The 469031-nt window shown below is 48.2% G+C and overlaps 1 protein-coding gene, 1 long non-coding RNA gene and 2 pseudogenes across 4 annotated transcripts; 1 reads left to right on the top strand and 3 right to left on the bottom strand.

Moving 5' to 3' along the window:
* Nucleotides 1-88079: 88079 nt before the first annotated feature.
* Nucleotides 88080-88835, bottom strand: LOC143844320 (uncharacterized). The gene is made up of 3 exons (XR_013233952.1): nucleotides 88788-88835; nucleotides 88522-88602; nucleotides 88080-88376 (listed from the first exon to the last, which is right to left on the bottom strand). It is a non-coding gene; the product is annotated as an uncharacterized LOC143844320 (long non-coding RNA).
* A 56711-nt stretch (nucleotides 88836-145546) lies between these two features.
* On the bottom strand, nucleotides 145547-468816 carry DNAH5 (dynein axonemal heavy chain 5). Of its 3 annotated transcripts, none has more exons than XM_077353359.1 (79): nucleotides 468670-468816; nucleotides 440731-440865; nucleotides 434956-435040; nucleotides 433729-433883; nucleotides 430554-430775; nucleotides 428208-428345; nucleotides 415369-415545; nucleotides 413434-413547; nucleotides 412266-412373; nucleotides 411438-411560; nucleotides 403782-403997; nucleotides 399283-399390; nucleotides 397724-397809; nucleotides 394223-394544; nucleotides 389525-389731; nucleotides 388328-388499; nucleotides 385941-386086; nucleotides 383609-383771; nucleotides 369675-369917; nucleotides 367089-367279; nucleotides 366137-366233; nucleotides 364289-364425; nucleotides 362223-362424; nucleotides 361739-361974; nucleotides 357780-357998; nucleotides 355512-355574; nucleotides 351468-351706; nucleotides 350658-350898; nucleotides 348703-348902; nucleotides 348458-348611; nucleotides 348114-348277; nucleotides 343505-343661; nucleotides 342461-342673; nucleotides 341616-341840; nucleotides 338838-339010; nucleotides 332884-333062; nucleotides 328065-328252; nucleotides 323763-323957; nucleotides 322635-322769; nucleotides 320854-320961; nucleotides 317881-318034; nucleotides 316959-317105; nucleotides 314025-314266; nucleotides 313685-313861; nucleotides 312795-312999; nucleotides 312051-312193; nucleotides 306031-306165; nucleotides 301179-301301; nucleotides 298481-298694; nucleotides 294656-294879; nucleotides 292085-292283; nucleotides 282834-283006; nucleotides 279977-280107; nucleotides 272773-272926; nucleotides 272183-272450; nucleotides 260393-260624; nucleotides 259792-259906; nucleotides 259080-259256; nucleotides 251642-251845; nucleotides 249909-250088; nucleotides 245152-245289; nucleotides 240551-240686; nucleotides 228808-229124; nucleotides 228065-228220; nucleotides 227271-227453; nucleotides 210371-210614; nucleotides 208541-208655; nucleotides 203765-203955; nucleotides 202645-202766; nucleotides 199114-199263; nucleotides 193058-193303; nucleotides 191937-192156; nucleotides 173049-173254; nucleotides 170155-170358; nucleotides 160426-160641; nucleotides 155652-155864; nucleotides 149746-149898; nucleotides 148603-148834; nucleotides 145547-146323 (listed from the first exon to the last, which is right to left on the bottom strand). In XM_077353359.1, exons 1-79 carry the CDS (start codon nucleotides 468787-468789, stop codon nucleotides 146172-146174), a joined length of 13947 nt encoding a protein of 4648 aa, XP_077209474.1. In that variant the 5' UTR covers nucleotides 468790-468816; the 3' UTR covers nucleotides 145547-146171. The 3 variants fall into 3 exon arrangements, with proteins under 3 accessions (XP_077209474.1, XP_077209475.1, XP_077209476.1); XM_077353360.1 differs by lacking the exon at nucleotides 468670-468816 and adding an exon at nucleotides 446515-447196; XM_077353361.1 differs by lacking the exons at nucleotides 385941-386086; nucleotides 389525-389731; nucleotides 394223-394544; ... (11 more) ...; nucleotides 440731-440865; nucleotides 468670-468816 and having other exon boundaries at nucleotides 388328-388465.
* On the bottom strand, nucleotides 378125-379704 carry LOC143845185 (claudin-11 pseudogene; annotated as a pseudogene).
* On the top strand, nucleotides 396694-397077 carry LOC143845186 (large ribosomal subunit protein eL37-like; annotated as a pseudogene).
* Nucleotides 468817-469031: the final 215 nt, after the last annotated feature.

Raw genomic sequence — 469031 nt, 5'->3', positions numbered from 1 at the left:
CACAGGGCGGGGGCAGTCAGGGAATGCGCGGTGGAAAGCCCGGAGGAGGCGAGGTGCCTTCACGTTCTCTGCCTCCACCCACTCCCGCTCCCCCGAAGGAAAATCCTTCCAATCTACCAAGTATTGGAGGCGACCCTTGAGCACACGAGAGTCCAATATTTGGTTGACTTCATAGTGGGTGTCTTTATCGATGTAGACCAGCACAGGTGTGGATAAGGGAGGGTGCCACACATCTGGCACAGGGGCTCGTCGCAGCAGGCTGGAATGAAAAACCGGATGTACATTCCTGTAAGTTTTAGGCAAAGACAATTCAACAGTCACAGCATTGATTAGTTTCACAATTGAAAAGGGACCCACGTATTTAGGACCCAATTTCTTGGACTTTTGCTGACAGCGCAGATTCTTTGTGGACACATAAACAAGGTCTCCCACTTTCCACGCGGGGGCTGGTGCCCACTTTTTGTCGGCCTGGGTTTTATAAGCCTGTTTAGCCTCCCTGAGGCTCGAGACAATGTCAGGCCACCCAGCACTGATAGTTGCAGCCCACTTGGTGACTTCAGGGGCTTCGGTCGAACTCAGCTCCCAAGTGGGTGCGGCCACTAGGTCCGTCCCGTACACCACTTTGAAAGGTGACACTCCCGTGGAGGCATGCACCCCATTGTTATAGGCGAACTCAGCAAGAGGCAAGAGGGCAACCCAATCATTCTGTTGGTGGTTGATAAAACAGCGCAGGTACTGTTCCAGAATTTGGTTCACCCTTTCGGTATGACCGTTGGATTCGGGGTGGTAGCCTGAGGTCAGGGCTTGCTCCACCCCCAGCAACTTCAGGAGCTCCCGCCAGAACTTGGCAACAAACTGGGGGCCCCGATCCGTGAGCAGGCGCTTCGGGATCCCATGTAGACGGATTATGTGGGTCACAAACATGTAGGCCAGTTTGGCCGCTGAGGGCAAGCCAGCACAGGGAATGAAATGGGCTTGTTTGGAAAATGCATCTACCACCACCCAGATCACTGTTTTGCCTTGACTGGGCGGCAAGTCCGTGATGAAATCCATGGTGACATCAGACCACGGGCGAGAGGGGGTGGGCAGGGGCTGTAGCAACCCAAAAAGTTCAGTTTGCCTGGCAGATGCTTGAGAGTGAAGTTGAATCGAGAGAAAAACTCCGCCCACCGCATTTGCTTAGCAGAGAGCGAGCGGGGCTGTTTGAGCGCCTGAAGGTTTTTATGGTCTGTCCAAACTACAAAGGGGACGGCGGACCCTTCCAACCAATGTCTCCAGGTGGCTAAGGCCAATTTTACTGCAGCAGCCTCTTTTTCCCAAATCGCCCAGTTTTTTTCTGCCCCGGAAAACTTAGACAAATAGGCTAATGGGTGTAACTTCCCATCCTCCCCCTCTTGTAGGATCACGGCCCCCATTGCCACATCCGAGGGATCTACTTGTACGGTGAATTGCTTAGCTGGGTCGGCATGAGCCAGCACGGGCTCAGAGGTAAACAGGAGCTTCAGATTCTCAAAAGCTACCTGACACTGGGGGGTCCACTGGAGTGGGGCGCCTGGGCGGCTTGCCACTTTTCCCCCTTCTTTTGTTTTTAGCAAGTCAGTGAGATGCAATGCCACCTTGGCAAAACTGGGGATGAATGTCCTGTAAAAGTTTGCAAATCCTAAGAAACTTTGCAGCTGCCTCCTCGTGCGGGGTGGTTCCCAGGACAGCAAGTCACGCACCTTGCCTGGGTCCATTTCAATCCCCGCTTGGGAGACCCGGAAACCCAAAAATTCCACCACATCCCGGTGAAATTCACACTTTGAAAGTTTAGCAAACAACTGGTGCTTCCGCAAGCGGCGGAGCACTTCGCGGACCAATTTGGCATGCTTGCCCACATCTTCAGAATACACCAAAATATCATCAATGTACACCAACACCCCCTGATACAATAAATCATGCATAATTTCATTTATCATGTTCATGAACACGCCCGGAGAGCCGGCGAGGCCGAACGGCATGACAGTGTACTCAAATTGGCCCAGGGGGGTGTTAAAAGCAGTCAAATATTCATGCCCCTTCTTTATTCGGACCCGGTAATAGGCTTCCCTCAAGTCCAATTTTGTAAAAATCCGCGCCTTCCCCAAATGACCCAGCAAGTCCTTAATCAAAGGCAGCGGGTAGGCATTACAAGTGGAAACAGCGTTCAGCCCTCTGTAGTCCGTGCAGAGGCGCAAGGACCCGTCTTTCTTTTTCACGAAAAGGACCGGAGCCGCCAAGGGCGAAGTCGCAGGTCTGATGAATCTCCGGGCTAGGTTTTTGTCCAAGAACTCCCTGAGTTCTTTCATCTCCCTCGGGCTCATCGAATAAAGTTTGGCTTTGGGGAGGGGCTCCCCTTTCTTTAACTCGATGGCACAGTCAGTTTTACGGTGGGGGGGTAGCTGGTCGCATTCAGTCTCCGCGAACACATCTGCAAAGTCTTGATACTCCTGTGGGATGGCCGCCCCCCCGGCGGACCCCACCGCGGCCACGACTCGGTCGGGTTGAGCGAGCGGGGGCCGTACATGCCGCTTACAATTGGGCGAGGAGAACTTCACCGTTCCCTTTTTCCACTTCACCGTGGGATCATGCTCTCTCAGCCAATCCAACCCCAGGACACACAGGAATGCGGAGTGGGGCGCTACCAGGGGTTGAATCTGCTCCCAATGTTTCTCAACGTCCAAATCCATAGGGCGCGTCTTTACGGTAGCCTCCCCCCTGGAGCGCATTTGCCGTCCAGTTGGGTAATAGGTAGGGGCTCGCCCAGTGGCACCTTGCCCGTCCCCAAAGTCTCGGCTAGTGCTGGGCTGACTAGAGTCTGGGTACACCCTGAGTCCACAATGCAACGAACCCCCACTTTCCGTCCCGACTTGGGTTCTGTGAGGGTTGCAGGCAAGAGTATCAGGGGGAATCACTCACCACTCGTTTGCCCCTGCCGGAGGCCTGCTGGCGGGGCACCTTTACAGCAGACCGTCTTCGTTTCCCGACTACTCCTCCGATTGATCCTCTCCGTCCTGGCCGCTGCCCTCCTCCGATTCCTCCACCACTGCTGCTGCGCCCACTGGAACCAGCAGAGACTTGGCACTTTTCTTCAGGGCCGTTTTCTTGGCAGGGGAAGCTTTGGGGGGGGCCCTCCCGTTGACTTGGCGCTGGGCAGCGTCTTCGATGGGCATTGCGCGAGGAAGTGGCCAGCCTGACCACAACCCAAGCACAACCCCTTCTCCATGCGCCGAGTGCGCTCGCTCGGTTCCAGTTTCGCCTTTGGCTTGGCTTTCGCGGGGGTAGAGGTTTTGGCCCCTGCCTTCCCTGCGATTCCTTGATACTCGGCCGCCCTTTCCAGGCGACTCTCCATCTCTCCTGCCAGTTGGACCCATCCTGCCACCGTGAGGGGGTCTTCTAGAAGGAGGCACTTGCTGGACAAGTCCCCAGAAAGGCCCCCCACAAACGCGTGCACACGTTGGGGCTCGGTCCAGTCCGGCACCGCTGAGGACAGCTCCTTGAATTCTCTGGCGTATTCGGCCACGGTCAATTTCCCTTGCTTCAGTGATTTGAGTTTCTTCTCCGCCGTCTCCTTCTCGAAGGGCTCCACGTACATCTGGCGCATGGTTCTCAGGAAGTGATTGTAGTTACGGATGGCTCTTGGGTTGTAACGGTACAAGTCCATGAACCATTTCGCTGCCTTCCCCTCCAGGGATTCTCCCACAAAACACACGCGCTCGGCATCATCATTGAAGGTAAACCCCATGTCCATCATGTAGGCTTGGAGGTGCACCAGGAACGAGGGGAAGGTCGATAGGTCCCACGAGAATTTAGCTTTGAATTTGTAGGTGCTTCGCATTTCCACTCCCCGGAGGTGGGGAGGCAGTCGTCCCTGACCCCAATCCACCGGGGCCCTCGCTCCACGGCCCAAGCCTCGACCTACTCCTGCTGCTGCTCGCGCCGCCGCCGCTGCTCGTGCCGCCGCCGCCGCTCGCGCCGCCACCGCCGCCGCTGCTTGTGCCGCCGCCGCTGCCGCCGCCTCTGCCTCGTCCGCATCCGCCGCTGCCCCCGCCGCAGCCGCTCCGCCCGCCGCCCCGGCACCTTCAGCAGCTCCGCCGCCGCCATCAGACCCAGCTCCATCAAGGCCGGCTTCTTCTTCCTCCCTTCGCGCTCTCGCCAAGGCGGCGGCCTCAGCCTCGGCTGCCGCCTGCATCGCCGCCTCCTCGCGTTCCCGCAGGGTGGGAAGATCCCCCAGCCTCCGACCACTGGGTTCACGGGCGTCTCCGTGCACCTCCCGAAGTAGGCGCCGCGTCTCACGCTGCTCCTCTGGGTCCAGCTGCCCCGAGAGGTCCTGTAGCCAATTCGTCACCTTGTCCAATTTGTGCTGTAAATCACGCATCTCGCCGGCGGGCTCCAACCCGTAGCTGGGCATCCCCAGTTGATCCGGCCACTGCTCATCCCCCGTCAGGTGGTCGTATTTCGACAACCGCCTGCGTTCGGTGATGTGCTTTTCCAAGAACTCGGCATGACCCGGAGTCGCTCCTTCCAAGGCTCTGATCATGCCTGAGCTGTACGGACCCACACCGGCTCCGTCATTCTGGGAGAGGTCCCAATCCAGGCCCTCTCCCTGATCAGTATAGGTATTTCCTTCGTCCTGCATGTTGGCAGGCGAAAGGGGTTGTGAGATTTGACTTAATGTCAAACGTGAAGAGAACTCACAACAGGCTTCTTAATTAAAGAAAGCTTTATTGGAAAGTACTACACGCTAGGGACTGAGAAGTCAAATCTGACTAGAGTACAGATTTGCCTCAGCTTATCAATACAATTCTCCCGCTCAAAACTTGACAGTTCCCAAGGGAGGGGAGCCAGAGAAAAGACACATGTGTAAGAAAAACAGAAATACATTCTCATAGCCTTGAAGAGGTGACAACAAACCCAGGCTCAGCCGAGAGGCCACAACATGTGATAAGGTTACAAAAACAGATTATTCACTTTTATGGCTAGCAAGGATACAGGGCCTGGAGCAACCAGGCGCCAAGCAATATAAAACAATATAACTGACATGGAGGAACTCAAGCTAATTTATGACAGAGATTCTACAATCCTGACATCGATGAGTGTCATACCATGGACGAGAATGCTGGAAGGGAAGGGAGCATGTGAAGGGTGGGCAATACTCAAACAAGAGCTATTGCATGCTCAATCAATGACTATCCCAGAAAGAAGAAAACACTGCAGGAGCTCTAAGAAGCCTATTTGGATGAACAGAGTTCTTCAAGAGGAACTAAGAAAGAAAAGGAAAATATTCAGGAAATGGAGGGAAGGACAGAGCTCTAAAGAAGAGTACCTACAGGTTACTAGGTACTGTAGATCAATCATCAGAAAGGCCAAAGCTGAGAGTGAGCTAAGATTGGCCAGGGAAGCCCATTGTAACCAGAAAAGATTTTTCAGTTACGTGAGGAGCAAGCGTAAAGTAAAGGAGGCCTATGGCCACTGTTGGGTGCAGATGGACAAACTCTAACAGAAGATGTAGAGAAAGCAGAAAGACTCAGCACCTATTTTACATCTGTTTTTCCCCACAGGTCAAAGGGTTTAGGCACATTGAGAGATAGCCAAAGGATAGTGTCTGGGTGGCAGGTTGGCATGGATAGAGAGGTTGTCGAGAGGCATTTAGCTGCACTGGATGAGTTCAAATCCCCGGGCCGGAAGAAATGCACCCGAGAGTGCTCAAAGAACTTTCCGGAGAACTGGCAGAACCCTTGTCCATCATCTTTGGGACCTCTTTAAGGATTGGAGATGTCCCGGAGGACTGGAAGAGAGCAAACGTTATTCCGATCTTCAAAAATGGGAGGAAGGATGACTCAGGAAACTACAGACCAGTGAGTCTGACCTCTGTTGTGGGGAACATAATGGAGCAGATATTAAAGGGAGCGATCTGCAAACATCTGGAGGACATTTTGGTGATCCAAGGAAGTCAGCATGGATTTGTCTCAAACTGGTCCTGTCAGACCTACCTTGTTTCCTTTTTTGACCAAGTAACAGGTTTGCTGGATCGTGGAAATTTGGTTGATGTCATTTACTTGGATTTTAGTAAAGCTTTTGATAAGGTTCCCCATGATGTTCTGATGGATAAATTGAAGGATTTCAATCTGGATTTTCAGATAGTTAGGTGGATAGGAAATTGGTTAGAGAACCGCATTCCAAGAGTTGTTGTCAATGGTGTTTTATCAGACTGGAGGGAGGTGAGTAGTGTGGTACTTCAGGGCTCGGTGCTTGGCCCGGTACCTTTTTACTTATTTATTAATGATCTGGATGAGGGGGTGGGGGGACTAATCAAGTTTGCAGATGACACCAAATTGGGAGGACTGGCAAATTCTCCGGAAGATAGAGACAGAGTTCAACGAGATCTGAGCACAATGGAAAAATGGGCAAATGAGAACAAGATGCAGTTTAATAAAGATAAGTGTAAAGTTCTGCACCTGGGTCAGAAAAATGAAAAGCATGCCTACTGGATGGGGGATACACTTCTAGGTAACACTGTGTGTGAACGAGACCTTGGGGTACTTGTGGATTGTAAACTAAACATGAGCAGGCAGTGTGATGCAGCGGTAAAAAAGGTGAATGCCATTTTGGGCTGTATCAACAGGGGCATCACATCAAAATCACAAGATGTCATAGTCCCATTGTATACGGCACTGGTCAGACCACACCTGGAGTACTGTGTGCAATTCTGGAGGCCTTACTTCCAGAAGGACGTAGATAAAATTGAAAGGGTACAGAGGAGAGCGACGAAGATGATCTGGGGCCAAGGGACCAAGCCCTATGAAGATAGGTTGAGGGACTTGGGAATGTTCAGCCAGAAGAAAAGGAGGTTGAGGGGGGACATGATAGCCCTCTTTAAGTATTTGAAATGTTGTTACTTGGAGGAGGGCAGGATGCTGTTTCCGTTGGCTGAGGAGAAGAGGACACGCAGTAATGGGTTTAAACTACAAGTACAACGATATAGACTAGATGTCAGGAAAAATTTTTTCACAGTCAGAGTAGTTCAGCCTTGGAATAGGCTGCCTAAGGAGGTGGTGAGCTCCCCCTCACTGGCAGTCTTCAAGCAAAGGTTGGATACACACTTTTCTTGGATGCTTTAGAATGATTTGGGCTGATCCTGTGTAGAACAGGGGGTTGGACTAGATGGCCTGTATGGCCTCTTCCAATTCTACGATTCTATGAGTGGCCTAGTGCTTTTCCCTACTTTCCTCAATTTGAGTCTAAATTTTGCAACAAGAAGCTGATGATCTGAACCACAATTGGTTCCTGGTCTTGTTTTTACTGACTGTATAGAACTTCTCCATCTTTGGCTGCAGAGCACTTAGTCAATCTGATTTCTGTGTTGACCGTCTGGTGTTGTCCTTGTTTAGAATCATCTCTTGGGTTGTTGGAAAAGAGTGTTTGCTATGACCATTGTATTCTATGAGAGCCACTTTGGTGTAGTGGTTAGGAGTGCAGACTTCTAATCTGGCATGCCGGGTTCGATTCCCCCACATGCAACCAGCTGGGTGACCTTGGGCTCACCATGGCACTGATAAAACTGTTCTGACCCAACAGTGATATCAGCACTCTCTCAGCCTCACCCACCCCACAAGGTGTCTGTTGTCGGGAGAGGAATGGGAAGGTGACTGTAAGCCACTTTGAGCCTCCTTCGGGTAGGGAAAAGCGGCATATAAGAACCAACTTCTTCTTCTTCTTCTATTGACATAATTTTACCGACCTGTGCCCTGCTTCATTTTGTACTCCAAGGCCAACCTTGCCTGTTATCCTGGTTATCTTTTGGCTTCCTACTTTAGCGTTCCAATCCTCCATGATGATAAGCACATCATTTTTTCACGTTGCTTCTAGAAGGTGTTGTAGGGTTTCATAGAACTGGTCAACTTCATCCTCTTCAGCAGCAGTGGTTGGGGCATAGACCTGGATTACTGTGATGTTGAATGGTTTGCCTTGGATTCAAACTGAGATCATTCTGTCATTTTGGGGATTGTATCCCAATACTGCTTTTCCTACTCTTTTTTTGATTATGAAGGCTACTTCATTTCTTCTGCGAGATTCCTGCCCACAGTAGTATACCTGATGGTCATCTGAATTAAATTCACCCATTCCTGTCCATTTTAGTTCACTGATTCCTAAAATGTCAATGATCAGTCTTGTCATCTCTTGTTTAACCACGTCCAGCTTGCCTTGATTCATGGATCTGACGTTGCATGTTCCTATGGAATAAAAATCTTTACAGCATCGGACTGTCTTTTCGCCACCAGTTACTTCCACAACTGAGCGTCCTTTTGGCTTTGGCCCAGTCATTTCATTCATTCTGGCGCTACTCGTACTGGCCGTCTGCTCATCCCCAGTAGCATATTGGACACCTTCTGACCTGAGGGGCTCATCTTCCGGCATCATAACGTTTTGCCTTTTGGAACTGTCCATAGAGTTTTCATGGCAAAGATACTGGAGTGGTTTGCCATTTCCTTCTCCAGTGGATCACCTTTTGTCAGAGCTCTCAGCTATGATCTGTCCGTCTTGGGTGGCCCTGCACGGCAAAGCTCATAGCTTCACTGAACTATGCAATCCCTTTCGCCATGACAAGGCAGCGATCCTTGAAGGGGGGGATGAGATATAGAGAATGAAAATTCTTATAAAATGAACAGTTTCTATGGTATTCAGTTAGCAAAATCATAAATGGTAACCATAAGGGATACTTAAATATTTACCTTGCAGTAGAGATGAAGTGGGTGGAAGTAAATGTTCTGTGGTATTTAAAAAACTGTACAAAAATCAATTTCTTTTGAATTAATTTCATCCTATTCGTTCTCGTCTGTCCCTCTGGGGCAAGAGAGAACAATTCTGCTCCATCCTCTATATGGCACCCTTTTAAATACTTGAAGATGGTTATCAGATCTCCTCTCAGTCGTCTCCTCTCTAGGCTAAACAGACCAAGCTCCGCCAGCCTTTCTTCATAACTCTTGGTCTCCAAACCCCTCACCATCTTTGTTGCCCTCCTCTGAACACATTCATTGATGTTCTTTTCAACTTTACTCCCATAATGCTCTATTCTTTGTTATGAGAATGGTCTTCTCTCTGTTCCCAACAGAAGACCATTTTTTCTATAAACACATTATGTTATCTAATGTTATGATTTCATCTGGGCTATCAAGCCAAGTCTATGAGCTCAGAGACCAAAGCAGCTGCTAATGAGGACCTGCTAATTTGTACCAGCTGCAGTTTCCAGGTCAAGGTCAGGATTAGCCTGTTGTGCCCTGCTCCCCATATTTCCAATGAAGACAACTGGTGAAGTCTCAAAATACAGCATCTTTATTTTGCCAAAGCAAAGAGCTGGAAGTATGCCACATAGCAAGCTGCTCGTTGAGCATCATGGCCCCCCCTTTTTTTGTTAAAAAGCATTTTATAAACATGATTACGTAGGAGCCTCACACATGCCCAGTTCGTATTTCTTTCTCTCTGTTCTCTATATGCTACTCGCACTTAATATCAATGACATCCTGCTCATGAGGTTTTCAAGGTTTTACGTTAACTCTATCCCAGAAAGACGAAAACACTGCAGGAGCTCTAAGAAGCCTATTTGGATGAACAGAGAACTTCAAGAGGAACTAAGAAAGAAAAGGAAAATGTTCAGGAAATGGAGGGAAGGACAGAGCTCTAAAGAAGACTACCTACAGGTTACTAGGCACTGTAGATCAATCATCAGAAAGGCCAAAGCTGAGAGTGAGCTAAGATTGGCCAGGGAAGCCCATTGTAACAAGAAAAGATTTTTCAGTTATGTGAGAAGCAAACGTAAAGTAAAGGAAGCAATAGGCCCACTGTTGGGTGCGGATGGACAAACTCTAACGGAAGATGCAGAGAAAGCAGAAAGGCTTAGTGCCTATTTTACATCTGTTTTTTCCCACAGGTCAAAGTGTTTAGGCACATCTAGAGATGGCCATAGCCAAAGGACAGTGTCTGGGTGGCAGGTTAACATGGATAGAGAGGTTGTCGAGAGGCATTTAACTGCACTGGATGAGTTCAAATCCCCTGGTCCGGATGAAATGCACCCGAGAGTACTCAAAGAACTTTCCAGAGAACTTGCACAGCCCTTGTCCATCCTCTTCGGAACCTCTTTAAGGACTGGAGATGTCCCGGAGGACTGGAAGAGAGCAAACGTTATTCCGATCTTCAAAAATGGGAGGAAGGATGACTCAGGAAACTACAGACCAGTGAGTCTGACCTCTGTTGTGGGGAAGATAATGGAGCAGATATTAAAGGGAGCGATCTGCAAACATCTGGAGGACAATTTGGTGATCCAAGGAAGTCAGCATGGATTTGTCTCCAACAGGTTCTGCCAGACCAACCTGGTTTCCTTTTTTGACCAAGTAACAGGTTTGCTGGATCGGGGAAATTCGGTTGATGTCATTTACTTGGATTTTAGTAAAGCTTTTGACAAGGTTCCCCATGATGTTCTGATGGATAAATTGAAGGACTGCAATCTGGATTTTCAGATAGTCAGGTGGATAGGGAATTGGTTAGAGAACCGCACTCAAAGAGTTGTTGTCAATGGTGTTTCATCAGACTGGAGGGAGGTGAGTAGCGGGGTACCTCAGGGCTCGGTGCTTGGCCCGGTACTTTTTAACGTATTTATTAATGATCTAGATGAGGGGGTGGAGGGACTACTCATCAAGTTTGCAGATTACACCAAATTGCGAGGACTGGCAAATACTCCGGAAGATAGAGACAGAGTTCAACGAGATCTGAACACAATGGAAAAATGGGCAAATGAGAACAAGATGCAATTTAATAAAGATAAGTGTAAAGTGTAAACCTGGAACGTCAGATCCATGAATCAAGGTAAGCTGGACGTCGTCAAACAAGAAATGACAAGACTGAACATCGACATTTTAGGAATCAGTGAACTAAAATGGACAGGAATGGGTGAATTTAATTCAGATGACCATCAGGTATACTTCTGTGGACAAGAATCTCGCAGAAGAAATGGAGTAGCCTTCATAATCAATAAGAGAGTAGGAAAAGCAGTCTTGGGATACAATCTCCAAAATGACAGAATGATCTCAGTTCGAATCCAAGGCAAACCATTCAACATCACAGTGATTCAGGTCTATGCCCCAACCACTGCTGCTGAAGAGGATGAAGTTGATCAGTTCTATGAAGCCCTACAACACCTTCTAGAAGCAACGCCAAAAAATGATGTGCTTATCATCATGGGGGATTGGAATGCTAAAGTAGGAAGCCAAAAGATAACCGGGATAACAGGCAGGTTTGGCCTTGGAGTACAAAATGAAGCAGGGCACAGGCTGGTAGAATTTTGACAAGAGAATACAATGGTCATAGCAAACACTCTTTTCCAACAACCCAAGAGACGACTCTACACATGGACATCACCAGACGGTCAACACAGAAATCAGATTGACTATGTGCTCTGCAGCTAAAGATGGAAAAGTTCTATCCAGTCAATAAAAACAAGACCAGGAGCTGATTGTGGTTCAGATCATGAGCTTCTTGTTGCAAAATTTAGGCTTAAATTGAAGAAAGTAGGGAAAAGCACTAGGCCACTCAGGTATGAACTAAATCATATCCCCGACGAATACACAGTAAAGGTGACAAATAGATTTAAGGAATTAGATCTGATAGACAGAGTGCCTGAAGAACTATGGACGGAGGTTCGCAACATTGTACAAGAGGTAGCAACTAAAACCATCCCAAAGAAAAAGAAATGCAAGAAATCAAAATGGCTGTCTGAGGAAGCTTTACAAATAGCTAAGGAGAGAAGGGAAGTGAAAGGCAAGGGAGAAAGAGAAAGATACACCCAACTGAATGCAGAATTCCAGAGAAAAGCTAGAAGAGATAAGAATGCCTTCTTAAATGAACAGTGAAAACAAATAGAAGAAAACAATAGAATGGGGAGGACCAGAGATCTTTTCAAGAAAATTGGAGATATGAAGAGAACGTTTCATGCAAAGTTGGGTATGATAAGGGACCAAAATGGTAGGGACCTCACAGAAGCAGAAGAGATTAAACAAAGGTGGCAAAATTAGACAGAACAACTATACAAGAGTGAGCTTAACATCCCTGATGACCACAGTGGGGTAGTTACTGACCTGGAGCCAGACATCCTGGAATGTGAAGTCAAATGGGCCTTAGGAAGTCTGAGCAACAATAAAGCTAGTGGTGGTGACAGCATTCCAGTTGAACTATTCAAAATCTTAAAGGACGATGCAGTAAAAGTGCTACACTCAATATGCCAGCAAATTTGGAAAACTCAACAATGGCCACAGGATTGGAAAAGGTCAGTTTACATTCCAATCCCAAAGAAGGGCAATGCCAAAGAATGTTCAAACTACCGCACCATTGCACTCATTTCCCATGCTAGCAAAGTTATGCTCAAAATCCTACAAGCTAGGCTCCAGCAATATGTGGACCGAGAACTTCCAGAAGTACAGGCAGGATTTCGAAGAGGCAGAGGAACTAGAGATCAAATTGCCAACATACGCTGGATCATGGAGAAAGCTAGGGAGTACCAGAAGAACGTCTACTTCTGCTTCATTGACTATGCTAAAGCCTTTGATTGTGTGGAGCACAACAAATTGTGGCAAGTTCTTAAAGAGATGGGAATACCAGAGCATCTTATTTGTCTCTTGAGAAATTTATATGCAGGTCAAGAAGCAACAGTGAGAACTGAACAAGGAATCACTGACTGGTTCAAAATTGAGAAAGGAGTTCGGCAAGGCTGTATACTGTCGCCTTGCCTATTTAACTTGTATGCAGAGCACATCATGAGAAATGCGGGATTAGAGGAGTCACAAATTGGGATCAAGATTGCAGGGAGAAATATCAACAACCTCAGATATGCAGATGATACCACTCTAATGGCAGAAAGTGAAGAGGAACTAAAGAGCCTGTTGATGCGGGTGAAGGAGGAGAGTGCAAAAGTTGGCTTGAAACTCAACATCAAGAAAACAAAGATCATGGCATCCGGCCCTCTCAATTCCTGGCAAATAGATGGGGAAGAAATGGAGATAGTGACAGATTTTATTTTCCTGGGCTCCAAGATCACTGCAGATGGGGACTGCAGCAAAGAAATTAAAAGACGCTTGCTCCTGGGGAGGAAAGCTATGGCAAATCTAGACAGCATCCTAAAAAGCAGAGACATCACCCTGCCAACAAAAGTGCATTTAGTCAAGGCTATGGTCTTCCCAGTTGCAATGTATGGCTGCGAGAGTTGGACCATAAGGAAGGCCGAGCATCAAAGAATTGAGGCTTTTGAACTCTGGTGCTGGAGAAGACTCTTGCGAGTCCCTTGGACTGCAAGGCGAACAAACCGGTCAGTCCTAGAGGAGATCAACCTTAACTGCTCTTTAGAAGGCCAGATCCTGAAGATGAAACTGAAATACTTTGGCCACCTCATGAGAAGGAAGGACTCCCTGGAGAAGAGCCTAATGCTGGGAGCGATTGAGGGCAAAAGAAGAAGGGGGCGACAGAGAACGAGGAGGCTGGATGGAGTCACTGAAGCAGTAGGTGCAAACTTAAATGGACTCCGGGGAATGGTAGAGGACAGGAAGGCCTGGAGGATCATTGTCCATCGGGTCGCGATGAGTCGGACACGACTTCGCACATAACAACAACAAGTGTAAAGTTCTGCATCTGGGTCAGAAAAATGAAAAGCATGCCTACTGGATGGGGGATACGCTTCTAGGTAACACTGTGTGTGAACGAGACCTTGGGGTTCTTGTGGATTGTAAACTAAACATGAGCAGGCAGTGTGATGCAGCGGTAAAAAAGGCAAATGCCATTTTGGGCTGTATCAACAGAGGCATCACATCAAAATCACAAGATGTCATAGTCCCATTGTATACGGCACTGGTCAGACCACACTTGGAGTACTGTGTGCAGTTCTGGAGGCCTCACTTCAAGATGGACACAGATAAAATTGAAAGGGTACAGAGGAGAGCGACGAAGATGGTCTGGGGCCAAGGGACCAAGCCCTATGAAGATAGGTTGAGGGACTTGGGAATGTTCAGCTTGGAGAAAAGGAGGTTGAGAGGGGGACATGATAGCCCTCCTTAAGTATTTGAAAGGTTGTCACTTGGAGGAGGGCAGGATGCTGTTTCTGTTGGCTGCAGAGGAGAGGACACGCAGTAATGGGTTTAAACTTCAAGTACAACGATATAGGCTAGATATCAGGAAAAGGTTTTTCACAGTCAGAGTAGTTCAGCGGTGGAATAGGCTGCCTAAGGAGGTGGTGAGCTCCCCCTCACTGGCAGTCTTCAAGCAAAGGTTGGATACACACTTTTCTTGGATGCTTTAGGATGCTTAGGGCTAATCCTGCGTTGAGCAGGGGGTTGGACTAGATGGCCTGTATGGCCCCTTCCAACTCTATGATTCTATGATTCTATGATTCTTTCGTTCCCTTCATTCCTCCCTTCATTCCTTAATTTAGTGTAGTTTTTTTTCTGTGAGGGGCAGAGAGGAATGTAATCTGAATACATTTGAGAATGCTATGAAACTGGAATATTCTTAGGCACACCTATAACATCAGTTGCAGTGTGCCTGCCTTCCACAGGGGTAACCATTAAACAGGTAATAACAAGTCAGTGCATCTTCTAAATAGGCAGTACGATCCATCAAGTGATTATCTGAGCTCTCTTTGTTGGGTTCTTGTTCTCCTAGAGTGGATTTCTGATTAAAATGCTGGGGCTCACTGAAGGCCATTGAAGCTTCTTTCCTTCCATTATTATAACAGTCTGGTTTAAAAGTCAATAAGAGTCAATAAAAATATTCAGAGTCCACGTTTTTGACCAAACTAATGGCCTTTAGCCTTGTTTGAATCCCAGTTGTTCAGGGGCGGAAAGAAAATTAAAATTTTCTTGTGTTACTTATTCATGGCCAGTCTCATGTTTACTTGACATCTTGTCCAAGCTTATAACTCACATGGCATCCTAACTGTAGACACCTGTGGCTCTTAGGCATGAAAATTAAATTCATAGGAAGTCAATTTCCCATAACCTTTTAGAATAAATACAAAGATAGTCAGGCAGTCAAATTCTTGCACTCCTCCTTCCAAATGAAAAAGGAGGAGGGCGACATGCAGTCAAGATTTGCTTGTTCTTTCTGACACTTGTTCTGACATTCCAAAAAAACCATGAGAATTGTATCTTTGAGAAATCTCTCAGTCCTTCTCCTATTTTTAGAGCATTTTGGGAAGCTTTTCCAAAACTGGGTGATGTACTTCAAAAGAAATCACCTTTTTCTTCCAAGACTGTTCTTCTCTGATGGCACCTGTAAATGTTAGCCCGTTTATTTAACTGAAGAAGAATAAAGAAACAGGCACATGAGAACAGAGGTGTCTTCTTTCCACCTCAGGAGCAGTTACAGCAAAAGCTCCAGGGCATATCTTGAGGGTCCTTCCTCTTTTTCCACTTCCCTCTTCTCTTGGCCGTAATTTACCTAGCAACCCCTTATCCGTAACCATTAGCATTATAATAGAGACAGTAAGGGGTCCAAGGAGGAGTTGGGCCTCATGGTTTGCTGGCCAATCAGGTAGCCTGTACAGCTCCTGGCTGTGTCCTCACAGTTCTTTCAGTTTAACGAGTCTGTCTGTGAGTTAGCCACCTCTGGCAACTAACTCCTCCCCCCTCCCTTCAGGCCTGCTAACAGCCCCTGACTGAGAGCGACACAGAGGAGAAATTTTCTGAGACTGAAAAGAGTTGGGCCATGTGGGAGATAGCAGCAGCCATTAAATTAGTGTTGTCCACTTGGCAACATTGTTTAGAGGTGTCCCGGATCCCTTTTGAGGTTTGCACAGATCATAAAAACTTGTAAGCACTGCGGCAGCTGAGAAAATTGACCGCCAAACAGATTCAGTTGGCAGAATTTTTCTTCTGCTTTAGATTTACGTTAAAGCACCTCCAGGGAAATTGAACTTTCTCGCTGACGCCCAGCCAGAAATGAGCAGCCAAAGACCTAAGGCTGAACGTGCTCCTTCTTTCTAGAACCACTCTCTCTATCCCACAAAACTCTCTCCCTCCAAAGAGCAACATGCCTCTCTCTCTCCACAACTCCACCCCACCGGCTTTTTTTGTTCAAAGAAATTATTGTGCTGTAGATGGTAATGTTTATAGCCGCTCTCAGAGCTGTAAGTATAGATGCCACTTATGTTCGGAGCCCCAATGCAATCAGCAGCAGCAGGAGGAAATGTGCCCTAGTTGTAAAGTATATTGCAAATCCAGAGCCTGCGTAGAAAGGAACGTGGTTTTGTCAAACATCTGTAAACCTAAAATCTATTGCAAATCTAGCCTGGAAACACATCTGCAGAGTTCATTGGTGTAAACAATGTAAGGAGAGATAAACCAGCATTACTCCTTCATGCTCGCTATCAAGCACTCTGAAACAACAACAAAAATACATATTTCATGATTTTGCATGTGTGCAAGAAGCAGCAGCAGAAGACTCACCAAAAGCCACCATTAATGCAGCGGCGGGGTGGGAGAGATGCTCCCAGGAGACCCAGCCTTTCTCTCCCGGTGGCAGATTGAACAACAGCCCATCCTCCCTCCCTCCCTGGATTGCAGGGGGTATGCTGTGTGCAGAGGGAGGAACATAAAGGGTTCTCATTTCATGGATTTGGTGAAGGCAATTACTCAAACTAATGACCTGTCCAGCCATAACATACCAAAGGCTGGGATGTTTTCATGAAGGCCATGGCCAAACTCAACCTCCCGTCTTCTGTTGGGGGTAACCTGACTAATTACCATTCCTTGTAACATCTAAAGACACCACAGCTTTCTCCCAGAGCTTCTAAAAAGCATCAAGCCACAACACCCCACAACTAGATATGTTTGTAATTATGTAAAATAAAATTCCTTTGAATTTGAACTGGTGTGTGTGTGTGTGTGTGTTTTTAAACAGACAGGCAAAAATCACTTTTTAATCCCATGTGAGCCTTATCAATAAGCCTTATTGAAATACAATGCTATAGTGGTGATGGAGCCCCCAGAGACACATGCCTGGGGTTGCACAGAGAGGTTGGGGGCAAGCTTGGACATGCCTTTCTTCTTTTTTACAATTGCTCCCCCATTGGGTCATTCTGTGCTAAATTGAGTAGAGTTAGGGCTAATCCTGCATTGAGCAGGGGGTTGGACTAGATGGCCTGTATGGCCCCTTCCAACTCTATGATTCTATGATTCTATGATTCTGTGAGTTCTTGAATTTGTTCAAAAGAAAGCCCCTTATTGGGCATGGGAACTAACAAAAACCCTCTTTGGGTTCGGAATAAGTGCATCACCCATTAAATACGATGGCACCATTGACTTTAATGGGGAATTTAAGGTTTCCAAAGTCTCTATGGCCTGGGAGGTGGGGGTTTGAGTTAGAGGCCCCAAACTATCAAGGTAGTTTGGGAGCCTCTTCTCAGACACCCCTCAAGTTTCAAGAACATTGGACCAGGGGGTCCAATTCTAGAGGCTCCCAAAGAGGGTGCCCCCATCCTACCTCCATTATATACAATGACTAGTAAAAAAGCCCATTGTTTGAAGAAGACAATGGGCGCTAGCAGGTGGGGACCAGAGCGAGCGGCAGGCGAGGGACAGAGCGAGGGACAGGCTACCTGAAAGAGGAGGCGGGCGGCGTCTCCTCTGCATTTTTTTGTTCTTCTGCGGCTTTCCCGGCGGCTCCATTGTGTTCTGGGGCCATGAGGGCAGGGAGCACCCAGCAGCTGCGCTGTGGGCGGCTGCCGGGGCTCCCAGGGCGCCGGCTTGAAGCGGCGAAAGGCTCCTCCAGGGGATTTTTTTTTCTGCTGGCTCTCGTGGGCGCCGGCTTGGAGCTGCGAAAGGCTCCTACAGGGTTAATGTTTTTCTGCTGGCTCTCTTGGGCGTGCCGGCTTGGAGTTGCGAAAGGCTCCTACAGGGGTTTTTTTTTCTGCTGGGTCTCCTGGGCGGCGGCTTGGAGCTGCGAAGGGCTCCTACAGGGGTTTTTTTTTCTGCTGGCTCTCGTGGGCGCCGGCTTAGAGCTGCGAAAGGCTCCCACAGGGTTAATGTTTTTCTGCTGGCTCTCGTGGGCGTGCCGGCTTGGAGCTGCGAAGGGCTCCTACAGGAGTTTTTTTGTCTGCTGGCTCTCCTGGGCGCCGGCTTGGAGCTGCGAAAGGCTCCTACAGGGGTTTTTTTTTCTGCTGGCTCTCGTGGGCGTGCTGGCTTGGAGCTGCGAAGGGCTCCTACAGGAGTTTGTTTTTGTCTGCTGGCTCTCGTGGGCGCCGGCTTGGAGCTGCGAAAGGCTCCTCTGGGGGTGTTTTTTTTTTCTCTCCAGCTTCTCGGCGGCTGGAGTCTTGTGTTTGCGTCGGCGGCTCCCTTGGGGTCCGGCCTGACGCGGTGAGAGGTGCTTTGCGCCTCTCGCCGCGTCAGGCCGGGAGCAACTGCGAGCCGCGCTGCGCGCGGCTCGCAGTTGCTGGGGCTGGGAATCGGAGGGACCAATCGGCAGGCGCTTCGCGCCTGCCGATTGGTCCCTCCGATTGTCTGTCGTGAGGAAGGGTCCAATCCGGACCCTTCCTCATCACGGACAAAGCCCACCTCAAGGCCCCTTAACGAATTATTTAGTCCGTGGCGCCCGCGGCGCCACGGGCGGTGTACAGATGAGGAAAAAATAGACACTGTTATGATGGGGAGCCCCTAAAATTGGACCCCCTGGTCCAATCTTTTTTAAACTTGGAGGGGTGTCCAAGAAGAGGCCCAGAACAAAGCACCCAACAAAGCAGATTTGAGACCAATGGCATAGAAGATGGGAAACTGTAGATGGGGCACAGAAGCACCGTGAGGCCCTTGGGACATGGGGAGGGGGGGAGACGCTGTTTCCCAGTAGCACCTTCCCAGAAGAAGAAGAGTTGGTTTTTATACCCTGCTTGTCATTGCCTTCCCTTTCTCTCCCCACGAATGGCAATGGTAGGTAGAGGGCATTTGTGCTGCAGCATTCAGCCCTGGCAGGGAGGAGGTTGTGATCTCTGGGGGCCCTGTATTAGACTCCACTTCCTGATGGAATGGCTCTGTGTTTAAGGACACTCCTTCCCTGCCTCCATGCTCTTCTCCTTTGGATTCTTCTTTACCTTGTAGGTAGATAGAGAAGGAGCCTTCTTATCCAATGGAGAACTTCCATTTTGAAATCCTAAAAGTCCACCATTCTGCAGAGTCGTGGGTCTTCCTGGAGCTAGCAGAGCTAATTGGACTGGAGAGAGTCAGCCCACTACCGTTCAGTAAAGGCATTCTTACTTGGATAGCTCTGCCAGGAGTGAGTGGAGGCATGACCTATCCATTCCTGGAGGACTTCCCCCGCTGAAGGAAGACATTAGAGTTTACCTGATGTCAGGGTCCGGGGTTTCTTGTTCCTTCTCCGCCATGATGTTGGGAGCTGAAGACCAGGTCAGGAAAGATAGTTCTCAGGATAGGCAGCATCTCAGAACAGAGTCCTGTCGAATTACTCGCATTCACGACTCCCGGGTTCAGAATAGTTTCATAGAATCATAGAATCATAGAGTTGGAAGGGGCCATACAGGCCATCTAGTCCAACCCCCTGCTCAACGCAGGATTAGCCCTAAGCATCCTAAAGCATCCAAGAAAAGTGTGTATCCAACCTTTGCTTGAAGACTGCCAGTGAGGGGGAGCTCACCACCTCCTTAGGCAGCCTATTCCACTACTGAACTGACTGTGAAATTTTTTTTCCTGATATCTAGCCTATATCGTTGTACTTGTAGTTTAAACCCATTATTGTATGTCCTTTTCTCTGTAGTCAATGGGAACAGCATCCTGCCCTTCTCCAAGTCACAACCTTTCAAATACTTAAAGAGGGCTATCATGTCCCCTCTCAACCACCTTTTCTCCAGGCTGAACATTCCCCAGTCCCTCAACCTATCTTCATAGGGCTTGGTCCCTTGGTCCCAGATCATCCTCGTTGCTCTCCTCTGTACCCTTTCAATTTTATCTACATCCTTCTTGAAGTGAGGCCTCCAGAACTGCACACAGTACTCCAGGTGTGGTCTGACCAGTGCCGTATACAATGGGACTATGACATCTTGTGATTTTGATGTGATACCCCTATTGATACAGCCCAAAATGGCATTCGCCTTTTTTACCGCTGCATCACACTGCCTGCTCATATTTAGCTTACAATCCACAAGTGCCCAAGGTCTCGTTTCTCCACTTTTCAAGCAACTATGTTCAGAATTTATTTCAGAAAATGTGTTACATCATTTGCATTCAACCCATCATTTTCTAAACACAGGAACTTCTTCTGGTACCTTTTTATTGCACTCTGCCGAACACGGCAGCATCAAGTGGGTTGCATTCACCATTTAAAAGCAATCAGATCACAAACTACCAGTAAGTTTTGGTGTGTATGCATACATTTAGAAACAAGAACTGTACCAAAGCCAAGCTTTTGCTTGTCAGGATTTGGCATGTGACTGGCTTGTCTGGTTATTTGAGGCAGATTTCCCCCCACCGGTAGAATAAATGGGAAATACTCTGCTGATGGTAGACAAAGGGTATAATTAAAGCTAGCACAGACAACAGGTTATGTCCATTAATGGAACTGTAGTGGCACATTAAGACCCATGCACCAATTGCTATAATGCAAGTCAGCTGAATTCAAGGCTGGCTGAATAGAATGCTTATCCTCCTGGAACTCTGCTGTCCTGTCTAATAAAAAGTGATTACTATCCCAAGCACAAGAGATCAGTTTCAACACCAAGCTTTCTATCATCTGCAAATATTTCCAGTAAACCAGTCACCACTTTAGATCATCATCTTCCTGAACAGAACTGAAGCTCCATGCTTTTAGTTCAAGCCGTGCTACATAAATTACCTACATGGCAAGCGAAAAAAACAATGACCAGATCACAAAAGAACCCCCCAGAACACATTTGTCACCATTTACTATTCTCATGACAACCTCTATCCAGAGTATAAAGTTGCGCAGCGTAAATCCCTATTCTAGTCTGTAAAACCTCCAAACGAGGCACAAAACTGAGGCTTTTAAATACTGTGTAGCTAGAGAATTGGAGAAATGCAAGACACTCTGCAAAAGAAGCTTTGACCTTTTCATTATTCTGTAATTCCAAGAAACATCCAGGCTCTCCCTTGTTTACTGGTCTACTAACTGGGTGGAACAGCTGTGATAAACAAAGGTCAGTAATGTACAAGCCAAACACAATCTATCAGCGTGTTCAGCTTGGAAGGGTCAAAATATCTTGTGAAAGTAAAAGTGAGACGCTAAACAGAAAGTGCTGCCATGCCCCTTCAGCCGAGGACGGCGGAGCAGGATGGACGGAGTGTTCTGAGAGGGGAGCTCCTTCCCCAGTTCATCAACAGTGATGTTTAAACACTTTGGGTTGGGCCCTGCCAACTTTTCTGCTTGGTGGGGCCTTTTGACAAGCAGAACGCTAGGCTACAGGTCACATGAAACATTGCTGACAGCAGGGCAAAGCACCAGCATTAAATAAAATTAATCCCACCCCATGAAATGAGAGCCACTCTTCAATGGGAGCATGCATCTAGATTTTAAAAGTTCCATATTGTTACCAGAAACGCACTTGTCCTGTGGGACGTGTCTATTCAGCTGTGGAGAACAGGCTTAGGGGGGAGTAAATGGACTGGGAGAGATGAAGAGGCATGTGAGATACAACAAGACATTAACCCTAAAAGGAAACTACATTTTTTGTCTCCCAAAAATAATTTCAAATCAGGTGTCGGGAACGGCCCGACTTGCAGACAAAGACCCTCTCACCACAGGCAGAGTAGCAGTCTCCCGGGAACGGGGAGCAGCGGCCACAAACCCGTATGCGGGAGAGACGAAGGAGGAAAGTGAAAAGAAAGGAAACGAGGAACGCCGACAAACTGGTCACGCCCGGATCAAAGTGAGGGCAGAACAGATAATGCAGAACGGGCGTGCCTGGAAGAACTGGTGGGAGGTTCTTGAGGGCTCGGGAGGTGGGGACGAGGAGAGGAAGGATATTTAAATGGGGCAGTCGGCGTCTGTGAGGAGGCGGGGTTCAGCATAGTGTGAACGAGACCTTGGGGTACTTGTGGATTGTAAACTAAACATGAGCAGGCAGTGTGATGCAGGTTGAGGAACTTGGGAATGTTCAGCCTGGAGAAAAGGTGGTTGAGAGGGGACATGATAGCCCTCTTTAAGTATTTGAAAGGTTGTCATTTGGAGGAGGGCAGGATGCTGTTCCCATTGACTGCAGAGAAAAGGACACACAATAATGGGTTTAAACTACAAGTACAACGATATAGGCTAGATATCAGGAAAAAAAATTTCACAGTCAGTTCAGTAGTGGAATAGGCTGCCTAAGGAGGTGGTGAGCTCCCCCTCACTGGCAGTCTTCAAGCAAAGGTTGGATACACACTTTTCTTGGGTGCTTTAGGATGCTTAGGGCTGATCCTGCGTTGAGCAGGGGGTTGGACTAGATGGCCTGTATGGCCCCTTCCAACTCTATGATTCTTAGATTCTATGATTCTATGAAATCAACCAGATGTTACATAATTCTTACAGGTATAATAACATGAAAAAATATTTATAGACTCTGTGGGCTTTCCAAACAATATAACAGTCTATACTCAAGTCCTAACGCTTCCTTTAAACCAAAAACTTCCTGAAGCGTACTTTCCCTAAACCTTAACCAAAGTTGATAAATTAACTGGGTGCAAATCCCTATTTTGTTACCTAATTTCTACGGGTAAAATAATGTGAAAATATATTTATACACTCGGTGGCCTTTCCCAACCACATCACAGCATCTTCCCCAGCCCTTACGCTTCCTTTAAACCAAAAACCTTCCCCTACTGAAACATTCTTTCCCTAACCCTAACCCTAAATTGAGAAATTAAGTGGGTGCACATCCCTATATTTTACATATTTTTTAAATATAGATACAGAAAAGAACAAAGACATAATATATTGAATTACAATATCACCCCTCCCTCTACCCCCCCAAAGTCCCCATTTGCTTGAAATTTCATTTTGCCAAATATTCCAGATATATCTGTTGCCTGTAAGTATAAAAACAAAGCAACAACAAAAAAACCCACTTTTACATAACATTTCCAACATAACAATCAACCTTGGGTATTACAAAAATTACCCTTAAACTTGAACCAAGGCCGATCCTTAAGCTAGGAAATCAACTGGCTCCTGCACTTGTTCACAATAACATATTTTAAATGTTTCTTAATGTTTCTTATAAACATTAAATGTTTCTTATAAAATAATATGAACTTTAACCCAGTATTTATAAGAAAGAAATGAAAAAAGGAAAAACCCACTTTATTGTGACATTTCCAGGAATTCTTTTTATACTTTAACCCAGTATTGATTTTTTTAAGGAAAAAGGAAAAGCCCACTCTTTCTCCAAGATGATGTCTTGACCTTAGCCCAAAATTTATGAATTTTCTCACATAAGAATTCCACAGTTCTTGAGATTCTTCAGCTAATTTTCTGTTGGCTATAGATGTAACCTTGTTGCAGTGATTGCATAGAAAATTAGGTTTTTAACACAATCGAAGAGCCTTCCTGACAGATATTCAACACCATATTTCCAGGTTTAAATTAGACACTTAACGTTTAACATTTCTTGTAGAACAGTGTGTACTTTGGCCCTATAACTATACACTAATAATAATAAAAAAGAGAGGGGACCCCCCCCCCACTTTATCATGACATTTCCAGCATTTACAATTATATTGCCTTAAAAGTGTACAGAAAAAGAATAAAGAAAAGATTTCAAACATGCTGTTCACCCTTCCCTTTGCTTCTCCTTCCCCTTCCCCAATCTTCTTAAGGGGGTCTCCTATCGAGGCTTGCTGCACCTTGTTGTTCCCATAGACTTATATTCTGTCCAGTTAGACTTCGGCTTAGAAAGTGCAGTTGTACTCTTTTCCATAGAATATTCACCGATGGATCTTGAAGTAGTTGCACCTCCTGGACTCCAATCCACAATGTATCAGTACGATTTTTTTTCTGAGAAGCTCCTTTAAATTGATTACTCTCAAAACAGATCCTTTTATCTTTTGGCTGATTCTTGTGTACTGTTGCTTAGAAATAGCTGTATTCCTTTTTTTAAAGGGTGTCCTTATCTGGGGAGTCATGTTTTCTGAGGGGCTCCAACACCCCCTTTTCCATTTCCAAAATTTAAGATTTCTCTTCTGCTGATGATTTCCAACCTTGTTTAGTGCTGTCATCAACCACTGTTTTTAGTCCATCAATCCTGTTAAAAACTTCTTCCTCGCCGTCTTGGATCTCCTTGAAAATATTCTTAAGAAAACCTTCTGTAAATGCTTTGAAATCTTGGGTTTCTTTCTCTACTAGATGGGCCATTCTTTTTAACATAGACATGTTTTAGGCTTATAAGTCACCAGCCAAGCTCAGACAATATTGCAAATAGCCAGGAGAGTCCCCCCTGAAAAGGTTTTGACGACGTTGCTTAGAAAGTCACGGAGCTTCAGGAAAGGTATCGCGTGAATGCCTTATCAAGGAAATCTCCGTGAAATAATATACAGACTGTTTAATGCTTTCTTGTTTCTCAGTGTTATTAGTATATCTCACCTTCCCCCTAAAGTTAAAAGAGGAAAAAAATAACTGGCAGGAAAGGCTTTGTAGGAGGTAACTTCACTGCCGCTTCTTGATAACAGAGCAGGGGGAGGTGTGCGAAAACAATTTAAAATCACTGGAGAATTACTCACTCTTAGACGTTTGTAGTCAGAGATTAATCTCTGTGGAGATTCTGAAGACTCTTCCAGTCAGCTCAGGGAGTGATAGAAAAAAAAACAGTTAAAAAAAATAATATGAGAAGATAGAAAAATTCAAACATGGCGAACGGCTTCTTTGTGGCCCGGAACACAAACAGTTTGATATCCAGGGAGATCTCCCTGATCTCCCTAAGGATCAGAATTGGCCCCACGAGTTCCCAAGAACTTCCTGAGTAGAAAATGGGGGAGGTTTGCAAACTTCGCCCCTTTCTGCTGATTGCAGCTGCAAATCGACCCCTGTCCTCGCCCCTACCTGGTGGAATGAGCTTCCGGGTGAGCTGCGGTCCCTGCAGGATTTACCAGCTTTCCACAGGGCCTGCAAGACGGAGCTCTTCCGCCAGGTTTTTGATTGAGGCCGGGGTCAGCGAATGAGTGCCAGCATCCCCCCCCGGACCTAGTAAGTTAGATCTCCTCCCCACCCTCCCTGCCGCTCTGATAGCAGGGGTAGGAATAATGAGAGCTTCCGCCATGTTGGGATTGTTTTTAAAGTCTTTTAATGGGTATTTTAATGGGGATAAGACTATTGTGACCCGCCACGAGCCTACGGGGAGTGGCGGGAAATAAATCTAATAATAAAATGATAATAATAATAAATAATAAATAATAATAATAATAATAATAATAATAATAATAATAATAATAATAATAATAATAATAATAATAATAATAATAATAATAATGATGATGTTAGGTTCCTGATTTTACTAATAGTGAACTGCTCAAGAAGCCATATTTCTCCACCCCCTATGTTACATAACTTTTACAGTGAAATAATGTGACAAAATATTTATACGCTCCTTGGCCTTTCTCAACCACATCACAGCATCTTTTCCAGCCCTAAAACTTCCACTATACCAAAAACCTCCCCACCCAGAAGGGTCCTTTCCCTAACCCTAACCCAGGTTGAGAAGGTAACTGGGTAAAAACCCTATTTTTTAAAATAATTTTTACAGGTAAAATAATGTGAAAAAAATATTTATAAATGCCATGGGCTTTCCCAACCATGTCACAGCATGTTCCCCAGTCCTAACGCTTCCTTTAAATCAAAAACCTCCCCACCCTTAGGCATACTTTCCCTACCCCTAACCCTAAATTGAGAAATTAACCGGGTGCAAATCCCTAATTTTACATAATATTTACGGGTAAAATAATGTAAAAATGATTTATACACTCCTTCATAGAATCATAGAATCATAGAGTTGGAAGGGGCCATACAGGCCATCTAGTCCAACCCCCTGCTCAACGCAGGATTAGCCCTAAGCATCCTTGCTCTTTCCCAACCAGGTCACAGCATCTTCTCCACCCATAACGCTTCCTTTAAACCAAAAACCTCCCCACCCGGAAGCATACTTTCCCTAAACCGAACCCTAACTTGAGAAATTAACCAGATTAAAATGCCTATTTTTTTACATTATTCTTACAAGTAAAATATTATGAAAAATATTTATTGACTCCGGGGACTTTCCCATTGATGGCACAATATCTTCTCCAGCCGTAACGCTTCCTTTAAACCAAAAACCTAGCCATCCTGAAGCATACTTTCCCTAACCATAACCCTAAGTTGAGAAATTAACCAGGTGAACATCCCTATTTTTTACATTATTATTATTTATTTATTTACGGTCATTTAGACCAAAATTTTAGAAGCACTACTATACAATAGCAGTTTGTAAAAGGGAAGGTAATACATTAAAAGGTTAAAAATGCATCAATAAAACTTAAAACTTCTCCACAATAAAAGCCAACATTTAGAGGCATTAACTGCCGTTGACTATTTTACACGGATAAAATGAGCCATAAAAGCAATAAAACTAATAAAGCTGTTAAAATATAAAACAAAAGACAAGATTAAGAGGCGTGCGATACATCTACTAACCAAAAAGCATAAGAAGTTCTGTGGACCTATTATGGCTATCCTTGAGTAACCCAATCTTTCCTGGTTCTTAAAGCTAGCCACGCAAATTTTGCTACTTTGCTAGTTAACAAATTATCTGTATCTGATAGCAATATTTGCAGGCGATGCTTTCTCAGGTCGCGAGGGCATTCTATAAGCATTGGTACTAATGCACCTGTGCAAATATGATGATACAGCTTGCACTCAAATAAGATGTGTTGTTAGACCTATTTTTTTACATAATTCTTACAGGTAAAATAATGTGAAAAAATATTTTTATACTCCGTGGACATTCCCAGCCATGTCACCGCATCTGGCTCAGCCCTAACACATCCAATAAACCAAAAACATTCCCACCCTTAGGCTTACTTTTCCTAAACCTAAACTTAAGTTGAGAAATTGTTATATAATCTTTTCAAGTAAAATAATGTGAAAAAAGTATTTATAGACTTTTTGTGCTTTCCCAACCATGTCACAGCATCTTTTCCAGCCCTAACACGTCCACTAAAACAAAAACCACCCCACGTTTAGGTATACTTTCCCTAACCCTAACTCTAACTCTAAGTTTAGAAATTAACTAGGTGAAAATCCCTATTTTTTACATATTTGTTACAGGGAGCAGACATGCAGACTGAAAGCTCTGCCCATGAGGCTGGGAGTTCAATCCCAGCAGCCGGCTCAATGCTGACTCAGCGATCCATCCTTTCGAGGTTGGTAAAATGAGTACCCAGCTTGCTGGGGGGTAAATGGTAGTGACTGGGGAAGGCACTGGAAAACCACAGCGTATTGAGTCTGCCATGAAAACACTACAGGGCATCACCCGAAAGGTCAGACATGACCCAGTGCTTGCACAGGGGATACCTTTACCTTTACCTTTTACGGGTAAAATGATTTGAAAAAATATTTATTGACTCCATGGACTTTCCCAACCATGGCACAACATCTACTAGGTACTGTAGATCAATCATCAGAAAGGCCAAAGCTGAGAGTGAGCTAAGATTGGCCAGGGAAGCCCACTGTAACAAGAAAAGATTTTTCATTTATGTGAGGAGCAAACGTAAAGTAAAGGAGGCAATAGGCCTACTGTTGGGTGCAGATGGACAAACTCTAACGGAGGATGCAGAGAAAGCAGAAAGGCTCAGCACCTATTTTACATCTGTTTTTTTCCAACAGGTCAAATGGTTTAGGCACATCTAGAGATGGCAGTAGCCAAGAGATAGTGACTGGGTGGCAGGTTGAAATGGACAGAGAGGTTGTCGAGAAGCATTTAGCTGAAGGAGTGCAATCTGGATTTTCAGATAGTTAGGTGGATAGGGAATTGGTTAGAGAACCGCACTCCAAGAGTTGTTGTCAATGGTGTTTCATCAGACTTTAGGGAGGTGAGTAGCGGGGTACCTCAGGGCTCGGTGCTCAGCCCGGTACTTTTTAACATATTTATTAATGATCTAGATGAGGGGGTGGAGGGACTACTCATCAAGTTTGCAGATGACACCAAATTGGGAGGACTGGCAAATACTCCGGAAGATAGAGACAGAGTTCAACGAGATCTGAACACAATGGAAAAATGGGCAAATGAGAACAAGATGCAATTTAATAAAGATAAGTGTAAAGTTCTGCATCTGGGTCAGAAAAATGAAAAGCATGCCTACTGGATGGGGGATACGCTTCTAGGTAGCACTGTGTGTGAACGAGACCTTGGGGTACTTGTGGATTGTAAACTAAACATGAGCAGGCAGTGTGATGCAGCGGTAAAAAAGGCAAATGCCATTTTGGGCTGTATCAACAGGGGCATCACATCAAAATCACAAAATCATAGGCTAGATATCAGGAAAAAATTTCCTAGTCAGAGTAGTTCAGCAGTGGAATAGGCTGCCTAAGGAGGTGGTGAGCTCCCCCTCACTGGCAGTCTTCAAGCAAAGGTTGGATACACACTTTTCTTGGATGCTTTAGTATGCTTAGGGCTGATCCTGCATTGAGCAGGGGGTTGGACTAGATGGCCTCTATGGCCCTTCCAACTCTATGTTTCTATGATTCTATCCAGACCACGCCTTTTCATTAAAACTATCGCTTCTACCCTCTGTTCTTCCTGGATCACATAGTTCCCCCATCAGTCCCATCTGCTGCTAACTACCTTGAGGTATTTTTCTATGATGGACTTAACTGCTCTGTCTGGCCATCCATTTGGGGATGATGTGCAGTGGACAGGTCAAGCTGTGTTCCCAAGGGTGTACCAAAACCACTGGATGTGGGGCAGCTTGTTAAATATTCCAGTTTGGTGTAGTGGTTAGTTGGCTAGTGTGATGTTACCCAAGGACATGCCAGACTGGAACACCTTTTAATGCATTTCTATTTTAGCTGCAGCAAAAAGAAAAAGTCTTTTCTAAGCCTCCAAAGCTCCTGTGCCAAAGATAGAGGGTTATGTAGGGTTTTTTACATCTACCGTCAAAACCTTGTGGTCTTTGCCATGTCTAATGTGATTTGATTTTGATTTGATTCCTCGCCTATGCAACGGGTACTACGTGGCTGTGTTTGTTGCATTGCTCCTTTTCTTTAAAGTAAATGAGCAGTCATTCCATCCTGGACATCTGGTACAAGAGGCACATGCAAACTAACTTAACACAAAATTGTCTAGATGCGAATTCCACCAGAAACAGACTTTCTTGGAAACCGCATCTCCCCACATGGGTTGGAGATGCGACCCTGAAAAAGTCTTTGATGTGTGGAGGTGGGTCCCCCTGTAAATGTCTGTGATGTGTTGGGGTGCCCCCCCCCAACTGCATCACCAGCTGCAAAGCTTCTTAGACTTTGCTAATTTCTATTGCGACTTCATAGCAAACTTTGCTCAGATCTTCCTACCCCTGACGGACTTACTGAAAACCAGGAATGGGTAGAAGGGGCAGGCAAACCGGGGGCAAAACTGGATTGGACTAAGGAATGCCAAAGGGCATCTGACAACCTGAAATGCCTGTTTACTTCTGAACCTGTGTTGGGGCACGCCAAGCCTGAAGAGTAATTTGTGGTACAAGTAGACTCAAACAACGTGGCAAAGGAGACTATGTTGTTGCAGTGGGGGAAAGATAGGAACCTCCATCCTGTGGCATACTTCTTCCACAAGTTTAATGCTGTAGAGTGCAACTGTGCGATTTGGGAGAAGGAAGCTGTGGCCATTAAGGTGGCCCTGTCAATCTAGCAACACTGGCTCATGGGAGGGCCTGTCTTGTTTGTGGGGTGGACTGGCCATTAAAACATACAAGCCCTAAAGCAGCTGCCCAAACTCAATGCCAAAGAGTTTACGTTAGGAGTTTTTCTCCCGGTTCTACTTTGAACTCAAACATCTGCCTGGAGAACAAAACTTTCTGGCAGATGCCTTGTCCCATCTTCCACCACACGAGAATTCAATAGATCTGGTGGTTGACAAGGTCCTTTCCCTGAAGCAGCTGGGACTGGCAGTGGTGATCCGCAGCCAGACTCATCAGCAGAGAGTGGGGGACCCAACAAGGTGGGGAACATGGGGACTGAGGACGAGGAGTGGGACTTGTTGAAGGATAGACTGGTGAATCACGAGGATAATCTTTTCATGGGGGAGCAGGAGTACGTTTTTGCTCCAAGGAGGTGGCAGGTTCTACAGCTATGCCATGACAGCAGCGTAGTGGGCCATTTTGGATTCCTGAAAACCTTCCACCTCCTGAGAAGGTAGTACTGGTGTAGTGGTTAGGAGCACCAACTTCTAATCTGGCGAGTTGGGTTTGTCTCCCCACTCCTCTCCCATATGCAACCAGCTCCCCCACATGCCACAGCACTGATACATCTGTTCTGACTGAGCAGTAATATCATGGAATATCATGTCCGTGATGGGGTCCTGTACCAGGATGAGTGAATAGTCATGCCCATGGTGAACAAGTAGTCACAGCCGAGCTCTGGGGCCACGCCCTTCGTGCCTCCCATGCTGATCCAGTGGCAGGGCACTCTGGGCAATTCAAGACCCTGGCCCTAGTGGCCCAGGGTGAAGGCCAATATTGCCTGCTATGCGGTGTCATGTTCAAGCTGCTGCAGGTTCAAGAATGTGCCTGGCATGATTCTGGAGTCCTCCCTTTCTGTGGTGGCCCAGGTCATAAAAGTAGCCCAGCTGGCATTTTACCATCTATGTCACATGAGGCTCCTAGTTCCCTATCTGTCCCAGAATCACCACGGCCACAGGGATCCATGCAACAATCATCTCCAGGCTGGATTTCTGTAACTCACTCTACACGAGTCTCCCCTTGTCCCTCCTCCAGAAATTGTAGTTGGTTCAAATGCAGCTGCTGGCGTCCTCACCATAGGGGGGGGGCATATCCAGCCTGTGCTGAAGCAGCTGCATTGGTTGCCAGTTCAGTACTGGATCAGGCGCAAGGTACCTTTCAGGCCATATGCAGTCAAGGCCTTGTCTACCTGAGGGACCGTCTAACTAACTATGCCCCACCTAGGTTGTTACATTCTGCAACGGTGAATAGACTAGAGGTCCCTGGGCCCCAAAGGCTGCCTGGCCTCAACCAGGGTCAGGGCCTTTTTGGCCTTGGCCCCAGCCTGGTAGAACCAGCTCCTGGAACATCTGAGGGCCTGCAGGAGTTGGCAACAGTCTGCTGGGCCTGCAATGCAGAGCTCCTCTGCCAGGCCTTGGGTTGAGGCCAGGAGGCTGGTATGCCATTTTTTCATCTCCCTGGGCATATGGTTGGCGGGGTGAGGAGTAGTGGGGGGTTATATGGTGGAACAATGTGTGAGGTGGGGGATTGGGGGGGATTGGAGAGTGTGGAAGGGAGTTTTTAGATTGTTGTTTTATTATTGTTGTTATCCACCAGCAGTGCTGAGAATGGCGGAATATAAATGTAATAATAAATAAATCAAAATAAATATCAATCCTAGAATCCTAGAATCATAGAGTTGGAAGGGGCCATACAGGCCATCTAGTCCAAACCCCTGCTCAACGCAGGATCAGCCCAAAGCTTCCTAAAGCATCCAAAAAAAGTTTTCGCCTTTCTGGGATAGTCATTGATTGAGCATGCAATAGCTCTTGTTTGAGTAGCGCCCACCCTTCACATGCTCCCTTCCCTTCCAGCATTCTCGTCCATGGTATGACACTCATCATGTCTCTGAGTTTATTAAAGTTTGCCCTACGAAAATCCAACATCCGCATCTGGCTACCAGCTTCCTTGCCACTCCATCTCAAAAGGAATTCTATGAGGACATGGTCACTTCCCCCTAGGGTCCCCACCTCCTTCACCTCATCCACCAACTCTTGCCTGTTAGTCAGTATTGAGTCCAGTATGGCTGAACCTCTTGTGGGTTCATCTACCATTTGATAAATGAAATTGTCAGCCAGGCAGGTCAGAAACTTGCATGACTGAGGACGTTTTGCAGAGTTTGTTTCCCAGCACAAATCTGGAAAACTGAAGTCACCCATGATGACAAGGTCCTGATGCTTGGATATTTTCTCAAGCTGCTCACAAAGTGCAGCATCCACATCCTCTCGTTGGTCAGGTGGGCGGTAGCAGACACCAACCACCAAACTGTTTGTTTTCCCCTCGCTTATTTTCACCCAGATGCTTTCCACTGTAGATATACTCTCCTTTACTAGAATATCCTGACAGGTAAGCCCTTTCCTGACATATAGTGCCACTCCTTTAGGATGCTTAGGGCTGATCCTGCGTTGAGCAGGGGGTTGGACTAGATGGCCTGTATGGCCCCTTCCAACTCTATGATTCTATGATTCTATATCCATCCACCATTACATTCCAGTCATGAGATTCATTCCACCAAGTTTCTGTGATGCCTACTAGATCATACCTTTCCATCAGCATGAGAAGTTCCAGCTCTTCCTTCTTATTGCCCATGCTTCGGGCGTTTGTATAAAGGCATCTGAATCCTTTGACTTTTGGTTCCCTATGAGCTGGATATATAACATAGTGGCATTGATGGTGACGGTGTACAAAAATGACCACTGTCAGAAGATCAGATCAGCTATTAGCAAGCTGTCAGTTCCAATGCAGCACAGCTGAAGCTCCTTCTTCAGATGAGGATTAGGCCCAGCTGCAAATTCTCTGCCTGAAGAAATTAACTGGGTGCACACCCTATTTTTTACATAATTTTTACGGGTAAAATAATGTGAAAAAATATTTATAGACTGTGTGGCCTTTCCAAACCACGTCACAGCATCTTCCCCAGCTTATACTAAAACAGAAACCTCCCCACCCTTAGGCATACTTTCCCTAATCGTAACCCTAAATTGAGAAATTAACTGTGTGCAAATCCCTATTTTTACATAATTTTTAAAGGTTAAATAATGTGAGAAAATATTTATAGACTCCGTCAACTCTCAACCATGTCATAGCATCTTCCCCAGCCCTATTTTTTACATAATTTTTTACATAATTTTTACAGTTAAATAATGTGAAGAAATATTTATACGCTCCTTGGCCTTTCCCAATCACGTCACAGCATCTTCCGCAGCCATATCACTTCTACTAAACCAAAAACCTCCACAGCCTTAAGCATACTTTCCCTTACCCTAATCCCTATTTTTTGTAAACATAATTATTACAGGTAGAATAATGTGAGAAAATATTTATAAATTCCATGGGCTTTCTCAACCACATCACAGCATCCTCTCCAGCCCTAACGCTTCCTTTAAACCAAAAATATTCCCATCCAGAGGCATACCTTCCCTAACCCTAATCCTAAATTGAGAAATTATCCGAGTGAAAATCCCTATTTCTTACATAATGTTTCCGGGTATAATAATGTCAAAAAATATTTATAGACTTCATGGGCTTTCCCAACCACATCACAGTTTGGGACTGGAAATCAAATGAAAAAGCATTAAAGAGTATGCCAAGGGGTAAGTGTGCATTAAGAAGAGGCACCCCACACTGGCCAGAACTCAAAAAACATGCAGCAGACCTGGTGGCTCAGCATCGCCAAACGGTTATGTGGTGACATGAAATACAATGCGCTTGTTTGCACTTCAGTGGGCCAAATCTAACCCAGATCACAGCAACAATTTTAAGGCCACTATATCCTGGTGCAGTAGATTCATGGCAAGGCCTGATCTGGTATTAAGGCAAAAGACAAAAATTGCCCAAAAATTACCTGCAGATCTGGATAACAAAGTGGAAAGTTTCCATCAATATGTAATACAACAGCGCACTAAACATGGCTATGCGTTAAGTAATATTGGAAATATGGATGAAACTCCAATGAATTTTGATATGATTGGAAATAAAACTGTGCATCAAAAAGGTGAAAAACTATTTTGATAAAAACAACAGGACATGAAAAGTCAAGTTTTACAGTGGTACTAGCATGCACAGCTGATGGCCACAAAATGAAACCTATGATTATTTTTAAAAGGAAAACAATGTCAAAACTCAAGTTCCCTGCTGGTTGTTTTGTGCATGTGCAAGAAAAAGGCCGGATGGATGAGGAGGGTGTGAAACTCTGGTTGTATAATGCATGGAGCAGACAACCAGGTGGTCTACTTCAAAAACTTAGTCTAGAGACGACTGAAGATGGCACCGTGTTAGCCTGGTCTGTGCCGAGCTCTTGAGCCAAGCAGAGGGTCAGGAGCAAATGCACCTGGCAGACCTGAGCAGATACGCAAATCTCGCTCTTTGGTCGCCCCAAGAACCGGGAACGGCATCTTGAGGGTCCTACAGATCCACGGAGACTGAGTTCTCCAGATCTCCGCTGCCTGTGCTCAAGGTCATGACGGTGTCTCCACTTGGAGTTTTGCTTCCGCTGAGGAGGAGAGGAGTGTGTTGTCTTTGGTGAATTACGTTTAATAAACTTGCACTGTTTTATGTTTGCTGTACATGTTTGATAGCATACAGCCTTGTGACAGTTTTTCTGAATGTCATAAGCATTTGAATATAAATTAACATGTTGAAATCAAATCTGATGTTCTTTTAAGTTTTATTTCATTTTGGAAAGTGTGAGAAAGAGGTGGTAGACTTATATGGTGAGTATATAACAAACTATATTTTGAGTGGGAATGTTGGGGGGGGGGTCATCTTATACACCGGCAAATGCGGTAAATTTTGCACTGCCACCATTAAATTGCATACTCAGGCTCCATGCTCCCTCTCACCTCCCCCCTCTCCTTACCCTCACAGCGGTGCTGGCCTGCCCTGCCACCATGCTGCCTCACGAATACCCAGGCCTTATCGGGCAACACAATGGTGGCCCAGTCTCCTCCCACAATGGCCTCTGCCCCAGCTGGCTGCCTGCTATGTGGTATCCCACAGCTGCCACAGCCTTTTCTGTAGTGCTCCCTGGGGCATGGCTACAGACATCACATCTATACCCATTTCCATCCCAGGGGCCACACCAGAAGATGTGCCCCACATCAAAATGCCTGCTTATTGATTATCCTTGATGCTGATTGTTTCAAGTGTCTATAGGATTTCTTATCAATTAACATTGCATTAGGACAGCTAAAATCTAACTGGGTTAGACCAGCTTTCCTATCCTGTGTGCTCAGATACAATAGCAGGCCATGAGATAGCTGCTAATGTGTTGCAGGTAATTAAATAATAAGCACAGACCCCAATAAGAATAGAGACCAAACGGCTCAGATCTTAATCTTAAAATTGCAAAAACCCACCTTTCCATCAAAAACCTAGGTAGATGATGATGATGATGATGATGATGATGATGATAGATAGATAGGTAGGTAGATAGATAGATAGATAGATAGATAGATAGATAGATAGATAGATAGATAGATAGATAGATAGATAGATAGATAGATAGATAGATAGATAGATAGATAGATAGATAGATAGATAGATAGATAGATAAATATTGGATGATATTATATATGTTCATGTCAACCTGCACACACACACAGACCATGGCCAATTACGGTCTTGAGGGGGTAGGGACTATTTGTTTTGGGAAACTGATCTTTTTGGGATAAAGCAAGTGAGCCCTGATGCTCCTTTCTGCACTCCAACCCTCCCCATCCTCCTCACTCCTCCCTCATTCCCCCCCCCTTCCTGCCCTTTGGAGTCTTAAAATCCTGAAGTCTGGGTGTTGTGACTGTTTGATGTCCTCAAGCCTTTCCTGGATTCCCAGAGGAGGGGGGAGCAGGGGTGGGGTGATATGTGGAGACCTGTATCCTTTGCCTCCGTGAGAGGGCTTTCTCACTCAATCAATGAAATCTTTTGCTTCTTTTCTGGGTAACTGAAGATCCTCACACCACCATGCCATACTTGAACGTAAATGGGCACCCAGGTACTCCTGGATCACTGATTTATTCTGTTACCCTGGAAAAGTGTGCATTGTGGACCATATGAGTGAAGCATTCCAACTTAATTAAAAAATATATGCCTCAATTATTTGAGAAACACGGGTTTAGAGTTTAAAGAAAACATACAAATTGAATGCAGCACAATTCAGCTGAACTGGCAATACTCAATTCCTCGTGTCTTTTCTTGAATACACAATTCTTATACAAGTTTCTCCTCCACTGTCAGGACAATTTTATGGCCCTGTTTTATAGGTTAATTCTGCTCCCATCTCTACCCCCATAAAGCTGCAATAACAATACTGGTATTATTTATACTAGTGCAATCATGGGAGAAGGACAAGATTCCTTCTACCTTTAAGCTTAGAGAGATGCTAACAGTACAACAGGTTGCAACTACTAGCCTGGCAAAGAAGGCCATGTTCATCCAGAATTTGGCTGCTATATTATCTACAACTACAGAAATGCAGAGTACCTGTGAGGTGTCAGCCGACTGCTTTTCAGTAAGAACACTACGTTCAAGGAAAAGTTTCTTTATTGTAAAATACAATGATGCTATTGACTACAACTCTTTGCTAAGACTGGCAGGAAGTGGCAGGGGATTTCACATGTAGCTCACATCTCCTAGCCTAGTCAGTCACCCCTTGGCTGGTCCCCCTACATCCCACACCCTTGTCATTCATGTCCCCTCCAGCCAGCCAGCCAGCCAGCCTGGCACCTGGGCCATTCCCACCACCTTCAGCCACGTGACCAGCTCCCACTGTTGCCATGCGGACCCTCTGCCTCTCAAGGCAAAGCGGTACCTGGTGGGGGGAGTGGGGGTGACCATCTGGAAGCCACATAGTTCCTGGCCTTGGAGGCCCTTCTCAGTGCAAGCAAAGCGTGTGTCTCCTGCCGCCCAACTGCAGCATGTCAGGGATTGAGGTCATGTGTAACGCTCATATCTACTCATCAATGTTTCAGGAAGACATTCTGTTCAAAATGAGCCTATTTAAACATGCCTTCTTGCACAGCTTCGTTGCACGCCAGATGTTTGTGCAGTAGTGGAAGCTGCTGCCAAAGCAACATTTTAAAGCCCTCCTTTTAAAGATCCTCCCAACCAAGGAGATTATCCAGGGGCCAATCAAAAGCTTTGCTTTGCCAAAGGCCCCATCCTGCACATTGGGCAGGTGCCTGAGAAGGGTTTGGGCTGTCCTGTTCAGAGAGACAGTGAAGATCTGTGTCAGCACCTGTCAGAACCCCGTTGCTTCTGCCACTCTTTAGTGATGTTTAGGTAGTAAGAGTGTCAACCCTGTGGGGGTTGGAGTCAGCCTGTCTTCTTTGCCGTGTTTTATTGCCTTTTGTGTATTGCCCTGATGCTCCTTCCTGCATTCCAACCCGCCCCATCCTCCTCACTCCTCCCTCATCTCCTCCCCACCCCCTTTCTGCCCAGTCTGGGTGTTGTGACTGATGTCCTCAAGCCTTTCCTGGATTCCCAGAGGAGGGGGGAGCAGGGGTGGGGTGATATGTGGAGACCTGTATCCTTTGCCTCCATGAGAGGGCTTTCTCACTCAATAAATGAAATCTTTTGCTTCTTTTCTGGGTAACTGAAGATCCTCACACCACCATGTCATACTTGAACGTAAATGGAAACCACATAAAGCTGAACGTCTGAACACACAAGCCTCCACATCCTGTTCATTTCTGACAGGAGATTTCCTAGCACTGTTACGTTCACTGTGCATTTCACTGCTCAGTTCCTGGCATAATTTAATGAAAGCTATATTACCTTGCTGAGTTGGAGACCGACAATTCAGCAGGATAAATTTATTGGATAGGTATGCGAAGTTAACAAATCTTAAGGTTTATGATCAGCAGCCAACATATTATGTAACTTATTCCAAGGTTTAGTGGCATTTCAAGGTGAACTTCTGCCGTTTATTTAGAAACACAGAATAAATTGCCATCTTAGCTGTGAAATGTATATAGGGATTCGGCTGGGAAATAAACTATCCAAATAAATCTTCAGAAACACCATTAGCCAGTCTTCTTTTTAACATAAACTTATGTTTAAACTTTTTTCAAATGTTATTGAAAGGGTGCAGCAGAATTTTGTGCCATGTGAACTAGATAGCAGCTGGTAGCAGCTGACCCAGCTGCCAAACAGAGCCAAGACCCAACTTTAAGCCATCCTGAATTTAGAATAATAGAATCATAGAATCATAGAGTTGGAAGGGGGCATACAGGCCATCCAGCCCTAAGCATCCTAAAGCATCCAAGAAAAGTGTTTATCCAACCTTTGATTGAAGACTGCCAGTGAGGGGGAGCTCACCACCTCCTTAGGCAGCCTATTCCACTGCTGAACTACTCTGTGAAAATTTTTTCCTGATATCTACCCTATATCGTTGTACTTGTAGTTTAAACCCATTACTGCGTGTCCTCTCCTCTGCAGCCAACAGAAACAGCATCCTGCCCTCCTCCAAGTGACAACCTTTCAAATACTTAAAGAGGGCTATCATGTCCCCTCTCAACCTCCTTTTCTCCAGGCTGAACATTACCAAGTCCCTCAACCTATCTTCATAGGGCTTGGTCCCTTGGCCCCAGAACATCTTCGTCGCTCTCGTCTGTACCCTTTCAATTTTATCTACGTCCTTCTTGAAGTGAGGCCTCCAGAACTGCACACAGTACTCCAGGTGTGGTCTGACCAGTGCCGTATACAATGGGACTATGACATCTTGCGATTTTGATGTGATGCCCCTGTTGATACAGCCCAAAATGGCATTCTCCTTTTTTACCGCTGCATCACACTGCCTGCTCATGTTTAGTTTACAATCCACAAGTACCCCAAGGTCTTGTTCACACACAAAGCTCATGCCTTGAATAATTTTTTTTGCTCTTAAAGTTGCCATTGTATTCAAACTTTGTTGTGGTAGTTCAGACCAACATGGCTACCTGCTTGAGCCCCAGTAATACTTAACCCCAGTGATATTTTTAGCATCAAAGCTTGCTAATAAGGAAGCTTGGAGTTTCAGCAACCAATTCCTGCAGGAGACTTGGTCTGCTGTGAAAACAAACCACCTGGTTATCGGTCTTTGTTGGCTGAAGCTACTAATACAACCCTAGAGACGCCCTTTCACCAGACTACTGCTACTCATAGAATCATAGAATCATAGAGTTGGAAGGGGCCATACAGGCCATCTAGTCCAACCCCCTGCTCAGCGCAGGATCAGCCCTAAGCATCCTAAAGCATCCAAGAAAAGTGTGTATCCAACCTTTGCTTGAAGAATGCCAGTGAGGGGACCACCTCCTTAGGCAGCCTATGCCACTGCTGAACTACTCTGACTGTGAAAATTTTTTTCCTGATATCTAGCCTATATCGTACTTGAAGTTTAAACCCATTACTGCGTGTCCTCTCCTCTTTCGCCTTTTTTACCGCTGCATCACACTGCCTGCTCATGTTTAGTTTACAATCCACAAGTACCCCAAGGTCTCGTTCACACACAGTGTTACCTAGAAGCGTATCCCCCATCCAGTAGGCATTCTTTTCATTTTTCTGACCCAGATGAAGAACTTTACACTTATCTTTATTAAATTGCATCTTGTTCTCATTTGCCCATTTTTCCATTGTGTTCAGATCTCATTGAACTCTGTCTCTATCTTCCGGAGAATTTGCCAGTCTTCCCAATATGGTGTCATCTGCAAACTTGATGAGTAGTCCCTCCACCCCTTCATCTAGATCATTAATAAATATGTTAAAAAGTACCGGGCCGAGCACCGAACCCTGGGGTACCCCGCTACTCACCTCTCTCCAGTCTGATGAAACACCATTGACAACAACTCTTTGAGTGTGGTTCTCTAACCAATTCCCTATCCACCTAACTATCTGAAAATCCAGATTGCAGTCCTTCAACTTATCCATCAGAACATCATGGGGAACCTTGTCAAAAGCTTTACTAAAATCCAAGTAAATTAAATCAACCGAATTTCCCCGATCCAGCAAACTTATTACTTGGTCAAAAAAGGAAACCAGGTTGGTCTGACAAAACCTGTTGGGAGACAAATCCATGCTGACTTCCTTGGATCACCAAATTGTCCTCCAGATGTTTGCAGATCGCTCCCTTTAATATCTGCTCCATTATCTTCCCCACAACAGAGGTCACACTCACTGGTCTGTAGTTTCCTGGGTCATCCTTCCTCCCTTTTTTGAAGATTGGAATAACGTTTGCTCTCTTCCAGTCCTCCGGGACATCTCCAGTCCTTAGAGAGGTCCCGAAGATGATGGACAAGGGTTGTGCAAGTTCTACGGAAAGTTCTTTGAGCACTCTCGGGTGCATTTCATCCGGCCCAGGGGATTTGAACTCATTCAGTGCAGCTAAATGCCTCTCGACAACCTCTTTATCCATGTTAACCTGCCACCCAGACACTATCCGTTGGCTACTGCCATCTCTAGATGTGCCTAAACACTTTGACCTGTGGGAAAAAACAGATGTAAAATAGGCACTAATCCTTTCTGCTTTCTCTGCATCTTCCCTTAGAGTTTGTCCATCCGCACCCAAAAGTGGGCCTATTCCTTCCTTTACTTTACGTTTGCTCCTCACATAACTGAAACATCTTTTCTTGTTATAATGGGCTTCCCTGGCCAATCTTAGCTCACTCTCAGCTTTGGCCTTTCTGATGATTGATCTACAATGCCTAGTAACTTGTAGATACTCTTCTTTAGAGCTCTGTCCTTCCCTCCATTTCCTGAACATTTTCCTTTTCTTTCTTAGTTCCTGTCAGGATTGCTGCTGAACCCTGCCATGATTTAGCATGAGTTTCTCCATGTTTATTTGTCTGATCTTTCCCTTGCTTTGTTCTTGGGGGCCTCAGGCCCATATATTATGCTTGCATGCTTGCTTGAAACTGAAACTATGTTGTTGCATCCTGTTATCACAGAGAGCTGTGAATTATTTGTCTTTTGAACCTCTCGGCCGGGTCTGCCTTTTGTAACCATAACATCTTATCTTGTCCGGAGACGACCAAGGACGTGCGAATTATAACACTATGGTTTATGGCACCTGCAGCCTCCTTTCCCCCTCCCTTGGAAACTTTTAAGTTTTAGGCGGGAGAACTGCCTTGATAAGGGGAGGCAAATCTGTCCTCAGGCAGATTTGACTTCTTTAGATTAGGTTTATGAAGTAACTTCTCAATAAACGCTTTCTTTATTAAAGAAGCTTGTTGTGAGTTCTTGCAACGCTTGACATTAAGTCAAATCTCACAACACCTTTCGCCTGCCAACATGCAGTACGAAGGCAATACCTATGGAGAGCAGGACGAGGACTTGTACGGGGATTACACTCAGGACGAATTGGCCGCCTCAGGCTCGTTTGGCTCGGGAATGGCAAGAGCCTTGAGTGAAGCGACCCCTGGGCCTTCAGAGTTCCTGGAAAGACACATCACCGAGCGCAGGCGGCTGTCGAAGTACGACGATCTGACCGGGGATGAGCTGTGGCCAGACAAACTGCCCGCGGGGGTCCCAGACCGTGGAATGGCGGTGACCCTAGAGGTGCAGGAGCTGCAGCAGAGAATCAGCCGGGTAACCGACTGGCTGCACGCGGTGTCGGGAGAACTGGCACCGGAATCGCAGCGCGAGGCGAGGCGCCTGTTGCGGGAGCTGCAGGCAGACGCCCGAGGGCCAAGCGGTCATCGTTCGGGGGGCACCCGACTCTTTGAGAGCGCTTGGCGGCGGCTCCGCGGCTGGGGCCTAAGCTGCGGCCCTGGCAGCGGCAGAGGCGGCGGCGCACTCCTCGGACAAGGAGGACGAAGAGGCTGACCTCGGAGGTGCCGCAGCCAGACAGCAAGAAGAACCCCAGGTGGGGGTTTGAGGGGAGGCCCAGGCCAGGGCCGACGGTGCCGGAGCAGCGCGAGCGTTGGTGGCGGCCGGCGCAGCAGCCGCAGCCAGCGGAGCGGCGGTGCCCGGTGCAGCAGGAGTGGCGGCGGCGGCAGGAGCAGCCGTGGGAGTTGTGCGCGGCGTGCGCCCTCGTCCCCGTGGAGCGCGCCCGCCGGGGGATTGGGGCCCTGGCCGTTTGCCCCCCCATCTCCGTGGAGTTGAAATGCCAAGCACTTACAAATTCAAGGCTCGCTTTTCAGGAGACTCGGGGGCTTTCCCGGGATTCCTGGTCCACCTACGAGCCTACATGATGGACATGGGCTTTACGTTCCAAGATGACGCCGAACGTATCCGGTTCGTGGGGGAGTGCTTGGAGGGAGAGGCTGCGAAGTGGTTTATGGATCTCTACCGCGAAACTACAACCACTTCTTGAGAACCATGCGCCTGATGTATGTGGAACCATTCGAGAGGGAGATGGCGGAAAAGCAGCTCAAGGCGCTCAAACAATGGTCCAAAATGGTGGCAGAGTACGCCCGGGAGTTCAGGAAATTGTCTGCGGTGGTGCCGGATTGGACGGAACTCCAGAGGGTGAATGCTTTCGTGGGGGGACTCTCCGGGAACCTGGCCAGCAAGTGCCTCCACCTAGACGACCCAGTGACTGTGATGGGTTGGGTGCACCTGGCAGGGGAGATGGAAAGCCGTCTGCTCAGGGCAGCCGAATTCAGCGGAAGCAAGGAGAAGGTGGGGGGAAAGACCTCAACCCCGAAGAAGCCCAAGCCAAAAGCCAAGTTGGATCCCAGTGAACGGACTCGCTGCCTCGAGAATGATTATGCCTAGGGTGCGGCCAGGCCGGCCATTTCCTTGCCCAATGCCCAACGAAAGCGGGGGCGCGAACCAAGCCGAAGCCAAGCCGGTGGGAGGAGCGCCCGTTCGAGGGTCGGCGACGAAGAAATCAGCCCCCCAAAAGACCGTCAAGTCCCTACTGGCCCCGGCGGCTGTGGTGCCCTCTGTAGGTGATTCCAGCGACAGTGGCCCGGAGGAGGGATCGCACTCCGGAGAGCCGTCGGGAAACGAAGATGACCTGCTGTAAAGGCGCCCCGCCAGCAGGTCCCGGGCAGGGGCAAACGTTCGGTGAGTGACTCTCCTTTGGTTCTTTTGCCTGCCACCCTCATGGAACCCAACTCGGGGAAACAGTTGGGGGTGCGCTGTATCGTGGACTCGGGCTGCACCAAAACCCTGGTGAGCCCAGTGATGGCCGAGACTTTGGGGGTGGGGAAGGTGCCTTTGAGAGAGCCCCTACCCAGCTGGATGGGGAGTGTGCCCCGGGAGGGGAAGCAACAGTAAAAACGCTCCCCATGGACTTGGACATTGACAAACACTGGGAGCAGATTCAGCCCCTGGTGGCCCCCCATCCCGCTTTCCCTTGCGTGCTGGGTCTGGACTGGCTAAGGGAGCACGACCCCACGGTGAAGTGGAAAAAAGGGATTGTAAAGTTCTCGTCTCCGGGGTGCAAGCGGCACCAGCGGCCTCCACCGAGTCCGGGTGGGCTGGCGGTAGCCGTGGTGGCACGGGCAGGGGTGCTGACGCTCCTGGAGTATTGAGGGTTTGAGGATGTGTTTGCAGAAGCCAAATGTAATCAGCTGCCCCCCCATCGCAAGACAGACTGTGCGATCGAGCTAAAAAAGGGGGAGCCTCTTCCCAAAGCCAAATTGTATTCCATGAGCCCACGGGAGATGACGGAGCTCAGGGAGTTCTTGGACAAAAACCTGGCTAGGGGTTTCATTCGACCGGCCACCTCCCCCCTGGCAGCCCCGGTCCTTTTCGTGAAAAGAAAGACGGTTCCCTTTGCCTTTGCACGGACTACCGTGGGCTGAACGCCGTTTCCACCTGCAATGCCTACCCCTTGCCGCTCATCAAAGACTTGCTGGGGCACTTGGGAAAGGCGAGGATTTTTACAAAACTAGATCTGAGGAAAGCTTATTACCGGGTCCGTATAAAACGGGGGCACGAGTACCTGATGGCGTTCAACACCCCCCTTGGCCAATTTGAATACACTGTCATGCCGTTCGGCCTCGCCAGCGCTCCGGGCGTGTTCATGAATATGATAAATGAAATTATGCATGATTTGCTGTACCAAGGGGTGTTGGTGTACATTGATGACATTTTGGTGTATTCAGACAAGCTCGCTGAGCACGTGAAACTGGTCCGAGAGGTGCTCAGCCGGTTGCGGAAGCATCTACTGTTTGCCAAACTGTCTAAATGTGAGTTCCATCGGGAGTCGGTGGAATTCCTGGGTTTCAGAGTCTCCAAAGCAGGGATTGAGATGGACCCGGGGAAAGTGAGGGACCTATTGGCCTGGGAGCCGCCCAAAATGCGTAGACAACTCCAGAGCTTCTTGGGGTTCACAAATTTTTACAGAACATTCATCCCCAACTTTGCCAAAGTGGCCCTGCCCCTAACGGACTTATTAAAGACCAAGGAGGGGGGGAAGGCGGCAGGTCGACCGAGCGCCCCGCTCCGATGGTCTCCGCTCTGCCAGGGACTGTTGGAAAGGCTGAAGCACCTCTTCACGTCTGAACTGGTGCTAGCCCATGCTGACCCAGCCAAGCAATTTACGGTGCAAGTAGACTCTTCGGATGTGGCCATGGGGGCCGTGATCCTCCAGGAGGGGGAGGATGGGAAGTTGCACCCTCTTGCCTATTTATCAAAGAAGTTTTCGGGTCCCGAGCGCAACTGGGCGATCTGGGAAAAGGAGGCGGCGGCGGTTAAACTGGCACTCGCTACTTGGAGGCATTGGCTAGAAGGGTCTGCAGTGCCATTCGTGGTTTGGACGGATCACAAAAACCTGCAGGCGCTCAAACAGCCTCGCTCCATGTCCGCTAAGCAAATGCGGTGGGCGGAGTTTTTCTCCCGGTTCAACTTCTCCCTATAGCATCTGCCTGGCAAACTGAACTTTTTAGCGGACGCCCTTTCGCGCCTGCCGCAGTACAACAGCAAACGAGACCCATTGGTGGACACGGTGTTCACGCCTGCCCAGTTGGGATTGGCTGCAGTAACTCGCAGCAAAACAAGAGGGGGCAGTCCAGTACCTGGAGGGTGGGTCCAGAAGGAGGTTCTACAGGACGTGGAGTTTACTACACTACGGCCCGCCCTGGTCGACAAGGGGGGGCTATTTTTCAAAGACGAGCGCCTTTACGTCCCCGCCGCGGCGTGGGGGGATGTTTTGAAGTTGTGCCATGATGCAAAGACTGCGGGGCATTTTGGTTTTGTGAAAACTCTGCACTTGGTCAGGAGACACTATTGGTGGCCCTCCCTGAGGGGGGATGTGGAGAAATACGTGCAAGGTTGCCCCACCTGCCTCACCTCCAAACCACTGGGGGGCAGGAAGCGGGGGTTACTGCAGCCCCTGCCCACTCCCTCCTGCCCGTGGTCCGACGTGACAATGGACTTTATAACGGATTTACCACTGAGCCAGGGAAAAAACGTGATTTGGGTAGTGGTTGATGCTTTCTCGAAACAAGCTCACTTCGTCCCCTGCGTGGGATTGCCTTCAGCGGCCAAACTTGCCTCCATGTTCATTACACACGTTTTTAGACTACATGGTATCCCTAGGAGACTGCTCTCGGATAGAGGCCCCCAGTTCGTTGCCAAGTTCTGGCGGGAGTTTTTACGCCTATTGGGGGTAGAACAAGCCCTTACTTCAGGCTATCATCCAGAATCCAATGGGCAGACAGAACGGGTGAATCAAATATTGGAGCAATACCTGCGCAGCTTCATCAACCATCAGCAAAATGATTGGGTCACCCTCCTGCCTTTGGCTGAGTTTGCTTATAATAATGGGGTTCATGCTTCCACGGGGGTATCTCCATTTAAGGTGGTCTATGGAACTGACCTACTTGCAGCGCCCACCTGGGAGCTAGTATCTCCAGAGGCCCCTGATGTGACCAAATGGGCCAAAGACATTTGTGAGGCTTGGCCGGACATTGTCTCTAGCCTGGAGGAGGCTAAACGTGCATATAAGACCCAGGCAGACAAGAGGCGTGCCCCTGCCCCGGCGTGGGTAGTTGGGGACCAGGTCTACCTCTCTACAAAAAACCTTCACTGCCAACAGAAGTCCCGCAAACTGGGTCCCAAGTTCGTGGGTCCTTTTCCTGTCACTAGAGTGATTAATGCTGTGACTGTTGAATTGGGGCTACCAAAAACTTACAGGAATGTGCATCCGGTTTTTCATTCCAGCTTGCTGCGACGTGCCCCCCTGCCGGACGCCTGGCACCCTCCGCACTCAACGCCTGTTCCAGTCTTTATCGACAAAGAAACCCACTACGAGGTCAACCAAATCTTGGTCTCTCGCATTCATAAAGGGAGACACCAATACTTAGTGGACTGGAAGGATTTCCCTTCGGGGGAGAGGGAGTGGGTAGAGGCTCCTGATGTAAAAGCCCCTCGTCTGCTTCGAGCATTCCATCATGCCTTCCCGCTGTGCCCTCGGCCAGTGGATGCGGAGCTCTTTTTAATGTGCAGGAATGTCAGGATTGCTGCTGAACCCTGCCATGATTTAGCATGAGTTTCTCCATGTTTATTTGTCTGATCTTTCCCTTGCTTTGTTCTTGGGGGCCTCAGGCCCATATATTATGCTTGCATGCTTGCTTGAAACTGAAACTATGTTGTTGCATCCTGTTATCACAGAGAGCTGTGAATTATTTGTCTTTTGAACCTCTCGGCCGGGTCTGCCTTTTGTAACCATAACATCTTATCTTGTCTGGAGACGACCAAGGACGTGCGAATTGTAACACTATGGTTTATGGCACCTGCAGCCTCCTTTCCCCCTCCCTTGGGAACTTTCAAGTTTTAGGCGGGAGAACTGCCTTGATAAGGGGAGGCAAATCTGTCCTCAGGCAGATTTGACTTCTTTAGCTTAGGTGCATGAAGTAACTTCTCAATAAACGCTTTCTTTATTAAAGAAGTTTGTTGTGAGTTCTTGCAACGCTTGACAGTTCTTCTTGAAGATTTCTGTTCATCCAAATAGGCTTCTTAGAGCTCCTGCAGTGTTTTCGTCTTTCTGGGATAGTCATTGATTGAGCATGCAATAGCTCTTCTTTGAGTAGCGCCCACCCTTCACATGCTCCCTTCCCTTCCAGCATTCTCGTCCATGGTATGACACTCATCATGTCTCTGAGTTTAGTAAAGTTTGCCCTATGAAAATCCAACATCCGCGTCTGGCTACAAGCTTCCTTGGCTCCCCATCTCAAAAGGAATTCTATGAGGACATGGTCACTTCCCCCTAGGGTTCCCACCTCCTTCACCTCATCCACCAACTCTTGCCTGTTGGTCAGTATTAAGTCCAGTATGGCTGAACCTCTTGTGGGGTCATCTACCATTTGATAAATGAAATTGTCAGCCAGGCAGGTCAGAAAGTTGCATGACTGAGGACACTTTGTAGAGTTTGTCTCCCAGCACACATCTGGGAAATTGAAGTCACCCATGATGACAAGGTCCTGCCACTTGGATATTTTCTCAAGCTGCTCACAAAGTGCAGCATCCACATCCTCTCGTTGGTCTGGTAGTCGGTAGCAGACACCAACCACCACACTGTTTGTTTTCCCCTCGCTTATTTTCTCCCAGATGCTTTCCACTGTAGATATGCTCTCCTTCACTAGAATTCCTGACAGGTAAGCCCTTTCCTCACATACAGTGCCACTCCTCCACCTCTTCGATCTATTCTGGTTTTTTTTTTTAACAGTTCATATCCATCCACCATTACATTCCATTCATGAGAATCATTCCACCAAGTTTCTGTGATGCCTACTAGATCATACCTTTCCATCAGCATGAGAAATTCCAGCTCTTCCTTGTTATTGCCCGTGCTTCAGGCGTTAATATAAAGACATCTGAATCCTTTTACTTTTGGTTCCCTATGAGCTGGCCTTGCCGGTTGGGCTGCCCCCGATCGTTCTCCTTCCTTACACTCCCTATGTTGATCGTCTCCTTCCCCTAGTGGCTTCAGTTTAAAGCTCTCCTGATGAATCTCCCCAGGTTCCTGCCAAACACATTCTTCCCCAGCTTTGATAAGTGCAGTCCATCAGGTGCTAGTAGGCCTTCCTCAAGAAAGCCTATCCCATGGTCCCAGAAACCAAATCTCTCCTAATTTTCTGGTATTAAATGGTCAAAACAAGTTTCCCACATCTGCAGATTTCACATTCATGTCCCCTCAAAGACAGAGTGTTATTGATTACGGTTTATGCACTTTTAACTGCTTCCAAAATATTTCTTCTTTATAGAGAGAGTCGCGTACTGAGAGTGACCACCTTCCACTGACTCTAAACTGGGATCATACTGGGATAGATGTTTACAGTCCCAGAGTATCTCTACCAGCAGCTACCACTGAATCTTGTTTGAAACGGATTAGATGGTCTGCTAAGATAGAGAAAGAGATTACATCTCTTTTGGAATCTGAAAGAATGATAGAACTTTGGGAGACTTTAATTAACTCAAGCTCACCTATGACAGCTGTAGAGCTGTATTCTCAGATAGTTGACCTTTGCGGCCTTAAAGCACAACCAGCCTGTAACACAGGCAGCAATTTCTCCTGGTTTGAACAAGAATGTCATATCTCAAAAAAAAAAAAAAACTGAGAGAGCTATTTAGACAGGCTTAATCATCAGAGGATCAGACTATTATCCACAGTTATTGAACAAAAAAACAGTATAATTATCTTATCCGAGAGAAAAAACACCTTTATTCTCATAATTGGGCCCGCCTATTTGATATTGTTAAATCCAAAAATTTCACAGCATTCTGGTCAGCTGTAAGGGAACCCTTGAGTGGGAAGACTGGTAATTTAGAACTTATTATTGCCCCCCCCAAATGTTAATGTCCCAGCAGCTCCAAAAAATCTGCTGAATGACTCCATCCCAACTAATGTCCCTAGATGGTCCCCAGTATTGCCTGACGAAGTAGAGGAACTAATTCTGAGCCTTAAGATAGGCAAAGCCCCAGGCCAGGATGCCCTATCAGCTGAACTTCTAAAAAAACAACCCTAAATGGTGGGCTCCACCTTTGGCCAACTTATTTACCTTAATTGATTTACATGGGATTGTCCCAAGTTCTTGGTTGAATACAATCATTGTTCCCATGTTTAAAAATGGTGACCATAACGACCCTAATAATTTTAGACCTATTAGTTTATTATCAATTATAGGTAAGATTTATGCAAAACATCTTGAACGGTGCCTAACTGACTGGGCTCGCTCTCAAAGAATTATAGGTCCTGAACAGATTGGTTTCTTGCAGGGTAATTCTACTATAGATCATTGTTTAACTCTCTCATGCCTGGCCGAGAAATATACATCCCAAAATGGTAAGAGGCTATACACAGCTTTTATAGACCTTAAAAGTGCCTTTGATAAGATAGATAGGGATATGCTCTGGAATAAATTGCGATTAATGGTATGGAACCAAGACTTGTGTTTCTCATCCAAAAACTTTGTGTCCACCTCCTGTCAAGTCTGGTATTCTTCAAAGGGAGACTTAACCTCTAAGATCTCAACGGCCATTGGAGTTAAGCAAGGTTGTATTCTGGCCCCCTTGTTGTTTAATTTATTCATTAATGATTTAGCGCAAAAACTGGAACCTATTAATGGTCATCCCCCAAAACTTGGTTCCCAACATATTCCTTTGTTGTTATATGCCGACGATACTATAATACCCCCATATATAAGGGTTGGCTTACAACGATACTTATCCACCTTTTACCAATATTGCCAAGATAATGTTAGTAATTATCTATGGTAAAACAAAAGTTTTGGTTTTCTCTAAGAGCTGGCATGCAATAACTTGGTCTATTGGAGGCACCTCAATAGAACAAATCAAAACATTTAAGTATCTAGGTGTTACCTTCCAATATAACCAGAACTGGCGCTCCCACTGCCAACGAGCTATCAATCTGGCCAAATCCTCATCTTCCTTGATAAAACAGTTCTTTTTCTCTGCGAAAGGTAACCAATTTATTCGTACAGCAATTAAAAATTTTAATGCCAAAGTGATGTCCCAGCTCCTGTTTGGATGCCCCTTATGGGTTCCTGCCTTTAATAAATCTATTGAGGGTGTTCAATCTGCTTTCTATAGGCAAATTACAGGGGTTCCCAATTGTGCCTCCTATCATGCCATTTGCACAGAATTTGGCCAAATTAGGGTAGAGACAAGGGCCTGGATAGCTACTTTTAAATTTTGGGTCAGACTATATTTTAGAGTAGAAACTGGCAGCCTTTTAACTTGTCTGAAAAGTGACCCTCTTAAATTTCAATGGTTCCAGGCTATTGAACAAAAATTTGTCTCCATTGGCATCGATCTGAACTCCCTACTACCTCTGGAAGAAAAATGTATCTTCCGGATTATTAAACAGAGAATACTAGACCATGAGCAGCAGGAACTCATACCTACCCAGCCTCGAGTCTGCTCACCAGCATTCTTTGGCATCACTATGCAGAGAAATATTATGCCTACATATTTGCATCTTCTTGATGTCCCACCCCTGAGAAGAGCTTTTCTCCTGGCACGAATGAATGCTTTCCCCTCCAAGGTCTTAGAGGGAAGATTCCACCATATCCCATACCATGTGAGACTCTGTCCGTGTGGTTCTGGCTGCCCTGACTCTGTCTCGCACATTTTGTTAGATTGCCCCTTACATGAGCAGTGTTGGGATGACAGCTTTGTTGCTTTGCTGGGAAACAAGCCTTCTAAGTAAGTCTATGACCTTGCAATTCCTGCTCTCTGACAAAGACCCAGAGGTAACCATTTTAGTTGTTGTTGTTGTTGTTGTTGTTGTTGTTGTTATTATTATTTCGATTTATTTCCCGCCACTCCCAAATGGCTCGCAGCGGGTTACAATGTCTTAAAAAAAAAACCATTAAAACTCCCATTAAAAGACTTCAAAATGTCACAACATGGCAGCACAATAATAAGATCCCCTTCCTACCCCCATTCCTAAAAAAGGGGGGGTGGAGGAGAAGGAGGTCAATGATGTCAAGAAGCCCGGGGGAGAGCAGTCGATGTACCCCAACAGCCCCAGCCTCAACCATAGACCTGGCGGAAGAGCTCCGTCTTGCAGGCCCTGCGGAACGTTGAAGCGTCCTGCAGGGCCCGCAGCTCACCCGGGAGCTCATTCCACCAGGTGGGGGCCAGGACCGAAAAGGCCCTGGCCCTGGTCAAGGCTAGGCGTGCTTCCCTAGGGCCGGGAATGACCAGAAGATTCTCACTCGCAGAGCGCAGAGCCCTGTGGGGGGCATAGGGCACTAGGCGGTCCCTCAGGTATGTGGGTCCCAGCCTGCGTAAAGCCTTAAAGGTTAGAACCAGAACCTTGAACCAGATCCGGACAGCAATTGGTAACCAGTGCAGCTGCCTCAGCACAGGCTGGATGTGGGCCCTCCAAGGTGTGCCGGTGAGGAAACTAGCGGCTGCATTTTGTACTAGCTGGAGTTTCCGGATCAGAGACAGGGATAGGCCCACGTAGAGCGAGTTACAGAAATCTAATCTGGAGGTGACCTTTGCATGGATCACAGTGGCCAGGTGTTCGGGGGACAGGTAGGGCTCTAGTAGCCGAGCTTGGCAAAGATGGAAAAATGCCTGGCCGGCTACTTTCCTGACCTGCGCCTCCATAGTCAGGGAGGCATCAATGGTCACACCCAAGTTTCTGGCCTGGGATGTGATGGTAAGATGCGCCCCTGCCAGGATGGGTAAATGCGCTTCCTATTCCCGCCCCCTACTTCCCAGCCACAGGACCTCCGTCTTGGAGGGGTTGAGTTTCAGGCGACTCTGCTCAAACCATTCTGTCACCGCTTCCAAACATCTGGCGAATGGTTCCGGGGGGGAGTCTGGGTGGCCGTCCATGAGGAGATAGAGCTGGGTGTCGTCAGCGTACTGATGGCGTCCCAACCAAAAACTCAGTACCAGCTGGGCCAGAGGGCGCATGAAGATGTTAAATAGTGTGGGGGAGAGAACTGCGCCCTGTGGGACCCCACAAGGGAGTCCATAAGGGCGCGAGAGCTCATCCCCCACTGCAACCATCTGGGTCCGGTTCTGGAGGAAGGAGCGTATCCAGCGCAAGGCTGTACCCCGTATCCCCGTACCGGCGAGGCGGTGGCCCAATATCTCATGGTCCACGGTGTCGAAAGCAGCCGACAGATCCAGAAGGACCAGCACGGCTGACCCGCCTCTATCCAGCTGGCGACGGAGATCATCCAGCAGGGCGACCAACACCGTCTCCACCCCGTGGCCAGGGAGGAAGCCAGACTGATATGGATCGAGTGCCGAAGTTTCATCCAAGAAAGCTAGGAGCTGGTCCGCCGCAGCCCTTTCCACCACCTTGCCCAGGAACGCTAGGTGCGATACCGGGCGGTAGTTGGCAGGGTCCTGCGGGTCCAGCGTTGGTTTTTTCAGGAGAGGGCGAACCATCGCCTCCTTCAGCCGCTCAGGGAATTCCCCAGAACTTAGGGAAAGGTTGATAATATCCCTGAGTTGGCTTCCTATCCCCTCTCTGCTCCCCTTGAGAAGCCAAGAGGGACAGGGATCAAGGGGGCAGGTGGTTGCCCTGACCGACCCCAGCAACTTGTCCACTTCGGAAGAAGAGAGCCGTCTGAAGCCATCAAACCTCACTGCCAAAGACGGCCAACAGGTCTCCAGTTCGTTTACTGTATTAATTGTGACAGCAAGGTCATGGCGAAGCGACAAGACTTTATCCGCAAAAAAGCTCGCTAATGCCTCGCAGCCAAGTGCCAACTGACTAATATTTTGGCGCCCCTGAAGGGCGGTAAGGGATCTAACTACCCTAAATAATTGGGCCGGGCGAGAGCTTGCGGACGCGATTTCCGTGGTGAAGAACTCTCGCTTCGCCACTTTCACCGCCATCTCATATGCCCTCATAAGCGTGCGATAAGATGTTCTTGCAGCTTCGTCGCGAGTCTTCCGCCACACTCGCTCTAGTCGTCTCACCTCCCTCTTCTTTTCCCGGAGCACCCCCGTGTACCAGGGGGCCCGTTTGAGTTGAGGGCAGAGAGGACGCTTAGGGGCAATCTCATCTATAGCGGCTGTCAGACGGGACTGCCAGTCCTCTACTAACGCCGCCAGTGAGTTGCCAGGAGCCATCGGGTCCCGCAGAGCATTCCGGAAACCAATTGGATCCATGAGTCTCCGCGGGCGGGTAAAAGTGCGCCCGCCGCCCAACTGGGGAGGGGGTGGCATCCCAAGCCAGGCCCACAGGGCATAGTGGTCTGACCATGACACGGCCAAAGCTGGCTCCACAACCACCTCTATCCCGGCACCGAAAATCAAGTCAAGTGTGTGGCTGGCGTGATGAGTGGGACCGGCAACAAATTGCGAGAGCCCTAGTGTCGCCATGGATACCACCAGGTCCCCACCAAGTCCTGAAGTGGACGAGTCCACGTGGGCATTGAAGTCACCCAGGATTAAGAGCCTAGGGAACTGCAACGCCCAGGCGGCCGCCGCCTCCAGCAGGCAGGGCAGGGCATCTGGTGGTGCGTTGGGCGGACGGTATACCAGCCAGATGGCCGCGCTCTCGACCGAGCCCCACCCAATACCGACACACTCCACTCCACTGATTTCCGGCACCGGGAGAGCCCTGCAGGCGAGAGTCTCCCGGGCCAGAATTGCCACCCCCCCTCCCCTCTTATGGGTCCGAGATTGGTGTAGGACCGATAATCCTGGGGGGGCCAGTTCTTTCAAGGCCACCGACTCCCCCTCCCTCACCCAGGTCTCGGTCATGCAAGCAAGGTCCGCCCCCGACTCTGCAAAGAAGTGCTGCAGAATGGAGGTCTTGTTCTTAATCGACCTTGCATTGCACAGGACCAAGATTGGACCCTCCCTAGCCTCTACCCTCACAGCCCTGGGGATGGGACGGAGGTTAGAAGGGGATCGAGCACACCCAGGGCGCCGGCCGTGTCTCCACCGCCAGGTCCTATGCGGGACACCAGTGCTCCTACCCCTTCTCTTGTCCAACCTCCTCCCCCAGCCACAGCGCCCCTGGCCCATGATCGTTTGGATCCCGGCCCCAGCATCTGCCATCTCTCCCAGGCAACCCTCCCTCTCCATGTGCCCCCCTCTAGAGAGGACGTCAATCCTAACTCCTATGCTAAGTCCCACCTCCTCCCCAGCTGCACTAACCCTCCCTAACCCTCCCGACCCCACTAACTCTGTCACCACCCTCCCCCCTCCCCCACCCTAATCTAACAGCTGGAGAGGTGGGCAGCACTGTAGGGGTGAGATCCTGCCTGTCTCAGGGGTTCTCTCTGCCCCCCAGCTCGTCCCCACCTAATTCAGCTGAACCTAGCTCCCAGTTATCATTCCTCTCTCAATGATGGTCACTAACACCTTCCTATCACCTCAGGAGAGGGCCTAGGCCACAGCAGCAAGAAAAGAGCAAAAAAAAAAGAATTTGAGATGAAATTCGGCCTTCTGCCACCAGATGGTGCAAGGGAGGCGAGTACTAAAACTCAGAATCCCTGCTCTGGCCAATATCTCAGTTGCCACTGGGTGGCGCCCAAGAGACATGATTCTCCACTCCTCCAGTTTCGGCTGAGTTCTTAAAGCAGCAGCACCCCAGTCCTCCTCGTCCTCAAGGTTACCATCCAACCGGGGAAGGAACCGCCCGGGACTCCAGCAGTCGAACCGCGTGCAGAAGGGCCGGCCCAAGTGGCCTCTCACTGTCCGCGGGATGAACCTCTGCCGCAACCACCGGACTCCAGCCCCAAGCGTTTGCCGCAGCCGTGATTTTTCAGCCCCACCAGCAAGCTTCATCCTGGGGCCCGGGTAGGGGAATGATTCTGTTGCTGTGCCACTAACTTCAACCTGGTAGGTGATCGATCTTCTGCCCCTCCTCACCCTAAGCCAGGCGGGGGGGACCCACTGGGGAGCGCCGGGTCTGAAGCATGCTGAAAAATGCCGAGACACAGAGGAGGAGCAGGCAATCCAAAGGGGGGGCATAGGAACTCCCGCAGGGACCCTTGGCATTGGGGCCCCTGCTGCGGCCTGCGCAAATGCACCCCCAGCTCACGTTGGTCTCCTTCCCCCTGCAATGATGACTCTCGCCGGGGAGGCATCCAACGCAAGTCCGGTGCTGGCCACCACAGCCCTTCTCCTTCAGGTCCCTTTTTCTTCCGTTCTGCTGCCGATAAGCATGAGACTGCTCTCCCAAGAGAGGGGGGAAGGAAAAAACTAACCCACAACCCCCAAAAGGACGTAGATAAAATTGAAAGGGTACAGAGGAGAGCGACGAATATGATCTGGGCCCAAGGGACCAAGCCCTATGAAGATAGGTTGAGGGACTTGAGAATGTTCAGCCTGGGGAAAAGGAGGTTGAGAGGGGACATGATAGCCCTCTTTAAGTATTTGAAAGGTTGTCACTTGGAGGAGGGCAGGATACTGTTTCTGTTGGCTGCAGAGGAGAGGACACGCAGTAATGGGTTTAAACTTCAAGTACAACGATATAGGCTAGATATCAGGAAAAAGTTTTTCACAGTCAGAGTAGTTCAGCAGTGGAATAGGCTGCCTAAGGAGGTGGTGAGCTCCCCCTCACTGGCAGTCATCAAGCAAAGGTTGGATACACACTTTTCTTGGATGCTTTAGGATGCTTAGGGCTAATCCTGCGTTGAGCAGGGGGTTGGACTAGATGGCCTGTATGGCCCCTTCCAACTCTATGATTCTATGATTCTATTCTATGAAAAACAGCAAGGGGGAGAACGCTCCATAAGCCAGGAGCGCTCATAGTCCAATGACCAGGCGGAGCTCTAAGCCCCGGTGTCTGGTCGAGCCGCCATGTTTTACAGCTTTTTTAGTTGCCAGAGTTTTAACTAAGATGCTTTTATAATATGCTGCCTACCTTGTATTTTATCTTTTATAGTTTATTTAATCATTTTAAGATCTGTTTGGTTATGTAACCCCATGGCCTATTTTATTATTTTGTTGAAATTTTAAACCCTATTTTATATGTCTCATACATATTTTATGCCAATAAATGGTTACTGACTAACTGACTGACTGACTGTGCATGCATTGTCGCCAATATTTTTATCAAGTGCAAATCCAGAAGGAAATGAAGACTAATATTAAGAATTCCTAAACAAAAATTCTAAAATTTATTATACAAAATTATGATTGGGTGGTACTTAATTAACTAAAATTAATTCTGTATCGTTAGCCAGGAAGTGATGGAGGACACACATCTATCCCACGGCCACTGAAGCTATTTTCCTGCATTTCTCTTCCAAATTTCCCATGGGCCCAATCCAGATCAGGGGCATGAGGAGGTGCCCCAGGAGCTTCTGTCCTCCCCACATGCCAGCACCAGCCCTTTGAAGAGCTGCAGTCATCACAGCTGCTTTGAAAACAGCGTTGGCAGCCACAGGATGCCTCCATGCCCTGCCTCATGGGTCGTCTGGTGGCATTCAAGGGGACATGGGATATAGACAGATGATGCCGTATTTTCCACTGGCATAATGTCTCTCCAAGAGCCTCTTGTGGCGCAGAGTGGTAAGGCAGCGATATGCTGTCTGAATCTGTCTGCCCATGAGGTTGGGAGTTCAATCCCAGCAGCCGGCTCAAGGTTGACTCAGCCTTCCATCCTTCCGAGGTCGGTAAAATGAGTACCCAGCTTGCTGGGGGGTAAACGGTGATGACTGGGGAAGGCACTGGCAAACCACCCCGTATTGAGTCTGCCAAGAAAACGCTAGAGGGCGTCACCCCAAGGGTCAGACATGACTCGGTGCTTGCACAGGGGATACCTTTACCTTTACTTTAATGTCTCCAAATCAAATTACTCTCCAGACACATTTCAATTATATACTATTTCCTGCTATAAAGGCTGCATATTCAGCTCAGTAATCTCAAACAATGCTGACCAAATATTTGGAGCAAAAGAATAACAATACCCTCTGCTAAGAACATTTTCTGCATCTGTGTTTCAAAGTACATGGAGAACGATACCAGGTAGGGACAAAGCCCGTTGCACCCAGGAATGTACTGGGTCCAAGGTTTGTCCTTCCTGGGTGTTGGCCCTCCTCCCCCTGTTTGATCTTGAGATCCAGCACAGTGAAGTGGTTAAAGAGAAGTAGACGGTAACCTCAAGGGCCAAGTCTGATGCTTGTGTCCCCCTCCAGTTGGGGTCTTCAGGAATAACAGCTGATCTCCATGCAGTTCCTCTGGAGAAAACCCCTGGAATAAAGACACAAAGAAGAAAAACAGGAGAAAGAGATAACAGAAAGACAGAAAGAGAGAGGGAGGGAGGAAGGAAGAGAAAGGAAGAGAAAAAATAGAAAGGGAAGGAGGTTTAATGAAAAGATGATAAGTATAGTGTGAAATGGATCTTCAGATAAAATGTGATATAAAATATTACTTAATTTGAGGGAAATTGTCAGAAGAAAGCAAGTTAAAAGGTTGAATTTTTAATTAATTGTTGAAGGCTTTTATGGCTGGAGTCAAAAGTTTGCTGTGGGTTTCCTGAGCTGTTTGGCTGTGGCCTGGTAATTAGCCAGTAGCTGTCCTTCAAATCAAAGGTACAGCAATTGGCACCCACCTGGCCCCTCAGTACGCCTTCATGGCAGACCTGGAGCAACGCTTCCTGAATACTCACCTACTCACACCTCTCATATACCTGCAATTCATTGATGACATTTTAATTGTCTGGATACATGGTAAAGAAGTCCTGGATTTTTTCCACCAGGCATACAATGACTTTCCCTCCACCAGAACCAATCTACGCAAGAAATACAGTAGTGTCCGGAAAATTTATTTCTTGCATACATTGGATGCCAAGAATAAACAATGGATGCCTAGAGACCACCTTATACCGGAAGCCTACTGACCGACAAACGTACCTGCGTGCCTCCAGCTACCATCCTAAACATATCAAACAATCCATTGTAGACAGCCAGGCTCTACGTTAGAACCGCATCTGCTCCAATCCCACAGACAGAGATTCCCATCTAAATGATCTACAACAAACCTTTTAGGAACTAAAGTACCCAGCCAGGGAGGTCAAGGAACAGATTAACAAAGCCAGAAGGATACCAAGAGAAAACCTGTTAAAAGACAGAGCCAAAATAGAAAACAACAGAACACCACTAGTAGTTACACATAGCTCTCAACTCAAGACAGTACAACGCATCATCAGTGACTTACAACCCCTACTGGATAATGACAGTTCTCTTACCCAAGCACTCGGGGGTAAACCTTTTCTTTCGCACAGACAGCCCCCCAATCTCAAACAACTCCTCACCCACAACAATGCAGCATCGAATGGGAACATGGACACTGGTACTAGAGCTTGCAACAAACCCAGATGCCAACTTTGCAGCCATATACATTCCAATGCCACAATTACTGGACCTAACAACGTCACCTACACCATCAAAGGCTTATTCACTTTCTCGTCTTCTAACACTATATTTGCCATCAAAGGCCAACAATGTCCCTCTGTTCTCTACACAGGGCAAACAGGTCAAAGAATTAATGGACACAAGTCTGACATCAAAAATCACAGGACTGAAAAACCTGTAGGGAGACAATTCAGCCTTCCAGGACATTCAATAAGGGACCTCAAAGTGGTCCCTTTATTGCAAAGGGATTTCAAGAACAGACTAGAAAGGGAGATTGCAGAAATGCAAGTTATTACAACACTCAAAACAGTGGCATACCCTGGACTCAACAAAGACGTTTTTTTAAATCTCACTATCCATGCTAACCTCGTTCAACTCTTACATCCACATTCCTCACAATCCTCTCTTCTCTTCATTTTATTTGGGACAATGTGACTGTAATGTGATGCTAGCACTATGTACTGGAACTCAGAATTTAACTCTGGTCTCAGGTCAAGATCCTTGCCAGCACAGCTTGTCCCTTGCAGGGATGCTTCGATGCTTGGGGGGAGACGGATGGGGCCAGCAACTAGTCTCTCTTAATTATTTCTTTTCACAACTGGAAAAGTGTCTGCCATTAATTACTAACATTGACAGTTTTATTTTTCCCATATTTTTCTGAACTGCAACTGAACTCAACAGGACTGATTAGCTGTTTTAGCAAAGAATTATCATATGGAATAAGATGGCATAATTTGGATACACAATTCAATAATTTGCCACTGATTTACCTTTTCTACATATCTGCACTCTCATGATTCTTGTTCCATTTTGTCTGAGGAAGTGTGCCTGCCCACGAAAGCTCACACCTTCAATAAAACTGTATTGGTCTTAAAGGTGCCTGATTGGACTCTCTTTTTGTCCTAAGGAAGTTTTTTGTTCTTGTTACTACACTTTTAGAGCCTCTTGTGGTGCAGGGTGGTAAGGCTACCTGAAGCTCTGACCATGAGGCAAAGAAGGGCATTTACCCTTGCAAGATGCTCTTGTAGAGGGCCGCTATAAGAACATTCCCCTTACACTGAGACAATGTCTTTGTGGGAGTGGCGAAATTGATACAAGAGAGCAAATCTTGTTCCACTAACCTGCCTATGTAGACATTCATAGCAACTTGATTGAACCACTCCTTAAAAAATTGCCAGAACATCATGATGTAGATGGAGCAAAGAGGCTGCTAAGTGATGAGTCCCCCCAGGTGACAACTCGGCTGGCTAAGTTTTGTGCCGCCGCCATAAAAATCCGATGCTCTAAAGGTAAAGGTAAAGGTATCCCCTGTGCAAGCACCGAGTCATGTCTGACCCTTGGGGTGACGCCCTCTAGCGTTTTCATGGCAGACTCAATACGGGGTGGTTTGCCAGTGCCTTCCCCAGTCATGACCGTTTACCCCCCAGCAAGCTGGTGACTCATTTTACCGACCTCGGAAGGATGGAAGGCTGAGTCGACCTTGAGCCGGCTGCTGGGATTGAACTCCCAGCCTCATGGGCAAAGCTTTCAGACGGCTGCCTTACCACTCTGCGCCACAAGAGGCTCTCATCCGATGCTCTAAAGTAACATAATTTTAAGCTCTATTTTATGATCTGTTTTAAACTACATTATATCAAACTAGTAATCAAGCCCGCTGCAGCTAAATGCAGCGGGCGCTAGACCACGGAGCCCCCGGCATTCGCGTGGAGCGCGGCTGCCGGGGCTCCGTGTGTCAGGGGGCTGACGCTGCCGACGCGTCAGGCCACCCTCAAGGAAGCAACTGCGAGCCGTGCTCTGCGCAGCTCACAGTTGCTTCCTTCAGCAGCCTAGGAATCGATGGTCTGTCAGGAGGAAGGAGCCAATCAGGCCCCTTCCTCATCATGGACAAAGCCCTCCGCCTGAGGGCTTAACGAATTATTTAGTCCGTGGCGCCCGCGGCGCCGCGGGCGTGTTAAGGATGACCATATTCTTTTGGTCTTTATGTATTAACTTCATACAACTTGGTCTGAACGACTATAATAAAGTTTGAACTGAATTCTGACCATAAGGCTGGGAGTTCGATCCCAACAGCCGGCTCAAGGTTGACAGACTTCCATCCTTCCAAGGTTGGTAAAATGATTACCCAGCTAGCTGGGGGAGGGGGGGGGGTAAAACGGTAATGACTGGGGAAGGGAATGGCAAACCGCCCTGTATTGAGTCTGCCAAAAAAACGCTAGAGAGAGTCACCCCAAGGGTCAGCCATGACTCGGTGCTTGCACAGGGGATACCTTTACCTTTACCTTTACCTTTACCTTTACTACTCTATCAGCCATCTTGGGCACAAATAGCTTTTTTGCTCCACCCTTCTTAACCATGATTGGTCCCTGCCTTTTCTCATGCCTATAGCTTTCTCTCTGCTCTTGCATTTTCCATCAGTGTTTCTCTGACCTTGATGGCTTCCTGGTTGTATTTAATGCTCCTAGCTCCCGACCTGTCTCACTGGCCCAAATTGCCTGGTGAGAATTCATAGAATCATAGAATCACAGAATCATAGAGTTAGAAGGGGCCATTCAGGCCATCTAGTCCAACCCCCTGCTAAACACAGGATCAGCCCAAAGCATCCTAAAGCATCCAAGAACAGTGTGTATCCAACCTTTGCTTGAAGACTACCAGTGAATTGATCCAGGCTTGCCCATCCAACCAGCTTGACTTCATTCAAATACGCTATGGATCCTCATTCTGTCAGGTAGATCAATAACTGGTTAACAAATCGTACCCAGAGGATACTTGTTAATGGTTCAGCATCTTCTTGGAAAAGAGTGACAAGTGGAGTATCCCAAGGATCTGTCCTGGGGCCTGTGTTGTTCAACATATTTATAAATTATTTGGATGAGGGATTAGAGGGGATATTAAATTTGCAGATGATACTAAACTGGGAGGGGTAGCAAACACAACTGAAGACAGCAACAGAATACAGGACAAATGTAAAGTTCTGCATTTAGGTAGGAAAAACCAAATGAACCAATATAAGATGGGAGAGACTTGTCTTGGCAGTAGCATGTGTGAAAAGTATCTAGGAATCTTAGTAGAACATACGTTGAACATGAGTCAGCAGTATGATTTAGTGGCTAAAAAGGAAAATGGGATTTTGGGCTGTATCAAACGGAATATCATGTCCAGATCACGGGGATGATGATACCATTTTACTGTGCTGTGGTTCGGCCTCTCTTGGAGCACTGTGTTCAGTTTTAGGCACCCCAGTTGAAGAGGGATGTTGAGAAACTGGAATGTGTCCAGAGGAGGGCAACAAAGATGGTGAGGGGTTTGGAGACCAAGACGTATGAGGAAAGGTTGGGGGACCTTGGTCTGTTTAGCCTAGAGAGGAGACGACTGAGAGGGGATCTGATAACCATCTTCAAGTATTTAAAAGTGTGCCATGTAGAGGATGGAGCAGATTTGTTCTCTCTTGCCCCAGAGGGACAGACCAGAACCAATGGGTTGAAATTAATTCAAAAGAAATTCCATCTAAACATCCGGAAGAAGTTCTTGACAGTTAGAGCGGTTCCTCAGTGGTACAGGCTTCCTCGGGAGGTGGTGGGTTCTCCATCTTTCGAAATTTTTAAACAGAGGCTAGATAGCCATCTGACAGAGAGGCTGATTCTGTGAAGGCTCATGCTGGTGGCAGGTTACAGTAGATGAGTGATTGGGATGTGAGTGTCCTGTATAGTGCAGGGGGTTGGACTAGATGACCCTTGATGTCCCTTCCAACTATATTATTCTATGATTCTATGATTCTATTCTTCACTATTTCAACCCAGCCCTTTTAGGCTAGAATATAACCATTCCAGCATCAACTCACATGGGCCAAAAGAATAACACAATCTAACTGAATGTTTACAGTGACGTTTGCTATGTAATTTTAAGCCTCCATTATAGAAGGGGCAAATAGTGTCCCACAGTTAAGCTTTCCAACCCCAGTTCAAGAGCGTTGCTGTGTAATGTTTCTTGGTATTAGGAATTTCTCTCATCTTGTTCCTTATGTACACATTTTCAGAGACACAAAAACAAGAGACCCAGAGAGTCATCATAAGCATCAACTCAATGGTGGAGGGGTTACCTTAGCAACAGAAAGTTCTTTGTCTCTTTCACTCCTTCAGGCTGTAATTGAGTTTATGAGCCTTCACATCTGCTTGTAAAGTGAATGAGGCACCTGGGAATATATTTGTAGACTGAGGAACAAAAAATATATCAGAAAATAGCAGCTATTACATTGTTAATGCTCTGCATGCTGTGATGAGAATGAACATTCAGATGTTCATAGCGATTGGCCACACGAAATAGGTAGCTGGAACGAATCCTTGGTACCTAAGCTGTGGAAAAACACTTGTCTTCGTTAAATGATGATCCCAGGACCCCGGGAGGCACACCTGGCCTCGACAAGGGCCAGGGCCTTTTCGGTCCTGGCCCCTACCTGGTGGAACGAGCTCCCTGAAGAGCTGCGGGCCCTGTCGGAGCTCTCTGAGTTCCGCAGAGCCTGCAAAACGGAGCTCTTCCGCCAGGCGTTTGTCTAAGGCCGGGTGATGGCCCGGGGCTAAGATTGGACCCCTCTCCCCGGAGGGGGGAGGCCAGTACTAGACTGACCTGGTTCCCCAGATTGTTCCACCCTATGCCCAATTATCCATCCGTTCCCTTCTGCTCATCCAGTGGGCCTGTACGGGAATAGTTTTTTAATCGCCATCATTGCGACTCAGTCATTGTTTTAATGGGGTTTTAATGGGGAATTTTAATGGTTAATATATTGTATTTGTATTAAAACATTGTGAACCGCCGCGAGCCGGTTTCCGAGAGCGGCGGTCATACAAATCAAATAAATAAATAAATAAATAAATAAATAAATATCAAGCAATCTTGAATGCGGGGGAGGGGGTTGCCATGGGCCTGGAGGTCTCCTGGAAGGACAACTGATCTCCAGACTGGACTAATCCGTCCCCGTGGAGGGTGGTCTCTATGGCACAATATTATACTGGAGGCCCACCCCCTCCCCAGATGCCATCCTCAAAACATTGTCCAAAACAGAGTTAGGTCCAAACCTAAATAAAACCAGCAGGCAGCAGTGCTGTTCCTCCGCCCTATCCAGGCACTGGGTGGCAGCTGGGAGCAGTGTGTGTGTCCTGTTGGCTTGGGATTGCTCTCACAGGGTGTGGGAGATCAATCCAAGGCCTCCTCTATTGCAGGAAGCAGCAGGGCACGGCTTTTCTTTTTCTTTACAGGAGTGTGATGGGAGAGGGTTCTACTCCTTTCAGCTGAGAGAAAGTCTAGGTTTGGTTGTTTATGCATGCAAATAGAAGAGGGTTGGCAGGAATGGAAAGAGTTAGGATCTTTCCCAAGCCTTCCTGGGTATTGCTAATAAACTGGTTTGTTACCAACTTTCCCAGTAGTCTCTATTTTCAGCAGCCTGTCTTATTTATTTACCATCCCACCACAACAGCACGGCAGCCACCCACCATAGCAGCCACCATGCATAATGGGTCTAAAGATAAATCTCTGACCGTCCAATCCTAAACCTTATGACTCTCTAAGCCTACTGAAGAATCTAACTCTGCTTAGGATTGTACTATGAGCAGAATAGGCAGAAATGGGCAGTAGCCAAACTACAAGCAGTTATACTACTTCTCAGGTCAGGGAATGACAATTACAACTCCTTTGCTATAAAGCATGTTTAACTCTGGGACAAATTGCAGCTCACTGCCATTATGTATGTATTGCTCGCCAAAGGCAGTAGAGCAAACCATTGGGCATGGAGAAAGTGCCTGCTCGGGAGCTACTGGTGAGTGTTGCTTTCTTTTTTTACAGTGTGTGAGGACAGTGTGTAAGGGTACATAAGATGCATAAGATGACCAGATTGTCCCACTTTTGGAGGGACATCTGGGAGCACCTGGCAAATTGTACTTATGTTGAAATTAAAAAATATAAATTACAATACTATTTTTGCGTTCTATGCGTTCTATGGAAATTCTTGTTGCTCCATATAGACCAAAATTTTAATCAAGAACCCCCCAATCAATGGGGGCCCGCTTTACCCATGTTAAAACCTGTCCACCTTAATGTTGCAGCAAAGTGGGGGCGGTTGGAGTGTTGTGTTTTGACTGTTCCTTGCCTGGGTGGGGGGGGACTGCAGCTCACTGCACTGGCTGATTTGCATCAGTTGGCAGTCTTGCCTGCCTGGGGCTGACTGCTGGGTGGAACTTTGTGCTCTAAAAGGCTCCTGCTCGCAAACAGCAAGAGCTCAAGGTCTTTTGGCTTGTGCAGCAAGCTCGAGGACTTTGTAAGTATCCCAGTATCTTCAGAGGGGGTCTGTGGCATGTTTGTATTTTTACCTCAGGGTAACTTTATTTTTTTCCCTTAATATAAATATTTAATAGTATATGAACATATAACAGAAATAGTGGATACAATAGAATAAATATTAAAGTACTCCCCTTCAGTTGTTCCTCTAGTCTAATACAATTTACAAATAAAAATGCCGAGGACTTCAACATTCCTCTCGAGGTTTCCTGGTTACTAGATTTGTCAGTTTGGTCGTCTTACATAGTTCTCTGAACTTATCAAACCAGGCTGTCATCATGGATAGTTTAAAATGTTTCCATTGCTGAGCAATTATTAATCTTGCTGCTGGCATCGCAGGAAAAAGAATTCTTTAGCATTGCTGGGAAGATTAATAGGAATTGAGCTAATTGACCTGCAGGAGGGCATTTTCAGGTGGAATAAGATGTTATACACAGTTGTTGGGAATAAATAAGGCCACAGCTTTATTACCTCCTCACGGGAGGGTTGGCACAGCATGGGAGAGAGAGCCTAACCTAGCAGTCAGCAGACTGCACCAAAACCACAAAATCCAGAGGCACCCTGGTGATCCTCATAATTCCCAGCTGGGAGAGCAGATCCCATTGCCTACTGAAATCCACCTTATGGAAGCAACCTATGTAGGGGAGCCAATGGGCGGCCACCTAATTTGGCTTCCCCCAGGCCACCTGGCAATGAGCTCCTGGCCCCCAGATGGGTTTGTCATGCTCATTTATGTGACATCTCTTTTGGAGACCCCAATCACCCACCAGACTCCCTGCCAACAGGCTCCATCCCATGTGAAACCCACCACAGAACAAGGCCAAACAGGCCCCATTCCTGCCAACCCTCCTACAACGTCAGCCCTTTCAGCGGGGATACCAAATTCCCATACAATACCTGGTCGCACCCTGGCTTGGCAGTAGTCGACAAACCCAACCACTGGGCAGTATGACTAACATGTACCCACCAGCACCATGCAATATAATCAGTAGGCCCCAATGCCCACTTAAACTACAGGGGAACTTTGCCACCAAACCTACAAGTCCTTAATATTGACTTTATAAGCTCCCAGCCAGGCGACACCGTCAAGTTACCTGTGGCCAGGCAATGTGAAGGTGATGCCCAAAACCCCAAAGTGCATCCCAACCTGAGCTTGCAGCATACCCAGCTCCTCCAATACATGATCCTTTGCCCTGGGGGCAAGCACTGGCAGCACCGTGCACCTGGAATAACTCTGAAGGTAGATACAGAAATTAGACTCACGTGCCTGTTTTCATGCCGCTGAACATCAGTCCCTGCACCTTTTGAACAAAGAAAAATACTGCCCAAAATTTTTCAGGAGGCAACTGTAAGGCCACAAGCGTATGCTCACAAGTTCCCCCAAATGCCACCTGCCAATTAGGTCAGGGACCATGGCAGAATAATCAATCATCTAGTCAATGTTAGAATCCCAATATGTTTTCAAACCAGTCAAGCCCTGTAAACCATTCCTGCCAGCTGGACAGGGGGGAAAGATCATGCTGCTGCCTCCAAAATTCTGCAAAGCTGCCAAAGTGAACACCATCAGGGTATGGTTCATAATTGCACCCATAGACATGACAGAGGCCATAATGTGGGCATCCAGGATAATCTCTACCCCCATCAGCCAAGTTGCCAATATTAAAAAAGGTAAAAGTATCCCCTGTGCAAGCACTGAATCATGTCTGACCCTTGGGGTGACGCCCTCTAGCGTTTTCATGGCAAACTCAATACAGGGTGGTTTGCTATTCCCTTCCCCAGTCATTACCGTTTTACCCCCCCCTCCCCTCCCCCAGCTAGCTGGGTGCTCATTTTACCGACCCCGGAAGGATGGAAGGCTGAGTCAGCCTTGAGCTGGCTGCTGGGATCAAACTCCCAGCCTCATGAACAGAGCTTTCAGACAGCATGTTGCTGCCTTACCACTCTGCACCACAAGAGGCTGGCCAATATTACCATCTGAATAAAAACAAAACCATATGCCGGTCTCCTGATAAGCCAGACAGTTGGAGGATACCATGCAATATGTCAGCCACCATGGATAAACCATCCAAGGCATATAAGTGCTCTGTCATGCTTCTGGGTCTCCATTTCTTGCCCACAGGAGCCACTGATGCATGGGAGGGCTTCACACAAAAAGACCGCACTGCAGCCTGCATTACTCTTGCGTGAACTGCTGTCCAGGAACCCTCAAGACTGCTGGCCTCTGACAGACCACCGCCACTCCAGCCACTCGCCTCCAGTCTGCCCACCAGCGAGGTGCTTGCCCAGCCTCACCGCCAGAGGCTTGCTGGCCGCCATGGATGCGTCACCAAGCGGGAGGCTGGCATGGGGGGAGCCGGCAGGGGGGGCTTATAGAATCAGAATTGGAAGGGCCCATACAGGCCATGTAGTCCAACCCCCTGCTCAACGCAGGATTAGCCCTAAGCATCCTAAAGCATCCAAGAAAAGTGTGTATCCAACCTTTGCTTGAAGACTTCCAGTGAGGGGGCGCTCACCACCTCCTTAGGCAGCCTATTCCACTGCTGAACGACTCTGACTGTGAAAACCTTTTTCCTGAGATCTATCCTATATCGTTGTACTTGTAGTTTAAACCCATTACTGCACGTCCTTTCCTCTGCACCCAATGGGAACAGCATCCTGCCCTCCTCCAAATGACAACCTTTCAAATACTTAAAGAGGGCTATCATGTCCCCTCTCAACCTCCTTTTCTCCAGGCTGAACATTCCCAAGTCCCTCATAGGGCTTGATCCCTTGGCCCCAGATCATCCTCATCGCTCTCCTCCGTACCCTTTCAATTTTATCTACGTCCTTCTTGAAGTGAGGCCTCCAGAACTGCACACAGTACTCCAAGTGTGGTCTGACCAGTGCAGTACACTTAGTTAAAAAAAGGAAACCAGGAGAACGACTGAAGATGGCGCTGTGCTAGCCTGGTTTGTGCCAAGCTCTTGAGCCAAGCAGAGGGTCAGGAGCAAATGCACCTGGCAGACTGAGCAGGTACGCAAACCTCGTTCACCGGTCGCCCCAGGAACCGGGAACAGTATCCTGAGGGTCCTACAGATCCGCGGAGACTGAGTTCTCCGGATCGTCGCTACATGTGCTCAAGGTCATGATGGTGTCCGTGTCGTAAATAACCTTCTAAGCCTGAAACGACCAGCTGATCCTGCATTCTTCCGAGATCATCTCTTACCAGACTGACAGGAGCCGGAGTCTGCGAAAGTAAAGAATGTGAGTTTTCTGCTTGTTTTCCCACCAGCCCTCCTCCCCCTCCTTAACCAATTTACAAGGGAATCCCTTCTTCGAATGGGAGGCAAGCCAGATAAATACACTCGTTAAACAAACAAAGAGAGAGCTTAAAGAAAATAGAGACTTTAAAGATTTGTTGGAGAGAGTTCAGTGGGGGACGCTGACTTGATATGGAGATCGATAAACTTATAATTCTGGATCGCTCGTGCTCCCGCGAGAGCTCACGAGACTTTCTGTTTATAGTTTGTGACTGCCTAGAACTATGGAAAAATTAACTAAGGCACAGCTTTTCCATTTGTTATGCGAAGGGAACTCAAAGATACTGAAAGCAGTCAATAAGGTGGAAAAGGAAATCCGAAAGACCAAGAAAGAGCTTTTAGACAGAATCGACGGTCTCGAAAAAATAGCTGATGAAAACACAACTCAGCCAACAATACATCAAATGAGAATTCAATGTCTGGAAGTTAATCAACAGGAGTGGGAGAGAGCTAGGAATGAAAAAATCAAAAGCACCTTGAAAGAATTTGGGAAAACAGATTTAATGAAGGAAAGCACCGAAAGCCTGGAAGTCTATTTAGAGCAGTAAGTGATTTGGATCAACAAAATAAACAGAGTCTACTCAAAGGAGACTGCACGCAGGAAGCAATCAAGAGATATCCCTGTGCGACCTGATATCCCTGTGCGACCTGACAAAAAGAAAGAAACACAAATACTTCAAGACCTGCCAGCAGATACATCATGGAAAAGAACACAATTTCACCTTTTGCGACCACCTGAAGAATGTGATGAACAGTGGAGCATTTACTTGGTCTCTCTTAGGAAAGGCAGCAGTAACCTTTAGGTTAAGGCCGATATACGATGGGAACTGACTATATATTATTTGGGAAAATAATAGATTGTACCCTTATAAGTATTAATCACTTGGCTATTGTTTTCTTTTTTCTCTCTTCTTTAAGATAATAACAGACTATACCTTTATATGTATCAATAATTACTTGCTCAGCTGGTTGTTTCTTTTTCTCTTTCTCTTTGTAAGCGCTTATATATAACAAAAATAAAAATATTATTAACAAAAAAAAAAAGGAAACCAGGTTGGTCTGACAGGACCTGTTGGAGACAAATCCATGCTGACTTCCTTGGATCATCAAACTGTCTTCCAGATGTTTGCAGATCGCTCCCTTTAATATCTGCTCCATTGTCTTCCACACAACAGAGGTCAGACTCAGTGGTCTGTAGTTTCCCGGGTCATCCTTCCTCCCTTTTTTGAAGATCGTAATAACGTTTGCTCTCTTCCAGTCCTCCGGGATATCTCCAGTCCTTAAAGAGGTCCCGAAGATGATAGACAAGGGCTGTGCAAGTTCTCCGGAAAGTTCTTTGAGCATTCTTGGGTGCATTTCATCCGGCCCAGGGGATTTGAACTCATCCAGTGCAGCTAAATGCCTCTCGACAACCTCTCTGTCCATGTCAACCTGCCACCCAGACACTATCCCTTGGCTACTGCCATCTCTAGATGTGCCTAAACCCTTTGACCTGTGGGGAAAAAACCCTGACTCATTGGCTTCCCCTCCCCTGTTGGACCCCTTGGCCTTTGATACTAGTTCCAGATAAATTTGTTTTTGCAGGGTTGCCATTTGTGTAATATTTTATCATTAAAATTTATGGGCAGAATTTATGGGCAGAATAAAAAATTGAACTTTTGGTGACACTGGCATTTTAATAGTCGCCATATGCACTGACCATAAAAGTTCCTTTTTGAGCGTTTATATAAGTCTTTTCGAATTTTCTTCCAAATCATTTTGTTATTGTTTTTGTACAAATATCTAATTTCACATCGAGTTACTTCTTTTAATTTTGGCTATTTTATAAACAAAGTACTGTCCAAAATCTTTCAAGCAGTCAAATAGTTTTGGTAAAGATGTTTCTGGTCTGATGAGCCTCAGAACTACATCATCAGCATAACTTCTTAATTTGAACTCTTCGCCATCTACTCTGAGGCCAGAATTCTCTGACCACTATCTCACTTTCGTTGCTATGGTTTCAAGTACTAGGTTGAATAATGACAAATAATATTTGCTTCTGCAAATTCCATTGTTCATAGCATTGCTTGTAAGAAGTTCCAGTGAACATTATCAAAGGCCTTCTCCATGTCTTGGCAGTAATACATGTGAAAAGGGTCTGGGGGGTCTTAGTAGATCATACACTGAACATGAGTCAGCAGTGTGACTCCGTAGTTTAAAAGGCAAATGGAATTTTAGGTTGTATCCTTTGGGTGCTATGTGTCAACCATTTCTTGAACCATCTATCAGAATCTACCATCTATCTATTGCTTTAGGATGCTTGGGGCTAATCCTGCATTGAGCAGGGGGTTGGACTAGATGGCCTGTATGGCCCCTTCCAACTGATTCTATGATTCTATGAGATGACTGAGAGAGGATCTGATGGCCATCTTCAAGTATTTAAAAGGCTGCCATATATAGGATGGAACAGAGTTATTCTCTCTTGCCCCAGAGGGACAGACCAGAATGAACGGGATGAAATTAATTCAAAAGAAATTCCCTCTAAACATCTGGAAGAAGTTCCTGACATTTAGAACAGTTTCTCAGTGGAACAGGCTTCCTCGGGAGGTGGGAGGTTCTCCATCTTTGGAAATTTTTAAACAGAGGCTGGAGAGCCATCTCACAGAGAGGCTGATTCTGTGAAGATTCAAGGGGGTGGCAGGTTAAAGGATCAGTGATATGGTTGTGGGTGTCCTGCATGGTGCTGGAGGTCCCTTCCAACTCTATGGTTCTATGATTCTTAGTGCCCAGATCACATGAGGTGATGTTACCGCTTTACTCCAAGACGATGAATTCATGATATAAGTACTTGAATACATGATTCAAGTACTTGAAAGGCTATCATATAGAAGATGGAGCAGAGCTGTTTTCCATTGCCCCAGAGGGCCAGACCAGAACCAGTGGATTGAAATTAATTCAAAACAATTTACGGCTAAACGTCCGGAAGAAGTTCCTGACAGAGTGGTTCCTTAGTGGAACAGGGTTCCCGGGTTGGTGGTTGGGTTCTCCTTCTTTGGAAGGTTTTAAGCAGAGTTTAGATAGTCATCTCACAGTAATGCTGACTTTGTGAATTTAGGGAGATTGTGGGTGGGGAGGAGGCCAGTGTTTGTCTCTTGTCAAAGACCCAGAGATAACCATTTTAGTTGCTAGAGTTTTAACTAAGATGCTTTTATAATATGCTGCCTACCTTGTATTTTATCTTTTATAGTTTATATAATCATTTTAAGATCTGTTTGGTTATGTAACCCCATTTTATTATTTTGTTGAAATTTTAAACCCTATTTTTATATGTCTTATACATTTTATGCCAATAAAAGGTTACTGACTGACTGTCTCTTGTAGCCCTTCCTTGCACACCCAGGGAATTTCTGGTTGCCACTGCAGAATGGTAGGTGAATTTCCTCCGGATTCTGGAGATTTTTGTTGGGGGTGGGATCATTTGGGCATGAAATTGGGGTCACTGTGGGTAGGCAGGTACTTGTGAGTTCCTGTATGGCACCGGGGGTTGCACTAGATGATCCTGGAGGTCCCTTCCAACTTTATAGAATCATAGAATCATAGAGTTGGAAGGGGCCATACAGGCCATCTAGTCCAACCCCCTGCTCAACACAGGATTAGCCCTAAGCATCCTAAAGCATCCAAGAAGAGTGTGTATCCAACCTTTGCTTGAAGACTTGCAGTGAGGGGGAGCTCACCACCTCCTTAGGCAGCCTATTCCACTGCTGAACTACTCTGACTGTGAAAAACTTTTTCCTGATATCTAGCCTATATCGTTGTACTTGAAGTTTAAACCCATTACTGCGTGTCCTCTCCTCTGCAGCCAACAGAAACAGCATCCTGCCCTCCTCCAAGTGACAACCTTTCAAATACTTAAAGAGGGCTATCATGTCCCCTCTCAACCTCCTTTTCTCCAGGCTAAACATTCCCAAGTCCCTCAACCTATCTTCATAGGGCTTGGTCCCTTGGCCCCAGATCATTTTCGTCGCTCTCCTGTGTACCCTTTCAATTTTATCGATGTCCTTCTTGAAGTGAGGCCTCCAGAACTGCACACAGTACTCCAGGTGTGGTCTGACCAGTGCCGTATACAATGGGACTATGACATCTTATGATTCTATATTTCTGTAAATTCTCCACTTTCGGACTGTTCCCTTACATAGATTTTTGTGTCATCTTTAGAATCATCTTTAATCACTCCTGCGGAGCGGATTAAATAAAAGGGTAGGGCCACCTGGGGAGGAGTTAGGGCAGGACCAGTCCAGGATAAAAACTTGGAGGGGGCCAATCAGGAGCCGTGAAGCCCCCCACCCTCCCTTCCCTGCGCCCAACCGCCCCCTCGCCCAACTGCCCTCTCGCCCCTACTTACCCCTGTCCTGGATCACCCCTTTCTGGCACGTCCCACCTGCGGCCCAACACGGCCGCACACAGGCCGCGCAACCCGCACGCCCGCAGCCACCAACTTACACTGAACCACGCATGCGCGGAGGTCCACACATGGCTGGTTGCTGTCCCATGAGGCCACCCTCCTGCCCTTCCCGCCTGACACACCAGGCATGGCTGACTCCAGCGCATGCCTGGTTTCGTCCCTGTCGCCCTGTCACCACCACCACTCCCCCTCTCCATGAGCGGCCCGAGACCCCGGAAGCCGCCACGCTTGCACCAGACCTCCCAGGAGTCGGCAAGCACCGTCCCTGGCAAGCCTCTCAGGTAGGCGTTGCCACAGGGCCCAAGAACCCAGCCTACGACCCACAGCCATCCTCCGCTGCACAGCCACCCCAACCCCACAGTCCGCCAGCTAGCGCCTGCTGTATTTACAGCACAGCAGGCTTAATTTCTAGTATAATCACCCCCTGCACAATGGAAGAACTCTCACCTACATGCAGGAACTCACAATTACATGCATCTTCTTTCAAAATTTTCCTTTGGAACTCAAAAACAAAGCACAGTCAGTGTCATGAAACCAGAACATTACATGAAAAAACAGCTTGGTTTTGAATTAGGAATGTAAGAGACAGGAGTAACCTATTAATGTTTGAAATGAAGGTGTATTTTTTATTTCTATGAAAAATCCAGTAGCTAGATGGGAACACTTTAATGGTATTACTTCTGTGTATGAAGCCATATTTTCTACACAGTCTGGATATCAGCTGTGGATCTGAGAAAACATGAAGGTTTGTAACCTTCCCTTTTATTAGTAACCGTACCTGGGGATTTTGCAGAATCACAACTTATCTCCAGACTATTAAGAACAGTTCCTCTGGAGAAGATGTCTTCTTTGGAGGGTTGACACTATGGCATTCTATCATTTGGAGGTCTCTCTGTTCTTCAGAAACTGCCTTCACATGCCTCAATCCCAAAATCTCCAGGACCCATCTTGAACTAAAGAATCATTCAGTTTTATTTACACAGCTGTTTCTGCACCAGGAATTTGCCCTGACTGGTGGCAGGGCAAATTACCAGTTCATCTGGTGGCAGGGCAAATTACCAGTTCCGCATGACGTCGATGCTGACCCGGGGCCATAGCAGTACTGGCCAGACTTAGGCCCTCATTTGCCCCATTGCAAGGGAATGCGGATATATGTTGGACCAGGGCCATCTGGAAGGGGTCAGGCTGTCTTGGCCTGGCTCCTCCCTACCCTTACCCGGGTACAGTGTCGTGGAAGGGACAAAAAAATACCCTAGGTAGCTGCACCACACTGCACAGCAGAGCTGACAGGGGCATTTTTTTTGTTTGTTTAAGAACTTTCTTAAACAAGAAATTAGATACACGCTGCCTAACCTCGCTGTTCTGGCTGCCATGCTGCAGCACAAATCTGGGGCGGGCGAGGTGTAACGGTCTAAATGCTCCACTGGGTGGGAGCAGGAAGAGGTGGGGCAACCCAGGAGGCAGCCTGCCACAGAGCCTCCCATTGGGTAAAGGTCACAGAATTCCTTCTTCCAGACCAAAGATGCACCATTTTGTGAAGCTTGGCTTCTCTAGGACCAGTTCCATGGTATATCTTCCTTTCTCCATCCCTGCATTCTCCACGAGCCCAGCCTCTCCTTCCCATCATCACTCCCATTACCTGCAGCTTAATGACAAATGGCTGCAGAAAGCGTGATGGAGTGACCACCAGGATTTTCCCTCTTGCCATTAGAAATAGAGGGTGAGCTTTGTACAGACTGAGATAACTGCAAGGTGTCTTGGCATGCTGCCTAAAGTGGGGGGGGGGGGAGAAGCCTCTGGAAGCTGGACCAGACAGGGAAGACTCCCCCTCACACAAACAATCAGGTGCTTCAGCAGGCCAAATGTTGGACAAATGTTTATCTAACTGGGTATAGAGTGGTTAATTAGATTATGACGTAATTTGGGTGTGTTATTCAGACTGAATAAAAATCTGTCCCCAGTGTATCTCGGGGTGGACTCTGGATTTTAGACATGACACGGTGTCACCTCTTTTAATGCTGCAGCTATTAAAATGGTATTTTGAAAAGAATCCTCTGACATTGTGGATAATTTGGATCTCTCCCCACAATGAGTCAAAATGAATCTGTAATTTTAAAAATGGTGTCTACATCAAGGGCATATAAAATTCTGGCCTAATTGTAAAATTTCACTTTACAAAGAGGCAGCTGATAATCCAATTTTTAAAACTGCTCTTCCAAATCAGGCCATGATTTATACACTTTATACACTTTATCAAGCTTATTAAATATTATTCTTGATCTTCTCAGAAAGTTCAGTCTTTTATTTCAGATTTCCATTTTTAAAAGGTTAGGTCTAACAGTCCTGCTTTTGTGCAGCTGAAAAATCCTGTTTCCTTATATTAATTGTACTTTCCCCTGTCCTCCCTTCATGGTGTTCTGAAATTACTTCAAGCACTGGTAGGCTTTTGAATAGCAACATTGAACTGAATAAGATGCGGAATTGAGAGCAGCATTCCAGACGGTGGATTCTTGGCCAGTATGCACATAATTGTCTGCCCACCGTTGAACATAACTTTGGGTAAGGAAATGTGTCCTTTTTTATGCAGTGCTTGTGAGTCTACACTGGAAGAAACAACCTACCTTATTTAAGTGGTCCTACTGCTGACCCTCAAATATTTCTTGCACTTGATTCAGTCTTCCTTAGTTGAATAGAACTGTTTTTTGCAAGTGGGAAGATGCAAACAGGGAGCAGATTGTGATATGCAAATACCACCTTAAGTGCATTTTTCGTAAGACCAATTTTCCCACCTGGCTTCACAGGGAAGTGACGAGTCAGAGATAACATAGGCTTTCTCCTTCAGAACACAGAACAATAAGACTCACAGTTGCCGAACGTATTATTACATTTCATCAAAAGCAAGACATCTTTGGCAATTGCAAATCAACGTCTGTTGCAAATCTTTTCTGATTCCCCCATTTTGTAAAGAAAGCATGCAATATGTGCTCTTTTTCTTTTTAAAGAGAAAGCATGCAAAATTATTTTCATTTGAAATAGTGCAATTTTTTTCTGTTGTAACGATAAAAGCACATTTCTCCCAGGGACCATGTTCAAGGATTCAACACTTGTCCTTTTTTCAGTTTCAATTCCTTTTCGAACAAAGTGCATGAAACATACAAGAACTTTTAGCAGCATTTCTTCAAGATCACTGAAACACATCCTCTCTTACAGCTGCACAGCTATACATGTTAAAGCTGGGTCCATCAGCTGTTGTTGCATGGAAAAAGGATGACCTTCCTGTTCTTGGTAAACTGGAGGGAAAGATAACAACAGATTTTTTTTAATCTAAAAGAAATTTACATTTAAATACTGACTATAGTTTATCATGGACTTTTGTCCAAGATATTTTGACAACATTACAATTCCACCACTTATATAAAAAAGATCCATTTGCTTCATGACACCTCCAACAATGATCATCTAATTGATTCGTTGGGTGTCAAATACCAACTATAAAACATTTTATACCAATTTTCGTGCAACATTTGACATTTTGTTAGCTTTATATTCTTATCCCACAAAAATGCCCAGCCACTAACTGAAATTGTACCATGCATCCATCTTCACTTGCTCTTTCAGTTTCTAATGAGCAAATACTTGATTAGTTTTTCAAATTCTATTCTCTTAAAGTCCCCTGGAACCTTTCCAATTCTAGAAGTTGATAGCTTCCCCTGGAACCAATTCCAATCTAGAAGTTGATAGTTTATGGAAAAACCATTCAGTTCTTTTGCCTTCCTGTTTTCGTTGTTGCAAGCTCTTTAATATCCCATCATTTTTAATTATTTTGAATGTGAAGAATAGCTATATCTTTGTTGCATTTTTTCATTATTTATTAAATGTATAGACCGCCATTCTCAGTCCAGCTGGTTCCTGGCAGTTTACATTAAAATATAAAATCATTAAAAACCCAATATCATAAAGCAATTTACACACAATTGATACAACTAGATGGCAGCAATAATTAATACTATATTGTCCCCCACTATGCCTCAACTCTTCTGCTCACAGTCGTAATGTCCAAATGGATATCCCCAGGCGATGTTGTCCTGGGGGGCTACAGATTGTCAAAAGAAGGAAGGGGACCCGATTTTAATATCTCAGTTTCCAACCCAGCCTCAACCAAATCGCTAGCAGAAGAGCTTTGTCTTGTGGGCACTGCAAAACCCAGAGAGGTCTAACAGGTTCCTCAGCTCTTTCCACCAGGTAGAGGCCATGGCCAAAAAGACCCTCATAGAGCGAGTTACAAAAGTCTAATCTGGAAGTGACCGTTGCACTGGTAGGACAGGTAGGGTGCTAGTTGCCATGCTTGGTGCAGGTGGAGAAATGCCATCTGGGCTACCTTTGTGACCTGAGCCTCCATTGAAAGGGAGGCATCAAAGGTCACTCCCAAATTCCTTGCCGTTGGTACAGGTGCCAGTTGCATCCCATCCAGGCATAGCTTCCTGATCCTGTACCCCTCTACCCCAGACACGGGACCTCCGTCTTCTAGGAGTTGAGTTTCATACGACTCAGCCTGAGCCATCCAGCCACTGCCTCCAAACAGGCAAATGCTTCTGGTGGGAGTCTAGCCATCCGTCCATCAGGAGATACTGCTGGATGTCATCTGCATATTATTCTGGGCCAACTGGGCCAGAGAATGGATATAGATGCTAAAGAGTTTGGGGGAGAGTATTGCCACTTGAGGTACACTATATGGGAGTATGAAGGCACTAGACAGTTCCTTCCTCACAGCAACCCTCTGTGATCAGTTCCAAAGGAAGGAGGCCAGCCATTTTAAGCCATTTTGAGCCTGTTCCCCCAATCCCCATACTGGCAAGGTGGTGGACCAATAGCTCATGATTGACCACATCAATTACAGCTGATAGATCTAACCAAATGAGAATAGCCGACCCACCCCGAACCAGATGGTGCCAGAGATCATCCATCAGAATGACCAGCATGGTCTGCACCCCATGGCCAGGATGGAAGCCAGACTGGTATGAGTCCAGGGCTTATATTTCCTCCAAAAATGCTAGGAGCTTGTCCAAGGCAGCCCTCTCAACTACCTTTCCCAGAAACACAAGATGCGATAGCGAGCGATAGCTGGTGGGGTCCCCAGGGTCTAACAATGACTTCTTCAAGAGAGGGAGGACTACTGCCACCTCGAGCCACTCAGGGAACTTCCAAGTGTTAGGGACAGGTTCACAATCTTCCTCAAAGGGCCTCCTATCTGTAGAGTGCCCGACTTGACCTACCATGATTGACAGGGATCCAAGGGGAAAGTGGTTGCCCTCACAGAGCCTAGCAATTTGTCCACTTTGTTTAAAGAGAGTCATCTGAAGCTATTAAATGTAATCCCCCACAATGCCCATGGAGCTACAAGTTCACATTTTGTATCAATTGTGGCAGGAAGGTCGCAGCGAAGTGACAAGACTTTGTCCACAAAAAAGTTTGCTAATGTCTCACAGCATTAGTCGAATTTGCTAGAATTTTGGTACCTTTCCTCAAGGGCGGTAAGAGTTCAAACTACCCTATACAACTATGCTGAGCAACAGCTCAAAGACACAATTTCTGCAGTGAAGTCACATGTCACCGCTTTCACCGCCATCTCATACGCCCTCATAAGCATGCAATAAGATGTCCTTGCTGCCTCATCCTGAGTCTTCCACCATACGCTAGCTGTTTCACTACTCTCTTCCTCTCCTGAAGCTCCTGGGAATACAGGGAGCATGTTTGAGGCAAAGGCAGAGAGGGTGCCAATGGCAGCTGTTTTGCAGGACTGCCAGTCCTCTACCAAGGCCATCAACAAGATGCCAGAGTGCATCGGGTCCCACAGAACATTCAGGAATGTCTCAGATTCCATATGTCTCCATGGGTGTTCTAAAATATGTCCCTCACCCAAATGGGATGAGGGCGGTATCCTCAGCCGAGCCTTCAGGAAATGCTGGTCTGATTATTGGATTAAATTATTCGCCACCAAATCACCTCTGCCCCTGCACCAAAGATCAAATCAAGGGTATCGCCAGCCTGATGGGTGGGACCAGCAACAAATTGTGAGAACACCAGTATCAGTATGGCCAACACCAGGTCTGGATGAAGTCCCAGGGACAACACATCCACATGGAAATTCAAGTCCCCCAAAATCAACCATCTAGGGAATTGCAGTGCCCAGGCCACTGCTGCCTCCAGCAGACCTGACAAGCCATCTGGAGGGTGCAGTAGGTGATTGGTATACTACCCAGAAAGCCACATTCTCAACTGACTCCCATCCCAAGCCAACACATTCCACCTCCAGGATCAATGGTGCCAGGAGGAGTAAACCTCCAAGACCAAGATTTATTTATTTATTTATTTATTTATTTAGATTTATATACCGCCCTCCCCGAAGGCTCAGGGCGGTTTACATTAAAACTAATCAACGATACATGAAACAGTCTTCGTTAAAACATACAGTAAATAATAACAGTGGTTGTAACCATATAACAGAATAATGTAACAGTATAACAGTATAATAAAATAATATAACGATGGAACGGTGCAATACCACATCAGGTCCAGAGCGCTCTGGTGGAGTTCTGGGAGGAAGGGGGGAGATGGGGGGAGGGGGGGAGCGGGGGGAGCGGGGGCCCTTCATTCGCTGTTGGTTGTGCCTGGTCTCAACCAAATGCCTGGCGGAGGAGCTCCTTTTTGCAGGCCCTGCGGAACTGTTTAAGCTCCGTCAGGGCCCTGATCTCCTCCGGGAGCTCATTCCACCAGGTGGGGGCCAGTACAGAGAATGCTCTGGCCCTGGTCGAGACCAGGCAGACTTCTTTAGGGCCAGGGACCATTAGCCGGTTGGTGGCGGTGGAGCGCAGAGCTCTTTTAGGGGCATAGGCAGGGAGGCGGTCCCTCAGGTACACTGGGCCCTGACCGTGAATGGCCTTGAAGGTAATTACCAGAACCTTTAGTCTGATCCGGAATTCAACTGGCAACCACTGCAGTTGGTGGAGAATGGGCCGGATGTGGGACCTCCACGGTGTTGCTGTGAGGATCCTGGCCGCTGCGTTTTGGACCAGCTGTAGTTTCCGGGTCAAGGCTAAGGGCAGGCCTGCGTAGAGCGAGTTACAGAAGTCCAGTCTAGAGGTGACCGTCGCATGGATAACTGTGGCTAGGTGTTCCGGGGCCAGGTAGGGCACTAGTAGTTTGGCTTGGCGGAGATGGTAAAATGCCAGCCGCGCTACCTTTGTGATCTGGGCTTCCATTGTAAGGGAAGTATCCAGAATCACGCCTAGGTTCCTGGCGGAGTGAGCCGTAGAGAGCTGTACTCCATCCAGGACAGGCAGGCACGCTTCCTCGCATGGGCCCTTCCTACCCAGCCACAGGACCTCCGTCTTTGAAGGATTGAGATTGCCACTCCCCTTCCCCTACCATGGAGCCGATGTTGATGAAGGACTGAAAACCTGGGCAGGGCCAGATCTTTCAGGGTGACTGTCTCACCGTCCTGAGCCCAAGTCTCCATCACGCACACCAGGTCAAACTCGTGCCTTGCGAAATAGTGCCGTTGTTGATTGACTTGGCATTGCAGAGAATCAGCAGTGGTTCCACCCTAGCCCTTTCTCCCCCAGATCTGGGGATGGGATAGAGATTGAAGGGCAGTGTGTGTATCAACTAGACCTACGGTCATGAGAACTCCATGGCAGAGGGCCCTTCAGGACCTGCATACTTTGCTGCCCTCCTATAATTGAACGTCTCCCCACCGCTATACCTCCCTTGGCCCAGAATTACTGGTATCCTCTCACCAGGCAGGGTCCCTCCCCATGCCCTTCCAGCCTGTGGTAACCTGTGCATAGTGTCTAGGAAGGTTTCTTTTAATGGAGAGATTCCTGGATTTAATATTTCATTATATTTTTTCCCAATCTTAATCAAGCTGTTTTTCCAAATGTAATGCTTACCCAGATCTAATTTTTTAATTGTTAGATCACATTAGATTATGAAAACCACGTAATCCACTTTTCCTGAGTTTCAATCCCATTTGTGTAGGATCTTCCATCCAATTTATTATCCATGTCATTCTTGCTGCATAATAATATAGTTTAAAATTTGGGAGGCCCATTCCTCCTCTTATTTATCATCTTGACAGCACTTTAAAGGCGATTCTGGGTCTCTTATTTTTCCTCCCAAATTTGTTGGTCTGGGTTTGCCATTTTATTAGGATCTTATCTTACACTTCTACTTGGTAACATTTGAAAAAGAAAATCTCGGCAAAACATTCATTTTGATTATTGACATTCTGGCAGACTACAAAAAGTTTAATTTAGACCATCGTGTTAGATCTTTAGAAAACTTCTACCATAACATATCGTAATAAAATATATAAATAAATAAATATATATATAAATATAATTGTTTTGAAAAATATTTTCAGGTCCTTGTCAATAAGTAGAAGTCACAAACCTAAAAAGTTCAAAACAAAAGGAATGAATTCAAGTCTGAGTAGGGTAGAAATTTTCTTGGAAATGGAAATAGTTTTCCTTCATAGTTCTGCTATTTGGCACAAAAAATAAGTAGGCGGTTGGTGATATCTTCCCTCATATCCAGTGTTTCTTGTATTATGAATAGGCCCTGATTCTGTGGTATGTTAGTATATAAAGAAACCACATCCAGTGTGGCAAAAATTATGTCTTCCAATTCCAGATTAATCTATTTAATGTAGCTCAAAAAATCTATGGTGCCCTTTAAATAGGTATCAATGTTAGGGGTAAATGGTTTACGGAATTAATCAAGGTACATGGCCAAAGGTTCTAAGATGCATCCAGAACCTTAAATTATAGGACTACCTATTACAGGTGTCACATTCTTATAACTCTTAGTTCACAGATAGAATTGTGGTGTTCTATTCTCAGACTGTTGTAAGAACTCATAGGTGGATCTATTAAGAATCCCTAACAGTGGGCGTCATCTAAGACTGTGGTAATATCCTTTTGATCTTGTAAGTGGGATCCTAAGCTATAGCACACTAGTGGTTATTGTTGTTAAATTGCCTCTGTGCCTCAATAATATCATCACATTTCTCCCAAGCATCAACTGCTTCTCCTTTGTCAAGGTCCTCCTTGGCTATCAATGTTTTAAAGTTTTATCTTTCATTAGTATTTAAATAATGCCAAACAGATGTATCACTTAGGCACATTCTTTCAACATCCTCAAGGACCAATTCCTAAATTGCTAGGATTCTGGGAAGGGGGGATTATAGGTTGATTTTGGTTTAAATTTATTCTCAATATTCTGTGTTACTTCCCCTTAGTCTTTGAAAAATTCAGCCAGCCTATTTTTATGAAAAAAATGGTGAATCTCCCCCATGAGTTTAAAAGAATCATGTTTTGGTGTAGGAACAAAAGAAAAGCCTTTCTTAAGAACTGAAATTTCTACATCAGGAAGATGACTACAGGACAAATTAACTACTTGTGGGTTCTCATGTTTTTTCTTCTCTGATTCTCCCGGAATTCAGTTGTTCTCTGCCTCTTGCCTTTCTGGTCTGATAAAAGCTCCGTGGTTAGAGTGGTTTGGCAAAGAGCCAATGGAGTGTTTGGAATTGTTTCAGCTGGATTCTTCAAAGGAATTGTCTTCCCCTGAGCCGTATTCATCAGCCTCCTAACTTATGTTAAACATGATGTTAAAACAGACTGATTTCTTCTTAGGGGAAACCTTAGTATGTCTGAACATTTCACATACCGTATCCTCCTCATAATCCTTTAAATCTCTCTGAAATTACTTGAATTTCATCTCTTTAACTGTATGAAACTCTTTTTCTATACTCTTACCTTGATATGCCAATTTGTAAGTTAAGTTTGGTTCTTTAATACTTCTTTGCATCTCACTTTTTAATATTTCCATTCTATTGATTTCTATATTTGTTGTTTTAATGAGGAGAGCCATGAAGTCAATAGAACACTTATTTAAGATGGCATCCCACTTGTCCTTAAATTCAGAGCTTTAAGGAAACCTACCAGGTGTCTTCCTAATTCTAACGGCCATTCCGCACAAACTTAAAAGTGGCCATATGTTTGCCATTTCCGAAATCGCTACTTAAAGTAGCGAAAATTGGCCGTTACGCACAACTGCGTTTTTTGCGGAATTTATCGCTTTCACTTCGCGGTATTTTCGTTACCCACATGTTTCCGGTCTAGGTCGTCTTGCCACAAAGGAGGTCCCTTTTTAGCGCTTCAGGCTTCCCGTTGCTGTCAATCAAACACCTGGGACACCTTTGACCACCCCCCACAAGCCGCAATCGGGGGGTTTCTTTTTAAACCCCGAAAAACATGTAGCAACAAATTATTGAGAAATCATTGGCACAGACGGACAGGGTTTCCAATGTTTTCTATGAAAAAAGGTTTTATGAAGGAAACATGTACACGCCCACAGATTACCTGCCTATATGTACCTAGGCAAACACGTGGCCGGCCTCACTCTTTGTTCTCCTTGTCTCGTGGCCACTGCACAGGTAAATGTAGCAATGGAGAAGATTAATCTTGTGTTTCTGGCTCAAATGCTAGCAATAGCCCAGCGTGACTGTGCCGCCATGTCGCGGATGAGGTCTACTTTTTGGGAATACAGACAACGTGCGGACAGAAGGAGGAGGAGGGCCATCACTAGAAGTGCTGTAATCCACAGCAAATCTCTAAGGGCACGTGTGGTGGCTTGGAAACGCTGGCAAGCTCTATCAGAGGTCCGGTTCCCCAGACAGTTCTGGGTGGACGAAAGATCCAACGACTGGTGGGAAAATTTTGTGATGTCTCGCTGGGATGATGACCACTGGATTTCAAACTTCCGAATGTCGAGGGGAACTTTTTTTGAAATTGTGGAAGCTCTCCGTGGCCGCATGGAGAGGCAAGTAACTGGCATGCGGTGCCCTATTCCTGTGGGGGGAAAGGTGGCAGCCGCCTTGTGGTACTTGGCCACCCCACAGTACTTCCGGACAGTTGCCCAGCAATTTGGATTAGGAGTCTCCACGGTCGGCGAGATCCTGCTGGAGTTCTGCTTCGCCATGGAGGCAGAATTGTACAGCAAAGTGGTGTGCCTCGGAGACCGGCTTGGAGCGGTGGGTGTCCTTTTATCTCCTTTGCTCTTTAATTTTTTTTGACAGGTAAGCAACGAATACTCAATGTGCCCCACGTTAACTTTGATCCCTGATGTCTATTCTTTTCTTTTTCTTTTCTTAGAGTATGGACGGGTTCGGCCGTTTGGGGTTCCCACCTTGTTTCACCACAGTGGATGGCACCCACATCCCAATCCGAGCACCAGAGGGAAGCATAAAGGAGTACGGGAACAGGAAGGACTTTTGTTCTGTTCTCCTTCAAGGAACCGTGGACTTCTCCAGAAGGTTTATAGATGCCAAGGTGGGGTGGAGTGGGAGGAGGCATGATGCCCTTGTGTTCCGTGAATCGAACCTCAGGGCAACCATGCATAAAGGTGTCTTTGTCCATGGTAACCCCACCGCCACAATAGTGTGTGTTCCGGCATTGGTGATCAGAGATGGAGCCTATCTCATACGACGCTGGCTCATGACTCCCTATAAGCGGCCAAGGACAAATGTGCAGAGCTACTACAAGCCATTTCAAGGCTCGGTTCCGGTGCTTGATGTCCAGACTACATTTGCATATAGACAATGTGACACCATTGATCATCGCATGTGTCATCTTGCACAACACCTGCGAGGACAAGGGACATCACATCCCCTTCCTTTGGCTGAGCCAGAACCTGTAGTCCTTGAGGATGCAGCAGCCATCCCTCAAGCCAGAAAAAAAAGGATCTATGCAGAGGGGTGCAAGGTTCAGGACACTATAGCCAGTTACCTTTACAGAAATAGGAGACAGTTTTGACTTGGATCTTTTGCTTATGTGTACTCTGTTTTCTTTTCTTTTTTTAATAATTTTATTATTTATTATTATATGAAGCATTTACAGAAAAGTAAAGAGAAAAAAGCGACCAGCTGATATGGTTTGCCATCCTCTTTTAACATACATATTCAGTTCCCATCACATATTAATCCTAATCTAGAAGTTTTTACCATCTTTCTTAGCAAAATGATTGTTAATACATATGAGAGTATGATCTGTTATAAGAATATATTCTATTATTATCTTAAGTGATATAAGGTCAGTCCCCTTCATAAATTGGCCCTGACCTAAGAGTTACTGCTGCTGTCTTGTTAATACATATGAAGTATAGTTTGCCATCCTCTTTTAGCATACATATTGGCATACATATTCAGTTCCCATCACATATTGATCCTGATCTAGAAGTTATTACCATCTTTCTTAGCAGAGTAATTGTTGATACATATGAGAGTATAATCTATTATAAGAATATATTCTATTATTGTCTTAGATGATATAAGGTCAGTTCCCTTCATATATTGGTCCTGTCCTAAAAGTTACTGCTGCTGTCTTCCCCACAGGAAACCAGGAGAATGCTCCACTGTTCATCACATCCTTCAGGTGGTCGCAGAAAATGAAATTGTGTTTTTTTCCATAGTAGAGTATTTCTAGTTGTCCTTCTGTCAGGGCCAAAGAAGTCTCTTGCTTGATTCTTGCTTGCAGTCGCCTTTAAGTAGGCTCTGTATACTTTATCAATCTGGATCTCTTCCTCTGGTCGCACAGAGATATCTCCTGGTAGCTTCCTGTGTGCTGTCGCCTTTGAATAGACTCTTTTTATTTTGTTGATCCAAATAACTTCCTGCTCTAAATAGACTTCCAGGTTTTCGGTGCTTTCCTTCCTTAAATCTGTTTTCCCAAGTTCTTCCTAGGTGCTTTGGATTTTTACATCCCTAGCTCTCTCCCCCTCCTGTTGATTAACTTCCAGACATTGAATTTTCGTTTGAAGTATTGTTGGCTGAATTGTGTTTTCATCAGCTATTTTTTCGAGACCGTCGATTCTGTCTAAAAGCTCTTTCTTGGTCTTTCGGATTTCCTTTTCCACCTTATTGACTGCTTTCAGTATCTTTGAGTTCCCTTCGCATAACAAATGGAAAAGCTGTGCCTTAGTTAATTTTTCCATAGTTCTAGGCAGTCACAAACTATAAACAGAAAGTCTCGTGAGCTCTCGCGGGAGCACGAGCGATCCAGAATTATAAGTTTATCGATCTCCGTATCAAGTCAGCTTCCCCCACTGAACTCTCTCCAGCAAAACTTTAAAGTCTCTCTTTTCTTAAGCTCTCTCTTTGTTTGGTTAGTGGGTATAATTAGCTGGGAGTCTCTCACTCGACAAAAGAATTCACTTGTAAATTGGTTGAGGAGGGGAGGGGGAAGAGCTTGCGGGGAAAGAAAAGGAAAAGCCAGAGAACTTACAGTCTTTACTATTGTAGACTTCGGCTCCTGTCAGTCTAGTAAAAGATGATCTGGGAAGAATGTAGAGTCAGCTGGTCGTTTCAGGCTTAGAAAGTTATTTACGACAAGGGCGCCATCATGACCTTGAGCACATGCCGCGGTGATCCGGAGAACTTAGTCTCCCTCCCTCTCCACGGATCTGTAGGACCCTCAGGATGCCGTTCCCGGTTCCTGGGGCGACCAGCGAGCAGATTTGCGTATCTGCTCAGGTCTGCCAGGAGCGGTTGCTCCTGACCCTCAGCATGGCTTAAGAGCCGGACAGAAGCCCAGCTGTTACGGCGCCATCTTCAGTCGAATCCCTGTGTACTCTATTTTCAATAAAGTTTTATGTTCTATGGTCAACCTTGTCTTCAGCTACTTTCTTTTTGTTGTTTAACAACGTTGCCGTCTAACAACCGGCGATTCTCTGGTCCCAAAGCACTTTGACAGACCTCACTGCCTCACTGTAGTACACCCCAGTGAAATTGACAAACACAATATGGAAGCAGGGAACTTTGCTGTAGTGCGTGGTAAAGCGGGGTGTGGTGTGTGTGTGTGTGTGGGGGGGGGTGCTGAACCTACGTGCATCCTCCTCCTTCTGCCGTAGTTCGGCTGTGAGCTGCCTCTGCGTGTCCAGCTCCCCGCGTAGCTCTGCCACCGCTGCTTGCCCTGCAAATGGTTAGAAAACACATGATAAGCCATATACCTGCATTACGAACACACATTCGCCCCACAACCCACACCACAGCACTGGTTCACAACTCACACTCGTTCCTCTGTCTCTCCACGAGACCCTCTAGTGCTGCCAGCCTCACCCTCTGGCTCTCCACCACGGCCTCCATTTTTGACAGCCTGGCCCTCGTTGTCTCTGCTTTAAAAAACAAACAAAAGGATTACAAAGGTATTCCTCATTCGGGCTTTATGGGGTGTACACACACAAGGGTTTCCCTTAAAGAAGTACAGTTCTCACCTGTGGCTCTAGTAGAGGTGGATGGACCCTCCTCCTCCTCCTCCTCCTCCTCCTCTCTCCCCCCTTCCTGCTGGCTGGCTGGCTGGAGACTGTGTCATCTTCACTGGTGACTGCGTTGCTGTGTTGCTGTGTTGAAGAAAGGAGGTCTCATAAATTTCATCACACAGACCCTACCTTGCACACACTTGAAGACTACACTGCAATCAGAGCCTTAAGGTTGATGGCGTCAGACCTATGGTCAACTCTTCAAGCAGGGCATTAACAGGGAAACATGTTTTTAGTCAGTTATGGTTTTACATTAGTGGCTGGTAATCTCTGTGGGAAAGAACAGCATCTTACTGCTGTCTCCAAGTAGGCAGAAGCATTTGGGGGAAGAGGTTTCTCATAGCCACCACAGTCAAGTCACGTTTACAGGCAAAAGTATAACCAGAAGGAAGACAGAACTCACCCATATGTCTCCGCATCTCGAGGGGGGACTTCCCAGCCTTCTCCCAAATCCTCATCATTGTGTCGTGAAAGACTGTCCTCCCACTCGGCTGTGCCCCCCCCCCCCCACTGCTCTGTACAATTTAAAAAGTCAAGCTTTATCCGCTTGAACTTTGTCCGGACCTACTCCCAGGTCCAGACGTACCCCCTCTCCCTCATCCTCGTGGCCAGCACCTGATATGCCCCCTTAGCTGGAAAAGGAAGGCTCAGGGGACAATGTCCAGGCTGGGTCACCAGCCTAGGGACCTGAGGGAGGGAGGAGAGGAAATTGCCTCAGAGCCAAAGGTAGCTGTGAGGAAAAATGAAGGGAAAACTTTAAGGGAAAATGCAGGGGGGGGGGGGACACAGAATAAGGTGGTGCTGGAGAGGGGAATAAGGTGGTGTACAATAGATTTTGGGGTGGTTTTGGGTGGGGTGGGGGTGGGGTGGGGGTGGGGTGGGGGTGGGGGGTTCCCTGGTTCATTGGGGGGGAGTTTTAAAATGTTTGTTCTATATTTATTAAAAATAAAATGTTTGTAAAAGTTTTGAAAAACAGGCTCCAGTGTGACTCCTTCCACTCCCACCCCTTTCACTCCCCAGCCACCCAAAACAGTTTAAGCCCATCCACCAGAAAGGCTGCTTTGGCCTGCCTAATGCTACAGTAAGGCACACAGAGACATGAGTCAAACTTAAAACTTTATTTCTTAAACAAAACACAACAGAGAACACATGCAAAATTACCAACTATTGAACCTGAGAGGGGGAGTATTTGTCTGCGGGCCTCACCCTCCTCTTCCCCAGAACTGTCCTCCTCCTAGTTTGAGTGCCAGTGCTCTGAGAAGGGGTTGGTGGAGTTGGTGGTGGTGGTGGGGGGGTCATGTTGACGTTTATTTGAGGAGGGTTGGCACTCTCCCTGTCCTCTCTTGCCTCCGTGACAAGAACGCCACAAGTCCCCTTATTAGGCGCATTTCTTCAACACTGCCCCTTAGTGTCTCGTTGGTCTCCCTGAAGACCTCCCTCATGAGCCTACTCTCCTGGAGCTCGAGCTGTGTACGCTCTCACTCCCAGCCCAACATGGACTCCTCTAACGCGGCCGAACGACGCATGTCCTGCTCGCATTGCTCCAGGAGACGCTGGCCGATGTTTGTGAGAAGGGAGACGCGCCTCTGCCTTGTGCGCTCCCTCTGCAGCCTCTCCTCCGCTGAAAGTGCTCCTCTAGGGACATCACGGGGGGGGGGGGGCTGGCGGCACCCAAGGGGGCTTCATCCTCCTCTGAAAGGACCTTTGTTGAAAAAAAACAGAATTTGAACTATTAGTGATAATAATACTCCCAACCAGGCCTAGTGAGCACATGGTTACAGGTTTTCAGGACTCATTGTCCTGCTGTTCTGGCTAGAAATGGACAGTTTTCAGTCCCGCATGCTTACCCTCTCTAATTTCTCTGGGCCTGTGATGGGTTGGAGGTCTCTGCACCCTGGGCCCCTCCTCCTGTGTGCCCGGGATGAAATCTGTAAGAACAAAAAGAGAAATGGTTTTAGGAACAAAGGGGAGCTTCCAAACTCACCACCAGCAACATAGAGGTACCTTCTTCTTTGTCCTTGCAAAGAAACAGCCTCCTGCACAAACAACAAAGCACAAAGCACTTTACACAGACCTTCCCCCCCCCCGCCCCAGTTTTCACAGAAATACTAACCTAGATTTGCTGATGCCCCTGAATCGCTATCCAGGTCCCCAACAGCAGTGGACTCACAGGGAGATGGATCATTTGTTTGGAGCTGAGTTTCTGTGGACCACAGGAGACAATAGTGGAAAAGGAGCAATCCCACAACCCACACTATACAGCAGGCTCTCAAAGTAGTACCCAGAAGAAGTGCAGCAGGCCTATAGGTGAGGCATTGCTTTAGGATGCTTAGGGCTAATCCTGCGTTGAGCAGGGGGTTGGACTAGATGGCCTGTATGGCCCCTTCCAACTCTATGATTCTATGATTCTATGATTCTAGGCATGCTGTACATCTCCCGGGGATTATTTCAACAGTAGCTTTTAAAATCAAAACTATCATAACAAACAAAGCAGTCTAGATACGGCCTAGCGTATTAAGCCTTGCAACGAATACATGTGAAAACAAATCCTAACCGTCAGCTCACAAAGATCACACATTTTGGCAATGCTTCAAGTGCTTACCTGAGGCAAGGGGTGTCTGCTCCAAGACGTTGATGTCCTTGCCAGGGATGATCGGCAGCAGGTCCAGTGTTATCAGGTCTGCCCCGCATGGCTGTTTCTGGGGAGGAGGACGAACAGTCCTCCCCAATGAGGTGCCCTCTCCCGGGTCTTCCTCCACGGCTGGTCCCTCCACCGGAGCAGCTGGCCTCTGGATAACCTTCAGGCTTCACTCGCCGTAAATCTCTTGCTGGACGTCGAAATATGGACAGGTCACATGGGCATTACCTGACTTCTTATTGTGGGCCAGGGCCATCATGTATTCTGCCCTCATGGTTTTGGTTTTGGAGGGGCACTCCAGACCGGTCCTGTGGTGGCCGAGGGCTCGCAACCTGATGGCCACCTGCTCGAAAACCTCCCAATTTCGATGCGAGGATCGAAAGGCGTCCTGAATTCTCTCCTCGGCGAAGGTCGCCACCAGGTCCCGGATCTCCGCGTCCCTCCATGTGGGTCCCCTGCGGAGTTTCTAAGCAGTTTAAAATTGCCTTTTCTCCCTTTCCCCATAACAGACACCCTCTGAGAGGAGTGGAGCTGAGAGGTCTGTGAGAACTGGGATGGCCCACAGTCTCCCTGACTCTGAGGGGAGCTCTGAGGGGCAGCATGCAGTCACTTGTTCCCCCCCCCCCCGACCTTGTTCCTGGCCTTGCGGGCTTTGTGGACGGCGGACCATATGGTCACTGGCCAATCAGGAGGGACGCACTGGACGGAGAGGGCCCCAAACATTCTCCTCCCAGAAGGCTGTTTCCATTTTCTAAAAGGGAGCAAAAAGTGTTAAATATTACCAAGCAGCTGAAGTTCATTCATCGGTTTACTTTTCACATATTCATTGCAAAAAATATATAGCACAATTGGCAACTTCACAGACACAAACATTCTTATCAATCCTGACAGCATGCAAATCAATCACCCAACTATTATAAGTACTAATTTCCCCCCTCCTAAAATTGTTTCCATTTAGTGCTTAACATTATATTGTGTAGCTGCATTTTCTCCTGGCTGTACCCAGTATAGTTCTTCTGTCACATCCTTTATCTATGTTAGCTGATCATCCCTGACCCAGGGTAGAATAGTCTCACCTGCTGCACCGTGGCAGAAACCCCCACAGGGCAGGATAATGAAGTTGTCCACAAAAAGAACAAGTTCTGAGGCTGTGGTTTCATGAAGCTTGGCAGAGCCAGATTGGTTCCTGGGGCTTGATGATTAGACTTTAAATCAGTTTTTGTGTTGCAACTGAGGTGACCTCCTTGGGGAGCAGAGTTCAGTCAGCCATGCTGGTGGTAGATAAACAACCTTTGTGGAAAGCAAGATTCAAGAGTTAGGTTGCTTGAAGACCGGAACAAATATTCCCCCTGGTTCCTGCATGAAGAAAGTATACAAAATCAATCACCCAACTATTATAAGTACTGATTCCCCCCCCTCCTAAAATTGTTTCCATTTAGTGTTTAACATTATTGTTTAGTGTTTAACATTATTGACACCAATGTATCCGTCTAAAGAACCGTACAAACATTTTTGGTGGAAAATAATGAAGTAGAAAGAAACATTTCTGAGCAACGATCATAGAATCAAAGAGTTGGAAGGGACCTCCAGGGTCACTTAGTCTAATCCCCTGCACAGTGCAGAAGCTCACAACTACCTGCCCACCAACAGTGACCCCAATTTCATGCCCAAGTGATCCTTTCCCCCCCCCCCAACAAAAATCTCCAGAATACAGCCTGACTTGGGGAAAATTCCCCTACCACCCCAAACTGGTGATCAGAAATTCCCTAAATAAGCAGAGAAGTGACACAAGAGACAAACTCTGGCATACCTCTTACTTACTGGTGGGAATACCTGAATAATCTTTAACCGCTCCTATTAAATAAAAGGGTAAGGCCACCTGGGGAGGAGTTAGGGCGGGCCCTGTCCAGGATAAAAACTCAGAGGGGCCAATCAGGAGCCGCAAAGTGGCTCCTGATTGGGCCCTCTGAGTGTCCATCCAGGGCCAAGCAGCCAATCAGGAGGCGCGTGAAGCGCCTTCCTATTGGCCCCTCACCAGGACAGACCAAAATTCCATTCACCCAGACTGGCTGCCAGTCTGCTCCTGACCACCAAAGGGAGAGGAGGTCAGCAGGGCTGCCAAGGGGGATGAGAATAGAGGCTTGGACAGGCTGCGCCAGCCCTTTTCGCCCCAAGGCTGTCATGTCCAACTGCAAATTGCCTCAGAGCCCTGACAGAGCTGGCAGGAGGCTGCAAAGTGCTCTCCTTCCCCCCCTTCAGGCCTGCTGCGAAGGAGCCTCTGACAGCCCCTGACTGAGGGGAGGGAGGCCTTTCCAAGTGCAACGCAGGGGAGTCTGAGGGCCTTCCTTTTGAGGGAGGGGGGGGACTTTCCCCTTCTGCCAAACAGTTGGCTGACAGGGAGGCCACAGAAAAGCCCCTTTTCACTTAAAATATTATTATTATTGATATTATTATTATTAGATTTATTTCCCGCCACGCCCTTGCGGCTCGTGGCGGGTAACAGCGTCCCAGAATCCCCATTAAACCCCCATTAAAACAATAAGAACGGCAACTCAACTTCCCCCCCTCCCACTACTGGAGAGGAGGTCCTGATGATGTTTTACTCCGAGTCCGAATCCTGAGTCCCCGGGGGGGGGCATAGATCTATATTATCAGCCCCAGCCTCAACCATAAACCTGGTGGAAGAGCTCCGTTTTGCAGGCCCTGCAGAACGTTAAAAGATCTTGTAGGGCCCGCAGCTCTCCTGGGAGCTCATTCCACCAGGTCGGGGCCAGGAACGAAAAGGCCCTGACCCTGGTCGAGGCCAGGCGTGCTCTGGCCGGGGGTTAGACACGGCCAAGCCATGTGCCTTTCTTCTTTGCAACTCTCTGCAGATTTGAGGCCACTGCACAGTGTTATTCTGCAGAGGAAACTGGCTCTTTTGTCTCCTGTTTCATCTGCACAACAACCCTGTGCAGTAGGCCTCAAGTCTTTCAATTCAACAACAACCTGTGTGGGAGGCCTTAAATGTTTCTTCTCTACCACAACCCTCTCCAAAGTAGCCCTTTCTGCCTGGGGAGCTGATCTTTATACTCTGTAAGTGAGCTGTAATTCCAGGAGCTCTCCAGGCCACACCTGTAGGTTGGCTACCCCTGGGTTGGAAATATTCCTGGAGGTTTGGAGGTGGGACTTCAAAATCGTACAATGCCTCAGAGTGCAGCCTTCAAAGGAGCCATTTTTGCCTGCAGTTGGTAGGGAGTGGTGCAGGAGTGTCCCTCCTGGCCTATGGGTTATGGCCAGCTCTTACCTGCAACTGTCCTTCCTCCCTTTTTTGAAGATCGGAATAACATTTGCTCTCTTCCAGTCCTCCGGGACATCTCCAGTCCTTAAAGAGGTTCCAAAGATGCTGGACAAGGGCTGTGCAAGTTCTCTGGAAAGTTCTTTGAGTACTCTCGGGTGCATTTCATCCGGACCAGGGGATTTGAACTCATCCAGTGCAGCTAAATGCCTCTCGACAACCTCTCTATCCATGTTAACATGCCACCCAGACACTGTCCTTTGGCTACGGCCATCTCTAGATGTGCCTAAACACTTTGACCTGTGGGAAAAAAATAGATGTAAAATAGGCACTAAGCCTTTCTGCTTTCTCTGTATCCTCCGTTAGAGTTTGTCCATCTGCACCCAACAGTGGGCCTATTGCCTCCTTTACTTTACGTTTGCTCCTCACATAACTGAAAAATCTTTTCTTGTTACAATGGGCTTCCCTGGCCAATCTTAGCTCACTCTCAGCTTTGGCCTTTCTTATGATTGATCTACAGTGCCTAGTAACCTGTAGGTACTCTTCTTTAGAGCTCTGTCCTTCCCTCCATTTCCTGAACATTTTCCTTTTCTTTCTTAGTTTCTCTTCAGTCCTGGAACAATCCCAATTAGGCCTCCAGCCTAGCCATGGGTTATAAACAGCACTAGTAACTCTGATGGATGACCTCCGCAGTCAGCTGAACCAAGGTGGGTCAGTGCTCCTTGTGCTATTAAGACATCACAGCAGCATCGGACACAATCAGCCATGAAGTCCTAGCTCACCACCTCACCAATACCGGGATAGCTATTGGAGGGACAGCACTACATTAGCTGATCTCCTTTCTCTGGGGTCACAGACAGAGGGCAGCAATAGGAGAGAGAACATCAAACCACCACCAACTCACATGTCGCCAGGTCACCAGCTGGACTGGTGCGGGTTGGCGATGCTTATATTATTAGATCTCTCAGCAGCGTTTGACACAGTAGATCATGAGCTTTTAGCTCACCGATGCCAGGATCAGAGAGACTACCCTCCAGTGGCTGATCTCCTTTTTCCAGAATCGCAGACAGAGGGTAGCATTAGGAGAGAGCTTGTCAAGCCGTCACCAACTGGCTTGTGGAGTCCCCCAGGGAGTGATTCTCTCTTCAACGTTATTTAACATCTTCATGCAAACTCTTGCCCAGCTGGTGCGGAGGTTTGGGCTGGTCTGTCACCAATATGCTGATGATACCCAGCTCTTCCTTCTGATGGACGGTCGCCCTGACTCTCCCCCAGAAACATTAGCCAGCTGCCTGGAAGCAGTGACGGGGTGGCTTAAGAAGAGTAATCTGAAACTCAACCCTTCAAAGATGGAGGTCCCGTGGCTGGGCAGGAAAGGCCCAAGCCTACCGAATTTGGATGGAGTGCAGCTAACAGTGGCCCACTCTGCCAGGAACCTGGGGGTGATGCTTGATGCCTCCCTCTCCATGGAGACTCAGATCACGACGGTAGCGCGGCTGGCATTCTACCACCTTCGCCAAGCCAAACTACTAGCACCCTATTTGGCCCCGGAATACCTTGCCAGTGATCCATGCAAAGGTCACCTCTAGGCTGGACTTCTGCAACTCACTCTATGCTGGCCTGCCCTTAGCCTTGATCCGGAAACTGCAACTAGTACAGAACGTGGCCGCCTCACAGCAACACATTGGAGTCCCACATCCAGCCCATCCTCCAGCAGCTGTGTTGGCTCCCGGTTGAATTCCGGATCAGGTTTAAGGTTTTGGTTATCATCTTTAAGACCATACGCGGCCTGGACCCAGTATATCTGAGGGATTGCCTCTCCGCCTGCACCCCTGAAAGAACCTTGCGCTCTACCTCCTCCAACCTCCTGGTGGTCCCTGGCCCCAGGAAAGCTTGCTTGACTTCAACCAGGGCCAGAGCCTTCTCTGTCCTGGCCCCCAGCTGGTGGAATGACCTCCCAGAGGAGATCAGGGCCCTGACAGAACCTGAACAGTTCTGCAGGGTGTGCAAAAGGGAGCTCCTCCGCCAGGCATTTGGTTGAGGTCGACCCAAGCCATCACTTCCAATTGGCCCCCAAGCCCCCCCTCCTACTATGACTGCTGTGAATCTACACAACCCCCTGGGTCTCAGTAAGAGTTGAGCTGAGGCTCTTTGCATTTCCATTATTTTCTCACATTAATGTTATTATCATGTTAATTGTTATTATTGTCATAATGTTATTGTTGTTATCATTATTGTTGTTACCATATGTTATCTGTATGGCCCCTTCCAACTCTATGATTCTATGATTCCCATGGCCACATACAGAACAGCAGCAGAACAAAGTCTGAGTCCAGTCAGGCACCTTTAAGATCAATGGAGTTTAATTCTGCGTAAAAATTCTGTCCATGCAGCAAAGTTTAATCCTGGGTGTAGGTGCCATTGGACTCAAGTTTTATTCTCAGGTCCATTCTGCACAACCGCCTATGTAGCCAAATGTAAGCGCTATTGTAAAGCGCTAGAATTAATAGCGGCAGGTCTTTATACACAGCCGTTCCTACCGCAAAAACTGCTCTCCCACCACCGCTGATTTCGTTACACACAAGTTTCTGGTCTCGCCGGAATCGCAAAAACAAAGGCGATATTTTTTTCACACTTCTTCCTGCCCCTGGCTGTCAATCAAACAGAACAGCCAATGAAATGTTGTGTTCATGTTCCCAAAAAGACCCTTTTCCTTTAAAAACTGTTTTTTAAAAAAAAAAACCCAAACAACAGGAGCAATGAATATTTGTTCATTCGATGTCTCAAGACCTTTTTTGCTGGCGTAGGAGCTGGTGCTTAATCGTTTACATGGTCTTCAAGTAAAAAAAAAAAAAATCCCCACCCCCATGGGTGCAATTTCTGGCTGAAATTACGGGCAGTGTCGAACTGTATTGTATTTGGGATCTTTAAAGACAATTGCAGAAGGGAGCTTTGTCTTACCGTTAAGCGCTTCTGAATTGCTTGTGGAGGGACTTCAGTCAAAGAAGCCTCACTTAATCGTTGCTTTCGCCGGTTTAAGGGGGTAAAACGGCGATCGAGTCTCTGGAAGCTTGGGGAACATTCTTTCTACGTTATTTTGAGAATGCACATGCCTTTTTCGGATGTGTTGCTGGTTGTTCTCAGGAGTGCAGTGGTTTTTTTAGGGGGAATCCACTTTTGACGATCCCTGAAAAGCACTACTTCGAAGCACTGTTTGCGGGAGTGTTGCAGGAGTGTTGCAGATTGTGTACGACGTCATACATAACGTTAAAAAAATAGCGTTACACAACAGTAAGACTTCAGCAGCATTAACATTGTGCAGAATGGACCTCATAGTTATCTGGCCCTGCCCACTTCCAAAAAACACTTGAATGAAAATGAAAGAACTTTTGGACTGAGATTACCCAGATGACGGTAAACAGCCTGGAATAAAATGAACAAGTCTGGAAATCTGTTACTGAGTTTAAAGTTTAAACAAAGGATCACATGCTATAAAGGAAGGTGCTAATTTCCACCTTTTCTACTCACAAGTGCCCACTCCATATGCCTGGTCCTGCCATTCACGTGTTCCTTATTTAGCTAATGAGTTTGGCAGCTTCAGCAGAGCTGGAATTCTTGGCATTTAATCTCCCAAAGAAACACTGACCTCAGCATCAGCAGCCACTGCAGCATGACTTGGCAACAATGGAAACAACTGCTGCAAGTAGAAGGGATTAATTCCGCAGTTCCCCTTCTTGCTGATTTTGACAATCATATATGGAAATAGCAGGATTGTGCTGCTTGGCAGCCTCATTACAATCAGTCCCAGAAATGACCTCATTGGTTGCTATTCACTATTCTCATCAGAGCTACAGTTACAGGCTGCAGTTAAGAGATCATTACAAAATTGGGTGTCCTTTCCCACGATTAGACTAAGGGGCCAGACTTCTCAAAGAACCATTCTTGCCTAGCTACTACCGAGGGCTGGAACTAGTCACACTTTTGCAAAAATATTCCTCAGTCGCCCCCCCCCCAAAAAAAAACCTCACTGTTTTTTCAGTGATTGGGAGTGGGATTACAAAAATTGTTGTTTATTCATTTTAATTGTCCTCAGCAACACAGATCAATATGATATGTACATGACATAAAACAAAGAAGGGTGGGAGGAGAACAACCAAAAAAGTTCAACTGAGATCCAAAAAGTTAAAGAATTACACATCTACGTTTTATGTAAATTGCCCTGAGCCTCCGGGGAGGACGGTATATAAATAGAATAAATAAAATAAATAAAAAATAAAATATACTGTGACAGAGAGCATGTGAAAATCAGTCATAACAAAACCAGTATATTAACCTTGTTGTTGTTGTTGTTGTTGTTGTTATTATTATTATTATTATTATTATTATTATTATTATTATTATTGAATTTATTTCCCGCCACTCCCTTGCGGCTCGTGGCGGGTTACAACAGTATAAAACCCCATAAAATACATTAAAACCAATTAACATGTCAATAGTTAATGACTACATGGCAAGAGCGGCTAATCAACTACCCATTCCCCCCCTAGCAAGTGGAGAGGGGATACTGATGGTACTCGTGTCTAATCCCAATCCTCAGGTCCCGGGGGGCGTAGATGTTAAGCCTGGTCTCAACCGTAAACCTGGCGGAAGAGCTCTGTCTTGCAGGCCCTGCGGAACGATGGAAGGTCCCGCAGGGCCCGCAGCTCTCCCGGGAGCTCATTCCACCAGGCAGGGGCCAGGACCGAGAAGGCCCTGGCCCTGGTTGAGGCCAGGCGTGCTTCCCTAGGGCCGGGGACGACCAATAGATTTTCTCCCGCAGAACGTAAAGCTCTGTGGGGGGCATAGGGCGATAAGCGGTCCCTCAGGTATGTGGGTCCCAACTCGCGTAAAGCCTTGAAGGTTAAAACCAAAACCTTGAACCGGATCCGGGCAGCAATTGGCAACCAGTGCAGCTGCCTCAGCACTGGCTGGATATGGGCCCTCCAAGGTGTGCCAGTTAGGACCCTAGCAGCTGCATTCTGCACTAGCTGAAGTTTCCGGATCAAGGCCAAGGGAAGGCCCGCGTAGAGCGAGTTACAGAAATCTATTCTGGAGGTGACTGTTGCATGGATCACCGTGGCCAGGTGTTCGGGGGACAGGTAGGGCACTAGTAGTCGGGCCTGGCGAAGTTGGAAGAATGCCTGGCCTGCTCCTCTTTTGATCTGCGCCTCCAAAGTTAGGGAGGCATCAATGATCATGCCCAAATTCCTGGCCTGGGACGCGATGGTAAGATGTGCCCCTCCCAGGGTGGGCAAGCGTGCTTCCTGATCCTGCCCCCTGCATCCCAGCCACAGGACCTCCGTCTTGGAGGGGTTGAGTTTCAGATGACTCTGCTCGAACCATTCTGTCTTGGTAATGGCAGACATAAGTTTGGATGGTTGATTAACTTTAGTGAAGTTCAACAATGCTATTCTTTCAAATATTTAGGTATTTCTTTCCAGGCCTCCATGTATTGTCATGGCTATTTACATGACAGCACTCTATTGGCACGTCATACAATGGGTGTGATTATAAAATGGTTTTATTTATTTTTATTTCTTAGATTTTTATACCACCTGTCCCAGCAAACTGGTTATTTCTAATAGTGGCCAGCTTGTTGCTCCAGCTTTAAAAAGCATTCATGGGAAAGGTTACTTCCCAAATCCTATACAGGGAGGAGATTTGGGGCTGGACTGGAAAGATCATTGTTGTTGTTAGTTGTGAAGTCATGTCCAACCCATCGCAACCCCATGGACAATGATCCTCCTGGCCTTCCTGTCCTCTACCATTCCCTGGAGTCCATGATAGTCGTTAAGAAAATCTTGAGATTGCCGCAGGTTACCCCAGCTGCTCATTTGAGAACTGAAGTGGACCTTCCATCTGTTACATCTAGGGTACACTTGAAGTCTTGAAATCTCTCTGCTAGAATAAAGGATGACTCACAGCCTATCTGATTGGCCATCCGTAGGTGTAGTCGCCCAACAGGGAGCCTCCACTGTCCCATGGACATTCAGTAGCGAGTCTGCCCACACCTGGCCATTGCCTCCTCCTCCTCCTCCTCCTCCTCCTCCTCCTCCTCCAGGAAGAAGAGTTGTCTTGGAAAGGTAAGCCGGCCAGAGACTGGGGCGGTTGGGAGAGAGGCAGAGGCTGGGCCACAGGGCAGCTCTTGGGAGTCCAGCATGGCCTACTGCCAGCCGCTGACATCCTGGAAGTGGGCGTGGAAGGACCAGGAAAGGCTGCCCACTGGCCATACCAGTCCTATGATGGACTGCAGATGCCTCTCTGCTGCCTGCCCTGCATTGGGACAGCTGCAGGAGGTCCCCAAAATGCCCAGTATGGGCCCTACTGGGACCACTGTGGCCTGCAGAAACCTGACTTTGAGGGGGATTGCAGAAGGCACTGGAAAGGCCCTCCACCAGCCCAACAAGGCCTGCAGCAGCCTGCAGAGGCCTTGCTTCAGCATGTCCCAGTTCAGGGAGGCTGAAAGGCTACCCAAAGGCCCCATAGGACCCAGGGCAGCGTTGGGGCACTCCTCAATGTGCACTAACAAGGGGCAGGGGAGAGTCTCCTTTCCTTTCTCCCTCACTGACTCTCTTTTTCTTTCTGTTGTTCTTCTTTAATCCCCCTTTTTTCTCTTCTCTTTCTCACTCCCTCCTTTCCTGTCTTTCTTTCTCTATCCCTTTCTTCCATTATTTTTGTCTCCAACCCTCAACCCTCAATCTCCCTCTTTCTCCCTTCTTACCTTTCCTCCCTTTTTATCTGTCTTCCTTCCTTAATCCTCTTTCTTGTCTTCCTTCCTTCAACTACCTTTCATCTTTTCTTTCTTATTTTCTGTCTGTCTGTCTTTGGTTCTTTGTTGTTTTCTGTCTGTTTGCAAGTCTTTCATCTTTCTTTTCTCCTCCTTCCTTTTTCTCCCACCTTCCCATTCTCTTTCTCTGTTTCCTTCTTTTCCCCTTCCTTCCCTCCCTTCTCCTTTTTTCTGTTTGCCTTCCCTCTTTCTCCTTCCTTATTTCCTTCCTGTCTTCCTTCCTTCATCCCCTTTTGTTCTCTCTTTCTGTGTGCCTGCCTGCCTGTCTTTTTTCTCTCTCCCTTACTTCTTCCTTCATCCACTTTCCTTCCTTCCTTCCTTCCTTCCTTCCTTCCTTCCTTCCTTCCTTCCTTCCTTCCTTCCTTCCTTCCTTCCTTCCTTCCTTCCTTCCTTCCTTCCTTCTACCCCCTCTCTCTTCCTTCCTTCATTTGTTTTTTCTTTCGTTTCTTCTTTCTTTCCACCTCCTCTCTTTCTTCTTTGTTTCTTTCCTTCTTCCTTCCGGCTGTTTTCTCCAGAGGAACTGGTGCCTGGTGATCAGTTATTATTACAGAAGATCTCCAGGTCCCCAACTGGAGGTTGGAGACGCAGTTGCCTGCACATGGAGGAGGAGTGGGAAGTCAGACCTGGCCCTTGAGCTTGGAGTCTGCTACTCTTTAACCACTTTACTGTGATGGATCTCAATTTTGAGCAGGGAGAGGAGGGCCAGCACCCAGGAAGGAGACAGTGCAAGACTGCCTCCTAGGGCCCATTGCACCCCTGGGGGCAACAGGCTTTGCCCTTAGTTTTCTATTTGATGAAGGGTGCTTGCACTTGAAAGCTCACGCCTTGATTAAATCTTTGTTGGTCTTAAAGGTGCTCCTGGACTCTGATTATATGACTAGCTAGTCTACACATCAAGTTAAATATAGTTTTCAGTTCTTTTCAGAATGGAATTGTTGTTTCTCCCTATTTTGTAGTCACATGCATTCCCCCTCTGGGTGTGGTTAAAGCATGGGACTTAGCAAAGATGAAATGGTAACTGTAGACTGGTACAGGATTCCAAATTTTCTTCTTAGTATTCATGGGTCAAGTGTCCTAGCTCCTTCTCTTGTCATTTATATGACTTGGATCATGTCCACTCCCAGTCTAATTAAATCCCTCCCATGTACACTGAATTCAATTTCCATTTTGATTTGGGATGCTTTAAATTTTCCTTCTGCAACATGCATGATTGATCCACAGTGACTCTATAGAATCATAGAATCATAGAGTTGGAAGGGGCCATACAGGCCATCTAGTCCAACCCCCTGCTCAACGCAGGATTAGCCCTAAGCATCCTAAAGCATCCAAGAAAAGTGTGTATCCAACCTTTGCTTGAAGACTGCCAGTGAGGGGGAGCTCACCACCTCCTTAGGCAGCCTATTCCACTGCTGAACTACTCTGACTGTGAAAAACTTTTTCCTGATATCTAGCCTATATCGTTGTACTTGAAGTTTAAACCCATTACTGCGTGTCCTCTGCAGCCAATGGGAACAGCATCCTGCCCTCCTCCAAGTGACAACATTTCAAATACTTAAAGAGGGCTATCATGTCCCCTCTCAACCTCCTTTTCTCCAGGCTGAACATTCCCAAGTCCCTCAACCTATCTTCATAGGGCTTGGTCCCTTGGCCCCAGATCATCTTCGTCGCTCTCCTCTGTACCCTTTCAATTTTATCTACGTCCTTCTTGAAGTGAGGCCTCCAGAACTGCACATAGTACTCCAGGTGTGGTCTGACCAGTGCCGTATACAATGAGACTATGACATCTTGTGATTTTGATGTGATGCCCCTGTTGATACAGCCCAAAATGGCATTTGCCTTTTTTACCGCTGCATCACACTGCCTGCTCATGTTTAGTTTACAATCCACAAGTACCCCAAGGTCTCGTTTACACACAGTGCTACCTAGAAGCGTATCCCCCATCCAGTAGGCATGCTTTTCATTTTTCTGACCCAGATGCAGAACTTTACACTTATCTTTATTAAATTGCATCTTGTTCTCATTTGCCCATTTTTCCATTGTGTTCAGATCTCGTTGAACTCTGTCCCTATCTTCCGGAGTATTTGCCAGTCCTCCCAATTTGGTGTCATCTGCAAACTTGATGAGTAGTCCCTCCACCCCCTCATCTAGATCATTAATAAATATGTTAAAAAGTACCGGGCCAAGCACCGAGCCCTGAGGTACCCCGCTACTCACCTCTCTCCAGTCTGATGAAACACCATTGACAACATCTCTTTGAGTGCGGTTCTCTAACCAATTCCCTATCCACCTGACTATCTGAAAATCCAGATTGCAGTCCTTCAACTTATCCATCAGAACATCATGGGGAACCTTGTCAAAAGCTTTACTAAAATCCAAGTAAATGACATCAACCGAATTTCCCCCATCCAGCAAACCTGTTACTTGGTAAAAAAAGGAAACTAGGTTGGACTGGCAGGACCTGTTGGAGACAAATCCATGCTGACTTCCTTGGATCACCAAATTGTCCTCCAGATGTTTGCAGATTGCTCCCTTTAATATCTGCTCCATTATCTTCCCCACAACAGAGGTCAGACTCACTGGTCTGTAGTTTCCTGGGTCATTCTTCCTCCCTTTTTTGAAGATTTTCCACCCCCCCCCCCCGCGGTATTTGAAAAACTGCCACCAGTATAAGTGTAGATTTCTCCTTTTTGTGAATTAACTTACTGCTCCATGCCTGGTAGCAAAGCAGTCTTCCCTGATTGGCCAGTTCAAAGACTTCCTGGTTCCCTGTTGCAAGGATTCCCTCCCTGTTTTAAAGTGACTGTACCCACACTTCTCTCAGCACACATTTGCCTCATTCTCTGAGAGGCTGCTCCTGGCTCAGGAGTCAAAAGAGAAGAAATACTGCACTAGTGCCGGCTGGAGTCACTTGACCGCCCCCCCCCCGCCAGTTGAGGAAAGGTAGTTCAGGTTCCTGACCACTGCTCCCCTCCCCCCTCCCAGCTCTGAGCTTCCCCAATCAAGCTTTCTGTTTCAATTTGGGGGAGGGGGAGGAGAAAGACCTGGGTTCAAATTGATCTGAATTCAGCAGGATCCACAGCAGACAAAAAAGTAAGTGTAGAATCAGCCCTGGTCAATGCCCCTCTTGATAGGGGACCCCAAGGCCTCCAAAGCCCCTGCGCCAGCCCCTTATCAAGCCGAGGAGAGATCTGAACCTGCACTAGTGAAAACCTTCCTTGGAGGGGAGATTCAAGTGTGTAGCCATCTTGGTCTCAATATTTCTAACTGATTGTTAACAGATTTAAAAGATATATTACAAATTTCCCATTCCGGGAAATTTTTCCAGGCTCATCAAAAAAACCCAGGGTTTCAGGAAACCCTGGCTGAGAGAGCCTGATTTATTTCCCAAGAAAAAAAGTTACATCCAATCAAAGAGTCCGGTTGTTACCTGAAACATTAAAACTGGAAATTGCTAAAGCCACCTAATTATGCAGAATGAACTCTGAATGCAATTATGCACAACAATGCTCCCTTACAAGCAAGTTCTTATGTGTTGCATAATTGGCAAAGCAAGACAATTTCCCTGCCTCTTTAATAACAGGCATTACTATCTAAACTCAGGTCCAAAGCTTCAGCCCTTTTTTTTGGGGGGGGGCAGACTTGGGGGCAGACTTCTTTCTTTTCAGCTGTTACAAAGGGGGGGGAGGGCTTCAGGATTCTGTAGCTCAGGGGTAGTCAACCTGTGGTCCTCCAGATGTCCATGGCAAGGGCTCATGGGAATTGTAGTCCATGAACATCTGGAGGACCACAGGTTGGCTACCCCTGCTGTACCCCCCATTAGTTTACTTCCGTTTATTTTGCTGGCTTCTGTAGGCTTGCTGCACAAGGCCATCGATTATGTGCAGGAACATCTCCACGCATTGTAACCCATTCTTCACTTTTTAAAAGAGGAAGCAGGTTTCTGGAGAGCCTACAGGAAAAGGAATACAACAGATGCTGTTTGGGTCACTGGAAACAGTTGGACTACTTGATGTCTGTGCAGTGGGACAGCTGTTCTCCTACAGAGAGATGTGTGTTTTTTTTCTTGGAGAAAGGCTGTCAAAGGTCGGCTGTGTTAACCTTGAAACATTGTGCCCTGAGACTGTAAATTTCTGGAACCCCCATCCTGTGAAACTACTTAGAAAAGTCACACAGAGGGGAGGGAATCCTTATTTAATATTTAGCTCCATATCAAAGGGTTAGAAATCCAACTGCTCTGACCATATCAGGAATTTGTTTCTCACTGTGTTTATTTGGCTTTTCTATAAGAAGGAAACTTCATACGGTCCTCATTGAGGGAGCTGAGAAAAGCTAAGAGTAGTAGTGTGACGGAAAGGGAACTTAAGGGTAACCCTTAAATCAGCCGTTAGGAGAGGGTTCCTACTTTAATTTCCTACTATCTACAGAGTTCCTCAAGCAACTAACACCCTGGATGATCTAGAGCCGACTTATTTATGTCTTTTTGGCAGCCCCTGGTAAAACTCTCCACCAAAATCCGCATTTCACAGAATCACAGAATCATACAGTTGAAAGGGGCCATACAGGTCATCTAGTCCAACCCCCTGCTCAACACAGGATCAGCCCAGAGCCCAGCCCTTTACTTCATCCCCCCTGTCCCTTTACAACACACTTTGGGTGTCCTTGTCTCCCATCACTCCCAGATGGGACTATCTCGTTGCAGAGAAACAAGCTCAGGGTTCCCATTGATTTCTCATTGTCATGAGTTAAAATGTCCATGAAAATAAAATGAGACTATGACATCTTGTGATTTAGATGTGATGCCCCTGTTGATACAGCCCAAAATGGCATTTGCCTTTTTTACTGCTGCCTCACACTGCCTGCTCATGTTTAGTTTACAGTCCACAAGTACCCCAAGGTCTCGTTCACACAGTGTTACCTAGAAGTGTATCCCCCATCCAGCAGGCATGGTTTTCATTTTTCTGACCCAGATGCAGAACTTTACACTTGTTCTGTCCAGCCAGATAGCTATTGGCTGGAGTTCTGAGAAACAGGAGATATTCTCCCCTGTCGCTTTAAGAGAAAGGATTCTGGGTATTGTAGTAGGCTTGCTCTTTCCTGTGTTCCTCAAATGCGATTGGAACTTAAGCCCAATTTCCTGGTAATAGCCAAGGCGGGAAAATGCCCCTTCCTTTCTTTCCAAACTCTTTGTTAGTCTTCAGCCGTACCCAGCAGATGGACGCCTGACTCTTTTTCACCTACCCGAACTTCTAAAGAATCACTTTTCCCTTAGAAGAACCTTTGCGATCCTGTAAGTGATGCCCAATTAAAGTGACCTAAAAACGTCTGGTTTGAGTTGAACACTTTCTGGAAGCAGCTCTGCAGCCACCTGAGCTGTGGGGCAGAAGAGTGAAAAAGAGTGTTCCTTTCTGTCTGCTGAGCAAAGTAAAGGAGTATTTCCAGCAACCAGCAACTATTGGGAAGGAGGCATGCACTTTCAGTCTGCTGTGCATCCAGAGACTCTCGTAAAGCAATCCCAAACTGCCTTGAAGGAGAAAGAAAATGCATCTTTGTCTCTGTGCTTGCAAAAGGCACTGATTTAGTCTAAGGTACTGTGTTTCCATTCTCCGGTGCTCTGCAATCTGCTGCCCCAAATTTACATTTCAAAGGATTGATTCAGCCAGCTAATTCTCCTTAATGCTTGCCTCTGCATGCAAATCTTATGGGTCTGCGTAAAATCCAGCCTTAAAGGACTGCTTTCTATATAGAGTACCCAGGGAAATCGCCTCGGAGCTAGGCAAAACCCCCTTCCTCTCAGAAGCAGCCTGAGTCACTGAAAACAACACAAACTCATAGTTCTCTGCAAGCTGCCAGCCAGCTCCCCCCCCCCCCCACGTGACAGAAGATGGCCGGATCCTCAGACCATGCAAAACAGCCTCCCCAGATTCAATGCAAGAGGACAGGCAAAACAGTGATCCTGATGCAATGCCAGATGTACCTGCATTGGACCAAAACCCATCAGCCCCTCTAGTAGAGGGCAGTGTTGGGATAGGGGCAGCCCCCTATGCCCTGCAAGACACCTGGCCTCTTACGGCCATTATGGAAAAGTACCTCATCAAGGATTTTAGCAAGCTCAACATACGCCATGAATCCACATGGTCAACGCTAGAAATCCTGTGCAGAGACGCAGGGACCACTTCTGACTCCCTGCATCATGTAAAAAGGGCGTTAGAAGAGTGTTTCAAGAAGGGAAAGCAGCTAGAGGAGAAACTTCTCTCCATGTTACATCAACTGAATGACCCGGATGCTCACAAAAAGGCGGAAGACATCCAGGCGAGGAACCAAGCGCGCACAGTAGCTTATGAAAAAGCCTTGGAGACCCTTTTCAAACGTATGCAGCTGGCAGGCATGGACCAGGCAGCTTCCCCACGGCGAAGCGCGCCAGCCCTGGTATCTGAGCACGCATCCTCGCATCATTCCAAGTCAGCATCTTACCATTCGAAACCTGCATCCTCTCATCCTGCTTCATCACACCATTCACCGGCTTCAAGAGTTGTGCTGTCTCATCATTCAAAGTCAAAGTACACTGAACGCTCAAGCAGTGCAAGCCGCACATCACGAAGTTCCAGGACCTCAGCCCTGGCAGATGAAGCAGTGCGAGCCAAGATGGATGTCGCAGTGGCAATGGTGAAAGCCCAAAAAGCAGAAGAGGAAGAGGCCCTCCGAGCAGAGCTGGCGGCGGTAAAAGCCCAAAAGGCATGAGAGATGATTGCAAGGGAACAACAAGAAGAAACTCTTCGGGCCAAGTTGGAAACGCTCAAGTGCCGCCAGGAAGCCGCAGAGCACGAAGCTCGTGCCATGGTCCTAGACGTGGAACTCCAAAAAAGGAATCCAGACTTCGACCCTTCAGGAATAGCGGAGGAAGAGTCTGGAGTTCGTATCCAAGAGTATGTGCAGTTTCAGAACCTCCTTAAGAGTAGTAATGAGATGAAACTGGAATCACCCCCAACCAGCAAAGCTCAGATAACAATCCCGATGACCTCGCCTCCTATCAGAGCTCTTCAAACCTCAGCAGTCCAGCTCCACGCAGATGCCAAGGAGTTCATACCTAGAACTGCAGAGATTTCCCAGCCTTCCGTGCCACCAGCCTCGTCTAACAGTGTGGCACGCACCAGGGCACTGACTCACCTTGCGCCCACATACCCAGCTGTCACGTCTATGCATCCAGTTGGGACTCTCCAATCAAATGGGCTACCACTGCAAGTACCTGAAGACTACAGCTTTCCTCTGTCATCATCCCCTCATGCAGTAGCACCTACCCTACCATGGGTCACATATGCAAGCAACCCACCTGGGACTACACAACAAGTCTGTGCACATGGTTGCATTGTCTCTCCTCCTGGCATCATGGGAACCATCCCTGCGGATGCTACTAACCCTCCTACCAGCGAACGACTAGAGATGAAGTTAATAATACCTAATCGCTGTGGTGAAGTTAGGGGTTCCATAGTTTTCACTTCTTGAATTTTTGTTTCACAGTCTTTCCCTTCCATTCCCATCTTGTTTGCTGCTGCCTTCACCCCTCCAAGGGCTGTCTCTGGTTTCTTCAAACTCACATTCATTAGTGAGCAGGAGGTTGATTCCAACGGGGGCATTGAATTAAAAGAAATTGATCTTTCTCCCTTGGAAATTTAAATATTTTGGAAACCTCTTTGTTTGGCTTGAATCTGCATTGAGCTAGCAATGAGGACTGTTTAGGTAGCAGCTCCCAGTCACAGGCATGGCCTGTTGAACTCTGGGAGCACAGTGACAATAAGGGCTCCTCCTGGGCTTGGGTTCTTCAGCGGCCCTAGCAGCTGTTCGCTCCTGATGCAGCCAGCGCTGTGCCATGGGGGGAGGGGAGGCGTGGGTGTGGGTGTTCCAGCGGGCGCAGACCCACAGGCATGGAACTGCGTGCCTGCGTGTGTGCGCCCAGGCTGCGCTGACGCCCGCGCCTCCCCTCCCCCCTAGGGCACGGCACTGGCTGCATCGGAAGCGAACGGCCAAAGCGCCTAACCCCTCCTGCTGGAAACTCTGGCAAAGCAGGGAGCATTTCCCCTTCCCCCCTCTCTGGGTGCCTGCTTGCTTGTACTCTTGGTTCTGTTCAGATCCCAGCAGCGTAAACCTTTTTTCCATGGAAAAGGAATTTATGATAACTTCCAAATCAGAATCCTTTCGAAAGGGGTCTATTTTAAACTGTTTTCCAGCTCTCTTTGCTTCTTCCTCCCTGCAGTTTCTCAACAACCTTCCAACCCCAGAAACATAAAACAGGCTGCTGCTAATAAAGGGACAGGAGGCCGTCCGGGAAGACGGGAGACAGATGAAAGAAAAATAAAACAAAGTCCTGGCAAGACTGGCTGCCAGGGCCCATCTATGGATCTTCCCTTCCCTCCACGGAAGTTGCTCTTTCCCAGCCTTGTGTCACTCACAGGACAGCTGCTTTGGGGGAGAAAAGCAAAGAGCAACTGAAAGCGCACAGTGATTCTTGTCAGTGACCAGTTGCTGCACATACTTGGGATAATGGAAGACGAAGAAGAAGAAGAAGAAGAAGAAGAAGAAGAAGAGTTGGTTCTTATATGCCGCTTTTCTCTCCCCAAAGGAGTCTCAAAGCGTCTTACAGTTGCCTTCCCTTTCCTCTCCCCACAACAGACACCCTGCGAGGGAGGAGAGGCTGAGAGAGCCCTGAGATTTCTGAAGAAGAAGAAGAAGAGTTGGTTCTTATATGCCGCTTTTCTCTCCCCAAAGGAGTCTCAAAGCGTCTTACAGTTGCCTTCCCTTTCCTCTCCCCACAACAGACACCCTGCGAGGGAGGAGAGGCTGAGAGAGCCCTGATATTCCTGCTTGGTCAGAGCAGTTTTATCAGTGCTGTGGCAAACCCAAGGTCTCCCAGCTGGCTGCATGTGGAGCAATGGCATTATCATATCTACGTTCAAGAAGTCTGTGCCATGGCCAGGATCGCTTCTTATGATGGCAACATTTCATTTGGTTTACATTTTCCATACATGTATCTCAAGCATACAAATCCTCTTGCACTATCCGAGTTGCAATGAATTCCCCTCTTTGCTTGATAAATAATCTTTCTCTAAATTATATCACCATGTGTGAGGGCAGGAAGTCTTTCTTTCATCTTTGGCAACTCAACATGGCTCTCGAACAAAGGGCAATCTCTGTTTTAAAGGAGAACCTCTTCCTCTGGCAACTAGGATGGAACTATCAAAACATTCGCAACTGTACGATCCAGCACAGCTGGGACATCAATTGGTATCTAGTCATCCTGCGTTGAGCAGGGGGTTGGACTAGATGGCCTGTATGGCCCCTTCCAACTCTATGATTTTATGATTCTATCTTAATTACTCTCTAATGCATCAAAACAATCTCTGACTATAACTGCCCCAGAACTTTGCCTCTCATGGTCTCACTTTCCATCTATGAGGACACTATGTCAAATGGACTGCTTATCCACCATGTCCATTGGGGTGAGATTTCTAGCTAGAGATTTCTTCCAGTTTGCCAGCTCTAGGGGCAGGCTGTTTATCATAGGGATTTATTATTCCTTTTTACTTTGTCACACTGTATTACTGTTGCCACCTATGCTATATAGTGTGGCCTTAAAATGTCTTAAAATATCTTTCATAAAAACTTGTTTTACATATGCTAGATCTCTATGCAATCTGTCCAGCTCCCATGGGAACCTAGAGGGGTTTGGGCAAATTGGATGATTACTTCAATTAGAGTCAGTTTGTTTTTTTGCTTGAATTTGAGACACATTGGTTCTATGGTTCCTCTATATATTTGTGAAACAGCCTGGGGGGTGGGACGTGTCCGGCTGTCCAAGTTGGAATAGGGCCAATCAGGGTGCAGCAAAGCTGGCTGCACCCTGATTGGCCCTGGACACTAGCCTCTTTGCTCTCAGACGCGCCTCAGTGCCTGGAGCCAGCAGGTAAGGGGAGAGGCCCTGGGCAAAGGGTCGTGGTGGAGGGCCTGCTAACAAGGGCCTCTTGTCCTGCTAGGCTGGGCCTGCTAACGAGGGCCTCCGGGCCTGCTAAGGAGCTCTGTCCTGGGCCTGTTAATGAGCTGGCCAGCCCCCACACTCCCCACTTGATCCGGCTGCGAGCTGCAGCCCAATGCCAACTTAAGCTACCTGGCCGGTGCCCAGGGGAGGGGGTCCTTTCAAGTCCCATTCTTAGAAGAAGAAGAAGAGTTGGTTCTTATATGCCGCTTTTCCCTACCCGTAGGAGGCTCAAAGCGGCTTACAGTCACCTTCCCATTCCTCTCCCCACAACAGACACCCTGTGGGGTGGGTGAGGCTGAGAGAGCCCTGATATCACTGCCCGGTCAGAACAGTTTTATCAGTGCTGTAGCAAACCCAAGGTCACCCAGCTGGTTGCATGTGGATGTGGATGCTGCACTTTGTGAGCAGCTTGAGAAAATATCCAAACGGCAGGACTTTGTCATCATGGGTGACTTCAATTTCCCAGATGTGTGCTGGGAAACTAACTCTGCGAAGCGTCCTCAGTCATGCAAGTTTCTGATCTGCCTGGCTGACAATTTCATTTATCAAATGGTAGATGAACCCACAAGAGGTTCAGCCATACTGGACTTAATACTGACCAACAGGCAAGAGTTGGTGGATGAGGTGAAGGAGGTGGGGACCCTAGGGGGAAGTGACCATGTCCTCATAGAATTCCTTTTGAGATGGGGAGCCAAGGAAGCTTGTAGCCAGACACGGATGTTGGATTTTCGTAGGGCAAACTTTAATAAACTCAGAGACATGATGAGTGTCATACCATGGACGAGAATGCTGGAAGGGAAGGGAGCATGTGAAGGGTGGGCACTACTCAAACAAGAGCTATTGCATGCTCAATCAATGACTATTCCAGAAATACGAAAACACTGCAGGAGCTCTAAGAAGCCTATTTGGATGAACAGAGAACTTCAAGAGGAACTAAGAAAGAAAAGGAAAATGTTCAGGAAATGGAGGGAAGGACAGAGCTCTAAAGAAGAGTACCTACAGGTTACTAGGCACTGTAGATCAATCATCAGAAAGGCCAAAGCTGAGAGTGAGCTAAGATTGGCCAGGGAAGCCCATTGTAACAAGAAAAGATTTTTCAGTTACGTGAGGAGCAAACGTAAAGTAAAGGAGGCAATAGGCCCACTGTTGGGTGCGGATGGACAAACTCTAACGAAAGATGCAGAGAAAGCAGAAAGGCTTAGTGCCTATTTTACATCTGTTTTTTCCCACAGGTCAAAGTGTTTACGCACATCTAGAGATGGCTGTAGCCAAAGGATAGTGTCTGGGTGGCAGGTTAACATGGATAGAGAGGTTGTCGAGAGGCATTTAGCTGCACTGGATGAGTTCAAATGCCCTGGTCCGGATGAAATGCACCCGAGAGTACTCAAAGAACTTTCCAGAGAACTTGCACAGCCCTTGTCCATCATCTTCGGAACCTCTTTAAGGACTGGAGATGTCCCGGAGGACTGGAAAAGAGCAAACGTTATTCCGATCTTCAAAAAAGGGAGGAAGGATGACCTGGGAAACTACAGACCAGTGAGTCTGACCTCTGTTGTGGGGAAGATAATGGAGCATATATTAAAGGGAGCAATCTGCAAACATCTGGAGGACAATTTGGTGATCCAAGGAAGTCAGCATGGATTTGTCTCCAACAGGTCCTGACAGACCAACCTAGTTTCCTTTTTTGACCAAGTAACAGGTTTGCTGGATCGGGGAAATTAGGCTGATGTCATTTACTTGGATTTTAGTAAAGCTTTTGACAAGGTTCCCCATGATGTTCTGATGGATAAGTTGCAGGACTGCAATCTGGATTTTCAGATCGTTAGGTGGATAGGGAATTGGTTAGAGAACCGCACTCAAAGAGTTGTTGTCAATGGTGTTTCATCAGACTGGAGAGAGGGTGAGTAGCAGGGTACCTCAGGGTTCGGTGCTCGGCCCGGTACTTTCTAACATATTTATTAATGATCTAGATGAGGGGGTGGAGGGACTACTCATCAAGTTTGCAGATGACACCAAATTGGGAGGACTGGCAAATACTCCGGAAGATGGAGACAGAGTTCAACGAGATCTGAACACAATGGAAAAATGGGCAAATGAGAACAAGATGCAATTTAATAAAGATAAGTGTAAAGTTCTGCATCTGGGTCAGAAAAATGAAAAGCATGCCTACTGGATGGGGGATACGCTTCTAGGTAGCACTGTGTGTGAACGAGACCTTGGGGTACTTGTGGATCGTAAACTAAACATGAGCAGGCAGTGTGATGCAGCGGTAAAAAAGGCAAATGCCATTTTGGGCTGTATCAACAGAGGCATCACATCAAAATCACGTCATAGTCCCATTGTATACGGCACTGGTCAGACCACACCTGGAGTACTGTGTGCAGTTCTGGAGGCCTCACTTCAAGAAGGACGTAGATAAAATTGAAAGGGTACAGAGGAGAGCGACGAAGATGATCTGGGGCCAAGGGACCAAGCCCTATGAAGATAGGTTGAGGGACTTGGGAATGTTCAGCCTGGAGAAAAGGAGGTTGAGAGGGGACATGATGGCCCTCTTTAAGTATTTGAAAGGTTGTCACTTGGAGGAGGGCAGGATGCTGTTTCTGCTGGCTGCAGAGGAGAGGACACGCAGTAATGGGTTTAAACTTCAAGTACAACGATATAGGCTAGATATCAGGAAAAAGTTTTTCACAGTCAGAGTAGTTCAGCAGTGGAATAGGCTGCCTAAGGAGGTGGTCTTCAAGCAAAGGCTGGATACACACTTTTCTTGGATGCTTTAGGATGCTTAGGGCTAATCCTGCATTGAGCAGGGGGTTGGACTAGATGGCCTGTATGGCCCCTTCCAACTCTATGATTCTATGATTCTATGATCTTATTCTGAGATATCTTTCCCAGCACTTATGAGCTGGTCAGTCAGACTAAGCACTTTATCTAAGCAGTCATTCAAGTTTCCTTTCCCTAACATTTTAATGTCAGACCCTTCCCATAACCCAGAGTTCCATGAAGTTCTCAATATGCTTAATGCACGGCTGAAGATGAATATGGTGAATGTGACAGAAATATGCACATCCCCAAAACTGGACAAAGAGCTAGCAGTGGCTCCTTGTCATGTTAGAAGAGGGGCACATTACACTGAGTTCTATTGATCTTCATAGCCCTGGTCACAAACCTCTTCTCTACACCACAATGTAGTGAATGGTGACATGAGAACATGTTGTCAACTTCTTCTATACCCCAAATGATTTCCTAGAAGTCTTAATAGAATCATAGAATCATAGAATAATAGAGTTGGAAGGGACCTCATGGGCCATCTAGTCCAACCCCCTGCATTATGCAGGACACTCACATCCCAATCGCTCATCTACTGTAACCTGCCACCCCTTTGCCTTCACAGAATCAGCCTCTCCATCTAAACCTCTGTTTAAACATTTCCAAAGATGGAGAACCCACCACCTCCCGAGGAAACCTGTTCCACTGAGAAACCGCTCTAACTGTCAGGAACTTCTTCCGGATGTTTAGATGGAATTTCTTTTGAATTAATTTCATCCCATTCATTCTTGTCTGTCCCTCTGGGGCAAGAGAGAACAATTCTGCTCCATCCTCTATATGGCACCGGTTTAAATACTTGAAAATGGTTATCAGATCCCCTCTCAGTCGTCTCCTCTCCAGGCTAATCAGACCAAGCTCCCCCAACCTTTCTTTATATGTCTTGGTCTCCAAACCCCTCACCATCTTTGTTGCCCTCCTCTGGACACTCTCCAGTTTGTCAACATCCCTCTTCAATTGGGGTGCCCAAAACTGACCACAGGACTCCCAGTGAGGCCGAACCAGAGCAGAGTACAGCGGTAATAGTGGCTTTTCAAGCCATGAAGGAGAATGGAAATAGCATGTTGGCGAAATAAAAAGCCTGAGCAACAGAGCCAGTGAACCTTCCTGCAATGCCCAAATCTGTAATTTGCTCCCTGAGGTGAAAATTGTACCATGTCCCAGTTTGCAGGCACCCTTTTGTTTGCAGGTTCCAAGAAGACTGCAGCATGTCCATTAAACAAAAGACCTTTTGAATTACAGCTTTGTGTGGTGAAACAGAGTCCAATAGAAAAAAAAGCTTCCATTCTATCAGACCCCCAAACCGCTTTTTACTTAGAGCCAACTAATGGCACTCTCCACATAGAGCTTTTGAGGCAAGAGATGTTCAGAGGCAGTTTGCCATTTCTTGCCTCTGCGTGGCGACCCTGGACTTCCTCAGTGTCCTGCTCTCCCCTCCAAAGACTAACCAGTGCTGAATTTGCATGGAGCTTTTATTCCAGTCTGAGATCGATTCAGTCCCTGTCGTCTCCACTGAATGCTATTTCCATTTTGATTTTGTCCAGTTTCAATTTTCCCTCTGCAACAAACATGATTGATCCGGAGTGACCCTACATTTTCCCCATTATATCCTGGAGTGGATATAACCCTCAATATTTGAAAAATCAGCATGAGAAAGCATGCAGCTACGAACTTGCTGCTAAGCCCCCGTGGTAGAAAAGCCCTGATTGGCCATGGCTTCAGTTCAAAGGCTTCCTTGTTCCCAGACTGCAAGCTTGCCTTAAAGGGGAAGCCCTAACTTCTCTCGGCAGAAGCTCCAGAAGCCCTAACTTCTCTCGGTAGAGATTTGACTCTTGGTTTTTTTCTCGCTTCTCTGCTGTCTCCAATCCGCTTTCCCCCCGCCTTCAAGAAAAGAAAGAAAGACCCGAGTTCAAATCAATCTGGATTCAGCAAGATCCACAACGGAATAAACAAAGTAAGTGCAGATTCAGCCCAGAACTGATTCTGTTTAGCTTCTGAGATCTGATGAAATCAGATTAATAGGGTCAGGGTAGAAAAACCATTAATTCGTTGTTGTTGTTAGGTGCGAAGTCGTGTCCGACCCATCGCGACCCATGGACAATGATCCTCCAGGCCTTCCTGCCCTCTACCATTCCTCGAAGTCCATTTAAGTTTGCATCAACTGCTTCAGTGACTCCATCCAGCCACCTCATTCTCTGTCGTGTTACCCGAAATGCTCTCCCACGCGTCCTGTGACACGCAGGTTCAAGTTGTGGGGAACAACTGGCTTAGCTTTTTGAGAGGTTGGGTAACTTAGCGTTATAGGATCGTTACCAATGTCTACGAGGTAAATTACACCCGTGAATGGACTCAAGGTGGGCAAGTCAATATGTTGCAAAAATAACAGTCTTTATTAAAGTATGAAAAACAATAAAAAGCATAAAATACACTAACACGCTAACATACAGTCGGATAGGGAAAGTAATAGAGTGGGGACAAGAGGTTCAGTATAGTTACCTTCCGTCGAGTAGAGAGGCAAGAGAGCAGCGACATGTCCGGCGTGAAGGGAGATTTCCAAGGGTCTCAAGGTGGAAAAACTCAAAGTGACGGTCTCGGGCCACTTTTTTTATGGGGTCCCAAAGGGGAGGGGACCTAGGACAGGGGCGTGGGCGGTGTAGGTGATTGGACAGGAGGGGTGCATGTGGGTGGACATGCGGTGTGCATGTGATGGAGTCTTCCCCGGGTCACAGCATTGGGAAATGTCCTTGCCAGGACAGGAGATGGGTGTTAATGGCTCTAGACAAAGAGTTAATGGGCTTAAGCCGGATGGCTGCAGGGTGTCAATGGGGCTAGCTGTAAGCGTTTGAGGAAGAAATTCCCCTGGCAGACAGGCTTAAGTCAAGAGACAAAGAGGTATGCCCAGGGTCCCTGGGGCATACTGGCTAGAACCAAATCACTCTATCAGTAGTACAATGGGGTGGGGGTGGGGGTCGAGAGTAGGGCATGGAGGCACCTGGATTTCCAAACCTGTAGCTGAGAACAAGCCTGGGCTTGTCCTGGTTCCCAAGATGGAGTCTGCTCTGACATTGCCCTGCCAGAGTGACTTGGTCTGTCCTGTGTCTAGCTTGCTCCCAAGTCTAGACTGTCGCACTGCGCTATTGGCTAAGGAGTACAGTGTGCCAAGGCATAAGGCAGGGATCCTGCCATGCGTAACAGTCGTCCCCTTCTTCCTTTGCCCTCGATCGCTCCCAGCATGAGGCTCTTCTCCAGGGAATCCTTCCTTCTCATGAGGTGGCCAAAGTATTTGAGTTTCATCTTCAGGATCTGACCTTCTAAGGAGCAGGCAGGGCTGATCTCCTCCAGGACTGACCGGTTTGTTCGCCTTGCAGTCCAAGGGACTCGCAAGAGTCTTCTCCAGCACCAGAGTTCAAAAGCCTCAATTCTTTGACGCTCGGCCTTCCTTATGGTCCAACTTTCGCAGCCATACATTGCAACTGGGAAGACCATAGCCTTGACTAGACGCACTTTTGTTGGCAGGGTGATGTCTCTGCTTTTTAGGATGCCGTCTAGATTTGTATTAGTACTTAGTGCAAATCCCATTAATTTTTTTCTTCATATTCTTTAAGCAAATAATCTGGTAGGGAGTTTTCATAGAATTTTAAACCATAGTATTCTAGTTTGTATCCCCACTCAACATCTAATATTGATGGGCAACTATAGACAAAATGAAACCAGGTAACATTTGAGCAGACCTATGATAATGTAAGAAACCCCATGAACCACTTGCACTACATGAAAGCTTGAGGAGATGAAGACAGGTTGCAACCCTTCTGGAAGGCATGGTTTCCTTGTGGCCACGCATAAAAAATGCAGTCTCTTTGGAAAATGTGCCTGAGCATGAAGCTTTTCCTTCTGGTATGAATTTGAGCCAGGAATGGCGAGCAGCTGCCCGTGAGGCCGGCCCATCCCCCAGGTTGAATGGCCTTGTCCTAAATACCCAGAGGGCTGCAAGGCTCAGGCATCCTCTCTCAAAGGAGGTGACTTTGCTCTCGAATGACAACCCAACATCACTGCAGGATTCTGCTGCCATCAAGTGGCTCCTTAAAGGCCCTTTTTTCCCCCCAAAGAAATTAAGCTGCAACCAAAATGATGAAGAAATTGGATCACAAGCCCCCCTTGCCCACTGCATTTTTAGATCCTTCTGAGTCCTAGATTTTTGATTTGCTAGACAAGGCACAGGGGGAGATCAACAACCGAGGCTTATCTAACAGAAATATTTCATAAGATAAATATGTTGTGTGGATAACTTAGATGTATAAATCAAACCTGGCTCCAAATGAAGTAAATCACCCATGAGGAGAGATCTGATTCCCCTTTCTCTGGGCTCTCTCAGCAGGTTCAGGGCTGCTCTTTTCTCTTCCAGAGTCCTTCTCCACAGAACCTCCATCCACACAAGTATGGAAGGATGGGCCTTTAGCAGAATACTCATCTGTCACCAACAATAAGCTTTGCTTCGCCTTGGTGTAGAGTGCAAAGCTCTAATCTGGAGAACCGGGATTGATTCCCCACTCCTCCTCCACATGCAGCAAGCTGGGTGACTTTGGGACAGTCACAGTTCTCTCAGAACTCTCTAAGCTTCACCTGACTCATGGGTGTCTGTTGTGGGGAGAGGAAGGCAATTGTCAGCTACTCTGAGACTCCTTCACGTAGCGTAAGGTGACCAGATTGTCACTTTTGGAGGGACATCTGGGGGCACCTGGCAAATCGTACTTATGTTGAAATATATATTACAATATTATTTTTGCATTCTATGCGTTCTATGAAACTTTTTGTTGCTCCATATAGACCAAATTTTCAATCAAGAACACCCCCCCCCCAAGTCAATGATATCCTGCTTTACCAATGTTAAAATCTGGTCACCTTAACGTAGCGAAATGTGGGGTACAAAAAAAGCCTCTCTCTCTCTTAAACTCCTGTCCAGAGCCACCAAATCCCTGTCGGGGGGGGGGGGGCTGGTTCTTTGCCCTTCTTAAGGCCGAGCCCCACCCATCTGGTAGAGTCCCCTGAGCTCTGATTGGCTGGAAATCACATGGATTTGCATGAGGCCTGGAGGAGATGCAAGACTTTGAAGGATGATTGCCACACCCCTCACTTCCCCTTAGCAAAATGTGCCTGGTTCCTGCCTTGTAGCTGCACAGGCTCAGTTCCATTGTCTGGGTTTCAGGAGTCTTTCCTAATGAGAAGAAAGTGGACGAGAAGCCTTTTCTTCTAAGTTACTTCCGGGAGAAAGGGCGTGTCTTTTAAACTCTCTCTGGGGATAATTAGTCCTCAAAAGAGTTTGGCCAGTAAATGTTCCACACATTTTGACATTAGAGGAGACACTCGGGGCTGGCCAGTCCATCTCCTCTGTGCCAGGCCAACTGGGGTTGACTCTGAGGAGGACAACTCCAAAGGGGGTGGTGGTCAGGGCCCATTTCCCAACCTTTTTCCCAATGGAGGATCCCCTGAAACAATTTTTAACTCTTTGAAGAGCCCCAGAAGTTATTTCAGCTGGCCACACCTCCCTGCCACGCCCCCTGGAAGTGACATCACCACCTGCAACCTTTGCCATCATTTCACTCCCTCCCCACACCTTTTCTACTCGTTTGGTGGAGTGGTTAGGAGTGCAGACTTCTAATATGGTGAGCCGCGCTTCCTCCACATGCAGCCAGCTGGGAGACCTTGGGCTTGCCACGGCACTGATAAAACTGCTCTGACCAAGCAGGAATATCAGGACTCTCTCAGCCTCTCCTCCCTCGCAGGGTGTCTGTTGTGGGGAGAGGAAAGGGAAGGCAACTGTAAGACGCTTTGAGACTCCTTTGGGGAGAGAAAAGCGGCACATAAGAACCAACTCTTCTTCTTCCTCAGTAATCTCAGGGCTCTCTCAGCCTCACCCACCTCACAGGGTTTCTGTGGTGGGGAGAGGAAAGGGAAGGCGAACGTAAGATGCTTTGAGACTCTTTTGGGTAGAGAAAAGTGGCATCTAAGAACCAACTCTTCTTCTTCTTCTTCTTCTTCTTCTTCTTCTTCTTCTTCTTCTTCTTCTTCTTCTTCAGTAATCTCAGGGCTCTCTCAGCCTCCCCTCCCTCACAGGGTGTCTGTTGTGGGGAGAGGAAAGGGAAGGCAACTGGAAGCCTCTTTGAGATTCCTTTGGGTAGAGAAAAGCAGCACATAAGAACCAACTCTTCTTCTTCAGTAATCTCAGGGCTCTTTCAGCCTCACCCACCTCACAGGGTTTCTGTGGTGGGGAGAGGAAAGGGAAGGCGAACGTAAGCTGCTTTGAGACTCTTTTGGGTAGAGAAAAGCAGCACATAAGAACCAACTCTTCTTCTTCAGTAATCTCAGGGCTCTTTCAGCCTCACCCACCTCACAGGGTTTCTGTGGTGGGGAGAGGAAAGGGAAGGCGAACGTAAGCTGCTTTGAGACTCTTTTGGGTAGAGAAAAGCGTCATATAAGAACCAACTCTTCTTCTTCTTCTTCTTCTTCTTCTTCTTCTTCTTCTTCTTCTTCTTCTTCTTCAGGAATCTCAGGGCTCTCTCAGCCTCTCCTCCCTCACAGGCTGTCTGTTGTGGGGAGAGGATAGGGAAGGCGACCGTAAGCCACTTTGAGATTCCTTCGGGTAGAGAAAAGCGGCATATAAGAACAACCACCACCACCATCTCCTCCTGCTTCTTCTTCGTCTCTGCCTTGTATAGGCCAGAAAGAAGGGCAGGAGCTGAGAAGACATCCTGGAGCCACTATACCAAACCACAGCCAAATCCCCACTTTAGATTTTTACAACCCCCTGGCTATCCACTAAGTCCTCTGAGAGACAGGAGGCAGTTTAAGGTGGGATTAGGCATGCAGGTTCCACCAAAGGTAAACTGCCCCTCTTAGACACTAACAAGACTTAACAGTAGCACCTTTAAGACCAACCAAGATTTATTCAAGGTGGGAGCTTTCGAGTGCAAGCCCTCTTCCTCAGACTAAGAACTGACCATCATGACAGTGGGGATATATAAGTAAAAGTTAATCCTGTTCCATTAGTAAACTGTGTCACAGCATCCAAACACATGATAACTCCCTGCCAAACCAGCCAATCAGACCCCTCGAGCCCATTTGTAGTTCACAAAGACATATATCAGAAATGAAACTGTCAAAGCCAGTCATCCACGGCTCACACCCTGCTATTGACTGCCAGCCCCATCTGTCTCCATACCAGTGTGAAACTTTCTTACAGGTAGATGCTAAGCTGGCAGCTATCTTGTCCTGGGACCAGAAAGTAGAATTCAAAATTACATTATATATTACTAACAGTCACATACTCCCAATTAAAATAAATTGTGAGGAATGTGGTCAGCATGATCAAACAGCTGGGCAAGGAGAAGGAGAAAGTGCCAGCTTGGGAGCTACTGGTGAGTATTACTTTCTTACATTGTGTGACAGTTTGAGTGTTGTTGTTTCTTTCCTGTTCCTTGCCGGGATGGTGGGGGACTACAGCTGATTTGCACTAGTTGGCAGTGTTGCCTGGGGCGGACTGCTGGCTCTAACCACTGCTGAGTGGGCCTCTGTGCTATAGAAGGCTCTTGCTCACCAGAGGCTAAAGGGCTCTTGGCTTGTGGATCTGAGTATTCAGAAGAGGCCTGGGTCTTCCAAAATGGATCAAAGCCATGTAACTGGGGATGGACCTGTCTATGGCATGTTGCTATTTTCCCCTCACGGTAATGTCAAATACACATATACCAGGTGCAGGTTAGTACAGCTTCTGGAGGAGAAGGCACAGAAGCTTGAAGAATGCCTGTCCACACTTTATTCTAAAATGGAGGGTGAAGAGATTTTGGAAAGAACTCATGGAGTACTTTTTGGAGGGTATTTCAAACAGGTGGGAAATGTGTCTCACTAATTACAAAACTCAATACAAGAGTACAATGGATAGAAGAATGTTACCCAGAGATGTCAAAAAATGAAATGTTTAGCCCTTCTGATTCTTAGTAATCATTTCCACAATCTGCCTGTAAATAACTACTTTGGACCACAGGAAGAAGGGCTGTTCCCCCAACTCCCCCGAACCTCAGAAGATGATTCATGGGATGTATTAGGACTAGGAGACGTGTGCTGGCAATTGGGGATTCCCTGCTGAGAGGAGTGGGAGGCAAAGTGTGCCAGTTGGATTTGCTATCTTGGCAGGTCTGCTGTCTACCTGGCATGAGGATCAGGGATGTCAGGAAAAGGGTGGCAAGACTTGTAAAGCCCAAAGACCGATATCCCTTCGTGCTCATTCCCACGGGGACAAATGATGCTGCCCAGTGCAGAGTGGAGCAGGAGAAGGGAGGCTGCATGGCTTCGGGGGGGGGGGAGTGGAGGACTTGGGAGCGCAGGTTGTGTTTTCGTCAGTTCTGAATGGCTGAGGCTTAGAAGGGAAATAGAAATACGGCAGATGAAAGACTGGCGGCATCATTGGGGTCAGTCGGAAAGGTTTGGCTTTTTGGACCACAGACTGTGCTCCCGTGAGGAGGCCCTTCTATTGGGAGAGGGTTTGCACCTCACAATGGTGGGAATAAATGGCTTTGAGAAGAGTCTTGTGGACCTGGGGAAGAGGGCTTTAAACAAAGTCCAAAGGGGGATGGAGATGTACATTCAAAGCCTAGTTCGATGATGACAAATGCAGTTGGGAAGACTACAGATTTAAAGGGAATGGGACATATGCAGGGAACTATCAACCTACAGGAAAGTGCAAAAACCAAAAGCCTGGGGTACCCATATGAAGGATCACAATCTGCACACTAATGCGCAGAGTATGAAAAAAAGCAGAACAAGAAGTCCTAATAAAGGAAGGGGGCTATGATATAATAGGCATTAACTGGTGGGAGAACTCTCACAACTGGAATAATAGGATTGAGGGTTACAATTTATTTAATAGGGACAGACAAAAAGGAGGAGTAGCACTGTATGTTAATATTGTATATACTTGTGAGGAAATACATGTGTCAGAGTATGAGAATTCTGCTGAGAGTCTTTGGGTAAAAATAAGACTAAGAAATTAGTGGTATTATGGGGCGGGGGGTGTCTGCTATAGACCACCAGGCCAGGCAGAGGACTTGGATGAGATGCTTTAGGATGCTTTGGACTGATCCTGCGTTGAGCAGGGGGTTGGACTAGATGGCCGGTATGGCCCCTTCCAACTCTATGATTCTATGATTCTATGCTCCTAGACTAGATTAAAGGTAAAGGTATCCCCTATGCAAGCACTGAGTCATGTCTGACCCTTGGGGTGATGCCCTCTAGTGTTTTCTTGGCAGACTCAATACAGGGTGGTTTACCAGTGCCTTCCCCAGTCATTACCGTTTACCCCCCAGCAAGATTGTACTCCCAGCCTCATGGGCAGAGCTTTCAGACTGCGTGTCTGCTACCTCTTGTGGCACATGTCTGCTTCCTCTTGTGGTGCAGGGTTGTAAGGCAGCCTACATGCTGTCTGAAGCTCTGACCATGAGGCTGGGAGTTCGATCCCAGCAGCCGGCTCAAGGTTGACTCAGCCTTCCATCCTTCCAAGGTCGGTAAAATGAGTACCCAGCTTGCTGGGGGGTAAAACGGTAATGACTGGGGAAGGCACTGGCAAAACACCTTGTATTGAGACTGCCATGAAAACGCTAGAGGGCGTCACCCCAAGGGTCAGACATGACTCGGTGCTTGCACAGGAGATACCTTTACCTTTAGACTAGATTACAAAGTTCTAAAAGAGACAGAACCTGGTGGTCATGGGAGATTTCAATTACCCAAATATCTGTTGGAGGACCAGCTCTGCTAAAAATGAAAATTCCAATGAATTCTTGACTTGCCTTGCTGACAACTTCATTTCCCATAAAGGGGAAGGGGCGGCCAGGAGGTCTGCTGTTTTAGACTTGATTTTCACCAGTAGGGTCAACAAGATAAAAGTTGTGAGTGTGCTTGCTAGTAGTGACCAGCTGATTTTGGACTTTATGATCCTGAGGAAGAGAAAAGCTGAATGTTGTCACATACACAGGCTGGACTTCAGGACAGCAAAATTTAACAATCTTAAAATTATGTTGGGTAGAATCCTGTGGTAAGTAAAACTTAAGGAGATAGAAGACCAAGAAGATTGGGAGTTTCTCAAAAGTGAAATGTGATGTGATGCTATTCGTTCAGTCATGTCCAACCCTTGGCGATAATATAAGAATGTCTTCACCATACGTCCCTGTCAATGACCGCCTCTTTCAGTTGGTCCATGGTCATTCCTATGTCGGCTTTGATCATGTCGAGCCAGCAGATTATTTGGCGACCACGTTTCATTTTGCCGCTGATCATGCCGAGAATTAATGATTTCTCCAATGAGTTTGATCAATCAATGATTATTCCAGAAATACGAAAACACTGCAGGAGCTCTAAGAAGCCTATTTGGATGAACAGAGAACTTCAAGAGGAACTAAGAAAGAAAAGGAAAATGTTCAGGAAATGGAGGGAAGGACAGAGCTCTAAAGAAGAGTACCTACAGGTTATTAGGCACTGTAGATCAATCATCGGAAAGGCCAAAGCTGAGAGTGAGCTAAGATTGGCCAGGGAAGCCCATTGTAACAAGAAAAGATTTTTCAGTTATGTGAGGAGCAAACGTAAAGTAAAGGAGGCAATAGGCCCACTGTTGGGTGTGGATGGACAAACTCTAATGGAAGATGCAGACAAAGCAGAAAGGCTTAATGCCTATTTTACATCTGTTTTTTCCCATAGGTCAAAGTGTTTAGGCACATCTAGAGATGGCCGTATCCAAAGGACAGTGTCTGGGTGGCAGGTTAACATGGATAGAGAGGTTGTCGAGAGGCATTTAGCTGCACTGGATGAGTTCAAATCCCCTGGTCCGGATGAAATGCACCCAAGAGTACTCAACGAACTTTCCAGAGAACTTGCACAGCCCTTGTCCATCATCTTCGGAACCTCTTTAAGGACTGGAGATGTCCCGGAGGACTGGAAGAGAGCAAATGTTTTTCCGATCTTCAAAAAAGGGAGGAAGGATGACCCGGGAAACTACAGACCAGTGAGTCTGACCTCTGTTGTGGGGAAGATAATGGAGCAGATATTAAAGGGAGCGATCTGCAAACACCTGGAGGACAATTTGGTTATCCAAGGAAGTCAGCATTGATTTGTGTCCAACAGGTTCTGCCAGACCAACCTGGTTTCCTTTTTTGACCAAGTAACAGGTTTGCTGGATCAGGGAAATTCGGTTGATGTCATTTACTTGGATTTTAGTAAAGCTTTTGACAAGGTTCCCCATGATGTTCTGATGGATAAATTGAAGGACTGCAATCTGGATTTTCAGATAGTCAGGTGGATAGGGAATTGGTTAGAGAACCACACTCAAAGAGTGGTTGTCAATGGTGTTTCATCAGACTGGAGAGAGGTGAGTAGCGGGGTACCTCAGGGCTCGGTGCTTGGCCCGGTCCTTTTTAACATATTTATTAATGATCTAGATGAGGGGGTGGAGGGACTACTCATCAAGTTTGCAGATGACACCAAATTGGGAGGACTGGCAAATACTCCTGAAGATAGAGACAGAGCTCAACGAGATCTGAACACAATGGAAAAATGGGCAAATGAGAACAAGATGCAATTTAACAAGGATACGTGTAAAGTTCTGCATCTGGGTCAGAAAAATGAAAAGCATGCCTACTGGATGGGGGATACGCTTCTAGGTAACACTGTGTGTGAACGAGATCTTGGGGTACTTGTGGATTGTAAACTAAACATGAGCAGGCAGTGTGATGCAGCGGTAAAAAAGGCAAATGCCATTTTGGGCTGTATCAACAGAGGCATCACATCAAAATCACAAGATGTCATAGCCCCATCGTATACGGCACTGGTCAGACCACACTTGGAGTACTGTGTGCAGTTCTGGAGGCCTCACTTCAAGAAGGACGTAGATAAAATTGAAAGGGTACAGAGGAGAGCGACGAAGATGATCTGGGGCCAAGGGACCAAGCCCTATGAAGATAGGTTGAGGGACTTCGGAATGTTCAGCCTGGAGAAAAGGAGGTTGAGAGGGGACATGATAGCCCTCTTTAAGTATTTGAAAGGTTGTCACTTGGAGGAGGGCAGGATGCTGCTTCTGTTGGCTGCAGAGGAGAGGACACGCAGTAATGGGTTTAAACTTCAAGTACAACGATATGGGCTAGATATCAGGAAAAAAAATTTTCACAGTCAGAGTAGTTCAGCAGTGGAATAAGGAGGTGGTGAGCTCCCCCTCACTGGCAGTCTTCAAACAAAGGTTGGATACACACTCTTCTTGGATGCTTTAGGATGCTTAGGGCTAATCCTGCGTTGAGCAGGGGGTTGGACTAGATGGCCTGTATGGCCCCTTCCAACTCAATGTTTCTATGATTCTATGATTCTATTGCGTTCCGGCCCAGTGTTATTCACCATTTGATTTCACGGCTGCATCCACCACTTTGAGTGATCATGGAGCCAAGAAAGATGAAATCATCAATGCATTCAATGTTCCCGTTGTCAATCGTGGCTTTGGTGCTACTGCCAGTAGTGGTCATGATCTTGGTCTTTTTGATATTTAGGTAAAGTCCCATCTTTTCACTTTCTTCTTTTAGTCTCTTTATCAGTGTCTTCAGATCACGCTCCGATTCAGCAAGGAATGTTGTATTGTCTGCAAAGCGGAGATTATTGATGTTGTTGTTGTTGTTAGGTGCGAAGTTGTGTCCAACCTATCGCGACCCCATGAACAATGATCCTCCAGGCCTTCCTGTCCTCTACCATTCCCCGGAGTCCATTTAAGTTTGCACCGACTGCTTCAGTTACTCTATCCAGCCACTTCATTCTCAGGGCTATAGTTCGATAGTTTGAGCAGATGCGAGCATCACCTTCCTTTAGTAACGGGATAAAAATGGACCTTTTCCAGTCTATGGGCCATGTGCCAGTTCCCCAGACTTTTTGGCATAATGCTGAGATTGCTGCTAGTGGAACAGACCTGAGTAGTTCCACTGGGATGTTATCTGTGCCTGGATCCTTATAATTTGGGAGCTCTTTCAGAGCCCAGATCACTTCTTCTTCCAGTATAGGCGGTTCCAGTTCGTGTCGGGTGTTTTTGGCTGGTGACTGAGGCCCCTTGGAGTTTGCATATAATTCTTCTGCACATTGTCGCCATCGATCCTTGATGCTGGCTTGGTCAGTCAAGTCTTTCCCATTCTTGTCTTTGATGGTCTCTTTACGGGCAGTGAAGGTGCTCTGAACTTGTTCCACCTGGGCAAAGAGGCTTCTGGTGTGGCCTCCAGTACCCTCCTCTTCCAGTCGCTTGCATCGTTGTGCCCAAGACATTTCCTTATCTTGTCTAGCAGCACGTTGAAAATCTGCATTTAGCCTCCTGAATTCATCTCTCATGACAGCAGCTTTTGCTGCACTTTGTTTTTCAGCAATTTTGATGGTGTCAGATGTTAACCAATTGGATCTTCTTTCCAGCTTTTTGTATGGTAGATGTTCTGAAGCAGCTTCTATAACATTAGACTGAAATTCTTGCCAAAATTCCTCAGGTAGCTTCTCAGTAGTATCAAACAGTTCGAATTTGTTCTTCACTTCTGGCATATGTTGGCAGAATCTTGGTGACATCAAACTTCTTTGGGGGTACATTTTTCTAGATATTACGTAATCTGACTTTCAACTTGGACACTGACAGTTTGTGATCAGAGCCGCAGTCTGCTCCAGGAAATGTTTTTACTGCTAGAATGGAGCTCCACCATCTCTGACTACAAAGGATAAAATCGATCTGATTACGGTGTATGCCATAAGGAGATGTCTAGATATATAAATGGCATTTTGGTTGTTCATAAAGGGTGATAGTCAGTTTGTTTTCTTGACAGAACTGGATAAGCCTGTCACCAGCTTCATTTCGCTCACCTAGTCCAAACCTATCGCAGATGCCGTGTTCTTGTTGATTTCCAACTTTGGCATTGAAATCCCCAATAACATATATCATGTCCTTTTGAGGCACCTGTAAAATACTGAGGGCACAATCACAGACAGTTTCCGACAAGGAAAACTGGGAGGAACCAAAAGAAACCAGGATGGTTCCATAAACAGCTTTCAAAAGAACTGAGTAATAAAACAACTCATTTAGGAAATGAAAAGAGGACCTTTTAACCAAACAGGAATAGCAACAAATAACCAATACTTTTAGCGAGAGTGTTAGGAAAGCTGCAGCTCAATATGAGGTTAGGCTAGCAAGAAATGCTAAAAATAACAAGAATGGGTTGTTTAGTTATATTCAAAGTAAGGAAAAAGTAGGGACATGATAGGACCATTGCAGGGACAAGAATGTGATATTGTAACAGGTGATGAAAAGAGGGCTTCAGTTGAAAAGAGTTTTAAGTACCACAACTGAAGAAAGGTATAGTCAAACTGGAGTGTGTCCAGTTCACATTTATATACTGCCCTCCCCGAAGGCTCAGGGCGGTTTACATAGAACTGAGAACTATACAAAGAACCATACATTATTTATAACTGAAACATTAATAATACTAACTGATAACAGAGTAACAGAACAACATTAAACAGCAGTAATACAACAGGTCCAGCAGCAGGATGTCTTGATGGATTTCTGGGGGTGGGGAGTGGGGGGGGGCAGAGGCCCTGTAGATGTTGTTGGTTGTGCCTGGTCTCAACCAAATGCCCGGTGGAGGAGCTCCCTTTGCAGGCCCTGTGGAATAGTGGAAGTTCTGGCAGGGCCTTGATCTCCTCAGGGAGTTCATTCCACCAGGTGAAGGCCAGGACAGAGATAGCTCTGGCCCTGGTTGAGGCCAAGCAGGCTTCTTTAGGACCAGGAATCATTATCCGGTTGGTGGCGGCGGGGCATAGAGCTCTTTGGGGGGCGTAGGCAGGGAGGCGGTCCCTCAGGTACTCTGGGCCGTGACTGCATACGGCCTTGAAGGTAACTACCAGAACCTTTAGCCTGATCCAGAATTCAACTGGCAACCATTGAAGCTGGTGGAGAATGGGCCGGATGTGAGCCCTCCATGGTGTTGCTGTGAGGACTTTGGCTGCTGCGTTTTGGACCAGTTGTAGTTTCCAGGTCAAAGCCAAAGGCAGGCCTGCGTAGAGCGAGTTACAAAAGTCCAGTCTAGAGGTGACCATTGCATGGATCACTGTGGCTAGATGTTCTGGTGCCAGGTAGGGCCCTAATAGCTTGGCTTGGCGGAGATGGTGAAATGCCAGCTGCGCTACCTTTGCGACCTGGGCTTCCATTGTGAGGGAAGTATCTAAGATCAAACCCAGGTTCCTGGCAGAGTGAGCTGTATGAAGCTGCACGCCATCCAGGGTGGGCAGGCGCGCTTCCTCACATGGGCCCTTCCTGCCCAGCCACAGGACCTCCGTCTTTGAAGGATTGACCTTCAGACAACTCTGCTTGAGCCATCTCGTCACTGCTTCCAGGCAGCTGGCTAATGCTTCTGGGAGAGAGTCAGGGCGGCCATCCATCAGATGGAAGAGCTGGGTGTCATCGGCATATTGATGGCAACCCAGCCCAAACGTCCGTACCAGTTGTACGAGAGGTCGCATGAAAATGTTGAATAGAATAGAAGAGAGGACCGCCCCTTGTGGAGTTCCAGAAGGAACTCCTATCCTCTCTCCTATCCTTTTCAACATTTAGATCAGTGAGAAGACGACTAAGAGGTGATATGATAACCATCTTCAAATATTTGAAGGGCTGTCCTATAGAAGATAGAGGAGAGTTGTCTTCTGTTTTCCCAGAGGACTGGACCAGAATCTATGTGTTGAAATTAATTCAAGAGAAATTTCGGCTAAACATCTGGAAGATCTTCAAAATTAGAATGGTTCCTCACTGGAATACGCTTCCTTGGGATTCTCCTTCTTTGGAAGACTTAAAGTAGAAGCTATATAGTCATTAGAAGGGAAGATATTACGGCTGAAGCTCACTTTCTTTGGACACATCATTAAATCAAACTCGCTAGAAAAATCATGAATGCACGGCATGGTCAGCGTCAAAAGAAAATGTAGTTGCCAAAGAATCTGCTGGCTCGACACGATCAAAGTTGATACAGGGATGACCATGAAGCAATTAAAAGAAGCAGCCAGAGACAGGGACACATGGTGAAGACTTACCTATAGAATCGCCAAGGGCTGGACATGACTGAATGAATAAAAACAACATCAGCAGCAGGTGTTTGTTTATTGTGGCCCTTCCTGGCATATTCAGGGATGCTAGGTGAATTTCATAGAATCATAGAATCATAGAGTTGGAAGGGGCCATACAGGCCATCTAGTCCAACCCCCTGCTCAACGCAGGACTAGCCCTAAGCATCCTAAAGCATCCAAGAAAAGTGTGTATCCAACCTTTGATTGAAGACTGCCAGTGAGGGGGAGCTCACCACCTCCTTAGGCAGCCTATTCCACTGCTGAACGACTCTGACTGTGAAAAACTTTTTCCTGATATCTAGCCTATATCGAAGAGCCTCTTGTGGCGCAGAGTGGTAAGGCAGCTGTCTGAAAGCTTTGCCCATAAGGCTGGGAGTTCGATCCCAGCAGCCGGCTCAAGGTTGACTCAGCCTTCCATCCTTCCGAGATCGGTAAAATGAGTACCCAGCTTGCTGGGGGGTAAACGGTAATGACTGGGGAAGGCACTGGCAAACCACCCCGTATTGAGTCTGCCATGAAAACGCTAGAGGGCGTCACCCCAAGGGTCAGACATGACTCGGTGCTTGCACAGGGGATACCTTTACCTTTACCTTTAGCCTATATCGTTGTACTTGAAGTTTAAACCCATTACTGCGTGTCCTCTCCTCTGCAGCCAGCAGAAACAGCATCCTGCCCTCCTCCAAGTGACAACCTTTCAAATACTTAAAGAGGGCTCTCATGTCCCCTCTTACCCAGCCACAGGACCTCTCTCTGAGAATTTCCTCTCAGCCAGGCTGGATTCTGGAGATTTTTGGTGGGGGGATTACCCAGGCATGACATTGAGGTCTCTGTGGTGGTTGTGAGTCCCTGTACTGTATAGGGAGTTGGACTAGATGACTCAGGATGTCCCGTCCAACTCTATGATTCTGCAATCCTGAACTTCAATTAACTTAGAAAGGTGCGACTTTGCTTAGGATGACACTGGGCTCGGTGCTCTCCCCCACGCTATTTAACATCTTTATGCGCCCTCTGGCCCAGCTGGTACGGCGTTTCGGCTTGGGTTGTCATCAATATACAGATGACACGACAACAACAACAACAACAACAAGCCTTTAATAGCATATGAAAGTACAATATAAGAAGGGAAAGTGCAAAAGGATCCACTGCTAGTGAGAACAAAGGCAAAGATCATGCTTTAGAGGAAGACATAATACATTCACGATTTCTCATGGCAAGATACAAAAACTTTGCAAGGGGTTCAATTATATCAGGGTTCTGGGATGTCAAAAGAAACCGAATCTTACGTTCATTCGAATGCAGTTCTCTTTTACACAGCAGTGAGTTAAGAAATTTGGCTCGGATCGAGGAATAAAATGGACAAGGGAAGAAAACGTGTGTAATCGATTCCATACAGCATTGTCCACAGGGGCACAACCTAGCTGAATGCGGGATCTGTTGAAATCTCCCATATAGAACAGCAGAAGGTAGAGCATTAGTTCTAGCTAACATGAGTGCTCTACGCTGTTGTGGGATGATTAGATTAAGCCCTATTTTTATATGTCTTATACATTTTATGCCAATAAAAGGTGACTGACTGACTGACTGACTGACTGATTAGACCCATCGTCTGCCTCTGCAGTAGGCTAGCTCGCCCCCTCGTCACGGCAAGGAATGCATGCCGATGACACCCAGCTGCATCTCCTGATGGACAGCCGCCCGGACTCTCCCCCGGAGCCATTTGCCAGATGTTTGGAAGCCGTGGCTGGATGGCTTGAGCAGAGTTACTTGAAACTCAACCCCTCCAAGATGGAGGTCCTATGGCTGGGTGGTAGGGGGGCAGATTTGGAAGTGTGTTTACCCACTTTGGCAGGGATGCAACTGACCATCATGTCCCAAGCCAGGAATTTGGGGGTGACCTTTGATGCCTCGTTAACATTAAAGGCTCAGGTCAAGAGAGTAGCTGGCCAGGCATTTTTCCATCTGCCCCAGTCCCAGCTACTAGCACCCTATCTGAACATCTGGCCACAGTGATCTATGCGACAGTCACCTCCAGAATCTGTAACGCGCTCTATGTGAGCCTGCTCTTGAGCTTGATCCGGAAATTGCAGTTGGTCCAAAATGCAGCTGCTAAGGTCCTCACAGGAATATCATGTATTGCCCGTATCCAGCCTGTGCTGAGGCAGCTGCATTGGTTGCTGGTTGCTGCCCAGATCCGGTTCAAGGTTTTGGTATCGACCTTTAAGGCCCTATGCAGTTTGGGACCCACATACTTGAGGGACTGCCTTTCACCCTATGCCCTGCGCAGGGCTTTGCGCTCTGCAGGGTTAAACTTGTTGGTCATTCCCAGCTCCCAGGAAGCATGACTGGCCTCAACCAGGGCCAGGGCCTTTTTGGTCCTGGACCCTACCTGGTGGTATGAGCTCCCGGAACAGCTAAGGGCCCTCCGGGAGCTTTCAGCATTCCACAGGGCCTGCAAGACGGAGCTCTTCTGCCAGGCATATGGTTGAGGTCGGGTTGCCTGGAAAGAATGATGGACACCCCCCCCCCCCCGGAACATCTAGTTGACGGCTGGGTACTATTGTCCCTCCTCTTTTGCGTCCCCTGGGAGCGGGAATTGGGTTTAGTCGCTGCTGTTCTTGTTGTATTTTTATTGCCTATTGTTATTGTATTGTGCTTTTAGGAATTGGTTTTATGGGATTTTAGCATGCACTGTAACCCGCCGCGAGCCATGTGGGAGCGGCAGGTAAGAAATTAATCCAAATAAATACATAAATAAAAGCTGTTAATGCTGATGAAAAAGATGATATTCAATTTTCAGTTTTTTAAAGCTGGACTTGCAGGAAATTTATAGTGGAATCCTAGAATCACAGAGTTGGAAGGGGCCATACAGGAGCTCACCACCTCCTTAGGCAGCCTATTCCACTGCTGAACTACTCTGATTGTGAAAAATATAGAATTACTCCAGCCTAAACCTTCTAAAATGTGGCCTTAAACTGGAGTAATTGCACAGGAAACCCTGTTTATATTACATAACCAATGTGCTTGAGCACCATGGTATTACCATCAGAAGACTAAGTAGACCTTCTTTAAATTAAAATTAAGAGTCACTACAGATGACATCTTTACATCATATACTACATATCAAATTGCATTAAAATAATTAAACTGAGATTAGACAAATTTCTCTTACAGCATTAAAATAAAAAGAAGTGATTAATTAGGCTAATTGACCACAATACCTGAGCAGCAAAATACTTTCTAAGTACAAAGGAGATTTAAAAGGATTTGTTGACCTACTGGTTTAATAAGTAAAAAAGCAGTTGTTCTATGTGATTTTTGATTTTTTAAAACCTTTGGGCAAGGGGAGACTATAGTAATATAATTATTTTTTATTTTTATCCCACCCTTCCATGTCACTCAGGGTAAATAACAACATTAAAACTCATACAGAATTAAAAGTTAAAAACATCTATATCTGCTAAATGCCCCCACTTAAAATTCCCAGATTTTTTTTTAAATGCAGGAGTTGATCTTCCAATTCTCCTCCAATTCTCCTCCTTCCCCAGTGGTGAATGTTATTTATTAACACCTCAACCATAAGCATTGTGGAATGGCTTCCAAACCCTGCAGAACTGATATCGGTCCCACAGGGCCCTGATCTCTCCTGGGAATGCTTTCCACCAGGTTGGGGCCAGGGACGAATAGGCCCTCATCCTTTGTCAACCCGCTTTGGCCCAGGTGTCAGGATCAGTTCCTGTTCTCTGCCATGATTACTGTCCAGTGAACCTGTCTGACTCCATCTTGGTTGTTGTATATGTGCTCTGTCCTTGTAGCCTATGTAGCCACAAAGTTCCCATGTAAATCTCACAATGCCTTTCCTTCTACACGATGGCCGTGCACGGAGGAGGCACTTTTCTGAGCGAAATCCTGGACGAGGGGGATGAAACTGCCAGTGACACCAAGGGAGACCTCGGAGCGCTCGGCTCCCTTGACCTGGGAGACTCCTCAGCCCAGGGAGGTTTGACTTTGACGCCTTTGGGCGCCAGGGCCCGAATCACCACGCACACGCTTGTGCAGTCTGGGATGACCCGAGCACAGGGCGGCTTCAGTCCAGCACCCCAGTTTTTCCTGGAGTGGCATGTCACCAAACGATGGCAGATGTCCCGGTTCGACAACCCCACAGGCCAGGAACAATGGCCCCAGGTGCTGGCCCACGCAGACCCCCAAAAGCAATTCACAGTGCAAGTAGATTCCTCGGATGTGGCCATGGGGACAGTAATCCTCCAGGAGGGGGAAGATGGCAAGCTACACCCTCTTGCCTACATCTCGAAAAAATTCTCTGGTCCCGAAAAGAATTGGGCGATTTGGGAAAAGGAGGCAGCGGCCGTCAAATTGGCTTTGGCAACTTGGAGGCATTGGCTGGAGGGAGCGATCCACCCGTTCGTGGTTTGGACGGATCACAAAAACTTGCAGGCACTCACACAGCCCCGCTCCCTGTCCGCCAAGCAGATGCGGTGGGCGGAGTTTTTCTCCCGATTCAACTTCTCCCTCAAGCATCTGCCTGACAAGATGACCTTTCTTGTGGACGCCCTCTCGCGCCTCCCCCAATACGAATGCAAACGTGACCAGTTGGTCGACACGGTGTTTACCCCCGCCCATCTCGGTCTGACGGTCATGACATGTAGTAAAGCAAAAGGGGGGGCATACCCAGGGGGCTGGGTCCAGAAGGATGTCAGGCTAGATGCAGAGTTAGAATGTCTCCGCCCCTCCCTGGTTGAGAAGGAAGGCCTATTTTTTTTAAGGAGGATCGTTTGCTTGTGACCTTTGCCCCTCGCAAAGATGTTCTGAAACTGTGCCACGATTCTAAGCCCGCGGGGCACTTTGGGTAAAGTGTAAAGACTCTTCACCTGGCCAGGAAGCATTACTGGTGGCCGTCCCTCTGAAAAGATGTGGAACTGTATGTACGAGGTTGCCCTGTTTGCCTGACCGCTAAGCCCATGGGTGGGAAAAAGAAAGGTCTTCTACAGCCCCTGCCCACCCCTTTGCGACCCTGGACTGATGTTACTATGGACTTTATTACAGACCTCCCTCTCAGCCAAGGGAAGTGTGTCATTTGGGTGGTGGTGGATGCTTTCTCTAAGCAAGCCCATTTTGTCCCGTGCGCCGGAATTCCCTTGGCTGTGAAATTGGCCTCTCTTTTCATCTGCCATATATATCGCCTGCACGGGATCCCACGCAAGCTGCTCATGGATCGGGACCCGCAGTTCGTTGCCAAGTTCTGGCGGGAGCTGTTGAAGCTCCTGGGGGTGGAGCAGGCCCTCACGTCTGGTTATCACCCAGAGACTAATGGACAAACAGAGAGGGTGAACCAAATCCTGGAGCAGTACATACGCTGCTTTATTAGCCACCAGCAAAACAATTGGGTCTCCCTCCTCCCTCTGGCCGAGTTCGCCTACAACAACGGGGTGCATTCGTCCACGGGGGTGACCCCCTTTAAACCTGTCTATGGGGCCGATCTGTCAACTGTGCCCATCTGGGACATTTCTTCCCCGGATGCCCCTGACGTCCAGAAATGGGTAAGCGGAATTTCCCAGGCTTGGCCCTCCATTGTCGAGTGCCTGGAGGACGCGAAATGCTCCTACAAGTCTCAGGCTGATAAAAAAGTGTGTACCCTGCCTGGGCTATGGGGGATTTGGCCTATCTACCTACTAAAAACTTTCGGTGCCAGCAACCGTCACGCAAGCTTGGGGCTAGGTTTGTGGGTCCCTTTGTGGTGAAAAGATTGATCAATGCTGTGACTGCTGAACTGTCCCTGCCTAAGACTTACTGGAATGTGCACCCTGTTTTTCATTCCAGCCTGCTGAAACATGCCCCACCTCCGGATGTCTGGCACCCCCCGTCTGCAGCACCCATTCCCGTCTTCGTAGACAAGGATACTCACTATGAAGTGGACAAGGTCCTGGACTCTCGCGGGCATAAAGGGAAACTCCAGTACTTGGTTGATTGGAAGGACTTTCCCATGGGGGACAGAGAATGGGTTGATGCCAGTAACATTTGGGCTCCCAGACTCCTGCGGGCTTTCCATAGGGAATTTCCGCAGTGCCCAAGACCTAAAGACGCTGGGTGAGGGGAGGTTGTTTTTGGGTCGGAGGGATGTCAGGATCAGTTCCTGTTCTCTGCCATGATTACTGTCCAGTGAACCTGTCTGACTCATAGAAGAATCATAGAACAATAGAGTTGGAAGGGACCATACAGGCCATCTAGTCCAACCCCCTGCTCTATGCAGGATCAGCCCTAAGCATCCAAAAGCATCCAAGAAAAGTGTGTATCCAACCTTTGCTTGAATACTGCCAGTGAGGGGGAGCTCACCACCTCCTTAGGCAGCCTATTCCACTGCTGAACTACTCTGACTATGAAAAGATTTTTCCTGATATCTAGCCTATATCGTTGTACTTGAATTTTAAACCCATTACTGCGTGTCCTCTCCTCTGCAGCCAACAGAAACAGCATCCTGCCCTCCTCCAAGTGACAACCTTTCAAATACTTAAAGAGGGCTATCATGTCCCCTCTCAACCTCCTTTTCTCCAGGCTGAACATTCCCAAGTCCCTCAACCTATCTTCATAGGGCTTGGTCCCTTGGCCCCAGATCATCTTCGTCGCTCTCCTCTGTACCCTTTCAATTTTATCTATGTCCTTCTTGAAGTGAGGCCTCCAGAACTTCACACAGTACTCCAGGTGTGGTCTGACCAGTGCCGTATACAATGGGACTATGACATCTTGTGATTTTGATGTGATGCCTCTGTTGATACAGCCCAAAATGGCATTTGCCTTTTTTACCACTGCATCACACTGCCTGCTCATGTTTAGTTTACGATCCACAAGTACCCCAAGGTCTCGTTCACACACAGTGTTACCTAGAAGCGTATCCCCCATCCAGTAGGCATGCTTTTCATTTTTCTGACCCAGATGCAGAACTTTACATTTATCTTTATTAAATTGCATCTTGTTCTCATTTGCCCATTTTTCCATGGTGTTCAGATCTCGTTGAACTCTGTCTCTATCTTCCGGAGTATTTGCCAGCCCTCCCAATTTGGTGTCATCTGCAAACTTGATGCGTAGTCCCTCCACCCCCTTATCTAGATCATTAATAAATATGTTAAAAAGTACCGGGCCGAGCACCGAGCCCTGAGGTACCCCGCTACACACCTCTCTCCAGTCTGATGAAACACCATTGACAACAACTCTTTGAGTGCGGTTCTCTAACCAATTCCCTATCCACTTAACTATCTGAAAATCCAGATTGCAGTCCTTCAACTTATCCATCAGAACATCATGGGGAACCTTGTCAAAAGCTTTACTAAAATCCAAGTAAATGACATCAACCGAATTTCCCCGATCCAGCAAACCTGTTACTTGGTCAAAAAAGGAAACCAGGTTGGTCTGGCAGGACCTGTTGGAGACAAATCCATGCTGACTTCCCTGGATCACCAAATTGTCCTCCAGATGTTTGCAGATCGCTCCCTTTAATATCTGCTCCATTATCTTCCCCACAACAGAGGTCAGACTCACTGGTCGGTAGTTTCCCAGGTCATCCTTCCTCCCTTTTTTGAAGATCGGAATAACATTTGCTCCATCTTGGTTGTTGTATATGTGCTCTGTCCTTGTAGCCTATGTAGCCACAATGTTCCCATTTAACCAAAACCCCTGCTTGTAGTTTCCCCTTTGATTCCGCTGCCTTTTCACACCGCATATTCCCCCCCTACTGTGAAACATTGTTGCAAGGATCCTGCGGTTCCTGTAAACAGCTTATCAGCTAGCCTGAGGCGCTGGCCTGACCAAGGCCGTGCTAACTTCAACACCTTTGGCAAGAAGCCTGGGATGGCACCTGGGTGAGGGGTTCCCCTCCCTTGGGAACGCTCAAGCTTTGGGCGGGAGAAAAGTATTGATAAGTGCCTGCTGTTCTTGTATCGAACAGATTTGACTTCTAATGTTATAGTGATCTGAGCTACTTCCAATTAAAGCTTTCTTCTTACAGAAGTTTTGTTGTGAGTTTTGTCAGTGCTTGAAACCAGGGACCCTGAGCAGATGGGAGGGGGGTTATAAGGGAAAAGATGGTCTCGCAGGTATACTGGTTAAGGTTAACACCGGATCCTTGAATCTGATTTGGTCTCCAATTTGGAGCCAACAGAGCTGGGCAAGCACTTGTGCCACTGCACAAGCACAAGAGCTGGGCAAGCACTTGGACCAGTTTCTGGAACAATCTCAAGGGCAGCCATGAGATTCTAATTACATGAGAAATTAACTCTTGCACTTTTCAATGAATACATTTTAAAACATTGTTCTGGATTTTCTCAAACTCTGGAATGAAATACCTGTGAACATAAGGAATCACAAACGGAAAGATAGTATGTCAAAATAAAGAAATAATAACGAGAAAGGGACAAAGAAAGTGGGTATGGTGAGGAGGAAGAAAGCAAAGTGGTAAAAGGGAAGGAAAGCAATGATGACACTACAGAAAAGTTGCTGAGAAGAAAAGTGGATTCATTTTTACAACCACTATTAAATATTCTCTCTATTATATTATCTTCATATTCTAATCAATCCAAAGAGAGCCATCAGGATAAACAGGACTTTTGTTTTAAGTTCATACTTAAATAAAAATTGATGTGGGGCGATTGGATCCAATGGTGTGCTTTGCAGCAGTGGTCCCCAGCCCCGGGGCCGGGGACCAGTACCGGTCCATAGATCAGTTGGTACCGGGCTGTGGCTCCTCCTCGTCCTCCTCCCCAACTGCTGCCTCGGGGACTGCCCTGCCACTCTGCCGCCAGCTCACCTTTGGTGCTCTCCATCAGCCACTATGGCTGGGGCTCTCCCTTGGCGTGGCACTGCGCAGCTGCTGCTGGCAACGCCTCCCAGCGGGCGGCAGGAAAGCAAGTGGAGCAGGGGCTCAGGTGACGGCGGCGACACCCCTCAGCAAAAGACCCCCCCCCTCGGGCCTCAGTAAAATTGTCAAGTATTGACCGGTCCCCAGTGATAAAAAGGTTGGGGACAGCTGCTTTACAGGGTGCCAAAAAGAGGAAATTCCACACTAAATCATGTAGCTCCTCTCTCCTTTTGCCATGTCTGTCCAGATGGACAGAGGGAGAGTTAAGGGGGGGGGAGCAAGGAGAGACCAGATGTGGACTGCTCTGAATGCAGCATCCAATTCTTTCATTATGGCCTTTACATTATGAGAAAAAGCATGTGGTCTGAAACAAATGTGAAAATATTCAAGAGTGACATACGTACATTGTGTGTAGACCAATCAACCAGAATATCACTCTCCAGCCATGTATCAGCTGGCATCAAAAGCCTGACAAGACATTTGCTCTGTAGCTCCAAGCAACAAGCCACGAGGCACAGCTGTCCGGCTGTATTTGGATAGTGAGTCACAAGCCACACAGTGTGTTTCTTTAATTTAGAAATTCAGCGCCCTCACATGGTCACAGGCAGAACAGAAACAGGCTGTGAACAAGGAAGTCAGACCTGCTTGAGGTGGCTCCATCGGCAAAATGAGAGTGTTCACTCAAGATGAGAGGCCAGCACACACTTTGGGTTTCTACTGGGGGCAGAGGCAGTGGAAACGCTGGCAAATGTCCAAGCCCCCGCCTCACAAAGCAGCACTGAAAAAATCACATAATTTCATCAGTTTTGTCAACATGATCGGCCTCAGTAGCATGAGATTATACTCAATGCACTAACATTTTGCATACGTGTTAAAACATCTGCAAGGCCAGCTGTCAGGGTCTGTTTTGTTCTTTGGCTCTCTTCCACTTGTGCTTTTCTTATGGCATTCTGCTGTGCCAGCATCAAGCAGCAGGCCAACTACAAGCAATCCCTCTGAAACAGATTTTAATGATAGTTTATTAACCATAATTATTAACCAGAGTTTATTATCTATAAATCAGGTAGCAAAAATGCAATTCAGTATAATGTGTACATAATTATCTTAGAAACAAAGCTAGCTTGTGAACTATAAGCATTTGTCTCTTAATTCATGATTTAAAAAAAAAAACAATGTTAATCTACAGCAGTGGTCCCCAACCTTTTTGAGGCTTGGGACCGGCAGGGCAACTGCCCGCCCGCGCATGCCGCGCATTGGTGTATGTGCGCATGTGCAATTTCAGCCGTGCATGGTGTATGTGCGCATGCGCGGCCCAGCCGCGCATGCGCAAAGCGCGGGCGCGGCGCTGATTCTCTCTCCTCCCCCTCCCGTAGTAAGAAGTTTCCCAGGCCGCAAGCTTGCGGCCTGGGAAGTTTTTTACTGCGGGGGGGGGCGGGGAGAGGGAGCTGCGGCCTGGCGCCAAGGCCTTCGCGGCCCAACACCGGGCCGCAGCCCACAGGTTGAGGACCACTGATCTACAGTGTTCTAGCAGACCTAGGGCTGCTTTAGCAAATCCCAGGTCCCCATTCTCTAGCTTAGGACTGAAAGATTGGACCTGATGTACAATATAACAAAGCAAGATTGGCTTGCATGATCTACATTTCTCTTCCAAAAGCTCTTAGCATGAAATGATGTCTATATTCAACAGAAAGGTAGCAAAGTTCATGAATCAAAATGAAAGAGGAAAAATAAAAAAGGTAGAGATGGAAAGCAAATCAGCACAAATCTACTTCCAGCCTTGGATAATTCCAGCCCAACACTCTAGGACTATGTGTATTGACTCCATTCGCTAAAATTAAATCAAACAGCTATCCCCCCCCCCAAAAAAGGCATAGGTCCTTCTTAATTCTCACAGATTTCAACAGGACCTCAGAGCATGGACACAGCTTCTTTGGAGCAGAGCTGGAGAATATATGTAAACTAAAATTTGAGGGACAAAGCCATACTAAAGAAGTAGACATCCACGCATGTCTTGCTAAATTATTCCAAGGTATATATGAAAAAGTGGAACTGTTCCATGTATAGTTTATAAGTTTAATGTAAACCGCCCTGAGCCTCTGGGGAGGGCGGTATAGAAATATAATAAATAAATAAATAAATAAATAAATAAACAAATAAATAAACAAATAAACAAATAAACAAATAAACAAATAAATAAATAAAACAAGGAGTCCACAAGGTTTTTTCAAGGAATATCCTTAAAGAAATTCACAGACCATCACAGGAAGATTTTAAACCAAAGAATCACCATGCAAGAACTTAATGATGCCATAACCGCAATAAAAGCACAAAGAGCTCCTGGACCTGATGGATTGACTGCAACATACTACAAGAAGATGGGATATGTAATCTCTCCCTACCTGCTTCAATTGGTAAACAAGGTTATAGATGATTCTGGAAAGTCTTTATCAAAATCTTGGCAGCAGGCATCAATAACGCTGATTCACAAAGAAGGGGGAGAGAGAACGTTGCCTAACTCTTACAGGCCAATCTCTTTATTAAATGTGGATTATAAAATTTTTGCGAAAATCCTAGCTGAAAGACTGAAAAAGTGTATTCGCGACATAATACATCAAGATCAAACAGGCTTTATGTCAGAAAGCTTAATGAGGAACAACATGTGTTTTGTTTTAAATGTGACAGAATACATGTGTCAACGATAAATGAACGCAGCTTTTATTTTTCTTTATGTGGAGAAGGCATTTGACAACATTTGTTGGGATTTCTTATTTGAAACTTTAAAAGCAACTGAATGTGGAGAAAATTTCTTTAACGTGATTAGGCATATATTTTTGACTCAAGAAGCCAGAATCTTAGTTAACAGAATGCTTACAAAAAATCAGTCATAGAATCATAGAATCATAGAGTTGGAAGGGGCCATACAGGCCATCTAGTCCAACCCGCTGCTCAACACAGGATCAGCCCTAAGCATCCTAAAGCATCCAAGAAAAGTGTGTATCCAACCTTTGCTTGAAGACTGCCAGTGAGGGGGAGTTCACCACCTCCTTAGGCAGCCTATTCCACTGCTGAACTACTCTGTGAAAATTTTTTTCTTGATATCTAGCCTATATCGTTGTACTTGAAGTTTAAACCCATTACTGCGTGTCCTCTCCTCTGCAACCAACACAAAGAGCATCCTGCCCTCCTCCAAGTGACAACCTTTCAAATACTTAAAGAGGGCTATCATGTCCCCTCTCAACCTCCTTTTCTCCAGGCTGAACATTCCCAAGTCCCTCATCCTATCTTCATAGGGCTTGGTCCCTTGGCCCCAGATCATCCTTGTTGCTCTCCTCTGCACCCTTTCAATTTTATCTACGTTCTTCTTGAAGTGAGGCCTCCAGAACTGCACACAGTACTCCAGGTGTGGTCTGACCAGTGCCGTATACAAGGGGACTATGACATCTTGTGATTTTGATGCGATGCCCCTGTTGATACAGCCCAAAATGGCATTTGCCTTTTTTACCGCTGCATCACACTGTATGCTCATGTTTAGTTTACAATCCACAAGTACCCCAAGGTCTCATTCACACACAGTGTTACCTAGAAGTGTATCCCCCATCCAGTAGGCATGCTTTTCATTTTTCTGACCCAGATGCAGAACTTTACACTTATCTTTATTAAATTGCATCTTGTTCTCATTTTTCCATGGTGTTCAGATCTCGTTGAACTCTGTCTCTATCTTCTGGAGTATTTGCCAGTCCTCCCAATTTGGTGTCATCTGCAAACTTGATGCGTAGTCCCTCCTCCCCCTCATCTAGATCATTAATAAATATGTTAAAAAGTACCGGGCCAAGCACCGAGCCCTGAGGTACCCCGCTACTCACGTCTCTCCAGTCTGATGAAACACCATTGACAACAACTCTTTGAGTGCGGTTCTCTAACCAATTCCCTATCTACCTGACTATCTGAAAATCCAGATTGCAGTCCTTCAATTTATCCATCAGATCATGGGGAACCTTGTCAAAAGCTTTACTAAAATCCAAGTAAATGACATCAACCGAATTTCCCCGATCCAACAAACCTGTTACTTGGTCAAAAAAGGAAACCAGGTTGGTCTGGCAGGACCTGTTGGAGACAAATCCATGCTGACTTCCTTGGATTACCAAATTGTCCTCCAGATGTTTGCAGATCGCTCCCTTTAATATCTGCTCCATTATCTTTCCCACAACAGAGGTCAGACTCACTGGTCTGTAGTTTCCCGGGTCATCCTTCCTCCCTTTTTTGAAGATCGGAATAACATTTGCTCTCTTCCAATCCTCCGGGACATCTCCAGTCCTTAAAGAGGTTCTGAAGATGATGGACAAGGGCTGTGCAAGTTCTCTGGAAAGTTCTTTGAGTAGTCTCGGGTGCATTTCATCCAGACCAGGGGATTTGAACTCATCCAGTGCAGCTAAATGCCTCTCGACAACCTCTCTATCCATGTTAACTTGCCACCCAGACACTGTCCTTTGGCTATGGCTATCTCTCAATGTGCCTAAACCCTTTGACCTGTGGGGAAAAACAGATGTAAAATAGGCACTAAGCCTTTCTGCTTTCTCTACATCTTCTGTTAGAGTTTGTCCATCTGCACCCAACAGTGGGCATAGGCCTCCTTTACTTTAAGTTTGCTCCTCACATAACTGAAAGATCTTTTCTGGTTACAATGGGCTACCCGGGCCAATCTTAGCTCACTCTCAGCTTTGGCCTTTCTGATGTTTGATCTACAGCAGTGGTCCCCAACCTTTCTGAGGTTGGGGACCGGCAGGGCATCGGGGCGCGGCCCGCGGCCCGCGCGGGCCACGTCCACACATCGGCCGCGCCCGCGGGCCGCACCCGTGCATTGGGCCACACCCGCGGGCCCACGCCCACGCATCGGGCCGCACTCGCGGGCCATGCCCGTGGGCCGCGCCCACGTATCGGGCCGCACCCGCGGGCCGCGCCCACGCATCGGGCCGCGCCCACACGGGCACGGCCAGCCCTGATTCCCTCTCCCCGCCCTCCCGCAGTAAGAAGCTTCCTGGGCCGCAAGCTTGCGGCCTGGGAAGTTTTTTACTGCGGGGGGCGGGGAGAGGGAGCCGCGGCCCGCGCCATGGCCTTCGCGGCCCGGCACCGGGCCGCGGCCCACAGGTTGGGGACCACTGATCTACAGTACCTAGTAACCTGTAGGTACTCTTCTTTAGAGCTCTGTATGGCTGAACCACTTGTGGGTCCATCTACCATTTGATAAATGAAGTTGTCAGCCAGGCAGGTCAGAAAGTTGCATGACTGAGGATGCTTCGCAGAGTTTGTTTCCCAGCACACATCTGGGAAATTGAAGTCACCCATGATGACAAGGTCCTGCCGTTTGGATATTTTCTCAAGCTGCTCACCAAGTGCAGCATCCACATCCTCTCGTTGTTCAGGCGGTCGGTAGCATACACCAACCACCACACTGTTTGTTTTCCCCTCGCTTATTTTCACCCAGATGCTTTCCACTGTAGATATGCTCTCCTTCACTAGAATTTCCTGACAGGTAAGCCCTTTCTTCACATACAGTGCCACTCCTCCACCTCTTCGATCTATTCTGTTTTTTCTGAACAGTTCATATCCATCCACCATTACATTCCAGTCATGAGAATCATTCCACTAAGTTTCTGTGATGCCTACTAGATCATACCTTTCCATCAGCATGAGAAGTTCCAGCTCTTCCTTTTTATTGCCCATGCTTTGGTCGTTAGTATAAAGACATCTGAATCCTTTTACTTTTGGTTCCCTATGAGCTGGCCTTGCCGGTTGGGCTGCCTCCGATCGTTTTCCTTCCATACACTCCCTATGTCGATCGTCTCCTTCCCCTAGTGGCTTTAGTTTAAAGCTCTCCTGATGAATCTCCCCAGGTTCCTGCCAAACACATTCTTCCCCAGTTTCGATAAGTGCAGTCCATCAGGTGCTAGTAGGCCTTCCTCAAGAAAGCCTATCCCAGGGTCCCAGAAACCAAATCTCTCCTGCCGGCACCAACTACGCAGCCAGTGATTCACCTCCATTATCTTCCTCTCCCGACGTATTCCTCTTCCCTTGACAGGCAAGATTTAAGAGAATACCACTTGTGCCCCCATTTGCTTGAGCTTCCTCCCCAGATCTTGATAGTCTTTTTTATACACTCATATATATATATATATATACACATATATATATATGTACATACACACACACACACATATATATATATATATATGTGTGTGTATGTATGTATGTGTGTGTGTGTGTGTATATATATATATATATATATATATATATATATATATATATATATACACATATACATATGTATATATATATATATATACACATATACATATGTATACCTAACGAATATACAGTAGAGGTGACAAATAGATTTAAGGATTTGATAGACAGAGTGCCTGAAGAACTATGGACGGAGGTTCGCAACATTGTACAAGAGGTAGCAACTAAAACCATCCCAAAGAAAAAGAAATGCAAGAAAGTAAAATAGCTGTCTGAGGAAGCTTTACAAATAGCTGAGGATGGAAGGGAAGTGAAAGGCAAGGGAGAAAGAGAAAGATACACCCAACTGAACGCTGAATTTTGATGTGATTTTGATGTGATGCCCCAGTTGATACAGCCCAAAATGGCATTTGACTTTTTTACCGCTGCATCACACTGCCTGCTCATGTTTAGTTTACAATCCACCTCTGTTAGACCTACTAAAAGATTTTGGTGTATACTCACAATATAAAATAAATAAAGCTAATTCCACGATTTTATTACAAGTTGTCCCCGACATAGAGACAAAAATCATAAACGAGTCCACAGGCTGCGAAGTTAACCCCAAATGGGTCAAATACTTTGGTATATACTTGGATTAAGATTTTCAAAAGCTCTTTATGGGCAATTACGAAAAGCTGTGGAATACAATTCCGTCTGATATCAAGAACTGGGATGAGCTAAAACTGTCCTGGTCTGCTCGAATTGCAACAATTAAAATGAATATGTTGCCAAAAATTAACGTTTTATTCCAAACGCTCCCAATGGAAATATCGGAGAGAACATGGAAAAAGTGGCAATCTGCAATTAACAAATTTATATGGAGTGGAAAAAGCCCAAGAATAGCTTTCAAGATACTGCAGGATGAGCAGAAGAGAGGGGGGCCAGGTGTACCCAATCTAAACCTATATCAGCACTACTGACGTACATCTCAGACTGGATACCAGAACCGTTAGCGAGAGAACTGATATTTGAAAAAGAAATTGTCGGAGGAGCTTTCATGAGAAACTGTGGCCATCAGAAAAACAAGAAAAGTATCGGATTCCTGGGCTGCTGGACTGTTAAAGGTGTGGGCGAAGTATAAAGGAAGACTGTCTCCAACTCCATCCATACTTTAGCAAAGCTCAACAAAAAAGAATGACCTGTCTTAGTTATAAAGATCTGCGAGCCAAAAATGGCAAGTTTAAAGAAAGACAAGCATTAGAAAAAGGAGTAAAAATCTCGTGGTTAGAATATAACCAATTGCTATCCAGATTTAAAGCTGAATTTAGCCAACCCCCAGATCTAAGGGCTTCTATACCAGAATTTGAGAACTGATTAATTCAAAAGAAACTCTACCTACAAGGACAAATATATAAAGTGTTACTAAAACATGAGACAGATACGGAGCAGGTTAAACCATGCATGATTAAATGGATGCAAAATATAGAGGTGAATGTGACACTTGAACAATGGGAATATATGGGGTCTAGAATCCCTAAGTTAACCAAGAGCCAGATTCTTAGAGAAAACTGGTACAAAATGTTTTATAGGTGGTATGTAACACTGAAAGTGATTGCCAAAATTGCAAAAACCTGTAATAATAAATGCTGGAAATGTTTAGACAAAGTGGGTTCTTTTTATCATATGTGGTGACAATGTGATAGAGTATATACATATTGGGATAGTCCATACTATCATGCAGAAAATATGGGGCCTTAATTTTCCAATGAACCCAGAGCATATGTTATAAAGTTTACCAGCGCAGTGCCTCCTGACATGTACCAGAGGACTATTTTTTTTATGTGATGACGCCAGCCAGATGTCTAGAACATGGAAAGCACAAGAATTACCATCGATAGAAGATTGGTTGACCAAGCTAGCAGACTTGGCCAAAATGGCAAAACTGACATTGATGGTCAACGGGAAAACTGAAGAAGGCTTTCAAGAACAATGGGGCCCCTATCTGAACTACTTTAAAAGATAACAATAACAAAGGCTGAACTGGAAGGAGGTTATTTTTAATACATTGTTATTATAGAGTGTACAAGCAATACAATGTACCATGTGTAGCAATCTTATTTCTTTATTTTATTTTTTGAAAAATAAAAATCTGATTTAAAAAAAAGAATTTCAAAGATGCTAAAAAAGTAGCAAAGCCACACCAGCTGCTGAAGCAGGACCGTGAGAGCCAGCTGTCACTCATGCACCAATCTGTTAAAATACTCTGGAAAGAAACTTGCATATTACTTGGATAATAGCACAATTTTCTTTGTTCTACAGAAATCACCAAATATTTATCAAGCTGAAAGATCACAGTGACAAATAACTACTTCCTGTCTTTCCAGGAAGACCGTTTCCCACCATGAAAACATCAAGTAACAAAAATCCTCTAGGGATCGAAGCAATTATTGAGCTTTTGGGATCCCAAATTCAACTTGCGTGTAACATTATCCCACTAATCTTTGAAAGAAAAGGTAGAAAAAAAAAAGAAGTGGCAGTCTTTTTAAAACCTGTGACTGTCACCTAACTAGTTTCTTGTGACATGAACTCCCAAGTGAAGCATAAGAACAAAAAGAATGTACTGAATAAAAACAGAATCCCAAACTATGCCAGTGGTTCTCTGAACATTACTTGACATCACACAGTAGAGCAACACCACGTAAGATCCAGTGCTCAGGAGGCTGGGCAGTCCGGAGGTCTACAGCAGCAATATAATTAAGATCCGTCCGAACTGGTTTCTTGTATACTGGGCATGAGTACAGACGTGCATCTCTGGATGCTAGGGAGATGGAGACAGAAACAAAGGATCAGAAGAAATGAGACACTTTGCTGGAGAACCCAGGCCAAATAAAAGTCTTTTAAGCAGGCAAGGATGATGGGAATTTTTCACATGGGAGGTAGTGAAGCGAGCACAGGGCTTGTATACACAACACAACACTTGCCAGGGTGGTGAGTCATTAATTATATGAATTAATTATGAATTAATGACCTATGAAATGTCCTGATTCATAGTCTGAAGTAGCCCAACAAAATTTGAGACCAACAAGACCAACAAAGATTTATTCAAGGCATGCGCTTCCATGTGCAAAATGTCCTATCAATGACAGTCTTGCTCAGGTCCTGAAAACGGAGGGTCGTAGCTTCCTTGATTGAGTCCATTGATCTCGTTAGATATTCTTCTTTTCCTGCTATCTTCAACTTTTTCTAGCATTAATATCTTTTCCGTGAGTAGGTGGTCAGCCCGGCTGCTGGCCTCACCGCCAGGGAGGGGGACGGGGTTGGCTTCCCTGGGGCCCTCCAAGCAGGGCCACTGCATTGAAGATTTGGCGGGCCTTCTTGGAGGCCGGGGCCTCGGCGGGGAGGGGGGCAGATGGGGTGGCTTCCCTGTGGTCCTCTGAGCAGGCCTACTCAGAGTCCCGCTGGGAACCCGTGGCCTCGACAGGGTGGGGGCAGCCGGTGGTGGACATTGGAGATGCAACGGGCCTGTTTGGAGGCCCACGGGGAAACCGGGGTCTCGGTTGGGAGAGGGCAAGGCGGGGGTACCTTCCCTGCGGGCCTCCGAGCAGGCCCATTGCATCAGACATGCGGTGCTCCAGCTCAGAGGCCCCCAGGGAACCCAGGCCTCGGCAGAGAGGACGGCGGGCGGGGCTGGCTTCCCCATGGGAAGCGGCGGGGGGGGGGGGGGGCTGGCAGGGGTCCCTGCACTGCCGGCTGCAGGGTGCAGGGTGCCCTTCAAATCCTGTCCTTAGGTACGGGCTTTGATCTAGTCTTCAATAAACTTATTAAAAACCAGGGACAAGCCTGTTGCACTAGGATGCCTGCCTGCCCTGTATCCTCCCTGGGTGCTGGTTCTCCTCCCCATGCTCCCTGCTCAAACATGAGGTCCAGCATGGTGAGATGGTTAGAGAGCAGCAGATTCTAATCTCAAGGGCCAGGTCTGATGTTTCATGCCTCCACCAAGAGCAGGAAGCTGGGTTGCCAACCTCCAGGTGGGGGCCTGGTGATCTGGAGGGATAAGGACCGATCTCCAGGCACCAGTTCCTCTGGAGAAAACAGATGGAAGGGGGAGGGGGGAGGGGGAGGGGGAGAAGGAGAGAAAGAGGAAAAGAAATAGGGAGGGAGGAAGGGAGGAACAAAGGGAAGGAAGGAAGGAAGGAAGGAAGGAAGGAAGGAAGGAAGGAAGGAAGGAAGGAAGGAAGGAAGGAAGGAAGGAAGGAAGGAAGGAAGGAAGGAAGGAAGGAAGGAAGGAAGGAAGGAAGGGGGACCTTTAATGGCATACAAGCTTAGATGCATACAGATGAACACCACTCTACTCTACTCTAAGAAAATCTGCACAATAACACCAATGCACAATTGATGATTTTAACAAGGAAAGAGTATTAACTGTTAACACTGAATAGAGTACAGTACTTTGGACAGTAGAATGTGATCCTTCTCACTAAGCACGGCTTTGATAATTTGTAATTCAGCCCTGCAGTTCAAACTTAAATCAATATGGTCCCAAATTCAGCTACACTGACCAGAAAAGACAAGGCAGGCCAAAATGAAATGTTGAAGGATATCTGGAGCATCACAACCATGCAAGCCAAGTCTCTTCCCTATCGGAATTTGATAGAACCTGGCAGGACTCCTGCTCAAAGGAAAGACATTTAATCTTGCCAGCAGCAATGCCTTCTTGGCTGAAAGAATCCCAAGGACTGTTGGGGCAGTCCACAAACACCTAGTTTCTTTCAATGAAACAAAGTCTTCAGGGCCAGATGAACTGCATCGAAGGGTACTAAAAGAACTTGCAGATGTCATCTCTGAACCTCTGTCCATTATTTTTGACACTTCTTGTAAAACAGGTGAGGTGCCAGAGGATTGGAGTCGGGCAAATGTTGTCCCCATCTTCAAGAATGGGAAAAAAGAGGATCTGGGTAATTATCGACCCATCAGCTTGACTTCTGTAGCTGGCAAAATTTTGGAACAAATAATCAAACGGTCCTTGAACAGCTGGAACTGAGAGCTGGGATTTCTAAGACTCAAGCACTGATTTATCAGCTGCAGCTTAATACTTACTGTTGTTTTCGGCATATATCCTGATCACGGGCATCATTTCAAAGAGTACTTTGGGTTTTGAGTCTATAAGTTTCATGTTCCTTTTGTCCCACCCAGCTCCTTCTAGGTAGAGGCCATAGACATAGACTCCTTCTGAGGGAGGAGCCGTGACATCATCCTTCATCCACTTGGTCACCTCATTGCACAGAACAACACTGTCCAGGGCCCATCCTTTATTTGCTCGGGTAATTTCCTGACCAACAGAATAAAATAGTAAAGAATTGAAAGTGGGCCAAAAGCTAATGAAGAGCCTATAAAATCATCAATAAGGCCAACCCTGTTTACCAAAACTAACTGGGAACCAGCGAGCATGGATTAAAAGTTTTGGGGAGACCTGGGCACAAATTCTCACCCTGCTGGGAAGCTTGCCAGGTAGCTGGTGAGCCAGACATAAACACTGCATCTAGCCCACCTTACACCGTTTTTGGGAAAATAAAAGGCAGAGGGAGAAGAATTTGTGCTGTCCTGAGAACCTAAGGAAGCCCGTGACTGGAATGGGACCAAACACTCAACCACCCCTTTGTTTACCACTTCCTTTGTTTTCTCTCTCTCTTTTGGCTACACCATTTGCTCTGCTTTACAGTCATCAGCCCTCCCACAACTCGTGACAAGGGCTAAAGAAAATACGATCACCAGCTCCTTGATGAAATATGAACTGGGTGCTTTTTGTTCAGTTCAGTTGCCCTGAAACTTTGGACTTGAGTGATCCCAGTTGTGAGAACACTCCTCCTCCACATGCAGCCAATTCTCTCAGAGCTCTCTCAGCCTCACAGGTTATGTTGTGGGGAGGGGAAGATGTTTATAAGCAGATTTGAGACTCCTGCCGCAGTAAAAAAAGCAGGCTATACAAAAACAGCTCTTCTTCTTCTTCAAATCCTTCCTGAAAGACCTAAATATTAGGCCCAGTTCAGAAGCCTCCCTTTGCTGGCAGAGCTCACTGGACCCAGAAATACCAGAACCCCTTTCTACAATTCTTCCTACTAAGAAAGCCCCACTGCTGACACATCCCCAATCTATTGGCCATTTAACTTTTTTTCACTACCCTGCCCCCCCCCCCAAATCAAGGAACAGATTGGAGGATTTTTTCAGCAGATGCCCTTTTACCTGTCTCATAGCAGTTAGAAAGCCTTGAGGGTTGAAGAACCCCGTCATCCAAAAGCAGTTTGGCCGACCCTCAAAAATCCAACAGTGAAACTGGTGGTTCCTTTCAAGAAGTTCAGTAAACCAGAAGCCAAGAGTGCTGGAGGCCCATGATGTCTAGAAACAAAAAAGGAAAAGATTTTTTAAAAACAATCATTGGAATTCAAGGCCTTGTGCTTTTGGTACTGTCCATAGAGCATCTCATGTGTCTCTTGAGAAACCTCTATGCAGGTCAAGAAGCAACAGTGAGAACTGGGCATGGAATCACTGATTGGTTCAAAATTGAGAAAGGAGTTCGGCAAGGCTGTATACTGTCGCCTTGCCTATTTAACTTGTATGTGGAGCACATCATGAGAAAGGTGGGGTTAGAGGAGTCACAAATTGGGATCAAGATTGCAGGGAGAAATATCAACAACCTCAGATATGCAGATGATACCACTCTAATGGCAGAAAGTGAAGAGGAACTAAAGAGCCTGTTGATGCGGGTGAAGGAGGAGAGTACAAAAGTTGGCTCGAAACTCAACATCAAGAAAACGAAGATCATGGCATCCAGCCCTTTCAATTTCTGGCAAATAGATGGAGAAGAAATGGAGGTAGTGAAAGATTTTATTTTCCTGGGCTCCAAGATCACTGCAGATGGGGACTGCAGCAAAGAAATTAAAAGACGCTTGCTCCTGGGGAGGAAAGCTATGACAAATCTAGACAGCATCCAAAAAAGCGGAGACATCGCCCTGCCAACAAAAGTGCGTCTAATCAAGCCTATGGTCTTCCCAATTGCAGTGTATGGCGGTGAAATTTGGACCATAAGGAAGGCCGAGTGTCAAAGAATTGAGGCTTTTGAACTCTGGTGCTGGAGAAGACTCTTGCGAGTCCCTTGGACTGCAAGGCGAACAAACCGGTCAGTCTTTAGAAGGCCAGATCCTGAAGATGAAACTCAAATACTTTGGCCACCTCATTCATTCATTCATTCATTCATTCATTCATTCATTCATCCATCCATCCATCCATCCATCCATCCATCCATCCATCCATCCATCCATCCATCCATCCATCCATCTATTTATTTATACATAGCACCCTTCCCTATGGCTCTGGGCAGTTTACAAAAAACATTTTGGAACATTTACATAGAACACTATCAAAATCAATATAACAGTATAACAATAACAACAACACACCGACTGGTGTGGGGGGGGCACCTGTAGATGTTATGGGTCAGTCGGCCCCACCAAATGCCTGGTGGAAGAGCTCCTTTTTGCAGGCCCTGCGGAATTGTGGAAGCTGGTGGTAGAGAGTGTCAACCCCCGGCAGTTGAGGATGCGGAGACTAGACGAGTAAGACGATGCCATCATTGTTGCTACTGTGACCAACTGGTTACTAATAATTGTAATTTTATTGGAACTTATTGTTATCGTATGGATTTTAGGGGATGGGGTTATGTAAGCTGCCTCTAGCCTTCGGGGGGAGGCGGGATATAAATACAACAACAACAACAACAACAATAATAATACCTCCCCCAGTGAAGAGACTGATCCTCAGCTATTTGTTGGGCTCTATGTTGGGGGTGGGGCCCTGAAGAGCTCTAAACAGTTGATCAGTAGAGAGAGGCTTATCGCCACAGATCGGCTGATTTTTGGGACTCCAATGGATTTAGCTGTACTCAAATCACCCAAATCCATATCCCTATGCAGATAATGGGATTCAGTTAATTTGGATTTACCGAAATCAATTCAGTCTGAATCGAAATGGTACCAAATTTTTTTTGGTGCACATCTGTAATGGAGAGTAACCTTAAGAAAAATGATTCTCAGACCAGTATTGTACCTTTTGTCCAGGATTGGTGGAGGTCTATAATAGTAGATTTAGTTATATAGAGCCATACAGAGTAGCAATAACAATGTAAACAAGATTTATTTGTATAGGACTATAAGCCTTTACAGAACAGCAACAGCAATGTAAATCTATTCTGGAATTACAGTCTCCACCTACTATAAAATGCAAATGTGGGTATTGGAAGAGCAGGGATTCATCATTAATTCAAAAGAATTTTCAGCTAAACATCCAGAGGAAGTTCCTGACAATTCAAGTGGTTCCTCGGTGAGCTTCCGGAGGAGGTGGTAGGTTCTCCTTTTGGGAAGTTTTTTAACAGAGGCTAGTTAGCCCTCTGACAGAAATGATGAGTCTATGAACCTAGCGAGATTGTGAATGGATGGCTAGGAAGGATTGTGTCCATGCTTGGCTCTTGGGGCCCTTTCTTGCATGCCCAGGGAAATGCTGATGGCCAATTTGGGGTGGGGAGGTGAATTTTGTTCAGGCCAGAGATCCTGGGTTTTTAGTGCATCCCAGGCACAGACCCTGTTGATGATAATGGTCTTTTCTGTAGGCTTTACTTTTCTGGCCAAAAATGCTTCCATTTTCAGTTCCCCTCTCTGGCGCTGCCTTGCTAACTTCACATGTTGAGCCTGATTCTAGTCAGGTGCACCCACCTATAAGCATTTGGGGGTTGTCTTGCATCAGGGCCCACTGTAGAATCTCAGGGTTCAGCCCATCCTGGAAAAAATGCACTTTTGTGGCAACTTACACAAAAAGTGGCATAAATCTCCAGCATAGTGGGTCACACACCACACACCCTCCTTAAGGCATTGCGGCTGAGATCTGCTCCTTTCCCCTTGGAATGGGTATTCCAAGCACTCCAGCAGCAGCTGCATAAATGCATCTCAATGCTCCAGTTTGGGTCATCCAGATCCAATAAATCCATGAGCCAACTGGCCACCTCACCCCATGTAGCAGACTCAGCTCGTCCAACCCAAAAGCTGCCCCCCATCCTCACATGAAGACAGCCTCTTGCATGATGAATTCCCATCAAAGGCAACCTTCAGGTTCCATGAAATTGCTGTGTCTCCCGGGGGTGGCGCCAATGGTGCAGGTGGCAACAATGGCACGGGAGATAGCAGGGCTGCTGGCTGTCTCGTTGTGGGTTGGTCTGGAGGGCCACCATTCTCGTCAGCTCCTGCATCTGCTCTTGGAGCTCACCCAGATTCTGCCACGACATGACGTTCTCATGCTCTGCTCTGTATGAGTGTACATTGGAGGAGGTTGGCTGATCAGAGCATCCCACTCAGCCATGAGCCACAGGTCCTGGTAGTAGCCTGGCACTGTCTTATGGCCACCAGCACAGTACCTCAGAAGCACCCCTTTTGGTCCCCCAGCCCCCAGCTCAATGGAATGCTTAAGGGCACAAATCCCATCAGCCCCACTGGCTTCTTCCTAGCAGCCCTCAGCCCCATCAAGTTCCATCTATTCTGGAATTACAGTCTCCACCTACTATAAAATGAAAGTTTGGGTATTGGGAGAGCGGGGATTCATCATTAGTTCTCATCCTGCGTAGAGCAGGGGGTTGGACTAGATGGCCTGCATGGCCCCTTCCAACTCTATGATTCTATGATTTGAACCTCCTTGTTATTTGTTAGTGACTGTGGTACAGTGTTCAATCTTAGGGAGCAGGAGGGACTCTACATTTCCACAGCTATACATCCCAAGGTTCTGAAATGGTGTCGTGACTCCCATGCGGCTGGCCATTTTGTTTTTGTAAAAACCCTCCACCTTGTACAACGGCATTATTGGTGGCCCAAAAAGTTGGCTTCCCTGTTCATGCAACATGTTGATAAACTGCATGGAATTCCCCATCAAATTTTCTCAAACCGGGGGTCTTAGTTTGTTGCCAAGTTCTGGTGGGAGCTGCTGGCATCCCCAGGGGTCAAGCAAGCCTTGAGTTCATCTTACCACCCAGAGACTAATGGACAGACTGAGCGGGTAAATCAGACTCTGGAACAATACCTCTGGTGCTTCGTCAACTATAAGCAGAGTGATTGGGTTGACCTGATCCTGCTTGTGGAGTTTGTTTACAACAACTGGGCACATTCAAGCACAAAGATCTCCCACTTTTAGCCACCCCTACGTGGGTCCCTCACCCTGACAGCCCTACAGACGGGAAAGTTTGGGCTGCACCTCTCCAGGGAGCTTGGCGAGCCATTGGGAATGCCCCGGCTGCAGCTGAGACGGAGTCCCAAAAACACGCGGACAAGAGACACTGTCCGGAGCCCCCAGGAAGGTGGGGGTCAGGCATAGATTTCTACCAAGCACCTCTGTTGCCAATAGCCGTCTTGCAAGCTGGGGCCCCATTTTGCGGAGCCGTTTGCTGTTTCCTGCATCATTAATGAGGTAGCAGTAGAGCTTTCTCTGTCCAAGACTTATACAAATGTTCATCCTGCGTTCCATGTTACTGTTAATTGTTATTTATATTATAATGTGGTTTTGCAATGTTTTGATGCCTTATTTGAAAGTTGATGTTACATATTGTTGTTACTATATATCGTTCCATGTAATTTGTATTATATAATGTTCAATGTAAACCGTCCAGAGCTGCAAAAAAAATGGGCGGTACAGATATATAAATAAATAAATAAATAAAAGAACAGTAGGGTTTTATATGCTGCTTTTCACTACCTGAAGGAGTCCCAAAACGGCTTACCATCACCTTCCCTTCCGCTCCCCAAATCAGTCACCCTTTGAGATAGGTGAGGCTGAGAGAGCTCTGACAGAACGGATTGATCATAATGGACTGCTCAATCAGGGCTTGAAGAAGCCCAAGGTTTGCCCAGCTGGCTGCATGTGGAGGAGTGAGGAATCAAACCCAGGCCACTGCTCTGAACCACTACACCACCAATACAAAAGCATTACATGGCAGGTTCAAAAACAAAAATACAGGATCTCAACCCCTTTACGCACAACCCAGTTCCCTCCATCCTCCATCCTCCAATAATAGCAAAACACATAAAATAATAGTTAAACATTATAACAATTCAAATCCCTCCTCCCCCCCCCCCACGGACAGACAGACTCTTGTATTAAGGTATTTAGATCCCTCTCACTGATCCCCCACCCCCACCTGAATCCTGAATCACAATCCATTTGGATCTACAGAGCCAACTTGGTTACAAGTGTGGACTTCTAATCTGGCAAGCCGGGTTTGATTCTGCGCTCCCCCACATGCAGCCAGCTGGGTGACCTTGGGCTCGCCACGGCACTGATAAAACTGTTCTGACTGAGCAGTGATATCAGCGCTCTCTCAGCCTCACCCACCCCACAGGGAGAGAAAAGGGAAGGTGAATGTAAGCCACTTTGAGCCTCCTTCAGGTAGAGAAAAGCAACATATAAGAACCAACTCTTCTTCTTCTTCAGTAATCTCAGGGTTCTCTCAGCCTCCCCTCCCTCACAGGGTGTCTGTTGTGGAGAGAGGAACGGGAAGGCAAATGTCAGCCGCTTTGAGACTCCTTCGGGTAGAGAAAAGTGGCATGCAGGAACCAACTCTCCTTCTTCTTCAGTAACATCAGGGCTCTCTCAGCCTCACCCGCCTCACAGGGTGTCTGATGTGGGGAGAGGAAAGGGAAGCCGCTTTGAGACTCTTTGGGGTAGAGAAAAGCCGCAGTCAAGAACCAGCTCTTCTTCTATGTCTTGGTCTATATTCTTCAGCTATTTGGCATGAGCCCTGACCCCTTAAAGCTCCTCTCCTGTCATAAATTTGGGTAGTCTTGGAGGTGCTCCTGGACTCTTGCTCTTTTCTCCTGCTACAGATGGGCACACAGCTACCCCTCTGGATCTTCATGTGATCTACATCTTGATCTATATTCTTCAGTTATTTAAAGAACTGAGCAGTGACTCCCAAAACCTCCACCCCTGCCACAATCTTGAAATTGATCCTGGACTCTTGCTCTCCTCTTGATGCATCTGATGGAATGCAGGACAGAAAACCCCAAATTCACTGACCCAACCTTGTTAGTTCCCCAAATGGTGAAGGGAAGAGCACCCACCTTCCGCCAGCGTCCGGGGATCCTTGCGTCATACATGCAGTCCAAGGCATCCCTGAGGCTCTCACTCATGACGATGGTTCCATCAAGGGCAAGCTTTAGGTCTGCCAGAGTGTTCCGCACCAGGGCAACAATCCGTTGCATTCGGTCTATCTCTTGTCGTAGGAAGATGTTCATGGGCTGGAAAGGACCCATTTGCTGCAGCCTTTCCTTCACCTGAAATGAGAATGCCACATCTACTCGCATATAAGCCAACCCGCATATAAGCCGAGGCACCTAATTGTACCACAAAAAACTGGGAAAGCTTATTGACTCGAGTATAAGCCAAGAGTGGGAAATGCTACTGGTAAATTTACATTAATTGAGCCATCAGGAGGTTAAATGTTTTTGAATATTTATTTCAACGAAAAACAGTAAAGTAGCTCTGTAAGTGCAAAAGAGGGCCAACAAGAACAGAATCACGGAATCATAGAGTTGGAAGGGGCCATACAGGCCATCTAGTCCAACCCCCTGCTCAGCGCAGGATTAGCCCTAAGCATCCTAAAGCATCCAAGAAAAGTGTGTATCCAACCTTTGCTTGAAGACTTCCAGTGAGGGGGCGCTCACCACCTCCTTAGGCAGCCTATTCCACTGCTGAACTACTCTGACTGTGAAAATTTTTTTCCTGATATCTAGCCCAGTGGTCCCCAACCTTTTTATCACCAGGGACCGGTCAACACTTGACAATTTTACTGAGGCCCGGGGTGGGGGGTTAGTCTTTTGCCAAGGCACGTCACTGCCGCCTGAGCCCCTGCTCCACTTGTTTTCCCGCCAGCGCCCCTGACTTCCCACCGCCCACTGGGGAGCGCTGTGCAGTGACACGCCGAGGGGAAGCCCCAACCATGGTGAGCACCAAAGGTGAACAGGTGGCAGGAGCAGATGAGAAGGAACCGCGGCCCGGTACCAACTGATCCACAGACCGGTACTGGTCCCCGGACTGGTGGTTGGGGTAGCCTATATCGTTGTACTTGTAGTTTAAACCCATTACTGCGTGTCCTTTCCTCTGCAGCCAACGGGAACAGCATCCTGCCCTCCTCCAAGTGACAACCTGTCAAATACTTAAAGAGGGCTATCATGTCCCCTCTCAGCCTCCTTTTCTCCAGGCTGAACATTCCCAAGTCCCTCAACCTATCTTCATAGGGCTTGGTCCCTTGGCCCCAGATCATCTTCGTCGCTCTCCTCTGTACCCTTTCAATTTTATCTACATCCTTCTTGAAGTGAGGCCTCCAGAACTGCACACAGTACTCCAGGTGTGGTCTGACCAGTGCCGTATACAATGGGACTATGACATCTTGTGATTTTGATGTGATGCCCCTGTTGATACAGCCAAAAATGGCATTTGCCTTTTTTACCGCTGCATCACACTGCCTGCTCATGTTTAGTTTACACTCCACAAGTACCCCAAGGTCTCGTTCACACACAGTGTTACCTAGAAGCGTATCCCCCATCCAGTAGGCATGCTTTTCATTTTTCTGACCCAGGTGCAGAAGAACAATATGGTCTCAACAATAACTTACAAAATGCAAAAACGGCAGCTCAATCAGGAGCCAAGCAAAAACACAAGAGTTAAAATCCTTCAAAACTGGATTCCTCCTCCTCCTCTGTATGTCCAAACAGAGTTCAGCTGTAGCTGGTGGGAGGCTCTCAGGACAGACTGAGGGGCTTTACGCACCGGGATCTTTGTAGCAAATTGGTCACTGAATGAAAAATCGCCATTTAAAATAGTGGAATTCGTCGTTATGCATACCTGCCTTTGTAGTGGAATCCAGTTGCGTTTTGTAGCGTTTCCCACAGGCTTCCGGTCTCGGCAGAAATCGCTAGAAAGGAAGCGCTATTGCCAAGCTCGTCCCGCCCCTGGCCATCAAGCAGCCAATGGGCAGCCGTTAGCATGCTCCCAAACAGCCCCTTTCCCTTTAAGAAAGGTTTTTTTTTAAAAAAAAAAAAACAGACCCATTGCAACGAATCTGTGTAGATTCGTTGCAACGGAGAGACCCATCCAGCTGCCTAATGTGTTTGAGCTATCGTTTGATCGTTGCCACGCTTAGTGACTAAAGGGGAGGGACTGAAGCCAGGGAAGCCTCTAAACAGAAAGAGGCTCGCTGGTGCGTTTATCCCCGCTCGCTCGGAGAAAAAAAAATGGCGATCGCTTCGCCGGAATATCAGAGAAGAGAGCCAGGGGGAGGGACTTTGTAGAAACCACAACAATGTTAACGCACAGGTCTTTTTCGCTAGTGTTGCAGATTGGTTGCAGGAGTGTATCGCTTTCCGGAGGGTGAATCCACTTTTGGGGATTCCCCTGAAAGCGCTACAACGAAGCGCTTTTTGCTGATCGGTTTCAGGTGTGTGGCAGATTGTCGACGACGTTGTGCAAAACAGCAAATCAGTAGCGTTTTCAATTGGCAACCATTGTGCTATTTTGAAGGCGTGCAAAAAGCCCCTGAGTTTGCAGTCATCACCATCGCTGCTGTCTTCCCTGCCATCCATAGCACCAGAAAGCAGGGGGGGGGGAGTGTCACACAGACAGCTTCCTCCTCCTCACGTGAACCTTCCCTACTGACCTCCAGTGGAGGAGCTCCAGGTGGCTCAAGGGCTTAAGCCATGCTCCATCACCACAGGCTCTCCCATCCACCCCCCCCCCACCCCCAACAAATACAGAAAAGTCAGTCGGATCAAGAAGCTGCTGGTTTTTGTACCCTGCTTTTCACTCACCAAAGGAGTTTCAAAGCGGCTTACAATTGCCTTCCTTTGCTTCCTAGATGCCAGACACCCGGAGAGAGCTCTGACAGAACTGCTCTGTGAGAACAGCTCTGGCAGGAGAACCAAACAGTGCCCCCCAGGCCAGCAAACCAGAGCAGAACAACAGTACCCGAAGTTGGCAACCTACTACAACACGTACAATGGCTACCAAACTGGGAGAATGGACAACTCTGACTCCAACTGCAGTGCCCCCCAGAACAAAACACTGAAAGAAAGAACTGTAAAAATCAACTTTTAAAAGAGACACAACCCCAAGGCAAACAATGCTGCCCTTCAGATAAAAGAAGAAAGAAACACTAGGAGAAAGAAACAGTACCTAAATCCCAAAGCACCCCTAAACCCACCCCACCCCAGCCCCAGAAACCAAAAGAATAGTTTCGAAGAAGTAATTAGGGAGAACAAAAGTGAAGGCAAAAGGAAAAAAAAGATCAGAGTCCCCCAGTCAAACCACTGATGTCCTACAAGCTGCCAGAGCAAGAAGCTCAGCTTGCAGGACACATTTGCAAAAGCCAAGGCAACGACTGGCTGGCTGCTTTCCGTAGCCGGAGAAGGCTTTTTTAATTCCCATATATACCCATGTATAAGTCAAAGAGGGATTTTCAGTGTGAAAAAATGTGCTGAAAAACTTGGCTTATACACAAGTAAAAGGGCCTCTTGTGGTGCAGAGTGGTAAAGCAGCTGACATGCTGTCTGAAGCTGTCTGCCCATGAGGCTGGGAGTTCGATCCCAGCAGCCGGCTCAAGGTCGACTCAGCCTTCCATCCTTCCGAGGTCGGTAAAATGAGTACCCAGCTTGCTTGCTGGGGGGTAAACGGTAATGACTGGGGAAGGCACTGGCAAACCACCCTGTATTGAGTCTGCCAAGAAAACGCTGGAGGGCGTCACCCCAAGGGTCGGACATGACTCGGTGCTTGCACAGGGGATACCTGTACCTTTATACACACATATATACGGTATGTAGGACATGCACCTATCAACAGCATTAGAAAAAATGTGCGAGAATCAGATTATTGCAGATTATGTGGGAACACATCATCTGCCACAACCTGATTGCTGCCCCCCTGCCGCCAGCACACTCAAGAGGGCCGTCCTGCTCCCCATCCCAAGTCTCCTGCTCAGTGCGGCCCAAAGCTCTTGCCTGGCTGCCCTGCTGGCCTGGCCTGGTATTTGTGGCCAGGCCAGCCCCGTGACTCCTCCTTTGGTCTGCAGGTGGCTCCCCCCCCCCCCCGGAAGGCTTGGAGGGATCAGAGGAGCTGCTGGCTGACTGCTTTCCAAGCCAGGCTGGGCTGCGGCAGACACTGAGATCCAGCGGGGGGTGGAGGCAGAGCGGACTGTGGTTGTATCCTCACCCTGCCCGTGCTGGGCCGGGCTGTTCCTGGGGCTTAAGCGCTGTGCCCACCGCTGCGCCTATTGCCCAGGCTGCCTCCTCAGCCAGCGACCCCCCCAACCCCTGCTCCTGGCATGAAGCCAGGAGGAGAGAGGGGCCCCTCAGCCCCCTCAGAAGAAATGAGCTCGGCAGTGGCAGGGCATGGTGGCTGTTTAGACCAGGCAGTGCCCACATTCTGGTTGCCGCTGCTGCCACCCCCACAGCCACTGGCCCTGCCACCTCTGCCATTCCTGCCACTGACGCTAGTACTCGTGCACATCATGTCCGTGGCCATTTCCATCCCAGGGGTCAGACCTGTATATGTTCCCACATCAAAAATAGATTTGTGGGTTGCCATGGAGGTCTGAAGCAGCAGAACAAAATTTTAAGTCCGTCCATCCATCCATCCATCCATCCATTTGATATATTCTGGCCCATGCAGTGAACTTTTAAGACCAACAAAGTTTAATGCTGAGCATAAAGCATTTGGCAGAAGTGTGCATGCACAGGAAAGAATACAGCCAAGAGAAGACTTGGCTGTCTTAAAGATGCCCCTGGACTCATGCTTTGTTTCAATGAGACAATTCTCAGGAGCTGCTTTTGTGGAGCTGCTTGCCTCAAAGGGGACGTAGTCTGCTGGGAGCTTCTCCAGCATGTCGTCTGCCAGCCTGGCCACCACAGCTTCTCTGGTCTCCCCACCTCCGCTGGAGCTGTCCTTCGGTTGGATGCTGAGAATTGTGTCCAGCACATCTTTGGCCAGTTTGCTCTGGTAAGTGATGTCTGCATTGGGATGTAGCCCAAACACTTCCGGAGTATCATAAGTAGGCAAGCCCTGTAGAGGTAAGAAGAGAGAGGAAGAGCCCAATAAGATTGTGAAGTTGAAATTAAAACCAGCTATATTAATAACACCTGTCAACACCTGGATAAAGTTCTTAGCATGAAAGCATTCAGGGTTTAGGACAAAATAAAGGAAACCACAGGCAGGGGGAGGGGGAGGGGGAGATGTACAAGAACAATCTAAAGGGCCAGGCTTTACAGAAACCATCGTATCAGAGTGGTCCACTTTCCCTCTTTACACTTGATCTTGAAATTGTAAAAAAAAAAAGTTACAATAATTTCAGTAACTGGAAAATATTTTTTAAAGTGCTGTCTAGAAGTTCTGAAAAAATCCTGTTCCTTATATCTATTTATATCAGAGAGTTCCACACCAACTAGGAGTTGTGGAGCAACTTATTATGGGAACTATTTCCTGGAAAACATCCTCCCAAAAACATTTTTAGTGGTCAAATCTTTTATTCCCAAATTCATCTGTAAAGGTCTCTATCAAAGAGGTATCCCAACAAAAACAACATAGCAAATGAAACAAACAAACAAAAAATCAAACTTCGGCCCAAAGCTGAGCAATCAGTAAAATCCGCTGCCTTATGATGATGCTGGTCTCCATTTACAGTAATTAAACCCAATTTGTTAGACAAATCAAAAAAGGTCCACCAGAATTTACCACCACATCTTCAGAAAACTGCAGATCCATGAAAGAAGAAGAAGCAGAAGCGAAGCAGAAGGAGAAGGAGAAGGAGTTGGTTCTTATATGCTGCTTTTCCCTACCCGAAGAGTCTCAAAGCAGCTTACAGTCGCCTTCCCTTTCCTCTCCCTTCAACAGACCCCCTGTGAGGGAGGGGAGGCTGAGAGAGCCTGGATATCACTGTTTGGTCAGAACAGCTCCATCAGTGCTGTGGTGAGAACAAGGTCACCCAGCTGGCTGCATTTGGGGGAGAAACGGGGAATCAAACCTGGCTCGGTAGATGAGAAGTCCACACTACTAATCACTACAGCAAGCTGATTCGCAAAAACTGATTCAATGGCCAAAATCCCACATCTTGGATGATCTCCAAAGAGGTACCCATGTGAGCATTTAAATCCCCACCACAATAATTAGGGCTAATCCTTAGGGCTAATCCTGCGTTGAGCAGGGGGTTGGACTAGATGGCCTGTATGGCCTGTATGGCTCTATGATTCTATGATTCTATGATAATTGGAGTGCTGGGACAGAGCAATTCAACATGTTTTTTTTTTAAGTAAGCTTTTCCCAATATAAATTACTATCCCTCCACTGATGCTGAGGGGGAGGGGGGGAGATCGGTGTTTGTTCAGAATAGCTGGCACCAAACTAGCTTGGGCAACAGGAGAATCAACAGTGACTGGCTTCATGGGAGTAAGGGAAGAGGCCATGGGGACAGAAGGAAATGGAGTTGAAAAGAAAAAAAAAGAGAGTATTGGTAATTGGAGACTCCCTGCTAAGAGGAATGGATCGTCATGTGGCTGGGCCCGACCCCCTAACCCGAGAGATGGGTTGCTTGCCAGGTGCGAAAATTAAAGATGTTTCAGAACGGCTGCCCAAATTCCTCAAATCTACGGATCACTACCCATTTGTGATGGTCCATGTGGGAACGAATGACATGTCCCTGAATACCATCGCTCCTATTAAAAAAGACTATCAAGATCTGGGGAGGAAGCTCAAGCAAATGGGGGCACAAGTGGTATTATCTTAAATCTTGCCTGTCAAGGGAAGAGGAATGCATCGGGAGAGGAAGATAATGGAGGTGAATCAGTGGCTGCGTTGTTGGTGCCGGCAGGAGAGATTTGGTTTCTGGGACCATGGGATAGGCTTTCTTGAGGAAGGCCTACTAGCACCTGATGGACTGCACTTATCGAAGCTGGGGAAGAATGTGTTTGGCAGGAACCTGGGGAGATTCATCAGGAGAGCTTTAAACTAAAGCCACAAGGGGAAGGAGACGATCAACATAGGGAGTGTAAGGAAGGAGAACGATCGGGGGCAGCCCAACCGGCAAGGCCAGCTCATAGGGAACCAAAAGTAAAAGGATTCAGATGCCTTTATACTAACGCCCGAAGCATGGGCAATAAGAAGGAAGAGCTGGAACTTCTCATGCTGATGGAAAGGTATGATCTAGTAGGCATCACAGAAACTTGGTGGAATGATTCTCACGACTGGAATGTAATGGTGGATGGATATGAACTGTTCAGAAAAAACAATAGATCGAAGAGGTGGAGGAGTGGCACTGTATGTGAGGAAAGGGCTTACTTGGAGAGCATATCTACAGTGGAAAGCATCTGGGTGAAAATAAGCGAGGGGAAAACAAAAAATGTGATGGTTGGTGTCTGCTACCGACCACCTGACCAACGAGAGGATGTGGATGCTGCACTTTGTGAGCAGCTAGAGAAAATATCCAAGCGGCAGGACCTTGTCATCATGGGTGACTTCAATTTTCCAGATGTGTGCTGGGAAACAAACTCTGCGAAGCGTCCTCAGTCATGCAAGTTTCTGACCTGCCTGGCTGACAATTTCATTTATCAAATGGTAGATGAACCCACAAGAGGTTCAGCCATACTGGACTTAATACTGACCAACAGGCAAGAGTTGGTGGATGAGGTGAAGGAGGTGAGGACCCTAGGGGGAAGTGACCATGTCCTCATAGAATTCCTTTTGAGATGGGGAGCCAAGGAAGCTTGTAGCCAGACGCGGATGTTGGATTTTCGTAGGGCAAACTTTAATAAACTCAGAGACATGATGAGTGTCATATCATGGACGAGAATGTTGGAAGGGAAGGGAGCATGTGAAGGGTGGGCGCTACTCAAACAAAAGCTATTGCATGCTCAATCAATGACTATCCCAGAAAGACGAAAACACTGCAGGAGCTCTAAGAAGCCTATTTGGATGAACAGAGAACTTCAAGAGGAAATAAGAAAGAAAAGGAAAATGTTCAGGAAATGGAGGGAAGGACAGAGCTCTAAAGAAGAGTACCTACAGGTTACTAGGCACTGTAGATCAATTATCAGAAAGGCCAAAGCTGAGAGTGAGCTAAGATTGGCCAGGGAAGCCCATTGTAACAAGAAAAGATTTTTCAGTTATGTGAGGCGCAAACGTAAAGTAAAGGAGGCAATAGGCCCACGGTCGGGTGAGGATGGACAAGCTCTAACGGAAGATGCAGAGAAAGCAGAAAGGCTTAGTGCCTGTTTTACCTCTGTTTTTTCCCACAGGTCAAAGTGTTTAGGAACGTCTAGAGATGGCCGTAGCCAAAGGACAGTGTCTGGGTGGCAGGTTAACATGGATAGAGAGGTTGTCGAGAGGCATTTAGCTGCACTGGATGAGTTCAAATGCCCTGGTCCGGATGAAATGCACCCGAGAGTACTCAAAGAACTTTCCAGAGAACTTGCACAGCCCTTGTCCATCATCTTCGGAACCTCTTTAAGGACTGGAGATGTCCCGGAGGACTGGAAGAGAGCAAATGTTTTTCCGATCTTCAAAAAAGGGAGGAAGGATGACCCGGGAAACTACAGACCAGTGAGTCTGACCTCTGTTGTGGGGAAGATAATGGAGCAGATATTAAAGGGAGCAATCTGCAAACATCTGGAGGACAATTTGGCGATCCAAGGAAGTCAGCATGGATTTGTCTCCAACAGGTCCTACCAGACCAACCTGGTTTCCTTTTTTGACCAAGTAACAGGTTTGCTGGATCGGGGAAATTCGGTTGATGTAATTTACTTGGATTTTAGTAAAGCTTTTGACAAGGTTCCCCATGATGTTCTGATGGATAAGTCGAAGGACTGTAATCTGGATTTTCAGATAGTTAAGTGGATAGGGAATTGGTTAGAGAACCGCACTCAAAGTGTTGTTGTCAATGGTGTTTCATCAGACTGGAGAGAGGTGAGTAGCGGGGTACCCCAGGGCTCGGTGCTCGGCCCGGTACTTTTTAACATATTTATTAATGATCTAGATGAGGGGGTGGAGGGACTACTCATCAAGTTTGCAGATGACACCAAATTGGGAAGACTGGCAAATACTCTGGAAGATAGAGACAGAGTTCAACGAGATCTGAATACAATGGAAAAATGGGCAAATGAGAACAAGATGCAATTTAATAAAGATAAGTGTAAAGTTCTGCATCTGGGTCAGAAAAATGAAAAGCATACGTACTGGATGGGGGATACGCTTCTAGGTAACACTGTGTGTGAACAAGACCTTGGGGTACTTGTGGATTGTAAACTAAACATGAGCAGGCAGTGTGATGCAGCGGCAAAAAAGGCGAAAGAGGAGAGGACACGCAGTAATTGGTTTAAACTTCAAGTACAACGATATAGGCTAGATATCAGGAAAAAGTTTTTCACAGTCAGAGTAGTTCAGCAGTGGAATAGGCTGCCTAAGGAGGTGGTGAGCTCCCCCTCACTGCAAGTCTTCAAGCAAAGGTTGGATACACACTTTTCTTGGATGCTTTAGGATGCTTAGGGTTGATCCTGCGTTGAGCAGGGGGTTGGACTAGATGGCCTGTATGGCGCCTTCCAACTCTATGATTCTATGATTCTATGAGTAGCAGTAGTCTGGTGAAAGGGCGTCTCTAGGGTTGTATTAGTAGCTTCAGCCAACAAAGACTGATAACCAGGTGGTTTGTTTTCACAGCAGACCAAGTCTCCTGCAGGAATTGGTTGCTGAAACTCCAAGCTTCCTTATTAGCAAGCTTAAAGTTTGAGTACAATGGCAACTTTAAGAGCAAAAAAAAATTATTCAAGGCATGAGCTTTGTGTGCATGCACACTTCCTCAGAACAGGGATCATAAGAGCATATATATAAGGAGGAAGTAAATTAGTAGCAAATTAGTAAACTGCATTACAACAGCCAAGATATGCAGTGTGATAACTCCTTGCTAGAAAAGCCAATCAGTCCTTTGGGTTCAATTGTCATTCACAAAACTATTGGGGGAATAAAACTGTTAAGGTTAGTGATGAATGGCTGAAACTTTCCCAGTTGTGGAAAGAAGTAATTGAAAGAGTCCCCATTTGTCTCCACCCAAGCCTGGAAGCATCCCCACAAGTGACAAGCTGTGCTGAGTTTGTTATCCTGTCCTGAGACCACAGAGTTAGATTCTAAATTACATTATATATATGTAAATAATATATACTTACGTATATAATGTGGTAGAGAGTGGTAAGGCAGCAGACATGCAGTCTGAAAGTTCTACCCATGAGGCTGGGAGTTCAATCCCAGCAGCCGGCTCAAGGTTGACTCAGCCTTCCATCCTTCCGAGGTCGGTAAAATGATTACCCAGCTTGCTGGGGGGTAAACGGTAATGACTGGGAAAGGCACTGGCAAACCACCCCGTATTGAGTGTGCCATGAAAACACTAGAGGGCATCACTCCAAGGCTCAGACGTAATCCAGTGCTTGTCCAGGGGATACCTTTACCTTTACCTTTACTTACGTACACCACATTACAGTCACATTATCTCAAATAAAATAAAAAGAAGAGGGGATTGTAAGGAATGTGTATACGAGAGTCTAATGAGGTTAGCATGCACAGAGAGATAAGAAACCAATATCCTTATTGAGTCCTGAGGATTCCATTGTTTTGAGTATTGTAATAACTTGCATTTCTGCAGGCTTGAGGTTTCTTTGCAAAAAAACCAGCTACACTGAGATCCCTTATTGCAGTGGTCCCCAACCTTTTTATCACCAAGGACTGGTCAATGCATGACAATTTTACTGAGGCCCGGGGGGGGTAGTCTTTTGCCAAGGGACATCGCCACCGCCTGAGCCCCTGCTCCACTTGCTTTCCTGCCGATGCCCCTGACTTCCCGCTGCCCACTGGGGGGCGCTGCCAGCAGCAGCTGTGTAGTGCCACGCTGAGGGGGAGCCCCAGCCATGGCAGCCGCTGGAGAGCACCAAAGGTGAGACCAGTGCCAGTCTCCGGACCGGGGGTTGGGGACCACTGCCTTACTGAATGTCTTGGAAGGCTGAAGTGCTGTGATTATTGATGTCAGACTTTGCACACAGAGAACCCCCCAATCTCAAATAACTCCTCACCCATAAAAATACAACATCTAATTGAACATGGACACTGGTATCAGAGTTTGCAACAAAACCAGATGCCAACTTTGCTGCCATATATACTCCAATCCCACAATCAGTGGATCTAACAACATTACCTACACCATCAAAGGCTTATTCACTTGCTCATCTTTTAACACTGTTGTTGTTGTTAGGTGCGAAGTCGTGTCCGACCCATCGCGACCCCATGGACAATGAGTCTCCGGGCCTTCCTGTCCTCTACCATTCCCCGGAGTCCATTCAAGTTTGCACCTACTGCTTCAGTGACTCCATCCAGCCACCTCATTCTATGTCGTCCCCTTCTTCTTTTGCCCTCGATCGCTCCCAGCATTAGGCTCTTCTCCAGAGAGTCCTTCCTTCTCATGAGGTGGCCAAAGTATTTGAGTTTCATCTTCAGGATCTGACCTTCTAAGGAGCAGCCAGGGCTGATCTCCTCTAGGACTGACTGGTTTGTTCGCCTTGCAGTCCAAGGGACTCGCAAGAGTCTTCTCCAGCACCAGAGTTCAAAAGCCTCAATTCTTTGACGCTCGGCCTTCCTTATGGTCCAACTTTCACAGCCATACTTTGCGACTGGGAATACCATAGCCTTGACTAAATGCATTTTTGTTGGCAGGGTGATGTCTCTGCTTTTTAGATGCTGTCTAGATTTGCCATAGCTTTCCTCCCCAGGAGCAAGCGTCTTTTAATTTCTTTGCTGCAGTCCCCATCTGCAGTGATCTTGGAGCCCAGGAAAATAAAATCTGTCACTACCTCCATTTCTTCCCCATCTATTTGCCAGGAATTGAGAGGGCCGGATGCCATGATCTTTGTTTTCTTGATGTTGAGTTTCAAGCCAACTTTTGTACTCTCCTCCTTCACCCGCATCAACAGGCTCTTTAGTTCCTCTTTGCTTTCTGCCATTAGAGTGGTATCATCTGCATATCTGAGGGTGTTGATATTTCTCCCTGCAATCTTGATCCCAATTTGTGACTCATCTAACCCTGCCTTTCTCATGATGTGCTCCACATACAAGTTACATAGGCAAGGCGACAGTATACAGCCTTGCCGAACTCCTTTCTCAATTTTGAACCAATCAGTGATTCCATATCCGATCCTACATATAGGTTTCTCAAGATAGAATCATAGAATCATAGAATCATAGAATTGGAAGGAGCCATACAGGCCATCTAGTCCAACCCCCTGCTCAACGCAGGATCAGCCCTAAGCATCCTAAAGCATCCAAGAAAAATGTGTATCCAACCTTTGCTTGAAGACTGCCAGTGAGGGGGAGTTCACCACCTCCTTAGGCAGCCTATTCCACTGCTGAACTACTCTGACTGTGAAATTTTTTCCCCTGATATCTAGCCTATATCGTTGTACTTGAAGTTTAAACCCATTACTGTGTGTCCTCTCCTCTGCAGCCAACAGAAACAGCATCCTGCCCTCCTCCAAGTGACAACCTTTCAAATACTTAAAGAGGGCTATCATGTCCCCTCTCAACCTCCTTTTCTCCAGGCTGAATATTCCGAAGTCCCTCAACCTATCTTCATAGGGCTTGGTCCCTTGGCCCCAGATCATCTTCGTCGCTCTCCTTTGTACCCTTTCAATTTTATCTACGTCCTTCTTGAAGTGAGGCCTCCAGAACTGCACACAGTACTCCAGGTGTGGTCTGACCAGTGCCGTATACAATGGGACTATGACATCTTGTGATTTTGATGTGATGCCCCTGTTGATACAGCCCAAAATGGCATTTGCCTTTTTTACCGCTGCATCACACTGCCTGCTCATGTTTAGCTTACAATCCACAAGTACCCCAAGGTCTCATTCACACACAGTGTTACCTAGAAGCGTATCCCCCATCCAGTAGGCATGCTTTTCATTTTTCTGACCCAGATGCAGAACTTTACACTTATCTTTATTAAGTGATACAGATAAGATGCTCTGGTATTCCCATCTCTTTAAGAACTTGCCACAATTTGTTGTGCTCCCGACAATCAAAGGCTTTAGCATAGTCAATGAAGCAGAAGTAGATCTTTTTCTGGAACTCCCTAGCTTTCTCCATGATCCAGCGTATGTTGGTAATTTGATCTCTAGTTCCTCTGCCTCTTCAAAATCCTGCCTGTACTTCTGGAAGTTCATGGTCCATATATTGCTGGAGCCTAGCTTGTAGGATTTTGAGCATAACTTTGCTAGCATGAGAAATGAGCGCAATGGTGCGGTAGTTTGAACATTTTTTGGCATTGCCCTTCTTTGGGATTGGAATGTAAACTGACCTTTTCCAATCCTGTGGCCATTGTTGAGTTTTCCAAATTTGCTGGCACATTGAGTGTAGCACTTTTACTGCATCGTCTTTTAAGATTTTGAATAGTTCAACTGGAATGCTGTCATCACCACTAGCTTTATTGTTGCTCAGACCTTCTAATGTCCATTTGATTTCACATTCCAGGATATCTGGTTCCAGGTCAGTGACTACCCCATTGTGGTTATCAGGGATGTTAAGCTCGCTCTTGTATATTTCCTCTGTATAATTTTGCCACCTTTTGAAAATCTCTTTTGCTTCTGTGAGGTCCCTACCATTCTGGTCCTTTATTATTTCCATAATTGCATGAAATGTTCTCTTCATATCTCCAATTTTCTTGAAAAGATCTCTGGTCCTCCCTAACACTGTATATGCCATCCAATGGCAACAATGCCCCTCTGTTCTCCACATAGGACAAACAGGTCAAACCCTCTGTCAAAGAACAAATGGACACAACACCACCTCTGGGCATCAGGAATCTTCATGAAGGAAGCAAGTCTTCCAGGGTGGGGCTTCACACAGCAGAAAGGCTTGAGGTCGGCCATGCCCTGGGAACCCGGACTCTACCTACACTGTTCCGCCATCAGATGAGTCCCCTCATACTCCCCCCACACACCACCCAGCTGCAGCAGAGCTGCCCACAGACACAGGAAGACCCCCACGGGGGCCCTCCTCCTTTGCTGGGCGGCAGAGGCACCAGCAAAGCTCCAAGGCCCAGCGGGAGAGAGCCCAGATGGCATGAATGTTCAGTCGAGCTTGGGAGAAGCTGCAAGATCAGAGCACGGGAGAATGAGGGAAGGACTACAAATCGAACATGGAATAAAAGGAGGAAGGAGGAAGAGCCCAGGGTCAGATGCTTGGAGGAGTAGGTGAGCTGAAGTCCCTGGAGCAGAGAGAGGGAGGAAGGAGAGATACAGAGAGGCAGAGGGGGGAAGAGACAGAGCGATCAGCTGAGGAGAGGTGAGATTGGAAAAGGAAGTCTGGCCCTCTCAGGATGAGGCAGAGGAGAGGCCCAAGTCACCTCAGTCAGAGGAAGAGAAGGAAGATTCAGATTCTCCCTGAAGGGGCCCTCCCGAGAAGCTATCCAGGCAACCCCACAGGCCAGCTATTACTAAGTCTTGTTGAAGCTCTCCTTCCAGCACTCGTACGCACTTACTAAGTTTTACAGACCTGTATGTAGTGAAGGTAGTGATCCACAGTGGTGCACTTGGGGATACTGTAGCCTTTGTAGAAGGAGAAGTTTGAACTGCACGTGTTTTCATTGAACCAGACTTTAGCAAAAGTGTTCAGCAGTCTTTTGTCGTAGTCATCTGTAACTCTTCCACCATACTGTATCTCTCCTATCATGTAACAAACTGTGTTCCAAGACACCCCCTGAAACAAAATTTTAGCAATAAAGTGCATCTTCTCATAAACATGCTACTGTGTATGTAGCCAGGTGTAAGCATTCCAAGAAGTTGGGGAGTTGTGCCTCCTCCTCCAGAGGTGTCATGCCAGGTGTGGCCTCAATCTCACTTCTTCTGGGCTATGCTATGCCTAAAATGTTTACATAGAGAGCCAAAGGGGAGAGGTACCCCAAAATCCATTTGAGGTCCCGGGGAACAGAATAAAAAGGCTGAGCTCCCCATCCCCCAGAACCTTGATGAGAATTTTGTTCACTGCATTTAGAAAAAAATAAGATACCATCTTATTGTGGTGACAGACCTCCTTAAAATGAAATGGGCAGCTTGTGCTGGACAAAGTGACACAAGGCTCCTCCCTAGCCAGAAAACTCAGTGAGAACAGGAATGCCACCTCCAGGGAAGAGCAGCACAAGGGCTCCAAAATCTGGCAGGGTCTTGGGTCAACCAGCATAAGCAGCCTGCAGTGATGTGAGATCCCAGTTTTATCACAGCAAACCCACCAAGGCAACAGCTTAGACTTCAAATAAGCTAGAAAGGGGAAGAGATTGGAAGGAAGGAAATCCTAAGAATCACTGAGATAACAAAGGGACAGCCTGGGGGGAGACATAGGAATGGTTAGGAAAACCCTCCTTACCCCTTTACCAATGACCCAATGGAGGACCAAGCAAGAGGTCTAAGGTAGGACATGAGCAAGCATGGTCTCAGCCAATGCACTGCAAGGATACCCGCAGTGGTAATCCCCTATCAGTCACGTGTATAAATTGGGGGTTTTGAGTAGGGTTTTCAGTGCAGACTTGGTACAACTTGTATCATGTCCTGGCACCAATAAAGAGCTGAAGTGATTGCAGTGTCTGTGAGTCGTTGACCCACAAGATCTGCCACCGATCTAACACTGATGTCTCCAAGTAACAATGCACAGCCCTTCCTTCTTTTAATGTCTAGTTTGCTGAAGAAGCAAAGATGGGACTGAATCCCAGAGTTCCTCCCGTGCCATCAAAGTATTTTAGATTTAGTTAAAAAAAAGTGTGTCTGTGTGTGTGTGGAGAAAAAGAGGTGCCTTTCATTTTATCCTGGTTCTTTTCACTCCTTGATTTGAATTCAAGTTACCTAAATCTTCATGGTGCATTACGCATCATGGAAAACTTGCAAAAAGACTGCCAAACATGACATCTTATTATTTAACTCTTAACATGGCACCATTTCCCCAGTGCAAAATCCATCATGTTATTTTCGTTTTTTGCATTGCAAACGCTACCCACAGTTCTGGCAGCATTTTATCAGCAAGGCATCTGAAACTAGCTTTATGGCAACTTTTCTTGCTTTACAACACTGAGGACAATGTTTTTTTGATGCATAAATGTCAGCATGTTTTTGGTCTCCTTCCCTTTTCTGCTTGCAGTCCCTCATCTACCAATGGGAGCTCGAGTGCCGGCCACTGTACTCTGCCTTTGTCAGTGATCACATGAACATGCCATTTGCCCTGGGAACTGAGCTGATTATTGCTATGCCTTGTGGTGTTTATGGTATTTCTTCCTTCCATGTACGCTCTTGAGACTACAAAGCTCTACCTCTAATCAGAGACCATGGTGGTGTGGTGGGGGGGGGGGGGCTCAAAGTGCCTGCTGCTGATTTCTGCTTCCTCAGTATTAACGATCATGCGACCACGTAATTTGATTCAGTCTCCCATTGCCTGTAATAGCCTGAGGACAGCCTGGGTGCTCCACATGGTTTTTCTTAGGAAGGAAGGGGCTTTACCTTAACTCCTGATGACTCTCTGGCAGCCAGTTTAGAGCGATTTTCCCCAGAAATCAGTCCTTTGTAGCTTGATTTCTGTCAACCAAGGCTCTCTGTCTTAAAGATACTGGCTGCAATTGAAATGCTAATTGCAGACCAAGCTAGCTGGAATGTGAATGATGTTGCCTAGCAACAGAATTTCCTCCTCAAACTCTAATTCCCTTCCCAGAGTTTTAAAGAAAAACTTTAAAATTTTAGTAGAAACTTTTAAAGGTGCATAATCATGGGGGGGGGGACACAGTTTATGCATAAATGGGAATGTTTTAAAAACATTTTTTAAAGAACAATTTAAAAGGGTTGGTGAACTGACTGCATTAAAAATGATGCATGAATTATAGGATCATGTCTTTAAAACAACCACCATCACTTTTTGTCTCCAAATTTACTTGCCTGCTTCACTTACACCCTGCCGTTCTCTGCAACAACAATTCCAAGACGCTTCACACTTTCCTCCTTGGTCATATCCTCACAACTGCCCTACCTGTGAGGTAACAGGCCATCCAGTAAGCTTCCATGGGAAAGGGGGGAATTGAATCTAGGTCTCCAAAGCCCTAGCCCAGCACTCACACCGAGAGGCCTTCCCAACCTTTCAGAGCTTGCAGGCACTTCTGGGATGTTGAATGGGGGGTGGGGCCAAACATAAACTCACCCTTCCTTGCTTTGCAAAATAAGCAAAGGGACAGAGTTGGTTTGCCATTGGCTGTCTCTGAATAGCAACCCAGGTTTCCTTGGTGGTCTCCCTTCCAAGAACTAACTAGGGCTGTCTATGCTTCTGAAATCTGACCCGATCAAGCTATCCTGGCCCATCCAGGTGAGGGCATTAATCTGCTGCCAGACAGTTGTTTTGTGACAAGTGCTTCAATGTACCTTCTTGATGTCCATGTCATCCAGATGGTTCTGAACAAACTGCACCGTGGCGTTGAAGTCAGCTTGGTTGAACTCATAAGGAATGTTCCATCCAAGAGGCCCAAATTTCCTTCTTTCCTGAACTGTGGAATGCAGGAAGGCTACAGCATAGAGCATTGGCTTCCACTGGACCATGTTGCTGACATCCAAGAGGTCTTGGCTCACACCTGTTACAGCACCCCCCCCCCAAAAAAAAGACATTGGGAGGCCACCATAAAATAAGACGGTTACAAGGTTTCCTATGAGGCCTCATAGAAAGGCCCTGATCAAGAGTATTCATGCTCCACAAGATGTTTTCCCCCACCTTACATAGCAAAATATTGCACATAATTCTATATGCTGTTTCCCAAGTGTGCTCTTGATTTATGGATACCTAAATCTGCAGATCGGGGCCACACTGGCGACCACATTTACAGAAAAATCTGAAAAGTTTAAAAGATATCCTAGGGTTTAAATCCCCTCAAAATCACATTAGCAGTTTTTACAGTTCAGAAGCAGCCTTGGGCCCGTAAGAGCTGCAGGAGAGGCTTGGGGCCCTGCTAATAAGAAATTGAGAGGGGATATAGGACAGCTCCCACCACGATTCCTTCAGGTAAGAGCTGCAGATCACCCTAGAATTGCAAATGCTCTCCAGATGATAGATTTATTGATTGTATTTATATACCACCCTCCCTGAAGCCTCAGGGCGGTTTATATGAAACAAGAAATGATACAGGTAACTCCATTTGTAGTAATAATGAGGTGATAACAACAATAACATTAACATAATAACAACAATAATATTAAATAACAGTGAAAACTGCAAAGAACATCAGTTCAACTCAAGCTGAGGCCCAGTGAGTTGGGCAAATTTGTACGGTCATCATAGGAGGAATGCTTGGGGGCCAATGGCAAGTGGTGGTTTAGTTGCCTGGCAGAGGAGCTCCCTTTTGCAGGCCCTATGGAACTGTTCAAGTTCTTTCAGAGCCCTGATCTCCTCTAGGAGCTCGTTCCACCAGGTGGGGGCCTGGATGGAGAAAGCTCTGTCCCTGGTTGATGTCAAGCGGGCTTCCTTGAGTCCAGGGACCACCAAGAGGTTGGAGGTGATAGAGCACAAGGCTCTGAGGGGGGTACGCAGAGAGTCAATCCCTCAGGTATACTGGGCCCAGACCATGAGTCGCCTTAAACGTGATAACCAAAACCTTAAGCCTGATCCAGAATTCGACCAGAAGCCAGCACAGCTGCTGGAGGATGGGCTGGATGTGGGACCTCCGAGGGGTTGCTGAGAGGACCCCTCTCAGCAACCTGAGCTGCATTCTGCACCAGTTGTAGTTTCCAGATCGATAAGGGTTGGCCAACATAGTGAATTGCAGAAGTCCAGCCTAGAGGTGACCGTCGCATGGATCACTGTGGCTAGGTGTTCCGGGGCCAATTAAGGTGCTAGTAGTTTGGCCTGGTGAAGGTAGTAAAATGTCAACCATGCTACTGTTGTGATCTGAGCCACCTTTGAGATGGAGGAATCAAGAATTACTCCCAGGTTCCTCAATAAAGCCAGAATCCAGAGGCACCCTTAAGACCAACAAAGATTTATTCAAGGCATGAGCTTTCGAGTGCAAGCCTTCTTCCTCAGACTATGAACAGTGGGACAGTGGGAATATAACATGACAGTGGGAATATAAAGCTAAAGTTAGTAAACTGTCACAACATCCAAATGCAGCCATATGATAATTCTTTCCTAAAACAGCCAATCAGTCCCCTCAAATTCAGTTGTCATTCACAAAAACATCTTATCCACTTGGTGCCTTTTAATAATTGTGAAACAGCCTTGGGGGCCCCCTTCAAGGATCGCTGCCTTGTTGTGGCAAGGGGGCTTGCGTAGTTCAGTGAAGCTATGAGCTATGCCGTGCAGGGCCACCCAAGACGGACAGGTCATAGCTGAGAGCTCTGACAAAAGGTGATCCACTGGAGAAGGCAATGGCAAACCACTCCAGTATCTTTGCCATGAAAACTCTATGGACAGTTCCAATAGGCATAACGATATGACGCTGGAAGATGAGCCCCTCAGGTCGGAAGGTGTCCAATATGCTACTGGGGATGAGCAGACGGCTAGTACGAGTAGCGCCAGAATGAATGAAGCGGCTGGGCCAAAGCCGAAAGGACGCTCAGTTGTGGAAGTAACTGGTGGCGAAAAGACAGTCCGATGCTGTAAAGATTTTTATTCCATAGGAACCTGGAACGTCAGATCCATGAATCAAGGCAAGCTGGACGTGGTTAAACAAGAAATGAGAAGACTGAACATCGACATTTTAGGAATCAGTGAACTAAAATGGACAGGAATGGGTGAATTTAATTCAGATGACCATCAGGTATACTACTGTGGACAAGAATCTCGCAGAAGAAATGGAGTAGCATTCATAATCAATAAGAGAGTAGGAAAAGCAGTCTTGGGATACAATCCCCAAAATGACAGAATGATCTCAGTTCGAATCCAAGGCAAACCATTCAACATCACAGTGATCCAGGTCTACGCCCCAACCACTGCTGCTGAAGAGGATGAAGTTGATCAGTTCTATGAAGCCCTACAACACCTTCTAGAAGCAACACCCAAAAATGATGTGCTTATCATCATGGGGGATTGGAATGCTAAAGTAGGAAGCCAAAAGATAACCGGGATAACAGGCAAGTTTGGCCTTGGAGTACAAAATGAAGCAGGGCACAGGCTGGTAGAATTTTGTCAAGAGAATACAATGGTCATAGCAAACACTCTTTTCCAGCAACCCAAGAGACGACTCTACACATGGACATCACCAGACGGTCAACACAGAAATCAGATTGACTATGTGCTCTGCAGCCAAAGATGGAAAAGTTCTATCCAGTCAATAAAAACAAGACCAGGAGCTGATTGTGGTTCAGATCATGAACTTCTTGTTGCAAAATTTAGGCTTAAATTGAAGAAAGTAGGGAAAAGCACTAGGCCACTCAGGTATGAACTAAATCATATCCCTGACGAATACACAGTGGAGGTGACAAATAGATTTAAGGAATTAGATCTGATAGACAGAGTGCCTGAAGAACTATGGACGGAGGTTCGCAACATTGTACAAGAGGTAGCAACTAAAACCATCCCAAAGAAAAAGAAATGCAAGAAATCAAAATGGCTGTCTGAGGAAGCTTTACAAATAGCTAAGGAGAGAAGGGAAGTGAAAGGCAAGGGAGAAAGAGAAAGATACACCCAATTGAATGCAGAATTCCAGAGAAAAGCTAGAAGAGATAAGAATGCCTTCTTAAATGAACAGTGCAAACAAATAGAAGAAAACAATAGAATGGGGAGGACCAGAGATCTTTTCAAGAAAATTGGAGATATGAAGAGAACGTTTCATGCAAAGATGGGTATGATAAGGGACCAAAATGGTAGGGACCTCACAGAAGCAGAAGAGATCAAACAAAGGTGGCAAAATTATACAGAAGAACTATACAAGAGCGAGCTTAACATCCCTGATGACCACAATGGGGTAGTTACTGACCTGGAGCCAGACATCCTGGAATGTGAAGTCAAATGGGCCTTAGGAGGTCTGAGCAACAATAAAGCTAGTGGTAGTGACAGCATTCCAGTTGAACTATTCAAAATCTTAAAGGACGATGCAGTAAAAGTGCTACACTCAATATGCCAGCAAATTTGGAAAACTCAACAATGGCCACAGGATTGGAAAAGGTCAGTTTACATTCCAATCCCAAAGAAGGGCAATGCCAAAGAATGTTCAAACTACCGCACCATCGCACTAATTTCTCATGCTAGCAAAGTTATGCTCAAAATCCTACAAGCTAGGCTCCAGCAATATGTGGACCGAGAACTTCCAGAAGTACAGGCAGGATTTCGAAGAGGCAGAGGAACTAGAGATCAAATTGCCAACATACGCTGGATCATGGAGAAAGCTAGGGAGTACCAGAAGAACGTCTACTTCTGCTTCATTGACTATGCTAAAGCCTTTGATTGTGTGGAGCACAACAAATTGTGGCAAGTTCTTAAAGAGATGGGAATACCAGAGCATCTTATTTGTCTCTTGAGAAATTTATATGCAGGTCAAGAAGCAACAGTGAGAACTGAACATGGAATCACTGACTGGTTCAAAATTGAGAAAGGAGTTCGGCAAGGCTGTATACTGTCGCCTTGCCTATTTAACTTGTATGCAGAGCACATCATGAGAAATGCGGGATTAGAGGAGTCACAAATTGGGATCAAGATTGCAGGGAGAAATATCAACAACCTCAGATATGCAGATGATACCACTCTAATGGCAGAAAGTGAAGAGGAACTAAAGAGCCTGTTGATGCGGGTGAAGGAGGAGAGTGCAAAAGTTGGCTTGAAACTCAACATCAAGAAAACAAAGATCATGGCATCCGGCCCTCTCAATTCCTGGCAAATAGAAGGGGAAGAAATGGAGATAGTGACAGATTTTATTTTCCTGGGCTCCAAGATCACTGCAGATGGGGACTGCAGCAAAGAAATTAAAAGACGCTTGCTCCTGGGGAGGAAAGCTATGGCAAATCTAGACAGCATCCTAAAAAGCAGAGACATCACCCTGCCAACAAAAGTGCGTTTAGTCAAGGCTATGGTCTTCCCAGTTGCAATGTATGGCTGCGAAAGTTGGACCATAAGGAAGGCCGAGCGTCAAAGAATTGAGGCTTTTGAACTCTGGTGCTGGAGAAGACTCTTGCGAGTCCCTTGGACTGCAAGGCGAACAAACCAGTCAGTCCTAGAGGAGATCAGCCCTGACTGCTCTTTAGAAGGCCAGATCCTGAAGATGAAACTCAAATATTTTGGCCACCTCATGAGAAGGAAGGACTCCCTGGAGAAGAGCCTAATGCTGGGAGAGATCGAGGGCAAAAGAAGAAGGGGACGACAGAGAATGAGGTGGATGGATGGAGTCAATGAAGCAGTAGGTGCAAACTTGAATGGACTCCGGGGAATGGTAGAGGACAGGAAGGCCTGGAGGATCATTGTCCATGGGGTCGCGATGGGTCGGACACGACTTTGCACATAACAACAACAACAACAAAGCCTTGGGGGACGATCCAGGGCCAATCAGGGTACAGCCAGCTGCACCCTGATTGGCCCTGCCCCTACAGCTCCTGCCCTCCCTTACCAAGGCCTCACCCCTTGCCTAACAGACGTGCCTGGCTGTTAGAGCCAGGCACGTCTGTGATTCCTCCGCTCCACTTGCAGGGCCCCAGGTGAGAGGCCTGACCGTGGGTGGGGGTGGGGGAGAGGGAGCGCTTCCCAAAGGCCTGGAAAGCACACCCGGGTATGCTTGCCAGGCCCCCGGAACACACCCAGGCCCCCGGAGCACACCCAGGGCCTTGCCGAGGCACCAGGCGTGCTTTTCAGCCCCCCCCCCCCCCCCAGGAAGCACTCCCTCCCCCCCACCCACCCCCCTCGCACTCAGCGCTTTCTGGCGGCCTGGAAAGCAGCCGGGACGCTGACGGGGAGGGCCCTTTCAAAGCCCGTTCTTATGAACACGCTTTTAAGCAAGTAGGAGAAATAAAACTGTCTATGTCAGTGATTAACGGCTGCCGCTTTACCATTTGTTTCTGGCCCCACCCGTCTCCACCCAAGTGTGAAACATTCTTGCAAGTGAAAAGCAGTGTTGGCAACTATCTTGTCCTGAGACATTACATTAAATTATATATTACTAACATCACCTTAAGTCACATTGTCCCAAATAAAATAAATTGTGAGGAATATGGATACACGAGTTAAACAAGGTTAGCATGCATAGTGAGATAAAAAAAAAACCTTGTCCTTGTTGAGTCCTGGGTATTTCATAGTTTTGAGTGTTGTAATAACTTGCATTTCTACAATCTCCCTTTCTAGCCTGTTCTTGAAGTTCCTTTGCCATAAAACCGCTACTTTCAGGTCCCTTATTGAATGTCCTGGAGGGTTGAAGTGTTCCCCTACAGGTTTTTCAATTTTGTGGTTTTTGATGTCAGACCTGTGTCCATTGATCCTTTGGTGGAGGGTTTGACCTGTTTGCCTTGTGTAGAAAACAGAGGGGCATTGTTGGCCTTTGATGGCATATACTAAGTTTGACAATGAGCAGGTATATAAGCCTTTGATGGTATAGGTGACATTGTAACTGTTGTACATCGAGTGGTGTTCTGTGCAGTCCCACAAGGGTTCTGCGAAGATCGCAGGCCTGCTTCGGAGAAATAACTAGCTAACTTAAAGCTCAAAAACACTCCCAAGAGTGCTAGCCCCTCCCTTCACAGGCTGACTTTCCCACCCAAAGTCACGTGATGTGGGAGGAGCTAGCAATCTCCCCTCAGTCCTAACCCCTTGTCGCTGGAAACCATTTCCAATCAATACGTAGCGGCCCAACGGGGATGGAGGGAGAGTTGTGTGACTGCACAGAACACCACTCGATGAACAACAGTTACAGGTAAGTGCAACCCTGTTTTCATCTTCGTGGGTTCTGTGCAATCCCACACGGGAGATTAACAAGATCACTCACCGTGGAACTGGGGTGGGCTATGTGCGCAGTAGTGATTGGAGTACTGCTTTCCCCACCCCTGCCTCTCTAGTAGAGTCGGCGTCCAGGGAATAGTGTCGGACAAAGGTCCCCGGCGTTGACCAGGTAGCCGCCCTGCAGATGTCGGCCATGGGAAGCCCTGCCGCAAACACCGCTGACGTCGCTTGAGCTTTGGTTGAATGAGCGGTGATCCGCAAAAGGCGATCCAGCTTGGGAAGTCTATACGCATGCCGAATCGCCTGCACTATCCAACGGGAAAGTGTCTGAGAGGTAGCTTTCTTACCCTGATTGACACCTCTGAAGCATACAAAAAGTGATTTATCTTTCCTGAATTGTTGAGTTCTGTCCAAATAAAACAAAATGGCCCATCTAACATCCAAAGTGTGCATCTGTTTTTCAAAGTGTGATGATGGACTTGGAAAGAAAACCGGAAGGGTCAGGGACTGTCCCAGGTGGAACCTAGAAACCACTTTAGGCAAAAAGGCTACACTAGGTCATAGGATTACCTTGTCTGTAAACAGCTGTAAAAAGGGGGGCTCCATAGACAAGGCCGCCGGTTCCCCCACCCGTCGTGCTGATGTAATAGCCACAAGAAAAGCAACCTTGTATGACAAAAAAGACAGATCCGTTGCAGCCAGAGGTTCAAATGGTTTATGGGTGAGAGCTGATAAAACAAGGGACAAACTCCATTAAGGAACCAAAGGGGAAACTGGGGGAAACAAATTCTTTAAACCCTTTAAAAACACACGTAATATTGGATTACTGAAGGATTACTGATTAGTGAAGGAGGAGAGTGCGAAAGTTGGCTTGAAACTCAACATCAAGAAAACAAAGATCATGGCATCCGGCCCTCTCAATTCCTGGCAAATAGAAGGGGAAGAAATGGAGATAGTGACAGATTTTATTTTCCTGGGCTCCAAGATCACTGCAGATGGGGACTGCAGCAAAGAAATTAAAAGACGCTTGCTCCTGGGGAGGAAAGCTATGGCAAATCTAGACAGCATCCTAAAAAGCAGAGACATCACCCTGCCAACAAAAGTGTGTTTAGTCAAGGCTATGGTCTTCCCAGTTGCAATGTATGGCTGCGAAAGTTGGACCATAAGGAAGGCCGAGCGTCAAAGAATTGAGGCTTTTGAACTCTGGTGCTGGAGAAGACTCTTGCGAGTCCCTTGGACTGCAAGGCGAACAAACCGGTCAGTCCTAGAGGAGATCAGCCCTGACTGCTCTTTAGAAGGCCAGATCCTGAAGATGAAACTCAAATATTTTGGCCACCTCATGAGAAGGAAGGACTCCCTGGAGAAGAGCCTAATGCTGGGAGCGATCGAGGGCAAAAGAAGAAGGGGACGACAGAGAATGAGGTGGCTGGATGGAGTCACTGAAGCAGTAGGTGCAAACTTAAATGGACTCCGGGGAATGGTAGAGGACAGGAAGGCCTGGAGGATCATTGTCCATGGGGTCGCGATGGGTCGGACACGACTTCGCACATAACAACAAATATTGGATGCGAGAAAACTGGCTTACCATCCACCAAATCATGTGAGGCCAAAATAGTGGCTAAGTGGACCCTGACCGAGGAATTGGTCAGGCCTGACTCTTTTAGGGATGTTAAATAAGAGAGCATTTTAGGAATGTCACAAGAAAGTGCGCTGCAGTCATTTAAAAGAGCCCATTGCTCAAATTTGACCCAATTACACAAATATGAACGGCAAGTCGAAGGCCTCCTTGCTGACTCCAAAATGTGCGTCACTGAAAGGGCACCTGAGATTAAATGTGCCACGCTGTCAAGTGGAGAGGGTGCAGGTTGGGATGCAGGAATTTCCCCCAACGTAACAGGTCGGTTTGGCACGGTAGGTGCAGAAGCTGACCCTGAACCAGCCGGAACAGGGCAGGAAACCAGGTCTTTTGGGCCCAAAAGGGTGTTACTAATATAGCGTGAGTGCTTCCGGACAGAAGCCTGGCTACCACTTGCCCTACCAGACCGAAGGAAGGGAAGGCATAGAAAAAGGATTTCTACCATTGGTACTCGAAAGCGTCTCCCAGAGATCTGGGTTCTGCTCCCTCTCTGGAGCAAAAATGGAGGCACTTTGTATTTGCGGCCGTCGCAAACAAATCTATCGTGGGTGTCCCCCATTTCTGAAACACTGGTTCGAGGTACTGGGTAGCTAGGGACCACTCTTGTAGCCGGTTGACATCCCTGCTCAGGGTGTCCGCCCAGGTGTTCTGGTCTCCTGCTATGTGGACTGCTGACAATTGAATGTTGTTGATGACTGCCAAATTCCACAGTCTTATGGCCTCCCTGCATAAAGGCATTTATCTTGTGGTGCCTTGCTTCCGGATGTAATATACTGTGGCCATGTTGTCGGTGGTGACCAGTATTCGCTTCCCTTTCAGGATGTCTGTAAATGAAAAAAGAGCATTCCTTACTGCCCGAAGCTCTAGTAAATTAATATGTAAGGATGCTTCATGAGAAGACCAAACACCGCGTGCAGAAAATTCTCCGCAGTGTGCGCCCCAGCCAAAAAGAGAAGCGTCAGTGTACAAAATCAACTCCTCCTTTTGGGGTCCTAGAGGGCATCTCTTGAAAGGTTTGTAGGATCAGCCCACCAATATAAGGAGCATGCCACTCGTCTTGGAATGGAAAAACATCTCCACATGCTCACCAAATGAGGTTTACAAACTAAGAGAAACCATAACTGCAATGGTCTCATATGTAACCTAGCATGTGGTGTGACTGCTGCAGTGGATGCCACATGGCCCAGCAGGGATTGTATGTGATGAACGATTTGGTGTCTATAAAACATCGTCCTCTGGGCCATAAATGATAATTTTGCCACTCTGCTGTGTGGCAGAAAGGCCATGTTCGCATCACTGTCTAAAAGTGCCCCAATAAACTCGAGAGATCGAGTAGGAACAAGGATAGATTTTTCTGAATTGATGTTAAACCCCAAGGATCGTAGGAGATTCACGGAGATAGTAATTGAAGAGCGCAGCTCATCTTGGGAATGCCCAACAAGCAACCAGTCATCAAGATACAGATAAAGCAATATGCCTTGAGAACGTAGATGTGAAACCACCATGTTTGTATCCTTAGTAAAAACTCTCGGGGCAGAGGATAAACCAAATGGGAAAACGGTGTACTCATAATGCAAACCAGCCACATAGAACCGTAGGTATCTGGTACAGGCTGGATAAATGGCAATGTGAAAATAGGTGTCTTTAATATCCACCTTGGCAAACCAGAGATCTCCAGACAACTGTGGAAGGAGATCAAACAAGGATAGTATTCTAAACCGTTTGAGCACAATATATTCATTAAGGTTTCTAAGATCTAGAATAGGTCTTTTCCCACCATCCTTTTTGTCAACAATAAATACTTGGAATAGAAGCCAGGACGGAGGAGGGAGATGACCCTAGACATTTGATTGCCCTCTTTTGCAACAATTCATCAATTTCATGTACAATATCAGAATCCACCAAACTGCCATGCAAGGGTGGTAAATTAGAAGGAGGTGTTTCATCAAATTCCAAGAAGTAACCAAAGTTTATTATTGACTGAAACCATAAACTTTGTGTAATTGAACACCATGTTCCAGCAAAAACCAGCTAAGGTGCCAACGGGGCATCCTGGGGCAGCCAGTCATTGAGACTGAGTATGCCTACCCCTAGTATCCCTGTCACTCCCTGCGGCCGATTACGGAGCCCTCCTCTCCTTTTCAACTGTTGCCGAAATCTTGGAGCAGGGGAGAAAGCCCGGGACCTGTTCTCAAAGAACCAGGATCGAAAGGATTGTGTATGATAGGAGGGACGGGTCCACTGATCTATGATGCATGTACAAATAAGTACAGCCATCCTCCTGCACTGTATACAGGTGATCTATTTTCCATGAGGTAGGAGGGGCAGAGGCAGGCATCTGCCATGTCTTTTCCAAAACTTCTGAGACACCTCGGATAAGCGGGACCGTGATAGGCCCTAGATCAGGGGAGTACAGAAACTCCATCAAAGGGTCTTCTGACTTTTCAGAAACACCCCTATATTTTAGTTTTAGCGCATTTGCCCTGCGAATTAACTGCTCGGCAAAGGGCTTGTTCTCATCTGTCAGGGATTGACCCGAAGCAACCCCAATTTCCTCAGGGGGAGGAAAGATCAACAGACTCATCAAGGTCCTCATACTCGATAAAATAGTCATTGTCCTTGTCTCGACGTGGATGTCCTGCCGTTGGCGTCGAGCTGGCGACGAGATGGAATCAAGCTCTCAATGTCGAGTCGGCAACGACATGCAAGTCGGGGACAGAGGTGACAATTGCTCTTGACTCCTCACAGATGGTGGAGAAAACTGCTCCCGACGTCGACCGGGAGATGAAGATAAGCGATCGCCTCGACGTTGAGCGGACGGGGAGCATGAATGTTCCTGATTTGAAGTGGCAGCTGATTGCGACGTTGAACCGGCGGAGAAAGATGTTTTCGATGTTGAGAAGACGAAGAGGTCTGACGTTGTTGCTGTATAGGCTTGTAATTGGAATCTGAGCCCCTAGCTGCCGAATGCATAGCCGGAACCAAAGGCTAAGACCGATGTATCGGAAAAGGCATCTCCTTCGGCAACGCCTGGCCCCACCGAAGCCAAGACGCCGGGACCATCATAGGGATCAAGGACTCAGCAGATGACGCTGATGAAGACAGTCAGCGTCGATGTCATAGGCGAGAGCTCAAAGCATCAGTTTACTGCTCCGGCTGCGACTCCGATACCTCAAGCTGGGGACTTCTCGACGTCAAAGGCTCAGACGTCATGTCAGGAATGTCTATCGATGTCGAGGGCTCAACAGGCTGCGCCGGCGCCAAAGGCTGTAAGGATGAGTCATCAGCTCGTACAGCCGCACTCGACGCAGAGGCCCCGTCTCTCCAACGGCCTCTCGACCCCGATCGTTGTCTCAGTGGTGAGGGGGAGATTTGCCTCAAGACTCTTTTCGATGTCCCTGATGTTAAGGGGGATGAGGCTCTAGAACGTGGCACAGCTCTCTTTCTTTTCTTTTTAGGTGGTTCTGAGGCCGCTTTGTCCAGTCCAGAAGGCCCCTGAGGGGGAGCTGCAGAAAGAAGGCCCTGGAGTTTCAGGAGCCATGAGGGACTTCTCCCAAAGAGCTGCTTTTAAGCGCCTGGCTCTCTCATCTCGAGTCTTCAGAGTGAGTATTCAACAAGAAGGGAATGTAGCCACTGAATGGCCTTCGCCCAAACAAAGTAGGCAAGAAGTATGGTGGTCAGATTGAGCCATCTTGGCTCCACACTGACAACATTTTAAAAATACAGCCATTTTAGTCTCCTCGAAAAAAATTTCCTGTCAGAGAATTATTTTCTCACCTGAGGTGAATAGAAGAGCTAGTTAGCTAGCGTCCTTCTCCTACCAGCAGCAAAAAAGGACTGAGGGGAGATTGCTAGCTCCTCCCACATCACGTGACTTTGGGCGGGAAAGTCAGCCTGTGAAGGGAGGGGCTAGCACTCTTGGGAGTGTTTTTGAGCTTTAAGTTAGCTAGTTATTTCTCGAAAGCAGGCCTGCGATCTTTGCAGAACCCATGTGGGACTGCACAGAACCCACGAAGATGAACTGTCATTATCCAGTAGGGGTTGTAAGACACTGATGATGTGTTGTACTGTCTTGAGCTGAGAGCTACATGTAACCAATAGTGGTGTTCTGTTGTTTTCTCTTTTGGCTCTTTCTTCTAACAGGTTTTGAAAGGTTGTTACTTGGAGGAGGGCAGGATGCTGTTTCTGTTGGCGGCAGAGGAGAGGACACGCAGTTATGGGTTTAAACTTCAAGTACAACGATATGGGCTAGAGATCAGGAAAAAGTTTTCCACAGTCAGAGTAGTTCAGCAGTGGAATAGGCTGCCTAAGGAGGTGGTGAGCTCCCCCTCACTGGCAGTCTTCAAGCAAAGGTTGGATACACGCTTTTCTTGGATGCTTTAGGATGCTTAGGGCTAGTCCTGCGTTGAGCAGGGGATTGGACTAGATGGCCTGTATGGCCCCTTCCAACTCTATGATTCTGTGATTCTATGATTCTAGGTTTTCTCTTGGTATCCTTCTGGCTTTGTTAATCTTTCCTTGACCTCCCTAGCTGGGTACTTTAGTTCCAAAAAGATTTGTTGTAGATCATTTAGATGGGAATCTCTATTTGTGGGATTGGAGCAGATGCGGTTGTAACGTAAAGCCTGGCTGTCTACAATGGATTGTTTGGTATGTTCAGGATGGTAGCTAGAGGCATGCAGGTATGTTTGCCGGTCAGTAGGCTTCCGGTATTAGGTAGTCTCTGGGCATCCATTGTTTATTCTTACAGTAGTGTCCAGAAAGTGTATTTCTTGCGTAGATTGGTTCATTGTCAGGTTGATAGTGGGGTGAAAGTCATTGTATGTCTGGTGGAAAGTATCCAGGGCTTCTTTACCATGTGTCCAGACAACAAAAATGTCATCAATGAATCGCAGGTAAACGAGATGTGTGAATGGGTGAGTATTCAGGAAGTGTTGCTCCAGGTCTGCCATGAAGTGGTATTCTCTTCAATCTTGGTATTCTCTTCAATCTTCAATCTGGCGAAAATTAAAGATGTTTCAGAACGGCTGCCCAAATTCCTCAAATCTACGGATCACTACCCATTTGTGATGGTCCATGTGGGAACGAATGACATGTCCCTGAATACCATCGCTCCTATTAAAAAAGACTATCAAGATCTGGGGAGGAAGCTCAAGCAAATGGGGGCACAAGTGGTATTATCTTAAATCTTGCCTGTCAAGGGAAGAGGAATGCGTTGGGAGAGGAAGATAATGGAGGTGAATCAGTGGCTGCGTAGTTGGTGCCGGCAGGAGAGATTTGGTTTCTGGGACCATGGGATAGGCTTTCTTGAGGAAGGCCTACTAGCACCTGATGGACTGCACTTATCGAAACTGGGGAAGAATGTGTTTGGCAGGAACCTGGGGAGATTTATCAGGAGAGCTTTAAACTAAAGCCACAAGGGGAAGGAGACGATCAGCATACGGAGTGTACGGAAGGAAAACGATCGGGGGCAGCCCGACCGGCAAGGCCAGCTCATAGGGAACCAAAAGTAAAAGGATTCAGATGTCTTTATACTAATGCCCGAAGCATGGGCAATAAAAAGGAAGAGCTGAAACTTCTCATGCTGATGGAAAGGTATGATCTAGTACGCATCACAGAAACTTGGTGGAATGATTCTCATGACTGGAATGTAATGGTGGATGGATATGAACTGTTCAGAAAAAACAGAATAGATCGAAGAGGTGGAGGAGTGGCACTGTATGTGAGGAAAGGGCTTACCTGTCAGGAAATTCTAGTGAAGGAGAGCATATCTACAGTGGAAAGCATCTGGAAGAAAATAAGCGAGGGGAAAACAAACAGTGTGGTGGTTGGTGTATGCTACCGACCACCTGACTAACGAGAGGATGTGGATGCTGCACTTTGTGAGCAGCTTGAGAAAATATCCAAGCAGCAGGACCTTGTCATCATGGGAGACTTCAATTTCCCAGATGTGTGCTGGGAAACAAACTCTGCGAAGCGTCCTCAGTCATGCAAGTTTCTGACCTGCCTGGCTGACAATTTCATTTATCAAATGGTAGATGAACCCACAAGGGGTTCAGCCATACTGGACTTAATACTGACCAACAGGCAAGAGTTGGTGAATGAGGTGAAGGAGGTGGGGATCCTAGGGGGAAGTGACCATGTCCTCATAGAATTCCTTTTGAGATGGGGAGCCAAGGAAGCTTGTAGCCAGACGCGGATGTTGGATTTTCATAGGGCAAATTTTAATAAACTCAGAGAAATGATGAGTGTCATACCATGGACAAGAATGCTGGAAGGGAAGAGAGCATGTGAAGAGTGGGCGCTACTCAAACAAGAGCTATTGCATGCTCAATCAATGACTATCCCAGAAAAACACTGCAGGAGCTCTAAGAAGCCTATTTGGATGAACAGAGAACTTCAAGAGGAACCAAGAAAGAAAAGGAAAATGTTCAGGAAATGGAGGGAAGGACAGAGCTCTAAAGATGAGTATCTACAGGTTACTAGGCACTGTAGATCAATCATCAGAAAGGCCAAAGCTGAGAGTGAGCTAAGATTGGCCAGGGAAGCCCATTGTAACAAGAAAAGATTTTTCAGTTATGTGAGGAGCAAACATAAAGTAAAGGAGGCAACAGGCCTACTGTTGGGTGCGGATGGACAAAATCTAACGGAGGATGCAGAGAAAGCAGAAAGGCTTAGTGCCTATTTTAAATCTGTTTATTCCCACAGGTCAAAGTGTTTAGGCACATCTAGAGATGGCCGTAGCCAAAGCATAGTGTCTGGGTGGAAGGTTAACATTGATAGAGAGGTTGTCGAGAGGCATTTAGCTGCACTGGATGAGTTCAAATCCCCTGGTCTGGATGAAATGCACCTGAGAGTACTCAAAGAACTTTCCAGAGAACTTGCACAGCCCTTGTCCATCATCTTCGGAACCTCTTTAAGGACTGGAGATGTCCCGGAGGACTGGAAGAGAGCAAACGTTATTCCTATCTTCAAAAAAGGGGGGAAGGATGACCCGGGAAACTACAGTCCAGTGAGTCTGACCTCTGTTGTGGGGAAGATAATGGAGCAGATATTAAAGGGAGCGATCTGCAAACATCTGGAGGACAATTTGGTGATCCAAGGAAGTCAGCATGGATTTGTCTCCAACAGGTCCTGCCAGACCAACCTGGTTTCCTTTTTTGACCAAGTAACAGGTTTGCTGGACCAGGGGAATTCGGTTGATGTCATATACTCGGATTTTAGTAAAGCTTTTGACAAGGTTCCCCATGATGTTCTGATGGATAAGTTGAAGGACTGCAATCTGGATTTTCAGATAGTTAAGTGGATAGGGAATTGGTTAGAGAACCGCACTCAAAGTGTTGTTGTCAATGGTGTTTCATCCATCTGGAGAGAGGTGAGTAGCGGGGTACCTCAGGGCTCGGTGCTCGGCCCGGTACTTTTTAACATATTTATTAATGATCTAGATGAGGGGGTGGAGGAACTACTCATCAAGTTTGCAGATGACACCAAATTGGGAGGACTGGCAAATACTCTGGAAGATAGAGACAGAGTTCAACGAGATCTGAACACAATGGAAAAATGGGCAAATGAGAACAAGGTGCAATTCAATAAAGATAAGTGTAAAGTTCTGCATCTGGGTCAGAAAAATGAAAAACATGCCTACTGGATGGGGGATACGCTTCTGGGTAACACTGTGTGTGAACGAGACCTTGGGGTACTTGTGGATTGTAAACTAAACATGAGCAGGCAGTGTGATGCAGCGGTAAAAAAGGCAAATGCCATTTGGGGCTGTATCAACAGAGGCATCACATCAAAATCACAAGATGTCATAGTCCCATTGTATACAGCACTGGTCAGACTACACTTGGAGTACTGTGTGCAGTTTTGGAGGCCTCACTTCAAGAAGGACGTAGATAAAATTGAAAGGGTACAGAGGAGAGCGACGAAGATGATCTGGGGCCAAGGGACCAAGCCCTATGAAGATAGGTTGAGGGACTTGGGAATGTTCAGCCTGGAGAAAAGGAGGTTGAGAGGGGACATGATAGCCGTCTTTAAGTATTTGAAAGGTTGTCACTTGGAGGAGGGCAGGATGCTGTTTCTGCTGGCTGCAGAGGAGAGGACACGCAGTAATGGGTTTAAACTTCAAGTACAACGATATAGGCTAGATATCAGGAAAAAGTTTTTCACAGTCAGAGTAGTTCAGCAGTGGAATAGGCTGCCTAAGGAGGTGGTGAGCTCCCCCTCACTGGCAGTCTTCAAGCAAAGGTTGGATACACACTTTTCTTGGATGCTTTAGGATGCTTAGGGCTGATCCTGCGCATCCTAATGCTCTGTCCGTGATTCTGGAGAAAGGAGATCAGCTGAGAGCTGAGAGCTCATGGTCGACTATGTTGAATTTCTTCAGATAATTAGCTTACAGGCGATGAAATACTTCAAACTTAGGACACACCAGAAGTATATGGTGCAACGTGTCAGGGACACGACATCCATGTAAACAGTCTCCCTCCCGAGGAGGGATCTTCAAAAATCTACCTCAGGCGACATTTGAGGGAATCATGAGTCTTGAATCTTTCTAGATGGCGGCGGAGTGAGAGCGACTCATTAACGCTCTTCCGATAAGCCTCCAAAATCCTCCAAAAGGCCTTTTTGAAGCTGTTTGAAAGCAGCAAATATCTTTTTGACCTTGGTCGTTGCCTCATTGTGAATTTGCTAATTGCAGTTATCTGCAGCTGCTGGTTATATCACTGAACTGCTATGGTCTTATTGCTCTCCGGTCTGCGACACAGAAGACTTTCTCTGCTTCTTGAAACAACCGGACACTGTTTTATTTGAGCCTTACTTGGGTCATTTGTGGAGGAGTCATTGCTTTTTTCTTTCTGTACCTGCTGCTGGTGTTTGCTACCTTTGGGCTGCAAGGTTATGCTTAAAACTGCAGACTACAGACCAAACAGGCTTCATCCACGGAGGGAGCAGGTACTAGGAATACTGTGATTAGTTTGTTGCCAACTCTACGTGATCCTGGCCTTCTCTTTACCCCTGCTGCTGCTGTTGCTGCTGGTGTTGCTACCAACTTTGAGCTAAGTGTGTTGGAGCTGTGATCCAGAGGCGTGTTACTTGGTTGCTTGGTTGTTTTGCCACTTTGCTGTTCTATACTGTGGTGAGAACTCTGTGAATTTGGAGGGGAACGGTAGAACGGACTGCCCCCCTTTTCATCTCTGCCTCCGGCTCTCCATTTGGGATGGCCGTGAGAGAAAGGGCCCAGCCCCCTTGTAAGCCAATGGAACCGAGAGTGGTCTTTGGGCTCTCCCAAATTGGGGTGGGTGGGACATGCAGGAAAGAAAAGGCTGCCTTCCAGTCCCACGGGGGGGGGGGGCTGGAAGATGGAGAAAATACTGCCTCCAGCACATAGGGTCCAAGGTGGCCTTTGGGTACTCCTCTGCATCTGCCCCCAAATGGGTGTGTGTGTGTGCAGGAATCTTTCTCTCTCTCTCCTTCCCTCCATTCCTCTTTCTTTCTCCCTCCTCCTTCCCTCTCCCCTTTCAATCGTTCTGTTCCTATCCCTTCCTTCCTTCATTTCTCCCTCCCTTTTTTCTGTCTTCATTCCTTTTTCTTTCTCTCTTCTTTCCTTTCTTCTCTTTCTTTGTTCATTCCTTAACTCCTTCCCTCCCTTCTCTTTTTGTGTTCCTTCCTCCCTTCCTTTTTTCTTTCTCCCTTCCATCCTCCCTCCCTCCTTCCCTCTTTCTTTCCTTTCAATGTTTCCATCTTCCTTCTTTCATCCTCGTTTTTTATTTTGTCCTTCCTTCCTTCCTTCCTTCCTTCCTTCCTTCCTTCCTTCCTTCCTTCCTTCCTTCCTTCCTTCCTTCCCCTCTCTCTCCCTTTTCCTTCTGTCCTTCTTTCCAACTGTTTTCTCCAGAAGAACTAATGCCCTGAGATTAGTTGTAATTCCTGAAGATTTCATGGATCCCACCTGGAGGTTGGCAACCCAGCTTCCTGCCCATGCTTGCAGACCCAGCCCTTGGGATTAGAGTCTGTTCCTCTTCACCATGCTCAGCCTCATGTTCAAGCAGGGAGCAGAGGGAGGAAAGACACAGTGCAAGCCTGTGCCCTAGCTCCTGTTTTATTTCTGGGTCCAATGGCCTTGGGCCTGGTTTACCGATAGTGGTCCCATGAAACCCCCACACTCCCGCCCTCCTGTAAATTTTGTCTACCCAAAGCTCTCATGTTATATCAGATGCCTTCATAATAATGCCCAAACAGCCTTTGTATAAAAGCTTCCTTAAAAAGGTAAGTCTTACAGCTATTTCCACAAACCAGTAGGGAAAGGCAAAGTGAAATCTCCTGTGGGAAGAGGCTATACCACAATTTTGGACCTATAGAAGAAGAGCTGGTCATTTGTACCCCATTTTCTGCTACCTGAAAGAGCCCCAAAGTGGCTTACAAACACCTTCCTCTTCCTCTTCCCACAACAGACACCTGTGAGGTAGGCAGGTCTGTGAGAGCTCTGAGAGAACTGGTCTATGAGAACAGCTCTGACAGGACTGTGACTAACCCAAGGTCCCCCAGTTGGCTGCCTGCGGAGGAGGAGTGGGGCATCAAACCTGGCTCTCCAGATCCAAGGCTGTGCTCTTAATCACTGCACCAAACGGGCTCTCTGCTCCAAGTGGCTCCAGGGTCATTGCCGTCTGACAGTGGGGACTTTCATCTGTTTTTAAAAGGGAGCAGGAGCTCCTGGGAAGCCCCCGAGGCCCTTAACGGTGAGCGGGTTTCTTTCCGTAGGAAGGGCACTCACCTCCATAGGTTCTCTTGAGACCCGCTTTGAGTCCTTGCGGAGGCTCGTTGGTGAATTTAATAGACATCTGAAGGAGCGTAATGGGGAAGTGTCTGTGGACCTCTGTCGTCACCCACAGGCGGAACGCCTCATGAATGCTCTCTGTCTCCGTGAGGGTATCCATCAATTCATCCATAAAGTCAAGCCCCAGGTGACAGTTCTGCAGAAGGGCCCATCCGCCCTGAGGGAAGGAAACGGCACCAGTGAGAGCCCTCCTCCTCTCCCCCCCCACCCTGCCATGCTACACAAAGGCCACCGGGGAAACAGGTTGCAATAGGAGATTTTCTGCTGCTGAACCACAATTGGGGTGAGCAGCACCAAGATATCATTTCAATCTGCATCTCTTATAATAGCATTAGAACAAAACCCAGCTTTGGCTGACGGCCAGGGACATAACTCAAATGCAGGTCACTTCCAGGCAGAACAAGCACCAGAGCATCACTCTGCTGCTTCCCTGACCCTCCACACGCAAATGGCTTCAAAAATCACCCCTCTGTTTCTGGAGATGGCAGGCCAAGTATTGCTGGATTCAGCTATATCTAGACAGATTAGGCCACTGAACACCGGAGCCTGGCCCTTCTTCTGGCTTCATCTCCTGTAATATCTAGTCCACCCCCCCCCCTTTGACCTGGTGCCTCTGCATTCCACTGGCTGTCCTTGCTTGGGGAGACAAAACCCACGAGCCGCCCTGTGTCTGTCTTCACTAGATATGAACGGCGACCGTCCAACCTTTGTCATCTCCCGTTACAACCGGGGCCAATGAGGAGCCGTCCTCAGAGTGCTGGGTTAGGAACTGGGGCTCTTGGGGCCGAATCCCCACTCTGGCACACAGGTTGCTGTGTGGATCTTGACCCAGTCGCTCTTTGCCAGATTAAAAATTGTTCCAAGGATAAAATGGCGGGGAGGGGGGGATCCAAGCTTTTTTGAGGAGGGAAGGATAGAAATGAAATAGATGGGAGCAAACATGTTTTGCATGGATCAGCACCCCCCCCCTTTTCCCCCACTGGGCTCAAAACTAGGTGGGCACATTTTGGGCTACGTCTTGAAGAATGCAAAAACGGACACAATTCAGGCTGTCTTACGTGCGCCATGGTTTGCTGCAGAAGTTTGCGTGCATGGACCTCTTGTCCTTGGCCCATGGAAACATAACGGGTTTCCATCTTCAGCCTCTTGCCCAAAGCGATGATGGAATCCGTGGGATCGGAACCCATGGAAAGGAAGCAGACGAGAGGGGTGTGGGGGTCAGATTCCATCCAGGTCTTCTCCAGGTCTAAGATGACTCCTTCCACATATTTCTCCTCCATTGTGTCCATAATGTATTTCCTAGCCTGGGGAGAAAAATGAAAGTAATCAATATGAGCTCCCTATGAAACATGCCCTTCTACCCAGTGCCCCCTTTCTTAAATGACACGGGGGAGAGAGAGGGAGCGCAGGCTGCTTCACGGTTGCCTCACCTGCTGCTTAGTCTCCATTGCCCTCCTCAACCAGACAGCATGATCAGAAATAAGATGGGGGAGGGGAGTGTGGGGGCAAAGAATTCGCCCAGAATCAATTCTGGTATGAATCCCCCTTCACGTTTTCCGATTCATTGGGGGGGGGATGCACGTGTATCCCTCCCTTCCTAGGTAGCAGAGCACATCTCCGCCACCTGAGAAGGAAGGAAGAGGACACCCACCAAACAGCAGATAATGACAGGCTGGCCACTCCCTTCCAATCCCTCCTGAGTCTGGAGAGAGCTGCTGAAAAGGGCAGGCAGGGCACCGGTCCTTATCCGGTGTTCAGCTCACACTCTGCCCCCTGCCTCTTCAGGTGCTGCCTGGGAAAGTGGGGGGGGCATTTAAATGGGCCAAATCATGCCCAGATCACAGAGCCATGATTTGACTACCCTGATCTGGCTGTTAGGATGCAGGGAATGGACAGTTTGGCTCTGATGAGTCAAAAAACTACCGGAATCAGCATTGACGGGTATTTTTCATCTGATCTGGGCCGAACCACCCATGCCTATTTATGACATAGGAATTATTTAATCATGCCATTTACTTTATGCCAAATAGCTCTACAAGGAGAGCTACTCATATTCTTGACAAATCCACAATATGATAGTAGAAAGGCTGCATTAGGCCAACCACTGCAAGTGATAAAATGAGTCTGGAATGCCTGTTTTCGCTATGTTGTTTGAAGTCAAAGGGTCAGAAAAGGCGAAAACTGAATATACAACAAAGCCAGTGTCATGAGTTGCAGCTTGGGATAAACACAGAGTTATCTAGCCTGTGAATGAACCCACGGGGTCACTTCTACAATACTGAGGGGTCACTTCTACAGCAGCCTTGCCGATTTCACTCTGGTGATATTCTACCTGTGGAAACTTATTACACGTTCCATATCCCTTTGCTGTGTGACAAAGTTTTTAGTGAATGGTGGGCTCCAGTCCTTGCTAAACTCTTTACACAAATTCATAACGCTTCCCCTGGGATGGACCTCTAGTATCACGGTCCCTACCTTTAAAAAAGGTGATAGATCTGAGCCACAGAATTATCAACCAATCATTTTACTGCCTGTAGCATCTAAGCTATATGGTAACTTCCTGAGGAAGAAATTGGAGAACTGGGTGGATACACTAATATCTGAAGCTCACAACAAATAGGCTTTGAGAAGGGGCACTCCACAACTGGACACTGCCAAACCCGGCATCCTCTGGCTGCTGCAGCTAGGAGAAACCCAGATGGGGCCTTTGTAGACCTTTGGGCAACCTTGGATTCATTGGACAGGAACAAACTTTAGCAGAAACTCCTGAATCTGCAGTTGGATCCATGTTTAGTGCATCTAATGAGACAACTCCACCAAAATACTACAGTTAAAATCAAGGTAGGGAATTCAAGTGCTCTGGCAGGGGAAATTCCTGTCAATAAAGGTGCAAAATGGGAGGGGGGTGTTGGCCTCCCTGCTGTTCAACTGATATATTAATGATGTTGAAGAAATGCTGGAGGGTGCCCAGTTTATGGCTCCCAGTATTTCTGTCCTCTTGTGTGCTGATGACATGGCGTTGATATCGCTGACCAGAATAGGGCTGGAGAGACTTTGGGACAGCCTAGACTTCTATTGTAAGTCTCAAGCCTTGTCTTTAAATCACCTTAACACCAAAGTGATGGTTTTCAGGAGACTCCCCCCCCCCAATTGTTTGGAGTATTCTGGATAATCAAATAGAACAGTGCAGATCTCAGAGTCATAAAATTCAGTGAAACATTAACATGGAGGGTGCATCTATCAAATTTGAGAGCAGCTGCCCTGAGGAGAATGGGGACTATTGTAAAATTCTTCTCCAGAGGGAGTTGCCCGGTTGATCCTGCCATTAAACTATTTGTCATCAAAGTAATATCTTCCAAGCATTATGGAGCAGAGATCTGGGGCTGGAATGAACAAGCGATTAATAACTTAGAAACAATCCCAAATCTTTTCATGAGAAGGATTCTAGCAGTCCCCAAAGTGATAAAAAGGTTGGGGACCACTGGTATACGGCACTGGTCAGACCACACCTGGAGTACTGTGTGCAGTTCTGGAGGCCTCACTTCAAGAAGGACGTAGATAAAATTGAAAGGGTACAGAGGAGAGCGACGAAGATGATCTGGGGCCAAGGGACCAAGCCCTATGAAGATAGGTTGAGGGACTTCGGAATATTCAGCCTGGAGAAAAGGAGGTTGAGAGGGGACATGATAGCCCTCTTTAAGTATTTGAAAGGTTGTCACTTGGAGGAGGGCAGGATGCTGTTTCTGTTGGCTGCAGAGGAGAGGACACGCAGTAATGGGTTTAAACTTCAAGTACAACGATATAGGCTAGATATCAGGAAAACGTTTTTCAAAGTCAGAGTAGTTCAGCAGTGGAATAGGCTGCCTAAGGAGGTGGTGAGCTCCCCCTCACTGGCAGTCTTCAAGCAAAGGTTGGATACACACTTTTCTTGGATGCTTTAGGATGCTTAAGGCTGATCCTGCGTTGAGCAGGGGGTTGGACTAGATGGCCTGTATGGGCCCTTCCAACTCTATGGTTCTATGATTCTAGGATTCTGTCCTTGGCTACCCAGCCGCTTGAGATCCTGCCATTTGCTCTCCTCACAACCCTCAGCAAAAGGCCAGAGCAGAAGCAGGCAGCAGTTGATCTGGATCTTCCTGTGGGTAACATGATATGCAAAATGTATGCTTGATTAGAATACCAGAATGTATCTAAATAGATCCTTTGTGTATAAGAACCATTATTGTAATATTTTAAAGCAATCAAAATTTTAATTTGCATCTTTAATTTGCATGTGATTCTGTGATTCTGTGATTCTATAAGGGAGTGGTTGAGGACCTTGCACACTATGTAATGTATTGCCTCTTTTATGATGAACAAGGCAAGTTCATTAAAAGAGTACTTCGTACTACCCCAGGTCATTCCAAAATTGAAATTCTGATTTTTCTATGATCAAACAATGACTCCTCTGTGTCACCCACCACATTGTACTGTTTGCCCTCCCTGACAGAAAGATAGGATCTAAACTGCAGGATCAGGCTGGAGATTTAATTATTATGATTCACTATACTGTATTTATATTATCCTGCAGGAATCTATTTGATAATGTTTGCACCTCATTCCTCCTTACGAGTTCATGTGTTTTGTCTTCAAATCTTGATTGTGTACATTTTATATTGGATTGAAATGGCCTATGGCCAATCAGTAAACTGAATACTATTACATTTTCCCACACTCTGCATTTGTGAGCCTCTCACAAAAACCAGCTGGGAAATATTCAGGCAATAGTTTGTGCTTCTGTTCTTCTGTATGATGTAGGCAGTCAGGGGGCAGGAAATGCAGTGTGCAAAATTGGGAGACGCTCAGTCAATTCCTTGCAAACTCCACAGAGGTGTATGGACTACAGTCACATTTTCCACAAAGTTGGAGCTTTTGGATAAAAACATAGCCCAAAGCAGCTGATTTATCCCCATACAGAGGTTGGCTCCCTCTGTATGGACACATTTCCCGCAGGCATTACTGAATATAATGCCATCCCATGCTGAGAAAAGTCATTTTGATTAAGGGCCCATAGCTCTGTAAGTGCCCATGTCATAGGCACAAAATCTTGGATTCAACTGGTCTCATCAATTAACACGACACCAGCAATAGGGTCGTCGATGGCTTTTTTGCCACAGTTCCTTAGCGCAGTCATTTCCAGCTGGGGATCCCCAGACTCCCAGGGGTCCATGAGGTATCTAGAAGGGATAAAGAGAAGAAGGCAAGAAAGCGAGCCACCCACGCCCCGAATCCCAGGGAGTGGGATTCAAGTTTAATCGAATAGTTCCCGAGCATGTCCACAGAACCCAAGCAACACAACCAGCCAGCCAGCCAGGCAGCACCTGCTGCTACCACCCCCTGCCTGTCCACTCACCTGCCCCTGTCGCTCACTCCCTCCCTCCCCTCACCACAAGGTGTGTCCCTGACACCCTCTCTCTTGTGAGAGAACGAGCACACCACAGGCCCTGCCCACGTCATTAACTTGTCAGCCATAATTTAAGCAAGAATACAGTCCTACTGAAAGGGCAAAGGGGGGAGGGGGGAGTGGATCATGTCACTAACTTTCCTTCACCATCACCCCTGCCCAGGGTTCCCTCCAGATCCAGACTCTGCAACCCTGCCCAGGAGGCAATTCTGGGGTCTTCTTGGTGCTTGGGGGAGGTCTTCTGGAGGGAGGTCCTCTGGAGTTCTTGCTCAGGTGGTGGCCCTCCTGATGGCCCCTAGGACTTGGTGACTCCGTGACAAAGGGCTGAACTGATCCATCATGCCTCTCTCCTATTCTCATCTGTTTAACATTCCCAGCAGGAGCAGGGCCGGTTTCTGCAAGGCTACACTGAAGGGAGGCAAGGAGGAAGAGACTGCAGCTGGACCTGAGGCTTCTGGCGGAGGGAGGGCATCTTATTCTGCCCAGAGAGGCCCGGCCCCTTCACTCAAGCGTTGGGCACGGCCTCTCAAATCCACCTCAGGCACCTTCTCCCTGAAGAAGAGCAAGCAGCCAGCAAGCCTTATTGTTCTGTTCTGCAAATATTGTTCTGTTCAAGAAGCAAAGGGGATCAGGTTGTACTTCTTTGAGATTGCTGGATCCCGGAGGCTGGCAACTCTAGCAATGTGTGAAAGTAGGTGGGGCGGCTCTAATATCTAGGCCAATTCTGGCAGCACAGAAAAAAGCCTGGCAACATCATGTCCTGATATGTGGGAGTGGTCTGGTGATGGCACCTCTGGTGACATGTGGCTTCCGGGGGTGTGGCCAGCTGACATCACTTCCTTGAAGACTGAAGAATATTTCGGGGGGTCCTCCATGGTCAAAAGGTTTAAAAACATTGCCTTAGAGAATCGCTTGCAGTCAGCTGAGACAACACCAAGCTAGAGAGACCAAAGGTCTGACACAGCAGAAGGGGCTTCTAATAGCCAATGTCCCCTCCCAAACCTTAAAAAAACCAAAATTCCTGACTCCACGTTCCCAACCTGCATGTAACTAGAAGCCTTTATAGAAAGCATGGATTTAGCCTTTATGCCTAACCCAATCCATATGCTAGAAAAAAAAATATAAAACTAAAGCGTGTGTGTGTGTGGGGGGGGTGGCTTTCTTGTTGCTGATTAGAAAGGAAAGCAGCTAAAATACATCAACTCCCTGGAAAGAGAATTTGTCATCCCTTCACAACTGACCTTGGCAGTCCAAGTCGACAAGTTTAGAATTGCCAAGGTACCTATTATTGGAAGGAAGGTTAACTGGCAAAGCTTTGGCACACAGTTTCTCTTTCCTTCTTCGATGCTCACTTAAGTGCAATTTTATCAAGACCTTGTCCTTGAAAACATGGTGGGAGGACAGCTGACAAATCTGTGCTGAATAATATGTGCTGTTCTAGCTGGGATAGTCCAATCAGTCAGTCATGTCAAGAGAGCACAAATCAAGAAGAGTAGTTGTTATCGGACTGTCTCCCTCTGTCCTGAAGCAGAACATACGTTGTAACTGTTGACGGAGTAGGCACACCATGAGCTCAGGGCTCTTAGTTATGAAGAGGTGCCAAGCTGGGCACTAAATCTGTAGTCAGGGGGCGACAGATTATTGACAGCCCTGTCAAAAAGTGTTGCTTACCTGAGCTATGGTTCTGTCGGGACACCAAGACCGCACGAGGAGGAGGCGTCTGAAACAGTCTAGAGCCTGGTCATAGCCACTGGGAACAGGCTCCTCTTCTGGCTTCTCCTTATCAAACCAGATTTTCCATTGTTTTTCTGTTCTTGAGACCTGTTAGGCCAATGGGGAAGGATGCAGATTATGTTCCTTATACACAAAGACTTTTCAGGTGCAAAGTGCTTCACATGTCTGTTGCAGGCATTCTAGACAGATCCTTTGTTTAGAGTGAAAGAGCGAAAGAAAAGGAGAGCCATAGAATCAAAGAGTTGCAAGGGATCTCAAGGGTCATCTAGTCCAACATAATACAGAAACTCACAACCACCTGCCTACCCACAGTGTTTCTGGTGTGTTTGCTCCCCCTCCCAGTTTAGTGTCATTCTGGAAATTTAATAAGGACCCCTTTAATAAGGGTCCAAATTATTTATGGATGTTGAACAACACAGAGCCCAGGACAGATCCCTGAGGCCCTCCTCTCATCACTCCTCTCCAAGAAGATGATGAACCTTCTACAAGCACCCTCTGCATGCAATCTGCCATTCACCTAGTAGGATCCATACCATATTCTACCACCTTGTGAATAAGAATTTCATGTGGAATGTTATCAAAAGCCTTACTGAAATCAAACTATGCCCACAGCATTCCCCTGATCTAGCAAGATAGTAACTTTCTCAAAAAAAAAAGAGATAAGGTTAATCTGACACCACTTGTCTCTTAGATTTATCTTGCACTGGCAGTTAAATCAAGTTCATTGTTTTAGGATCTACAGAGTCCAAACTTAGCCTCCTGATACAAATCTAGCTATTTCATAGAATCATAGAATAATAGAGTTGGAAGGGACCTCTTGGGTCATCTAGTCCAACCCCCTGCACTATGCAGGACACTCACAACCCTCTTGCTCATCTACTGTAACCTGCCACCCCTTTGCCTTCACAGAATTAGCCTCTCCATCAGATAGCTATCTAGACTCTGTTTAAAAATTTCCAAAGATGAACCCACCACCTCCCGAGGAAGCCTGTTCCACTGAGAAACCGCTCTGTCAGGAACTTCTTCTGGATGTTTAGATGGAATTTCTTTTGAATTAATTTCATCCCATTCATTCTGGTCTGTCCCTCCGGGGCAAGAGAGAACAACTCTGCTCCATCCTCTATATGGCACCATTTTAAATACTTGAAAATAGTTATCAGATCCCCTCTCAGTCGTCTCCTCTCCAGGCTAAACAGACCAGGCTCACCCAACCTTTCTTCATACATCTTGGTCTCCAAACCCCTCACCATGTTTGTTGCCCTCCTCTGGACACGCTCCAGTTTGTCAACATTTAAGGAACACACTGGAATTTCTCAGTGTGTGTTTATCTTCTGGATATCCCACATACATCTGGAGTACTGGTTGCTTTTGCGGTTCCTCCTTCGGGATTTCTGCACATCATGAAGGGAGATTTAGTCTTCCTTTCCCCCAAATTATTGCACCATCTTGCTTCTGTTTTTCTTATTCTATGTGTTTATTTAGTTTTCATTGTGTGCAAGTGTGTTGGCTTTATTTTTAATTTATTTTCAATATAGACAATTTAGTTTTAAAATTGGTCTCCTCTTGTATCTCCTAAAATTCGCTAATTCCTGCATCTAGAATCAGCTGCCATGGCTCAGAAGCATTTAAATATGGCATCTATAGTTCCTTAGGAAGAGGTGTCAGAGGTCATGCCTACTGACTTAGCTGCCCCCAATGAGAGATAGCTTTGCAGTTTGGGTGCAGAGAGAGAGAATAAGCACAGGGACAGAAGTACTAAGATTCTAGGAAATCCATTGATTTTTGCCAGATAGTGTTCTGGGTATGGTTTTACACTTCTCCTGGCAACAAAGAAAGTGGCACAGTATTAGGGGATGTAAAATAGCTCTAACTGGTGTGGCATTTAGTTAATAGGTACAATCTTGCAGAATTTGATGCTATGCATATACTGATCCCTCAGAAGTGAACTTGGCATCTGCCTGGTATTCAGTATGCTTTTCTTGGACCTTCTCCTGAGCCTAACATAATGATAAAGGTAAAGGTATCCCCTGTGCAAGCACCGAGTCATGTCTGACCCTTGGGGTGACACCCTCTAGCGTTTTCATGGCAGACTCAATACGGGGTGGTTTGCCAGTGCCTTCCCCAGTCATTACCGTTTACCCCCCAGCAAGCTGGGTACTCATTTTACCGACCTCGGAAGGATGGAAGGCTGAGTCAACCTTGAGCCGGCTGCTGGGATTGAACTCCCAGCCTCATGGGCAGAGCTTTCAGACTGCTGCCTTACCACTCTGCGCCACAAGAGGCTCAACATAATGGTAGTAACTCTGGAAATATGTTTTCCTAGAGTCACCCCGTGTCTGTAAGGGTCAGAAGCCGTGGAAGGCACCTGGGTGTGGCTGCCCCTGAAAGGACAATGCAGTTGAGATGGCTTGTGTGAAATAAGAAGATGATGGCTCAGAATTTACATGTCATCTACAGAGAGGCCTTTTGAATTCTAGTAGCTAAAATGCCTCCCCTGAGCATTTTAAACGTGCATTCTCGTTGTATGTACCATTTCTAAATATCATCTATGTAGGATCCCAGATAGACAATAAACATTTCTAACTGCAGTTTTGCAACAGAAATTTCTTCAACCTTACATGGGGAAAAGCTCAGTTAGTATATGGGAATGCCAAACAAGGTGGGGAAAGATGTAGCCCACTTTCACTCATCTTGGGCTGGTATGCCTACACTGTCCCTTCCTCCTGAACAAGGAGTCGTCTAAAGCAGCAGTCCCCAAGCCCCGGTCCAGGGACCGGTATCAGTCCATAGATCAGTCGGTACCAGGCTGCAGCTCCTCCTCATCCTGCTGCCTCGGGGGCTGCCCGGCCACACTGCCGCCAGCACACCTTTCGTGCTCTCTGGCGGCCGCCAGGGCTGGGGCTCCCCCTTGGCATGGCACTGCACAGCTGCTACTGGCAGAACCCCCCAGCGGGCGGCGGGAAGTCAGGGGCACCGGCAGGAAAGCAAGCGGCGCAGGGGCTCAGGTGGCCGCGACATCCCTCGGCAAAAGACTACCCCCCCCCAGCCGTCAGTAAAATTGTCAAGCGTTGACCGGTCCCCAGTGATAAAACCGTTGAGGACCACTGGTCTAAATTCCTGATTTCCTTTTTATGGTTCACTGCAGAAATCACCTCAAATTGCAAAAGGCATGTGTGGCAAGAAGTCACAATATATGCTTTATGTTTGATTACAGCTATGACACTCTCACTTTAGGACTGAACCATGTGTCATTCTGGGAAAATGGAGATGACAATCAGCTGACCAGTGCTGAAGTGATTTTGGTTTTGGAAGCATTTCAGTTCATGTTTGCTGAGTTCTTTCTGCACATCCTGCCTTTTCCTCCAAGTGGGGCATAAGACACGCAATATGAAGTAATTGCTCGATAACAATGATGCGCAAGGCCACCAATAAGGTCATTCCATGTTGAGCTTTCCGTCAGTTACCTACTTGATCAAGAATATCCGAAAATTGTCTGAGTTTACTGAGTGCCACTAAGTTCAACCAAGTCATGTCCAGGATCCATCTAGCTGGTTTGGGAGGACAAGCTTTCAGGTCCAAAGAAGCACCACCTAGAGGAGAGATGAATTTTAAAGGGGGTTAAAGAGTTGTTCAGTTTTTAGAGAAGGGAGCATGCATTATCCATTAGCATTACTTATATAGGGTCATCAGGAAACATGACAATTTACTGGGTCAGTTGAGAAATGTCAATCGCTGAGCAATAGAAAAGAGCAGGAGGCCAGTATCTGAAGAAGTGACTCAGGAAAGCCCCTCCCCTGCCACAAGTTCTCTTAGCCTTGAACATGCTCCTAAATTCTTGCTTTCTAAAAACTTTTTTTAACTTCTACAGGCAGATTGACACACCTGGATCTGTCTGAAGAAGAGAGAAGGACTCACGGAAACTCCTCCCCACCACAAATTCTGTGAGTCTTTAAGGTGCTCCTGGACCTTTGCTGCAGCCTGGCATGTGCCTTGGGGCAGGTTTCCCCACCTCTTCCTGGCTCTTCCCAATGCCCCTCGCCCACCCTGGATGTGTGCCCCCACACGGGAACTGGGGCAGCAAGGCTCCCCTGCACTGGGGAGCCCTGTTTCTCAAAACAACTTTAAGTCCATGGCATTGCGGTCCAACGTAATATCGCATTCTTAAACATTTTTAAAATATCCAGTCCGGCTCCATTGTGTCACGTACTGCAGCGGAGAGATCTGGGGAAAGTTTTCGTCCCTTCTGGGATGCCTTATGTTGGCTGAAGGTGGGGAGGAGCCAGGCCAGGACGGCCCTACTCTTTCGCAGCCTACTCTTTGCCCATTTCCACCCGGGGCAGAAAAGGGAACACTGATTTATCCATGTTTCCTTGCCCCAGGGCAAGTGAGGGCCTGAGTCAGGCCACGCCTAGGACAGCCCTGGGATGGCACCAATGTCATGCAGAACTGGGAATTTGCTCCAGCCCTGGATGAGAGATGAATCGGGACAAATTCCCAGTGCAGAAAAGGTCCCGGACCCTTGTTTTCTACAAACATCTGGATCCGTCACTCAACAAGTATGGCAAGCATGCAATGTACTGCCTATGACCTTTAATGAGCATTAGAAACTCTTCATGCTTGACTCTGCTCCGCTGCAAGTCAATCTTCAAGGTAAGCAGTAACGTGAACAGGAACTTGTGCTCCTCATACAGCCCCCGCGCAGCGTACATGTAGACTTCATAGGTCATGTGCTCAATGATATTGGCAATTCTCTTGCTTGTGACGGGGCTCTTGACAGACCTGTACAAAAAGGTGAGGAGGAAAATGAAACATGATGGGGTGGAGTTTTTTAAAAGCATTTTTTATTTTGAAAAGAAAGTTTTGTAAAGCTGCACAGCATAATACCGAGTTACTATAGAAACAAGGAGGGCCACAGTGACGATCAAACCAACCAGACACTGGGCATTATTCAGTTCCCAGCCCAAAGGGATTTTGACACCACTATGCCTATTTCACACACACACACACACACACACACACACACACACACACAAAGACTGAAGAAGGCAATATTGTGCTTCACACAGTTATGTCTTTTGACCCTCGTTGCTATCTGCCCTGACTGATTTTTTTACTGGTTTTGTAAGGCTGGTCGCAGGCAAGACAATTCAGAAGAACAGTATTCTAACGGCATACATTCACTGCCTACAGCTTGCTTTAGGGCTATTTGTTTTACATTTATATTTTACCTATGACTTCTATCCCACCCCTCAGCCAGAGGGTTCTGAGCCAGATATAAGTGTGGGATATGTTACAGACCCACAGAGCACGTTTCAAAAGAATGTTTCAAAAGATTTTTGTCCATGCTGGTAAACTGGTCAGAAATCATAACTCAGTGGTAGTAAGTTTTACATGTTCTCTACTGTTCCTTTGTTCTATTATATTACTGTTTTATTGATATCTACTGTTTACAGGGATTTTCTGTGCTGTTCCTCTTCCATTAAGTTCTATGCGAAACGCCCTGGGCCCCAGGGGAGGGTGGTCTATAAATGTAAAATAAATTAAAAAATAAAAACAAAAATGCAGAATGATTCACCCCCTAGTATCTCCCAACTTGAAATATCTCATGCTTTGGATTCTAGGCTGGACTGGCCATTGATCTCACGTAAGCATCAATCTCATGTGTGCTGCTAGTTCTTGGGGGATATATACAAAATCTGCATGGACGTGCATATGGGAACATGCAAACTCAGAGCGCCAAAAGCATGCTGGAGACTAATTAAATAAACAAATATTTAATTCAGTGAGGCTTTAATATACTCCTCTTGTTTTCTTAGCCACTGACTTGCTGGTGAGTGGCTGTTGAGCACAGGATCTCTGCTGCATGGGCTCTCTACATGATTCATCAAGTCATCAGCCTCAACTGTGCCACCCACTGACTCCTTGAGCCTCAAAACTGAGCTCCTGCATTACCTGGCAGTCACACGGGTGAGTGTATGGCCAGGCCCATTCTTTCTGCATGCAGTCCTTTGAGAGGAAGAGCAGTGTCTGCTGCCACTTAAGGGCAAACCAAGTCTGTCTTCCATTTCACTGGGAGGGGAAAACTGTTTTTGTCACCTTTAGTGAATCAGAGCTCAGGTTATTGTAGGCTACCTCATGTTTTTATGCCTGCATACCACCTAACAGAACTTCCTATTCTATTTTTCCAAACGTTTATGTCATCTCTCTTTCTCAGGCACACACACACACACACACACACACACACACACACACACAGAATGCCATAGCTAGAAGAACTCAGACCCTTAGTGTGGGAGAAGGTTAGAAGAGATAATCAACAATTCTGCAGGAAATCAATCAAACTTTTAGTGAGTTCTACCATGCAATAAGAATCTCGCAGAAGAAATGGAGTAGCATTCATAATCAATAAGAGAGTAGGAAAAGCAGTCTTGGGATACAATCCCCAAAATGACAGAATGATCTCAGTTCGAATCCAAGGCAAACCATTCAACATCACAGTGATCCAGGTCTATGCCCCAACCACTGCTGCTGAAGAGGATGAAGTTGATCAGTTCTATGAAGCCCTACAACACCTTCTAGAAGCAACGCCCAAAAATGATGTGCTTATCATCATGGGGGATTGGAATGCTAAAGTAGGAAGCCAAAAGATAACCGGGATAACAGGCAAGTTTGGCCTTGGAGTACAAAATGAAGCAGGGCACAGGCTGGTAGAATTTTGTCAAGAGAATACAATGGTCATAGCAAACACTCTTTTCCAGCAACCCAAGAGACGACTCTACACATGGACATCACCAGACGGTCAACACAGAAATCAGATTGACTATGTGCTCTGCAGCCAAAGATGGAAAAGTTCTATCCAGTCAATAAAAACAAGACCAGGAGCTGATTGTGGTTCAGATCATGAGCTTCTTGTTGCAAAATTTAGGCTTAAATTGAAGAAAGTAGGGAAAAGCACTAGGCCACTCAGGTATGAACTAAATCATATCCCTGACGAATACACAGTGGAGGTGACAAATAGATTTAAGGAATTAGATCTGATAGACAGAGTGCCTGAAGAACTATGGACGGAGGTTCGCAACATTGTACAAGAGGTAGCAACTAAAACCATCCCAAAGAAAAAGAAATGCAAGAAATCAAAATGGCTGTCTGAGGAAGCTTTACAAATAGCTAAGGAGAGAAGGGAAGTGAAAGGCAAGGGAGAAAGAGAAAGATACACCCAATTGAATGCAGAATTCCAGAGAAAAGCTAGAAGAGATAAGAATGCCTTCTTAAATGAACAGTGCAAACAAATAGAAGAAAACAATAGAATGGGGAGGACCAGAGATCTTTTCAAGAAAATTGGAGATATGAAGAGAACGTTTCATGCAAAGATGGGTATGATAAGGGACCAAAATGGTAGGGACCTCACAGAAGCAGAAGAGATCAAACAAAGGTGGCAAAATTATACAGAAGAACTATACAAGAGCGAGCTTAACATCCCTGATGACCACAATGGGGTAGTTACTGACCTGGAGCCAGACATCCTGGAATGTGAAGTCAAATGGGCCTTAGGAAGTCTGAGCAACAATAAAGCTAGTGGTAGTGACAGCATTCCAGTTGAACTATTCAAAATCTTAAAGGACGATGCAGTAAAAGTGCTACACTCAATATGCCAGCAAATTTGGAAAACTCAACAATGGCCACAGGATTGGAAAAGGTCAGTTTACATTCCAATCCCAAAGAAGGGCAATGCCAAAGAATGTTCAAACTACCGCACCATCGCACTAATTTCTCATGCTAGCAAAGTTATGCTCAAAATCCTACAAGCTAGGCTCCAGCAATATGTGGACCGAGAACTTCCAGAAGTACAGGCAGGATTTCGAAGAGGCAGAGGAACTAGAGATCAAATTGCCAACATACGCTGGATCATGGAGAAAGCTAGGGAGTACCAGAAGAACGTCTACTTCTGCTTCATTGACTATGCTAAAGCCTTTGATTGTGTGGAGCACAACAAATTGTGGCAAGTTCTTAAAGAGATGGGAATACCAGAGCATCTTATTTGTCTCTTGAGAAATTTATATGCAGGTCAAGAAGCAACAGTGAGAACTGAACATGGAATCACTGACTGGTTCAAAATTGAGAAAGGAGTTCGGCAAGGCTGTATACTGTCGCCTTGCCTATTTAACTTGTATGCAGAGCACATCATGAGAAATGCGGGATTAGAGGAGTCACAAATTGGGATCAAGATTGCAGGGAGAAATATCAACAACCTCAGATATGCAGATGATACCACTCTAATGGCAGAAAGTGAAGAGGAACTAAAGAGCCTGTTGATGCGGGTGAAGGAGGAGAGTGCCAAAGTTGGCTTGAAACTCAACATCAAGAAAACAAAGATCATGGCATCCGGCCCTCTCAATTCCTGGCAAATAGAAGGGGAAGAAATGGAGATAGTGACAGATTTTATTTTCCTGGGCTCCAAGATCACTGCAGATGGGGACTGCAGCAAAGAAATTAAAAGACGCTTGCTCCTGGGGAGGAAAGCTATGGCAAATCTAGACAGCATCCTAAAAAGCAGAGACATCACCCTGCCAACAAAAGTGCGTTTAGTCAAGGCTATGGTCTTCCCAGTTGCAATGTATGGCTGCGAAAGTTGGACCATAAGGAAGGCCGAGCGTCAAAGAATTGAGGCTTTTGAACTCTGGTGCTGGAGAAGACTCTTGCGAGTCCCTTGGACTGCAAGGCGAACAAACCAGTCAGTCCTAGAGGAGATCAGCCCTGACTGCTCTTTAGAAGGCCAGATCCTGAAGATGAAACTCAAATATTTTGGCCACCTCATGAGAAGGAAGGACTCCCTGGAGAAGAGCCTAATGCTGGGAGAGATCGAGGGCAAAAGAAGAAGGGGACGACAGAGAATGAGGTGGATGGATGGAGTCACTGAAGCAGTAGGTGCAAACTTAAATGGACTCCGGGGAATGGTAGAGGACAGGAAGGCCTGGAGGATCATTGTCCATGGGGTCGCGATGGGTCGGACACGATTTCGCACATAACAACAACAACAACAACCATGCAATAAAAGGAACAATTACTTTGTTTATTCAACAGCAAAGAGAGAGAGAGAGAGAGAGAGGGAGAGAGAGAGGGAGAAAAGAAAAGGTAGGAGGTGGAGGGCTGTGAAGCCACCTCTGGACAGGAGGGGGACTCCTATTTCTGAGTGAGGATGTGATGCTTCTTCTTCCAGCCTTCTGGAGGGTTGCCTCCCACCAATTAAGTCTTGCCGGTTTTTGAGGGATGCGCCCGGGGCATTCAATCTGCTGTGTTGCCAGAGCAGGCCAGGCCAGGCCTCCTGATCTCCGGAATCAGCCCACTCTCCCCTCCCCGCAGTTACCTTGCAAGTGACAGATCAAAGAGGCTCAAGAACTGCCGGAGGGAAGTTTGGTACATGACATTCACCATGCTCATCTCCGTGATGAGGAAGTAGAGGATGCTGCCTCTGGTCGCAACTGCAAAACAGGGGGGGGGGAGGGGGGGGAGTTTGATTAATGCAGAAGGTAGAAAAAATGGATCGTCTTGGAGCACGGATGGATCGGCTGGACCTGACCTTGCTCCCTTTTTACTTACCTGATTAGAATGTTTCTTCTAACCCAGGCTTTTAATTAGAGGGTGGAGTTTTTCAATTGTTTTTATGATTTGAGGATGGTTATGAGCATCATGTAGGTTGATAAATGTGCTTCTTTTTAATGGTTTTCTCATTTTAACACTCTCTTGTTTCTACTGTTTGACCTAATTTTATTTTGTGAGGCTCTTTCAGCTGATCCCTTGATGGGCAGCAGGCATTTTGTCTCAATAGACATTGTTTTACATTACTAGCAGAGAGTGGCCTCATGGCCCCCCTCCCCCCCCCCCCACAAGAGCTTTTCAAGGTAACTAGAGGCCAGCCTCTGTGCAGCACCCCCGGGCTTCCCTGGAGGTCTCCCACCCACGGTGGACCCTGTGTAGCTCGGGACGTCTGATGGAATCAGGCTAAACAATTGCTCAGCTGTGTCTCATGCTAAAGAGCTGGAAAGAACTTCTCAGGGACAACCCTGGCTGACTATTTTAAAACCAAAGGGCTCAATATATGTTCCCTCCTTTTCTTTTTGTGGCTTTGGTGCATTTAAAAAACTAGCTGAAGTGTTGATGCTTTAAGAATGTACAGTTTCCAATGAGTTATGCACATCAGTGCTTTTGAGCATAGCTGCCTCCTGACTGTCAATATACCACAGAACAGAATCCAAATTAATCTGGAGGTGAGCTGTAAATCCAGGGGATCCCCAGGTCCCACCTGCAGGGTGGCATCCCTACGGTAACATGGGGCTACTCTCCTCAAAGTTAAAAGTAGTGACACCCGGGCTCTCGCAGTGTGTGGGACACATACCTGCTCTGGAGCTCTTTAATCCATCCCCCTCCCCCTCCCTCCCTCCCTCCCTCCCTCTCTTTCTCATAACACATACACGCAAAAGGCCCTTCCCTCCTCATTTACCCTCCCCTCTCTCTCCTTCCCTGACCTACTCCCCAGTCTCTCCCCCCAGACACAAACACGCACACACACACACACACACACACACATGCACACACACACAGTCCTCCCCCCTCCCTCCCTCCCTCCTTTCCTTTCCTCCCAGAAGGGCCCCGGCCACCTCTGGCCTGGAGGGCCACATCTGGGCCTGCGCTGGCATTGGCACCAGCCCCCCGGCAACCTGGAGGCACCCACCTCACCCGGGAGCCATGCAGCCTCCACCCTGGCCCCCAGAGGGCTCCCTACCACCCAGACTCCCTGCTCTGATCCCCCTCCCCCGTCTCCTGACCTTCATGGCAGCACTGGCCCACCCAGTCTCTGGGCCAACTCACAATGCCCCAGGCAGGGTGGCGCTGCCCAACAGGCTTCCACGCTGGGCCGTGACTCCCCAGGCTTCCTCGGGCAGTGTGCTGGTGGCCCAGCCTCCTCCCACAAAGGTCGCCTGCTGCAGTGCCCCGCAGCTGACCCAGCCTCTTCTGGCACGCTCCCTCATGTCCATACCCATTTCTGTCCCAGGAGCCGCACCAGAAGATGTGTTCCACATCAAAAATCATGTTAGCATTAGTTGCACAAAATCTGATCCTCTCTACTCTCTGCTCCAGTCACGATTCAAAGCACCATCTAGAGACATTTTAGCCAGAAACACTAGGCCCAACTCGCCTGGCCTGTATTCCTCCCGAGCTGAGTTGATCTGTATTTCAGTCTCAGCAGAGATCTGCAATTTCTGTGTCACTTCTTCAGCCGTTCTTTTGGTATTACTGAGGACAATGATGAGACTCTCGTCCTCCACTAGAGAGCCCTGCGTGCTGGTCAGTCGATACAGCAAGTTGTCCTCCAGTTCCTTCATCCTCCTTTTGTTGGCAGTCACATCTTCCATAAGATCGGTTCGCTCCTTCTCTAGTTCCTGTTAAAGTCAAACATCAGTGGAATACTTTACCAAAGGCACTTTATTAATACGTACAATTGTGTTGCCTAAATGCCGCTGCTTAGTTGCCCTGAGTTTTGGGTGAGGAAAGGAAGAAAGTTTTACTGCATGAGGCCAAAGACATAACAATATAGCAGCAGCTGCCCAACCAGTAATATATGTTATAGTAAAAACACAATTAGGTTAAGTACAATGTAAAAATTGGCAGGACTGGGACATGGCAGAGAATGCCAGATGTTGGACATCACGGTGAACAATTTACGTAGATCTTGGCATACAGTGACATCATATAGCTGACGTAATGAACATTATATGATTAGAGGCAGTTGATTTTGTCTGATGACCAATTTAAGCCCTGAGCTTGGCTAAAATAATGTGGCCCTGGAAACTGAGGGCTATTCTGCACCAGGATCCATGTAGTAAATTGTTTGCTGAACGAAAAATCACCATTTTAAATAGTGGAATTCGGCGTAACGCATACCTGCCTTTGTAGTGGAATCCAGTTGCATTTCTATAGTTTCCCACAGGGTTCCGGTCTGTAGCGATTTCAATTAGTAACCATTGTGCTATTTTGGACTTTGCAGAAACCGGAACGGCCCTGAGTAAAGGCCACCAATAGAATGAGGAAGACTCTCCGATTCCTGGGGTCCACAAATACATACTTGCTGAGCAACTTGTACATGATGATAAGTCCGGCCAATGGCTCAGTGCCCAGCCGCCATTGCAGTCATGGTGGATGCTGGCAGGAAGAGGAGGTGGCAGAGTGGAACGGCCGGGGCCCAGTGGGAATGAGGCACCCAACTGTGCGGGACCCGGCATGAGTTGGCCTGGGACTGGGCTACCGGGAGCAGCTTTGAAAGAGCGAGCAGTGGTGTGATTGGCCTCTTGCTCTCCTCCACTGCTCCACCTGGCCACTTTGGGAGGGGCAGGAGTGTCAGTCAGGGCCTCTGGTCGGGTCTTGCAATACCGCTGACTTTGAGCAGCAGCAGAAATAGGCGGGCTGAGGTTGGAGCAGCCAGGTAGGTGCTGCTCTGCTTCTCCTCTCCATACTCTGGTTTCACTTCAGAATTCAGAAACCTCTCCGGTCAGGGGGGGGGGCACTTGCTGAAGCAGGCTGGGTGTGTCCTGAAAGGGGCACAGGGTTGCACAATCACCCCTTCCTGCTGTCAGGTTTCTTCAGTTGCCCAGAAAACACAGTCTTTGACTTGGCGCAAAAGATTAGTTTATTCTAAAGCAAGTAAGTGAACCCCCCATATACATATACATATCCTGTAAGCTGTAAGGTGCACTCCAACCAGATAGGGGAGGGACGCTTCCTGATCCTGCCCCTTCCTACCTCCATGTTGGAGGGGTTGAGTTTCGGGTGACTCTGCCTGAGACATCCAGACACTGCTTCCAAACAACTGGCAAATGTTTCCAGGGGGGGGGGTCCATCCATCAGCAGATAGAGTTGTGTGTCATCAGCGTACTGATGGCAACTCACCCCAGACCAGCTGTGCCAGGGGGCGCATATAGATGTTGAAAAGCATGGGAGAATCGCCCCTGGCAGCTTCCCAGATAAAGGGGCCAGATAACTCTTCCCCCACTGCCACCCTCTGTGTCCGGCGTTGGAGAAAGGAGACCAGCCACTGTAAGGCTGTTCCCCTAATCCTCATCCTGGCGAGGCAGTAGTTGACCACATCAAATGCGGCTGACAGATCGAGAAGTACAAGGATAGCCGAACCACCTCGATCCAGCTGGCACCAGAGATCATCCATTAAGGCAACCAGTGCAGTCTCCACCCCGTGGCCAATACGGAAGCCAGACTGCTATGGGTCAAGGGCCAAAGTTTCCTCCAAGAAAGCTAGTCCACAGCGGCCCTCTCAACAACCTTACCCCGAAATGCAAGATGCGAGACTGGGCAGTAGCTGGCAGGGATCCAGTGATGTTTTTTTTTTCAGGAGAGGGCGAACCACTGTTTCCTTCAGCCTTTTGGGGAATTCTCCCGATGTCCAAAAGAGGTTAACAATATCCCTCAAGGAGCCTCCTATCTGCTGATCACCTGATTTGAGCAATCATGACCGACAGCGTCCCGGTGCCAAGTGGTTGCCCTCCACTTGGGTTAAAGAGAGCCACCTGAGCCCTCAAACATCACCTCCTGTGATGACCACGGAGATTCCAGTTCACCTTCTGAATCAAATGTGGCAGAAGATCCTGGTGGAGCTACGAGACTTTAGAGGAGCAACTTCTAATCCAGAGGACAAGATTTTATTCCTCCCTCTCCTCCACATGCAGCCAGACGGTGGAGCTTGTCACAGTCCAGAACTCACAGACCAGCTCTTGCGGCTTGCTCACGCCACCAACCACACGGGGTGTCTGTTCTGGGGACAGGATAGGCAGGTGATTTTAAGCTGTCTTGATATGCCTTCTGGCAGGGAAATGTGGGGTATACAAACTAACCCTTTTATTTTTTGGAGTACTATTAGGTGCTGGGATTGGAGGGAAGCTCCAGGGGGTTTTCAGCCAGAGAAGGCTTGTAACGACAGCCTCTGTGGGCTGCAGAACATGGCAGTTACTATGCCTTGGTATCTAGGGTCCCCCCCCCCTTTTTGTTCCGTTCCCCAGGGTTGTGAGGGAGCCATGAGATGTAACCTTCTAGTTTTTACACCCTGTAGCTGCATTTTGCTACAAAGGAGACTTGTGCAGGTCATGTGCAACTGGACTGGAATGTGACTACCTGATGAGCAGAAACTGGTCCACCCTTGATTAGGGCTCATATAAATTTAGCCATTGTAAAAATATGGAAGGAATGGAAGCATGGAACAATATCAGGTTCAAATTCACTTACTGAACAACCTTTAAAGCTTTTGATGGCCAAAGATCCTACTCACTCCAGGCTCCTAAACAACATTTTGTCACGTTTTGTCACGTTATTCCATCCCAGATGACCTGTTAAACTACTCAGTAAATAATAACCAACTCAGAGACTGAGTATATATCTCAGATGCCTTGATTGATAGATCATTAATCTTGCAATCTAATCATTCACTCTGGTACAAACTAATCATAGAATCATAGAATAATAGAGTTGGAAGGGACCTCATGTTTAGACAGAATTTCTTTTGAATTAATTTTGAATTAATTTCATCCCATTGGTTCTGGTCTGTCATGCATAGGATGGGGGCGGGACCCCTTGGTCAATCTCCCCAGCCTCAACCAAACTCCATCTGAAGCCATCAAACACTCTCTCCAGCAAAGGCCATGGAGCTTCCAGTCCGCAATTTGTATCAACCGTGGTAGGTAGGTCCCAGAAGAGCGATAAGACTTTATCTGCAAAATGGCTCAATAATGCCCCACAGCTCAGATCCAATTTGCTAAAATGTTGATGCCTTCTTCGAGGTCAGTAAGAGATCTAATTAACCTAAATAATTGTGCTGGGCGAGAGCTTGCAGACACAATTTCCACAGTGAAGAAGTCCCACTTTGCCACTTTCACTGCCATCTCATACACCTTCAAAAGCGTGCAATGAGATGTCCTTGCTGCCTCGTCATGAGAATTCCTCCACACTCGCTCTAGGCATCTCCCTTCTTCGTCTCCCAGAACTCCTGGGAATACTCATAGAATCATAGAATGATGGAGATGGAAGGGACCTCATGGGTCATCTAGTCCAACCCCCTGCACTATGCAGGACACTCACAACCCTCTCGCTCATCCACTGTAACCTGCCACCCCTTTGCCTTCACAGAATCAGCCTCTCCGTCACATGGCTATCTAGCCTCTGTTTAAAAATTTCCAAAGATGGAGAACCCACCACCTCCCGAGGAAGCCTGTTCCACTGAGAAACCGCTCCAACTGTCAGGAACTTCTTCCGGATGTTGAGATGGAATTTCTTTTCAATTAATTTCATCCCATTCATTCTGGTCTGTCCCTCTGGGGCAAGAGAGAAAAATTCTGCTCCATCGTCTATATGGCAGCCTTTTAAATACTTGATGATGTAATCAGATCCCCTCTCAGTCATCTCCTCTCCAGGCTAAACAGACCAAGCTCCTCCAACCTTTCTTCATATGTCTTGGTCTCCAAACCCCTCACCATCTTTGTTGCTCTCCTTTGGACACATTCCAGTTTGTCAACATCCCTCTTCAGTTGGGGTGCCCAAAACTAAACACAGGACTCCAAGTGAGGCTGAACCAGAGCAGAGTAAAGCGGTACCATCACCTCCCGTGATCTGGACACGATACTCCGTTTGATACAGCCCAAAATCCCATTTGCCTTTTTAGCCACTGAGTCACACTGCTGACTCATATTCAATGGATGGTCTACTAAGGAGCCTGTTTGAGGCAAGGGCAGACAGGGTGCCGAGGAGCGATCTTGTAAATAGCGGCCGAGAGGCATGGGTAGTTCTCCACCAGGCTGTTAACGAGGTGCCTGAGGGCATCAGGTCCTGAAGAGCTTTCAGGAATCTCTCAGATTCCATAAGTCTCCGTGGGCAGACCAAAATATGTCTGTCACCCAAACGGAGAGGGGGTGGTGTCCTTAGTCGGCCTTCAGGCCATGGAACAATGTTATTCACCACTAGATCTATGTCTACATCTTCCCCAAAGATTAGATCGTGGGTACAGCCAGCCTGGTGAGTGGGACCAGCAACAAATTGCGAGAACCGTAGTGTCGTTATGGCCAACACCAGATATAGCTAAGGTCCTGGAGCCGGCACATATGCATAGACATTCAAGTCCTCAAAAATTAGAAGTTTGGGGTACTGCTATGCCCAGGCAGCCACCGCCTCCAGCAGGCCTGACAGGGAATCCAAGGGTGCAGGGGGTGAACAGTACACCTCCCAGACAGCCATGTCCTCAACAGATTCCCAACCCTAGGCCAACACATTCAGCTCACAGAATCGATGGTGCATGGAGTGCTCTGAAAGAGAAAGCCTCCCAAACCAGCATCGCCATCCCCCTCCCATACCAAGAATCCGGGTGGTGCCAGAACTCATGAGGCAACTGTCTCGCCTTCTCACATCCAAGTATCAGTCATGCAATCCAGGTCAGCCTCATGCCTTGCGAAGTAGCCCCTTCCACTATATATATATATAGATATATATAGGCATAACAATAAGAGGCAAGTACAGCCAAGCAGGGTAAAATTATAATAAGAGAAAAAAAGCTAATATTATAGTAAAACACAGTAAAATCAGCTGCTTAAAACATTTTAATTCTAGCTCGATAAACAGCCATTAAAAATTCAGCTACACCCAGAAAGATCATTAAGCAGAAACTGGAGCCATCCTCCCAAAAACGGCCATTTTTTGACCAAAGACTCGTGTTATTTGGCTGAAGGCTCTTCAGAATCTACAGCATTAAGGATTGAGAATAAATATATAAATACTTTTGTACACGTATTTCTACATTGTACCTCATACTCTGCAAGGATTTTCCCTCTGTTTGCATGAACTGTGTGAGCTTGGAGGAGCAGTGGAGGAGATACGAGCTGGCGTTTTGCTCCGTATGAAGCTTACTTTGACTTTGAATCACTGAATAGCTGAAGGCTGCAGGCTGCAAGGGTTCCAAGTTTCAGTAAAGATAAGTTTAATTAAGACCTTCTTTGTTGGTTTAACTTGTCAGTTATCTCTTCCAATATGGGATCTACTAAACGCAGAAGGAAGGCAGAGGGACATTCTCCCCCGGCTTCTAAACAGCTGAAAATTGGAAACTTTTTTCCTGTTCAAGTTCCTACCTCTAACAGATATTCCACTCTATCTGATCTGCCTGATATTAATGACTCAAGAATTACTTCCATGAGATCCCAGTAATGTCATAATGACAATAATAATTTGAATTCCATGCAAGCTTCCAGTTGAGAACTCAGTTTCCAACTTTAATTCTGCTGAGGAGCTGGAGTCAATGGCTAATATTTTACATCTTATTGCAAAAACTGTGGAGCTTTTATATAATAAACTAGATTTGCTTCATTCCAAGATATTTAATTATTAAAGCACCAGGCTCGGCAAGTAGTGATCAAGCACAAAATGCAATAAGCTCACCGCATGATGGTGTGTCTTCAAGGAGTGATAGCTTTAAGGCGCCCATTAGGTCTTCACCCTTACTAGCTAGCAATCCTCCCAATTTCCCTGCTTGTCAGCCTACAGATAACAAGGCTAATAATGACTCTCAGCTGGTCCTTGTTCCCTGCAAAGTTTGTCTTACTGTTTGTCATTACAATGGGAAACATATTCCATGGAATAGCAAACGAATGACGATTAGACATCTGAGTGCGTTGTTAAGTATTTCTCAAGTTGACTTTACATCAGTAGAAGTTCTGAATAAGAACAATCAAATTCAAAAGGTTCCGCTTACTTTTAAAGGACCAAACATACCATCTCGGCTACTACGATGTAAATCTTTCCTAGCATCAAAAGGAATTTTTCCTGTTCAAGTATTTAGAAATGAGTTGGTACAGCCGCTTTTGTCAAATCTCAAAAATGTGGCACAATTTAAGCTTAATAAAAAACACCACAAAGGGGATGTGAGACACAGTTGTTCTTATCTAAGAGGGGATGGAGAGGCCATGGATAGACCTTCAGCCCCTCTCATTGACCTCAATGCCTCTTCAGTCTCCATGGCCATCTTACCAAGTGCTGCAACAAATGATATTCTGGATCTCTTTCCAACAAATGAGGTGGGCAAGACTCCAGTGGAGTTATCTGTGCTGAAACTGAGCGACCCAACAGCACTCTCATTGCAGCCCTTGCCCACTACATCAGAGGAGTGTGCCAACCACTGGAACAGCTGTGCTGATAACAAGAACTTGGATCCATCCCATCCCATCCAGCCTACAACCGTTCCCTCCTCTTCAAATCTTGCGTCAAACTTAGTTTCAAATGGCTGCATTTTCAACGACCCTCTAAAGACTCTGGATCAGGTTGAAGAAACAGAGTGACTAGCTGCTGCACAGTTTGTTCAGGAATTTCGGCTCATCTCATGGAATATTGCTGGTTGGAAAGCCAAAGTTCATGACACTGACTTTATTAATTACTTAAATTCCTTTGATTGTATTTTACTTCAGGAAACCTGGATTGCATCTGATTTGAATTTAAAGGGGTTCATTGTTCATAATTTGCCAGCATACAAAGTGTGCTTGAAAGGTCGTTCAAAAGCAGGCCTTGCCGTGTTATTTAAACCTTTTTACCCTTCCACTTTTTAAAGTGGCTTTTTTTGCCTCAGTGTAGAGATGGCTTTGGAGGGCCCAATTTTATGCCAAAATACTTGTGTCTGTGCCCTCTGTACACCCAGATCTGTCCCCATGATCTGCAATGGCCAACTGACATGGTGGGTATCATCTTTTGGAATCTATAAAGCTATAAAGGCTTCTCTAAGTTTGTGGAAGATGATGCTGGACAGGTAGGGAGCTTAGTGTAATCCAGTCTGAGTAGCTGAAACTATGAGAAAAATCTAGAATTGATAATAGTGCCCCAATTGAAGGTGGCATCTATATTGAATATCAGATCTCTAGAAGAAGAAGAAGAAGAAGAGTTGGTTCTTATATGCCACTTTTCCCTACCCGAAGGAGGCTCAAAGCGGCTTACAGTCGCCTTCCCTTCCTCTCCCCATAACAGACACCCTGTGAGGGAGGGGAGGCTGAGGGAGACCTGAGGTTACTGAAGAAGAAGAAGAGTTGGTTCTTTTATGCCCCTTTTCTCTACCCAAAGGAGGCTCAAAGTGGCTTCCAGTCGCCTTCCCATTCCTCTCCCCACAACAGACACCCTGTGGGGTGGGTGAGACAGAGCCCTGAGAGAACTGCTCGGTCAGAACAGTTTTATCAGTGCTGTGACTGGCCCAAGGTCACCCAGCTGGCTGCATGTGGGGGAGCGCAGAATCGAACCTGGCATGTCATATTAGAAGTCCGCACTCCTAACCACTACACCAAACTGACTCTAGTTTTTATTGTTACTGTTACTGTTACTGTTATCGTTATCGTTATTCGATTTATTGCCCCCCCACCCCCCCAAGACTAGCGGCGGGTTACAACCATCTGTTAAAATCCCGATAAAACCCCATAAAACAGATAAAACAATCCCTTGCATAAAAACCATACAAAATAAAAATATAAAAATATCAGACCCAGCGGTAAAAGTCATCCCATATTTTTAAATACCCTAATACCATCTTAAGGGGGAGGGGAAGGAGGAAGGGGGCACAGATGGAATTCGCTGCTGCCACTTCTATGGGAGAGGCCCTGATCTACGTGGCCGCCCGGCCTCATCCATAGACTTGGTGGAAGAGCTCCATTTTGCAGGCCCAGCAGAATGCTGAAAGCTCTCGCAGGGCCCACAGCTCCTCCGTGAGCTCAATCCACCAGGTCGGGGCCAGGACCAAAAAGGCACTGGTCCTGGTAGAGGCCAGTCGTGCTTCCCTGGGGCTGGGAATGACCAAAAGATTTGCACCCACAGAGCACAAGGCCCTGCAGGGAACATAGGGCAACAGCCGGTCCCTCAAATATACAGGGCCCAGACTGCGTATGGCCTTAAACCCAACACCTTGAACCGGATCCAGAACAGGACTGGCAACCAATGCAGCTGCCTCAGCACAGGCTGGACATGGGCCCTCCATGTTGTTCCAGTGAGGACCCTTAGCAGCTACATTTTGGACCAGCTGTAATTTCCGGATCAAACCCAAAGGCAGGCCTGCATACAGTGAGTTACAGAAATCTATTCTGGAGGAGACCGTCACATGGGTCACTGGAGGTGACCATCACATGGATCAGGTGTTCGGGAGACAGGTAGGGCGCTAGTAGCTGAGCTTGGCAAAGATGGTAAAATGCCTGGCCAGCTACTCTGTTGACCTGAGCCTCTAGAGTTAATGAGGCATCAATAGTCACTCCCGGATTCCTAGCATGGGGCACAATCTTAAGTTGCATCCCTGCTAGACACTTCCTGATCTGGTCCCCTACTACCCAACCACAGGACCTCCATCTTGGAGGGGTTGAGTTTCAGGCAACTCTACTCAAGCCACTCAGCCACTGCTTCCAAACATCTGGCAAATGGATCTGGGGGAAGGGGGAGTCCGGGCATCCATCCATGAGGAGATAGAGCTGGGTATCAACCTATGCAGAGGCAAGTCTTGTGGGCCACCAGATATCGGGTAATGGAAGAAAAGCCTGTGATAGGTAACCCTAGAGGTGTCTTTCTGGAGCTGATAAAGCACTACTTAGAAATGACTGGAAGGAGAATTCTTCAACTTTCTTCAGTAATTAATTAAGACAGCATGGAAGGCAAACCAGATTCAACTCACAGAAGGGCAGCTGGAGTGCACTGAGGCAGAATCAAAATGCTCTTCAGAATCCTCAGGTTGTCCCAAGAGCAGATCTTGACCCCACACAAGAGTTGGGTAATGACTTTAGTCTGGAACATTTTCAAAGCAGGGTCTATCAAAGAAGGCATCTCCTGAGTGCTTGAACAAGTGTAGCCCCAGGTGATATTCTGACTGATGACCTCATTATCAGGAGAGATTTTTCAGAAAATGTATTTAAACCTGCAGCATAGATCTATTGAAATGTTTTCTGTACACCCAGAATTTATGGGGTTTCTTTCTAGAATGTATGGGGTTTCTTTCCAAAAAAACCATCACGTGGGTCTTAGAACAACTGATGCACAGAGATTCTTCTTTGCTGAACTTGTATGCAGCATCCTCATTAGGCCAACTTGTGTGAAAGACAGTATAGCTATGTTGTCAGTCAGCCAATTACACTAGGCTAGATAGCTCTTGGTAAAGCAGTTCTTACACGCCTTGAAGTAGATGAAGAGTCGGCTTATTTATGTATGCATTTACTCATTTGCTTCATTTATGCCATGTCTCTTCTCTCCAGTGGGGACCCAAAGTGCCTTACGTTGTTTGCCTCTCCTTTGTTTTAACCTCACAACAACCCTGTGAAATGGGCTCACTGACATCTGACTCAACAAGTTCTAGCTGTAAAAGAACTGAGAAGCATTCGTAATTCCAAGAGTTCTTGTATACAGAGGAATCTGGATTTTCAGATAGTTGGGTGGATAGGGAATTGGTTAGAGAATCGCACTCAAAGAGTTGTTGTCAATGGTGTTTCATCTGACTGGAGAGAGGTGAGTAGCGGGGTACCTCAGGGCTCGGTGCTCGGCCCGGTACTTTTTAACATATTTATTAACTAGGGGCAAAGCCCGTTGTCTCCAAGAATACAACGGGTGCTAGAGCTTGGCAGTGGGAAGAGGAAGGGGAGGAGTTGTCCAGTCTGTAAGTGCATGGGATTGTCATGTGTGTTGTGTGGGAGGTTGTGGTGGCATGGTGGCAAATGAGGCCATGGGTGTGGAGATATGGGTGTCAAGAACCTGTGGTGTGGAATGTACGTTGATTGTGGGAGAGGACTGACCTTTGGGAATTGGCATAGTGGTTACAGATGAGCTTTCCAGAGCCATGTCCTCAGATATGTGAAGGGGAAATCAGACTGGAGACACTTCTTAGGGGAAGATTACATGGCAACCAATTCCCCCCAGTTCTGCGTCATTTCCCTTCTTGTGTGAATTAGGCCACATTCACCGAAATGCCCCTCTGCCCTAATACACATAGGGTAGTCACAGCACACAGGTGTCCACCCTGTTCCTTCTGTCTCCCATATTTCACTGTTGGTAAAATGTTATGTGCCCCCATGCTTCTTTCATGGTTGCTCCTTAGAAGAACGGATTTTTGTACCCTATTGCTTACTACCCAAAGGAGTCTCAAAGCGGTTTACAAACACCTTTTCCATTTGTCTCTCCACAATAGTCAACCTGTGAGGTATGTAGGGTTGTGAGAGATCTGAGAGAACTGGGAATGGGCCGCAGTGACCCAGCAGGCCTCAGGTGTCTCAAAGCATTTTCCAATCATCTTCCCCTTCTCTCCCCATAGCAGACTCCCCATGAGGGAGATGGGGTAGAGAGCCTCACAGGGAAGCTGGCAACCCTAAGAGGAAGACTGTCTGTGCACAGCAGTCTTGACCTTAGTAAGGTTTTTAATACTGTTTTTTTATTTGCCAGGCCAAGGTTATTTGCCAGTTACTATTTCAGTTACGATGTGTCTCCAGACATTTACTTGTTCTCTATTTAGTTTCAGGCTGTAAATATTTATTTAGATCTTCCTGCACTTTCCAGACTCACAGGACTGATGCTGGTCTGCAATACAGAATACAAACAGTTGCTGATAAGGGCTGCCCATAACCCATAGGCCAGGGGGAATACTCCTGCACCACTCCCTACCAACTGCAGGCAAAAAATGGCTCATTTGAAGGCTGGACTCTGAGGCATTGTACGATTTTGAAGTCCCACCTCCAAACCTCTAGGAATATTTCCAACCCAGGGGTAGCCAACCTACAGGTGTGGCCTGGAGAGCTCCTGGAATTACAGCTCACCTGCAGAGTATAAAGATCAGCTCCCCAGGCAGAAAGGGCTACTTTGGACAGGGTTGTGGTAGAGAAGAAACATTTAAGGCTTCCCACACAGGTTGTTGTTGAATTGAAAGACTTGAGGCCTACTGCACAGGGTTGTTGTGCAGATGAAACAGGAGACAAAAGAGCCAGCTTCCTCTGCAGAATAACGCTGTGCAGTGGCCTCAAATCTGCAGAGAGTTGCAAAGAAGAAAGACACATGGCTTGGCTGTGTCTAACCCCCGGCCAGAGCAGTATTTTAAGTGAGAAGGGGCTTTTCTGTGGCCTCCCTGTCAGGCAACTGTTTGGCAGAAGGGGAAAGTCCCCCCCCCTCAAAAGGAAGGCCCTCAGGCTCCCCTGCGTTGCTCTTGGAAAGGCCTCCCTCCCCTCAGTCAGGGGCTGTCAGAGGCTCCTTCGCAGCAGGCCTGAAGGGAGGGAGGGGGAGGGAGAGCACTCTCCAGCCTCCTGCCAGCTCTGTCAGGGTTCTGAGGCAATTTGCAGTTGGACATGACAGTTAGGACAGCCTTGGGGCAAAAAGGGCTGGCACAGCCTCTGTTCTCATCCCCCTTGGCAGCCCTACTGACCTCCTCTCCCTTTGGTGGTCAGGAGCAGACTGAAAGCCAGACAGGGCTGGGTGAATGGAATTTTGGTCTGTCCTGGTGAGGGGCCAAAAGGGAGGCACTTTGTGCGCCTCCCCATTGGCTGCTTGGCCCTGGATGGACACTCGGAGGGCCCAATCAGGAGCCGCTTTGCGGCTCCTGATTGGGCCCTCTGAGTTTTTATCCTGGACAGGGCCCGCCCTAACTCCTCCCCAGGTGGCCTTACTCTTTTATTTAATAGGACCCTGTCCTATTTAAAGATAGGACCCTGTCCTATTTAAAGATGATCTAGATGAGGGGGTGGAGGGACTACTCATCAAGTTTGCAGATGACACCAAATTGGGAGGACTGGCAAATACTCCGGAAGATAGAGACAGAGTTCAACGAGATCTGAACACAATGGAAAAATGGGCAAATGAGAACAAGATGCAATTTAATAAAGATAAGTGTAAAGTTCTGCATCTGGGTCAGAAAAATGAAAAGCATGCCTACTGGATGGGGGATACGCTTCTAGGTAACACTGTGTGTGAACGAGACCTTGGGGTACTTGTGGATTGTAAACTAAACATGAGCAGGCAGTGTGATGCAGCAGTAAAAAAGGCAAATGCCAATTTGGGCTGTATCAACAGAGGCATCACATCAGAATCACAAGATGTCATAGTCCCATTGTATACGGCACTGGTCAGACCACACCTGGAGTACGGTGTGCAGTTCTGGAGGCCTCACTTCAAGAAGGATGTAGATAAAATTGAAAGGGTACAGAGGAGAGAGACAAGGATGATCTGGGGCCAAGGGACCAAGCCCTATGAAGATAGGTTGAGGGACTTGGGAATGTTCAGCCTGGAAAAAAGGAGGTTAAGAGGAGACATGATAGCCCTCTTTAAGTATTTGAAAGGTTGTCACTTGGAAGGGGGCAAGATCCTGTTCCCATTGGCTGCAGAGGAGAGGACACGCAGTAATGGGTTTAAACTACAAGTACAACGATATAGGCTAGATATAAGGGAAAAATTTTTCACAGTCAGAGTAGTTCAGCAGTGGAATAGGCTGCCTAAGGAGGTGGTGAGCTCCCCCTCACTGGAAGTCTTCAAGCAAAGGTTGGATACACACTTTTCTTGGATGCTTTAGGATGCTTAAGGCTGATCCTGCGTTGAGCAGGGGGTTGGACTAGATGGCCTGTATGGGCCCTTCCAACTCTATGGTTCTTTGATTCTAGGATTCTGTCCTTGGCGACACAGCCGCTTGAGATCCTGCCATTTGCTCTCCTCACAACCCTCAGCAAAAGGCCAGAGCAGAAGCAGGCAGCAGTTGATCTGGATCTTCCTGTGGGTAACATGATATGCAAAATGTATGCTTGATTAGAATACCAGAATGTATCTAAATAGATCCTTTGTGTATAAGAACCATTATTGTAATATTTTAAAGCAATCAAAAATTTAATTTGCATCTAATTGACTGGGTCTCACTCTGTGGACTGTGACTTGACTATAACGAACTCAAAGGCTCACTTCCATTAAAGAAAAAGACCTATGTCATGGGCAATCTGTAGAAATAAAAGGAAACATAATTGGGGATCATGAAAGTAATTTATAAGAATTATGAGTTTTCTTTGGACAAGCCGTGATAGAAAATCGGAATATTAAAAATGCAAATATATTTGAGGCAAAAAGGATGGAAAGGTAACCTAGAAAGAAATGAGGGAGTGTTTGCTCATTTTATGTCTTTTAATTAGTTTCCATTGTGGATGAAAAGTTGGCAAAGCAGAGATATGTCCCCTGAAGGCAAACAGCTAAAAATTGCTAAGTTCCCCCATGCACCTGGCACAGGCTGGTGCCCTTGATAAGAATCTGTTGATTTCACCCTGCCCCCTTGCTTTTGACTTTGATGTTCTGCCTCGTATCCTGGATTCCAGTGGGAGGGGGTGTGGAGTTCAGAGTTAAAGGCTGGGAGTTTACTTAATCATACAGTCATAGAGTTGGAAGGGCCCTCCAGGGTCATCTAGTCCAACCCCCTGCACAATGCAGGAACTCACAGCTACCTGTTCATGCCCCAGTGATCAACAAAAATCTCCAGAATCCAGCCTGGCTAGGAGGAAATTCACCTACCCGCTATAGCAATTAGCAATTCCTTGGGTATTGAAAGAAGGGCTGTTATTGGCCATTTCTAGCAAAGTACTTTCAATAAATCTCTCTTTTGCATCAAGTCAAGGATTTGTTATTGGGGCAATCCACAGAAACCTCACAAGACCATCCCCTGATTCCAGAGTAGCTGTGAGCAGGTCACTGGTTTGGGGCTGATGAACATTTTTTGTCTCCTTTGGACAATTGACGAGTGAAGGATGAGATGAGAGAGGTTTACTAAACTAGGCACGGGAAAGAGAAGATGCAGAAGTAATTTTCACCCTTTCTCACAATGACTTTCTCTCTTGTGAGCACTCCATGAAATTAAGGATCAGTCGGTTTAGAACACATCAAGGAGCTGGGTATGTGTAGCTCGGAGAAGGGGGGATATGATAGCTGTGCTTAATTACGTAAAGTAGACACGTTGAAGAGTCAGCCAACTAGTTAACTGCAGCATTAGAGACAAGGGCCTATTCCACACGCTTTAGATTCTGCACAGAAACATTCAACTGCAAAAGCACATTCAAACTGTGGAGAATGGACCCAGGAATAGGAGCAATCGGGTCAAATTGCAGGAAAGGAGGAAGTATTTCATGATGGTCAGGGCTGCTTGTAGATGGAATATGCTGCCTCAGAGGGTGGTGGAGTCTCCTTCATTGGATGAAATAAAAGTGAAACATAACAATAAAAGGAGTTGTGTTTTTTAAGTTCCCAAGAAGGCAGGGGGCTGTACTGGATGGCCCTTTGTGGTCTCTTCCAGTTCTGTGTGATGCTGATTCTCCTTCTTCACCCAAAGAGTAATTAACAGATTGAATTCATGGCCACAAGAAGGGGCAGCAGCTACAAACACAGATCCCTCCAACAGCGTCACTGTCTGGGGGCCCTTGGTGCTCGGGAGGCAAGAGTGGGAAGGTTTCCGGGGTTCTGGCCCCACTGATGGACCTCCTGATCCCCCTTGTGTTTTGGCCCCTGTGTGACACCGAATGTTGGACTGGAGGGGCCACTGGCCTGATCCAACATGGCTTCTCTTAGGTTCTTCATCAACTCCAACTGAGGAAGGACGTCATCTACTCTGCTCTGAAAATAGCACAACAAAGGCAGGGGTACATCACTGTGCCTGTAGCAGCACAAGTAAAGTTGACAGAGTGATACACAGTAAACTTTAGGCGAACTCCCTGAAGCACCAGCCCCCAGAGCCAGCTGGTATAGTGGTTAAGACCAGCAGCTTCTAATCTGGCAAGCCAGGTTCGATTCCCTGCTTCCCCCACATGCTGCCAGCTGGGTGACCTTGGGCTCATCCCAGTGCTGATGTCAAAACCCTGTGGGATTTGCCATGTTTGGTTCTGCTTGATTTGATTCCTTGCCTCTACGATGGATACCACACTGCAATGTTTGTTGCATTGTTCAAGCCCCTTTTGCTCAGGGTAAGCCGGCCGCCATTCCGTCCTGGGATCCTTCCCCTGGCCAGCCCCCCTGGTCAGCCCCCTTGCTGGGGCCCTGGCCTGTCACGCCCCTTGTAATTCCTGCCAGCACCTAGGCTGCTCCTACGATCTCTTGGCTGTCTCTTCCGAAAGTGCTCCCCCCCCCCACACACACACACACACCCGCCGGCATCAGAGGCCGCTACCATGCTGACCATCTGCAACTCAAGGCAAAGCTATGCCCTGGGGGGAGGTGGGGGTGGTACTCCAAATGCAATATGGAGCCTGAACTGGAGCCCCCCTCCTCAATTCAAGCAAAGAATGTGTCTGCTGCTGCCTCCATGATACCCATTAAAGAATTCTGATTTTATAATCACGAGTCTTGTTGGTGACTTCAGGGGGCAAACCTCACAGCTGTTCTAACCAAGCGGTCCTGTCAGGGCTCTGTCAGCCTCCCCTCCCTCACAGGGTGTCTGTTGTGGGGAGAGGAAAGGGAAGGCGAATGGAAGCCGCTTGGAGACTCCTGGTAGAGAAAAAAAAACAACTCTTCTTCTTTAGGCAGTCGGGTGAAGTCTTCAGACCAGAGGCCTAGAGTCTCAGGGCCTTCTTTGACCTGGGCTGAGATCCCCTTCAGGGAGGCCCTGACCCTAGACCCATAGACCTCATAGCCACAGGGCAATAAAGCGCTTGGCAAGGGGGAGACTGAGCTCTACACAGAGGGCATCTAAGAGCCAGAGTGGCTTTGCCCAAAACATCTGGGGTGCCAGATAGAGGACGGCCAAAGGATGCTCAGGGCTGATCCTGCCCTGAGCAGGGGGTGGGACTAGATGGCCTCGATGGCCCCTTCCCACTCTAGGATTCTGTGATTCTAACCCTGCTGCATCTCATTAAGGGCTGGCAGTTTGACACGCAAATCAATGCAAAATTAAATAATATCAGCCGTTTATTATCCCAGCTAAATAGTGTCAATTTTAACCATTTCTGCTTCTGCCTGCTGAAAACTGACCCCTGGAAGTTATATGTATGACAAGTTATATATATGAGTGTTAGTTCTTTAAAATGTTTAAAGGTTTTAGAAGGTTTTTTCATTCCACCTACCTGTTTTTCTGTAAGGATGACTCTCCCTAGAAGCTGATCTTCCAGTCCCTTCATGGTGACCGTGAAATCGATGATAGAGGTGCGAGCGGAGATCTCAGGCGTGTAGGCCGGATTGGGCAGCTTGGTGGTGAGATAAAGTCGGAATCCATTCATAACATCTACTTCTTTATCCCCAACTTTGACCTGTTTTTTAAAAAGCTAATTCAGGTGAAAGAACTATAAACCTAAAAACATTCTGTTCCACAATTTTTTTACTTCACATTTCACCAGTTTTACTTCAAATTTGAAGACATCCCTCCCTTTTTTGTCAGTTTATGATTCTCAAACCACTGTCATTGGATCACTTTCAACTTATATATACGTGCCACAAACAAAGGATGAGAAACGGAACAAAGTGGGGAAAGCTTGTGAAGGCAGCATTCTGAATAAGCCACCAGGAGGTCTGTTGCAGGAACTCTGTGGGAGAGCCCCTCCTTTCTGCTTGTGCTGCAGTAGATGAAAGATTCCCTCCATCGTGATGAGTAGAACCAAACGGAGGGCCCAGGGAGGAGCTTCTAGGCAAGGAGAAATCTCCCACACACCCACCTTCCAGCAGCATTCAGGCAGGACTAAGTGTGGAGATACACAGAGAAGAAACAAAACAAAAAAAGAATAGAGATCCTCAGTGCTGCAAAGCTGAAAGACAACTGTGGTAAATAATTCCAAGTCAACCAAGGACAGGCTGCCCAAACTATGGAATTGAACTTCTTCTTTTTTTGTCATGACTGGCTATAGAAGAGATCCCCTTTTCTCACCTTATAGGTGGAACCAGTTTTGATGAAATTCTTTTCAAGGACATTATCCAAGGCTGGATCCAGCTCCTCGCTGACATCTTCAATTAACAGGGGCCTTCCGAGAGAAAGGCTGTCTTCCAAATGGTTTCTAAAATATTTGTGATTCAGAGAGGTGATCTGAAAAGGGAAGCATCTGGATCATGTATTAAAGGTAAAGATAAAGGCATCCCCTGTGCAAGCATCAGGTCATGTCTGACCCTTGAGGTGACGCCCTCTCACGTTTTCATGGCAGACTCAATACTGGTTTGCCAGTGCCTTCCCCAGTCATTACCGTTTACCCCCCAGCAAGCTGGGTACTCATTTTACCGACCTCAGAAGGATGGAAGGCTGAGACAACCTTGAGCTGGCTGCTGGGGTTGAACTCCCAGCCTTACGGGCAGAGCTTTCAGACTGCATGTCTGCTGCCTTACCACTCTGCGCCACAAGAAGCTCTTGGATCATGTATTACAGGAACACAGAAATAAATGCTCATAGAGCAACTCTGCAAGTCAACAATTGTTTAAAACACATCCAAGGGTTTCTAAACTTCAAAAGCTTCAAAAGTCCTCCCACTGTAGCCCCCCCCAGCACCACGAATATAGAACACCACTGCTCCAGACAGAGTGTTAAGGATATCGCTTTGGAAAATTGCAACTTTAGAAACAGCACATTTCGGAAGCTGGTTTCCAATAAACATGCACGGGGAGTATAAATATATAGTTCACCTGCAATTCATTCCTGGTTTCCTTGTTTTTAATCCAGATCTTTCCCTGTGTCTGTGGATCAATCAGCAAAGGGTAGCGGGCTGCTTTTGTCACAATAAGGCCGTTCTGGATGGACAGGTCGTCATTTGGCAGCCCCTGAAGGTTCCATTCACTGACAGTAGGGGCATCGATCAGCATCTCGGTGAGATTTAGTTTGTTTCCAAATGGGATTTTCCGGGTTTTCATTTCTTTTTGCCAACCATTTAACAACAGATTGCGGAATTCTTGGTTAAAGGGACCAGAATAGGACAGAAAAGCCGTGGCCAGCAACACATCACCTGAATTAATACAGAGAGAGTCATTGCTGGACATGAAATACTAGGCTTACTTGTGAAGATTTCTTCTCATCGGCAAATTGGAAGGTATCCTTGTAGGGGATTGTCCCTCCTCTGCTCTGTGGACAGGGCATATAGAAATGTCCTGCAAAAGCTTCCCCTATGCTTGGGAAGGGGGTGGAGTCTAACAGAGTGGCTCCTTAATAGTGGCTTTGGAGGTGAATCGGGATTTTACCCAGGCTGACCTGTGGGATATAGAGTCTTTATGATGGGAGGATACTCTGGATGCTGAAAGGCTGTGTAACTTTACTTGTTTGGAAGAAGACCAGCTTCTTCTTGCCTTTGATCTCTGCTGGGGCTTCATTTGACAAACTATCCTTACAGAGTTTATTTTTTCTAAAGGTGGTCTGATATGGCCATAACTAGGAAGGATGACAACATGAGAGACTAAGACTTACACGTCCTCCAGGATGTCATTCTGTTGATCTTAAGGAGATCTTATTGGCATTCAGGAGCTACGACCCAAAGAGATTACTCTGCCCTGAGTATGGATGCTCTGCGCTGGTAGAGACGGCCGTACTGGCTCAGAGGACATATTTGTCTCCAACAGTTCTGCCAGACCAACTTGGTTTTATTATTATTATTATTATTATTATTATTATTATTATTATTATTATTTAGATTTTTTCCCGCCACTCCCCGTAGGCTCATGGCAGTTCACAATAGTCTTGTCCCCATTAAAATACCCATTAAAAGACTTTAAAACAATCCCAACATGGCGAAGCTCTCATTATTCCCACCCCTGCTATCAGAGCGGCAGGGAGGGTGGGGAGGAGATCTAACTTACTAGGTCCGTGGGGGGGGGAATGGTGATTCTCATTTGCTGACCCCAGCCTCAACCAAAAAGGGGATGAGTCTTTTGAACAGACCTCCCCAAACCTGAGAGCCAAAGGCCACATATATATAATATAATTTAAAGAAGGACAACCACTGAGGAAAACAAAATTGAAAACGGTTCAATCTAGAGGCCGTTCTGGTTGTGCTTATACACATAAATATATAAGAAGAGATAAGAAACGTTTATTTGTATCTATTGTGAAATTGTTTAATATAGCCCGGGATAGGTTCTGTTTTCTGTTTCAACCAAAAACCTGGCAAAAGAACTCTGTCATGCAGGCCATGCGGAAAGCTGGTAAATCCTGCAGGGCCCGCAGCTCACCCGGGAGCTCATTCCACCAGGTAGGGACCAGGACCGAAAAGGCCCTGGCCCTGGTCGAGGCCAGGCGTGCTTCTCTAGGGCCAGGAATGACCGTGAGATTCTCCTCCGCTGAGCGTAGAGCCCTGCGGGGGGCATAGTGTGACAGGCGGTCCCTCAGGTATGTGGGTCCCAACCCGCGTATAGCCTTAAAGGTCAAAACCAGAACCTTGAACCTGATCCGGGCGGCAATTGGCAACCAATGCAGCTGCCTCAGCACAGGCTGGATATGGGCCCTCCAAGATGTGCCAGTGAGGACCTTAGCAACTGCGTTTTGCACTAGCTGGAGCTTCCGGATCAAGGACAAGGATAGCCCCGCGTAGAGCGAGTTACAGAAATCTATTCTGGAGGTGACTGTCGCATGGATCACTGTAGCCAAGTGGCCAGGGGACAGGTAGGGTGCTAGTAGTCGGGCCTGGCGAAGATAGAAAAACACCTGACCCGCTACTCTCTTGACCTGTGCCTCCGTAGTCAGGGAGGTATCGATGGTCACCCTCAGATTCCTGGCCAGGGGCGCGATGGTAAGTTGCACCCCTGCCAGGGTGGTTAAGCGCGCTGCCTGGTCCTGCCCTCTGCCTCCCAGCCACAGGACCTCTGTCTTACAGGGGTTGAGTTTCAGGCGACTCTGCTCGAACCATTCAGTCACTGCTTCCAAACATCTGGCGAATGGTTCCGGAGGGGGGGGAGTCCGGGCGGCCGTCCATGAGGAGATAGAGCTGGGTGTCATAAGCGTACTGGTGGCAACCCAGCCCAAAGCTCTGTACCAGTTGGGCCAGAGGGCGCATAAAGATGTTGAATAACATGGGGGAGAGGACTGCGCCCTGCGGTACCCCACAAGGGAGTCTATAGGGATGCGAGAATTCTTCCCCCACCGCAACCCTCTGGGTCCGGTTCTGGAGAAAGGAGCGTATCCAGCTCAAGGCTGTGCTCTGTATCCCCATGCCGGCAAGGCGTTGGATCAGAATGTCCACGATGTCAAAGGCCACTGATAGGTCCAAAGCACCAGCACGGCCGACCCACCTCTGTCTAGCTGCCGACGGAGATCATCCAAAAGGGCGACCAACACCGTCTCCACCCCATGGCCAGGACAGAAGCTCGACTGATATCTATCGAGTACCAAAGTTTCCTCCAAGAATGCCAAGAGCTGGTCAGTTTTTGACTGAATGATGGGCTTATTAGATCATGGAAACTCAGTGGATGTTGTTTTCCCAGATTTCAGTAAGGCTTTTTATGTTGTGAGGGGTAGCAGTGTGTGAGAACTTGTGGACTGTAAGCTAAATATGAGCAGACTTTGTGATGTCGTGGTAAAGAAGTCTTGGGCTGTATGGTCCCTTCCAACTCTCAGTCTATGATTCGAACTGTGATTTGCTTAAAGTCACCTGGTAGGCTTCACGTGGAAGGGCAGGAAATCAAACCCAGTTATCCAGATTACAGTCCACTGTTTTTAACCGCTACATCATGGTGGCTCTCCCCATAACAGGCACCTTGTGAGGCAAGTGGGGCTGAGAGAGTCGTAAGAGAACTATTTCAGGCCCATGGTCCCCCACCACACTAAAGTAGCCAGGCTTTTACAAGGAAAGGCTGCATCTGTGGAATGCCTTCTCCCCTTTTGGGGAGAGGAGAGGTTTAAAAGAAGAGGACCAACTCATAGAATCATAGAATCCTAGAGTGGGAAGGGGCCATAGAGGCCATCTAGTCCAACCCCCTGCTCAACGCAGGATCAGCCCTAAGCATCCTAAAGCATCCAAGAAAAGTGTGTATCCAACCTTTGCTTTGTGTGTATCCAACAAACTCCATTTGTTTTTTCTTTCTGTTCAACTTTTCCCCATCTAACATAAGCACAGAATGTGGGAAACAAGCAGGAGGAACTAGTAGTCCAACGTGGCTGGAAATGGCGGTGGCCATTTTCCTGCTGAAAAAGAACCACCTCAGCAAGCTTCCCAGGCAGCCAGAACGACCCCTACTGGCTGTGGTGCAGCGGCGCAGGACACAGTAAGGCCCAATGGGCAAAACTTTTTTACCAAATGCCTTGCTAGAGGCCATTAACCAATCCATTTCCAGTCCACTCTGTCCCATATGGAGGGCTCTGGGAAATAGGAGTAAGGGACATTCAGATTCTTCTCCCTCTCCCCCTCATTCCAGGGGTCATGACTTGGAAGATCTCTCCCCAGGCGCTCATGGCCCACTAAGGCAGCAAGGAAGAGGAGCTAGCCCCAAGACATGGTCTCACAGCACTCCTCTGATTCAGATGCTAATGCTAGTCCTAGACAGGACACAGCCTTTCTTACTGTTGAAGAATTGGAGGTTGATTTTGAACTCCCAGAACCTTCAAAACGTTTTTTCAAGTTGGAAGATTATTCTTGCCTGTTAGATAAGACACTAGCTGACCTTGATTTGAAGCCAAACCCTCTGGAGGACCCAGAGGAAGGGCCTAGCAGACCAAAAAGACCATTAGGGAATTCAGAGTTTTTTCCACTAGAGGATTACTCTCTCAGAATATTTCCCTTTCCTGATTATTTTTTTGGGGAAAAAATACTGTGTTCAGTTTTGGGCACCCCAGTTGAAGAGGGATATAGACAAACTATAATGTGTCCAGAGGAGGGCAACAAAGATGGTGAGGGGTTTGGAGACCAAGACGTATGAGGAAAGGCTGGGGGAGCCTGATCTGTTTAGCCTGGAGAGGAGACGACTGAGAGGGGATCTGATAACCACCTTCAAGTATTTAAAAGGCTGCCATATGGAGGATGGAGCAGAATTGTTCTCTCTTTCCCCAGAGGGACAGACCAGAATGAATGGGATGAAATTAATTCAAAAGGAATTCCATCTAAACCTCCGGAAGAAGTTCCTGACAGTCAGAGTGGTTTCTCAGTGGAACAGGCTTCCTCGGGAGGTGGGGGGTTCTCCATCTTTGGAGATTTCTAAACAGTGCTCTGCTGCCTCCTGGCCTTGCATGGTTGCCAAGGTGCAGAGTGCTGGTGCAGATGAGCTGATGGTGCTTCTGTGGCTTCAGAGTGGTGAAGGGTGTGTGCCACTGCTTCAGCAGGGAAGAGGAGAAGAGCAGCAGGTCAAGAAGAGGCACCCCTGTTGCATGGGAGCTGTGAAGCTGCCCACTCGTGGTGGCTACACTGTGGTGGCTGCCCCAGGAAACTGTCCATCTGGGCCAGTTTTGTATACCTTCTCTCCATCACCATCATGTGTGAGCAAAATGTGTTTTTTTTTTAAGTGCTTTGCCTGCGTCTGTAATAAGTGAGGTGGGAGAGCTGTGGAAGCTCAGAGTGGACAGGGCATAGATGGGGAGAGGCAGGAGAGCATATCTACGGATATCTACGGATCGCTACCCATTTGTGATGGTCCACGTGGGAACGAATGACATGTCCCTGAATACCATCGCTCCTATTAAAAAAGACTATCAAGATCTGGGGAGGAAGCTCAAGCAAAAGGGGGCACAAGTGGTATTGTCTTTAGTCTTGCCTGTCAAGGGAAGAGGAATGTGTTGGGAGAGGAAGATAATGGAGGTGAATCACTGGCTGCGTAGTTGGTGCCGGCAGGAGAGATTCGGTTTCTGGGACCATGGGATAGGCTTTCTTGAGGAAGGCCTACTAGCACCAGATGGACTGCACTTATCGAAGTTGGTGAAGAATGTGGCCCATTCCGCACAAGGACCAATGTTGCCAATTGGTTCCTGAAAGCGGAAACGCTATTTTTAATAGTGCAATCTCGGCGTTATGCATATATGCCTTTGTAGTGGAATCCAGAAGCGTTTCAATCGTTTCCCACAGGTTTCCGGTCTCGCAAAACTCGCTATACAAGAAGCGATTTTTTCTGTGCCTTGTCCCGCCTCTGGCCGTCAATCAAACGAACATCCAATGGGTGGCTGTTATCATGCTCCCAAAAAGCCCCTTTCCCTTTAAGAACTGGGTTTAAAAAAAAAAGAAAAGCACACGTTGCAACGAATATGCCTTGATTCCTCCTAACGTAGAGACCCATCTAGCTGGCATTTGAGCTGCCGAGTCATCGTTACCATGCTCCCCCGAGTGAAAAGAAAAATCCACCCCCCGTGCATGGGCAAAGGGAACTTGCAAACGGGGCTGTGTTGTGCTTGGGGACTTAGGGGAGCTTTAAAGCAGTTCTGTGGAGGGACTGTAGCCGGAGAAGCCTCACTGGGTGAATGAAGCCTCGCCGGTTTGTTGCTTTCTGCTCGCTCCGAGAAAAAAAAAATGGCAATCGCTTTGCTGGAAGTTCGGAGGAGAGAGCCAGGGGGAGGGACTTGGCTGGAACCGCAACAATGGGAACGCACAGAAAGTTTTCGAAACTGTTGCAGATTGTTCGCAAGAGTGTAGCGCTTTTCGGAGGGTGAATCCACTTTTCTGGATTTCCCTTTAAGCTCTACAACGAATCACATTCTGTGGGACCGTTTCAGGAGTGTGGCAGATTGTGAGCGACATCGTGCGGAACTGCAAATTAGTAGCGTTTACAATTTGCAAGCCTTCTGCTACATTAAAGTTGTGCAGATTGGACCTGTGTTTCGCAGGAACCTGGGGAGATTCATCATGAGAGCTTTAAACTGAAGCCATAAGGGGAAGGAGACATTCAACATAGGGAGTGTAAGGAAGGAGACCGATTGGGGGCAGCCCAACCGGCAAGGCCAGCTCATAGGGAACCAAAAGTCAAAGGATTCAGGTGCCTTTATACTAAGGCCCGAAGCATGGGCAATAAGATGGAAGAGCTGGAACTTCTCATGCTGATGGAAAGGTATGATCTAGTAGGCATCACAGAAACTTGGTGGAATGATTCTCATGACTGGAATGTAATAGTGGATGGATATGAACTGTTCAGAAAAGACAGAATAGATCGAAGAGGTGGAGGAGTGGCACTGTATGTCAGGAAAGGGCTTACCTGTCAGGAAATTCTAGTGAAGGAGAGTATATCTATAGTGGAACACATCTGGGTGAAAATAAGCGAGGGAAAAACAGGGTGGTGGTTGGTGTCTGCTACCGACCGCCTGACCAACGAGAGGATGTGGATGCTGCACTTTGTGAGCAGCTTGAGAAAATATCCAAGCGGCAGGACCTTGTCATCATGGGTGACTTCAATTTCCCAGATGTGTGCTGGGAAACAAACTCTGCTAAACATCCTCAGTCATGCAAGTTTCTGACCTGCCTGGCTGACAATTTCATTTATCAAATGGTAGATGAATCCACAAGCTGGATAGGGGCGGGTCGGCAGTGCTGGTTCTTCTGGACCTGTCGGCCGCTTTTGACACCGTGGACCACGAATTGCTGGTCCACCGCCTCGCCGAAACGGGGATATGGGGCACAGCTTTATGCTGGATACGCTCCTTTCTCCAGGACCAGACCCAGAGGGTAGCAGTGGGGGATGAGCTCTCGCGCTCCTACAGACTTCCATGTGGAGTCCCACAGGGCGCGGTCCTCTCCCCCACATTATTTAACGTTTTTGGACTGGGTTGCCACCAGTACGCTGATGACACCCAGCTCTATCTCCTCATGGACGGTCGCCCGGACTCTCCCCCGGAACCATTTGCCAGATGTTTGGAAGCGGTGACAGAATGGTTCAAGCAGAGTCGCCTGAAACTCAACCCCTCCAAGACGGAGGTCCTGTGGCTGGGACGTAGGGAGCGGGAACAGGAAGCCCGCTTGCCCACCCTGGGAGGGGCGCATCTTACCATCGCGTCCCAGGCCAGGAACTTGGGTGTGATCATCGATGCCTCCCTGACTTTGGAGGCACAGATCAAAAGAGTAGCGGGCCAGGCATTTTTCCAACTTTGCCAAGCCTGACTACTAGCGCCCTACCTGTCCCCCGAACACCTGGCCACGGTGATCCATGCAACGGTCACCTCCAGAATAGATTTCTGTAACTCGCTCTATGCGGGCCTTCCCTTGCCCTTGATCCGGATACTTCAGCTAGTGCAGAACGCAGCTGCTAGGGTCCTAACTGGTACACCTTGGAGGGCCCATATCCAGCCAGTGCTGAGGCAGCTGCACTGGTTGCCGATTGCTGCCCGAATCCGGTTCAAGGTTTTGGTTTTAACGTTCAAGGCTTTACGCGAGTTGGGACCCACATACCTGAGGGACCGCTTATCGCCCTATGCCCCCCACAGAGCTTTACGTTCTGCGGGTGAAAATCTGTTGGTCGTTCCCGGCCCTAGGGAAGCACGCCTGGCCTCGACCAGGGCCAGGGCCTTTTCGGTCCTGGCCCCCGTCTGGTGGAATGAGCTCCCGGGACAGCTGCAGGCCCTGCGGGACCTTCCATCGTTCCGCAGGGCTTGCAAGACGGAGCTCTTCCGCCAGGTTTACGGTTGAGACCAGGCTTAACATCTATGCCCCCCCGGGACCTGAGGATTGGGATTAAAGAGACGGGTACCATCAGTATCCCCTCTCCACCCGCTAGTGGGGGAATGGGTAGTCGATTAGCCGCTCTTGCCAGGTAGCTATTAACTGCAGATGTGTCAATGGGATTTTAATGTATTTTATGGGGTTTTATACTGTTGTAACCCGCCACGAGCCACAAGGGAGTGGCGGGTAATAAATCCAATAATAATAATAATAATAATAATAATAATAATAATTATAATTATAATTATAATAATAATAAAGAGGTTCAGCCATACTGGACTTAATACTGACCAACAGGCAAGAGTTGGTAGATGAGGTGAAGGAGGTGGGGACCCTAGGGGGAAGTGACCATATCCTCATAGAATTCCTTTTGAGATGGGGAGGCAAGGAAGTTTGTAGCCAGACATGGATGTTGGATTTTCGTAGGGCAAACTTTAATAAACTCAGAGACATGATGAGTGTCATACCATGGACGAGAATGCTGGAAGGGAAGGGAGCATGTGAAGGGAGCGCTACTCAAACAAGAGCTATTGCATGCTCAATCAATGACTATCCCAGAAAGACAAAAACACTGCAGGAGCTCTAAGAAGCCTATTTGGATGAACAGAGAACTTCAAGAGGAACTAAAAAAAAAGGGAGATGTTCAGGGAATAGAGGGAAGGACAGAGCTCTAAAGAAGAGTATCTACAGGTTACTAGGCACTGTAGATCAATCCTCAGAAAGGCCAAAGCTGAGAGTGAGCTAAGATTGGCCAGGGCAGCCCACTGTAACAAGAACAGATTTTTCACTTATGTGAGGAGCAAACGTAAAGTAAAGGAGGCAATAGGTCCACTGTTGGGTGCGGTTGGACAAACTCTAACGGAGGATGCAGAGAAAGCAGGAAGGCTCAGCGCCTATTTTACATCTGTTTTCCCCCACAGGTCAAAGTGTTTAGGCACATCTAGAGACGGCAGTAGCCAAGAGATAGTGTCTGGGTGGCAGGTTGACATGGACAGAGAGGTTGTTGAGAGGCATTTAGCTGCACTGGATGAGTTAAAATCCCCTGGGCCAGATGAAATGCACCCGAGAGTGCTCAAAGAACTTTCCAGAGAACATGCACAGCCCTTGTCCATCATCTTTGGAACCTCTTTAAGGACTGGAGATGTCCCGAAGGACTGGAAGAGAGCAAACATTATTCCGATCTTCAAAAAAGGGAGGAAGGACGACCCGGGAAACTATAGACCAGTAAGTCTGACCTCTGTTGTGGGTAAGATAATGGAGCAGATATTAAAGGGAGCGATCTGCAAACCTCTGGAGGACAATTTGGTGATCCAAGGAAGTCAGCATGGATTTGTCTCCAACAAGTCCTGTCAGAGGTGAGTCCTGGAGGGAGGTGAGTAGCGGGGTACCTCAGGGCTCGGTGCTCGGTCCAGTACTTTTTAACATATTTATTAATTATCTAGATGAGGGGGTAGAGGGACTACTCATCAAGTTTGCAGATGACACCAAACTGAGAGGACTGGCAAATACTCCAGAAGATAGAGACAGAGTTCAACGAGATCTGAACACAATGGAAAAATGGGCAAATGAGAACACAATGCAATTTAATAAAGATAAGTGTAAAGTTCTGCATCTGTGTCAGAAAAATGAAAAGCATGCCTACTGGATGGGGGATACGCTTCTAGGTAACACTGTGTGTTAACGAGACCTTGGGGTACTTGTGGATTGTAAACTAAACATGAGCAGACAGTGTGATGCAGCAGTAAAAAAGGCGAATGCCATTTTGGGCTGTATCAACAGGGGCATCACATCAAAATCACAAGATGTCATAGTCCCATTGTATACGGCACTGGTCAGACCACACCTGGAGTACTGTGTGCAGCTCTGGAGGCCTCACTTCAAGAAGGACGTAGATAAAATTGAAAGGGTACAGAGGAGAGCGACGAAGATGATCTGGGGCCAAGGGACCAAGCCCTATGAAGATAGGTTGAGGGACTTGGGAATGTTCAGCCTGGAGAAAAGGAGGTTGAGAGGGGACATGATAGCCCTCTTTAAGTATTTGAAAGGTTGTCACTTGGAGGAGGGCAGGATGTTGTTTGCGTTGGCTGCAGAGGAGAGGACACGCAGTAATGGGTTTAAACTACAAGTACAGCGATATAGGCTAGATATCAGGAAAAAAAATTTCACAGTCAGAGTAGTTCAGCAGTGGAATAAGCTGCCTAAGGAGGTGGTGAGCTCCCCCTCACTGGCAGTCTTCAAGCAAAGGTTGGATGCACACTTTTCTTGGATGCTTTAGGATGCTTAGGGTTGATCCTGCGTTGAGCAGGGGGTTGGACTAGATGGCCTGGATGGCCCCTTCCAACTCTATGATTCTATGATTCTAATACAGATTCTATGATTCTATATGGGAAGCCTTGGCAAGAAATCTGCTTATGCCCTGCCAACAGAGCAAGGAGGAGGCACGACCCCACGCCTGGAGAAAAATAAAATGTTAACAGTGAACAAAATAATCCACAGTCCCCAAAAGAAGCAGATGCAGATGATATGACTTAACGGGCTTTATCCTAAGGGAGGCTTCAATCTCCTTTGAGCTTCTCGCATGGTGTATGTGAGCATCGAACCATGCAGGCAGGAAAACAGAGTAGAGTGCTTTGTAATGGGAATAAGCCATTTGGCTACGGTATGTTTGGTCACCTTACTGTCCCCCCTCCTAGGCCCTGGGCACCTTTAGCTGCATCACGTGAAAAACACCTTAAGATTTGCAGTGTTAGCTTGGGCCGCTTCACACAAAATGTCCATCCAGAGTCTGCTAACCACCCCCTCCTGAGCTCCATGAGTGGGATTGTTTCCAAGGCCAGGAAAGCAGAAGGCAGGTGATCCTATTTGGATGAATAGAGAACTCCAAGAGGAACTAAGAAAGAAAAGGGAAATGTTCAGGAAATGGAGGGAAGGACAGAGCTCTAAAGAAGAGTACCTACAGGTTACTAGGCACTGTAGATCAATCATCAGAAAGGCCAAAGCTCAGAGTGAGCTAAGATTGGCCAGAGAAGCCCATTGTAACAAGAAAAGATTTTTCAGTTATGTGAGGACCAAACGTAAAGTCAAGGAGGTAATAGGCCCACTGTTGGGTGCGGATGGACAAACTCTAACGAAAGATGCAGAGAAAGCAGAAAGGCTTAGTGCCTATTTTACATCTGTTTTTTCTGTAGCCAAAGGATAGTGTCGGGGTGACAGTCTTCAAGCAAAGGTTGGATACACACTTTTCTTGGATGCTTTAGGATGCTTAGGGCTGCTCCTGCCTGTATGGCCCCTTCCAACTCTATGATTCTATGATTCTATGATCCCTTTGAAGGTTTTGTAGAACTCATCTCAGGCCCCCACAAATGCACCCTCCTCACCGTCCTGTGGATCAAACCAGAAGGTGCCCAGCAGAGATCTTTGGGCCCGGAATTCCTTAAAAGACACACCACATTCCTTCAGTCTGAATCTTGCTCCCCTCTCATGCAGCTTCAGAAATGAAACTTGCCCCTTGCTACTGTGATGGGGTGCTGCTTACCGCAGTGGTGACATCCTTCAATGCAAAAGGCACCAGGACAGACGGCCTCCACAAGAGTGGGTCTACCAAACTATGGACTGTTTTTCGCTAGCGTGAGAGTTCACAAGCTGAAACAATCGTTTTTGTCATTGCACTGAGGAAGGCTTCCGACAACTATGTTGTTAACTTCAAGGTATTCAGGATGCTCGGCTGGAAGTGTTCCGGCATCTTCTTCTAAACTAGCCAGAAAACATGATGGACATTCCTGAAGTTTGTATTTGCCAAAATGTTGGTCTTATTGCCTTACCCACAAGTCTTTTGGTTTGCACAGCAAACTCTTTGCTCTGCTCAGTCCACCTCTCCTTCTCTCCAGCCAGTCCACTGATCAGGCTGGAGGCTGTTTGCATTTTACGCCTGCAGCGTTCTGCATCCTCAAGCAGCATCTGCCAAAATCCAAATGGAGGAACAGGGGTGGAAAACACAGCTTGATCCATACTTTGCTCATCATATTTTAACATCACATGATGCTCCCCCACTTCTCTTCTGAGTAACCTTTCAAACATCACAAATGCATCTGAATATGCTCTCTGGAGCATGGATTTCTCCGTAATCAAAGTTCTAGTCAAAGGCAAATAGAAGTTGTGTGTCACAATGCTAATTGTGTAGACCGCTCACCATGCACACTCTAGCCCATGTACTCATTTCACGAACACAAATTTTATTCTCCTTATATCCCATCTTTCTTCTCAATGGGAGCCCAAAGCTCCTGGCCTTGTTCTCTCCTTTTATTTCACTCTCACAACTACCATGAGGAACCCTTCTCAGCTCTTTTACGATTGAGAACCTCCTAGAACTTTCTTCAGGCTTCAAGAATCACCAGAAGTGGCGTGATTGGCCAGAATGTGCCTGGGAAACTTAGATGTGGACATGCCCACTAAGGGCCCCTCCCCTTCCCACCCTCTCCAGGCCCATCATTGGCCATCTGGGGAATGTGACGTGACCATATCCTATCCTAACGTATCCTATCTAATACAATAAAATGTGGAGGGTACTTCTCATGATGTGCTGGCCCGCTGACTGACCTTCCCCCCATGGGCCACTCAGAAGCCAGCATGGCACCAGTAACTGCCATGGAGCCTCTAATTGGCCCTTGGGGAGGAGGGCCCTCCCCCCCATGGGCCACTCAGAGAAGCTGGTATGTTGTCAAACGCTGCCGCAGTGCCTTTGATTGGCCTTTGCTGGGAGGGAGACCTACCCCACTGAGGACCAATCAGCTGCTCTTCCGGCCATGAGTCCTTCTTGCCACTGCCATGGCCTGATGACTGCCTATCTGCCTACCCTCCTGACAGTGCAGTGGTGCTAGCCACCCACAGACTTCCTGGGAAGCCCTGCCCCCCCCCCATCCCTGCAACACCCGGTAGTGTATGATGCAGGGGAGGGCTACGTCTCAGTCGTAGCCACCCACCATCAGACTTCCCAGCCTCCCGTTCCCACAGTGCATTGCTGGCCTCCCTCTGCCTACCTGTCTCCTGGTGTCAGGGCTGGTGGAACGGGGGGACTCTCTCGCCATCTCCTGCCCTGCCTCTTCTGCGGTGTTCCCCTCCTACCCATTGCCCCACTCCTCCTTGTGCTCCCACGGCGACTGCTGGCAGAGGGGAGCCTGCCTGCTCCTAGGCTGCTGTAGAAATGGCTTAGGAACTGGAAGCCACCTAGTCCTCCCTCTGCTCGCCTCCTAAGTGTTTCCCCACTCCTCCCCACTCTCCCACCACCACCGCAGCCCGGCCCAGGGTGGCTTCTGCCTCCTGGACCAGTTTTATGGCCCTCTTGGAGCTGGCTGGCCTCTCCCCTCCCCTCCCCTCGTCATGGGAGCCCAAGGACAGCGCTGGCAAGAAAAGCACCTGCTGCTCCTGGTCCTGCTGCCCTCTGGCCCCGCCTCCTGCCGCGTTGGCTGCTATTAAAACAGCCTTTGCCCCCTCGTATGAGCAGGGGGTTGGACTAGATGGCCTCTATGGGACCTTCCAACTCTAGGATTCTATGATTCTTCTATGATCATTTCACCCAATAAATATTTAACACATTTAAAAAATATATTAAATATTAATTAACTCCCATCCATTCAGGAAACCCTTCCAGGGCCCGCAAGAAGCCCTGGTTGGGAAATCCTGACCTTGAGAGATTGCATATGATTGACTAGCCTGAGGTTACCCAGCATGATTCCAGGGCAGAAATGGGATTCAAATCTGGGTTTACCAAATCCCACTTTAACATTCTACTGACTAATCCACTTTGGCCATATGCACCAGGGCAACCTGCATTGTGCATTGTGTAAGACAGCCAGTATGCTTAGATCAAGATCTGGGAAGATAAAATGAGAAGGGGCAGCCATGAAATGGGCTTGCAACTTCTTGGCAGAAGGGCAGCATGAAATGGCATCTTAGATCTTCCTAGTAATCCTCATCGTAGCTGTCCTGAGGAGACTCAGCATTAGTCCCATCTTCTCGCACACTTATGAAGGCATGTGAGATGGTAGTGAAAGCGGCAAAGCGGGATTTCTTGGCCATGGAAACTACATCCACATGCTCTTGCCCGGCCCAAGGGTTTAGGGTAGTTCAATCTCTTACCACCCTCCAGGAGGGGCGCCAAAATATTAGTGAATTGGATCTTAGCTGTGAGGCATTAGCGAGCTTCTGGCCACAGTTGATTCAGTAAATGAACTGGAAATCCTGTCGGCTGCCTTTGGAGGTGACATTTGAAGGCTTCAGGTGGCTCTCATTATTTGAAGTGGACAGGCTGCTGGGGAAGGTGAGGGCTACCACTTGTCCCCTGGATCCCTGCCCATCTTGATGCCTCAAAGGGATAGGGATATTGTTAATCTCTCCCTGTCTTCTGGAGAGTTCCCTGAGCTGCGAAAGGGGGCAGTGGTTTACCTTCTCCTTAAAAAATCATCACAGGAATGGCGGGAACTGGCCAGCTACTGCATACCGTTTCACATCTTGTATTTCTGGGCAAGAAAGGGCTACTGACAACCAGCTACTAGCATTCTTGGAGGAAACTCTGGTTCTCCATCTATATCATTCGGACTTCCATCCTGGCAACAGGGTGGAGACGGTGTTGGTCGCCCTGATGGATAATCTCCAAAACCAAGTAGATTGGGGCGGATTGGCCATTCTTGTAATGTTAGATCTGTCAGCCACCTTTAATGTGGTTGACCACAAGTTATCCCGCCAGGACAGGGATACAGGGTACAGCCCTTAGTTGGCTACTTTCCTTTCTCCAAAACCGGATACAGAGGGAAGTGGGGAATGAACTATTGTGCTCCTCTGAGCACCCTTGTGGAATTCTGTGTGTGGGGGGGGGATGCTCTCCCCCACTCTTTTTAACACTTTCATGCACCCTCTGGCCCAGCAGGTTTGGAGTTTTGGGCTGGGTTGTCATCAATATGCTGATGACACCCAGCTCTATCTCCCCATGGACAGCAACATGGACCCCCCCCCCCGGGAACCAATCGCCAGATGTTTGGAAGCAGTGGCTGGATGGCTTGAGCAGTCACCTGAAATTCAACCCCTCCAAGAAGCTAACCTTTCCTGGCCAGGACACAACTGACCACCACACCCCAGGCCAGGAAGCTGGGAGTGATCTTGGATGCCGCCCTGACCATGGAGGTACAGGTCATGAATGTAGCCGGTGAGGCATTTTTCCACCTTCACCAGGCACAGCTACTAGTACCCTGTCTCCTGAATGTTTGGCCATGGTGATCCATGCGATGGTCACCTCCAGAACTGATTTCTGTAACTTACGCTATGCGAGTCTGCCCTTGTCTCTGACCCAGAAATTGCAGCTGGTGCAAAATGCCTCACTTGAACTCCTTCCGTGTGCTGAAGCAGCTGCATTTGTTGGTAGTTGCAGACCGGATCAGGATCAAGGTCTTGATCTTTAATGCCCTTTGCGGTCTGGGACCCACGTATCTGAGGAACTGCTTGTTGCCCTATGCCCTCCACAGGGCCTTGCACTCTGTGTGTACTCAACTGCCAGGGCCTTTTTGGTCCTGCCCCCTACATGGTGGAACGAGCTCCAGGAATAGCTGCAGGCGCTGGGAGACCTTTGGGCTTTCCTTTTGGCCTGCAAAATGGAGCTCTTGTGCCAGGTTTACGGTTGAGGTGAGTGCGAGAGGAAGATCTGAAGGGCACCCCTAGGAAGATACGTTGCCACGCTGGCTCTATTGTTGGCATGTCCAGTTGACATACTCTCTTGCCGGCCTGGCCTGGCTCCCTATGGTAGGCAGGGCTTCGTTATTTTACGGCCATCTGTATTGTATTGTTGAGGGTTTTTTTAAGGATATGGGTTTAAAATGGGATCTTAATTAGGGATTTTATTGCGTTGGATTGTTATGTAGCCCCCCACGAACCGGCATGCCAAGAGTGGCAGGTAATAAATCAAATACTAAATAACTAAATAAAGGCTGGGAATGAAGGGCGGACATTTCTAGGGGCACAAGGGAGTTTGTGGCTTCCTCATTCCTAGCTTGTGCAATACCATCACAACCACCCTAATTTAAAATACATCAAGAACTCAGGGAAGGCACCACAAACAGTTAAATTTCAATTTTGTTTTTCGAAAAGAGAGACTCAATTCTTCACAAGCAACAAGTTGCCATTAACTAACAAAAGGAAGAGTAGGTGTTTAAAGTAGCTTCTCAGATCCATGGGAAAGGGCAACAAAGCCAAATACTAACAGCATAGGGGCTTGAATTACTCTGCTAAGGAGAAGGAAGAATCATGCCACGCCCTGGATTTTAGGTCCAATGTTGAATGTGACAAGAGTGTGTTTACCACTTGGCAGGACAATGCAGATGCTTTGCTCATCACGTGCTCAACAGACATTGGGGTAGGAATAGGCAGGATACTGTACCTGTTTCTCCCTCATGGCTTCCTCGTACTCAGCCTGCACAATATCCAGTTCTGCTTGCTTGGCATCCAACTCAGCCTGAGCCTTCTGCAGATCCAACATGGCAGTGGCAAGCCGGTTCTCCTGGACAGCCAGGTTAGCCTGCAAGTTGCCAGTTCACACAGCACTAGTCAGACACACCTAAGCAGAGCCACCCCTGATCTCTCTCTAACAGATACATTCTTCACCTCTCTGCAGAACCCTCCCTCAAAGTCTGAAAATGTTTGACTGCACATTAATAGAAGAGTTAGATTCAAATCCAGGCTAGCCTTAAAGACCTACACAATTTTTGAGGTTTGTGTTAGGGGTGTGCATTTAGTATATCCAAGCCAGAAAAATATCCAAAAACATCTTATCAGAATTTCCCCGCTATTTGTGCAGCCAGATATAAATAGGGGTTGAACTTCAGCTATCCAAAATATTGGGGATTTTTTGGAATAGCTGCATAGTCTAATTTAAAGGGCATTTTAAGAGACTGTGGTCTTTTATCATGCCTTCTGGCTGAACTCACTGTTCGCAGAAGGCATTTAAAAGGACAGTGAGCTCTTTAAATGCCTTTGGAATTCACTCACAGTTTGTAAAAGGGATTTAAAGGGACAGCATTCCCTTTAAATGCCTTTCCCCTTTCATTGAAAGCAATGGAGGATGGGGGTACCTTCTTTGGGGACCTATGGAATTGGACCCCTGGTCCAATCTTGTTGAAACATGGTGGGGGGGTGTTGAGGAGAGGTACCAGCAGCTATGTTGCAAATTTAGTGCCTCGATTTTCAAAAAAACACCTCCTACCCAGACCTCCAGATACCTCAGGCAGGAATCATTGTCTATAATAGAGCCATATCAATTCAGGATTCCCAAGTACCATACTAATATTGGGAAGGGGGTATCCGGAATATGTACACAAACCCAAAGAACTTGAGTCAAATGAACTTTGACTTTCAAAAGCTAATACGCCCCCCCACAAAAAAATCTTGCTAGTTTCTAAGGTCTCCTGGACTCAAATGTAGCTCTTCTACTGCAGGCCAGCATAAATCATGTCACGTAAATGGTTAATGAGATTTTACCCAACAACTTATTTAGAAATTTGACAGCCTATATTGTTTAGATAAAGATGCCCAGGCTTAATTATTATTTATTATTATTATATTTCGATTTATTTCCCGCCTCTTCCAGAAGGCTCAAGGCGGGTGACAATGATCTTAACCCCATTAAAACCCCCATTAAAATATTAATACCAACATGGCGGCAAAGAGAAAATACCCTATCCCTCCCCATACTAATATCAGAGATAATGGAGGAGTGCAATGTACACTTCCTAACTCCCGGGGGGGGGGGGAGATGTCCCGAGTTCGCTGACCCCAGCCTCAACCATAGACCTGGTGGAAGAGCTCTGTCTTGCAGGCCCTGAGGAAAGCTGACAAATCCCGTAGGGCCCGCAGCTCACCCGGGAGCTCATTCCAACAGGTAGGGGCCAGGACCAAAAAGGCCCTGGCCATGGTCGAGGCTAGCCATGCTTCCGTAGGGCCAGGAATGATCAATAGATTTTCACCCGCAGAGCATAAAGCCCTGCGGGGAGCATAGGGCAGCAGGCGGTCCCTCAGGTATGTGGGTCCCAACTCGCGTATGGCCTTAAAGGTTAGAACCAGAACCTTGAACCGGATCCGGACAGCTATTGGTAGCCAATGCAACTGCCTCAGCACAGGCTGGATATGGGCCCTCCAAGGTGAGGACCCTAGCAGCTGCGTTTTGCACCAGCTAAAGTTTCCGGGTCAGGGACAAGGGTAGGCCAGCGTAGAGCGAGTTACAGAAATCTAATCTGGAGGTGACCGTCGCATGGATCACTGTGGCCAGATGGTCAGGGGACAAGTAGGGCACTAGTAGCTGGGCCTGGCGGAGATGGAAGAATGCCTGACCCGCTACTCTCTTGACCTGTGCATCCATAGTCAGGGAGGCATCAATGGTCACACCCAGATTCCTAGCTTGGGGCACGATGGTAAGTTGCACCCCTGCTAGGGTGGGTAGACGCGCTGCCTGTTCCCGTCCCCTTCCCCCCAGCCACAGGACCTCCATCTTGGAGGGGTTGAGTTTCAGGCGACTCTGGTCAAACCATTCAGCCATTGCTTCCAAACATCTGGTGAATGGTTCCGGGGGGAGTCCGGATGGCCGTCCATTAGGAGATAGAGCTGGGTGTCATCAGCATACTGGTGACAACCCAGCCCAAAGCTCCATACCAACTGGGCCAGAGGGTGCATAAAGATGTTGAACAAAGTGGGGAAGAGGACCGTGCCCTGAGGGACCCCACAAGGGAGTCTATAGGGCTGCGAGAACTCCTCCCCCTCAGCAACTCTCTGGGACCGGTTCTGGAGGAAGGAGCGTATCCAGCGTAAAGCTGTGCATCGTATCCCCGTGCTGGCTAGGTGATGGACCAGTAACTCGTGGTCCATGATGTCAAAGGCCGCCGATAGGTCTAGAAGAGCCTACACAGCTGACCCGCCTCTATCCAGCTGGTGACAGAGATCATCCAGCAGGGCGACCAACATTGTCTCTACCCCGTGCCCAGGACGGAAGCCAGACTGATATGGATCGAGTGCCGAAGTTTCTTCCAAGAATGCCAGGAGCTGGTCTGCCGCAGCTCTTTCCAGCACCTTGTGCAGGAATGCTAAGTGCGACTCTGGGCGGTAGTTGGCAGGGTTCTGTGGATCCAGTGATGGCTTTTTCAGGAAAGGGCAAACAACTGCTTCCTTGAGCTGCTCAGGAAACTCCCCCGAACTCAGGGAGGAGTTGATAATGTCTCTGAGCTGGCCTCCTATCTTCTGGCTGCCTCCCTTGAGGAGCCAAGAAGGACAGGGGTCAAGGGGGCAGGTGGTCGCCCTAACCGACCCTAGGAGCTTGTCCACTTCATAGGAAGAGAGCCTCCTGAAGCCATCAAACCTTACTACCAAAGGCAGCCAACAGGTCTCCAGTTCGTTTACCGTATTAATTGTAGCAGGAAAATCGCGGCACAGTGACAAGACTTTATCTGCAAAATAGTTTGCTAATGCCTCGCAGCCAAGTTCCAATTGTCTAATATTTTGGTGCCCTTCAAGGGCGGTAAGAGATCTAACTATCCTAAATAATTGGGCCAGGCGAGAGCTTGCAGACGTGATTTCCATGGCGTAGAACTCTCGCTTTGCAACTTTCACCGCCATGTCATACGCCCTCATAAGCGTGCGATAAGATGTTCTTGCAGCTTTGTCACATGTCTTCCGCGACACTCGCTCTAGTCGTCTCACTTCCCTTTTCTTCTGAATCGAGGGCAGAGAGGACATTTCGGGGCATTCTCATTTATGGCGGCCATCAGACGGGACTGCCAGGCCTCCACCATGGCCACGAGTGAGTCGCCAGGAGGCATCGGGTCCCGCAGAGCATTCTGGAAACCAAGTGGATCCATAAGTCTCCACGGGCAGGCAAGAATATGCCCACCACCCAACTGGGGGAGAGGTGGTATCCCGAGCCAGGCCCGCAGGGCATAGTGGTCTGACCATGGTACAGCCAACGCTGCATCCAGCTACACCTCTATCCCGGCACCAAAAATCAAGTCGAGCGTGTGGCCGGCGTGATGGGTGGGCCCAGAAACAAATTGCAAGAGCCCTAGTGTCGCCAGGGACGACACCAGGTCCCCACCAAGTCCTGAAGAGGGCGAGTCCGTGTGAACATTGAAGTCACCCAGGATTAAAAGCCTGGGAAACTGCAGCGCCCAGGCGGCCACCGCCTCCAGCAGGCGGGGCAGGGCGTCTGGCGGCGCGTTGGGCGGACGGTATACCAGCCAGACAGCCAAGCTCTCGACCGTATCCCACCCAATACTTACATACTCCACTCCACTGATTTCTGGCCCTGGGAGAGCCATGTAGGAGAAAGCCTCCCAGACCAAGATTGCCACCCCCCTCCCCTCTTGTGGGTCCGGGATTGGTGAAGGACCGAGTAACCTTGGGGGGCCAGTTCTTTTAAGGCCACCGACTCCCCCTCTCTCACCCAACTCTCGGTCACGCAGGCAAGGTCGGCCTTCAACTCTGCAAAGAATTGCTGCAGGGTTGCGGCCTTGATCTTAATCGACCTTGTGTTGCACAAGACCAATGTCGGACCCTTACATGCCCTAGCCTCCACCCTCACATTCCTGGGGATGGGATGGAAATTAGAAGGGAATCGAGCACACCCAGAGCGCCGGCCGTGTTTCCACGGCTGGGCCCTATATGGGACACCAGTGCTCACAACCCTTCTATACGCTTTGGAGAATGAGTCAATCCTAAAATTGTCTATGCAATGTGGGAGAGGCATGTCAAGGAATACTCTTTTACACTCCACAACTAGCTGCAAGTTGAAAACCTGCACTGGGAAGCAGGAAGGGCTGGAATTTTTCTCATTGCTGTGCTAGTCTCCAACTTTCAGCAGGTTTTTGGATATAGAACATTTCTTTAGAACAGATGTCCAGATGTCCATGGAATTGTAGTCCATGGACATCTGGAAGGCCGCAGTTTGACTACCCCTGCTTTAGAATGTCACCCCTGGAACCTTCATTGATACTTTCTGTGGTATAGTCACGTCTACCACTAACTTTGCCTCATTTTCCTAAATTGTACCTGACTTACTCAGGATTATGATGAAATTCTTTGCACTGAGCATGAAAACAATGTATATCCCAGCTGACTCCATTTTACTCTGGTCTTTCATCTATTATTTGGACTTACTTTTAAAGGCAGAACTTCCTTGTTGATAGCAAAGAAGGAAGCCATTGCTTTAGTCCATGAGCAAAGGCCAGCGATGTTTCCACACACCCGTTTTGCTGTTTCGATATTGTAGTCACTCATTTCAAAGTACGGGCTCAACAGCTCTACAGCTTCCTCGTTAATTGTGTCTTTGGGAAATTGCTAGATACACCAAGGGGATAGAGACGCTTTAACAATGGCACAAAACTCAACAAATAAGTCACTATTCTGGTTTCTGATTCACTCTTTAATCCTGATTTCAAGATATTTGAATGAATATTGGTCTGTACTGCACAGGTTCTCTTAAACAACTTTATACAGTTTGCTCTATGAAGCAGATTTACCATCCAAACATTTCTACCCGTCTGCATTATACCATCATCATGGTCTTCACTAGTATTCAATGAGGTCACAGTCTGAGGGAACATCTGTCATGGTGTCTTAAGTAGGCCGTAGTTAAGCTTGCTGGAGTAATTCAGGGGCAAGAACCCACCCTCATTTATGGTTCATTCATAGAGATCCTGTGTAAGTGTTAATGGAGGGAACTGTCCCAAAGAGAAGGATAAGGTGATCCTTCTGGAATTGCTCCTGTGACTGAATATAGAGGCAATTTCATCATTAAGTGGTGGTGAAAAGTGTTATTAAATCAAAGGCAATTTACGGCAATTCTGCAGTTTTCAAGGTGACAGACCAGCCTTTCTCAACCTTTTTACCATTGAGAAACCCCTGAAATATTTATCAGGCCTCAAGAAATCCTGGAAGTGATGTCAGCAGGTCGCACCTCCCTGCCATGCCCCAGAAGTCACATATCACCAGAAGTTAGATGTTTGCAAGCTCCATCACCCTGCCCCCCCACCCCCAAAGAACAGATATGGCCCACCAGGCTACTCCACTGGACCAGGAACAGGGGTGAGGCAGGCATCCACTTTTCTGTCAACCCCAGCCACCCCCAACACAGTTAATTTAAAATAGCAGTACTGACCTCTCTGGATTCTAGTCACTACCACATGCAATGAGCCTTGGCCAACAAGAATTTTTATGCAGGGCCCCTCCCCTTATAGGATAAGGTCCATCATTAGCCATTGGGGTCCATCATTAGCCATTAGCCCCCAGGTCCATCATTAGCCATTGGGGAGGGGGCAGATCAACATGACCATATAGGGTCATATGACCTGATAGTTTTTTTTAATTAAAATACATATAACAATTAATTAACTCCCACCCACCCAATTGGGGCCATCAAGAAACCCCAGGGTTTCACGGAGCACCTGAAGAGAAAGCCTGCAATAGACCAGCAGAGGCCTCAGCATGGCAGCCCCAGACTTCCTGGACGGCCTACCCTCCAAGTACTCCCCAGGGCCAACCCTGCTTAGCTTCCAAGATCTGATGAGACTGGGTTGGCTTGGGCCATCCATACGAGGACAGTCATCATGTTCTTCCCTTTAAATAGTCATGTAACCAAGACCCTAGAACAGAACATGGAAACGCATTCCATATTGAGTGCATCATTGATATACACGTATCATTTCACAAGTCAAGTTAATTAACTTAAAACATAAGTGATGTTTTCAGTTGACAAAATCTCAGTTGGGGTGAGAGAGATTTCCCTATCCCTAAAATATACCCCATTTTGTTTCCCATCATTCCTTGAAAGTTATTCGTTTGAATTCTGTTCTTATCCCCATCCCCACCCAAAGGCTATGCTTTTCACATACCTGCAGGTTCTGCAGAAAGTTTCCTGCAGTCATCAGCCTCAAGGACTCCTGCCATGATGGGGTGGTGCAATTTTTCTCAAGGTCCACTTTGACAGTGTTGACCCTCCTCTGGAACAGCAGCAGCACACAGTCCATGATCCGCATGATGAGATGAGGAGGCCGGCCCAAAGTGCGGACAGTGGCGATGTCTGAAGGCTTGATCGTCTGGGTTATTGAAGGGAGAGACCATGAAAAGATTTCTTGGGGGATAAGTAAACTGATCTCTTCATGACAACAAGACAATGTAACAAGAACCTATCTGCTGACCTCCTCCAGTATTTGCATAAAACTCTTCATAGTTTACACAAGGAATGTCACCTCTCGTCTAAACAGGTGGATATTTCTGGCCTCACTGCATTGGTCTTCTTCGACCAGGATCTCCTCCTACCCTGGACACAGAACTAGAGCCCAGGCCGTCTTTGGAGAGAATACTGCTCCTCGCCAGAGGCAGAGCTCAGACAACTAAGAGCACATGGAGAGCGCTACTAGGGAGTGTTGCTGCTGACCAGGTGAGGCTATTGTGGTGCTGAGTGAGGTGATTGCTGGGAGGATTAAAAAGGGCTGCTCCTTGCCAGAGGCATGAACCTTTGGCGCGAGCCGAAGGGCTGATCCTGCGTTGAGCAGGGGATTGGACTAGATGGCCTGTATGGCCCCTTCCAACTCTATGATTCTATGATTCTACCGAGTACCTTCAGACGACTGACGCAGACTAAAGTGGCCAGGATGCTTACAACAGCGAGGCCAACCACATGTCCACTAGACCAGTGGTCCCCAACCACCGAACTGCGGCCCGGCAAGCTTCTTTTTGTGGGAGGGGGGGAGAGAGAAGCAGGGCCGCCTGCGCAGACGTGCATGCGCAGCAGGTCTGTGCATGCGTGTTTGTGCCATGCGTGGCCGCAAATGCGCATGGGCGGCAGTTTCACGCATGCATGGCAGTTTCACACATGCATGGAAGTGCCATGCATGCACGCTTTGCGGCTGTGCATAGCTCAAACGTGTATGTGCGGAACTGCTGCGCCTGCGCAAAATGTCCATGCATGCGTGTTTGTGGCCACAAATTGCACAAGCCCGCATGCGCAGACTGTCACACATGGGCAGACCTGCCGCACATGCACGCATGCGTGAAATTGCCATGCATGCACGTTTGTGGTCGCAAATGGCACAAGTGCGCATGCGCAGACCTGTTACACATGCACAGACATGCCACGCATGCACATTTGCGCATGCGCGGCCATTGGATTGCCCTCCCCTCCCACTGGTCTGCAGCCTTAGAAAGGTTGCAGACCACTGCACTAGACCCTTGTCCATCATGGCTAATATAAACACCTGATATAAGGGGCCCCATTCAGGAGATAATCAACCCTTCCCTTGAAATGGGAGAATTCCCAGAAGGGGATTTTGAGTGATGGCCTCTGGAAGTACATATTTTAGAGAGTGGCCTCCAAATCAGATACCTTTATATTAAAAAGCCTAGTTGGAGCAGCACCTCACAGATTCTTCTTTGCCACCCAGCAACCCGTTTGCTTTAATTCATAAGGGCATTCCTCACAATAATTTGACCACTGAGGAAGACCACGCAGGGTCAAAACGCATTTGGTCCATTCTATGTTAGTCTTTCCATGTGTAGATAGAAATATGATGTTTTTAATTATGACAATGTTTTTAATATGTTGAACTACTGCACTCTATGCGATAAATATTTGAAAATTTTAATTATTATTTTTGCAGCTCAACCTTTGGGTTCCAAAGGTTTCTGGCCGGGCCATGCGGTAGAAACCGTGCTAGTTGCCCTGACGGATGACCTCCATCGCCAGTTGAACTGAGGCAGGTTGGCACTGCTTGTATTATTAGACCTTTCAGCAGTGTTTGACACGGTAGACCATGAAGAAGAAGAAGAAGAAGAAGAATCACAGAATCACAGAATCATAGAGTTGGAAGGGGCCACATAGTCCATCTAGTCCAACCCCCTGGTCAACGCAGGATCAGCCCAAAGTATCCTAAAGCAGTGGTCCCCAACACGCAGGCCGAGAGGTGCTGCAAAGGCTCCGAAAGCACCACTTGTATGCCAAACTTTCTAAGTGCGAATTCCACCGGGAAGCAGTGGAGTTCCTGGGGTTCAGGGTAACTGGCAAGGGGATTGAAATGGACCCTGGCAAGGTCCAAGACTTGTTGGCATGGGAACCCCCGAAGACACGGAAACAGCTCCAAAGTTTCCTAGGGTTCGCCAATTTCTACCGGTCCTTCATCCCCAATTTTTATAAAGTTGCCTTGCCTCTAACCGACCTGTTAAAGACCAAAGAGGGTGGCAAGGCTGCGGCACAGCCAAGTGCACCCTTAAGGTGGACGCCGGCTTGTCGAACAGCGTTCGACAATCTGAAGGCTCTGTTCACATCAGAACTGGTACTTGCCCACGCAGACCCCCTGAAGCAATTCATGGTGTAGGTAGATTCCTCGGATGTAGCCATGGGGGCAGTGATCCTCCAGGAAGGGGAGGATGGCAAGCTGCACCCAATCACTTATTTGTCCAAAAAGTTTTCTGGCCCGGAGAAGAATTGGGCGATATGGGGAAAAGAGGCTGCCACAGTGAAACTGGCACTGGCAACCTGGAGACACTGGCTGGAAGGGGCAGCCCTCCCTTTCGTTGTATGGACAGACCATAAGAACTTACAGGCTCTCAAGCAGCCCCGCTCGCTCTCCGCCAAGCAGTTGCGGTGGGCGGAGTTCTTCTCCCGGTTCGACTTTACTCTTAAACATCTACCGGGGAAAATGAATTTTTTGGACGATGCGCTCTCGCGCCTCCCCCAGCATGACAGTAAACGACACCCATTGGTCGACACGGTGTTTACTCCCTCCCAACTCGGGCTGATGGTCATGACGTGCAGTAGAACAAAGGGAGGTGGGCCATACCCAGGAGGCTGGGTCCAAAGGGACATTCAAAGTGACGCGGAATTTAAAACGCTACGGTCCTCCCTTGAGGAAAAGGGGGGCATGTTTCTTAAAGACAACCACCTGCTCGTGCCTCTGAGTGCCAGGAAAGAAGTTTTAAAATTGTGCCATGACTCCAAGCCGGCTGGGCATTTCGGCTTTGTTAAGACTCTCCATCTAGCCCGGCGGCATTACTAGTGGCCCACGCTGCACCTGGATGTGGAGACCTACATGCAGGGGTGCCTTGTTTGCCTGACTTCCAAGCCCATGGGGGGAAAGAAGAAGGGCTTACTGCAGCCACTGCCCACCCCTTCTCGGCCCTGGTCAGATGTCACCATGGACTTTATCACAGATTTGCCCCTTAGCAATGGCAAAAGTGTGATTTGGGTGGTGGTGGACGCTTTCTCCAAACAAGCCCATTTCGTCCCGTGTGCAGGGATGCCCTCGGCTGTGAAATTTGCCTCCCTGTTTGTCACCCACGTATACCGCCTACATGGAATCCCTAGTAGACTGCTCACGGATCGGGGCCCGCAGTTCGTTGCCAAGTTCTGGCGGGAGCTGTTGAAACTATTAGGGGTGGAGCAGGCTCTGATTTCGGGCTACCATCCCGAGACGAATGGGCAAACTGAGAGGGTGAACCAGATTCTGGAGCAGTACCTCTGCTGTTTCATCAATCACCAACAAAATGACTGGGTGTCCCTGCTCCCGTTGGCGGAATTTGCCTACAACAACGGGGTCCATGTTTCGACCGGTGCATCCCCTTTTAAGGCCGTCTATGGGCGGATCTATTGGCAGTGCCCATCTGGGAAATCTCTTCCCCCGATGCTCTCGACGTTCAGAAGTGGGCCAGCAGGATCTCCCGGGCCTGGCCAGCTATTGTTGAGTGCTTGGATGAAGCCAAGCGTGCCTATAAAGCTCAGGCCGACAAGAAACGAGTGGCAAACCCTGCCTGGGCTGTGGGGGATCTTGCTTACCTGTCCACGAAAAACCTACGGTGTTAGCAGCCCTCCCGCAAGTTAGGGGCCAGGTTTGTGGGTCCTTTCCGCGTAACCCGGCTGATTAATGCAGGGACTGTGGAACTTGCCCTGCCAAAGACTTACAGAAATGTGCACCCCGTTTTTCATTCTAGCTTGCTGAACCGTGCCCCGCCTCCGGACACCTGGCATCCCCCCCTGACAACACCTGTTCCTGTGTTCATCGATAAGGACACCCACTACGAGGTCGACAAAATCTTGGACTCTCGTTGGCATAAAGGCAAACTGCAATACCTGGTCGAATGGAAGGATTTCCCCATGGGTGATAGAGAGTGGGTTGGGGCTTTCGACATCAAAGCCCCTAGGCTCCTATGGGAGTTCCACCAGGAATTCCCGCTGTGTCCAAGGCCCAGGGACATTGGGTGAGGGGAAGTTGTTTTTGGGTTGGAGGAATGTCAGGATCAGTGCCTGTTCTCTGCCATGATTTTTCTATAGACAGGGGTGACTCCATCTTGCCTGTATTCTAGTGTACCTCCCCTTGTATATCATGTAACCCAAGTCTCTACTCTGTTCCCATGTTATCATGCTTTGTAGTGCCTGCTTTGAATTGTTTGTACTTTGATCTCTGCCTGCTCGCTCTGCATATTGTAACAGCAACATAGTAACAGAAACCCTGGGGTGCCTGTGAGTGACTTTATCTTGTCGCTGGCGCCGGCTGGCTCATGGACACGTGAGTTGTAGCACCTCTGGCAGGAAGCCTGGGATGGCACCTGGGAGAGGAATACCCCTCCCCTGGAAAGGTTGGATACACACTTTTCTTGGATGCTTTAGGATGCTTAGGGCTAATCCTGCGTTGAGCACGGGGTTGGACTAGATGGCCTGTATGGCCCCTTCCAACTCTATGATTCTATGATTCTATGAAACATTCAAGTTTTGGGCGGGAGAATTGTATTGATAAACACTTGTAGTTCTGTTGTTTGGCAGATTTGACTTCTCGAGTTATAGTGACTAGAGTTAACTTCCATTAAAGCTTTCTTTCCATAGAAGTTTTGCTGTGAGTTCTTTTAGCACTTGACACAATGACAAATCAATGGGAACCCTGAGCTTGTTTCTCTGCAACGAGATAGTCCCATCTGGGAGTGATGGGAGACAATGACACCCGAAGTATGTTGTAAAGGGGGATGAAGTAAAGGGCGGGGGGGGAGAAGGCGTCCTTCGGGGCCCACCTCCAATTAGTCGAAGGACCACATATGGTCCGCAGCCCACGGGTTGGGGATCGCTAATCTACATGACGGTCACCTCTAGGCTAGTAATTCACTCTATGCCCTTAACTTTGAACTGGAAACTGCAACTGGTCCAGAATGCAGTGGCCAGGGGCCTCACAGCAACAGCATGGAGGTGCCACATCTGGCCCATCCTCCAACAACTGTGCTTGCTAACAGTCGAATTCCAGATCAGGCTTAAGTTCTTGGTAATAACCTTCAAGGTCATACGCGGTCTGGGTCCAGTGTACTTGAAGGACCACCTCTCAGCCTATGCCCCTCAAAGAGCTTTGTGCTCTGCCACCTCCAACTAGCTAGTGATCCCTGGCCCCAAGGAAGTCCCCTTGACTTCAACCAGGGCCAGAACCTTCTCTGTCGTGGCCCACATCTAGTGGAATGAGCTCCCAGAGAAGATCAGGGCCCTATTGGAACCAAAACAGTTCTGAAGGGCCTGCAAAAAGGAGCTCCTCTACCAGTCATTTGATTGTGACTGACCAAAATGAAACAACATTTACAGGCCCTCCCTTGAACCCATGCGACAGATCTGACCAACCACAGTCCTGGTCAGATGGTTCCCTATGTTAGAATGTTATTTTCTCTGTTTATTGTTATTATTACTGTTAACTTTCTTTCATTATAATCACTGACTGTGATGCATTGTTCTGTTTACATTCTATGTAAACAACCCTGAGGCTTAGGAGAGGGCAGTATATCAATGTAATAAATAAACAAACAAACTGATATAGGTTGTTGACCACATTTCTACAAAGTATCATTTGACAAGCTGTTGGATCTGGTTAGGTCTGAAGCCTGCACTGATCACATGAGATTCTCAGTTTAGGAAACCTCAGGAGTATGGCTTCTCTGAGTCGAAGAAAACCACTGTATTTGTGGGTCAACCTGACAGCTGGAAGATGTAAGAATTGTTCCAGTCAAATAAGAGTTCTAGCCAAAGGGTCAATGAACACAGTAGCTAATATCTACACAGGCTGGATAAAATGGGGGGGGGGGGAATGATAGGATGGTATCAATAAGATTGAAAAATCTGCTTCCTTTTATAAATCTGATAGAGACCAAGAATATGGTTTAAGTCATGTTGATCAATTGGCAAGTATGATCCTAGAAAATGCTAGGTCAAAGTTAGGTCACATATATGTGGGTGCCTGAGCTTGGCTGGCTGGCAAAGCACCTAGAGTGGCCAAAATGCTATTATGGAGGGTCAGAACAAGAGGGGGCTGACAGAAGGCACCAAACAATGTTGCTGTTGTCTTTTTTGCAAGAAAGGGACAGGAGGAACAGCAGTAGATGGTGCCTCTTGAGGCAGGAAGAACAGTTTGGGTCTGAGGGTGGTAGCAGCAGACCAGCAGGTTGGAGGACTGCCCAGAAAGAGGTTGGGGCCGCATGCAGCCTGCAGGCCTCAGGGTGGGGGCCCCTGGCTTCAGCCATCTCCATAATCTCTCACCAAACCTCTAGAGGCACCAGACAGGTGAAGGCCTTTTACTTATCTCTTAACCCTAACCCTTAAACCTCACCCCATTCTGGCCAAGAGTTTCAAATCCAAACCTCCATAGTTATCCAAACACACAGTTTACTTTAAAGCACAGGATGAACGCATGAAAGACATCTGATTAAACACAGAATAACTTAACTCTAACTATAATCTTATGTCAGATTGTTGTTTATACCACTCTCTGCTAAATACATATCAAGGCCTTGCTGCCAGCAAGACTTTGAGACCAGAAGGCAAACACAGTTGTCAGGAACTCTCAGGAACTTACACAGCTCCCAGGCCAAAAGACTCAGTAAGTTAACCGTCCACCTGCACTTCACTGAGAAAGCAGGAGAATACTGAAGGCATGAGGCACACTGGGACTTCTGCCAGCCTGGCTTTGAAGGCAAACTCCGGATGAGCCTGGGCCTAACCACTACGAAAATCCCACCCTGATTTTTAACCTGAAAAATCCGGCTCCTGTCATTCAGACACACACATTTCTTTAAAGCATTTCTCAGCCACCCACCCACCTTCGAAACTGGAATTCTGCTGGATGAGGCACTTCAGTCAATGAACAGGGCATGATTGACCACTGTGGCCTCAGCCCCTGTCCTCCAACCCCATACGGCTTCTGTTCAAAGCAATCTGGAGGGCACATTTGTCTGGGGCCTTCTGCACGCAAAGCAGGTGCTCTACCACTGAGCCAGGCTTACCCGGCCCGTGTTCAGTTCCTGTTTTGTACTAACTTGCAAAGCAGCCTCAGCTTCCTCTAAAGCGGGTCTGGCAGCCTCCAGTTTTTCTTCAGCAATGGCCTTGTCTGCTGTGATACTGTCCACGATGGCCTGAGCCTTGTCTTTGACTTTCTGGACTTCAGCCTTCACCTTTTCAGCAGCCTGTGCCTTCACTGTAACTTCCTTCAACACCTATTGAGGGTAAAAGCAGATATTTATGGGGAAAGGGAATGACACCCGTTCGTGTAACAGTGCACACATCTTCTGGATAAAAACATTTCATGGAGCATTCATGAGTTATTGATGCTTCGTATGTCAATAACCATGTAGGGGCCATGACATCAATCCACCAATGTCTTGTCTTCCTCTTCAAAGCAGAGATGATCCAGTCTTGGCTCTCCTGTCCCACACTGAAGCAGGAGTTGCTCAGAAAGCCTGAAAGCCATCAATGTTGAGTCTGCTGGAGCAGGGGTAGTCAACCAAGGACTACAATTCCCATGAGCCCCTGGGGCTCATGGGAATTGTAGTCCATGGCCATCTGGAAGACCACAGGTTGACTACCCCTGTGCAGGAGGACTCATCTGAAAACAGCTGCCACTTCTGGTGGAGAATGTAACCTCCCAACATCTTATGATTGGCTTCATGGCAGCCCTTTTGTGATTGGACCTCTGTTTTCAATACTCCCAAATGCCCACAAGCTCAAGAAGGTTGGGAACTCCCATCATACCGTATCTGCTTTTTTACTGGCTATCTGGAGCTCTTTCTCCTTGGCTTCCAGCTCTTTGCTTAAGGCAGCCACTGATTCAGAGGCCTCTTTCAGTTTCTCCAATCCAGTGTTCATTCTGCATAATTTAACAAAGAAAAACAATCACTCACAATGAAAAATATCCAGTTTATGTCATGCATACTGTCCTCTTTACACAGATACCCTGATATCCTGATATCTTTCCACTTAGCCCAGTCCAACAAAATGCCTGCCTCACCCTTTTTTTGGTAAAACAACATAAAATACATTCAGCATAACAGGAAACTGTGGGGGAGGGGACAGCTGTACTTTCCTCTTCTGGGAGGCAAATATACATATGAAACGCCTAGCAGGAAGAGGATAAATCATCTCTTTCCTGCCTACTGTCTCCCGCCCTCCCCCCCCCCCCAAAAAAAACCTGTGTTCACACAGGTGCCAACTGTTTGCCATGTCCGGTAGTCGATTGGTCAAGACAATGAAAATTCAGAGTATTTAACAATGGGAACTGCCTTTTACATACATGCTCATACATGAACTGAAGAAAAAGTAACTGGAGATGGACATATGAAAGTCAACACTTTACCTGTTGGCCAACATCTGTACCTCAGCATGTTTCTCTTTGTAGATTGCTTTATACCCCTGGATGAAGGACAAGTAAGATTTGGGTGTGACATGGGTGGAACGACGATATCTCTGAAAATAGTCCACACACTTCTCAGCAACTCCATCCTGGAAGGAGCCCATGCACTGCACCATCTCTCTCTTGATCTCATCAGTACAGTCAACTTCATAGGAGGACAAGAAATGTTCAGCCACTAAAATGAAAAGAAAAAGATATTGTGTTACATACTCATGTGACACGTTCCCTGGCCTGCTAGGCAATTTTTAATTTCATCTGCCATGGGACCATGAAGGGCTGACCCTAAGGCACCATCGTGAAGGCCTGACAGATACTTCAGCATCTAAGGTTGTCTGCCTCCAAGGGAAAACTGGAGATCTCTTAGAATTAGAGCTCACTTCCCCTAGGGAACCTGGATGCAAGGCAAGAGATGTTCAGAGGTAGGTTACCATTGCCTGCCTCTGCATAACAACCCTGGTATGCCCTCGAGGTCTCCCATCCACATATTAGGTAGGGCTAACCCTGCTTAGCTTCTGAGATATGACAAAATTGGGCTTGCTTGGGCTGTCTGGTTCAGGGCTAACAGAACCCATATGACATACTGAATAAATTAATTCATTACTCTTAATTGTGCATTTAGGCAATTATTTTTTTCATCGAAAGAACATCTGACTGACATGGACTATATCCAGGGACCATTCATAAGAACAGCAGAACGCTCTGCTGTCCTTCTGAATGGTCCCTGGATACAGTCCATGTCAGTCAGAAGTTCCTTCAATGACAAAAGGATCTGAGGGACTGTCTGACTCCCTATGCCCCCTGCAGAACTCTCTGCTCTGCTAATTCTAATAGGTTGGTGATCCCTGGCCTGCGTGAGGTATATCTGGGCCCAGCCTTTTTGGTCCTGGCCCCTAACTGGTGGAATGAGCTCTCAGAAGAGCGGAGTGCCCTGCCAGAACCATCTCAGTTCTACGGGGCCTGCAAGACGCAGCTCTTCTGCCAGGTGTTCAGTCGAGACTAGGGCCAGGAAGATGTTGCTGGGCCCCTCCTCCAAGGACTTCCAAACACCTATTATCTCAAGGCATTCAGTCAAGATGGGCCATGGAGCCAGAATTGTATTTTGTCATAAATGTAATAAATAAATGGCTCTTGGTTCTGCTTGGAGACAATAAACTTCCTGCCATATTCAAAGAACTTCCCTGAAGAGTTGACTGGAAGAAATGCCGCCCTGCTTGTTGAGACAAAACGCAGCCATCCCATCCGTACCGATATTCTCTTCCCTGCAACTATATCTGAGAAGGCAGTGAAGGCCAGCCAAATTGATCTGGGGACTAACATACTCATATTCTCTGCAGGTGTCTATTGATCCTGAGCCAACCCTCTAGTGAGGCGCCCATAGTGAGTGTAATATTGGGGAACACTTTTTCAAAGATTGGTCTCCTCTCCCCACAATTCCAGAAACTAACAATGGCCCTAAGAACCGATAAGTGATTGTATGATCCATATATAACCGGATTGAAATTCCCCATAAACCAGTTCTGTGAAATCTGCAAATGCCTCCTAGCACACCAAGCGACAACCGCTGTCAAGGCCATAAGGCCAGCACAGGTTGCAAAATGTAAACCGGTTCGTTCAGAAGCATTGTAATAGATCACAACTCTGTTGCTCTTCCATTAGGAAGGAAACCCCTTGTGACTCTAGATTTCTTATTCCAACAGTGGCCATGTCAAGAAGGGCCTATCCACTTCACAAACTGTGCTCACTGCATGCCCAAGATCAAGGCCATTAAGAAGTGTGTCATCCAAAATATTGTCAAAAGGCAGGAATGTTTTCACACTTGGGTGGAGACGGATGGGACCAGCAACAAATGGTAAAGTGACAGCCATTAATCACTGACATAGACAGTTTTATTTCTCCAATGTTTTTGTGAACTACAACTGAACTCAAGGGGACTGATTGTTTTGCTACAGAATTATCATATGGCTGAATTTGTGTGACACAGTTTACTAATTAATCATAATTAGCTTTTGCTTTATATTTCCACTGTCATGATGGATGTTCATAGTCTGAGGAAGAGTGCTTGCCCTCGAAAGCTCATGACTTGAATCAATCTCTGTTGGTCTTAAAGGGGCTCCTGCTGGACTCTATTGTCAAAATGGTTGCATATAGCTCTGAAGCAAGCCTTTTTACTCATATGAGCTGCCTAAGCAATCTGTGAAGCTTCATTATGGTGTCAGCTGTGTCATTCATGGCAAAGTACTGAGAACCTGTCCCGGAAGGACTTGATCCCTCCACACCAGTTCAGACTCACAGGTGCTGCACAGAGTCGTCACCCCCCCCCCCCCTCAAGCCTATGTGTCATCAGTCAGCCACAGTCTCTTGGGAGTCTGGAGGGAAACTGGAGGGAAAACATGGGGCACAGGCAGAAGTTCAGCCAGGGAATGGCTGCTGAGCCAGAAGTACAAGCAGAAACCTCTCCATCCAGCAGTCAGCCCTGCTTGGGACCAGGGATCAGCCTGACAGTCCTCCTGATAGCCCACGTGAAACAGCTGTGGCTCACTGCCACCGCTAAAAATGAAGGGAATTATCAGCACACAGAAGAAGCAGCCTGTGGGGTCTTGCCATCCATTAGCAGAACAGGGAGAGTGTTTGCAGGATGAGAGACAGAATCTCTGGTATCTGCCTTAGAGGAACTGAGACCTTGAGCTTGCATGGGTGCAAATGGGTGCAATGTTCAAGCCAACCCACAGCTTGCCTGACCCCTGCCTGAAATCCTGCCAGACTTCCTGGATTCTGAACAAGGACACTTACCACCCTCTTTGGATCTTGTTGCCTGCTTGACTGAACCCCTGGCTTTCTTGTTGTTGTTAGGTGCGAAGTCGTGTCCGACCCATCGCGACCCCATGGACAATGATCCTCCAGGCCTTCCTGTCCTCTACCATTCCCCGGAGTCCATTTAAGTTTGCACCGACTGCTTCAGTGACTCCATCCAGCCACCTCATTCTCTGTTGTCCCCTTCTTCTTTTGCCCTCAATCGCTCCCAGCATTAGGCTCTTCTCCAGGGAATCCTTCCTTCTCATGAGGTGGCCAAAGTATTTGAGTTTTGTCTTCAGGATCTGGCCTTCTAAGGAGCAGTCAGGGCTGATCTCCTCTAGGACTGACCGGTTTGTTCGCCTTGCAGTCCAAAGGACTCGCAAGAGTCTTCTCCAGCACCAAAAGCCTCAATTCTTTGACGCTCGGCCTTCCTTATGGTCCAACTTTCACAGCCATACATTGCAACTGGGAATACCATAGCCTTGACTAAATGCATTTTTGTTGGCAGGGTGATTTCTCTGCTTTTTAGATGCTGTCTAGATTTTCCATAGTTCTTGGAAGTGTGAATTCTGGGTGGGCTGTTTTCCGTTCCCCTCCTTCCCTTTAGTACTAGATATCCTGTTGGCCGTGGGCTAAAACAGTGTTAACTTGGAATTTTTTTTGGCTTTTGACTGTCGCTCTGTGTGGACCCCACATTGCATCTTTCAGACCCACTGGGTGTCTCCCACCACGGTAGCGTGCGATAGAGAAGTCCGCCCTCATGCATCTGACTTTCGCTAAGGCAGAGCTGTTTGCCCTTTCATGTGCTGTATATACCGTGAATTAGGGCTCCTCTTCCTCCTCCTCTGATCACGAGCTGTAGATACAGTGAATCAGTCGAGGTTTGCAGGTGCTCGTCCTGACTTCGGGCACTCCCGTTAAGTTCAGGGCAAGAAAGGACACTGTGCCACCCCCACCCCCCTTTTAGTTTCCTCCTGTTCATGTGCTGTATATACTGTGAATCAGGGTTGGTGCAGGCTATGATCATTCTGCAGAAACAGAGGACACAGACCTGATCTTTCTTTTGCTGCATTCTCTTTGAGTGTTTGGGTAAGGGATGGCTGCAAAGATTGTTCTTGCTGAAGCCTTCCAGAGCAAGGACAGGGTAGACCAGCTGACCAAGTGGGTCATGTCAAAGGGGTGCAACCCCTGGAAACCTGGATTCTTTAAAGACCCAAATCCCCTGGAGAAACTTACAGAGACTTTTCAGTCTTACTGCGACTCCAGGAGGCTGAAACACGGAAGTGTGAGTACCCACGCTGCCTGGGGTCTCTACATCGCATTGCAAGACAGCGTGGCACAGATTAGAGAACTCCAAACAGCGTCGGAAAGTTTGGACTAGCATTGGAAAATCAGGAGCGTGAGTATGCACTCAAGCTCTCTGATATGGAAGCTCGCCTTGAGTCCCTGGGGAAAGATCTTGAGAGAGAAATCGGGGAGCGAGACGCTGTAATCAGCAAGCTCCACCAAAAAATAGAACAGTTGCAAGGAGAGAAATTTGACTTGCTGGTGGACAAAAACCACTATGCAAATCTGGTACAGGAGAAAGATCTCCAGTGCCAACAGGCTCTTCTGAGAGCAGAAGAGGCCTCTGCTAAGATGGAAGAATTGGGCAAGCTGCATGATCAGGCACAGAGTGCAGCACAATTTCTGGCTAGGGAAAAAGCAGCACAAGTCTCAGCCATAAGCCATGATGAGTGCCGCCATGAAATTGAAAGTCTGGAGCAAAAATTGGGGCGTCAGACTGCTCTCATTGCAACTGTTGACCCCAAGACGCTCCCTGCCCTGCCAGACTTGTCTCACACAGAGCAGGTACTGTCAGCAGAGGCTGTCTCACATCCGCCAATCAACCTTGATTGGACGGAAACCCCCACTCCGGTCCATCCCGTCCAGCATGAGACAGTCCGGAGGCACATGGCAAACGGCCGTGTCGAGGTTACCAACCAGGAGAGAGTCATGATTTGGAAGCCTCATGAAGCGAAGGCTATTGGTGACCAGTTGGGCCCTCTCAACAGGGACACTGGCATGCAATGGCTGTGTACAACCCTAGAGCAGTACCCCCCTGCCAGCGGGGAGGATCTGTGCCAATTGGTAAGGGTGTGCGCTACTGAACCAGATGCACAAGCCTTACGGAATGGCTTACCCCAACGTAATATGGCACAGTTAGGTCCAATGAATTGGGCCCGTGAAATAGCCAAGTTGCTATGGCCGGGCCAATCAGCAGAGCTACTGTTCCTCACAGACAAGCAAGGCCCGGATGAGAACCCTGAAAGCTATTCAAGCCGCAAGTGCTTCCTTGCGCAGTTAGTTGAGAAGGTTCAGGCAAATGCCCGGGGTATATGGAACTTTAATGTAGACAATTTTAAGACCCCGTTCTACAATGGTCTCAACACCAGAACAAAAATTGCTATAGGCTTGTGCAACCCAACCAACATCACTTGGTATGCGCTCAAGGAGAAGGTACGGCTTGCTGGCGACCTTTTCCGTGAGGCGGCCTATGCTCAAGGTTCTCGAGTCAAGCATCCCAAGAAAGGCTCCCAGGAACCAGTGCAGGCGGTCACTTATGCCAACAGTGGCTCGCATTTGAAACGTAGAAGAAACAGGAGACACAGCAGCTTTGGAGCAGGGAAAAAGCTCTCTGGCCAAAGTGCAGAGGCTTCCCTTGGCACCCAAACTGCTGTTCTTCCCCCAATACCTCTTGTAAAACGTCAGCAGGCCGTTCCCTCTGCCCAGAAACAGTCTCAGCCCCCAGAAACTTCCCTTCAGAAGTGCTTGTGGGCTAGACTCAGAAAAGCTGGACTAGACATGGCCCAGTTCCACAAGCAACCCCTGGACAAGCTGATCCTAGCGTATGGGAGACTCTCCCTCAACCAGGCAGAGTTCCCACAGCCACCTTCCCCTGCCCAAAACAGGGATAAGCCACAGAGTGCCTTTCCTTCTAGCAACTTCCCCCAGAACAATCCCAAACCTAATAGAGATTCTGTCCCACAGCGGCAGAATAAAATTAGTGACCGGATTTTTCTGTGGCAGGAACTTAGAAATACTGGGGCAGACATGACCCAGTATGATAACCAACCCACATCTGAGCTCATGTGTGCCTTTGTGAAGGCAATGAGGAAGAAGAAAACTGGAGAAACGTTCAGATCTCACCCAGAGATGGATGCAAGAACTAGCACCACAGAAATTTCTTCTGAATCCCCTAAGGATTGGCAGAAGGAAATAGATGAGCTCAAAATCCTTAGTCATAGAATCATAGAGTTGGAAGGGGTCATACAGGCCATCTAGTCCAACCCCTTGCTCAACGCGGGATTAGCCCTAAGCATCCTAAAGCATCCATGAAAAGTGTGTATCCAACCTTTGCTTGAAGACTTCCAGTGAGGGGGAGCTCACCACCTCCTTAGGCAGCCTATTCCACTGCTGAATTACTCTGACTGTGAAATTTTTTTTCCTGATATCTAGCCTATATCGTTGTACTTGAAGTTTAAACCCATTACTGTGTGTCCTCTCCTCTGCAGCCAGCAAAAACAGCATCCTGCCCTCCTCCAAGTGACAACCTTTCAAATACTTAAAGAGGGCTATCATGTCCCCTCTCAACCTCCTTTTCTCCAGGCTGAACATTCCCAAGTCCCTCAACCTATCATCCTAGGGCTTGGTCCCTTGGCCCCAGATCATCTTCGTCGCTCTCCTCTGTACCCTTTCAATTGTATCTACATCCTTCTTGAAGTGAGGTCTCCAGAACTGCACACAGTACTCCAGGTGTGGTCTGACCAGTGCCGTATACAATGGGACTATGACATCTTGTGATTTTGATGTGATGCCCCTGTTGATACAGCCCAAAATGGCATTTGCCTTTTTTACCGCTGCATCACACTGTCTGCTCAAGTTTAGTTTACAATCCACAAGTACCCCAAGGTCTCGTTCACACACAGTGTTTCCTAGAAGCATATCCCCCATCCAGTAGGCATGCTTTTCATTTTTCTGACCCAGATGCAGAACTTTACACTTATCTTTATTAAATTGCATCTTGTTCTCATTTGCACATTTTTCCATTGTGTTCAGATCTCGTTGAACTCTGTCTCTATCTTCCAGAGTATATGCCAGTCCTCCCAATTTGGTGTCATCTGCAAACTTGATGAGTAGTCCCTCCATCCCCTCATCTAGATCATTAATAAATATGTTAAAAAGTACCGGGCCGAGCACCGAGCCCTGAGGTACCCCGCTACTCACCTCTCTCCAGTCTGATGAAACACCATTCACAACAACTCTTTGAGTGCGGTTCTCTAACCAATTCCCTATCCACCTAACTATCTGAAAATCCAGATTGCAGTCCTTCAACTTATCCATCAGAACATCATGGGGAACCTTGTCAAAAGCTTTACTAAAATCCAAGTAAATGACATCAACCAAATTTCCCCGATCCAGCAAACCTGTTACTTGGTCAAAAAAGGAAACCAGGTTGGTCTGGCAGGATCTGTTGGAAACAAATCCATGCTGACTTCCTTGGATCACCAAATTGTCCTCCAGGTGTTTGCAGATCGCTCCCTTTAATATCTGCTCCATTATCTTCTACGCAACAGAGGTCAGACTCACTGGTCTGTAGTTTCCCGGGTCATCCTTCCTCCCTTTTTTGAAGATCGGAATAACATTTGCTCTCTTCCAGTCCTCCGGGACATCTCCAGTCCTTAAAGAGGTTCCGAAGATGATGGACAAGGGCTGTGCAAGTTCTCTGGAAAGTTCTTTGAGTACTCTCGGGTGCATTTCATCCGGACCAGGGGATTTGAACTCATCCAGTGCAGCTAAATGCCTCTCGACAACCTCTCTATCCTTGTGGCTTTAGTTTAAAGCTCTCCTGATGAATCTCCCCAGGTTCCTGCCAAACACATTCTTCCCCAGTTTCGATAAGTGCAGTCCATCAGGTGCTAGTAGGCCTTCCTCAAGAAAGCCTATCCCATGGGCCCAGAAACCAAATCTCTCCTGCCAGCACCAACTATGCAGCCAGTGATTCACCTCCATTATCTTCCTCTCCCGACGCATTCCTCTTCCCTTGACAGGCAAGATTGAAGAGAATACCACTTGTGCCCCCATTTGCTTGAGCTTCCTCCCCAGATCTTGATAGTCTTTTTTAATAGGCGCGATGGTATTCAGGGACATGTCATTTGTTCCCACATGGACCATCACAAATGGGTAGCGATCCGTAGATTTGAGGAGTCTGGGCAGCCGTTCTGAAACATCTTTAATTTTCACCCCTGGCAAGCAACACACCTCTCGGGTTAGGGGGTCGGGCCCAGCCACATGGCGATCCATTCCTCTTAGCAGGGAGTCTCCAATTACCAGTACTCTCCTTTTTTTTTTCTTCTCAACTCCATTTCCTTCTGTCCCCATGGCCTCTTCCCTTTGTCTTAGACTTTGTTTTGGGATATCCTTCCCAGTAAATAACATGAATAAGATCAGGAGGGTGCGGGGAGAGAAAGCTGAGCTCTTGAGGGGCTCATCTGTAACAGCAGGACCTGTTATATATATATATTTAGCTAAGGGCTAAGTGGATATATATTTAGCTAAGGGCGTGGCCTGTCAGAGGCAGGGCCCAATTGGGATGCGCAAAGCCCGTCCCGATTTGGCCCTGCCTCAGACAGGTCATAAGAGCCTCTTGTGGCGCAGAGTGGTAAGGCAGCCGCCTGAAAGCTTTGCTCATGAGGTTGGGAGTTCGATCCCAGCAGCCGGCTCAAGGTTGACTCAGCCTTCCATCCTTCCGAGGTCGGTAAAATGAGTACCCAGCTTGCTGCTGGGGGGTAAACGGTAATGACTGGGGAAGGCACTGGCAAACCCCGTATTGAGTCTGCCATGAAAACGCTAGAGGGCGTCACCCCAAGGGTCAGACATGACTCGGTGCTTGCACAGGGGATACCTTTACCTTTACCTTTACCAGACAGGTCATGCCCACTCAGGACTTTGGGCCGATCATTGGGCCAAAGTTCTGACAGGGCTCGCCCACCCAGCCCAGCCAGGGGCAATCTGGAAACATCACTGCCAGTCTGCTCCTAACCACCGCAGGGAGAGGAGGTCAGCAGGGCTGCCAAGGGGGATGAGAACAGAGGCTGTGCCAGCCCTTTTCGCCCCAAGGCTGTCCTAACTGTCATGTCCAACTGTAACTTCCCTCACTTTGCCTCAGACCACTGACAGAGCTGGCAGGAGGCTGGAGAGTGCTCTCCCTCCCTCTCCCCTCCCTTCAGGCCTGCTGCAAAGGAGCCTCTGACAGGCCCCTGACTGAGGGGAGGGAGGCACTTTCCTTCAAAGAGCAACGCAGGGGAGCCTGAGGGCATTCCTTTTGAGGGGGGGCGCTTTCCCCTCCTGCCAAACAGTTGCCTGACAGGGAGGCCACAGAAAAGCCCCTTCTCACTTAAAATACTGCTCTGGCCAGCCATGCTGCTGGAGGGAAGAAACAGCCAAGCAACTCCCTGCAGATTTGAGACCTACCACACAGGGTTGTTGTGCAGGTGAAACGGGAAGATGTTGCAGAGGTTCTTTTGCCTCCTGTTTCATCTGCACAACAACCCTGTGCAGTAGGCCTCAAGTGATTCAACTCCACAACAACCTGTGTGAGAGGCCTTAAATGTTTCTTCTCTACCACAACCCTGTCCAAAGTAGCCCTTTCTGCCTGGGCAGCTGATCTTTATACTCTGCAGATGAGCTGTAATTCCAGGAGCTCTCCAGGCCCCACCTGGAGGTTTGGAGGAGGGCCTTAAAATCGTACATAGAGTCCAGCCTCCAAAGTAGCTATTTTTGCCTGCAGAGCTGATCATTATAATCTAGAGATGAGCAGCGATCTAGAGAGGATGGTAGTTAGAGGCTCACAGACAGTGGTTGGGGTGGAGTGGTTGCAGGCGTGTCCCTCCTTGGCTATGGTCTTTGGCCAGCCCTTACCAGCAACTGTTTGTATTTTGGGGTGCAGAGAGACAGACAGACAGACCAATATCAATCCTGCGAGTCTAGAAAGTTCAGGAAGATCTTAATAAAGAATATTTACAGCCTGAGACTGTAAATAGTGAACAAGTAAATGGCTGGAGAGACATGGGAACTCAAGTGACTTTTTTCAAGGTTGGCGGGGAGACAGCTTTCCCTTCAGCCTAACTGACTAGAGATGAGCTGTACTTCCAGGGGATTCTCAGACCCCACCTGGAGGCTGGCATCCCTAAACCTCAGAGGGATACAATGCTACACAGTTACGCCTCCAAAGTAGCCATTTTTGCCAGCAGAGCTGGTCTGTATAGTCTGGAGATGAGCAGCAATTCCAGGCCCCACCTGGAAGTTGGCTGTCCCTGGTCTGAACATATTCCTTGAAGTCTGAAAGTGGGGCCTCAAAGAGTGTCATGCCCCCACAACTACCTAGCACCCCCTGACCTATTTCAGGTCAAAAAAACATTGCAAAGAGGAAGTAAGGTTGCCAGACTGGTGTAGGTTCATCTTCTGGAATTCCACACTACTTAGGTGTGCATAAACCTGATTAAGGTCAGGACTGCTGTGCACAGAGAGACCTCCTCTTAGGGTTGCAACATTCCAAGTGAGGCTCTCTACCCCATCACCCTCACAGAGAGTCTGCTATATGGAAAGAAAGGGAAGGTGATTGGAAACTGCTTTGAGACACCTGAGGCCTGCTGGGTGACTGCAGCCCATTCCCAGTTTTTTCAGACCTCTCACAAACCCACATCCATAACAGGTTGTCTATTGTGGGGAGACAAAGGGAAAAGGTGTTTGTAAACCACTTTGAGACTCCTTTGGGTAGTAAACAGCAGGATACAAAAATCCAGCTCTTCTTCTTCTAAGGAGCAACTGGGAAAGAAGCATTTGGGCACATAACATTTTATCAACAGTAAAAAAAATAGAGACAGAAGAAGTAGGGTGGACACCTGTGTACTGTGACTACCCCTTGCGTATTAGGGCAGGGGGACAAGAAGGGAGATGATGTTGTGCAGAACTGGGAGGAATTGGTTGCCATGTAATCTTCCCCTAAGAAGAGTCTCCAATCTGATTTTCCCTTCACATATCTGAAGACATGGCTCTGGAAAGCTCATCTGTAACCACTATGCTGCAATTCCCAAAGGTCAGTCCTCTGCCTCACACAATGGACATTCCACACCACAGGTTCTTGACACCCATCTCTCCACACCCATACCCTCATTTGCCACCATGCCACCACAACCTCCCACACAACACACACATTCAACCCCAAGCCCTTACAGACTGGACAACTCCTCCCCTTCCTCTTCCCACTGCCAAGCTCTAGCGCCCGTTGTATTCCTGGATACAACAGGCTTTGCCCCTAGTTATCTACATAATCTCTTCCTGATGTGTTAGTAAACAGCTCTGATTGTTAAAACTTCAACATAAAGAAAGCACCAGTTGAATGCCTCATCTCTAATCTTCACCGCCTGACCTTCCCTCCTGCTGGGCTGTCATGGATTCTGTAGGCAGCAGCCATGGATTTCCTGCTCCTGCCCACTGAGCAAGTGGCAACCTTGGGGGGAAGGGTATCCAAAAATGGATCAATAGGGTAGGATTTTTAAAGAAATCCTCCTCCGTGTCATGATTGTGATCTCAATCAAGGCCACACACAGCTACATTTAAAGTTGTCCTTTGACAAAAAAAACAAACAAACAGATCACGATGTCTAGTCTAGTGCATAGTGAACTGAGACGTGAAGGCAGGGGAGGGAGGCAGAATTGTCTTTTATCTACAGAGAAATTTCTCAACCAGCTTTTGGAACCCTTGTTTTTAAAATTATCTTATTTCTACCTGAGCTGAAATAGACTTGGCTACAGATGCAATTTTTGTGCTGTTGAAACCACTAGCAATACCGATCCCTGATGGTCACAGATCCCAGAAACAAAAGATCTTCAGACTCACCAGCGACCAGAGCGTCCTTGGGCCAGTGGCTGAACCAGTCTGTAGTACAGCCAGAAATAAGGGCAGGGAACTTCAGGGCTCGGTTTCGGAATTTCTCCCCCACGGGTGAAAAGCAGAGAACAACATGAAGGTTCTGACGAACTCTGCTCATGAAGTAGCCAGACAAATTCTCATGGGTCGGAGGCCGACGGGGGTGCTCCTTCTTCATAACAGGAATGAGGTCACCTGTGATTTCATCAATTTCGTCACGAGCAAATAAATTGGAAACCTGAGGGGGACATAACAGATTTCAAAAACAAGCCCTGTTTTGAGTAAATTGGCTTAGAGATTATGGATCTATTGGCGTGATCATCTGATTTTTCACTGACTAGTTACCTGATTAGGCCATCTTTAATTTTCTTTTTTGTTCCCTATTAATTAACATCAAAATTACCTTAAATAAATAGCTCACTTCTTACAGCCATACCAAATTAAAATTCATGCTATCTTCCCCACCCACCACAACTGAACACTTCGCTCCAATCTGTCATCGAGGACATCAGGAAAAAGCACTGAACCAAAAGCAAGAAGAAGTGGTGGAGATTTCTTACTTCTCCTGATGAAAGGACATTGTTCATGTACTCCAAGAAAGCCTCATCTTTTATTTCATTGTCTGTAAAAATGAAGCTGATCCCTTTCCCCTGCTGCCCAGCAGTCCTATACAGGAGTTTCAGGTCTTCTATCAGGTTGGATGTGTTATAAGATCTGAAGAAAGAACAAAGCCCGATTTGGTCATGGGTTCCAGATCCTGACAGGTGCAAGGAGAAAAACTTTTATTTCATGCCAACATATCCTTTTATTGTTGCCTGATCTTGGGCCTATTGCTTTGAAACTACCTGCATATGACAGAACAGACCAAATTGTCGTGGTTCGGTCCTTGGTGGCTTGGGAACCGGACCGAACCCCGCCATCAGAGGCGCCCGCGATCACGGAGGTAGGGCATGGTGATCATAGGCAAGCCGGCAGCTGGGCGCCCCACCCGATCGTTGAGGTGGCAATGGCCGCTAAAGAACCTCAATGTCCCCCTCCACCTTTTGACAAGGGCCCGGAGATGGCCCTTTGTTCCAGGAAAATGGGCCATCAGGAACCCCGGAAAACCTCGCATATATGCATGAGTCATGATTGTATCAGCATGTTCCCTCCGCAAGTACTGGGTGGGGCAATACAGCCTAAGGAGGTGGGTTTTGTATAAAAGGGAGCTTCCACCTGGAGTTCGGTGGAAGCTCTTACTCCATACCAGCGGACTCCACGTTGCTGAAATAAAGCTTGTTCCTGTTGTATCGTTCACCAGGCCTGGCGTGACGTTTTCTTCAAAGGGGCACCCTGTTTTTTCAGTTAGCAAGCGGGTCCCCGACATCGTAAGAGCTTCCCACCGAACTCCAGGGTCGGCATCGCATCCGAGCGCTTATCGGGACGGATCCAGAGATGGCGTTTTCAAGCAACGGTGCGGTCTCGACCCCCACGAACCCCGGGAACATGAGTTTAATGTCCCCGGGAGATTTCCTCCGAAAATCGGGGGGCCAGGAGCAGCTGTCCGGGACCCCGAGACCCTCGGCAGCGGCGGCCAAGGGAAGGCGCCGGGCCATGGGGTTCCCAAGCACGGCGGGGAGCGCGCCGAGGTCTGGGGGGTTGGCCCCAACCTGGGACACCCAGCTGAGGCAGGCGCTTCGCCCGGTAGGACCTGAGGAATCCCTAGAGGACCTGCGGCGGGCCATGGCGGACTTGGCCAGGCGCTTGCAGGCAGCTGAAGCCCGTGAGCAAGCTCGGGCCGGGCCCGGAGGGACTGGTAATACAACGGCGGAGGGGATCGCGTCGAGTGAGGACGTCTCCAGCGACGAGGACGAGCCCGGCACTGGTGAGCGGGCCCCGGACCCCGACCCGGAGCAGTTTTCAGTCCCGAGTAGGCGAGACGGCCAGCGGAGAGGCGAGACAGCAGAGGATCTCGGGGGAGCGGGGGAGCCGACGGGGCGGCGAGAGCCGGACCAACGCAGGAGCGACGTGCAAGGCAGGGAGCGGCACGGCGTCGTTGGGCAAGTTGGTAGCCGGTGGAGCGGAGCAGGACGAGACGGCGGACGCCGAGAATCCCGGATCCGGAGGGGGTCGGACTACTCTCCAAAACGTTCCCCCCCAGAGCTTAAGGCGCGTTTCGACGGGACGCCGGACGACCTCCCGCAGTTCCTCCTCCACGCGCTGACGCATGCCCGGAGGTATGGAGACCGGTATGAGGACTCCGAGGACTTGGTCTGGGGGGTGGCCTCGTGTCTCCAGGGCAAGGCGGGTCAGTGGTACCTAGGGTTGGCCGAGCGCGGCGACCCGGCAACTCGGGACCTGCAGGACTTCGTGGTCGCGCTCCGCCGAAGATTCCAGGACCCCCAGGCTGAGGACAAGGCAAAGAGTCGGATCAAGGGACTTCGACAGGGTACTAGGGGGGTTATGGACTATATAGACATTTTCCGGAGGGAAGCAGGCAAGGTGTTCTCCTGGAACGAGGAGACCCAAATCGAGTACTTCCGGGAGGGCCTTAACCCGAAGCTCAGGGAATGGGCCGTGATCAAGGGGACGGAAGAAGATCTGTCTACACTGGAGGGGTGGTGTTTTGTGGTCGCCAAGCTGGAAGCCAGCCTGGGTTGGGCCGCCGCACCCCCCCGGGAGGCCAAAGGCGGGTCAGCCGAGGCGCCGAGACCGGGCCCCGACAACTCTCGCCCCAAACGACCCCCGAACCCCGAGCGGGAAAGGAGACGCCGGGAAGGTCTGTGCCTGAAATGCGGGGGGTCAGGACATTTCGCAGCAGCGTGCCAACGGCAAGGGGGGGAGGACCGCGGGCTCTCCCAGGGGGGAGGTGCGACACGCCCCCAGCAGGCACGCCGGGCGGAGGACCTCCGCAACGAACCGGGAAGCGCCCAGGCGACGGGAAACGGCCAGGACCTGCTGTAGACGGCGCCGGGCAGCAGGTCCCGCGGTGCGAGGGAAAACCCCTACAGCATGAGGCGCGACCTCCGAACGTGGTAATTTTAGAGCTCCGGAACCCGGAGAACGGACTAAGTTGGGTGGGGGAGGCTCTTTTGGACTCTGGATGCGACCACAGCATGGTCCACCCCCAGATAGCCCGGGCTTTGGGGCTACCGAAGCGCATTCGGAAGGTTCCCCTGGTTTTCGTCCAGATGGACGGCAGCCCGATTCAGGGGGGACCTTTCGGGGAGGAGGTGGGTCCTATCGCCATCCACATAGGGGACCACCAAGAGCTGCGGTGGCTGATCCAGGTCCCCGTAGCGGGATATCGGGCGGTGTTGGGCCTGGATTGGCTGAAGGAACACAACCCCGTGGTGGACTGGCGGGCGGGGACCCTGAAGTTCGACTTGACGGTGGGTGCACGGCATCGGGTCCCCCACGAGAATTCCAGCCACAAGAGGACGGCGGCGCGTCCCAGGGGAGCGGCGGCGGCGCAGCAGGAGATACCAGAGCCCGAGGTCCCGCCAGAGTACCGAGACCTCGCAGCCGTTTTCAGCGAGCGGGAAGCGGACGAGCTACCCCCACACCGCCGCACGGACTGCGCTATCAACATCCCAGAGGGGGCGGTACTACCCAAAGGGCGCATCTACAAGATGAGTGAGGGTGAGCTCAAGGACCTCCGGGAGTTTTTGGGTAAAAATCTGGCCCGAGGTTTCATCCGGCCCGCTTCCAGTCCCATGGGAGCTCCAGTCTTGTTCGTCCGGAAAAAGGATGGGTCCCGACGGCTGTGCCAGGACTACCGGGGCCTCAACGCCATCGCAGCGGGGAACGCTTACCCCCTCCCGCTGATCCCGGATTTGCTGGCCCGGCTGGGCAAAGGGACTCTGTTCACTAAGCTGGACCTAAGGGAGGCGTACTACCGGGTACGCATCCGGGAGGGGGATGAGTGGAAAACAGCGTTTAACTGTCAATTGGGACAATTCGAATTCAAAGTGATGCCGTTCGGTTTAAGCGGGGCACCTGGGGTTTTCATGAGTCTAATTAATGAGGTGTTGCAGGACCTTCTGTTTCAGGGGGTGGTTGTTTATTTGGATGACGTCCTGATCTACAGCCAAGATCCCCAAGAGCACGTGACCCTGGTGAGGGAGGTGTTAAAGCGCCTGCTGGCAAACCACCTATACGTGAAGCTGGCTAAGTGCGAATTCCACCGTCCCTCCCTGGACTATTTGGGCTACCGCATCTCAGCCCAGGGCATAGCTATGGACCCCGAGAAGGTGCAGTCGGTGCTGGCCTGGGAAAGGCCCCGCACCCGGAAACAGCTACAAAGCTTCCTGGGGTTTGCTAACTTTTTTAGAGGCTTCATCCCCAGATACTCCTCCGTAGTGGCTCCCCTCACGGACTTGCTAGGTACCAAGGGGAGAGGTCCTCGCGCCACGCGGCCCAGCGCAGCGCTCGGCTGGAATGAGAAATCGGAGGCAGCGTTCCTGGCCCTCAAGCAAGCTTTCGCGTCTGAGCCCACGCTACTGCACGTCGACCCAACCCAGCCGATGGTGGTACAAGTCGACGCCAGCGACGCAGCAGCCGGGGCGGTTCTCCTGCAGCGAGACAAGGCGGGACAGCTGAGGCCGGCGGCCTACCTCTCACGAAAATTCGCCGAAACGGAGCGGAACTGGTCTACCTGGGAGAAGGAGGCGTTTGCGATTAAGTTCGCCCTCACCGAATGGCGGCATTGGCTGGAGGAAACAAAGGAGCCGTTCGAGGTCTGGACAGATCACAAGAATCTGGAGGCGCTCCGGCAACCGCGATCCCTGAACGCCAAGCAGATGAGGTGGGCGGAGTTCTTTTCGCGGTACAATTTCAAGCTTGGTCACATCCCCGGCAAAGAGAATTTCCTCGCGGACGCCCTCTCCCGTCTGCCGCATTATGGGGAGGGGTACGCTCCCTGCACCAGGTCCGTGTTTGGTGAGGAGCAGCTGGGACGGGGGGTCGTCACTAGGCGTCGGGCCAGGGAGGAATGGGAGCCCGACCCGGCGACCGCCCCGCTCCGAGACCGCCTAGTGGCAGCCTACGGGACAGACGAGGAGCTGGCTGAGCTCCGGGACTCTTTGATTTTGGACTCCGGTCTCTGGCGGAGGGGGGAGGCTGTCTACGTCCCGGAAGGGCTACGACGGGAAGCCCTCAGCCTCTGCCACGATGCTAAGACCGCCGGGCACTTCGGTTTCGTAAAATCCTGGAAGTTGGCCCGGCGGCGGTTTTGGTGGCCCAGTCTGCGGCGGGACACAAAAGCTTACGTCAGTGGTTGTCCTGTCTGCCTGACCTGCAAGCCGGGGGTTGGCAAGCCGAAAGGTCTGCTGCACCCGCTCGAGGTCCCGACCTGGCCGTGGTCAGTGATCTCCATGGACTTTATAACAGACTTGCCTCCCAGCAAGGGGAAAACGGTGATCTGGGTGGTGGTAGATCTATTTTCCAAACAGGCCCATTTCATTCCTTGCGCCAGTGTCCCCAGTGCTTCACAGTTGGCTCGGATGTTCCTGGATCACGTGTTCCGACTGCACGGGCTGCCGGACAAGGTGATTTCCGATCGGGGCTCACAATTCGTGTCCCGGTTTTGGCAAGCTTTCCTGCGCCTGTTAGACATCGAGCAAGGGCTGAGCTCCGCTTACCACCCCCAGACGGACGGGCAGACCGAGCGGGTTAATCAAGTACTGGAGCAGTACTTGCGGTGTTTCGGTTCCTATCATCAAGACACCTGGGTGCCCCTGCTCCCCCTGGCCGAGTTCGCGTACAACAACGCAGACCACAGCAGCACGGAGATGTCGCCTTTTGCCGTCGTCTACGGGACAGACCTGAGACACTTCCCGGAGCTTGGAGAGGTCCCCGCCCGGGAATCGGCCGACCTTCGCGAGTGGGGGAAGCGTGCCGGGAGCTGCTGGAAGTCGCTGCAGGAGCAGCTCCACAAAGTCAAGGCAGCGCAGAAAGAGGACGCCGACCGGAAGAGACGACCAGCTGAAGAGATCCGACCGGGGGATCGAGTTTACCTTTCCACCCGGAACCTACGGTTGAATTTGCCCAGCAAGAAGCTAGGCCCTCGGTTTTTGGGGCCTTTCGAGGTCTTGGCCCCGATCAACGAAGTTTCGGTCAAGCTCAAGCTCCCCAAGAACCTCCGGCACATCCATCCCGTCTTTCACGTGAGCCTTCTAAAAAAAACTCCGGACGGTGACGTTTGGCACCCCGTGTTTTCCCCGCCAGCGCCCGAGGTCCTGCCGGGGGGGGAGCACCACGAGGTGGCGGATATCCTGGACTCTAGACTCCACAGGGGGAAGTTGCAGTACCTCGTGGAATGGAAGGACTTCGCTTTGGGGGACCGGGAATGGGTCTGGGCAGCGGACGTCCTTGCGCCCCGACTCACTGAACGTTTCCACAAGCGGTATCCTGGCCGTCCCGGGGGGTTGGAGAATGGACCTTTGGGGGGGCAGAATGTCGTGGTTCGGTCCTTGGTGGCTTGGGAACCGGACCGAACCCCGCCATCAGAGGCGCCCGCGATCACGGAGGTAGGGCATGGTGATCATAGGCAAGCCGGCAGCTGGGCGCCCCACCCGATCGTTGAGGTGGCAATGGCCGCTAAAGAACCTCAATGTCCCCCTCCACCTTTTGACAAGGGCCCGGAGATGGCCCTTTGTTCCAGGAAAATGGGCCATCAGGAACCCCGGAAAACCTCGCATATATGCATGAGTCATGATTGTATCAGCATGTTCCCTCCGCAAGTACTGGGTGGGGCAATACAGCCTAAGGAGGTGGGTTTTGTATAAAAGGGAGCTTCCACCTGGAGTTCGGTGGAAGCTCTTACTCCATACCAGCGGACTCCACGTTGCTGAAATAAAGCTTGTTCCTGTTGTATCGTTCACCAGGCCTGGCGTGACGTTTTCTTCAAAGGGGCACCCTGTTTTTTCAGTTAGCAAGCGGGTCCCCGACACAAATGCATTTCAACCCACAGGGGTCTTCCTCAGTGGTCAATATATTGTGTGAAATGCTCTCTTGACAGAATCTAAAGGCTTGCTGGGTAGCAAAGAAAAATCTGTTTGGTGTAGCTCCAACTATAATGTTTATAAAGTATCTGGTTTGGAGCCCCCCTTCTAAAATATGTATTATCTGAGGCCACCACTCTCCGCTTTTTCCTAACTCTGCATCAAGAATGCATTTCCACAAGTGCCAGAAAAAACTTTGGCTGCTTGAGTCCAAACTCAAAACAATGATGGGGTTCCACAGGGAGCGGTGCTCTCCTCTACACTGACATCTTTATGCACCCTCTGGCCCAGTTGGTTCGCAGTTATGGGCTGGGGTGTCACCAATACATGGATGACACCCAGCTCTATCCCCTGATGGACGGCCGCCTGGACTCCCCCCCAGATGCATTTGTCAGATGTTTGGAAGCCACAGCTGGATGGTTGGAGCAGAGTCGCCTGAAACTCAACCCCTCCAAGATGGAGGTCCTGTGGCTGGGCAGGAAGGCGACAGATCAGGAAGCATGGATACCCGCACTGGCTAAGGTGCAACTCAAGTGGCCAGCTAGCACAAGATGTTACGTGGAAAGAACACAGTAATCTTTTCCCCCTGCCGTGTGTTTTACTATTGAATATCACTAGATGATATACCAATATTGCATCAGATATTTATTCACAAAATGATAGGACATAATCTGGAAACAAAAGACCAGAATACATTTTCCCTCACATAAAAATTCAACACAAACAACATTCACAATATGCAGCCCCACCGGCTTAAGAAACGGCCCATCCCACGGCCTACCTGGTCAATGTGATCTGGAAAGTGTCATAGCCAGCTATGAAGGATGCCAGTTTTGTCAAGCTCTGCTTCCCAGAACCACCAACGCCAACAAGCAAAGCATTTCCGCAAGGGGTGCGGATTACACGAGAGATCTGCAGAACAGAAGGGAAGTCTACTTTTAAACTACAGGATTTTTTGTAAAAGAAAGTCTGTTGTACTGAATTCGTTGATCTCGACAAAATCATGGTGGAGGCTTTGACTCCTGCTGTGCCAGATGAACTTCTGTCACAACAGTATTCTTGTGGCTCCTCATTATAGAACCTTTAAGACTAAATAGCAGCTGGCAACTCAGTTGCAGAAGAGCAACAGTGCCAAGAGAAGCAGAAAGAGAGGAGCAGATGCCACCGTCTTCATGACAGAAAGAGTCCCCTGTGAATCTCCTGGAGCCCTGTTATTTTTCCAGTTCAGCTCAAGGCTATTCCTCAAGGAGTTCTCCTCTGAGATGGGGAACAGACAGAGTGGACGCGTGCACAAAGACGGCTGTGCTACATTGGCGTGTGTGTGTGGCCCCCCTTTAGAACCTCACAGCCCATTCAGGAACGTCCAGAGTCATCAGTAGACTGTTACATTAGCCGGAAAGCACAACTACCCGTTTGATCAACTAATGCCTCTATAGACATGCCTGTTGCCATTTGTACAATTGTGGCCACCCTTCTCCATAACAAGTAATTTCCATGAGTGCAAGTGGAGGTAATTTTTACTGCTTTCACCCCAGGAATAGCTTAGAGAAGAGATTCAAGTCTTCCACAAGAAAGAATAATTGGCGAAAATCAGCTCCCACTTTGCATCTGCAAAAATTCTAGGAGAGATCCAAGCCATAATATCTGGGTGCTTTCTGCATGCACAGCTTAATTTCAATTACCCCTGAACTGAATATGGTCTGCCTCTAATTCATATCCTGTTTGCATCTTGTTCCTGCTCTCTTCACACATCTTCTTTCTCAGTTTCTTTTCCAAATCACACAGTATAACTCTGCATGCTAATGAGAAAACCACATTGCCAAGTTCTTTCTTTCTCGGCTTGTGCTGCTGGTTGGTTTCTGCTCATTGGTCGGTTTCAGGCAGGGGGTGTTTTTTGAAACCATAAAGAAAGATTCTTAAAGCTTCTTTCAGTTCCAGGCTCTATTATAATGGAAGGCTTTCCTGACTTCATCTTGTCTACAGTCCTGTACTGAATAAGCATTTACAATATTTTGTTTCATAAGCCTCCCCTTAGGAGTTATGAGAATCAAGGTTCAATGTTAGTGTCAGAAATACAGAAAAGCCTTTCTTGTCTATAGCCACTTCCCCCTTTATCCTCCAACATGTGCACTACACTGCAGGAAGGGATTAAGAAACGCTCCGCAGGGCTTCCCCTGGTGAGGGGAAAGCATTACTTCAGCATTTAAAAAAGCACAGGAGTCCAATTGTACCACATTCCAGTAATTTAAAAAAAATGATAAGATGGGACAGGAAGGGAAGAAGGGCAGAAGGGCAGAAGCAGGGAAGTGTTTCTCAACACCCCCTCCCCTGCTGTGCAGTGAACATGTCGGGAGGATGAAGGGGGAGCAACCCCTGCCAGAAACTGACCAATAAGCAGTGAATGCCGCACAATGTTGGTGGGGGAGAAAATCCAATGGCATTGTTATTGCATCTACTCTCAGAAGAATATGTGACGGAAACACATTTCTCAAAAACAAAACAGGGGAAATGCACTCTTGGATTCCCTGGGGAGAAAGTGGGATGATACGGAGCCTGGATGTCACAAAAACAGTGCAGATGAAAAATATGGCAAAGCGTATGTCAGTGGAAAGTGGTGTTAGACACACTGAATCTATTTTAAACTGAGTGGACTGCTAAACCACAGTTAAACTCAGTGCATAATCAGCTCTGGTTTGCTTACCATGATGTCATGGTTCATTCAAATTGACATGAGATGCCAGCCCACCTACGGATGGCTGTGTGCAAACGACACAATCTTTTTAACTAAACAGTCAACTAGATAGATATATGCCCACTATTACATCTTGTTGTAGTGGCTTCTAATCTGGCAAGTGGGTTTGATTTTCCACTCTTTCATATGCAGCAAGTTGGGTGACCTTGAGTTAGTCACAGTCCTGATAGAGCTGTTCTCACAGAGCAGTCCTCTCAGTTCTCTCAGCCAATGTGTATCTCTTGGGGGAGAGGAAGAGAAGGTAATTGTAAGCCACTAAGAGAATTCTACCCTGGAGAAGAGCCTAATGCTGGGAACGATCGAGGGCAAAAGAAGAAGGGGACGACAGAGAATGAGGTGGCTGGATGGAGTCACTGAAGAAGTCGGTGCGAGCTTAAATGGACTCCAGGGAATGGTAGAGGACAGGAAGGCCTGGAGGATCATTGTCCATGGGGTCATGATGGGTCGGACACGACTTCACAACTAACAATAACAAAGAGAATTCTTTGGGCAGTGAAAAGCATGGTATAAAAACCAACTCTTCTTCTTCCATATTTTCTAGAAGTTAGTTCAATGACCACTTTTGCAATTTTGCAATACCCTGAATCAGCAAGCAGCAGACCATTCTTAGCAATATGAATTTGCCAACTTCATTCTTTTAAAGGACACAAGAGGAACAAGCCTCCCCCTTCCCCCGGTGTCTCTGTTTCCATAATGTCCTGGGAAGAACAATCAGAAACAACCAGTGCACTAGTCTAGATATAGCAACCCTGGTCACAACAACATCCAGGAGAATCTAGCAGTTTACTATTTCGATACCAGCTTGAGAAAGACTACCAACGTAGTCTAGTTCACTGGACCTATTCAGAATGATAACATTTAAAGAGCCCAGGTTATCCACCAATACCTTTACTAAATGAACCATAGCATCTTCAAAAAACACCAAGTCCATGCCCACTCCACGGATACTTTCATTGTATATTTGTAAGAACATATTCAGTCGTTCCTTTAGTTGCTCAAAAGATTTAACTGGTTCATATACTTTTGGCATGTCAACCTCCACATCATCCGGCTCCTCTCCTGTGGTGAGAACAGCAAAGTATTAGGATTTCAGGTTTACAAATTGCTCATGTTCATCTTCTAACTGCAAGACCTTCTCTGTGTGATGAACTAAGAAAGCCAGTGAAATTATACTGCATTGCAGGTGTTCCGGTTGTGGTTCAGTGCCCAGGCATACACCCCCCCCCCCCCGTAAGACTGGCATGAAGGAATGCGAGAGACAACGGAAGCAGCAACAGCAACTGTGCTGTCTCAGGGTCAGAGGCAGTGATTCACGTGGATGCCGCCTTCCACGGGCAGGCAGGACTGCCCTCTGGCCACTGCGGATTTATTAGAAGGGTTTTTTAGAACTTAAGCTGTGCATCTGTCTTAAAAGATAGCTCAGCATTGTTTGCTTGAGTGGGCTTAGCCACAAAACTTGATATAGGAAGCTGAAGAAAAAAACAACCCTGAGACAAGAAGACATGGTCAAAAAACATTATGTTTAGAACCTCCTTAGAAAAACCACAAAGAACACGTGACAGAGAGTTCAGATGTTTATTTATTATCTTCTTCCGATCTGTGCAGATAAAAAGCTTTCGTTCTTCCTGAAGCCTGTTTGTGTCATTTATTTGGCCCAACACCATCCCACTGTGAGAGTGGAAAGGCAGAGGACTAGGCTCTCTTAGGATCCACCGGCACCTTGGATGATTTGATTTTTCATGGCAGAGCAGCAGTACTCTCAAGGCACAGAGATCTCAGTCACCCACCAATGTTAATTTGGGTAGAACGTGATCACTGCAATATGAAGAGGGAGGCTATCAGGAAGAAGGGATTCATCCTTTCCTTTCCCTGTCTTCATGACAAAATGTGTCCCCCACTCCAAAGGTATTTTTGCCACCACTGGGAAAACAAGAACTTTCCCCAACGAAAACTTTCTGGCCAAGGATACAAGGTGAGGGGAGAGCGTTACCTCCCCACTTCATCCTGTGCCAGCCTCAGTGGCTGCATGCTGTCAAAATCTCTGAGGGGAAAGCAGCACACAGGCCACGCAGCTCCTGCATGTCTCAAGAAGATCAAGGGACCAAAGAAGGGACACATAGTGGGCAAACTGGAAGAGGAAAGCAGAGGGGAAGGGGGAAGGGTGTAGATGACTTGCTGGGAAGGGGGAAAGATCAGCCAGGCCTTTACAACACAATCTTGGAAACAGGAGCACCTCTTCCTAAGACACTTTAAAAGGAAAAGAAAGATTATTTCAGAGGCTGTCAAGCCAAGCCACTGATTTACAGCTTCACAGTTTGGGTTTCTCCAGCTCCATTCTCTGTGAAAGAGACAGCCAATTCACAACCATATGAGCCAATGCTCACTTGTAGAGGGGGGAAAGGACATCAAGATGGCCTCGTTTACACCAGCAGCTCCTGAGAACACAGAGGTAATACTGAGCGAAGCCACCACAGATGAAAGTGAGATGACCCTTTGACCCAAAAGAGGGCATCTCTGCAGCCAAGTTCTGTTTCCATGTTGGCAAATATTTGGGGCTTGTTAACATTTTAGCTGATGTTATTTAGATCCCAGAGCCTCTTGTGGCGCAGGGTGGTAAGGCAGTCGACGTGCTGTCTGAAGCTCTGACCATGAGGCTGGGAGTTTGATCCCAGCAGCCAGCTCAAGGTTGACTCAGCCTTCCATCCTTCCGTGGTCGGTAAAATGAGGACCCAGCTTGCTGGGAGGTAAAATGGTAATGACTGGGGAAGGCACTGGCAAACCACCCCGTATTGAGTCTGCCATGAAAACGCTAGAAGGCGTCACCCCAAGGGTCAGACATGACTCTGTGCTTGCACCGGGGATACCTTTACCTTTACCTTATTTAGGTCTTATACCACCTAGTTGCCAACTCATGCTAAAAAATGCTACAGTCAACTGTGCACAGTGGTTCACTTCAGCTACAATGCAAGACCATGGTTTAATTAAACTATGGCTAGTGTTGTTGCCATTACTTTGGTTAATTGGGTGCTGTCCAACTAGGATCTGCAACCATGGGTTGATGTTGGTTTATTAGTCCTAGTTGTGCTTAGCTATGGTTTCGTATGATGTATGGATGTAGACATCAAGGCTTGTTTCAAAGCACTGCATCTCAACACCTGGTCATAGCAAAGGCCGTGGAACTAACATTTCTTGTGGCCAACTAGGATTCGAGTGGTCCTCTACAAGCCAAACTCTGGCTTTTCTAAATAACCATAGTCAAAATAAACCAATACTTGGCCATATGTCTGAACTGAACAAAGAAGTTCATCTCAAAAGCTGCCCCAAGCATTTAACACTATTTAAAACTGTTCGCAAAATTCACATGTTGTAAAATTATGTTCCTCATTTATTTCTCCAGCGTGGGGAAAGATCTACAGAAATGTCACTCTGGATACACATAAAGTGTTATTAAGAACTTTTTATTCATTACTACCAATATTTTTGCAGGCATTTGTTCCTAGATGGAGCCAGCTAGTCCATGGAAGTTACGATGGTGAATATCAGAGCCTTGTTGCAGCTCTGCCGGGCCATAAGGGCAGCCGCCAAGATGAGCTTCCTTCAGCCATGCATGCTGCTTGCCTCATTTATTCCTGGCTAAACGACAGTCATTCAAAAACAAAAAAAGAAAAGAAAAGCGCCCCCCCCCCAAAAAAAACCATCTTGTGCTGAGTCAGCCATGCAGAGGTGTGTCGGGTTCGGTGGAACTAAAACGTGCACAGCTGGCTGTGGAGCTCAAGCGCTTTAGAAGCCTCTGGCTGCCTCAGAGACCTGCAGCTTACCTTTCCACTGCTTTTTTCCCTTTAGACCTAATTGGAAATAAAATGCATTTCTTTTTAGGGAAAAGGGTATTCTTTTCCCAACAAGCATTTTATGGTGCTTCCATTTTATTCATCATACAGCAAATGAGAATAGCCAGGTAACATAAAACACTCCTGCCTCACAAGAAACACTTGCTCCTATTTGACTACAGTTCGGTCTGATAGAGAAACAAAAACCAATGACTCAGGAGGTGGATCTTCTGCCCTGCCCTGCCCACCCGCCCACCCCCACTTTCTTGAAAAAGAAAACCTAACACAGGCCTCACAAGGCCAAGAGGGCCAGCCTGGGGTCGGAGTTGGGAGGCCACCAAGGGGGTCCAGGTTCACCATTAGGGGTTATCATCAGTTGTGAGATCAGGACCCTCGCTCCTAATGAAAACTCCTTGACCATAGCTGGATGGGGAATGGGGGGAGCTAGAACATGGTTTTGCCATCTTTTAATGTGATATTTCTTGGATGCTTTAAGATGCTTAGGGCTAATCCTGCGTAGAGCAGGGGGTTGGACTAGATGGCCTGTATGGCCCCTTCCAACTCTATGATTCTATGATTCTATGATTCTATGATTCTATGATTCTATGACCCCCTTCAAGGATCGCTGCCTTGTTGTGGCAAGGGGGCTTGCGTAGTTCAGTGAAGCTATGAGCTATGCCGTGCAGGGCCACCCAAGACGGACAGGTCATAGCTGAGAGCTCTGACAAAAGGTGATCCACTGGAGAAGGCAATGGCAAACCACTCCAGTATCTTTGCCATGAAAACTCTATGGACAGTTCCAATAGGCATAACGATATGACGCTGGAAGATGAGCCCCTCAGGTCGGAAGGTGTCCAATATGCTACTGGGGATGAGCAGACGGCTAGTACGAGTAGCGCCAGAATGAATGAAGCGGCTGGGCCAAAGCCGAAAGGACGCTCAGTTGTGGAAGTAACTGGTGGCGAAAAGACAGTCCGATGCTGTAAAGATTTTTATTCCATAGGAACCTGGAACGTCAGATCCATGAATCAAGGCAAGCTGGACGTGGTTAAACAAGAAATGAGAAGACTGAACATCGACATTTTAGGAATCAGTGAACTAAAATGGACAGGAATGGGTGAATTTAATTCAGATGACCATCAGGTATACTACTGTGGACAAGAATCTCGCAGAAGAAATGGAGTAGCATTCATAATCAATAAGAGAGTAGGAAAAGCAGTCTTGGGATACAATCCCCAAAATGACAGAATGATCTCAGTTCGAATCCAAGGCAAACCATTCAACATCACAGTGATCCAGGTCTATGCCCCAACCACTGCTGCTGAAGAGGATGAAGTTGATCAGTTCTATGAAGCCCTACAACACCTTCTAGAAGCAACGCCCAAAAATGATGTGCTTATCATCATGGGGGATTGGAATGCTAAAGTAGGAAGCCAAAAGATAACCGGGATAACAGGCAAGTTTGGCCTTGGAGTACAAAATGAAGCAGGGCACAGGCTGGTAGAATTTTGTCAAGAGAATACAATGGTCATAGCAAACACTCTTTTCCAGCAACCCAAGAGACGACTCTACACATGGACATCACCAGACGGTCAACACAGAAATCAGATTGACTATGTGCTCTGCAGCCAAAGATGGAAAAGTTCTATCCAGTCAATAAAAACAAGACCAGGAGCTGATTGTGGTTCAGATCATGAGCTTCTTGTTGCAAAATTTAGGCTTAAATTGAAGAAAGTAGGGAAAAGCACTAGGCCACTCAGGTATGAACTAAATCATATCCCTGACGAATACACAGTAGAGGTGACAAATAGATTTAAGGAATTAGATCTGATAGACAGAGTGCCTGAAGAACTATGGACGGAGGTTCGCAACATTGTACAAGAGGTAGCAACTAAAACCATCCCAAAGAAAAAGAAATGCAAGAAATCAAAATGGCTGTCTGAGGAAGCTTTACAAATAGCTAAGGAGAGAAGGGAAGTGAAAGGCAAGGGAGAAAGAGAAAGATACACCCAATTGAATGCAGAATTCCAGAGAAAAGCTAGAAGAGATAAGAATGCCTTCTTAAATGAACAGTGCAAACAAATAGAAGAAAACAATAGAATGGGGAGGACCAGAGATCTTTTCAAGAAAATTGGAGATATGAAGAGAACGTTTCATGCAAAGATGGGTATGATAAGGGACCAAAATGGTAGGGACCTCACAGAAGCAGAAGAGATCAAACAAAGGTGGCAAAATTATACAGAAGAACTATACAAGAGCGAGCTTAACATCCCTGATGACCACAATGGGGTAGTTACTGACCTGGAGCCAGACATCCTGGAATGTGAAGTCAAATGGGCCTTAGGAAGTCTGAGCAACAATAAAGCTAGTGGTAGTGACAGCATTCCAGTTGAACTATTCAAAATCTTAAAGGACGATGCAGTAAAAGTGCTACACTCAATATGCCAGCAAATTTGGAAAACTCAACAATGGCCACAGGATTGGAAAAGGTCAGTTTACATTCCAATCCCAAAGAAGGGCAATGCCAAAGAATGTTCAAACTACCGCACCATCGCACTAATTTCTCATGCTAGCAAAGTTATGCTCAAAATCCTACAAGCTAGGATCCAGCAATATGTGGACCGAGAACTTCCAGAAGTACAGGCAGGATTTCGAAGAGGCAGAGGAACTAGAGATCAAATTGCCAACATACGCTGGATCATGGAGAAAGCTAGGGAGTACCAGAAGAACGTCTACTTCTGCTTCATTGACTATGCTAAAGCCTTTGATTGTGTGGAGCACAACAAATTGTGGCAAGTTCTTAAAGAGATGGGAATACCAGAGCATCTTATTTGTCTCTTGAGAAATTTATATGCAGGTCAAGAAGCAACAGTGAGAACTGAACATGGGATCACTGACTGGTTCAAAATTGAGAAAGGAGTTCGGCAAGGCTGTATACTGTCGCCTTGCCTATTTAACTTGTATGCAGAGCACATCATGAGAAATGCGGGATTAGAGGAGTCACAAATTGGGATCAAGATTGCAGGGAGAAATATCAACAACCTCAGATATGCAGATGATACCACTCTAATGGCAGAAAGTGAAGAGGAACTAAAGAGCCTGTTGATGCGGGTGAAGGAGGAGAGTGCCAAAGTTGGCTTGAAACTCAACATCAAGAAAACAAAGATCATGGCATCCGGCCCTCTCAATTCCTGGCAAATAGAAGGGGAAGAAATGGAGATAGTGACAGATTTTATTTTCCTGGGCTCCAAGATCACTGCAGATGGGGACTGCAGCAAAGAAATTAAAAGACGCTTGCTCCTGGGGAGGAAAGCTATGGCAAATCTAGACAGCATCCTAAAAAGCAGAGACATCACCCTGCCAACAAAAGTGCGTTTAGTCAAGGCTATGGTCTTCCCAGTTGCAATGTATGGCTGCGAAAGTTGGACCATAAGGAAGGCCGAGCGTCAAAGAATTGAGGCTTTTGAACTCTGGTGCTGGAGAAGACTCTTGCGAGTCCCTTGGACTGCAAGGCGAACAAACCAGTCAGTCCTAGAGGAGATCAGCCCTGACTGCTCTTTAGAAGGCCAGATCCTGAAGATGAAACTCAAATATTTTGGCCACCTCATGAGAAGGAAGGACTCCCTGGAGAAGAGCCTAATGCTGGGAGAGATCGAGGACAAAAGAAGAAGGGGACGACAGAGAATGAGGTGGATGGATGGAGTCACTGAAGCAGTAGGTGCAAACTTAAATGGACTCCGGGGAATGGTAGAGGACAGGAAGGCCTGGAGGATCATTGTCCATGGGGTCGCGATGGGTCGGACACGACTTCGCACATAACAAAAAAAAAAAATGATTCTATGATATGGGGATTTTTAGGGGCTGTATTGTTTTATTGCTTTACTGTGAACCACCATGAGTCTCTTTGAGAGCAGCAGTATACAAATCCAAAAATAAAAAAATAAACACCTAAAAGCCCTTGCCTTACCAGTATTTGGGGGTATTATTTAAGTTGGCAGTTCTCAACTTTTTAATTCTTGAGAAACTCCTGCAACATTCTTCAAGCTTTGAGAAATGCCAGATCTGATGTGATTGTGAGGAATATGGTTGGGCCCCTCCCCTTAGCAACTCCTCTCAGGCCCATCACTGGCCATCTGTGCAGGGGGGCAGGTCAACATGACCATAAGATCATATCACTCAATAAATGTTTAAGAAATTTAAAAACTATGTTTTAAATTAATTAACTCTCACCCATTCAGGAAAACCTGCCAGAGCCATCAAACAACCCCAGGATTTCACAAAACTCTTGTTGAGAAAGCCTGATTTAAGCTGAATAGAGATCAGAGAATCTAGATCGACTACTGATATAGCTGAGGCCAAATAAAGGGGGGATTTTATTTCGGTATATTCAGCTATACTGAAGATCAGAAAGGGCAACAGGAGCTGATAGATCTCCAACCTGCAAGAGAAGCCAACCCAGGATCAGCTGGGGCACAAACTGGTTAGAAGAAGCATAAATCTAGCTCAGCTGTCAGGGAAAGAAAATACTTTGGGCCCAACTTGACAGCATTTTCCACCCATACATGAGGAGACCTTTAAGAACCTTTCCTCACCTGTTCTTTCTACCCTCAAGCAGATTACACACACGGGGGTACTGGTGCTCTCACACAGGCAGAATGGCGGCCAACCCTACTCCCTTCTCCCCAAATGCAGCCTATTCCTGCCCACTCTGCATTACAAGAACTGCCGGCAACCAGATTCTCGGCCATTATGTGGAAACGTCCCCCATAATGGCCGGAGCGACAGCTGGCAAGTCCAGGTGCCAGGCCCCGGCCGCCACCCCGCTGCCTCCCTCACCAGTCCCCCTGAGGGCAGAGGAGGGCTCAGAGGGGCTCACCACTTGCCACCACCCACTCTTCCAGGCTGCCACCACTCTGCTGAGGGTGGGGGCAGCCTCGGAGGACAAGCAGCAGAGGTGGGTGGCAAGGCCCAGAGCCGAACCCCATACGCTGCTACCACTCGCCCTCCAAGGACACCCGTGCTCTCCTGAGGGTGCAGGCAGTCTTGGAGGACAGGCGGCGAACAGAGCTCGGCTCTGAGCCTGGCCAGCCAACAACACCCCTGCTGCTTGTTTCTGAGGCTGCCTGCACTCTCCTGCGGGTGGGGATGGTCTCAGAGGATAAGTGGCAGGACCGTGTGGTGAGGCCCAGAGCTAAGCCCTGTTCACTGCTACTGGTTGTCCTCCGAGGCAGCCCATGCTCTCCTGAGGGCACAGGCAGGCACAGAGGACAGGCAGCGCAGTGAACAAGGCTTGGCTTTGAGCCTTTCCAGCCACTGCTGCCACTCATTCTTCGAGGCTGCCTGTACTCTCCATCTACTGGTGCAGTCTCTGGGGTGGGACTACAGACGTCACGTCCATAGACTTCCGTTTGAGGGGCCGCGACAGTAGATATTTTCACATCAGAAATAATTATGTTTACTGTGTAGTTCTAGCCTCATATTAGACAAGGAAATGCTGGCAGGGGCTCATGGGAATTGTAGTCCATGGACATCTAGAGGACCACAGTTGCCCACCCCTGTCCTAGAGTCACAGGCCCATAGCTCTAGTGTTATGGTAAATCACCTTCCAGACCAAGTGGCCCAAACTGACCTTGGAAGGCCGATGGTCACTGCTATAAAGCTGCTTATTATGTTCTCCCTGCCAGGCTCCAAAACTGGAGGTGAGCAAGACTGGAATAAAAGTTGGGCAGGGCTTAGGGGCCTGTCCCCATGCACCTCTTCTGACATGTCATTGGAAATGACTTCCCTTACTTTATCCAAATTCTCAAGTAGGCCTTGAATCTGACAACTGCCGAACATGGAGACACCGAGCCCGAGCCCAGCCCAGCCCAGCCCACTTCAGACATGGTTTTCCAGGTGGGGCTGCAGAGCCAGCACAAAATCATTTGCCACCCCACGGAACACTGCGGGGACAGACACAGTTTGGGCCTGGGCTTGCGAGGAGGCGATGGGCATGGGCCACGCCTGCAGCCTCCCCCTCCACGCTGCTGTTGTCTGGGAGCACCGCGAGTGCCGGGGGCCGGGGAGTCTCTCGCAGCCTGTTCCCAGATCCCCCCCGGAACGACTGCTGCCTGCCCGCCGGCTCCTTGAGGCGATGCTTTGGGCAACGGTGTGTTGAGTTCTTCCTCCACGATTCCTCTGCAGCATCCCTAATCGCTGCTTTATTCTACTGCTGCTTCTGGACTAACAGCGAGTCCTTTTGCACCCCTCATAATGCCTGTTAATTCATTATTGCATCCGACCACAGAATTTCAGTTTGAGCGTTCTTTACCTGTTGCTTCAGGAGCATCTCTTAAGAAGTCAACAAAATAAGCATCCGCCTCAGGATCCACCACGGCCTTTTTATCCCCGCGAAATGCCCCTTCAATGAGTTTCACGAGAGCCCGATCAAACCACTCAACATCCTCAGGAGCTGTAAAGCGATCTGCAACCACCCGCTTGCATTCATGTTTCCAAAGTTTTATGAGCACCTACATAAACCAGAGAAAAAACCCTGAAGTTGACATTTCCTTTAGAAAATGTACATGCTGCCTCTCAGAAATCCGCGCACAAATGCAGCTCTCAAAGTAAAGCATGGCAACATTCATGAAAATAGTATTTAAAAGGTGCAAGTTCCTTCCCATTGCTTACAAGTATGCTAATCAGCCCAATGGCTATGTAAGCATTTGTGTGTGAACATATTTAGAGGTGCTCCATCTGGCAGGCTCAACAAGCTTTAAGATATTTTATTCACTCTAAAAACAACAGCAACAGACGGCAGGAACTTTTGACCCTTCAGTCACTTTTGACCCTTCAGTCAGAACTCCAGCGGCTGAAAAGGACCAAGCAACCTCAAGGAAAAAGGCACAATTCCCTCCTGAGATTACAAGGATAAAAAAGTGCTCTAAGGGAGACTGTTTTCCAATACACAAAACCTTGAGTTTCCTTTTTTGCTCCTAGAAATATGAATTTCAGGCTGGCTTTTTCTTCCACTTCGACCTGTTTTTGACCACACAAATGTTCTTGGTCCATGTTGATAAATACATGAAAGAGCAGGGTTCATACCATTTGCTCACCAATAGCCTGAGACAATTTCTACCCATTATTACTAATATCAAAGCTGGATTTAAAAATGGGGTCAAGAAGTGGGTTGGCCTCCTCCCATGCCCCAGATGGCAAGATGCCTTGGAGGGCAGCAGCCCTGCCAGGAGGAGGAGCTGTTCCCATGGCCCTGGGGAGCATGGCTGGCTGGCCTCTCCCACTCCGTAGTGGGCAGGAGACCTAAGAGCATGGTGACTTAGCCAGGCAAGCCAGGCTGCCAGGGCAGGTGCTGTGCCTGCAGTGCCGCAGAGCATAGTCAGCTGGCCTCCTCACAGAGCAGGAGGTCTGCTCCAGAGCATGGCTGTTGAGTGAGGGGAACAGTGCTGAGGCTGGTGCAGCATCCACTGCACCATGAAGCATGGCTAGCTAGCTTCCCCTGCTCCCTGGCAGGCAGGAGACCTGCTCCAGAGCACAGTGGCCCAGCCAAGGGATCTGGGCTGCTGAGGCTGGTGGAGCACCCACAGTGCCTCCAAGGGCACCTGGCCACCCATCCCCCCTGCTCTCCGGAGTAGTGAAACTTACCATGGGCATCTCAAAGATCAGCCAGCTCTTCTCCCGCCCTGAGGAGGGAGGAGGGGGGCAGGGAAGCTGCATGATTAGCCTTCAGTGGGGGGTGCCCTCTCCCTATTGGGTCAACTACTATGGGTCAATCGGGGCTAGTTTCACCTGGTGCACCATCCACACACAAACCAGGAACTATTAGGGCTACAGATGTTTGACTCTGAATGCTTCCAAAGAAGTATATTAATATCATCAACAAAATGAAATATACCATATATTTAATCTTTGTGAATCATAAGAATGATGTCCAATTATATTCAGGTGGGTCTGAACAAGTCTGAAACCAATGTTACCCTTAAGACCAATAACATTTAATTCTGGGTACATATTTTTATTTGCATGCATACTTCTTCAAATGCCCATGCACATTTCCGCGTGCATGCACATGAAATCTTATCCTTGTGATTAAACTTCTTGGTCTTAAGGGAAAGGAACACCAGACCAAAACAAAACAAAAACAAAAACAAATTCTTCACCTGTGACAGAAAGGGGCAGATGAATATTCTTGGTGACAAATTTCGTATCCTTACTTACAAAGCTTTTACTTTGGTGCCATAAACCGAGATAAAAATTACAAAAAGAAACCCTGGTAAGGTATTTTCCAGCTTTATTTAAGAGAGTCTAACCAGCTACTGAGCCTAATAAAACTGAGTCTTTCTGGCTTTTATTAAGTTGGGGAGGGGAAATCAGAGAACTCCACACCACTTCAGCTAGGACTGGTCCATCTTGCAACTTGGTTTAAACTAAGCTGCAAGAGGAATCAGTCCAGGATCCACCAGGGCTGAGGTAGCTGCAAATGGCATACAGAGACTTCCTGGCTACACACATGTTCTGGGGCCAGCTTCTCCTTCAGTGCAGGCCCAATGTCAAAAGAGTTTCTTAAAAAGAAGTGGTATATTTTTTTCCTCAGGTCTATTGGACCCCCCCCCCCAAAAAAATCAGGATTTCTGGGGGGGGGGGGGAATACTCATATCAGGATCTGGACTTTTTAGAAATATATATATATTTTCCAGTCCAATAGACCCAAACCTAAAAATACCAGTTTCTTTTTGCATACCCCTAGTGCTTATTATGTAGTGGTTTCTGATAACATATATGAAATGTTAGGTTACTGTTGACAGCTACAGAGTTAAAATGTCTGTATTGTATAAGAAAGATTACAAAAAGCTCAATACATGAGGGCTCTGTTTGCACTACTTACAGGAGAGTTACTGATCACTTCAGATGTAGTATTCAGCATCCCTTGCCAAATTCTAGAAAGGTCCCGGAGATTGAAAATGTAATGGAATTTGGCTGGTGTTGGCAGCATCTTGACCTTGGTCATCTGCCACAGCTGGCGAGTCAATGGAACCAGTTTGGAAATGGTTGCTCTAACCTCTTCCGAAAAGCCTCTCTGGCTACAATAATGTCCCATGCCAATCACACCTGTGGAAGAGACATTTAGATAGTTTAACGAGTACAGAACACAGCAAAACAGCCCTGCTGTCTTCAGTTCAGCAATCCGGACAACAATGGATCACAAAGATACATCCAGAAGAAACACCTTCAGAAGACCCGGAGAATAGCATTATTATAATACCGCAAGAAAGGGAAAAAAACTGGGTTAAAAAAAAAACTTAGATTCCCTGATCAACTGGAGTAATCAGTGCAAGATAACCATGAACTGTCAGTCACTAATCCTTCATCAAAGAAAAACACAGAGCAGCACACTCATAGAATCATAGAATCATAGAATCATAGAGTTGGAAGGGGCCATACAGGCCATCTAGTCCAACCCCCTGCTCAACGCAGGATTAGCCCTAAGCATCCTAAAGCATCCAAGAAAAGTGTGTATCCAACCTTTGCTTGAAGACTTCCAGTGAGGGGGAGCTAACCACCCCCTTAGGCAGCCTATTCCACTGCTGAACTATTCTGACTGTGAAAAACTTTTTCCTGATATCTAGCCTATATCGTTGTATTTGAGCCCATTACTGCGTGTTCTCTCCTCTGCATCATGAATGAGTACTTGCAAGGCACAAGGTGGACCTGGCGTGTGTGACCGTGACATGGGTGCAGGAGGGTGAAACTGTCACCCTAAAAGATCTGGCCCTGCCTGGGTTTTCGGTCCTTCATCAGCCTCGGCTCCATGGGAGGAGAGGGGGTATTATAATTCTTGACTGGGAGGCTTACTCCTACATTGATCCCAGGAGCTGAATGTGTCATCCTAGGATGGGAGTAGGTTGGGAACTCGGCCATCTGGTTCATGTACCGTTTGCCTACTTCACCACCAAATGCCCTGCCAGGCCTGCTATGACTGATACAGAATGTGAAATGGGAGCCCAGTGCCCATTGCGGGGGATGTTTTTTGAGGGCTTCAGGCAACTCTCTTTAACCAAAGTGGACAAGTTGCTGGGGTCTGTGAGGGCGACCACCTGGATCCCTGTCCATCATGGTTATTCAAATCAGATGACCAGCGGATAGGAGGTCCCTTGAGGCATATCATCAACACCTCCCTGACACTGGGAGAGTTCCCAGAAGGGCTTAAGAAGATAGTAGTCCATGCCCTTCTGAAGAAAAAAAAAACATCGTTGGATCTGTGGGACCCTGCCAGTTACTGTCTGGTCTCGCATCTTGCATTTCTGGAAAAGGAGGTTGAAAGGGCTGCCATGGACCAACTCCTTGAATTCTTGAAAGAAACTTCAGCCAGTTTGATCCAAACCACAGACCTGCCACATGGTGGAGACAGCACTGGTCGCCATGATGGATGATCTCAGGTACAAGCTGGATCAACATGGCTTGGCTATTTTAATGTTTTTATATCTGTTGGTAGCATTTGATGTCATTGACCACGAGTTGTTAGTCCACCAACTCACCGGAACGGGGATTAGGGGGACAGTCCTATGATGGCTGATCTCCTTCCTCCAGACCCGGGCACAGAGGGGTGCAGTGGGAGAAGAGTCGTCTGGCCCCCTTGCGCTCCCCTGTGGGGTGCCGCAGGGGGTGATATCGTTCCCCACACTTTTCAACATCTATAGGTGCCCTCTGGCACAGCTGATCCGGAAGTTTGGGCTGGGTGGTCACCACTATGCAGATAACAACCAGCTGTATTTCCTGATGGATGGATGGCCGGACTCCCCCCACCCCCTGAAATATCTGTCAGATGCTTGGAAGCAGTGTCTGGATGGCTCAGGAAGAGTCATCTGAAACTCAATCCCTCCAAGACAGAGGTAGCTGGCTGGGTAGAATGGGACAGCATCGTGCCTCCCTTGCCTGGATGTGGTACAGCTTATCATTGTGCCTGCAGCAAAGAATTTGGGGGTGATTTTCATTGCCTCCTTATCTATGGTGGCTCAGGTCATGAAGGTAGCTCAAAGCAGCATTTTTCTATCTGCGCTAAGCGAGGCTACTAGCACCCTACCTGTCCTTGGAACACCTGGCCAGAGTGATCCATGCAATAGTCACTTCCAGATTAGATTTCTGTAACTTGCTCTGCGCGGGCTTTCGCTTGCCAGACCAACCTGGTTTCCTTTTTTGACCAAGTAACAGGTTTGCTGGATTGTGGAAATTCGGTTGATGTCATTTACTTGGATTTTAGTAAAACTTTTGATAAGGTTCCCCATGATGTTCTGATGGATAAGTTGAAGGACTGCAATCTGGATTTTCAGATAGTTAAGTGGATAGGGAATTGGTTAGAGAACCACACTCAAAGAGTTGTTGTCAATGGTGTTTCATCAGACTGGAGAGAGGTAAGTAGCAGGGTACCTCAGGGCTCGGTGCTCAGCCCGGTACTTTTAACATATTTATTAATGATCTAGATGAGGGGGTGGAGGGACTACTCATCAAGTTTGCAGATGACACCAAATTGGGAAGACCGGCAAATACTCCGGAAGATAGAGACAGAGTTCAATGAGATCTGAACAGAAATGAGATCAAGATGCCATTTAATAAAGATAAGTGTAAAATTCTGCATCTGGGTCAGAAAAATGAAAAGCATGCCTACTGGATGGGGGATACGCTTCTAGGTAACACTGTGTGTGAAAGAGACCTTGGGGTACTTGTGGATTGTAAACTAAACATGAGCAGGCAGTGTGATGCAGCGGTAAAAAAGGCAAATGCCATTTTGGGCTGTATCAACAGGGGCATCACATCAAAATCACAAGATGTCATAGTCCCATTGTATACGGCACTGGTCAGACCACACCTGGAGTACTGTGTGCAGCTCTGGAGGCCTCACTTCAAGAAGGACGTACAGAGGAGAGCAACAATCTGGGGCCAAGGGACCAAGCCCTATGAAGATAGGTTGAGGGACTTGGGACTGTTCAGCCTGGAGAAAAGGAGGTTGAGAGGGGACATGATAGCCCTCTTTAAGTATTTGAAAGGTTGTCACTTGGAGGAGGGCAGGATGCTGTTTCTGCTGGCTGCAGAGGACACGCAGTAATGGGTTTAAACTTTAAGTACAACGATATAGGCTAGATATCAGGAAAAAGTTTTTCACAGTCAGAGTAGTTCAGCAGTGGAATAGGCTGCCTAAGGAGTTGTTGAGCTCCCCCTCACTGGCAGTCTTCAAGCAAAGGCTGGATACACACTTTTCTTGGCTGCTTTAGGATGCTTAGGGCTGATCCTGCGTTGAGCAGGGGGTTGGACTAGATGGCCCCTTCCAACTCTATGATTCTATGGATGAGCTCCTGGAAAAGCTAAGGGCCCTGATGGAGCTGTCAGCATTCTGCAGGGCCTGTAAGACAAAGTTCTTCCACCAGGCATTTGGTTGAAGCTGGGCTAGAAAGATCAACTCCCTTCCTCTACAGGCCTCCTTAGGCCTGCTGGCCTGAATTTGCCTTCCCATGGGGGAGTGATGAATACTGCAAATAGGAGATGGGGGGGGGGCAAGTGAGAGGAGGGATATTCCACAGATTTAGGTTTTGCTGCTGTCTTCAGTTGTCTTGGATTTCTATGATTTTATGTGGGGTTTATAAGATTTTTAAGTAAACCGCCATGAGCCAGTTGGATCTGGGAGTGGAGGTTATTAAATAAAAATAAATAAAATTACCAAAAATCTTGTCTATTGATGAATTAGAAGGCAGAGTACAGTTAAATACAGAGAATTGCCTCTTCAGTCTCTGGGGGATATCGTTGCGGCCTCCTCCTGGGTGGATCATGGCAGCCAAGAACTGGATGTCCACAATGCTTGTGAACTCCCCGGGCTTTTCCAGGTTGTAGAATCCATTCTGCTCCATCAGCTGCCTCACAATCTCATTAGTGACCTGTTGACAGAAATACTTCAGATTAAAAACGCAAAACAAATATCTGTCAGGATATTTTCTTGGGGGGGGGGGAGATTTTTGAAAGTAGAAGAGAGAGAAAAAATGTAGGGGATTTTTGCCTTGGCATGACACTTGGACAATCTTGCTGGCCCAGGAATTCTATTTAGAATCCTGATATATCCATTTCAGCCTCTAGTGATTGACTAACTTGCTAGAAGAAGTGTGCTGATTGCAAAATGAACATTTAAAAATGAGCTGCACTCTGAGGGCAACTCCCCTCCTCCCGCTCCACTCCCACCACAGTATTCCAGTCTTTTAAACACATATTGATGGGGGTTTTCTTGAAAGTTGGCTGGTGGGGATATAAATCTCCAAGGCAGAAGTTTTGTTAACCACTGGTTGAAACTGGGACGATTCCCTGATCAATAAGAGCTTACTGCGAAATGGGAACTGGAGAAGTTGAGGCTGCAGAGTCATCATAGAGTTGGCATCTGTTTGAGTGGGGTGAGAGTGGGGAGAGAAACGATTTGACAGTCGGGCTCTGACTGTGGCAGCAACGGGGAAGCACTTGGCTTAGATTTATTTTATATTTTAAAAAACCCAAACTTAAAACCTTTAAAACAAAAAAGGCATTTGTGACAACACAGATAATAGCCAAAGTAATTGAGTGAGGCACTATCCCTGAGAGCCATTTCATACCTATGCATGTCTGGATTTCTTATCCATAAGCGTTGGGCTCATACATTTAGGAGCCCCCAAGGAGACGTCACCCCTTTTGGAGGGAGAGAAATGGACTCGACAGTGTCTCGATGGGATGGCGTATTTGTGAAGTGTTTTATTTAAGAAGGCTTATTCATACATGTAATTTCGTCACATCTGAACCAAGCCCTAGACAACTTTATTTTCTGAATAGTAAATGCCTTAGACAGGTCTTACACTCTTATGGTCCAACATACGGAAGGATCCCAGTGGGGCTTTTTGTTTTTACCTTTGTAATAAACAGTTAACACATATAGTAGGGTCTCTTCTAGCAAGCAATTTCAGTTTAGATCTGGCAGAAACTGATGACTGATCTAACTTTCTTACTCCATCACATTGTGTTATCCACACAAATATTGCTCCCTAGTAATTATATTTTTAAAATTATATTCTGCCGTTTTGTCATCATAATGGCCACCAAGGCAGACAATGAATTAAAACATCCTTAACAATTAGTGGCTCTCTTATATAAAAAAGTGCAGAGACATAGTGGGAGGAGCGTGTCTGGCCTCCATTTCCAGCCAGACATGCTCAACAGGCCAATCAGGGCCCTGATTGTGCCTGCCCCTAGAGGGCTTCAAGAGATGATTGCAGTGGCTTGTAGCTTCATAAGCTTCAGGTAGTTGAAGCTGCAGCTTGAATCTGTCCCGGAAACATATTGGGAGCCCGTGTACATAGGCCAAGATTGGAATGATGTGGTCCCTATGAGTAGCGATCCCCAACCTGTGGGCCGCGAACCACATGTGGTCCATCGACTAATTGGAGGTGGGCCCCGAAGGATGCCTTCTCCCCCCCCCCCCGGCCCTTTCACTTCGGGTGTCATTGTCTCCCATCACTCCCAGATGGGACTATCTCGTTGCAGAGAAACAAGCTCAGGGTTCCCATTGATTTGTCATTGTCATGAGTTAAAATTTCCATGAAAATAAAATGTTCCTTATGTTCATTGTTGTGGCATGTCTGTATCTTATTTTGAAGGGATGTTTAAACATTACCATGGCGATCAGAGAGCGTTAGGGCAGTGGTTGAGAGTAGAGGAGTAAACTACCCCCCCCCCCACCGGGCCTCATTAAAATTGTCAAATGTTGAGTGGTCCCCGGTGATAAAAAGGTTGGGGACCACTGCCTATGAGTCTTCTAGATTTAACATGGACATGTACGACAGTGACCAAATCTTCTCTGCCACAAAAAGATCATGGTTGACTAACCAGTCAAAGCTGGTAAAAGGCAATCACAGCTGCCACTTGCTTATCCAGCAAAAGGCCTGGGTTCAAGAGCAGCCCCAGATTTTGGACCTGTTCCTCTGACGAAAGTACAACCCCATCCAGAACATGCGACACTTTAAATACTGGGTCTAGACCTTCCATCTACCAGTAGCATGTCAGCCTTCAGTTGATTAGCCCATGTGCACTCCAAAACCACCTCCAGGCACCAACTCTACAACTTCTCTGGAAGCCAATCCCAGATGCAAAGAACCTTGGATAACTCAAGCCCGTCCACAATTAATTTAATTGATTTTTTTTTTACTATTTCTCCTCTTTGCAGTCATCCCCTGTTCATAGCTTTGAACAGGGAAATAGATGAGCTTTTTTTGGTACATTAAATGTAAATATTTGTCTCAGTCTTCGGATTCCAAGGAAGTCACCATGACAGCCGCACAATGCTCAGAGGACACCTTGGAACAGCACTGCAGGGGAAAAACACAAAGTCCTAGTTCATATAGACTGACCTGGTCTCCCCACTCATTGATGATAGGCATATTCACGTCATCGACAAATACGGTCATTTTCTTTCCTGCAGGAGGGCCATAGGTTGTGCCCATGCGCTTGTCCACATAACTTTCTATTGTCCGCTGCAAGAGAAATGCATAAATGAACAAAAAATAAAACAATAAACAAAAAGACACCAAATAAAGTAAAATTCGTCAGTGCATCAGAACAACTAATCAAGCCCACATGACCCTCAGGGCCAGATCTCCTTTTAATTCAGCAACGGAAGGACATCATGTGACTTTGGGCTGACTACTATGCCAATGGCCAAGGCATGCTATATGGGAGCCCACAGTTTAATCTCTCATTTGAAAACTTTCCTTCAGAAGAGCTCCAATATACCCCAGTAACAAAGTCATTCTGTGTATGAATTCCCCTGGGACAACCATTCAGCCTGGTCAAGCAGGACTGTCTCCTTAGCAATGCCTGGCTTGTCCCTGCCTCTTGCACATACCTGCAGGCAAGCCTGGCCTTGGCTGCTAATGGGCACTCAACAGGGATCCACACCCAATCCTGGCTCTCTAATGAGTAGCAGATGCACAAATGTGGAAAAGTCTGCTCATGCTTGTGGGTCACACTGCATATAAAGATGGATATATATGCATGCCAAAGTACACACAGCACTAAAGTATTTTAAGTAAAACATGAATCAGCTTCTATTTATAATGGGGGGAGGGGGAGGGGGAGGAGGAGGAGGAGGAAGAGGAAGAGGAGGAAGAAGTCTTATATTTGTCCTGTGAGGTAGGTGAGGCTGAAAGAGCCCTGATATTACTGCTTGGTTAGAACAACTCTATCTTGAGGGGCCCAAGGTCACCCAGCTGGCTGCATGTGGAGGAGGAGCAAGGAATCAAGCCTGGCTCACCAGATTAGAAATCAGCGCTCCTAACCACTACACCAAGATGGCTCCCTTACATACATTTCTTATGCTGTTTACAACAGGAACTTAATCACCAAATCGAATGCTGTGCGGTTGTAGCAACAGTCCAAGAAAACAGCCTTCCACAATCATGGACTCATCATACTGGAGGCATTTAGTAAATCTGCTAAAGGGAACCAGAGAATATTGGATTATCTTTTAAGAGACCCTAGTTTAAATTCCTTCCCTAACACAAAGGACCATTGGCTCACTTTGGCCTAGTCACCCTCACTCAGCCTAACATCCTTCACAATGTTGTTTGTGGTGTGGATAAAATGGCAGATGAAACAAAGATGCTGAGGGCTGCCTTGGGTTCTCACAGAAGAGAGCCATCCTCATGCCATCTCTTCCTTTTTCCTGACACATTTGCCATAGCCCTTAACATGCTCAAACCCAGGGAAGCCAACAGAGAGAAGTCCAGGCGGGGAGAAGATCAGAGGGCTCTTGAAGTTTGGGCAAGCTAGTCATCCGCCAGGGGAGCCCCATAACAAGTTTAAGAGGAATACTTTCAGCAAGTGCCTAATGCTTCAGATCTCCACATTCTGAAAATCCCCAAGAGGTTTCAATTCAGTCTCCAGGACATGGTTTAATTCGGTTTAATGAAATGGCTGCAGCCACCATAAAGTCTCAGTAAGTTCTCATTTTCTTGGGAAAATAGTTGTCCCAATGTGCATGTAAGAGCCTCTTGTGGTGCAGAGTGGTAAGGCAGCCGCCTGAAAGCTTTGCCCATGAGGTTGGGAGTTCAATCCCAGCAGCCGGCTCAAGGTTGACTCAGCCTTCCATCCTTCCGAGGTCGGTAAAATGAGTACCCAGCTTGCTGGGGGGTAAACGGTAATGACTGGGGAAGGCACTGGCAAACCACCCCGTATTGAGTCTGCCATGAAAACGCTGGAGGGCGTCACCCCAAGGGTCAGACATGACTCGGTGCTTGCACAGGGGATACCTTTACCTTTACCTTTACCTTTAATGTGCATGTGGTGTTGCAGAGATGCTGAACATGAACATACACATGTGTAACACTTGTAGCCTCTTTCTTGTGCTGTGATAATCTTCTCTCTCCGCAGCATCTTTTGAAGAGAGGGAGAGCCAAGGGATGATGACCTCCTCTGTCAGGCAGCCCTCCCAGCTTTTCTTCTATCACACTGGGACACTTTTCAGCTGTAATGGTTCAAACATTTGGCTTGCGGGTCAACATTGAACATATGTGAACCCATCCTCGGACTTTTATCCATGGAATAAATACAGCATTTACTCCAGTGAAAACGGGGGGGGGGGGGGGGGGTCCAGGCATGCCATCAAAAAGGAAGTTGAAGAAGTCTTACATTTCCACTAATGTTTGTTCTGTCCAGTACAAATTTTTTTGTTTGGTATATAATATTGGGGGGAGGGGGTTATCTTACATTGAGGGATGCCTTCCTTTTGATACAGCAGTAATAAGCTTATTATTTTAAATATTTATATTATATTCTTTTTTGTTTGAAATACAAGGAGTAAGACAGTTGGCTATGAAAATATGGCATAAACCTAATACAGCTAATAATAATTGTTAGATATGTGGGTTCACAGGAAGAATGCCAGGCTACTGAGCAAACAAACAGCTCTTTATTAGCAAAGCTAATCCTCCTGGCCTTGAGGTGGATGGGTTCCACCTGTGGATGAAGAGCCAGAGAAATTGGTGGACTTATGTGGCAGGCAAGTGAGTTATCAAAAACCTGCAGGGAGCTTGCTGCAGACATCTTCTAGAGATGTGGCCTGGAGCCGTTGGATCCCATTATGGTCATCCCGAACAGCTCCACCCAGTCGAGGCCAAAAAGTCTGGTGCACTCCCCCTCAACAATGACCAGCAGTAGACGGCTGGAAAAACTTTTAAACTAAGTATGAAAGTCACCCACAGCTCACACTGGGATGAGGCTGCCCTCCAAATCCATAACAATATAGTCCACACATAGGAGGACCTTCATCTGGGTTTAGGGACTTGAAAGTCCCTTTGCAGTCGTCTCTGGTGGCCCCGCTCAGGCAATGCAGGGGGGGGGCAGGGACTCAGCTTCCCCTCCCCCCTTGTTTCCATTTCTGGGCTTGCCGTGTTGCCCTCGGCCCCACCCCTCCGGTCTATTGTGGGGCGATGGACCTGCCCTTTCTCCCCCTTCAGCCCCTGCTTCAGCTTGTCTACAAGGACGTCTTCCCCCTCCCCCCCCCGGCATTTGCCCGCTGAGCGGGGCGTAGATCTGGGGATGCTGGATTCCTGGCTCCTGGGCATCTTCAGGCTCTCTTGCAATCGGTTCTTTTCTTAGCCCCTTCTTTTGTTTGGGGGGGGGGTTGCTGCAGCCATTCTCTTCCTAGGTCAGCGGTCCTTGGACACCAGGTTGGTTCCAGGAAGTTGTGGCAGGATGCTGGTAGTGGCACACTCAAGAGAGGTCCCCTTCTTGTTGCCAGACACATCACGGAATTAGCAAAAGCTCCACACATGCTGGACCCCACACTGGCACAGGACCTGGAGGCAGGAGGTGGGAAGCAGTGTGGATGAGCAGCGGCAGCACAGTCCACTTCTGTCTCATCTTCCTTGAAGATGGATCACAGCTGAGGAGAGTGGTGCTGCAGGTGGCAGGTGCAGCAGCAACAGCATCTTTGAAGGAGAGGCATCTCTTGGCGAAGAAACAGTCTGCTTGTCCCGTAGTCACGAAGATGGTCACGAAGTACCTCCTTGAGTTTGGTGAAGAGGCAGACATGAGCAAGATTGCACAGAATGGCAATGAAGTCCGCAGCGGACCCGCCTCTTGTGGGACTCATTGGCAGAATGTGGGGCAGCAGCTGTTGTCTCCCAGCTGGGGGCTACAATGGGGCTACAATGGCCCTCTCCAGGAGGCGCGTTCAGCAGTCCGAAGTCCCTTCCCTAGAGGCTGGGCACCGACTGAATGATGGTCTCTACCAGCAGGGCCCCGCACCAGTGGGTGATCGCTTACCTGGGTTCCATACCTAGCACTGCAGTCTCATCCTCCTTGCCGGTGCTAAATATGTGGGTTTGTACGAAGAACGCCAGGCTGCTGGGCAGACGAGCAGCTCTGTATTAGTGATCTCAGCAGCGAGTACGGACTGCAGCAGGGGACAAGAAACTCCCCAGAAATCTGCAGCTTAGATACACAAAGCAGGCAATCGGTTTCCCCGCCCATGTGTGGGATTGGCCAGATTTGTATTGATTTATTTAAACTGATGATTGGCTAAATAAGCACTGATTGACTTAAACTAATAGGATCAGACAGACTGGATTGAACCACTCCTTAAAGAGTTCCAGAACATCATGATGTAGACCAGCTAAAGAGGCTGCTAAGTGATGAGTCCCCCCAGGTGACAACTCAGCTGGCTAAGTTTTGTGCCGCCGCCATAAAAATCCGATGCTCTAAAGTGGCTTAATTTTAAGTTCTATTTTATGCTCTGTTTTAAATTGTATTACCTTAAATGACCATATTCTTTTGGTCTCTTATGTAATGACTTCATGCAACTTGGCCTGAACGACTGTAATAACGTTTGATTGATTGATTGATTGATTGATTGATTGATTGATTGATTGATTGATTGATTGATAGACTGGATCTCCGCTGTGCATTGGTCAGTGCCTGTTCTCTGCCATATTCTGTTCTAACCAGAGTTCTTCCATGCTTTCTTAATTGTTCGTTTATTGCTGGGCCCCTATGTAACCCTGGCCACTTGGATCCTGCCTTGGACCTCAAGCTCAGCCCTCAGCACACTCACATACACAACAACAACAACAACAGCAACAACAACAAGAAGAAGAAGATATAATAGCTCCCTGTGCCTTTGCATAATCTCTTTCCAGGACATTCTCAGAGTACCAAAAGTCAAATTTCACTGTAGGTGGAAAGGAAAACAACTGTAATAACCTGAAACATGAAAGGTGTTGTTGCTGATGAGAAAGTCAGACTCTTGGCAATGTGGATTTCAGGATCATATTTTGACACGTAGCCTTTGATGATGACCGTCTTTGCAGTGCCCTGTTCGCCAATTAGCAATACTGCCTGAAGAAAGGAAGGGAATTCAAGTGAGTCGGGGGATATGCAAGCCAAGAAGGTTCAGTTTTTAAAATGCTCATTTCAAGCAACAGAGAAGTCAAAATGTAACATTCAAAAGAAATGCAATTGCTGCCAGCATCATTTCCTACTTTAGCAATTTGGTGCGGCTGTGCTAAGCAGTAACCCTCACAGAAGTTCAATCTCCTGGTAAAGTCTGTATTGTCATGTAGATCTTGCTAGGCCCTCTCAGCCGCTAAACAGAGTCAGCGGAGGGTAACTATTGCATCAGAGACAGCAGAGGAAGTCCAGGGTTGTTAAGCACAGGGAAGCAATGGCAAACCAACCCTGTTCATGTCTTGCCTTGACAAGCTTCCAGGTTCGCTATAAGTCATCTAGGACTTGATGGCTCTTTCCCCTAAAAAACTGGCAGTGACGGGACAATATTCACCCTAAGGCCAAGAGTCGGGTCCAGCCAGTTCCACTCTCTTATTTGTCTGTCCACAATATGGCTTGGGAGATTCCCAGGCATTGGAGGGCAGTGGAAGGCCAAGAAAGGCAGCCCACTGAGGGGGCCTCGGGGACACCCCACCCTCCACCCTCCCCAGCAGCCGTTTCCGCCACAGAAGGGATTGTAGCAGATTGGAGAAGAGCTGCAATTCCCAGCAGTCTCCAGGCCCAACCTTAAAGAGAAAGGGAAAGGTATCCCCTGTGCAAGCACCGAGTCCTGTCTGACCCTTGGGGTGACGCCCTCCAGCGTTTTCCTGGCAGACTCAATACAGGGTGGTTTGCCAGTGCCTTCCCCAGTCATTACCGTTTACCCCGCAGCAGCAAGCTGGGTACTCATTTTACCGACCTCGGAAGGATGGAAGGCTGAGTCAACCTTGAGCCGGCTGCTGGGATCGAACTCCCAGCCTCATGGGCAGAGCTTTCAGACTTACCACTCTGCGCCACAAGAGGCTCCAACCTTAGGCCTTCCCATTAAGGGCCTGAGGCCACTCAGAATTTTGGGATGCTGAGATTATCATGTATTTTATGCAAACAAAAGTCTCTTGCTCTGAGACTGATACACAGATTTTAAATATTACCCCAGCAGCATGAGAGGCCCCGTGTGGAAGCCAATGTCCTGCAGCTCCAGGGCTGCTCCTCAGCGCACGGGGAGGCAGGCAAGTGGGGGGGAGGCCTGGGGCATGTGTGGCTGCGAGTGGGAGGGTGTGTGCAGCGCCCCCCCCCTGACCTCTGCCCCTCCACCCTTGTGCAGCAGCAATGACCGCCTGGGGCTGGGAGGAGGAAGCGTCACCAGTGCGATTGCAGCACCATCTGCATGGGTGGGCAGGCGGCCTCTGCGAAGGATGTTGGCGGGTCTGGCAGCAACTGACCACTGGGGCTCCCTCCGCCTGCAGATGAGGCCTGGAGGGGCCAGAAAGGGCTGGGGCCTCCCAGCAGCTGCTGGAGACGGAAGTGGGGCAGGGAGCAGGGGGGTGGGGGGTGGGGCGAAGCATGTGCTTCCAAAGGCAGGCAGTCCGTGGGCTTGGCAGGGCCACGTCAAAGGGCGGAGGCAGTCCCCAGAACAGACCGAGCCCCGAGCGTAAAGCCCTGCGGGGCCCTGAGGAGACAGAGAGGCAGCCCAGCAGAGATGAGGGGAGGAGATCCACGGCGCTGTAGGCCGGGCCCCAAGAGGCGCGAGGAGGCGGGCAGAGAAGGCTCGCGGGCTGGCTAGGGCACAGTAGTGGCAAGAGGGCTTGGCAGCAGCAGGGCGGGGTCAGCTGAGAAGGCAGGCAGCTTTCCAAGGCTGCAGGGGCCACGAGGAGTCCAGCGTGGCCTCAGTGGCATGCTGACCCTCTGACTGGCCCTTGGGGGAGGAAGGACCCTGCACATTTCATGATGATGATGATAAGGTTCATCTTTGAAGGGATTTATTAGTACTGCCATCCAGTCCTGATCAGCCCTAAGCATCCAGGATAAGGATCTGTCCAGCTGCTTTTTAGATACCCCCAGCGAGGGGGAGCGCACTTAGGCAGCCCCTTCCACTGCTGAACTAGACTCCTGGAATCCTAGAGTGGGAAGGGGCCATGCAGGCCATCTAGTCCCACCCCCTGCTCAGTGCAGGATCAGCCTCAAGCATCCAGGAGAAGGATCTGTCCAGTCGCTGCTTGAAGACGGCCAGTGAGGGAAGCTCCCCACCTCCTGAGGCAGCCCCTTCCACGGCTGAACTAGACTCCTAGAATCCTAGAGTGGGAGGGGGCCATGCAGGCCATCTAGTCCCACCCCCTGCTCAGTGCAGGATCAGCCTCCAGCATCCAGGAGAAGGATCTGTCCAGCCGCTGCTTGAAGACGGCCAGTGAGGGGGAGCTCCCCACCTCCTGAGGTAGCCCCTTCCCCTGCTGAACTAGACTCCTGGAATCCTAGAGTGGGAAGGGGCCATCCAGGCCATCTAGTCCCACCCCCTGCTCAGTGCAGGATCAGCCTCCAGCATCCAGGAGAAGGATCTGTCCAGCCGCTGCTTGAAGACGGCCAGTGAGGGGGAGCTCCCCACCTCCGTAGGCAGCCCATTCCTCTGCTGAACTAGACTCCTAGAATCCTAGAGTGGGAAGGGGCCACACAGACCATCTAGTCCCAACCCCTGCTCAGTGCAGGGTCAGCCTCCAGCATCCAGGAGAAGGATCTGTCCAGCCGCTGCTTGAAGACGGCCAGTGAGGGGGAGCTCCCCACCTCCGTAGGCAGCCCCTTCCACTGCTGAACTAGACTCCTGGAATCCTATAGTGGGAAGGGGCCATCCAGGCCATCTAGTCCCACCCCCTGCTCAGTGCAGGATCAGCCTCAGGCATCCAGGAGAAGGATCTGTCCAGCCGCTGCTTGAAGACGGCCAGTGAGGGGGAGCTCCCCACCTCCGTAGGCAGCCCATTCCTCTGCTGAACTAGACTCCTAGAATCCTAGAGTGGGAAGGGGCCACACAGACCATCTAGTCCCAACCCCTGCTCAGTGCAGGGTCAGCCTCCAGCATCCAGGAGAAGGATCTGTCCAGCCGCTGCTTGAAGACGGCCAGTGAGGGGGAGCTCCCCACCTCCGTAGGCAGCCCCTTCCACTGCTGAACTAGACTCCTGGAATCCTATAGTGGGAAGGGGCCATCCAGGCCATCTAGTCCCACCCCCTGCTCAGTGCACGATCAGCCTCCAGCATCCAGGAGAAGGATCTGTCCAGCCGCTGCTTGAAGACGGCCAGTGAGGGGGAGCTCCCCACCTCCTTAGGCAGCCCCTTCCACTGCTGAACTAGACTCCTGGAATCCTATAGTGGGAGGGGGCCATGTAGGCCATCTAGTCCCACCCCCTGCTCAGTGCAGGATCAGCCTCCAGCATCCAGGAGAAGGATCTGTCCAGCCGCTGCTTGAAGACGGCCAGTGAGGGGGAGCTCCCCACCTCCGTAGGCAGCCCATTTCTCTGCTGAACTCGACTCCTAGAATCCTGGAGTGGGAAGGGGCCATGCAGACCATCTAGTCCCAACCCCTGCTCAGTGCAGCGTCAGCCTCCAGCATCCAGGAGAAGGATCTGTCCAGCTGCTGCTTGAAGACGGCCAGTGAGGGGGAGCTCCCCACCTCCGTAGGCAGCCCCTTCCACTGCTGAACTAGACTCCTGGAATCCTATAGTGGGAAGGGGCCATCCAGGCCATCTAGTCCCACCCCCTGCTCAGTGCAGGATCAGCCTCAAGCATCCAGGAGAAGGATCTGTCCAGCCGCTGCTTGAAGACGGCCAGTGAGGGAAGCTCCCCACCTCCTGAGGCAGCCCCTTCCACGGCTGAACTAGACTCCTAGAATCCTAGAGTGGGAGGGGGCCATGCAGGCCATCTAGTCCCACCCCCTGCTCAGTGCAGGGTCAGCCTCCAGCATCCAGGAGAAGGATCTGTCCAGCCGCTGCTTGAAGACGGCCAGTGAGGGGGAGCTCCCCACCTCCGTAGGCAGCCCATTCCTCTGCTGAACTAGACTCCGAGAATCCTAGAGTGGGAAGGGGCCACGCAGACCATCTAGTCCCAACCCCTGCTCAGTGCAGGGTCAGCCTCCAGCATCCAGGAGAAGGATATGTCCAGCCGCTGCTTGAAGACGGCCAGTGAGGGGGAGCTCCCCACCTCCTTAGGCAGCCCATTCCACTGCTGAACTAGACTCCTAGAATCCTAGAGTGGGAAGGGGCCATCCAGGCCATCTAGTCCCACCCCCTGCTCAGTGCAGGATCAGCCTCCAGCATCCAGGAGAAGGATCTGTCCAGCCGCTGCTTGAAGATGGCCAGTGAGGGGGAGCTCCCCACCTCCGTAGGCAGCCCATTCCTCTGCTGAACTAGACTCCTAGAATCCTAGAGTGGGAAGGGGCCACGCAGACCATCTAGTCCCAACCCCTGCTCAGTGCAGGGTCAGCCTCCAGCATCCAGGAGAAGGATCTGTCCAGCCGCTGCTTGAAGACGGCCAGTGAGGGGGAGCTCCCCACCTCCTTAGGCAGCCCATTCCACTGCTGAACTAGACTCCTAGAATCCTAGAGTGGGAAGGGGCCATCCAGGCCATCTAGTCCCACCCCCTGCTCAGTGCAGGATCAGCCTCCAGCATCCAGGAGAAGGATCTGTCCAGCCGCTGCTTGAAGACGGCCAGTGAGGGGGAGCTCCCCACCTCCGTAGGCAGCCCATTCCTCTGCTGAACTAGACTCCTAGAATCCTAGAGTGGGAAGGGGCCACGCAGACCATCTAGTCCCAACCCCTGCTCAGTGCAGGGTCAGCCTCCAGCATCCAGGAGAAGGATCTGTCCAGCCGCTGCTTGAAGACGGCCAGTGAGGGGGAGCTCCCCACCTCCGTAGGCAGCCCATTCCTCTGCTGAACTAGACTCCTAGAATCCTAGAGTGGGAAGGGGCCACGCAGACCATCTAGTCCCAACCCCTGCTCAGTGCAGGGTCAGCCTCCAGCATCCAGGAGAAGGATCTTTCCAGCCGCTGCTTGAAGACGGCCAGTGAGGGGGAGCTCCCCACCTCCTGAGGCAGCCCCTTCCACGGCTGAATTACTCTGCAACAACTGGTAAAGTGACAGCCATTAATTACTAAGAGAGCCAGTTTGGTGTAGTGGTTAGGAGTGTGGACTTCTAATCTGGCATGCCGGGTTCGATTCTGCGCTCCCCCATATGCAGCCAGCTGGGTGACCTTGGGCTCGCCATGGCACTGATAAAACTGTTCTGACCGAGCAGTGATATCAGGGCTCTCTCAGCCTCACCTATCCCACAGGGTGTCTGTTGTGGGGAGAGGAATGGGAAGGCGACTGTAAGCCGCTTTGAGCCTCCTTCAGGTAGGGAAAAGCGGCATATAAGAACCAACTCTTCTTCTTCTTCTTCTTCTAATGTAGACAGTTTTATTCCTCCAATGTTTTTGTGAACTACAACTGAACTCAAGGAGACTGGTTGGCTGTTTTAGCACAGAATTATCATATGGCATCATATGGCTGAATTTGGATGTTGTGACACAGTTTACTAATTTATCATAATTAGCTTTTGCCTTATATTTCCACTGTCATGATGGATGTTCATAGTCTGAGGAAGAGTGCTTGCCCTCGAAAGCTCATGCCTTGAATCAATCTCTGTTGGTCTTAAAGGTGCCCCTGCTGGACTCTGGTTTTGTTGTACTCTGCTTGTGAACATTTTTTTCCTGCTATCTAGCCCATGCCGTTCTCCATGTAGTCTAAACCCATTCCTGAGGTCCTCTCCTCTGCTGCCAACAGGAACCATTCCCTGCCCTTTCAAATTCTTAAAGACAGCCGTCTTGTCGGTTCTTGGAGGCGCTCTAGAAGCTACATAAGAGTTGTAGCAGCTTTTTTTAAGGAGGCCCTCTCAATGAAGAAGCACGACCCACAAAACCAAATGTCTTCTGGTATTACCTTGCCTTGCTTTGCAATTGTGTGGATAAGGAAGTCAGTTCTCACATTGTCAACATTGGGCACGAGGATCGAGCCGTACTCCGGGGTGCTGTCGGTGGGATACACATACTCTTCGACACGGGTGCTCCAGTGCATCCATTGGCCTAGCCAGAACAGAAGGTGGTGATTTCCCTTCCCCAAAAATCTCGTGTTTCAAGTTACAGAATGACTTTTTAGCTTGGGGGTATTGTGGGCAGATTAGACAGGAGTTTCTGAATGCTTTCTCCCATCTCACTAAACAAAAGCAGAGGTATAGGTGAGGTCTTTAATGTGCACCATACATAATTTGAAGCATAGCTATGTCATTTTTTAATGTACCCCTTTTGTGTGAAGGACATTCACAAGTCAAAGGAAGAAAGGTACGTCCACGGCTCAGAAAGAAGCAGGCAGAAGATTTCTTATGGCGAAATAGGATATCTCAGGATTGACCCAATCAGAGCTGGAGAAAAGCGAAAGCTGCATAGATGTGTCACATACTGATTCTGCCTCAAGGCAAAAAAATGTGAAATTATCATTGGCGCAAAGTGCAGTTGGAAAACTTTGATTACCTGTTTCCGGTTGTAGGCATCCCCTAAGTCAACACAAGGAAGGGTGGTATAGAACTTAAATATGAGTATTACTAAGCCAGAAACTACATAATGAAACTCATCTTAATCATTCTGAATATGACCGTTAGCAGTGTATAGCGAATAGGGTTTCACTAACCATCACCAGTAACGTAGTAGTCAAACATAGTATCGTCACTTCCCTTTGGGATATTAGGAAGGTCCAGCCTGATTGCTTTGTGGCCACGGAGCCAGTTCTCCAACTTGCGTCGGTCTTCTAATTCTAGCAGAGCTCCAATACTCCACATCAAGGAGAAGACATACAGTCTTTCCAAGTACTCTCCTGTTATTTCACCTCCCTGTTCCTGGATAGCAAAACACCATGACTTTTTAGATTCTCCTCTTTTATTTAACCACAACCAAGATGTTCAAGGTGAGTCTGACATGGATCTTGAGATATCCCATATCTTCACACTCTAACCACTCCTAACCAATGCCTAAGATGGTTTTTAACTTGGAGGCATGATGATAATTAACAATATTGTGAGTTGGCAACCCACCATTTTGGTTGTAGGTCATATGAAACAAAACAATAAATTATTGGTCTTTTTCAACACCAAATAAATTTCTCAAACATCCTCTGAATATCTAACAACTTTTGCCATGGACTCATGAGAGAGTAATCTTGGAGGAATTTTCATTTTAAGTAGTGCTAGTCATTTTAGATCTTCTGTTTTATATGATCCAGCTTTAAATTGTATTCTAATAATTGATTGATGTTATTTATTATCTTTAGGTACTCATCTTGATCTGGTAATCTGTGATAGTTCTAGCTTTAGTTGTGCGTCTATATTAATTAGTGCCCGTTGGTACTGATTTTGTTCTAATGATTTTATAACCAAAGACATTGACATGGGCCAGTTCACAATCATATTACTGGGAGTTCAGATAAAGGGTCTGGAAATCTTGTCTTGACACAAGGTCATATTGCTTGTAACAACTTTTACTGAAAGGGAATTCAATTATTTTAAGTAGCACAAATGGTTTTACCTTGCAAGGGATGAGGCCCTGCAGCATATTGATGCTCTGCATGATCACAAAGGCTTCTAGCATCTCTATCTTGTATTCCAAAGACTGGATGCTGAAGCGGGACACATCTGGGAACGACGCAGTATAGAGCTGGCGCAGAATCTCTGCTTCCTGTGGAGATCGCTTTCTCAAGAACCCCTGTGAAAGCCAGTGGCAGAACCAACTTTTAAAAAATGGATAATGCAATTCTTGACAGCAGTTTAAATGACAGATGTCAAGAATGTTCTACTTTTTCCCTACAGATGCATTCAGAAGAGTTTAAAGGCCATAAAGCAACTGAGCAGCAAAAACACATTTATACCTCCAGAATAGGACTCCAGCTGAGAACTGAGGAGCTCATGAACACCATTCCATTCCTCGACACGGTAGCCGGGGAGGCGTTGTCAATATTATGAGGCTCAAAGACGATTTTGCAGTTGGGGGCCATAGGGATTCGGTCTCCATTTGCCAGTGTTAATGTTTTGTTATCATCGAGTACTGAATTCAAGTTCTCAATCCAAATTGCATCAACGGGGCCATCAAGGACTATCCAGATGTGCTCTCCTAAGACCCAGTAACAGGGAAAACTGTGTTTCATTCAAAGGAGTTTGAAAGCATACCAAATATTGTCCCACCACCTGCTATGCTTTGACATCCTGCACTGAATTAAACCTGATGACTGAGTCAGTGTGGCAAGTCTCAGAACTGAGGAAAACTCAAGTCAAAATTGGCAAAACAGAAGTTCCATGAGGCCTTCCACAAGTCACTGGGCTGGATTTAGTTTTTTGACAGTCTTGCATCAGGAGAATTCTCCCTCCTCTGGAGAAAAGTACCTCTGGGAAATCCAGCCCCATTATCTCCCAGGCTAATTGACCTCACATGGTTGCTGCGAAGATGAAGTACTTAGAGAACAGGTGGGGGCACACAAATAACCACCACAAAATTCTCAGACACCTTCCTTTGGTTTCTGATTATCCATTCCCATAAGCTCAAACAGACATTCCCTCTCAGTGGTAGCAGGACCATGACACTGGGCAGAGGAAACATTAACAAAAACAGTCCTCCCTTTAGCATAAGCATAAAGTTCTAGAGACAAATCCAATTAGGCAATAGCTTTCATAGAAATTAACTGAAACGGCTGTAATCAGAGCTTCAATATATTGCTTTGCACTCCAGGGTTCCCCCCGAAGTAGATTCAAAGCAGGTATATAGGGTCTGTTTCCATTGTAGGGTGGAAGTTCTGGAAATCAGTGGTGTTCTGTGATATCTGTTTACAAATACACAGGTATAAAGCAAGCAGGTGTGCAGAGATTTATCCATTTCCAATACAGCATAGTAAAGATGGTGAGGGGTTTGTAGACCAAGATATATGAGGAAAGCTTGGGGGAGCTTGGAGAGGTTTAGCCTGGAGAGGAGACGACTGAGAGGGGATCTGATAACCAACGTCAAGTATTGAAAAGGCTGCCATATAGAGGATGGAGCAGAATTGTTCTCTCTTGCCCCGGAGGGACGGACCAGAGCCATTGGGATGAAATTAATCCAAAGGAAATTCCGTCTAAACATCCAGAAGAAATTCCTGATAGAGCGGTTCCTCAGAGGAACCAGCTTCCTCGGGAGGTGGTGGGTTCTCCATCTTTGGAATTTTTTAAATTGAGAGCCAGTTTGGTGTAGTGGTTAGGAGTGCGGACTTCTAATCTGGCATGCCAGGTTCGATTCTGCACTCCCCCACATGCAGCCAGCTGGGTGACCTTGGGCTCACCACGGCACTGATAAAACTGTTCTGACCGAGCAGGAATATCAGGGCTCTCTCAGCCTCACCCACCCCACAGGGTGTCTGTTGTGGGGAGAGGAATGGGAAGGCGACTGTAAGCCGCTTTGAGCCTCCTTCGGGTAGGGAAAAGCGGCATATAAGAACCAACTCTTCTTCTTCTTCTTCTTCTAAACAGAGGCTGGATAGCCATCTGACGGAGAGGCTGATTCTGTGAAGGTTCAAAGGGGTGGCAGGTTAGAGTGGAGGAGCGATTGGGATGTGAGTGTCCTGCCTAGTGCAGGGGGTTGGACTAGATGACCCAGGAGGCCCCTTCCAACTCTATGATTCTATCATGAAACCTGCTATGTGATCATGGGACAATCATACACACACTCAGCCTCACTTAGCCGGCAGGGTGGTGGTGAGGATAAGATGGGGAAGGAGACCCACATCCACTGCCCTGAGTTCTTGGGGAAAGGGCAGGCCTGAAAGACATGAGGCAGATGGGCACATCCGTCTCCAGGAGCAGCAGCTCAGGATCCCCTTTCACTCAAAGAGAACTCAGAGGACCTATTTTTTCAGCCGGAGCCTGAGGGCACAATCTGTTCCTTCAACCCCATTTCCAGCAAGTAGAAACGGGTTATGGTACTGGCTGAACTGGCCTTGCAGGAGGTTCATTAGTGACATCTGTTGCTCAAATTAGCACTCTATAAGCAAGCCTAGTAACTGTCTCTGTCCTCATAACTCAGTTACAGGACTCAGTCAAATAAGCCACAGCAATAAGAAAGGGGTGGAAATTCTGCCCTTCTGACATAAAAGGGAATTCCTGCTGCTGCCAAGGCTTCTTCCCCTCTTCATTCCCAGAAAGCTCCCAAGAGATCTGCCCTTTGAGATATTACTTTATCAAATGGTTTTAAGAATCAGTGAGTGAGATGGACTTCAGGGGGCCTTACTAACGCATTCTCTGCGGCCAATTCCGCACAGGCGGAAAAGGCCGAGAGAGCAGCCAAATGGAAGCAGGGCAAATCTCTGCTTCTATATAACGTTGCCGCCTGGCTGCCACCCTCCTGGGCCTGGTATGGATCAGGCCCCAGAAGCTCCAGGCCAAGGAAATGTGGAATTTTCCGAGTTCCTTTAGCTCACTGTGGGAGCCAACAGGACCTGTCCCGCAGCAGGCCCGGGTCTTTGAGGCTGAATTCCTCCCTGCCCTACAGTGGCCCAGAAGGGGCAAACAATGCCCTGGTCATCTTTGCAGTGCTCTGCCAGGCCGTGGAGCAGACTGGGGCATTTATTTTCATTCTGCAAATAAAGACCCACCCATGGGGGGCCCCCATTCGGCAGAACTAATCCGCTGCTTTTTTGTTTCCCATGGGTCCACCGTGTGGACACCAACTGCTGCAGAGCATGCAGGTCCCCTTCAACAGCTGCCACCGTGCGGAATCAGCCTGTGAGAGGTTTTTTCTTTTGGCACAGATATGTCACATAGCAAAGATGCATTCTGAGCACCTTTCTTAGCTCGCAACGTTTTCCTCCAAAGCGTGGAGAAAACGCCATCAGTCCAGTCATTTGTTGCCACATCAAGACGTCCGAACATCTGCGGTGCTGTGATGGCCTTGGGATTCATTCTCATCTCGCGGTGGGGCTGTCCACAGTCTGCAGAAATCATCATGATGTATAAAAAGCATTTGGTCACTATTTCTGGGGACCCAGGGTGACCTTGCATTACTGTTTCATTCAGCAACACCCACATTTTTCAGTCCTGTTAATCTGAATTAAAATTACTTAAAACAGACATATTAAAGAAACCTAGATAAACCTAGGCTATGAAAGACAAATTAATGATTTTAAAATTTCCTCCTCCCGCCCACCCCAGATGTCTCTGTGGTCACACCTGACCCTCTAAGCCCAGGATGGCATGTTCAGATAAATTTGTTCACTATTTAAAACACATATGTTTAATTGACCTAAGCAATTTATAACCAAAAAGGTCATTATTACAAATAATAAATTAGAATAAAGTTAACAAAATTAAATTCCAAGAGAACAATTAAATATTTTGAAGTCTCATTTGCTACAGAAATATCTGGCAACTGGCAACTTAATATTTCTGATGTTGCCAGAGACAACGTTACAGAGATGGTAATGACTGCAGAAACAGGGAAACTACACTAAGAAAGGAAAATGGATGCTCAAGGCTGATCCTGCACTGAGCAGGGGTGGGACTAGATGGCCTGTGTGGCCCCTTCCCACTCTGGGATTCTGTGAGTCTAGGACCTATAGAGAAGGAGAAGAAAATGCACAATAATTCAGGGAGCCAGAAACTACAGGGATAGAATCTTTGATCTATCATTAGATCATTAAGGATTGCTTGGCCCTTGTATAAATGGTATTACTTTGCTGCCCCCGGAAGAAAATGCGTCCTCCATACCAGCCATGGCTCTCATCAGCGTGTGGATGCATGTGGTCTTTCCTGCCCCGCTTGGGCCCAGCGCCATCATTCCATGCCTCACTCGTTGCGTTTCAAACAACTGGATAACCTTCAGTCTCCATGGGGGATGGTTAATTAAGCCAGCCCTTTCCACCTGTCATGATTGCCACCAAGAAAGAAATAAGGCTTATTTCATCATTGTCAATTTTCTTCAGTTGCCCAGAAAACAGTCTCTGACTTGATGCAAAAGATGCATTTATTCTAAAGCAAGAAAGTTAACCCATCAAGTACCTGGTCGGAACAGGGGTACAACAGAACAAGCACAGCATATAACCACTTCATCCGCACCCACCCCCACCCCTGTGAGAACCCGAGAAATGCGGGAGATCTTCAGAGGGAACCGACCAGGCGGATAGACAGGTGCTCAAGGCCACGGCGCTGCATTCCAGAGACAAGGAAAATGGACGGGGAAGGGGAAGGGGTGCAAGGGAGAAGGAAGGGAAGGCAGGTGGGTGCAATAAACTCTCTGGATCTACACATGCAACCGAACCAAAACAAATGGCAGCAGCACAGTATTCTGACAATCAACAGGCTCTGTGCACAAGCTTTGCTGGCCAGTTTAACAAGCAACGCAACATGAATCTTTAGGCCTAATTCCAAAGTTATTGCAGAATTAGCTTTCTTGGACGGGAGCCCTGTATGAATGAAGTGACAGAATCTGCCTTTTAGGATAAGACCAGTGAGGGTCCACATAGTCTAGCATCCTGACTCCTCAGAACCATTTCTTATGCCAACAACAGGGCATAAAGGTAAAGGCCTTCTTTTGGTAAGAACATCAGAAGAGCCCTGCTGGGTCAGACCAGTGTTCTGTCTAGTCCACCATCTTCTCTCACGTAGGGGCCAACCAATTCCTCTGGTTGACCAACAACAGGACATAGAGGCTGAGGTCTTCATAAGGGCCTAAGAAGAGCACTGCTGAATCACAGCAGTGGCCCAGCATTCAGTGGCCAGAGAGGCAGAGGCCTTCTCCTGATGTCATCTCCTGACATTGGGATTCAGAGGCTTAGTGTTGGTATAGTGCTATGTCTAAATGAGGAGCAAGAGATAATATATTGGACTGTGACCCCTACTGAAAATGCATTTTAAAAAGATAGCATGTCAGGGAGAAAAGGCTCAAACCTAGACCTCTGTCATGTTATCCTAGCTTTCTATGAGACTGCAGAACTCACTGTCTCCCACCGGCTACCTAAAGCTGTTCTGTACTAAGACAGCTGTAAAAACATCCTATGATTCGTATTTCAAAACAACAACACCCCTTTATGATAAGTGATGATCATTCACTAAACCAGTATCAGAATTGCTTTTGCTCTTCTATGAGGTGACTAGATTCAGAGACCGTTCCTAAGAATGGGCTTTGAAGACCCCCCCCCCACCGCCACTGCCGCAGCTGGCCAGCAAACCCGGTGCCGCGGCTTTCCCGGGGCCCTCCAAGCACGCCCGTGGCCTCAGCAAGGCGGCGGGCATGCTCGGCAGGCCCTGGGGACGCCGTTCCCGGCCCTCCCCACCAATGCCACCGCTTCCGCAAGGCCCTCCAAGCATGCCCGCCACCTCTGTGAGGAGGCGGGCCTGCCCGGTGGGCCTAGGGGAAGCCATCCTCATCCCCCTCCCCACCGATGCTGCGGCTTCCCCTGGGCCCTCCGATCAGCCCCGCCGCCACCTGCTTGGCAAGCCCAGGGAAAGCCATCCCAGCCTCCCCCCCCCCCCGCCGAGCATACCCGCCGCCTCATGGCCATCCCCAGCCCCCTTCCCCGGTGGTGAGCCCAGTGGCCGGACTGACTACTCACAGCAGTCGGTGTGGCTTCTGGGTATAGCTCTGGATTGTGCTGGTGAGGGCCCAATCGCGTCTTCCGATTGGGCCCTCACCCGACTGGCTAGAACTGCTGTCTGTCCTGGTGAGGGGCCCCGCCCACTCTCCACCCACCAAGAGCATAGCCTTTTATGTCAACAGCAAACGCTGTTTACAGATATTTCAAGATAACTCATTACTGTTCATTATTTTATGGGTTTTGCTCCATTGGTTAATAACCAAACTGCAGGACTGCACAAGCTCCCATGGAACGAGCTGTTACTGCTGAGGGACCAGTGGAGGAATCATAGAATCCTAGAGTTGGAAGGGGCCATACAGGCCATCTAGTCCAACCCCCTGCTCAACGCAGGACTAGCCCTAAGCATCCTAAAGCATCCAAGAAAAGTATGTATCCAACCTTTGCTTGAAGACTGCCAGTGAGGGGGAGCTCACCACCTCCTTAGGCAGCCTATTCCACTGCTGAACTACTCTGACTGTGAAAAACTTTTTCCTGATATCTAGCCTATATCGTTGTACTTGAAGTTTAAACCCATTACTGCATGTCCTTTCCTCTGCAGCCAATGGGAACAGCATCCTGCCCTCCTCCAAGTGACAACCTTTCAAATACTTAAAGAGGACTATCATGTCCCCTCTCAACCTCCTTTTCTCCAGGCTGAACATTCCCGAGTCCCTCAACCTATCTTCATAGGGCTTGGTCCCTTGGCCCCAGATCATCTTCGTCGCTCTCCTCTGTACCCTTTCAATTTTATCTACGTCCTTCTTGAAGTGAGGCCTCCAGAACTGCACACAGTACTCCAGGTGTGGTCTGACCAGTGCCGTATACAATGGGACTATGACATCTTGTGATTTTAATGTGATGCCCCTGTTGATACAGCCCAAAATGGATAGTTTCTGAAACATGAGAGCTTCATGGCCCAGCAACAAATAAAAGTACAAATAGGGAAGTAAAAAAACATACACTGAATCTCTCTATTGTTTTGTCTTGTTTTTTTCAATCCATGTCTTCTTCAAGATTAAGCCCATGGAATCTTTCAACAGTTAGCCCACCAGCAAGTTTCTCTGTCAACCTGCAGAACGAGAGCCTGTAAAAGGCCTCTCAGCATTACCTGCTTGCTAATGGCAGCCTCAAGCTCTGGATACCCGGCTTTGTCAAGCTGCATGCTGGGGAACAAGTCATGAATCAGACTCAAGAATAAGGGTTCATCTTCATCAATCTAACAATAACAAAAAAAATAAATAAGAAAAACACAACAGAACACTTATTTTCTGTAATTCAGCCAAGGAGCACCCAACCCATGTCTAATGGAAGCGGGCGAGGTTTGTGAATCAGACACTGTCAGAGGAATGTGCCAGGCATGTACCTTCTTTGCACCTCACGAGTAGCACTGATGGGAGGCTGCCAGGGTAGGGGACTGGAAAACTGGGCCAGACGCTATGGGAAGACAGCATATCTTGCCTTCCCCAAGCATGGGGGGGAGGGGGTAGAAGAAAAATTTGCCTGGGAGCCCACGGAAGATTAATCGTCAAGAGCTGATTCTTCAACTTGCATCTGCAAAAACACACCAACATGCATTGAGGGATGGGCTTTTCATGGGTAAGACTAAGCTTCAGGACTGGTGTGGGTTGTAGGTATAACTGAGGAAGAAGGAGAAAAGGAGGAGAGAGAAGCAGCCAACGGGGATGGAAATGAGGTCACAAATCTATGATGCCCAGCTAAGGGATTCCAGAGCAAATGGGAAAAGGCCAAACCTGCATGTTTCAAACAGAACTCCAGGTGAGCCAGGGAGATGGGTACAATACAGGGAATCAATGAAGACCACATGCACATTTCAAGTGGATAGCCGGGTCAGCAGTGATTTACCACAGAAGTAATTTGGGAAGCAGATGGTCAGCCAAAGGAAATTGCCTAGACGAAACTGAGGGCCATTCCGCATTTGTCCAAAATAGTACAATGGTTACTAATTGAAATCGCTACAGTTTTGCCGTTATGCACAATGTCGTTGACAATCTGCAACACTCCTGAAACCGATCCGCATAAAGCGCATCGTTGTAGCGCTGTTGTAGCGCTTTCAGGGAAATCCCAAAAAGTGGATTCACCCTCCGGAAAGCGCTACACTCCTGCAACCAACCTGCAACACTAGCGGGGAAGTTCTGTGCATTACCATTGTTGCGGTTTCTGCAAAGTTTCTGCAAAGTCCCTCCCCCCTGGCTCTCTCCTCTGATCTTCCGGCGAAGCGATCGCCATTTTTTTCTCTCCAAGCGAGCGGAGATCAACGCAAGCCTTCATTTACCCAGTGAGGCTTCCCCGGCTGCAGTCCCTCTGTTTAAAGTCACCAAGCACAAGCAACACAGAGGCCCGTTTGCTGGTTTATTTTCCCTTTATTTTTCACACTGTTTTTGGCCGAAAATCGCGCCCATGAGGGGGGGGGCGTTCACTCGGGGGGAGCGTGGCAATGATGAAATGGCAGCTCAAACACCACCTGCTAGCTGGATGGGTCGTTGCAACAAATCAATGCATATTCGTTGCAACGGGTGTGTTTTTAAAAAAAAAAAACCTTCGTTAAAGGGAAAGGGGCTGTTTGGGAGCATGATAACGGCCGCCCATTGGCTGCTTGACAGCCAGGGGTGGGACACAGCTCGGCAATAGCGCTTCCTGGCTAGCGATTTTTGCAGAGACCGGAACCCTGTGGGAAACGATAGAAACGCAACTGGATTCCACTACAAAGGCAGGTATGCATAACGACGAATTCCACTATTTAAAATGGCGTTTTCGTTCCGCAAACAATTTGCAACATTGATCCCAGTGCGGAATGGCCCTGACATTTTATTCTAATCATTTCTGCAAGCACAGCACAAAATGGCACAAACACGTCTCCGCAAGGCTCACCAGCTTGGAAAGGTTCATGTCTCTCAAGACCCGCATCACAATAGTGGACTCCGTGTCGTCGGGGTTTGCTCTTTTGGCTGCTCCCAAGGTCCGCAATACAGACAATATATTCCTGAGCCCAAAATCATAGTGCACCTGACAAGAGGCCAACGGGTTTCAAGCAGGGAAGTGACAGGAGTTCATATTTTATGCCAATCATAGAACAAAGTCACCCTTGTGATTTCATCACGAATTCCAGCAGCGTGTACATATTTTATGTCAACAGAGCCTGGTCTAGGGTTAGCTATCAGTATCTGGCTGAAATTAAACATAAGGAAGAACATTGACCTGTGGCTGGAAAGAGGAACCCCATGCCAAATTGTAGCAGCGCAGTTACCAAGCATCATGTGGACTGCCTGTCTGTCTCCATATAAAAAAGCATGATGTGGTCATATCCAGTTGGCTGAGGAAGGCCAGGGCTCAATGGAAGAGCAGCTGCTTGTCATGAAGGAGGTCCCGGGCTCCAATCCCAGGCTCTCTAGTCAGACAAATGAGCAGCTGTTTTCCCATCAGGGGAGGCAACGGAGACCTTGATGGCCTCACTTGATATATTCAGGTGGGTTGGGCTGAACTTGTAGGACAAGGTTTGCATCTTGCAGCACCTTGAGACCAACAAAGTTTAACTGTGGGTTTCATAGGCCAAAAAAATAAAGTTTAATTCCGGGGATAAGCTTTCATAGGCATACATTAAACTTTGTTGGCCGTAAAGGTGCCACTGGACTCAAAGTTCGTTCTTGGTATTTAACAGCTTCTGGTGTCCAATCCCCATAATGCAGAATGGAGGTGGAAGAAATATTGTGTGTTTCTAATACTACAGGAGTCAGAAGAGAAGACCAGGAGTTTGATCTGGGATGGCCCTTTACAACAACAGAGGTTGCTTCCACACAAATCAGAAGGAAAAGCACCAAATAACTCAACATTGTCAGACATTTGCACTGCTGGCGGCAGCATTTAGAATATTTCTGGCCCACAAACAGCACCATACTAAGCAAAGTTACACCTTGCTAAGACAAACAGGAGGAGAAAGCTGGGTGCCTGCTGAGAACTGCCCTGTGAACCTCTACATGGAACAGACTGAAGCAACCTCACCTGCTTGGACAGCTGTTCCTCGCAGAGCTTATACAGAGTAAAGAACTTCCTTGCAAGGACAATGTTATCAATGAAGCCGCAGCTGGCCAGCTTAACCCGGATGATGATCTGCCGATCCGGGACCATCATGGCCACAGAGCGGAAGCTGATCTTCAGGTTTTCAGGCAGCTCTTGACGGCCAGCATAGCCGGGGTTCTGAGTGGAGAGAGAGATCATTTAGGCCAGCATCGGTCACGGCCTCATCACTGGCAAACTTGTGCAACATAGTATAAAAGCAACAAGGGGAGGGATGTTTGGAACCCAAAAAACATGTCCGCTTGATCTTTACCATAATGAAGTTCAAGCTGAGTGACAGGCAACTCACACCATACCTGAGTGTCCCTCGGGAGCATGCCCTCTTCCACTGAGGGCCGGTGGTGGGTCTGCCCTGCCCCTGGCCTCCCTCTCCTCCACCTTCCTCCTGCTGGCAGAAGAGCCTGCCCCCTCTGCTGGCAAGCTGGGCCAGAGGGAGGAAGAGGCACAGCCTCAGGACACGGAGCGCAGCCTTTATGCTCACCCAGGATCTCGGAGGTGGGAGAAGGGGTCCAGCCCCCAGCAAGCCCCATGGGACTGAGTGCAACCTTTGCATTCTCCTGAGTTCGGGGTGGGTGGGGGATGCAGGAAAAGCTACCCCCCAGCCAAATAAGGACCAGCTTGACCTTTTGGCACTCCTCTGCACTTACCCCGTAGTGTGCAGGGCAGCCTTTGGGTGCTCCTCCATGCACCCACTCCCAATTGGGGGGGGGGACTGGGAGAGCCTTCCTTCCTTCCTTCCTTCCTTCCTTCCTTCCTTCCTTCCTCTTCTATTTTCCCACTCTCCCTTTCTTTCTCTCTTCCTCCCTTCCTCCCTCCTCCTCTTTCTCTCTTCCTTCCGTTCTTCCCTCCTTCCATACCTTCTTCCTTCCTTTCTTTTTCTTTCTCCCTCCCCCTTCCTTCCTGCTTTCTGTCTTGCTTCATCCCCTTTCCTTCCTTTCTTTCCTTCTTCTCTCCTTCCTTCCTTTTCTCATTCCTTCCTTCCTTCCTTCCTTCCTTCCTTCCTCTTCTATTTCCCCACTCTCCCTCTTTCTTTCTCTCTTCCTTCCATTCTTCCCTCCTTCCATGCCTTCTTCCTTCCTTTCTTTTTCTTTCTCCCTCCCCCTTCCTTCCTGCTTTCTGTCTTGCTTCATCCCCTTTCCTTCCTTTCTTTCCTTCTTCTCTCCTTCCTTCCTTTTCTCCTTCCTTCCTTCCATCCTTCCTTCCTTCCTTCCTTCCTTCCTTCCTTCCTTCCTTCCTCTTCTATTTCCTCACTCTCCCTCTCTCTTTCTCTCTTCCTCCCTTCTTCCCTCTTCCTCTCTTCCTTCCATTCTTCCCTCCTTCCATGCCTTCTTCCTTCCTTTCTTTTTCCTTCTCCCTCCCCCTTCCTTCCTGCTTTCTGTCTTGTTTCATCCCCTTTCCTTCCTTTCTTTCCTTCTTCTCACCTTCCTTCCTTCTCTCCTTCCTTCCTTTTCTCCTTCCTTCCTTCCTTCCTTCCTTCCTTCCTTCCTTCCTTCCTTCCTTCCTTCCTTCCTCCCTCTTCTATTTCCTCACTCTCCCTCTTCCTTTCTCTCTTCCTCCCTTCTTCCCTCTTCCTCTTTCTCTCTTCCTTCCATTCTTCCCTCCTTCCATGCCTTCTTCCTTCCTTTCTTTTTCCTTCTCCCTCCCCCTTCCTTCCTGCTTTCTGTCTTGTTTCATCCCCTTTCCTTCCTTTCTTTCCTTCTTCTCACCTTCCTTCCTTCTCTCCTTCCTTCCTTCCTTCCTTCCTTCCTTCCTTCCTTCCTTCCTTCCTCTTCTATTTCCTCACTCTCCCTCTTTCTTTCTCTCTTCCTCCCTTCTTCCCTCCTTCTCTTTCTCTCCTCCTCCCTTCTGCCCTCCCCCTTTTTCTCTCTTCCTTCCGTTCTTCCCTCATTCCATACGTTCTTCCTTCCTTTCTTTATCTTTCTCCCTCCCGCTTCCTTCCTGCTTTCTGTCTTGCTTCATCCCCTTTCCTTCCTTCCTTCCTTCCTTCCTTCCTTCCTTCCTTCCTTCCTTCCTTCCTTCCTTCCTTCCTTCCTTCCTCTCTGTCTGTCTCTCTCCTATTTCCTCCCTCCCTTCCTTTTTCTTTGCTTCCCCTCCTCCTCCTCCTTTCTTATTTCTTCCTTCCAGCTGTTTCCTCCAGAAGAACTGGTGCCTGGAGCTCAGTTGTTATTCCTGAAGATCTCCGGGCCCCCACCTGAAGGTTGGCAACCCATCTTTCTGCACATGGATTAGGAATGGGGGGTCCAACTTGGCCCTTGCCTGCTACTCTCTACCCACTTCAGCATGCTGATTTGATCAGGGAGCAAAGGGAGGAGGGCCAGCAGCCAGGGAGGATCCTGCATTTTGTGTTGATCCTGCTTGGGCTGATCCTGCGTTGAGCAGGGGTTGGACTAGATGGCCTGTACAGCCCCTTCCCACTCTAGGATTCTAGGAGTCTATGAGGACACAGTGCAGGAATGTGTCCTAGCATCCATTGTATTCCTGGGTGCAACAAGCTTTGCCCCTGGCCTGCAATAAAGAGCATTGTTTTGACTAACGGACTCTTCATGCACAACTCCAAGATTCTATTCTACAAACCTACTTGAGAATATTGGCTGGCAAGCAGAAAATTCAGAAACATTCTTCTACCACACTTGAGAACCCCCCCCCCCGGCTTCCTTCGAGCAGGAGCAAGCTGCAGGAAGGCACTTACAGCACTTGGCCATGGGCTGCTCCAGGAGGTGGCTCCTCATGAGCAGGAAGGTGTCCCTGGGCTGCAGTTTGCCACAGGAGGTGCCTACATGTTTTCCTGCTGGCTTCTTCCAAGCAAGGAGGAATCCACGGGAAGATGCTGACAGTGGGACAGGCGGATCTCAGCCACCACTTGCCCTGGGAGGTGGCTCACTCCCCCATGTTGCCCATCTCCTCCATGTTGAAGGAGGCCAGGGGAGAGGCCAAGGCCAGGGCAGCTTACTGGCAGGAGGGGCATGCAATGAGGCCAGCTCCTCTTCCACCCAGCAACTTCTGAAAGGGGGAGGAAGTATGAGGAAGAGAGCTAAGAGCCCTTATTAGGGGCTCTCTCCCTGCTGGGGCTAGACTACCAGGGTGGGCCATTCCTGGCCGAGTGCTGTCTTCCTATTGGGGACAATGGGATAGGCTATGAGTCGTCCTCATGGACCTTGGTTTTTATCCTGCTTAAAGATTCAAAGTCCCCTGCTTTTGCAAGAATTGGTACAAAACTGCAGCAAACAGGCACGAGTTCTAGGGACTTGTCTAGGCAACAGCAGGTGCAAAAAAGGATCTAGGAGTCCTAGTAGACCATACTTTGAACATGAGTCAGCAATATGACTCACTGGCTAAAAAGGCAAAAGGGATTTGGGGCTGTATCAAACGGTCTATCGGTTCCAGATCACAGGAGGTGATGGTACCGCTTTACTCTGCTCTGGTTCGGCCTCACTTGGAGTACTGTGTTCAGTTTATGGGCACCCCAGTTGAAGAGGAGTGGAGTGTATCCAGAGGAGGGCAACAAAGATGGTGAGGGGTTTGGAGACCAAGATGTATGATGAAAGGTTGGGGAGCTTGGTCTGTTTAGCCTAGAGAGGAGACGACTGAGAGGGGATCTGACAGCCATCTTTAAGTATTTAAAAGGCTACCATGTAGAAGATGGAGCAGAGCTGTTCTGTCTTGCCCCAGAGGGACGGACCAGAACCAATGGGATGAAATTTATTCAAAAGAAATTCCAGCTAAACATCCAGAATAAGTTCCTGACAGAGCAGTTCCTCAGTGGAATAGGCTTCCTCGGGAGGTGGTGGGTTCTCCTTCTTTGGAAATTTTTAAGCAGAGGCTGGAGAGCCATCTGACGGATGATTCTGGGAACGTTCAAGGGGGTGGTAGGTGACAGTGGATGAGCGATTGGGATGTGAGTGTCCTGCCTAGTGCAGGGGGTTGGACTAGATGACCCAGGAGGTCCCTTCCAGCTCTAGGATTCCATGCATACCAATGCAACCATTGAGAAGGTTCACCACTGGAACCACTGGAAGGACACCAAATAAAACAAAAGTCTTCATCTGGTGGTGGGAGACAATAATAGAGGGAGACAAATCTTCCTGCAGACAAGTTCCAACGTTTTGGCACTATGACAGGAGGACAAAATAATGGCACTCATTCCCCCCCTCCCCCGCCCCAGGTGACAAAGGCAGCCATTTCAGGGGAGTGGCATATGTCACTCACGGCTGGCATCAAAGTGCTTACCATTGTCAAAAAGAGCCCAAATTCTGGATTCATTTCCACATTATCACCGTCCGTAAAGATGAAGTTCTTCTTGCGCTCCTTCTTGCAGGTCAGGACAATCGCAATCTGCTGAGCCGCAACCGAAAGCACCGGCAGATCAATGCGGTTGAACTCATCAAAGCAGCCCCAGGAGCCAGACTGGGCCAGACCTGAAGCATGAAGCAAACACACCGTTCGTGTTCCGCGAGGCGACACAACCAGACAACACCCAAAGGGCAGCACACGCCCCCGTCAGAGCGAGCCCAGTCAACGGACTCAACAGCATCTCCTGACCCCTCGTCCCACAAAGATATGCCCACAAAGCACATCAAAGGGCAATCTCAAAATTTCAATTCTGAGTGCCGTTATCATTATTACTGATGTTGTTATTACTGTTATTGCTGTTGCTATGATCAGATGCTCTTCACTGGACCATGTGGTACCTGTCTTGTGACTTCCACGTTCTTTGCAAACTGCCCTGAGCCGCAAGGGGAGGGCAGAATATAAACGTAAGAAATAGAATACAGAACGAATAACTCACATAAAGGCCACAAAAGGCAGGCTCAGCTTTGGAACTCAGCCTCAGATACTTCAGGCACCGTTCAATGGCCCTGCCCTCATGATGCAGTGAATGCATGTGACACCCTCCAGAGGTCTGTTGGTGAGGAGAGAGCTATCATAGATTCTCCCTACAAATGACACCAGGAACCACCACCTGGAAAGATTTGGGGTTTAAGAATCACACTCTGAGCTATATTCAGGAGTCCACAAGTCTAGTTCAGCCATGGAATGGGCTGTCTAAGAAGGTGGGGAGCCACCCCTCTCTTGTGGTCCTCAAGCAGGGGAAGGACAGATCCTCCTCCTGGATGCTGGAGGCTGATCCTGCACTGAGCAGGGGTGGGACAAGATGGTCTGCGTGGCCCCTTCCCACTCTAGGATTCTAGGAGTCTAGTTCAGCAGAGGAATGGGCTGCCTAAGAAGGTGGGGAGCTCCCCCTCACTGGCCGTCTTCAAGCAGCGGCTGGACAGATCCTTCTCCTGGATGCTTGAGGCTGATCCCACATTGGGCAGGGGGTGGGACTAGATGGCCTTCATGGCCCCTTCCCACTCTAGGATTCTAGGAGTCTAGTTCAGCAGGGGAAGGGGCTGCCTAAGGAGGTGGGGAGCTCCCCCTCACTGCCCGTCTTCAAACAGCGGCTGGACAGATCCTTGTCCTGGATGCTTGAGGCTGATCCTGCACTGAGCAGGGGGTGGGACTAGACGGCCTGCATGGCCCCTTCCCACTCTAGGATTCTAGGAGTCTAGTTCAGCAGGGGAAGGGGCTGCCTAAGGAGGTGGGGAGCTCCCCCTCACTGCCCGTCTTCAAGCAGCGGCTGGACAGATCTTTCTCCTGGATGCTGGAGGCTGATCCTGCACTGAGCAGGGGGTGGGACTGGATGGCCTGCATGGCCCCTTCCCACTCTAGGATTCTAGGAGTCTAGTTCAGCAGAGGAAGGGGCTGCCTAAGGAGGTGGGGAGCTCCCCCTCACTGGCCGTCTTCAAGCAGCGGCTGGACAGATCCTTCTCCTGGATGCTGGAGGCTGATCCTGCACTGAGCAGGGGGTGGGACTAGATGGCCTGCATGGCCCCTTCCCACTCTAGGATTCTAGGAGTCTAGTTCAGCAGGGGAAGGGGCTGCCTAAGGAGGTGGGGAGCTCCCCCTCACTGGCCGTCTTCAAGCAGCGGCTGGACAGATCCTTCTCCTGGAGGCTTGAGGACGATCCTTCATTGAGCAGGCGGCTGGGACCAGAAGGCATGTGTGGCCCCTTCCAACTCTAAGATTTTTTAAAATGTTGCAGTTGCCAAATATTGTTTTTAGATTTCAGATTTTTGGGGGTGAACCTGGGCATTTTTCAGGTTTGTCAAAAAAATCATCTTGTCCATTCAGGGCTCCAGTCACTGGATTTAAGTAACTTCAGACGTAGGTCAACTTAGCCACAAGGGAGGGACCAGCAAGTCCATGTGGTCGGGATCTCATTTCCTCCCCACCCGCACTCCTATATCCTTTCCTTCCTCGAAAGCCCCTATATCTTCTTCCCTTTCTCTGCCTCCTCCTCTCCTTTCCAACCCCCGGCCAACTCACCTTTTTTCTGTTCTGTGTTCCGTTTCTCTTCCTGCCCTGCCCTCCGGAGTCTCTCCCTGGGCAAACTGTGGCCCAGTGACACAGTCCAAGCTGAGCTGGACCAGTTGCACTGCAGGGAACCTTTCCCAGTCTGCTGCATTACCTGCCCACCCTATTTCCTCTTCCCCTCCTCCCAGCAATGCACACCTTTCCTTGTGTGAGAGACTTTGACTTCTAAACAAGTACATTCCTTAAGGTAAAATTTCTTTATTAGAAATGCAAGTATCCCCTACATTGAAGACATAGTCACAGAACTGATTCACAAGGGAGAGGGCAATCAATATAGGGGCTCCCCCTCCATTGGCAACTTGAACCAGGCACAGTTCAAATGAGTAAAGAGATAACAGTCCAGGCTTCAAGGGATGGGAAGACGTGGTAAACTAGAAGCACTAAAAGGGAGGAGGTGAGGAATGTTTGCGCAGGATGAGATGCATAAAATGCGACAGCAGGAAATCATCCTTGTGGTGTCAAGTGGAAACCTGGGTTACATCAGGGCACAAAGGCCAGGCTACCTAAACACTCCAATGTTTCTACGCTTTATGTAAGCAGCCCTGAGCAGCCTCCAGGGAGGGCGGTATATAAATATAATAAATACAAATAACAATAAATAAACTTACAGCCAAATATAATCATGGCAGAAACACACAGGGGCTTCTGACACTTTGCTTCCTCCTCTCTTTCTCACCCACCCATCAGCCCACATTTTAACGGCCCCTTCTTGTTTACTTTATAAATATCCTGCCTTTCTTATTTATTTATTTATTTTTCATATTTATACCGCCCTTCCCGAGGGCTCAGGGAACTGAGAACTATACAAAGAACCATACATATAAATAACTATAACAGTAATATTACTAACTGATGATGATAACAGGGTAACAGAACAACATTAATTAAACAGTAATAATACTGTGCCCAATGGGGAGGCATAATTTCCCTCTTTGCAATAGCCATGTCGGGTGGGCAAGAGGGCGGATGTGTCAGTGACCCAAGGTCACTCAGCTACTTTTCACAGCAGAACTGGGGCTGGAGGTCCCCGGCTGCAACTCGACCGCCCTGTCTTGATCAGGGCGGCTGTTTCTGGACGGGAGCAAGAAGCTAACCCTGGGTGAGTCAAGCAGTTCAGCTGGTATCCCATGGCCTGATGGGTAATGCCAGGCTTGCTGCAGTGGTAAGGAGTGTGGTATTTAAAGCCTCTTCGAGCCTCCTTCGGGTAGAGAAAAGCGGCACATAAGAACCAACTCTTCTTCTTCTTCAGTAATCTCAGGGCTCTCTCAGCCTCACCCATCTCACAGGGTGTCTGTTGTGGGGAGAGGAAAGGGAAGGCGACTGTTAGCCGCTTTGAGACTCCTTCGGGTAGAGAAAAGCGGCATATAAGAACCAACTCTTCTTCTTCAGTATTATCAGGGCTCTCTCAGCCTCACCTCCCTCACAGGGTGTCTGTTGTAAGGAGAGGAAAGGGAAGGGGATTGGAAGCCACTCTGAGACTCCTTCGGGTAAAGAAATGCAGCATATAAGAACCACCCCCCTCCTTCTTCAATGAGTCCTCCCTTAAAGTCCCAAACAGCCCTTTCCCATTTACTGAGTGAAACTAAGCAGATATCAGGCCTGGGAGGCCGGCCAAACGGTCTGGGGCCTCTGTGTGTGAAAGCTTATCATTTTTTCAGATTTTTCAAAAGAACCTTATCATACAATCATAGATTCATAGAGTTGGAAGGGGCCATACAGGCCATCTAGTCCAACCCCCTGCTCAACGCAGGATCAGCCCTAAGCATCCTAAAGCATCCAAGAAAAGTGTGCATCCAACCTTTGCTTGAAGACTGCCAGTGAGGGGGAGCTCACCACCTCCTTAGGCAGCCTATTCCACTGCTGAACTTCTCTGACTGTGAAAAAATTTTTCCGGATATCTAGCCTATATCGTTGTACTTGAAGTTTAAACCCATTACTGCGGGTCGTTTCCTCTGCAGCCAACAGAAACAGCATCCTGCCCTCCTCCAAGTGACAACCTTTCAAATACTTAAAGAGGGCTATCATGTCCCCTCTCAACCTCCTTTTCTCCAGGCTGAACATTCCCAAGTCCCTCAACCTATCTTCATAGGGCTTGGTCCCTTGGCCCCAGATCATCCTCGTCACTCTCCTCTGTACCCTTTCAATTTTATCCATTCACTGCTCCAGTTTCTGGATTTCAGCATCCTCAGATTTGGATTACTTTAGTGTTCAAATACACGGCAATGCAAGGTAAACATCCCATTTGGGAAACTCAGTACATAAATATACTCACAAAGAGCTGTTTGTGTTGTGAAAGTTTGGGGCTTTATCATGAAATCATTCAGAATAATATTCTGTACACTTAATATGCTAGGAGTTCCACCTCTGGCATCTTGAGGTTACGCAGGTCTATTTTGTCAGTTGAGATTAGGGTTTGTGCCCTTGAAGGCAAACCAGAAACTCCAGCTAGCAACAGAAAGCTGCAGCTTGTTTTCTAAATTAGGCAGAGTAAACAGGTTGCACATTCAAGTCTATTTGCTTCTTTATGTCACTCATTTTCACACCAACTCTGGCTTGAATCCAATTACATCTAAAATGGAGGCCTGGATTTTACTAAAAGAGTCATGGTTTGTAAAGCAGAAGACACTCTGACCTTTAAAGATTCTCCCTAGACCTCTGAAATCCATCTGGTCTGAACAGTTGAAGACGACGACATATTTTCCAAGGCACCTGCCCATGTCCTTGGTCGTTTCTGTTTTCCCCGTCCCTGCAGGTCCGGCAGGCGCGCCCCCCATGCTCATGCCTAACGCTTGGGCCAAAGTGATGTAACACCTGCAAAGGAAGGACATTAAAAGCCATGAGAAAGCCAAGTTTGAAGTCAGCAGTCTAACATACAAAGCAGGCTCAGGAAAGGTTTTCAATACTATCTAGATAGATCCAGATGGGTAGTTGTGTCAGCCTGTAGCAGTTGAAAAAAGCAAGAAGCCTGGAGCACCTGAATTACTCACAACATTTGGGGCAGGGGAGGAGCTTTTCTGAGTCCCTGCTCACTTCTTCAGGTACAGGTAAAATGTGAGGCCACCTGAAGAAGGGAAGCCACAAAAGAGCCACTGGACTCCTGATCTTTTCTTCTGCTACAGACCAACCAGCAGGGCTGTCTCTCCTGACTTCTATCTACATCTTGGTCTGTATTCGTCAGGAAGTGAGCCGTGATCCACAAGAGCTCCTGCCCTGCTGCAGGTCGTGTCCTCTTTGTGGTGACCCTTGGCTCCTGCTCTTTTCTACATTTATTTAGAATATTTCTTCTTCCACTTTTCTCCCCAACAGTTAGTTTAGTTTTTTTTCCCCTAAAAGAACAAAATATTGTATAAACAAACAAACAGGAAAAAACCCAAAAGCTGCACAGAACATCCTGGTCCGGTTTGGCCTCTGTCGAGGTGGTCCACGAAGGCTGCAGGCTGTGAACACAGAGACAAGCCCCTGGCAAGGAGGGAGGCTCAAGGGACTGGCTGTTGCCTTCTCACCATGGAGCCCTTGAATACAAGCATGCCCTTGACAACATATCAACCAGCCGAATCCCCTGATGGGTGACAGCAAAAGCTCTGGGAAATCTATGGCCCCTTCCTCCCTCCCTCCCCCCCAAGAGTTCCTGGGGTGGGGGTGGGGGCAGAAAGCAGCCAGGTACCTCTAGGGCTTAATGCAAGGAAATACACATCTAGGTAACTGGAGCGGAATGCCATTCTTAAACACTGCCATTCTAGACCCAGGAAATATCAGTTAGTAATCTACAACCTCCCTTCCAATCTATTTGGGTATCCAGGCTACTTGAATTGCTTTCCTGGTCATCCAGAGGGTGTCTCCAAAAACTCAGTCCAGGCCTTGAATTGGATTTCAACATGTAGACACCGTCATCATCAACATGGATACCAGCACATGAAGGTCTCAGTTCCTGCTCATAGAATCACAGAATCATAGAGTTGGAAGGGACCTCCTGGGTCATCTAGTCCAACCCCCTGCACTATGCAGGACACTCACTCCCTATCGCTCCTCCACTGTCACCTGCCACCCCCTTGAACCTTCACAGAGTTAGTAGTTTGGCTTGGTGGAGGTGGAAGAACACCAGCCGTGCTACTCTCATGATCTGCTCCTCCAAGGGATATGTTGAAGATCACATCCAGATTCCTGGCTTTGTGCACAGCTGTAAAATGAATGCTGTCCAGGCAGGGTAGGCATGCTTCCTCATCTGGTCCTCTCCTACTCAGCCACATTACCTCTGTCTTTGAAGGGTTGAATTTCAGTTGACTCTGCTTGATCCATTGCTTCACGTCAGCTGGAAAATGACTCTGGGTATGGGGAGTCATGATGAATGCCATTCATCATGAGGCAGAGCTGGGTTTGATGACAGTCCAAATTCTCAGAAAAGCTGGGCAAGAGGGTGCATAAGGATTTTAAATAAAGTTGGGGAGAGAATCACACCCTGAGGCACTCCACGATGGAACTGACGGCAGTGCAACTGATTCTCCCCAACTGCAACCCTCTGTCCTCCTTCCAGCCATTATGGACCTGTCCTCCATATTCCCATGTTGGCAATGCACTGAGCCAGAACCACATAACCACCTATGTCAAACGCTGCCATGAGGTCTACCATCGTGAGCAGCGCCAACCCACCTCGGTCCAGCTTCATCCCAGGCCTAGCACCATCTCTACCCCATGGCCAGGCCGGAAGCCAGACTTTAATAGGTCCAAGACTGAAGCTTCCTTTAGATATGCTAGTAGCTGGTTCATGGTGGCCCTTTCAACCGCTTCCCCAGAAACGACGGATGTGAGATGGGGCACGGGTCCAGAGATGTTTTATTCAGTAAAGGACAAACCACTGCCTCCTTCGGCTACCTTCAGAACCTCCCCTGTAGAGAGGGAGAGATTTATTATCTCCCAAAGGGGGCCTCCTGTCCTCTCACTGTTCCTTTTCAGGCCAGGATCCAAGAGGCAGGTGGACGGCTGCACTGATGCTAGCAATCTATCCAGTTCAGTCATCATGAGCCATCGAAAGCCACCAAATACTCCCTCCAAAGTCAGCCAAGGGGCTCCTAGTTTCCATACTCTATCAATAGTTATGGGGAGGTCACAGCAGAGCATCGAGATTTTATCCGAAAAAAATGCTCACGAATGCCTCACATCTAATTGACTATTATTTTGCCACCCTTTGTTGAGGATGGTTAAAGGCTAAACTACCCTAAAACAACTGTGAACTTGCAGACATGATGGAAACTATGTCGAATTCATGCTTAGCAGTTTTTACCATCATCTCATAGGTTTGCATAAGCTTCCTATGAGATGTTCTCAAAGCTTTGTCGTGAGTCTTCCTCAAATTCACTGTAGTAATCATTTGCCAGTTGTTTGGAAGCGGTGGCTGGATGGCTCAGGCAGAGTGGCCTGAAACTCAACCCCTCCAAGACGGAGGTCCTGTGGCTGGGCAGAAGAGGGCAGGACCAGGAAGCGAGCCTCCCATGCCTGGACAGTGTGCAATTAACACCTGCACCTTTTGCCAGGAATTTGGGAGTGACCTTTGATGCCTCCCTTTCTATGGGGGCTCAGGTCACTAAAGTACCAGGACAGCATTTTTCCATCTTCACCAAGCCTGGCTAGTAGCACCCTACCGGTCCTCAGATCACTTGGCTACAGTGATCCATGCAACGGTCACTTCCAGAGTAGACAACTGTAACTCGCTCTACACGGGCCTGCCCTTGACTTTGATCTGGAAGTTACAGCTGGTACAAAACTCGCTAGGACACCTTGGAGGGCCCATATTCAGCCAGTGCTTCGCCATCTGCACTGGTTACCAGTCTGTTTCCAGGTCAAGTTCAAGGTTTTGGTATTAACCTTTAAGGCCATATGTGGCTTGGGTCCTACTTACCTGCAGGACCGCTCGGTTGCTTATGCCCCCCTGCAGGGCCCTCCGCTCTGCGGGTATGAATTTACTGGTCATCCTGGGCCCCCGGGATGTTCACCTGGCCTTGACCTGGGCTAGGGCCTTTTCAGTCCTGGCCCCAACCTGGTCCCGGAAGAGCTGAGGGCCCTGTCAGAATTTTCAGCTCTTCCACCAGGCGTTTGGTTGAGGCCAGGGTAGAACGCCGGTGTTTCCATCAAGGACCCCTTCCCAAAGTCTATCAAAGTCTACTAGAGTCTATTAGACCAGCACCCACTCACTCCTAGTGGAGGAGACTCGGCCTCTGTCTGAACCCTCTGAACGAGGTGGGATGGGATAGATTATTTGTGTTTTAACCACTTGCTTGTTTTATTGTAAACTGGGGTTTTATGGGGTTTTATTGTATTTTAATATTTTATTCTGTGAATTGCTGCAGGTTCCTAGGAAATGAAGCAGTATATAAATTGAAATAATAAACAAACAAACAAACAAAAATGAAATCATCCGCTTTTGTATATATCTCTTCAGGGTTGCTTGTGCTTGACCACTGAGATGATTTGTGAAGATATCTGTGCATTGAGCTAGATGCAGTCAAAAGCAGAAGGGTATGTGCTATAGGTCCTGTCAGCCATGGTGAAGCCCTGCAACTATGTAATTACGTATTTGTGTTTGTGTATCTGCTTTATTTTTATTTTTTTAATTTGGGTATAAAGCATAGGAACACAACAGCAATCCTCCCTTTTTTCCTTTTGCGTTTTTCCTTTGGAGCTTTTCTGTCCTATTTTGCGTGATTCTCTCTTCTATCAAGAGGAGGGACAAAGAAAGAGGGGGCCTTCCCTGTATTTTCTGGGCTTTCTGAAGCCTGCCCCTAGAAGAATCCTCTGTTCATGAACTGAATTAAACACAGTGCCGTATTAAATAAACTTGAACAAAGTCTTGGATTGAACTATTTTGTACTTCTATCTCCACCAAATACGAGAACTGGAAGCTTGGCACAGGCAGGAGTGAAAAGGCCAGGTATTAACTCTATGGAATTGTTGTTCCTTGTTTGTAGGATCCTGAATCCTATCTCTTGAGAGCCTCTGCACTGGCGCCCATGTTTGTAGACTGGAAGAAGGCGTGACACAATCTGTTTCCTGTATTTGAGCTGGCTAGAGAGAGAAAGGCAGGGTCCAATCTGAATCCATCATTGACTGAGTTCAAAGGCTAACCCTCTACCTGTGGATCCAAGACTCAAGGTTGGATCCTGCCTGCAGTGCCCTGAGAGACTTCCTTTTCCGCTATACTGCAGCAAGCAGGGAAAAGACTACCGCTTTACCCTGAAGAAAGCAGGAATGGACAGATCTCAGCCCCGTGTGCTGATCGAACACCTCCCTGTGAGCAGCGAGCCAAAAGGACTCGGAGGGTTCTTTTCCAGCCTACATTGATCCTGTTACCACTAAATCCTTGGGAAAGTTTTTTTGTTCATTTTTTTTTATTTCCTTTCCAGTTTACACGGAGAACAATTTACTTATGGTTTTTTGTTTTCTCCCTGTTACCCTCAAAACAGAAGTCCTGAGTAGCAGGCATGTGAAGAAGCACAACAGAATGACACTACACATATTATCTTGTGAAGGGGGTGTTACAGTAATTGAACTTTAATCTAGTAATCATTTTGAAATGCCATTTAAACAGGTTAATATGCCAGAGTGGGAAGCAAAAGGTGTTTTGAAGAAGAAGAAGAAGAAGAAGAAGAAGAAGAAGAAGAAGAAGAAGAAGAAGAAGAAGAAGAAGAAGAAGAAGAAGAAGAAGAAGAAGAGTTGGTTCTTATATGCCGCTTTTCTCTACCCGAAGGAGGCTCAAAGAGGCTTACATTTGCCTTCCCTTTCCTCTCCCCACAACAGACACCCTGTGAGGGAGGGGAGGCTGAGAGAGCCCTGAGATTCCTGCTCGGTCAGAACAGCTTTCTCAGTGCTGTGGCGAGCCTAAAGTCACCCAGCTGGCTGCATGTGGAGGAGGAGCAGGGAATCAAACCCAGCTCTCCAGATTAGAATTCCGCACTCCTAACCACTACACTAAACTGGCTCTTACTGAGAATCTTACTGAGAAAGGTGTGTAGGAGGTATCTAAGTTGCAAACACTTTAACATATAAACCTCTTTGAAAGCTGCCATAAGGGCTGAAGGGAGGTGCAGTGGTGAGGTAGAGACCCCAGGCTATTGGCTCATCCTGCAAGGGGCATCATCTTTCCCAGCCTCCAAGGAAAGGGTATTTAACACTATGTAATCCTATTGTTCTCTGTGAAGATTTGGGAACTCCCCTGTGTCTATATTTCTTCTGCAGTAAGAATATAAAAATATTTTTCTCTCAGCGTGATTAATCAGGGCTGGGCAAAAGAACCCTAATTAGGCCGTTTGACTATCAGATGCTTTGTTGTTAATCAACCTGGTGTTATACACCTCGGGGCTGGAGGGCCCCCTGTGTCCCTAGGGTTGGGGCAGAGGTTAGAAGGATTGCAAACATCCCCATATTGCATGAGTCCTCCATGTCTCCAAGCATATGCTCCTTTCAGGGTTATTGTCTAGCCTTCTTCCACCACTATATCTGCTGTATCCCCCAACTGTGGGAATCCTTTTTCAGTGGCTCAATGTTTTATGGACACAGCCATGTAAATGACCTGTTCTAATGACAATCATATCTCACCTGTCTGTCAGAGGGGTTATCACCAGCCGATCAGTACAGCCCAAGAACTCATTTTGATAGATGAAGGATACATCTGTAATGTTAATCAACATCTTGTCTGCATCTTCACTGAAATAAAATCTGCACTGTTTCAGCCACTCAAAATCAGAGGGACTCTTGATATGCATCCGGCACTAGAAAGAAGGACAGAAGCCATCATAGACCTGAAATGCTTAGTTCAATGAAAATGTATTAAAATCTCCATAGAAACTGGTTACTTTTAAACTCATGGGAATATCTCAGCACCCAAAAACATATATGTTGTCAAGACAAGATATCATGCAGCATAAGAACAACGTATGTTCATGCACTGATGTTTTCCTTCACTTTTACTGTGCATGCCCATTGGATGTATTTCTTTGTTCCGCAGATCATCTCATTTTCACTGTGCATGTGTCTCAGGCATTCTGTTGCCATTGTCGTCGTTGTCATTGTTGTTGTTTGAATTTGTATTCCTGCCACTTCCGGAATTGGATCATGGTGGGTTACAATAGTCCATAATTAAAACCCCCAATAAAACTCCATCAAAATTATCAAAGCAAGAATACAAACTTACAACAAAAAGCCAGATAACATAGTGGTGCAAATCACTCATAACAACTACCCACCTACCCCACATAACATCAGTGGAGAATGGCAGGAGGGAGCCATAACCCCATGCCATAGATGATTCTGGCACACTGCTGGCCCACCAAGGGGGGCCCCAATCTGATCTTACTCTTAGCCCCAGCCTCAACTATACACCTGGTGGAAGAGCTCTGTTTTGCAGGCCCTCCGGAATGCGGAAAGCTCCCACAGGGCCTGTAGCTCCTCATTCCACCAGGTAGGGGCCAAAGGAGGCTACCCAAAGGAGTCTCAAAGCACCCTGTGAGGGAGGGGAAGCTGAGAAAGAAGACGAGGAGTTGGTTCTTATATGCCACTTTTCTCTACCCAAAGGCATCTCAAAGGGGCTTACATTCACCTTCCCTTTCCTCTCTCCGCAATAGCTGCGGCCCGGAACCAACTGATCCTCGGACCGGTACTGGTCCCCAGACCGGGTGTTGGGGACCACTGCTCTATATGGCAGCCTTTTAAATACTTGAAGATGGCTATCAGATCCCCTCTCAATCGTCTCCTCTCCAAGCTAAATAGACCAAGCTCCCCCAACCTTTCTTCATATGTCTTATGTCAAATTATGTTTTCTTCATTGATATGCAGAAAACATAATTTGCAATTAAAGGAGACAATCTGAGAGAGAAAAGGTGCAGAATGCTGACACGTCATTCAAAGTAAAGCTTTACTGAACTGAGTTCACTGGAAATCGAAAATAAGTTGTGCATGCAGAAAAGGCCAGTGTGACATACTAACATAGTTTAGTTTTAAAGGATTTTTAAAAATATATATCATTGACAAAGGAACCACTTGGAAACTTGATTCCAACAAATCTATGTATGATGTACTTTCATAATATAAAAATGTCAAAGCAAGTCTTCTTCAGTTTTGTATTTGGCAAAGGTATGAACTAAGCCCAAAGCACTGAACATGGATTAGATACAAAGAGAGTAGCCTAGAGCAACAGGAAAAAAGAGGGGAATATTCAGAAGGCCCTTGCTACAGAAAAATGGGAAGGACTTTGTGACGTAATTAGCATGCAAGATATAATGACAGCAATATGTAATGCTTTGAGTGGGTAGGAAGCTGAAGGGCCAGATAAAACCTCTCAAACAACTTCCTCTGTTTTTTCAGTGTCTGAAAAATCTAAAATAAAGATTTTTTTTCAGATGTTAGGGCGATCTGGCTGTGACTTCTGTCACCTCACTGGTCACCAGGGCTGATTTGGTTGATATGGCTGGCTGTCCCATATCTCCCTCTCGAAGGGGTGTGCTTAGTGGAAGAGGACCATCACCCCAGATAGGAGGAGTTTACCCTTTTTCAGTTAAGGGTACACGATAGCTGCACTCCCCTACTAGAACATCCTCCAAGTAAAGATTTTGCCATAATTACTTCAATCCCTTCACTGACGAGCATAAGAATGCTATTGTTTATGGTCCCAACCCTGTTGAACCTGCAGACAATTTTGGAATTTTGAGAGACAGTAATGGGTCCCACTACAAAATGGCTGCCAGGGGAGACAGGGCCAATCACAAAACAGTTGCCATGGGAGCTATTGACAATCAGAAACTGTTGGGAAGATTGAAGCCACATTTCCTCCAATGAGTAGGGCAAGGAAGCCTGTTACTGCTTGGGCACCCTCTGCAGAACCCAATGTGGTTCTTCCTGGGCTCTTTGGAAGCACTTTCTGCTCCAAGGACAAGGGAAGACAGATTGGCCTTTCCTTTAAGAAGGAGATGAGTTTGGGAAGAAGCAAACGGGAACAGGAAACACATTGGTGGTGTCACAGAGGCCATGGATACCACACTGAGGATCACTTATAGGGTTGTGCGCTTTGGCACATTTCGGCCGACTCAGCAATCACCAAAGCCCAAGGCGGCCAGTGGCACAGTGCAGAAAGGAAGGGCGGTGGTGGTGCTGGCCTCCTACACACCACTTCGGGCTTCGGTGGTTGCCAAGGCGGCCTAAGTGCCCAACCCTAAACTTAAATATGCTTGGGCTTGCAAGCCATTGCCTGGGAAACAAAAGGCCCCTGAGAATACAGCTGAGGGCCCCATGCTGTAAGGTTGGATACATTCAATGAACACGTTATTTCAAAATAATTCTGTCCTTCCCACAGAGGTGTTTATGATTAATAAGTAACTTTACCAGGTCATCAAATATATCCCTTTGGTGCACATGAATTGTAATCAGCGTCTCATATTTAATTCGCTCCACTGGAGTGAGATCCTTTGTCGTCATGTCTATCAGAGTGTTCAGGAGAACCAAGAAAGACTGGTTTGTATTCGGCATTATTTTCTTATCATATTTTGCATGTGTCAGAGCTTCTTCAGCATCTCGCGTCCAGATCATCTGGATTCCCAGCAAGCCAACCTTAAGAAATAATGTTGCTTTTAAGTACTGTTTCATCTTTCCAAAAACATTTTTGCTTATCCACTGATGCAGAAATATATTCCTATCCAAGGACTCTTGATATATACCGATTCAACAGCCATGTTATCCTGACATTTAAGTAAACTATAGATGTTATTTGATGTGCCACACCCTAAGGTCCATAAATTGGTCATCCTTCTAGTCCCTTAACTGTGGTTCAAAAGTTCAGAACAGATTAGAAAAAGTTTTTAACCCCTAATAGTGAACTTTCGTTTGTGTTAACCATTTTTAAGTTGCCCCTGGACTCAAACTTTGTTCTATTGCTTCAGATCAACACAGCAACCCACCTGAATCGTGCTGAATGAGAAACTATTTACTGGCACAATGAGGAACTCCTAAACTACAAACTAGGAAGTGTCATGGGCAGAATGGGCCATTTCTGTTTCCTCCGCTCTGCCACGGCCCACCTCCCCACAAGAAATCTGCTCCTGACCATCAGGCCCCCTTGAGTACACAGTCGCCTGGGGCATGGAGTGTTTCACAGGAAGCCTCACCTTCAGAAAATGTCCTGTGAAAAATCAGAACCTGCATCCCAGTGCTACTCTAAGGAAGACACTTGCCTGAGCTGGGAACGAAGAAAGAAACTCTGTGAGCTGGAGGTCCGCTTCGTGGATGCTTGAAGCCGCCTGACGGATCACCAGGTGCAAGGAATGCTGGGACTCCTTCAAGAGCAAATTGAGCCAAACCTCCACATTTCCTTCTGCCATGACAGGCTTTTCCAACTCAATTGTCTCATTCTCTCGTGAGGAAATGGACAGGATCCGATCGTAAACCTGTCAGTCATACAAACACAGGAGGACAGTTTTGCATCAGTTTGCCCTTCGTATCTCTGAAGTACTTTTGTGCATTTCCTACAAGTGAGGACACTTATTTATGCCGTATTTTTCTTTCTCAGGATTAAGCTGCAGGTAGTCAACATAAGGGCTTCCTTTGATCCAACTAGCCCAGGATTATGTACTCAAACTGGCAATGGTTTTCCAAAGTTTCAATGACAGATATTCCTAGACCAACCCCCCAAGACCCATAGAACTACAAACACCAGACGTTCAATTCAGAACTTTCTAAATGCAAAGAATATCCTTTACAAAGGCTTTCTCAAGTCCTTCCATAGATACAAAATGTCTTTTGTCAAAATGTCTGACAAAGTCTACCTGAACAAGTTTTTGCTCTTGGGTGCCAGCCGTTGTGACTTAAGCAGGGAAGCCTGAAAACGCACAGGTATCCTTTTTGAAGAAAAAGTTCTATTTTAATGGACTATTGGTTCTTGGATGTGCTCATGGATACACAGCAGGTTGCTTCACACCATTCATGGCTAACAGGATAACTGGCCTCTCACGCAGTCCTATCCCCCCACCCCACCCCACCCCCCTCAGTCTTGTTGCCTTTCTGCTCACCTGGGATCACCACAGCTGAACTCAGTAAATGAGACTGCTGAACATGACAATCCGACAATCGCGGCATGCCTAGAACCCAGGGGTTCCCTGCATTGGTGCCTGCTGGCATGGAGGTAGGACAGAGAAGAGCACAAGGGACTACTTGCCGGTGGCCAGAACCTCAGAGCATCACTGCTTCACTTGTACGGATAACATTACAATTGGACAAACCTTGTCGTGGAATTTGACAGTTTTGATGTTATCAAAGACATTTAACAAGTGAGCTTGTATGGAGTGTGAATCCGAAGCTTGGCCCAGAATCTCCAAGAGAGCAGGGTCTGACACAAAGAAGAAACGGGGGAATAAAAGACGCTTCTTCTCCAAATACCTAAAATGGAACAAGAACAAAGGATTTGATGCAACAGCATCCCATCAAGCTGATGGGCAGTAGGTCAATCAATGCAAAATAAGTTATCATCTTCTAATATAACAGAAGGAGATTTGATTCTTATCCGCTGCTTTTCTCTGCCCAAAGGAGTCTCAAAGAGGCTTCCATTCGCCTTCCCTTTCCTCTCCCCACAACAGACACCCTGTGAGGAAGGGGAGGCTGAGAGAGCCCTGGGATTACTGAAGAAGAAGAAAAGTTTTATTTACTTTTTATTTATTAACTAATATTTAGCCTGATCTGGAATTCAGCCGGGAGCCAGTGCAACTGCTGGATGTGGGACCTCCGAGGGGTTGCTGTGAGGACCCTGGAAGCCACATTCTGGACCAATTGCAGTTTCCGGATCAAGGATGAGGGCAGGCCAGCACAGAGCGAGTTGCAGAAGTCCAGCCTAGAGGTGACCGTCGCGTGGATCACTGTGGCCAGGTGTTCCAGGGCCAAGAAGGGCATTAGTAGTTTGGCTGGCAGTGGTGGTAGAATGCCAGCCACGCTACTGTCGTGATCTGAGTCTCCATTGAGAGGGAGGCATCAAGTATCACTCCCAGGTTCCTGGCAGAGTGGGCCACTGTTAGCTGCACTCCATCCCGATTGGGTAGGCGCGCTTTCTCGCTTGGGCCTTTCCTTGGTTCCTATATGCCAATTTTCTCTCCCCAAAAGAGGCTCAAAGCAGCTTACAGTTGCCTTCCCTTTCCTCTCCCCACAACAGACACCCTGTGAGGAGGCTGAGAGAGCCCTGAGATTACTGAAGAAGAAGGTTGGTTCTTAGATGCTGCCTTTTCTATCCGAAGGAGGCTCAAAACGTCTTACAGTCACCTTCACTTTCCTCTCCCCACAATAGACACCCCGTGAGGGAGCTGAAGCTGAGAGGGCCCTGAGATTACTGAAGAAGAAGAATAGTTGGTTCTTATATGCCACTTTTCTCTACCCGAAGGAGTCTCAAAGCGGCTTCCTATCGCCTTCGCCTTCTTCTCCCCACAATAGACACTCTGTGAGTTGGGTGAGGCTGAGAGCACTTATATTACTGAAGAAGAAGAAGAGTTGGTTCTTAGATGCTGCTTTTTTCTATCCGAAGGAGGCTCAAAGCGTCTTACCGTCACCTTCCCTTTCCTCTGCCCACAACAGACACCCTGTGGGGTGGGTGAGGCTGAGAGAGCCCTGATATTACTGCTTGGTTTTATCAGTGCCGTGGGGAGCCCAAGGTCCCCCAGCTGGCTGCATGTGGGGGAGTGCAGAATCGAACCCGGCATGCCAGTTTAGAAGTCCACACTCCTCACCACTACACCAAGCTGCCTCTCAATAAAATGTATTGTGTACTTCTGATAACATCCTGAAGGTTCTGAAGCCTACCTACTATTAGTGGAATCTCCCTATCACGCCCCAAGGTGTAGGCTGTGCCTGACTCAGACCACCAGACAGAAATCCTCAAGACCCAGGAGAGGCTGAAGGCACTTTTAATGGAGAGATTCACCAGGCATCACAGAACACATAGCAAGGTGTAGAATAGGAAACATGACAGAGACATAGGACAAAAGGGGTCAAAGCCTTATATAGGTTTGTGGAGGGGGGGAAACGCTGGCAGGAAAATAGGTTCACACAGGATGAATTTTTGATCTAAGAGGTGCAAAAACGATAGCAAGCTGACATCCTTTCCCAACCCAGGCAGCTGGTGTTGAGGCGCTGCTCTGTAATCCAAGGACGCTTCTAAGGCTAACAGATAAGGGGCTTGCAGCAGGGGAAAGGAAGCAATGTACAGGCAGGTTGTGAAACATGAAGCCTCAAAGCGATAGCTACAAAGAAAGGGAAGGGGGAGGAGGTGAAAACCAAAACCAACTTGCCAGGACTGACCGGGAGACGATTACGACACTCCCCTCCCCCCCCCCAGGGTCAATTGCTGCTCTTGTTCAGGATTCCACACACCCCTCCTCTCTTCAGGCCTGCTGTGAAGGAGCCTCTGACAGCCCCTGATGGAGGGGAGGGAGGCCTTTCCTTCCAAGAGCAATGCAGGGGAGTCTGCGGGCTTTCCTTTAGAGAGGGGAAAGCCCCTCCTCACTAAAAAATACTGCTGTGGCTGCCCTCACTGCTGGAGGGAAGATGCAGCCAAGCCAAGCGTGTCTCTTCTCCACCACTTCTCCACATCTTCCCACACAGGATGTTGTAGAGATAAAACATTGGAGGTCAACCATGCAAGGTTGTTGTGCAGATGAAACTGTTGTGGGGGTTCTTTTACCTCCTGCTTAATCTGTACAACAACCCAAGTGTTTCATCTGCACTACCACCTGTGTGGGAGACCTCAAATATTTCTTTTGCACAAAAGACTTGTCCACACTCTAAAACAGCCCTTTCTGCCTTGGGAGCTGTCCTTTATAGCAGGGGTAGTTAACCTGTGGTCCTCCACATGTTCATGGACTACAATTCCCATGAGCTCCTGCCAGCAAATGCTGGCAGGGGCTCATGGGAATTGTAGTCTATGGAAATCTGGAGTACCACAGGTTGACTACCCCTGCTTTATAGTCTGGAGATGAGCTGTAATTCCAGGAGCTCTCCAGGCCCCACCTGGAGGCTGGCTACCCCAGGTTGGAAATACTCCTGGAGGTTTAAAGGAGGGCCTTAAAATGGTACAATGCCTCACAGTCCACCCTCCAAAGAGGCCATTTTCACCTGCAGAGCTGATCTTTATAGTCTACAGATGAGCAATGATCTAGAGATGATGGGAGACGCCTGCAGGCTGAGGCAGGGGGGAGGGGAATGGTGCAGGTGTGTCCCTCTGGCCAGCCCTTATCAGCAACTGTTTGTATTTTGGGGTACAGGTAGACAGATTGACCAACATGGGTCCTGTGAGTCTAGAAAGTGCAGGAAGATCTAAATAAAGAATATTTAGAGACTGTTAATGGTGAACAAGTAAATGACTGGAGAGACATGGGAATTGAAGTGACTTTTTTCAAACTTGGCCTGGTAAATAAAAAACTGCTGTGTAATCAAAGGCATAAGTGGCCCAGAATTTCACTTAGCTTTTCAGGAAAACAGACAGTGAGACCTTAGCCCTTAGCCTTGATCCGGAAACTGCAGCTGGTCCATAATGCAGCCATACGCGGTCAGGGCCCAGTGTACCTGAAGGACCACCTTTCTCCCTACGCCCCTCAAAGAGCTCTGCAGTTAACCATCTCCAACTAGCTAGTGATCCCTGACCCCTAGGAAGCTCACTGGACCTCAATCAGGACCAGAGCCTTCTTGGTCCTGGCCCCCACCTGGCAGAATGAGCTCCCAGAGGAGATCAGGGCCCTAACAGAATTTGAGCAGTTCCTCGGGGCCTGAAAAAGGGAGCTCCTATGCCAGGTAATTGGTTGAGGTCAACCAGAGCCAATACCTTCCATTGGGCCCCCGAGCCTCCCTCCCATGAAACTCATTGCTTGATTCATCCAACTCACAGGGCTGTGGGTTCTATTGTTATTTACTGTACTGTACTGTACTGTTGCTGTTTATAGCTATTGATATATCTGTACTGTTCCCTGTTCCACTAAGTTTTATGTAAACCACCCTGAACATCAGGAGAGAGTGGTGAATGAATGAATGAATGAATGAATGAATGAATGAATGAATGAATGAATGAATGTTTTTATATAGGACTGCATTTGACAAATTTAGATTTTATTGGCAATCCAAAGAAAGATTTTGAATTACGGTCTTTTAGGTGTTTTTAATCGTTGTTTTATTTAGAGCTGGATTTTCAATGTAAGCTGCCTCGAATTCTACAAGGTCGAAAGCCAGCTAATAAATATTTTAAATAAGTCAGTAAAATTATGACTTAGTCTTAGACTGCAGCTCTCAGAAGAATTGAAAAAAGGTATTTGCTGATATTTTTAAGAATTTTTTTAATTTAAAAAAATAAACTACAACTTATAGATAAAACTTGCCTTATAATATTGATAGTTACAGGAGCAACTCCTTTAGGAGGCTGTTCCATAATGGTGGGGCTGCCACTTAAAAGGCCCTCTCTCCTGTGCCCACCAGCCACGTTTCTTTGATTGGTGGGAGAGTCAGGAGGGCTTGTCTCTGTGATCTACCTACCCAGGTAGCAAGATATGGGAGAGGACAGGCTTTCAGGTACCTTGGTCCCTAGCCAGGTAGGGCTTTAAAAGTCAGAACCAACAGCTTGAATTAGGCTCAGGAGCAAATCTGTAGCCCACATAATTGCTGTAGTATCTGGGGCACAGGCTCCCAGACCAGAAGTCTAGCTGAAGCATTCTACACTAGCTACAGCTCCCAAACACTCCATCACTCCAGTGGCTCCATCACTTCCTTTGAAATATTCCCTTGATCTGAATCTCTAACGAGTGTGCTTCTCGAGCCTGTCAAGCTCCATCTTTTGTCTCAGAATTTGAATCTACAAAATCTTACCCTGTAAGAGACTTCTGACAAATTTCCAGTTGATCCAACAAATGCGGCAGCAGCTGCCCCATGGTCTCATCCCCAACACAGCCCTGGACCACGTTTGGTATTTCATGGGCTCGGGTCATGATCTTCACCCAGGATTTGTCAATGTTAGAAAAGCGCTTGGCTTCCTGTTTCAAAATGCAGACAAGACAGCTGTCAGAGTTACTGTGTGGCACTTCAGGGAAGATGACTTCCAGCCGTTGCTAACCTCTTAAGGCAAATCCCTGGGTTTGGAGGACTTTAAGATGATTGGCCAATGTTTCCCTAGCTTGTTGGCAGGTTCAGTATGACCAACTAAAAGTTCCTACCTTTGGAAGCTGTTTTGCGATGTCTCCCCCCACAAAGACAGCCTCCAGGTATATCCACAGATTCTGCACAGTCATCCAGTTCTCAATGACATCGGTCGTGTTAGACAGATGCTGGACCCACTTTTGTATCTGAGCCTTGAATGGTGTGTTGTACCTGCAGTCAAATGCATGAGATGAGACCAAGTCTTCTGAAATGGTCACATTATTTTAAGAAATCCCTGGAGGAGGCAAGGAAAAGAATCTACCTGTTGCTCATGAGAGAGCTCAGGACCATCAGGCTGTCCTCCATGCTTGCAATGGTCTCGGCAGTGCTGTCTCCTCTCAAGAGCAGCTCTCCACGGGTTTTGAAATTTGCAAAGGTGAATGTTTTGTTATCCCATTCGGCAATCACCTGCTTCAGTTTCTGTTCAATGTCCCTTTCCTTCACAGCACTGATACAGATATCCTAATCAATCAACAACAGAGACTTTAACCACTTCATACCAAGCCTATCAGAGCACCACTCAAAGCTGTGGAGCAAGCTCCAGAGGAGACCGCGGTCCTGACGCTGCCCACAATCTACTAGCCAGCCATATTAACCAGCAGAGCCACAAGGGGGGCTTGACTGCAGCCTGTTTGCCACGAAGCTGAATGATGCCGGTGACCCCTATGGACTCTGCACACCAGGGCTTTCTAAACCGTGAATGGGCGTCAAAAGCAGGTCACATCTGCGTGTCCTTCAGTTTTTCACAACTTTTCAGCGAGCCCTTTCATGATGACTAAAGTTTAACTGTTCTGGCAACTGTTGCACACATTCATGACATGACTATCAATCACCAGAGTCCAAAACCAAGCCAACATCGCCTTGCTTGGCATGATTTCCTTATGGAAGTGCTGTAGAGCAGTGGTTCCCCAACCTTTTTATCACCGGGGACCAGTCAGCACTTGACAATTTTACTGAGGCCCAGGCGGCGGGGGGGGGGTAGTCTTTTGCCAAGGGACATTGCTCCATTTGCTTTCCCACCGGCTCCCTTGACTTCCCACTGCCCACTGGGAGGTGCTGCCAGCAGTAGCTGCACACTGCCACACCAAGGGGGAGCCCCAGCCATGGTGGCTGCCGGAGAGCACCAAAGGTGAGGTAGCGGCAGAGTGGCAGGGCTGCCCCCGAGGCAGCAGCTGGGGAGTAGGACGAGGAAGAGCCGTGGCCTGGTACCAACTGATCCACAGACAGGTCCCGGTCCCCGGACAGGCGTTTGGGGACAGCTGCTGTAGAGCACTCTCTAAATTTCAAGCATCCAACCAGAGACCAGTCTCATAAAACAGTCTAAAGTTTCCCAATATAGTTGGATCTATCCAACCTCCTGATCAGCCCTGCATTTATGTAAGAACACAGAAAACCCACGTGCACCATGTACAATTCTGCCAAGGAAGGATGGTGTATAATAGTGTACAAGACACTAATCTTCACTCTCAGGCATAGATCCGTTTCGTGGCGCCCAGCTGGAGTAAGTCTCCCATTAGCCGGTTGTGGAAGCATCCTTCTTCTCACTATCCCAAACTGCTTCATATGTTGGCCAAACATTGGCTGTTGCCAAGAGATGGAGTTCATGTCTTGCCAACCAAAGCAAAGGTGTCCTGTTTTTCCAGCTTTTCATAACCAAGATGGCTCAGACTATGTGTGCCCCACATTTCAGCTTTTTATCTGCTGTGAGACGTAGGGAGTGACTCAAACCTAAGTACATTTTTCAAATAATTATGCCCTTGTCTGCTTTCTCATGGACACATGAAGCTGCTTTATAGCAAATCAGTTTGTTGGTCCATCAAGGTCAGTGTGGCCTATTCAGACGGACAGTGGGTCTCCAGGGTCTCAGGCAGAAAGGGGCCTTTCACATCAGGCATTACCAGAACCTTTTTTAACTGGAGATGCCTGGGATTGAACCTGGGACCTTCTGCATGCCACGCAGAGGCTCTGCCACTGAGCCAGTGGCCCTCAGTTCCACTTAATACCACAAACCAGCTGATGCAGAGACACAATGCAGTGGAGGGTATGCACTGGCAGAACGAAAGAATGCATCATCCAGAACGAAAGAGTGCCTCTGTGTTGTAGCAGTGTGTAATCTGCCTGAAGACTTTGGGGGGAGGTGGATAACGAACACAAACATGAACGCGAACACAAACACAAAGAAGTGCATTGGGACTACAGTCCGGCCAGAATAAATACCTCTATCTCTTCTTTGAATTTCAATAGAGGGGCTTCCATGATGTTCCTGAGTTTGAACATCTCATTTTCAACATCAAAAGTGTGCCCCGTGAGAGTAGTAATCTGCTTCCAGTGACGTGGCATCATGGCTTTGTTGGACATCAGCTCAAGCAAAGGGCAACATTCACTGAAGTCATCGATTGTCTTCTTGAGATCCAGAAATGCCTGCCACTCCTTCAAAGCTCGTGGCAGCTTTCGACATCTAAAAGCACACCACGTAAATCCGCAAATATCTTTGACAGTGCTTTCAAATAGCATTAAGGGAGGAGGAGAAGGAGGCCAGGGGTGGAGCAGACCGGTCACTGCCCCTCCCTGAGAGGGTGGACACTCCTGAGGGCCAATCAGGTAAGGTCCTCACACAACATGAGAACTTTATTATGGCTAGGGATGGTCTTAAGAGCCCACTGTGTGCTAAATTACTGTCTACTGTGAGAGGGGAGCATTAATGATTAATAAAATCCTTTGTTAAAGGATCCCATAATCCGTTTTTCCATTTATATCCAAAATGCATCTACTTGGCATTATTAGATAGGTCAAAATCTCAACAAGTAAAACTAATGACAGGCACTGCTCAGCAGCAGCAGCACCGGAACTGGAAAGGCTTTCTCTAAGTCGCAATTAAGTGAGGTCAAATCCCTCTCCTGCTGTTCTTCCAGACAGGTCCTGAAAGGTGGGGACGGCACCTGTGCCTGACACCCCCCACGCCCCACTCTGGAAAAATACAGACCACAGTCCGTCTTTCCGTCCCCCCCCCCCCGGCTCAATCCTCACCTGTTCTGAAAATCCTGGAGTTCGCTGTTAATTTTCTCAATGTTCACTTCCAGCCACAAGATGTCAGAGTAGCCGTTCACGGTGTCAAGGACATTATTGTACAAGCTGTAAAGTTTCTGTAGCAAGTTCAGCTGCTTTTTTATCTCCAGGAGCTGGGGATACTGTGTCACAGGCAAGCCAAAAAGCTCTTCACCCCCCGTGTAGGTGATGTATTTCCGATAGAGGTTGTCAAACCTATTCTAGGGTTTAAAAACAAAATGTGACTGTCAGCGGTTATTGGTGATGTAAACTATTGCTTATTGACCATATTATGGAAGAATGTATAACTGGTTATTATTTCTTTTATCTATTATCTGTTTTAGTCTCAGTTTATGTAATTGTTATTACTCATTTATGTACAGATTCTACTTTTTATATGCCATTAAAGGTTTTGAATTTAGAAGTATGCTCACAATGCTTCAAATCAAAACCAACTCTGAGAGTGCTAATCTAAAACAGGTTTGGCCAATAAATAGCCGACATTTTCTACCTAAAGGTAATGGTAAAGGTATCCCCTGTGCAAGTATCGGGTCATGTCTGACCCTTGGGGTGACGTCCTCCAGCGTTTTCATGGCAGACTCAATACGGGGTGGTTTGCCAGTGCCTTCCCCAGTCATTACCGTTTACCCCCCAGCAACCTGGGTACTCATTTTCAAGCTGGGTCCTCATTTTCTACCTACACAAGCGCTAAAAGAGCCAAGAATCAAGAGGTGAGATTTGTCACAAGTTTTCTTTTCTTTTCCTAGTCCGATTATGCACCGGCCAGTAGGCCCCAGATGGCAGTGCTGGGCTTCAGGGGAAATTCCTGATTATGCTTGACGTTGCCACTATCCCAGCCCTGGCCCGACCCCGGCCCTTGGAAGACCCACATTAAGGAAACGCGGATTCTTCCACATTCCTGGATTCGCCGCGGGCACAGGCGAGGGCTAGGTAGGGCTAGGCCAGTGCATAATCGAGGGAGCCGGGCTTTTGGGCCCCCTGCAGAGATGCCTCTCACCCCTGCCAGCTCCACGGGGCTGACAATGTTGTACCCCCACCCCCACCATGGTGGGAGAGCAGCATGCTGCTCGCCACCATTATGCAGTGGGGGCCCCATGCCCCCGATCGCTCCCGCCCCCGCTCCTGGCGCTTCTGGCCCCGCGTTGTGTGCGCGGGGCCATTGCATCAGAGCAACCAGCATGTGCTGGAGAGCCCCTCCCCCATGCATACGGGGGAACGGCAGGACTTTTTGCCCCACCGCAACAGAACAGCGGCAGCCCGATGTGGCACTCGTGTGCTAATCTTAAAACTCATCAGTCCAGGTACCAGGATCGATATCACCTTAACAACTGTCAGTCATGCACAAATTGAAAAAAGTATACAGGAAAGATTGCTGCTTTTTCAGGACAGGTTCCTAAACACATGAACTAGTCATAAACACATAAACTAGTCTAAATCACATTTATTTCTAAGTGCAGCTTTTGGCCTTGCCATCGGCTTCCCAGTACAACCAATTGCATCAGCACCACTGATACATCGACAAGTGTGCATGAATGCAAAGAGTGAGTCCGAGATGCACGCATAAAAACTACAGGTTAAGTGCCTTTATTTAGATTTTTATATCACCCCTCTCAGGCTGGCCATCTCGGGCCATCTCTTTGTACAACAAGTATAACATGGGTTACAAAAAAAGCAATAAATATTCATAGAAAATTTTAAATTAGCCAAGTTAAAATACTGACCGTCAGCACTGATGGTTGTTACATCCTCCCTAGGAGACCTTGGGGGGCCCATATTCAGCCGGTGCTTCGCCATCTGCACTGATTGCCAGTCTGCTTCTGGGTCAAGTTCAAGGTATTGGAATGAACCTTTAAGGCCATTCGTGGCCTGGGTCCCATCTACCTCGGGACCACTAGGCTGCTTATGCCTCCTGCAGAGCCCTTTGTTCTGCAAGTATGAAGTACTGGTTGTCCCGGGGCCCCGGGAAGCCCGCCTGACCTCGACCAGTGTCAAGATCAGTGCCTGCTCTCTGCCATGAATCTTTATATTAGCCTGAGTCTCTCCATGTTTGCTTAGCCTTGCCTTTACCTTTAGCTTCTTGGGTCTCTATGTAACCTCGACCCACTATATTTAGCTGTCTGCCTGAAATCGAAACTTGTCTGCTGTGCCCTGCTATCATGATTTGCTGTCTTTTGAACCGGCCAGCAAAGGCCTGCTCTGTGTAACAAAAACAATTATCTTGTCAGTGGGCGCCGGGCAGCCCAAGGCCGTATGAGAAGTAACACTCCCTGGTTTATTGCACCTGGTGCTCCTTCCTCCCTCCCTTGGGAACCTTCAAGTTTTGGGTGGGAGAATTCTCTTGAAAAGGGTCTGCAATTGTATTAACTTAGCCAGTTCACCAGATTTGACTTTGCCAGTTTAGGTGACTGAAGTAACTCATCAATAAAACTTTCTTTTCATAGAAGTTCATTGTGAGTTCTTGCTGCACTTGACAACCAGGGCCAGGGACTTTTTGGCCCTGGCCCCAACCTGGTGGAATGAGCTCCCAGAAGAGCTAAGGGCCCTGCCAGAGTTAACAGCTTTCCGCAGGGCCTGCAAGACGGAGCTCTTCCGCCAGCATATGGTTGAGGCCAGGGCTGAGTCCCGGCATTTCAATCAAAGATCCCCAAAGCTTCCCAATTCTGCTCCCACTCTTACAGGAAGACAACCTACCCACCAGGCGGAACAAGAGGGGACGGGTTGAGGTGCATGAGCACTGCTGCCTTCGTTTTGCACTGTTTGACAAACTGGGAACGTTTTATTGAATTATGTGTTTGTATTGTTTTATGCTGTAAACTGCCGCGAGCCCATTTTGGATCAATCAGTCAATCAATCAATCAATCAATCAATACTGGTAATACAAGTTAGGGAGACAGCCGGTTGGTGTCCGATGACCACAGTTCTTTCTAAGGCAGGCCCTTAGATATATGGGGCCCGGACCCCTTAAAGCCTTAAAGATGAGTACCGGAACCTTGAACTGGATCCAGAATTTTACTGGAAGCCAATAGAGCTGCCACAAGACAGGTCTTATGTGGGCTCCCCATGCCGTTTGTGTGAGAACCCAGGCAGCCACACCCGGGACAAGCTGCAGTTTCTGGAGCAGGGTCAAGGGAAGGTCCACGTACAGTGAGTTTCAGTAATCAAGACTGGAGATGGCTGTTGCCTGGATCACTGTGGCTAGGTGTTCACCGACTTCCACCCAGATCTCAGTCATGCATGTGAGATTCACCTCTCCACAAAATATGATTGCGGGGTCAAGGACTTGTTAATAGATCAATGTCAGAGGTCTCTATGTAACCCACTATATTTAGCTGTCTGCCTGAAATTGAAACTTGTCTGCTGTGCCCTGCTATCATGATTTGCTGTCTTTTGAACCGGCCAGCAAAGGCCTGCTCTGTGTAACAAAAACAGTTATCTTGTCAGTGGGCGCCGGGCAGCCCAAGGCCGTGTGAGAAGTAACACTCCCTGGTTTATTGCACCTGGTGCTCCTTCCTCCCTCCCTTGGGAACCTTCAAGTTTTAATATATTTAAGTTTTAATATATAACCTACTATATTTAGCTGTCTGCCTGAAATCGAAACTTGTCTGCTGTGCCCTGCTAAAGGCCTTAAAGCCTTTCTTAGGATGGGTTGGAGGTTAGGAAGGCAATGAGCATGTCCATATTTTAAGCAGGTCTGGGAAGCCCAGACGGACCTGCTGTTGGACGGGCACCTCTCATACCCCTAAATTCACCCTCAGGTGCAAACATGCTAACATTAGAGATGCGGAGCCTAGACCAGGGCTGCCACCCAGCATCCCCTCTTCTGCCCTTTCCCTTCTTTTTCCTTTCTCTTTTGTTTTGAGACCAGCGATGGGAGGATCAGGCCCCCAACCATACCAAGGCTGAGGAACTACAGAAAAGAGGCAGGACGGGACTTCATGCCATTAAGTCACTCGTGGGCAGCTTCCAGAACCTTCTCCCCAGCCCAGCCAGAAGCAGCAAGAATACCTGGAACATGACGAGCCTGTCACTTGCTTCCTGAGGCTCAACACCAGCCACCATGGGACCATTCTGGAAGAGGGAGAGGGAGAGGGAGGTCATGATCATGGAAGCGAACATGTCTAAAGCTTTCAGGAAAGGTTTTTAAGAGCTGCCCTTCTGCCATCAACTTCCATATTGTACAAATTAGCACTGCTAAAAGCAATTGCTGTACTTTGCTTTGACGGAGCCCCCGTGTCACCGAGCCCCACCTGCCCTGGGTGCCAGAGAGGCCAGAAGCACCACAGCCCATGTGCCTCTGGGGTCTCGGGGGGAGCTGGCAACTAACGTGGGCTCCCTGGCAACCCTCCTTGGGCCCCTGAGACTGGGGAAGGCATCACCATCCATTCCTCCGGGTCCTCCTACTGCCGTGAGGTTACTGTCGGGCCTCTTTGTCCAGGGAACCTTTGCGGAGCCTACCTGCCGCCTGGACCCAAAGGATGCAGATATGGTGCGAAGTGCCCATTTCTCACTAATGATTATTAAGCAAGGTTGGGACAAAATAAGCATCTTAAATTTCTCGAACAATTTGGTGAGACTTGTAACAGATATAGGCTGCTTTAAATTCAACCAAGTATAATTCTGGGTATAAACCTTCCTGTGCATCCATCCATCCATCCATCCATCCATCCATCCATCCCTCCCTCCATGAGGAAGCTTCGTGGGCTTTAAAGGTGCCCCTTGCACTCAAGCTTTCATACCCCACTTCAGCTTAGATAGAAGCTGCCTTAGGCTTGCAGGTCTCAAAAGGTTTCCAGATTGACCTCTGACAGATCTCCTCCCACCACCGTCAGCTTGATTAATGATTGTCTGCATTTTGCAGCCTGTCACAGGAGAACATTTCAAATGCTGAGAAGTCTCTCATCAGTGGGTGATCCAAAAATGCTGACATGGACAGATATGATGACCGGAGCCTGATTTCATGCACCCAAATGACCAAAGCCCTGGATATGCTCCCGCCCACTTCAAACTCCTTCCAAAAACAGATTCCACGGGAAGTTTCTCAGGGAGGCCGGGGTGCTCCTCCCTCCTGACGGCCCATGCAGAACACTGGGGACAACTCTGCACCACAGCTGAGGCAAGCCAAGCGTCTCAGACCCTGATGGGAGAAACGACCACAATTATGTGGCTGTAAAACTTGCAAATCTCATGAATGTGGGACGACTTTGCTCTCTTTCCTGCAGGTGCCAAAAGAACTTCTAAAATGCTGGGTAGCAAATTAAAACAGAAGAGGCACTGGCTTTTCTATCGCCCTCTTCTCTCCCCTGTGAGACACTCTGTGAGGGACCCAAGAGAACTGCTCTGCAAAAACAGCCCTAGGAGAGCTGTGACTGGCCCAAAGTCACCAGGCTGGCTGCATGTGGAGGAGTGGGGAATCAAATCCCCTGCTCTTTAACTAACACACCAGGCTTACTACCCGTTATACACTGACAAACAAGCACTCTAATATTTTGCTTACTGTTATTTAAGACAGCAGGATAATTTTTCTGTACAATTCCCCTGCTACATTGTGCCCCAATATTACAAACATTACTGAAACTTTAAAAAGCCATCTCCATGGATTTAACATCCCCCAAACCTTACAAATGACACTTTATATGTCTTTACAAAAGTAATAGTATATTTAACCCCCAGAATTTAGTTTGAGTGTGAACATATTACAAGAATGTGAAAGATGGTGGCAACAGAAAAGATAGTCACTTCTAGAACTAATATTCTGAGTGTCCTACATGAATTATAAATACTGAAATGACCATGGGAAATGGTGGCTACAAGAAAATGTCCCAGAACTGGAATGTTTACCCATGAAAAATGTAAAGCAGTCATGTTCTGAAACACACACACACAATTAAAAAGTCTGTAATTTTTTGCAGGGCTCTATTCTGGATCGAGAACTATGGCTCTCACACCACTCCCCCCCCTCTCCTTTTAACTGTGCAGCCAGCAAGAGAAAGCCCCGCACCCCCGTGGGCATCCCAGCTTCCCTCTGCCCTAACAGTATTTCCTTCCAGCCGTGCAGCCCTGCAGGGACATCGGTGTGGCCCCGTTTGCCCATCTTCATTCAGTCGTGCTCCATTCAGATCCACAGCCGCAGCTGATTGTCCAAAGGAAGGGTTAGGAGCCCCCTTAATATAACATGGGCTCCAGCTGGAGCTTGAACATTTCCAGAAAATTCTTCAGCTGTCGTTTTCAGGTATTAAAAAAAGATACATATAAGGGAAGCACAGTATGGTATACCTTGTCATACTCGGAGTAGAAGTTATCACAGTCTTCAACAAATATTTCCACGGTGCTTATTAGCTCTCCCCTGAATTTGGACTGAAGTGAAACCAATTCATTCTGTACTTCATTCGCTCGAACCAGCAGTTTCTCCCAGGTATAACGCAGTGTGTCCACTTTCTCCATCTCTTCCTTGGCCACCAGCAATTCATATTTGTTTAACATTGCATAAGACTCCTGCCAAAACAAGCAATGGACTGCATCCAATCTAACACACATATGCACAAAATGAAACCTGAAAAAACAGCAGGAAGCAGTCCTGTTAAAGGTGCACAGAGCCAGGCTCCCTCCCCTACTACACGGGGAGTCAACCTGTGGCCCTCCAGATGTCCATGGACTACAATTCCCATGAGCCCAAGCCAGCGTTTTCTGGCAGGGTCTCATGGGAATTGTAGTCCATGGACCTCTGGAGGGCCACAGGTTGACTACCCCTGCCCTACTGGACTTCGTTTAAAGCCCTCCTCACCAGGTCCGCAAGACTCTTTGAAAAAACATTTGTTCCCAGCAATAAATGGGGTGCAAACCAGCTCCCGATAGAAGGGCCTCCTCACGGGAGCACAATCCATGATCCAAGACCCAAACCTTTCCCTTATTATAGATCAGGGTTTCTCAACCAGGGTTTTGTGAAAACCTGTTTTTTCTTGACAGCCCTGGAAAGGTTTCCCAAATGGGTAGGAGTCAGTTAATTTTAATATATTTTTTTAACTTTGTTAAACATTTATCAGGTGATATGATCATATGCAGTCATGTCAACCTGCCTTTTCTTCCCAAAATGGCCAGTGATGGGCCTGGAGGGGGTGGGAAGTGGCGGGGCCACAGGGAAGCATGTCCACAGCTCTGCTCCCCAACCATATTCCGCACTTCTGGGGCTTCTTGAAGCCTGAAGAATATTTCAGGGGTTTCTCAACGGTGAAAATTGCTTTAGGATGCTTTGGGCTGATCCTGCGTTGAGGAGGGGGTTGGACTAGATGGCCTGTATGGCCCCTTTCAACTCTATGGGCCTTTTCGCACGGGGATCTTTGTTGCAAATTGTTTGCGGAATGAAAAATCGCTATTTAAAATAGTGGAATTCGTCGTTATGCATACCTGCCTTTGTAGTGGAATCAGTTGCGTTTTTTAGCGTTTCCCACAGGCTTCCAGTCTCGGCAGAAATCGCTAGAAAGGAAGCGCTATTGCCAAGCTCGTCCCGCCCCTGGCCGTCAAGCAGCCAATGGGCAGCCGTTAGCATGCTCCCAAACAGCCCCTTTCCCTTTAAGAAAGGTTTTTTAAAAAAAAAAACAGACCCATAGCAACGAATCTAGGTAGATTCGTTGCAACGGAGAGACCCATCCAGCTGCCTAATGTGAGCTGTCGTTTGATTGTATGATCGTTGGCACGCTGCCTCAAGTGATAAAAAAAAAATCCCCCCCCCCTCTCACGGGCCCGATTTTCGGCTGAATTAATGTGTAAAAAATAAAGGGACTTTATTTCAGCAAACGGGCTTTTATGTGGTTTGTGCTTAGTGACTAAAGGTGAAGGACTGAAGCCAGGGAAGCCTCTAAACAGAAAGAGGCTCGCTGGTGCGTTTATCCCCGCTCGCTCGGAGAAAAAAAAATGGCGATCGCTTCGCCGGAAGTTTGGAGGACAGGCTCAGGAGGAGGGACTTTGAAGAACCAGCAACAATGGTAACGCACAGGTCTTTAGCGCTACTGTTGCAGATTGGTTGCAGGAGTGTATCGCTATCCGGAGGGTGAATCCACTTTTCTGGATTCCCCTGAAAGCGCTACAACGAAGCGCTTTTTGCGGGTCGGTTTCAGGATTGTTGCAGATTGTCTACGACGTCGTGGGTTATGGCAAATTAGTAGCGTTTCCAATTAGTAACCATTGTGCTATTTTGAAGCCGTGCGAAATGGCCCTATGATTCTATGATTCTATGAAAAAATAACAGAGAAATGGTGTTATAAACAAACAGTTCCCTGCAGCTGCTCTCTGGCTGAGAATTGGGTCACGGAAGCTCAACTTGTTAAAAAACATAATGCCTCATTTGATCCTCAAAGATTTAGGGAAGGTGATTGTAAACTGCTTTGAGACACCTTCTAGTAGAGAAAAGCAGTAAATAAAAACCAACTCTTCTTTTTCTCCTCAAACTCCCGAGATCTGGGGATGGAGCTTGGGGAGAACAGGGGCCTCAGTGGGGTACAAGGCCAGGCAGAATCCACCTTTCAAACCCCACCTCGACCACCACCCCTCCCAGAGCCCCCAAGAGCCTGCCCTGTGTCACACACCCCTCCTCTTGGCAACTGCCCCAGCTAATGCACATGCACAGACGGGGAAGGGGAAGGAGGGGCCCTGGCCCCACAGCCATTAGGAACATTTCTCTTTCTCTCACCCCACAGAAGTCCAGGCTCTCTCTCCTTTCACGGCTCATCAGTTTTAGGCAGAAAAACAGAGCCTCTTAACAGCACTTCGGGGAAGGAACGTTGCCGAATGACCGCAAAAACTGACAAGCAGACTCAAGGAAGATTTGCGGGTGGGGAAGAGAGCAGGAGGCAGCTGAAATTGGAAGGAGGCTTGGTGGCTCTACCCCTTCCCAGGCAGGAAAACCAGAGGACTCGCCCACTGATGCTCGAGGGGAAGCGGGGGGAAGGGAAACGGCCCCTTCTGAAGCCCAGCTCAGCCACTGAACCAGTCAAATAGACTGGGTTGGGGGGGGGCTGGGGGGGACTGGCAGCTGGAGGATCCCGGGGAGCCTGGTGTACTGGTCAGGACTGCGAACTTCTGATCTGGTGAGCCGGGTTTGATTCCCCACTCCTCCCCCACATGCAGCCAGCTGGGTGATTTTGGGCTCGCCACGGCACTGATAAAACTGTTCTGACCGAGCAGGAATCTCAGGGCTCTCTCAGCCTCACCCACCCCACAGGGTGTCTGTTGTGGGGAGAGGAAAGGGAAGGTGAATATAAACCTCCTTGAGCCTCCTTCGGGTAGAGAAAAGCGGCATCTAAGAACCAACTGTCCTTGTTCTTGTTCTTGTTCTTCTTCTTCTTCTTCTTCTTCAACTAAGTCATGGGGTGAATCAGCTGAGGACCTCTTGCATGCCCCCACCCCCAGGACCAATGGGGGACCATGGACCTCTGTTTGGGAATGACTGCTCTGACCAATAAAGAGAGAAAATCCTCTACTGGCTAGCCTGTGCACCTGTGCAGTACCCATGTGGGAGTGAACAAGACAACAACAATGAAGAGAACTGTAACGGAGAACCCCCCCCCCACACACACACACACACCTTTGGGGTCCATGCTGTGGATCAGAAGGGTTGGATACCTCTAACCAAGCAAGACCAGCAGTGAGGGAAGATCCCAGCATGTCAACAGCTGCACACAATTCAAACTGATCTCCCCCACTGAAGCGTTTCCTGCCAAGGAAGGGAGCTTGCGTGTGTCAAGTCATAGCCAATCTATGGTGACCCCAGAGGGCTTTCAAGGCGAGAGACAGAATCACAGAATCACAGAGATGGAGGGACCTCCAGGGTCATCTAGTCCAGCCCCCTGCACTAGGCATGACACTCACAACTACCTGCCCACCCACAGTGACCCCAACTCCATGCCTCAGTGATTCCCCCCCCCCAAAAGAAACATTTCCAGAATCCAGCCTGGCCTGGGCAGAGGTGGCTTGCCATTCCCTGCTCTGTGTAGCAAGCCTGGCCCCTCATGGTGCGAACACGTCCAAGTGCTAACCACGGCCGACCCTGTTTAGCTTCTGCGATCGGGTGAGATGAGACCAGCTGGCACTCTCCACGTCAGGGCTTGGATCCTGGAACTCCTTTCCTTTAAAGTGCGACTCTGACCTTGAGTGTTCTATTTGAAAAGGTCTATGAATAAATAAAGTCTATTCTGTTGTTTAAGACAAGCCAGGAGGGCCACCACTCCCTTTCCAATTACCTCAATGGGTCCTACTTGGAAATCAATGGGGATTTGTTGCTCTCGAATATCTTTTAATGCAGCCATAGCTATTCGTATGTCGTCCAAATCTTTGATCTGACGGTTCAGTTTCTTGTTGATTTCTTCTACAAAGGTGAAGATGTTTTCCATCTCTGACCTGTATTTCTTGTTGCAGTGCTGCCCAAAGGCAATCATCCAAGCTTTGGTCTCTGCTGTCAGGGCCAACTTCAGATCCGCTGGGAAACAGAGAAGAGAACAGGGCAGCCGGTTATCAAGCATCCCCTTCCTGAATCCACACACTCCCTTCCTCCTCCTGCAAGCAGCTGGCAAACAGAAATGATGGCTTTGTTCTTTAACAGAACCAACAAGGACCCAGTCAGAAGAAGCATGACGTTTTAAGCAACATTCTCAAACTGTATTCCCATCCTGTGAAGCCAGCAGAAGAGACTGTACAGACTGCTGGAAACGTTTAAAACTGCCCTACCAGTGAACAAGGCGATCGTTCCCACACAGATGAACTCAGGCTCTGAGTTAATTTCCACTTCTAAGTCTCTGTAATACAGGATCTGGGACTCAAACTCAGACAACAAAGGGCTTCCTTTGATGAAGTCTTCAATCGTTTCCTCTTTCTCCCTCTGCCAGATATGGTGATAACATTTGAAGTGCTCCAAGGCAAAAAGAACTTCCTGAAACATTAAGAAGACACAAAGCGAGAGGGCTTGAACTTGGCCAGGGGCACTGCTGTGTTGAGCCTCTCTGCCTTTAGGAAGAGTAAAGAGCCTCAAACCCAACATTCTTCAAACACCTAAATCCTTGAGGGTCAAACTAGACATTACGGTTTTTATCAAGTTGGGTTTGGGTTTCCCTGACCCAATTCTCAGCCAGAGAGCAACTGCAGGGAACTGCATTCCCATGCACAATTCGGGGCCAGCTTGGATCAGGACCTTAGTGCATGGAGAGGAAGAGCTTCAGTCTTTACCCCATGCCATCTCCCTTACCCATAATGCTCCCCGCAGCTGTTATTCATCCCATTTGAGAGCTGCATAGGCACTGAATGCTGCGCATTTTGTGTTTGGAATATGGTGTGGGGACAACAGCTGAAGCCCTTGATCCTCCACCCGTGTTGCAACCCCAATCCATACTGGGCCCTGGCGGTTTTAGGGAACTGAGTTACCAGGACTGCCACCTGCATGAGACACACTAGAATTTAAAAATCTAGCATCTTGTTTAAATAGAAGAACAGTTTGAAGAGAGGCTGCAGACCTTGCAGAGATTTCCATATCTGGTTACCTTTCCTACAATCATGAACCTCCAAGGATTTCTCTCATTTTTCCCTGATCTTTCTCAAACCTGCTTTGCTCCAAAGTTTTGTGAAAGACTGTAGTAAAACCGGAATAGTTGTCGTACAGGTAGGAAAATCTGTATGTCTAGGCCTTTGTGGCAGCCCTTTTCCCCAACCTATCCCCGTGACAGTTACGTCCTCCCCTGGTTACTGGGGGGGGGGGCTTTTTGTTTTTTTTAAGGGCCCTACAATAGCATCACTTAGTAACAGTCGGTTGTCTGAATTCTCAATAGGAGTGGCTCATGAAGCAAAATTCATGACGAATTTTGGTCAGGTTCAAGTGGGTCGCCGTGTTGGTCTGAAGCAGCACCACAAAACAAAATCAGAGTCCCCTGTATAGTCTGGGGAAGAGTGCTTGCACTCGAAAGCTCCCACCTTGAATAAATCTTGGTTGGTCTTAAAGGTGCCCCTGCTGGACTCTGGTTTTGAATGTTGGTTAGTTCACATAGTGATGTTCGCAAATTTAAGAGATCGCACAAACTTCCATGAATTTTAAGGAAGTTCGTGATGGTTTGTGGTGGTTCACGAAAGGCTCTAAGCCGTTTAACCTCGTTTTCTGCTCTTCAAGAAAAACAGCCAAGCAGCAGGAACAGGAGGCTCTCCCACGCCCCAGCTGTTTTCAGGGAAACCCTTGCTTTCTGCCCCCTGCAAAAAATGGCAGTGAGGACGAAGTAGGGGGTGAAATAGTTCTGAGCCAGATTAACCTCTGCTTTCTCCCACCCTCCCCCGTTTTGGCAACAGGGTTAGAATAATAGAAAACAGAGTTAGAATCGCAGAATCATGGAGTTGGAAGGAACCTCCAGGGTCATCTAGTCCAACGCCCTGTGCAATGCAGGAACTCACAACTACACAGTGACCCTGAATTCCTTGCCCAAATGATCCTCCCCCCAAACATCTCCAGAATTGCCTTTTCTCCCCAAATTCAGACCTGAATTAGGAGACAGAGCTCTTCCAGAGGGCATCTGGTTGCCAGTTGTGGCTAAGATACCCCCCCCCCCCAAACAGTCTCCCTTGTAACATCCAAACTTTGGCAAACATAAGAAGGGATGTGGGAGAGGCTGGCACTCAGGGTGCAGAGACAATTCTGTTTTCTGTTTTACCCTTGTTTGAATAGGATGCTCATTGCCCTGAGACAGAGAGGTCGAGAGGGGAAGTTCTACAAGTTGAATTGTAAATAAATAAATAAATAAAAATCTTCCTGCTTTTACCCTTTTGGTGGAGTTTATGGTTGTACTGAGAACAGACATCAGTTTAATGATTTCCTTGTTCTCCGAAACACTTTTGTAGTAGTTTTTGCTCTGGACAGGAGAAGGCAAGGTCAGAGAGGCTGTATCTGAATCAGCATCTTTGTGGGGGGAAAGTCAAAAAGATACATTTAGAAGGAGAGACTTGAGGACAGGATATTGTCATCTTAACATTTGTTACAGATTGTCAAAAATGTCATCTAACTGTGAAGCACACATACAGACTAAAGTAGCCTGCCCTAAGAGGAGATTTGGTGGGGGAGGGAGGATTTGGTTAGGGTCACAGCCACAGGGAATGGAGGTTGGAATTTCACTCTGGGCCATTCTCCTGCTGTACATTGTCCTACCTCCCACAAGCTGCTATTTGTTGTTATTAGGAAAACATGGATAGAGCCAACCTTGACCCCCCCACAGCGAGATGGTTGCTTGGGCCAGCAGCATCATGAGGTCCCCCATGCAATGTGTTGATGTTGACAAACGAAGGATCCCAGGACGGAGGCACAGCTTTATGGCCAGTACCCCAACCTTTATGAGGAGATAGTAAGGTATACTTTGCCTCAAGCTTTAAGTACTTTCACATGTTTTATTTATAGTTGCATTTATTTGCTGCTGTCCACCTGGGGACTCAGGGTGGCTCACGACATAGTATACATATATCTAAGAATTTAATGAAGAAGAAGAAGAAGAAGAAGAAGAGTTGGTTCTTATATGCCGCTTTTCTCTACCCAAAGGAGGCTCAAAGAGGCTTACATTTGCCTTCCCTTTCCTCTAAGAATTTAATGAAGAAGAAGAAGAAGAAGTTGGTTCTTATATGCCGCTTTTCTCTACCCAAAGGAGGCTCAAAGCGGCTTCCAGTTGCCTTCCCATTCCTCTCCCCACAACAGACACCCTGCAAGGTGGGTGAGGCTGAGAGAGCCCATGGATTTAAAACTATTGAAACCAGAAATTAAGAACTACATTGCCCAATTCTCTCAATCCTGTGGAAGAAGTCAGGAGGAGGGTTACTCTCTCAGTCCCACCTACCTCACAGGGTGTCTGTTGTGGGGAAAGGAAGAGAAAGGAAAGGAATTCACTTTGTAAAACACCCAGTTCTTCTTCCCTACAAAAACTATTTAGCTGAAGTCTAATTTGGTGGGTTTCCAGCAGTTCCAGATGTTGTTTAGGACTCAGCCATAGGCCTGGTGGAATAGCTCCGTCTTACAAACCCTTACAAAGGTCCCACAGGGCTCCGATCTCATTTGGCAGAGCATCCTACCAGGCCAGGGCCAGAGCTGAAAAACCCAGCCCTGGTTGAAGTCAGTTTAATCTCCTTGGTGCCAGTTTGGGAGTCACAGCTGCTCCGGTGTCTGCACTGAGCGAAGAAAGCAAAGGGAAGAGAGTGAAGTCAAGAACTATGGAAAGAAAGGAAAGGCTGCAAAACAAACTGGGGGCCATTTCCGCACATGTAGGATAATGCACTTTCAATGTGCTTTGGCAGCTGGATTTTCCTGTGCAGAACAGGAAGCTCTACTTCTAAAGTGCAGCCTTTCCTTTCTATCCAGAGTTCTTGACTTCACTCTCTTCCCTTTGCTTTCTTTGCTCAGTGCAGACACCGGAGCAGCTGGGTCTCCCAAACTGGCCCATCAGGCAATGCAATGCAGCCATTTTGTGTTGGGATGAAATGTTTTCTTTTTCACATCTCACTAAGCACAGTGTAATAATCCCAGTGTGTGTGTCTAGTGATCACAACTACACCATCCATAGCAGTAGCAAGACACTCTTTTAAAATCCTTGTGGAGAACATGCACAGACATTGAAGGGTCAAAGCTTTACCATGGATGTTTCCAAGTTCAGTTTCTCTCATTTCGTTCTCAGAATCACTATCTCCATCACTTCGTAAAGCTGCTATTTTTCTTTCTAGTATCTTTGTCTGGACAATAAATAAACATTTTATATTTCAGCTTGAATATAAACCAGCAAAAAGAACCTAGGACTGCAGTATTTAATAACCATGAATTATAGGAAGAACCTCTCTTTTAAAGGCAGAAGGTTCCAGGGGCAACCCCCATCATCTCCAATTCAAAGGTACAAGCAGGGGACAGTGTGGAAGTCCTCCGGAGACATCTACCCCCAGCCAGAGCAGCAGCAGACTGGCTTGGATGGACCAGCGGTCTTACTCAGGATAAGCATTCATCAGCTGATGAAGTAATCAAAAAATCTATCTACCTCAAAGTTACCTACAATTAATCAAGCAGAAGATTTTATTTGTAAAAAGTGTATCCATGTTTTATATGATTAGAGAAAGGCAATCTGTCAAAATCTTACAAACTCCTCCTCCTCCCCCCCCCCCGCCAATCCCAGTCACATTCAGGACTTCTGTGTCATACATGGGTGGCTTTCTGCAGCTCTGACTCTCGTGTAAATTTTAATCATTACATCATTTAACTAACTAGAGTTCTCATAATTACTCAACCAACCTTTAAAAACAGTGGTCCCCAACCTTTTTGAGACTGGGGACTGGCGGCAGCAGGGAGGGCGATTGCCAGGCTGCGCATGCCGTGCATACGCCATGCGCTGTCGGAATCGCGCATGCACTATTTCGGTCCCGCATGGCGCCTATGCGCGTGCGCGGCCCTGCTTCCCTCTCCCCCCCTCCCACAGTAAGAAGCTTGCCGGCCTGGGAAGTTTTTTACTGCCAGGGGGGGGCGGGGAGAGGGAGCCGCAGCCCAGTGGTTGGGGACCACTATTTTAAAATACAACAGCTGACTTAACACAAAATACACACCTTTGACAGTCTCTCTTTACTCCACTGGCCAACTCCTTTCATGACGCTTACAATACTATCCACAGCTTTGTTGAGGGTTTGCTGAACTTCATCAAGGGCTGGCACCATCGCAAAATTGGGGATGGAAAGGAAAATGCTAGCTTTGAAGATAGGCTGAGGATTCACTTTCTGCTTGGAAGCACTTTTGTTATCTAAACAGAAGTGCAAAAAAGAATCCTTATAAATGCATTTATTAATCATTCTACAGCAGGTCATGTAATGAGATTCCATACAAGGAGTATTTATTTGGAAAAAGTCACATGCCAACTGGCTTTCTGATATATACATATCCACACCCACAAACACACACATACACATATATATTCATATATATACTGTACATCTCCCCTTCAAGGATCACTGCCTTGTTGTGGCAAGGGGGCTTTCGTAGTTCAGTGAAGCTATGAGCTATGCCGTGCAGGGCCACCCAAAACGGACAGGTCATAGCTGAGAGCTCTGACAAAAGGTGATCCACTGGAAAAGGAAATGGCAAACCACTCCAGTATCTTTGCCATGAAAACCCAATGGACAGTTCCAAAAGGCAAAACGATATGATGCCGGAAGATGAGCCCCTCAGGTCGGAAGGTGTCCAATATGCTACTGGGGATGAGCAGACGGCTAGTACGAGTAGCGCCAGAATGAATGAAGCGACTGGGCCAAAGCCGAAAGGACGCTCAGTTGTGGATGGAACTGGAGGTGAAAAGACAGTCCGATGCTGTAAAGATTTTTATTCCATAGGAACCTGGAACGTCAGATCCATGAAACAAGGCAAGCTGGACGTGGTTAAACAAGAAATGACAAGACTGAACATCGACATTTTAGGAATCAGTGAACTAAAATGGACAGGAATGGGTGAATTTACTTCAGAGGACCATCAGGTATACTACTGTGGACCAGAATCTCGCAGAAGAAATGGAGTAGCCTTCATAATCAATAAGAGAGTAGGAAAAGCAGTCTTGGGATACAATCCCCAAAATGACAGAATGATCTCAGTTCGAATCCAAGGCAAACCTTTCAACATCACAGTGATCCAGGTCTATGCCCCAACCACTGCTGCTGAAGAGGATGAAGTTGGCGTTTTCTCCGCCCCCCCCCCCCCACGGCACAGGAAAAGCCTCCCCAGGGCCCGGGCAGCCCAGTCACGTCGAGGCCGCGATCGGGCAGCGTGGGCCCTGGGGAGGTTTTTTCATCCCTCCCCCACCCGCCTTCTGTCCTTGGCCCGGTCACTGCCTACCTCTCTGCTCGGGGGTGAGGTAGGAAATGGCAGCAACAAAGCTTCATCATTGCTCACCTCTTGCCTAACATTGATGGTGTGGATTGGTTTTAATGGTTTTAACTATGGGTTTTATTGTAATTTTTATCCTGTAAACCGCCGTGAGCCTAAGGGAACGGCGGTATAAAAGTTTAACAACAACAACAACAATAATAATAATAATCCTGGATATAAGCTTTTGTGTGCAAGCTTAGTTCTGTTGCTTCTGACCAACATGGCTACCCAATCCAGCATTCACTACAGTTAGTTAAAGGATATAAGTGTATCAAATAGTCAACATGGCCCTATCTACAGATATTTAAATCTATGGACCAGACTATGAAGACTTTTCAGCTAACTTGGGGGACCCCTGCAGAAAAAAACCTGAAAGCAAAAGTCTGAGGAACCATCTTACTTCCTGTGCCCCTCATAGGAAGCCAGTTTGGTGTAGTGGTTAGGAGCACGGACTCCTAATCTGGTATGCCAGGTTCGATTCTGCGCTCCCCCACATTCGGCCAGTTGGTTGACTTTGGGCTCACCATGGCATTGATAAAACTGTCTGACCGAGCAGAAATATCAAGGCTCTCTCAGCCTCCCCCCCTCACAGGGTGTTTGTTGTGGGGAGAGGAAGGGAAGGCGATTGGAAGCCACTTTGAGACTCCTTCAGGTAGAGAAAAGCGGCATCTAAGAACCAACCATTCTTCTTCTTCATGGAGTGCTCTGCTCTGCACGGGTTTTTCAGCCCTGGCTCCTGCCTGGTGGAATGTACTCTCAGAAGAGCTATGGCCCCTTCAGGGACTGATGTAGTCCTGCAAGGCCTGCAAGTCTGAGCTCTTCTGCCAGGCTTTTGGATGAGGCCAGGCTGAGGGGACATCGTAGACCCCTCCTCCTTAAATGCTCCCCACAACCCCATCTGGGTAGCATTTCTCTTCTATTGGGTGTTAGTAGCTAGGGGGTGGGGTTAGGTGGGTGGGAAATTTTTAATGGCTTTATTGTACTGTCTATGTTGTTTTAAACTCTGTATATGGAATTTGACATTAACCACCACGTGCCGGCTGGCTGGGAGCAGCAGCCTACAAGTCTAATGGAATGAATGAATGAATGAATGAATGAATGAATGAATGAATGAATGAATGAATGAATGAATGAATGAATGAATGAATGAATGAATGAATGAATGAATGAATGAATGAATGAATGAATGAAAAATGTTGGGGGTCCCAATTTTTGTGAGAAGTTATTTTGTCCTGCTGCTTATTAAGATGTTTAAGATAGGGGAAACCAAGAGTTGCTACCTAAGAAGTTGACCGCGGAGGAGGCCTGGATGCGTTTGCGGATGGCTTCCAGGGTGTTTCGAGTGACCTTCAGAAGAGCATCCACGTTGCGGTGGTTGAAATGCAACAGCAGTTCTTGGGCTTCTTCCTCCAGCATTTCCATTTCCTTCCTTTTCCTCTTGGTTAAAGGAGAAGACAATCCAGACATCCGGCTAGCGCTCTGTGAGGATGCTAAGGGGTCTGATTGCCCCTGCTCGTCAGTCACTGGGAAGAACCATGAGAAGAGTTAGAGAACTAGCCTTGGACCAGCCAAACAAAACAGAGCTCTAGGGAGAAGCAAGAGTCCAGGATCACCTTAAAGACTAGCAAAAAATGTTTGTGTTATTGATGCTATTGATCTTTCTCCTTTCTAACATGACAGTCAGCTACACAACCTGATCTAGAAACAGACCCCTGTAATAAATGCGTTGCTTACTCAAGTAACTTTCTCATAGTACCTTGTGGACCAAATCATTCATAATGCTGGGGGTGTTTCAGGAAGCAGACCATTACTAACTTCACAATCTATGCATCACCACTACAAGAAAAAGTTTTCTTGTTTGAATTTGACTGGAGAAAAGGCAACTGGTTTGGCGTTTGAGGCCAACTGGACAGAATTGCTGAGGCAGTTCTGCCTGCCCAACTACAAGTTTCTTAAAGCAACAAGAGCACACAAAGATATCAGCAAAAAATAGTTTGTGTGTTCATAAATGTATACAATAACATAACACAATCCTTACCCATGGTTCTTCTATATCCATCCATGATTCCTCTATATATTTGTGAAACAGCCTGGGGGGTGGAATGTGTCCGGCTGTCCGAGTTGGAATAGAGCCAGTCAGGGTACAGCCAGCAACACTGGCTGCACCCTGATTGGCCCTGCCCCTACAGCTCCTGCCCTCCCTCCCTGGACACTAGCTATATTCCTCTCAGCCATGCCAGAGACAGAGAAAGACACACAGAGCCCTGCCAGACCGAACATGAGCCCTCATTCCCTCCTATCGCTCCTGCTGCGAGGGAAGCAGAGAGAGACACAGAGAGCTGCCCCAAGCTGCTGACGAGCCCTGCTTCCCTCCTAAGCATGAGCCCTAATTACCTGCTGCAAGGCACATGAGACACAGAGCAGGGAGAGGGAGGGAGAGACACAGAGAGAGATCTGCACCTCCCGGTCCAGTCCTTGGAAGCCAAAGGAGGAATTCTTTATAATGCCTGCTGAACAGGATTCTGGTGTTTCATGACTTTCTTCAGTAGATTAAAAAGACGAAGAAGAACAACATAATGGATATGAATAGCCATATCATACAAATATATGCGTAAATGCATCTCAGGACGATTCTGCATGGGCAGGAAAGGCTGAGAGGGCAGCCATATGGAAGTGGGCCAGATCCCTGTTTTCGCGTGACATTGCTGCCAGGCCACTACCCTCTCGGCCCTGGTGTGGATTAGGCTCTAGAAGGTAAGGGACCATGCAATTTTCCCAATTCCTGCAGCCTACTGCAGGGGCCAACAGGGCCTGTCCCGTGGCAGGCCTGTGTGGACAGGGAAGAGGCAGGCCTGGCTCCTCCTCATCCTACAGTGGGCCAGAGGAAGCAAAGATTCCCCCAGCTGGCCTCACGGTGCTTTGCCACGCTGCAGAGGGGACTGGGACATTTATTTTCACTTTGTAGAAAGGTGGGATTGCACCTTCCTGTAAAATAAAGAGACACACACCCCATGGCAGAACTAAACTATTTTGTTTCCCAAGGGGACACAAACAGCTGTAGAGCATGCAGGTTTCGCAGCCATGCAGCTCCAAAGGCCCAGTGCAGCTGTCAGGTGGAATCAGGCGCGCCCAGTCCAGACATAAGTTCATAATGGCACCTGGCTTGTGTCTCACCTTTACACCTATAACCAAGCCTGGATAATAATCACTATCTATACGTGAGGAAAAGAGAAAGAGGATGGAAGGAAGGAAGGAAGGAAGGAAGGAAGGAAGGAAGGAAGGAAGGAAGGAAGGAAGGAAGGAAGGAAGGAAGGAAGGAAGGAAGGAAGGAAGGAAGGAAGGAAGGAAGGAAGGAAGGAAGGCTCTCCTGTGCCCCCCCCCCCGCCATTGGGGTGATGCATGGAAGAGTGCTCAAACACTGCTCTGGACCCTATGGGCTCAGCAGGTGGCATTTTGTCAATCTTCCGCGGCCCACCTTTATGTGGGTGAGCCAAGGAGCACTGAAAGACCCTGCTCGTCCCTATGGGGCCTTTCCTGCATCTCCTGCCACCCCAACTTGGAAGAGCCAAAGCCCATGCTCGGTCCCCAGAGGCACGAGGCGGTCTGGACCCCTTCTGATACACCCCTAGGATCTCAGCCAGGCATAGAGAGTGTGCTCAGTGACCTGCAGCTGGATGGCAAGCTGAGCATCTTCCTCCCTTACAGCCACCTCCCTCTTTGGCCCAGCCTACCTTTGGGAGGTTGCCCAGCAAAGAAGGCTGGCTCTTCTTCCAGCAGGGAGGAGGAGCAGGCCGGGGATGTGTCAGACCCACCATTGGCCCTCCATGAGAGAGTGGACACTCCTGAGGACCAATCAGGTAGTGTCTGAGTTGCCTGCCATGCAACTTGAACTTTGTTACAGTTAAAGATTGTTTTATTGTATACACTTCTGAACACACAAACGTTTTTTGCTGTTATGTTGGAGTTTCAGCAGCTCTAAATATACTTATCAATTTTATATTCAACCTTTGACTATCAATTTTCAAAGCAGACCAGTTAGTAATCAGATGCCTCATCTTGATGAGGGGCAGTTTATAGCTAGAGCAATCATAAACACACTTCATGAAGTTTTAAGTTAAAAATCTTGTGCAAGACGCAAAGTGATGCTAGTGTCGTGGTTCGGTCCTTGGTGGCTTGGGAACCAGACCGAACCCCGCCATCAGAGGCGCCCGCGATCACGGAGGTAGGGCATGGTGATCACAGGCAAGCCGGCAGCTGGGCGCCCCACCCGATCGTTGAGGTGGCAATGGCCGCTAAAGAACCTCAATGTCCCCCTCCACCTTTTGACAAGGGCCCGGAGATGGCCCTTTGTTCCAGGAAAATGGGCCATCGGGAACCCCGGAAAACCTCGCATATGTGCATGAGTCATGATTGTATCAGCATGTTCCCTCCGGAAGTACTGGGTGGGGCAATACAGCCAAAGGAGGTGGGTTTTGTATAAAAGAGAGCTTCCACCTGGAGTTCGGTGGAAGCTCTTACTCCATACCAGCGGACTCCACGTTGCTGAAATAAAGCTTGTTCCTGTTGTATCGTCCACCCGGCCTGGCGTGACGTTTTCTTCAAGGGGCACCCTGTTTTTTCAGTTAGCAAGCGGGTTCCCGACATCGTAAGAGCTCCGGAACCCGGAGAACGGACTAAGTTGGGTGGGGGAGGCTCTTTTGGACTCTGGATGCGACCACAGCATGGTCCACCCCCAGATAGCCCGGGCTTTGGGGCTACCGAAGCGCATTCGGAAGGTTCCCCTGGTTTTCGTCCAGATGGACGGCAGCCCGATTCAGGGGGGACCTTTCGGGGAGGAGGTGGGTCCTATCGCCATCCACATAGGGGACCACCAAGAGCTGCGGTGGCTGATCCAGGTCCCCGTAGCGGGATATCGGGCGGTGTTGGGCCTGGATTGGCTGAAGGAACACAACCCCGTGGTGGACTGGCGGGCGGGGACCCTGAAGTTCGACTTGACGGTGGGTGCACGGCATCGGGTCCCCCGCGAGAATTCCAGCCACAAGAGGACGGCGGCGCGTCCCAGGGGAGCGGCGGCGGCGCAGCAGGAGAAACCAGAGCCCGAGGTCCCGCCAGAGTACCGAGACCTCGCAGCCGTTTTCAGCGAGCGGGAAGCGGACGAGCTACCCCCACACCGCCGCACGGACTGCGCTATCAACATCCCAGAGGGGGCGGTACTGCCCAAAGGGCGCATCTACAAAATGAGTGAGGGTGAGCTCAAGGACCTCCGGGAGTTTTTGGAAAAAAATCTGGCCCGAGGTTTCATCCGGCCCGCTTCCAGTCCCATGGGAGCTCCAGTCTTGTTCGTCCGGAAAAAGGATGGGTCCCGACGGCTGTGCCAGGACTACCAGGGCCTCAACGCCATCGCAGCGGGGAACGCTTACCCCCTCCCGCTGATCCCGGATTTGCTGGCCCGGCTGGGCAAAGGGACTCTGTTCACTAAGCTGGACCTAAGGGAGGCGTACTACCGGGTACGCATCCGGGAGGGGGATGAGTGGAAAACGGCGTTTAACTGTCAATTGGGACAATTCGAATTTAAAGTGATGCCGTTCGGTTTAAGCGGGGCACCTGGGGTTTTCATGAGTCTAATTAATGAGGTGTTGCAGGACCTTCTGTTTCAGGGGGTGGTTGTTTATTTGGATGACGTCCTGATCTACAGCCAAGATCCCCAAGAGCACGTGACCCTGGTGAGGGAGGTGTTAAAGCGCCTGCTGGCAAACCACCTATACGTGAAGCTGGCTAAGTGCGAATTCCACCGTCCCTCCCTGGACTATTTGGGCTACCGCATCTCAGCCCAGGGCATAGCTATGGACCCCGAGAAGGTGCAGGCGGTGCTGGACTGGGAAAGGCCCTGCACCCGGAAACAGCTACAAAGCTTCCTGGGGTTTGCTAATTTTTTTAGAGGCTTCATCCCCAGATACTCCTCCGTAGTGGCTCCCCTCACGGACTTGCTAGGTACCAAGGGGAGAGGTCCTCGCGCCACGCGGCCCAGCGCAGCGCTCGGCTGGAATGAGAAATCGGAGGCAGCGTTCCTGGCCCTCAAGCAAGCTTTCGCGTCTGAGCCCACGCTACTGCACGTCGACCCAACCCAGCCGATGGTGGTACAAGTCAACGCCAGCGACGCAGCAGCCGGGGCGGTTCTCCTGCAGCGAGACCAGGCGGGACAGCTGAGGCCGGCGGCCTACCTCTCACGAAAATTCGCCGAAACGGAGCGGAACTGGTCTACCTGGGAGAAGGAGGCGTTTGCGATTAAGTTCGCCCTCACCGAATGGCGGCATTGGCTGGAGGAAACAGAGGAGCCGTTCGAGGTCTGGACAGATCACAAGAATCTGGAGGCGCTCCGGCAACCGCGATCCCTGAACGCCAAGCAGATGAGGTGGGCGGAGTTCTTTTCGCGGTACAATTTCAAGCTGGGTCACATCCCCGGCAAAGAGAATTTCCTCGCGGACGCCCTCTCCCGGCTGCCGCATCATGGGGAGGGGTACGCTCCCTGCACCAGGTCTGTGTTCGGTGAGGAGCAGCTGGGACGGGGGGTCGTCACTAGGCGTCGGGCCCGGGGGGAATGGGAGCCCGACCCGGCGACCGCCCCGCTCCGAGACCGCCTAGTGGCAGCCTACGGGACAGACGAGGAGCTGGCTGAGCTCCGGGACTCTTTGATTTTGGACTCCGGTCTCTGGCGGAGGGGGGAGGCTGTCTACGTCCCGGAAGGGCTACGACGGGAAGCCCTCAGCCTCTGCCACGATGCTAAGACCGCCGGGCACTTCGGTTTCGTAAAATCCTGGAAGTTGGCCCGGCGGCGGTTTTGGTGGCCCAGTCTGCGGCGGGACACAAAAGCTTACGTCAGTGGTTGTCCTGTCTGCCTGACCTGCAAGCCGGGGGTTGGCAAGCCGAAAGGGCTGCTGCACCCGCTCGAGGTCCCGACCCGGCCGTGGTCAGTGATCTCCATGGACTTTATAACAGACTTGCCTCCCAGCAAGGGGAAAACGGTGATCTGGGTGGTGGTAGATCTATTTTCCAAACAGGCCCACTTCATTCCTTGCGCCAGTGTCCCCAGTGCTTCACAGTTGGCTCGGATGTTCCTGGATCACGTGTTCCGACTGCACGGGCTGCCGGACAAGGTGATTTCCGATCGGGGCTCACAATTCGTGTCCCGGTTTTGGCAAGCTTTCCTGCGCCTGTTAGACATCGAGCAAGGGCTGAGCTCCGCTTACCACCCCCAGACGGACGGGCAGACCGAGCGGGTTAATCAAGTACTGGAGCAGTACTTGCGGTGTTTCGGTTCCTATCATCAAGACACCTGGGTGCCCCTGCTCCCCCTGGCCGAGTTCGCGTACAACAACGCAGACCACAGCAGCACGGAGATGTCGCCTTTTGCCGTCGTCTACGGGACAGACCTGAGACACTTCCCGGAGCTTGGAGAGGTCCCCGCCCGGGAATCGGCCGACCTTCGCGAGTGGGGGAAGCGTGCCGGGAGCTGCTGGAAGTCGCTGCAGGAGCAGCTCCACAAAGTCAAGGCAGCGCAGAAAGAGGACGCCGACCGGAAGAGACGACCAGCTGAGGAGATCCGACCGGGGGATCGAGTTTACCTTTCCACCCGGAACCTCCGGTTGAATTTGCCCAGCAAGAAGCTAGGCCCTCGGTTTTTGGGGCCTTTCGAGGTCTTGGCCCCGATCAACGAAGTTTCGGTCAAGCTCCCCAAGAACCTCCGGCACATCCATCCCGTCTTTCACGTGAGCCTTCTAAAAAAAACTCCGGACGGTGACGTTTGGCACCCCGTGTTTTCCCCGCCAGCGCCCGAGGTCCTGCCGGGGGGGGAGCACCACGAGGTGGCGGATATCCTGGACTCTAGACTCCACAGGGGGAAGTTGCAGTACCTCGTGGAATGGAAGGACTTCGCTTTGGGGGACCGGGAATGGGTCTGGGCAGCGGACGTCCTTGCGCCCCGACTCACTGAACGTTTCCACAAGCGGTATCCTGGCCGTCCCGGGGGGTTGGAGAATGGACCTTTGGGGGGGCAGAATGTCGTGGTTCGGTCCTTGGTGGCTTGGGAACCAGACCGAACCCCGCCATCAGAGGCGCCCGCGATCACGGAGGTAGGGCATGGTGATCACAGGCAAGCCGGCAGCTGGGCGCCCCACCCGATCGTTGAGGTGGCAATGGCCGCTAAAGAACCTCAATGTCCCCCTCCACCTTTTGACAAGGGCCCGGAGATGGCCCTTTGTTCCAGGAAAATGGGCCATCGGGAACCCCAGAAAACCTCGCATATGTGCATGAGTCATGATTGTATCAGCATGTTCCCTCCGGAAGTACTGGGTGGGGCAATACAGCCAAAGGAGGTGGGTTTTGTATAAAAGAGAGCTTCCACCTGGAGTTCGGTGGAAGCTCTTACTCCATACCAGCGGACTCCACGTTGCTGAAATAAAGCTTGTTCCTGTTGTATCGTCCACCCGGCCTGGCGTGACGTTTTCTTCAAGGGGCACCCTGTTTTTTCAGTTAGCAAGCGGGTTCCCGACAGCTAGTCAGAAACAAGCCTGAACATGTAGTTTAGAAGTGTGAATAAGCATAGCTATCTAGTGCCCCCCTCCCCCTCACGGTCTGGACTTATGATAATGAGTCTCTCTAAATCCTACTGACTCAACATTGGACTAATCCCACCAACACCCAGCCTCACTTTCCTGAACCCATTTACCTTGAGTTGGCAACTCTTAATTCTAATCTCTTCAATCTTGCCTGTCAAGGGAAGAGGAATGCGTCGGGAGAGGAAGATAATGGAGGTGAATCACTGGCTGCGTAGTTGGTGCCGGCAGGAGAGATTTGGTTTCTGGGACCATGGGATAGGCTTTCTTGAGGAAGGCCTACTAGCACCTGATGGACTGCACTTATCAAAGCTGGGGAAGAATGTGTTTGGCAGGAACCTGGGGAGATTCATCAGGAGAGCTTTAAACTGAAGCCACAATGGGAAGGAGACGATCAACATAGGGAGTGTATGGAAGGAAAATGATCGGAGGCAGCCCAACCAGGAAGGCCAGCTCACAGGGAACCAAAAGTAAAAGGATTCAGTTGTCTTTATACTAACGCCCGAAGCATGGGCAATAAGAAGGAAGAGCTGGAACTTCTCATGCTGATGGAAAGGTATGATCTAGTAGGCATCACAGAAACTTGGTGGAATGATTCTCATGACTGGAATGTAATGGTGGATGGATATGAACTGTTCAGAAAAAACAGAATAGATCGGAGAGGTGGAGGAGTGGCACTGTATGTGAGGAAAGGGCTTACCTGTCAGGAAATTCTAGTGAAGGAGAGCATATCTACAGTGGAAAGCATCTGGGTGAAAATAAGTGAGGGGAAAACAAACAGTGTGGTGGTTGGTGTCTGCTACCGACCACCTGACCAACGAGAGGATGTGGATGCTGCACTTTGTGAGCAGCTTGAGAAAATATCCAAGTGGCAGGACCTTGTCATCATGGGTGACTTCAATTTCCCAGATGTGTGCTGGGAAACAAACTCTGCAAAGCGTCCTCAGTCATGCAACTTTCTTTTTTTTCCCCTAGTAATGTCAACATTTATTTCTGGATACTGTACAGTACTTCAGAACAAAGGCATCATTAGTATTCATTGGATTTTGCTGAACTGGCATCTGATGGATTATAGGATACAGTTTAGATAAGACCCACTTCAATAGTGCATGTCAGAATACAAATTAATTGGGGGAAAGAAAAAAAGGGGGTGGGTGGGAGAAGAAGTACATTTTAGCAACATACTTGTACAAAAAAAAGGGTGGTAGTCTGGGGATTAGTCCCATTACCTGTATTTAAGACTATGTACAAATGTTCTGTTGTTTACCTTGTAATTACAAACATTTGGCTGTGCCTCCTTCATACTGATGCATTTAGACAAAAACACTGTTACGAAAGTGATCAGATTCCTTTAAAAAGAGTGCAGAGAAAGCAAAGAGAAACCCCCTAATCTCATGAAAAGGGAAACATTTGTGCAGATGGAACAATACAGCTTCTTCCTCCCCACTTCATCATAAGTTTGTCCCTGCAATGGCCTTGAAACAGGGTGCTGGGGAAAGAAGAGATGGTAACTTAATTTTGGGAAAATTACAGATGAGGCAGACAATTCAAAACAACCTGCATTTGTTAGCTCACTTTCTGAAAGAGAGAGAGAGAGAGAGATAGAAAAGAAAAAGGATAAGGACCAGACCAATTAACGCTTTTTGATAGTAACATGAGCACACAAACATGGACAATTGGACCAATTCAGAGACTGATCTGGTCTATTAAGGGAATCATATCTGTTTCATACTTTCACAATATCAGATTACTTGTGCTAGTTGGGCAGTTCTTTGCCCAGGGATACGGCCACCTTGTGCACGAAGACGTACGCAAATTCAACACACCAAGAAAACCCACCAACCCATTTCAAAGCAGTCGAGGAAGGTACGAAGTCTCCAGAGCGTTTTATACGTGGGCGCTTTTAGCGTGGCTGGGAGAACTGGATCCCGAGGCGTCGTAGAAACGGTTTTCTCCAAACGTTTGGGCGTCACCAGAGCAGCAGACGATGATGCAGCCACCAAAGAGGCAAAGAGCAGAGCCGATCCAGCCCGTGTAGAGAGAGTATCCAAAGCTCATGATCACCGTTTCATGATGAGCGCTCACAGGGAACCAGATGGTAGCCACGATACCACACAAGGCCAAGAGGATCAGAAGGATTCCGCCCAGCTGGGATCGTCGATATTTGGCCACTCCAGGTTCGTTTCCCATTCGGATACAAGGCAGGACGGTCACCAGGAGGAACACAGCGGGGAGTCCCAGAACTGACGCTGCCATCATAAGTGCTCGGCAGGCCTGGACGTACCCGGGCAATATGAGGATGTCCACCAGTGGCTTGCAGTGATAGAGCCCGGTAGCCATGACGCAGTCGGCCCAGAGCCCCTTGGACCCCAGCTCATCCATCTTCCTGCAGGTGGTGATGGTGTAGCCGCATGTCACGACCCAGTCGCTGGTGGAGGTGGCCACGATCAAGCCAATCCAGCCCACGAAACTCGCCACAAATCCAGTAAGGTGCAAGCAGGTTGCAACCATCTTTCTCCCTCAACTGGAAAGCTGAGCAGCCCAAAGGGGAAGAAAAACTGAGGAGTGGGAGGAGGAGGAGTCCGAGGGTGGCTAGAGAAAAACTTTTCACAAGCTACCCAGAAGCCGATGAAAAAGCAAGCGCTGCCTTTGAGCTGTCAGCAGAGGGGAGTGGAGACAGATGTGCTCAGTCATGCAACTTTCTGACCTGCCTGGCTGACAATTTCATTTATTGAATGGTAGATGAACCCTCAAGAGGTTCAGCCTTACTGGACTTAATTCTGAACAACAGGCAAGAGTTGGTGGATGAGGTGAAGGAGGTGGGGACCCTAGGGGGAAGTGACCATGTCGTCATAGAATTCCTTTTGAGATGGGGAGCCAAGGAAGCTTGTAGCCAGACGTGGATGTTGGATTTTCGTAGGGCAAAATTTAATAAACTCAGAGACATGAAGAGTGTCATACCATGGACGACAATGCTAGAAGGGATGGGAGCATGTGAAGGGTGGGCGCTACTCAAACAAGAGCTATTGCATGCTCAATCAATGACTATCCCAGAAAGACGAAAACACTGCAGGAGCTCTAAGAAGCCTATTTGGATGAACAGAGAACTTCAAGAGGAACTAAGAAGGAAAATGAAAATGTTCAGGAAATGGAGGGAAGGACAGAGCTCTAAAGAAGAGTACCTACAAGTTACTAGGCACTGTAGATCAATCATCAGAAAGGCCAAAGCTGAGAGTGAGCTAAGATTGGCCAAGGAAGCCCATTGTAACAAGAAAAGATTTTTCAGTTATCTGAGGAGCAAACGTAAAGTAAAGGCGGCAATAGGCCCACTGTTGGGTGCGGATGGACAAACTCTAACGGAAGATGCAGAGAAAGCAGAAAGGCTTAGTGCCTATTTTACATCTGTTTTTTCCCACAGGTCAAAGGGTTTAGGCACATCTAGAGATGGCCGTAGCCAAAGGATAGTGTCTGGGTGGCAGGTTAACATGGATAGAGAGGTTGTCGAGAGGCATTTAGCTGCACTGGTCTAATCCCCTGGTCCGGATGAAATGCACCCGAGAGTGCTCAAAGAACTTTCCAGAGAACTTGCACAGCCCTTGTCCATCATCTTCGGGACCTCTTTAAGGACTGGAGATGTCCTGGAGGACTGGAAGAGAGCAAATGTTTTTCTGATCTTCAAAAAACGGAGGAAGGATGACCCAGGAAACTACGGACCAGTGAGTCTGACCTCTGTTGTGGGGAAGATAATGGAGCAGATATTAAAGGGAGTGATCTGCAAACATCCGGAGGACAATTTGGTGATCCAAGAAAGTCAGCATGGATTTGTCTCCAACAGGTCGTGACAGACCAACCTGGTTTCCTTTTTTGACCAAGTGACAGGTTTTCTGGATCGTGGAATTTCGGTTGATGTCGATACTTGGATTTTAGTAAAGCTTTTGATAAGGTTCCCCACGATGTTCTGATGGATAAATTGAAGGACTGCAATCTGGATTTTCAGATAGTTAGGTGGATAGGGAATTGGTTAGAGAACCACACTCAAAGAGTTGTTGTCAGTGGTGTTTCATCAGACTGGAGAGAGGTGAGTAGCGGGGTACCTCAGGGCTCGGTGCTCGGCCCAGTACTTTTTAACATATTTATTAATGATCTAGATGAGGGGGTGGAGGGACTACTCATCAAGTTTGCAGATGACACCAAATTGGGAGGACTGGCAAATACTCCGGAAGATAGAGACAGAGTTCAATGAGATCTGAACACAATGGAAAAATGGAAAAATGAGAACAAGATGCAATTTAATAAAGATAAGTTTATCTGGGTCAGAAAAATGAAAAATGTATCTGGGTCAGAAAAATGAAAAGCAAGCCTAGTGGATGGGGGATACGCTTCTAGGTAACACTGTGTGTGAACGAGACCGGGGGAAAGGAGGTTGAGAGGGGACATGATAGCCCTCTTTAAGTATTTGAAAGGTTGTCACTTGGAGGAGGGCAGGATGCTGTTTCTGTTGGCTGCAGAGGAAAGGACACGCATAATGGGTTTAAACTTCAAGTACAACGATATAGGCTAGATATCAGGAAAAAATTTTTCACAGAGTAGTTCAGCAGTGGAATAGGCTGCCTAAGGAGGTGGTGAACTCCCCCTCACTGGCAGTCTTCAAGCAAAGGTTGGATGCACACTTTTCTTGGATGCTTTAGGATGCTTAGGGCTGATCCTGCGTTGAGCAGGGGGTTGGACTAGATGGCCTGTATGGCCCCTTCCAACTCTATGATTCTATGATTCTAGGATTCTATGATAATTCATTCTTGTCGCTCCGCTGTGACCTTCCTGCTATGGTTAATACAGTAAATGAACTGGAGGCCCATTGGCTGCCTTTGGAGATGACGTTTGATGGCTTCAGGCGACTCTCATTACCCGAAGTGGACAGGTTGCTGAGGAAGGTGAGGGCGACAGGTTCAACCTTTAAGGCCATACGTGGTCTGGGCCCAGCATAACTGAGGGACCTCCTGTCACCCTATGCCCCCCGCAGGGCCTTATGCCCTACGGGTACTAATTTATTAGAATCATAGAATCATAGAGTTGGAAGCAGATCGCCACAGGGAGGCTCGCCTGGCCTTGACCAGGGCTAGGGCCTTCTCGGTCCTGGCCCCAACCTGGTGGAATCAGCTCCTGGAGGAGCTGTGGGCCCTGCGGGAGCTTTCAGCGTTCCACAGGGCCTGCGAAACGGAGCTCTTTCACCAGGTCTATGGTTGAGGCCGGGCGGCAAGGCAGATCAGGGCTTCCCCACTGGAGAGGCAGTAGCGAATGTCATCGGCACCCTCTTTGCCCCTTTCCCCTCTGGATTAGTTGAGAGATTTTGGGTCCAGGAAGAGTATTTTGTGCCACAGCATCTTGCTTTATGGGGTTGATATTTTATTGTGTATTTTATATTGTATTTGATACTGGTTTTTAAGTTTGATTACGGGTTTTATATGTTGTAACCCGCCTCGAGCCTTTGGGGGGAAGCGAGTAAGAAATTACAAAATCATCATCATCATATTAATTGTATTAAGACATAAGGCTTCAGTACACTGGTGTATAGCAGTGCAAGAACAGTGCCTTCCGCACAGGATCCCCTCTCCAAAGGAGACAGTTTATGGGTAGAGTTCTCTTTTTTTTAACCGTGCCCCAGCTCGGGCGGGAAGGCTTGGCCAAGTGGCCAGAGACAACTTCCTTTCCTCTGAAGACCTTCTTCCCCTCCTGGCGGCCCTGAGGAGGCTTGGAAAGGGACGCATTTTCTCCATATACTGGCCACTCTCTGGATGGCGGAATTAACTGACCCTTGCTCTTTCACTGCCAAGCGCAGCAGGCTGTCCCTGCAGAAGCCTGGAGATTCTCGGGAAGCTAAGATACAGGTGGGGGAGGGGGATATATTGCACTTGTGTAAATGTTGTGTGACTGTTTACCCAATGAAAACTCATTGGGAGGGCTTGGAAAACATGGAAAACTTATCACATTACAAAGTGAGCTTTTTATTTTTGACAGTGCAGTTGCTTAACTATGTTGCGGCTTATGTGAAGCCACACACACACGTGAACAAACGGTGAAAATGGAGGCAAGCTGTGGTTTTATCATGGACCTTGAACTAGCAAGGCTTTCCCAGCGGCAAGAATAAAAATGGAAACTCACCTTCCTTTCCCATTGCAAAGTTCATTGTAAAGCTACTGAGCATGTACACACACAGAGAGACACACACCCGCACACACACAAAGGAAATGTTCACGATGGGAGGCATTGCAGACTACTTCTGAATTAAGTGAGGAGTACATTAAGCAGGCCACAGCCTTGTTCAAAATCCCTGTTGTAGAAGGAGTATTGCAAACTCAACGCATCAAAGGGGCTCAACTCAACGAGAAAATGAGGTAAGCCAGTCCTGCAGAAATGTTCTAGGGCAGAATTCAAGAAGCATGCGTGATTTCCTGACCCTTAACAAAAATTAGAATACATTATGCAAAAGAAAATATTTCTATAACTTGCTTAATGAATTCAGGTCCAAGAATGTTTTTCCTTTTCATGATCATTTCAGTTCCTTCAGGCCAGTCACAAGGCAGCGTCTGAAGGCCGTTCCTTACCTCCACGACTGTCCTCAGTTCTGCTTCTGCTCAGAGGCTTCTCTTCGGTCTCTCCTTTGGTTTCTGCTTCCACATCCAATAACATATTTATTAGCTCATTGGCTGCTTCTTCCACCAGCAGGCTTTTCAGGTGCAAAGTGCGTGCTCCGCTCACACAGAGTTCCTGCAAAGAAGGGAGCTCTATTTCACACTCCACTCCGTGACTAGAGTTCAAACAGGGTTTACTGACAAAGCCAGGAAAAAAGAATCAGAATCTAAACGGCCTCCAAGCCCACTCTTGCGTCAGGCTCCCTGGAAGATGGGCGACAGTCAGGGCCTGGAGAAGGAGGTACACTGAACAAGGTCACACCTCGGGCGACACAATGCTCTCTCACAGCAGTCACCAACCTTTCCCTGGTTGAGGGCCACGTCCGGGGGTGGGGGAGAGCCGGCAGCCCGGGCGCCGCGCATGAGCAGCAGCGCCGCGCAAACACGCATGCATGGAGCTACCGCTCATGCGTGTTTGGGCCCACTGGCAGGATGCAAATGTACATGTGTGGCAGCACTGCGCAAACGCACGTGTGCAAAGCTGCCACACAGGCATGTTTGTGCCCAGCCAGAGAGCACAAACGCGCACGCATGACAGCTCCACACATGCGCAGTGCTGCCGCGCAAGCACATTTGCGTCCGCTGGCATGCTGGCAGACGTGTCTGCCTCTTCCCCCCCCCCCTCGCAGTGCGAAGCTAGCTGGGCCGTGAGCGAAGCGGCCGCTTTGCTTGCAGCCTGGCGAGCTTCTTGCTGCAGGGTGGGGGGAAGAGGCAGGTGCAGCCCGGTCTGCTCTCTCAGACTCCTGGGTGATATTTCCCACTCTTTTGCCATAGGCTTAGATCCCCATGGTGATTAGTGCACACACAAGTGAGCCTCAAGAGATAAATATTTTCCACTCTTTTTAATAGTTCTACAGGGACCAGAGGATATTCCCAGTTTATTGATCAAGGGCCCACGCCTGTGTATAAGCATCTATGTCCCTCTCAGTGTCACAGGACAAATGAAAACTTTGGGATCAGCTTTTTTGTACACTCGAAACCCTTACCTTCCTCCCAAGTGCCTAACTCCCAAATAATCCTCCTTTGTGGAGATTTTAACGCTAAGACTGGCCCAGGCCGTTCTGACTCAGGGCAGGCACAAATCTCCAAATCGTGTCTTCTCGGAGGATTCTCACAAGACACCATTATTAACCAGCCCACTCTGAAACTATTGGAGTTGTTCTCTTTGTTTAATCTTTATGTTTGACGTGGTTCTAAGCTGGATAAGCTTGGCGGTATCTTTACCTTTCTCCCTTCCTGTCGAGCCAGCCCCACTGACTCCATAGCAGCATCTCTTGCCCCACTGACAGATATGGCTTACTTTGAGGTGGGCAATACTCCATTAAGACTCACTGTCCTTTAAGGCTCAACTACAACAGCCACATCCTTCTGCCGCCCTGACCTGCCCTTGCTGAAGTTACAGCTCCAGGTTATAGAAGGATGGAGTGGTCAGTAATCCTGCGAAGTAAAACAGCTAAAGCCCTGTTGAGTGAGGACTTGAAATCTCACCACTCTGCCCTTCTGCAGTCCAGCAGTGACACTACAGACTCCTACGGCAACATAATTAGCTTGCTCAAACGCTTGCTTATCAATAACAAACCTTTAAAGCCATCATCTTACCCTATTTGACCAGGAATGTAAAGCCAGCAGAAAAAAATTAGTTGAGGATGACACGTTGTAATAAAGAAGATAACAAAGTACCAAAACATAATAGGTTAAGGTCCAGTATGGGAGCCTACTCAAAAGATAGAAGTCCCATTATGCCGAACATCTACGGATTCAAATGGGTAGCCGTGTTGGTCTGAAGTAGCACAATAAAATAAAAGTAGCACCTTTAAGACCAACCAAGATTTATTCAAGGCATGAGCTTTCGAGTGCAAGCACCTTTCCTCAGAGTATGAACTGACCCTCATGACAACCCCTTTATTCAGGACCTAGGGACAAATTCCTTGCCAGGATCACACACATCTTCTTATTCTGACAAACTGGTTCTTATGTCTCACAGAGGTTGGCACATTTTGCTCTGGCTGCCAGGAAGATTCAAGCCAAAGTACTCTCAGAAACGCCCCCATCTTGATATATCCACTGTAGAGATCTTATTGTGATACATTGTTTTATTCTTGGGAGTATGTACATGTACGCTGGACTGTGCTCAGCTGCCCTGAGCTGCAAGGGGGAGCCGTATAAAAAGGCAATCGATAACAAAACAAGCCAGAAACGGGTGTGTCGCAACCCCGCTTGGAGTACGAGGCCTCCCGGAGGGTACCTTTGTCTGGCGAGAGAATTCCTCACAGGCCAAGGGCTGTTCCTCAGGGAGGCTGCAGAGGGGCATGCGGCTCATTTCTTGAAGAACAGCATTAATGCGAAACTCTATCAAGTCATTCACACGATCAAGCAACAGTTCAAGGTCAGCTGGGAGGTCAAAGAGGAGAGTGAGGACAATTCACAAGCCACGCACTCTGAGAAATCTTTGCACTGTGCTTTAGGTGACAATACAGTAAAACGTAAGGAAGAGTTGGACATGAGTCCAGTGGCACCTTTAAGACCAGCAAGGTATAAGCTTTCATGTGAATGCAACTTCTTCAGTTCCTGAATCTGAAGACATATGCGTGCACATGAACATTTATAACTTGAATAAAGCTGTATTGGTCTTAAAGGCGTCACTGGACGAATTTTGTTCTGGTGCTTCAGACAAACACAACTGCTATCTGAATCTATCTGTAAGGAAGTGGCGTTACTTCTAAAAGATTAAAGACCCTCCCTTAACCTTGCTACCAGCGGAGAGACAGGCATGCTTTTTGTCACTAGAACACTCCTAAGGGCAACTGAGGAAACAGATTCTGTGACCTAAAATTTCTGGAGTGTGATCCGACCATTCTAGCTGTTTCAACCCAGTCCTCAGAATGAACTAGACAGTTCCGTGGCAAAAGCAACCCTAAGATATACAATCAGGTGAGCAGCTGCATTGGCCTGAAGTAGCAGAACAAAAGCTTTCATGTGCTTACACCGTAAATAAAACCTTAAAGGTGCCTCTGGACTCAAAGCTTGTTCTTGTCAAGCCCCTGCATCGGTGTATGTATCAACATGCTCTTGTCCTGACTATTGTGACTCCATATTAGGTGTTTTTGCCTTTCATTTCTACTTGCTTGTAGTTAGCTGGGTGTGAGGTTTCACCAGACTGCTCTCAATAAGCAGATTTTGTTGAAGAAAATCGCTTTATAGAAAAAACAACAATGTGAGCATCTCTAAGTTCTTGCTAAGGCTGAGCTCGCTGGGATCCGTTCATCCTTATCAACCATGGCCCCATCACTCCCTCTGATCGCCCATTTGGGCACAAAACTGTCCAGATGCATCTTGGTATGCCAAAAGCAAAAGCTGCTGTTCAAGGCGGGGGGGGGGTAGAGATGGCATATTCCTGCAGTTCCCACGACACCAAACAATCCAATGCCAGAATCCCAGAGGTACTAAACTAGCTACTTTCACGCCTACAGTCATGAATAACAAGGGATCAAAACGGGGTTAGGGCAAATGTAAGAGTGACAGGCAAAAGGTGAGTACAAAAAAAGGAAATGGCAAAAGCCTGTGATAACAGGATTTTGACACTGGGATGGGTCAGCTAGGGTTCAGAAGATGTGGGGGGGAGGGTTCAGGGGTTGGTATTTCCTGCCCCTGCCATTCCATTGAGAGGGGCAAGTAGTCAATCAGTTGCTGCCCTGGGCTTGGGTTATCTCTGTGTCCTCGGAGACCAGACGGAGATCCCGCGTCTGACAAGTAGTTTCATTTTCGGGAAGCACTACGAGAGAACGGGAGGGCGTCATCTGTAGTTTCCATGCCCGAATGCTGAATTGGGAGGAGGATATGGGTTTGATGGGGTGCTTGGGTTTTAGCATTAGTTTTAGCAAGATAGTGAAGTCCTGTTTTGCTTGTTCCTGAATAAAGAGATTTCTTTCACCCAAGGTCTGCTTTTAGGAATATTAATGAAAGCATCACCGTTCTATGAAGTCTGTGTGACTTCCTGATGGCACCTGTGTGCTGAACTGATGGGAAACTGGGAACCAAAAAGGTTCAGGAACCTATTAAAAGCACATTTAATTGCACAGGGCTAACAAAGTCAATTAAAAACAATATATTAAAATTGCAGTAGAAAATATACTGCAATTTGAGTAACCCTTTGAGTAACACAGTGACAATAATGTGCTGACCTGACACATTTTAAGCCAAATGGCTCTTCTTCAGAGGTCAGTTATCAACCTATCAACCCACACATACATACACAGAGGATCCATGTACCAAAAAACTTTTACAGACAGGAAAATTGAACATAGGTCAGTACTACAATGAGGGGCCAGTGAATATCCTAGATTCACAGAATTAACAATATTATTTACAGAATAGCTTGATTTTTCAAAAAGACACCATTCTGGGCTAAATTCTCTGTGTGACTCTATGCTTATTAAAGGAGAAAGCCTGATGGGCAATGGTGCTGATACAACATGGCTTCCATTATGCCCTCTTATGTGTTCTCAGTAGTTTCTGGTCTCATCAAAAAAGGTGTAAGCACATATTTTGGATCCAAACATCAGAGGCATTGCATTTCAACAAGAGGACGGTTTGCACTGCTATGGAGAAGATTCTTGCCAACAGAACACCTACCAATTTTATCCAGAACGTTCTGCAAATACTTCTCGATGTTCAGGGATGCCCAGCTCAGTGTGGTTAAACCGGGCTGCATGGCATCATCCACTTTTGCCTGATGAAGAGTCATTAACACATGGAGGGGAGCTGGGATCTTTGACTTCACTCTCTTGTACTCGGACAGCATCATCTGAAATGAGGTACAATAAATCCTTCAGCACACACACAACCCAAACCCTGAGTTATGCCCTCTGGATATTTTAAAGACATGCCAGCCCAAACCTATATTTCCCACAAAGCTGAATGCAGCCTGTCAGCCTTGGATGGTGCAGGAACAGGGTTCGAGGAGCCGCTGGTGAGCTGCTCTGCTGAGAACAGTTCCAAAGATTCCATTTCAAGGTCACAAGAAAGCAGGCTGTCTCCCTGAATTTCACACAGAATCATAGCATTGGAAGGGACTTCCAGAGTCATCTAATACAATCCTCTGCGCAATGTGGGAATTCACAACTAAGTGCCCACCCACTCACCATCTGCCTAAATTCATAAAATCAGCATCTCTGTCAGATGAACCCACCACCTCCCAAGGAAGCCTGTTCCACTGTTCTAACTGTCAGGAAGTTCTTCCAGAGGTTTAGCCGAAAATTCTTTTGAATTAATTTCGACTCATTGGTTCTGGTCTGACCGTCTGGGGCATCAGAAAAGAACTCTGCTCCATCTTCTCTAGGACAGCCCTTCAAGTATTTGAAGATGGTTATCATATCACCTCTTATATGTCTTCTCTCCAGGCTAAACAGACCAAGCTCCCTCACAATCTTTGCAGCCCTCCTGTGAACACGCTCCAGTTTCTCTACATCTTTCTTCAGTTGTGGTGCCCAGAATTCGGTAGTACTCCAAGTGACCAGAGCAGAGTAAAGCAGCAACATCACCTTGCATGAACTGGGCACTATAGTACAGCCCAAAACCCTGTTTCCCTTTTTAGCTACCGAGTCACACTGCTGACTCATGTTCAGTGTCTGGTCTATTAAGACCCCCAGATCCTTTTCACATGTACTACTGCCAAGACAAGACTCACCTATCCTACAGCGATGCATTTGATTTTCCTAACTAAATGCAGAACTTTACATTTGTCACGATTAAATGAAATGGCTGAGCAACTCACTTTGCTCAGGACTTTGCTATAGAACTAAAAAAGTTACCTAAATGGTGAAAGAATACCTGCAGTTTATTAAATGTCTCTTTGTAGGCATCACGTTTCTGTTGGAGAATTGCAGCAAATGGTGGAATTTCCAGCTCCATGTGTGCCAGGCACTCCGTCTCCCTTATCAAGGTGAGGATCTCTGGGTCAAAATTCACAAACATTTCTCCAGTCTCAGGAGCTTTCACTAATAAGGATGCCTTAAGTCCTGCTTTCGTTATTTCAACCTGCAGACACATAATGCCCCAGACATCAGAGGACAAGGAAGATCTGAGACTAGAGTTTTCCAAAGTAAAACCAAGATTGACACTACTTGGAGCACAGAATCATAGAATCATAGAATAACAGTTGGAGGGACCTCCTGGGTCATCTAGTCCAATCAACCGCAGATTACAGGACACTCACATCCCAATCGCTCATCCACTGTCACCTGCCACCCCTTTGAGGCCTCGCAGAATCAGCCTCTCCATCAGATGGCTCTCCAGCCTCTGTTTAAAAATATCCAAATATGGAGAACCCACCACGTCCCGAGGAAGCCTGTTCCACTGACAAACTGCTCTGTCAGGAACTTCTTCCGGATGTTAAGATGAAATTTCTTTTGAATTAATTTCATCCCATTGGTTCTGGTCCATCTCTCTGGGGCAAGAGAGAACAACTCTGCTCCATCCTCTGTATGGCAGCCATTTAAAGATGGTTGTCAGTTCTCCTCTTAGCCGTCTCCTCTCCAGGCTAAACAGACCAAGCTCCCCCAACCTTTCCTCATAATTCTTGGTCTCCAAACCCCTCACCAACTTTGTTACCCTCCTCTGGACATCCATGCTCCAGTTTGTCTTCAGCACTCTACAACTGCGATGCCCAAAATTGCACACAGTACTCCAAGTGAGGCCGAACCAGAGCAAAACAGTACCATCACCTGTGATCTGGACATGACAATCCCATTTGCCTTTTTAGCCACCAAGTCACACTGTTGACTCATGTTCAATGTATAGTCTACTAAGTATCCTAGATCCTTTTCACACATATTACTGACAAGAAAAGTCTCCCCCATCCTATGTTAGTGTATTTGGTTTTTCCAACCTAAATGCAGAACTTTACATCTATCCCTATTAAATTTCATTTTATTCAGTTAGCCCACTTCTCAAGCCTATCAAGAGCATCGTGTATTCTGATTCTGTCTTTAGTTGTGTTTGCTACACCTCCCAGTTTAGTATCATAGAGTCAAAGAATCATGGAATCATAGAATCATAGAGTTGGAAGGGACCTCATGGGTCATCTAGCCCCTGCACCGTGCAAGACACTTACAACCCTCTCGCTCCTCCACTGTCACCTGCCACCCCCTTAAGCCTTCACAGAATCAGCCTCTCTGTCAGATGGCTCTCCAGCCTCTGCTTAAAAATGTCCAAAGATGGAGAACCCAGCACCTCCCGAGGAAGCCTGTTCCACTGAGAAACTGCCCCAACAGTGATCCTAGGCCTCTACAACCATCCCCCCTGCTGTGATATGTTTTTGCCACATTGAACACTATTTCCCTCACAAGAGAAGACAGAGGAGAAATAGGAGTTGAGCAGGTCAGCCCTCTCTTCATCATCATCATCATCTATTATAATTCACTTCCTTGTCCTCACAGTGGTCCTATGGTGTCCTTATTCTTTTTCTTGCTTGAAATATAACTAAAGAAGCCTTTTTTGTTATGTTTAGCATTTATTGCTAGCCTAAGCTCATATTGAGCTTTAGCTTTTCTAACACCCCCCTAAAATTATTGGTTATCTGTTTAGACTCATCCTTGGTAATAAGGCCTTTCTTCCATTTCCTGAATGACTCTTTTTTATACTTCAAATCATTTGACAGCTGTTTATGGAGCCACCTTGGCTTCCTTAGGCTCCGTCCATCTTTTCTTCTCAAGGGAATTGTTTGTGATTGAGCTTTCAGTATTTCACTTTTAAGAAACACCCAGCCCTCTTGGACTCCCATTTCTGACCATGGGACCCAACATACCTTTAAGTCTGTTAAAATTTGCTTTCCTGAAGTCCAGGCTATACAATCAGACTCCAGTAGCACCTTTAAGACCAACAAAGATTTATTCAGGGCATGAGCTTTCAAGTGTTGGTTGTAAAGGTGCTTCAGACTAACACGGCTACATATATGAATCAATTCTATACATTCGACTACATAAAGGTCTTCTCTTTCCCACAATTGTACATTCCAATATTACATGTTCACTACAACCTAGTGTGCCCACTATTTACACCTCATCTATCTGGTCTTCCCTATTTATGAGATTCAAGTCTAAAATAGCAGAGCCCTTGGTTTCCCTCTATACCTTCTGGGAAATGAAGCTGGTTGGCAAGATAAGTCAAGAATGTATTGGAGTTAGCATTTTTAGCAGAGTTGGTCCTCCAACAGATATCTGGGTAATTGAAGTCACCCATGACCACTGTTTCCCCCCTCTTTGAGAATTGTGTAATTTGGTCTAGCAGTACCTCATTCAAGTCCTCTGACTGGCTTGGTGGTCTACAGCAGACCCCCACAATAATACCACTCCCATTTCCTACTCCTTTTTTATTTACCCAAATACACTCAGCTGAACTTTCATGCTCGGGTACCTGTATATTGCTACCCCTCCCCCCTTCTTTACTTGTCACTGGGTCTCCTCAGCCAGTGGCTCTTTGAGGCCACAGGCAGAAATTTCTTGGTGGCCTGTTTGTTGCCGCACTTGTGCCTGGAGATGCAGGGACTGACCCTGGGCCCTTCTGAGTGCAAAATATGTTAATTAATCTATTAGAATGCCTTTGGGGTAAGTTGGAACCTCTAAGATGAAAGAGAAAAATAAATGCACAATAAGACGAACTAGCATTATGCAGACAAAATCTCAACTCTCCGTCGTGACCCCCCTTCAACATTAGACACAGCTAGAGGCCTCTTGGCTGCCTCTGGGGAGAACACTGAGTCACTTCAGATGACTCTCAGCTGAAGTGGACAGGATGCAAGCTACAAGGAGGCCAACAATTTGTCCACTGGATCCATGCCCATCATGACTCCTAAAAACAACTGACATAAGAATTTCCCTCTGGGGAATAATTAACTTCTCCTTTTCAACAGGATAATCACCTTCAAGGCCATATGTGGTCTGGGCCCAGTGTGCCTGAGAGACTGCCTCTATGCCTATACCCCTCAATTAACTTTACACTCCACCACCTCCAACTGGCTGGTGATCCCTGGCCCCAAAGAAGCACGGCAGACCTCAACCAGGGCCAGAGCTTTCTCTGTCCTGGCCCCCACCTGGTGAAACGAGCTCCCTGAAGAGATCAGGGCCCTTCCTGAACTCCCACAATTTCACAAGGCCTGTAAATAGGAGGTCATCCACCAGGCTGACCAAGTCAATAACATCCACTCGTCCCCCAGTTACCCCCTCCATAATTTGAACCCAAACTGACCTCGCGAAAGGTTCATGTTAGAAGTTATTGTTGCAGTTATAATTCTGTGGTTCAACTTTGGAACCCACCATTAGGGTTGCTGTTCTTATGATAAGGATGTAGATGATGAACCTTACAGGAGGGCAGTATAGAAATACAATAAAATAAATAAAATCTGTCCAAAGACCTTCTGAAAAAGGAATTTTTCAGGGTTTCCTGAAACTAGGTTTTCCAGTGTCATCCCTTAGGAAAAGATCTTCCCACACAAATCTTCACCAATCTTATTCAGGTTTCTATATGACAGCAATCTCCCATTCATTAGTACTAACCCTATCTCTTACATCCCAAGTTTTAAACTAGGAATATCTGATTGTGGACATATTTATTTAAACATTGGTTAATTCAATCTGTCCTTGATGTAACCCATAACCCAATGGAGCGCTCTTGTCCTTCTCAATACTGGGGAATTGTACTGGCCATTATATTGAAGGGCAACTGCCAGAACTCAAGGTCAATCCCAGAGCTGGGATGGTGATGTGGCTACCTGCTTTCAGGCATCAGAGAACTACTCCAGACATCCCAAGGAAGCCCATCACTGCCATGGGCCATCCCCTTGACCAGTGGTCCCCAACCTTTTTATCACCGGGGACCGGTCAACGCTTGAACATTTTACTGAGGCCCGGAGGTGGGGGATAGACTTTTGTTGAGGAACGTTGCTGCCACCGCCTGATCCCCTGCTCCACTTGCTTTCCCACCGGTACCCCTGACTTCCTGCTGCCTGCTGGGGGGGCACTGCCAGCAGCAGCTGTGCAGTGCCCGCCCAGGGGGAGCCCCAGCCATGGCAGCCACTGGAGAGTACCAAAGGTGAGCCGGCAGCAGAGTAGCAGGGCAGCCCCCGAGGCAGTAGCCAAGGAGGAGGATGAGGAGCTGCGGCCTGGTACCAACTGATCTACGGACCGATACCGGTCTCTGGACCGGGGGTTGAGGACCACTGCCCTTGACCATCCCTTCTATTGTCTGGAGGAAGAGGGTGGGGTCACCTTTTAGCAAATTTGCACTGTGGAAGGGGGAGAAAGGTGTGATTTTGTCCCCTCCTCTATGACCCTCATGTGTTTCTCTGAATTCTGGGAATCAAGATTCTCAGGGTTGTAAGGGACTGCTGAGAGTATGGGAACACAGCAAAGAGCTGCATCTCTTTTGAAGATCCAGCCCAGTTTCTGCTGTGCCAACAATTATCAGAAAATAAATTTATAGCTGTTGGTTGAATGTTCTCTGTGGTTGAAAGCACCCAGCATGCCATATTACCTGTTGAAGCCAACCCTGGTGATAGACCACCTCAAACTCCAGAAGGACTTTAGCCACCCTGTTATAATTGCGGATAATAGGCTTGGCTTCTGCTGTCTGCAGAACTGTGGGATGCTGCAGGAAGAGGCTCATGGGCTGTTGGATTCTGTGGAAGAGTTGGCGTGCCCACAAGATCCTACCAGCCACAGGAGGAAGGTTACGAGCCATTGGGGGGTCATTCTTTTGCTTGGTGTACAGTTTAGAGACCATCTCAATGTCATGTCCATAGTTCTGAAGGATCACCTGGTATTTGTCATCGATGCCAAGATTGGGGATTCTTAACCTACCAGTGAGGAAACCAAAGTCAGAAAACATGTTAAATTGCAGAGTCCACTCTGTTAGCTCAGCTCCTTGTTTCTTCCAAGGTGGTTTTTAGCCAATTCACAAAACCAAAGTGATGTGTCATGAAGATGAGCTCAACATAACTGAGCCAAGCTGTCATCCTGAAGTTGCTGTCTGACCACCAGTACATAGACTCCTAGAATCCTAGATTGGGAAGGGGCCATGCAGGCCATCCAGTCCCACCCCCTGCTCAGTGCAGGATCAGCCTCAAGCATCTAGAATAAGGATCTGTCCAGCTGCTGCTTGGAGACTGCCAGTGAGGGGAAGTTCACCTCCTTCTTAGGCAGCCCCTTCCACTGCTGAACTACTCCACTGAACTACTAACTGTGAAATTCCCCCCCCCCCCATTATCTAGCAAGTACCATTCTGTAACTTTCCAGAGCCGTAGGGAAGGGCAGTATAAAAATCTAAATAAATAAAATAAATCCTACATGTAGTTTAAACCCGTTGCTGGTGATTCTCTCCACCAGCAACCTTCCCTGCCTTCCTCCAAGAGACGACATTTCAAATACTTCAGAAGAGCCATCAGGTCCTCTAGCAACCTGCTCTCCAGGTCATCTCTTGTATTTTGTACTCACAGCTTTATCAGGATAGCAAAACAAGCACTCAAAAGCTCCTGCCTTGAATAAATCTTTGGGGGTCTTAAAGGCGCCTGACTGGACTCGGATTTTGTTTTGCTGTGCTGCTTCACACAGACCAACACACAGACCAACACCCACTTGAATCTATCTTTATCAGTATAGTTAAGCGAGTGGGTCCTTAAGCATGTAAAGTCAACCTCTAGACAAAAATTGAAGCACAGTTTGGTGTAGTGGTTAGGAGTGTGGACTTCTAATCTGGCATGCCAGGTTCGATTCTGCGCTCCCCCACATGCAGCCAGCTGGGTGACCTTGGGCTCGCCACGGCACTGATAAAACTGTTCTGACCGAGCAGTGATATCAGGGCTCTCTCAGCCTCACCCACCCCACAGGGTGTCTGTCGTGGGGAGAGGAAGGGAAGGCGACTGTAAGCCGCTTTGGGCCTCCTTCGGGTAGGGAAAAGTGGCATATAAGAACCAACTGTTCTTCTTCTTCACATCTTTGTTACTTCCTTAAGGTAAGCAGATTTTGGACAATTATTTGCTAGCAAGGACATTCTGTAAACCTATGAAAGCCTCCGATATTCTCCAACTATTTAAGTATGTAACATTTACCTGGGAATGGTAGCCAAGAGGGGACTGTATAGGGGATGAGGGATTTTAGTTGATGTTTTAGGAATGTTACTTTTTTAACCTGTGCTTAAATTGTTGTTAGCTGTTGCGAGCCTGACCATCCAAGAGTGGCAACATACAAATACAATTAATCAATAATAAATAAATTCAACATCATTTATATTGCTGCTGCACAACTAACTAGTAACAACCATTGTTACCACTGTTATCCTTATCCATTGTTGCTCCTCTATATATTTATGAAACAGCCTAGGGGGTGGGACGTGGCTAGCTATCCAAGTTGGAATAGGGCCAATCAGGGAGCAGCCAGCTTTGCCCTGATTGGCCCTGCCCCTGCAGCTCCCACCCTCCGGCCCTGGACTCTAGCCTCTTTGCTCTCAGACGCCTCAGTGCCTGGAGCCAGTAGCAGGTAAGGGGAGGGTCCCTGGGCAAAGGGCCGTGGTGGAGGGCCTGCTAACAAGGGCCTCTTGGCCTGCGAGGCTGGGCCTGCTGACGATGGCCTCTCAGCCTGCTGATTGCTCATTAAGGACAGCTAAGGAGCGGACTAGCTGGCTGCCAAGGAGCTCTGTCTCGGCCCTGCTAATGAGCTGCCCAGCCCCCGCCTGCCCCACTTGATCTGGCTGCGAGCTGCCTCCCAAAGCCACCTTAAGCTGCCTGGCCAGGGGCCAGGGGAGGGGACCCTTTCTAGGCCCGTTCTTCGGAACAGGCTTTGGAGCTAGTTATTAATAAGAGGTCTTCCAAAGGGAAAGGGGTGCCTATTCCGACAGACATTCAGCACTGCACACAAGTAGGATGGGTTATGAAACATCCCTAGCCTGAACCACTAATGGATAAAGAATATTTCTAGTTTTTTCCCTTTTGTCCTGGCAGCTGCAGGAAGATGACTAAGGGAACATCCTCCTTTGGCAAATCAGACTCCTACTTTGCGCTGCTGAAGTGGGCTTGAGGCCTCCCGTCTTCAGAGGTCTGCCTGTGGGAACTGTGGCTCTCCTGTCACATGCAAGAGGAAGGGTGATCGGAGTGCTAAGGCCACCACTGGGATGGGAGGCATGAGGCATCTGAGAAGGGTCTGCCAGAGATTCAGGAATGGATGCTGTGAAGGGACAGGGCCAAAGCCCAAGAGAGCAGCTGCTGCAGCATCCAGTGGATCTCCAGGATCCAAAGGTCTGTTGAAAATAAATTGGGGGGGGGGATATTTCTAGACTTGCCAATGAAGGGTGTAGGAGGATAAATGATGCCATTTATGAAGAAGATCTGGTTTATGCACCCCACTTTTCATGACCCAAAGGAGTCTCAAAGCAGCTTACAATCCCCTTCCATTCCTCTCCCATAAACAGGGTACACCCTGTGGTGGGTGAGGCTCCGACGGAACTACTCTGAGAACAGCTCTAACAGGACTTTGACTAGCCCAGGATGACCCAGCTGGCACCATGCAGAGGTGCCAGCTCTCCAAACTCAAGCTCAGCTCTCCAAACTAGAGACCGCCACTCTTAACCAGTACAACCAAAAGGAAATCAATTTGAGTTGTTATCAAAGCTATTTTTGTTTGTGGATAAACAAACTGTACCATAGATTCAGGTGGGTAGTTGTACTTGTTTGAGGCAACAGAACAAACTTTGAGTCAGGGGCACCTTTAAGATCAACAAAGTTTTATTTGAGCTACAAAGTTGTCACTGGACTCAAATGTTGTTCAAATTGTACCATTCCTCCCATACACAAACTTCTGCTACACATTGAACTAGCTAGCAGGAACATGTAATCAGGCGTTTCCTTTTTCCTTCCAAAATGTTCATCTGACTTAATGAAAGTCTATGCCTTCTAATTAATGCACCATTCGATTAAAGTTTTTTTTTTTTACTATTTTTACAATCTATTGTTTCTTCCCAAGAGTAAAGCTAACAAATGTTTACCTTTCAAATTTCTTCAGCATGTCGAGTGCTCTTTCGGTATTTGTGATCTTTTCAAAGGTAATATCCATAAAAGTCTGTAACTGGCGCTGCAGGGAGAAAACAAAAGGACAAAGACTGCCTATTATGTAATTTATCTTCTTCATATAGAATCATAGAACCATAGAGTTGGAAGAAGCCATACAGGCCATCTAGACCAACGGCCTGCTCAACGCAGGATCAGGCTGAAGTATCCATGGAAACCCATTCCCACCCTCCATCATATTTCAGTGTACCCAAGAAAAAATAATCCATGAAGGGGCTAGACGAAAGGGGGGTTGCTTGATGCTTAATGGCAGGAGTGCACTGGGAAGGAACCAAGTTATTAGAGACCACATCTCTGCTGTGTCAAAACAACTCCCCTGGTTACCATTTTCCATTGAGGCACAATTCAAATGTTGGTGTTTACTCAAGGTGAGAGAGTGCAGGGGGGAAATGGCAGCTAGAAATCCAGAGACATTTCTGCATGTCAGCAAAAATAGCATTATGCCAGCTGAATGGTGTAGTGCTGAACATTATTGTGCTTCCCATCCCCTCCTCACCTCTTTGCTGTCTCACCTTTGTCTGTCGCCTTTTCGCGTGCTCACCCTCCTCAACTGCTGCTGGAAAAGGCGGAAGAGAGCAACGCGGTTTATACGCGACTCTCTTCTGCCTGTCTATCAAACCAGGCAGCCAATCCCCTTTCTCCATGTTTTAAAGGTTCCACGATGCCCACTCATTTTCTTTATTCATACTTCTCCGTTTAAATGCCCATGCATAATCATAGATGCACAGTGCTTTTTAAATCCCACCTCTTATGGAATCACGAGATGGTTTTTGATATTTAAAAAAATTAATCTTGTTCTTGATTTTGGGGGGGAAATGTTAGAAAGGCATGCTTTGTGTAACAACTTTGGGGGGGATTATTTCTGGCATCACCGGCATACTTCTCTTCCTATTCTTTGCTCCAGGAAGTTAGGCCTTTTAAAATAGAAATTCCTGTCCCCCGGAACAAGGGAGAGGGAGGCGGGTGCAAGGGTGGGAGGAGGCAGGTGCATTTGAACCTCCAGACCTTCCCTCTGCTGGTTGCCTGCTGGTTGCTCTCCCCTTAGCTAGCGCTAAATAGGTTGGGGAATCCACTTTATGTGATTCCCCAACTAGTGCTTTAAAATGGAGGATGTAGCCCAGACAATGGATCTTGGTTGACATCATATGGAAGGCCTCGAATACAACGACTACTTAAGGTAAGCATTTCACTACATTTAATGGGTGCAGAAATGCCCCAGGAGTTGTCACTGTAACCAGTGTATGGCTCTAACACCTTTCCCCACAAAGGGGCTACCAGAAAAACCTCATCCTAAAAGGTGTAGGATGGATATATTCAGTAACCATTGTGTCAAAATTCTATTCTTGATCGATAAGCAAAAATACTTCTATATTGTGAGGATCAAACTTACCATATGCAAGAAAAAGTATCATTTTATCCAAACAGAACATTTGTGATCACCATTCTAAAGAATAAACTGGGCAAATTTCAAACCTACATGTAGGTCACTTGCTTGCTTGCAAAACTCTTCAAAGTCCTGGTCAAAGTCAGTTTTCCTTTGATCTAAGAAGTTGTACTGCTTTTGCTTCATGGTAGCCACAATGCTCTAAATGTGAATGGGAGCACAATTACAGCTGGAACAGTTGCATATTTATAGCCAGGAAAAATGAGCATCTAGTCCTCACCAATGGAGAATTTATCTTTTAAATAATAAAAGCAAATTATAGTAGGGGGAATTATAAATGAAAGGAGCAGGTTTGCAATCCTTCATAAGCCAGTGACAGTTCTGTATATTGGAAGGCTCTCAGTCTAGTAAGTTGAATTTTTTAAAATTATTGCTTTTAAATAAAATAAATTTTCAAGCATGCAAAAATGGGCAGCACTTTTGGAGCACACACTCTGATGCAACAACTTTTTGACTGATAGCTGGAGCAGAAATAAGAAAGTTCAGAGGAGTGAAACAGCATATCACAATGTTCGTTTCCATTATTAAAAGACCTCCATGCAAAGCAACTGAGTTCAAAAAGTCAATTCACATCTCAAGTCACAGCATGAACAACCCTAGGATAAGTTACCTCCCATTTTTCCTGCATTGCTGCAGCCTGTATAAATGAAAGGTATAAGAAGATGGCTTACTACATCAGTCACCATGAGTAGGATTAGAACGTTAAGGCTACAGTTACATCAGGCTGCAATTCCCAGGATCATCAATTGGTATAAACATCTTATGAAAATATAAACTGACTCATCCATATTCAGAACACTTTCTCATATTGTCTCCCTAACAAGCAGAGAAGATCTTTCACTTCCAGGGAAAATCCATTAGTGCTAGAGGTGTGGATGCAGTTAATCAGGGTGGAGGGGAATCCGGAAGAGGCAGGGCATCTGCATCCAAAGAGCCCAAATCTCTCCAAGGAAGCACAGAAAATCTAACTCTTGGAGATACTGCGGAATACGCAGTGTAGCTCCACAGCAGATCCTGAGCAGTGTGGCTTGGAGGGAAAGAGCGAGCAGAATCAGAGTGGAGATCAGGGTCAGGAGCATGTTGCTTTTTTAAAACTGAGCTGAATGAGCTGCAAAAGTTCCGTGTAGATAAGACCCAGTTCAGAACAGAGCCTGCTATTGGAACTAAGGGGGTGCAAAAAACAAAGCTGGTTCTTAGATGTTGCTTTTCTCTACCCGAAGTGGCTTCCAGTCGCCTTCCCTTCCCTCTCCTCACAACAGACACCCTGTGAGGCATGGGAGGCTGAGAGAGCCCTGATATCACTGAATAAGAAGAAGAGTTGGTTCTTAGATGCTGCTTTTCTCTACCCAAAGGAGTCTCAAAGCGGCTTCCAATCGCCTTCACTTCCTCTCCCCACAACAGACACCCTGTGGGGTGGGTGAGGCTAAAAGAGCCCTGATATGTCTGCTCAGTCAGAACAGCTTTATCAGTGCCGTAGGGAGCCCAAGGTCGCCCAGCTGGCTGCATGTGGGGGAGAAGCGGGGAATCAAACCTGGCTTGCCAGACTAGAAGTCCACACTCCTAACCAGTACACCAAACCGGCTCCTGAAGTGGTACAGGACAAGACACAGGGTTTCAGTTCTGAGCTCATCAGGTGAGTTTTAGCAAGACACAGTTTACCCATGTATCCTTCCCATGCAAACAGATCAAATTATATTCACACATAAAAGGTGAGATGCTGAGAAATTACCACTAAGACAACTTTCATATCACCTCAGCAGAGTTAACTCACATCCAGATGAGAAGCTGAAAGGGACAAGAAAATGATATGCCACAGAGCTGTGTACACACATGCACAACTCATGCATAGTTTCATGCATCTGTAAAATGGGAACCTTCCTTGTAGAAAAATGAATGTGATGGATAAACATATAGAGTAGATGTTCATCAGTGACTATTAGCCACAAGGCATAGATGGAACACTCAGGGGCAATAGTGTTTTGTATTTGTTGGTACTTAGGGGGAGCTACAGTGGGAGAGCTTCTAGAGTTCTCACCCCACTTGTTATGTATGGTAGGACCCTGCTCTATAGACTGGCATACTGTCCCCAACAACCAGTGGTAGCCCTCAACCATCCAGGCTTATGCCAAAGCCAGAAACTGCTAAAGTCTGCCAGGACACAGTTGGACCAGACACCATCTTCCCTCATAGATTGCTCTTAGCCACAGATTCAACATGACAGTTGCATCTTGAGTCATGTCTTGCCTTCCTCTTCCCCCACCCATTGTATTGATAATTGAGTGGCTGGCAGAGTTACCTAGAGGCTTCTAGGAAATCCCCTTTGTCTCCCACCCACCATTCCAGTTCAATACCGCAACACATTACAAGCCCTCCCACTCCTTCTGCAGTGCCCAGGTTCAACTAGATATCCCAGGAGAGGTAAGGGGGGATTGATCTTCATGATTGCTCCCTGTGCCCAGCTGAGCCGCAACCAAAGGCATGGTGGAAGAGTTCCATCCTACAGGTCCTGTGGGGCTGATTCAGATCCTGCAGGGCTCGCAATTCTTCCAGGAGCTCATTCCACCAGGCAGGGGCCATCAGCCATCACGAAAACTGCACATGGGCCAGGGACCCTGAAGAGCGCAGTGCCCTACGGGGTACATAGCAGGTAAGACAGTCCTGCAGGTACACTGCGCCAAAACCAACATGGCCTGGGTACAATGGGCCCAAACCACAAACTAGAACCTTAAACTTGATTCAGTAAATAACACGTACCCACTGTAGCTGCCTCAACACAGGCTGGATGTGGGCTCTCCAAGATATTCCAGAAAGAACCCCAGCAATTGCATCAAGTACCAGCTGCAATTTCTAGGGTAAGGGTAAGGGTAAGGGAAGGCCTGTGTTAGGTAAGCTACAAAAATCTAGTCTGGAGATGACCGTTGCTTGGATCACAGTGGCCAGGTGTCCCAGGACAGGTAGTGTGCTTGGAGCCTTGCCTGGTATAGGTAGAAGAATGCCAGTTGGGTTAATCTGGTGACTTAGGCCTCCATTGAGAGGGAGGCATCCAATATCACCCCCAAATTCCTTGCCATAATGTCAGAAAATCCATGATTTCTGCCGTCACATTATTCTGTTGCCTGTCTACGTGTTTCGCTAGCCTGATGTAACACAGATGCTTTTGCTTGACACCCCAAGGTCAGTTTCCTGCCATCATATTTTATGCTTCTCACCCTCCTTCTCACATTTCTAACCTCCCCTTTCCCTATAGCCCTCTGGTTTCCCACAACAAGCCCAAAGGGTTACTATGTTTTGACTCCTTTGAACTGTGCCTGGTTCGAGTTCTCAAGGGAAGAGAAAAAAACTCTATATTGTTCAACCTATGCTTTGTGAACCAGTTCTGACTAGATCTTTGAAGAAGATGCTTGCATTTTCATAATAAAGAAAACTTAATTCCATGAGTTTACTTATTTAGAAATTGAACTTCTCACATATGTGCAAGGGCTTAACTTGCACACCAGCCAAGGTGGAGAAGCACACTTCCTAATCTGATCCACGTCCACGAAACCACATGACCTCTTGTTTTGGAGGGGTTGAGTTTCAGCTGGGATGGTTTTTCCTACCTAAATGCAGAACTTTACATCTGTCCCTATAGAATTTCACTTTTATTCAGTTTAGCCCACTTCTCGAGCCTATTAAGATCATCCTGTATCCTGATTTGGTCTTCTGTTGTGTTTGCTACCTCTCCCAGTTTAGTATCGTCTGCAAATTTAATGAGGACCCTATCTAATCCCTCATCCAAATCATTTATCAATAGGTTGAACAACACAGGCCCCAGGACAGATCCCTGGGGTACTCCACTTGTCACTCTTCTCCAAGAGGATGCTGAACCATTAACAAGCACCCTTTGGTTACAATCTGTCAACCAGTTATTGATCCACCTGACAGAATTAGGATCCATACCGCATTTTACCAACTTGTCAACAAGAATATCATGTGGAACCTTATCAAAAGCTTTACTGAAATCCAGATAAACTATGTCCACGGCATCCCCCTGATCCAGCAAGGGTTGGTCTGACATGACTTGTTCTTGCAAAACCCATGCTGAGTCTTAGAAATCACAGCTCTCTGTTCCAGCTGCTAAAGGACCAAGTGTTTGATGATTTGTTCCAAAATTTTGCCAGCTAATGATGTCAAGCTGACAGGACGGTAGTTACCCGGATCCTCCTTTTTCCCTTTATTGAAGATGGGGACAACATTTGCCCACCTCCAATCATCTGGCACATCGCCTGTTCCCAAAAAAGTGTCAAAAAGAATCAACAGAGGTTCAGAGATTATATCTGCAAGTTCTCTTAGTACCCTTGGATACTATTCATCTGGCCCAGAAGACTTTGTTTCATTTAAAGAAACTAGGTGTTTATGGACTGCCCCCACAGTGATCCTAGGCCACCATTCCCATCCCACCTGTTGTGATATGTTTTTTCTACACTGAGCACCATTTCCCTCACAAGAGAAGACGGAGAAATAAATTAAACTAATAAATTCATTTTGCCTACCTGGAATCTAGTTGCCATAACTTCAAGTCCTTCCATCTTGGAATCTTGTAGGACGGAGTAGGTTGTGATGGTGTCAAAGATTTGCATGATCTTGAGTAGACGGCGATGAAAAGTTTCAAATTTTCCAAAGATATACATCTCACTAAAATCAAACTGTCGTTCAGAGGGACTTTGTTCCAATTTTTGTTTGGTCTTGTGAAAACAGTTTTGGTATTCCTGAAGAGCAGGAGACAATTTTCAAACAGAAAGTAAATGGAACTAGAGCTATGGCAGTGCACCTTAACAAAAACAGGACTGCTGAGAATAGGAGAATTTTAAATTCATGTCACAGACACATCATGCTCCAATCAGCCTTTCCCAGCCCTTATAGGACACTCCTTCCCAAAACTGCCCTTCTCTTGTCCTTTGGGGAAGAACATAAATCAAGCACATTATTACAGGAAGATGCATCTTTTTAAAGTTCTACCCAAGTTGGGGGCATTGTCCTTCCATCAGTCCCTCACAGCTCCCATTTTCCCTACAGTGCCCCAAAGAGCTTTTTGCTTATAGTGGTAATTGCTGCAGCACAGTGGTTCGCAGAGATGACCCTTCCCTGGAGCCCAAGAAGTCTGACTGATTGACACCTGGAGGCCAGAATGGCTGTGTGCATTTTTAAAGCTTGTTTTGTCAGCAGCTGCAGCCACAGCACAAGAACTTCACTACGTAACTGAAGACTGGCCGTGTGCTATGGGAAATGCAGGCTGTTGAACAAGGCTTCTAGCTGAAATGAAAGTTACTATATGAGTTATGGAACACTCCCTGAAAGTTTTGGGTTGACCCCACCTCCTGTGGTTGTGTCAGAAATTAGTGATTCTGTCACATATTCATGCAGTCTGTTTCTTCGGACCCCCTGCTTTGATCTGCCTCTCACCATTGGGCTGTGCCTTGCCATTTGCTTAGCCTTTGATAAAACTCTGTATCTGTCCCCATTTGTCGTGCTAAGCAAGATAGGTGGATACTTGGGAGGAAGTCCTGGGAGCAGGGCCTGTGTGATGTTGTCCTCATTTTCACCTCCCTTGATGGCCGGGACAGTCACATAAGCAGACTGCTCCCATGAAACAACTAGGCCGCCATAAATAACCCACCCAAACCAGCCACTGTCAAGGGCAGACAAAACTCACAACCAGGCTTCTATAGAAAGGAAGCTTTAATTGGAAGTAGATCTGAACACCTAAACATCAGAAGTCAAGACTGTTCGATATCAGGGAGGCAAGCAGTTATCAATACAATTCTCCCCAATACAAACCAGACCCGTTCCCAAGGGGAGGGGGTCATCCCCCACCCACCCAGGTGCCATCCCAGGCTTCCTGCCAAAGTGTCTCAGTTAGCACGGCCTTGGTCAGCCCGGCGCCCCAGGCTGCAGATAAGATGTTTACAGGGACACCGGCAACAATGTATCACAGCAGGGAGAACATGCAGTGTGAAAGCGGAGGGGGGATCAAAGGAAGGGGGGGATCAAAGAGATACTACAGAGCCATAAGCCTTCTGGTTACGTGGTAAAGGCAGCAAGAGCACAGCACACAAAGATGGTTTGGTGGAATCAAACCTGGCAGAGAGCAGGGGACTGATCCTGACAGCCACTAAATCTGGCAAAAACTCCAAAAAACACCAAGGTAATAAGAATTAGACACCCCAAGAATACAAGTTGAAAATGGAAATCATAAATTGACTTAGAAACGGACAACACCAACTACCAACCAGCCAAGATCAAACGGAAGATAAAACACAAGGAATCTACATAAGAAGCACAATAAGAATAGAAGAACTGACTAAATCCAGAAACAGAAGAAACCAAACAAAACCGAGAACAGACCAGATAGGAAGGTGAGCCCCGCACTGAGCCCTTCCGGCCATGCCCTGCATCCCGCCTCACCCAAAACCATCGGGAGGGAACCGGACTCCTGAATCCACTGGGAGTTAAGCCGATCTGCTGCCCACACGACCGGGGTGACTCCTTGACCGGGGTGACTGATCACCCAAATTATCAAAAGCCATGTCCCTAACCCAACCACTCATTATCCCAACTAATAATTCCCCAAACAACCTGACAATCACAGCTCCCATATGCATTTCCCAATCCCAGGAAATAAATTACTAAACAATAACCCCAAACAATAATAATAATAATACCTTCAACCTGAACAACTGTCCCTCCCTATGTACCACTTATTCCCTGAAATGAAATTCAACCTGAACAACTGCCCTCCCCCCCCCCTCTCACTAATTAACAACCCAACTCCAGATTGGGTAATCCTGAGATGTAGTAACAGAGGATTGGGGCCATCCCTCTGGAAATTAACCCACCTGAAATGGCAAAAATCAAACCAACCAAAACCAAAGCAGACAAACAAGAACCAGGGTACAAAAACCCTAGGAAACAAGCAGTTAACAATCCCGTGGAGAAAACACAGCATCAGTCATGGACAACCCTCAATCATTGGGCCCAACTAAGGATACAGCAACAACAAGGGGGGACCTAAAGGGGTCAGGGATCCCATTAATAAGGGGAACAGGCAGAGGCAGCAGTGGGAGGAGGTTGGACAATAAAAGGGGCTTGAGATACAACCATGCTCTAACCCCTTCTAACCTCTGCCCCATCTCTCAGGCCACTAGGGTGGAGGCAAAGGGGAACAACCCACCTCCGACATTGATGCTGTGCAATGTCAGGGCGATCAACAACAAAGCCTCCACTCTGCAAGCTTATTTTGCAGAGCAGGAGATAGACCTGCCACGTGTGGTGGAAACTTGGTCAAGGGATGGCAAAACAGTCGCCCTGTCGGGTTCTCTGTCCACCATCAGTTGCAGACCATGGGGTGGGGAGGGCGAGTGGCAATCCTGATCTGTAATAACATCTCCTTCAGGACTCTCCCTGAACTGACAATCCCAGGAATTGAATGTGTTGGCCTCAGGTGGGGCACAACCAATAGCAAGGCCATCTGGCTGGTGTACAGTGCACCCAATACACCTCCAGATGCCCTGCCTGCCCTGCTAGTGGCAGGTGCCACCTGGAAGTTACAGTTCCTGAGGCTATTAATTCTGAGGGTCCTTAACATCCATGCAGATTTGCTGTCCTCTGGCAATGGGCTGGACCTGTTGTCAGCCAAAGTGACACTAGGGCTCTTGCAGTTTGTTGTTGACAGCCATTGATGAGATAGCTCCAAAACGTCCTCTCCGCCCCCGTCTCAAACAGGCTCCATGGTATACGGAGAAGCTCCACAGGAAGAAACATGAATTGAGACAACTAAAGTTTGGAGGAAGACTCACGATGAAGAATCAAGAACATCTTGGAGAACACAACTAAGAGACTATGAGATGGTGGTGAAGTCAGAGAAATGCAACTTTTACTCGACTAGCATCGCATCTGCGCACTCACACCCAGCACAATTGTTCAGGAAAGTCCAATCCCTCATCACCCTCGATGAAGGGTGCCAAAATGATAGTCAATTGGACATCAGCTGTGAGGCATTTGTGAGCCACTTCTCAGACAAAATCTCAACTCTCCACCATGACCCTCCAACTTTGGACATAGAAAGCAAACTAGAGGCCCCTTGACCATCTTTGGAGAGAACACTGAGTTACTTCAGTCGACTCTCACAAACTGAAGTGGACAGGATGCTAGCATCAACAAGGCCAACCACTTGCCCAGTAGATCCATGCCCATCTTGGCTCCTAAAAACAACAGACATAATAGGACCCCCCCTCTGGGAAATAATCAACCTCTCCCTCTCAACAGGAGAATTCTCCGAAGGATTAAAAGAGGCAGTGGCGCGCCCATTGCTCAGAAACGGAGGATCACGAAGATGGAGATCCTACATCTGGCCTGTACTCCAACGGCTCGGCTGGGTCCCAGTTAAATTCCAGATTAAGTTTAAGGTTTTGGTCATCGCATTCAAGGCCATATGCAGTCTGGGCCCATTGTACCTGAGTGAACACCTCCCTGCCTTTATCTCCAAAAGAGCCTTACACTCCACCACCTCAAACTGGCTACGGATCCCTGGCCCCAGAGAAGCACGTCAGACATCAACAAGGGCCAGAGCCTTCTCGGTCCTGGCCCCCACCGGGTGGAACGAGCTCCCTGAGGAGATCAGGTCCCTGATCAAATGCTCACAATTTTGTAGGGCCTGCAAAAGGGCATTTGCTTGAGGCCAACCAACCCAAAAACATCCACTGGTTCCCCCCATCAGACATCCCCTTTCATGACCGAACAATGTGACCTACCAAATGTCTTGTCAATGTTACTGTTCCTATTAAAACATGGTTCTGGTTTACATGTTACGTTATAATTGTTATATTTGCTATATTCGTTACAATGTTCCATGTAATTACCCTGTGACGTTCTATGTAAACCACCCAGAGCCATATGGAAGGGCGGTATAAACATCTAAATAAATAAATCTAAATAAATAAATAAGATCTTATCTGGCTTTTCACATAGAGTTGTGTCTTTGATCCCACATAGTCTGCTTTTCCCACTCAAACTGGGACTCAGGGGGTTGGAAGGGATGTAAGTGACCTTATGCTGTTGTTTCTTAGTCTCGGCAAGGTTTACTCGTGATTTTTCCAATGATGTGACCTTTGCACTAAGTAAATTGTGGCAATTGGTAGAAACCTTACATATTACCAAGACCAGTGGTCCCCAACCTTTATTAGGCTGGGGACCAGCAGGGCATCGGGCCGCGCCCGCGGGGACCGCGCCCGTGCGGGCCACGCCCACGCATCGGGCCGCGCCCGCGAGCCGCGCCCGCGCCTCGAGCCGCGCCTCGAGCCGCGCCCGGCCGCGCCCGCGAGCCGCACCCGCGGAACAGGCCGCGCCCGGAAGCCACGCCCGCGGGTCGGGCCGCGCCTCGCGGATCGGGCCGCACCCGCGCGCCACGCCCGTGGATCGGGCCGCGCCCGCGGATTGGGCCGCGCGCGGGCGCGGCCTGCACGGGCGCAGCCCGGGCCTGATTCCCTCTCTCCGCCCTCCCGCAGTAAGAAGCTTCCCGGGCTGCAAGCTTACGACCTGGGAAGTTTTTTACTGCGGGGGGGGCGGGGAGAGGGAGCTGCGGCCCGGCGCCATGGCCTTCGCGGCCCGGCACCGGGCCACGGCCCGCAGGTTGGGGACCACTGACCAAGACGCACTTTCTCCAATCCTCAGACCACTTTGTTTGCATCATCATGTGAAATGAGGAGAGCCAGACCCCCAGCTGAGAGCACTTCCACAGACAGCAAGAAAGTTGCTGGGAGTTCAGTTTAGATGTGCTACACAACTATCTACACAATGGGCACCCTATTTTGGAAGCAAGGGCCCAGTGACCAGGGGGCCTGAGCTGCCAAACAGATCTGGTATATGATGGACCAGCACCACCAGGGGCACCCCATGTATGATTGGGTGCTGTAGGACTGTGTAGACCCAGTGGGGTGCTCACAGTATGGACTGGAGCATGAAGGTATCTCCCCGCACTGAGAAATGGAACAATATAGCAAAACAAAGGAAACAACAAACCTTAGAACTATAGTGCTTCTGCTGAGAAACAGAAAGCATGCGTAGCCAGGTCCATTAACTTACCACCCTTATGGCAGCCGTCATGAGCAGGGGCCAGAAACCAAGTGCAATGGCAGAAGGAATTAGCCCAGGCTGCCAGCATGGCCAGAAGGCAAGCGACTATGACTGCTACAGCCATGCCGGTCATGAAGATCATGTCAGCAGAATGCCCAATGAAGCAGTTGGACCACTCCGGGTTGACCACCCCAACAGCAGAGGTTACAGCAACACCCAAGGAGACAGCCCCCACTCCAGGGGGAAAGAAGGCCCCGTGGAAGTTGAGCAGCAGTCTAGCCAAAGTGCTCCTGGCACCCATGACAGAGACTGACTCATCTACTTTTGAGGGATCATCGAGAGAGGAGTCTGAAGATCCCAAGCCAGCAGGGTAACCTGCTGTGAGGTGCCCCTGGCAACTGGTCCCATGTAGGGATGTGAAGGGGGCTTCAGCTAATGACTTCTCTCCCACGATCTTGGTCCCTGTGATTTCTGGACACCCAAGAGGGGGGATGTGGCTGAAACTGCGTGTGGTGCTGGGCTGTGGTTGTACCCAGACACTCATAAACCCCACCACTGTCCACAAACTGGGGCTGGAGTTGGAAAAGTTGGAATAGCCCATGCTCTTCTCGCAAATGGACAGCAACCTGCCTGGATGGGGGTGGCTACCCACCCCACCCCACTGATGAGCCTCAACAGAAGGGAGCACTGAGATGAAGTAGGTTTAGATGGGCTAAGAAAGCACAACCCAGATGGGGATTGGGAAGGGTGGCTTATGACCTCCAATGCACACCAGGTCTGACCCCGCCCTGGTTGACCGGCAAACTCCCACTGCCTACGGCAGGACCCGAGAGGTTGGGTTTAGCTACCTCTAATATGGTCACTGTTGTACCCCCTGCAAAAAGGAAAGATGGGATATTGCGACTCTGCTTGGACTAAGGGGGCTGAATGCCATTTCTACCTCCAAGGCTTACCCCCCCCCTACTAGGCATGTGCAAAAATAAAAAAAAGACCATTTTGGATTTGGCCCAACCCAATTCAAACCAATTTTGATCTATCCAAATCAGCAGATTCAGATTCATGGCTGGCCAAATCAGTTTGGCCAACTCCAAAGCAATTCAGTCCCATTAAAGACAATGGAGCCATTCAAGTCTATGGGATTTTTCCCATTTCCATCTTCTCTGTGGCCTGGGGGGGGGGGGGGGTTGAGCTAGAGGCTCCAAGCTTTCAGTGTTGTTTGAAGGGTGGTGTATATGAGGAACAGCTGAGGACTGAGCTTGAGGTCCAAAACAGGATCCAAGCAGACATGTAATTGACCAATCAGTTCAAATCAATCAGTTCTAATATAGCCAGTCAGTTTAAACCAATGAATGCTGATTTGGCCAATGGCATGCACAGGCAGGGAGACCAACTGTCTGCTTTGTGTATATAAGCTGGGGTTTTCTGAAGTCTTGTTGTCTCCTGCTACAACACGTACTCATTGCTAAGATCACCAATAAAGAGCTGTTTGTTTGCCCAGTAGACTGGCGTTCTTCCTATGAACCCACATATTTTTCAAAGAGCCTCTTCTCAACAGACCCTCCCCCAAGTTTCAAAAAGATTGGGCCAGGGGGTCCAATTCTAGGGGCACCCAAAGAAGGTGCCCCCATCTGACCTCCATTGTTTCCTATGATGAGAAACGAGATTTCACCCCATGTCAGAATTCCACAGATGGCTACAGACTCAAAAGAGGACTTGCTTCAGTGCTAGAACAATTGCTTCTTTTAAACCCTCCAAAAGTCCTCCAACGGCACCTCAGAGTTAAAAGGCAAATAAAATGGCAGCCAATGGCGGAACACGCACAAAAATGCTCCTCCCCTGCAAAAGGCCCGACTGCCCATTGACCCGGAATGCCAAAGCAGGCAGAGGCAGCCATGACTGGCATTCCTTTGCTACACTGAGACATTCTTTGTACATCAAAACGGCTTTTTCAAAAGAATTGTTCATGCTTTCTTGACAATCTCTGCATCCACTGCTCCTTCCCTTGTTCCCCCGACTTCTTAAAGAGTAGGACATAAAATTTGCTTCTTGCTACACCTTATATGAAGTTACGAGCTTACCTGCTTGAGTCGTATAGCAGCGTGTATTTTTTCCAGAACCTCCTCTAGTGGTTGGTCCCAGATGGTGTTGGCATTATTCTTGGTAATATAAGCTTTGCAGGCTGTGATCATTTGATTTGTGACCTACAAGAAACATCGCAGGTCTTGCACCAGAAAACTATAAAATAAAGTCCTTTCCACCAGTCCAGGATTTTGAAGAACCCTCCCCCCGCCCCCCTGCCCCCCCCCCGCAAATGATAATCCAGGAGCTTGAAACCAAACTGAGAAATATTTGCTAACCAGAAAAAGACAAGCAAATGAAATGATTTTCAAGCTGGCAATGGCAAATAACAGTTTATTCCACTATAAACAATTCCTCAAACTTCCAAAACATCAAAACGAACTCCTAGGTATTTTTTCGTTCTTGGTATCTTCGTCAGTGATGTAAGATACTCTAACCTTTAATTATAAGTCCTCTTAAAATGAATTCCTATCATATATCAGAAGGGTATGCCAATATAATATGTATACCTTAATGCTATGATAATATGTATGTAATATGCATGTTGTTCACTCTCCAAATGTTTCTACAGTATCTACTATACAAATATTAGCATCACCAAGTGTAAATGCTTTTTAGCAGTTTGTTTGCCCAGCAGACTGGCGTTCTTCCTAGGCCATCGCCAGCTTGAAAACCATTTCATTTGCTTGTATTACGGCTGGGAGTTCACTAGTCTTCACCAACTAGAAAAAGACAGGCAGAGGATGAGCCTTTTAAAATTGCTCCTAATAGTCCAGCTCTACATCCAGACTGGGCTGGGGGAGAGAAGAGCTTGAGAGAGCACTCACCTTCACAAACAGGGAGGTGATCTTTTCAGAAGTGTTATAATAGCGCGAAATATGATGGATCATTTTAATGGCATGAATCAGGCCAGGAATGGCATCTACCATGGCCACCTAAAAGGCAAGACAATGATGAGGGCAAGTTTTCCCCATGTGTCTTGATGCCCTCGGACGCCCCACAGGCCTCGCCATTCTGCTCCCTGCAAACAGGCTCTTGTCAGGCCTTAGCAGTGGAAGAGGGACTCTGCCCAAAGGACAGTGAATTAAAAGGCCGCTCCCCCATCAATTATTAGGAAAGCACAGATCGGGTAGGAGTTAACTGGAAGGCCATTTCCCCAAAGACCTCGGAACCTCGTCCCTGATAATCTGATCTAATTCAGTTACCCAGATATCCAAATAGGCAAAAGGCTGAGATCTCACCTGTTTCCCCCTTGTCTTCAGGGCTGGTCAGTAAAGATTCTTGTCTGACTCAGTCATGAAAAATGCCCAGGCACTGATACTTACGACAACAAACCTGCCTATTGCTCCAAAATAATAATTCCTGTACTATTCTGTAAAGAAGGAAAACTCCCCTCCTTCATGCGGACACAGAGTTTCTTTTCAAACTGGGCCCCTGGCTTGTCTGGGCTAAGTGCTAGGGGCCAATCCTTTGTTAAAGCAGGGCCAACTGGCATTCTAGGCAGGTAACCTCATCATCCCAGAGGAAATGATCCTGCCCACACGGGAGTAGGGCTGTGTGCTCCCGCGCACTTTGGCCGCTTCGGCAAGCACTGAAGCCCGAGGCACCCAGTGCCGTGACGCAGAGAGGAGGGTGGCGCCAGCACCCCTCTCCCCCCCCACGCTGCGAAGCTGCCCACCTCGGCCTTCGGTGCTCGCCAAAGCGGCCAAAGTGCGCCGGAGCACAAACCCTAATTGGGGGTTCATGAGTCTTCCCAGAACTGTGCAGAAAAGCTACTTGGAGCAGGCTGAAAATAGCAAATTAGCCACTTTTCAGTTAAAAAGTCGAATGGAAGTGAAATGTTGCTCCAGTGTGGCTCATCTTACATTCACAGACACTCACGTCATTTGCCACATTGTCAGAAACACACCCAGTCATGGAGCTCTTCACAGTCAGCCATGGTTCTCACAAACACTACAGACATACCGTTCTAAGGAGCAATGAGTTGCTACTTACAGGATCACTATTGTAGAGAGGATCACAGCATTTCTCAAGGGTGTATAGATACTTCACATTGTCTTTCGCTTCATTTGCAGCATCTGTGATCCGAGAATCCAGTTCTCGCCAGGTCTTCAAAATTAAAATTCAAGAACAAAGTGAGTGTTCCCCAACCTTTTTATCACCGGGGACCGGTCAACGCTTGACAATTTTACTGAGGCCCGGGGGGGGGTAGTCTTTTGCCGAGGGACATTGCTGCCGCCTGAGCCCCTGCTCCACTTGCTTTCCTGCCGGCACCCCTGACTTCCTGTCGGCCGCTGGGGGACGCTGCCAGCAGCAGCTGCGCAGTGCCCCGACGAAGGGGAGCCCCAGTCATGGAGGCTGCCGGAGGGCACCAAAGGTGAGCCGGGGGCAGAGTGGCAGGGCAGCCCCCGAGGCAGCAGCCAGGGAGGAGGACGAGGAGGAGCCGCGGCCTGGTACTGACTGATCCACGGACCGGTCCCGAGACCGGGGGCTGGGGACCACTGGAAACAATATAAATAGAATCATAGAATCACAAAATCATAGAGTTGGAAGGGACTTCCTGGGTCATCTAGTCCAACCCCTGCACTATGCAGGACACAACTCTCTCGCTTACCCACTGTCACCTGCCACCCCCTTAAACCTTCACAGAATCAGCCTCTCCGTCAGATGGCTCTCCAGCCTCTGTTAAAAAATTTTCAAAGATGGAGAACCCACCACCTCCCGAGGAAGTCTGTTCCACTAAGAAACCGCTCTGACTGTCAGGAACTTCTTCTGGATGTTTAGACGGAATTTCTTTTGCATTAATTTCATCCCATTGGTTCTGGTGTGTCCCTCTGGGGCAAGAGAGAACAACTCTGCTCCATCCTCCACATGGCAGCCTTTTAAATACTTGAAGATAGCTATCAGATCCCCTCTCAGTTGTCTCCTCTCCAGGCTAAACAGACCAAGATCCCCCAACCTTTCCTCATACGGTCTCCAAGCCCCTCACCATCTATGCCACTCTTGTGGGCATGTACAGTATTTTAAAATGTATTTTAAAATGTCTGGCATACAACAGATACAATTCCTTGTCTCAGAATCAGGGTTATATGCTACTAAGTTGCTTCCAGCTTATGGTGACCCAGTGAATTAATGACCTTCAAAACATCCTATCAATAACAGCCTGGCTCAGGTTTTCCTGGTCTGAGTCAGTCCCTCTCCTGTTGAGACTTCCTCTTTTCTGCCACCTAACATTTCCTAGCATTATTGCCTTTTCTAGTGAATTGAGTCTTCACACTGTGTCAGTAATCCTGCGTTGAGCAGGGGGTTGGACTAGATGGCCTGTATGGCCCCTTCCAACTCTATGATTCTATGATTCTATGACTAAGGTCTGATAGCCACAGTTCAGTCATTCAATTGTTGTAAAAAATGTTTACATCGGACGAGAAAATGCTCTCACTAATCAGGAACAGGACTAATCTTGCGTAAATCCCCTTGGACAGGGGCAAAATTCTGGGATTGCCTCCTCTCACTGCGGACCCACCCCTCTCCTCTCATGGCAATCTTTGAGGTGCCCTGCCCCTCAAGAACAGAAAGGGGGAGGTGAAAGGGTAAGGATCCACTGGCAGGAACACTTCCTTCCACAAAAATGCCCAGCAAGATTCAAGGTTCTTATTTTCTACTCACCAGGAAATTGTCACAAATCAATCTATGCATAGGTCAAGTGTGGCAGTGCCACTGACATAACAAAATACTCTGTCCCAAGCCTGCAAGGCAAGTTCCCAAGTGGACTTTAGGAAGCAAATACAAGCCTTAAGAATAGGCCTCGCCTTCTGTGCTATTTTATTGTTGTAGGCTGAATTGTGAACCTATTGGGCACAGTGTTTGTGTGCTACATTTTTTTTTGAGAATACAATAAAAACGGTTCCAAGCACAGGCCAGTTGGTATACCTTCAGAAGCTTGGATTTAGCAGCAGTCAGTACTCCGAGTACAGCCTTCACATCTGAAGTCTTGAGCTGGTCCAAGAGGTAATCAAATTTGGAAAGCCGCTTCTTCCAGTAATCCAGCTCTGCTCGGGGACCCAGATCATCTGCTTCCTTCCGTAGCTGGTCATTTTCAGCAATGACCTATAATGCACACAGAAGATTTGCACAGTTAAAGTGGATTCTCAGTGGAACAGGCTTCCTCGGGAGGTGCTGGGTTCTCCATCTTCGGAGATTCTTAAACAGAGGCTGGAGAGCCATCTGACGGAGAGGCTGATTCTGTGAAGGCTCAAGGGGGTGGCAGGGGACAGTGGATGAGCAATAGGGTTGTAAGTATCCTGCACAGTGCAGGGGGTTGGACTAGATGACTCAGGAGATCCCTTCAAACTCTATGATTCTATGATTGTCAATTAAATATGTAAACAGCCAAATTGTCTCAATATGGTAAACATGCATGCTACTACATCAGCTCCTGGACTGGAAACAGATAAGAGAAAAACAAAATCAGCAGGCCAAAATGATAAGTCTCACAGCCACTCTTGTTTGGTGTATAAATCATATAATTTCTGGCCAATCAGAATGGGGTCCTAGGTATATTTTTTCCTGCTTTCAAATACTTCCTCAATGATTGCCACTGCAGAGTCTGAAATCCATTTAACAGTAATATGTCAATTAAGACGTATCTCTCGGCCTTAAGCTCTCTATCTTGAGGCAATTTTACTCCTCGGTGCCCCTGGACTGGAAACAGCAATGCTAGATTATTTGGCAAAAAGGACAGAAGGGGCAGAAGGATTGCATTTCATCCAGTTTCTTTTACCTATTTTGCACAGCACAGCACAGGGAAGCAAGAAGCAGAAGAAATGGAATTAAATGCAATCCTTCTGCTAAAACATACCTTATCTGAAGTTAAATACAAGGTAGGGATCTTTGCTTAAGGAGTCCCCCAGTTCTCATGGCACTGTCAGATCACCTGGCAACCACATGGTTCAAGATGGCTGCTCACCACTTCTCCTAATAGCAAGCTCTTAATTTGATGGTCAGCTGTGGTCAGCAGTAGCTATACCTCCCTGTCCCCTCCCACAGGAAGTTCCTTTTTCCGAGGGAATTTTGGAAATAAGTCTCTCTCTACCCCTTCTCCAGGGTCTGCGCATCAAGAGAGCGCCTGCCCAAAGCTTTTGGCTGCTTCCCCCTGAGTTTTATATTTGTTTGTTTTAATTGCCTACTCTTACCAAGATGGCTAATAGCAGGGTTCTAGCCTCCTGTTTGAGCAGTAGGGCTATGCACACTGGAGGGTCAGGCTACTGTCCCTCCAACAGGAAGCCATTTTCATAACTCTTCCTGACCAGCTTGGATTACTTCCCCTCTGAAGGAGAAGCTGCCATTTCTTCCAGGCCAACTGATCTCTTTAGTCCCGAGTTCAGTTGTTACTCTAGAGTAACCCCAGGCCCCCATCCTGAAGTTAGAAAAAACTAAAAAGGGAACTATCAGCAGCACTGGTAATCAAGGATGACACAAAGAGCTAATAATTAAGCCACTATGATCAAGTATACATGAATGATAGTAAAATGAACAAAATATTAATGGTGATGATAATAATATTAATTCAGTTACATAAAAGGTGATACACGTAGACAAACTTGTCTCAGTAGGTTCCTGGTCCTATATAGTAGTGGTCCCCAACCCCCGGTCCAGAGATCGGGACCAGTCCGTCGATCAGTTGGTACCGGGCCGCAGCTCCTCTTCCTCCCCAGCTGCTGCCTCGGGGGCTGCCCTGCCACTCTGCCACCAGCTCACCTTTGGTGTTCTCCAGCGGCCGCCATGGCTGGGGCTCCCCCTAGGTGTGGCACTGTGCAGCTGCTTCTGGCAGCGCCCCCAGTGGGCGGCGGGAAGTCAGAGGTGCCGGTGGAAAAGCAAGCGGAGCAGGGGCTCAGGCGGCAGTGGCGATGTCCCTCGGCAAAACACTACCCCCCCCCGGGCCTCAGTAAAATTGTCAAGCTTTGACCAGTCCCCCATGATAAAAAGGTTGGGGACCACTGCTATATAGGAAATTATCATCAATATAAATATGCTGAAATACACACATATTCTATCAAGTAAATGGTATGATGCGAGTTACTATTCATGAAAAAATTAAATCCTTCAGGTATTACAATCCTCTTAATTTCATTAACCTGATGACAAACAAACTGCAGCTGCGCACTAGAGACCGCTGGGACCAGCAACAAGTGTCTTTTAATTATTTCTTTCCAGAACTGGGGAAGCATCTCCCATTAATCACTAACCTTAACATTTTTATCCCCCCTATGTTTTTGTGAAGGACAGCTGAACTCAAAGGACTAATTTTGTTATTCTAGCAAGGAATTATCCAACCTTTATTATCATGCTGTATATCTGGGAATGTCTTTATGATTGTCAGGAATCAGGCTGAGCCCAGCCGGTGGAGTCCCAAGTGAAAGCGCATCAAGAATCCAACAGTCGGTTGCAAATTCCAAAATAGAGCTTTATTAGGCAAAGTCCACGGTTAGCTAAGCATGCCAAGATCTTCCTAAGCAAAGATCTTGATAATAACAAAGTACAAGTGAAACGGGTGGGGTAGATATAGGGTGCACCAAATAAAGGAGGGGTGCTCAGGGGTTTTGGCGGGAGAGCGGGTAGAAACGACAAAAGGGGTCCTGTTCTCAGGCTACCAGATGGCCAGGTGCCTTATCGGGGAGATGGCACATTGTTGAGATTTGGCTGTCTCCGCAAGGACACTTACAGTGAGATTGATACAGTTGTTGGGCCTCCTCGCCCGCTGGGAAAAGGAAGGGAGGAAACATCTCAGAGGACAGGTTTATTGCTTTATGGCCTTGGGTCGGAAGAGGCCTGAGAAAGTGGGAATATGCAAGAGCAGGGAATATGCAGGAACAGGATGGCATGAACCAGGGGGGTCATGACACTCGCCTCCCCTTAAGGCCCCTCCCCACCCCTCGCCCTCAGGCTCCGGCAGCTACGGGGGAAGGGCCCGGCTTATCGGGGAAGCGGGTGTGGAATTTGCGGAGGAGAATCGGGGCAGCGACGTCCTCCGCGTCCACCCATTCATTGTCGGAGTCGGGGAAGCCTTTCCAGGAGACTAAATACTGTAATTGCTTGCGGAAAAAGCGAGAATCGACAACGTCGGACAATTCATAGTGCGTTTCTTCCCCCACCATTACGGGGGGTGGTGGATGGGATTGGGGGTGCCACTTATCGGGCGGAGGAGCCTTTTTGACCAAGCTGACATGAAAAACCGGGTGGACCTTGCGGTAGGTTTTTGGGAGTTCCACTTGCACGGTGACTTCGTTCAGCACTTGGGTCACCTTAAAGGGGCCCACGAACTGGTAGCTCAGCTTTTTACACGGCCGCCTATTTTTGAGGTGTTTTGTGGAGATGTACACCTCGTCTCCCACCGCATATGCGGGGGGGCTCTGGCGTTTGCGGTCAGCCCACTTCTTGAAGTCAGCCTTGGCCTTTTTCAGGGACTCTGATACCTCCCCCCAGGCCTCCCGCACCCGGGTCGCCCACTCGTCCACCCCCGGCGGGGAGGCGGCGGGATCTCCCGGTGGTTTCACGAGAGCGGGGAAGGGGGGCGAGGCGTAACCATGAACCACTTCAAAGGGTGCTTTCCCCGTGCTCGAGTGCGGGGCGTTGTTATAGGCATACTCCGCGAGGGGCAGGAGGGAAACCCAATCGTCCTGATGGTAGTTCAGGAAGCAGCGGAGATACTGTTCGAGCACCTGGTTAACCCTCTCAGTTTGACCATTCGTGGCGGGGTGATACGCGGAGCTCAGCCCCCTAGATACCCCCGCCAGGTCCATAAGGGCCCCCCAGAATTTGGCGACGAACTGTGCCCCCCGGTCGCTAATGACCTTGCGGGGGAAACCATGTAGGCGCACCACGTGGGTGACGAACAACTCAGCCAGGCGCTGCGCGGTGGGCAACCCCGGGCAGGGAACGAAGTGGGCCTGTTTCGAAAATTGGTCCACCACCACCCAAATCACCGTTTTCCCCTGGCTGGGGGGCAAGTCGGTGATGAAGTCCATGGAGATGATCTCCCAGGGGCGGTCGGGGATCTCCAGGGGTTTAAGAAGACCCTGGGGTTTACCCACCCCCCGCTTGTGCGCGAGGCACACTGGGCAGCCCGCGACGTATTTCCCCACGTCCCGGCGGGCCCCTGGCCACCAGAATTGGCGGCGGAGCAGCCCCCAAGTTTTCAGGAAGCCAAAATGCCCCGCAGCCTTGCTGTCGTGGCATAATTCCAAGATCATCTTGCGCATCGAGGCGGGGACATACAGGCGATCCCCTTTGTACCAGACCCCCTCGTGGGCACGAAGCTGCGAACGGAGGTTGGCAAGTTGCGGGTCCGGACCCAGGGCCGAGCGGAATTCCGACAGGGGAATCGAGAGCGGCACCGTGGGGGGAGGCCCTGACGGGTCCGGAGGGGGGCCCTGGGCCGGGCGCCCCGCCTTGGTCTGGCTGCGGGTTTGAGCCAAGAGCCCCAATTGTTTGGGGGTAAAGACCGTGTCCACCCGGGAGGGGCGGTGTTCCCCCGGAAACATGCGGGAGAGGGCGTCCGCCATGAAATTCTTACGTCCCGGGATGTGGACGAGGGTGAAATCGAATCGAGAGAAGAAGTCCGCCCACCGAATTTGCTTCGCGTTGAGCGTGCGTGGCTTCCGTAGGGCCTCAAGGTTTTTGTGATCGGTCCAGACCTCGAAGGGGATGGGGGAACCCTCCAGGAAGTGCCGCCAGGTGGACAGGGCGGTTTTGACCGCCGCAGCCTCTTTTTCCCAAATGGGCCAGTTCCGCTCGGTGGGGGAAAACTTGCGGGAGAGGTAGGCGCAGGGCCGGAGCTTGCCCCCCTCCCCCCTCTGGAGGAGAACCCCCCCGACAGCCTCGTTGGAGGCGTCGACTTGCACCACGAAGGGCTTGTCGATCTCTGGGTGGGCCAGGATGGGTTCGGAAGTGAACAGGTGTTTGAGGTGTTCAAAGGCTTGTGTGCAGTCCTCAGTCCACGGTAGTGGCGCCCCCGGACGGCCGTCCCTGGCCCCCTTCCCCTTGGTCTTGAGGAGGTCGGTGAGGGGTAGGGTCACCTTGGAAAACCCTGGGAGGAAGTCACGATAGAAATTGGCGAACCCGAGGAAGGATTGGAGCTGTCTGCGGGTCCGGGGGGTCTCCCAGTCGAGAACCGCTTGGACCTTCGCGGGGTCCATCCCAATCCCCTCCCCCGAAACCCGGTAGCCCAAGAAATCGACCTGGGGTTTGTGAAACTCACATTTCGGGAGCTTGGCGTACAGTTTGTGATCCGCCAGACGGCGTAAGACCTCTCGGACGAGAGCTGTATGCTCTTCCTCCCCCCGGGAATAAATCAACACATCATCCAGGTAGACCACCACCCCCCGGTACAACAAATCGTGCAATACTTCGTTGATAATGTTCATGAACACGCCCGGAGAGCCGCTTAACCCGAACGGCATGACGAGGTACTCGAACTGTCCCAGTGGGGTGTTAAAAGCCGTTTTCCACTCGTCCCCCTTGGCGATGCGGACCCGGAAATAGGCGTCCCGTAAATCCAGTTTGGTGAAGATGCGCCCCTCCCCCAGGCGGCTGAGCAGGTCCTTGATGAGGGGAAGGGGGTAGGCGTTGACCCTGGAGACCGCGTTGATCGCTCGGTAGTCGGTGCAAAGTCTGAGGGTGCCGTCCTTCTTTTTTGCGAACAGGACCGGAGCTGCCATGGAAGAGGTGGCCGGGCGGATAAAGCCCCGGGCTAGGTTTTTGTCGACGAAGGCGCGAAGCTCCCGAAGTTCAGCCGGGCTCATGTTGTAGAGTTTGGCCTTCGGGAGTTTGGCCCCCGGGACCAACTCGATGGCGCAATCCGTCGGGCGGTGCGGGGGCAGCTGGTTGCATTCCTCCTCCGAGAAAGCTTCAGCAAGGTCGCGGTAACAGGCCGGGATGGCGTCGTCGGGGTTCGAGTAGAGGCCCATCGCCCTCAGCCAGGGATTGAGCGTGGCCGGGCTTTCGGACCACGGGACCACGGTCCCCGCGATGGCCACGGGCGGTGCCTCAGGTTGGTCCCGATACCAGAAGTGCAGTTTGCAGTTCGGGTGGGAGAAGACGAGGCGTTTTTCGTCCCAATCGATTTCGGGGCGGTGAAGGTCCATCCAGTCCAAGCCGAGCAGGATGGAGAAACCCGCAACGGGGGCGATCGTGAGGGAGATCCGTTCCCAGTGGGATCCCAGATTCAGGGCCAGGGCACTGGTGGCGTGGCGGATGGCGTCTCCCCCAACCGGGGCGCCGTCCACCTGACGCATCACTATTGGCTTGGCCAGGTCCTCCTGGCGCGCGGCGAGGGCTTGCGCGATTCCGGGGGTCACCAAAGATGTCGAGCAGCCGGAGTCCACGCAGACCTGGACCTCCACCCGGGTGTCCGCCTCCTCGTTGATTAGTACCGCCGGGAGGAGGATGGGGGGTAGGATTCGTCTTGGGGGCGCCGGAGTGCCGACAGGGAGGGTCCGCTGAGGGGCGCCCGGCATGACGGACCGTCCTCGTTTCCCGAGCTGTCCGACTGGGAGGACTCGGGGCTGGTCTGGGAGGAGATTTCCGCCTCCACCGAGGATGAAACAGGGGCGAGGAGCGCTCGGGTCCCCCCGTGCTTACCCGCCGATTTGTCGGACGGGCGCTGGCGGTCAGCCGGGCGCTTGTCCGGGGGGCGCTGGCTTTTCTCCTGCTGGGAGGGGGTTTTGGATTTCGCCAGGCGCGTTGGGCACACAGAGGCAAAGTGTCCCTTCCCCCCACACTCGTGGCAGAGCCCCAGCTGCTTGCGCTTCTCCTGGTCAGGCGCACCGGTCGAGGCAGGTTGTGAGGCGAGCAGTTTCGGGGCACTTGGGGTTTTGTCGGACCGCGACGAACGGAGCAGGCGGGCCGCCTCCTGGCGACGCTGATAGGCTCGGTAGTTCGCGAGGTTCGTCTCGATTACCCCCGCGGCGTCGATCCACTGCTGGAGGTCCCCGTCCTCTGGTGGTCCCCGGTTGAAGATTCCGTCGGCCACGGGGCGGTCCAGGCCATCCAAGAAGGCGTTGATGATCTGGGTCTCGTTCAAGGTAGTGATTCGGTCCGAGATGGCCCGAAAATCAATTACATAGTCCATCAGGGGTCTCCCCCGCTGTTTCAGCTTGGTCAGGGCCTCTGTCGCCTTACGTTCACGGAAAGGGTCGCGGAAAGCCATGCGGAGGGCGGCCCTGAAGGATTCTAAGGAGGTGGCTGCCTCTCGTACTGGGTAACCCACCAGTCCATTGCCTTGCCCTCTAGGTTGCAGCCCAGCGTGCGCACTAAATCGGCCTCGTCCGTAAAAGTATCTCCCCATTCCGCCAAGAAGCCATCCACCATAATCAAAAAATAGGTGAGTCTCTCCGAAGTACCATCGAACTTCACCTTGAATTTCCGGCCCCCCAAATGGTCGTGGCGGCCGCCGCGGGCGGCTCCGTTGTTCGGCTGATTGGGCGGCTGTTGGGGGACCGGGGAGGGCGGCGGGGCGATCGGCGGTTGAGGCTGGGGTTGGGGAGGTGGGGCGGCCGCGGCAAGCGGGGCATAGGTCCCCCTCCTCGGGGCTGTCGGATGGGTCCAATCCTCGGCCGGGTGACGATCGCGGGGCGGTGGGGCCGGGTTCGGGGGAGTGGGGGTCCTCGTCGGGGGTTCCCCCCAGGGGCCCGACAGAAACGTGACGGGGTCCTGGCCCCCCGGCCGGGAACGTGATGGTGAGGCCTCTCTCCTCCGACGACGAGGTTCGTGGTGAGGGGGGATCTCGGCGAAGGCTGCGCCCCAGTCGGGCCCCGGCCCGGGCTCGGGTTCGGTGTCGACATCGTCCTCCTCCAGCCAGGTCATGGCTCCGGCTGGACGGGAGTAGGTCAGGTGTTTGGGGGGAGCGAACGTCGAGATCAGACCCGTGGTCGCGATCCCCCCTAGGGTGTCGAGAGTCCCGTACCCCAGCGACGGGGTGCTGTGATGTTTGGGCTTGACAGCGGGGCCCACAGGGGGGCGCGTAGCAGCTCGGGTGGCCGGGGCAGCTGGCTCGCCTGGCAGGGACGCGGGAAGGGAGAGTCGGCCTCTCTTCTCCCTCTCGGAGGCGAGGGGGGCGCTCCAATGCTCCCGACGGGACTCGGCTTGGCGCAGGGCCCGGCGAAGGGCTTCGTTTTCCCGTCGTTGGTCCCCCACGCGTAACATCAGGCTCTCGAGTTCTTCGACCGGGACAAGGTGCTGGGGCCCTTCTTTGGTGAAGTCGACCCCCACCTGGCGCCCCATTTCGACCAGCCGGTCCGCATCTCCTGGGTCGCCATGAGAGTCCTCGTCCTCTTCCTCGAGGGAGGGTGGGGGCGATTTCCCCGTCGCACTCGCAGACTCCTTCGCGGGGCTCTGGCATGGCGGGGATCGGTGGTCCTCGGTGTCGGGGGGAGCGTCTCCGGCTCCGGCGTCTGGAGGGGTGGTCAACGGTACCGTGGTGGCGCCGTCCTCCGCCCGCTCTTCGATGGGAACGTGGATAATCAGGTGTTGCCGGCCCCCGTCCGGGGACTGTTCCACGATGTCTAACCCTGAGTCCTCCGGGGCTGCCGCGGCCATGGGAAGCGAGGCGCACCAACGGATGGATTAACAGGGAGAAGTGGTTATTATCAATTTGTCAGGAATCAGGCTGAGCCCAGCCGGTGGAGTCCCAAGTGAAAGCGCATCAAGAATCCAACAGTCGGTTGCAAATTCCAAAATAGAGCTTTATTAGGCAAAGTCCACGGTTAGCTAAGCATGCCAAGATCTTCCTAAGCAAAGATCTTGATAATAACAAAGTACAAGTGAAACGGGTGGGGTAGATATAGGGTGCACCAAATAAAGGAGGGGTGCTCAGGGGTTTTGGCGGGAGAGCGGGTAGAAACGACAAAAGGGGTCCTGTTCTCAGGCTACCAGATGGCCAGGTGCCTTATCGGGGAGATGGCACATTGTTGAGATTTGGCTGTCTCCGCAAGGACACTTACAGTGAGATTGATACAGTTGTTGGGCCTCCTCGCCCGCTGGGAAAAGGAAGGGAGGAAACATCTCAGAGGACAGGTTTATTGCTTTATGGCCTTGGGTCGGAAGAGGCCTGAGAAAGTGGGAATATGCAAGAGCAGGGAATATGCAGGAACAGGATGGCATGAACCAGGGGGGTCATGACAATGATGCTGTGTCCAAATTTACTACTAATTTACTCTTACCTTTTATCTATTCTCTAATGATTTTGTTCCATTGTCTGAGGAAATAGACCTGCACACAAACCTTGACTATAACTTTGTTGATCCTAAAGGCGCTTGGCTGGACTCAAATTGTGTTCAGTTCTTAAGGCAGTCCTAAAAGTATCAAATGTCTCTTTCATAGAAGATCAATACTTTGACAAACTCTCATTGTAATTCTCTCTTCTTCTAAAGAATATTTGAAGATTAAAAAAAAATTTTTTTAACTTTTTAGCCTGCCCTTCCTCAAGGGTGGGTTGCAACAAGGGAAAATAAAACTGTATAAAACATTTTACATATATTATATTATACATAAGTTATAAAAATATAAACTTTACAACAATGTAAAATACTAGAAATAAAGTCCGTTGCATGCAGGAATGCAATGGGCACTAGCAAGGGGGGAGGGTGTGGCGTGGGGGGAGGGCACTGATATCTCTGGCGGCGCGTGAAGGCGTGAGGAGGTCTTCGGACTCCCCGCTGGCAGTCGGTGTCGCTGTGGCTGTATCTGTACACAGAAGCTCATACCTGGAATAAATATTTGTGGGCCTCAAAAGGCGTCACTGGATGAAGTTTGTTTTGACCCCAGGAAAGAAGACTCTGGAATCTGCCCACTACCCAGGAACGTGAGGAGCTGAAAGTGACAGTGAAAAGTAGAGTTCTCTGTGTGGTGGACAGAGCAGTACTTCTGATCTCTAGTGTCAAGCACTAGAGATCAGAACCAGGCCTTTCCAAACTGGTTTCCACTCCCAAGATTCCTCACAGATCTTTCTTCAGTCTGTTGAAGGATTAGTGAGGCAGACTCAGGTGAGTAGCTGTGTTGGTCTGAAGTAGTAGGACAAAGCTTGAGTCTAGTGGCTTGTTTGGCTTCTGAGTATAGGTTCTGAAGCACCCAGACGTTGTTCTATATGTGGAGTAGTCAATGAGTTGGAAGACCCGTCAGGAGGCAAGCGAGGGCTAAATCTCAGGCAAGTAAAAGTCTTGCACCTCAGCACTCCGTGGAGCAAAACCAAAAGCCCGTGGATGTAGAACAGCGACATACAATAATGTGGGGGGCGTAAGTGGAATCACCTCCGTGCCCGTAAGAACGCAGCGTTGTAAAAGCCGGAGCACTCGTTCAGAGGAGCCTTTTGAAGTCCTCCAGTTTTCAAAGTGCAGAAACAGAACACCCTGCCCCCCTCCACAGAAGGCTCAAAAGAAAAGACCCCCAACTCCAGTCCCCGGGGAAAGGAAAAAATGGCACGGCTCCTCTACCCGCTTTCCACCACGAGTAAACAGGCACACATGGGGCAAGCCTCGGGCTGATGTGGGTGACGGCAGCCACCTCCTCTTGTGGGCTGGGCTCCGGAGCCTTTCAGAGGCTGTGCTCCAGCAGCCGCCAGGTGCTGCAAGGCAAGTCACCCCAGCTGGGTTCTCGGCGCCTCTGTCTCGTGCAGGGGGCAGTGCGGCCGCCAAGTCCCGAGCGACAGAAAGACACCCGGTAGGGGCTCCAGCAAAAGAGGGGCGATGGGGGTGAGGACAGATTTCTCAGCAGGAGCTGCGGGAAGGCTGGGGCCAGGGAAGCGGAGCAGGGCTGCTGGGGAGGGCGGACGGGTGCTCTGCCATGATGGGAGTCTGAAAAGGGGCAAGGGAGAAAAGGCCAGGCGGGGCTGGGTTGGCACTGGCTTTGGAGCTCCGGGGCACAGAGTGAGGCGAGCCCTGGATCGAGGAGTCTGGAGCTGGTAGGCAAGTGGAGCCCAAAGCAAGTAGTGGAGTGGAAGAAAGGGAAGGCAGAGAACTCCAGCTCGGTCCTCTCAGCTGCATCTGGGAGAGTCTCCTGCGCCAGCCACCCCCCCCCCCCCCGTGCAGGCCTCTCTGCAAACTCCTCCTTAGAACAGCTCTTCTCCTCTCATCTCCCACACACACACACACACCCCGCCGTCCTGTTGGCACGTTCAGAAGCCTCATGAGAAGAGACCCTGCTCTCCTCCGTTAGCTGTCGCTCTCAAGGCAAAAAGTGCCTTGCAAGTGAGACCCAGTTCCTTGGCGGGTAGAGGGCCTAGCAGGCCTGGGGAAGGCTGTCCAGCATGGCGGGGGGAGGACTGTGAGGAGAGGAGGAGGAGGAGCAAGAGCAGGAGGAGCTGTTTCTTCTATGCCGCTTTTCTCCACGCAGAGGAGTCGCAAAGCAGCTTACGTTCGCCTTCCCTTTCCTCTCCCCACAACAGACACCCTGTGAGGGAGGGGAGGCTGAGAGAGCCCTGATATTACTGAAGAAGAAGAAGAGTTGGTTCTTCTATGCCGCTTTTCTCTACCCAAAGGAGTCTCAAAGAGGCTTCCAGTTGCCTTCCCTTTCCTCTCCCCACATCAGACACCCTGTGAGGCAGGTGAGGCTGAGAGAGCCCTGAGATTATTGAGGAAGAAGAAGAGTTGGTTCTTATATGCCGCTTTTCCCTACCCGAAGTAGCCTTAAAGTGGCTTACAGTCGCCTTCCCTTTCCTCTCCCCACAACAGGCACCCTGTGAGGTGGGTGAGGCTGAGAGAGCCCTGAGAGAACTGCTCAGTCAGAACAGTTTTATCAGTGCCGTGGCGAGCCCAAAGTCACCCAGCTGGCTGCATGTGGGGGGAGTGCAGAATCGAACCCGGCATGCCAGATTAGAAGTCCACACTCCTAACCACCGCACCAAACTGGCTCTCATTTTTCCCCTCTGTGGTCAGCCCCACCGACCTAGCAGAGGCCAGGGGCACAAAGGTGCTTAGAGTGCTCATGGCCGGGCTTGTTGGGGGCAGCTCAATTGAGGCGGGCCAATCATGGCACAGCCAGTTTTGCTGGCCACACCGCGATTGGCCCATGAACCAGAAGGAAGGGCTGGACAGGCCCAGAAAGGGCCCGGACAGGCCTCACCCAGGAGGGCATTTCTCAAATATTAGATAGAAGATGATGCAGCTAATGGTTAAAGATGACATTAGATTTTACATCTTGCCAAGGTCTGCTTTTTGACTGAGGAGAGCGGGGAGGTCCTGAATGAGCCCCCAGGTCTCAACCCCAGGCCCCAAAAACAGCTGTGTCTTGCAGGCCCTGTGGAACTCATTTCACCCGGCGGAGTGTTCTGCCAGGACGGAACAAGCTCTGGCGCTCGCTGAGGCCAATTTGATTTCTTTGGGGTCAGGGATCCTCAACAGATTTTGATGGTTAGATCTAAGAGCTCCTTGGGAGACGTAATGGGAGAAGGTGGTCCTGCAGACACCAAGACCAAAACCTTGAATCTGATTTGTTCTTCAGTCAGAGCAGTAAAGCCATGAACAGAACAATGATACACACACACACACACACACCCAACACAAGCTCTTAATGACCATTTAAACAAGCACTGATTTGACTATGTTAAAAGGCAAGAAACAGCTTAGGCCTTTCATGCTGGAATGCTGAAAGAATAAATGGCAGTAAAGAATTTTGCATCAGCTGCATCAGGGTGCAGGACCAGGTTTGAAGTTCATGCACAAGAATATCTGCTACTGGCTGCACTCCACATTCAAAGACAATCTTCATGTAAACATTACCTGCTCAATTTGCTTAATCCACACTTTCATGCAGGCCTCTGCTGGTTCTAGAGTGTCCATGCTGTTAGCTGCAGCCAGATAGTCCACAGGCCCTTTTAAGCTCTTCAGGTCACAAGTTTCACACGTCTTCAGATTAACCTGATCAATAGATTTGGAAATCAGTGTAGCACATGTATTTTCAAGACTCCAATTCATCTTTTGTATCTATGAAGCCCTGATAGACTTGCTGGAACACCCCCTTTAAAGCCCAAGACAGGTTCAGAAAACAGAATCATGCAGAGCTGGTAGAGACCCCCAAGGGCCATGCACCCCCTCCAGCCCCCCCCCTTCTCATGGATTTAAAAAACACACTCCTGATGGGCGATCATCTAATCTCCTCCCCAAAACTTCCAATGAAGGAGACTCCACCACCCTCTGAGGCAGCATAATCCATTTACAAACAGCTCTCAGGAAATACGTTCTACTATTTAAGAAGAATCTCCTTTTCTTTAATGTGAGCCCATTGCTCCTAGTCGTTGTCTCTAAAGCTGCAGTAAACAAGTTGGCCCCCTCTTCAACATGTGACCGACCTTTGATGTATGTAATTAAACGCAGCTCTCCTCTCACCTGTGCCCTCCTCTTCCCCAAGCGACCCAGGCCCAGCTCTCTCGGCCTCCCCTCCTAAGGCAGGATGCCCCCCCCTCAACTCTCCCAGGCGCTCTTCTCTCAACACTCCCCGCTTGTCAATGTCCCTCTTGAACTGCAACACCAAGACCTGGACACAGTATCCCAAAGGAGGCCTAACCGGTGGGGGACGGAGTGGATCTGTAGCGTCACTGGCTCTACAGGCTATGCTCCTAGGTTCAATGCAGCCTTCCTAAAAGCCCTCCAGCCAAGACACTTTGGGTTGTGTGCAGCCCCAGCAGTGGATATCAGTCATTTAATCCGTATTGGAATACATCAACATCTCACTGTAGTCTGGGGGTGGAAAAACTGGAGCTTATCAGTTTCCCACTGACCAAATCCTAAGTATGAGCAGAGGCCTTCCTTGAAGGACAGCTTCTCTGCCAGCCCCTTCCTGCTCAGCTGCTCGTGAGTGTTCTAGAGAGCCTCTCAGTTCACACTGGACGCCTCCAAGGCCCCCAAACCTGTCCAGTACTCCGGGCAACCCAAGCGCTCTTGTCTATCTGCAGAGTCCTGTGGAATCCGCAGACATGCACTGTGACTACTGCAGCGGCCGCCATCATGACCAGCTTAGGCCTTGGGTTGGACTGCTTCAAAATGCAGGTGGATGTTCACAGGGTTGAGCACAGATGCCACCTACACATAGGAATGTCATGTTTGTATCAAACCGGAGAAGGCTTAGCCATCCTACCAACACACTAGAAAAGAGCTTTGAGTCCAGTGGCACTTTTGACATCAGCAAAGTTAAATTGTGGGTATAAGCTGTTGTGTGCGTACACACTAAATTAAACTTTGTTGGTCTTAAAGATGCCACTGGACTGACACTTTTTCCTGTAGCTTCAGACCAGAGCAGCTGCCCATCTGAATCTACCAGCACACTAGTTCACTCTACGCAGAGATCTTTTAAGGGCTGCACAGAGGGCCCTGCAGCCACGCCAGCCCACCCCTGCATGATGCACTGTGGCAGTCCAAAGACACGTCTACTGTCTCAGCAACAACTACACCCAGCAGAGCTATGCTATGGAGAGTTGCTTCTATCTCAGCCCACAGAATTTAAGTTGAGTCATAATTTAATTTCTATATATAGAAATAAAAAAGTTATACCACAATAGTGTTAAATTATTGTTATAACTAATAATCATGTATTTCTCCTGATTTAACCCCTTCCCAATACCTGAGGCGATATCTTTGAAAAGAGAGCCAGTACAGTGACTTCTTCCACCCCCAAATTTTAAAGTGGATTTGTTCATTAACCCCATCTATTCTGCTTTCCTTCTCCATTCTTCTACTTTTACCACCACCCACCCAATGATAACGTGGCTGTAATCAGGGGGCTTCCCAAGGGCTCCCCAGATTTCCCCCAATAACAATGATTTTCAAAGTGAGAGCCCAGTCAGGCACCTTCAAGACAGAGTTTAATTCTGGGGAGTAGCTTTCATGCGCACACACAGTTCTTCAGAGAAGTGAGCATGCACATGAAAGATTATACCCAGAATTAAAGATGGTTGGTCTTAAAGGTTGGTCTGACTGGACTCAGACTTTGTTCAAATGTACAATTGGAATCTCATAACCAATTACTATATACTTAATAAATGTGAAAAATAAATAAATAAATCCCACCAATGTATTCTTTCTTGGTGTTCTTGTTTAACCACATTGTGGCACATGGAAACACAGGCCTACCTTCTCCATCAAGCTCTGCTGAGCTCCTGAAAGGACACTCACAAATCCCTCTAGGGAAGCGAGGAAGTCCTGCTTAACTTTTGTCCCTTTCTGGGGACCCCCCAGCTCCCCCCAGCCATAGTTCATTGACTTCAGGGCTGGAATAAAGATGTCTGCCAGCAAGTGTTGTGTGCTGCTCAGTAAGCCACCATGACGCGCATCCAACATATTGAAAGCCACTTCCTGAGAACAAAAGAACAGTCAAGTTAGCTTAGACTTCTCATTCCTTCATTTGTTAAAAAGATTTATATTCCAGTGTACCCTTTGAGATTCAAAGTGGCTTACAATACACTCCATAATAGCACAACATACCACAAGAAATACCATGTGTTTCTCCATCAAGGCTCTCCATGTTTCTCCAGAGGCTCTCCATCAAAATACTGCCATGGCCTCCAGGATGGGCATCTTGGGAGCTGCACATTGCCCTGCCCTGCTGTCCCCCTCCCTGCAAAAGCCCTCCCCACCACTGTCTGCCACCCAGCCCCCTCGAAGCCAGCAACCATTCCCATCCAACCTTCCCCACTACACTTCCTTCACACCCATGTCCCCACCCCCACACACAAAGCAACCCTTCATCCCCATGCAGAACAATCCTTCCATTCCTCTCTCCATCCCCTTGCTGTAGTCTGGACAATCCTTACATGCAGGACAATCCTTCCCTTCCTCTCCCCATCCCCAAGCTCTAGTGCCCGTTGTGTTCCTGGATACAACAGGCTTCAGCCCTAGTCATTCTAGGATTCTATGAGATGTCCTGTCAAGGGGCCATAGGAGGCTCTAGGGGCCGCAGCAGCCCCTGAGGTTTTCCTCCAGCCCATTTAGCCGTGATGCATGTGGAGCAGCTCTCTCGACGTCTTTGCACACGTTGGGCCACCAGAGGTTCCTACGGGCCAGAGGGAGGGTCTTTACAGAGCTGAAATGTCCCAAGAATCGTGGCACAGTCTTAGGACCTCAGGTCACACGGACATGGGAACATACAGTTTAGTTCCTTTGAAAAAGAGTCCTTCCCATTTTTCCACCCGGAGAGCACGAAACTCCTCGTTGTTCCCCCCAAGTCCTTTTAGAGCCAGCAAGTGGGAGGTTTGGCCAAGGGGCTGTTTGGCAGCCGAGCTGTGCAGAACTGCTACAGTTGTGAACAGATGTTTCAGTTCATCGAATGCTCCTTGGCCCTCCACTGCAAATGAGTCCCTGGTCACTGTGCCCCCACCCTGGCCCCCTTGTCTTCAACAAGTCCATTAATGGGAGTATAAACCTGGACATAGTTCACTATAAAATCCAGGTAGAAATTAGTAAACTTGCCACTGCTTTCAGGTGTGGAGTGGGGCCCACCCTAACTCATCATGCTCAGATCCATGCTCAGACCCCTGGGGGATATCCTATAACACAGGAAGTCCATGCACTCCTTATGGAACTTGCATTTCAATACCTTGGTGTAGAGGCGGTTGTTGTGTAGCCATTTAAGCACCTCTCAAACTAGGCGGACATGCTCATCCATGGTTTTTGAATAAATCAAAACATCTTTTAGATACTCCTGGGTACAACAGGTCTTGTGGCACCTCATTTATGAGGTTCATGAAAACACCAGGCCTGAACAGCATAATGAGGAACTCAAATTGCCCCGGGGGTTATTGAAAGCAATGAGGCATTCCTGCCCATTTAATTATCACGCTGGAGTGCGCCTCCCTCAGATCCAGGTTGGTAAATATTTTCCCCAAACCCAGCTGCCCCAAGCACGTCTTTTATAAGTGGCAGAGGGTAGATAACCATCTTCAAGTATTTAAAAGGCTGCCATATGGAGGATGGAGCAAAGTTGTTCTCTCTTGCCCTGGAGGGACGGAGCAGAACCAATGGGATGAAATTAATTCAAAAGAAATTCCATCTAAACATCCGGAAGAAGTCCTGAGAGAGCGGTTTCTCAGTGGAACAGGCTTCCTCGGGAGGGGGTGGGTTCTCCATTTTTGGAGATTTTTAAGCAGAGTCTGGAGAGCCATCTGACGGAGAGGCTGATTCTGTGAAGGCTCAAGGGGGTGGCAGGTGACTGTGGATGAGCGATTGGGATGTGAGTGTCCTGCATGGTGCAGGGGGTTGGGGGCCATCCCTCTTCACCATTGGTTTTGGATCCCAAGTTGCCCACCTCAGACATGTTGGTCGAACAAGGGACACGGATCCAGAGGTATGCGTCCTGACAAACTGTGAGGTTTCTTCAGATTACTCAAAAACACAAAGCTTTGACTTGTTGCAAAAGATTGGGGTTACTGAGAGGAAGCACGTTAACCCACCAATACCTTGTCAGAACTAAGGCATGGTAGGATAGACACAGCATACAACTCCCAAGCCAGCTCCAGCTCCTGTGAGAACCCGTGAAAAGTGGGAGATCTTCAAAGGACCAGACAGCCTGGTACCCAAGGTCAAGGTGCCACATTCCAGAGACAAGAGGAGATGGATTGGGGGGGGGGTGAGAAAATGAAAGGAAACCGCTTGAGCAAGATAACTGCGAAGAGGAACTAAAGAGCCTGTTGATGTGGGTGAAAGAGGCAAGTGCAAAAGTTGGCTTGAACTCAACATCAAGAAAATGAAGATCATGGCATCCGGCCCTCTCAATTCCTGGCAAATAGATGGGGAAGAAATGGAGGTAGTGACTCTGGTGCTGGAGAAGACTCTTGCGAGTCCCTTGGACTGCAAGGCGAACAAACCGGTGAGTCCTAGAGGAGATCAACCCTGACTGCTCTTTAGAAGGCCAGATCCTGAAGATGAAACTCAAATACTTTGGCCACCTCATGAGAAGGAAGGACTCCTTGGAGAAGAGCCTAATGCTGGGATCGATCGAGGGCAAAAGAAGAAGGGGACGACAGAGAATGAGGCAGCTGGATGGAGTCACTGAAGCAGTCGGTGCAAACTTAAATGGACTCCAGGGAATGGTAGTGGACAGGAAGGCCTGGAGGATCCTTGTCCATGGGGTCGCGATGGGTCGGACACGACTTCGCCCCTAACAACAACCACAAGACCCTACATCTACACTTCTGGCAAATGCTAACAATAATGGCAGAAGCATGGCACATCTAACGGGAGGGAGGGAGGGAGGGAGTTCAGTGTGATCAAGGGACAGAATCTCTTCACTGCTATATTTTGTCTTACTTACGTGATGGACATTCTCTGGAGTGATGGCTTTGGAATGATTTAATCTAATGAAGAACACACAGATGCCCGTCAAGGCAACATCCTTTCCTTCTGTTATGAATACTTTAGCCTTCTTATGCTTAGCAGAGTGAGAGTTCACTCCTGCCGGGCCAAGTCCTGCAAGATTTTGGGAGGAACAAAAATCAGTGTCACATTATACAAGGGGGCACAGGCTGCACCCCAGCAGCCTGCCCTCCAATTGCAGTCTGCATGCCATCTGCATGGGCAATCAGGGAATCCCACCCATTTCTCTAAGTGTTCAGATCCAACTTTGCTAAGTGTGGCCACAATCCCCCCTTCTTTCTGCACCGTTACTCCATAGAGCAGCACATCATACAGAGGGAATTCCCATGTGACTCCATGAAGTCTTTTAAGTGCTTTAAGGGACTGAAGAGCCAGCTTGGTGTAGTGGTTAGGAGTGTGGACTTCTAATCTGGCATGCCGGGTTCGATTCTGCACTCCCCCACATGCAGCCAGCTGGGTGACCTTGGGCTCCCCACGGCACTGATAAAACCAAGCAGTAATCTCAGGGCTCTCTCAGCCTCACCCACCCCACAGGGTGTCTGTTGTGGGGAGAGGAATGGGAAGGCGACTGTAAGCTGCTTTGAGCCTCCTTCGGGTAAAGAAAAGCAGCATAGAAGAACAAACTCTTCTTCTTTCAGGAGGAACAAGCAGGGCCTCAGGAGGTGGGCACAGGTCGGCCATCATGTGTCATGGGAAGGCCCGTGCACTGTGTTGGGTGAAGGACAAAAGGAGGGGGAAGCAGGAGGGATTTTTTTTTAATGCTGCCATAAAGATGGAGCAGAGTTGTTCTCTCTTGCCCCGGAGGGACAGACCAGAATGAATGGGATGAAATTAATTCAAAAGAGACTCCATCTAAACATCCCAAAGAAGTTCCTGACTGGTTTCTCAGTGGAACAGGCTTCCTCGGGAGGTGGTGGGTTCTCCATCTTTGGACATTTTTAAACAGAGTCTGGAGAGCCACCTGATGGAGAGGCTGATTCTGTGAAGGTTCAAGGGGGTGGCAGGTGACAGTGGATGAGCGAAAGGGTTGTGAGTGTCCTGCATAGTGCTGGGGGTTGGACTGGATGACCCATGAGGGCCCTTCCAAGTCTATTATTCTAGGATTCTATGATCCTCTCCACATGCAAAGGAATATGCCTCATGCTCTCAGCAGACATTTCCCTACCTGCATCAGAAGCCTCCACATCTTGATAGTAGAATATGAGATGACGAAAGCCCCCAATGGCAAAGAATTTATCAATACGATCAATCTGTTGAAAGTCAAAGTTAACGAATCACACACTTTCAATTTAGAGGGATTTCCATAAATCTGCTAGATGGAAGTCATGTGCTCATACGCCACATGAATACAATACGGGTCCCCAACATGGTGCTGGGGGCGGGGGCCTGGTGGCCTTAAATACTTGGTGCCTGAGGCTCAAGGCAGTTTGATTTGTTGCACAGATTTTCAGAAACGCTGTTTTGGCAAAACATTATTTTGTCTGCCCCCACTGCACAAGGATCTTCATCATGTGCCTAAAGGAGGGATGTTTGCTTCGGGTCGGTTCGGCCGCCCTGGCGATCACCTAAGCCCGAGGCGGCCAAACCGATCTGAAGCACACATCCCTAGCCCAAAGGTAAACTGGAACAGCCATTTTGTTCCCGGCTCTGCCTCCTGCAGCAGCCATTTTGTGCTGGTGACAGAATTCCAAATGTGCCTACAGGCTCAAAAAGGCTGCGGATCCCTGGAGCCCCCACCTCAAACCACAGAAGGCGAAGATTTGTTTGTTTATTAGATTATTAAATAAAATCCAGGCCCTGTAGTCGTGGCATCTGCCGTAGCCTAAAGCAGTGGTCCCCAACCTGCGGGCCGCGGCCCGCCGCCGGGCCGCAAAGGCCATGGCGCCGGGCCGCGGCTCCCTCTCCCCGCCCCCCCCCCGCAGTAAAAAACTTCCCAGGCCGCAATCTTGCGGCCCGGGAAACTTCTTACTGCGGGGAGGGCGGGGAGAGGGAATCAGGGCGGCCGCGCCCGCGCGGCCCGCGGGTGCAGCCCGATCCACGGGTGCAGCCAGCGGGCGTGGCCGGGCGCGGCGTGCGGGCGCGGCCCGATTCGCGGGTGCGGCCCGCGGGCGCGGCCGGGCGCGGCTCGCGGGCGCGGCCCGATTCGCGGGTGCGGCCCGCGGGTGCGGCCGGGCGCGGCTGGGCGCGGCCCGATCCGCGGGCGCGGCCGGGCGCGGCTCGTGGGCGTGGCCCGCGCGGTCCCTGCGGGCGCGGCCCGATGCCCTGCCGGTCCCCAGCCTAATAAAGGTTGGGGACCACTGGCCTAAAGCATGCATTCATTTCAATAAGGGGTTTAGAGTCAGGCTTTTAAAAGCAGCTCAGTTTTCCATGGGTGAGTACATGGATCAGGAAACAAGCACAGACACCTGCTACTAGAATGGAGTGTTAAGACTAACGATGCAATCAAAGCACACAAATTTAGGTATGGATCCCAACCTCAGTATTGGAAACAGCGGCTTGTGAAGCATGTGTGAGAATCCCAAAATGCAAAGAGACTGCCTGCTGCAAGGTCTAATGGGATCAAAGAGGAAGCTCACCCTGAAAACGGGGGAGATGGAAGGGCCACATAAAGCTCCAGTAAGCCAAGATGTGGACCACGCAGCCCTTGGGGGGGGAGGGGGCTGAAAGTGCTCAGCCACCACACCTTCTTCTATGGAAGCCACACCAGAGGAGCATCCGTCAGCACAACAAACAAGGCACAATATCCATAAACTGCCACACCGGCCAGGGGAAGGAACAGGCACAGGGGCTTGGCATGGCATCCATCAGCTCCCAGGCCACCAGAGACCAGGAACTCCCCAGGAACCAGTGGAAATGTCCTGCTCTGGATGACTCAGGCCAGGCCTGGTTCAGGCACGGATGTAGACGTCAGGAGCCCTGGTGTGGCGTGAGCACCGAGATCCAATAGCCAGCGGGGGGAGCAGAGGCCGTGTCCCAAGCCAGGACCCTCACAGCTGCCTCATATCCGGAGGCACAAACTGAAGGGGGGGCCACACACTGACACAGGAGCAGGATCCAGGGGCCCTGCCCTTGGGGCTCACCAGGCTGTTAAATTTCTTTAAAACATTTATATGCCACCTTTCCAGGGAATGTCTTGAAGTGCCTCACAAAACAGCACAAGGGAGGGGGACGCTAATAACATAAAAGGATCCTAAGAACATAAAATGATTACAATCAACCATCATTAAAAACCCAGAGTACAAGAGCAGAGAAACCTGGATTATAAAACTGCAGAGTTTCTGGAAAGTTGTTGTTGTTATTGGACTTCTAAAGCGCCGCTCCCCTGAGGCTCAGAGCGGGTAACAACATGTAAAAACCCCATAAACCCCCTAATACATAAAACACCTAAAAACAATCCCCAACACCCCCACCCCACCCCACCTGATGGCGGCGGACCTATCCGGGAAACCAGGGGTCACTGCTGATGTGCGATCTAAAAAGGGGAGGCGCCGGCCTCAACCATAAGCCTGGCGGAAGAACTCCGTTTTGCAGGCCCTGCGGAAGGATGGCAAATCCCGCAGGGCCCACAGCTCCTCCAGGAGCTCATTCCACCAGGTGGGGGCCAGGACCGAAAAGGCCCTGGCCCTGGTTGAGGCTAGACGCGCCTCCCGGGGGCCAGAAACCACAAATAAATTAGTCCCCGCCGAGCATAAGTCCCTGCGGGGGGCATAATGCACCAGGCGGTCCCTCAAGTATGTGGGTCCCAGACCGCGGAGGGCCCTAAAGGTTAAAACCAAAACCTTGAACCGGATCCGGCTAGCAATCGGTAGCCAATGCAGCTGCCTCAGCACAGGCTGGACAGGGGCCCTCCAAGCCGTTCCTGTGAGGACCCGAGAAGCCGCATTTTGAATCAGCTGTAATTTCCGGATCAGGCGCAGGGGTAGGCCCACGTAGAGCGAGTTACAGCCTGGCAAAGATGGAAAAAAGCCAGGCCCGCTACCTTCTTGACCTGGGCCTCCAGTGCTAAGAAGGCATCCAAGGTCACCCACAAATTCCTTCCCTGGGGCACAATGGTCAGTTGCATCCCGGCCAAGGTGGGTAATCGCGCTTCCTGATCTGCTCCTTCCCCCAAACACAGGACCTCCGTCTTGGCAGGGTGGAGCTTCAGACGACTCTGCTCGAGCCCTCCAGCTACAACTTCTGGGAGGAAATCAGGGCAGCCGTCCATCAGGAGATACTGACCAGCTGGGCCAGAGGGAGCATGAAGATGTTGAAAAGCGTGGGGGGGGGAAGCGCTGAGCCCTGTGGTACTCCACAGGGGAGCCCAAATGAGCTCGATAGCTCATCCCCCAACCCCACCCTCTGGGTCCGGTTTAGGAGGAAGGAGCGTATCCAGCGTAATGTTGTGCCCCTTATCCCCGTCCCGGCGAGGAGGCATGCTAGTAGTTTGTGGTCGACCACATCAAATGCGGCCGACAGATCTAAAAGAACTAACACAGCAGAGCCGCCTCGATCCAGCTGGCGACGGAGATCATCCATCAGGGCAACCAGCACCGTCTCCACCCCTAGGCCAGGACGGAAGCCAGACTGGTATGGATCGAGCGCCAAAGTTTCTTCCAGGAACGCCAGGAGCTGGTCCGCTGTGGCCCCTTCAACCACCTTTCCCAGGAACGCTAAATGCACAAGCGGGCGGTGGTTGACCGGGTCCCCCAGATCCAGCGATGTTTTTTTCAGGAGTGGGCAGACCACCACCTCCTTAAGCTGCTCCGGAAACTCCCCCGACTGGAGGGAGTCGTTAACAATATCACGGAGCTGCTCTCCTACCCTCTTCATTGAGGAGCCGAGAAGGGCAGGGATCCAGGGGGCAAGTGGTCGCCCTGACCAACCCCAGCAACATGTCCCCTTTGGCTAAAGAGAGCCATCTGAAGCCATCAAATGTCACCTCCAAAGGCGGCCAAGAGGCCTCCATTTACTGTATTAACTGTGGCGGGAAGGTCACAGTGGAGCGACAAGACTTTATCTGCAAAATAGCTCGCTAATGCCTCACAGCCTAAATCCAATCCGCTCGTTTTTTGGCACCCAGGGCGGTCAAGGATTAAACTACCCTAAACACTAGGACGAGAGCTTGCGGACGCAATTTCCATGGCCACCTCCTTTCACTGCCGTCTCCTACGCCCTCCTAAGCGTGCGATAAGATGTTCTCGCGGCCTCGTCACGAGTTTTCCACCACACTCGCTCCAGTCGTCTCACTTCCCTCTTCTTCTCCTGGAGCGCCATGGTGTACCGCGGTGACCGTTTGAGTCGAGGGCAGAGAAGACGTCTAGGGGCGATCGTATCGATGGCATCTGCCAGGCAGGGCTGCCAGTCTTCCACCATGGCATTCAACAAATTGCCAGGAGGCATCGGGTCCAGAGCCGTATCCAGACCCACCTCTATCCCCGTGCCGAAGATCAGGTCAGCGGTATGGCCGGCGTAATGCGTGGGTCTAGCAACAAATTGCGAGAGCCCCAGTGTCGTCATGGCCGACACTAGGTCCGAGCCAAGTCCTGGAGACGGCACCTCCACATGGACATTGATGCTTCGGGTACTGCAACGCCCAGGCGGCCGTCGCCTCCATCAGGCTCGACAGGGCACCTAGAGACTCTCGACTGAGCGCACACTAACCCCGACACATCCCACTCCCCTGATGTCCGGCGCAGGGAGAGCCCTATAGAAGAAAGCCGCCCGGACCAAGATAGCCACCCGCCCTCCCCTACTGTGGGACCGAGATTGGTGCATGACCGAGAACCCAGGGGAAGCCAGTTCTTTCAAGGCGACAGTTTCGCCGTCCCGCACCCAGCTCTCGGTCACGCAAGCCAGGTCAGCCCCCAACTCCACAAAGAATTGTCAGAGGGTGGAGGCCTTGTTGTTAATCGACCTGGCATTGCAGAGGACCAATGGCGGATCCCTAACCCTAGCCTCCACCCTCCCATGCCTGGGGACAGGACAGGGGCTAGAAGGACAGCGAGCCCGCCAGACTCCCGTTCTCCCTGTCCTTCTCTTGTCCAACCTCCTCCGCCAACCCTGGCCCATGATGCTTCCAATCCCGGTCCCCGGCTGGGCTCCCCAAGGCAGTGAATCCCCATCCATATCTGAGAGGAGTCCAGGTGGAATGACCCCTCTTACCTACTCACCCACCCTGCTGCACTAATCTAGCCTGCCCTCCCTAACTCCCCGGCCCACACCTCCCAACTAACCCTCCCTACCCAACCCACCCTCCCCACCCTGACTAACTAGAAGCTGGTGGGTCAATCAAGGGAGGGGCTCAACCCAATCCCGCCAGATAGGGGATCTCGGGTCGGCCTCCAACCCCTTCCTAACCCGCTTCTACTCCCTCCCCAATCTACCTGTCATGTCCACCTTTCACTCCCTCCCACTAATCTTCCCTGGCCCTAAGAACCCCTGAGTCTCTGGTCCAAAGAGAAGGATGACCCTCTAGTAGAACTGCAGAGATCTTGCCACCAATATAGGCATTTCCCGATCCTGGCAGTCCCACTCCTCCCAGTAGAGGGATGCAGCACCGCACTTCAGTCGCCACTAGATGGCGCCTGGCGACCTCGGTTCAATGCACTGAAGGCTCATACTAGGCTGGTAAACCAGCTTGTCGGTGGAAAATGCCACAAATTCCTTCGCCACGCCAGCCCCACGGTCTCGCCCAGGGTCTCTCCACTTCCCTCCTGCCACTTTCTCCGGGGGTGGGAACTTTGGGGGAGGGGACTTTGGACACCACCATGAGTTCCTATAAAGCAAAGCAGGATAAAAAGGGAATTAATATGCCCCAAAAGGTCACACGACTGGCCATTTTCTGAGCAACCTTTGTTCCCAGCACAAGGAAACAGGCACTCCTTCTGACCTTAGCAGGAAAATGGGCAAACACTCTGTCCTCCGCCTCCTCACTTCCAAAGCACACAGCATGCCCTACCCGCGTTCCTTCAAGGATGGCGTCCTCCACTTCGGCCTTCTCCAGATCCACGCAGGAAGCCACAACTGACAGGACGTAGTCATGTCTCCCATCCAGGTGAGCCCGTTTGGCCTCTTTCTCTTCCTTCAGCTTTTGCTGCAAGAACAAAAGGGCCATCAGGTGATTTGGGGGAAACTCCATATTCAGCAAAAATCTGAGGTGCAAAGACTCCTGACACTTGACCCGATCCTCAGTGCAGAGAACCAAAACCAACCAAGGGCTGAACCCAACCATGGGGGGACTTCCAGGTGAAGGAAGCCATCCTGCATGGAGAAAGAGGGCGGCTCACAACTTTACTTACAAGCAGTACCTAATTCCAGCCTTTTGGTTTCTGACCACAGCCATTCCCAAGAGCTCCCAGCAGGGAACGGAGGCAAAACACAGCAGATTTTAGTCCACTTTAATTTAGCTGCAGAACATTGTCTCATACCTGCTGCAGCATCCAGTAGCAGCTTCTCAGTAGCAAAACACACCAGCCCTTCATGACACAGGGCCCTGCCCCCAGAGACCTCCCCCAGGGCCTGGCTCAGAAAGGACCTCCTGGCCAAGTGAAGTGAATCATAACGAGGGTTGCTGGTTCTGGGTGGGTGGGGGCAGAAGGGCTTTGGCAGCAGAGGGTCCTCGACAGACACCATTCCCTAGAACCCACCCTCCAAAGCACCCACGAGCTCCAGCAGGAGACCCCCTGGAACCACCAACCCCAATCCTAACCCTTCTAGCAGGTCAGCAGAACAGAGGGAGGGGAAGGGGGGGCTGAAGAGATGACCCACAGCTGGGACCCACCACATGGTTCATTAGGACCCCTCTGAAGTGTTGGCATTGCTCCGCAGGAATGCCAAAATATGTCTTTCTCCAAATTAGTGCAATATACTTGTGACACTTGGTTTTTTGAGACTTCCTGCCATGGGCTAAAAGAAAAAGACAAACAGCAGAAATCCAGAGATTTCGGACAGCAGGAGGTCAGGCTGAAAGGCTTCCTTTCACCTTCAGCAGCCTGATCACAGAATCATAGAATCATAGAGTTGGAAGGGGCCATTCAGGCCATCTAGTCCAACCCCCTGCTCAATGCAGGATCAACCCTAAGCATCCTAAAGCATCCAAGAAAAGTGTGTATCCAACCTTTGCTTGAAGACTGCCAGTGAGGGGGAGCTCACCACCTCCTTAGGCAGCCTATTCCACTGCTGAACTACTCTGACTGTGAAAAAAATTTTTCCTGATATCTAGCTTGTATCATTGTACTTGTAGTTTAAACCCATTACTGCGTGTCCTCTCCTCTGCAGCCAGCAGAAACAGCATCCTGCCCTCCTCCAAGTGACAACCTTTCAAATACTTAAAGAGGGCTATCATGTCCCCTCTCAACCTCCTTTTCTCCAGGCTGAACATTCCCAAGTCCCTCAACCTATCTTCATAGGGCTTGGTCCCTTGGCCCCAGATCATCTTCGTCGCTCTCCTCTGTACCCTTTCAATTTTATCCACGTCCTTCTTGAAGTGAGGCCTCCAGAACTGCACACAGTACTCCAGGTGTGGTCTGACCAGTGCCGTATACAAAGGGACTATGACATCTTGTGATTTAGATGTGATGCCCCTGTTGATACAGCCCAAAATGGCATTTGCCTTTGTTACCGCTGCATCACACTGCCTGCTCATGTTTAGTTTACAATCCACAAGTACCCCAAGGTCTCATTCACACACAGTGTTACCTAGAAGCGTATCCCCCATCCAGTAGGCATGTTTTTCATTTCTCTGACCCAGATGCAGAACTTTACACTTATCTTTATTAAATTGCATCTTGTTCTCATTTGCCCATTTTTCCATTGTGTTCAGATCTCGTTGAACTCTGTCTCTATCTTCCGGAGTATTTGCCAGTCCTCACAATTTGGTGTCATCTGCAAACCTGATGAGTAGTCCCTCCACCCCTTGATCTAGATCATTAATAAATATGTTAAAAAGTACCGGGCTGAGCACCGAGCCCTGAGGTACCCCGCTACTCACCTCCCTCCAGTCTGATGAAACACCATTGACAACAACTTTTTGAGTGCGGTTCTCTAACCAATTCCCTATCCACCTGACTATCTGAAAATCCAGATTGCAGTCCTTCAATTTATCCATCAGAACATCATGGGGAACCTTGTCAAAAGCTTTACTAAAATCCAAGTAAATGACATCAACCGAATTTCCACGATCCAGCAAACCTGTCACTTGGTCAAAAAAGGAAACCAGGTTGGTCTGACAGAACCTGTTGGAGACAAATCCATCCAGTCCTCCGGGACATCTCCAGTCCTTAAAGAGGTCCCGAAAATGATGGACAAGGGCTGTGCAAGTTCTCTGGAAAGTTCTTTGAGCCCTCTTGGGTGCATTTCATCCAGACCAGGGGATTTGAACTCATCCAGTGCAGCTAAATGCCTCTCGACAACCTCTCTGTCCATGTCAACCTGCCACCCAGACACTATCTCTTGGCTACTGCCATCTCTAGATGTGCCTAAACACTTTGACCTGTGGGAAAAAACAGATGTAAAATAGGCGCTGAGCCTTTCTGCTTTCTCTGCATCCTCTGTTAGTGTTTGTCCATCTGCACCCAACAGTGGGCCTGTTGCCTCCTTTACTTTACGTTTGCTCCTCACATAACTGAAAAATCTTTTCTTGTTACAGTGGGCTTCCCTGGCCAATCTTAGCTCACTCTCAGCTTTGGCCTTTCTGATGATTGATCTACAGTGCCTAGTAACCTGTAGGTACTCTTCTTTAGAGCTCTGTCCTTACCTCCATTTCCTGAACATTTTCCTTTTCTTTCTTAGTTCCTCTTGAAGTTCTCTGTTCATCCAAATAGGCTTCTTAGAGCTCCTGCAGTGTTTTCGTCTTTCTGGGATAGTCATGGATTGAGCATGCAATAGCTCTTGTTTGAGTAGCGCCCACCCTTCACATGCTCAAAAACATCCTGTAAATCCCAATATTCTCTAGGCAAGCCTGGGGGCCGGGTGCGGCGCACTGCTGCGTGTTTTTGCCTCCCTTCCATGATACTGTGTTGCGCCGCCCGCTGGCAGTGATACAGACAACCTAGGTCGTTAAAACGGAGCACCCGGGATATCCAGCGCATGCTGGGGTCGTGCTTGCGCAGCCAGTCCAGCCCCAATACAAGCAGAAAAGCTGCATTCGGAGCCACCCCCGGCTGAATCCGCTCCCAATGTTCTGATAGTTCTAAGTCCAGAGGAAGGGTGCGGGACACTGCCTCCCCACCCGTCACACATTTTCCATCCATTTGGGCAAAATGGAGCAGCTTGCGGAGAGGCTCCACCCCCACCCCCAGAGTCTGGACTAGGGTCGGATTAATCAGAGTCTGGGTACACCCACAGTCTAGAATGCCCTGCATCCCCACTCTCCTCCCGGTCCCGGGAACAGTCAAAGTTCCTGGGAGGAGCAGTAGGGGGATGGGACTCATCCAGTGCAGCTAAATGCCTCTCGACAACCTCTCTGTCCATGTCAACCTGCCACCCAGACACTGTCCCTTGGCTACGGCCATCTCTAGATGTGCCTAAACTCTAATCTCTAGATCCAAGCCGCTGGGAATGTTCCTAGGCAACCGGTAACCCAAGGCTGCGCCAAACAAACACCCAAGCATGACTTCCCTGCCGCTTCTTTTCTTCCAGCCACAATAGCAGCTGAGACGCTGCTTTATGTACAAACAAGAGGATTGGGTGGGAGTTTGAGTCATACGAATAACCAGATCAAAGGTTCGCCTACTATGCCGTGCTGTTGGAGTTGCAGGGCTTTGGGGCTTTGCTAGGGACCAAGCCCGCCCCTGCGTGGCCCAGGCTACGCCAGTCTCATCAGGGCTTGAAACTCAGCAGGGTGGGCCCTGGTCAGACACCCCAGGAAGTCCAGACTTCTCACAGCGCCATACACTGCAATGCTAAGAAGAGGAGTTGGGTCTTATACCCCACTTTTCACTTCCCAAAGGTGTCTCAAAGCAGCTTACAATTGCCTTCCTTTCCCACAACAGACACCCTATAAGGGAGATGGGGCTGAAAGACCTCTGACAGAACTGCTCTGTGAGAACAGCACTATCAGGGCTGTGATGAGTCCAAGGTCATCCAGCTGGCTGCAGGTGGAGGAGCAGAGAATCAAACCCAGCTCACCAGATTCAAAGCAGCTGCTCTTAACCACTACACCATTCTGGTGGTGTATACCACACTGGCATTCTTAGGATACCACTCTTCTTAGGATTGCACTGTTGTCCTTGGATTTGGAAGTATATAGTCACAGAACCACAATGTCAGCTCCCCTGCTCTACCCTAATAGTCTTTCTGTCCTCAGAAGTAAGTAGAAAGGTCTTCCTGGGAAGTTCATAAATGTGGCAGGGGTGCACCCAACTTCCTCTGTTGTTTGTCCCCAACATTTGCCCTTCACATGCCATGGCTAAGACAGATTTTCATACATTTGCTCCCATTCATTTTTCTTACAGTCCAAAAGGGGACGGAGAGAGGCAGATGATGCAATCAATAAGCTGATGAAATAAAAATTCATCCATGTGCTGAGTCATGGTCCAAAATCAACCCATACTGTCGAATAAAGATTATAATGCTCAAAGCTCAGAAGTATCCATACTAAACATCTGACTCTCTGCATTTCCCCTTATCAAATCCCAAGGATGGAGGCAACTGTTGTGGCCCTGGAGGTTCATCAGCAGATTTCCAGGCTATGTGGGAAGTGGGGTTGGGACAGGCTTAGTTAGCTAAGCTTGGAAGCCGCACTCTTCCTGAAAACTGATGAGTTTTTAAAATTAATAAAGTACCAGTTTGAGGTGATACTCTGGGGCCTCTTAATCATGACCTAGCCTGGGCCTCTTGTGGCACAGAGTGGTAAGGCAGCAGAAATGCAGTCTGAAAGCTTTGCCCATGAGGCTGGGAGTTCAATCCCAGCAGCCGGCTCAAGGGTGACTCAGCCTTCCATCCTTCCGAGGTCAGTAAAAGGAGTACCCAGCTTGCTGCTGGGGGGTAAACGGTAATGACTGGGGAAGGCACTGGCAAACCACCCCGTATTGAGTCTGCCATGAAAACGCTAGAGGGCGTCACCCCAAGGGTCAGACAGGACTCGGTGCTTGCACAGGGGAGACCTTTACCTTTTTTAGCCTGGGCTTTAGCAGGTCACCCCAGCCCTGGAAGGGTGAGGCTAGTGAGGAGGGGGTTTAACCCTGTCCCTTCCCCTACGCTCTTCCTCATGGGGAGGGAGGGAGGGAGAGGAGAAAACATAATAGGAAGCCCAATGCAACAGGGAATTTATCCCCCCAAAAGGGATTTCTGCTGACCACAGGCACCATCCAGTTTTCCTTGGGGCTCAGCACCCTACCTGAGCTCCATTTCAGGAGTTCTGAGCATGGATCCTGACTGCCAAGTGGGTTTGCATACAAACAGAAGCACTGGCCTCATCATTAAATAAGCGACACTATGCCTACATGCATGAAGCATTAACCTTTCCCCAGTGGAAAACAGCATTTAAAAAGCTTTGCCTGAGAAAAGGCCCCCCCAGACACCCTCCCCAGCCCCCGTCGGCCTGCTTCCCCCCATTCCCAAGGCTAGCACAACTGCCACTGCAGACTCCTAAGCAAGGCAGGCTTGCTCCCACTTAGGCCATTGTTCCTTATATTTTAAACAAATACAGACTTCAGGAGTAGCAGTTTGTCTCTCTGGATTCCATTTACAGGGTGGCAAACCAAGTGTGAACCAAGTGCGTCTCCATGTCTAAGCCTCCTACCTTCAAAATTCTAGAAACACTTTGTTTCCAAAGCTGCCGTCTTCCTGACTTGAACATCTGGCGAACCAAAGTTTGGGAGCCTGCAGTGAATTCTTAGTTGTGAGCCAGTAAATCCAGCTGTGGCCTCGCAGGCTGGGACCAGAGGATCTCACCCGCAGATCAAGGGCTGGGGAATTACACCAACAGGCCACAATCCCAGCCGGAGTACCTCTGCCCAAATTGCCCCCCACAAAAAGCGGTCCGTTCCTCTGTCAGATCTCTTGAGTATGAACTGGGGCGACAAAACCAGTGTACTGTTTGGTGTTGTTATGGCACTGTTGACTCAGGAGAGGCCGGGTAAGATTAGCGTACAAGTCCAACCATCAGTCTTCAAAGTGTTTTTTGACATGTCTTCTCTTGTTCGTTGTTGGTTTATATCTTGGGTGACCATTTTACTGCTAAGTCAGGCAGGGGCTATTATTGGCTAGAAAAGGCATCACACCTTACAAAGGTTTTCATTTGTATTTATTTTGGTGTGCATTTACACAACACTGCGAACAGTGGCCTGGCATCCAGCGTAGCACTCGGCCATTGCCTTTCATCAGCACGTCAGCCTCCCCTTATTGCTTTTCCGTCCATTCGGATGACCGTTCTGATGGCTGTGGAGGCTCCTGGACACTCAACAGGGGCTCCAAGCAATTCTTTGTGAGGGAATTTGGCCCCATCCGGCTGAGCAGGGTCTGTGGTGCTTCAATTGGAAGCAGAGAACCAAAATAAATGACTATGTCCTTGGCCTCTCAGACCCCTTTCCCTAAAACCGCCACAGGTGTCAGCCAGAGAGGCCGGCCATCCCCCATTAGGGGTGCCAGATCCAGGTGGGGAAACTCATGGAGATTTTGGGGGTGGAGTCTGGAGAGGGCGGGGACCTTACTGGAAGAAAATTAGGATTGCCAGCTTTGGCCTGGGAAATACCTGGAGATTTTGGGGATGGAGACTGGAGAGGACGGGGCTTGTTGAACTGGGGGACCTCATTGGAATATGTGCTGCCCTGCCGGGACACACTCCAGCCGCAGACTGATCACTCCCTTGGCCGGAAGGCTGGGAGCAAATAGTTAGGCAAGCTGAGAGTCCAGAGTCCAATCTGTAGGGCCAAAGCCAAGGGAGACAGTCCTCCGAGGGAGATGGGGAGGGGTGCAAGGCTGAGAGCTGGTCCAGGGTCAACCTTGAAGGGAGTTCCAAAGTCATACCATGGGGGAGGAGCTGGGTCAAGAGCAGTACTGGAGTCAGGAAGCAGGACCAAAGTCAGGAGCCAAGCTGAAGTCAAGAGCCAGGAACGAAGTCAAGAGTCAAGGCAAACCAGGAACCAGGCTCCAAGCGGCAGAGCTTCACCTCAGCAACCAGGAACACCGGTCACCTAGGCAGATGTGCAAGGCATGCAAGCGTTGTACCCACAGAGAGGCTTCCTCCAACCCTTAGGCAGCTCTCAGCTGGGTGGAGAAGCCTTCCCCCCAAGGACTAAGTTCCCATCTGAGGAAGGGCCGTCAGCTGCACACCTTCAAGCCTGACAGCCGAATCAACTTCTGACAGCTCTCAGGTTGGCGCTCCTTCCCTGCTTTTGGCATTCCAGCAACTCTTCAGGGCTGGAAGGACCCTTCTGCTGCAGCCCTGGGGCTACAAGCACAAACAGCAGGGTTGACTCCAGGTTGGGCCCAGGTTGCTCCTCGTCCCGAGGGTATTGGGCTCCAGCATCCCAGAGGGCGAAGCACTCGGCATGGGCTCAGCTGCCTGCCCCCAGGGGGCTCGCAGGGAGAGGCGGGCAGGACAGCGTGCAAGGCCACAGAGTCCGTCCTTCAAAGAAACCCTTTTCTCCAGAGGGACAGATCTCTGTTGCCTGGAAATCATATATAATAGCAGGAGCTCTCCAGGCTCCACTTGGAGGTTGGCAACCCAAGAGAGTCCACCGAAGCATCCATTTTCTCCAGGAGGGGAACTGGTCTCTGGTGTCTGGAGAAGAGCTGTAATTGCAGGGGATCCCCAGGCCACACCTGCAGGCTGGCATCCCTCATTGCCATAAATTTGGCTGAGACACTGAGGGACTGAGAGGAACACAAAAGCGAAATAGGAAGCTGCGTGGCACTTGAAGGAGGGGCTCTAAGCTGAGCACCGGGCTAAGTAAGTCTACAGAAAGGCCCCTCAGCAAGGAGATGTTCATCATATTCAGAAGAACCCAGCCAAGAGGTTGGACTGGCCAAGACGGCTGACAGGAATGACAGCTGTCGGCTGCACAGCACAAATCCAGGGTCCCGTCCCAGGCATCATACTTGAGAGGCCCTGAAGAACCCACCAATGGCTGGGCAGGCAGGGCCAGGATTTCCAACTGGCGCCACAATGTCCATTCAGGCCCACGGCTGCTAGGAACCGTCACCACCCTGGCTGCTGGCAACACTTTCTCAGGCAGCAGCACCCCCCACCTGATGCCCCTGAGCTGGCCGGGTGACGGTGGGCAGAGCGTGCTGACAGCCCAACACCTCCCCCCGCTGCCAGCTGGACCCCGGAAGGCTGTGCCTCTGGTTATGCCCCTCCCCAGCAGCCCTGATGCGTGGCTGGCTTCCCTCTTGATTCCATCAGTGTAGGTTCCGTAGGCAACAGGCCAAACCAGCCCCAGGAGACCACGATCTGAGTCCCCCTCGGTCAGGGGAGGTGGCTGGGCTTCCTCAGGCCAGTCACACACTGCCAGCCTAGCCTACCTCACACGGTTGCTGTGAGGATAAAAGAGGAGAGGTAAGCCATAAATAAAATATTTTTTTTAAAAAATCACATAAAATGCAAAAGGCTGAAAACCAGCATCTCAGCAAACAGAGTCTATACCAAACCTCCTAATGGAATAAGGAGACGAAGCAAAACAACTATAAGAAGGTGCTCTGTGTTAACGCCTGAGGACCTAATGCCTAACCAGATATCTCTGTGAGGAACACGGCCAGACAGAAGGCCCTGCTCCAGTCACCAGGGAGTAGTGGTTAGAATTATACAAGTGTAGAGTGGGGAGGGGCCATCAAGGCCATCTAACCCAACCCCCTGCTCAGTGCAGGGTCAGCCTCAAGCATCCAGGAGAAGGATCTGTCCAGCCGCTGCTTGAAGACGGCCAGTGAGGGGGAGCTCCCCACCTCCTTAGGCAGCCCCTTCCACTGCTGAACGAGACTCCTAGAATCCTAGAGTGGGAAGGGGCCATGCAGGCCATCTAGTCCCACCCCCTGCTCAGTGCAGGGTCAGCCTCAAGCATCCAGGAGAAGGATCTGTCCAGCCGCTGCTTGAAGACGGCCAGTGAGGGGGAGCTCCCCACCTCCTTAGGCAGCCCCTTCCACTGCTGAACTAGACTCCTAGAATCCTAGAGTGGGAAGGGGCCATGGAGGCCATCTAGTCATACCCCCTGCTCAGTGCAGGGTCAGCCTCAAGCATCCAGGAGAAGGATCTGTCCAGCCGCTGCTTGAAGACGGCCAGTGAGGGGGAGCTCCCCACCTACTTAGGCAGCCCCTTCCACTGCTGAACTAGATTCCTAGAATCCTTGAGTGGGAAGGGGCCATGGAGGCCATCTAGTCATACCCCCTGCTCAGTGCAGGGTCAGCCTCAAGCATCCAGGAGGAGGATCTGTCCAGCTGCTGCTTGAAGACGGCCAGTGAGGGGGAGCTCCCCACCTCCTTAGGCAGCCCATTCCTCTGCTTAACTAGACTCCTAGAATCCTAGAGTGGGAAGGGTCCATGAAGGCCATCTAGTCATACCCCCTGCTCAGTGCAGGGTCAGCCTCAAGCATCCAGGAGAAGGATCTGTCCAGCTGCTGCTTGAAGACGGCCAGTGAGGGGGAGCTCCCCACCTCCTTAGGCAGCCCATTCCTCTGCTGAACTAGACTCCTAGAATCCTAGAGTGGGAAGGGTCCATGAAGGCCATCTAGTCATACCCCCTGCTCAGTGCAGGGTCAGCCTCAAGCATCCAGGAGGAGGATCTGTCCAGCCGCTGCTTGAAGACGGCCAGTGAGGGGGAGCTCCCCACCTCCTCAGGCAGCACTGCTGAACTACCCTGACTGAGAAATTTTTTCCTGACGTCTAGCCAATAGCATTCTCCACATTGTTTAAAGAGATTACTGTAGGTAATCTGCAGCCAACAGGAACCGCTCCATGTTTTCCTTTAAGTGACAACCTTTCAAACAAAGCCGGCAAACCTGTCCCCTCTCAGCCTCCTTTTCTCCAGGCTGAACATTCCCAAGTCCCTCAACCTATCTTCATAGGGCTTGGTCCCTTGGCCCCAGATCATCCTCGTCGCTCTCCTCTGCATCCTCTCGATTTTGCCCACGTCGCTTGTGAAGTGAGGCCTCCAGATCTGCACACAGGACTCCAGGTGGGGTCTGACCAGTGCAGTATTCAGCGGGGCTATGGCCTCTTGTGACTCTGCTGGTTCAGCCCAAGTCTGCCATTGCCTCTTTCCTGCTGCATCTCACTGTCTGACGGGAGGCCCCAGTCATGCATGCCGACAACAGAGACTGGGGGACACAATGCAAAGTGGTCTCCTGGCACCACTCAGTGGCAACCACTGTCAAAGCAGCCCAGCATTCCCTTCCTTCCAGGAGGACAGTTAACTTTTCATGCGGACGTTTTAAGTTCCCTCTTGAATAACAACACAGCAATTCCTGCACAGCGCAACAAAAGACCATCCCAAGCTGGGAGGAGCACATGCCGTTTCTGCCTGCAGCACATCCGATCAGTGTGGTGGAGCTTGTCTGAACTCATCTAATCCTAGTGCTTAATAAAAGGAGCCCCGGCCCAGGGATCACGCCCAGAAAGCGTTTTATAGTTTCAACCAGGGATGGCTGACGGGCAAGCCAGTGGGGGCTTCCTTCTTAGAATCATAGAATCACAGAATCCTAGAGATGGAAGGTGCCATACAGGCCATCTAGTCCAACCCCCTGCTCAACGTAGGATTAGCCCTAAGCATCCTAAAGCATCCAAGAAAAGTATGTATCCAACCTTTGCTTGAAGACTGCCAGTGAGGGGGAGCTCACCACCTCCTTAGGCAGCCTATTCCCCTGCTGAACTACTCTGACTGTGAACATTTCTTTCCTGATATCTACCCTATATCGTTGTACTTTAAACCCATTACTGCGTGTCATATAATCATAGAGTTGGAAGGGGCCATACAGGCCATCTAGTCCAACCCCCTGCTCTATGCAGGATCAGCCCTAAGCATCCTAAAGCATCCAAGAAAAGTGTGTATCCAACCTTTGCTTGAAGACTGCCAGTGAGGGGGAGCTCACCACCTCCTTAGGCAGCCTATTCCACTGCTGAACTACTCTGATTGTGAAAAACTTTTTCCTGATATCTAGCCTATATCGTTGTACTTTAAACCCATTACTGCGTGTCCTCTCCTCTGCAGCCAGCAAAAACAGCATCCTGCCCTCCTCCAAGTGACAACCTTTCAAATACTTAAAGAGGGCTATCATGTCCCCTCTCAACCTCCTTTTCTCCAGGCTGAACATTCCCAAGTCCCTCAACCTATCTTCATAGGGCTTGGTCCCTTGGCCCCAGATCATCTTCGTCGCTCTCCTCTGTACCCTTTCAATTTTATCTACGTCCTTCTTGAAGTGAGGCCTCCAGAACTGCACACAGTACTCCAGGTGTGGTCTGACCAGTGCCGTATACAATGGGACTATGACATCTTGTGATTTTGATGTGATGCCCCTGTTGATACAGCCCAAAATGGCATTTTGGCTACGGCCATCTCTAGATGTGCCTAAACACATCCTTTGGCTACGGCCATCTCTAGATGTGCCTAAACACTTTGACCTGTGGGAAAAAAACAGATGTAAAATAGGCACTAAGCCTTTCTGCTTTCTCTGCATCTTCCATTAGAGTTTGTCCATCTGCACCCAACAGTGGGCCTATTGCCTCCTTTACTTTACGTTTGCTCCTCACATAAATGAAAAATCTTTTCTTGTTACAATGGGCTTCCCTGGCCAATCTTAGCTCACTCTCAGCTTTGGCCTTTCTGATGATTGATCTACAGTGCCTAGTAACCTGTAGGTACTCTTCTTTAGAGCTCTGTCCTTCCCTCCATTTCCTGAACATTTTCCTTTTCTTTCTTAGTTCCTCTTGAAGTTCTCTGTTCATCCAAATAGGCTTCTTAGAGCTCCTGCAGTGTTTTCGTATTTCTGGAATAGTCATTGATTGAGCATGCAATAGCTCTTGTTTGAGTAGCGCCCACCCTTCACATGCTCCCTTCCCTTCCAGCATTCTCGTCCATGGTATGACACTCATCATGTCTCTGAGTTTATTAAAGTTTGCCCTACGAAAATCCAACATCCGCGTCTGGCTACAAGCTTCCTTGGCTCCCCATCTCAAAAGGAATTCTATGAGGACATGGTCACTTCCCCCTAGGGTCCCCACCTCCTTCACCTCATCCACCAACTCTTGCCTGTTAGTCAGTATTAAGTCCAGTATGGCTGAACCTCTTGTGGGTTCATCTACCATTTGATGAATGAAATTGTCAGCCAGGCAGGTGAGAAAGTTGCAGCCCTCATGCCAGACCTCGGGTTACAACTCCAGGCTGGGAAATGCATGAAGGTCCTGGGCTGGAGCCTGGGGAGGGGAGGGGGAGGGCCTCAGAGGCCCCACCTTCCAAGTCAATTTTGTCCAGGGAAACTGATCCGTTTTAATTCTGGGTTGCCTCCAGGCCCCACGTGGAGAATGACAAACCAGACCATACCGAGCAACAACAGCGCTTTTAACGAAGACAATATGAACTTCCTTGTCAATCGGCAAGCAGCTTCACTGTACAAGGCCCACGTGTCAGTATACAAGGGAGCCGGGGCATTTCCAATGTAATGCCAGAGAAGAAACAGAAACGATTTCTAGTGGAAGGGAAATTACCTGAAAGGCGAGAGCCCCCAGGAAAGGGAGAAGAAGGAAGAGCTTAATTTCTCTAAAGAGAAGGGCCAGTCGAGCGCAAAATTCCTGCCACTCACCTGAAAATGCCCCATCCTTAATAATAATTCTTTAGAAAGATGGACCACACTGGCGGAGCACTGAGGAAAGCTTACATGCTGGCCACTGCCAAGTTTCCCGGGTACAGCCCTGGGACTGAATCTCAATGTAGCCATCAAGTAATGCCTTACTATCTTGTGTATGGATGGGAATTAAATTACACTGGAGCCACGTTTTCTGATGCTTTTTTAAAAAAGGGTCATAGCCCAGTGAAACCTTTCTCAAACTGGGGCTTTGCCAGTTGGGTGGGAGTTAATTAATTTTATCCAGCCCTGTTTCTGGCATTGGGGGGTGAGCCCTGTTTATAGGGTGGGGGTGGGGGTAATGGAGTGGCACGTGCCTGTTCTGTTCCTGTTCCTGCGTTGGAGGCTGGGAGCAACAGAATAGTGTAGGCCTGCTCCAGCCCTCTTTTTGGCATGTGTTGGTCTAGGTGAAGGAGGACAGGGAAATCATGGGGGAACACCTTGATAAGGGGTTCCATGCCTATGGGCAAAAAGGAACTCCTGATTTGTGTCCTGCATAGTGCAGGGGGTTGGACTAGATGACCCATGAGATCTCTTCCAATTCTATTATTCTATGATTCTATGATTCTATTTTGAAATGCACCTGTCTGAAGACTGCAAGCTTTTGGGGGGTTTCAGGGCTGATGAGATTTCCAAGGCACTGAAGGATATCAAGATTGGAAAGGCATCAGGCTTTGACAGCATCCATAATGAATACCCGATCAACAGTGGCATGTTCATTAAGCGGGGGTTTGCAAAGTTTCTTACTGGCACAAGGGACTTTTTAATAAGTAAAGATAGCTACCGCCTGAAACCTGCAAAACCAAAACACCTGGTGAAAAATTACATACGGACTGTATTTATCTTCTGAGCTCCTGTTATAAACTCCTTCAGAGGCTAATCTTCAACAGAATCAGTGACTGAATTAATGAACATATCCCTATAAAGCAAACAGGATTTAGACCCAATAATTGTTGTGAAGACCAGATTCTCAGCGTAACAATTTTAATTGAGGTAGGTTATTAGAAGTGTTTTAAGACATCAGCTGTTCTTATTGCCACTTATGACACAGTCCATAGGGGTGGTCTGCTGTACAAGTTTCTACAAGTTTTTCCATGCATAACATTATTTAGATTCCTAAATAAGATGCCGAGTACAAGAATTTTTCAAGTTATTATGGGCCAGTCAATTAGTAAACAGAAAACACTGAGTAACGGTCTACCCCAGGGCTCAGTTTCTTGCTCCAGTACTTTTCAATCTCTACATCTCCGATGTTCTTGAGACAACATCCAGGAAGTTTGCTGACATCAATGACATGGCAATTGCAGTAAACCTAAGGAATGAATGGTTGCAAACATAGATGAAATCGGTTCTCAGGGCAGGCTAAGTTGCGGGTGATTCCCCGGGGAGGGGTTAGCTCAGGGGTGAGCAAACTGTGGCCCTCCAGATGTTCATGGACTACAATTCCCACGAGCCTCTGCCAGCAAATGCCTGGGTTAGCTCCTCCTTAAGGGGCAACTGTCACTTCCAGATATCCGTTGTTCCGGTTGTCTGATGCTGCAGTAGGGATGCTGGCTGACACTATGTGGGGAACCCAGGGGGAAAGTCAGTCGTCACCACCATAGCTTGCATTTTGTATATATGTAATGACGATATGCTTCCTGTGTACAACTCTGACATGCGATAAACCATGACAAAACATCCTGCTAGTCCTTGTGGGTTCCCAAGCTCAGCCTTTCTCAACATTCTTACCACTGAGAAACACTTAAAACATTCTCCAGGCTTCAAGAAACTCCAGAAGTGGCTCCATTGTGCAGAATATGGTTGGGAAGCAGAGTTGTGGACACGCTCACCCAGGGCCCCTCCCATTCCCACCACCTGCAGGCCCATCATTAGTCATGTCAGGAGGGGGAAGGTCGGTCAACATGACCATATAAGGATATTTGTTGTTCTTATGTGCGAAGTCGTGTCCGACCCATTGCGACCCCATGGACAATGATCCTCCAGGCCTTCCTGTCCTCTACCATTCCCCGGAGTCCATTTAAGTTTGCACCTACTGCTTCAGTGACTCCATCCAACCACCTCATTCTCTGTCGTCCCCTTCTTCTTTTGCCCTCGATCGCTCCCAGCATTAGGCTCTTCTCCAGGGAGTCCTTCCTTCTCATGAGGTGGCCAAAGTATTTGAGTTTCATCTTCAGGATCTGGCCTTCTAAAGAGCAGTCAGGGTCGATCTCCTCTAGGACTGACCGGTTTGTTCGCCTTGCAGTCTAAGGGACTCGCAAGAGTCTTCTCCAGCACCAGAGTTCAAAAGCCTCAATTCTTTGACGCTCGGCCTTCCTTATGGTCCAACTTTCGCAGCCATACATTGCAATTGGGAATACCATAGCCTTGACTAAACGCACTTTTGTTGGCAGGGTGATGTCTCTGCTTTTTAGGATGCTGTCTAGATTTGCCATAGCTTTCCTCCCCAGGAGCAAGCGTCTTTTAATTTCTTTGCTGCAGTCCCCATCTGCAGTGATCTTGGAGCCCAGGAAAATAAAATCTGTCACTATCTCCATTTCTTCCCCATCTATTTGCCAGGAATTGAGAGGGCCGGATGCCATGATCTTTGTTTTCTTGATGTTGAGTTTCAAGCCAACTTTTGCACTCTCCTCCTTCACCCGCATCAACAGGCTCTTTAGTTCCTCTTCACTTTCTGCCATTAGAGTGGTATCATCTGCATATCTGAGGTTGTTGATATTTCTCCCTGCAATCTTGATCCCAATTTGTGACTCCTCTAATCCCGCATTTCTCATGATGTGCTCTGCATACAAGTTAAATAGGCAAGGCGACAGTATACAGCCTTGCCGAACTCCTTTCTCAATTTTGAACCAGTCAGTGATTCCATGTTCAGTTCTCACTGTTGCTTCTTGACCTGCATATAAATTTCTCAAGAGACAAATAAGATGCTCTGGTATTCCCATCTCTTTAAGAACTTGCCACAATTTGTTGTGCTCCACACAATCAAAGGCTTTAGCATAGTCAATGAAGCAGAAGTAGACGTTCTTCTGGTACTCCCTAGCTTTCTCCATGATCCAGCGTATGTTGGCAATTTGATCTCTAGTTCCTCTGCCTCTTCGAAATCCTGCCTGTACTTCTGGAAGTTCTCGGTCCACATATTGCTGGATCCTAGCTTGTAGGATTTTGAGCATAACTTTGCTAGCATGAGAAATGAGTGCAATGGTGCGGTAGTTTGAACATTCTTTGGCATTGCCCTTCTTTAGGATTGGAATGTAAACTGACCTTTTCCAATCCTGTGGCCATTGTTGAGTTTTCCAAATTTGCTGGCATATTGAGTGTAGCACTTTTACTGCATCGTCCTTTAAGATTTTGAATAGTTCAACTGGAATGCTGTCACCACCACTAGCTTTATTGTTGCTCAGACTTCCTAAGGCCCATATAAGGATATATCACCCAATAAATGTTTAAGCAATTTAAAAAATATATTCAAAATTGAATTTATTCCTAAAGGGGGGGGGGGAATGTCAAACAGGCTATTAGAGACTCTGAGTGGGAATAATATCTCTACGAGGGGGAGGGAGAAAGCAACAAACAGACATAATTGTTCCCAGAGGGGGGACGGGTTGTCAAGCGAAATACTAGAAATTGAGCGGGAATAAACTGGGCGGGAAGAAAATCAAGCGAGGGAGGGGGAGGGAGAAGGTCACAAACAGACATAACTTGCTCCAAGAAGAGGGAAGGGACACCAACAAACTGCTAGAATTGAGCGGGAATAAATCGGGCGGGAATAAATCAAGTGGGGGAAAACTGTACACCGAGAAGACAGAGGGGAGGAGGAGAGGGGAGGGAGAAAGTGCGAGAAAAAGAGGAAGACACCAACCAAACTACCAGCAACTGGGGGGGGGGGGGTCAGGCAGGAACACTGTGATGTGCACAGGAAAAGGGGGGGGAAAGCCAGAGGAAAGAAGGGAGGAGACAGGGGGGGGGAGAAAAAGGGGGGGAAATGGGGAGGGAAGAAGGAGAGGGATAACCTTCTATATTCAAAAAAGGGGGGGAGGGAAAGAGATTAGCCCCAATCCATTCATCAACTACCAACCCACATTGATTGAGCCCAAGTTAAACTAACACCTCCACTCACCTACTCAGCCAATAAAATTAATACTCCCACCTACCCAGCCAATTAAACTAATACCTCCACCCACCTACCCAGCCAACTAAATCAATACCCCTACCCAGCCATAGTAATAAATCACCACCAACTGATCTATCCCAAACCAATACAATTAATTAACTCTGACCCATCGCAAATAAAATTAACACCTTTACCCACCAAAAACAGTTTACTACCACCAACTGATCTATCTCAACGAAGAAGGAGAGGAATAACATTCTATACTCAAAAAGGGGGGGAGAGGGGGAAAGAGATTAGCACCAATCCATTCATCAACTACCAACCCACATTTGATTGAGCCCAAATTAAACTAACACCTCCACCCACCTATCCAGCCAATAAAATTAATACCCCACCCACCTACCTAGCCTATTAAATTAACACCCACACTCACCTACCCAGCCAATTAAATTAATACCTCCACCCACCTACCCAGCCAATTAAATTAACCCACCTACCCAGCCAATCAAATTAATACCCCCTACCCACCTATCCAGCCAATTAACACCTCCGCCCACCTACCCAGCCAATACAAAATAAATACCCCCACCCACCTACCTAACCTATTAAATTAACACCCTCACCCACCTACCCAACCAATTAAATTAACACACCCACCCACCCACCCAGCCAATTAAATTAATACCCCACCCAACTACCCAGCCAATTAAATTAACACCCCACTCACCTACCCAGCCAATTAAATTAACACCTCCACCCACCTACCCAGCCAATTAAATTTATACCCCACCCACCTACCCAACCAATTAAATTAACACCTCCACCCACCTACCAAGCCAATCAAATTAATACCCCCACCCACCTACCCAGCCAATTAATATAACACCTCCGCCCACCTACCCAGCCAATTAAATTAACACCCCACCCACCTACCCAGCCAATTAAATTAATACCCCACCCACCTACCCAGCCAATTAAATTAACACCCCACTCACCTACCCAGCCAATTAAATTAACACCTCCACCCACCTACCCAGCCAATTAAATTAATACCCCACCCACCTACCCAACCAATTAAATTAACACCTCCACCCACCTACCAAGCCAATCAAATTAATACCCCCCACCCACCTACCCAGCCAATTAATATAACACCTCCGCCCACCTACCCAGCCAATAAAAATAAATACCCCCACCCACCTACCTAGCCATTAAATTAACACCCCCACCCACCTACCCAGCCAATTAAATTAACACCTTCACCTACCTACCCAGCCAATTATATTAATACCCCACCCACCTACCCAGCCAATTAAATTAACACCCCACCCACCTACCCAGCCAATTAAATTAATACCCCACCCTCCTACCCAACCAATTAAATTAACACCCCACCCACCTACCCAGCCAATTAAATTAACACCTCCCCCCACGTACCCAGCCAATAAAATTAATACCCCCCACCTACCCAGCCAATTAACACCTCCGCCCACCTACCCAGCCAATTAAATCAATACTCCCAGCCAACTACCCAGGCAAAGTAATAAATCACCACCCACTGATCTATTCCAAACCAATACAATTAATTAATTAATTCTGACTCATTCCAAATAAAATTAACACCTTTACCCACCAAAAACAGTTACTACCACCAACTGGTCTATCTCAACCCAACCACCAATTCACCTATCCCAACCCAACCACCAAGTGATCTATCGCAACCCAACATAATTAAATACCATCAGCTGATTCAGCCCAAACTCACCCGAACAATTAACGCTACCAATTAAACAACTAATCTCCATCAATTGATTTACCCAATCCCAGCCTGAAGTAATTAATCCAATCAACCAAACCTACCAACCTAATAATTCACCCCCAACCACCAACAACCCTAACAACTCAACTGAGCCCCACCCAATTCATAAACCTATTAGCCCCAACCCAGCATGAAATAACACACAGATCACATACACACCACACACACTACACACCCCCGGACTGGCAACCCTGAGGTGCTACAACAGGCAATCGGGACCACCCTCCAGACACACATAACAATACACACCCTACACCCAACACATAACTTCACACAAGTGGAACCGGGAAGCCGTGAGAGGCCAAAACAGCGATCAGGGCCAACCTTCCACAGACACACCATGGTCAGACCACTATGCCCTGAAGGCTCGGCTAAGGCTACCACCCCCTCCTCTGTTGGGCGCCGAGCAAATTTTAGCTCACCCGCAGAGACTTATGGATCCAATAGGATTCCTGAACGCTCTGCGGGAACCAATGCCTCCCGGCACTTCTCTCAATGGCCTGGTCAGCGACTGGCATGACAGACTGCTGACTGCCATTGATGAGATAGCTCCCCGACGCCCTCTCCGGCCCCGTCTCAAGCGGGCCCCCTGGTACACCGAGGAGCTTCACAACAAGAAACGGGAACTGAGACGGCTAGAGCGAGTTTGGAGGAAGACTCGTGACGAAGCCTCGAGAACATCTTATAGAATGCAGATGAAAGCCTATGAGATGGCGGTGAAGTCAGTGAAACGCAATTTTTACTCGGCTACCATCGCATCTGCAGACTCACGCCCAGCTCAATTGTTTAAGGTAGTTCGATCCCTCACTGCCCTGGCTGAAGGGCAACAAAACAGTAGCCAATTGGACATCAGCTGTGAGGCATTTGCGAGTCATTTTGCAGATAAAATCTCGACACTCCGCCACGACCTCCCTCCAACCTTAGATACAAAAAGTGAACTAGAGGCCCCTTGGCCGTCTTTGGAGAAAACTATGAGTAACTTCAGATGATTCACGCTGACCGAAGTGGACAGGATACTAGCAACAGCAAGGCCAACTACATGCCCACTAGACCCTTGCCCTGGCTCTTAAAAACAGCTAGCATAAGGATAAAGGGCCCCCTCCGGGAGATAATCAACCTATCTCTCACAACGGGAGAATTCCCAGAGGGATTGAAAGAGGCTGTGGTACGCCCACTGCTGAAAAAAAACATCTCTAGATCCACGAGAGCCTAACAATTACAGACCCGTCTCACATTTAGCATTTCTGAGGAAGATGATTGAAAGGGCAGTTACAAACCAACTGACGGAATACCTGGAAGAAGCTTCGGTCCTAGACCCATCCCAGTCAGGTTTCCGGCCTGGCCATGGGGTAGAGACAGCCCTAAAGAAGTCCGCCTGGTCTCAACCAGGCCCAGAGCATTCTCTGTTCTGGCCCCCACCTGGTGGAACGAGCTCCCGGAGAAGATCAGGGCCCTGATGGAGCTTAAACCGTTCCGCAGGGCCTGCAAGGAGGAGCTCTTCCGCCAGACATTCGGTTGAGACTAGATATATATAACCAACAGTGACCAAAGGGCCCCTGCTCCCCGCCCCCTTCAGAACACCACCTATACACTCTGGACCTGTTTGTATGTTGCAACGTTGTATTGTTTATTGGTTACACAATTATAATGTTATATGTTTACAATTATGTTATTATTGCACCGTTACCCAAATGTTTTATAAGACTGTTCCATGTATTGTTCTTGTGTTATTATGTAAACCGCCCTGAGCCCCCGGGGAGGGCGGTATATAAATATAATAAATAAATATAATAAATAAAATAAATAAATAAAAATTAATAAACTCCCACCCATTCAGAAAACCATTCCAGTGCTATCAAGACACCCCAGAGTTTCACAAAACCCTGATTGAGAAAACCTGATCTATCCAATAGCTCTCCTGTGCAGGTACCTAAATCCTTGGCTTGGGACAGCCTTTCCCAACCTTTTTACTGTTGGGAACCCCTGAAGCATTCTCCTGGCTTTGAGAAACCCAAGAAGTGACACAATCGTTGCAGAATATGATTGGGAAGCAGACTTGGGCACACACCTACCCGAGGCCCCTCCCCTTCTCCTCATCCAGGCCAATCATTGGCCATTAGGGGGAGCAAGTCGACATGACCATATAATTTTTAAAAATATATGCATAATTAATTAACTCCCACCCATTCGGAGAACCTTTCCAGGGCCGTCAAGAAACCTCAGGGTTTCATGAAATCCTGGTTGAGAAAGCCCAGATTATTTATTTACTAGAAATTAAGCCCGCTGTAGCTGAAATACATCGGGCGCTAGAGCAGGAGTAGTCACCCTGTGGTCCTCCAGAGTAGTCACCCTGTGGTCCCCCTGGAGGACAGGGGCAGGGGCTCATGGGAATTGTAGTCCGTGGGCATCTGGAGGACCACAGGTTGACTACCCCTGTGCGAGATCATAGGGAAGAATAAGGGAGGAAAGGAAGGTTGAAGAGGGAAGGCGGGATGGGAGTGAGAAAGGAGGGAAAGGGGTGGGTGAAGGGATGAACAGAAGGAAGAGAGGAAGGAAGGCAGGAAGTGTGTTAGATAGGAAGGGGGAAAGAGAGCAAGTGAGAGGGAGAACGAGATAGGCAGGAAGGAGTCGGAGAAGAAGAGGAAGTCAGGAAGGAAAGAAGGAAGAAGGAAGGCAGGCAGGCAGGAGGTGGACTTGGAGGGGACAGGGGTGTGTGTGAAGGGGGGAGGCACAAGGGGGGGCGAATAGGGAGGGGGAGTTGGGGGGAAGAGATAGAGGAAGCAAGGGAGAAGGAAGGAAGGCAGGCAGGGGGGTAGATGGACTTGGAGGAGAGTGGGGGCGAAAGGAGGGCGGTATCTGAAGGGGCCGTGGGGGGAGTTGCGAGGGGAGGCAAATTGGGAGTGGGAGGGGGCGAGGGGCAGGAGAAGGCTCTTGGGTGGGGGGTGGCGCGGCCTTCTGCCGGCCCCAGTAGCTCCCTAGCAGCATTGAGGACGCGAGGGAGTGCCTGGGCCCAGCAGAAGGCTCCCAAGCAAGGGCCCTAGGACGGGAAAGGAGCAGGGAGGCTGCGTCCTCGAGGCCGCCCTTTCTCCTGCCACATTGCCCTTACCCTTTTATTTAATACCGCGGGAGCGGTTACAGATTATTTATGTATTGTATTTATATACCATCCTGCCCGAAGGCTCAGAGCGGTTTACAACAACAAAATGGTACAGGTAACATCATTCTGGTAACAGTAAGGTGGTAACAATAACATTAACATAATAACAATAACATTAAGGAAGGTGGAACTGCAAAGAGCCTTAACTCAACTTGCTGAGACCCAGGGGTTGGGTGGGGGTTGGGTGGATTTGTCAACAGTCATGGTAGGAGGGCAGGGCTTGGGGGGCCAATTGGAAACAATGGTTTGGGTCGACCTCAACCAAATGCCTGGCAGAGGAGGTCCCCTTTGCAGGCCCTGCAGAACTGTTTAGTTTCTGTCAGGGCCCTGATCTCTTCTGGGAGCTTGTTCCACCAGGTGGGGGCCAGGATGGAGAAAGCTCTGGCCCTGGTTGAGGCCAAATGGGCTTCCTTGGGGCCAGGGATCACCAGGAAGTTGGAGCTGGTGGAGCGCAAGGCTCTTTGAGGGGTGTAGGCGGACAGGTGATCCCTCAGGTATACTGGGCACAGACCGCGTAGGGCCTTGAAGGTGATTACCAAAACCTTAAGCCTGATCTGGAATTCAGTCGGGAGCCAGCGCAACTGCTGGAGGATAGGCTGGATGTGGGACCTCCGAGGGGTTGCTGTGAGGACCCTGGAAGACACATTCTGGACCAATTGCAGTTTCCGGATCAAGGCTAAGGGCAGGCCAGCACAGAGCGAGTTACAGAAGTCCAGTTTAGAGGTGAACATTGCATGGATCACTGTGGCCAGGTGTTCCAGGGCCAAGAAGGGCATTAGTAGTTTGGCTGGCAGAGGTGGTAGAATGCCAGCCGCGCTACCGTCGTGATCTGAGCCTCCATTGAGAGGGAGGCATCAAGTATCACTCCCAGGTTCCTGGCAGAGTGGGCCACTGTTAGCTGTACTCCATCCCGATTGGGAAGGTGCACTTCCTCACTTGGACCTTTCCTGCCCAGCCACAGGACCTCCGTTTTTGAAGGGTGGAGCTTCAGACGACTCTGCTTAAGCCATTCTGTCACTGCTTCCAGGCAGCTGGCTAATGTTTCTGGGGGAGAGTCAGGGCGGCCATCCATCAGGAGGAAGAGCTGGGTGTCATCAGCATATTGGTGACAGCCCAGCCCAAACCTCTGCGCCAGCTGGGCAAGAGGGCACATTGTTGTTGTTAGGTGCAAAGTCGTGTCCGACCCATCGTGACCCCATGGACCATGATCCTCCAGGCCTTCCAGTCCTCTACCATTCCCCAGATAAAAATGTTACATAGGGTTGGAGAGAGAATTGCTCCTTGGGGGACTCCACAAGTCAGTTGGTGATGGCTTGATGAGCTCTCTCCTAATGCTACCCTCTGTCTGCGATTCCGGAGATCAGCCATTGGAGGGCAGTCCCTCGGATCCTGGCATCAGCGAGGCGGTCATCTAATAACAGAAGCATTGCCGATCCGCCCCGGTCCAGCTGGCTATAATTAGGGCTATAATGACTCTAATCAGATTGCCTTGTAAACATGGAAGATTCCCCAGTTGGGCAGAAAAATCTGCTTTCAAAAATTAAACATTTGGGAGCAGGTGAATTCCCCCCCCCCCAAGGAAGACAAAGAGAAAGAGGAGGGACGCCTCCCTTCCCCACGTGGAATTTCCTCAAGTCCACGTTCAAAGCAACCAGTTTTCCCCACAAGAAGTGATTTCCATGGTCTGGAGATCAGTTGTAATTCTGGAAGATCCACAGACCCCAGGGTTGGCAACCCTAAATTAGATACTGCCCTTAAATACAGGTGTTTTAGCTGCTACTGGGCAACAATGAGGAATTAAATGCCAGGTCGGCTTTGAAGAACAGGAAATCAACAAGCAGTGTGTAAATCAACACCGCTGCTCTCTGTAGCAAACACAGGAAGGTCACCAGGATTGCGAAATCAGACACCTGCCCGATTCAGCTGTGCAAAATACAGGTTGCTGAGAGCAAGCGTCATCACAGGCCCTGACAGCATCCCCAAGCTCCAACCTGCCTCCTCCTCTGAACCACCTGCTCCCATTAATGCCTCATGGGGGGGGGGGGATGCTTGTGGAGAAATTGTTTTGTCAAAAACGCTTTGCATGGGGCACAGCTGACTCTGGAGAGCCAAATGTGGAATCCAGCCAGGTGACTGGACTTTGTCTGAACTTGCTCCAAAGGCAGAACTTTTGTCAGCATCCCACAGAACCAAGGCAACGGCAGCACTAAGCCTTTCCTCAGACCCCCCCCCCCTTCCCTTGAATCATTCAAAGGGATTGCTCGTGACTAGGCAGAGGGCCACCAGCATGCAAATGACCTGCCCAGGATAAGGGCCACTGAGCTGCATATAGAGGTATAAAGTTGCTATGGCAGTTTGTGTTGTTGCAACAGCTGACCCCGCCCCCTCCATTCTTGCCCCTTGTGCGGAAAACATCCACATAAAGAAGGAGGTGCTGGCAAAGACCCCCCAATCCTCCCTTGCCTCTTGTTTTCCCAACGTCCTTCCTAGCTCCTCCCCACCCCGCCTCAGCCATCCGCACATCTACGGACATTGAGGGTCATCTAGTCCAACCCCTGCACCATGCAGAACACTCACATCCCAATGCCTCATCCACTGTCACCTGCCACCCCCTTGAGCCTTCACAGAATCAGCCTGTCCGTCAGATGGCTCTCCAGCCTCTGTTTAAAAATGCCCAAAGATGGAGAACCCACCACCTCCCGAGGAAGCTTGTTCCACTGAGAAACCGCTCTAACTGTCAGGAACTCCTTCCGGATGTTTAGATGAAATTTCTTTTGAATTAATTTCATCCCATTCATTCTGGTCTGTCCCTCTGGGACAAGACAGAACAATTCTGCTCCGTCCTCCATATGGCACTGGTTTAAATACTTGAAGATGGTTGTCAGATCCCCTCTCAGTCGTCTCCTCTCTAGGCTAAACAGACCAAGCTCCCCCAACCTTTCTTCGTAGGTCTTGGTCTCCAAACCCCTCACCATCTTTGTTGCCCCCCCTCTGGACACGCTCCAGTTTGTCAACATCCCTCTTCAACTGGGGTGCCCAAAACTGAACACAGGACTCCCAGTGAGGCCGAACCAGAGCAGAGTAAAACGGTACCATCACCTCCCGTGATCTGGACATGATACTCCATTTGATACAGCCCAAAATCCCATTTGCCTTTTTAGCCACAGAGTCACACTGCTGACTCATGTTCAATGTATGGTCTACTAAGACTCCTAGATCCTTTTTGCACATGCTACTGCCAAGACAAGTCTCCCCCATCTTATATTGGTGTATTTGGGTTTTCCTACCTAAATGCAGAACTTGACATTTATCCCTATTGAACTTCATTTTATTCAGTTTAGACCAGTTCTCGGGCCTATCAAGATCATCCTGTCTTCTGGTTCCGTCTTGCTACCCCCCTGCCCTCTCCTCCCTCACCTATGGCTTCCCCAGCCTCAGCCCTGATCCCCACCCCCCCAGAGGCATACACCTTCCCCCTCACCTCAGCTGGGCGACCCACAACTGGTTGCAGTGGGGCTCTTTAGGGTCTGCCAGGCCGGGCTTCACAGGTGCCGCCTCTGCCGCGAAGTCCTGAGACTAAGGGTTGCCAAGTCTATAGAATCATAGAATCATAGAGTTGGAAGGGGCCATACAGGCCATCTAGTCCAACCCCCTGCTCAACGCAGGATCAGCCCTAAGCATCCTAAAGCATCCAAGAAAAGTGTGTATCCAACCTTTGTTTGAAGACTGCCAGTGAGGGGGAGCTCACCACCTCCTTAGGCAGCCTATTCCACTGCTGAACTACTCTGACTGTGAAATTTTTTTCCTGATATCTAGCCTATATTGTTGTACTTGAAGTTTAAATTCATTACTGCGCGTCCTATCCTCTGCAGCCAATGGGAACAGCATCCTGCCCTCCTCCAAGTGACCACCTTTCAAATACTTAAAGAGGGCTATCATGTCCCCTCTCAACCTCCTTTTCTCCAGGCTGAACATTCCCAAGTCCCTCAACCTATCTTCATAGGGCTTGGTCCCTTGGCCCAATGTTGTATGCTGTGCTCCAGAATCCATGAGGCCAGCTACTGAACTTCACACAACGTGCAGTCTCTGTTCATGGACATAATGATCTTGGTGACGGCAGCTCTACTTTTCAGTTTCCTAAAAACCTCTGCTTGGCCACTGCAGTGAAGCCATCCTTCCCCGTGGGAACCTGAGTTATGTACAGAATCCCAGTTGTGCTCATTCAGAGTACTTTGCAATGAGGGGATTGTCAAACAACCAATCAGAGACTCTCATGGAGAAACCTTATAGATCAATGAACTGTGCCTGCTGAGGACCAATCTGCTTCTTTGGTAGGCCTGACAAATTGTATATAAGTTCACAGTTCTCCCTTCTTTGGTGTTTGGACAGAATAAAGAACTGTATTTTTGAAGTATTTCTATTCGTCAGCCAGACCTGCAGACTTAATGTGGCAATGAGGATGGGATGGCTGTTCTAGGCAGCCTGCCCTGGAAAGCAATGGTTTGACTGCAGATGCCAGCCAGCCCACTCCTTCGATCAGGAGGACCGTCCCGCCAGACCACCCCCCCACCCACCCCCCACTCTGCCTCTGCACAGGGAGCGCCTGTGTTCTGCCATCCATGGGGAACCATCCCATCAGCAGGCTGCCACCCAAAGGGCTCGGCCTCCTCTTGGAGAAGAGGGCCTCAGGGAGTGAAGGGATAGAGGGGCTGCCCATGACATTTGTCTGCAGGTGACATTAAACTGGGAGGGGTAGCAGACGCACCAGAATCAGAATACAGGATGGTCCTGACAGCCTGGAAACCTGGGATAAAATAAATAAAATGAATTTTAAGAGTGAAAAATGTAAAGTTCTGCATTTAGATAGGAGAAATCATAGGCATCACTATAGGACAGGCAACAGTTGTCTTGGCAGTAGTACAGATGAAAAGGATCGGGGGGGGGAGGGTCTTAGTAGACCATAAAATATCTTAACATGAGTCAGCAGTGTGACTCAGTATGAGGAAAGGATGAGGGAGCCTGGTCTGTTTGGTCTAGAGAGGAGACGACTAAGAGGTGATAGGATAACCGTCCTCAAATACTAGAAGGGCTGTCCTAGAGAACATGGAGCAGAGTTGTTCTCTCTTGCCCCAGAGAGTCAGACCAGAAACAATGGGATGAAATGAATTCAAAAGAAGTTTAAGCAATACATCTGAAAGAAGTTCCTGTCAGTTAAAGTAGTTTGTCAGTGCAACAGGCTTCCCCGTGAAGCGATGAGTTCTCCATCTATGGAAGTTTTCAAGCAGAGGCTAGATCAGGGGTAGTCAAACTGCGGCCCTCCAGATGTCCATGGACTACAATTCCCATGAGCCCCTGCCAGCATTCGCTGGCAGGGGCTCATGGGAATTGTAGTCCATGGACATCTGGAGGGCTGCAGTTTGACTATCCCTGGGCTAGATGGTCATCTGGCAGAAATGCTGATTTTATGATCTTAGGGGCAGATGGTGAGTGGGGGGGGGCAGGAGGGGATGGGCCAGGGTTTGTGTCTTGTGGCCCTTCCTTGCAGACCCAGGGAAGTGCTGATCACCACTGGGGGATGGGAGGTGAATGTCCTTCAGACCAGGCTGGATTCTGGAGATTTTTAGTGGTGGTGGGGAGTTATTTGGGCATGAAATTGGGGTCATTGTGGGTGGGCAGGTAGTTATGAGTCCCTGCACTGTGCAGAGGGTTGGACTAGATGCCCTTGGCAATCCCTTCCTACTCCATGATTTTATGATTCCGTGAATGAGCTCCTGGAAGGCGACTGAATGACAGCATCCGAATGGGCCATCCCACGTCGTGCAAATCAATGACACCTGGGCCATCTCCGTTTCCTGCTCAGCGCCGGGCCCCTGGGACCTCCGCGGGCCCCTCCGCCGCCCATGCGCACTGACCCTGGACCCGCGGGAGGGCGGGCGGGCTGGACCCCTCGGGCCGAGGGGGAGGGGGCGCGGAGGGTCGCTCAGCGCTGAGGCTCCCAGGGACCCCCCCCGCCCCCCCGCCCCCCCCCGCGCGGGCACCTGCAGCTCCTTGAGGGTCTCCACGGGCGCGGCGGGGGGGCGCGGGGGGGGCGCGCGGGGGGGTTCCCGCCCGAAGACCTCCGCCGCCATCGCCGCCTCAGCCCCGGCGAGAGTTGCCATGGCGAGCCCACCGACGCCGCCGACGCCGCTCTCTCCGCGCCCCGACAGCCCCGCCGCGGCGCCCGAGCCCGAGCCCAGCCGGCCCCAGCTCCGCCCTGCACGGCCCGCCCGGAGGGGAGGGAAGAGCCAGCCCCACCCCCGCCGCGAGCAGTCCCCAGAGCCCCCCCCCCCCCCCCCAAGCCCTGCGCAGCCCTCGGCCCCTGACGCCCGGCGGCCCATTCGCCGCGCGCCTCCCTCGGGCC

This window comes from Paroedura picta, chromosome 9 (assembly GCF_049243985.1).
Source record: "Paroedura picta isolate Pp20150507F chromosome 9, Ppicta_v3.0, whole genome shotgun sequence".
Lineage (NCBI taxonomy): Eukaryota > Metazoa > Chordata > Lepidosauria > Squamata > Gekkonidae > Paroedura > Paroedura picta.
This window is presented reverse-complemented; position numbering and strand designations above follow the sequence as displayed.

Excerpts from the sequence above, each read along its gene's own strand:
- DNAH5 (XM_077353359.1), bottom strand. The coding sequence starts at position 468,789 with ATGGCAACTCTCGCCGGGGCTGAGGCGGCGATGGCGGCGGAGGTCTTC. Across the intron at positions 193,304-199,113 it reads CCGACAGAACCATAGCTCAG|GCTAGGAAATACATTATGGA; the intron begins GTAAGCAACACT and ends TTTTCTCCCCAG. Across the intron at positions 160,642-170,154 it reads ACTACCTTCACTACATACAG|GGCTTGCCTACTTATGATAC; the intron begins GTCTGTAAAACT and ends TTACCTCTACAG.